The sequence below is a fragment of the Anser brachyrhynchus genome (assembly GCF_964034855.1).
Source record: "Anser brachyrhynchus genome assembly, chromosome: 8".
NCBI lineage: Eukaryota > Metazoa > Chordata > Aves > Anseriformes > Anatidae > Anser > Anser brachyrhynchus.
The window spans coordinates 5993904-6570619 of record NC_137702.1 but is presented as its reverse complement, the minus strand read 5'-3'; the positions used below and the strand labels follow the sequence as shown (position 1 = coordinate 6570619).

The 576716-nt window shown below is 40.9% G+C and overlaps 20 protein-coding genes and 3 long non-coding RNA genes across 49 annotated transcripts in view; 12 read left to right on the top strand and 11 right to left on the bottom strand.

Annotated features, from left to right (window-relative positions):
- The window catches only part of ZFYVE9 (zinc finger FYVE-type containing 9), a 59686-nt gene extending 32447 nt beyond the window's left edge, over positions 1-27239 (top strand). For all 3 annotated transcript variants that reach the window (XM_080603272.1, XM_080603270.1, XM_080603271.1), the window contains 14 exons: positions 811-987; positions 1326-1495; positions 2266-2389; positions 4152-4274; positions 5472-5627; positions 13330-13554; positions 16043-16125; positions 16857-16961; positions 19400-19550; positions 21012-21092; positions 22430-22592; positions 23401-23506; positions 23756-23932; positions 24704-27239. In XM_080603272.1, coding sequence (XP_080459398.1) covers positions 811-987; positions 1326-1495; positions 2266-2389; positions 4152-4274; positions 5472-5627; positions 13330-13554; positions 16043-16125; positions 16857-16961; positions 19400-19550; positions 21012-21092; positions 22430-22592; positions 23401-23506; positions 23756-23932; positions 24704-24865 — 2003 coding nt within the window. In that variant the 3' untranslated portion in view covers positions 24866-27239. The remainder of the gene's footprint in view (positions 1-810; positions 988-1325; positions 1496-2265; positions 2390-4151; positions 4275-5471; positions 5628-13329; positions 13555-16042; positions 16126-16856; positions 16962-19399; positions 19551-21011; positions 21093-22429; positions 22593-23400; positions 23507-23755; positions 23933-24703) is intronic.
- Positions 27240-28211: 972 nt separating this feature from the next.
- CC2D1B (coiled-coil and C2 domain containing 1B) lies at positions 28212-59239 on the bottom strand. 3 transcript variants are annotated; one of them, XM_080603284.1, is made up of 25 exons: positions 58801-59239; positions 58195-58299; positions 55168-55309; positions 51550-51662; positions 51161-51280; positions 49898-50035; positions 47637-47910; positions 47003-47127; positions 46766-46841; positions 45550-45660; positions 45124-45257; positions 44433-44505; positions 42123-42235; positions 41129-41321; positions 38644-38816; positions 37867-37992; positions 37326-37384; positions 36955-37071; positions 36598-36671; positions 35853-35911; positions 34743-34794; positions 33475-33574; positions 30059-30149; positions 29366-29497; positions 28212-28380 (listed from the first exon to the last, which is right to left on the bottom strand). In XM_080603284.1, the coding sequence occupies exons 2-24, from the start codon at positions 58258-58260 to the stop codon at positions 29378-29380; spliced, it is 2649 nt and encodes an 882-aa protein (XP_080459410.1). In that variant the 5' UTR covers positions 58261-58299; positions 58801-59239; the 3' UTR covers positions 28212-28380; positions 29366-29377. The 3 variants fall into 3 exon arrangements, with proteins under 3 accessions (XP_080459410.1, XP_080459411.1, XP_080459409.1); XM_080603285.1 differs by lacking the exon at positions 58801-59239 and adding an exon at positions 58554-58761 and having other exon boundaries at positions 45124-45254; XM_080603283.1 differs by lacking the exon at positions 58801-59239 and adding an exon at positions 58554-58759.
- A 146-nt stretch (positions 59240-59385) lies between these two features.
- On the bottom strand, positions 59386-77627 carry ORC1 (origin recognition complex subunit 1). Its single transcript, XM_080603286.1, has 17 exons — positions 77482-77627; positions 76430-76534; positions 75910-76037; positions 74345-74514; positions 73553-73928; positions 72593-72890; positions 71210-71314; positions 70649-70850; positions 68973-69079; positions 68073-68174; positions 67423-67594; positions 65645-65752; positions 64744-64893; positions 63358-63477; positions 61976-62142; positions 61019-61106; positions 59386-59995 (listed from the first exon to the last, which is right to left on the bottom strand). Exons 2-17 carry the CDS (start codon positions 76516-76518, stop codon positions 59801-59803), a joined length of 2577 nt encoding a protein of 858 aa, XP_080459412.1. The 5' UTR covers positions 76519-76534; positions 77482-77627; the 3' UTR covers positions 59386-59800.
- Positions 77628-77649: 22 nt separating this feature from the next.
- On the top strand, positions 77650-81870 carry PRPF38A (pre-mRNA processing factor 38A). Its single transcript, XM_080603322.1, has 10 exons — positions 77650-77918; positions 78014-78173; positions 78684-78805; positions 79277-79362; positions 79534-79644; positions 80054-80166; positions 80699-80725; positions 80803-80900; positions 81242-81290; positions 81536-81870. The coding sequence occupies exons 1-10, from the start codon at positions 77789-77791 to the stop codon at positions 81576-81578; spliced, it is 939 nt and encodes a 312-aa protein (XP_080459448.1). The 5' UTR covers positions 77650-77788; the 3' UTR covers positions 81579-81870.
- A 138-nt stretch (positions 81871-82008) lies between these two features.
- On the bottom strand, positions 82009-129022 carry TUT4 (terminal uridylyl transferase 4). 4 transcript variants are annotated; one of them, XM_080603267.1, is made up of 30 exons: positions 128126-129022; positions 119120-119795; positions 117193-117356; positions 113555-113671; positions 111143-111320; positions 107852-107940; positions 106792-106843; positions 105948-106017; positions 104710-104836; positions 103526-103645; positions 102951-103172; positions 102626-102800; positions 99910-100649; positions 99322-99472; positions 98811-98897; positions 97292-97395; positions 96864-96921; positions 96666-96769; positions 95958-96047; positions 94638-94751; positions 93450-93527; positions 92914-93091; positions 92583-92630; positions 92406-92488; positions 91834-91949; positions 91329-91489; positions 90288-90385; positions 87302-87827; positions 84511-84684; positions 82009-83472 (listed from the first exon to the last, which is right to left on the bottom strand). In XM_080603267.1, exons 2-30 carry the CDS (start codon positions 119679-119681, stop codon positions 83381-83383), a joined length of 4878 nt encoding a protein of 1625 aa, XP_080459393.1. In that variant the 5' UTR covers positions 119682-119795; positions 128126-129022; the 3' UTR covers positions 82009-83380. The 4 variants fall into 4 exon arrangements, with proteins under 4 accessions (XP_080459393.1, XP_080459392.1, XP_080459394.1 ...); XM_080603266.1 differs by lacking the exon at positions 128126-129022 and adding an exon at positions 121526-128038; XM_080603268.1 differs by lacking the exons at positions 84511-84684; positions 128126-129022 and adding an exon at positions 121526-128039.
- A 1434-nt stretch (positions 129023-130456) lies between these two features.
- On the bottom strand, positions 130457-152647 carry LOC308199316 (uncharacterized protein). Of its 4 annotated transcripts, none has more exons than XM_080603344.1 (7): positions 152537-152647; positions 151414-151832; positions 141411-141560; positions 133692-133772; positions 132987-133288; positions 132700-132779; positions 130457-130575 (listed from the first exon to the last, which is right to left on the bottom strand). In XM_080603344.1, exons 2-5 carry the CDS (start codon positions 151471-151473, stop codon positions 133247-133249), a joined length of 333 nt encoding a protein of 110 aa, XP_080459470.1. In that variant the 5' UTR covers positions 151474-151832; positions 152537-152647; the 3' UTR covers positions 130457-130575; positions 132700-132779; positions 132987-133246. The 4 variants fall into 4 exon arrangements, with proteins under 4 accessions (XP_080459470.1, XP_080459469.1, XP_080459471.1 ...); XM_080603343.1 differs by lacking the exon at positions 152537-152647 and adding an exon at positions 152306-152526; XM_080603345.1 differs by lacking the exons at positions 130457-130575; positions 152537-152647 and adding exons at positions 131901-132037; positions 152306-152526.
- On the top strand, positions 130570-140338 carry GPX7 (glutathione peroxidase 7). Its single transcript, XM_080603334.1, has 3 exons — positions 130570-131981; positions 138249-138510; positions 139753-140338. The coding sequence occupies exons 1-3, from the start codon at positions 131775-131777 to the stop codon at positions 139914-139916; spliced, it is 633 nt and encodes a 210-aa protein (XP_080459460.1). The 5' UTR covers positions 130570-131774; the 3' UTR covers positions 139917-140338.
- Positions 152648-152762: 115 nt separating the features above from the next.
- SHISAL2A (shisa like 2A) lies at positions 152763-169844 on the top strand (the record flags this gene model as incomplete). Of its 3 annotated transcripts, none has more annotated exons than XR_013954571.1 (4): positions 152763-152944; positions 161250-161389; positions 164165-164247; positions 168462-168596. XR_013954571.1 is itself a non-coding variant. In XM_080603335.1 (4 exons), the coding sequence occupies 4 exons, from the start codon at positions 152763-152765 to the stop codon at positions 168609-168611; spliced, it is 552 nt and encodes a 183-aa protein (XP_080459461.1). In that variant the 3' UTR covers positions 168612-169844. The 3 variants fall into 3 exon arrangements, 2 of the variants coding, with proteins under 2 accessions (XP_080459461.1, XP_080459462.1); XM_080603335.1 differs by having other exon boundaries at positions 164169-164242; positions 168456-169844; XM_080603336.1 differs by having other exon boundaries at positions 164165-164242; positions 168456-168594.
- Positions 169208-178673, bottom strand: LOC308199322. Its single transcript, XR_013954577.1, has 2 exons — positions 178539-178673; positions 169208-172742 (listed from the first exon to the last, which is right to left on the bottom strand). It is a non-coding gene; the product is annotated as an uncharacterized lncRNA (long non-coding RNA).
- A 22823-nt stretch (positions 178674-201496) lies between these two features.
- Positions 201497-203345, bottom strand: COA7 (cytochrome c oxidase assembly factor 7). Its single transcript, XM_080603323.1, has 3 exons — positions 203212-203345; positions 203001-203141; positions 201497-202105 (listed from the first exon to the last, which is right to left on the bottom strand). The coding sequence occupies exons 1-3, from the start codon at positions 203315-203317 to the stop codon at positions 201657-201659; spliced, it is 696 nt and encodes a 231-aa protein (XP_080459449.1). The 5' UTR covers positions 203318-203345; the 3' UTR covers positions 201497-201656.
- A 2228-nt stretch (positions 203346-205573) lies between these two features.
- On the top strand, positions 205574-227352 carry LOC308199291 (protein zyg-11 homolog B). The gene is made up of 14 exons (XM_080603291.1): positions 205574-205713; positions 211108-211273; positions 213746-214500; positions 216732-216872; positions 218182-218358; positions 219886-219950; positions 220647-220746; positions 220834-220884; positions 221509-221670; positions 221777-221824; positions 222436-222633; positions 222723-222775; positions 223436-223533; positions 225671-227352. The coding sequence occupies exons 1-14, from the start codon at positions 205711-205713 to the stop codon at positions 225859-225861; spliced, it is 2208 nt and encodes a 735-aa protein (XP_080459417.1). The 5' UTR covers positions 205574-205710; the 3' UTR covers positions 225862-227352.
- Positions 227353-228197: 845 nt separating this feature from the next.
- LOC308199317 (uncharacterized protein) lies at positions 228198-234993 on the top strand. Its single transcript, XM_080603347.1, has 3 exons — positions 228198-228321; positions 228807-228908; positions 234520-234993. Exons 1-3 carry the CDS (start codon positions 228235-228237, stop codon positions 234658-234660), a joined length of 330 nt encoding a protein of 109 aa, XP_080459473.1. The 5' UTR covers positions 228198-228234; the 3' UTR covers positions 234661-234993.
- On the bottom strand, positions 230056-236010 carry ECHDC2 (enoyl-CoA hydratase domain containing 2). Its single transcript, XM_080603324.1, has 10 exons — positions 235879-236010; positions 235000-235067; positions 234306-234393; positions 233679-233765; positions 233019-233111; positions 232425-232481; positions 231847-232034; positions 231368-231418; positions 231033-231080; positions 230056-230351 (listed from the first exon to the last, which is right to left on the bottom strand). The coding sequence occupies exons 1-10, from the start codon at positions 235997-235999 to the stop codon at positions 230274-230276; spliced, it is 879 nt and encodes a 292-aa protein (XP_080459450.1). The 5' UTR covers positions 236000-236010; the 3' UTR covers positions 230056-230273.
- A 91-nt stretch (positions 236011-236101) lies between these two features.
- SCP2 (sterol carrier protein 2) lies at positions 236102-254915 on the top strand. Its single transcript, XM_080603318.1, has 16 exons — positions 236102-236236; positions 237609-237663; positions 238234-238305; positions 239398-239529; positions 239988-240052; positions 241070-241196; positions 242054-242117; positions 242357-242443; positions 242765-242915; positions 243646-243793; positions 246521-246628; positions 248411-248564; positions 251136-251229; positions 251787-251916; positions 253332-253411; positions 254017-254915. The coding sequence occupies exons 1-16, from the start codon at positions 236195-236197 to the stop codon at positions 254110-254112; spliced, it is 1605 nt and encodes a 534-aa protein (XP_080459444.1). The 5' UTR covers positions 236102-236194; the 3' UTR covers positions 254113-254915.
- Positions 254916-260519: 5604 nt separating this feature from the next.
- PODN (podocan) lies at positions 260520-287356 on the top strand. 7 transcript variants are annotated; one of them, XM_080603301.1, is made up of 12 exons: positions 261852-262099; positions 262977-263102; positions 265475-265716; positions 267461-267554; positions 269127-269191; positions 273236-273345; positions 275396-275552; positions 277442-277557; positions 279461-280118; positions 282811-282959; positions 285104-285304; positions 286681-287356. In XM_080603301.1, the coding sequence occupies exons 2-11, from the start codon at positions 263066-263068 to the stop codon at positions 285264-285266; spliced, it is 1791 nt and encodes a 596-aa protein (XP_080459427.1). In that variant the 5' UTR covers positions 261852-262099; positions 262977-263065; the 3' UTR covers positions 285267-285304; positions 286681-287356. The 7 variants fall into 7 exon arrangements, with proteins under 7 accessions (XP_080459428.1, XP_080459427.1, XP_080459425.1 ...); XM_080603299.1 differs by having other exon boundaries at positions 262915-263102; XM_080603300.1 differs by having other exon boundaries at positions 262910-263102.
- Positions 287357-289691: 2335 nt separating this feature from the next.
- Positions 289692-358250, top strand: CPT2 (carnitine palmitoyltransferase 2). Of its 4 annotated transcripts, none has more exons than XM_080603297.1 (7): positions 289692-289891; positions 323505-323639; positions 348271-348851; positions 350738-350818; positions 350933-351039; positions 355049-356353; positions 357246-358250. In XM_080603297.1, the coding sequence occupies exons 3-7, from the start codon at positions 348832-348834 to the stop codon at positions 357575-357577; spliced, it is 1845 nt and encodes a 614-aa protein (XP_080459423.1). In that variant the 5' UTR covers positions 289692-289891; positions 323505-323639; positions 348271-348831; the 3' UTR covers positions 357578-358250. The 4 variants fall into 4 exon arrangements, with proteins under 4 accessions (XP_080459423.1, XP_080459424.1, XP_080459422.1 ...); XM_080603298.1 differs by having other exon boundaries at positions 289726-289891; positions 348271-348781; XM_080603296.1 differs by lacking the exons at positions 289692-289891; positions 323505-323639 and having other exon boundaries at positions 348840-348931.
- On the bottom strand, positions 298276-349746 carry SLC1A7 (solute carrier family 1 member 7; the record flags this gene model as incomplete). 4 transcript variants are annotated; one of them, XM_080603311.1, is made up of 12 exons in its annotated part: positions 298276-299592; positions 301296-301395; positions 305056-305190; positions 308297-308491; positions 315110-315343; positions 316353-316452; positions 319319-319538; positions 320147-320189; positions 332470-332685; positions 347165-347244; positions 348298-348363; positions 349674-349746. In XM_080603311.1, 10 exons carry the CDS (start codon positions 347206-347208, stop codon positions 299356-299358), a joined length of 1524 nt encoding a protein of 507 aa, XP_080459437.1. In that variant the 3' UTR covers positions 298276-299355. The 4 variants fall into 4 exon arrangements, with proteins under 4 accessions (XP_080459437.1, XP_080459434.1, XP_080459435.1 ...); XM_080603308.1 differs by lacking the exon at positions 349674-349746 and having other exon boundaries at positions 348298-348438; XM_080603309.1 differs by lacking the exon at positions 349674-349746 and having other exon boundaries at positions 299156-299553; positions 348298-348438.
- A 1181-nt stretch (positions 358251-359431) lies between the features above and the next one.
- CZIB (CXXC motif containing zinc binding protein) lies at positions 359432-368335 on the bottom strand. Its single transcript, XM_080603341.1, has 8 exons — positions 367846-368335; positions 367676-367759; positions 366992-367048; positions 366142-366223; positions 364433-364464; positions 363833-363910; positions 360488-360553; positions 359432-359675 (listed from the first exon to the last, which is right to left on the bottom strand). The coding sequence occupies exons 1-8, from the start codon at positions 367849-367851 to the stop codon at positions 359598-359600; spliced, it is 483 nt and encodes a 160-aa protein (XP_080459467.1). The 5' UTR covers positions 367852-368335; the 3' UTR covers positions 359432-359597.
- A 1384-nt stretch (positions 368336-369719) lies between these two features.
- MAGOH (mago homolog, exon junction complex subunit) lies at positions 369720-371317 on the bottom strand. Its single transcript, XM_080603333.1, has 5 exons — positions 371161-371317; positions 371027-371085; positions 370841-370951; positions 370439-370521; positions 369720-369989 (listed from the first exon to the last, which is right to left on the bottom strand). The coding sequence occupies exons 1-5, from the start codon at positions 371291-371293 to the stop codon at positions 369890-369892; spliced, it is 486 nt and encodes a 161-aa protein (XP_080459459.1). The 5' UTR covers positions 371294-371317; the 3' UTR covers positions 369720-369889.
- A 6-nt stretch (positions 371318-371323) lies between these two features.
- Positions 371324-401579, top strand: LOC308198778 (nardilysin-like). The gene is made up of 27 exons (XM_080601770.1): positions 371324-371515; positions 373421-373715; positions 374102-374183; positions 375409-375562; positions 376005-376078; positions 376845-376940; positions 377468-377590; positions 378569-378626; positions 379584-379657; positions 381202-381271; positions 382056-382133; positions 382770-382857; positions 384942-384974; positions 385560-385664; positions 385809-385932; positions 386371-386457; positions 387132-387251; positions 389226-389277; positions 390416-390566; positions 392375-392502; positions 395578-395716; positions 396191-396238; positions 396735-396787; positions 398197-398280; positions 399278-399368; positions 400160-400249; positions 400895-401579. The coding sequence occupies exons 1-27, from the start codon at positions 371442-371444 to the stop codon at positions 401090-401092; spliced, it is 2769 nt and encodes a 922-aa protein (XP_080457896.1). The 5' UTR covers positions 371324-371441; the 3' UTR covers positions 401093-401579.
- Positions 401580-403257: 1678 nt separating this feature from the next.
- LRP8 (LDL receptor related protein 8) lies at positions 403258-576352 on the bottom strand. 2 transcript variants are annotated; one of them, XM_080603281.1, is made up of 19 exons: positions 576209-576352; positions 575432-575551; positions 472293-472415; positions 445641-445769; positions 429295-429657; positions 422850-422972; positions 422372-422494; positions 419374-419493; positions 419119-419244; positions 417225-417396; positions 415413-415640; positions 414698-414816; positions 413122-413261; positions 410472-410613; positions 409271-409423; positions 408405-408626; positions 407537-407605; positions 407118-407290; positions 403258-406823 (listed from the first exon to the last, which is right to left on the bottom strand). In XM_080603281.1, exons 1-19 carry the CDS (start codon positions 576276-576278, stop codon positions 406785-406787), a joined length of 2754 nt encoding a protein of 917 aa, XP_080459407.1. In that variant the 5' UTR covers positions 576279-576352; the 3' UTR covers positions 403258-406784. The 2 variants fall into 2 exon arrangements, with proteins under 2 accessions (XP_080459407.1, XP_080459408.1); XM_080603282.1 differs by lacking the exon at positions 422372-422494.
- On the top strand, positions 407624-413088 carry LOC308199319. 2 transcript variants are annotated; one of them, XR_013954573.1, is made up of 3 exons: positions 407624-408178; positions 410395-410592; positions 410934-413088. It is a non-coding gene; the product is annotated as an uncharacterized lncRNA (long non-coding RNA). The 2 variants fall into 2 exon arrangements; XR_013954574.1 differs by having other exon boundaries at positions 407624-408327.
- LOC308199323 lies at positions 472422-505731 on the top strand. Its single transcript, XR_013954578.1, has 2 exons — positions 472422-489589; positions 490866-505731. It is a non-coding gene; the product is annotated as an uncharacterized lncRNA (long non-coding RNA).
- Positions 576353-576716: the final 364 nt, after the last annotated feature.

The window sequence follows — 576716 nt, the reverse complement described above, 5'->3', positions numbered from 1 at the left end:
GAATTCAGATGACATGATGTTTATGCCTGATTGGAAGAATGCATTTATTTGTAACTAACTAATGTGGTTGAAGGTACAAGCACACATTTGAATTTGCTGGTACCTTGCATAGCTACAAGCCTTCCTTACAGATGAAAAAGGAGTAGTAATGTGCAGTCTGTTTCACTAGCTCCAGGAGAGGTTTCCCTGTGATGGATGTTGTTGACAGAGGAATTTTGTGTGTTCTAGTTTGGGCAATTAAATTAAGGCTCAAGTCCTTCCTTCAGAATTAATAGGATAAGCTTTCATTTTTTATATATAGTTAGGAACATAAGTTGTTGGTCTGTAGTGATCTGCCTTGGATATAAAGAAATGCAAGGTGCTTTTTCTTATATACAAAAGATAAATCTGTTCAAGTGTCCTGTAGGTTATAAAATATTTGTAGAAGGAATGCCTGTCTGTCCATCGTCCATCTGTAATGTATGATGGAATACAATGTGATAAAGATATATCTGAGTTGAGTTCTAAATTGAATCATTGATGAAGAGGAAGCAAAGTGAGGCACAAGGAACTAAGCATCATTCAGGTCAAGTGTACTGTTATCATTTTCAGAAAATATTTGTGTATGAACTGATAGTTTCACTGCGTAGGCTTAGTGCTCTTCCTGCTTTGCGTTTTGTTGTTTAATTATGCTCTCAGCTTTTAAATTAAGAGAGATGGTCTTTGAAAGGTGTCAGAATTTAGAGTTGCTGTAGCTGAGAACTTAATGTGGTGTTTTGGACTCTTAGGTACTTTTGTCTGTTCATGTTCCTTGTTCTTTGTTTGCTTTAGCTCAAGCCTGGGAGAACATGATGAGTGCCTCAAGCCAGAGTCCTAACCCTAACAATCCCGCTGAATACTGTTCTACTATCCCTCCTTTGCAGCAGGCTCAGGCCTCAGGCGCCCTGAGCTCTCCACCTCCCACCGTCATGGTACCTGTGGGAGTTTTAAAGCACCCTGGAGCAGAAGGTAAGAGTACTTCAATTTTTTTTTCCTTTCAATTTAGCTGTAGTAAGAAGTTGATAAGAATATCTGCACTTCATCCATTCCAAGTACTCTAACTAATGCCAGTTGTGACATTCCTGCCCTCAGCAGAGACATCAGGTTTTTAAGGACAGGTAAACCATTCTCAGCAGAGGAGTGCTCGGTTTATACATGTTGCTGCCATAGGCAATGGACTAGGTGATGTCCTAAGTCCCTTCCAGTCCACATTTCATTATTTTTAATTTACAGTTTTTCTATTCTGTGTTCAAATTTTCCAGTCAATGTTGCTGTGAGATGTTAAATACTATTTTTTTTCTCTCTAGTGGCTCAACCTAGAGAACAAAGGCGTGTTTGGTTTGCTGATGGGATATTACCCAATGGAGAGGTTGCTGATGCAGCAAAATTGACAGTAGCTGGGACAACTTCTACAGGAACTTTAGCAGTATCACATGATCCAACAAAGCCCGTGACCAACAACACTTTATCAGCAGAAGTAAGGAGACATTATGCTATTCACTGCTCAAAATACCATACCTGTTTTGGTCATTAATATTATATTAGCTTCTGTGATTTCAGGAGGACTGATGTGGGAAATCTGTTGAGGCTTGTCTTAGTGTGTTGTACAGCAAGCGTCCTCACCTATTTTGACATTTGCATAGTGCTGAAACAGACAAATAATTTTGGACTGAAATGAACTATTATGAGACTGAGTGCTAAGCAATGTTTGAAGTCTGTGTGCTAGGTGGATTCCAAGTTTTTGGCTGTACAGCCTTGTGTATAAAGCACATTTGTGTAACTCAGGTTTTTAAAAAAGCAGAGTCATGGTCGGTAGGGAGTTTCAAACTGAAGATTGTCATAGCATGAAACAGAAACATACTTTGCCTGAGACTTCTCATAAAATGATTTATGCACGAAAACGCAGGTACAATCTAACGGTATGAAATACATCATACCCTGTGTGAGTGACATTGAGGCTTCACCAAGTTAAGATGTACATTTACATTCAGTAAGGAAAGGAGAATATGTGGTGCTAGAGAAAGGACATACAGTCTCTGTCTAAGCAAGCATTTTGGTAATAGTTTGCACACAGGAGTCATCATCATTATCATCTATTTTTAAAGAGCCATATTACTTGATGCTTCTGGTTCTCTGGCAGACGCAGAAGTCCTTCACCTACATTTAATAATCTAGTCAGCCAGCTCTTAAATGTTTATCATTATTGCATTTGTAATGTTGTCTTTTGTTATTGTTTGCTTCTTGTAGACTGATAATGCTTCTGTATTCTCGGGAAGTATAACTCAGGTTGGCAGTCCTGTTGGCAGTGCAATGAATCTAATTCCTGAAGATGGTCTTCCTCCAATTCTCATCTCCACTGGAGTAAAAGGAGGTAAGGGAGATAAGTTGATAGCTAGCTTTTATGCTAACCAGTTGCAATTAACCCAATAGTTACTATATTTATTTTAAAAATAAGACAATGACAATATGCTGAATATTTGAAGAAATTCACAGCAAATACTTGTGGCTAAATGTCATGACACTCATTTGCACTCTTGATCCTTATTAGCAACGAGGAAGAATCTGATGCTGCAGTGGAATTACTGTAAGAAGTAAAACACAAAGCAAAAGGAAAATTAACTTCAGTCCAGAAATATGGGCTAATTTCTTCACTAATCGGACTGTGGGGAATGTTTCATACAGAGATACATTTTAATTAGCCTTCTGAATATTCATGCTTCCCTTCTCTGAAATTCTCTTGGAATATCTGTTCTGTCTGAGGCATCCCAGAGCACTGAATGCAACAGCGCTATTGCACATCTTGGTCTGCAGTGAAGCTCGTAGTAATTGTGATACACCCTTCCAGAGTATCCAAGTGGTGGAGGATTCCGAAAAAGAAAAACTAATTATCAAAAGGTTAAAAAAAAAAAAAGTATATATTTGTTCATCAGGCAATTGCTCTCCACAGTCTAATTTGTGATGTTCTTTAATATGTTCCTGGGGTTAATTTATTTTTTCATCTTTTATATATATATATATATATATATATATATTCCTTTTAAATATTTTGCTGGTACAGTGCATTTCTAATGTTAAGCCGGAAGTAACCTTTTACTGTAGGATATTGTCAAAACCAAAATGCAAGCAGCATTTCATTTCAAAACAAATCTGTTCCATCCTGTGTTAGCTGTTCATGTGGGTGCCTGATTATTCATTCTCCTCCACAAAAAGGAGGAGTGAAACTACACTATACTTTTCAGCTTTTATATAGGTAACCTCATGTAAATCATATTTTAAGTGGATTTTGTTTCATGTGCTGTCACATACTGGATTTTCTTGATTTTTCTATGATTCTATTCTTTGCAGTGTTTTACTTCCAATATTCTATTTAAAAACATTCCAAAAACAGTTTTTAACATTAGAAAGCAAAATTAGCTTTCTTTCTAGATAATTCTAACTGGAAAGGTAATATAATTTTATCAAAACCTGTTTTTATCTATGTAACTGTTTTTTGTTAAATCTTAAATGCAGAATAGATTATAATCACATGGATGACAAATTTTAATTTAGTAGTCTTATGGATCTAATCATAGAGGGGAACTACAGACATCTTCAAATGTTCGTGCTGGAATCCATTTTACACCGCATTTAGACCTTCTATGATCTGTGAAAAACACTTTTATATGGATTTTGTTATCCTCCCTTTGTTATCTTCCCATTAGCTAATGCACTGAAAATGTTAAGTTCTGTGACATTGGGGTAGCCCATATGTTGTATTTGTAGTGCAGGACTGGTGGACCTGTGCTTTACTGTGACATAAATAGCAACTGCCAACTTATTTGGCATTTGGGATTTCAGTTGACACCATGACACATTTCTTAATTTGATTTCCATTTTCTCTTCCAGCTAATACTAAAAAAAAATCTGATTTATAAAACAAGCTGTACTTTTGTAAAGGATGTACAGGTGTTATGCATATAAATGCTATTGAAGTTTGGAAATACCAGCTTAGGAAACAATCAGATCAGCAATACTTAAAGGCTTTTTTTAAATGCCAAAAGGAAAAAGCATCAGTATCTGGGTTAACTTATTATAATATCGAGTACTATAACTAAGTTGAGGACTTTACTATGTGTTTAATTGTTCTTTTATAGACTATGCAGTAGAAGAGAGGCCTTCTCAGATCTCTGTCATGCAGCAACTGGAGGATGGTGGCCCTGACCCTCTTGTATTTGTTTTAAACGCTAATTTGCTGTCTATGGTAAAAATCGTAAATTGTAAGTTTTTGTTTGTTTGTTTTTTATTTAAATAAGGCTTGGGATATGAGGGGAAATTTTGTGTATATTACTACTAGGAACAGCAGCATTTTTATTTGGTAGTGCAGTCTAAGAAAGTGTGCATGGACTGAAAACTTTGCACTTAGCCGTATTAAGTTAAATTATATTTTTATTTCCAGTGCTTTGACATTGATACAGATAGTTTTCTTTAGAAAATATAAACTAGACTGATAAAGCCACCAATCAGTTTTGGAGACAGGTATCTCATGTCCAACTTGGTAGGGCAGAAAATTACATCACTTGTTCTTCCTTTGGTTGCTTAACTCATTTCCCTGTCATCCCATCCTGGGAAAAGTACATAAGATCCCATAGTAATATGCAAGTTCTGTGCCACTGCACATCTCTCATATCCTTTTCTGTACTGTGCAGGTGTGCATGTGTGTATCCATGTGCTGAAGGAGGGAGGAACAATGAGGAGGCATATAGATGGCCTCAGTTATATCTGCTGTGTAAAAAAAAAAAAAAAAAGAAAAAAAAAAGAAAAAAAAACATTTGAAAAATTCAAAAGGGCAGTTTTGTAGGAAAATGATTTGGTTCTGTGAAGAGTTCATCCAATAAACTAAGATGTTGTTTATAAACCTTTCAGCATCTAGTTAAATAGCAGTACATTTATATGTATGTATTTGGATGAAAGACTTTATTCTAATAGCATAGCATCCTCAATGAATGAATTTTGAAGCCTAGAGTGTGCGTCATCATTAACATCCATGTGAAGAAGAACACAGTGATTGGGCGATCTGCCTCATTAGAAAGAGATGTCACTCTGAAACTTGCTTGGCTATCAGGGTTGTGATATGCACAGCCAACAGCCTGGCCTTTTCTTAGGTTCCTTAATTCCCATTTAAGTCCTGCCCTTTAATTTGCATACAGAAACTGTTAAAAGTCTGCTCTGTGGAGTTAATCCCAAAATTTGACTGGGAGCTATAATGTTCTGGCTGTTCCCTAGCCACAAACTGGGAACTGTTGAGCTGCTTTTGGCTTGGTTGTGCTTGTTTGCCAGATTTAGAGCCTAACGTGTCAGATATAAGAACCAAATATGCTGTAAAACTGATTATTGAATTGTCTTTCTGTAGTGAAATTTAGGCATATTTTGTGAAATTCTGATTTTCTGTTCTGATACAATTTTCCTTTCTGCAGATGTGAACAGGAAGTGCTGGTGTTTCACTACAAAAGGAATGCACGCGGTGGGGCAGTCAGAGATAGTCATTCTCTTGCAGTGTTTGCCTGATGAGAAATGTTTGCCCAAGGATATCTTTAACCATTTTGTGCAACTTTATCGGGATGCCTTAGCAGGTAGGAAAGCTATCTATTAAAAGTGATTTCAAAAGGAAGACTCTCCCTGTGACAATTTTGTGTTCAGCAGCCTTTGCTTATTGTCTGCCCTGGCATTTCTGCCAGGTCTTTGCCTAAGAAATTGAATAGAGATAACACACACCTTAACATATTTCTCTACTTTGTTTAGCAGTAAGCATAGTAGAATACTTAGAAGAGCTCCTGGAACCAGTAATTGCATTGCTTCTAATAATTTGTCTGAAGATAGCTAAGTCTGGGTAGCTTTTTTCAAAGATAAGAAAGAATATTTTGAGCATCACTGTGGATAGAATGTTAAATGCCCCCAAACCAAGTAGCTTAGAAGTTTGATTCCTATAGTGTGTGTTTATTGCCACGCTATGGAGATACTATTTATATTGTAAAGTAGTACAGATTTTTATGTGTGTGTGTGTGTGCCTGGAATGAATTGTAAGGTATTGCAGAAATTGTCCCTGAATTTTGAATTTTAGTATCTGAATCACCAGATTGTATTATGTAACCTTTTGCACATCTTATATTTGAGGAGTAAATGGGCTTCCACTTTTAACTATTGTTAGACCTTAGAGTTCAAAAACTATTGCAAGTTAAGAAAAAAACAAGCGTTTGGTTCCACTGATTAGAAAATAAAACTAGTTTCCCAGAGGTTAAATTGCATTGAGTTAGGGTTATATACTGAAAATAACATTTTAAAGGGTTCTGCATGTCATTTGAAATGCCTTTGCAGTGACTGAATCCAATTCTTAACTGAAATAATGAAAAAGATCTTTGTCTCCTAAAATATCTTGATAAAACAAAGGTCATTTTGTCCAGAGAGGTTGCCAGGTTCGGAATGTACTATTATCACGTCATAATGGATTTCAAATACACGGAAAACAAATAACCTTCCAAACCTCACTTCATTTACAATGCTTTATTTTCTAATTATGGTGTTACTCAGAGGGAGATAGGTACAAAATGCTCTGTTTGTGTGTGTGCATATATATTTTTATATATGCAAACACGTGTGTACACAGATATAAATGCAGCTAGGTGTGTATATTGCAATGGTGTTCTGTATAATTACACTACAGAAATACATAATTTATAACTTCTACATAATGTATTTGGAATTCTTTTTTTTAGTGCTCTCATGATAGTAATTTGATCTCTTACAATTGCAGTTGTGCAAAGAGCTGCTTGCTATTGTATGATTTTTAATCAGAAGCCAAACTTCACTGCTTAAGGATTACACACTATAATGTTGTTTTGATAGAGTTTGCTCTGTTTTGTGTTTCAGACATGCAGTAGAAATAGATACTCTATAGCAACTCAAGGTGTGTGTAATACCAAACAGCACTGAAACTTTCATAGATCAATGCATGTCAATAAATTCCTGTAGCATTTTGTAATGCACAATCTCAATATACATCCTCCTTTCCTCCTCTTTTTTTTTTTTTCCCAAGTCATGTGTGTTTGAGAGGGAGAAGTATATATTAACGCATTTGCAGCTCTGGCAATTGCAGTGTCATTCAGCCAGAGAGACAGGATATGGTGCTGTAGGGTTTCACTTTGGTGGCTGTAATCCCTTGGAAGCTGTTAGCAGTTTGAGTGGTGTTATAGACGCATCCATGTTTCCAAGTTTGTTCATTTCAGAGGTATTGCACCTCTCTTCAAGTTTAGATGTTAGTTTAGAGTTTAGACATTTAGTGCAAATGAGAATTCCCACTAGAAATTAGGAACTATTTGAAACTGCCTCACAGTCTCATTTTTCATTATCTATTGGTTTAAATTTATTTTGCAATGAGGACACTAAAATAAATTCTGACGTTTCTTACTTATCTCCTCTAGTAAGTGTTTATTTAAAAACTGTCATAAAACAAAAAGACATATTATTTTTTATCGGAATGGAAACAAGACTTGCATACAGTGATACTGATTCTGTTTTGGAAAAGGTTTGGTTTTGCTGCTGCTTTGTTTAGAACCAGAATATATAGCGTTCCCTCCCCTTGTTTATTTCAGTAAAGTCCATATCCCTAGTGATTCCTTTTTTTCATGAGTCACACTTAGTTACTAGCTTTTCCTGCTCAATTTTGAATTCTGCATTCAAACCTGGAAGCACAAACTTGTGTGCACTCATGCCTCTCTCCAGATATTTCTGCTCTCCTCAGAGTCTATCTTGTTTCTGGAGAACGAGTCCTGTCCTCTGTGCACTCAGCCGTTTGCAGACCATGGTTCTGGCATGTGCAGGTAGCAGTAGCAGAGCCCAGGCCTCCGAGCTGCCAGCAGGAACGTTTGGTCTGGACGCTTAATGTTTGCAGTTTGCCCTTCAGATTCATCTCCAGTTTCGGTGTGGATAAGATGTCAGTCGGGTGCAAAACCGCTCTGAATCTTCATTAGTTTTCTTCTTAGGGGAAGTGCTCAACCTCAAGCTGTAGTGTAATGTTAAGACTTCCTAATTGTAAAACAACTGAGAGAGTTTGAAAGAAAAATGGCATTTTTCACTATAGATTGTATGTATGTGAGCTATAATAAATTGTAAAGTTGTTAATTAAGGCAAGTATTAACTGCTGTTGTTTCTCTTGTTCTGTTTTTCCTTTGGCACCTCCATCATCGAGCTCCCTGCTGTGTTGCCTTTCTTGTTTCGAAATTGAAAGCTAATGATTTCTGTTGTAGTTGTAGTAGTTGTACTGTTGTGGTAGTAATCCCATGATTATCCTTGTCTGTTGGCTATAAGCCTGGCAGGAGGTCTCGTGAATGGAAAAATGAGAACTTCTGTCCCTGTGAATGGGTATTTTGAAGCAGTTGGATGTGTTAATACAGAGCTGCCAGATACGCTTTAGTACATCAGCTTTGGTGGAATACAATAAATGCTACTGTTACTTTTGTAGGGAAAGCACAAGTATGGCAGCAGCTTGAAATGCTTTGTGATCTCCATGGTTCTGGGGATGTTCTACCCCAATCACAGCTTTGGGTATGTCTTACCCAGCCTGGTTTTATGTCAGCTGGTAGCTAAAACAGGTGAGAGCTATGGAGAAGTCCACATAGATATTCTGAACAGAGAACAGGTTAACTGAGTGAATAACACACCCCTGCAAGTGTGATATGGAAAGACGGATACAAAATCAAACATATAAGGGGGGAGAGTGATTGTTTGGAAGACTGACACAGTCTAGTCTGAGGAAGTTTTGGATGCTGGTAACTGCTGCTCACAATGATAGTAAGTGAAGCATCGTGTCTGTTGCTAATATGAGTAAGACAATTTCAAATCAGTTGCTGATGTGTTTCAGTACGAAGATGCTGAGTATGGTCAGAAGTTTGAATGTTGAGTTTTGTGTTGTTGTTTTTTTTTTTTTTCTGAATAATGGCATCTGCTACAGATGTGTTGTGTGATTAAGTTACATCCACAATCATGTCTCCTCTGTGTCTCTTTGTGGACATTTGTGTGGTAGGGACTGGGTTTGTGCTGGTTTTCCAAAGGCTATGCGCTCATTTGCTCTTGAAGAAAATCCATCTGGCAAGATTGATCCCAGGTGATTGATCCTTGCATTTCTTGCTGCAGGTCTAGGATGTCTGAACTTTCAGGATGTTGGCGTGGTGTTCGGTACTTGGCAGGTCTTGGTTGTTACTGGTGACAGTGGAATGAGGCCAGGCAGATGCAGCTTCCTCTCTTCCAAGCAATATATATATACTTTCCCTGAGACTGGATGCTAGTACCAGCTTTTTGACCCGAGATTAACTGAATGGCATGGAGCATATATCAGGAATTTAACTTCATCCGTTTCTGGTAAAAACACCCAAATGGCTTCATCACGTACTGAAGGCAGTAAACAAACACAGGAATATTTTTTTCTTCACCTTTCCTGGTATAAACTATTTTATTTGAGCCCAGAAGGGATTGCCAAACTGATAAGCAAATGGCATTGTTCATCAGAGGAAGACACCTAAGTGAAGAATTCAATACGCAGTATGGATCATTACTGGAGATAGTCACATCAGTGGTTACAAGCATGTTTGTTTTTTTTAAAGGACTTTGTAGAGGTGCTTAAGATTTGAGGTCAAGGATAACCTAGTATAACTGAGAAAGAGAATAAATACTGACCTCCTGCAGAGTTGCTTTAGCTGCATCATACACGTTTATGGCACTTCCAAATAATATGAATTGTCTGGTGTCAGGGGCTGGAACTTAGTATAAGGAAAGGCACCCTTCTGTTCACTCTGAGTTACTTTAGAAAGGAAGTTGTGATATTTTGTAAATGAAGTTACATAGTTCTGAGAATGATGGCTTCCTTCTGATGGTTCTTCTGACAGCTACACTTTCTCTACAGGCTTCTGAAATACAGTTCTGCGTGTCTAATGTGTAACGCTGCAGTGGGCTGGGTTTGACCTTGTCAAGTTGCTAATAGCTGCCGTTTATTTAAGGTGGCGTTATGACACGTTTAAGTACTTTGTATCCACATAAATATAAAAGTGAATGGGAATTTACTGACAAATATGAGTATTTAGTAACTTACCAGTGGGGCCTTGACTTAGAACCACCTTCAAAGACATGACAGGAAAGACTGTCAAACCCTGGACAGGTCAGAAATATTTTGTGGGAGAAACCCAGCTTTTTGACTTGCCTTTGCTGGTTGAAAAGGGTACGAGAGAGGTGCTTGGGAGAACACTCCCTTGGTTGTTCCCATGCTCTCTGCAAAGCAGGCTGTTGCATGTTCTTATAAATAATGACTTGCAGCACAACTGCATCGCCCCCATAGTTGGCCCTTTTAATAGTGGTAACGTATCAGAGCTCGTACTGCGAGCTGCTTGTGTCTGTAGGAATACCTCGTTCTGCTGTGGCTTGAGGGGGCAAGGTGCTGAACAGCTCGTTGTAGGTTCCACTCTGAGGGGATTTTTCATAGTTCTCGTAGCTGAAAAGCTTCTCGTTAAGGCAGCCCAAGCGTGTGAGTCTTGAAGTTCCATCTCCTGAAACGGAAAAAATAAGTAGTCGTCCCCTTCTGCTGCAGCACTTGGCATCAGTCACAAGTGGAAATGTCTGTTTGCTTTGTCATCCCAGTGGGCAGCACCTCGCCTCACACAAGTGGACGGAGCTCTACAGCTTCCCTCTGCCTGGCCTCTTTCACACAAAAAATAGTTCAGAAAAGGGTCCGGCATTAAATTCAGTTCAGCATTTCATGCACTTCATACATTATGATCGCGTTGTTGGAATCAAGAACCTCACCAACTAATTTTACTCTCAGGCCTGTAGCTTCTGTTTGGCTAAGAACAGATGGGAAGGGAAAAAAGGAAATATAAATGAAGAGGAGATTATTGAGGGTAGGTGGGAACTGCTAAAGCAAATGAGTGGAGTTGAGATAGAAAGGTGCCAACAGCTATTTTAGATCAAAGAAAATCTTTTTCATGAACACGAATTGAGGCATTGGGTTGCACTCACTAGCATTAGCAATGTATTCACCGAGCAGGCTGTAGTGTCACAGCACAGGCCGACAGAAATCTGTCTGCACAGGGGCAGGAGCAGTGCTTCTCAGCAGCTGACAATGTCTGATGTAGCTCTGTTAGTCACGTTAATCCCTCAGGTTAACGAATGGCTATTTTACACCAGGTATGCTCAGCTGAGCATCACAGAAATTGTAACCACTGTAAGAGTTCTGGAATCTGGCCCAGGTTGATGGTGTCAGCTCTGGCTTGTGTCTATCTGTAAAACTAAAAAGTCAACTTCTCAGAATAGCAGCAAGCTATGAATGAGCCCGAGCCTGCCATGGGGTGCCTGCGCAGCCGAAGCCTGTTGCCCTTTACCAGAGAACTGAAGAGCTTTGTTTGTGCAGCACCTTGTGGGCACAACAACAACAACAACAAAGACAGCTTCAGCAAGGTGCCCAGGAATAGCTGTACTGCTCTCATGCCAGGACTGGCTTTGGGAGTGTTGCTGTGACTTGGGACTTTCACAGGGCATTCGTGTAAGGGACGGTCTTGAAAGGACTCATTGGTTAATTTTTCCTTTGCTGGCCAAAACTGCACATACTGTATTTATTTTACTGCATCTGTAAATGTCTTTATATGATTTTTAGGGTGTTTTGCAGTATAAAAATTGAGAAGGCTTTACTTAACGATCATTTTGTGTTACTGAGGATGTCATAGTTGCATTTCTGTGACATGTTTTTACTTAAGACCTAGTGTTTGTGTGTCAGTTTGTCTTAGCATGTTGGTGTCTAAGAGGGAGAAAGACTCCAGTTTCTGTGTCTAGTTGATGTGCATGTTGAAGAAGGGGGACAGCATTTCTTCCTTCTCTGCCTTCCCTTCCTTTGTATTTTCTGAGTTCAGATACAAATGCCCCATTATGAGGTGGTGGGGAAAAAGAGTAGACACTGCTACTTAGCAGCCCCTCTGTCTGCAGGCTGTTCTGCTCATTATTTGCATGCTGTCGTTGTCATTTGATAAAAGGAATTACACTGTGGTTCTTTGCTCTGATGTTAAATGCTGCACTGGCTGCTATAATAATCTAATCAACTTTCAGATTTATTCAGCCATTCCAGCATAAACATTTTTGGAAATTAAGGGCATCAAAGAATAAGAATTAGAGTAAAAATTAGTGGTGTTTCTCCCCTGTGTCTGTCTCAGTTGCGTTTTACATAAAGTATACTAATTAAGCAAATACTCTTTCGTGTAGTTCTTAAAATGACCTATATCTTCAATATGACTGAGCAGGCACCCCAGTGGTTTGCCTAAATGAGAGGACAACCAGTGGGCATTAATCATTTGACCAGGTGCGCACCGCCTTTAATCACAGCTGGGTCTAAAAGTTGGGTTCAGTCATCAGCAGCTTCTGCAGTGGAAATCTCTTGAGTGCCTGGGAGGTGCTGAACACAGGCTTCCAGTGAGCTTCTGTAGTGCCAGGGGGAGGCTGCAGGCAGCAGTACTGGCCTGAGCTACCCTTCCTCTTCCTGGCTATCCCTGGGATGCACCATCCCCTCCATTTCACCTCCTTGACTGCTTGAAACATGCTCAAGACATGTCTCCCTCCCTGCTCATTCCCCATGCTCCACCTGTTATTTTTTAACTGAAATTAATTCACTGAATCATTTTTGCCAGCCATGAAGAAGTTGTCAGATCATGGCAACCTCAGTTCTCAGTCTGCTTTACCCCTTGAGCTACATATTGGTTACAAAATAAATTGTATGCTCCATTCCAAGACAACATGTGTGTCAAGGTACTGCTGTTTTCCTTGGAAAATGAGTAGGCATCGTACGTATTTTGGAATGTATTGCTTTATATGTGTGTGCAACTGGAAAGAAGGAGAAAAAAGGAGAGGTGGTGGGTTTGTGATTGTATGTACTGTCCTGGTAACGCTTGCAGGCATGGCTCAGCCAGGCAGGTGCAGAAAATAAGCTGTTTGTGCACGTTCCTACAAATCTGACTTCCTACCAGTAATAGTCAGTGAGTATCTGTTATCACCAAAGGGGGATCAAGCAGCGATACCATAGCTTTGGTGGCTCTAGTCTACAAGTTATTTCATAACAGGTGGCACAGTTTTTTCCAAAGGGGACCCGAGTTCCTGTCTGCAGCAAATCATTGCTTCTTGTGTTAGTGGTAGGCATTAATGCTTCAGGAAGCAAAGTGAGTTTAATGATTCTTTTTCTCGTGAAAAACTCTTTAAATTTTTGATGTAACTCTCGATCTAGTGATGTAATATGAGTATTTTTGTTCACAGGTAATGTTGTGGGCAACCTGGGACACTCCTTTTTCAGCCAGAGCTTTCTTGGAAGCAAAGAACACGGAGGGTTCTTGTACGTTGCAGCTACGTATCAGTCCCTGCAGGACCTGGTGCTCCCAACCCCACCCTACTTGTTTGGCATCCTCATTCAGAAGTGGGAGACGCCCTGGGCTAAAGTGTTCCCCATTCGGCTGATGTTGAGACTTGGAGCTGAATACAGACGTAAGTAACATGCATTCTTTTGGCTGCAATTATTTCTGCAGAAGAATGCGTTCTGATTTAGAGCACACACACCCAGCCCTAAATTGTTACCTACCAAAGTCACGTGAGCTTAAACGGGCAAGTAAAAATTGTTGTTGTTGGTGTTTCATACCCAGATTGCATCCAGCTAATAGCACAGCAGTCCTGAGGTCTTGATATGACCTATGGCTTTTTTACAGCTGTGAGAGTTGATCAGTGAGTGAGCTTTTCATGGAGACAAATCCAGTTTGGAGTAATTGCTTGTCTTTCACTTGGTGACCTGAAATAGGGTAATGTGGAGAACAAGTCTGATTTAGTTGGTGTGGTTAGGACAAATGAGAGCCTTTGAGATGTTAGGTTCTTTCCATGCTGAAATGGAAGTGTGTTTGCTTTTAGGTTTGTAAAACCATGCTCGTTGTTCTGAGAACAACAATATGTATGTGGGGGCAACTGATGTGGCAATTTGTTAGGAAAATTCTGTTGCAACTAATAAAAATTAAGGTGGAGAGAGTGTTTCAGCTAATTAAAATCTTAGCAGCTAGCATGGAATTAGCATTAAGTTATGATAAAATCTTTTTCAAAAGACACTGTCCATCACTGGAGCAGAGATTACTGGAAGTCTGTCCACCATGATGGGCCAAAAATTTGCTGTCCTGCTCATCTGCTGCTTTAATTGGCACGTCTTGTAAATCTGAATTCCTGTGTCGTCATTAATGTTTTTTCACATGCGCTTATCAATATTTCCATAAATTTAACAAACGAAAATTTAGAATATGTCCTACATTAATTTTTAAATGTAACTTGTGACGTGTAGGGAAAGCTGTTTGGGAATTTTCATAAAATAAAATGTTATTGGAAGGGAAAAAGGAAATCTTCAAGGCTTCCTTTCTGAGGACGAGGAATGTAGATTAAACTTGTCCAAACAAACATTAGTGTTAAAGGTGTGTACGTTTTTGTGTGCATCCGTGAGGTTTTTAAGTATTGTATTTATTCCCATCAGCATTTAGAAAAACAAACAAAGATGCTCGTATTTTGGTTGTGACATCTGTTTTTTGGCTGTGACATCTGTTTCTGAGCACAGAAATAAATGTTCTGATACTCACAGGCAGAAGTGCCTGCTCTGGGTTTAATGGGAAGCTGGGGTTTGAGTTGCTTCTATAGCTTCTATAGGGTTGGATTTGGGCATATTCACTTGTCCTGTGCTGCAGATCACTTCTTCAGTCCCCTCCAGGTAAGGGCTGCATTTGTGTCCCAGGTTTCCTTGGGTACATCCTTTTTGCTGGTGGAATTTGTCAGATTTCTGCCACCTGTCCAATTCTGTTGGATGTGCAGCAGATGAGTTGCAGGAGTCACGCTGGGTTGCTAGATAGCCAGAAAATGGCTGCTGAGCATCTGCAGATCAACCATACAGCTCAAAGGCAGGGATTGCAGTGTGTCTGGGATGGAGCTGAGCTGCTGTACGCAGCCGGGGTGGCAGACACAGGAAATTCAGCACCTCTTGGTGCATCAGGACACAGTGCCTGAGCTGGTCAGCTGCACAGTGCGTGTGTAGGAGCTGTGATACTTTCCAGATGCCGCATCAGTGTGCAGAAGCTGGTGTTCGTTTCTATATGGAAATCCTGATGATTTAATTCCAACTGCTGAGCTTTTGCAGCCCCTTCTGACTGCAGTGGGAACTATGAAGATGTATGGCAGTTTGGAAAATCGGGCTGGGTGGTTGCCTGAGCATAGTTTAGGAACCTTCCTTCAAATATGCGTTTAGAAGACCTTGGCGTTACATATTACTGTGTGAGTCATGTTTCAAGCTCTGTTAGGGCTTCTGCTGCAACATAGTGTAATGTAGCCATATCCATACGCTACACGAGGAATTGCATCAGAGGTGTGTTACAGGTATGGTCAAGTCAGCCAAGGAATGCAGGTATTCTGCATTGTTGACATACTGTAAATGTCCTTTTAATTCAGTTTTACATACTCCTGTAGAGAATTTGCCACATTCATATGAAATTATGAAAACAGAACATGAAATCATCTCAATATGGTTACTTGAATGTAATATGTCAGCAACGGAAACTAAAGGCTTAGGATGCTATGGTGGAGAGTGGCATGACGGTCATAAAAAAGGGAGAAGATGTTTCTAAGAAGTATTTTGAAAAAGGTATTCAGAAAGGCCATCTTTGCAATCAGGGTCCAGATCATGAGGTTCAGTCTTGCAGCATGGCACTTAGAAGCTTTCCATGTAATTGTTCTTACCGCTTCTAGTGTGGTGGGCAAGGAGCCATGACCTGTGTGAGGTGCGTTATGATGTTACACCCTTCTTCTCTTTAGCTTTTTAAACTCTGGCCTTCTTTCCAATCTCGTCTTTTGCTGCTGCTTGCCACGTTCAAGTGAGGAGCTTGTATTTGAGTCTGTTTTTTGCAGAATCTCAGTATGCAAAGTTGAATTTGACTTTTTCTGTTTTATTTTATCCTAGTTTATCCATGCCCACTTTTTAGTGTCAGATTTCGTAAGCCTTTGTTTGGAGAGACTGGACATACGATTATGAACCTTCTTGCAGTAAGTGCTGAGACTCAGTTTGTACGTTCCATCGGTGTGCATGGTCATGTGGGGAGAACTGGACTCCTGTTGCATGTAGTAGCTGGCATGCTTAAAAGGTGATGAGAGGAGGTAGTGGGCATTTGGGTGAATTGCCTGCTGTTGCTGGTATTGGACTTTAGATTTTGACAGCAGGTGAATTGTAAAAAGGTTCCCTAAACACCCCAAACCTGGCGACCTGAGAATGTTTGGATCTGGAAATAAGTGCAACAGTTGCTCTGCTTCCTTCCTCACAAGTGCTAGGTCATCACAGTGTTTAGTCACAGCTCTCTGCTGTGCAGAGCTTCAGCTGAAGTGAACTTATCAGCTCTTCCTACTTCGCTAATATTTTCCATATAGAAAATTCTCTTGGATGCATGACCTAATCTCAGTGCTAGAAAAAAAACTAATAATGCTGTCCAGTAATGTAACAGAACACAGAGAACAAATTTCCTTGTATTCAATGCTGGAGAACGTTAATTTTGATGTAAGAAAATCAGTGAAATGACTAACGGGCACAATGATGGTTTTTCATCTGTGTACTTTGATTCTGTAGGTTACAAGCTGGGACGTTTCCCTCCCTCCCTGCTTTTCAAGACACTGATGATAATTATTTTAATGAGCTAACTGTTGGCCATTAGGAAAGTTATGAAACCTACAGTGTTAATTACGATCATCATGCCTAACTTTTAAAAACTTGTTTTAATTACCAGGACTTCAGAAATTACCAGTACACGCTGCCTGTGGTCCAAGGTTTAGTGGTTGACATGGAAGTCAGAAAAACCAGCATCAAAATTCCCAGCAACAGATACAATGAGGTAACGCTTAAAAGAAATATATTTATTTACAGTTTCTTTGTGGTTGGAGGACCTGAGATCTAAAGAAATTTTATTCTCTTCACTACCACTGGGGAAAACTGCCTCAAACTCAGACGATAAATGCATGATGCACACACTTTTTTGAGAGCAAGTGATGGTGGCTCCACAGGAAAAATGCAATTCGGTTTAGTGTTAATAAGGCAGGAGAGATGATTTCTTTTTTCCTTTAGGCTTTTTAATTGTTTACATATAAAGTGTAATTGTAAAGAGTAGAAAATATTAGAGGATTGCAAATACCATTTTGATTTGAGCAAGTTGACAAATTTTACACTTGAGGTAAACTCGGAGGAAAAAGTGCATTAACTTTTCTCATCTATGTTGTGTGTGCATACTTGCAGCATTTATTCATATTTGTTAGATTGCTGTATGTAAAATCTCTCTCTGCATCTAAATGCTATACTTGATTTCTAGTCTGAGAAAATCAGTTTCTTCAGGATTTAGTGCTGTTGAGAAAGCTGAGTGACAGAATATTTGAACAATAATGACAGAAGGCAATGGAGAGGATGATTAATTTTGTGGTCTGTCTGAACAGGAGGGGGTAAATGTGGTATTTTGAAACCAATCAGAAGTCGGAACAAGAGCAAAGCTCCTGGGCAAAATGGTATTTTTAAAAGCTCTTGTAGTATCAGAGCAGAATACAGCTTTATCACATCAGGAAATTTCCCTGCAAGAAGCATTTGAGTAAACTCATATTAAAAATGGTTTTATGGAAATTTAAAAAGAGGAAACTGATGAAGCAAGAAAATAAAGGTTCTGTTAAAGGGTGTATTAATTCTTGATGCTGAAAATGGAGAAGGTCAGTAAAGTTTGCATGCATTAGATATGTGTTCGCACATCATGGTTTCGGCTGGGATAGAGTTAATTTTCTTCTTAGTGGCTGGTATGGTGCTGTGCTTTGGATTTAGGATGAAAATAATGCTGATAACACAATGATGTTGTAGTTATTGCAGAGCGGTGAGTAGAACAACCGCACACAAGCTGCAGTTCAGCAAGTGTTAGTTGTGCCTGATGTTTACAAGAGCGTTAGCATCAGCCCTGTATTAGATGTTGCACTAGGCTGGACTCCAAGAAAATTCCTGTGTTATGCAGCATAGCAAAACCATCGTGCTTGGGTTCTCTTTCCAATGTGAAGTGAGGACTCAGCTTTTTAAAAGGAGAAAGTGTTATTTATTTAGCACTATTGCCTGCAATCCAGTTGAAAGGTTGAATTGCTAGAGATTTTTCATCCGAGTGTAGTTTGAATTAAGCTGGATTAAGCCACCAGACCTTTACTTTTTCCCCCAAGTAAAGCAATATTTAATTAGGACAGTGTCACTCAAACTGTCTTGAAAGTGAAAAACTCATTTTAAATCTATTGCATGCATTAAATGGGGAGAATTCAGACTGCAATTAACAGATTAAATATTAATCTCTAGTTTTTCTATTAAATACATAGGTTTTTCTTCAAAATTATTTTAGTTTTCTGCAACTTCTAGTGATGCTCAGTTGCCTGTCTGAAACTATTTAGTCCCTCAGGAAAGATGACTGTCCTTTTTTAATGAGTTGCCTTGTTACTAAATACAGTTGCCATGTCCAATTGTTTCTCGTTATGCTAAAAGCAGCTGCTGGACTCCATAAAGATGGCTGCTGTCGAGCTAAAATCTTGTTTCTGGAGCATGACATGATAAACTAGATAATGAAATACGCTGCTGTCTGATGCAAAATCTTAATTAAGTTTCCTCCCCAAACATTACACCTGTGCACATTTGTCAATAGTGAGCATCAACTAATGTTTCTGACACTGTAATTAAGGTTTTATGTTAGACTGAGGAAGATAAATGTGTTGTGTGTAGCGTGCGTGCTCTCAGCTACAGAAAGCAGAGGATAGGAGTCTGAGCGCTGTTCAGAGATGTCAGCATTTTCCTTCTCTGCAGGGTTTTCACTGCGAGAGATGTAACTTAATTAGCCTTTTTTTTTTCCTTTAAGCAAGTATATAATTTTTGGTTTTGAAACAAATTCCAGAGATAGGTGACTCCGTCAGTTTTCATTTAAGATCTAAAATCTCATAGTCTAAGGCTACATGAAGAGAGAAGAAAATGAAAGAAGCTGTTGTGTTTTTTACAATAGCTAGAGAAAGCAGCTTTTGCAACCTGTAGGTCAGCTGTCCTTCGTACCAGTTATCTTAATTACATGAAAGGTGACACTTGAAAGCATCTAGATGATATAAGACCTGAACCCTCTTTTCAAAAGCAGTTTATGGTTCTAAGTGCTTAAGTCTGTCCAGCACAGGACTATGAGCACTCCTGAGACTCTTTGTCTGATTAAACTGTTCCAAGAGTCACCCCTTTATGGTATTGCTCGACAAACATGGTAAAAATGGTAAACCTTTTTGTTTGCAGATGATGAAAGCCATGAACAAATCCAACGAGCATGTTCTAGCAGGGGGAGCGTGCTTCAATGAGAAAGCAGACTCGCATCTGGTGTGTGTTCAGAACGATGACGGGAATTACCAGACACAGGCCATCAGCATCCATAATCAGCCGAGGAAGGGTGAGGACAGGGTTCACGAGGAGGCTGTTCCCTCACGGTGCTCTGCATGACTTCTCTCTTGCCATTCTTCTTAGGCCATTACAGCTTGTGGCTTTGTGAACCTGGCAGGGTTGGTTTGTCTGTATTTCACTGTTTCTGCTAGAGGTTCAGATAAAATAATTGTGACTACTGGCATTCCTAAATGGGCAGCTTTGTGAGTTAGATGTGCAACACAAGGGATAGCACTGTGTTGCTCTGTCTGCTCTTTGCTGCCTCAGTGCTTTATTCCCCTTGCAGAATCCATGATCTCAGGTGTCAAGGGGCACGCTATGCCATTTGTGTCCTGTGTACAGTCCACATCACACTTCCTTGATCAGCAGTGCTGTTCTGAATTTGTCCGAGAGGTGTGCTGGCAGCTCCGTAGATCCAGCAGACATAAAATAAAGCCCCGAACAGCTTGCTCCCTTGTAAATACGGTAATGCTGCTTGCACAATGCGGCTTAGGACATGCGGTGCTCCAGAGGTCGCAGTGCTGTAACTGGCTGAGGCAACACCTCGACATGAATAGCGAGAGCAGCTTTTGGCATTGTTGGAGCCTGGAGGTGGGGCTGGGGATGCCTGTGCTCTACCTATATAATACTGTCAAAGGAGGAAGATGAGGTTTAGTGGGAGGAAAAGGTGGATAGGAATAACCAACAGCAGCAGCTTTTTAACAGTGCATCTTCAAGAAACTCCTTGTGTTCACCTCAGTTAGACCATCTAATTTCCAGGCTTTATGCTTGTTACACTAGGCTGAAACGATGCAGCAGCAGTGTTATGAGAATGTCAATGCTGGGGTTTGGGGGAAAATTTCTGACATTTATGCTATCTCCAAATGAGAACAAACAAGACAGAGAATGGCTTTTGTTTGGCAAGCACCCCCATATCCAGGCAGTATTCTGGCATGGGGCGTCCCTCAGGGCTGGTAGTCTTACCTGCGTTCTGCTTGTTTTACATATGGGATGAGCAGAGGGATTTCCAGCACGTATTTCATGATGCTCAGTGATCATTTAAGAGAATCTTATTTTAAATCAGCTGGCTTTGAGCTGTAGTCTTTCCAGGGGGTTGGTGTTACAGTGGGATCCATAGGCAGCTCACGCACAGTCTTTGCCAGCTGTGTGAGAACTTCTAGAGGTGAATTATGTAATTGGTTATCCTAAATTAATAGTCTGAAACTGAGAGGCATTTGTGGGGAGAGGGAGTCACAAAACATGAACATTTATTAAGGCTGACAGAACTACTGTCCAGTTTAGAAAATAACTGGATGATTTGCCTTTCCATATCCAAGTGTGTAACGTGTCATAGTCGTGTAATTCTGAGCAGCATTTGTTCTGATTTAGATTAATTGCCTCTCTGGATGATAGAGCTGTGATGCCTGATTCTCGTATGAGGCATTGTTTTGATGAAAGCCTCACTAAATCACTCCTGTTGTTGTTGTTGCAGTGACTGGTGCCAGCTTCTTTGTGTTCAGTGGAGCTTTAAAATCCTCTTCAGGCTACCTTGCCAAATCCAGTATAGTAGAAGGTAAGAACTGAGCTGCTTGCTGCAAGCCCGCTGCTTCCCCTCTACCACTGCTCAGCTCTGTAGTTATCAGGGCTCTGCTGTTACGCCTTGGGCATTTGAGTCATGCTGCTGCTTCAGCTTTATCTTACTTTTTAGTCCAGAAAACTGCTTCCTTTAATGAGGGGGAACTTACCCAGATGCACTAGGACAGGGGCACAAGAAAACAAGGGTAAAATATGAAATACCTGGCTTGTGATTGTGGTATCAGTGTACTGGTTTGGGCTGAATGAGGAAATTGTGAGCCTGAGAAATACGGAATGTGTAATCCAGAGACCGGGAGAGGAAGCCCCACTAAACTTACTGTGTTCCCTAATAGCTCTGCATTATGTAAGGTTATGAATGTGCATTTATATGTTACTATGTGATGCGATGAGAACAAGAAAAGTCAGGATTATTGTTCTGGTGCCTCTTGGTCTTGTTCACCTTTGTTACGTGTCACGTGACAGAAATAAATCATGACCATACACCAGACAGAAAGCTGCCACTGCTTGTTAGCCGAGCTACCTAACTTTGTGGTCTAAACTTGCAACAGTTGCGATGCTGCAAGCCAGGAGGGTTTTAAGCACGTTCCTTACAGCTTGTGAGTGAGGTATGCAAGGAGCCCACACATGCAGTTGTTAGCTCAGCTCCACTGACAAGCAGGAACTCCTTAAAACCGCACCAACTCGAGAGCTTGTAGCTAGGTGAGCGTATAGTTCATGGGCGAGCAGTCAGGGCTGCAGAGCAACACTGTGAACAGAAGTCAGTGTCTGTGGGTTATTAGACCACTCTGTGTCTGAATTGGCGGTTTAGTTCAAGATAGAGGTACAAGTGGATTCAGACAAGGAGTCTACATCGGGAAACTCTATCATTCCTAAATTATTGCTAATTTAGGCTGACCCAATCCAAATTCTGTATCTTTTGCCACTGTCAGGTAAGCATGGACTTCACAAAAACTGTCAGTGCTGGAGTGCTGCCTCCAGTGCCAACAGGGGTGGTATCTGAATGGAAGCAGTCGCATGTGGTTTCTGAGCATTACTTGGAGCAGGTGGCAGTTTTGGGGCAAACAAATGTGGCTGTTTGTAGAGCTGACTTTACCTGATAAATGGTCTTCATGTTTTATCCTTGTTTTCCCTAGTCAGCGCCCATCAGTGCTGCATGTTTTAGGGATCTGAGTTCAGAAATGGGCTTGCATAGTGTTAAAAGAGATTTTTTTAACTTTTCTGTTGCTCGTAAGAGGAAGGATGCTTTATTTTTTTTTTTATAGGGTCTGTTCATTGTGGCTTATCTTGGCTTATGAGGATTTTTTGGTTCTCTAGATGGAGTGATGGTCCAGATAACTGCTGAGAACATGGACTCTTTGAGGCAGGCCTTGAGAGAGATGAAAGACTTCACCATCACTTGTGGCAAAGTAGATGCTGAAGATCCTCAGGAACACGTTCACATTCAGTGGGTAGAAGATGATAAAAACTTTAGTAAGGGGTAAGCAGAGAAGCAATTGCTCAACATGTTTGACTGTATTTGTTTAAAACTTTAATTGCTCTTATAAGGTGCATGGGCCCTCAAATCAATAGGAATTACAAGCTTATGGCTCTGTTTTGAGTGACAAGGTGCAATTAATGAGAACAGAACTGAGACAGTAAAGCTTTGGGGCAACCATTTAAAAAGCTGTCAATGGTATGGATTCTTTTGCCATTGCTAATATCCAGTTACTGGAAACCACTAATCTGCCCCCAACACTCAGTGCCGAACCCTGTGTATTATGGTCACATTGCACTCTTGGTGCTTAGTTTGCATTAAGTAGTGCTGGAAGGAAAACTGCTGAACACAACAGCACGTTTCCTACTACCTTGGTAGTTCAGCCAAGAGAAAAGCCTGTATTGCAACTTAAGTGCTTATGGTGGTAAAGTGCTGTTGTGACGGGTACAGGCGTTAAGGAGTCATCAGTCATCATTATGAAGATTCAGGGCTCGCATCATCGGCACAACTAGCAGGGGTATTCGAGATCACTGGTTTTGGCACCCTGAGAGAAACCTTTGTTCGGGGACTTCTCTTCTGAGGCTAGTTTTGGTCTGTGCCCTGTTAAGCTGATGCGGCAAGTTGCTGTGCAGCAGTAGTTCAAACTGCAGAGCGCTGCAGTTATGACAATAACCTGCAGCAATCCTGTTGGGCTTTGGTGTACCAGAGGCACTGCTTTTTGATCTGTGACATACTTCTCCTTTGCAGTGTTCTCTGTTCAACTTGTATCTTCTGTTAAGTAGGAACTTACCACTTTCCCTCCCCTCTGCAGTGTTGTAAGCCCTATTGATGGCAAATCAATGGAGGCTATAACAAGCGTGAAGATATTCCACGGCTCGGAGTACAAGGCAAATGGAAAGGTCATTCGGTGGACAGAGGTAAGTCAGTCAAATTGAGCTGCAAGTAAACTGACACTTAGCATTTTGGGACCACAACACAACTGTTTAAATAGCTATTGTTTGAAAGATGTTTTGTTTGTTTTCCCTAAGGTGGCTTGTCTTCAGAGGCTTTTACTTGTTTTCCCTGAGAATCTCCTCAAGTCTTCTTTCATAAAAAGTTTAAATGGCATCTCAGTAACATTATTTTCGAGAAAATTTCAAATGTTGTGTCTTAATTCTTTCCTTAAGGTGTTCTTCCTGGAAAATGATGAGCAACATAATGGTCTGAGTGACCCAGCTGATCACAGCAGATTGACTGAAAACGTGGCAAAAGCTTTCTGCTTAGCTCTCTGTCCTCATCTTAAACTCTTAAAAGAAGACGGAATGACTAAGCTTGGGCTGCGTGTTACTCTCGACTCGGATCAAGTAAGTCTTGAATAGTTTAATAACTGGGGGGGGGGTGCTTTGTTTGTTTTTTCCCGCAAAAAGAGGGAAACCATTCTGTTGGTTAAAGTACCACCACTATCAGCTGCTAATCTAGGAGTGCTGTTTTTGGGCGTTTTGGGACGTCAGTTAAAATAGGAAAGCTACTGCATCACGTGAATAAGCAGCAAGGCCTGACCCCACCCCCCCCATGCCACTAGCAGCACCTGCTCATGGTCAGAGACCTGTGCACAGCCCAGCCCTCAGAGGCAGAGGCTTTCCACATGCTGCGAGAAGCCTCTAAGCTCGCCTTACCACCAGAAGTTAAAGATGGGAGCAGAATTAAATGTATTTTTGGGTGCGCATGAGATGTTGTGCCCAAGGACAGCCCTTCTTAGAAGATCATGTTCCATGGGATGCAGAGACAGATGGGAGGTCCCCTAAGAGTGCTCTACAGCACCTGATACAAGCAGAAAGAGGTCTCTTGGCAAGACAGCTGGCCTTGCCTGCGAGTGGAAGTGTTCTCAGCATTACCCTGCTTTTAAATACTGCATGACTGAATCTGATAGCGCAGAGTGTGGTTCTTGCTGAGCTGAAAGATCTGCTTTGGTAAAGCAGTGGGGGAAAGCTTAAAAGCTGTTTTTCTCTAGGCAGTCCTGGGGCAGCTAGAGCAGACCAAAACCAAGTGTAGAAGCTGCTTTAACAGTGGCTACATCGCGTTCAGCCTCGTATCCTAGTCTGTGCGAAACCCACCCGTGCTTTGTGTTTCTTCAGGTTGGTTATCAAGCTGGGAGTAACGGACAGCCGCTGCCCTCTCAGTACATGAATGACCTGGACAGTGCCTTAGTTCCAGTGATTCATGGAGGGGCCTGTCAGTTGAACGAGGGGCCAGTCATAATGGAGCTCATCTTTTATATTCTGGAAAACATCTCATAAGAGGACTTCATTTTCTGTTCAGACCTGTTCCAGCAGCAGTTGTATCTGAATCATTTGCACTTTAAAACTGGAAAATTAAGCTTTTGGTAACACTATTAAGGGGATTGGGGGGAGGGAGGTGGGAGGGACAGTTGTTCCATAATTCTAAATCTTCTATGCATTGTCAACAACCAGAGGATCAGGGCAGCTTCTATACTACAACATGGCTATGCTATCCTTGCAGCTAATACACTTCTGTTATTGTTTAGAAAAATGCTCATGTTTAAAGACTTACAGTCATGTACTCTAAATGCTCAAACGGGTGCAAAGATCACTGGGGCATAAATAAAAAGTGAAACTCCAATCTTGTACTGGTTGTAGATGGACAAGTAAGTAACAACAATCAAGACCTCCATTCTGACCTCATCATAATGCCGTGTTTGATTTTCTGTAGACATTAAAAAGTAACGTTTACATTATTTTGACCAGATTATTGGTTGAAATCTGTTTAGGGTAGCCCTTGAGAGATGTGGAAAAATTACTTAGCCATAACGACATTTGTATATGAGTCAAATGAGAAGGGCAGGCATCTCTCTGGAAGCGGTATTATGTAAACTGCAGCTTTGTGTGTGAAATAGGCTAGTTTACCTTTCCTCCCCACATTTACTATGAAAAAACTTGCCACCTTGGCAGACTTCTATAATTGCCTAGAACAGCTCTGCTATTCTCTACTTTGTTTACAAACCTGTATGAAGTTCAGATACCTGTCACAGGCAGAGAAAATATTAGCCCTAAAGTGCAGTTATTAATTCATTCCTTTTCCCCAGTAGGTCCTGCTTTTTAAAGAGAAGTAACACCCAGGGCAGCTTTAAGTCTCCTCCCTGCTGTATGCTGTAGTGTAATGCTAGTGTCATGTACTACAAGACAGCTTGCACTTCATATTAGCAGCACCACGTAATAGCTTACCTGTGATACAAGTATAGAGTGGCTGTTTTTGCATGTTTTGCTGAAAAAGGCTTTCTGGTCAGCTCTGAAAACTTGCACTTGGCCCAGTGCTCTTGGTCTCACCTGCGAGGGCATTAGTAAGGGAAGCAGCTGCTCACGCCTGCCACAACCTTGTGAAGCTGGACTTGAGACTTGGCCAGAAGAGGCATGGTTCCACAGTCTTAGTGAATTAAATTGTCTCCATGGAATGCTGCTAACTACTGGAAAAAAACTCAAAGCAGGTTTGTTGAGCCATGCAAAGCAGTTGCTGAGTCTCTCCCAAGAAGGAGGTGAGCAATCTCCCCTGCTGTCTATACAGAAAACTAATTTGGAAAGGAAGGGACTATCTAGGGTTAACACAGTTATCTCTGACCTTGCATTGGCCCTACTTGCAGTCGGCTCTGGTGGATGCAGCAGGGCGTACTTGGTTTCTGCTGTATGTGAGCCATACAGGTGTCCTTTCAAATATCACAGGAAGTGCAAGGCTACTGTGAGGCTGATGCTATGTTTTTTAGACACATACACAGCATTAGCTGGGCAAACAAAGAGGTAACTGTACACATAGCAATGTATTTTACATAAAGACAGCACAGAGTATGTACAGAATGCATTGGTGAATAAATGGCTACTGCTTTTAAAAAAAAAAATAACAAAGTCTTACAAATTTATAGCAAATTACAGCTGTCACCACCAAACATTTGGAGAAGAAAGGCCACGGTACTGGGGTCCAACTCCAGGAACAAAAGCTGGCCAGCAAGAGGTAGCACACTAGAACCACTCACCCTTTTACGCGTACACCCAAGTAAAACCTTACCTCTGGTGTTTGGGAAAAGGTGGCTTAACAGTTCATGATCAACAAACCTTAAGCTATTACCCAATCAATAAAAGCCTTCCTACGTATTCGTGCAGTGGAGCAGGACTAAGGTTACTGTCAAACTCCCTTCTGCACACTGCACCTGCACACTTTGGGACACAGCGCAGCACTACATGGTGTAGGCAAGATTCAGTATCTGGAAAAGAGTTCCATAAACTAAGGAGAAAAAAAATATTCCTTCTAGAGACTGCACTCCAGCTTTGCCACAGCAGCAGCTTCTCAGTTACCTTAGTTGCATTGTTATGCTTAATGATGCAGTAAAAGAGATGAAAAAAACTTTATCTTTTCTTCCTTTGCCCCAAATGTCATTTAAGTTTGGATTATGTTTGTGCAAAACACTATCAACTGGTGACTGACATGTTTGCTTCAACCATAGCCTTTTAAATGACCTTAATTACCATGTTGTTAAGAAATGAGTACTTGTTTTAGAAAAAATTGTACTTTTAAAATTCAGTTAGTTAACACTGCAAAAAACTGCATATTATATTTTTATTTTCAACATGTAGTTTTGTATATTAAATTTATTGAAATTAAAAACTAAATACTGTATTGTCTTCATCTGCTCAGGAAGACAGAGGCAGCGCTGCCTTACGTGTCTGGACTCCTTTCTGCCTACAGCCTCGTCCTACCTAAACAGCTGGCGCAGCAGCACCTCCACTCCCCAGTGCAGGCACATCCTCTCCTCTGAGATCAGTCCTTTCTGTTAGCTCACAGAGATTTACAAACAGAAACATATTTGGTACCATTTTTTGTATGCTGCTAATTAAAAGCATTCCTGAAGGTGGTTGTAATCCAGTTTTCTACACAATAATGAGTGGCTATTTTCCCATCACCTGGAAGAACTGCAAAAGGCTATTTTTGTAAAAAAAAATAATACAATGAACATCTGGGAAGCAGCAATCTAGCATACCTCTTTTTTTCTTTTTTAAATAAACCAACAAAGGAAAAATAAAAAGGATGAAGGCACAGTACCCACGCTGCACTAGAATAAGCAGTGCAGCAAGCATGGCAGACAACTGGTAGCCAGAATGAAAACGCGGATCTGCAAACACCTGCTGCTAAGACGTGTTGCATCCTTTTCTCCTGAAAGGCAGCATCCTGAGAAGTTAAACTTCTTGTTGCAGCAGCACACACCTAGGAGGGGGAGGGACACTGCTGCTAGATTTCTGCCTGAGCTCTCACTCCTCTATTTCAGGACACTGATACTGGGCAGGGGGTGGTGGGAACAAGAGGCCTTGACAAGAAAGCACACAAGGAAGTGGTAGCAAACTGTCTGCTGTACCGTGTTGGGTGCTCATACACATTTAAAAAAAAAAGTAATTAGTGAAGGTCTTACCTGTGAATCGACTGAAAAGGTTTTGCACTGTCTTGGGGAATTTTTTACGGGGCTAAACCTTTCACACACCACTATGCATAGTTAATGTAACATTCATCCTGGTGCTACGTTAGTAGTCCCACATTAAGGCAATTCTGTCTATTTTGTGTAGACAAAGAACAACACCCTGCAGCAGCAAATTTCCAGAGCCTTACATTTGCCTTAAGTTATTAATAAGCACTATGGCTGTTACCAAAATAGACATTAGGTTCAGTAGTGCATTCGTTTAACGTCTTTGGTGCTTGCAGCTAGCAGCATCTCCACACGCACGTCCGTCCCACACCTCTTAGCATTCTTGTGGATCTGGGAAAGAAAAAAGAAAACGCGATCACTTGACACAGTATTATCAGATGTTCCCAATTCAAGGTCATACGTGTAAAATACTGATGGGCGTTATCAATCGCTCAAAAGACAACCTAGCAGTAAGTACAGTAGCACATTAAACAGCAATTCTGCCACGTGTCTCCAATTTGTGTTCTAAGTCCTGGAGAAGTTAAATTATGTCGCTATATAATTAAAAGTGATTTTAAGACATGGATGACAACAGACAGAATTAGAGTCCACAGCTGGATTTCTGGGACTCATCTTTCAACAATTTTATGCAGAAAATCCCTTTAAAATCCTTTTTTTTTTAAGAAGTATTTTTGATAACTAAAAAGCAGAGCTAGAGAAAGGAACACAGGCTGGCAGAAAGAGGAAGCCGACCTCGTTTTCACCCTTTGAACACAGCCACGTTGGCAGCACACAGCTTTTCTTCTGTACTGGGTCAAAGCATGGTGGGCACCAGGCACAGTTCTTTAGATAGCCTATATTCAGCTCTAGATTCTCCCTCAAGGATCCAGAATAAAGTTGATTACCAATAGTTTCCCTCTCAGATGAAGCCAAGCATTCAGAACCTCATGGACCAAATGCCCTTCTCTAGCTTCTTGTAGGGGAAGAAAGCTCCTTGCTAACTATGAAAGGTTCCTTGTAAATAGTAAGGAGGGACAGAAAGCACCTTCCTTCCTCCAAAGGGCTTGTCAATCTTATTTTCTAAATATCCTTAATGAAGTTGATGCTCCCTGCATTTCAAGTGATTGAATAGCACCTCTGATATACAAACCAATAAGATGAAGATTCTGTAACTTCATTTCTGAAATTGTATCAGCTCACCACTACAACTATAAAGATGAATGGTATTAAAGCCATGTAATTAGGTCAACGTCAACAAAAGACATAATTTCACGCTGAGTTTATCTGTAGCCCTGTCAAGTTCTGGCCAGACCATCTTCAGACACTGTATTCATACCTCATGTAGGAACTAGTGTTCAAGGACCAGCCAGTTTTCTGTAATTGTTTGAAGATCCTGACCACTGAGGGGCTCCCTGAGTCTCACTTTTACCTCCAGTTTCCCTCCAGTGGGTTTTCTGCCATCAAAAATCTGAAAGAACCACAAAAAGAAGGGCAGTTAGCACACACACAAATAGTGATGTCAAACTACAGTGCCTCAGGCAACCACTGACTGTTCCTCTGTAACCAGAAGATGACAGTGATCACCTGCCGATGACTGCAGGGCTGGGAGGTGTTGCAGCCACGTGCTTCCCCAGATTCACAGTGCAGAATTCAGCAGGGCAGGCCCTCCACACCACCCGTGCAAAGCAGCTTTACCAGGGGCTGCGTTAGCTCTGCCTGCCCAGCACCGCGTGTCCTGCCCCCAAGTACAAACGGACTCCTCGGGCAGCCCAGAGGACACGAAGCACTGCAGCGCCCTAAGCAAGTCTGTGCTGCAGCCTGAGGGATTTCTTGAGGCTCGACTCCGTGATCTCCTGCTCGGTCCTATGGCAGCTCTCTACCCACTCTTGGCAGTCTTTGTTCAACCCTTTGATCTAACACAACATTTCTGGGGATCACCTGAATTCATGGTCCTAACAAAGAAAACCATCATTCTCCCTTCATGTTCAAACACTACTTACTAGTAGAATACCTCACCCAGAAAACCTACCTCGATGATCTCTCTAACTTCACATTCTGATTCCAGCTTGTCCAGTTTCAAGTGTGCTGTCCCCACCTGCTTGTCACTTCTGAAAAAGGACCTGTTTCAAAAAAATCTTCCTTAGTGGAAGGGCAAGGTTTTTCAGACCGTTAGGAGAAAGATGTCATCACTAGTTGTACAATCAACGCATCCAAGATGTTGTCAAGGCACGCTAACAGAACCATACAACCAGGGTGAAAAGGGCAAACCCTTAGTTAACTGGACTACAAGGGCAAGATACTGAAGCACTCATTTTCTAGTTATTCTCTTACAACCAAATTAGAGAGGAGAACAGTCAGGACAGACAGTCAAGCCCTAAACTAGCGCTCAGAGTGGCAGTGGCTTTCATCCCTGCACAAGGAGACGAGGAAAAATGGCTGAGCAGCCAGGACAAACAGCTGTCTTCTACAAAGGGCAGTACAACAGGCTGAAGAGTTTCCCAAGGAAGTTGCATTTCATCAAAATAAACATTTCACAGGCACGTGCTTGTTTTGGCAAACTGCTTATTAGGGAAAAGTTACATGAATCATTCTGTTTAATTTTGATAAATCAAAACACTCAATTTCAACAAGTGAGAGCATTTCATTTTGGCAATTGTTTTGATTCACCTTCACATTGGTAGTTCTAACACTACAGAACTGTAATTTCACAATTTCTCTTCTGCTGAAATTAAACACAGAACATTTTTATTTGTGAGGAAAAGAACCAGCTTTGGACTTTTCTCTGCTACAGCCACTTCCGTTTAACAGTTTTACCAACAAGACATCCATCTTTGATGCACTTCATTCATCGGAGCCCTGAGGATGGACATCACTGATATACATATATATTTTAATTTGTTGAAAGAATATGCACCACCTTCTTGAAAACTTCAACACCACCAGTAGTTCCTTTCTTCGCTTCCTGACCGATTCCGGACTTGAGAGGAAGTAAGAATTACTATCCAAAGACATCTGAGAATGACCAGGGGAGGTCACACCAAAGCTGTTTTTTGGTTTGCCCGTGTCTCTTTACTAGCAGAAGAATGAGAAAAAAGAGCGGGCAGCTCCAGCTCAGTTGCTCAGACTACTTATTTGTCAGTTTGTCCATCTCAGCAGAAATTGCCGTTATCAGAGAAAAACAACGCCGTAAGTACATCAAGGGCTGTATGTGATGCCTCCAAATATGACTCCTATTAATTTTGTTGACAGGAAGCCTTCCAAATAAGGCAGTATTCTCCATTAATAGAACAGTAGACTCGCAAAATCACTTAGAGAAGTGTAGAACTGGTTGGCTTACATGCTAGGATACTTTACTTCACACACACCTTAAAATGAAGGATTACATAACTGTACTGCAGCACGCTGGACGCTTTGTTAAGCTTAACACTTAAGAAGAGAGGTAGCAATTCTTCTAGCTGATTTTTTAGCATTTTTCCATTTTCTAATCCAAGAAGCAGTAACTACTGGTTCCTCCCTGATCAGTTCGAGGGAGTCTGAAGTGAAGAAGGATCTTGCTGTAGGCTATGGTTTCAGAAACAACTCCAGGGAAATCTCCTTTTATCTTCAGAAGATTTTAGTAGAAGACTAAGGAGAGACTTTTCCTTTGGAAAAAATACATTGCTGGGTTTTCACTTGAAAGTTTTCTAAACTGAAGATTAATATACATGACCAGAAAAAAAGTTCCCTTTGCTCACCGAGAGAAAATTCATGGGAGATGGACAAAGAGCTACCAGAGACCCTTAATCTCTAACATCCACGAGCATTTCTGTATTATTCTGGAGAAAGACCATGAGCTGACAGTCTTTTGAAAAGAGGCTGGATCACGTAATCCTCTCTTTCTCCACTGTTCCAGGGCTGCAGGTAAGCAGGCAAATCAACAGCAAGAGGCAAACAACATACGAAGACAGTAGGAATACTGCTGTGAAGGGGTGGCAGCTGGGCCTGTTTGGTATCTCGGGTGTCACATACCACGGCAGGAAGCATGCCCTGCACTTCTGTAAGCTGTTTTGCATAAACACAGTTTATAGGGGGACTGGCAGCCCCTTTCTGTCCTGAGAAGATGGCTAGGGGAGGTGATCAGAGCGTCTCTTCTTCTTTTCCTTCCCTGTTGCTATTTGCCATGGGGAACTGCCACCCCCAACTCCCATTCAGAAGTGTATATTTATTGTATATTCCCAAGCATGTATTTACCTTGTTAGATTCCTGTTCTAAGAACAACAAACCTCAGGAGCCAGAAGAGAAATCTCACATGGATCTTTTTGCTGATCTTCAGAAAGGCTTCAAAGGCCAATCTGGAGCTGGCACACAGTTTCATGAATCACTGGAGAATATTTCCCAATGGGTGAACTTAAGCCTGAGCTCAGAACCTAAGAACGTGCGCGGTTCCAGATGGTAAGAGCCTAGGATATGCCCCATGTGTGCAATGGTATGCAGAAAATAAGGGGAAAAAAGTGTTTACATTTGTTTAAAACATAACAGATCTGTGCAGAACAGGCAGGACCTCCGGCACTGAAATCCCGAACAACAGAGCAGAGGAGCAGTCAGGACTGACGGAGGAAGAAAGTTAGATAGTTTCAATGGAGATACAAATGAAGATCTGCAGTAAAAAAGTGGGACTTTACCTCATAAATTTAGAGACTTTAAAACCATCTCAGAGAAACTATGGATCATTTCTGCATGTCCCAACAGCAGAAACGAACAGCACAAAGAGCTGCCAAGACAGAAACAGGTTACCTAACATCTCATCCAAGTCACGGATCACAGCTAACAGTGGGATTAGTGAGTAGAGGTCATACAGATTTTGAACAAATCAGTAACGAGCCTAGACATAGGATGATTTCCCTCAGTGTTACCAACAGCTAACATCTATCTCATCCTATTGATCTGAGATGAGAGTAGTCTCTCCCTCTCAGAACAGTCTAACAGTTTGCTAGCAGCATTCAGTAGATACTTTAAGATCCTCAGAAAGTGATACTAGTTCTGCCATCTCTGTCATCTGCTTTACTGCCGTTAATATTTTGCTGTCACTTGAACTTCATTATTCTACAAAGTTATTCCATACAGCATTTACATCTTCTAGTTCAGATAATTAAAAACAAATTGGACAAGAATCAAACAACTTGATGCTGAATCATTACCTTCTTAGTCTCATCAATTTCTTTTAATGCACTAATCCTCAACTGATCTTCCACTTATGAACCAACTTACTTAACTTCTGCTTTTTCCCCCTAGGGGAAGATACAGAGATCAGGCGTATTTTGAAAGGAGTTCTCAGACACGAGAACGAGACAGCTTTTTATTGCCAAGTTAAAGATAAATCATACGCTTTTGCTTCGTAAATTCCAGATACAACCCTTTCCGACCCTTACAAAAGAAGCAATGAGGAGGAGCAAACTGAAAACTTACCCTTTATGAAATACTTCAAATTTAATTCCTTTGGATCGAATTGCTCGTCGGAAACCTCTGTGATTTCGGTTGATGTTTAGCTTGAACAACTGGTTGTATTCTACAGTCAAAATACAGACAAATGAAAGAAAGCTGTGAACGTCAAATTAAACTCAGTGTTCTATTACGTGCACATACTCAAACCTCTGTTTATCTGTTTGGTTCATTTAAGAAAGACACTTCACATCTGTATGAACCCCCTTCTCAGGGAGGTTGAGGTGACTGGGAAGGGGTGTTCTAACAACACAACTAGTGCTATTTTAACATCAGTTTCATTACTGAGCATAGCAAGAACTATGCAACAGGTTACCCTTTTATCAGAAGGTCTCACAACATCATACAACATTCAACACGTCTGCCGTGCTACCAGGAACGCTTATCCACTCGTCAGCCTGGGGGCTAAGACACTGAAACTACGCGGCTTCTCAATAAGTGCAGGTAAGTTATTGGAAGACATGTAATAAAACTCTCAGCACCTCATCAGGGCTTCAAGTTTTCCACTCTTAAGACTGTATATACATCTTTTGAGTTAAACTCAAAACTAGCAATTTGCATACTGATTTCAAAGTTGTTTTGATACTAGATGGCTGCTTGCTGCAAGAATGGAAAAAAATAATAGTTTAATAATAATAGTTTAGTAATAAACCAAACTCAAAGTGCAAGATGATTGTGTACGGTAAGTCTAATACTGGTATTTACTAAATACAAAGGGATAGTTTTCAAAAGGTACCAAGAAAGTATTTCAGTCTCAAGGCACACCGTCCTAACAAAAACAACCACCCTATTTCTACAGTGATGCTTTGTCAGATTTGGAAACACCAGCAGATCAGCAGAAATCATGACAGAACTGGCAATCTCACAGGACACAGAATCTGACTGAAAAGGCTCTGATCCCTGGACATTTTGAAATTAATAATTTAACTTATGTAATAAGGAAAATGTATTTATCTGGACCACCTCCCAACAGGGTTGGCAGCAACAGCTGGAACATGAGTGGTAACTTGGTCATTTCACTAATTCATGACACAATGGCTACCATCAGTTCTGGGATGAGGGTGAAGCAATGCTGTCACTGCTGGACTTCACCTTCTAACATGCCCATTGACAACAAACATGAAAAAAGGTGGTGGGAGGCCCTCCTGCCTGATTCAGAGTGTAAGACTGCCTGATCCTCTCCAGTAATTTCTAATGTATGTTGTTTTTTCCTTTGTCCCAGAAGAAGTACTAACCTGGACAATTGTTATTGTTAATTACAGGTGTTTTGCTCTTTTGAGGTTGCTCCTATTAAAAGAGACACAGGTTACATAAAAACATCAGATACTGTTTCAATACACAGAGTAGTAACTATTTTTATTACCAGCTCTTTTTTATACCTATACAAAAGACCTAAGGTTCAGAGGGGTATTGTCTAAATGATAAAAAGGATTCATGGTACACTGAAGACTAAAATATTTGGATTTCATGGCGGTTGCAAGTATAATGCTAGATAAAGAAAAAGACAAAACATTAAATACAAGTGCCCCAGATAAGCTGCATGGTCACATTCAATTCAATCCAATCACCATAAAGTTACTGACTGCTGCTAAGTCACACGACAAACTATGCACATTCTATGACACAGTAATTCTGTTGCTTCTGCATTAGTTGGAATAATAAGGAATTCATCACAAATCATCCAGGGAATTGCCCTACTATTATTTTGCCTGACAATCAATCTGTCACCAAAATAAATTAACTTTTAACCTAAAGCAGAGTACAAACTAAATCTCTGGAGACTGCACAAGGACAATGTGACCTAATTATTGCAGCTACTTTGTAAAACTGACTTGAGCTATGAAGGAGAAAGGTCGTGTAGAAATCTGGCTTTTTTTTCTTTTTTCTTTTTCTAATAACAAGAAAAACAGATTAAAATCAATTTTGTTGATTATTACTCATTTCCCCAGAAAATTACTCATACAGGCCAATTCTGTTTTCAGCCATCCTAATGGGGTGTGCTCTTCCACTGAAGTCCTATGTAACTCAAACACAAACATGATCTGGCCACGACCAATTTCCCACAGGTAACTGAACTTATCTTAGCGGAATTGCTGCAAAAATTATTAGTAGGTAAAAACCTAGGCTTTGGACTGTCACAGAGTTAAGTATTACAGAAAAAAAAAGTTAAGAAAAAAGAAGGTTCTGGTTTTGTTCTGTTTTTAAAATATACTGAAGCAGTATGCCTACAAGTGTTTTCTCCCTTTCCAAAAGAAAGCCTGCACTCCCTCCTAGAAGCCCTCACAAGCTAATACAATGGCAAGGGTCACAGACTGAGGAACAGAAGAGTCAGGACACACACTCACCGTGCTTGGGTAATGAAATTCAAACTTCACAAACGCATCTAAATCTTTTGGTGCCACACCTAAACGAGAGAAGAATCAGCCAATCCAAACAGCTAATACAAATATATTCACTGCATCTGTAATTTTGAGCAGGATTTTCAAAAGTGCCTGATTTTCCACAGGACTTGTGGCCTGTTACTTAACAGCAACTGAAATAAAAACCATCCATCAATCTGAAATCCATAGAAAGCTGGCATCCAAAAGAAAACATTCACTTTCTTAATGCTTTTGTTAGTCCTTAGACAATCTAATCTAGCATGGACTGTTTACAAGCCCCTCAAAAGAAGGAACTAGAAGCAGTGATGCTGACAAGAGTAACTCCTGTCTGCTGAGGGGTCAGTGCATAGAAGGATGGTGCAGCGTTACAGAAGGCTGTCAGAACAAAATACAAGATGCACATGAAATTTAAACCATGACCCAGCTGTAAGTGAACCCTTGACAAACGTAAAGTTCTTCCCTCTGTGCAGAAGGAAGAGATTCTCTTTATTCTTCTGTTGGTTTAGTTCGTTTGTTTTTAACACTGTTTAAAGGTCGGGCTTGTTTTGTGTTTTTGTTGTTTAAGCCTGAAACCGTGTTATTTTGTTTTAATGAGTGCCGGCTACACAGGTCTGATCCTCGAGTGGTCTTCAAGGTAGAAGATCACGTTCCTCACTACCTTCCCCTACATACTCAGGGAAGAAGACCCCACCACTTTGCACTTTCATACCTGGCGGAGCTGGTAGGTTTATCCCCCTGACAATAAGAAGGTGCATTTCTGTGCTGTTGAGTTCAGAAAATATCCTGTGAAAAAATAAAGACAAAAAAGTGCATTCACCCCAGCATCCCAACACCACCTGATCCGCTGCCAGACCAGGATGCCATTGATACTTGTCAGGACTTTTTCAATAGCACATTCCTACGCAGTTGATCTTCAGAACTTACAGAAGAGCAAGGAAAGAGCACAAACCAAGATAAAAAACCATCTCTAAGGAACAGTGGAAAATGCCAAGAACAGAGCCCAAAGACACCAAGATTAAGTGAGATAGGCAGAGGAAGGAAAAGTGGCTGAAGCAGCAGAACATACCGTATCATTTTAAAGGTTCTCTCCTCAAAGTGATGGCTTGGAGGATCCATTCCTTGTGCTTGCGCAAGCTGTAGGATGTCCAAGTCCTTTTTACAACCTTGCGCCATTTTCTCAAACCTAAGTAAAAGCAATAGAAAAGCTACACACAAAGTGGAACATCACACAGAGCATTCTGCCAGATACAGCCCACAGGGTAAGCCTCAGAGGGGAGGTCTGAGAGCACCTTGGAGCTGTAGGCCTCACAGCTACCAAACCTTTCACAGAAGGAGAACTGTAGCAACCTGCACCCCCATCATCTTTAGGGGCGTCAGGGGACTCAAGCGTGAAATGCTCCCATTATGGGAAGACTAACAGCAGGCAGCAGGCCTTACCGAGTCGTTTCAGCTACATTTCCTAGATGCATGAACTGCTTGGAATACTGCAAACATCTCTGTCAACAGAAACACACAAATACAGATGCAATTAATAATGATCTTTACACACAAATTCATAATTGGCAGCAAGTTTTGAGGCTGATGACCACCTAATTTAAGAAAAGTCAAAATCCAGAGTCTTCCCAAATCACCCCAAACCGTACTTTAAGTCCAAAGCCGAGCACAGAATTTATTTGAGCTGCTCTGTCCTACTACTTTTTAAATCACTTAATTTCTAGAGATGAGTTTCACCCAAGGGCTAGTGTTACTCATTTAGGTACTATTCTCAAACCTGATCTCTCACATCTAACAGTGATAATTTGACAGTCCCAAACCCCCAAGCATACCCTCTAACTTCAACTAGTGGAGAATACAACTCTGAAAATTGTTTGCTCTAGGACACACAATCGGAAATATCTTAAAAGAATATTAATGAAACCCATGGAAAAGTTTTTTGTTTGTTTTAAAAAGGCATTTCTAAAATGGATAAAATGGTTACCTCATGTTGGTCCTTCAGCAGTTTTATGAGCTGTGCGTATACTTCCTCTGCTTTCTGGGACACTCTGAGATCTTCATGGTGTATGAAGATAAAATCACCCTCATCATCTGTGGGAGGTGATGGCAGCTGCAACACAAGAACACCACATTTCAGAGCCCTTGTAAGAAATAATGAAGTAGAGAAAAAGCAGTCAGAATGTATGGAAAGGTCAGTGAAGGGAGACAGGCCGTTTTTATTCTCAAGGTAATTCCAAACCAACCACTACTTACACCACTGTCTGACAATTACTTAAGTCGTAAGACCCTGCAAAATGTCTCACAGGCCTAGCTCCCTGATCATTCAGGTCACAAGAGCTATTACAGTGCAGTGTGGTTTCCCCACCTACCCACACACCAATAAGAACTAGGGCATCACTGGATCACGTACACCTGATCCTCATCCCAAAATGGAGTTAGTACATAACCAGGTGTGCTCACACCCTAAACCCAGGAAATATTTCCAAGCTGCATGGTTTAGGTGTGCCACTGTACATCAGGGAGCAAATGGTTCATGGAAACTGAATTTTCTCAGAATCTGGCACATTTGAGGAGAAGAAAAACAAACATGACTAGGATATAGGAGAATTTCAGGGCTCAGTATCCACATTTGCTATTTGAGCAGTTTTAACTGATTTTAAGTTTGTGTCAAGAAACACTATGAAAATCATTCAGTGTTTGAAGTATGCACTTGGACATCCAAGAAAATGATACAAAGCAGAATACTAGCAGTCCTACTAACCTTGGAAATATCAACAGGTTTGCCACATTTTGCTTCCTCAATCTTTGGGTCAAAGCTCTTAGCTGTTCTGAGATACATTTTAGCCTGTTCAAGGTTATTTTCCTTCTTTGCTTTGACGGCTGCCTTCATGTACTGCTTCTTTCTGTTCTCCAGAAATTCCAGCTGTTGCCTAGCTGAAAAAAAAAGTTGTATAACTCACTCATCTGACACTGCCATGGCCCTGAAACAGGTTTATCATGTTCATTTTATAGCCAGAGAGAGGTCAGTAAAAGTACAGACATAAGCTAAGGATGTTTCCTTACTGCACTTCATTGAAATTGACACTGGCCAAGAAACAATCAGGAAAAGAAACACACTTCCTTGTATCACGGCATCCTACGTTAAAAAAAAAATAATCTCACGGCACTTCACAAAGATACTTATATGTAAGTGTCAAAACAGAACTTACAGCCCCATATTTGTAGGGGAGAGACACAGACTACAGTACTGCTGACTAGTAAATAGCAAAAGCTCAATTCAAACTTTCAGCCTCACATTTAAATTTGTAAAAGACAGTGAATAGCATATGAACCCTGCACGAGCACATGAACTCTGAAAACAAGGTTCTTCTATACTCATTTCTGTCCTCTCCCTTGATCTGTCATAGAAAACAGATAAGCCAATGTGGGCAGGCACATTCAGACATATCCATCTCTGCTTATTTGTAACTCCTTGTCATCTTAGTTTCTTATTCATTCTTGGGTCTTTTCTTTCCTTCCCAAAGTAATAAGGACAATCCCACAAGTCAGAAACCATCGCTTTACCATGTAACAGGTCAGTGCATTCTGCCTGTGTACCTCACTTAGGAAAGAGCTGATTACAGGCACTTCCAAAGACACTCGTGTTGTATTCACCAGTGCACTCCGCTACACAAGCGCAGTGATTACACTAGCTAAACGGCACTTGCAAGAGGTGCCTGTCTCAGCAAATAAATACACTAATGACTCTTGCACTGTTTACTGCTGTCAGATGACTATCCTATCCTGTCCTCGCAAAAGAGTCTGCTGCCCTGCTGTTGTGAGCAACTTGCCCAGTCAGCCAAAACCAAACTAATTAGACAAGGTAGCTAGCCCAGTTTTCACTGAGACAGAACAGCAAGGACACAGTGTGCTCTGTGAGGCCGAGATGCAGAACACAGGTATTTTCAAAAAAAAAATCTGTGAAGAATGGACTGAACAAAGCCATTAATCCTACTGATCTTGGCTCCTGGACTTTCCTGGTATAGGTCTAAGTGTAAATGTTGCACTCCACTCCCACACCTCTTAACACCTCACACACACTGACCAAAAAAAAAAAAAAAAAAAAGGATTTCACAGTTTATGGTCAGATGTAAGGTGCACTTCTTAATTTTGGGGGAGGGAAGAAGGTCATGTTTGGATCACAGAATGGAGTTTGACTAGTGAAAGACAGCTTTATGATAGCCATGTACTAGCATATTGTTGTGAAGTTGAAGTCATTAGGAATCTAAGTTCTTGTTACACCTATTGGTCTTATTTTAAGGTACTTGAAATGCCCAGGAGAGATTATTGAGTAATTACCAGGTGACACCAGAGACCAGGTGTTTCCACTTCCTTCACCAAGTAAGTCCAGGGCAATTCGTTTAAGAGAAATGCCAGCTGAAATTGCACAAACCTAATTTCATGAGGATTCATAAGTTTTCAAAGCCAAAACAGACAACTTCTGTGTTTTAGTGTTCTTCATAAAATGAGTCACGGAATTTTCTAGAGAGAAGCTGTCAGGTGGCACTGTGAAATGCCTTTGCACTATGCACAAGAACTTGCCTCGGCCAGCCAGGCAGTTCTGCTTTGTCCTGAGGGAACTGCCCAGGGCAGGACAGAAGAAGGACGGGATTACAATCGTGGCATGACAACGGAACCAGCGAGAGCCTGGACGCTGCTGCTGCATGCCCAAACCACGCAGTGAGGCGGCGGTTGTCCCTTATTATCTGTACAATTAATCTTGTACAGACAACTGCTTAGTGACCTTAGTGACAGAAGGGCTACAGATCGATGAATTACTGCCTATACACCAGTTTGATATCCTTGGATGAAACACTAGGCAGCAGCCACTGTTTGATGTAGGAAGCTGCATCAGATCAATGAATAATTCACGCTAGCAAGCCGTCCACTCTAACGAGAGCGTAGTTCAACTATGAGCAGAGTTGAATATTATGAATCAATACACTTGTTACATCAAAATCAATTAAAAACCCAATCAACCTTATAATTACACATGCTGCAGCTGTGAAATAAAACTGCATGGATGGTCTGGGTCTGCCATCCAGCAGGCAAATATATTGAGGCTCCTGTCAGAGGAAATCTATACCACACATTCACAGGCTCCCGGCCAAAATATAATGAAAAGAAGTCTTTACCAAAGAATTAAACAAAACTAGTGCAAAGGACTTGCACAGGGATCACTGGGAATGGTGAGCCCTTCACCTTACCAGCTGGAGGGAGATGATCCACTGACTCTGCCTTGTCCAGGGTGGAGGGCGATGTAGCTTGTTTCACACGCTCAGGAGAGCTTTCCTCCTCAGCTACAGCAGATGGCACTGTAATTGGCTTAACGACTTGAGTCGGCTTTCCAGGCAGCTGAGCAGGCTTCTTGGCAACTGGGGCCTGTGTCAGAGGTTCATTCTAGCATAACAGAAGTAATTTCGTATTAAATCCATAGAATCTAATCAGGAAGACAGTATCTCAAGCATGGTTATCACTGTATCAGACTTCTGGTATCACTTTTGAGTGCAGTGTAACATTCCAGACTGCTAATTTTAACTTCTAGGGTTTATTAGCAGTGCCATGCCAGTAGGTAGCTGATCTATGCCAGCACCTAACCTCTGTTACAGAAGGGACAAAAGCAATGTTCAACAAGGCAGTGATTTCAAAAAGAACAGATGCATGCAGAAAAAACATCATCCAGGAATTGTCTCTGTTAAAAGCTACACAAGCACAGTTTAGCTACCAAATCCAGCTAGAGAAAGAAATCGAACCAAAGACTAAAAGCTGGTGCTGCGTGAAAAGAAGCAGTAAGTGTTGAACATCCTGGAGAAGCACTAACACAGGAGTTACTGGGATGCAGGATGAAAGCACATATTTATGTACTTTAGAGCAACATAAAGAGATGGCCAGGATCTGAGGTATTTATTTTGAAAATAAGACCCACACATAAGACAGATATGAAAGAGAAACAAACCAAACTCTGGACCCCTGGATTCTGTTTCTAAGTACTGATTGTAATAACCATCTCATCTCTCTCTCCTACACCATAATGCAGACAAACTGTTCCCCTCTCAGAGTCTGAGATCCTGTACAGAATTCTGGGAAATACATTTCATCTCAGATTGCCTGGATTTGCCTGACTGGTAATCCTACGGACTCATCTCTGTATACCAGAAGAGACAACATTTAAACTACTAAATGTACTAAAGAAAGACTAACCTCCTCTTCTTCTTCATTTTCTTCCATGCTTGCCAGCTGACTGGCGTTTTCCAGAACAGCAGCTATTGTGCTGCCGCCATCCGTTGCTGCAACACCAGGAAGAGGGGGAAATCCTGAGAAGGAAAAGAATATAGAAGAGTTATTTAAGACATATGGTGTCTTTTTTTTTTGTTTGTTTTTCTATAAGGCTATTTCCATCCAGGTATCACTATATCACTATCTCATATATTGCAGAAGCCAGTATAACTAGACTGAGGCCAAGGCCACAAACCCTTGCTAAACAGTCTGACTGGTGGGCTTAAGATCAGACCTCCCACTGATATCCAGGCTTAAAGGCACGATGCTAAAATGATGACAACAGAGCATGGTTTTCTAAGTCCAGCAACTGACATGCAGCCAAGGAACCTTACAACCTCAAGAATTTGGTAAGAGGTACCTCCAGACCCAGAATTTACTCTCTCCTTTACATAGGAGAACAGCAGATTGTACAAGAAGTTGCTGGCTCTTTTTCTCTCTCACTACTGCCTCACCTTAGATGGCACATGATCCATGAGAAAAATCAGTGCTGTCCCATACAGTAAGGAACAACACACTGAAGCCCACAAAATGCACTGTATCACTAGCCCTTGAAGTATATGGTGAAAATCTACTGCAATGGAGAAGTTGCAAAGTAAGGCAGAAGTACAGTGGTTTAATGTTAAGTATAAGAAGAAGAAACCTTTTAATTATTTTATTATCCTTTTAAGGATGGGAGGAAGGCTGGATGATGGAAGATAAACTCTGATTTCCTTGCTACCAGTTCAGGGTCAGCTTTAAATAACGAGATACAGAGATGCTACTGGCTTTCTAAATTAAAAAGATTTATCTCGTTAATATGTAGCAAGGATTCTTGTTGCCTGTCTCATTAGAAATGACAAGAAACAATGACTAAACTGCTTCTGAGCCTGGAGATGGCTGCTAAGGGGACAGAACAAGCTTAAGGTACACAGGCAAGCAGAATCTTATACTGATGCCCCCGTGTGACACTTGATCCATTAGTAAGTAGCATTTCTGGCTCCACGATGGTCAAGGCTGCTACTTATCATCATCCAGATGCAATGAAATGCAGTCAGTCCATTATAATCTCATTGTGGTTTCAGTGACTGCCTTACTGTCATCTTCAATGTAAATCATATGGCCTCTAAATGCTGGCTGGAAAACATACAGCTGAGTAAGGAAATTAAGGAGTTATGTGTATTTTCGGAATGCTAAACATGGAGTACCTCACTCTTACAGCACCTGCTATTCACTACGAAAGAGATCACGTTCTAGAGCAAGAGTTGCTAAACTGCTTTCCAGGGACAGCTTCAAAGCAGGGACTGTTCAAACCAGTACGACCCGACAGAGCTAGCACTGCCTACTTTACTACTACTTTACTCCTACTACAGTGTTTCCTGTTGTCACATTTGACAGTGACAAAAAAAGCCACAAGCTCTGTGTCTCTTTGCTAGGATTTATTTTTTTAAAAACTTAGAAAATCTAGGCACCACTCTGCAGTGCTTTGTGCTTCTTATCACAAGAACTCATTAGGCACAATGCAAAAGTAATGATGCTTCAAAGGGGAAGAAACAGTATCATGCAAGCCAGAGGTGAAATATTCCCTAGATGACCTTGCCCAAATCTTTACAGACACAGCAGTACGTGTTGTGAAGAAGATAAGCAGGAGGCAGAGTGTCTCATGAAGCAGGTTTGGTTTCTGCCTCTATCACTGTCTCAGTGTGACCACAGGCATGATTTGTTTAATCTCTGGATACTACTTTTACTAGCCTTGAGAAATGCAATATTGATCTGACTTGTCAGGTGTTGTAAGGAGCTATTTGATTAAATATAGAGTTCTGAGGCTGCTGCTGGGAAGAAACAGAATGGAAAACATCAGGTGATTTTTTCCAGTTTCAAAAATCTCCATCCAGTTAACTAAAGAGACAACACATCCCAAATTTACTCTTTCCTTTAGGAGGGCTGGCACAGAGGACAGGTGCCTTTTTCAACACCTGCCCATGATTAAGTTGTTTAATTCTCCAAACAGGACTGCTTTCAGGTTCTGCCACTCTCAAACAAGCAGTCAGGAATATTCAGAGTGAAAGTTTAGGAGCATTTTGATAAACAGTTTTAAAATGTATTCTTCAACACCACCAAACCGCAAGGCCAGCCCACTACCTGAGAAAAAGGAGGAGCTGTTCCACAGGATGAGGAGACAGTACCTGCACACTTCCTCCAGAGCCCAACAAACATACAGAAGCTGGGATCAGGACATTTTATGTTCACACTTACCAGGAGGAACAGGTAGCTCGGAAAAATTCACTTTTCTCCCCGCTTTATGGGCTCTTATAGCATCTTGGTATTGCTGTAACAGAAGCCACACAGTAAGACATAAAGTGGAGTTTAATTCTGTCAATCATCATATTTAACCAGCACAAATATTGCAGAATACTCAGTATTTTGCTATCAAGTTGTATGTGCATACCATTGCCCTCTAATTCTGAAGCCAATGCTTGTTCAGTGACTATTTACACTTGTTTTCGGCATAGTCAAAATGGTAGGGGAAGGTAAAAATAGTGTTTTGAAACCCAAACTTTCCTAACATTTTAGATCTTTAAGTTTCTTCATCAACACATTACAAAGCAGAAATCTTTGGATAGGAATTCAGCTCTGAAATTTCTGCAGCTCAGAAATGGACAACACATTTAAGTTCTTCTGACATAAAAGTCCGAAGAGCTTTTCCTCATTATTATTTATCATTTACAGTATGTGCCTTGTCTCCAAATTGGTTTTGTATCAGCAGAGCTGAACACCTGTATCTGTTTCTCCTTCCTCTGAAAGTTTTACAGCTTCCCCAGTGGAGTTCTTACCAAACAAAAGGACAATAAACAAATTATTTTATCCCGGAAAAAGTCTTCAGCAAGATAATTAATTCAAATGGCTTTGCTGGATGCAAACAGCTTTCTACAATGTCATTTTATACCTTGGCTATCCTCTCGTGCATTCTGGCTTTCCGATCATCCCCACTCGCTTTAGCTTGTGCTGCTGCTGACTTGTACTTCTCAAGCCTTTGCTGCAATGCTTCCAGCATTGTTTTTGGTTGCTGCAGGGAAGCTTGAAATAAGACAGAAAATGAAAAGCTGCACGATTCAGACTTCAAAACAAGAGATGCCTTTTTCAGACTTTTCCTTACCTTCTGCAGAGACAAAAACATAATTGCAAGGTCTTATTAATTTTTATTTGCATTACTGGTCCAGAACAAAAAGTACAGGTGCTATCATCAGCAAACGATATTCAGGAACATAGCTAGGTACACTCAATCCTCCCGTAGTTGACTGGCAAGAGCAGACCTGAAAATGCCTTCCACCCCTGCTATTTTTATGTCTTCCTACAAAAAATCAAGTCCTACCTGAAGCTTCTTGGTTCCGAGTTTCAGCTGATGTAAGACCTTGGGAACTTCTCACTGCAGCCGGTACCTTTTGCTTGGATGTACTTTGTACATTTCCTAAGCTTTCAAGATCTGCAAAGCAAGGAAAGCGGTAAGATTCACAGCATGTTCTATAAACAGCAAGGCAACCCATGTTAGTAAGAAAACCATCAATTTGATCACATCCTCTTCCAGAAAGCTTTTTGGCTTCAAAACAATATTTGGGTGGCAAGATAAGTCTAAAGTTTCCATTATTTGGAGCAAATGCTTTACAGTAGAAAAATCTCAAATACTAATTTAATTTTGCTTAGTACTTCTTATGAAGAAAAAAAGTAAAACAAGTTCAGGTATTCTAAGAATTCTTTCCCAAAACAAAACTTGCTATCTTGGCAGATGGAAAGTGTGAAACAGATTGCTAAGTTGACTAAAATATCCTAGTAACAAACTATGTGCTGAAAAGGGAAGCAAGTAATACCATCTATTCAGAAAAACAAGTTTCTGGCACTGTGCAATAGCATTTATTTTAGAAAAGTGGAAAAATATCCACTACAACCATCTTCCACTTTTTATGTCAGAATATGCCATGGGGGAAGTTTCTCTCTAATACCACTTGGTGATCAGTTTAGAACTTAAGGAGTCATAAAACTCATGATTTATTGAAATAATTACTACTCACAGTAAACTGTCTAGAACACTGACTTGCAACTGTTGTTGCTGATAATACTGGCTCCATTTTAATAAGAAGTCTCTTACAAGGATATCTTCAATATTGTTACCTTCCCTTAATATTTAGACTAATGCACTGAAATCATCTATATCCAGAATGAGTGTATCTGTCAGTTTTTTTAACCTAGAACCTTATGAACCTCAGTTAAAACACATAAAATCATCAAATACTACAGCAAACTTTGAGCATTTGTCATTACCCCCTTTCCCTGCCTCTTCACAGATTGGCTGCTTTTTCAAAAATTACAAAAATGGGAAAATTAGACATCAAAACTTACTTGAACTTTGTGATTCACAGAGAGTAACTTTAATACAAAAAATGACACATCATTTTTCTTGGATGGTCTTGATTAGAATTTGAATATTCAGCAAGTCTCAGACCTAAGTAATGTTCGATTCTTACAGTTTTGCCATCAATTACGAGTCATTTTACATTACAGCACACAGAGACTTCTAAAAAAATGAGCCTTACCCTGAGGAGATGGAGGCATATTCTGGAGGTCTATTGGCTGCCCACTGTCCAAAGCTTCCAAGACCACATCAAATTTCTAACGCAGAAAAACAAACCAGAAGGTGTATTCTAGTATGTCCAAGACTTGCTAGCTGTCGCAATGAACATCTGACACTCAATGAATGCATAAGCGTGGTGTGTGAGTACAGCACAGGTACGTTTAACACAGGATTTACCCAGGATTTCACATGTGCGTACCTTGCCTGTCTTCATGTATTCCTTTGCCTTCTCCAGGTTCCCTCGCTGTTTGGCTTTCAGAGCTGCTATTTTATACTCCTTCTGCCTCATCAGTAATATTGCTCGTGTGTTGCTGTTCTGGAGATCTGTGAGAAGGAAACAGTACCGAGACTTACACAGAACGTGCAAGATGTGCTTCTCTTGCTATGTTCATCTATTCAGTCCTGCATTGCTTTGAATCACGTCCACCTTACATAAATCCTTTTTCTTCCAGTCTCCAGAATTCCTACCAGATCTGACAATCCCACTTTTCCCATTAAAAAAATAACAAATAAGAAATGAAAAATGAAAAAAAAAAATCTCTTAGGATCTCAAAAACTCTTTAAAGCTTTGAATCCTACATGTCACAATACTGAATGAGAAACCGAGGCACAACAAATGTTAGATGAAACATACTGATACACTGCAGACCAGAGGTTTACAACTGTATGTGATTGCACTGCCAGAAATTCAGCATCCCATGGACAGCCCTATCTGAAATATTCAGCAGGGAAGTGCCAACATAAGAAGTGCCTTGCAACAAAATTTTAAAAATGGAGAAAGATGTAGCATGAACATTCACGTTGCAGCTGCCTATCCTCTCAGATCATGGTACCTGTTTCCGCGGTAGGACTAGAAACAGCACGACCCTGTACAGACTCCAACTCCAGATGCTGCTCTGCCTCACGAGGGGTCTTCTGCTCATCATCTGCAGCAGATGCATCTCTACTCTCTGGTGGGACACTGACTGAATCTTCTGAAATCTCCTGCTCTGCTCCTGTGGCTTGAGATATGTGAGAAGAGCTCTTTCCTGTTGCAACAGGAGGTGGCATTTCTTCCTCATTGATTTTTTTGCCTCTCTTCACTGCAGCCAGCATGGTTTCCAGTGTCTGGCAGAGATGGAACAACAAAGTTAATCAGCATTTTCATCAAACATATTGCTAGAATAAAATCATCAAACCACGTTAATTCCCCTATTCATGGTAGGATCTATTACACCCATCACTAGAAACTGTTGCCCTTTAGCATTCCTTATTTTTCTGTAAGGGCAACTTCAGCACTCGTGAAAGGTGCCCAATTATCAGAGCAAACAATGCAAAAGACTTGCTACACAAACCAGGTAACTGGAAGTATCTCAGCACCTAGAACTATCAGATGGCTGATGTGTGCACAGTCAGCTTTGCCACAGACAGTCACTAAGGAAATCATTTATACCAACTGTTAATGCATTTTGTCTGTAAAACAAAATAAAATATACTGCACTGAAATGTCACTGCAAATGTGGATTTAGGGAAAGAAGGATTCTGCATATTTCTTTCATGGGGATGAGAAAAGCCATTAAGTCTGAGCAAAGGACACAGGACTTCAGCTGGTGACCTATGGCAAGAATCTCTCACCATCTGTAACTTGGCTTAACTGCTGCTCCTTTTCTTTAAAATCCTTCCTCCACAATGAGAATTACCTGCACAGTGTTCACAAGGGTTTTAAAATTATTTTTAAAACTAATGTTCAGACAAAAGAGCACCATGTTCTTTATGCCAAAGCAGAAGTTTTTACTTCCTTCACTTTCCACTGAAACTGAAATGGAAGCACAGAAAGCCACCAACAAAATCTCATCGGTGCCAGAATCACTGCTATTTCCAGTTAGCCATGGCTTTGTTTAACCTATTAAACAACAGTGATAGATACACTTTGGACTGACTGCATGTGAGATTGGGGTTCAGACCAGTCCAGCAACCCACACGCAGCCCTCTGTTCACCACGTGTGGGATGGCAAACTGACTGGAAATGGAATTAGACTCTGAGATTAAAGTTCACAGTTCCAAGAACTAAGTACATGAAATAACTGTACATCATTTGCTGGCATGTCATCTAGCTAATTAAAGAACTGAAAGCTGTGAAGTAAGATCTAGTCTACTAACCTTAGCTACACCATTTAAGTACATGTAAAGTCCCCACCTTGAGGAAAAAAAAAAAAAGCAAAGGAAGTCGCAAACAGAGCATTAGGTTTCTGTATTTGGTGAAGGAAGTTGGTCTGGCTATCCCTCTGAAAGGTCAGGTGGTTTTGTGCACATTCCTTTCAGAGCTGGTAGGCAAGCAGACACACTCAGTTGTTCCCTTTGCACACTAAGCCCCTTGGTAGCTGGTCAAACATTACACTCTTCCCTCTGTGGACAGTGCTGGGCTCTGAAGTTTTGCTTAACCAGACAGAGGCTGCTGCTGTCTGAGGTGACGCAGGAGATCAGATGAAAACAAACAGGGAAATAGAGGCACTCTGCACGGCAGTAATCACCAGGCTCTACAAACTAACTACAAGCACGCCACCTGGCTGAAAAGATGCAAAGCTGAAGAAACTGCTCCTCACCGCAATTTGTAATTGTCCTTAGGAAAAAGCCTGTTTGATTCAATTTCAAGCGCAGCCGACACACCCAGGGAAAGGTATGCTGTCTTTATCTCACAGAGCTGAGCGGAAGGTTAGTACCTGAAGCAAAGCATCAGTGATGAACTGGCAAGTGTTTGTGCTAGGAAAGCCCTGAAACTTCGCTTTGAGGTAACACTGAACAGTCATCACAGGGGAAATTCTCATCTAGATGGGCAGGTTTAACATCAGCGTTTACCATATGCCCTGCCTCCAGCTACCACTTGCCACATTCAACAGAGCTGATGCACAGAAGACCTCTGAAGTTACACTTTATCTGTGTACTTACACATTAGACCAGTAGTAACTACCAGGAAATATTTTTAAAGTAGCTTAAGGCAGCAAATTAGAATTTCTCTTCCATCTGAGCAATTTCACACATCTGGAAAGACTGAGCTACACCTCAGAGAACGGATTTTGCCTCCCTCTCGTTCATGTAACTTATGAATCCAACTTACCTTAAGGCCTCTTTCGTATCGGCGTAGTTTGACACTCTCACCCGACTCCTTTGCATTTGAAATTGCCGTCCTGTAGTTAGCAATTCTCTTCTCTATTGTCTGTTGCAGCTCGCTGGTAACAGCAGGAAGTGAGGTGGTCTCAGAAAAAATAACAAAACAAATCAAGAAAACTTATTTAATCAAACGATATGAGTTTTTGCACAGCACTGAAAAACAAACATTCCTCTTCTACGCGCTCTCGCGCTAATGAAGGACAAAACAGCCTCTCTAAAACAGAGGAGTACTTGTACTGCGCTAACGGTCCCTGGATCCACCTCTGGGCTTTCTCTCAAAGGCGTAATAGAGAAGAGTGGGTGGAGACATTTAGAAAACTCAGTCACAGGGTAATAGGAGACATGTGGTTAGAGAGTAGGTGAGGGAGAACAGTAAAGTCTCTCAAACACCACATAACAGAGAGTGTGAAGAAGTATTTTGGCACAAATCTTGACTTTTTCTTTTCTCATTTTCTAAACATGCTGGTTCACTCCCTTCAGGGGTTCTCCTACCTGATTTTACTCTAGGAGTTCTTTTTCCTCCTCCTACAGCTTGTGATCAGTTCAGTGACAAAAGCAGCAAAAGGTATGAGCAAAGTTATGAGCAGCTACTTACAAACACTCCACAGCTACAGAGACATCTCAGATGGCTACTGATGTAATTATTGCCATTATCTCTACAGAAACTCTGACAGACTCACTTATTAATGGGCACAGTGCACAGGAGCACTGGAATCTGCAGCACACAACAGAAACAGGGCAGTAACTGAATAAAGGATTTGACTGCATGAGAACTGACAAATTAAGCTGAGAAAGATAATGCTACCGTGAAAAAAATCCACAAAGATGTTAAAGACGTTGAGGTGTAACAAGTCTCTCATGGTTTCAGCAAATTGCTTAATACGAGGAGGAAGAAGATACAAACTCTAGAAGTCTGCACTGCTGTCTGCATGCTCATATGTAAAATGAGGCACAAGGCATGCTTGATTTGAACTGTTTACCTCCTCAATTCAATGCTTACATTAAAAATCATCCTTGGAACAAACCAAAAAATAATCATTCGACTACACCAGTACAGCACTAGTTTCCACAGAGAAGACTGTAGTAGCATACTTGTTAGTTTCTTTGAGGACAAGATCATCTCTGTGCATCTTTGCTTGTTACCCTTGTAATAATCTGCATCCTAACAGTGATTCAGCAAGACTGTCAGAAACATAAAGCTCTTTCCTACCTGTGGTTGCAGTTCAGGTTCCTCATTTTCCGATTCAGCTGGGGACTGTTCCATTGCTGTTGTTTCATCCCCACAGCTTCCTGTTTCGCCCTCCTCCCCCAGAACTTCTTGCAATTCTGCCTAAAGTAAACGTAAAAAAAAAAAAAAAAAAAAAAAAACAAGAAAAGGCAACAGTTCCTCAAAATTTTCTTTGTCCTCAAAATATAAAATAAAATCAACTCTCAAGTTCCAAAACCTCTGGTTGAACCTTGAACGCAAACAGAGAGTCTTAACACCTTATATCCCAGACATTTTTTTCTTTATTTTAAAGAAACTGCTTCCACTGGTAACCACAAAACAAAATCAATAATAAAGACACTAAAACTTCTCACTAACAAAGTTACACGTACCAACAGGTCTGTATCTTTCTCCAAGTCTTCATCCTCCGTTTCCTCCTCGTCTTCATTCAGATCCTTCATACAGTCTGCAGCCAGCTTTTCAATATGATCCATGGGCAGAGGAGCTGCAAAAAGAAACCACAGCTATGCAATCATCGGGTACAAATTCTAAAGGAGTCACTATCGGCTGAAGGACAGCAGTGACATCTCTTGCTTCCCCTGTATCTGTGACAAGACTCAGACGTCAGGGAGGATATACTCATGGACAGACAGACTGGGGAATGAACACCCACGAGAAAAGCAATACTAATGTTTCTGAGAGTGATAGCAGGAAAACGACTGCATCTAATAACCTAGCTCAGAGATTACATATCTGGGGGAAATAACATCTATTTACTAATACAAGGAGCCTGAACTGAAAAGTTACGAGTACCATGACAGACTAGCATGTATGGTAGAACACAACAGTGCTCAGAAAATAGGCACAGAGGAGAAAGGTACCGTGGCAGGTTTGCACAGTAAGGATGTTTAAGACCGAGGAAGACAGACAAGTAGGCCTGGATGAAACAACTGGATCAGGGAAAAATTAATCTAATCTGCTAGTCAAATTCCTAGGCAGATTTATGATACAGATAAATACCTCTATGATATTATTTACAGAAATAACTAAGAACAGAGACTTTGTCATTATGGAAGACTTCAATTTTCCAATGAAAAGTTGGAAAATAATACTGGCTACTCTTGGATGTTACGTCAAAGCTGTATTTCTCAGTTAAGATAAAAAACAATGGCCGCAAAAGAACAAATAAATATAACACTTCCATAAGTAAATCCGATTATAAGTTTCTATCTATGAAAGGGAATTACTGAAGCAGCCTTTGTCCACAGTATGAATAAACACCTGAACTAGTTTTAAGCTGATGACAGATACTTCAAACATCAAACCCTGCTTCAAAATCAGACTTGGCATATAAAATTAAATACTCCAACTCAAGGCATCAAACTTGTCCTTAGAGGGAGATTCCCCTCTTTAGCCCCAAAGCAGAAACAGACTACTGGTACAGAGATCTGCTACACAAATCAGGAAAAGTACTGCTCCTTCTGCCTCTCTAACTACACTTCCCCATTTTATTCATTGCTACCTCATTCCCCGAGGTTTCCCTTTCTCCAAATCTTTATTAGTTCCTTTGTGCTGCTATTTCTCTTCATGCTTCTGTCTTTGCCCCGAAAAAGGGCACTGAACTCCTCCTTGCTGAGTTTTCGTCTCCGCTTCATGCTGTGCCTAGCTGTAACTATTCACTTCTCCCATTCCTTCTCAAAGGTGAAGTTCTTTCCCCACAAATCCCTACTGTCCACATAAATGCCTCTGATAGCTCTCTGCGGAGACATGACCCTGACTTCAGTAGTCTCAGCAAACACTGAATAAAATCTAGATCTTCAGGGCAGAGCTTTAGAGCTGATTTAAACAGATCTAAAACAGATCCCATCCCTCCCCTGCATTTGCTGAATCAGCTGTAAACTAACCCAAATAAAGTTGTTTCTTATCAAATGATCAAAGTTACCGTATCAATGCTACAGTGCCTCTATCAAACATGCTGCTCATATACACGGCCCCTAGCAAAACTCTGCAACCAGGCTGTAGGCCATATCCAAAGGAACTGGCTGTACCTGGAGGGTCAGAGTATCCTGTACCTGAAGCCCCACTAGAGGCAAAAAAAAAGCCATCCAAGCCTTCCTGGATGGCTGGTTCAGCACTAACAAGGTACGGCAAGCTGAAGCTACCATTTCATATATCTGAGCAGCTCACCAACTGGCGTTTATCACTTACAGACAGCAGAGATTTCTGTACTTGAGATGTTGTAACAGTACAGCTTCTGCATCTTCAAGCTACGGAAAGAGATCACTTTTTTTCCCCCCATCACGGCTCTAGAATATAAATCCAGGAGTCAGTTACTGCACCTCTTGCTCAGCCAAGAACTGAGCACTAGTATTCATTGCACTGTGTCCCTTTTCTCTACCCTCCTCTGGACAGGGTCTGTTCTTCTCCTGGCCCTACTGTACCCTCCTCCTTCCGAGGTGCTGGCCTGCATCCTGTCTCCCCACACACCGTGCCCCCATCAGTACGCTGTACCAGGTCTTGTGATCCCACCCCAGTGCCAGCTGCCCACCTGTTCATCTTCCACAAACATCTGGTCTATATACTCCTAGTTCTACCAGGAAAACAGAATAGTTGTGTATGATTTTATGAGCACATATAAACACACATTTATGTACACACACCTTTAGAAAGCACAGTAAGCACTGATTTTTCCTCCCTGTCTGAAGTTCCATTTCCCTCTTATGAATAAAGTGACAAAAAAACACACTGATATGATCAGGGCCAAAGGAATTCAGCACTGGAGATGTTGACAACAATTCATAAGCTCCTGACACCCAGATTTGTCGCCAAAACACTACCGTGTGGGTTTCAACCACAAGTAACCTATGTTCAAAGGCAGAAGTTCTGCTACTGTGCTTATTAGCATAATTGTGCTTAGTAGTTTTACTTACTACAGTCTTGAAGTCTAGATGGTGGAAATGATTTACAATTTAGTTTTAGATTCAAATACCCACTCCCTCTCGTCAATTGCGGTGCTTAAACAGTCACTTTTCCTAAATAATTTTTAATTTCTTGACTCTGCTTTTTCTGCATCTGAAAGCCCCTTCAACTATTACAGGTAAATGACTACAGAGCTGAAAATAAGGCTGTAGTTGCACTAGCACTTCTTTCTAGCACCTGCAGCAAGGGTAGGCCCCAGTCTTCTTTTCCCATCGCTGCCACCCCCCTTCCTTGTAACCAGTGCAGCATTTACACAGGCAGGCTGTAGAACAGATCGAGGAACTGTTTCAGCTGAAAACCCAACACAAGAGAAGTTTGTTTTTACAGATCAGCTTCCTGAACCAGCCTACCAGGCAACTCTGTAAATACGTGTACTACTTCAGAGGTAGAGCTCGCTCACTAGTAAACTGCCCCAACTCTGCAGCAATCTCGACTTACAGTAGCTCACAGCAATCCTGTAAAACGCTGCACAGCTGTAAGCGAACACTATCAGACATAATTAACAGATTCTTAAAATACTAAGAATGATAATGATTCATTCCAAGAGACACTCTACCCTCACACATAATGCAAGCTACGGAGTTGTCCAAGGAACTCCATCACTTCCAGAACGTCTCTCTTAAAAGCAAGTTCTGTTTTGGTTACAGAATCCAGGTAACTGAAGAATGTAACATAACTCTAAACAAAACCAGAAGAACAAGCAAACAACCCACCTTCCACAAGGAACATCATTTCCATTCTGAATTGATCTAGCACCTTCTACCACTTATGACTTCACATGCTAAATTACGAAGCACATCCTTATTCAGTCATTATTAAATCGGCTAGCCATGTCTATCTCCTATGTTCACACGAACATAGACAAAAAACTCACCCCTTTTTTGCAGTAACAACTTCAACCTTTCAAAGTAAAGGAAACTGCCTCTATCAGTGACGAAAAAACTTTTTAGATAAAGCAGTGATTTGTAAATAAGTATCTTCAATATATTATTCAGGTCATTAATAAGTGAAATCATGAAACTTTAACTTACTTTTCCCTTTTGGTTTTGCTTTCCCTTCTTTCACCCTTGCTCCTGTGATAGCAGCAAGCTCTGCTTCTAGGTCCCCATCATCCTCACCGTCCTCTGCACCCAGCAGCATCTCTTCAGGATTGAAATCTACAAACAGCCCCAGCTGGAGACAAGGGAAAGAAAAAAAATACAGCAGTGAGAACAGAGATGACGCTCAAAAACATCACACTGCATAGATTAAACATTTCCATGCATTCTGGATGCTGCTCTTTCTTTTTTAGAGCCCACTATCACACCACTTCTATTACCAGAGCAATGCACACAAGTCATATGTAACTCAGCTGAGGTATGTAAATCTTCATAAGCAACAAACACTCCCTCTAGAATGCTACATAACCAATGATTTCTAAAAATAAAGCCTATCTAACAGTTTGACACAACAAGGTAAAACAAAACGTCTGTTATACTGAGCCTCATTAAGCAGATATCATCAAGGAAGCTAAGGGTAGTTCCGGTAACAGCTAAGCTAAAAAATATTTAATCATTGCTCACATAATACAGGTCTGACGTGTGCACCACAGAGACTTCTCCCTTATCTCTTGGAAGAAGCTATATTTACATATACAGAACTGTTCTCTATTTCTCATTACCTCTGTGTGTAAATCATAAACACAAGGAAAGCGCACGCAGACAGAAACCTGGCCAACCCAGCAATGCCTACACTATGCTGGAAGAGATCACTACAGCTAAGTGACAGCACCTCACGGAAGATTATTATTAACAGCGTTCAGAATTTGACAGAGTAGTGGCGGTTCTCTCTCAATTTTGGCAAAATATGCCAAAGGATACAAATATCCGAGAAACCTCTGAGGTCGCAATCTGAAAGATATTCTTCTTAAATGCCATTTTGACATGAATTTTGTATCACTGATGGAGAAACCAGCCAAACCTGGAATAAGTGTTTTTTATGCAAAATACACTAAGCATTATATATATATATATATATAAATATGAATTAACTGAATCCCATTCATCCTGTGAGGTAGGTGGATCACATTTCCTCAGATTTTTTCAGAGCACAAGCCTCTTTCGGCTTATTGGTCTTCACATGGCCAAGCAGGCAGCAGCTCAGCCCCTCTCAAGCAGAGGAATAAAAAACCAGTTATTATTGCAAGGGTTAACAGCCTCCCCCTGCCTTGGAGGATCTGAAGTGCTGCCAGAAGTTGAAGCTGGCTGTCAGTTTATCAACTAGCGTGAATCAGTAATGACAACCGTCAGAACTGTGGTGCCGGTGGCTACTGCCCTGAAATATTTTGTTGCTCTCTTTGAAGCCTTGTATAATCCCGAAAGAGAAGATGAAACACAGCTGAGAAATACTGACTCCAAGAATCAGGAAGAACGTTCAAAACCAGCAGCTACTTGTTGCCTAGCCATGATCCTGCCCTTGACATTCTGTAAGGCACTGAGCGGATCAGCTGGCCACCCCCTGCCTTCTTCCATCTTCTGTAAAAGAAAACTAACATTTGTAGCTTTGTGTAGAATGGAAAGAAGGGCTAGACAAGATTTAATTAGGAAAGGTTTATTAAAGGCGATCTGAAGATTCAAGTTCTATAGAACACACACGCGTACCTTTCATCAACGTGCAAAATGAACCAGGAGCTGCTGTGACCTGTCTGTTACTACGCAGTAAGTGTAGCGAGTGTAATCATGAAGAAAAGAACAGGCTCTGACTTTCTCAATCTGTTCAGCAAGGCACTTTTCCAACTAAGTTAGTGTATGAACTGCAAAGTTTTGGTTTTACTTCTTTTTTCTGTTATATCAAGCATTTGTTTAGTATTAACATGCAGCTCAAAAAAAGATTAAATTCATTTGCAAGTGAACAAACCATTAGCATATTCAAGAAAACGACCCTCCAAGCTATAAATAAGAAGGGACAAATAGCTAACCATACAGCATTAGAAATTAGCAAAATATTAGTTAGATCCTTTACTTTTTTTTTTTTTGTTTCCTTTTTTAGGGAGGGTGAAAGACGTTTTTCCCTTTTACATTTTCTTATATATTACTATTCCAACTGAGAACTACAAGTTTTTGTATCAAAGCAATGCTGACGTTACAGACCTCTAACAGAACCATTCTGCCTCTTGTATAGGATACCTGGTTCCTGGGAAGTCATCGACAAGGAATATCTTACCTATTTTTTCCAGGCTATTATCCCATTCCAATCTCTTCTCATATTTCCCTATTTTTCTATCAGCTATTTCTTCTCTACAGACTTGCCCCTTTTCCACCTTCAAAGGTTTCTGAACTTCCACTACAGTTCAAACTTACTCTATACATTTAACTGAGCTCTCTTTTTCTTCCATTCCTATATCTAGAATTTTGCCTTGGTCAGATCTCCATTTTTGACGCTTATTCCTGACTTCCTACACCTCCTAACTATTAACTAAATCATGCCTCCCTTCTCCAGACTTCCAAAAGTACATCCAAAGGTAAGGAGTATGAAAAACCAACATACTGACACATCTAAGCTCCCAGAGACTACGTTACAGCTACATGACAGGGACATAGACAAGCTCATCTGTTACATGAATGACTGCACAGAGAGAAATAAGAAATAACTTGATTTATTGTTACCCCATACATGTCCCTGAATTTGTTGCTAGAGATTCTAGTATTCTTATTTCCGTGTTCTTAGATGTGTAAGAAATACCTCAATATGGTTACTGAATTTGTTATTAAATCTCAATGTAGGTGAAGTAGGAAACTACTGTAAACATGAGTCATGCGGTCTCATGCAAAGATTACAGTGTCACAGCATTGTGGCTTCCTTCCAAGGCCTCCGCTGCTGCATGTCAGATCATTACTTGAAGAACGCTCTAAAGCAGGAAGCCGAAAAACAATCAATACACAATTCAGAAGTTTTCATAGCCCTACAGTATCAGTGCACGGGAGATCCTAGCAGGACAGGAGCGGTAGGAGCTCCCCGAAGAGCAGGCGGCCCCCTCCCTGCCGTACCACCACACCTCCCTGCCCCTTCGCCTTCCTTACCTGCTTTGCAACTGCAGCGCCCTGCCCCTTCGCCTGGGGGCTTTTCTTGTGCCTCCTGCCAAGCATGCTGGCTCCCGAGTCTCACAGGGCCGCGTTTCTAAGGGACTGAGAGCACAAGGAACCCACCGTCAGTATCTCAGCACCCGGCTGGCGGCGCGGGCCGGACACGGCCCCCAGCACCGGGGGCACCCCGCAACGCCCCCCGGCCGCGGGCACAGCGGCGCCGCCTTCCCCACCGCTCCCGCCCGGCCCTCCCCGGCCGCTCAGCCCGCGGGAGGCGGCGGGAGGCTGAGCGCCGTGAAATGGCCGCCGCCGAGGGCCCGACCCGCACCGGGCCGGCCCCGCCGGGCCCCGCTCACCTCCGCCCGGCGCTGCAGCGCGGCCCGGCCCCGCACCGCCCGGCCGCGGCTCCGCCACAGCACAGCGCCTGCGCCGGGGCTGCGGGGGCGGAGCTGCCGGCCCCGTCCCCAGGGCAATAGGAAGGGGACAAAACCCCAAAGCACAGCCCCGGGATCGTTGGGACTGCTGGGAACCCCTGGCGGTGGGAGTTCTCGTACAACCTGCCCCAGCACGTGGCAGAAGGGGGAGGGATAAGGCTGTGCTAACCAACGCGTTAATAAGGAGCTGTAGCAGTTAGGATACGCGTTGCCATAAAGGAGCCCCTTGGCTTTGCTTCTCCTGCCAGGCATGTCCGTGTTCAATGGTTCCTGAAGCTGCTGTGGCAAGGTTTCCCGTCCTCTAAATAAATGGATGCCCTATCTCAGCTCCCCAGCCATCGGAAGCATTATACCCAGCTTCCTTATATGTAACCTTACAACAGGGAGTTCAAGAAGCTTTCTGCCAGCTGCAGCCTCATTCTACCTTTCCTTCATTGAGATCAAACAAGAACAACATTTGGAGCCCATTCCACAGGAGTTTTCAACCTATCTGTCTCCAACAGATACCCAGTTTGCTAAACAGCTCCATTATAGAGGTAGCTTTTAAACAGACATGGATTACCTGAGGTTACTTCCTTAAAGCAATCCTCAATACCAAGGCAAGATTGCCATCCAAATAAAGACAAAACAATTGCTAGAATGACCAATTTTTCTTATTTTTACTTTCCTAGTACCAAGCAGTTTCCTTTAGATAGCCAATTTAAATATCCAATCTTGATCGCAAATGGAAAGTTCATTTTCATTACAGGTGTAATAGAATTTTAGGCACATTTTAATCATGTGTTTTATACTCTACAGCATTCAATGAGGGAAATAAATACATCATAATGCCACAAATGACACTGCTGGTCTCAACAACAAAAAAAAAGCTCCTTAGTGATTAAGCTCGTTAGTAGTGATGCAAGTAATCAATTTCAATTTGTAAACCTCAGCTGAAAGGGGACCACTTACCAGCACATAAAAATTTCCTTAAAACAGTTAGTTTGATTTCAAATATTTAAAATGCTTCAAAGCACGTTCTTTATTGTACAAAAGGTGCTTGGATACATCAAGCAAAAATATTTAGAAAAATACATTCCACTATTTCCATGTTACAAACACTTAAAAAAAATTAAAATAGATGATATTTAAAACATTTATACAAATATAAAAATAAAATCTCTATTGCCTTATTCATCCTTGAGCGCATACATGACATCATCCTGGCTGATATTTAGTCGCACACGCATGTGGAGATACTTATTACTGGACTCCACCAGCAAGAGCCTGCAGGCACCAAGTCTTGAACAAATCGCCATGATTTCCGACACCGTGGGGCTCTGCATGCCTTCCATTCTACACAATGATATGTGCTGATGATAGACCTATAAAAAAAAAAAAAAGATGTAATTCATGCTTAACTCCTGCTGCAATATAGTAGGCCAAGGTGAAAAAGGGAAGTTTCCCTCCACATCTATGAAAAACTCGTTTCAGTCTGTAGTCTTACAGACTGTGAAGACCCACAAACAGCTCAGAAAGGCACGACACACCTTTAAAGGCAGAAGAATGCACCTGTCACTGATCATGCAGACTAGAAAACCTCTAACAGGAACTGGCTTTTCTATTTAGAAAGAGCAGAACAAAACCCCTTTTGGTGTTAGAGAAAAACTAAGGAAAAAAGATAAAAGATCAGTCTAACAAAATATTCTTTAAGTTTCAAGAATTGATTGCATCAATGCAATCAACTGACACACGTGTTCAGGAAGAAGGGACAGAAAACTTAATTGTAGTTCTTACTTACAAACCTGTAGAACCAGATACCGCTAACATTTTATGTAAATATACAGTTCTACGTTATTATTATTATTTAAGTATTAACATTTAGCTTCCATACTGTAAAACATGAAATGGCCTCTGTACGTGGCTCTGCTGGCATATTTTACAGGCCTACTAAAAAAAATTTGAAGCTACTAGTGATATATCTGCCTCCACTGAGAAAGAGGGAGATGCAGAAATTGGAATTAACTTTGAGGTTTCCTCCCTGAACTATGTTACCTGGTATTGCCAGGTTACTATTTATTTCTTCCTTTATGAAACATGTTAGGTAAAGGCACACTATTTTCAGATAAAGATTAAAACATTTCATGAGCCAGACCACTGGTACTATTAACATAAGAGCAGGTGTTCCAATGACAAGTATTTAGTCTCACTGAAAACAAGGGGAACATCAGTTATGCTTTACAAGTGGCCTGGACAACCATGTCCCAGTTTACCTTCCTACATGTCTTCCATCAAATTCTAGGAATAAAAATCCCAGATATTTTAACATTTATGCATTTGCCTGACAGTTTTGAGTATTCCCCTCCCTTAAAAAAAAAACGAAAAAACAACATGAAACACTAACATACCTGTTGAACTGTTGCCTCCTCAACTCCTGCCCTGCGAAACTCTGCTAAAATTGCTTTCAAAAAGATCTGTTCGTGCAATGAGGCATTCCTGAATATCCAAACAAAAGGGACAAAAGTTAGTCTGCCAAGTTAAGAACTTATGAATCCTTAGGAAGATGTCTGGAAGGGAAATTGCCTGGTAACAATATTTAAACACAGGGTATTTCTCTATTTGAGAGGGAAAAAATGCAAGACATTCCATTTATGTCCACTAGCCAATATTACATCTTGCAGCTCTGGCACCACAGAACACTGCGTTTCACTCTACCTCTTTCACTATCTGAAGGAGACATTTCATTCCATACAGTATGTAAAGCTTAATGGCTCAATTAAAATGCCATGCAAAGTTTGATCATTGTACAGATCCTTGTTTCTTACAAGCAGTTGTATTAGGAATAACATGAGACAACTATTAATGTGGTAAACCCTCATGAATTAAAGAACTGCGTAATGCCACGATGTTGTATATGTGCTGTGTTGGCAGAACAAGTCTGTAGATTCTTTAATAATTACAACCCCCCTGCTGAGAATGGCAGAATCCACACCAGACATCATACCTGTTCCGCAGTGTGTTATGGTCAATTTACATTTATTAATGACCTATTCACATTTTTCAGACCCAATGTACAGTAAGCAAGGACATTTGGGAAATTTCAAAATCCCTGATTCAGACACTGAAGCATCCTGTACAACTTTCAACAAGCAATCTCTGTGTCTTGGTTTCCCATATTTCATTCCTATTTTGTATCTCTCTTCTAGCTGTGCTGCGAGCTGTGTTTTTTAAATCATATTTTAACAAAGCATGATGCATCACATACACCACCTAAAGGGGATAAAAGGGCAGACTGAAGGTTCTGTGGAAATCAGTAGTGAAAATGACACAAAAAGCAAAGAAACGCCTCTAAGAAATGTTTTTACCTGATCGCATTTATATATGGTGATGAAAACATTTCATCTATGGCTTCTGTTACATGGGCCATCCTGACTATTTCAGGGGTACTCTTTTGGCTAGCAAACTCACAGATCTCAGTGGCCCTTCTGCAGATATCAAGGCAACGCCTTGCATCGCCAGACAATGCTGCTACCTGAAAGTAAACATGACAGGTTTGTAGCAATATTTTCTACAAGTTGAGAAAAACGTTTAGCAAGAATCAACAGACCACAACAAACAAACAAAACCAGAGAGTATTGCTAATGTGGACTATGTAAATAAACCCAGATTTGAAAAAAGTCTTATTGATCAAAACCAAACAAAAGCAACCTCCCTACCCCGCCCTGATGTAGTAATCACAAATCTGAGACTCAACTTGGTTTTATAACCATGGAAGTCAAAGATTTAAATAATAGTAATCAGGAAATTCAATATGAGCAGTTTAACTGAGCACCAAAAGTTTTCAGAAACATTATAAAATTGAGACAATTGGAGATGACCACAATCCATGTTCATGTAGAAAGAAGATGAGAAACAACTCAGTTTTTCCATATATAAGGGAATATTTTTTAGGAGTACATGACTTCTTAAAATAGGTCTCAAAGAAACACCTGGGATAGTGAATTTACACTTAGAAATGCCTGAAGAATATTGAGTATCCAAAGTTTCTGAAACAAAATACTTCTGAAAATCCCACTTACGGCTTACAATTTTTAATAAAGTTACGAATGTTCACTAGATATAGGGCTGGCCTGTTTTCCCCAGTAGAAACTCATAACTTATGGAATTCCTAAAACCCTTCTGGAACCAAGAATGAAAAACCCTATAGAAAAATCTGATTACGAGTTATTGTTTGTGTAGATTCTCTGAAGAAAAATTGTACTAGAAGAACACTGCAGGTTAGTCTGCAAATTCATCACTATTATTCATAAAAACAGTGGTTTCTTCACAACAAAAACAAATGCTGTTTACTTTGACCTATTTATGAGAATTCTGTTTTTAATCCTAAAGCAATGTTTTGCAGAAAGAGTTTGAGTATACTGTTTTGTAGATAGTCTAACATATCATTTTAATGCATTTTAACATATGCTAACATAAGACATGGGATAATGCATACATCTCCCATTTGAGAAGCTACTGATCCCTAAGGCATTATTTTTTCTACAGAGCATATAGACTGAAAATAGAACATATTACACTGAGGCCTTAAACATCTTGAGAAAGAAAAAAAAAAAAACAATATAGGTATTTTTTAGCATGCCTGTATGTTACTTTTTTTAGCCCAACTACTGTTACAAAGTTCTCCCTCAGTGACTCCCCATACTCTTTACCTAGCACAACACACAGAACACATTTGCACTGTCTTTACCTTTCTGGAAACTAGCTGAATTGCATCCTCTTCAAATGCCTTCACACTGTTCAGTCTAGATGAAATAATTTGCTGTAACTGTTTATAGGTGTAAGGCTGAAAGGACATTCTGGTGAGGCCCTACAGAAAACAATACAATACAGTGAGCACAACCTGTATAGTTAGTAGCTTTAATTTCTCTGGTGGGACCACTCTCTCTTTCATATCCTTCTTCTCCTAGCTCTGATAAGCTTTAATCATTTCTTCTGCTTCCTATTTGTGAAATACAAGTGCACATCCATAAATAAAACAGACTGAGTGAAGATCTGTGGTCAGACCACCTCCCCAGTAGGCCTGAGGAGCAAGTGCCGCTTGCTTTTAGAATTCAGATTTCTCTTACAAAACAAATCAAAGCCACCCAGTCACAAGAATCTTTTGATTACACTGTTTACACTTGGTTTTTAAATATAGTAACAGTAGAAACTATGAAAAAAATATCCATCTCTCCTTTAGCATATCTGTACATATGTATACGGGCAACTATTGACTTCACATTAGCCCTGCTAGTCAGCAACCAGCCTAGAATTAAAAGTCATCTTCTGGCTCAAGCTAATAAATCAAGCTGATTTCAGATGAGAAGACCAATCAATGACTGTTACAGATGGTACACTGCCTTTCAGTAAGAGGAGGTAAACTTGTACATTCTAAAATTTTGCATTCCTTATGCAGAAATCCTCTCTTAGGTCTATCTAGACTCTCAGATCTTCAGCTGGTCTGCAGGTTTAGTGGGTGGGAGAACAATTCAGTTACTGTGCAACTGTTTTTGAGTCACAGAAGGATGGAAGCACAAAGCACTGTTTTTGCAAATCACTTTTTATAGCAGTGTTGAAACAATGACCTAGGAAAATATATAAAACGTGTAGAGTGGTAAAGCATCCAATTTTCTGTCCACAGGTATCCAAAGAAAATCTACCATCTGATGATGGCAAATGGACAAGTAATTAAGTGCCTGGAATGGAAAGGGAAAGAGGAAGGGAAAACAGAAAGAAATTTCTCTGAACTCTAGCGTAAGCAGCTTCACCATGAGGCATGGCATTTGATTATCCAAATACTAATATGTTTAAAAAGACAGCTGCATTCTTTTTCTTAATTCATTCTTACAAGAACAGAGTGTTCTTACACAGCATAACATCTGATTAGTGAGCTGGCTCCTGTACTTACTTTGCTAAGATTAATATGTTCATCATCTGCCCACTAGAGAGAAGGGGGTATTAAAAAAGCATTAACTTCTGCATATAAAATTATGTATAACCCACCCTACCCTTCTCCCATATTACTTTTGACTACATACAGTATTTAATCAGTTCTTATTTTCTAGCATAGCAACAAAACTGTTAGAGGACATACCAGCCTGCTAGCTACTCTGTTCATCATTATTCTCTCTGGCAAGTCCATGGTGTTAGCAATGGCCAAGATGATTAACTTGGAGTGCTTTTGAGTTGGCCAGTCAAATAAATTGTACATCACATTCTGTTTTCGGGTCCACAGAAGATCAAGCTGAGGAGAGAAAAAGAGAGAAAAAAAATTTGACTGAAAAAGGATGGCCTTGTATTTACAATACTTGATGGGGGTGTGAGAGAGCTAGTTCTGCCACAGAACACTTCTTATGTGATACTGAACAAGCTGTCTGTTGTGTCTCCTTTATTCATCTATTAATAGGACTGCATTTTCTGAATTAGGGCTCTGATCTCTTGGAAAAGCACAGTCCCAATAGATGTTTGAACAGTATTCATCGCAGTATTAAGCTAGAATTTTTAAACACTACTGTAATATTAATATTACAACTAACAAGATTAAAACACCTTTCATGCAAGGACCTGAATCAACTTACAGAAAAAAATAAATGTACGTTTGCTTGTTACTGAATAAAGCACGTTAAAAGTTTCAAAATCGGATATTTCATTGTGAATGTTCTCACTGGAGAAGGCAGCAGTTTCCTGACAAAACAGATTCTAAAGAGCTGAATTCTATGGTACTTAGGACTTGACAGAACCACTCATTCCATGACTTAGACCAAAACAAAACAAAAAAACAACAACATGAAAACCAAGGAGAGAACAACTTTGGCAATAGGATGAGGATGCCTGCCTATTTACATTCAGTTTCCAAATAAGACTGTCTTCTCTCCAAAGTCTACTCGTTTTAGGCCATATATGATATACTCTAAATACATACACTTTTTCCATCCTCCAAAACCTTTTTTTCTTATGATACCTTAGGAAAGAGAATGAAGGATTCCTTGTCTTACCTCATCTACTATGAGCACTGTGGTCTTCCTCTTTGGTCCAGGCGTACAGAACAGTTTTGCCAACAGCGTTGCAGCATGGGTTGCTGTCACCTTCTGACCTGTCAGTAGCTGGACAAGGATTAAACAATGCTGCAGGTTAAACTTCTGATTTCCATGGTTTTGGTGTGATCAACTTTTACTTGATTACAACTTTTCTCTAACACTGAAGAACAACCATATGCTTGGTCACCCCCCAACTGCCCATGGAATTATTAACATTTTTAAGTGTGGTTGTGAAAAGACACTTAGCTCTACCAAAAACTGTCCGTAAAATACCAAAATCAAAAGAAAACAAAAAAAGAAAGGCCATTAGAATTTCCTACAATTTGTGTTAAATATAAAGATTCACCTAACATATGTCAAAGTTCTCTCTGAACAGAAAACACCTGCCAAAAATCGAAGCCAGTTGACAAGAACAGACTGACTTCAGCAAACTTGGATGCACATTAAAATATTAATGTATCATCAGCAAGACCTAAACTAAATAATTTAGTCAACTCTAAGCTAGGAAAATACCTTCAGCAAGAACTGCTTCTGCAATAAGCACCGTGTCAAAACAGATAAGCTGACTGTATGTTACCTCTTCCCTTGCAGCTCCAAAGGCACAAAGAAATTAAAGCATGACAAGTCAAAATTATATTGCATATGCTGAATCAGTTGTTCAACATATCTCAGAATCAAGCCATAAAATGAAATGGAGATTGTACATGAAGAGTTTATTTGCTCTCCAGAACAGCAGCTTCCCTTTTAAAGTACTGACTGGAGATTTCATGATTAAACACCCTGAAGCACAACAATAATATATACTTGTTTCATGTTTCCAATTCAATCAAGACCAGTCTGAATCAGTTATACCAAGCAGTTTCCAGAGGATTCTGATTCTACAGCTCTGGAACTGGTCATCCAGTATCTCAGAGTTCAGTTTGTTTTGGTGGAATTGGCACACTTACTGTACCCAGGCATTTAACTTCCTCACTTCCATCTGTCCAGGCCTTTGTGTTGCTTTTCCCTTCGTTATAAGCTTTCCTAAGAAAGTGACATAACTGCAGTAATGGGGCACAAGTTTCTAAGGAAAGGCACTGGGTGCTTCAAGAAACACATTTCATTTCCAGATCACTGGCCTAAAGGTAGTCTAGCCTACCAAAGGTCTTGGTGCAGTTACTCTCTAATTGGCATCTTAATCCGTTCCTCAGAAGGGTAACTCACACCTGGATAAGCACTAGCCGTAGTCCCAGGTGAGATACTGCAGACTGGTTTGTCATAAACATTTGGAATACAGTATGGTTGGCAGAGATGGTTTTTCTTTCACTGGATTGCTGTGACAGACTGATTTACAGTTAAGACCGTCTTAAGTAATTACTCTTACACTGACTTTCAGAGTTGTCAACTCAGTAACTTTCTAAATATGTGTACAGAAAAAGCTATAGAAGGGTAAATATAAAAAGAATCTAGTTTAGATTTATTATTATTTAAACCTGAGTGAATGTTATAAATCAGGCTATTTCCCAGCCAATGCCCTTAGGCAGCTGGAAGCGAGACAGTTCACAAAGCTGGGCACAGCCTTAAGCAAATCATTTTTAACCTGCTCTCAGATAAAAGCATATAGTCTCTCAGAGAGACTACTTCAGAAGTATTGATTGTTAATTGTTTTGAATCCTGAAACACATCGAGGATCTGATGGTAAAGTATAGGATTTCCTTTGTTTCAAAGCAGGGAGCCATTGAACAGGCTTTGCTTACCTCTAGTATCTGCACATAAGCTTGGTGAGGGTCAGTCAGCTTCATGCCATTGATCTCTATGAACTCGAATGCTGGGACATCGTCATTTTCTGCAGCTTGCTGAAGACAGCGAATCACTTCGTGAACAGTTGCAGTTTTACCTGTTCCAGGCACTCCAGAAATATACATGCACCTACAGAAGAACACCTTTTTAGCAGTCTGAGCAAAATTGTGACAAGAAGCTGGAATTCCTGGGCTCTGAGACCACCCTTGAATATTATTCCCTCTCTGTCACTTCAGGCAATTCCCTGTATACCAGTTAGTTTATTTGCAAACTAGGGCATGCCACACATTGGAAGATCATGAGAATTTTTATAATTACTGAAGCAACTAACAGTCTAAAATACTTTATACATGTTAATTGATCTCTTAAAAAAAGACTTTCCCAGATGTTTAAAATTGACTAGGTATTTGTCTTAAATTTGCATCTGTAAAATAACGGAGCCTACATTAGTTATATGCACAACCTAATTAAGTAGAATAAAAAACTAGGAAAACCTCAACTAAGAACTTTATTTCAGTCAAACAAGGATATACTTTTAAATAAAAGCAGTGTAGATTGACTGCTATTATGCCACAGGTAGAAGTTAAAGCCTCAGCAACAAACTCACCCTCCTGTACCATCAATAAGTTTGCTTTCCACAAAGTTATAGATATCCTGGAATTCTTCTTCACGACAAGGCAGAGATTTGGGGATAGCAGAAACATGCAGCCTTTTGACAAATAAATAAATAAATAAATTTAAAATTAGAGGTCCAAGAATTGCATTTTCACAGTTCTACCTGAAGGGCCCACTGGGGAAAAACAAATAGCCACCCTCCTCCCCCCTTTACAGTTGCATGTAGCTTTTCAAATCTGTCTCACATACTTTAAGTCTGAATACCAATGTCAAGTATCCAAAAAGAAATAGTCTAGTCTCTCTATAGTTTTTAAGCTTTTAGATTAAGAAGGCTGAATGATCATCTTTGTAAGCAACCACCATTAAATACACAATAAAGATCTAGCTGTTGTAATTCACAAAAAAAATAACTCAAGGTAGACTAGGGATAAAAAGGGACAATAGCGTATAGGAAGAGGTGAAAAAGCTGAAACTCAGTTTGAAATCCTGTACACATTTTTTTTTCCACTATGTGAGGACTTAGGCACATATGAAGAAGTTTTTTCCCCACTCATCGAGAGGAGCTAAATATTGTACCTTTACAGTCTACAGGAGAGGATCCTTGTTTTTCTAATGTTACACAGAATAAAGACAGATACCTAATTCTGAAGGACTTAACATTGACTGATTACAATAATTTGAAATTGTAAAAGTAGTACTGTAGCTACTACTTGTACTTGTAACCGTAGTATTGTATTGGAAATTCTTAAATGCTCTTCTGGTATCAAAACACTACGCATTTTTTCCAAATTTATTCAATCTAGTAAAAGTTGGCATTTCCCTATTTCAGCACAGCCTACAGCTCTGCATGCCTGAAACAAAACTATTATTTCTTCCCTTCAGCAAACATTACCTTAATCTGGCTTCTTCTAGCATACTGGCTGGTTTCTGTGCTGCATGGCTGCGTCTGGGAATTTCAGGAGTTGCATTCCGGGGTGTCTTCGGTGTTCCTGGTAAAGGCTGCAGAGAAAAATAGAACCTCAAACAGATTTGCTAGATACAAGAATTTCTGCTGGAGCCTGATCATTCATACAAGTTTCCAAAACAATACTGATGCATAACGACTACCTGGGGATGGCAAAGTAGAAAAGAGAAACAGTCCTTAAAAAGGGAATTTCCACATAAGCCTCACAGTCTTTTTCTTCCTTGAGGGAAAAAAGAAACTGGGAGGGGAATGATGACACAGACAACTTTAAAATTCTTCAGCCAGTTACAAGGTAAAGTTCTTTATATTTTTCTGAAGTCCCACGTTACAAAGTGGTCTGGATTTTAAGAAACAGCAAGCAAATAGGAACTGATCAATCTGAATTTCACTGTCCAAAGAAAAAAGCCATGCAACATCTGAAATATTCTTCCTTATTGTGCTTACAGGTTCTAGTTATCCTAGGGTTTCTGCGTTAGACATTTCATAAACAGAGAAAAAATTAGCCATTGTCAGTATGTGCCTGACTGAGGTGCTGAAGAGTGTTAACAAGTCAGGCCTAAGATCCATCAAACCTGGAGTCTCATCCCAGGGATTTCCATCCCCAGTGGCTGTAACACTATGAGACATTGCCGGCCATGCTATCTTTGGTGTGGCCATGAACCCTGTAGAGCATCCCTCCTGTGTTGGCAGCATCAGCACATTGGGAAGCCTCCAAGAATTGGGACAGCACAAAGTTCGGTTTATGGCTTACTGCTGTATATAGAGATTGTGCTGAATAAAGACTACACAGAAACTGCACTAAAGTGTCTCCGTGTGCAGTTTACAGTAAGAGTCAAAATGTTGGCTATAAATGGATGCTTAGAGAACAGTAAGAACAGGACAAGAATATATTTCAGCCTTCAGCTATTTTGACTTCATAGGATTTCATGCAATGGATGTAGTTTCTTTAGCAACCACCCCCATGGATCATTCTTGGGTACTTCCACGGTCTCTCACTGAACCCAGATAAATTTCTTACAGTAACAATATCGCTTGCCCAAGAGCTGCACAGGTCTAACTACTCACTGAATAATTCATTACTCTTGTTTTGATCACAATTCCTACTAGGTTTGAGAGCCTGTAGAGAAAACAGTCAGTTTCTGCTCAACTCTTCTGCCACTCATGACTTCAGAGACTTACTGTTATCTCCTCCCACACTGTCTCACTTTTAAGCTCATAATTCACATACTGCTCTCAGTTGTTACCCATGTAGAATCAAATCCATCCATTTCATCATCTTTCCTGCCTTTCTCTGATTTATTTTTTTTTTGAGAATAAGGGCTAAGAATAGGGCATCAATCACTGGTCAGCTCCAGCCTAATCCAACATTTTCTCTTAGGCTGACGTTTTCTGATCAACATTGTCACAACATTCATGATGTGCAAGTACTGCATTTTCATAAATGTGCTGAAGCTCTTATGAATCAGCTACTGTTTCAATTCAAAACTATGGGATTCAGATACTTAACTTTGGTACAACTTTGGTTGGTATTGAGCATTCCAACAACTGCCTTAGAAATAATAAAAACAACCTTTTAAAATGTCAACAGCTACAAGGAACCTTACAGTTTTCTTCAGGGTCTTGGCAGGAGTGTGAACTGAAGGCTTCCTTGAAGATTTTGGGGTGCTGAATATTCTGCCTGCTTTAGTTTTCTTTTCCGGTGTACAAAGCACATCGTTACCTTCTTCCTCGCTACTTGAAGAGTACAATCCATCTGAGCTAGACAGAAAATCCTCTTCCTGGCTTGAGTCTATCATATTTAATAAGCTATAAGAAACAGAAATGGCATGAGTTTTTAAAAGACTATATGCAATTCTACTCGCTACAGAGTTTCATTTGATACATTTTCAGCTTTTCCTGTAGTTGCCATAATCAGCAAGTCAACATGCTCTCCACTTGAGCTGTTAAGTTTTTCCATAGCTACTTAATAGAGTGGTTTAAAGGAAGTCAGTTTTCTGATGAACACTGAGTCAGCTTAACATTTCTGAATACACAAGACAGTTTTCACTCTGCAATTAAGCTTATTTCTGTAATCATTTGCATTTCAATATTATGCTATACAAACTCTCAAGGCTTCAGGCTATCAAAAGCAACCTGAACAAGATATCATGGAAGCGAAAGTTTACCTGATTTGCTGTGCAATGCGAGCACTTGTCTTCTGTGCACATGCTCTACGAGAACGAGGGGTGACTACAGGGCTCAGACTACCCAGCTCCTGAAGGCCAGTTAAGCTGTAAAGAAAGAACACAAAGCTACTTGTATTTCCTCTTTGCATCACCCTTGTGAAGATGGAGAGAAGGCCTTTCAAACTTCAGGCACGGTTGTGTTGGAGTGACAGCCAGAACAAACTCATTACAGTTGTTATAGACTGGACATGGCGTGGACACTGGCAGCATAGTTTGCCCTCATTGGCACTTGCTTCGACACATCTTTGCCCAGAAAAAACAAACATTTACATTCATGGTCTACACTAGAAAGATTTCCTATTAAAGAATAAGTGCTGCCATGTCTGTTCTCCTTCAGAGTCAATTTATCTATTTGAGTTTTGAGATTCCTTCACTGTTAGCTTAGGCACTTGATCCTTACTGTTGAAACATTTCACTGCTATTGGTTTTCCTACTAGTAATTCATCTTGTTGTGTGCTTTGAACATATGCTTTAATTATTTGTAGACATAAAAAAAAGAATCTGAGAACTGCCTACAAATGCCACTGAAATGCCTTTACCTTAAGAAGTGAAGTAGCGATAGTTTTTATGCTATATATAATAATTGACAGAGAAGGGGGCGAATCCCTCAAGTATTGCACCCGTAAATTTACTATTTGAAAAGAAGAACCTCACTGGTTTATGGCTTCATGCGTCGTTTTATGTAAGGATGTTTGATCCATTCTCCCCCTGCCCCAGCTTAATTCCATTTTTAAAGATTGAAGATATACTTGCACAATAATTACGCTTTGATTTCTTTTCTAAAAAGTAGTATGAAAGTATACACGTAATTATCATGTGAACTCTTATGAGGCAATCACAGCTCTTCCTACAGTCTGGCACATCTCAATAGTTGTCACAGATAAGGCACATCTGAGCTTGTACCACATACATACAGGGACTGCAGGGAAACAGACTTTTATCCAGGCTGCTGAATACAAACCTCAATGATCAATTATGCTTCAATTCTTTTTCATATCCCTTTCATCATCCTACCATTCCCAATCCTCTCTGTTCTTCTCACTGGGAGCTGCTTGTGCCCAGTTCTAACATCAGCTCTTCTTACAACCTTCCCCAATCATCCATTCACTTCCAAGTAACACACTTGCTTTAACTTCACCACAGCACGTTTGTAGCTATTTAGGCTATCCCCCACTCTCTCACTGATCTTAGCAGACAACGTGTGGGACACAAAGGCACTTTGCCTGCTTTTCTCTCCAGAGCTCTTTCTTAAGTGTGCTATTTCTAAGTAATTCTCTTAAAGATATTACATACAAAAATAATTATGAAAATGCTATCACTTACCACATAGTGTCATCTTTAATATTAAGATTCTTGGCTTTTTCGTTAGATTTTTGGACGTTACTATAGGGGGATAATCGTATTGTATCACTAAACCTCTGCCGGTGCTCTGCAGCATCACCCACTGAATTTGAGTCATCATCAGCACAAGGTATTTTTGGCGGCGAGCCCAGAATTCCTGTGAATTTCACTTTTCGTTTAGCAGCTGATGGTTCTAACATTACTATAGTATCACAGTCATCATCCAAAAGCTCCAAAACATCACAGTCCAGGAGCTTGCTTTTAGGAAATTTTGTGGGACCTAGGAATCAAGAGCAAAATAAACTTTTGTCAGGCTGTACTATGGATGGCTTCATTAACTTTCAGAAGACATAGTATGACTGGCTTGGTGGCTGTCGTTTAAATGATAAGTGGTGGCATTAAGCTTCAGGGACAAAGAAAATCTCACTGGAAGGCATGCATTCCCTCTCCAAAGACGACAAAAAAGTACTACAGACTTATTTTTCCATTTCCTAACTCTCTCCATCACTTACAACTTTACTTAGGCTTCAGTTTGAATATATAATGTGTTACAAAAGGCCAAATGTGCTTGCTCAGCCAGCCCAGTTACCTTCTAGCATACCATTAGCCAGAAGATTAAGGAAATAAAAAAAAAAGGGAGACATTACAATGTCAAATTAGTCTGACTGGTAGCATTTCAGAAAACAAACACTTTAATTTAGACTTACGAGTTACAAATAAAACATTTGCAACAGCATTTGAACGTAAGCATTATAGTTGCTTGAAATAATGGACATATAAGACAAAGAACTGCTGCTGCCGCCAAACACATGGGCTAACCCCAAAGCTTAAATAAAGTAGCTAAAAATACAGTATTGCCACTGCTTAGACTACCCAAAAATGAAGAGGCACGAAACACGCTACATTCAAAACCAAATGGACAGAAAATTGCCATATACATACTGTTTAACTGTAGCTTCTTCCTTGCTGTTGGAGTTTTGGTGCCATTAGCCACTCTTTGCGAATATCTCTCCTTAGACAGGGAGGACTTGGAAGCAGAATGTTTTGATTCTATTTCTACCTCGACATTTTTTGTTTTCATGACACTCCGCACAACCTTCTTGGTCTCTTTTTTCATGGAGGAAATGATGTCCAAAGGAACAAAAGAGTTCAAAGAGTTTGGGATGCCATCTCCCTTCTTGTTAGCGTCTTTCAGCTTAGAGAACGTGTCAGTGGACAAAGCCTTAAAGCACTTCCCATCCCAAGACTGTTTCACGTAGAAAATTTTTTCCTTGTTTAACGTAATGGGTAGTTCCTCCTTTGGATGTAGTGGTATGACCTGCAAAAGGAGAAAATACCAACACGCACACCTTAACATTTCCTGTTAACTTAGCATTCAACTATTTTCTATTTACATATTTTATTATTGGAACTTGTGCTATCTTTCATTACAGAAGGCAATGCCTTCAGTCTAGGTATGCTTAGCCTAGCGTAACTTTCCTGTACTACCGGCCTCCCATCACATCATTTCGCTCCATGCAATCCTCTAAATGAGCTGGCTGCCAGCAACCAAAGTCATTTTGGGATGGAGGAAGGAACATTAACAGTTTTGAACTATCCTATAAAACTGCATTAGCATACAAATACACATCACACGTTTGGGAAGGAGTAAAGTAGCTGCATTGTTATGTTATGCTTTCCAAATTGTTGTGGTTTCTTTCTTCCCTGTAGGTATAGATGGGCAGCCGTACATACCAGAACACTTTCAATAATCGTCTCCACAGCTATGTCATTGTCGTAGCCAGAAACCTGATCAAAAAATACTTCTTGGGGAGAAACCTCTCTTTTAAGCAGTTTCCGTTTATTCTGAGGTATCTCTGTAATATGAGAGAACCACTGCACGACTGCGTGTTTCTGCTGAGCGCCTATAACAATGAAAAGAATCCAGTGAACACTCAATTTTGCTGCATCACGAATAGTTATTACCTCAATGACTTCTGCAGAAATATTGGACAAGACACTTCACATACACGTAATGAAAGGCAGTGTTCTTCCCTAAGAACTTTTAGTTTAGACAGGACCGAAAAAACAGGATGGAAGGTATTACAGCTGTCTTTTTCCAGATGGTCAAGATAGGAGAGAAATTGGCTCAAGTTTGCACAGAGTCAATACCAAAATTAGGAACTGACTTCAGGTCTCTGAAGTCTGAGTTGAGGCTTTCAAGGCTTAAGGTAATACCTGCACAGAGTCTCGGAACACAGAACACCTGCAGACCAACGAACCCACCAGCTCACTGTCACAAATTAAGAAGGTTCCTTATTTGCATGCATGTGTTCTAGCTGGACTCCACTAACTGAAGGCAGTGACATAAAAGGAGAACTGAGAAATTTCAGAACATTATTTGTTATTTCAGTGTTATTTTAGAAATAAACCAGGAACATTTGTTTGCTGCCTTAAAAAAAATCAGATAATCCTGCTGTGAAATATACAGAAGTCTGAATAAACACTATGAACAGATTCAATGTGGATAGATTAAAAAAAACTTTTGAACATATTACAATTGAGTATGCTCCTCTCTACATGTTAAGGAGTTCATCTTTGAATAAAACACAGCTACATATATTTAATTTGTCAAAGATGCACAAATTCATGAAAAGAATATTCAGTTATGCTACAATAAATGTGCATTAGTACACATGTATCACTCCAGTTTATGTTTACAAGAGTAAAGAATTTAAAAAACTACAAAATATTACCACAGCCCAAAACAAACAACAAAAGCTGTTCAAAGAAATCAGACATAGCTAATGTACAGTTTCTCATTCAGACAAACTTTGTGCTGCCTACCTGCCATGGTTCATTTGTTCATACCTCCCTCTATCTATAAATAAGTAGTTCTACAGGGGACAGAAGTAATGAGCCCCATTTATTCAGCCTTGTACCTTATGTCCCTGGTGTCTAATAAGATGCAAGTACCAGGGCTGTAGCATTGTTGCTCTGTTTGAATTTTCCAATCTCTAAATAAAGCATAAGCTCACACTGTCTTCCTCAAGGACCATTTCTCTTAAAGTAAACAACTAAGCGAAAGATTTTGCCTTTTAATGCCTTTCAACCCTGTGTTTAACTATCCAATTTAGTTGAAATTAGCTATTAGCCGCAAACATTTGGGGAGTATGTGCATATAGATGCAGTGATTACCAAAACCTAGTTTCCTTCATAACTTTGGCCAGCAATGCTTTTAATGCTACCTACATTTCCGTGATACAAGCGTCTTTAAGATTTCTCAGCTAGGAGGTAACTTTTTTTTAATTATTTCTTACCATCTTCATAGAAATCCAGGAGCTGTGCCACAAAAGGCTGATCTGCATTCTCCCCTTCTATTAAAACAAAGTTGCCAAGCTGTATACATTTTTCTGTTCTGCTTCTTTCTGATTTTATAATGATCCCCCTAGAAAGTGACACACACGCAGATTAGCAGGATTTCACATCCTTTATAATTCACATATCATTAAAGCTGATCACCTGCCAGCCTTATAGCTAGTTATGGCCCACTTACAAAGGCTAAAATTAATTTTCCCTACTAAAAATCACATAGATTTTAAATAGTTAATACTTATTCACAAGTTTAATTAAATGCTTGTTTAAACATTATACAATTTACAAATCAAGAGCTTTGTGACAACTTTTTGTTATTTCCGTAAAGTGTTGTGACACAGTATGGCAAGACCACTACTCCTTAGTAATATTCCTCCTGCCACGGTAAACTTAATGATGTCAAAAAGTTAAAGAAACCTGCACCGTTCAAGTTCCCCCGAGAAACCAGAAATAAATGTTATTTACTTGTACTGCAAAGTCCTCAGTTTTCTGTCTGAGTTTGTAGGCTTTCCATACCAGGAGTAAATAATTTTGTTCTGTTGCTGGGTGTTCATGATTCCCAAGGAAAAGCTAAAATAAATAAACAAACAGTTTTTGCTTATTATTTAAAAATAAAAGCAGAGAAAGACCCAGGATTGCCGTATTGCTAGAACTGCAATAAGTTCTTTTAGTGAATACGAAGAATCTGACATAGATCAGTTGATGCACAGAAACCTACCATAGCTCACATCTACGGACACCACTCCCTCAAGGAAAGAGGAAAAAAGGAAGGTTTTTGGTAGCGGATTGTCCTTTAACTCTGTTTTTTCACATCCAGCATTTGATTAACACATCTGACAAACAATGATTCCCTTGACACCGGCTTGCTCACTTGTTTACAGAGCAAGTTACCAGGACTGATGTCTTCTGTTTTGCCTGCTACCAAAATTCTCCCAAACACTGGAGGCTAAGATGCAGCCTTACTGCCATCTCCCCGAGCTTTATTTCCCCCATCTCCTTCTCTGAAGGCAGCTTCAGCTCCCAGCAGCACAGCCCTCGCCCAGCAGCACTGGGACGTTCAATTGCCAGACTTTCAACCCCAGCCCGGCTGCGGCCCCTCAGCGCCCATCACCACAAGGGCCCCAGCCCGCCAAGGGCCATTTTAACGCTGCTTTTCAGCCGGCTCCCTGAGGCCGGGGGGGGTGAAACGGCCACGAACGTTTCGCTTTTGCTTTTTTTCCTAAATAAGAAATTTCCCTTCGGAAACGGACCGCTTGCCTCAGGAAAACTCAAACCGACGACGGCTAAGGGCGCTCCCTCAGCGAGCCCCGGTGCCTCACAAGGAGCCCTACCCCCTGAGGGAGCCTTTCTACCTCAGCGAGGCCCCCAGTTCCCTCACAGGGAGCCCCCCCCACCCCACCCCCGGCTCCCTCAGCTCCGTGCTGCGGGAAGGGGCCATAACGGCCGTGGGGGATCGCCCCCACAGAGCCCCCCCCCCCCCCCCCGCCCGCTCCCCTCAGGCCCGGGGCCGCGCTCACCGCTCCCCTCAGCGACCCCCGCGCGCGCAGCGGCAGCAGCGCGAGCTCCGGGCGGCGCCGCGACGAAACTTCCCGCCAAAGCGCGCACGGGGACGTAGGGGGCGGGTGGAGGAGGAGGAGGAGAAGGAGGAGGAGCTCCGCCATACTTGTACCTGGCACCCGCCGCCCTCACAGCAGCGCCGGAAGGGAGGCGCCTGCCCGAAAATAAGGTGGTGGCGGCGGCCGCGGAGAGGGATCCGGAAACGGAATCGGTTGCGGCCCGTCACGGAAGCGGGCAGCGGGGGGGCGCCGCCGGAGTGGGGCGGCCATGGCGAACCGGACGGTGAAGGACGCGCACAGCATCCACGGCACCAACCCGCAGTACCTGGTGGAGAAGATCATCCGCACCCGTATCTACGAGTCCAAGTACTGGAAGGAGGAGTGCTTCGGCCTCACGGGTACGGCGGGGCGGGCCGGGGGGCTCTGAGGGGGCTCTGAGGGGGCTCTGAGGAGCCGTCCCTCGCCCCCTGACGGGCTGTTTTCCCCCCTGTAGCCGAGCTGGTGGTGGACAAGGCCATGGAGCTGAAGTACGTGGGGGGCGTCTACGGCGGGAACATCAAGCCCACGCCATTCCTGTGCCTGACGCTGAAGATGCTGCAGATCCAGCCCGAAAAGGATATCATCGTGGAGTTCATCAAAAACGAGGACTTCAAGTAAGTCTGTGCACGCTCTCGTGGTGGTATTTTATTTTGAAGTTGTCGTAATAAATGAAATCTGGATGTCCAAAACGGCCAGGGGAACCCTAGACAAGGTTTAGCTTTCTCTTGTATGTGGTAAAATTTTTCTTCCTTGTGCAGGGCCTTATTCTTGCTTTTGAAGAGTTTGCTCTCCATGTCATCTAGGTTGTTGAAATTGCTCGCCTTCATGGTGTGCTCTATCTGTGATAACGCAGCTCTGCCTGAAGTACATGGAATGAAGTGCATTAACGCAGCCAGAATCAGCTACTTTCTGTTTCCCTAATCACTGGAAGTGATAATGCGACTCCTGCATGCATAATAAACCCGCACAAAGTACATGTATCTACTCGAGTATTTGAAGGAGGAATTTATGATAGTGTACCAGTTTTCCTCAGAAATCTCTGAGAAATTTCTCTCAGAAATTCCTTTTACCCAAACTGCTAACTATGCAAACAATTCAAATAAGCAGAATGGTTTGCCTTTTAGGTACGTCCGAATGCTCGGTGCGTTGTACATGAGGCTGACGGGCACAGCTATTGACTGCTACAAGTATCTTGAACCGCTCTACAATGATTATCGAAAAATAAAAAGTCAGAACAGAAATGGGGGTAAGCAGCCTTACACTATTTTGATTTCTCGATGCCTCATAGATGGCCTCTTGATAGAAAAATGTAACACGATAAATATTCTCTTTGGTAATACAGCTTAAAATGGGGAAAAACATATTTTTAAAGTTTTGCTTTTACTTGTTCATTCTTTGGCTAGTTTGTTGCTGATCTTGCTGATGTGTACAAACAAGAACTGCCTTGCTTATTTTGCTTTCCTCAAGTGCTTTTGTTTTCTGTTGTATACTGAAACTCAGTTCCACAAATACCAGAGACACCACTCATGTGAGCACTGAGAATCTGCTAGTCCTAGCTAGCTATGCATTGTTTCCCATTTCTGCAAGACAGATCTAATGATTTCCCTTATCATGACTTTAAAATTATGTGTACAGCACCCTCAATAAAGTCTGAAGTGTCTTGTCTTTATCAGCTAGCATTAATCTTGTTTTTTAAATTCTTCTTTCTCCCCCCTAGAATTTGAGTTGATGCACGTGGATGAATTTATTGATGAACTACTCCATGAGGAACGTGTGTGCGATATCATTCTGCCTCGATTACAGGTTCGGAAAAGTGGATGGTCTAACTGCATCAGATTTAGTAGTTGTATCAGCTGCTGGCTTGTTGCAGGAAGCTGCAATTCAGGCCCTTTGGGCATGTAAGATGGGCATGTGAGCTGCCTCCTTAGGTGTTTGTTCTTGAGCTGTGTAAGATAAAGTTGTAATTTCTTCTAGAAACGGTATGTTCTGGAAGAAGCTGAGCAACTTGAGCCTCGTGTTAGTGCTTTGGAAGAAGACATGGATGATGTAGAATCTAGTGAGGAGGAAGAGGAGGAAGACGAAAAGGTTAGTGACCTATTTGCAGAGGGATTGTTTAAACCGGTGCTCGGATGGATCACCCCTGTCTTTGTGGCCTATGAGAAATATTTGAGGGGAAGCCTCAGAAAGCTGTTTACAGCTCTTACATCCTCCCCTGATGGATTTTCATATAAGCTGCCAGTGAGAATATTTTAGACTCTAAAGTGCTTTGTAAAGCTTTCCTGTCTGCTGAAACTCACAGACCTGGATCTGTTCTGTGCTACCTAAATGTGTTCACGTCAGTTGTTTTATGTACACAGGAGAGAGGGTGACGATGAAAGTTATAGTGATAGTCATAGTCAGTTCTGCTGTACTTCATTTATTTATTGTTCAGAAGTCCTTACTGATTTAAAAAAATGGAACTAGTTACAGAAATATTTTTCCCCACTGTTTCCAGCTGGAGCGAGCACCCTCTCCTGACCACCGCAGAAGAGGCTACAGGGATCTTGATAAACCTCGCAGATCTCCAGCCGTGCGATACAGGCGGAGCCGGAGCAGGTCTCCACGAAGGTGACACATGGCTCTTTTTAAGCGTTACTTTTACCTATAATGCTGCAGAACGTGAAGCACGGAAGTAAAGGTGACAATTCAGCAGAATCTCCTACACCTAATTCCTTTAGTCACTTTCCTAAAGTAAGGAGTTGCAGTGCACAGCTGCAGTCAACATTTGTCCGTACCCTTCCCTTGTTCTTCAGTAACTTAAACTTGCTGGCCGATGTTAGCTAAATCTGACAATAGAATGAAGATATTAAGGAGAACCAAGTGCTTGTTTTCATGTAAACCAAAGGTTGGAGAGAAAATCCAATTACTCTTGCTGGTAGTAAGCCGAAAAAAAAAATATCACAATTTAACTCTTCAGCTCACTGTATGGGCCAGAGCAGAAGCATGCACTGCCTCTCATGCATCGGGCCAAACAAACACTAACTGGGAACATGAGAAAGTGCAAAGGAAGCTGTGGCGCTGTTGCTGTGGAATGCAGGAAATGAAACTGCTGGTTCTTTTTTTTTTTTTTTAAATGACCCTCTTTTTCTCCCCATTACAGGCGAAGCCGCTCTCCAAAGAGAAGAAGGTAGTCTCTTATTCTATTATTTATTCTCAGAGTGTGTGTCTTTAGTACGGCTATCTTACAAGATTCTTTTCTCTCAGTCCATCACCACGCCGGGAGAGGCATCGCAGCAAAAGCCCAAGACGACACCGGAGCAGATCTAGGGAGAGGCGCCACAGATCAAGATCTAAATCTCCAGGTATTTCCATAGTTTACACGTAAAATCTGGCATATCTTTTTCAGTAGAATATCCACTGCAAGAAAAATCTGTGTCATGGTATCAAGAAGCTAGTTTAGGTGTTTAATCTAGCTTATAAAGTGGTTAGTTATATGAAAGCAGTGCTGGAGAACTTCAATACATACAAAATTGCCTTGAGCGCATTTTTCAGGTATTTGCCAGGAGGCTAATTTGACTGCTGTAATTAAGCCTAGAGCTCTGCTATTATCTACAACACTGTCACCAGAAGCAGATTGCATAAACAAAAGAATTCCAGGGTCTATGGAAGTAACAGTTACCTTTTCTTTTTTTTTATCTTATAGGGCACCACCGTAGTCACAGACACAGAAGTCATTCCAAATCCCCTGAAAGGTAGTATTTCTTGGTATATTTCTTAAGAATGACCGTACAGTCATAGGTGGTCTTACTTGTCATTGAATCTCAGGAACTGAAGCTCTTACAATGTTAAAGTATTCTGTGTGGTACCTCACCCAGTGTTACAGCAAAGCTATTATGCGTATTTGACAATAGAAAACACTAAACCACTATATATCATGTTGATCTTATGATGCAGTAAAAATCACTGTCTTACATACCTGAACTGTTTTCTGTTTCAGATCTAAGAAAAGCCACAAGAAGAGTCGTCGAGGGAATGAATAATACTAACTCCAGTAGTTTGGAGGCCTGGCATTGTGGTCTAATACTGTCCTATCTGCTTTATGGGACAGCTGAATATGTACTGGCTGCTTTAGCAGCCCATTTCTTTAGTCCATCTCTTCTTGTATAAGTGTTTTTATTTCTTTGTTTTTTAACTAAAAGAAAGCTAAAGATCCTCTTTAGGTAGTTACTTTCTTATTCTTGTGATAGAATTTGAGAATTGTTTTTAAAGTGTTTTTCTCAAGGCCTGTAAAAGTCAGTGAAGAGCAATAATAAAAGGGGGGCTGTCTTTAAAGGAGGCTTCTGGTGTCTTTTGTAATACTTCCAGATTTCTAATTGAAGCTGGCTTTATTTTCAAATCAAGGTGATGTTATGACCAACAGCTGCTGCTTAAACATATTCTAACTCTGGTAACTTAAGTCAAACACTGAAGAACTACCAGCCTAAAATATATTTATAACCTCTAATATATCTTTAACCTCTATTACAGGCAAGGAAGCAATGCTATTGAGAAGCCACTATGTTTACTAAAAGCCAAAGCTAACTTAAAGACTAGGTTTAACATAGAGCTGTCCCTTGTTCCTTTGTAAGAATCATCCTTAAGTCTAATATGCTTTTTCTGATACCAGTATCAGACAGTTCAAAAGCTTCAAGTATAGAAAAAAAAGTTTTTGCCTGAAAAGCATTATGTTAATGAGTACATTTAAAGACAGCAAACTACTCCTTTGAACACAGAGCATTTATGGCCTACCTCTGGAAGAGTGACACAATAGCTCAGCTCTAGCATCCCTCAAAGTTAGCATTCAGTAAAACCCTGTTTTTCAAATGAAAAATATTCAAGTTCTTACTCAAGTTACAGTTCTTAGTACATTTAATGACATATGGCAGGAACACAGTTGTGCTAAGTCCAGTTTGTATGACCTCTTTATTCATAATCTTGCTTCAGGAGCATGGGCAGGCAGTTTTGTCACCGTATGCTGCATATACAAGTTGGGATGTTTACTATCCACCTATTTTCACATACTGCCCAATGAGTGACAACACAAAGTAGTAAGCCAAATTAATTTATGGAAGGTCCTTTTTAGAGTTACCTCGTTGTACAGCTTGATTTTTTTTAAGATAACTTGATATTAGTTTAGAAAGGGTATTAACAGAAAAGGTGTACATTTCCCTCAGATCAAGTATTCTACAAGAAAGACAGCACGGGGAGAAACACGCACTGACTGTATGTCTCATTTTAAATGAGAGAGGAAAGATGACTAGCTTTAATACCTAAATATAAGTTGTTTTTGTTATTCTAATTACAGTCACATATAAGTATACATATAAAAGAGGGAAGAGGAAGAAGTCTTAACTTTTTTTTTGCAGTTTTATTTTTCTTTTAAAAAGTTTTTTTGGCACTACATAGTTCTGTAAAGAATAGAAGTGACAAATTTTTAAACACATGAAATCCCTTTCTAATTTTATTTTTTTAGAACAATATATATAAAGTCTGAAGCAACCAAAGTATGAATACAGCTAATAGAAAATAAAGAACTTAATTTTAAAAATTCTCTCTCTTTACAGTTTATCAAGATAAAACAAAACACAATTCCCCTTAAAAATAGGGTAATAAAATAGATGAAATTTGTATCACTTAGTTTTGTGATACTAGTAAAAACTATAGTTCGTATCTATGTACAAATGATACAGTTTAAAAACAGTCTTAAATAATCTTGTATCTAAACATGTTGCATTAAGATTTTAGATCAGAACCTGAATTTTTTTCCTCCCCTCCCCCCACCCACCCACAACCCCCTTCAATTTCACTTTTTCTGTTGAATGTAATTCAGATTCAAGTGTGGGTGTCCTTGAGACAGAAGCGAGAACCGCTGGTTACTCTGCATCAGTGGACCAGCTAAAAGAAAATGGATTACAATTACTTCAGCAAATTAAACACATTTAACAGTGCTTGGCTACTTTAAATGCATTAATCGTACTTAGAAAATAAGTAATTTACAAGATTGACACAAGTGCTATCTGTGTAGCTAACCCATTTAATGGGACAATGCAGTATTACTTTAATGCTATCTCCAACACTCCCTCAGAATCATCAATACATCATTTTGTTTCATTACTTCAATCTTAGCTAACAAAAATAATTTCGCATTGCTTAAATGTGGTCTCATTTGGAAACCTTGCTACACCCAAACAGACTAGATTTGGACAAAAGGCTTTGGTGCCAGTATCTCATTTTATACAACGTGACCCAGCAACACAGCAACTGCAAGCTTCCAAGTAAAATTTAGGCCTGGTTTCTCTCTTAGTGGAGCCGAAGGTCGTTTTCCTACTGCCTTTCCCAATCCTGCAAGACACTGAACACCTTTACCTCACTAGCATTAGAAAGAGTTGAGATAAAGTCAGTTCTTCAATGCTCCCTCAATAACTGAACCTGATGCAACTTTGAAGGTAGCACTGCTCTGGTTGCAGTTGGACCAGATAACCTCCAGAGGCCCCTTCCAACCTCAATTATTCTATGGTCTTGTAAGTTGTAAGCTTTCACGTCTGTAAGGCATTCCACAAGCAACGTACAGAAGTCAAATAAAATGAATCAGCACAAAATTTTCTTCAAATTCTTAACATTCATGGGCAAATCATCTTAACCTCTAGCGAAGCACAGGTGGCTCTACAGTGAGACACCAGCAGTGGAAGAGGAAAAAGGCTGGAAGTGCAACAGAATGCAAGCTGACTCTGAATTTAGAAGGATTTAGCCCCTTCCCTCCCACAAAGATTTGCATCCATCCATACAGGAAGCCGAAGTGTTGATTTGACTCTTGGATTCGCTATGGTTCCAGGGAGCCTAGGCAAGTGAAACATGATCCTTGGCTTTTAAAGCCTTTGAGACAGTAAAGAGACATGTCGCATGAGCTGTTGATTCATATACTAGTTCTAGTACCTTGAGGGTAGAAAGGTTTGTTCGGTGGATAGCTGGCATTTCCCTGCTGCATGTAGTTCTGAGGCATATTGTAAGGCCACGCTCCTCGGAGGAGAGGAAAATGGGTAGGGGTCCCATGGTCCCAAGGGACAGAAGGAGGGTTCATTTTACCAAACTGTCCTTGGAAACCCTGATCTATTTTTCAATTGAAAGGGAAAAGCACATTGCAAGTTGAAATAATTAAACAGTAAGTCACAAATACAATTTACATCTCAAATAACAGTTTGCAGGGGACTTAATGTGATTAGTCTGACGTGCTACTATTTTTTTTTTTTAATATACATAATAAAAATTACCACCTAAATTAATTCATTATTCACTATAATGGAATTTATTGGAGGGGAAGACACAGGATGAATCAATACGTGGAATCAAGACCTACAATTTCACAATTCCACACAAAAATAAATTAGACTTTGTCATTCTCATGACAAAAAATACAAGTTCTGAACAACGTTATTAACATCTGAGCCCACACAAATCTTCACTATCACTGATGTGTGACATGAAAGCTATTATCCTGCAAAAATAACTCTCAGAAGCTATACACTGGAATTCCACTAATACCTGTGTGCTTAAGAAACTCAATACATAGATCATTGGACCAACTTATAATTCATTTTTAGAGAGAAAGATGAGTACACAAATTGTAAGCTATTCCATTTACAAATCTAATATCACTGCAGAACTTAGCATGAGAAATCAAGCATCCAAGGAGGCAGGACACACAACAGCTTATGCCAAATACTATGTACTATTAATATTAATATGTGCTATTAACTCTGCTCTTTTTGCTCATAGCTCCCAGTTTTGTAAGACACAGCAATGCCTGCTAATTTAGAAATACGACCAACGTACATTTAAAAAAAATAAATTTAAGTAACTAAAAGTACGTCAGTTCCCCTTCAGATTCATCAGAAAACTTTCAGACAACTTTCACTAACTAAAAGCTAGCTACAGGTTTCAAAATTGTAACTTTTATATAATAAAACATAAAGAATGGCTTTGGAGTAAAAATAAAATGGTCATCCCTCTGAAACTTCTAATGATCCTACTCCTGATCAGATCGTCTACTGTAAAGAAAGTAAAGTTTCTCCTTCCAATTCAAGGTTATGTGAACCCAAGGTTATGGGAACCAAGGCAAAGTTTTCCATGAACTCAGCGTTACCAACTTGTCCCAAGCAAGTATGAAAAAGCAGGCTTCAAACAGGGCAGACAGCTCATCTTTACTGTGTGCCTAACCAGTGTCTCCACCTTAATGGCATCTAAGCCATAAAGGCAACAAAGCTGATTAAAATACAAGAAGGAAAAATAGCAGGACTGAGTACTAGGAAAAGGAGTGCAATAAGACTGGAAATAGATGGAGCTGAGTGAGGGGGAAAAAAGTACTGCGACTGACAGCACAAGAAATCTGGAAAACCTGTGCAGGCAAGACGGCAGTGGAAGCAAACAATGAAACAGAGCAGAAGGAAAAAGACTGAAGACAGAGACTGACTGGACTACATGATAAAAAATGGGACTAGTTAAGGGAAAAAGGAGAATGGAGGAGAAATTAGGATTCAAAGAGCTAGTGTGCAAGAAGGCAGCTACTCAAGTAAGAAGAGTTGGCTTGGAAGAAGGTACTTGAGAAAAAATCAGGGCTGGGCTGGACACGGAGGAGAGAGATGCCTGGACAGGGGATTAAGATCAGAAGCGGTGGATGGTTAGGGACAAAGCACACTGAAAGCTCAGCGCACTGGCAGCAGTTCCTGTACCCTCTAAATACACTCTCCACAAAGCTTCAAACACAAAAACATGCATCTCCTGCACTTCAACAAATGTGTGAAAAACTCAGTGGTATAGTGTATCTCATTCAGTGCTGTTGACTCACAGCTGAAAATCTACTGTTGCTGCCAATTACTCTGTTAGTGCAGAGAAAGGCTGTGCAGGAGATTTCCCCAATTTCTCTCTTCTGATGAACTGCATCAGCATGTTATATGATGGATATATACATATATTTATGTATATTTAAACATAGGAGGAGTTAAAATAAATCAAAAGACTATTATTATGCTTTAAAAGATAACAGTTCAAATTCAAGGGCTGCCACATTTTAAGTTGCTTAGAAAACTGTGGGCTTTAATTACTATATACTGTTTTTCTGATCCTCAAACATACATGTGTGTTTGGCTTTATTCTTATGAGGCAAAAGGCTGTTGCCCACCTGCTGCAGGGGAAACATTTACGACGTATTCTCAGGAAACAATATCTAGATTAAGGAAGTGAGGCAGGATAAACTATAAGAGAAACGACTGCATAAGACCACGTATACTGCACTAAATACAGGGGGACAATACTCAGCTTGCACAGCCATAGTTCTGCCAGTGTTAACATCACAGCTGCAATCTCAGCGTTCACCTAATAATCTATGTAACAACATAAATGGAAACTGCATTTGTAAGCATGCTCACAGAAACGTACTTTAGACTCAAAACAATTATTCCAACATCGCTTAGTTGAATGCATGTTTTCTCATGTGTTGCACAGCCATTAATGGCAGATAGGACCATGCCTAAAATTTTACAAAGATTCAACTTGCATAATTTTTTTTCCTATAAAAATTATAGGAAATTTAAGACAATGAAGGTACTGACTCAGTTTCTTAAGCATTTTTTTTTTAAATATAAAACAAATTGGAAGAGTTAGCTGTTTCTGTAACACTTAACATTTGTACACAAAGTGTGAGAGGTTTGATACAACAGAGAAGAATTACCTGAATTCCCCACAGTGCCATTGTTCACCAGTGAGTTTGGAGTCACAGGATTGTGCCAGTGTCCCTCATGAGAAGTGCTGGGGATTCCCATGGGCCTGGCAGCAGGCTGTGCAAAGATGATACTGGGATCATTCAAGCTTACACTGCTCTGGTTATTTGTGGTGGTGCTGCTGCCAGATCTCATAGAAAATGGAACATTTGTAGAATGAGGAGGGTTACCCGGTGCAGAGTGAATAACAGGCCCGTGAATAGGCCACGAAGTGTTAGGAAGCTGAATTTGGTGGTGATGGTGCATCTGAAGTAGTCCCAGGTTATGCAAGGTGGAATACTGACCTGGGGGAGATTGGGGAAAGTTAAACAAAGGCAGCTGGACCTGATGGGGTGGCTGTGCACCCTGCTGTGGTTGTGGAACGTGCTTAGACTGGGATATTGGTTGTGGCTGAGTCTGGTTAATGGAGGCTGGCTGAGAGGAATTCTGTGTAAATTGTTGAGGTTGTGGAGAATAAGATGATTGATGCGAATCAGACTGGAGGGGAAAAAAATATGTATTTCTGATTAGTTCACTAGCTATTTAATGGTGTTTTTCTTTAATAAACAAACAACTTACTAGACTATTTATAAAAAAGGCAGAGCACTCCCCAGCAACACCCCAACTACTAAGTCCAACATCCAGCTGGTTAAAATAAAAGCAGTTCAGCTGACATTTTTTCCCAGCAGTTGATTTGGCCTGCCAACACGGCCCATCCCACCACCAAAATCATCATTTTAAGCAAACATTAGCCACAAGCTCTTCATTAGACTCCTCACACATCTGTTTCTGATTTTTCATCAGTGTCTTCCCTACCCTGTTTATTTACAGCCCAGAATCTCATTAAAGAGGTAACTTACTTATAAACAGAGTTGTTCTTATTACTACAGATAGTTTTGTAAGTGATTCCAAAATAAGTTTCAAGTATTTCTTTAGTTGTTATATAACCTGTTAAACAAGAAATTGAAGCTCCTAACGCTCAGTTTCAATCTCTATATCCTGATGTCATGTCATGGCTGAAGGAACAGAAACAGCCGGTATCACAGCATTTACAGAGCTCTTACAAAGTTTTCCCTTTCGCCAGCAACAGAAACAGGCATAAGCCTACCTCATCTGTTTGGTGTTACAACTAAACAGAGAAGCACTTCAAGAACTCAGTTGGCAGGGAAAAAAGTACCCCAGCTTATCTGCCGAAATTTATTACCAGTATTAATGTAATTTGTTTTTAAACATTCAAATGAGACGGTGATGGCATGAGAAAGGTACCTCCAAAGACAGATTCAAATGTGAGATGTCTGCCTAGGTCACAGACGATTATCTGATTCTCAGATTTCCATCTTCCCCTAGAGGTGCTTGCCTCCCTCCACAGACTACACAGACAGCTAAGCTCCAAGTCAGCTGCTGTCAAACATCTGAAGTTAAAGGTCTCAGCAGCTTGTCACTACCTATGACTGGTCTCCTGTTTACATTGGCAGTTACTTTTCTTCAATAACCAGTAGGTAAGACAGGACTTCCCCACGCCAGCCGTTCACAGCGTTACACTGAGCAGCATGCTGTGTCTTTGCCTAAGCAAAGTTGAAGCCCAGAAGCTGGGACTGCTCCCTGCTGCTATTCCACCTGTTTCTGTTGCAGTACCTCCTATACCTTTCTATCAAACAAGGAAGAGCCTTCTTGCAACCATTAAATCATCACAAGCATGCATAGGACATGCCAGCAGCAGGAGAGGAGGAATGTTAGGCTCCAGCCTCTACGTCTGCTTCTGCAGCCCTATTTTCTATTTTCATTCCCTCTTGCTCCACTAACATTCCCCCTTCCTATCCTCAAACAACCCTCAGCACACATTCTCCAAGAAATCCCAGCCAAATGACAGCCATGTAACACATGCACAGTGTCCAAGACACAAGACATCCAGATGACACAACACTGTGCACATACACTGGACCTACTGCATCTGATGTGCCTACGTGCGTACCCACACGTCCAGCTTCAATTTCCCAAGCAGAAATAGAAGGCTCCAGGGATACTCCTTCAATTAGGTTAGGACTGTATCAGTCCCTCCTTAACAGTATATTATTATAGTAAAAATGATGTTATAAGGTCTGTTACTGGAGCAAACGCTCCAATAAATGTCTCATCACTTATGAAATACTTTACACCTAAAGTAGTAAACTGAACAAAGAGCATTAGGAATCAGCAGCCCCAATTACTACATTTGCTTACTTGCCAGCTTCATGAGCAGGCACAAGTTTCTCATGCTACTAGCTTAAAATTAGTAAGTTTTCACTGTATTCTATACTTCAATAACATTAAATGTTAACAGCTGTATTTACTCAAATACCCTCTGCTATCTATCACACTTTGGAGCAAGTTAAACACATCTTATCTGGTTCTATATACACTTGAACAAATTCTGAGAAAACTACCAAACATTCCCCCATTGTCCTGTTTGTGCTTCTAGTTTGTGCTGGCAGACTCTTTCCCTGTATAACATCTGAACTGAGGAATGATTAACCCATGTTCCCGGTCTGTTCACGGCAGTCCCCTCAGACAGTTCTCTTTTTAAACCACAGAGAATCATGATAGTCACAAACCTAGATCTCTAGCGTGTTAACAATAAGCTGTGCTTTACTTCCCTTAGTAATTCCAGAATAACTAAGCACAAGACTTCAAAAGCCACCCTAACTTAAATTTGACAAACAGTGAAGTTGACCTTTCAGAATTGAGTTCTCCTATGAAATGTGACTATGCGGTTTTCATACTGAAAGACCATGAACGGTCCTCAAAGAAACACTGCGTTACAAATCAAAGTTTCATTAACTGGCAATGTAGAGTGCAATGTTGTCATTGTAAAGTCCAGAGTCCATTCAAAAAATCTGGGCAAACCTATTCCTAGTGCAGCCCAGGGTTGCTGGTTTGCTAAAGCTACTTACTTTAATACCGTAGCTAATTGGAACTTACACATTCCGATGACTGTCTAGTACGCAAGGGTCGTTCCACTTGCTGCTGGCTTACAGCCACTAGCTGTGAATTTACCATGCTTCGGACCAACTGGGTGCCTAATCAAGGAACAAAAAAAATTTAAATAAAAAACACAAGGTTATGGATTACAGTATGAACGCTGAACTGGGAGTCAGTGACATTGTAAGTCTCATGTGACACAGTGTAGGTAAATCACTTTAATGTCTCCTGCCTTTAAGAGGAAAACTTTCCATCTACTGGTACCAGCTGACACCAGCTAAAGCCAAAATCTAATTCTGTGTAATACAAATCCTAGCATGAACAAGGTTCACTTTGCTAACAGGTGGGAGTGCTCCTTTACACAGGTTTCCACGCTATTGCTGTGAGTAGCGGGATTTCAAACGGCATTAGCAACAGCAGAAACTTTTGGTGAAAGAGGAAAAAAGGGGATATCAGAATACAGAAAAGCAGCAAGGTTCTCTCCACATTTCATTTATCATGTCTTTCCCTACTTTTTCAAGTACCATGGACCCTGAAGGACGTAACTGGAATGGGTTTGCAGTTAGATTTGTCTCTAAATACTAAAAGTAATTTCAAAAGTGGATCTAGTTTCTTAATGGATCTGCATGCTTTTAGAAGTGATACTTAAGACCACTGATTTTTTGTGAAAATATATTTACTTACCTCTCACAGATGATAGAGGGTTAGCTAACATTTAAGAAACACTTAGAAAAGGAAATGTATTCAATTATTACTATGATTACTACTTCTAAGTGCACCCAGCGAGAGTGGAAGTCAAATAATGCAAGACTCTGAAGGCTATACTTACTGCTGAGTATGTTTTTACCACCCATACGAAGACTATACTTCAATAGGTATTACTTCTCTTGAAGAAAAGCAACACTTAATCTAAAAGCTGTATTTGCAATGACTGAAAGCATTAGTTGCAGTTCAAAAGTTAATTAACAGGTCTGAATAGAAACCTAGAAAGAAGGGATGTCAGAACTTGCAGATGATACTAAGAACACAAACTTTCCTTACCTGGCACACTACTATTTCTCTGTCGGGTTTGTTTGAATTCAGGACAATCTCTTCTAACATGACCCACATCTCCACAGATGAAACACCTCTTCTCTCTCGTTTCTCTATCTTCTTCTTTCACTTCTTTTTCATCATCTTTCTCATTCTCTTTTTTCTTCAACCTGAATGATAATTTTTTATTAGCACTATTACAAAAACCACAAAGAAAAATGTCCGTTGAGTTGTTAGATTGTGCAAAGGAAACTGTTACACAACCAACAGCTGTACCAACATATAAGTACTTCAGAAATACCAGAAAAGTATTAGTGATCAGGAACCAAGACAAGAGGCAAAGGTCTTCTTCAACGTGATGGCTCCAGGACTATTGAATATTAGTACCATTTTGTGAGCTGTACATACAATTTGAGAGAGAGTCTGTGTGGCTGCGCTGTGGCAGCAGTTTCTGAAGAACAGATCACAATCTCAGATTTTTACTTTTAAAATGTTAGCTTTATGTATTACTTACCTCCTCCTCTTTGGACAGTCTTTCATGTAGTGACCAATTTTTCCACAGACACGACAACATCTGTCATTGGGTGCCAATTCCCCATCTGTCAGCACTTTCGAGTCAAAAAAGTATTCCTATCAAAATGCATCAGACAGATACAATGTATAAACCAATCACTTAAAAAGACTGAGAAATGAAAGAATAATAGCAAGCTTGCCTCTTCCTTTGTTCACATCTTATGAGTCTGTTTTTTTAGCTACATAAATAGCTAAAAAATCTCTTTCTGGGTTTTAAAGCTGATTTTGCTGTTCTCTGCAATACTTAATGCCATACAATGAAAAGAAAACAAAACACCAAAATAAGCTTACTTCTCGCTAAACTGCCATGAATACCCATCAGCCACCCAACTACTCCTGTGAATTTTATACCACAGAAGTCCAATACTAAGCTGTACATTTTATGGAGGCAATGCATAATTACATAGATTATGTTGATAAAATTGATAAATACATACAAGAGATTTGCTCTGGACTCATCATTTTAGTGGTCAGAGGAAGGTAAAAAAACTACTAAAAACTATGAAAACTTACAGCTTCTCTTCCAACAGTTGGGTAGAACGGGGTACCAAATAATTTCCTCCCATTGATAAATGCCTTCATTATGAAATTGGTCACTATTGAAGAAAGATAAAATTATTAGGAAACAGAAAAGGCACAACACTTTAGAAAACAGTAGTTGTTAATGATTAGAAGAAATTAATAGCTTACTTTTCCTAGAGACTCCAGCACCAAGATTATGATTCAAGTCAAAAGGATCTGTGTAAAGAAGGGGGGAAAAACAAATCTGAGTTGGAAAAAGTGTAATGTAACATAACTTTCATTAACCTAATTTTTATCAACAGCACTTTAAAGATGTATTATTAAAAGTTTAGAGTCTAATCTCACTTTGTAAGCTGTAGGACTTGCAATTTTTTATTTTTTATTTTTAAACATTGATGGTAGTTTGCTTACATAAAGATCCTGTGCAACAATGAGAACAGATCCCAAAACAACAGCATACATCACTCCTTCATTAATAGAGCCAAAATTCAGCAATTACCTTCGATAGCAATACATTTGGATGTCCACTGTTTCTCAAACGTAGTTAACAGCTTCTTCTGCCGGATGCTGATCACATACTCCTTGAAGTCAAATTCTTCAGTGTAGAACCGCAGCAACCCTAGCCAGAGTTCTCCAAGTGATTCAGTGTTCTTCCCAAGAGAAGGCAGACGCTTCTTCTACATGCAATCGAAGACAATTTATACAGGTATTAAAAAAGCATTTTTCCTTCTCGCAAACCACCTCTCTAATTATAAGTTTGTCTACATTTGCCCTTGGTCACAGTAAGGTGCAACTAACAAGTCACTATAGTTAAAAGCAGTCCTGGATCGGGCTGATGTTATTATTTATCATGACATATATTTTTATATGTACATAAAAGGCAGACCCTCCTTTCAGCAAAATAGAATTAATGTGGGAAGTTGTAATAATACAGAATTTTAACTACTCTTTTGTGAATTCCACTGTTAAAAATATATCACTTTCTCATAAAAACAATCCTTAAGTTTAGTTACTCTTCTGGAATTAGAATATTACCAATTCTTCCATGTCATCAAAGAAAAAGGCATTCCATCCATCCACCATTCTCTGTGGAATCTGTTTTCCATCAAATATCTGCCAAAATAGAAAGGGACACAGTTACCACTCTAATTCAAAGTCACCGTAGAAGACCTGCAGTTATCAAGAAACTGCACAAAAATACAAATCTTTTAATTTTAGCTATTACTTGTTATATGGGCAGTATTTCCAATTGGTAAAGCACTTGGGAGTCTTTTTGTATTATTGCTATCTCTCTCTCAAAGTCCTTGGATATTTTATTTTTAATTGTTCCTTACAACTAAGAAAACATGACTAAATTACCTAACCAAGATTCCGACATCCCTCTTGCCCACAAAATCTCTAAGTAGACTTTATGAGATTTCTATTACATTGACTTTAGCAAAGCCAAGGGGAAATTCCACTATTATTTAAATGTACTCTCAGAGGTAGCAATAAAATAACAACCCCCAACCGCTACTGAAGTAGCGCCAAGAAAGTCAGAATCTCAACTGCTGTGTTTAAACCCATTTTCTTCTTGTAAGCAGACAAGTAAAAAGTCCAAAAGTGGTAATTTTCAGAAGTGCTCAACAGTTACAGCATATCCAGGGAGAGGCAGATAGCTAACTAAGCATATTCCCCCACTTACTCAAGGAAGGTACAAAATGTTATTTTCTTAAATAAAGTTTCCTGGCACATACAAAACCAGTACCTCTAAAGTTATACCAAAGCAATTGTTACCCCTTTTTCCCCTTACCTTATCAAAATAGAAAATGAACTCTCTCTTACAATTGAATAATTGAGCATTTAAAAAAAAAAGTTTGACAGTAATTGATAGACTTGCATCTCATGAGCATCTGGCACAATCTCATCATTACAATTCCCTTCCCTCCCTCACCTGCCAATTTTTTGTCCAAGCCTGCTCAGCGTGTAAATATCACCATAAGTCCAAAATCCCAAAGTAAACTTAACAGCAGAATTTAAATCTAACAGATTCCTGATTGTGCTGTGACTTTCCTGTTAAGCTTTACCCACTAAAACCAAGTGGGAGTTAGAAGCCTGCTAATGAGGAAGTGCCCTCTATTTCATTCATCCCTCTAACCCTAAATGCACAGATTTCTCACATCTCACGTCTGGCTTGAGGCAGCAGTGCATTTATTTTCATAGTCTATTTTTCTGTAAACTTACCTCCTGAAGAACTGGAATAACTGGTGGATTTCTCTGTTGTAGAAAGTACAAAACCATAAGGATATAGGCATATGAAGACAGACTACCACGGGACGCATCACCAATGTCACAGCGCTGAAAAAATACATTTTAAATGAAGTACTGAATTTACATTATATTATTCAAAAGTAATAACTATGACAGTGAGCAAACATAGCCCCACCAGTAATAAAGAACACATTCATCTCATAACTAAAAATTGGTTTATGAAACCTGAAAAATAAAAGGCTTTTGAATCAAGCATCATGTGGCAAACCTAGAACCCAATTAGACCAACATAAGAACAGAAAGCCTTCTAATAAACAAAATATTTTGGGTTTATAATGTGCCAAAAATGAAAATACAAAACAAAAATGCCCAAATGCAACAAGCCTCAACATTTGACATCCGGATTTTGATATTGTAAAATTTTGTTCCTAAATTCATGTTACTATAGCTGTTTCTATAATTCCTTATTGTTTCGTTTTCCCTTTGTTTTTTTAAAAGTAATTTGTAAGTATTTCCATGATGTATTGGCAAATCTCAGCCATTGTGTGATGCTGTGAAAACCCCATGAAAACCCCAAGACACGTTGTTATAGTATCATGAGAAAATAAAATGTAGTTGTTTTTTTGGTTGGTTGGTTGTTTTCGCTAACAGTGAGAACCACTGTATTTCCAAACTCTTAAATCCAAGCGTGACCTAGGCATATCAACATCAAGTACAGACACACACACTCATCAGCCCACTCCTACTCCCTGACTTTTATAGGAAGTAAAACAAGGCCAGAAGGAAGCTGCAGTAGTCTTTGGGATGGTCCTAGATATGGACACTTGGGAAGCCCATGCACAAGCAGCCGCTATGTCTTGTGGTTAACTTTTTTTTCTGGGTTTTGTTTGGTTTTGTGGTGGTGATGATGGGTTTTTGTATGTTGGGGCAGGGTGGCTTGTATTGTAGCTGGTTCAAAATTGAAAAAAAAAATCAGAGTTTTCATCAGCTTTCTCCTAAGACATAAATCATTCAACAGAGAACAGAAGATGTCAAGACTCGCTTTTACACTGGAATACGTGCTGGCAACATTACTGTCTTTCATGGAAATGGACAACTGAATTCTGAGATTAGAACTTGATTCTGACACACATAATCAGCTTAAGTACAGTCAGCTTAAGAAAGTGTGCGTCTTCATATCAACAGCATTCTGCTCTCTCCTTTACAGTTGCTATTAAGCAAAAGATAAACTTAGTGCCTGTATCAGAAAACACAATACATACATACAAATAAGTATGACCTTTTTTATACTACCTTTGCAAAAACCTTCATTGTATAGCCCAGATACTGCACTCTAGGATCAATAGCTGCATATGTAGCCAGCATTCTTGTGTTATGCTGTGCCTGAAAAAAAAAAATTAAACAGGTTTTTCAGTGTAATTTATGGTTTATTATAGTGTAGTCTGCAGTTGAAGCACAGGAAATGCACAATACAATTGGAGGATAAAAAACACACAGCTATTCCACAATATTCATGCAACATTTCCTGCACAAACATAACTGAAAGGTGAAATTAGGACATTATTAATAACAATAACCATGGAAAAACACTACCAAAAAAACTAAGTCCGTAAGATGACTCACAACTGAATCAAATCCAACTAATTCAATTTTCATAGGAGAATGTGAGCCTGTTACATAAGAAATAGTGCAGTTTCATTGTACTAGGTGTAAGCTGGGATAAGATGTACTATTCATGATGGCAGAAAGGCCATTGACACTAACAGCTTTTCAGAAGCATTCACAAAAATGCTGTATCATGATACTGATACGCCATCATGTTATACAGCTAATTTGTTTGGGATTAGGGTGTGGCCACTATTTAAATAAGGTAGAAAAAAAGGAACACACACAAGCATTGTAATTCCAGTCTCAAAATTATTCCCTCAGATGATTATTTGAAAGAGTTGCAACATATTAAAAAGCTTTCTTGAACACAAAGGCAAACAAACAGATGCTTACCAGTGTATTGTATAAACTGATATCCCCTTCTAAGCCACTCCGTCTATGTTCAAATTTTACTATAGGCACTTTGGCTGTTGTTATAGGCAAGATGTTTCTCAAACCTGGAGAGGCAACACTTTAGTACATAAAACATTTCTATTAACTACGTATACAGTAAAATTAAGTATAAAACAGACAATACTTTAAAACACCTACCTGGATGCTTCTTGAGAACTTTTGCCAAACCTTCTATTATTTCCTTACAGTTCAATTTCTAGGAAAAATAAATATCACAGTTTCAGATGTTTAAACATGGATTCTGTCCCGACAAGCACACTTACCACCAAACGTGTATTTTGTATAGGAAAAGTTTATGTACAAAAAGAAATAATCTATAAGCCATTTATGTAAACTGGTGACTCATATTCTCTATGTAGACATTTACAGGGCTCTGAGTGTCTATCTATAGGGCACTAAGTAAATTAAGCTGTATCTTATCTTGCTTCAGTAGTGTGGAGTACAACAAGCCAGTGTGCTACTAGCAAAATCCTACCTGCTCTGTGTACAGAAATACTAACTGAATGAAAAACCTTATAGAGTTCTTGAATTTAAACAGTAAAACGCACCAACTTCAGAGTTCTTACCTCTGCATTTTCATGGCCTTCCAATGTCATGCAGATATCTAGATCACTGTCCCGAAATCCAAATCCATTTTTTGAAGAGCCAAACAAGCAAAGTCTGGCTTTGTCTGATCAAAAAAGTAGACAAAAAATAAAATTGAGGTAAAATAGAGTTCTTTTACACTTTAACAGTAAGTGCTTATCACGAAATACTGCTTACTTGAGATGTCTGGGTGCACATAAAAAATTGAGTTTTAGACGAGTTTACAACATCACTTCTAACGATTCATATTTGATAATGGAAGATGCACACTATTTTAACTGATTTATAGGAAGTGAGGCAGGAAGAAAAAACACCTCATTTTTGAATGAGGTACATTACAGTGTCACTAGCCATTTAAATGCAATCCTTAAGTGTGGCAAAAAGGTTTTTTTATATGCAAATGCACTTTCCTTTTTTAAATAAATCAAATCAATGTACAAACCAAGACACTAGTAAAACTTAACCCCACAGACAAAGCAGGGCTATTTTAAGGCACTTAAAATATAAATGGAACCAAAAATATTACTGGATCTATGCTGCATATTTTTCCCGTAACTATGTAAGTTTGTCCTCATTAAGTTTCTAAGCCATAACATTGCTCTTATCTTCTTGAACAATGTAAGAATAATAATACTTTACAGAGCAGTATTTCAAAATGGTTTTATATACAATACACATTTTTGTTTGAAACAAAATACTGTGATGCATTTCCATTCTTGTAAAGGAAAGGAAAGTTATGTAGCCAAGAGAAAGCAATTTCGTCTTAAAATACATTTTGCTACTCAACTGGAATCCTAAACCTTTAATGGAATCTGAAATCTTAAAAGTCTTTCAAGGCTCTGTAACAGGTCTCAATCGTCAGCTGCTGCCAATAAGCAGAGAGCACAGCCAGCAGGCAGAAGTGTAATTCACAGTTCCTTGATCACTGGCCAGCAACAGCAAAATGAATGGCCTTCTGTGTAAAGCAATGGACTGGAATTCAGGAGACGTGTGTTTGGTACCTGCCTCTAGCATTATTTTACAACATCTCCAAAAAGGCCACTTCTCATCTCCATGCCTTGATTCCACCATTGCAATATGATACTTCTTCCTATTTTATAAAAGGGACATAAAGATATGAACTAAGATTTCCAAGACACTCAAACACTGGTGACTTGGCAACTAAAGTACTTGGCCCACAACTCAAATAACATGAAACCCAGCAGGACAGGACCCATTTGGTCTTTTTTTTTTTTTTTTTTTGTCCTGACTGCAATAGTCCTGTATCTGCGTGATCACTCTTGCAGTTTTTCCCTACACTCTGGGGACTCTCCCATGGAATAGCACGGGGTAGATGTTCACTTTAGAAGCCTACAAGATAGTCTTACATTCAGAGTTAAAACCAGATGCCACTGCTTTAAACACGGAAAATGAGCATTAAGGAGATGAATTAAAACTTCACGCTCTGGACAACTTCAGTGGAGAAAGCAATATCAAGAATCACTACCTACACTTACATACCATTATACTCTTTTCGAATAAATCTTTCCAAGCTTGCCAGAATTTGTTCTCTGTTTTGTTGCTCAGATAAAGGAGGAGATAATTCATCTAAATAAAAACAAGTTAAAACACAGTCAACACGTGACATTCTGCTACATCAAAAATCTTTTCAGCTAATTAAAAGAATCGGATTAGATACATTTTTTTAAACAAACATTTGCTCTCCTTGAATATCAATTAAATTTTTTTCCTTTCTTTTTACGATGTCATTAAAGCTGCTAGGATTTTCTTTCAGATGTCTGATCTTTTGGCAATTACTCAGACACTGCACCCAAAAGGGGATTTTCCCCCAAGATGACGTACAAATTCACAAACACAAGATCTAGTTCTGCCCAGAGACTAATTTTCTGGGAACACCAGCAACTTCTTATAATTTACCTATCAGAACTTCTTCCCATTGAATGTACTAGAATAAGCAGTTTAAGCCCATAACTTTTATTTTTTCCAGATCACGTATCACAGTTCAACTTACCAAAACATCTCTTACACACTATATCAAGTATTTCTCGAAACCTGTCTGTCAACGGTGGTAGTGGTTTTAGATCAATTTTCTTAAAATCCTCTGGGCAGTCATTTTTGGAATGTCCATCCCGTTTGCAGATGCTGCATACTATAGTTGGAGGCTTTCAAAAAAAGTGCATAAACATGATTTTATTTTTAAAATTGTTCAACAGACCCAACATTTGCATTTAAGTCACACAACCAAGAATATTTAACATCTGAACAGCAACAGAGCATCTACAAAGAACATGAGCACAGATCAACAGGCTGCATTTATCCCTCACAGTGCATAAGAGCACCTGAAAATTCTACATGAAAGTAGACGTGAAAAATCAAAAAAGCTGTGCATAATATGGGGGCAACAGACTGCTTAGTATAAATGGCATACATGTTCAGTGTTTTTCAGTCCAGAGTAACAGGTACTCTAAAAATACCAGAGCTACCATTCATAACAGACTGGAACAATAGATAGAAAATCCCATTACCCATCCACCCTTAATTTTAGTTATTTGAAAGCATCAGCCCACTCATACCAGCACGGCTTAAATATACCACTTACCTTTCCTGAAGTCAAAATAAACTTATCAAACACATAATGCATTTCTTCTGTAGAGAGCCTGCCTTCATCTTTGAGATCGTGAGCTTCCATCATTGCTTTGCAGTTGTGCGAGGTAGCTGGTGTGCCAGTGCACTGATTCTGAGAAGACTCTGTTACCAAATTCTGTCTACTTTCAGCATCAGAAAATTCATTACTAGAATTTGTGTCATAGGACTGATGTTCACTGCAGTTACAATGGTGGCTTAGCTCACCTTCAGTTAGACAAACTTCTGAAATTTCTAGATCATCCCTCTCTTTAAGTGATTTTTGCTTTAATTCACAGCACTCGTTAGAAATAAGGGATAAAGCTGCTTCTTTGTCTTCATCATAACTAGAGTCCAATGTTGAAAGTAGCAAAGAGTCTCTGTTCTTGGAAGTATATTTTTTGGCTACACATTCTACCATTTCATTACATTCAAGATCATTCTCCGGTATGTTACATCCACTTCCCGTATTTTGTTTATCTACAACTTTTTTCCCTTGTGGAAGGCAACAGTTGGCAACAGATTCTTCAGATCTTGTGGATTTCTTATTAATTTTCCCTTTTTCTTTTTTTCTGGTATCTGGCTTGGACTTAATCCCATCTTTACTTTGTGGACATGCAAAATATTTATACGCTGTCCTAAATCGCTCCAGGATGTACTCAAATACCATCTGGCTATTTAGACTTCGTGCAACGTTCCTCTTTAGTGCAAAAGGATCTAGGAAGAAAAACAATAATTTCATTAGCAATCTTTAATCGCTGCATTTCAAATAGCTAATCCAGACTAAAGTAGCTGAAACACTTAAGTTATGATACAGTAGTTCAAAATGAAAGATTCTCATAACATAATCTGGAACCATATTTGGATACACTTAGACAATGTAGGGCCCATAAGGCTTCTTGGATTTCCTCCACATACAAAACAACATGTGTGGCCACAAATGGCCAGCTAACATAAGCTACCCTAAATAGAGTTAGTTTCAAAAGAAAAAACACAGGTACATTATGCCACTATATCCTCGTGAACTTCTAAGCTAGAAATGAAAATAAACGTACGTGTATTTTGCCTTTGTAAGTCTGCCTGCACTTTTTTCTTCGTTAAAGAAAGATTTGTGTTTCCAGTACAAAATTAAGTTATCTAAGAGTAATATTATGGTTATAAGTATGATGTGAACCAATCTCACCAGGTTTCATTCTTAGTCCTTCCTAGCAATTTCTAGATCAAACATTTTTTCCAAGTAAAAAGAGCACTTACATAGTTGCTCTAAGTTTCCCTTGGAAGACAGCATCAAACTGAGATTCTGTTACTCACTTCATAATTTCAGTTACAAATTTTACATTAAAAAAAAAAGACAAGCAAAACAACAACACTACTACACACAAAAAACACAGGCAACAGAAGCAGAATGCAATCTTTCTTTAAAAATAGCTTCCTCTTTCTTTCTCAAGAATTTGTCCTTTCATCTTACAGGTTTTAGTTTCCTACACACTGACTACATACTATCTAGTTTTAAAACTTTCTAGCTAAAACTGACCGAAGAAAAGAATTAGGAAAAAAAGAATTGGGAAAAGAAAGCCATGTGATTGCTTTCAAGACCCTCTACTTGACATGTGCCTCAACAATTCATTACCTAAACGAGAAGGAAAAGTAAGGAGAAAGAAAACCTTACTGACTGGTCCTTCAATATTCCTTTAGTAACTTGTTCTTTACCTGTATAATTCTCCTTGACCTATTTATCCTTACCCCCCTCTCTCACCTCATATGTGTTACAGAAAACACGATTCATCAACATATCTGTATCAACTGTGTCCAAAATTAATTACTCATGCTTTTATAAAAATATCACCTTAAATGGTTTCTTAGCCTTCCTCACATCCCCAATTCTTGTATTCTTAAGGCCAATTCAGAATGTCATGCATTGCTCTGATTTCCCTGTTAAGTATCGTTTACATATTTTTCTGAGCTGAGGAACAGAAATAAAGATGTCTTCCAGTTATAAAGAAGTAATAGACAAAACACTTCTCTTTCTTTGTGTTTCTCTCCCCAACATACATAACTCAGGTTACGTATTATCATCAAATTCACATGGTCTTCTCCCCACAAAAGCATTTCTCAGACCATGGTGTTCAGACCATGAAGCATAGTCTATGACACGCTATTCAGTTTCACAGCATGGAAATACTACCAACAGGGAAAGAGGCAGGGGTTACTTTAGTGGTTTGCTACAGTTTACCCTGATCAGAGTTAACCTCTCTGCTCAGCCTGCATCAGAATCAGAGAAAAACTGATAGCTAGCAACACTTAAAATACATTGTGGTTTTGGAAATGCATGTAGAGATGCCAAAAATTCATAATATGGGAATTATCAAACAGGAAAAAAATATCTGTTTACAGAATTAATGGTTTACAGAATTAAATACATGGAGATAAGAACAGAATGGCAAGAAACAGTGAGAAAAATTTACACGTTTTTCAAGGACTAGAATTGCAAAAAGTAATGCTATAGAGAAAATTGGTCTGTAAACAGTCTAAACAGTTGACAAAATATACCAAAAAAAGAAAACAAACAAACTTTCCTCTCCAATATCATTTAATTTATTGTCCAGATATGCTGTGCCAGACCTGTTAAGTACAGGTTATGTAAAGATAGTAATGCATGATGACTACAGAACTAGAAAAAGGTATTATCCTACCTTCAATGGCTATTCGCCTTTTAGGCCAGTTCTTGTTCTCTCTGGTTAAGAGTTCTTCTACCCGTATGCTGATGACATATTCTTCCAAAGCAAATTCCAGTGTGTAAAACTTCAACAGTTCTAACCACAGTTGCCCCAGTGAAACTTGGTGAGGGGTTTTGAATGCTAAGAGTGACTGAAATAGACAGATAAGAACACTCAGCTGCACTAAAAAAATACAAATTCTTTTTTTTTTTCCTGGTTCCATCCAGTATTGATGTTTAAAGATCAAAAATAGGACTAGGACACAGAATATGATTTCAGCGAAACAAAACCATTGACTTACATTGCCGTGTTTCTCCTTTGTATTATTTTGGCTGTCCACTTCTGAGCTGGTTACCTTCTTACCACCACCTTTTTGTTGTTCAACTTTAGTTTTACCTTCTGCTCCAACTGAGTTTTTTGCTGAACCATTTGTTGATGGTTTGTACTCCCACCGTACAAATTCCTCTTCTTCTATACCTTTCAGTTGGTGGTCATCTGGCTTCTTTGAATCAAAGCCTTCAATCTAACAACAATTAGAGTAGTTCTGAAACAAGACTGTATCTAACATATACAACCAAAAGTTTTCACCAAAAGTAACAGTGACATTTGTAATATTTATCCCCATCAAGAATAACTGATGACAGAAAAGTAAATTAAAAAACAAAGTATTTCCCCTTCCTCCAAAATACAGCTTAGTACAACTGCACAGGCTATAGCAGCTGCCTTTAGGCATCACCTGTATGAGGATTAAATACCAGTATGTTCTATTTACAAATTTCTTAAGCAAACTGGTTCTGCGTATTTTACGACCTTACAGAAATTATTGAGATTATTTCAATGTTAACAGTAGGGTTAATGTATTATCAAAACACTTACCCAATTACCCAAATAGGATGGTAAAATAGGTGGTTTTCTTTGCTGAAGAAAAAATATCACCATTAAGGCAAAGGAATATGAAGGAATTCCACCTTCAGCTTGACAGTCAATGTGGCAGAGCTATAAGAGAATAAAACCATTACTTTTCTGGTACAACATGCAGCATTTCAATTTAAAATATATCATAAACACACACAAACATTTTAGTATTTATCTCACATAATTTCTTAAGCCAAACAGAAAACCCTTTATCTCAAAAACTTCAGTTAATAATGTATTTCATTTTGTTTTAGAAATGCAGAGAGAAAATGGTAAAGCAGTAAAATCAATTCTCAGTCATCAATTGTTCATCTGTGATCTAGATCATAATACAACACACCAATTTTCTTGTGGTATTAGCCACAATTAAAAGCACGGATCAGTCAGGCCATGTATAAAGAAAACGCAAGTTAGAATAACTCATACAGTCTTAGTTACACTAATTTATTTTCTATTAATTTCCTTAGTTTCTTCCCATTTTGTGATTTTAGGGCACATTTATGTTCCTATCTAGAATTCCAGTCAACTGCCAGGTACTTGCTATTGTGCAGTAGGTATCTCATATATGGAGATTTTATGCATCTGGTTGTAATCTGATATTGATCTTCCCCATGGGAACTCACGAGACATGTAATGTACGTATCAGATATCAAATAGTTTTTCTTCGTAGTTTCTATTGCTGTTTCTTTAAATATTAAAGCAGATATTTTTGTAAAAACACCTTGCTAAATCATACAACAATAATAGCATTTAAAAAGTCATTTTTTTTGATAAAGTCAAGACATTTTAAGTATGGCCTGACAGCAATTTCAGTATTCCATTTCATGGCAGTTACTGCTACCTCAACAGCAGTGAGTTTGTAAGACCTGTTTGTTCTGCTGAGCTGGTTTTTAAGGAAAATTAACCATTTTTAACAAACCAAAACACTAGCTCGCCAACAGAATAGTGGGAGCTCCAGAAACATATATAACTTCACACCAAAATCTTCAGTCTCATTCTGGCCTGTTGAGGTAACAGAGGTGAACTAGTGGTACAAAGTTCTTTTCTGCAAATACATTCGTGGTATATTATACATTACACTGTACACAGTACTTAAAAAAGAGGAAATAAACATATTTAAATATCCTCAATGTTTATAAACTTACTCTAGCCCAGTAGCGGAAAGCCAAAACCAAGGGGATGAGGACAGGCTCCAGTTTACCAAGTGCAGCCAGAAGGTCAGTTGTAAGGCAAGCCACATCATTTCTAGCACTTACTTTACATGTCAAACCACTGTAATTACAAATGCAAGACAGAAAAACAAACAAAAAACAGTTATCTCCTCAAGTACCCAAATATTTCCTTGGGGGTGTGTGGGAAGAATCATTTCCACCATACTAAAAACATTCATTAAGGTGTGTCCCTATGAAAGATCCCGATCTTTTAAACAAAAGCTACAGAATATAATGCAATTTTCTTTACTCTTAACTCATCAGTTGAATCTGGAACTTACAGAAGTCCATTACGTGTAAAAATAAAAAATGTCATTACAGTACAGCTAAAAATACAGAAGAATTTGCTCTGAGATTAAGTTCTGCCATTACTTAATTGTGCAGTCTTACACAACTCACAAACTCCACATACATCTTCCACGCACTAAATAAACACAGAAAACCAGGTCAGCTTTGTATAAGTGTTGGTAAGTCCACAGAATAGCTTGTCTAAACACTTTTTGTTTTGATTCTCAAAATAATTATTTCTATTCTCTTAGTACTTAAAAGGTACTCATATCATCTACAAACACAGAAAAATATACGCCCATTCTTGTTGCGTTTAACTCCCCAGAATATGCTTCTGGTCAGTCAAAACAACGTGAACATCATTCAACAACTACATTTCATTTTGTAGGTTGCTACTGCTTAGGAATTTACGAGACTGACATATGACGTGTCTTTACTGACAACGTGAATCTTATAGATTCTTTTCAAACAGTTGGATTATCTAATGGCAGAAACTTTAAATATTAAATATTAATATTGAATTTAAAATATTAAATTTAAATATTAAATTTAAAATATTACATTTAAATAAACTTTAATATTAAATGTTTAAATATTGAATTTAAATATTTAAAATAAACTGAGACCCATTCAGTTGCATTTCCCTTAACTACAAGTAGAAATTGTATTTTGAGACTCCTACAACTAATGAGATCTATGTATCTTGTCTAGTGACACATGAACATAGCTAAGCTTTTTTTCTAGATTTTATTTTTGTTATGAGCAATTCCCTTTTGACGTGAACGTTAGCTAACGCTTCTCATCAAGAGTGCACACAAGCAGCTGATATGAACAAGCATAGTAGAAAGTGGAATCTCATTAAAATCCTTTTCATTGACACATACCTTTTAACATCTTTGCAAAAGACAACAGGAACTTTGGCATGAAAATCTGACTCCACATCTGAGTAGACAGCTAAGCAAGGAGAAAAAAACATTAGATATAGAAGTTGTTCATAGTTCTCCCAATTGTGTCTTCAAAATTTAACATTACATTTATACCAAACATTTACAGAAAATTCAAATTAAGTGCTGCATTTCTAACCACTAAGTATTATTTTCTGGTTACTTTTACTCCTTTCAAATATCATACAGTCAGTAGGAAAAAAAAGAAGAAAAATCCCTGTCAGGAAACTGAGCTGGTATCTCTTTTAGAACCTGTTCTGTCCTTCCAAGATTTAAAAGGCACAAAGCAGAATCTCTTGATAAACCACCAGGACAGTTTGAGAACTGCTTGTGGAGCTGATCTATTATACATTGTCTAAAGAATCAAAAATGCAATGTTACTTGTGTCACCTGGCTCAAGACAACTGGCTAGATAACCTCCTGACAGAACAAAGTTCCAGAAGTCTTGTAATAGTTCCCACTGATGTTTATATACAAGCGGAAAGTGGCTGCCGAGTTTACTGCTTGGAATTTCTCTTATAAAGTGAAAATGTTTGAGATACCAGGTAAAAAAGTATTACTGCTAATTCTGACAGTCCAAAATGGCTGGACTACCTGGGAGGCCATCCTCCTGCTGCACTTACACAAGCACTGATGGTCATAAAGATCCCACTCATAAAAACAATTCAGGTAATTTGGTTGAAAATATTTTTTTAATAAAGTTTACTAAAAAGTTAAGCATAAAAACAAGTGAATAGCAATTGGAATTTTAATTAAATAGGAACAAGATGCATCTAAGACTCACCACTGTTCTTCAAGATTTCAAGCACCTGTATCAGAACATCTGGTTGACTCATCTAAAATGACAAAATTTTAACAGTTTACTTTATTCAGACTAACCTATTTGACACTTGATTTCAAACTATTTCAGTTGCACAGTTAGTGACAATGTTTTATATGCCATATAGTAACAACGTCAAAACATGCCACTAGAAATGCGCAACTACGAAGTATTTGATGTCAGAACTTTCTTTCCCAATGTTTTTTTAAAAGTTAACATTTTAAATGAGTTTTCTTTTCTCGCAGAAATCAACTATAACTATTGAAGTGGTGTTTCAAAGATACACTGTAAAGTGTTCAAAGAAAACTAAGAATTAGCACCATTTCTAAGCTTCTGTGAGGCGACACGATACGCTCCACAAACACTTCTTTGAAAAAGGCTTCATTTTATTTCCTAACTGCCATATCATTGCAAAATTTTATGTGTAAATATGCATCCAGATCCACAACACATACTGGCCAAGAGCAAGTTCAGCAGTTGTGTCTATAACATGAATGTGATGCTAATACCACATACTAAACATGAACCAACAATTTCAACATTTAAACGCAAGTTATATTGCTCTGCAGGATTTCTGTACCACAGTGAACTGTAACCTGGGATATGGCATCCACTTCTAATTGTCTAAAACATCAAAAGAAAGTTGTCACTGTCAGATGAACCTTTGAAAAAAAGAAAGGGACAGGACCTAAAGACCTACGAGATTCTGCTGTCTGAATCCTGAGCACATAAAAGCACACTTAGCTGGAGGCAACTATTTTCATATTGCCTCAATGCTTCTTCAACAAATTTTTAAAAGGGCAAGCATAAGAACTTGCAAAACACAGAGTTAAAGTTATCTAGTAAAAAATGGAACACTTTATCACTTGATTCATAGCACACCTGACTCAAATCAAAGATTATACACTTCATGCTGTTCTAAAAACAGTAGGTCCCAACAGAAGATTAAGGCAATGCAGTAGAAATAAATGGTGATGGACTCAATTAAAAAAAAAGTTTAAGTTAAAACAAGATATCTACTCACCTTAGGGGGGAATTTGATATCAATGTTAACATCGCTGGTTTTAAAAGCGAATCGAGTTAAACAGGAGCCATACATCCTCAGTGAACAGTCTGGAAGACAGAGAAAATCATTTATAATTATTAGCTAGGGAAAAAATATTTTTTAATGGCGATACTCTAACTCCCAAGTGGTACTATCAGATTAATAAATATTGAACCACTTTCTCATTCCTGTGAAGTCTAGTCATTTCTATAGCACAGCATCACAGGAAAACTAATAATTCAAATAGTATTACCAAATGTCTAAAATTTTTCAAGTTATTTTGAAATAATTTTGCAATGCAGCCTGTAGATTTAGTTTTTAATGAAACTAACTATAAACTTACAATAAGTGTCACCATCTCAGTGCAATATTTTACTTTTTTTTTGTTAATAATGTGATTTTACAGGAGCAGTTAGCCAGTTATAAAGTTCTTTGCTGCCTCATACACTTTTGTCAAATATTTTTATACAAACTACAAACTCTGCCAATGACATTAGCAAGTTTCTATGCACAATTCACTATGAAACATGCATGTAAAACATAACTTTGATATAATTCAAGCCAGAGTACCCATTTAACAGTATTTTTGTAGTTAATACAGTTCCTTACCTGCAATGATATATAACAAACCTAGTCTAAACTAATTAGAAAGTAACTATTCAGTAATGATACAATGAAAAATGTCATTCCACTCCATAAACAATAATTTATCCCACTTCATGAATCAATTTACATAGATTAAAACTTTCCTGTAATGTATATATATTAAGGCTCTGACGTATTTATGCAAGCTGAAAATTAAGATAATTCTCAACCCCTTCCAAATCACTTATCATTCGGGGCAGTGAGGAGGGGTCTCAGAACCCCTCACAGGGATTCTCACCACAGAATGGCGGAGGTCGAAAGGAGGCCCTCTAGTTCAGCCTCCTGCTCACACAGTCATCCTGAGCAGGATGCCCAGGACTGTGTCCAGTTGGGTTTTAAATATCTCCAAAAAAAGGAGACTTCACAACTTCTCTAAGCAACTTGTTCCAGTGTTCAACCAGCCTCACAGCAAAGAGGTTTTTTCTTGCATTTTTTCATATTGTTTTTATTTGTGTTCTGATCAAATACTTTGAAAGAGAACCACCATAAAATAATTCGTAAGAGAAAATAAACCTTACAAATATACAGCTTCAAAGAAACGTTTGTCTGTTTTACACTGTGTGGAAACCACTTCTCTCAGAATGAATCTGTATACAGTAACTATATAAATAAGCAATCCCCTGTAACTGCTTCCTACAGATTTTCATAGCAGTAGGAATTTTTGCATAGTTCTATCATGACTTCAACCATGAGAAAATCATGTCAGAACATCCCATGTTTACTACACCATACATGAATTGATTTTTTTCTTAATTTACAACTTCTGAAAACACATTCACTAAAACACTATAGGCTTTAAAAGGGGAAATAAGTTGCCACTCACTGCTACAGACACACCGCTCCACATCAACGCATCACTCCAAACAATTCAGCCAGCTGAATGATAACAGTACAGTAATCTTCACAATTATTTACAAAAATACTGATCTTTTCCTTTGCTTTCTCTTACATTAAAATACTATCAGAGGAAAACTCAATAGTGTGTCAGAAGAGAAATCTGTACTAGGCGCCACATATGGCAATACCACAATGCAAACACATTTAGCCAAGTCCTACCCTACAAACCCTACTTTTATTGAGCATTCTTATGTTTAAAAATATATTACATAGAGCTCCTAAAACTAAGGCTGATCATCCTACAGCAAAGAAAGAAAAAAAAAATATCCTTCCCACTCCAGTATTTTTACAAAGCAAAGTGGAAAAAGTAAGGTATTTCTAAAATAAATAGAAAGGCAGAAAATCAACCCAGTTTTAATACAGATTAAATGAAAAGTTGGATTTTTTTTTCCTGTCAATGCCATTATTACTTTGTTCCATTCAGATTCACTGAAAAGCAAACCATTGATCATATAATGTCAACATTATGGCAGCTCCAAAAATCAGCTCTCAAATTTCCAGCATATCAATTGCACTATAGAAGATGATGGGAAATCAATGCAAAGAAGCAAGTGTCACAGTTTATTTTGCCTGTATGTACATTTAGGTTACTTTATTTTACAACAGTACTATTAATTAAATTTGAATGTTTAATGTGTTCTAGTAAAGTAACACACTCCACATCTGAAGGGGAAAAAAATTAACTTATCCAGACAATTTTTAGGAATTTTATTGACCCACTGAAGACATAAATGTGACTAAACATTATACCTATCCAGACGGTTGTTTAAATTATTATTTTTATTATCATAAAGCATTTGATCAAGAAAAGGGCAGATGAGGTATGATATTTATATATAGTTAAGTAAATGTAGTATTTTGACCTTTTTAAGAGAACTCTAGAATTCAAGGGACTTTTGGAAGCACCAGTTGACCTCTCAGTGCACCTCCTTCCATTTACTGCCCACTAGTTATAAATATACAGAAGAAGAAATACTTGTTAAACAATAACCTTTGCTGACCTGAATGACTTGTTTTAATGAACAGTTACTGATTAGTACCTGTACATATTTCAGATCATAATTAAATACTGAAAATGTCCTGTATGCTTACCAAAACCACTGAGATCTATTTTTTATTTTTTTTAAAGCACAGATTTGGGCGGGGGGGGAGTGAGGTGGGGAAAAGAGTCTGAAAGATACCACAAGCAACTTAGGGACTGGTAGGAAAAAAAGATACATATTCTTTTCATCTGACTTCAAGCGTCTTCTCATTTTTTCCCTCCTAACCCCCTGCATCATTCATGCTAGCATAATTAAGTGCATTTGAAAAAAAAAGTCACATTAAAAGCCACAGACAAGTATACCTAACTGCTAAGTTAGATATAGGTGGAAAGATTTGTAGCACTAGAGCCTGAGGAAGATCCTCAGTGGTTGAGGCTTTAAACATGACCTGGAAGGAAGTATTTGGTGTTCTGGAAATTTCCAGTCTTCATCAAAAATCATGACGTTAAAGAGGATCGATAGCTTCAATAAACACACACCAGAAAGAAGCAAAGATAAGGACAACCATATTTTCCTCCTTTTGTAGATTTGTTAGCTTTTTTTAAATCAACTGCCAGTCAGTATTAAAATGCCTATATATATTAATATCATATGATATAAAGATACTTTAACCTCAAATGTATTAATTCACCATTAACAAAAAGAACAATTTTCACCTAGAGAAAATGGAGGATACTATGGATACCTGGTAAGGGCTGTTGAATAATTTTCTCCATCTCGTTTACAATTTCTTGACGAATTCTGAAGTCATCATCTGATATGCCTTGTTCATTTGCTGCCTCAATGAGTGTAAAACTCAGAGCAGCCAACTGTGCAGAAGAAGGGGGTGGGAGGGCACGCAGCTCATTTTCTTCTTGTTTTTCCTGAATAATTGTTGGATGATAAAAGTAAAAACTGATATTTTAAGAGAAAAGGTTACGTCGTAGTATTGCATGCTATGTATCAATGTATGTATCTCATAGTACTGCATGATATGTAAGCAATGCATCGTTTGCTGTTTGTGTTCTATCTACATGGGGTCCTGACCAAACATTTTCAAAGGTAGGAACTCCGCCCAGCCTAACTGGCACATGCAGTAGTGCAGCTCACAAATGACAGTAGATGCTCAGTGTTTAAAAGAGAACATGTCTCACAGCTGGCAACTGGGGAAGAAATCTGGTGTGCTACATTCCTGAACCACATTTTCTGACAGTTCTGAAACAGAAATCATACAAGGAAATAAAAAGCTGTAACTGTTCCTACATAATAAAAGTAACTGAGTTGAAAAAGATTTTCTAGAATTACACAGATTTTATGAGTGGATTGTATCTGAAAGAAAGGTATCAGTGGCAAAAAATATATTCTTAGCTCCAAGAAACTTTTAAGTAGTTGAATCTCCTCCCACTGATGCCTAAACAGCCAGTGCTAGAAAGTGCTGGTTTTAGTACATCAAATTAAAATTAATTTTAATCCAACGCAATAAATGTGTCAGATACATCAAGTCATTTAGGGACAAGTGAAACAATCATTTGTTTCACAAATTCATCAACTAAACAAAATCTGACTGACAACAGAAATAAATAATAACCAGAAAATATTTATGCACTAAGACAACACAACAGTCCAGTATGAAAATGTTTGATTAGCACTAGGTTTCATCTATCAACTCTTCTTTTCTCACTTGAACAAATTCAGCATAAGAAAGAATATGCACATTTTTAAAAGCAAGTGGTTTTTTGTTTTTATGTTTTTGTTTTTAATGTCACTGCTTTATGTTTTTTCTTGATTGAGGAATGACAATTGCTACAAAGCTTATCTGACACTCCTACATCTAATAATTTGAGCTCTAATTAGGTATATTTTATGATATAACATTAGACAGTTACACACCACTTGCTACTGCAATGTGGTGTACAACATACAACTATCTGAAGACAAGTGTTAAGAACTGAAACCACTCCCTGTTCTCTAGCATTTCCATTCAGTGGTAAAGAAACCTCATTTCTCAATTTTTGTTTCCATACCCAGATGCAAAGCACGGTAGAAAAGTGTTTCCATATCAAATGTGGGGATGGTCTGTTGCCATTATTATTTAGTTGTTTATTTTTTCCCTGGTGCAAGTTAGCAGCCAGCAAGAAAACCAAAATCCCTTTCAACTAGTAACTGAACATAAAAACAAAAGTGTTCCTTTACAAGATTCTTAGGATTTACAGCATTCAGTTTTCCAGATGATGACTTGCACATTTAAGAGAATTAGAGCATTAATTACAAACAAGTTTGGTAAGAAATGCATGGAAACAAGAATAATATACTAAACTTTGGGAAACAGGTGTAGGAACATTATTTAAGCCACCTGAAACACAAGACTCCATGTATTTGTGAATTTGTAGCTCTATCAGCATTTACAAAAATGGGTTGGCATGAAAATCTGTGCGTCATTTTATGCATGTAACATTTCTTAAAACAACACAAACAGTAACAACAGAGTATCTAATAAGGAAACCAATTGTCTTTTTTTGTTGAAAACCTTAGAACTGTACAGATATTTTCATATCAAACCCATATGTAACCCCAGAGAGATGATGAGTGACATCTCAGGAAATGAATCCCTCTCTGCTTTAGCTCTCTTTCTTTCGTCTAGACATACCATCCCCTCTGCTTACCCATCCTAGAAAGGATAGGGATAAAACCTAACAAGTCAGACAAAAAAGAAAAAAAACAGAAAAACACACACACACACAAAACCACAAAAAAATCCCAACCCCAACTCCAGCCCCTGGAGGTCTTGCTACCAGTGATATTCCTTTTGAAAGAAATGGAAGAACTAAATACGTTTCTCACCTAAGCTACCTTGCCTTGTGTTACTAAGTGTGATGAACTGCCCACTACTCAGAGACACTAATTCAGAAGCAATGACCAAAAATGTTCTTTCCTCTCTGTCTGGACAGATATCAAGCCCTTCCTCTCAAACAGAAAAGGAGCAACAGAGATCCGTGGATCTCTGCTCAGCACACACAAACTTTCACCTAAACGAAGATGACCAAAGAGAACATACCATTAACAAAAAAACCTTTAAAAAACAGAAAAAATCATTCATAATTTTTATTTGTTAACTTACCATTATATTTTTCTTATGACGCTTTTCTTTAATATGCTTGTGAGCTCCCTGGATATTTTCAATGTGAACTAAGCAGAGCTTGCATAGATACTGACAGTTGGTGTATTCTGGGGAGCGCTGGGGAAAAATGGCCATAGATTAAAAGAAAATGTTTCTGCCAATCGTGTCTGAAAAACTCAACTGTTTGAATAACAAATTCTATTTAACAATTATGTAACATTTGTAATGTCAAGGTGCTTTGCAAACATTAACTAATCTTCAGAAAACACGGTGGAAATGGATTTTTACCCATATGACACGTGGGGAGTGTGAAGAAAGGAAATGAGATGAGTTGGACATTACACTTCTCAGTAGATTTTAGTGATGCAAGATTAAGACTGAAGAGTTTATGCCTCTTAAGGCTGAACTAGAGGCCAGTAAGCCATTCCCTTGTCAGCTCAAGCTTTTAATAACTATGGATTTATTAAATCTCAGCATCTATCCGCCTTTCTCTGATGAGAAAATGGGAAGTATTCATCACATTATCTACTATACATGTTATGACAGATGGTGTTGTTGTTTGGCTAGCATATTCAGAGCGTGCTGTGCAAGTACTGCATTTTTTTTTCTATTTAAAAGGGTTCAGCTGGCCAACAGGGAGGAAGATAGCCAGTTTCTGACTTACTGATGACTATACTCTGGATAAGGTGGGATCCTCTGACAAGAGATAAGATTATTCCATTTTGAGTAACAATTTGTTATGCTCAGCATTTTGGATGGACAGGCTGGGAGAGACAGAGTACCCAAATGGGGAGCTGAAGCCCGAGAGACCCGAGAGTCTGCAAGAAGCAGCTGAGCAGACAAGCCTTAAGAGACAATGGAAAAAAAAATCATCACATTCTTCGGGTCGAAGAGGGCACAATGTGGAGTTTTTCAACCAGGAAAACACTGAGAACTACAAGATCAAAAGGCAGAAAGGACAGTCTCTGCAAAGATGGGGTGTTGTTCTCAAAATTCTACTTTAATCTGTCTCATCCTGCAGTTATGTTTTCTTACTCTAATAAAACACAGCTATAGGAAACCTTTTGGTATGTTCACATCAAAGACCAAGAGGGACAGTTCTTCCTTGTGTCGCTCTTGAATGGGCCCCAAAGAAATGCCTTTGTTTTCCTGCAGACTTGTTAGGGTTTTTCTAATAATTGCTATCAGTTATAATGAGGAGAGAGGAAAAAACACCTACTTAGAATTTTCATCTTAATTCTAATATATCCATATTTACTAATTCTGAGAAGTATACTAAAAACACCAGCTGTTTAAACAGTGACATAACAATGAATGAGCAGAGAACGCTTATTTCTTACACCGAAGACCTAAACCACTGCTGAACTTGGGCAAGTTTTTCCATATACTGAATATATCTTTTGCTTTTGGGAAAAAAAAAAAAATGAAGGCCTGAGTCTCCAACTACAGATCAATTTACAGTAACACTGTCATGACACTTAGTAAGTCTCTTCATCCTTACTTTTTATGAGATTGTTACCTAATAAAACGAAATTAAACACCTATTTGGAATACAACCTACAGTTACATTTATCTAGCTCAAGTATTCAATAGCTGGTAACTGAAGCAGATCAAAAATAAATACTTTAACACTCTTCTAAAACTATCAGCAAAAACAGTATTAAAAATGATTGGATATTTCTTTCCTACACTGATCTGTAGTATTATGCCAACAGATATTATTGCCAGAAAGGTTGAATCATGCAATGTTTTTTATTTTGCCTCTGTAATAAAGACAATTTTCATCATCTAGCTATGCATAAGAGCAATGAAAGAATGAGAAACAAACAATAAAAAACCCACATACTAATATTTGAGTAAATCAGATGCCTTAGAAGAAGCCAGGTCTGGTGAAGTTTGTGCTTGGCTATTCACAGTGCTAATCCACCTCAGAGCCAGCTAGATTTTAATGGGAAGGTTCCAGATCACTAGAAAAGAAAAACCTCGAGACTATCTTTAAAATGCTAGAGAGGATGAACCAAAGAATTACAGGCCAGTCAGTAGGAGTGTCCGGAAAAACACTGTAATAAATAAGTTATTAATAAGCATATAGGAAAAAAGTGGGTCATAGGTGCTATAAACAAACTGTACTAAACCAATTTCAGGGTTGCCTTTCTAAAAGAAAATCATAGAGCTCGAAGAAACAGCAGATGTTGCATCTTGAATTTTACAACGTTTTTGTCACTTGACAGTACCATTCTAAAAAGGAGACTGTAAATACTATCTAAATAAAGAACAATAAGGTGAGAATGAAGCTGCTCAGAAAACTGTCCTCAGAGCACACATCCTTAGAGTGGTTCACCACCAGTCTAAACGTGTGTGCCAAATAGTTTTCAACAGGGTCCTTCTGGGGTGAGAATCTTTCATATTTTTGTTAAAGATCTACGAAATGCAATACAGTGTATGTTGACTACACATGAGAAAGACACGATTGGGAGAGACTACAGACTTTGTAAGACAATAATAATTCAGTGATCACAACAAATGAGAGAAATGGAATAAGTAACTTGCAATTAAATAGTATCAAAGCAAAGTATTGCTCCTCCTCCTTAGATACTGTCAACTGCAAGAAATACAGGGCAGGGAACACCTGGTTGGACATTTCTTAAGAAAAGGATGTGGGGAGCTGGTCAAGCTACAAACCAGACCAGATGATTTTGGACCAGATGATCTGGGAGGTCTTTTCCAACCTTAACGATTCTAAGCCAAAATCCTATTGCTACTAAAAAAAAAAAAAAAAAAAACACATATCGTAAACGCAATGTTGTATTTCAGATAGATGAAACCAGCTTTCTTCTTTATATGTAAGACTTCAGCTGAAAGGCCGTGTCCATTTTTGGATACCACAGTTACATGGACCAGGTGGTGAAAGCCCAGAAAAAAGCAACAGGAATGAAACATAACTAAAAAAATTCCTATGACCAAAGAACAACTAGGGAGTCTTAAGAAGACATGCCTTCAGGGAGATATAATGTAATGATCTTCAAAAAGAAGGTATAAAGTAATGATCTTCAAATGTATAGAAAATTGCTGAAGAAAGTTAGATCTTAGGACAGCATACAAAGGATTAAAATGCTCCAAGAGACACTTAGGTTAGACATCAAGAAAAAACTTCTGAGTTACACCTATAATGACATCAAAATTTGCTTCACTGGAGATTACTAAAACAGCTTAGAAAGCGTTTTTAAGGTTTTGTCTTCAATAGAGGTGATTTGTACTGGTAAAAGGGTGATATACTGAAGATATAATGAAGTTCCTTTCAATCCTATAACCAGAGTTTCCAGGTAACTGGACTTCCTAGAAAACCTTAGATAAGTATAAAACTGAAAACCTTTAGATCTGCACAATTTTTAAAAAATACTGTTCTATAAACATGCCGTGTGCCAAAAAAAGGCACAGTAAATTTTCAGTCTGTATATTCTGTCACAGTGAATGACAAGTCAACTACTACGGTTAGTATCACTAAAGAGATTCACCATAAAGAAGAGAGAAACAGAGGCAACAGGCTACAGTGGAAATACCACCCAACCTGAAATATGGTGATGACAGTGAAAGAAGACATCCATTTTCTTTTTTAGCTGACAAATAACTCAACCTACTTTTTCAAGTCGGGAGATATAATCTCTTTCCAGACGCTCTTCAGCTTGTTTCAATCCCAGTTGCTGTTCAGCTGTCAGATTAGATTCACCAATAACAGCCGTGTTTTCTAAATAGTCAGCTTCCAAGGTATGTTCTTTAGTTGATTCAGAATTCTTTATTTTACCTAGAGAAAGAAACAGTCATTTTCTTCAGAGGAAAGTAAAGGGTAGAGTACAGAAGCCAAAGCAGTTAAGAGCATCTCATTAAGAAGCCAGACACAAACTGGAACTATATTCTAGGGTTGGTTTTTTGTCCAAAGTCTGACCATCTGACCAAAATCACCTCAGACATTAGAAACTTTCCAGTATGTTAACCAATATTTTGGAGAGACTTCAAAGACCATTGTACTACTAAGCACACTCTCAAAAAGAGAAGAAAAAAACAAACAAGGTAGATTTGTTCTGTATTTCAGTCCTAACTTCATAATCTCTACGAAGTTCGTTTAGGCAAAAAAGATTTTTTTGTTATGCAGAACAGAGAACACGAGATCCCAATGCTATACTTAACAGACATAAAAATACTAGCTCGTTTTTTCTTTTTTCACCCAATACATTTTGCTACGGAAACAGTCAGAAAATCACTTTAAAGACACTCATCCAAACGACCTTACAACGCCAGTTACCAGATATTTCAACCACTCGGGTCAGAAGACTGTTGGAGTTGCACCTGAACAGGCCGTGACACCTTGCCACCAAGGGCTAGCAACCATGGAGCTCTGGAACGCTGCTACTCACAAACACACACCAGTCAATTCCAAAAGTCCAGTTCCTCCAGATGCCTATGAGTTGTTCATAGCTCATTAAGCTCTACAAACATCTTCATCTTAAATTCTTCCAGTAGTGTTTGCATCACCAAAGGTGAGAGGGTTTCCTCTCCACCCTTTTATTTTTTTATTTTTTATTTTTTTTTTACATACAAGATCTTTACACCCTCCACCTCCCTGACTAACTAGGAATAAAAAACGTGAGCAAGTTTTCAAGTCCTGGTTTGTCAGTGACAGATGGTCCCTACAGCACATGATGGCAGTCTACAAAGAGCTGGCTGATCAGAGGACACTGCCATTTCAACTTGTTTTTCCTGTTAAGTTTTTTTTATAAGCATAGCTAAAAAAAAAAATACACTTTAATATTTTCCCTTGTATTGCCCCACAAGCCACTGCTGTAGCTGTTGCAGTAGTGGGAAATATTTCAAGTAGAAGCTCTGCACTCTGACACTGCAGTTGTAAAGCAGTATTTTATTAGAAAATACTGTGTTCTGAAGAAGCGTGACTAAGTCTGTTATGAGGAGCTAACTTGAAACGAGACAAATCCTGATCCAGATATTTAATTTTGAAATTGAAAAAGACACAAAAATTGAACACTCATAAGGGTAACCACTGATGGATGGGAAGCATTCCACAGCTCCCTAAATTAAACAGCCATCTGCCAAACCATCTTTTAAGCATTTTTAGTAATAAAAAGAATGTAACAACCTCAGAAAAAAGGTAAATATTTTTCTCATACCTATAAAAAATATTTTCTTGCAGATTTTTTCTTCTGCTCTTTCTGAAAAGCAGGAATATCTGGCATTTCCATAAATGGCAGTGATATTATCAAAGGTTCTCCCCCAGCCCAAGACATTACATTTCCAAAAGTGCCTGAAACCCACGCATTCTAAGTCTCTTGCTAAGACATTTAGGTCTTAGGCAGAAGAAAAAGGGACAGCTATTACCATAATCTCTTATGCCCTATGTAATATGCTTATATTAATAATGTTCTCTGTAAATGCAGTCAGCAACTTACTATATGTGAAAAAAATATACCAATAGAAACATTTCAAAGCCCATTTCAGATTGTTAACAATTTTACCAGAACAAAAACGAGTAAAGCAGTGCTGAATAATACTCACTGAAGTCATCAGGCTTCTGTTCCAGTTTTCTTTGATCTGAAGCAGTCTTACCAGGATCACCAGTTTGATCAACACTAGTCTCCAACGTATGAACTCCCAGTGGATTTTCCAACACCAGTTTCCCTTTCTGAGTAGCTGTTAAGGTTTCCGTACTGACCCCATTCCCTGAAACATGGGAGCCTGGAAAATTTTCTCCCACTTGTTGAGCTTTTGTTTGTTTCAGGCTTTCCATTGCTGATGATATATTAGAATTTTTTTTTGCTTTTCCATGACTTCGATCCTGAATGTTTGATACCGTATCTTTAGTTCCAGGATTACAACTATTAACTTTGCATGATTTATTTTCTCCTTGTTTTTCAGGAAAAACATCATTTTGTTTACTTTTTTTGCTGTTGTTCCCACTTGGAGAACTTCTCCCAATATCCTTCACAGATTTGTCATTTCTATTATGTTTATAATTTTGATTATTTGTAACTTTGACTGCTTTGCCTTCCTCACAGACAAGACGGACAGACTTCCTTGGGTCATGATTTCCATTCTTTGAGCTCTTGGCCTCTTCCATTATAGTGAAGACCTGCTTCTCCAGTCTCTTGAGACCACTTGAAGTGCAATTCTTCAGTAATTTAAAGTTGATTTTAAATCCACTGTGCAGGCAAGGATCGTGGCTGATTGTCTGCTGAAGAAATGATACACATTTGTAAACTGAAGGGAAAATACCAAAGCTCTACATAGGAAACATTAAAATAAGCGCCTCTAAAGAGAAGTGAAACTCCTAATGGTTATAGAGGAAGCATGTTCCCCCCTACAGGGGGGAATATTCATACGTGAATATTCATAACACATTCCATATTAAAATAAAACTCATGAAAATTTTATAAACTTTACTTCTGTTTAAAAGAGGGGGCAATATGAAGAAACAAAAAAATGGCAGAATGTGGTAAAAAACACTGTGATTAAACTGCCAACAGCTTGCTTTTTTCTTTCCTTCCTATTTTTGGCTTTAGGAAAAAAATATAAAAAAACAACATATCTGCAACTACACTGAAAATTTGAAAAAATAACACATCTAAAAAATACAATAAAACACACTGCTCAAGAAAGCTAATTCATTCCAGCATACCAGCTCCATTTTGTTAACTGAAAAAATATTTAGTGATATAAAACTATTGGGAATAAATCTGACATCTGACCTACCACCTACCTCCACAGATACTTAAGCACAACATTTAACACATACAATTCTCACACGTTAATTGCCACCAATTAAGTAAGATTTTCATTAGTCAAAAAAACAGAAGCAGTAGATATTTTGTTTAGCTGCAGTTTACCTCGACTTATCTAAACCTCTGTCCTTTAAGTGGTATATTATCTGAGTTTTGTTTTGGAGACAACTCAAAGATTGGTGTTCCAATGGGAAGCTAAGCATGAATAATGGAACCTGTTTTTAAGGAATTACACTCACTTATGTAGAAAACGAAGAAAAAGAATCTGTAGCAAGAGCCTGGATTCTTTTCTTTTTAAACAACCTTCAGATAGCAATAAAAAAATGAGAATGATGTATTAGACACAAAATAAAATCAATTTTGTACAACTATAGCAAGATTTGGAATTCTGGAACAGAGTTTCTCTCCTTCCTGTCCACCTACATACTTAGCAGTTTGAAACCCAGAAATTTCCATGGATCACGCTTTTGAGAAACTATCCAAATAAGTAGCTTATCATTTAGCAAAGGAATAACAAAAAAATCCATGGATTACAACAATTAGGAGTAAAACAATGTACTTTCGTACTTAAAAAAGGAAATAACAAAAGAATCAGATTAAAATGTCTGCTAAAAATCTAATTTTTCTGAATATCATCAATATAAAGCACAGTAATTTTTTTTTCAGGCTATATAATGCAGCTACTATCTCTCACTTTGGAGAGACACAAGCCAGGAAATACTTCAGGATGCAAACCACATACTAAAAATGGATAGCTTAAGCCTCTGTTGATATCACCGAAAATATGCACTATATTTCAGAAAAATTAAAAACAAAACCAAAAGCAAAACCAAGAATTGTTATGAAGTTAATGACAGCATCAGAGCATTTAATAAGAAATCTTGAAAAAGGAAAAAAAATCTATACTAGTACATCCATTCCAACAGCTTGCCATTTTAGGTCACAAAGTCACGTATTTAATATTACAACTGTTCTCTATCGAACACTGATTATTACATCCAGCTCACACTTCTAGACGAAAAATCAAAGACCAAAAATCCAGAAGATTAAGTAGTATTTGCCTTTGGATTGCAGCTGGCCTTTCCCACAGCAATTCCTATTAGCCCAGCACCAGAAATGTCCGCCCACCCACACCGGTGTCATTCCAGCCTGGGTGCAGTGAGAAGGACCCAGGTAGGCTCACCGTACTCGTGTGCCTGACCACCTGTTGGAAGCGTTGCTCCATCCCCTATAGATGTCACAGCTACATGCAGCACACTGCTGTCTGCCAACAATCCGCTGCTCTCCTGCGAAGATTTTTTTGTAATGGAAACAAGAGAAAATGCAGGGGAAGACTTTTCAAATTCTAAACTCCTCCTTACGCTTTAGCTGCTCATTTTCGGGGTGGGGAGCACGGCGAAGGAAGGCAGATGGCAGTTCCACTTTCGTTTCTGACACCCACACCACCATTCGACCCTGGACTAGAGCACACCCAGGCCACACTTTTGCGTTAGCTGCAGGTTGGCACCAGCCCTGATGGAGCAAGAAGCCATTTTTCCAGCCCCAGCTCCTTACTCCCAATCCTCGGGCGCTCCCTCGAGCACTTCTGCAGCCCAGTCCAGCTGGACTTCACGCTGGCACCAGGGAGGAGCAGCAGCAGCAGGGGGGCACAGCAAAGCAGCACAAGTGCCCTGGAACAACAACAACTGGCAGGAAGGCCAGCTTGAAGTTACCATAAAAACGTGGCATTGGAGCAAAAGGAGAGCTTCATTTAGCTCTGCTTCTTCTAACTGTCAAGTCGTTAAGTTCGGATCATAAAAGAAGGCTTTTTTTTTTTCTTTTTTTTTTTTTTTAAAATCCACAGAAATTCTACTCTGAACTCAAACAATTTGATCTCATCCATTCAATAAGAATATAGTTACACATTCAAGAAGAATATATAAGCTCTAATCAAATGCACAAACGTGACATACTTTCTATTAGCAGTTTCCTTAGATTTTTCCTGTCACATTTAAAACTACCTTTATAACTCAGCTAAGAAATTGAATACTATAATGCAGTTACACGTTGAGAGAGTGAGTGTAATCAAACGCAAGTAGTTAAGGTTAAAAAAAAACACAGAGCTATTCTTTATACCAAAGAAATTAAAATAAAGATCACTTAGGCAATTTAGTCAAGATTGTAACAAAAAAATAAGAGTTCCACATAAAATTCAGAATCTTAAATGCATGTGCAATAACGTTGTATTTAGGGTTAATTTTTTTTTTATTAATACCGAAATGATTTAGCAAATTAAAAATAATCTAAACTGCTTTAACACACTCAATATCAACCTCATTACCCAGCTCACAAAGAACTACAATATGAACCTATTAACAAAACTTAAACACTAAAAAGAAAATAGAGACCACTACTAAAAGCAAAACAGCCTAAAAAGGAGGTTTCCTCCTCTGCCAGATACCGGGCAGCCAGGTATTGGAGAGGGAAGAGAGGGAAACGGGAGGAGAGAAAGGAGTGCCTCCAAAAGGAGTAACACGGTTGGAAACACAATGCTGGAGCGGAGTGAATCACTGCTGAGGTGGCATCTTTTTAGAAACCTGGATGGCATGTCTTACTCACAAGCTCAGGCCCATACCAATTGCCAGACCTGGAATGAAAACTGAATTTTCTCCCAGGCGGGTTGGCAACAAAAGCAGAGTTTTTCATCTGCAATGTGGGGAAGGATTCACTTGCTGAAATCATTTCAGCGTATTCCTCAATGTCCTGGTGTTACAGGGGATTCGGTTTCCCTTTTTTTTCTCTGAATGCACGGTGCCAGTTACTCCTCTGAAATCTAGCTCAGTTCTTGGCACTCTGAAGAAAAATCATCTGGCTGGAATACAGCAGCTCGAGGTCAGACAACACATCATCCGACCTCAAATTCTGGAAAACGATTAAATCTATACACACCTACAACGATCAATTTTTAGGATGTTTAAAATCAGCTTAGATTTCTCTATCGTAGAATTCATTTCAGGCTCACAAAATGAAGGAGCGAGATTGTTTCACTTTCATTTCTGCCAGATTCTTTTGTTTCCTTGTTCTCTCAGACTACCATTACAAAATTCTGCATTTGAATTGCAAAAATTCACGGTAACACTTACAAAACAAAACCAATGAACAAAAAAACCAACACAAAAACTACTTTCAATAAGATACTTCGACCCATTTGCCCTGTTACTCCTTCATCCCAAGTTGTTCAACTGTATTTAATTCCTTTTAAAGCCCCACATCTTGGGTCAGATTTTGCCTTTTCAAAGGTGAAGACCAAGCGAAACTGTGAGCTCTTGCATGCTGAGTTGTGACAGGAAGCTCTTTCGCAAAGCACTTCTGTTTTAATCATTTCCTTGTTAGAAGATCTTTAAGGTCCCTTCCAACCCGGGCCATTCTTAGAAGCCGAACTAAAGATGCCTGGCTTCCTACCCACTCGTTTTCATGCTCCTCTGTCACATCACAGTCCTTTGGGCAGGTGGAGAAGATAGGCTGCAGCTCAAGGAACACCCGTGCTGTGTGGTCCTTTGCTTCTCCCTAAGAAGAAATGTAGAGATCCTTCCTCTACTGAGACATCTTTTTTCCCAGAAAACATACGGAAACTCAGCAATCTTCGGACATTATTTTAAGCCTGTTCTAAAATTCGGTCCCAACTGACTAAAATGTCCAAAAACATCTCCGAGAGTGGAGAAGAGCAACTAAAGGGAAACTGAGCAGCCTCATAAGTTTCGATTCCTCAGGGACAACTAGATTAAATATTAAGAGAGAAAGTACTATAAACACAACTGTTATCACCCTCTTTCTGTAAAGTATTCACTCCCTAGAGATAGAGGGACCTGTCTTTTTATCTGAGACCTGCTTTAATCCGTCCCATTAGACCGTCCCTTCAGCTCGAACCTCCCTGCCTTCCAGCAGCAAGGGGGGCGATAAACCTCAGCCTCCCCAGGCAGATTTCCAATACAGCCCGACTGAACCTCCAACCAAACTAAAATGAAATTCAACAAACAAAGGCCACAGCCAGAAACAAAAGGGAAGGCTGTCTTGTGCGCTCTGCTCATGTTGCAGCACAGGTAATGTCTCCTTCTGCAGACAGCCCTATCTGCCAGTGCGAAGGGGAGAGCCTCTTTTCGGGACTGGTTATAGCCTCAGGCCCCTTTCTGCATCTGAGAACTTACACAAGCTTCAATTCAAGCTTCTCCCTTGTCCTGTGCCAATTGCTTAAAAAAAATATGTTTATGTTTGCTTTATGATAAGCTACACGTAACTTAGTACAAACTGTTATCAGTCCCTGGTGTTTTTCCAAACTACTTAAAACTAAAACTATCAGAGATTACTGGCCACTAAAGCGCCTCAGGCTCCCCCAGCAGTAAACCCATAGGTATTCTTAGTAACAAACATGTAAGTGCTATACCGTGTCTCAGACCTTCCTGTTTCTAGAAGCGATAGGATTTAAGCTAATAACTATAATACTTCAAAAATCTATCGAGAAGGAAGCCAGCGCCACGCACGTAAAATTAAACACACAAAAAAACAGGGACACAGCTAGCCAGCACTCTGGCCCTAGCAAAGATACATAATGAAGTAGGAAGCTCTGATGTTAAACATGAGTGCAGAGGATTAAAAACTTCTAAGAAGGATTCGTTAGATAAACAACTTTGGATATAAAACTGTAACGAGGCTGTATCTGAATTAGGTAAGTATCATTTGTAACCGAAGTAACAGGAAAGGCCTTGCTTTATGCAAAGCTTAGCATTAATGTATCTAGGTATAATAACCATCCTACAATTAAGCCCTTAAACAAGCAGATATGCGAGACAGGAAATCCATACAGAACGTGCTCGATACGGGTTAGCTCCTATTTGCATCGACAGCCGTTGTGTTTCCTACAAGCTGGTCTGACTGACTGGGAAGGCAAGAAAGAGGTGTGTCACCAAGCAGCAAATGCCAAGGACTAATTTCTGAACCTACTAGTGCTGACCAATCCCACTCCAAACGGAGGAAAGCCACCCTCCCTCTGTTCCACCAGCTGTGTAATTACATTACTGTGTCCTCCCTTCCCTGTGTATTTCATATAAAGATACCTAATGCCTCAGAGTTTTGGGTCTGACCCCAATTTTACTGTACTAGTTGTTTAAACTTTTGAAAAACACCACCGTTTCGCAATCGGCTTAAGCTCTGAAGCCAAAAAAGGGGTACCACCTGCCTCAAATGTTGCTCTGTGTTGCAAGGTACATGCTGTAACCAGATCAGGAAACTGATCCAAGTTAGCTCTAACTTTTAAGAACAAACAACATTTGTACCAGTACAGGGTACAGGGTAGGAGGCTAGAGAGGAAAAAAAAAAAAAGGAAAAAAGAGGAAAAAAAGCAATACAGCACTACATAGGCGTAAGGCCTTTCAGAGGCTAAAGTAGCTTCTGGAGGCCTGAACTGATCATGAAGCTGGCTTAAATAGCAGCTACATATTTAAATTCTATCTATCCATCTTCTTCTTAAACTTCTGTTTCTCCTTGCTGTTTGTGCTCAATAAAAATACAACAGTGTGTATTTTTGGCATAGAACTTTATCTGGATCTTGTATTAACAGTGATCCTTCCACCCAAACCCTAATCCTTTAGGAGGACATCCTTTGCACTACCTCGTACCAGCTGCAAACTAGTTCACAAACCACAGCCAAAGCAAATGGATCCGTTACCACCAGCATCCTTAGGTCTGCTTTACTAGGATCCAGCACTTTCACTTCTGAAAGAAATACACTGGAAACTGTTACTTTAGAAAAGTTGTCAAAAATACACTCATATAGTTGGCACATGCGTTGATTCACAACCGTTTGTAACACTAAACTGATTCCAGACTCCCAAGTCAAGTTTTGCTGACACCAAAAACTGAAGTCTGAAAGTTACTTCTTGCTGGCAATGTTTCTTTTAGACAGCAACAGAAATAAAAATTAATTAAGTAATCTAGTAACATGTGATGCACTGTTTTTTTCCAAAGATTTACTAAAACATCAGAACCAAGGGTATAGTATGGGTACATACACATCTGTGTATGCAGCGCTGTTCAAAAGTAAAACATGAGATTCATATGCATTCTTACTAAACTTAGACAATGTGTTTTCAGTACTTCTGTGCTAAAAGAGTTACTGATCTATCACTTATGTACAATTAAACAACTTGTGATTATTATTGTACGCTGTTTGATAATGCGCCAAAAGCATCAGAAACGTTGACTTCCCCTGGATGGCTTCCATGCTGCAAATTAATCCAATAAGCAAAACGCAGAATCTGTCCTTCCATGAAAAAAATAAATACTCCGTACCAGTATTACGTTACCTCATCAAGATGAGGACAACAATTAAAGTTGATTTAGTAAAAACACTTCATAAAATGTAAAAGCAAGCACAACTAGAAAGCAGGATATACTCTCAGCTGAGCAAGATTTTGAACTGCCTTATCGATATGAATATACAAACCAAAACCGTGACAAGCAGATCCACAAGAAATTTAAGAGGAGCTCCCTAGGGATATCTTGCTTTCAAGTAGGACACAGGGAAATCCTTCTCCCCTTTGTCCCTGCAGCAGTAATTCCCTTCAGAGGAAGAAGCAGGCAAATGCCCTGTACCGTGTAGGTGCCCCGTGGCACCTTGCAATTTCTGTTCCTGCGCTAGGTGGGTAGGAGACAAAGTCCCAGCTGTTTTCTGTGCAAGGACAGAACACAGAAAGAACTTTCTGATCCCTCTCTGTGTATCCTCCAGGATCATATCCCAACACATATGTTCTGGGAAACTGTAATTTCATCCTAAAAATAATTTTATGCAGCGATTATCACTAAAGTCAGGTAGACAAAAGCTCACTACATAACTAATGGTTGAAAAGGAGACCTCTCACTCCTAATATAGCTTCTTCTGTCAGATACTGTAATTAAGTCATATTTCCATGTCTGGGTTACTTTTCTCGTCTCGGAAATAATTATGTCATAACTATCTGGGGTCAGACTGTCCAAAAGCACCTCCCCGAGCTGGGAACATAAGTCAAACAAAACCAACGTGTATCCTCTATTTTCAAGCAGATGCAGTGACCCTCAAAGGCAGGGCAAAGCATTCATGAAGCAAAGTGACGTGGGGGTGGCGTGAAAACCAAAAAGAATTAATGGATCCGCACGCAGATAAAACTATTGTTTCACATACCAGTCCCTCCCTAATACCTCAGCCTGAACCTGATTACATTGTTCCTCTGCGCCCTCACAGCTCATCCCCTTTGCTATTCCCACAAACAACCTTAACAGCAAGAAGGCCTCGGGGGCTGTGACACATTGAGCCAACTGGCACATCGCAGCGTCCTGCAGGAGCTGGAGCCTCGTTCAGCTCTCCCCGCACACGAGACGAGCCGACAAAAGAGCCACAGCCACCCGGGGGGAGGCAGCCCCCGGCGGCGCTGCGGGCACCCCGCGACGCCCAGAACCCCGAACCTCTCCCCTGGGCTAGCAGGAGGGGCCACGGCCGGGCTGGACGGGGGCCCAGCGGGCGAGGATGGCCCGGGACCCCCCCTCGCAGCCTTTCAGCGGCCGGCCGCAGGGCTGCGAGGCTTCGGCGGGCGGCGGGGCCGGGGCCGGGCGGGCTGAGGCCGGGGGCTCCGGGGGCTCCGCGGGCACCGTGCCCCCCGAGCCCGCCTCGCCCCGCCGCGCACGGGGGGAGAGGGGAAAGGGGAGAGGGCAGAGAGCGCCCAGCCGCCCTCACCCTGTCGGGGGAGCCCCCTCCCGGCCCCCCGGGGCCCGGTACCTGGCTGCGGCCCTAAGGGTGCCGGGGCTGCGCCCCCGCCATGCCCGGCTCCGGCTGCTGGAGGCCCCGACGGCAGCGGCTCAGTCCGGCCCGGCCGCCATGTCAGCCGCGCCGCGCGCTGCATTGTGGGGCAGGGCGGGAGGGAGAGCCCCGGGGGCGGGCGGCTCGCCTCGGCCAGGCTCGGTTCCTTTTGGCCCGGCTCGGCTCGCTTGGGCTTGGCACGGCTGGGTTCGGCCTCCCCCGGCCCCTCGGCCCTTCCCGGGGCTCCCTCGGTTTAGGGGAGAGCCCCGCTTGCCGCCTTCCCCCGCCTTCCCGGCCGGCCTGCCGCGGTGCTGCAGCAGGGGGCTGAGGGAATCAGCTGCTCGATTTTTTCCCCTCAATTTTTTTCCGTTTTTTTTTCCACAAGCCGTGAGGGAATGCCCGGCCCCCCTCACGCAGGCAAGGCCCCAGGCCCTGTAGAGGCGCCTTTGGGCTTGTTCACCGCTGTGGTGGCTCCTTGAGGGTCCCCCAGCACAGCCTGAGCCTCGGGTTTTTTTTTGCCCCTTAGCCTGCTCTGCACGCTGCCGGTCGGTGGAGGAGGGCTGGTGTGCTCCACACAAAGCAGCCTCTGGTAAACAGGCTGCAGGACACCCCGAACCTCCCGGGGCCTTTCCCCAACACGGGACACGCTGAGGGAAATGCTCCCTGGCTCCCTGACCTTGGCTGCAAAGCTGGCCCCAGCTGCAGCTAGGGACAGCGGCTTGGCCAGCGTGTCTGCTGGCACTCCCGCAGGTCTCGGGGGAGAAGAGCTGGCCTGCCCAGCTCTTGGCAGTGCTGGGGGGTGACCTAAAGAAATTGGCAAGTGTTTATGTAAGGCAAATCTCTCAGTGATGCAGTACAGCACTACCCCTTCTTGGCAGGGAAATGTCATGTTGTTGGCACTTCTTAGCCCTGGGTAAGGAGGCCTGTCCAGAAAAACAAGGGGCATAAAAGATTACTGTTGAACTACTGAAGAGATTGAAAGGAAGTTACTCAAAATAACATGAATAATAGTGCTGGAAAGGCTACCTCAGGGAGTCTGTGTAGGTAAAAGTTGCAAAATCTGTAATGCTGGATGCTACAAATGCTGGTGGAATAAAGCTTTGAAATGTATTGTCAGTTCAGTGCAATCCTTAGAGCTAATCTGCTTTCTCATGGTTCACTTGAAGTTCAAGTTTTACAAAACGAGGAATGGATACCTCAGGGTATTGCTAATGGGAAGTTGCGCAGAGCTTTCGCCTTTAGAAAGATGGGCCTAATCCCGTCAAAATCAGCAGTGACAAAAATTGAAGTGCTTCAGTGCTGTTCGGTGAGCAGCTGAGGTTAGCTGGGTGGTGGTTTCAATCCAGTCCTATTTGACAAATATTTTTATTAGGTTTAGTAGGCCAAAGAGTAAATTGCAAAAGTAACTAAATTATACTTGCTACTGGATATTGTCATCCTAGATCGATATTTAGACATGCTACTGAGCAAACAGACACCAGTTTGTTAGCCTGATTGGCATTTTTCCTGCGAGCTGAAATTTATTACAATATATCAGATTCTTTCAACAATTTAGTTCAAACTGTTGGATAGACTTTAATTGAAAATGCTAGTGCAGTTTGGCTCTGAAAACTCGAACCACTACAAAACCAATGGTCTTTGACATAGTTGCTGTGTATTTTCAGAAACAATTCTGCTTTCTTTGCTGATGTTGAATGTTTTATTGCAGGGAGTAGTATAGAAACATGGCAGTAAAAGAGGAAGCTGAATTCCACTGCCAGCTGGCCATTATTTAAAGAACTCCTAATTCAGTGACAGTGATCAAAAGCATTCAGATTCTGGGCTGAGTTTGTAGGAGGAAAACGTAATTCTAAAAGCAAGTGAGTTTTGTCTGGGAATCAGAGACAATAAACATGAAGCTGTAGGAAGCAGATTTTATAGAGTCCCTATCCAGAGCAAAACCTCGCTTGTCTCATGTTGCAGTGTGATGCCTTATTTGTAGCCCCATACCAAAACTACTATATCATTATACCTAAAAATAATGCAGGAGTGTATTGTAGATTTATTTTTAATTTTCTGACCAAAAAAAAAGAAAAAAAAGATGAGCAAGTTACATTATTTTCATTGTTGGAATAATTTGATTATTTTTAGAATTCAATTGTATTTATTTAAAAGTATACAGTATATTAAAGCCCTATTCTCTATCTCCAGATGTGTGTTAAGAAACTCTCTAAAGCTTCTTAGATGATTTATTTGTAAAGTGAGGAAATCATACTTGGTTCTTGGTCAATATTACAGGCAGAAAAGTATACAGGAAGATGGCACTTATCTGTGGAGATGAGAACTTCAGCTTCTTAGCACTGGGTATCTTCCCCATAGACAGCATGGTAGAAGATTTTTCATCCACATAGAATATTGCATGATTTCTTGACGTTGAATGTCTACCTAAGCTGAAATACATAAAAACATGCTAAGTCTGAAATGTTTAAAACCTGTCGTTAAATCTTTCAACTAGTTATACGTAGCTTCTGCACTTTCAGTAATGCCACTTATGCATGAATCACCTAAGCAAATTTAATCAAGCTGTCAAAGATCTACCAAAACTTTCAGTTAAAATAAATAATAAAAGAAAATCACACAGTAAGATTAAGAAATGTAATTTGCTCTTCAAAAGATGGATTTCCAATATGCCTTGGATGTGCTACTTAATTGTTTTCTGTAAATCTGTGCATTTTGCTTTTCTTTGCCAAGAGGTATCAGTCATAGGCATGGAGGGCCAGTTTCTTAGTCCAAGAAAAAAATCAATGATCATCAAATGCTTTCTATTGTTGTTACCTCGTATATACAAATCCTTTTCTTCCTGCAGGCATAGTAGCAAATGATAGAAATGGCTGTTTTTTCATGCAGACAACCCAAGAAGTGTGTTAGTGCACTGATCCTGAGGCAGTGGCATGGCTCTGAGAACTGAAAGCTTTGGTAACAAATTTAGTTTCCAATGCTTAATGCTTCTTTCTCACTTGAAACCTCCTTGGTAATGTGCTTTCTCCTAGATCACCCTGTCACTTGTCACAAACCAAGTGCTCGCAGAGGAGAAGTTCGTGAAGGCTTGACAAAGAGTGCTCCATTGCACATGATATTGTGCGTGGCATGTCTGTAATTCTCAGTTTTTGCTGACTGTATGCTGGGACTCTTGCTCTGAGCACTCGCAGCTGTAACCATTAGCAACCAAGCCACTGGTATCCTTTGATGTTACATCATAGTTACTAGATGCTATAGTCAGGATACTAAAGAAATGCACTTGCAAGTCCATCAAAAAATCACAAAACTATCCCTTATTTCCCTAGGACATAGTTAAAACCAATCTCTATGTCTGGCATCCCACTGACACAGCATTACTACTCTCAAGCAGAAGGAAGTAGGTGTTGTACCCATAAATGGCCTCCCTTAACACACCACTACCACAATGAAACATTCTGGTTTAGCCTATTTAAATCCTCCATGAATACATGCCCCTCAGGTCTTGCATGTAACGCAGCTTCTGCTACACCTCTGCAAGAGCCAGACTGTTGCAAAAGCTCCGTTTGCAGCAGTCCCTTCTTTCCGGCAGGGTTTTGCTATTGTGGCAAGTGTCTCTGCAGCGCGGTGCAGCATGCTAGATCCTGAGGGCAGTGTGGAGCACAAGCCTTCCTCTTCCTTCCCCAAAGTTTTTCTCATCCTTGTAGCCATGCTCCTTGCAATTGCAGCACTCCTGCTCTTAGCATTTTCCGCTACGCAGCAAAAAGAGACTGATTTTTACACTTTCAAAGTTGTAAACATCAGGGGCAAACTAGTCTCTCTGGAGAAGTACAGGGGCTCGGTAAGTCCGCACGGCGGTGGGCAGCTCTCGGGCGCTAGCAGCCAGTCCTTGCATGTCTGTGGAAACCAAGTGCGGGAGAAGAGATTGTTCATTATTAACTCGGTGCATGCATGCAGATAGATTTGTATTTACGACTCTTCTTTAACTGATCTGGAGCGTTGCCTGCAAGCTTGCTTTGATACCACTCCGTAGGTCTTTGCACTGTAAATAAAACGTTTGCAAGTCTAACTCCTCTGTGTGTCGAGTCTTTTCCTCCTGCAGGCTGCTCCCTGCATACGTGGCAGGCAGGGAATGCCTGTGTGCCTGTCCTTCGTGCAGCAAGATGAATTGCACCTATTAAACTAGAAGCACAGGAAGTTTGCACCTTTGTACAAGATTACTTTTGGAGCTTTTTTCTGCCTTTCTACTGCATGACTTTTAGTAGATTATTTTTCCCTGAATTCCATTTCTCTTTGAAGTTCTGCATTTAAAAAGGGATTTAATCAGTGGTTTATGGACTTAACATATTTCACCATCATTAGTAAAAAAAGTGATTTATTGATAAAATAAATCTTTTAGTATTGGTGCACAGTAAAACTGTAGCAACATCATCCTATTCCACTTGTTGATTTTAGAATGACAGAACAATATTAAGAAGGGCAAGAAGATACGCATTATTTTATGATGTCTTCTAAATTTAATTTATATATTACATTAAGGAGTTCCAGACAGAGCTTACCAGTTTAAAAAACAATTGTCCTGAATGTAATTTGATTTTTTTTTTCAGTGGTTTGACAATCTAACAAAGATGCTTAGTCCCTGTGGAAGAGAGAAAAGGAAGGTTAGCCCAAGGAGGGGGACGTAACACTATAAAGTTCTTGTAACCAGGTTCATGAATTCCAGAAGTTAAAAACATCACAAAGCCCACAACCTCTACCCTTAGAGGTCAAGTGCCACATCTTAAGTGATACAGCCAGGTGCTCCAAGTACTTAGCTGCTAGTCAAAAGGCAGGCTCCACTACTCACTTTCACCCTTAGCCTCAGCTTTGTGTTTTCACCATCCTCTTCACTCTCCTCAGGTACCTCAGGTAACCTCGCTGAGGTTATTGACCTTACTGGTCCAAAACGATGGGTCACAAACATTTGCAGGAAGACATGGGAAGGCCCATGGGAGAGGTACATTTTCCTGAGCTAAGCAGAGAGGAGTACTGCTGGATTTGAATCAAACGAGAGCCTCTTATCTGGTCAAAGTCCTCTTCCTCCTCTCGCATTTGCATGCAATTCAGTTAGTGGATAGGGCAGAATTGGTCTAATGCACACCCAAATACCTATATTGGGAAAAAAAAAAAAGAAATCTATTTAATAGGAAGCAATACTTGCCTTTTTTTTTTTTTCTTAGGAGTTCCTTCCAAAGGCTCTGTCAATAATACCTGTCAGTGTGGTGTGTTTTGTCTGCAGGTCATCTGCAAAACTGTCTGAATAAGCCAATACCACCTGTAGCTTTAGGGCCAGAATCCACATGGAGAGGAGTAAGAGGGAAACTTGGAGGAATTCCTTCCAGCCACCCCACAGAGATCTGTGGGTGTTTGCCCCCTCCCTAACAAGCTGCAGAGCCTGCTCTTGTATCTCATGACCAGATTAGAGGTGTGCATCTGCATCTCCACTGGTGCTATGACAGCAGCCCGTCCCTGATGGGTGACTGATTTATAAGGGAGAGCTCTAGAACCATACCTTGTAAAAGGTAACACCATCCTCCTTGATCTCTGCTTGGCTGTATGGAATAGTTGATTCCAAACAAGGGATGACCAGCTTCTGTATGGAACAAAAAGATTTGCATTCAGAGAGCTTACCAATGTTCAGTCTAGCTGCTGTTTGAGAATGCATGTGCAGAATTTGTAACTAATTTATAACAGTAAAACACCCCCTTTCTGTCATTATGCTGTCAGAGCTCATTATTAAGGTAAACAAAGGTTAAGTAAAACTCCCATTTATTTCTTAAAATAAACTTGCTTAAATTTGTGGTTAGATAAGTAATGCTAAAACGTAGGCTTATTGTACTATTTTAAAGCAATTAAAAGAATGCAAGTAATATATAAGTACTATGTATGTGGTGCTGATGTTTTAAAGAAAGTGAGTCACTAGTTAGCCCCTGGAACAATAGTCTGCTAATTGCTAAACCAGATTTAACACCCTTAAGCTTTGTAGCAGATGTAGAGAAAACATTTTCTTAAACTCAGTCACTCAGCTAATTTAGTTAAATAATTATTTATTTTGTAGTCAAGAAACTGACTGGGATTTGAAAAACTCAGAAAATTTCCAGAGTAGAAAAGAAAAAAATCTGCTAATTCTAAAAACACAAGAGCCATGCTGAGTAGAACCAGTAAGTGCAATTCGTGACTTGCGGGATCTTTCTTCAATAACTCATTATTAATACGAATTATCACATATTCAGATCATAGAGGTAATATTTTCTTACCCAGAAGAAAAGTGAGACTGATTGATATTAATCCAATTTCCAGTCAAGTGCATTTTGATACAAATTACAAGTACCACTGCTTATATAGTAAATAAGAAATGTACTACTTACAATCCTGAAATAATAAAAAAATTTAAAACACAACTTTTTTTCCCCCCCTGAAGTAAATATGCACAGACATAACCTGGCCTCCACTTTAATAGAATTATCAAAAGAGTTGAGGGAGAACTCTCTTTTTATGAAGGCATAAGAAATTACATCACCAGAATTCTAAATGTTTGGTGTACAGGCTACAAAATAGGTATAATACTACATCTCCCTGAAAGCAGAGAAAGGGAGGACTATTATAATTAGTAAAATAAAATAAAAAAATACCACAAGTGAAATAGATCAAAAAGCTGGCTGTTTTACTCTGTTACGTGACGAGGCCATCCTCCTATGCTTTATCCAGGCTACCAGACTGATGTTGACTCACCTTCCTTAAAGGTGAGGGGTAGTGATGAGTCATTAGAAAAGAATTAAAAGGGTGCAGATAAGATTCGTCTTACTAGAACACCTGCCTAAATCAAGAAAGCCCCTATTTTATTTTATGACCTCTATCAGATGTGCTATAAGTAAGAAGCAGCAGTCTTTCCAAAAATAGGGTTTACCTGGGAGCCAGAACTCCCAGTTGTCAGCTGTTCCCTGCTTTGTTTATACCCATCTGCATATAATAGTACCTGCGTGCCTACCACAGCTGAGTACAATGTACTGAGGCATAATTAAGCATGCTAGAGCAGTGCTTTGGGAATCCTGAAGCAAAGGTACTATAACAATGTAAAGCATTAGGCACTTTAACAATGTATTGTTTTACTGTTGGAAGTAATGGGAGGCACTTTGCATCATAGCTCTCTGCAGGCAGGGAATGTAGTATTACTGAATGTGTATAAATACAGGATATAGACAATTACTGTACAAAGTATTGCTATTTTTGTCCATGAAGTTAACAATTCTGAGTCGGTGTAATGTGACCCTCGTAGTTTCTCCTCCTGTCAGCCAGAAGAGGCCAATTAAGAATCTCCTGGTCTAAAAACCTGAGTATCTACTGTCTCTGCTAAAAGATCCACAAAGGATTACCTGAAGCTTACAGCAGATTCTTAAATCTCTATGGATTTCCTCAAGGTGATACACTGTGTAAACGTTAAGTAAACCAAGAACTGCATTTGCAATGAGTTTTGCAACTAAATGAGTTCAGTACTGGAATGGATGGGTTTTCTAAGGAAAGAGAAGGAAAGGAAAGGGTTAAACAATAAGACAACTGTTTATGCAGAATTCAGCTTAAATTAAATCGTTTTTGAAAGGTCTAGGGTGAATTGTTGGCGCTGCACACTAGGTGGTGTGCTTGGCTTGCACTCTCTGAGCCTAAGGTGTGAAAGAAGTCAGTCAGGAGGAGAAGCTTAATTTCAATCATTAATAGTTGTAAGGTAAGGAGTCAAAGTACAGTCTCTTAATGAGAACAAGAAGAGTAACTGTTGTTAATTAAAATTAAATACAAATCACTACATTTTATCGCTTGTGCTACCAGACAGAAACACTTAAAAGATAACTTGGAAAAAGTTTTTAGCAATCGTTCTATTCAGTACTTAGGTTTTATGTGAAACGCTGACAGTCTGCAACAGGAACGTGTCATAAAATCACTACCTCTTTTCAAAAAAAAAAACAAAAAACAAGTTATACAGCATATATTTAAAATTTCAAGTAGAGCTTGTAAATGTAATTGAATGAATGTGATGCTTTGGAGGTTAGCTAGATGGCTCCAGATAATACTTTATATGCGAGTCTGCAGGGATTGCTTAGATTGTATTCTCCTGACACTCCAGTGCAAAGAAGATTACATCAACTTCTGCCTTGTAAGATTACCTGTCTTCCAGGGAAAACCTAAGTGCCGCTCAGAAAGCATTTTAAATATAGCCACATATCTATAAAATGCACTAAATACACAAAGTGCTAATGTTTTACATAAGAAATTATAAACAGTAGCTTCTCCTTAGCTTTTTTCTTTACTGCTTCCTACCCCCTCAGGTATATCACCCTATTATCCCTGCCGTACCCAGGTTATGAGCCTTTATATGCCACTGGGGGTTTTGGCCTTAAAAGTGCTATATACATATAGTCATTTATTTTTCATATATTAATTATATAATTTATGTTGATGCACTCTATTGATATTTCCTATATTTTGTATAAAATACAGATGCATAGAAACATGAAACAATAGTAACATTAAAATCCAAAGTTTAAATTGAGCAAAGCCAGTAGTCACAGACATGAGTACGAGGACTGGAGTTGGAATTTTTTACTTCTTTTCTTGCCCTGCAGCTACTTGTTGTGTAACTTTGATCAGGTCAATTAACGTGTCCAAGCTTCGGGCTTTCCTCTTGCTGCACTGGGCCCTCCAGCACTGCTGTCTCACACTGACACCAAATTGAATTCAAACTTCTTTTCTGCAATTTAAGAATGAAGAAGCAACTGCTGGGCTGATGTATAATCTGTAGAAACCCACTGGATTCAGTGTAAACCAGGCAGAAATTTGGTTCCCAAATCATAATGGTTCTGCTGCACTATGCCTGATTTTAATCTTCTGGGTGCGTAAAAATACTGGCTTATTGCTCTTCCAGAACAGTTTGAAAAAAGAATAGCATGTAGGTATATGTAAAAGAAACCTCACCATAAACTGTGTAATGCTATTTTTATTAATAAATTCATATTGTATCTAGGTGGTCTACAACATTCAGCTTGAATCCACTCACAAGAAAACTTTAGCATGGGCTCTATTTATGTAGAATGAGTTGTAACTTACACTTTAAAAATACATAACGATAATAAAACCTGTAAGTCTAAAAACAAATTCTAGGAGTTATTTAAGGATAAAATATCTCAAAAACAATGGGAAGCTCTTCATGACCTTGAGAAACTGTGTAAAATGCATCAGCTCAGGGTTAGATCACTTAATTTCCCCAACAAATTCTTGGCACATTCTATTCTACCATGTACTCCTCACATGTGCGTCTGTTTCCACACAGTGCTCGTCTGTGTTTGGCATCTTCCTTTCTGATGGATCTGTGCAGGCAGATACGTTCCTGATGGCATTGTCTGACTGACATGATGCACACATCATCAAAGACAGTCAGCTACAGGAATAACTCTTTCAAAGGGTAGTGGGTACATTCTTCACCACTTAGAATCTGTAATTGAGGCAGTAAACCTTAATGTAAAATATGTTGCCATTTCGTCACAAATGAGTAGACTTATTCTAGACATAGTGTGAGATATTACAGTCCATATGGCATAGACCAACCTAAAATCCTCTAATTGCTGCTATTAACTTCCAGGTCAAGATATCTACGCTGGCAATGATAAATGGATCAGCCAGTTCTGTATGAGTAATAAATTCTTTACGAGGAAAGATGCTGCACAACAGATGCTGTACAACAGATAAATGGACAATCAACAACCAACCAAACAAACATTAATTTGCATATTTTTTTTCACGCAGCTCAGAATACCTCAGTTAGATGGTCATTTCTTAAATATGCTTAGAAACTATCCAAAAGGCAGAATAGAGACATGCAAGTTCTCTGTAAACTGGGAGTTAAGATAACAGTTTCTTGATTATCTTCATGGCTACCTATTGGTAATTCAATGTAGTTTCAAATATGAGTGTTCAGTCCCAGTTCTGCAGACGTTCTTATTTTCTGAAAATAATCTGCATCCCAGCATACCCGTTGGAAAACTGACACATGCAGCACATTTCTTGTTCTCTTGTTCTTCAGGTGTCCTTAGTTGTCAACGTTGCAAGTGAATGTGGTTTTACAGATAGCCATTACAAGGCCTTGCAACAGTTACAGAAAGACCTCGGCCCCTATCATTTCAACGTGCTGGCGTTCCCATGCAATCAGTTTGGGCAGCAAGAACCAGACACTAACAAAGAAATTGAGAGCTTTGCACGAAAGACTTACGGTGCCTCCTTTCCTATGTTCAGCAAAATTGCAGTCAGTGGAGCTGGTGCAATTCCTGCCTTCAAGTACTTAATTGGTGAGTAATCTGGGCCACTGGAGGGTTGTTTCCCCAGCACAGAATTCCTCTGACACAGGAAACCATCTCATCAAAAAAGGGTACCTATAACTGTGTTCATGGAATTGCAGTTCACAATTGTCAGGAGAGCTCAAAAGTCACCTGGTCCATCCTCCTGCACAAGGCAAGATTTCTGTCTATGCCACTGTGACAGGTTTGTTTAGCCTTTTAAATAGATCTCAAGAGATAAAGATCCTACAATAACGAACGCCTTGTAAAGCTAGTCTAATAACCTTCTACGTGGAATACAGGTCTTGAAACATTCTTCTGTATGCATACAACCCCTCATCTTAATTTTTCCACTTTGTACTCTAGTAAGCGTGTCTCCTCTGACACAACTGCTGCAGGTTGGATTTGTAAGAGTCATGTGAAGAGCTGAGGATAAGTGGAAGAAAAGCGCCTGCATAATTTACTTCTTCAATGAAAAAGGGAAACCAAGCACTAAGAGATGACCTTGAATACTCCCTTCCTCATTCCTTACCAAACATTGGAAGAGCCTTACTGTACAGTTCTTCCAGTTGTAATCTGCATTATAGCTAGCACTGAGACCTGAAGAGGTTTTGCTGGTTCTTAGCAGACAGCTAAAATACACTGTAAAACAAAATATTCTCAAGGATCTACTTTTCAGGCACTGAATGAATGCTCTAAATGCCATTTAAATGCCAAACTAAAATAACAACCTTTATCCAATGTGAATGGAATATCTTCCAGGAACGATACATAGTAAAGACCAATATGACATGGCATTACATGAGCTATACTCTGCAAGAACCATGCTGTTTCTTATTCTTGCCAGCACCACAGTGTTTTCCCATGTTCCACTCAATTTAGAGGAGTGTTGCTAGTATTATTTTTGGCTACCCAAAGTACTCCTCCCTCTAGGTGTCCATTGTAGATCTTTCTGCTAGCCAACACTCCCTTAATCCCCTTCACATCCCTTCATTTCTATTTTTTGTAGTGGGGTTGTCATTGCAGACACGTCATGTGAAACTTGCATACCTTTTGTTTCCCTGTTAGTTTTCCATCATTCTCCAGGGGACTACTGTCTAGTTAAATCTCCATGTCAGAAAATTCATCTTAATATTCACTCTGAACTCCCTCTTAATTTTACATTCCTTCTTCCTCTGAGATGGTAATCATCAGACTGGAGCAAAAAAATGTCAGGAATTGGCTAACTTTTTTTTTTTTCCTTCTTCCCTGTAGATTCTACAGGAGAAGAACCAACCTGGAACTTCTGGAAATACCTGGTAGGCCCCAATGGGAAAGTTGTAAAGGCCTGGGACTCTACTGTCTCTGTTGAAGAAATAAGACCTTATGTTACAGAACTTGTAAGGAAAATCATCCTGAAGAAAAAAGATGAATTATGACTTTCAAAAATCCCAGCATGCCAATAACATCTTCATTGAAAATTAGGACTGGACTTTGTCTTTTCACATTCCAAAAGTGGGAATACAGGGAAGGGAAAACACGACCAGTGAAATCTATATTCACCATCCTCAGAATGTAGAAAACAACAAAAAGTAATTTAAATTTAAAAGTAATTTAAAATTATCTATCTCCAACTGAATTCTATTTTACCTTTCTAAGAAGGAAGACCTCATCAGCAATTGTTTCTTTCCCAACTCAAATTATTGATCGTTGATAACACTACCGGAAGTCAGTTAATGTATCTCGAGGAAAAAGGCTCATAATAGCAAGAATTTTCTGACTGGGATCTCACTAATATCTACAATTCTGTTTTCATATTTTGATTGTGAACTGAATGAAAAAATAAAGAGTAAAAAGTGCACGATTGATTTAAGGCATGTACTAGGAAGAAGGCCAAATCAGATTCCTTCAAACCAGGCAGACTTACGCAAACATATGTTTTTCCAAAGTTTATGTTTTTCTGAAGTTTGGTATGTTTACCAAAGTCAAACACATTTAATTTCATCTGCCAGGAAAGTCAGTTGTTAAGGGCATACGAAAAACACATCTATAAAACTTAATTGAAAGAAACATGAAAACAAACTCTCTGAAAAAAAATCTCCAAAAGCTATAAGGAGATCTTTGCATTTTTTTCATCCAGTAAATATTATTAGATCATATTTGAATAGCCATTTGAACATCTATAGCATCAGAGCATGTAAGAAATGGCTATTGCTTTTTTCTAATAGCTTTTTGGCTTAGAAGACTTACCTACAATTGATGTTAAGTTTATTTTTCAATTTATGATCCCATCTGATTTTTCTGCATGTGCAGATAAACATTAAAGAATCAACATTTTTCTGTGGAAATAATTTTTCAAATGTTTGATTGTTGCATAATGTTACATTATTTAACGTTATGTTAATGTTATAATTATTTAATGGTACCCTTTTCAAATGTATGCTCAGGCATCTGCTCAGACTTCAGACTGCAGCTCTTCTTAGCTCATACTAAAATAATAACACTAACAATTACAGCTTCATTGTTCTTTGACAGAAGCTCTTTAAAAATCTTGTCAGCAAGAACTCTTTTTATCTCAGTAAAAACAGAGTATGCAGGTCCCCTGCTTTTAACCCCAAGAAGAATCTAGTCTTGTCCAATGGCAGTATTATTGACAAGTGAAAGCTTTTTTGGTGCTTTGTAATGCTTTTTAAAGTAGCACAAACAATATTTGTCCATATAGTTGTCAGGGCCCAAGTGCATAAATAAGCCTTAATTGCTCTGACCACAGTATGAACTTATTCCAACCCATCACTGCCATTATAGCTCTTCAGCATCCAAACAGGATCCAGCTGAAATCAAAGGCAAATATTACGGCACACACTGGCTTGCAGAAAAGAAGGGGAAAGATTACTGAAGAATTATTGGAAATAAAAGAGCTAATTTTAGAGTACCTTATAGTTCCCATGCTTGAGCAGCTGCTCTCTGCTGAGGTCCTGGGCATGTTCTGTAGACCACCCCAAGGAAATAAGAGCTAGAGATGCTTTAGGGTTTGAAGAAAGGCCCTGAGGAGCAGAGATTGTATGGTACAAAGCAAGCTTTGCCTGAAAGAAACCGAGAGCAACATTTTATTATTATTTGTAGGAAAACAAAACAAAACAACAACAAAACACACACACACAGCAGGATAAAATAAAAGGATGAAGTAACAGAACTACAAAAGCAAAAGGAGAGATCAAGTAAGAAGGGAGAAATGAGAAGGAAATTAAAACAGTTTACAGTCAAAGACTCTCGAGGACAAATAAGAAATGGAAGTTCAGGTCGTATTGAAACTAATGAGTATGTTCCAAGCTGTGTCAGCTATTTCTCACTTGGAATGTAACTTAAGAGTGCAGCAAATCAGTGCCAGTGGTAGTGAATATGTCTGTGTTTTCCTCTGATGGAGAGGAAAGCGGACACTACAGCCCATTCAGTCATTTAGCCTGTTCATATATGAATCGTTCTAAGACAGTTACTACAAACGAAAGTCCCAAAGAAAGCAAGATCAGACCCAACTGATCCTGTGCTGGGACAGAGAACCCAACTACTAGAAAAGGAGGTCTTTTATGACTCTGTAGACTGTTTGTCTTTTCTCTGTCCATTGATGCTAATGCAACGTCCCAACATGCTCTTAGCAGGTGCTGTAAGCCATAAAATATTCTCCATAGAAAGTATATTTCTGGCCCTGATGAGCCCAGACCATGCTTTGCAAGACATTTTAAGACCTCTCCATTTCATTTTAGGGTGGCCAACTTCAAACAGAGCTCTGGATTTACATAGATATAGTCTTGTATTCTCTATTAGACAAATACTAAAAGTCTAAAGAGATATAATGGCAATGATCAGTTGGAAAGGGTTCATACTACAGAGACAAATACTGTCTGGGCTGCTTTTAAAGGCATTATGAAGCACAAAAAAAGGTTTCACTTGTCAATAATACTGCAATTGGGCACAACCAGGTTCATCTTAAAGTATCCTGGGGTTAAGACAAAGGGACCTGTATATCGTGGTTTAGTTGAGATAAAAAGAATTCTTGCTGTCAAGATTTTCAGAAGGTCTCTGTCACAGAACAATGAAGCTGCAGTTGTTGGTGTCATTATTTTAGTATGAGCTAAGAAGTTCTGCAGTCTGAAGTCTGAGCAGATGCCTGAGTGCTATGAATAACTTAATACTGATGACTATTGGAGTTGGTGTTGTTCTTAACAGTTTGGCAATTTAAAGGGAAGTGGGTAATTATTACATATGCAAACTTTGAAATTTGAACAGGCACATGATTTTAAGCACATGGATACTTTCTCTAAAGTTATCAGAAACATTTTTGTGATTAAATGAAACGTGGCATACATTCCATCCATTGTCACATTGGAATCATAGCTTGCAGAACAAACACTTTGGTCTTTTAATGGAAGTTAGAGAGGAAAAGTACGTATTCTTGGTTGCAGTTTAATTCACATCTAGTCGTGTTATAAGTTCTTCATGACTACTGGCTCAGAAAAAATGCAAATGAAATTGCACTGGCATATATTTGTCTGTGGAGACCATACTGTGTTATGCAGAGATCAGGAATAACATTTTTGCCTCATGAGTTCCAACACAGTTTGAATCTGACAAGAGATCTTCCCTATAGCAAGTCTTGAAAAGTGTAAAACAGCACTGAATATATAGAATGAGACTATCTGCTTTGCAGCTCATCTGCTTTGCAGAGAAAATATCAGTGTGCCTTAACAGATGAGCACATATATGTATGGAGGGTGATTATCTTGATCACCTAAGACTTGATCTCTTACAGTTTGCAAATTTGAAGGTGTAACTTTGATATGTTGATTTAAATGCTAAACTAAACACCTAGACACATGTGTGCTGTCATGTGCCCCCTGTGGCATGCCAGAGGAGATACAAAGCATTTAAAAGCCTACCTGAGTTTAAAATCAGTCAGGGCACTTTCAAACTTTCAGAATTTTGTCTCATAAAGAATGGAAAATCAGACCTGCACATATCCAAAACTGTTCTGAAATGGAATATGTTACATTGAAATAAAACAACTGAATGGAGCAATAGAGAGGATTTTAAACCCCTCCTTTTTGACATTATAAAGAGAACAAAACCACACAGCCTAGTTATTCTTACATCCACCTCTGGTATTTTAGTTACATGCTAGTGACATTTCCCTCAAGCTTCTATTGTGATTTTGGTTTGAAACATTAGTAGCAAATCAAGCATAATTTCTGTCTCCTGGATTGTTCCCAGTTCGTTGTTTTAAACACATCAGCATCTGGTTCAATAAATAGCTGACTATAGTCAGTACTTTCAGAAGACTGGATATCTGTATGAATAAGCAAAACAAATTTTATGCTACCTTCAACTCTTGGATCAACCAAACATGTCCTATACCCATGTAAATGCATAGTGCAGCTATTCATAGAGCCAAATGAAACTTAACAAGCTTACCTCTGACTCATCCACAGAAAGAGTTGAGTAAGCAGAGAAATCAGGTATTCTCTGTGACATATTAATAGATCCTAGAGTAAAAACACCACTGACAAAACAGAAAGCAGTTTACAAACACTTTGATGGAAGAGGTACTGAAAGTGCAAAGAGATTTGAGAACTAATTCTGAACCATATTAAAGCTCCTCAGCAGAGACTTACACAAAGCAGAAGGAAATACCTGAGTTATACCTGAAAATTTGCCATTCAGTGGCAGCGACTCTGTAATCTAATGCTACATAGCCAATGCATCCAGCTAGCCAGCTCACAAACATAGTACTACCTACGCTGCAGGATCAGAAATAACAAAACTCAACTCTACTCTTCATCTTTTACATCTCTTATGCAAGCTCTGCAGCAGATAGGTATAGGCAACGGTGGGGACCTGCCTAGTGAAGTGAGCCCTGAGCAACTTTCCACTCTTAGCCTAGAAAACCTGACCCAAGCTGTCAACCTACAGACCTAAGAGATAAGGCATGCTGGTTTATCTCAGAGCATTGCAAGATACCTGCTCAACGAGAAGATCTCCTAAACTAATTCCAGAAAATGAGAACAGTCAAAGATCATTGTATGTTAAGTAAGCAGAGTTGTAATCTGAAAGGTAAGTACACCATGAAAGTTTTTGAGATGCTGCTGCTTACAAATTCTTTTCTCTCCACTCAGAAATAATGGCATCAACAGTGTCTGGGTCAGGCTCTTTCCTAAGCAGTAATTGATGAAACCACAATAGTAAAAGGAAATAATAGTATTCTACAACAATAGAAAAGACTGAAGTACAGTTTCTAGAAGAACAAACTTCTGTAATACCTGCTGTATAAATTCAGTTCTGTGGAACACAACAAACAGAAATTAGAGAAATCCTATGTTCAGGGAGATGAAGTTTTAGTTTCCTTAAGTGAAAGCTATTATTGTATTATATAAAATAGTCCTACATCTTTTTTTCCACTCTCCCTAAAAGCATTGCTGTTTCATCACAATTAAGTACCTTTGTTTGAATTATATGATAAACCATTTTACTTTTATTTAGCAAGCAGGTGAATCCAACAATGATAAATGAAGAAAAGCTGTAGAGGAATAATGTCCATAACCCACAAATTGTTCATCTGTCTTCTAAATAGGCACAATAATCAAACTATTCTTGTAATTAAAGTGCTTGTTGAATTCCCAGTTTAAATTACAGATCAGTTTTTCTAACCCTTAATTAGAGTTACACCACTCATTCCGATTTGTTACTAATTTTATATTGAAAATACTAGTATTTTATTACTGATATTTTACTGTCCTCTCAAAGGACCTCTAACCTCTAGGTAGTGAGAGGTCTTCGTGTCACATAAGCATTTTACATTTGAAGTCTCCTTTTCCAAATTAGTACAGAACATAAATATTTTAAGTTTTCAAGCAGAAGTAACCCCCAAACTAGCAATTTGGTTAGGCTGAAACATTGTTTGGATAAAATCGATATGTTTCAAAGTTGATATTCAGATTTTCAATCTTTTTTATATAGACATAGAGATAAATATAGAGATAATATAAATATATTTTTTATATTTATATAGATAAAACTTTAAAATTGATATGGTGAATTTTGTCAAAACAGGTCTTTTTCCCACAGGTTTCAGCTTGGGGAACAGCTTGGCTAGAAAAGAATTGACCATTTCTAATAACAAAATTTTCTTTTGAAAAGGCCTTGCTAAGTTTAGAGGCTGTCAATCTATTCAGCAAATAGCTATGCTGAAGTGAACAGGAATAAATCATTGAGCAAAATTGCAAGATCAAGTGTCTGAATCATATGAATCACTTAGTCTTATTGAATACTGGGAATTAGAGGACACCAATCGTAGCTTTTAATTGCATGCACAATAGATGGATTTGGCAAGCCTGAGATTAAGAAACTGGGAACCAAGAGTTTGTAGAATCAGTTCCAGAAAATCAAAATGTATCAGAAAGTTCACTTAAAATTTAATGTTACATGAATAATCCATGCAATAAACATGTAACAATACACTTTCAATAACTTTAATAGAAAAAGAACATAATACAGATTTACATATATATATATATATATATATATATATATATATATATATAAAGAGGTTAAGAGAATATTAGTAGATGGCCAGCTGATATGGGACAAAGCTTTCCCAAGTGTCAGGTGTGAAGTTGTATGCAATGAACAGGTATCACTGCAAGTGCAGATAGAAAGTTAAAGACAAGCCATGCAATGCTGACATCACCTGAGGGTCCCTCATTCTTTACAATTCAGATTATGTAGTTATTGCTCAACTCCAACCATGCATCTTGCCTTGGCTGCTGCAAAGCAGCCTTCAAAAATTTACACTGTTTGGACTGATTTTCTGTGAACAATTAAGACTTGACACTTAGTCCAGTAGGATGGCTTCTTACTTATTCCATTAGAAAAGCAATTTCTTGGCAGATCTTTTTGTTAACCTTCAAATCCATCCCTGATTATGGGGAAAAAAGAGGGAAAGGAAGAGGGAAAGGAAGATGGAAAGGAAGAGGAAGAGGAAAAGGAAGAGGAAGAGGAAAAGGAAAATAACACCAAACCATTGTCCTTTTAAATTGTGGAATGCAGTTTTTTCAATTATTTTGAGAAATGGTATGTCTTATCCTAAGTTTATTCCATACCAAATGTCACATGGTTCAAAACAAGAATATTTGTAGGAGGATTAAAACAAGAACGTTTGCTACTGATGCAGGAACTGTAGTAATAATAAGGAATCACAAAGTTGAACATTTTTAGTCGGGGATGTTAATGAGTATATTCTGTTGCTGAGACTCGTAGAAACCTCACAGCAGCAAGAAAAAGGGCTTGATATTGATCTTATAGAGGAAGCAACTAAGCATGTGGGTGACACCATTTTCCAAAAGCATGTAACAAGCGAAGGAAAAGCAAAGAACAGAACTGACATTGTCTGATTCCAAGTTTGTACAGATACCTCACCTCTAGTTAATCAAAAAAAAAAAAGGCAAAACGGCAAGTCTTATGTAAAAGTTGATTGATTTGGCAGCATTTAGAATGACGAAAAGAAGGCAACAGAAAACGATGTCGTTACATTTCCTTCCACAAAACAAACAGCAATGCTACTGTAAATTTGATAACTTAGCTTGCTTTTGCTTTGACTAAGTCTGTTGAGATGTTTGTCATGTCTGTGACAATGAGCTGCACTGATACATTCTACTTCAGTAGCAACACAGAAACAATTCCTGTCAAAATGCCTGGTGCAAATTCTGGGTATAGAAGAACGATGCATGTCATAGACTTCACTAGGGGTATACTGGCTTAGTTTGGGCTGGAGGAGACACTCTGTCTGATATCATATTAGTGAACACACTAAACCATACTTTACTCCTTGCTAAAGGACCACACAGTTCCTCTGATTAATAACTCCAATGAAAAAGTTATACAGATACACCCTACATTACTTTCCAGGTTTTGACCCTTTTAGTATGGCACTTTCCAAAACTTGTCCTCTTCACATTTCCTATGAAAAGGAAGTGTTGAAGTTTTTCTTCCACAGAAAAAAACATTCCATATGGAAGGCATGTGAGCATTCTTCATACAAACCAACACAAAATCAGCTGACATTTTAAAGAGCATTCTTCAGCTACTTGAATTAAGACGGCAATTTTTTACTGAGACAGTGCTGAATCATGCTCAGGCTGTTCTGTCAACCGTTTTAGGTGGACAGTAGTATCTAAGAGACAGGACGAACAGATAGAACAGATCTTAGTATTCCATCCAATTTCTAAGAGAACATCTGACTACTGACTAAGGCTATCAGATGAAATGAATCATTCATCTGAGATGTAACTAGTGAGCATTTCACCAAACCAAGACTGATGAGGTGGAGACCTGACCAATAGCTCATGTGGCACAGTTTCAAAAGGCCTAGTCTATCACTCAGAGCCACTTCCACCCATTACAGCTCTGCAGTAATGAGGTGCTGTAATCAGGAGGAACACGTAAACAAGAGATAATCACATGCCTCAGTTGCATATTATTATTATATTGAGTGGTACCCAGTGACAGGACAAGAGGCAATGGGCACAAACTAGAACACAGGAGGTTCCATCTGAACATCAGGAAACACTTTTTTTACTATGCACAGGTTGTACACAGAGGTTGTGGAGATCTTCCAAAGCTGCCTGGACATGATCCTGGTCAACCTGCTCTGGGCAGGCCTGCTTGAGCTGGCAGGTTGGACTTCCAGAGGTCCCTTCCAACCTCAGCCATTCTGTGGTTAACAACTTTGTGAAAATGTAATTGATTTGAAAGACCTGTAAAGTGTCTTGAAGACATACAAAACCAAAAAGGAATATACTTTTTATTTTTCCTTTGAAGTATCCATTGATGTTGGACAACAGCTCTTTATCTCTACTGCCAAAGTTAAAAGGGATTTGAAACTCAATATGGCTTTCTAGTTTCAGACAAAGGTAGAAGGGCTATGCAAATTGATTTTCTTTAGATCATCCCCAAATCATGTGGTATTCCAAAGATGGAAAACAAACTCATCTTCAGCACCAGAGAGGAATAAAAATGAGCTTTAGCAGCTAGGAAATAAAACTGAACTGTCAAGAAAAAATAAAAATATTAAGAAAGGCATGTCATTGCTTGTGACTAACACAATAACAATATCAGAAGTGAAAAGTCCAAATTCCCATCTTCCTGTAATTATATGTAACACATGAACCAAGAAGGAATACACTATTTGACTTCTTTCCCATCAAACTTAGAGCACTGTCATCAACAGTGAGGTTGAACTGACGCTTATATTATGATTCTGATTGCTTACGTAATTTTGCAGTATCTTGACTTTTTTAAAATCAGAACACTTTTAAAATGCATTTTTAAATGCAGAGGAAACATGCATTCCAGATGTCAGCCAAGTACAGACAGAAAAGGTCCCTCTCCAGGGCTGTTAATAATATTTTTGCACGTTAATAAAATGCTGTTGTAGTAATTGGAAGCAGTACTTTGAACTTTTTTATAATTCTCTGCTCAAAGGTCTCACGCATTTTATGAATAATAAGTATGCTTCCTCGGCTTTCCTACCAGAAGAAAAATGATTGAGACTTGCAATAGATATTTCTGCCTCCAGAGTCAGGTATGAGGGACAGGTAGGTAATGAAATATTCTGCTATCTGCAAAATAGATAAATATCCCATTCCTTCATCTCACAGGACACTGGAAAGTTTAATTAATATCTGTGAAGCCATCGTAACTATTTGAACAAAGACATGGCTCAAATAATTCATTATTCACTGTAGTTGCAGTAAACATGTAGCAGATAAACTTTTAACCATGCATTAGAAAAGAATAAAAAAATAAAATACTTAAAAACCGCATTGCCAAGTGAAATAGAATCTGATAAAAAAAATAGTGTGCGATCATGTCATCAATTTTAAGTCTGGCATTTCTAAATTCCGAGTAACCTAGTATTATTTGAATGTAACTTTCTACATATAATTTCTTATGTTTGAAAACAAATATAAAATATGAGAGGAATTTCGTATTGGCAACAACAAGTCAGCTGGCTTATTTCAAACTATCATACAGAACTTTCCCATGTGTATTAATGAAATACATAACAGTCATTGTTAGTTATCATATGCGTGGAAGAGAACTAAATGAAGTACATATTTTACCACAGGATTTAATGCCTTTGCTGACAGAAAAGGAAGGGAGACAAGCAGGAAACCTGTGTTCATTTCCAAGCTTCATACATAAGTGACCTCTGGTGTGCTCAGACTTCTTCCTATTCTTCCAAAACTTGGTCCTCTTTGCCTTGTCCTTTCAATTTGCCAATGGTCACTCTCCCCTATTCCCATCTCTTCATCCTAGCCCTGTTCTCACTAACTACTAAATCCCAGCCCCTGATCCTTCAGCTTCTCATCACACTCTCAGTTTCCTACCCCACCTAAATCAGACCTTACATATCTTTGTCCCTAATATATTCTTTCACTCAATTTCTGTCTTACCACATAAGCTGTCACTCCCCTACCTCAGCCTTCAGAACTTTCTTCCATTTCTTTGTTTCCATCTCCCTTCTGTTAACTATTTCGTTGGAATCCCTGTTTCTCTTTTTTGGACTTCTCATTCAGTCTCGATCCCTCTCCCATGTCTTCTAGCCTCACAACATACCTCTGAATGAAATTTTAAAAAAACAAAACACAACAGGAGGCAGTAACTCAGGACAGAAAACTTTAGTCCTAATAATCAAGTTTGGCAAGATAAGAAGCAATTGTAAATAGGCATCTATAAATAGCCTCTCTCTTGCTGCAGAACTTTAACAACAGATGATTCCCCCTACACCCAAAATAAAAAAAACAGTTGTGTGGAAAAGTTAAAGAGGAAAGGGTTCCTGCTGCTATTAATATCTGAATTTCTTTGAATTATAAACTAGAATGAATGTTCTCTATGATGGTTGAGTGAAAGGACTGTGAATCAAGGTACACAAAAATATGTCAAAAGGATAACTTAAAAATATTGATATAATTATAAAACAAATCAGCATTTGATTTTTAAAAAAATCCTCTTAAAAGGACTGAATCTAAATTGGCTAAGAAGTTGAACCAAACAAAGGAAATAAATAAGCTTTGGTTCAAGTTTACAATGAAAATTGTGGGAAGATTTTTTAATGTATTATTTGTTCACTGATATCTAGAAGTCACTGCTTCATCCCTGTTTTCCTAAGTTCTATTTCTTTAATCTTCAGTTTCAGTCAGGGTAAATTCAAACTGTGATGGAAAGTGACAATTCATTATGAGCCTATGAATGTATCATTTTCTATTTCTATTTCTATATCATTTTCTATTAACATAGAATCGATGCTTAAAAGATCAAACAATTTACACATTTTACAGGTGCTATATCTGATGGCTATCCTGCTTAAATTGAAAGGTGTGAAATAATAGGTCCATAATTTCTAACTTCCTTACAACTGTGCATCTCAGTTTCAGAATAATCCTTGTAATCATCCCCTATATGCAGAAATTACATACTTACTAAAATTCTTTAGAATTTGTACAGTTTATTTAAGTATAAATTGCTTTACAATATATAATTGAACCTCTAAAATTAAAAATTATCTTATTTTGCATGCAGGGTAAATAATGCAAAGTTAAGTTAAATGACTGAGCCAGTGTCACATCATAAAAGATTGGTAAGTAAGAAGCACGCCATTTCTGGCAAATCTGTAATTCAATAACCAAACTGAATTTCTGTATTCATTTCAATTGGTGCAGAGTCAGGGTTGATTTTGCAAAACAAAACCAACTAAACAACCAAAGAATATTTATATTTTTTAGCAAGTACATTAAAACATCCTAAAGTAGAGGAACTGCATGTAGGACTGGAAGATATCAGTGTCAGGGCTCAAAGTGTCTATTACCAAGCCCTGACCAGCCTCACCTGGGCCATCCTCCAGCCACATTCTCTGCTCATTGGTGCAGGATTCCCATTTAAGTTCATGCCTAGGCAACTTAACCCTCCCTAAGCTACACTAGAGGTATGTCTGTGCTCAGTCCTGTTTCCTGCTAGTTTAGCATACTGCTGGTCCTCCTGGATGAACTTTAGACCTATGCTGTTGGTAACATACCTCACGTTTTGTCTCCTGAGTCAACGCTGGACTCGACTCAGTATCTCACCTTGCCTAGGCCTACTGATGGCAGCTGCTACCAGCTAGGCCCTGCTCAGACCCGGTGTGGGACAGGGCCCTGGCTTATGAGGATACTGCTCCTCCTGAAGTTGCTCTAGCTCCTGGCTCTTGCTGCTTCCTTCTAGTTAGCTAGAAGACAGGAAACTTCCACTTGTTCATCTCAAGGTAAGACCTGAAATAGAAATGTAAAGTGTTAGTTGAATTATTGCGGTCTTGTTAATACAATTCAATTCTTGTTAATACAATTCAAGCTCTCTTAATATCATACAAATTCCCTTCCTCTCTAAGAACTGAACTTTTTGTTGAGAAGGTCACGTGTGGCAAAGCCTCTATTGTAATCCAGAAACCCCCCTCAGTAGTGCTAAGTACTGGGTCTTTACAGGGTGCAGCATACACCCATTGCTCTCCAGAGGACTTTTTCTTATTCTTCCTTCTGTGAGCCAAATTGCAACCAGAGGTACATGATAGATGCACATGTCCCATCTTGAGCTTAGATATATTCTTTCCAACAGATAATGCTATGAGTGCCTGGGTCCCATTGCTTTTTGTTTGTTTTTTAAAGTTTAAAATACTGAGAGGAAGTATCCTCAGAAATGAGCTGGAGACAGGTCTCGTAGAAACAAAGTATAATGTGGGTTTTTTTACCCGTCATAAAACCAAGGGGCTCTGAGCACAGCTGCCAAGGTGTGATCCCTCTCAACGACCTCATCACTTTGGCTTCACCAAGACCCCTTTGAGGCTTGCAGGCGCAGGTGGACCCTCGAAGTCTCTTCTCGACTTCGGACCGACCGCTGAAGGAAAACCAAACCCCATCGACAAGAGCACTTGTTGCGAGCAGCCACCTCAGGGCGGGCGGCTCCCGCCTCTTCCCCTCACCTCAGGGCGCGGGCGGCGCCGGGCTCCCGCCGCTTCTCCCTGCGGCGCCGCCCGGGGAGGGCGCTGAGGGGACCGACGGCTGCCTCCCGCCGCCTGCCCCGCTCCTCGCCCCTCACGGCCCCGCAGCCCCTCGGCCGGCCGAGCTCCGCCCGCTCGCCGCCCCACCTCCAGCCCGGGTGCCGGCGGAGCTGAGACAGCGGGCAGCCCCGCGGGCGGCCACGGCACGATGAGCGCCGAGTGCAGCAGCTACCTTAACGCCGACAAGGTGCTGGTGAGCGGGTTCAGCTGCCCGCGGGCGGGCGGCGACGCCCGCGCCGTGTATTGCTGCGGCTTCCAGGACGTCAAGTATTGCTGCGATGACCCCCACAGCTTCTTCCCCTACGAGCACAGCTACATGTGGTGGCTCAGGTAGGGGAGCAGCGGCGCCCGCCCTGCCCCGGCATGGAGGTGGGGGATCCGCCGGCGAGGCTGGGTGGCTGCTCCGGAGGGTGAGGGACCCGTGTTGGTCCGGACTTGCCTGAGAGTCTATTTCTGAGGTACTTGTAGCCTTTCAGGCTGCATTTGCTTCCAAAAGGGGCTTCTGCTTGCGCCACGGTGGGTTTTGGAGGAGATGGCTCGTGGTACCTGCAGTGAGGCACTGGGAGATGCTCGGTGCCTGTGGACGGAGCATCCCTCCGTGCTTTTGGTGTGAGGGGAACTTGGGTCTTGTGGCCAGAGCTTGTAAGCTGGTCTGTGCATAAAGTTCTAGTGACTTCAACTACTTTTCTGTGTGTGTAGTAAGATCTAACAATGAATAAGTTTCTATTTGGAAAATGGCAGGTAACCATACTTATGCTCTCTGGGGTCCGTCTGGATCTCCAGAGGTGCTGGTAGGGGAGCACACACCAGCCTGGTGCTGTCTGTGCCTGGTTTCCCTCAGGCTGCCCAGCATCCCTGCTGGCTGTGTATTCCCTTATGGTCTTGTTATCCTCATGTGTACCTAAACCCTTTCTGGACTTGCTTCTGCAGTCCCAGTAGTACCAGTCACTACCTGCTCTTTGAGGATAGATCCCTCTACCAGCTTTATAGAAGGAAAGCTTCTATAGCTTTGTTTCCTGGTAATTTTCTGGAGTGCCCTCTAGCATTGTGAGATTTAGTGAACAACAACTGCATGTTTAGTTAATGCACAACGCTCAAAACTTTATAAGCGTTTGCATCAGCTCTCAGCTTTCATCTTTCCAAACTTAAAGAGTCCTAGTAGTTCAGTCTTTAAACTCCTACTCCATTTTAGGTTATCCTTGGGCTACTCTGTCCCATTGATGGTTTTAGTTGCCTTTTCACAGTGCTGTTCTTGAGGTGCGTAATCTGGAGCTGCATACTCAAGATGTGTGGGTAAGGCAAGGTTTTACACAGTGGCAAAATGTTGCCTTCAGTCTTGGTCTCAAAATCCTTCCTTTTGATGGCTGATGCTTTGTTGATGTCTTTGGCTGTTGCTTCATGTTGATACTGATTTTATTGAACTGTCACTGACTCTAAAACATTTTTTCTTGCGTTCAGAACTGGCAGTTCTGACTTAATCATCTAGGCTTGGTTGTGTATATTTTCTCAGTAGGTTATGTACATTGAAGTTCGTCTGCATTGTTTTTGCCTGCTCAGTTGGTTTCCTGTGAGCCTTCTAGCACTCCCTGCCCTCATAGAATATGATCGCTTGTAGTAGCTTAGGGTCATCAAACTCAGACTTTGTTCTTTTCCAGGTCATAGATGAAGACTGAATAAAAAGTCTCAGCACTGACTTTTTGTACTGGAAAGGGACTACCTAGCCCTGTGCTTTGCTCCTTATTCTTTTAAGCCATTTTGGATCTGGAATAGAATACTTTCCCCAATCCTGTGTCAGTTCAGTCTTTTTAGTCCCACCTCCTGTGTGTGGGTTATAGTTAGATTTTTCAAAAAGCCGTTGGCAATGTATGCAGGGTTCCTTTATCCATCTGCCTATTGACACTTCACAGACTCCTTCCCACAGGTTAGTGAGGCAGTATTTTCCCCCTGCAGTGATGCCGACTGTTTTACAGAAGCTTGTGTCTGGAAGCAGTCAGCACCAGGAGTTTCCTGAGGGCACAGCGTGGTAAGAAGGTGGCTGAGGAGGTGACCTCACTAGCAAGGGACCTGTCCCTTGTATCCAGGTGAGGTGAGCAGGACAGGCCTGGTCGGAGCAGTAGCCAGGACCAGACACATCCCTGTGACTGCCAGACAAGTCCAGTGTGATGACACAGGCCCAAGGGCAAGCTGAGAAATCAAGTGAGCAAGTCAGGGGTAGGTCTGGAGACAGTAACCAGTCAGTCACAGCCTGGTTATCCCCACCTGGCAAGCCCAAGGTCAGATCAGGAGGTAAATCTGCAAGTGAGGGCCTGGATCAACGTGGATTGGCCTGGTGCAGGGTAAGAGCCTCAGCTTAATGGCAGCTCCCAAGGGAAGGAGAAACAGAGAAGCAGCCCCCTCAGAGCTCAGAGAGCTCTCCTGAGGGCCACCAGCTGTATAGGCTTGGTCCTGAGTGTCCAGGCCACTGGGTAAGTGGGTGCTTAGGGTGCTGTGTTTATCTCTTGGCTTAGTGGTCTTACTCTTTTTTTATGGACCTTTTTCTTGCCCAAGTGGAAGTCAGGCTTGCTAGTCTAGCTTTTGGTTTCACCCCTAGAGCCCTATGTTAGCTTGGAGTTGCATCTCCAGTCTGCCAGTCCTCTGACAGAGTGCCTTATGTGGAGTGCCTTGGCCAGCAGTCCTGCAATTTCACATGAGAATTCCTTCATGGCTCTTGCTGTCCAGTACTGTAGACTTACCAAATACTAGACAAGTTAAATGAGAACGTATAATTATTTAAAATCTAGTTTGTCTGATATTGAACATGTGTTTCCCAAGCATCTTCATCTCTGAAGACTGACAGAACTGTTCAGCTTTCCTGCTGTAAGAGGATGTTCCCAAGTGTCCTTCTTACATTTTTCTCATTGAATAACCATGCTATTTAACTTCATATGGTATAATTTTTTGGATAGTCTGTTTTGGTCATGGGAAGCCTTCTTAAGAGGGCAGAACTAATGTATAATGAAGATTTGTTATGCTCTTGCACCAGGATTGGTGTAATGAAGGCTGTTAAAGCTAGGTCTTTCAGAAAGTACTTCAAAGGGCAAAATCCTATGAGAGGCTCTAATGAAGTACCTCTCTGAAGGAACTTCACTTACAAAGATCTTCTAGGGTCTGAGAAGTGACTGCTAAGCCTCTGAGTCAGAAATTTGGGCCAAAACTTTGAAACTTCAGGATTTGTTCCTTTTTTTTGTTGTTGCTGTTCCTTTTTTCAATATGGCGGCCCTAAGCTATTGATGGGGTCTGAGGAAACTGCAGTTGGTGTGGTTTTGGTTGTGCTTAAATTCTGCCATAATTGTTTTTATCCCTCATAGAGAAAAGGCAAATAAATGTAATTTACTTCTCTAAGCAAATTAACTGAATGGTTAGATTCTGTTTACTGAAGTGCTTTCCCAGTAACAAATCAAAGGACAATTTTTAGTTCCTAACATGCTGGATGCTGTACAGTATTGCAGCACCTTAAACTGTATATATTTGTACATGACAGCTCCATTAGGCATTTAAAGAAAACATGTTTAAAATAACATTTTTCTGATTGCTCTCAATATTTTGGTGATCCATGCTTTGCTTGTCTTTGTTTCAGGCTGTTGCCTACATCAGAACCATAAGTTAAAATAATCCTTCAAGTGCTTATTACAGCTTTTGAGGGTGCACTCTTAAGACTTAACCCTTAAGTCTTAAAATTCTTCAAGAGTTTGCCAAACCCAGCCAAGATAAGTCTGGAGATTGTGAAACTACTGGTAAAGGGAAAGGAGCTGAAAGATCCTCTAGGGAAACTGTTGCAAGCTTTTCTTTACTCCAGAGCTTGAAATTCCTCATCCTGCATCTTCCTTTGCTTGGCTGCACTCATTAATTTCAAAGCAGTGGCTGAATGCACCACCAAGTGGTTGGTGGTATCTCAGGGATTACTTCTGTTTGACACACCAGGAACAGCTTCAGGCAGTTAATGTGCGTTTCTGTTGTGTTTTTCCTGCTGTGGGAGACACATTGCCAAACCACTTGGCAGCCAGCTCTGACAGAAGTAATTCCTGAAGAAACCAGCAGCCTAGGCAACCTGAAACGATTGTTTCTTGCAGGCTTATGGTATTATTTTTTTTGCCAAATCACTACTGTCTGTACTAAGTTTATAGCTATATGCTTCACTTAACCTTGGCAAAACTGAACCTTCTTTTCCCTTCCCACTCTTGCAAGAACTGATCTTTGATGTGTTCCCTAACACCTGCTGTCCTTGGAGCTGCTGGACAATCACAAAAATATATATATATCTTTGAGCAACTCTTACAAGTTACATAGTTTTTAAACTTTTTATCTGTAATATTAGTTGTTTCTTGGTTATCCTCTTTTTTTTTTTTCCCTGGTAGTTAAGATCAAGTAATGTTTTATCTCTTTTGGTTTGTGGTCTTAGGTGCTCTTTCTACCTTTCTGGAAAAGCTGACTTCAGTGAGGAAAAGCGAAGGATGTCTTTTCCTGTGTCAAGTCAGGAGCCCATGGAACAGGGAAGGGAACACTAGCAAAAAGGTAGCAGTGTGCAGAATTTGCCAGAAGGTTTTGCAGCTTCTGAAACACAAAACAGATGCTAGAAATCACTAGTGAGCAGAGCACTGAACAGGTTACCCTTCAGAGCTATGTACATGTACTTAGGACATCTTTACCTCCAAACTGAGTGGAAGGGGGAAGTGCTGAGCAGGTAGCACTTGGATTGAACTGTGATGCTGTTGTGTTTGGTCAATACCTTTTGTTTAAAAATCTTAAGAGTCTTTTTTGTCATTGCTCAAAGTTTATTTTGCAAGTGGTATGGCTTCTTTCAGTATCAAATAGAATTACAGCATCCATTCCAAAGTCTTTTCTGTTAGCTTCATATAATATTTGATTAAAACTGAGGCAGGCCAAGTATAGCTCTCATTCAGGGTACTTCATTAACACCTGTAGAACCACAGTGACCTAATGCTCTAGCCAGGCTTTGCTCAGCTGTACAGATCTTTGTGAGAGTGTTTTGGCTTTCCAAAATAGCAAGTCTTTTATTCCTGTCTGCCCGTTCTTCCAGTCTTCTGTTAATATTTATCAGTTGCTTCTCAAGTACTACGTACGGTACATCACTGCAGCAATGGTATTAGGAACATTTGTTTCACTCAGATCCAGATGACTCATGAGCTTCCTTTTAATCTTTCGGTGGACGTACTGCATCTGCTTAGCCAATATTTAAATTGTTCCTAGCTGTTGTTGGTGTGGACGGACTAGTTCTAAGGACTAAAAATAGCTGCAGGTGTCTGCTGAGCCTCCACTGCAAGAAATGTTGACCCACAAAGGAGCTCTCCGGACAGCACAGAGGGAGCCCTGGGGAGCCTGCAGATGGTGAAGCCTCTCTGCTCAATAAAGCCTCTGGCAGTGCAGGTGTGGCAGCACTGCATGTGTGTACATGGAGCTCAGTGTAACAGCACCAGCGATGCTTGTGGTATGGCTGTGTCGTTGCTGTATGTAGAAAAAACCTGGGAGAGCTTTGTTTGGTCTGGGGATCTCCTGTCAAACTTACAGTTGCTCATGTTGTGTAAATGGCACCAGGATTACCCCTAGGCCTTCACAGCTGCTTTTTTGCTAGGTCTGAGGGTGGGTGGGGAATTGTTAATGCTAGTGAGGCCGCAGCTGTGGACAAGAGCAACTTTTAAGTTTTCTTGTTTAATATCTGTGCTGCCAGAAGCCTGATCTTGAAGACTCATCCTGAGACCTGTGGGCTGTTATGTGGACTGCTGTGTAGACTTTAAACACCTACTGTTTAAAGTGAAGATGGCAAAATCTTTTTAACAAGAGCTTTACATTACTACTAGGTGGAGTAATTGCTGGAGAAGGCAGGGGACCTGCTGAAGGGTTGTCTTTATTTTCAGGGAAGGGTGATCATTAAAATGATGGCTATTTTGGTATTTTGTTTGATAACTATCTTAACCATTAAAAAAAAAGTCACTGTCTTAGGATGCTTCAGTGTTCAGAAATGTAGAAGGCATTTTAAATTCCCCTGAATTAATTCAATAAATTAAAAATAAAAATCTCACTCCCAAACTTTAACCCCAAATCAACCTTTTAGAAATTAATAATACACTCTAAGAGGTCTGATTGCTTCAGCACATTGAGAACAATCTGGTATTGACATACTATGTTTGAAAACTAAGTACAACCTGATTCTTAATTGCTGATTGCTTTAGGAAGTGATATCTAGGATGTCTGTATTTGGTTTTGTGGTGCCAATTTCCATTTTTTGGGTAAGATCTCTTCACATTGCTGCTGCATAACAAGCATTTTTAGCGATGTGTAACCTATTATAAATCTTTGATTTGTAATAGGAAATATTGGAGAGTTTTCCCCAGAACTGTTTTTTCTTACCTTTGCTGTTCATAGCTCACAAGGTATCTTGCACAATAATAATGCTAAGGCATTGTTGTTGCACAGTGCTCAGCTGTATCGCTTAACTTTGTCATCTGTCTCTGCATGGAGGAGAGCTACAACTGAAGTAATGGATGCCTGAATAGAAGGAAAAAAAAGTAATATGTACCTGATTTAGCCAGCTTTAGAACAGCTGACTCTGCTTAACATTTGGATAGGAGATAAGCAACTTCTTTTGTCCTGCACTGCAGACTGTTATTTGAAAGAAATCTTAAAATAGGGCTAATACTAACAGAATGAAAAAGCACAGATACCTATTTCTGAAGAACCTCCCGGTATGTGTTACTTTCTTGCATGGAATCAATCAGCTTTGGAGATCGTTCTTGGTTTGGCTGCTCGCCTCAGCCCAGTGTAGTGCATTGCTTCTGTTTTGTCCTTGGAGTCAAGATGTTTCAAATGAAAAAATGAGGCCAGAACCCATGTGAGATCCCTGATTGTAAGAATGTCATCAAATGCCATATTAATCAGAACGTTGCCAGCCTCTATGCTCTGTTTGAGCCAAAAAATATACTTAATATGTTCATGTAAAACTCTAGGGTTTTTTTGTCACTAGAGTTCTTACCATAGAACTGAAGACGTTAATCTCTATCCTTTTTCTATGTTAAAACTGTAAATATGCTGGGGTAGTAATATAAGGATTCTTGAGCCTCAAACTGTGATCCAAGTGCCACTGTTTAATTTCTTAAGTCTTTGGCTTGGTCTGTAGAACCAGAGACAGGTACACTGAAAGCACTGAGTAGCCCAAGAGTATAGTGAATGACAGGTGGGCTGTATTGCAGTTGGCCCTTTATTTCAGCATGAAAATTTTTTATTAGGAAAAGACTTGAAAAGAAGGATTGGAAATAAGGAAACTACTAAAGACACTGCTGTATGTACATACACTTTCTCACTGAGTGACTATGGAAGCAGTATAAAGTAACTTCTCTCCTGCAGATGTAATATCCTGGTAAAATCTGCAGATACTGCCATGTGTTTGGCCTCCTGAATATTCTCTTTCTGCCTGTTTGATGCCTTAATGTGTAAATTACTTAATTGTTAGTTTTACAAAGATCGTAGAAGAAGGTGGTGAAGTTGCCATCCTTGAAGGTATTTGAGATGTATGGATGTGGCACTTAGGGACATGGTTTAGCAGTGGACTTGTAGTACTGGGAGGATGGTTGGACTTGATGATCTTAAAGGTCTTTTCCAACCTAAATGATTTTGTGATTCTCCCACCTTAATTCAAGATTCTTTGTATTAACCAAGAGGCACAACAATGATCACAGTACTCCACCCCGATCTACAGAGCTGCTAGTAGAACTGAATAATGTGGCTTTCACATTTATCCTGTTTTTTTAATGGACATGTCAGCCTTGGAGAAAAGCCTGTTACAAACAAGTACTTTGCTTAAAGTCCTATGATAAGCTTTTCTTGCAATAAATGTGGTATTTCAGGTTGAAAATGCAGCTTTAATAGTCATGTTTGAGAAGAAAGGAGTTTGCATCAACTGCCTGGAGCTCTGGAATTCCACTTAGTGTTTGCATGTGATATTTAGCAACTCTCTCAAAATTGGTCAAAATTCTGCTAAGGAATTGCAAAAATTGGGGAAAGTTAAAGCAAAAAAAAAAAGGCAAAAAAAAAGACTATTTTTTTCAGTAGCTTGCATTAATTCTCTTGTTGAAATACCTTGATTTTTTTTGTCTATTTGGGAAGACCATTGTTAATTTTCTCAGCTTTTGCACAGATAGTAATGTTGTGTGAAGGCTGTGCATCCTTCAGACTGTACTTTTAATTGGGAAGCACAGTGCCTGTATTCCCGAATTTGGTTTATCTGGGAATATGCACTGCTTTGGAGTAGTTTGGTTCGCTGGCATCAGTTACTGCATTAAGTTCTTTCTGATTTTCATAAACTTAATTGAAATCAAGCTGAGGGATACTATGCATAGGTTACGTGAAAAATCACAAAGGGCCTGGTGTTCAACTGCTGTGTAATGTCATCGGCCCTTTTGAGGGCAAAGAAATAATGCAGTATATGCAAACTAAGTATTGAGCTCTAAATTTCTATGTACGGTAAAAATATACAGCCATTCCCTCACCTGTGTACATGTAAACTCTGGGCATCATCCTGACCACTACTTCGATGGCTATCCCAGCATGTTTGTACACCTAATTTCTTTGTTTTCTCTCTTAGCATTGGAGCGCTTGTGGGCCTGTCAATAGCAGCAGTGGTCCTGTTTGCTTTTATCATCACTGTGTGTGTTCTCTGTTACTTGTTTATCAGCACAAAGCCTCGCAGCAAGCTGGATACAGGCTTACACTTACAGATGGCAGGTAAGGCTGGATATTGACAGAATAAAGCTTTTCCTCTGGAGGAGATAACGTTCCATCAAAAACACCTGTGGAGAATCCAACCATACATTTTCTTTCTGATGGTGGCCTTAGGATGTAGTCAATTTATTTTGCTATATTCTAAACGAAATCTGTAATGAACTCAAATGAAAATATTTAGCACAAGCTTAATATATTTAATTAGCAGGAAGAATGTAAAATTTCACAATCCTTATTAAGGATGCAACAAATAAATCCCATCATCAGCAAGAGGCTGAATGAGTTAGTTGTTCTGGATTTCCTGTCCAAGTACACAAACATATGGTAGTGATTTCATTCTAGGGATAAGAATCTCAAAAGTTTTAAATGCATTTCCTTGTCAGGGAGGAATAATTCTTTTTCATGCCTTACATTTGTGCCCAGACAGTGGATGAGCAGACACCTACAGGAACAATGCATGTCACCTACTGGTGCAGGAGAACCTGTGGCTACTTCAGCCAGTATTTGTGGCTTAGACTTTAATGCTGACTAAAAGCTTTGGGTTTCACAATTCTTTCCAAAGATGACATTCTTGATGGTCAGTTGTATTAACACTTATTTTTAATTAATTAAAAGAATTAGATCATTTATGCAGGTTAGCCAGTACAATACATTATCCACTGACTACAAAGGTCACCTTGTTGGGTATTAGTTAGAAATTAATGTTCTCAGTTGAATACAAATCTGAGAGAACCGAGGAAGCATTGGCATAAGTTGACATTGCTTTAGTAGCATACATGCATGTTATCAGATCAGTGGCAGAAAGAGAAGCTTCTGCTCTAAGAGTACAGTTGTCTGATCACAGAGCTGGAGTAGAAGCAGGCATGGCCAGGCTTACGTAAGATTTATTTTCACATATAAGTGAGAAACGTACACATGTGAAATCTGGTTGCAAGTTCTGATGGCAGGAAGTGGTGTGATAAGTTTCAGCTTTTGTTGTGGACTTCCTAAATGTTTAAATTTGGCTTTAGTTAGTTCAACCAGTAAAGTTTTAGGAAATAAAGTGAATGTTTGTTCTCTTGTTGGATTTTATTTGCTTAGGCCTTATAAGTAGAACAAGATGAAAAAGGGAAATAATTCATGGAAAGAAGTCTCTTGCTTTCTCCCTTATCAACTCAAATTCAACCTTTTTTTTTTTACTAGCTATTAAAGTGCTTCAACGTACCTGAATGGCAATAGATGACCAATGAGTTATTGTAATTATAGCCTATGAGACAGTATTAAGCATCCAGATGAATGTCTAACTCAGCCTACTTCATACCACACTTCCTACATCTTGTTTTGTTTTCCAGAGAATGCAGTTTATAGGGCTTTCAGGAAATGCAAAGCCTCCTTTGGAGCTACTTAAGCTGAGCAAGCTGTCAAAGCAAAAGTCACACATTCAGCAAACTGCTACTAATCTGCAAATTGAAAACTTGACACCTGTCCTGGAGAGAGACAGTGGAAATAGCACCTGCTACCTAGAGAAGCCTAAATAAACACTTGAGTGGGATGAACAAAATGCCCAGTGAACTCTTACAAGATGGCTGTATTTTAATTATAAACTGGCATTATGCTTTTGAATGTTTTGCTGTTTAACTTTTTCCCTCAGGTTTTTCTGCTGTGTTATTAGCTCTTGGTCTATTCTATTGCCAGGACAGCAGTGTTTCTCATGCTTTGTATTTCTGTGCCAGACTGCAGGGTTCACGTAGGTATTCTCTTTCTCAGTTCCAGGTATTAGGATTCACGATGTTGAGAGATCTGTGTTTTCCTAACCATCTCCCATGTTGTTTTGAGCTTTATTCAGACTGCATTGCTTTGCGTTTAAGTGCTGGTTTGACTTTTTCCTTGTCCTGTTTTCACTTTTATTATATTGCTGCTTTGACTGCTCTGAATGGCAATTATTTAACACTGAAGTTCTGATAGCTTTAGCTGTTGATGAGGTAGACTGCCAGAAATTGAAAGCCCATTGCTTTGCCAAGGTTGAGAGATCTTTGAAAAAGCTGAAGGATTTCATTGACAAGCCTGAGTGCTTATCTTCATCATGCCTGGGTTTCTTTTGCGTGGAAGTTATGCAAGACCAGAGTCTCTTATGAGTTGGCTGGTTAGCTGCTTTCAGGCCTAAGGAACAATAAAAGCAGCCTCTCTTCTGCTCTTTCTATAGGCAATAAAAATGAAAGCAATTTTTAGGAGCTTCAGAAGCTTTTAGGCCTCAGGATGATGGGTTCTACCTGGGAACTTAGTTTAGCCCTGCTTTTTCTGAACTAGAGTAGTCTTGCCTTTGGATGAAGGCTGTCTCACATCAGATGGTGTACAGTGTCAGTACCCCTGCAGCATTCAGTGCATGCTCATTTATGAAAGCAGTACTTATATGCATTTTCACTCAAAATGTATCATCTCAGATGGAGTTTTGTATTTCATTAAACATACGATTGATTATTGTATGCCTTACTTCCCTCATACAGTAGTCAAAAAGTTGGTTATTGCGTGGCTCAGACTTGTTAAAAATAGAAAGTAGAATTGTTGAATTTTTACAAAAGTAATTTAAAGTTTGTTAGTAAATATAACAATAAGATAGATGTGCAAATTTTATTAAAATTTCAGATTCTGCAAAAGGCTTATCAGCTAGAATTTGCCTGTTTAGCTTTGAGCAATGGTCTTCAATGTTTTTTCTAGTGCAATGGGTACTTCTATGTATTACTACTTGTAACTATTAGAATAATAATCGTACTTGTTTTACTAAATGCTCTTGTTTTTCAGACAGTGAGGCTAGAGGGAGTTCTATATGTTAAAAAATACAAGTACTGGATGGATGCTACCAGTGCTGTATGGAAACAGGTATGGTAATAACACTTTTCCACCATTCTCTATTGTATCTTTATATCCTTTGCTCTGTTCAGTACGTAGTGATGCAGATCGGAAAAGTGTTCTTCAAAGTGCTATGGTTCTTTATATGGGTTTTTAGCTTTGCGAAAAGCACTAACAAAAGGCTGGGGGACCTTGAGTCACACTTGCAGACCTTATAACCATCTCTGCATGACATACACGCATACTCCTTTGTGAAGATACGCAAGAGATGACTGCGTTGTCGTGAACAGAAATTTTGATTTACTTGTACACGAGTACTTCATGGTTGTAGGCTAGAGAACATTACATTCCCCTGATGGTGTCTTTGTCCTTTCCCTGGTGCAGTCCAAGCTGCACTAGACCTTACTAAGGATGCAGCCATTGTAAGTTATTCAAAAGAAATTCTTCTGTAATGAACTGGTAGAAAGGCTTCTGTATGGCAAAGGGTAAGAGCAGTGAAGTATCTGGTAGTTTAGTCATATTCTGTTTTTTGGTGATGCTGCCTATGAGTGCTGAGTCAAGTCTGATAGAGAAATGAACAGGGTTATCATGCAAAAAATGAGGTTTCATATGCTAACTTGATTTTTATGCTGAAATCATGTTTAAAGGTCAAACTGCCTATGGCACAGACCATGCAAAATAGTATTTAAAATGTACTCCAGTACAGAAGAATTGTACTTCAGACTTGAGAGGAATTAATGAATAATGCAGAAGACTTCAGATGGCACGAAACATTATTTCCCTTTCTGCAGGGGGGTGAAAGCTTATGGCTAAACATCACAGAATGTGAGGAATCCATGCCATAGATTGGTATTGTCTGTCCCAGAAATAAATTGGTCCTGTTTGCTCAGCAGTTGTTCTTGGATCAGTAGGAAAGTAAATGTGTCAGTTTCCTGCTTTGTGTATTTTCTCCTGTACCCTTAAAAAAAGCCATCCTGTCCATCATAAGTGCAAAGGCATCCTTCTCAACACTCTTACCAGCAGAACAAGTAGGTTTAGATTGCTTGTCCTGCTATTTTTGTTACCTTATTTTTTAAGGGTAACAAAACTCATTTTGAAACTTCAATCCCCTCTACACACTTTTCCTGCTGTGGCAAAGGAAATGCATAGTGGGAGAAAAATGCCATAGGAGGACTTAAAAGGCTCCTGCAGCCCTCCGTAGTAAGAAAATCCAAAAATGTCTGAGGCAGGCACTGAGTACTTAGATGAGACCACAGTTCAGGTCTGTGGATGGAGCCTTGCTTTCTGTAAGGCCAGGAGCCTCTCATTTCATTGTGCCTCAGTTTGCCTGCTTTCTTCCATGCTATAGAGACTGATGTATGTGGAAGTGCTCTGAAATGTAGCCTGCTAAACACTTGCTTACAGAAACAGAGCAACAGACAAGAATTGAAAGGCCAGCTGCAAAGGACTTCATTGTATGGTTTGAGTGCATGCATTATATCAATACCAAAAACCTTAGCAGCTTTTTTTGTGCATGAATTATCCAATTCTTCTTTGTTGGCAAAATGAGGCTGGCTTTATCATGAGACCTCTTTGTGCTAAAACAAGGAAAAACATGTGCTCAGCCTTTTTTGCTTCCAGATCTAGAATACATCAGCTGGGAACTTTCTGTGAAAATTAAAAGGGAAGCAAGGATATTTTCTGAGCTTTAACTGATAATCAGGTGAAGTTTTGTTGGAAAATTCCAGGTCCCTATTTGCTTTTTTGTCTTCTGCTTTTGATGTCCACTTGTTGCAGATTTCATGCCCTCACTTATTATGAGGAGCCACTTCACTGTGCAGTCTGCATCCACCAGTAGCTGCAAACCTTCAACTACTGTGAGAAAGCGCCACATGGCAGTTAAATTTAACATCCATTCTTCTGCCAAATTCAAGATTTTAAATTGGTAACAGGACCCCTACACCATGGCTATGTAGGTAGTTCACCATACAGATCAAACTTGTCTACATGTTCTTTTCCATCAAAGGGACAAACATGTCTTTGCTTTAATAAGGGAAAGGGGAGGAACTGGAGGTGTTAATTCAAGCCTGTAGTGCTAACAGGTCAAATGATTAAGTTATACATGAGAAATATCTGACATGAAGACAAATCATAAGCCAGTTTATCGCTTTGTCAAGGTAATTTTGTCTGTCAGTTAAGTGGGAACAAGTGGCTCTGACTACAAGTATATATGGAAAAATTAGCCCAAAATTTTCAGTGGCTCACTTGCAGACATTTTTGGAGGGAAGGATGTCTCAGTACTATTCCAGATGAATATTAACAGCTTGGCTCCAGGAATAAAGAGCATTTGTATAAAATTTATGGATGATGCCACCCTGGGAGAGGCTGCAAGACTTTGGGGGATAAAACTGCCTTTCAGAATTATCTTGGTGCCCTGAAGAAAAGCTCTGAAATCAAAAAGGTGAAATGCAATAAAGATGAAAGCCAAGTACTGTACTTATTTTAAGATTTGATTTTTCTTTTTCACCTGAGGGAGAATAACTGGTTAAGTAATGTGGGGGGAAAAATTATCTTGAATTTATAGTTCGTAATAAACAGTATTGATGATCTGTGCCCATCTTTTGTCTGACATACTAAGGAGGGGAGCTGTATTCAGGATGTAAGGTGGTATTTATTCCAGTTAATGCTGGCAGTACCTGTGATACAGCAATGCTCTTTAGGTGTTAATAAACCAGAGAAGAGACAGAAATGAGAAAATGATAAAGGTTTTAGAAAGGCAGATCAAGCTTAAGCTGGCTTAAGTCTAGAAAAGAAAAGATGACTGTTCTGATAAGTAAAGCAGAGGACTGATTATTTTTTGTCTGTGGCAGGCAAGGTAAGTAATGAGCTGGATTCTACATTGAAGTAGATCCAGATTTAGTAATAGAAAATCTTCCAAACTATAAAGGTACTAGAAATACTAGACCAGGCAATGAAGCAGCAGATGGGACTTTTCTTCAAAAGGGATCTTGAAGAACAGGCTAGACTCACACTTGTCAAAGGTGAAATAGGTGAAGCATCTTCACAGCCTTGATGTATGTGGGAGGCTGTCTTAGCCCCAGGCATCTCTAAGGTGACACCAGGAGACCCTGGCTCTTGCTAGACTGCATCCAGGTCTGGGAAGGAAATGTCTGTCCATCTGCTCTGAGTAGAAACAGACTTGTGTGCTGTCAGAGTATGTGTGCGTCTGCTTGCTAGTCTGGAGAAAGTGATGGCCATAATAGGAACATCTGAGGTCCCTTCTGATCTGATATTTAATTGGAAATGCTGTATTTAGAGAAGGCAATGCCAGGGGGAGGGTACAAATCTAAGTCTACATCTGTCATGTGCATTTTGATTTAAGTCAGAATGTGTAATCAGCCATGGAGCCCGAAGCAAAAGAAAATCTAGGATCTACGAAAAGTATCACTCAGATAAGCAGCACTCTTCCCAGTGAACCAGTATTGAACTGACGTTCTTGCCTGGCTAGGATGCTCTTTGCTGCTAGTAACCATCTGCCTTGAAAACCAAGATTTCACACCTCAGAACTTCTGTCAGTAGCTGAATTAGCTGAGATTTTCTGGCCAGACTTCAGTGCGTACCTATTATTTTTGCCTACCTAGACAAACATCTGCTTCTAAACCCAGCTGTGCCAACAGCTGTTGTGCTTCACTTCAGAAGACTTCAGAAGCAATCCCTTTTTAATGAGCAGTAGAATCATTTCGTTGTGTAGAAATTCTGTATATGTAGTTTTGAATATTTTTTATCCTTCAGGTTTAAAGATACACATTGTCTACCTTAAAAAAAAAAAAGGGCAGTTTAATGTAAATATTAGTAGTGCATTTTCCAAGAGGTACTGCATAGAAATGTTAGATGAAAGACTGCCTTGTCTGTTAGGCCTTTTTTTTCTTGCTCTAGCACCATTGTGTTTTTAAGTTTTTATCACATCCAGGATGAAATCCCCAATTACAAAGCAGAGGAGCAACAGCAGATCTACCCATCCACTTATGTTCCTAGAGGAGGCACTTAGTTCATAGCTGTAGTGATGCCCTTTAGAGGTATAATATTTCACATGGTAAAGGTTAGGAATGTGGTGAGATGCTTGGAATAAGTAATCCCAGTGAAATGCATTGAGCTGTGTGGTTTGTTCTGGATTTGTTTGTAGAATCTCCTTAGCTGTGCTGTGTAGCAGAAGAAAATCTTCCCCTGTGCAGTCTGATTCTCAACTGTGCTTGTTATTTTGCAGGTACAGAGCTGCATTTTTTCACAAGGTCCCCACCAAAATAAGTTGTTGGCAGAACCAACTGGATTCAAGAGATTTCTTCTGCCACAAGGGTGGACTGTGACCCACAAGAACCTAACCAACTCTGAGTTGTTTCCTGGTTCCTACAACCACAGCTGATAACCACAGACCAACCTGAAGCTGTGCTGGGATATGTATTTGTGTATGGCTACTGTAATGAGAAGTATATTTTGATTTGCACATGCCAGCTATGGCTGCTAGTCATTTTCATGCAAGTTATGTTGTCTTATCCTCTGCAATTCCAATGTGATAACAGTTATTAGGCAGAGCATAATTTAGTACACCATGTTGACCAAGCTTTGTTTTAAGCTGTTCCTGTGTGCCATTTTAATGTGGTGTCCTCACATCATTAATATGATCAACTTAACCAAATGTGCTGGCTTGGTGCACAAAAATATGTGAGTGCAGTACCTCAATAAAATCAGGCATTTGCTTGTGTTGCATTTTTCTTAATTTATCATTTTTCCCCAACTTTCTTTCCTCAGAAAGTTATCGTGGATCTTAAAATTATTTTGATGGGAAAATTTCCCTACCAAATGAAGTTAGTCAAAAAGTGCCAGTCAAAGAGCAGAAGGAAAAATTACAATTTTTGCCAGTTTATTTTAATTTTGCCATCTGGTTTCCTTTGAGGATTCCAGCCTTGAGATTCACATAGAAATGAGAAATGTATTTTTCATTTTAAAACACTAATAAAAGATTTTTTAGAACAAAGAGGATTCAAGTTTTTTAAACTTCATACAAACTTGAACTGGTGAACCAGCAGTCTTGTAATTCTTAAATTGTGAAGTAATAAGATATCTTGTGTTGCAGATCAAAATATTTATCTTTTTGTTTCCAGGGCAATTTCTAAATCTTTGATTTCTCATACGATCATCCCTCAGATACTCAGCTTTTTATTCATTTTGAGTGTTTTAAGATACCAAAGTAACAAATTGTAAAACCAGAAGGCCCAAAAAAACCCAAACTTCTAGTGTTTTTCTCACTTCTAATGCCTATTTTTTTTTCTGGTCTTGTCTTAGGAAATGTATTAGCTAGTTAGTTTGTAATTAAGGGTTTCTAAATACCACAAAAAATACCTCCCACACTGGTTTCATTAGGTGATTCAGTATGTTGCCCATAACTGCTTTCAAACGTGCAATCACAACAAAGGTGTCCCTGTGCTTAACAGACATAAGGCTTAATGTACCTGTTAGGCATAGCCCTATTCTTTTTGCCCTGGGAGCATTTCAAGGAGCATTTTAAGCTTGTTGTTTAAATGACTGTAGTAAAGCAAACTCAAGGCTATTCTGTTACCATTACACATATCAATGCTAATAAAAAGAACTTGCAAGAGTTGCTGTGAGCACTTTTTTCCCCCTAAAAGTGAAGGAATTTTGCTAATCATAAGGCCAAAATAAAAATGAGAGGATGATGTAATATGCAATAGGCCTCAGTGACTGTGGGGAATAGAAATTCTGCATCATCTCCCTGTGTACTTAACCAATATCAGCAGAGCAGCACAGGCACCAGCCTCTGATTGATCTCCTTGGGACCAGGCAGACTGGGTGCTACTGGTAGTTCTGGGACTGGCTACATCTTTCTTTGAAGTCACACTGGTAGGAATAGCTCACTCCAAAGTGGTCTACCCTTGTCATCCCTGACATTCTCTAGATATTTCAGTATTAAAAACTGACTGCTCACTTGTAATATTGGTCTAAGTAGAAAAGACATAATGGTTCTACAATATCAGTCAAGTTTGTAACAACTTTCATAATTAATCACCTTATTTAGGTATAATTCATGAAAACTTTGGCCTTTGCAATTTCTAAATTATGGGACTAAAAACAAAGTCACAGGTTTATTGAATGAGAGTAATGTCAGTTTTAATTGTTTTCCTAACATGGCAAATGTTCAAGATTCCCGAGATGACTCAGTCCTTCAAGTTATGGCGCACATGAGGCAGGAAAAGCGTAAAGATTCAGCTTCTTCCTAGGATAGAAATGAGAAGCTTTTAAGTTTTCATCTATAAGCCTGAAGCTTAAAGAAATCTTCTGTCTCTCAGTTGCGGGTAAGGAATTTAATATTTTGTCAAATAAATTCAGAAGTGATTATAGCTCTAAGGTTGGAGGAATGCTGACGTAGTAGGTATACATGGAAGATGTATTTGTCCTTTTCATAGCTTTTTGTTTAGTTTAAAATGTAAGGGAAAACGTAAGTAGAAAATATAAGTAGACTTCAAATGTTAACAGGCATTAAATAGGTGGTTAAAGAGTTGTTAATATTATATTGTGTTGAAAACATAGGATGAGAATACTATACAACAGACAAGCAATATGTTGTCAGTTCTCATATTTCATATGATAATCTGGATTCCACAGATAACACCTTACAATTACATGGTCCTTTGCCATTATTTCTGCCTCTGCATTCTCCCTCTGCTTTCAGGCAGTGTGTAACAGATGGAAACCCTTTCTATATTCAGGTGAGGACCAAGAGAGTACCAAAATGGCTCTGCAAATAATTTTCAAATAGCCATAGGACTGGACTCCATTCAGGGAAAACAGGGAGAAAAAAAAAAAAACAACACATGGAAATCGGGCCTTAGGTCAGGACCACCCTGCCCGAAGTTGTTGCTTAGCCCAGGAAGGAGAGTGATGTGTTCCTCTTGTTCCTGATGACTACCTGGTTCTGCAAACAAACGTAAGGTAAGTACCTTCCCCTTAATGAATGCACTGCAAAATGGAATCGTTATTTTTCCCTAAATGCATCAACCACAGAAATTTCAGTAAATTGAGTCTGCTCTTTCTACAATGCTGAATCAAAATGTCAAACCAACACAACTCAATTATAGGAGAGGAAATAAAGCAACATGCTGAATACCAGCAAGTTATTTATGCAATACTTCAAATTGCCAATGCTGTAACTACCTGTGGGAAATGAGAACAGACAAGAGCATAGATGGGAAAATTGACTCAGGGTAACTTATTAGCAAAGTTTTAGAATCCAAATTTTTTACCCCTTCTGAGTTTCATAGATCAGCTGCGCACCCTTCAGTCTGTTACTGGTTTTGCTAAAAAGTATTTTAGGTGCAAAGAATGAGGGGAGGGAAAGAAAGAGTCACAATTCTTGTATTTGGGTTTTAAAACAGGTAGAGGAACTTGTTATTTTTTTCATTTTGCATGTTGCCATTCTTAAAACATAAAACCCAGACATCCTAAAATCCATAGTGAAGACAGCATTGCATGTGAAGCATTTTTCTTCACGTTCTTGAGCAAATATAAAAACCTTATTTTAATGATGCTGAGAGATATGGTGCAGTACCTTTAATGTCATGTGAGGTCAGATCTGAGTGCTTCATACTGAATGAAAAGCCAGATATATTTCCAGTAACATAAGTAGATTTATTTATGAGGAATGCAAGAAATTTAGAATCTCTCCACAATTAATGGGAGATATGATGTAACTCCAAGAAATACATTTGGTATTAATGTAAAACATCGTTTAAAAGTAATAGTAACTGTTTGAACCGCAGTTGGGGAATCAATTATTAAGGTTATTGTCTCTAATGAGTACAGATACAGGTCAACTGAGTAATATGGTTCTTTTAAAGAACAAGTTACTAGATTTTGTAATTTATGTGTATTTCCTCTTCTTTATTTTGTCTATTTCAATGGGATAGCAGGAACTGGGAAAGCAAAGGCTGGGAGATCTAGTTAAATCTTATGAACAGCTAAGTAAAGTACACAAGTAGTAAGTCCTACAGATCTTTACCTCTAAACATACTGAGCCTGTACACAAGTTGGTGGCAAAGCCTGTTATAGTATCCTGGTAGGACTGTGATTTTAAAGATTTATATACTACAGACACATCTGTATGTTGATACATGTTCCTTTTGGGGCTGTCAATGTGGTCTGCCTTGGTCTTGCTGTGCTTTAGTTTTCATTCTCACCTCTTCTCTCTCCAGGGCTGTACAGGAGCCCTGTATAGCACCACCACTCTGGGGGGAGAAGGGTTGGAGGAAAACAGCATTTTCCGTCTCTTCCCCATCACATGCCTCTCTCTTCCCAGCAGAGCGGTATCTGCTGCCTCTTCCACAGTTGTTTGGTCCCAGGAGAGAGTTGTGCTTGAAATGGGAGTCCTTTATGCCAAAAAGTAACCCTGCAGGATGGAGAAGGTCCCGGCAAGTGCAAGGTCGCCTGTGACAGGCTTTGGGGTTTGCCATGAGTGACCCCAGTCCTCCAGTGGGATTGGCTAGGAAAAAAGGAGCAAAATAAGAAATGTACAATCCTCTGAGCTTCTACTGACCTCTTATTTGAAAGCTGTAGTAGCACTGCAGGATGCTGGGGCACTGTGACACTCATTTGGTATCAGTGTCATGAAAAATCCGGCCTGTCTGTCCTAAGTCTCAGAGTCTGATGACTGCACGCCATGGCTGCGTTTATGACAACAATACAAATGTGTGTGTGGGGAGACAGATGGAATGGAAATGTCTGTTTTTCTGCTAGAACTGAGAGAATAAATGTAAAAACTGCTGGGAATAGCCAGTTCTTATGCCACAAGAGCTAGGTTGTGAACTCAGTACCAGGCAGGATGAGATCCAAACTCCTCTCTAACAGCTCTTGAGTTTCAGTCATATCCTAGCAATATTTTCTCATTTTGGCTAAACAGATGAAGAATGACAGATTTCACTCGGTAATTTTATAGCAGATGGAGTTTGTAAGATAAGAGCTGGACTCTAATGTGTAAAGTGACTTTGCTTCTCTTTGACTAGATGGAGACTTGAGAGCACTCAGCCCTTTCCAGGATGGAGCTTTAAAGAGCAGTCAGTAAGAAGTAGTATGCTGCCTCCTGTATAGCTTTGCCTGCACCTACACTGCATTCATGATGAGGAAATGTGGAGGTAAATGCACCTAAGCCAACACATGAAGGATATTCATTTCATGTAAGAGACAAAAACAATATACACAAATTGCATTTCTCAGTTGATTTCTTTCTAGGTAAGAAATTTGAAAGTTCAGTCTGAAAATGTGAAAACTTCATCTCTATAAACCCTTGAGTGGTGTGACCTAGTGTTTGGCCAACTCACATGCACATGCTGCCTTGGCAGACCTTAGAAGGCAGATAATTGGGAACGCATACAGCAAACAAGGACCTATAGAGAAGAACTGGCAAAGTGTGTATGACAGTCATGGAGCATTTTCAGGTGTGTTAACTACATTTTTTGGAGATAGAGTGATCAGATCACTTGGGAGGGATAGGGAGTCTAGCTCACTAATGGGAAAACTGAGTGAAAGTGAGTTAATTACTGTGACAGCAATTTGAAAAAATGGGGTATGTGCAGGGAGGTGAAAGGGAGGTAGAAGAGGATAGGGCTGGGGTTCTGGGATGGCAGGGGAAATCTCTAATTGTTACACCCTTTTCCCCTCTGACTCCACTTTTCATTCCTGTGATCCACCATTATCACTTACTATTCTTCTGCGTATGAATTTAAAGCTTCAAGTCAGTATGGAAAATACCTCTCACAAACATCATCTATTCTGTAAAGAAAAACAAAACAAAACACAAAAGGATCATAATGTTGACAGCAAATGTACGTCAGACCTACTGGTGAGTAACATGCAAGTGACTTCCTTCAAGTTCTAATGAATTTTGGGATGGAGATTTTGGGTCTGGCTTTTCACTTTGCTGCTGATTAGCAAGCTAATGGGTGGCAGTTGTTGTAAAGGTCCCTCCAATGCATCTCAACTAGAGAGCTTGCTCCACTTGAGGAAAATAGTGTTCCTTGCAGGTTATCAACAGGTGGTGTTTCATATTTATCAACTTGGCAACAGTAAGTTATATGAGGAGCTGAAGAGTCCTCAGTGGCAGCAGTAGCATTTCAATAATGCAATTTTCCAAGTTACTCAGAAGACTACAATACTTTTTTAAAAAAAAAAAAAAAAAAGTTGTTGCACTGAGCAGTCATTTTGAAGTGTTAGTCAGGGGAAGTGGAATAATAATTTAACTCGCCCAGTAACTGTTAATTATGAGCCAGCCAAAAATAAAAATGTCACAAAATGTTATGTTTTGTGCATCTGCATCCATATCTTTTTGGAATAGCAAAAGGAAGCATAAAGTATCCCAGGACAGAGAATAATAAAAGTGCAGAACTCTGTTTCAGTGATATAATGAGACTGAATTAAATCTGAAAGTTGCTCTTGGGGTATTCAAACACCTGTAGAGAGGATTCCCTGGCAAATCATTGAGCTGCATCTGAATGGTGTTCAGCGTCCACTGCTAATTCCACACAGTAACATACAGGAAGAGGAAAAGGGAAATAGAGGAGCAACAAGCATGCACATTGGGAAAGGATGGAGTTGGAAAAGACTCTTTCAAAAGCAGACATGAGATAACAGAAAGCCTGCTGAAGGCATTAGTCCTTGGTCTGTCTGGTTGTTTACCTCAGAGATACAATCTGTAAAGCTGTATTGATCTGTCCTGTCAAGGACACTGGGCAGTAGAGGCCCAGGTCCAGCTTTATCATAAATTGCAAGAAGTCCCTTGGTTCAGGCTGGGACAAAGCTGAGAGGCGTAGTGCCAGTGGTAGTCCATCTGTTTTCTTGTACTATTGGAAAAGCACATAAAGAAGAAAAGAAGGACCAGGCGAGAGACAAAATGGTTTTGCACTTGGGGAACATGGGGCTTAGTGCTCCAGAGGGGATGTGGATGTACCCCGGTAACAGAAGTATTCAGTGCAGGCTGCTTTCATGTTATCTATGTGCAACTGCCACAGCTCACACTATCATTCTCAGCAGTGCTTGCGTTAGTCTCCCTTGTGACTTCATTTTTAATGGCAAATTAAAATCCAAATATTCACCCACTTCTATGCTTTTTTTTCTGGTGTTTAACACAGCAATAGAAATGTGAGGGAAAGATTTGGGGGAAAGTTATTTCTAGTCTTTTCACTTTTTAAAAATTTTTCCTTGTTTCTTCAAGATAGAACAGTGGTTGTGTGGATTTCCAGTCCCACAGCATAAGATGATACAGGGAAAGTACTTAGTGTTTTCTTTTCTGGCTCATGCCTCCCCTAACATTTACATTTTTCCAATTTATCCTTTCAGGAATGCTATGTTCAGATCAGTATGTAAGACTGTGGGGTTTGAGTGGAAAACACTCTATTAATCCCAGGTAACTTTCAGAATCTAAGCTCTTCTGAGCTTATTCAAGGTAAGTCTTGAAACCAATATGGGATGTGAATATTTTAACAAATATTTGGGTAACAGATAGACTTTCAAGTCTAATGACTAGGAAGAATAGGATCCCACAGTATCAAAGGCACATAGCAGCCTTTTACAGAACAAATTTTGAGGGAGGCAGGAATGCTGCACGTGCTTAAGAAGGGAACTGGAAGGGAAAAACCAGGGAGCACATGTTTCTCTGACAGTTGAGGAGCAGTTACAGTATTGCTAAGCATAAACTGAGTTTGCAATGTTTGTCCATTATTTTGTGCTAATCAGGAGTGTAAATTTAATATATACATATATCTTATTAAAACAAAAACATTGCCATAATCATCGTTTCTTATTTTAGCATAAGGAAATATAGTAGTTTCATTGTGCAATTATATTACTGGAAGCAATTTAAATGTCATCTCATTTCTCTATAGAACGTAATTAATATGTGTCTAATATACCAGGAATATTGTTGGATCTTATAATTTCATTTTCAAAACACAAGAACTTCAGACACAGAAGCCTTGAATCCCTAAGTAGTTGCTAGCTCTGTGTTAGCAGTTTTACAGAACTTTCCTTGTTTACATTGAAATGATCACTTCCCACCTCGCTGCCTCTGCTATGACTGCAGTTCCCAGGAGCTCTGAACATCGTATTCTAAAGCCTACGAGTGTTATTAGACAGGACTCTAAGCATTTCTTATTCCGCTGTCTACGTTGATCCTGTGCCATTTCCTTCAGTTCAAAATCCTTTGTTCCATAAGAAGACACTCAGGTCCATGACTAATAGAAGTGCACAAGTTTTTTAGCATGGAAAAGGATCCACAGCAGCACGGGGCAACTTGGTATGACAGCTTTGGTTGGGCAGCAGGGAAGAGAAATGTACGCAAAATGTACGCAGCTGATATGCAGCCTTGAACATAACTGATCAGAGGCTAAGAGATGAGGCAGCGAGGGATTCATGTAGATGTAGACTTGTGATATTGCGATTGTGAGGAAAGGAATCTGGCTTTTCCTGTGGATTGCTTCTGTTTACTGCTTTGAGTTGCCCAGGGGAGGCAATTGCTCTTTAGCTGCCTATGTCCCGTAGCTGCAGATTCTACTTCATACCTGTTGACTCCATTTCTATGGCATACCTGCATCCCTGGCAGGTGCTGTTTGTAAAGCTGGACCTCCAGGGAATGATCAATAAGCAGGTCAGTAGAGCGATAGATTAGATGAATGGTGTAGCAAGAGAGAACTGCTCTTCCCTGGGCAGCAGCAGCGGCACTCTCCTGCCAGTCAGAGCTTTGCTGCCATGTGTGATTTGCTGCCAAGTGTGACAAGTGGAGAATTGGATCCTCACTGAATACATTGAGACATTTTTCTTTCCTGTGTGTTGGGGCTGAACAAAATACCTAAGGGCTACCAGGAAAGCGTCACATGTGGCAGCCAAATTAATTTCCTCTGTTTTCTACAGCATTTTCCAGCTGCAAAAAGAAATGAGAAATAGTTGGCTACCAGTATTTTCAGCTGCATCTATTTGATCTTCCAGATTGGAACAGTTTAGCTGGGTGCTAGAATATCAGAGCAAAACTATCCTCACCAGTCTGAGACTGCTCTGAGACCAGCCGCACTGGGCTTCAGCTTGCACTGGGAGTTCCTGTAATACGTGTCAAATGTTTTTCAAACCTGTTTAAACTCCTAGGGGAAAACACACTTCTCTCAGTCTTGGACAGTGCTGTGTGGCCCTGACCCTTCTGCTCTGCATCTGTCATTCAAGAGTGCTTTTGTCAGCTGACAGCTGTAAGCAGAAGAAGATGCCTGATGCTGCGCTCTTATGCACCGGTGTACGTTGGCCTTGGTTCTTTTAGAGCCCCTGGTTTAAACAGCTTTAAACAATATCAGAATTAGGCCCTGAATCTTAACTAAGGATCCTTCAAAATTTGTCACTTTTCTGTCTTATACACTTTATTTTCTCAAATAACCTTTAGCACATATTTAATTATTTGTGCTGTGGGTATGCATCAAGGTCTAGGACAGAATGTCTGCTCTGGGCTCTGTGGGCCCACCCCCTTCTCCAGTACTTCCTGCATGCTACAAGAGTAGATAGAGGATTGTGGGGGTTTTATAAATCCAATGAGTTAGAATATCTTGAGGAGAGGGAAAAATGAGTTAGTCGAAGTACTTTTACATAAAGGAATATTTTCGTCACCACTGTTTGAAGTGTCCACCACTTTTGAAATACCAAAGTTCCATAACTTACAGGAAATGTACAATTACAGTAATATTTTCATTCAAAACTTCCTAATTTATGCAGGGACATCCTAAGTACCTACTTTAAAATACTCCAACATCAGTCACTGGTGAACTGTGATATCTGCAGGGTTCTCTCCATATGGCTAGACTCAACTTAAAGAAATCTTAACAGACAAAAAAAAAAGGTTGATTGTTGAAGTAGTCAGGGTGAGATGGGATTTAATCCCTGGAATACTGTGGTGTTGTGCTTGATGGCAAAACTCCAGGACAACTTTCACAGCTGAAGCAAGCACCTTTTTGAAGAAAATCCAACTCTAATTAGTAAAAACGAAGCCCCACATTGCAGTTGGTGGCAGACCAGCATGCGTAATATTTTCCAATAGTGTTAGATGAAGGTACGAGACAGCTGAAGCACAGGTAGGACTGAGATCCAATAATATTAAGCAAAGAGGGATGCATTTTCAAAAGCACCCAAGTGCTGCATGTGAGTACACAGAAGGAGGGGTCCACGGGGACATCTGCAGTACGTAGGTGTTTAACTGCAGTTGGCTTTGGTGCTGTTAGCAACTAGATGCGTTGAGACACACTTAGGTGCTTACCTCTGTCCTTACTGTCTCAAACACTTCTTCAGAAAGCAGTCTGTGTGAGCGAGGGGATGGTGGGAAATCAGAGGGAGATAAAGCTCCTGTAGTAGCTTGAAAAACTGGATGCGAACACTTTTTTAAAAGGGCATTTGATTCTGTTTCTGCGCCCCAGTCTCCCCGCTTGTAAGCAGGAGAGAGTGGTCCTGGGTGTGCTGTAGTGGCGATGTTTAGCAGTCAGGCATCGTCCGCTCCCAAGTGCTTTGCTCCTGAAGCCAGCTGTGGTTGCTAAGGGACAGCGACCTAATTGACTCCAACTTTGGCTAAGCCAAGCATTTAAAAGCAAGAGTGAAGTGCTAAGGACAGTGCAGCTCCCCTGCTGTCCACGTAGCAAACCAGATTTGGTACTAATGTGTTTTCTGGAGCAGACAGAGTTATTTATTTGCTGTTCTTCTCCAGTAAATTAGATGTTACGCAGTGTTCTAGAGAATTACACTAATTGCTATGGTAATCATAATAGGAAGCAATTACTTTCAGCAAATAAGTATTTCACCTTCACAAATTTGTTTGTGACCACACCTGGCCTCACTCCCAGCTTTATAACAAACGTTTAGCTGGAAACTAGAAAAGAACAGCTATTGCTGTGTTCTTCGGTGGGGAGGGCTTGAGATTCTGCCTGCTGGGGTCTTCCCTCTTGCCAAACCTCCAGGACATAAACAGTTATTTAAAAACCTCATGATTTTTGTAAACAGTCTGATCATATTGACAGGGCTGTTTTAGGACTGCTTTTTATTTGTTACTGGTAGCTCAGTGTAGGCAAAAATGCAAAATACCAGGACCTGGGAAAAGGCTTTAATCCATATGAAAACATGACCAGCTTGGTTTCACTTGAGCTAATCCACTATGTTGCTGTTACTTTCCTGTCTAAGGACTTCTGTGAAGACACCGATGTGAATATAGATCTAGGAGAAAAAAATACAGGACAGAATTGTTTGCAGTATTAACATACGGTTGTTATTAATGCAAACTGATCAAATTCTGTGGCATGAGAGTACCAAAATAGAATGCCTCACAAAGATATTAAATGACATTTAATGATGAAATTCTTTAAGTTAACACCATGCATAGTAGCTTTCCTGTGTTTTGTTTTTACAGCACGTCCTTTATTTTACCCAATACTGCTTGATAAACTGTTTTTTTAACCCATCGTGTCTGACCTAGATTGAAAATTCTCTTTGATAAACAACTACAGCAATGTTTGGCTATTCACAGCAGTATTCCTCAACATTACTAATGTTCATTAGGCCTGGCAGAATGAGAAATCCCCGTACTACTAATTACTAAGGTGCTGTGCTGCTCACATAAGTAAATTGGAGAACATCTCATCCTTGTTTGGTGCTAGGAAAGATGGATGGTGTTTTCTGCTCTGTTTGCGCTTTCCAGTGCGAGACCAGCACTGGAAAATACTGAGGGGGACTACTAGCACGGATGCTTTTTTCTGAAGGTGTAGCTGGAGGATCGATGAGCATCGACACAGTTTCCCATCGAGCTTGCCGGTTCCAAAGCCTTCTTCAGGGACTCCAGAGAAGCACAATCTGGAGCAGAAGGCTTGTATCAGTACAGCAGGTTAACAGAAAGTGACAGGGAGCTCCCACTAACTTTATTCACTAAAGATTTCGCTGAAGTCCTCAGCGTGTACTTGGTGGCCCAGCTTCTGTTTGCCAAGACTCAGTGCAAACCCAAAGCCCATAAAATGGGTTTAATCCCTCTAGCAACTGTATTGCCTCTGCAGAGCTCTACAATGCTAAATCATGCTGATGTTCACTGCTAGTTATTTCTACTACGGTGATTTATGGTCCTGGGCCTGATAGCCAGAACAAGTGGATTCCCAGTGGGTTTGCTGGCTGAGAACATTTGCTGAGTCCTGAATAGCACAACAGATAAACAGTTTTAAGGCCAGATTTGCTATTAATTTCTGTTTTGCTCCAAGTGCCAGCAATTTGCAGGAATAATTGAATTTACCTTGATTTCTAGAGGTCTGCCTACACATTTTTATGAACAGACATGACCTCACTCTGTTCTTCCTAGGAAAGTACCATCTCCAAACAATAGGTTAGCAAAGCCCTGCCTCTGTGCTGATATCTCCATTTGCTCAGCTTCAGGACTGTGCTATTGTGGCCGTGTGGCTTACAGCCAGCCTGAAATGCTGGCGAGAAAGCTGAGGGAAGGAGCTGGAAAAGAGAAACAAGATGGGCCAGTCTTAACAAAGCTGAAGTGAGGTTTATGGCACACACCATAGCATGTTTCTTCTCTAGCCCCTGCAAATTAGGCACTGTACTGCACCTGGATGTAATTAAAAATCTTGCTTAATGTGACTTGATGCAATTGGAGTGAGCATTTATCTTGTTAGGTGCTTTCTGTAAATGAAACCTAACCTACTTGTACATACCAATTATCAGAGAAAGTGCATTGTAACTCCCTCAGCGCAATTCCAGAATATGATTCTAATGTTTTAGCATTTTGGACAACAGCATACTGCACATCTGGGCGCCATGTGATTTCAAGTGATAAAAAAGTATGCAAACTGCCATTGTACACACGTTGTCTTACAATAGCCATTTTTCAAATAGCAGTTCAGATTTCCGGTTCTGTTTATGTGGCTCAGAAGGGTAGAGGACTGAAATAAAGCAGCTTTTCCAACACAGTCATGTAATTAAAAACCGACACTCAACCACTAAAGTATTCTCCAGTGGCTAAGTGAAAACTGAAGAGTGTTGAGGGATATTAGTGATGTACTCAGGCATTTCTGACTCCCAAATTAGAAAAAATTGGAGTTAGATTAGGAAAAAGATTGCTTCATTCAAGTCAAATTTTAAAAGATACTGAATTATTAGAGTGAGGTAAATTCATAGGTAATGCGAAGGAGAGCTGGGAATGCGAATTAATTAGCAATACAGGTATGTAGATCACGAAATCCAATTTGTTCAACAAAATTCTAGCAATTTTTTTTTCTTCCCAGACAATTAACGATTCAGATAATCTCTCTGAGAAAAAGCTGAGAAAATCCCATTTTGATGAGCCCAAGTACTGCAAAAGAAGGCCTCCATCCATAAAGCCTAGGTACTGCCCTCGCCTCGTGCACACCACTGACAACTGCTCTCTGGCTACCTCCCTGAGTACACCACGCCACCGGCTCTTGGCACCTACATTCTCTAGGTTTTCTGTGATTTCCAATAACCTTTCCATCACCAGATCAAAATAAACAACTTGAAGCACAAGTGATGGGTAAGATACTGTATCTACTATTGCAGGAGTGGTCAGGCAGTAGGTTACTTTCTCTTTATTCCTGGATTTTTACAATTAGCTCTAATTCACAGGATTTTAATGTATCTGACAGATTATGTTACAGAGCATTTGCAGTCCTCCTATAGGGCTGAAACAGAGCCCTACAAAGATAAAGACTGAGCTGTTATAATGTTTCTTAGAAATGTGACCATTTGTAATGCTGGGCAAAAACCAAAATCTTATCTTCTGGGGGAAAGGCGAAAGAAAGCTTGTAATATTTAATGACTAGAAAATTACGACCACAGGAAATATATACAACTCTGATCCTTTCAGATTACCCAGAATCTTCCTGGAAGGAGCAGAAAGCTTATCATTTCAGTAGGCAAACAGTATAAATAATAACAAAGCAAGTTTTCCTTTGAACAAGCTGCCGAACCTCAATGTGTATGAGAATGTTTTGGGAATATGGGAATTTAAAAAATGTTTGCCGAGTGTATGTAAAGACTCCACAAGAGTGGTTTTGCCTTTATTTTATGCAATGCAAATGTAATTCTCTTTTGCTATTCATATTCCCTGTTCCAGTGAATAAAAAACAACTTAGACTTAAAAAAAATAATAATTGTAATAGCATGAAGAACAATAGACTTCTTTCTTTTGGCACCATGAGAAAGCTGCAATAACCATTTCTTTAAAGAAAAGACATAAATGTCATTAATTTAAATTACCATGGAACAGAAGTGGGGGCTAGCTAACAAGACATTTATTGTTATGAAACAAAAGCATTCTTTTATTCATGTGAGCATCAGTGATACTGGGATGGTTAAGAACTCATTAAGAGGCTTAAGAGGCAGGTTTAGTATTCCAGTTTCTTTTGCATGATCTCAGTGACCTTTAATTGTTTCATCATGTCATGTGGTAACTTCATTACACAGCCCTGCTCCCAGGCTCTTCTGGGAGCCCTCCTCTTACCACCTTCCTACTTACACCATCAGGCAGGCACCAGTGACAGCACTCAGGCGGTGTGTCCTCCTTCCCTTCCACCACAGCCCATTGGTTTCTAGCACCACTTACATGCTGTGCTCCTCCCTGATTTTAAAGCATGTTTGACTATTTTTTCATACTTGTAACAAGGTCGGGTAAGATGACTGCTGAATGCTTTGCCAGGGTTTGTCTCCCAGGAGCTTGCACAGGAGGCTTGAGAGGAGATTTCCCTCTACAAGAGCTACACCGACAGTCTCCAACTCAACCGTGGTTGTCCAGAGACCTGTTGATTCCAGTTTTGCAATCATTTCCACCTGTTTGCCTGGTGGAGCTTGCAGCCTCAGTATTCTTTTCATTCCCTGTAGTTCCTCTTGGAGTACTTCTAAAATCAGCGTTTGCCAAGTAGCCAGTAAAACACTTGAGCAGTTTTGATTGTCACTGCTCTCCAGCAGAGAACAACTCTGGCATGCAAACGTGCCTGTCCCCTCCTTGTGTGCTCCCCAGCTCCCTTCAGCCAGAAAGATAAAAATACAAGTGAGAAAGTAAGATGAGGTCATGCAATACTCTAGGTTAAAAAGAAAAATAAGATTGCAATACTCTAGGTTAAAAGAAAAATAAGATTTTTAAAATATGACCTAGGCTAATTTTAAGTTTAAATTAGCAAAACAAGACAAAAACTCTCCCCAGCCCAAATCCTGATGTACAAGCAAAATAGTTAAAATACAGCAAGTAAGTGTAAAGGGCAAGGTCTCTCCAGCATCAGGTGTCGACTATAACATATGGCTTTCCATTCTGGGTTCCTCTGAGAGACCTGCAAATTAATTGCAGGTAACATTTACTGCTACAATTAGTCTCTTATTTTTAGAAGTCTATTTTTCTTCTTCTTTATGGTGTAATTGATAGTAATGTTGTCAGTTGATAGGGCCTCCTTGTTTGCAGTTTTAGTTAAGGACTGCTAAATAGAGCACTAGGTAAGAATAGGATTTTGCATACGCTTCTCTTATTAAAAGCAAAAGCCAGTCAAGGGCAAAACAGCCCAACACAAGTTGTACATTGGCTCCCTGCAGTGTGGACTGGTAGAACAGAAGATGTTTTTTCAAGCTGGTAATTGAGGAAGGGCAATGAATAGACAAATGTAAACTTTCCAGCAGCGTGTCTGTGCATGATTGACTATTCATTTCAAACATCATGATTGCTGAATTCAGAATTTCCATCTTAAACCCTTGCAAAGGTTCATTTCAATGCAGCCACTACCTCAGAGTGCCCACAGCCTGGTACGTTGCAGGAAGGAGGGGGGAAAAAAAAACAGTAGTAGATGGCTAGGGAAGAAAACAATGTGCCAGTGGAGGAGGAAGTTTATTTTTTAATCTTAACAACTAGTCCTGAAAGCAAGAAACTTGCTCATGTTTTGTAAAAACCAAGCAGATCTTTTGAAAGCAAAGCAAAACAGATACAGCAGCAAAGACTAGATTTGTCTCACCTTATTTTAACTATCTAAAAATTAATTACACAGTTTTAGCTATTCATCCACACTTCTCTAACCAATGGAAGAAGACAGTACTCAGCACACAGCAATTCATCTTGGCCCAGGATAGATATTTTACCCTGTAACAACATGTGTTCCTGTCATTTGCTGTTGGAAGGGACCCAGATGGCTGTCTTCGAGCAGAGGCCTGCCTTTCAGATATTTATAGGTAGGTAAGATGAATCCCAAATTGCAGTACTGCAATGTGCTTACTGTTAACGGTAGGGAAACACTGAAAAGCAAAGAGGTGCATTAAGATTTTGTCCATCTCTCAAAGTTCCCACAAGCGTTTATGGAAGATATGTAATGCAGATCATCTCACACTTTGGCAAGCATACTATGTCAGCCTTACATTACTGAAATCAGCAGAAAAAATAAAACAAATATCCCTTGGTATTGATAAGGGTAAGCAAAGATCCAGAACTACCCATCATGAAAGCTGCTGCTACCTTTGCTATTTGACCCTCTTCTTGCTCATAATGCTTTCCAACAAAGCCATCAGACATTTGCACAGCACCAGGAGGGAGATGTTTCTGGTACATAGCTGTACGTCTAAACTGGTGTAGCAGGGGGAGGCATTTGAACTGCAAGCAATGGGTTGAATGGGTGAAACGATTGTCATAATTAAAAAAAAAAAAAAAAGCAGAACTAATACAGCAGAGAGCTTGCCATTATTTCTTCTCAGTAGGGACAGAGGATGCTCCAGAGGCCTGGCTCTGAAAGGTGGAATCAGCTCCATCAGAGAGGACAACCACAGGGAAGATGGCCCTGAGACTCAGAGGAAGTTACCTTTCAGGAACTGACTAATGCCAGGAAGCGTAAGTACCCAGGGCCACAGGATCAAGGTGTGTGCTAGAGGTCTTAGGTTTTACTACTGTAATAATGAAAATGCTTTTACTCAGTAAAACAGGACCTCAGTTTGCACAACTGAAAGGCCAAATCCCTAAATTCCGACAGGATTGCCATTTTGCAAGTCACCCACTGCAGATTCACTCTGGAAAGAAGCAGCTTTAGCTGGAGGTTGGAAGAGCGGGATGGAAGGCCCTTGTGATGTAGAGGATGTAGAGAGGTGCAGGGAGGAGCTGCTCACACAGTGGACTCAGCCATTCAGGCCAGCAGTTAGTGGGACTTAGTCCCTTGAATAAACCCTTTCTTAAATGGGTATGGGGTTTCCATGGAAGAGTGTTTCAACTCTCTATCTGCGTAAGCAGGAGTAAAAGTCCCCTCTCCTCATCTGAAGGCCGTGTCCAGAAGAATGCTCTTATGAAGCTGTTTCTGGAAAAGAAAAGCAAATCAGGTTTCATAGGCTGAAGCGAGTCTCATGTGTGTTTTATTACCCTAAAAGGATTTCAATTGCAAAAAAAAATCTGCACAAAATTCTGTTTCCCTTTGCACCCTCGCTGCCATACCCAGCTGGGTGCTGATGCTCAGTTGAGCAGACAGTGGCTGTGATTACTGCCCTGCAATTTTTTGATTTTCTGTCAGACTGTGATGCAGTATGAAAACCCTTTTTCTGTTACACTATTTCAGTTTAAGTACTTGCACCATTCATGCCAGCCTCAGCTAGAAAATAACCCCATGCTACACCATGATCAATTTCTAAGTGATGGCAAGCTGTCCCAAAAGCAAACCCAAGATGTTCTGGAGAGGTGTAGAAACACAACCACCAGCTATGCTTTGGGATGGACCAAATGAGAAGACTTTCATGATATTGGGACTAAATCTAAATCCCATCAAAAAAGCTGTGGACATAGTGCTTAGTCCCTCTAGAAATTGCAAAGATGGACAGGGTGGAGAGGTAAACAATCACATGGGATGTTGGAGCAATGAAGGGTTATTTTTGATGGTGACTGAGGAAAAAAAAAAAAAAGAAAGGAGGGTGTCAGCATTTAGATGAAGGTGGGATAGAGGGAATACGGTGGCTGCCCCTGCACTGGGAAGGCACAGCCTGAAGGGCTCCTGGGCCTCTCCTTTTTGTTAGGAGAGGGGGGCGAAAGCACACCGTGGGTCCTGCAAACCTTGGCTTTGTGCTGGCGCAGGCGGGGGAAGCAGAGAGCTTGCCCAACTGAGCAGAGCGTGCCACTGCTCACCCCTGCTTCTCCTCCCACTGCACGATGCCATCTGCTGGGTTGTGTGTTCTGGTATTTGTCTTTGTTCTGATTTTAATTTTTCTTTCTGATTTTCCTCTTCCAGCGCGGGATGTTTCCCAGTACTGAGCTCCAGACCAGCTGTTGCTCTGCCTCTCTATGGCTGTCCCCTCCTACAGTGGCCACTTCCTAAACCAGAATCAAACTGAAGCAGCAGGTAGGTTTTCACTCTAAAATACGGAAACCTCCTCAGTGATTCTTTGCAGATCTCATTTCTTGTGTGTTTTACTGTATGTGTAGTTTGCGAACCACAAGTCATATGGAAACACACAGCGTGTTTAATTTAGAGATATTCTCAGAGCTTCTTTGCCGCAGACAGTACTTGCTCAAATGAGTAAAAAAATATATTTAATTCTGCAAAACTTAGTGGGCTGTTTTGTTAGATACAGAAACCACCCACAGCAAACACTTAATTAGTGGCTATCTATCAGTTGTTACATTTCTCACTTCCCTTACATTGAGGACACTTAATTTCAGTATTTATCTGATCTACTTGGGATGTACATAATGTGCTGAAGAGGAAGAGAACAATAATGATGCTTAGCACTGAAACAGCACTTACTCCAGTTTGCTGCATAAATATTAACTGATGAATCCTCTCAAGAGCCCCAAGGAATAGATTAATGTTTTTATCTTTCAATTTAGAGAAATAGAAGCAGAGAGGTGAAAGTATGAAAAGGACACAGAGGTGCACAGATGTACTTTTCTAAGCTTTTTATAGCATATGAAATAGGTTTGTAGTTGTTTATAATTCTGCTTACAGTTTAGATTTAGATGTAACAGGAATACAAAACCTTGCCTTCTCCTGGCTTTAGCAGGAACTTGACAAATGAGAAGTAGGAACATCCTTAGAATTTAACTGGAAGGTGAGAAAGCTAAGCTATCAGGGAGGATTTTAGTTCTAACGCTTGTATTTCAAAAAGCATTAAAGATAGCAGAAACTTGGAGGCAGAATGAATAAAAATCAGTTATCTCGGTTAGGCACTGCTAATAACGAGAAGAAATAATCATCCTGCTCCTCCATGCGCTGTCCTGTTTCAGTATTCTTTGGGTTGCTTCTGTGCCAGGTATGGCTCACCACACCACAGCCCCTGAAGCTGTGTTTTAAAACCAAACTGGGCTGAGCTGGGTCCCAGCACAGTTTCCCAGCTGGGAGGCCAGTGGGCTCTCACACATTCAGCACAGGTTTATCCTCACTGCACCTGCCGTGCTGCTGCACCCATTTCCCACCTGGTGTCAATGCAACATTTTGGGTTCTGCCCTGATCGGGGTTCCTATGTGCCAGGAAATGGAAAGGGTGTTTCAGAGCTGCCAGCCCCCCATTGCTCCCTACAGGTGTGCCCCCAGGCAGACAGCATGTTTCCCCATGTGCTCCTGTACCCCAAGCACACTGGCTCACCATCCAGGGGAATCAGCAGGTTGGGAGGGCTGCATTATTCCGCCAGGCTGGCACTGATGTGCCTAAGTCAGCCCCAGTTATGAGCACACCTTTAGTTTGCTGTCCAGGTTTGCCTTCAGGGTAGATTTCCCCAGTTCATGCATGTTAAAAAGAACCAGTACCGGCAGCAAAGCATAAACCAAAGGCCATTCAGTCTACCTGAGGCTTATTCAAGGCTACCAATTCACTGATGCTTTTTGGGCATGCTAGCAGGAATGGAGAGACTGATTTTGGACTTCTGGTGGTCACTGGCAGTACTACCACTCTCCCTGTAAAAAGCTCTCCAGTATTTCTTTAGTGACATTGAATATATTTAGTTCCAAAGAGCAGAAATGAATCCCTTCTACAATTAAGAGACCTTATTTTCTGATAGCATTACTATCCTTGAAGAAAAACTGAAATGGATTTTATAGCTCATATTCCTCAAAAGATGCATTTGTCCTTCTGACAGAGGAGCATGTTGTTCTTAAAATCCATTTTAATGGAAAAGCCTCCCACCGCCTACCTCCAAGAGCGGATGTTTTCTGATTACCGCTAATCAAACTCCAGGGCTGATGTGTTCCTATTCAAGGGAGAGGGGGATGAACTCTTGTTATGGAAAGAGTGGAAGCAACATTAGTCAGGTTTTGAAACAGATGGGCTTAACTTGACTTCCATTGAGTTTGCAGAGTGTAAGAAAAAATTGATTTTAGATAGAGCATGTTCAGTTGGGTGCAATATTTTTATAGGTATGCTCAGAAGCACAAGTCCCCCTTCCTGGGCATGCTATTTGCCATGGGCGTCCCTGTACTAACACCACACATGGTCCTGGGGAACTTTCAGCAGGCACCGAGGGCAGCCTGTGCCACTGCTGCTGGGGACTGCCCAGTGCATGCCAAGCGGGAGAAGCTTGGCCTTGCCCAACACACCTGCACGCCCGAAGGAGCTGAGGACACCTCCTCACAGTTCTCTGACTGCACACCAGTGTAAGAAGGAATCTGGTGTGTACTGTCAAAGTTATGAGTTACAAATTTAATTGGCATGTAGGAACTAAAGTTAAAGAGAGATCAAAGAAAATTGTACATCATCAGTAGTTAGTTACTCTTGGTTTAACAGATTTTCCAAGATTTTCTTCCGAAGTACCACAGGATAACTTGGAGTTGAGGTGCAAATTCTAGTAACCACATCATGAGGAAAACAAATTACTTGCAGAGATATCCCAATAAAGTTTCATTTCAGTAAAACAACCCACAAGAAATCACCAGACAAAGAGGCTGCTAATGATTCACACTGTTTCTTCTGATTATTTATTTATTTATTTTTACAAAGACACCTGCACAAAGCACTGGACTTCAATTGCTAGTCTGATTTCAACTGGTGTTATTCAATTCTTCCGGCAATCAGAGGAACCACGAACCCCATCAATATAACTTGTTTTTCTTAAATCAACAAATGCAAGCATGTACTGGGGCAGTGTGATCAAGCTGACCCTCACTGCATCTTCAGCTCACTCTGAACTATTCACAGGGGAGAAAAAAAAAAATTAAAAAAAATCAATCTTTCTCTTCCTTGCTACTCTGTGAGGTACTTTTGGAGAAGGTGCCTCCCCAACAGGGTCTGGCCATTGCCTGGGGGTTTCTGGTAAGGGCAGATGGATGGGGCTGATCTCTTGTATGAGCCCATCAGCTTGGAGAGAGAGGCTTAAAGCAGAGACTAAAACATTATAAACCATGGATAGTAGCAAGTACAAAGGACACAGTTGTCTCATCCCTCTGCTTTTTAATGGAGATTGCTCCCTTTAATATATACAAATGTGTTGATTTCTTTCTTGAATCGATGACAAAATGTGTCTCTGCAGGGGCTCTTTTCATTAGGCAATGTTTTTTGCTTGAGAGCAGCCGGCGGTCGGAGATGCTCCATAGCAGCACCGCTGCACCAGGGAGGCCCAAGGCAAGGGGTTTAGGAGTCACGGAGTCTGACAATCCTTCCTAGTGTTTGCTGGAACTATCAAGCTAGTGCTTGGGATTTTAAACTGCAAACTCTGAGATGTGAGGGATGAAGTAATGTGCGGGTAAAGCTGTGTGAGAGGGCTTGGCCGGGGTGTAGACACAAGAGATAACAGCTAACCAAGCGAATGTGGAAAGTGGGCCAAAACTCTTGGGAGCAGGAGGGTTAGCCTTTGCTTTGAGTGCCTGGGAGCTTAGGAAGAGGCAGTTTCTGTTTTTCTCCACATGAATAACAGCTACTGAAGAGTCTGCAAAATTATTTATTTTCATAAATGTGTTTTCTTTAGAATTTGCCAGTTCCTGTGATCGTAGTGTTTAGTGCTTCAGTTCTGTTATTACATGGTCCTCACTGGGTTTCCTCCGATTCCCTTTGTCTGAAATGGGAGGTTATTAGGCTGAAAAACGATAGATTAAGCCATTTGTGCAGAGGACGATGTATTTTTCCTCTTCCATCATATCAAACAAACCCTTTTAGGCACATTTACCAGATTAGGGCTGGAAAAACAACTCAGGCTGCTTAGTCAGAGCAACAGCTTTGGCCTCTTGGCTGTGCTTCCCAGGGAGGTGACAGAGCAGGGCTGTTGGTGCCAGCAATGGATGCTCTGCCATAGCCTCTCTTTTCTAGGGAACTGGACCACAGCCATTAGAGAGCATACAGTTTTTATTTAAAAGTGTTTGAAATAAAATCGAGATGCATTGCACTTTATAGCACCTTTCCTAGAACAGAAATTGGGAGCAGTAGGTTTCCACTGTTTGCCTTTCCTCTAATCCCATATTTTTGTCAGCTGGCTGGGATTGCTGATGAAATCTTTTATTGATGAAATCTTTTATTGGTATGAAAACAGCAGCATATCACATGGCAGGAAAATCTCTTTTCTTACAAATAAGTAAATAAAATAGTTAATTTCTAGCATGTTATTGTAACAACAGCACCAACAATAAAAATGAAGAGCAGTTACTTTAATGCAGTGAAGAATAAATCTGGGCCAATCCTCACTGCTAACAAAAGTGGCTACTCATTTATTCCACCTCTCTTTCATTGCAATGAACCACATTTTTACACTGACCCTTTGCTAGTTATCTCCTCTGATGCTGAGGAATCATATCTTGTCTGCCCTTCCCATCATGCTGAATGAACTGCTGTTTTTCACCTGGTTGTAGACGATACCCCACTGTAATCAACTCTAAATAAATGCTTGAACTGAGTGGGACTTCCCTTAGACTCCTGCCAGAGCCCTGGCAGTGAGTGCTGCTGTTGGAACAGGGTGATTCTTGCTTGGTTGCATATTGTCCTTTTGCTGCATTCCTTCGCTGTTCCATGGTGGTTGAGGAAATCATGAGTTTTCTGCTGGGAAGACGAGTGAACACAAGAAAAGACTGCCTGCAGGGATTGTGAAGCCTCTAGTATAGGTTAGACAGGGCAGGTAGCTGTCATTTATGATAAATACAGATAATTCTGACTTGGGACAAAGATACAGACTGCATAACCTCAAGGTGCCTTCTAGCTCAATTTACCCAGGCTTCTATATAGCACACACTTTATTAATATGAATATTAGTGTCCCAGTGTGATTTGTTTTAATATCACTCATAATGCAATAAGATTTGATTTCCCCTGGAGAATATTCATGCAAAATTACCTTGTGTCATCAGCAAGAATGCGTATGACTTGTGCATCTAAATACGATGATGTTTTCATGATGGAAAATGGGTCAGCAGTGGTCAATACGCTGAAGAGAAGTGTCTGGTGTAAGTGTGCACTGCTGTGCCTTGAACAAGCCCATGACATGCTTGAAAGCGTTGCCTCTTGCACAAACCAGGAAGTGCAGAGCCTCAGGTCATGGGCTGACCACAAAGGACCACTGGGAAATAGCAGCCTTTGCAAAACCTCAGAACAGAGAGAGGCTTTGTAGAAATAAAATGGAGAGTTTACTTTGTTTAATAGGAGGATATGAGCTGTTGCAGTCTGGGCTGGTTGCTTAACTCGATAAACTTGGCTCACGAGAACCCCAGCACTTCCATGCTTTGGATTCGAGGCAGTTCTTTGGTTGTGATTTCTAGATGCTAAAGTGGAGGAAAACTATAGCACTTTTCGAACAGCAAGACAATATGGTTTAATCCCTTTGGCCTCTGAAAAAGAGAGGTTTCAGACCTCACATCTTCCCAGCAGCTAATGCAAAGCTTAGCAAACCATGCAGGCTTAGCAAACAAACCTGCTAATCAGCTTCTGTCTATTTTCTTGAACTATGCACGAATGGTGCAAATTCCTGGAGAACAGCTAAACCCTGAATGCAGTTCTCCTACGAATGTCTCTTGTGCTCTGCATCACCTCTTCATAAGGGCTGCCCCAAGATGCCTTCTCTGTCCTCTGAGACTTTCTTGCAGGCTTTCAAAGCCAGCAGCCTTGCTTGCATGTGCACCAGGTGCATCCCTAAATTATCAGCTTTTCACCTATTTCCATCTGGTATTGTGACAGCAGGAAAACATGGTAAAAATATAAAAGCAGTATGGGCTTTGTGTGTTGTGACTCTCCCTTTCTCCCAGCATAGGTTAGTGGTGTCAATATTTGGTTTTGCTGTGCCACAGAGTTTAGTGATTGTGTATTAACCCCAAGTCCTTACCAGGTTCCCAGCTATCTAATGTACAACTCTTTGCCAACTTGCCATGTTTACTGCCTCGTTTTCTCAACTTTTGTCTGAGACCCAATGCTTTCTGTTCATCTGCTGGACCTGTATTCTTGCTTCCTCGTCTGCTCTTTCATTAGGCTGGTCTCCAGTTTCCATAGAGACTGCAAGCCTCACCTTGCCCTCTGAATTAGTGTCCCTTTGTTGCATTTCATGACTGTGGAAGGACATTAGTTTGCTCCAGGCACTTAACTATAGAAAAAGATGTAATTGATTCCCTCAGTGTAACAGTAATTTAAATGAGAGCAGAATCAGACTATGGAGGGACTACAGAGAGCAGGTTATTGTGCAAAGGTTACTACGCAGAGGCTTTAATGAAACGGAGGTTCATGGAGCACTTGATGGCAAACGAATGCAGAGTGTTGAGGTCTCAAGAGGAGACAGGACCATTCTCATTCCTCTAATGCAAAAGCAACAATGTCCTTAATACAAAAAGCAAAGATTAAGAGACACTGACTATAGCTCCTGGGCATTAGCTGTGTCTGCTCTGACCCGTCCCTCCTGTTCGCATGGCTGTGCATGTTATACCTCCTGATGTACTGCTGCTGGTGATGCATGTGGCTAAAATGAAATACATCTGATTGGAGCTGATGGTAGCATGTGGTCTCATGTGCAGAAGGGCAGAGAAACCCAAACCTCAGCTCTTCTCTGGCAAGCACAAAGAGAGGGACCTACTGGAGCAGCATGCAGAAGGGATGAGGTGTGGGGACGAAGGCAGGCATGGATCTACCTGGCAGCAGGGCAAAAGAAGCCAAGTCGATGAAGCTGTATCCCCTGGAGCTGCTGCCTGCCAGAAACATTTCCAGTTGCGCCCCTCTGTTCCTGCAGAAATGAAAGAAAGAGAAATATTTTCATCCTATTAGCTCGAGTGCCCAAATGCCAACTATTAGAGGCCAGCACTGGTAGCCAAGGGAACAGTCCTCCCACAGGAAAATAAGAAAAATACAGCTGAACAGCATGGAGAGAGGGCAGCACACAAAAGGCTTGCCAGATCATGAGAACGTTTGGGTTTTGTTGTGGGGTTAGTGTCCTTTTTTCTTTTTTTTTCTTTTTTTTTTTTTTTAATATAGATGGATAGCTCTACTCTTTTATCTGTTCTGAGCGCTTAGGCCACCTGTAAGCTAAAGTGCTGGGGCGCTCTTCAGCCTTTAATGGGTTTGGGAGAGCTTCAAACAGCTACTGCAATCCCATCAAATAAATGCACAGCTGTGCCTAAATGAAAAAACTTACTTGTTTTCTCACATCTGACTTGTCTGTGCACCTATGCACCGATTCAGCCATGGCTACAGACAGAAGGTGAAGATGTCCGTGATGAAAAGCCACGTTTCTGTCCCAGCCCTCACCTCTGCCAGGCAGAGGTCTGAACTCTGTGCAGGGCCTTGTTCAGTAAGTGTAGTGGCACATTAACAGCAGTATGCTGGTGCTATCGGGGAATATTCCTATTGGGAATTTCACCCCCTACAGATTATAGAGGAATTAACAGATGAGATCTTGAAGTTGTGAGTGAGTTCAGAAACTCTGCAGGTATTTGAGAACAAGTTTGATCTGACGGGCTTATATTCCAGGAAAGACCTGAATATGCTGTGACTTGGATCTGATTCCTTTGCTAAACTGGCAAAATAAATTTTTGGATTGTGACGATTTACTTTAGAAACACACCTACCTTGGAGCAAGCTCTGGAAATTATCACCTGTTTTACTCCAAACAAGGCAGTGTAGTATCTATACGTAGTCCTAGAAAGATTTCTGTTTCACATAGGGTTACCGTAGCTCTTGCTGTACTCTAGAGACATTAGGGGAGAAAGCGGTTTGATCTGATGCTTCCCTGGGATCAGGAGATGCTTCAAGAGCCAAATTTAATTACTTGTCCTTTTTTCTTTAACGTATTGAGCAATGAGAAAAAATAGAATTCATTTTGAATTATTCACGTGTTGTTTAAGGACAAGTGCATGTTGTTTAAGGACATGTAAGTTCTAACTAGAAATAATTCCTTGGCTATGCAATTTATTCTGGTTCATTTTTGCTGTGAGACCCTCTTCTTTTCTGCCTTTAGTATATTTTTCTGCCTTTTTAGTATATTGATACTGTTTTTCTTCAACAGCTCTAATACGAACCAGCTTCTTGGAGTGTTTAGGCCAAGACAAGTTACACTCCAGCAAGTCCTTTTAAACACCTCATAGGTCCCAGCTGAGAGAAAATGACGCTTGATGTGCTGGAGAAAGTGCGCAGAGTCCCTTGGCTTTAACCACATTCATAGGCTAGGCAGTATCGCACAAGGCAATTTCCAACAAGAAGCAGCATTTGTTTGTCACTTATTAGTTCAAGCCTCCAAGCACAGAAAGTATTTAATCAATTCCTCTCCAGACAGTCATCTGATCAATTTGCAGTGTCATGACAAAAGCAGAGGAGAAATGTCCTATATCCCAGATTGCACACGGACCGCTCTGAAAGAAATGTTTCCAGAGCTGTTAGTATTAAGGTTCAGTACAATTAGATTTCAAGGTTGCATCTGTTTCCCAGTCGCACAGTATCTGATTCAGCCTAGTGAACAAGAATTGAATAAAAAACCTTTGTTCTTTCATTCTTAAACATCAAAAGATGTTACTTTTTCTGTCCCTTTGTGTCCCCAGGCAATGTTAATGCCTTTCAAGAGCACTAAACGAAGCGTGAGGCACCTGAAATTTTCTGCTCTTCAGCAGTGCTAGCAGTAAGCTCCTGAGCACCAGGTGTCTTCACTTACCTCTGTATGCCATTTTCCCAGCTCGTGTGTGCGATGCTGTCATTGTGCTCTAATAAAAGTCTTCACCTTTGGCTCTCCAGAAGGCAACATTTTCACTGGTGCTTCTAAAATGTAAAACTTTTCCACATCGGCTCAAAGTTCTCACACAGTGTTGCAACGTATCTGCTTGTGGGATGACAGCAAGTATTCTGGGCTCAGTATTATAAAATGTTGAGGCAAAATATTCGTTGAAATCAAGCGGAGATTATTTATTTATTCAAGTCACGGATCAAAACCTTTGCTTGAAAATGTTCCCCAAAGAACGGCAAAAATAGTATGGCAAAATATAATGGCAAAATAGTATACATAAACCGTTTCTAGAAATATGCTATAGGGTAAGTATAGCCTTAAGTGGCAGCTTGTATCTGCACAATGTTTAAGGCAAAATCACCCTGCGTTTGAAAGGCTTGAATGCTTTTCGTTCTTAGGGAGAGATCTCTAGAGACACATACAGGTGTGTGTAGGGAAACATAAGGAAATACCTTCTGGCTATAGGTCCCTGTTACAACTAACTTCACTATATCTCAGCTTACCTTTAAAGTAAGATACTGTACATTTCCTTTGTACCAATTGCAGAACAAATAAGCAAAACAATGCCATAGAGAAAAGGCAGACAACTTCCCTGAAGATAACACAGCCACAAAAGGCTGCTTGCAGTGTCACAGCTTATCTCTTTTGAGCCGTTATTAATAACAAACACTTGTGCTGAGGTGGTTATTGCATCTTTCTGGAATAATATTCCACAAATATTATCAGAATAACACTCAAAGGCAAGTTTCCTATCTTAGTGTTTCTTGGCTTGTGAAGAATTGACAGGTCCTTGCCATGCTAAACATTGTTTGGAGAATTATCAGTTTGGGCCATCTCTGATACTGCGTGACCTTAAGTAAGTCAATAACCATTCAGTGCTTGTTCTTCTCTCACATACGATAGACATAATACAGATTTCCTTCTCGGGAGTTTGCAAAAATGGTTGTCGTAGAACAATTAGCATTTCTTGGGCAGGAAGCTCTATAGGAACATGGAGTGCTTCCAGCCACAGGACAGCTGGAAGGAAATCAGCTTGCTCCTTTTCAGTGCATTTCCTGAGACAATGAAATGTTCAGAGCAAGCCATCAAGTGTCAAAAGAGGGCTGTCAGAATAAGGATGTTTTTACATAAGTTGGGGTAGCCTCATCTTCAAATTAGGAAATTACATCACGGCCAAACAATTAACATTTTTCTTCTATGGCTTTCCCATCCCAGCCTTGTATGTAATGGCTCCGTGAGCTGAGAAGCAATTCTGTGTTTCTTGTGATTCATGAAATGCACTGGAATGCTTTGGGTGACAACTGCTGTATAAACATGGGGGGGCTCATCTTTTTTATTTCTTCTGTTTTACTAGAAGCCTCTCAGTTGCTAAGAAAAACTCTCCAGGGTATATTTAAAGCACCGTATTTCAGTTTTGCATTGACAGAATGAGATCTTAGAGAGAACTCCCACCACACTCATGATTTGAGTGGATGTGTGCATTACCATTATGCTGTTCACAAATCCCCATCTGTAATTGGCACACTAAAGTGGCCTTAATTTTGTAATTTCACATCATACAAATCTCTTACTAGTTGATCTAGGGGAAAAAATGGATTACAAATAAGACTATATTACAAAACCAATTACCAAATTACAAAGAAGGCTGTAAAACAAAGTTTGTATATAAGAAGTATAAAATATCATATTTGGAACTTTTATACCGCTGGTAATTGTAACTAGTGTTAGAGTAGAAGGCAATAACAACAAACTAGGAATACACGATTTAGTCTTAACTTAGTATAATTAGTGGTTATTGTGTTTGCTTCAAGAGTGGATACTGAAAATGAAAGCACTGGGAGGCTACAGATATGGAATAAGAAATGAGATATAAAAAAATTGGCACAGAATTAGATCATTAAAGTCTTAAGAGTCTTGCAGAAATCTGTCTTATGCAGATTCTGGGCCATACTGTTGATACAGTGTCTGGAAAATCAGAGCATGATACTAGTGTTTGACAGAGATATGTACCAGGGACTTCGCACAATCCTGAATCTCGGACTGCGGGTCTCTGGATCAGGGGTGTAATTATGGACATGTACAAATGGCCTAACCCGGACTTGAAATGAATCCCTGGATGTTAGTTCAGCACAAATTATTGCAGTAGTAAAATGACTGGATATCTTGCTTATTTTCTGTTCTGTTTCTTGCTATGCCCTGACCCCTTTTCCTCCCTCTGCCTTCTTTCTGCAGCCTTGAAAAAGCCCAACCCTGAGCAAAACTGTCTCAGCCTGAGGTCTAATGAATGAAATGCTGAAAAGCACAAGGGAAGGAGGAATTCTTCCTCCTCCATCTACCAAAGGAGGAGAGAAGTTACCTGGGTGAGTTCTTCTCTCTCCCTCTCATGATAATGAAAAATTGCCAAGAGTGAATTTCTTTCCACATTGCACAAAAAGTTCGTACTGTATCAAGAATACAGTATTTTTTTGCTTTCTCGGTGGGGTGATTAACATGCGAAGTCTCCCAGACCATCCGTCTGGGTGGGCGTTTACAGCTCTAAGAAGGCCCTACGCTACCTTCACACATACGCTGCAGAAAGAAGTTGTTACTCACAGCTGAATAAAGGTTAGCAAGCTGCAAAACTGCTTTTATTACAATATAACGCAGAAACAACCACCAGAACAAGTCTTTTTCTGTTACCACGAGGTCATGCAGCTTCTTCACCTGGCAGCCTCTTTTGTCCAGAATGAATCCAAATGACAGGACACAACATGATGTGGTGCCAGTGTTTTTCACATCTCAGTACAGAAACAGCGCTCCATTAGCGATCTTTTCACAGCTGCAGGATGCATCCTGCAGTGAATGCTTTCATGATTTAAAGCCGTGTATTCATAAGTGTATTTAATTAATTAGAGTTAGTCACCATTCCTTTTCAAGTATATTGCTGCTTTTTTAAAGGAAGTTGGCTGTATGCTTACATCAATACAAACAAATGAAAGAGAAAACAGACAGTGGTTTAGGAGCTGTGAAGCTGATTTAAACTGATCCACTTCGAAAATAATCCACCGATCCTGCAGAGATCAACAGGTCTTCCATATTTCCAGGTATGCTATTATAATCATGTGTCTATCACACTTTCTTTATGACGTCAGAGGCATTGGAGGAACAATTTTCTTCCCAAGAGGACATAAAATTTAACCTTTGTAACATCAGGAAGCCGTTACAAAAAGAAAAAAAAAAAAAAAAAGAAAAGGCAGGAAGATACTGGCTTTTTGATAATACCCTCGTAATATCAGAGCAAGATGGTTATAAACCAAGATTTGCAGTACGATTTTCACCTCATAACAAATTTTGATTATGTCTCCTGAACACCGTTGAGAATAGATTGCTGGGAACCTCATTAACTACATATAATTTATAACGTGCCAAATGCAGCAGGCTGATCAGTTTTGATGTTTCATCATTCTGGAGTCCTATGAGACTCTGGAGTCTAATAGGAGCGGTCCTTACATACCTAATGCGTCTGTTAAAGCATAATCAGCATCTGTGTAAAAAAGATACAGCCGTGTCCCATGCAGGCAGCAAACTGTTTTTGATGATGTTTTAGTGTAACAGAAGAGTAATCCTTAATTTGGGCTTGCTTTTTAACTATCGGTACAAAATTGAATTATACTTCATAAACTTATATGTACTAACACATTTGATGCCTTTTACACGAAGTTCATTTCATAATATTTAAAGTCTCTAAGTTCCTGTGAGTTTTCAAGTGCTATGAAAAAAAAAATCCCTTCAACATGCACATTATACGTGGCTTTAATTATCTGCAATGTGTGTCACTTTTATTCAGGACGTTCCCAGGTGCCTGCTCGCTGTGCTGTCTGGAAGTTCCCAGGGGGATCACTGCCAATCGTTAGTCCTCTTGGAAGAAAGCCTGTACCAGAGTGGCAGGTTCTTTTGGACTGAGGATCTGAACAAGCTGCTCGGAGGCAGTGAGCATTATGAACTCCAAAGAAAGATCAGGGCTTAAAATTCCATCCTATTCCCCAATGCCTGGAGCCACCTGTAATTGCTTACTCTTGTACACCCAACTCCAAACTATTTTTTTACTAGACTGCCACGCTCTTACTGCACAGGTAACATTTACTTACCTTTCCCAAGTGTTCCTCTAAAACAGCTCTGCTTTCGTGAAATGCTATAAAATGGTAACTGCCTTAACAGGAAAATTAATCTCACTTTTGTCACCACTGATTTTTTTGCAGGCTGCTGAAAACAGAGTCATAGGCCTTACACCTAAGGTATGCAAGAATGTTTGCCATATACTGCCATCTGTTGTTCCAGTGTACCAATTTTACCACTATGCCTCTGTAGATTTATTCAAACAGTAAGCATATAGAGCATTCACGTTGTAAATCAGCAGTACTTCTACAGCAAAACGTACACATGTGTATCACAAGCTTTACATGTACGCATACACACCAAAATCATACCAGATGGTGATTGCATTAATATATTTACATATACTGCCCTACATATTTAGACTGCTGTGTCAGAAGGTGTATAATTATGGTTTGTATATACATAATCTATGTGATCACGTTTAATTGGAGTCCAGCATCTAACCAGTTGGCACCTTGTTTCCTGAACCTATCAGAAAAAAAGTAGAACATAATGTTTCAAAAGCTGGCTGAAAACTAAAACAATTATTGTGTAATTGAGCAGGGGGGTTATCGCTGTGGACTGGAGAGCGATCCTAAAGCAGCCAGGCACACGTGGAAGTCACATATACACCGACTAACTGGTTCACAAGATGCTGAAAACAGCATTCAGGCTTTTAAAACCCATGTGCGTGTCTTATCTGAAAGGGAATCTTCTGCCTTGGATACTTACCTGTAATTCAGTATATCTAGGTCAATTCCCAGCTCTTTTACTTTTTCTTCCACAGTCTGAAGCAGCTCTCTTTAAACTCAGCCCCTTCAGCTCACCTGCCCAACAAAGTTAATTAATTTCCTTTCACTCCTGCTTCTCTCTTTCCTGTCCATTTCTTTACAAGAGCTATAGGCAGAGATGTCTTTATGTACACACTGCCATATAGACTCATTTCTGTTTTGGACTTGCCATCATCTGGACATGACCAAAATGTTTCTAGCTCTAAACTAACCAGGAAAAGCTTCAAACTTTATAGACCTAAGGCAGAATTCACTCTAAACCTGGAATCACTGCAGACAGCAACAGGTACTGTCCAGGATAACAGGAAGCCTGGATGAACCTCTCACAAAGCAAAGGATAGTATTTCTGTGTCCAAAACCTACAAAATTAGCATGCTTTTAAAGTGAAAGTGGTGAGACTTAAGCAGTATGTGAAAGCAGCTCAAGATGTGTGCTTGGTCTAGCCAGTGGTTAGATAGCTCAGAAAATCTGTGAGATCCACAAGAGCCTCTGAAGGGCATAAACCTTTACACAGCAGCAGTCGATTCAGCCTGAGCTGAGCACAGAGTTACGGTTGTTGGTTATAAACGTTTGCATTGGAGAAAACAAGTGGATGTTATGGACTAGCTTTTCAGATCTCACTCTGCATGATTGTTCTTTGTTTTGTCTGATGCTGTAATGCACTGAAGCTTACTTCCACCTGTCACCATGGATTTTTATATCCAAAATACACAATATATTCTTACAGAATAGAGACTATATTCCTATATTCTATACGGACTACAGAAAATAGAGACCATATTCCTCATTTTTCTGTAACTCTAAGAAGCACTTTATCTTCACCGTACTTTTGTTGAAACAGCAAGACTGAAAGTTGAGGCAAAGCACAGCTCCCCTGTTTCACCAGGGGTCACTGGCTGTGCACTCCCAGCTCTCAACCACAAATGTTACCTTCAGAGAATAAACCTCCTTAAGTTTCTCAAGCCAGCCCTGTGGTACAAAGCAGCCTTAGAGCAGACCAGTGTGTTTGTGTGAGTGTGTTAGAGCTGGTCCTAGCATAAGCCTCAATACTGAAGCAGCAAATGGGGGGAGAGCCTACCATGCTTGAAACCATGAGGACAAACTTCCAAAAGGCCTGAAGATTTTTTCTTCCTTAAAGAAGAGAGGAATCTAAACAATAGACTTAAGAACATATGTATTTAAAAAAGCAGAAAGGCACAGAGTTGGTCACATTTATTGCATCCAGAAAAATATAATCTTATTTGTGTATGCAAATACTTACAGCACGTTTATTGAGTGAAAACCATATGCTCATATGATTTAAATAACAAATTAACTTGCCATTTAAAACTGCATTCTTGGTAACTGCAACTGACAGTTTTACTCCCCAAATGTTAAAGAACTTGAAGCTTCTTTCTGTTCTTTATGCAACTGTTTTGCTCTGTTTTTCAAATCCTCTGCCTTGGCATCATTCTTCTCAATGCCATCTCCCAGTTTGTACATTCGGCTGGCATTGGCACAGGCCCATATGTGACCCAGCTCACACCCTTTCAGTGAGTACTTCAAAGCACGGTTCATGTCCTTAGGGATCCCAGGCGCTCCTTGGAGATATATCACACTGAGGTTGAAGCAGCTAGGAGCAAAATTGCCATCACAGGCCTTTGTGTAATAGTCTCTAGCAACAACTGGGTCAGGTTTATCACCATTCACCTTCCCATCGTGGGCCAACAGCCCAACGTTATGACAGGCATTTACTGACTTCTTCCCACCTTTCTCACATGACTTCAAAAAGGAGTTGTAGGCAGCTTTCAAATCGGGGTCGAGTCCACCTGTCAGCCAAGAAACCAAGATTACTGTAAGGGCAACTTGAAACAGATGAGAGCTCTCTGCTTTGCAGCATGCTTCCCAGTGCTCTCTGGGAAAGACAGCAGCCCTCACTTGAGATACAACAGTCAAAATTTAGGACTTCAGAAACACTGTTGCTCTCTCAGTTCCAAACACTTTGCTAGTCTTCAAGTTAGGAAACCCTCATCCAATTCTCAGTAATCACAATAGTTTATGCAGACAAAACTCTTTTCACCAGCGCGTATAAAGATTCCCAAACAACTTCCACTAGGCAAAGTATTCTTTTGCCAGTATACCTGTACAAGTGCTGAGATTGTTAACTAGTTTCAAACTACAGTACAAATATCATATTCCTCACTGGTACCGTTATTTAAAAGACGACCCAGTAGTTTAACTGCATGCAATGACAATGCAATGTCAGGTGGATACAGGGCCTAATTACGTGCCTGTAAGCAGAGCTACCAGCTTTAAGTCTATTTCTGCCTTACTTTCTGTAAGAAAGAACAGCCAGACACGCATAAATCAAAATTTTGGTAACAGCGACATTCAGTGGTGGATATACTTACCACTTATACGCATAATTGTAAAGAAATAATATATGTGGCAGCCTAAAATTTATTAGGAAGCAGTTTAAGGTTTTCCTCCTTCCCCAGCTTTTATGATACGGCCATAAAAGGGGCAGGGCGTGCAGGTGTTCGGCAGTATGGGATTAAAAGAAAAAAAAGGGGGGGGAATAAAGCCGTGATTCCGAGGGCGGGAGAGCCCCGGCGCACCGAGCCCGCGGCGCCTGAGGGCGCTGAGGGGACAAACGGGAGGACCCGGCCGGGCCCGGAGAAGGGAAGGCGGCGAGACCAGCAGCCGGCCCCCGGCTGTGCCCACCTTTGCCGATGGCCTGGTAGGCCCCCAGCTTGTAGCAGCTCTCGCCGTGCCCGTGAGCCTCGCAGTTGTCGCGCAGCACCCGCGCCGCCGCCTGGAAGTCCTTCCTCACGGCGTCCAGGTAGTCGGCGAGCCGCTGGCAGCCTGCAAGGCACCGCCGGTCAGCGGGCAGCCGCCGGGCCCCGCGGCCCGGGGTCGCCCTGGAGCCGCTTACCCTCCGGGTCCTTCTCCTTGAAGCACTGGTAGCTGTACTCGACGTGCAGGTTCGCCAGGTACTCCCTCACCTCCTCCTCGTCCTCGAAGTTGATGAGGCCGGCCATGCCGCCGCGCTGACGGGGCCGCCCCCGGGCGCCTCCTCTTCCTCCCTCTCCTCCTCCTCTTCCTCCTCGTTCTCCTCCTCCGCCTCCTCCTCCCAGCCCCGGTGCCTGCTGAGCCGTAAGAATCCAGCCCTGGCACGGGAGCCTTCTGCGGAGTCCCAAAATATAATAACACATCTGCGGTATTTTACTTGCCAAGGTTTGGGCCATTAGGATACGTATTACTGAGGTTTTACACACAGTCATCAAATCGAGATAAAAACTCGAGATATTAGTGTATGCATTAATACACTGCACAACCAAGGAGCCAGGGCTTTACTACCAACTCCACAACTTGCTGCCTGCATGCTTTTGTCTGGGATTTACAGCTGAATAATTTTTCAACTCAGTTTTAGGACAGACGTGTTGCTGCTAACAACCTTTACCAGCAACCTCCTTGTGGTACAAAAACTGACCTTGCGGATGCCTTCTGAAGAGATGGGAATCCTGCATCCCAGTACGTGTGAGCAGAAAGTGCCAGGGTTGTCGAAAGCACTTAGAGAGACTGGTAAGCAGTTCACGACACATGACATGACCTAGTTCTTTAGTTATGGATGAATTTACAGTGCTAGACAGTGTGATACTAGGGTACTCGTACGAAATACGGCACAGTATCCAGTTCCAGCGGTTTCCAGCACAAACAATTTTCTGAGAGTATAGCAGCACGTTAGAAATGTATATGACAAATTGCTTAGTTAAAATTATTTTCAAACAGTTGCTTTGTCCCAAATGATTTCAGTAGCATCACACAGGCTTGTCAAGCTTTTGGGATAAATAAAACTCAGTTAAATCTTGTGTATAGTCTCCCATAGGGGGAAACCGGATTGTCTGTTAACTGCTAGAGCTAATTGCTAGAGCCATTGTGGTTCGGACTGCTGGCACCACCTGCTGGGCGTGCTATCAAAATTCCACTTGTAACTTCTGTTCACATTATTCCTGTAGTATTTCCTTAAAACTTGTCAGGCTTTTCAGTGTTTGGGTTGGGGTTATTACACATGGTCCACACAAAGCTTATATCTCGTCTCCAAAGTGCATCAAGCAAAAGCACTGACACGTCTGTGAGAATGCAAGTAAGAAAATACACGTTTTTAGTCCATGCTGACTGCTACCTGTCAGGTCCTCTTATGTTCTGGAGATGCTTTTGGAAGATGAACTGCTTTTGTACTGTTTCTCTGAAAATCAGGCTTTGAAAAAATTCAGTTCGCACAAGCTCAGTAGGAACTCTTGAGTTCAACTGGTTTAAATCTCTGAAGAGTCTGTTCTCACAGGGATTTTGTCTTTGCAGTTTATAATGCAGGGGTTGGGTCAGCTGTATGGCCTCCACAATGTAGGAGCAAAGTGGCACTGTGAGACTGCTGCGGCTCCTCAGTACACTGGGGCAGACCAAGAAATTACACTGAGCGGGGAATCTGTTCTGTGACTTCAAAGTTTTCACTGAGCCCAGAGAGGAAAAGAAAAACAGTTCCTATCATAAATTCAGATGGAATGACAAAAAGAAGGTAAAGACATACAGTGATACTCAGGTTGAAGTGATTGAGCGAATTTGTCAAAATCCCAGACTAAAGAATGTGCCTAAAACTGACCTTTGCTGTGTAGTCCTTTAACGGATAAAATTATTTGATGGTTGCAAAATATTTTGTCATCTTTTAATTACAAATGTAAATTATATTAGTAATTTCTCCTTAATGTTGATGTGTGTGCTGTTTTGCTTAAAAGATGTAACAGTAAACTTTTTGTAATTCCATTTTAACTGGACAGAGCAATTGTATCACTGTGTATTCTGAAACAAAAAATAACTGTGTTCTCTTCACCAAGTGTAAATACAGTAATATTTGTTGGGAAAGAGGTCTTCATCGCTGTTACTGTATCTGAAAGCCGACATTATTTTGTATAAAAGCTTTTTAGCAAAGCTCCTCTCCAACTTCGAAGCAGAAAGCAAAACCTATTGTACGGGAGCAGCTCGCTATTCATATTACCCAAAGACACAATTTGGGGCAGGAAACATTGAATTGCAAGAGGCCGATCTTTGTGCAAAAGCATCGAGGTGAGGCTGAGCTCCGGACCTGCTTTGTCCTCCCAAAACGAGCCCAGGAGAGGGTCAGGCAGGCCGGGCCAGCGCTTTTTGGCGAGTAACAGCCCCCGGCGCTGGCCATGCCGTTCACAGAGCAGGGCTGGGTGTCCCCTGCCCGCCGCGGCTGCTTTAAGGGAGGCGGGTCCGGCGCTGCATTCACTTCCAGGTCGGGGGGGGAGCAAGCACCGGGAGGGGGGTGGAAAGGGAAGAAAAAAAAAAAAAAGAGGCAGCCGCAAGCTGCGGTACCCGGCTGGCTGGGCGCTCGCCTCCGGCACCCAGCGCCGCGATGGTGAGTGAGGGGCGCTGAGGGGAGGGGAAGGGGGCCGCCGTCCCTCGGCGGGGCAGGTGGGTTGCCCCGGGGTGCTGGCTGCCGGCGGCGGGGTGCTGAGGTGCTGGGGCAGCGGGCGAGGGGCCGGTATGGCCGCCCGGCTCCCTCAGGCGGCCGCGGCCGTTGGCCGGAGCGGGCGCGAGACCCTGAGCGCGAGCGCCTGCAGCCCCCGTCCCGCCCCGCCGCTGAGGGGCGCCGCCGGCAGCGGCCGTGACAGGGGCACCCGCGGCCGGCCCCAGAGCTCGGGCCCGGCCCGGCCCGGCCCGGCCCGGCTCGGCCCGGTACGGCTCTGCTGCAGCTGGCGGAGGGAGAAGGCAGCCCCTCTGTTACAGGCAGGCCGTGCGTGGTGCTGCTCCCTGCTCGGGAGATGAGTGTGCATATTTGCTTTTGAAACACCACCAGGAACCTCCTGGGCTGTCTAATAGACCATAGTTAATAAAAGCATAACTTAGTCGCCTAAGTAAGCTTTTGATCTTTATTTTAAAAGTAGGTACCCCCTGTGCCTGTTGTTGTCTTCAGAGGACTGCGAGTTTGGTTCTTTGGGAGCTGGGTGCCGACATTTAAACCTGTGGCAAAACTGATTCATGGCGACTCTATGCACCTTTGTTGTCGTGCCGGCATTGTGCATCACCTTCATACCTTTGTTCCTTCCTATGCCACATTTCCAGGCAGCGTTCATATCTTCTCTCACCTTTTGATCTGTGAGGCTAATAAGCTGGTTTTGCCTCCTCCTCCCAACATGCTTTTTCCCCCCCAGCATATTCTGGTAGCTGTTAGGTTCAAACTGAGGTGGTGTAGATATCTCTTAACATAAATGGCCCCACGAGATCTGCTAGTGCCTTGAAAATGGCATAACAGTTCCGTATTTTTGCTTGATGCTTCTCCTGATACCTTCTTTGGCTGCCTGTGTTTCCTTGTGGTTAAGCGAACCCTTCAGGTTCTCTCCAGTCATTTCTAATTGATGAACTCGTATCGGAAGTTCTTTATATTAGTTTTCGAGTACATGGTCTTATTATGTAGCTTTAATGTGGCGCTATTTAATTTTAGATGCCTTGTGGCCTGTGCCAACTTTGTATCGCTAGCAACTTTAATCAGCATGATCCCACTTGTGCCAGAATAATTAGTGAAAATAATAAATTTGAGTTTTGTGCATAATCATTCGGTGAGTCTGGTTAATAAATTGCCTAATTTTGTTTCATTCTGTTAATTTAAGTAGGATAATCCTCGAGCATTTTTCGTAGCATAAATCACTGAACCATCTGTTTATTTTTCACCGCCCTTATTAGTGCTCAGGAGAATTCTGAGGAATGTTATTGAGCTGCTAGTATTTCTTGGTCATTTTAGGCATGTTCATTTTAAGAAAGTAAATCTTTAGGGCTAAAAACCAAGGCTCTGCTACCATTTATTGTCCTGCTAACTTCTTGAGAGAAATAATTGCCACTATTTGAAAAAGCACCTTATCCTGTACCCCCGTCTCCTTCCTTGAGCTTTCAGGGAAGAAAAGCAGATGGGCCTGGCAGAGCATACAGTGACCTCTTGCACTTGAGTCTTGTCATACTGAGTCAGTAATTGGGTGCAAAAATTGGAGACTTAGAAATAGTTCTCCTGCAGCTGAAATTGTAGTCTGTCTTCCAAGGCTTTATACGGGTTTACTGAGGGGAAACTGATCAAAAAGCTACCTGGGGGGCTGGGGGGAAGATTTGATTTTTAATGACTGAGACACAAAGCTAGAAAGAACTGGATCTTTCAGGCTGGAGTTGGTAGGATCATCACAATGCCTATAGTGAAAAAGGCCCACACAGCAGTGGGATTTAGTTTTCCTGCAAAGTTAGATTGCAATTACTGATGGGAAACATCAGTTAAATCTGTCTCTTTTTTGTTACTGTTGTATAAGCAGGTGGTTGCATGATGATGCTCTTCTGAAAGAACAGGATTTTGTCTGGGTACTCCTACTCAATTAATCTAGGCATAAAGTTGGGCTTAAGATTCTCTAATTTATTCTAGGTACTTCAATATGTCCCTTTAAGCTCTTCTTTTCCTTTGTAACTGCATTTTGAAATATAGAGGTAGATATAGTCTGGCAATAGTTAATGTCAATACAAAGAGTTTTTAAAAGAAAGTATGAAGAATTGTGTTATTTGTGAGAACCTTTCCAACTGTACTAGTGACGTACACTATAAGCTGAACTAGGTAATGCCATATTAGGGGTGGGATTGCATTTCAGTCTGCTGGTGTATTGGATTACTGCTAGATGCCAATGGCCATGTGCTTTACTCTCCTTCCCCCCGCCTCTTTGTTTGTTTGTTTGCCTTGGTTTTATTAAGCACTTACAAAGTTATCTTCTTTTTTTTTTTTTTGGAAGATTTTAAAAGAAATTTTAAAGAAAAAAGCATTAAAAATCCCATCCCCAACTATTCCATTACCGGTACTATTCCATAAGCTAGTTGACTTTAGATGTGTCACATTAGCTAAAACATATATTAGTAAAAGGAATGAAGGCACCCAGCCTTGTGTCATATAACACATAATCCTGTCTTTTGGAGACTTTAGTCTGGTCACTCGAGTTAGTCTGATGGAATGAAAGAAACCGTTATGTATGTGGGAACATCAGATGGTTAAGATGGCCATGAAAATGTCAAATCTAGACAGTAAAAGTTCTACTGAAATGGTTCTGAATGATCCTTACGAAATACAGTAATCTTGAGCTGTAGTTGACACATATTTACAGCATTCAATTGAAGTATTTGAAATTGAAATAACCAGAAAGTGAAATGAACTGAAAAACAACTGCCAGCTTTGTTTTCAAGCTGACATTCAAAAGCATAAGTAAAGAAGGGAAACACTGAAATCGTACTCCTGTAGGTGTTCAAATACAACTGCAGGCTTTTATTATGAGCTCCTTAACTGGGCAATATTCTCTCAAAGTAAGAAGTTAAGAAAAGGAGTGCCACTTGCTCACGGAAAGGTTTGCAGGTTGCATTCAAGCTATTCTACTTCAGTAGCAGACAACCTAGGAAATTACTTTTATGGTGCTTGTCAAGGGATATTATTAGATGCAGGTAAAAAATGTTTCCCCTGACTGTCCAGGTTACCTCCAGAGCCTTTGCTAGGTGTGTTTGGTCAGTCTTTTGCAACATGTTGAAGAAGTGTTACAAACGTCTCCTGCAGCTGGTATAAGTGAGGTCGATAGAAGTGGTACTCTGCTGTTCCAAGTGTGACTGATCCCTGCTTGTGGATTTTGGCCCTTTATAGCTAGAGGGGAGTCCTGCATGGACTTCTATAGTGATTATTTTATTACAAAAAAATAAACAATATCTCCAGGTTAGATTGGCTAGCTAGAGGTATAGGCTGAAAAAATAGCTCTCTGAGTCATATGCTAGCAGCCTATCTGCATGGCTAAAAATTCTCATCGGAGTTTGCTCACTGATATATGGAAGTGTTTTAGCTTTTCTGGCAGAAATTATGCAACAGTGCCAGAAGGAATGAACAGAGCCTGTATTCTGGTTTTTGTCATGTTTAAGCATCAGATTAGAAGCACAAGAGCTAATGAGAGACGAGGCTGTCTTTGCTTAAGTGAGAATAATTTTCATATGCTTTTGAATAAGGATTCTGATTTTTGTTTGAATCGGCAGCTGTCTTATAAGTCCTTGCCATGTGTATTAATTTCAGCTTAGAAAAAATACTTTCTCTATTCCTTAAAAAAAATATATTATTTTAAAATAACCATTTTTTTTCTCTCTAGAAGCATTTCAGGCATTATTGCACATTGTAAAGAAACAAAAGATGTTAACAACTCCAAATTCTGTCCCTCCTCTTCATATCAGTTTATGGTGGGAGGCAGCCAAAATTGCTGTTTTCTGGTAAAGGGAGCAAGTCACATCACAAAATAACTCCTGTTTCTTCAACAATAATATTTAACAATCAAGTTGAGCAGAATTTAAGCGCTTAGTGAAATCAAGTCAAAGGGGTGGAAGTTGCATGTCAAAAGCTGCAGAAAGAGCTTGTATTTGAATAATTTGGAGTTTTTAGTTCCCAAACCTGTACTTAAGTCTTCAGGAGCTATTAAACTGCAGTCTCTCTTTGCTGGCAGTTCACGATTCATTAAAGATAAGCTCCATTCCAGCCCTACCCTAAATAGGTGCACCTTATTTTAGAAGATGTATTTCTGTCATTTTCTTTATATTTCTTCTACATAACCTTTTATCTATTTCTCTACTTTTGCTATGAGAATATTAGGCAAGTGAAGCAACAGAAGAGAAGTTAAATGAACTAGCAAAGAAAGGTGAAATTATCCAGAACTTTCAGTATAAAAGGCAAGCTACAATTCTTCCTACAGATGAGATGTGGCAAGAGTTGATGCTGTTATTTTCAAAATTATCCGGGGGAGTATGTACCAGTCACTCAGCCTTCTTTTGTGTAGCGCTGCGGATGATTCACAGGGCTGCGAGTCATTCTTTATGTTGATTAATCTGGGAGACTGAAAACAGTAAGCTATTATTAGGCGCTGAATAAAAAATAATAATAATAATAAATAAATAAAAAAAAACAAACAACCAAACCAACCGACCAAAAAAAAAAGTTGAGATTTTCATGTGTCAATATGCAATCTCTCTCTGAAGGAAAATGTGAAGTTTATATTCTGCCTTGTCCCCATTGTGCCCAATGTTCTCTATAGATAATTTCCAGGTCCTTATCATAAAAAGGGGTGGAAAATGGTATCTTTTATCAGAAAGAATACTGCAATAATTGTTATTTCATTGCAGCACAAAATTTGGATCTTTGAGTTTTCTTTTTTTTTTGATCCGAAGCTTTAGCTGCACTTTTCAGTATCAGAAATTGCTCCTAACCATACATGAGATTTATCTACATTCCTAATGTAAGTTTGTGGTAGACTTCTAGTGTGGGTAGATTTAAATGGAAGATTAAAAGCAATTATATCAAGAAGTAATGTTTGATTAAAACAATAGTTCTTTCAGTCTGTCTTGATCGATTAATTACCAGCAAATGTCATAAATTCAAATTCTGTCATCAGAAATTGGGAAAATACTTTTATTGCCCAGTGAACGCAGGCAGGATTTACGTACAGCAGACAGACTGGCTGTGGCTCTCAGGGTGACCGTGGGAGGAGGCTGCCCCCCAGTTTGGCAGGTCTTGTGTTGTGTGACCCAACTCACAAGTTTACTGCGGTTCTAAGGAGAGCATCTCGTGTATAATATTTGCCCGTTCAAATGTGAGTCAGACTAACAAAAAATAATGATTTAACCAAAAATAACGTTGTAGAGGAATGTTGGAGACATAGACAGCAAAATGATTTGACTAAATCGCCTTTGTTTCATTGTGTTTTGCATACGACAGGAGGAAGCTTCTCCCTATTCTTTGCTTGACATCTGTTTGAATTTCCTTACTGCTAACCTAGAGAAGTTCTGCACAGAAAGGCAAGATGGAACACTGTGCCTGCAGGAGCCAGGAATGTTTCCTCAAGAAGTGGCTGATCGATTGCTGCAGACGATGGCATTTCATGGTAAAACAATTATTTGTGGGTCATCGGTGGAAAATATTTTACTGGAATGTGGCACTGCAGCTAGGGTGTGTTTTCTAGTAGAGTCTGATGTTGGAGCTATTTAAAATGTGTTCCTTAATCTCTGAATAGAGAATTTCTGTTATTTTGGTTTTGCCACAGGTTCAGCTGGATGTTGCTGGATAGATAGTTCTGAATCAAAAGTTCTTTGTCCCATGTTTATGATTTTAATTAAATATTCTTTTAAGTGAGCATTCTTTAACAGACCTTTCAATCACTTTTTAAAAGATTTAATTCTACTTCTAGCAGTGCTCACATATTTCAGTATCTCCTGCAGACCAATTAACTGAATTACGTTTTCTTTACTATGTGTCCATACAATTAAACTATGAAATAATCTTCTGATTTTTCATTAAAATAGTTTTTCATTGCTTTTAGTACTTTTCTTGCAGTGGAATTCTTTGCTAAAAGGCAGTCAGTTTCAAGACTAGCATAAAAGGTATGAAAAGCACCTTGTGGTGTTCTTATGTGTTACTACAGGCCTAGTATGTTTTGTCAGGCTTTTGAAGAGAGACCTGCCATCTTGTTTGCTTACTTTTAAGCATGACAAAGGAAAATGTTAAGTATGTGTCATTAAAAGCTTCTTGGCATGAGGACAGTGAATGTATAGAATATCCTACAGAAGAGCCAGGAGACCGATTTCTGCAGACTTTAGAGATGAGACGTGACACTGGAAAAATTGCTTTAAACACACCAAGAGCCCTATCCTGTAGGTGCAGATGTGGCTGGCTGCCTTTGTCCAGATACTGGTGTTGTAGTTCCCTCCAGCTGTTGCCAGCTGAGTGTAACAGAAGAGATAGTCCTAAAAAAAAACCAAAACAACAAAACAAAACATGCAACTCCCCAAACCTCTCCATCTTCAGCATGCATTACTTTCTGATAAGTAGTTATTTAGAGTAGTCCCAAGAAATCGGATTCAAGGAACAGAAATGTATTACCAGTACTAGCAGTGACGAGGGCAGTTTCAGACACAGAAACGTCACAAACACTGTGTCTGAGTGCAGGAACTCAAAGAAAAAAGAAAAAAAAAAAGTGGATTCTAGATAAATGGTGTGTGGCAAAGGTAGGTCAGTGGGAGAGCCTGACTTGATCCGTAATTAAAAAGATTAGCAAAAATTACTAAGTAATTTAGTTATATTTGATAAGTAATTTAGTTATATTTGAACCAAATTATATTTATTTATTGCACTTTATTTTTTTTCCTGAGTACAAATTGTCTCATATTATATGTTCGCTTTCTCTACAAAAGATACATGTTACCTGGTCTGAAATGTTCTTTAGAAAGGTCTGCAAATCTTAATATTAATTTAACTTCATCACAGAGGCAATTACTAGCTCATGACTTAAATCTAGACAGACTGTAGTGGCAATGATGCTTTTATTCAAATATATTGTGTTCTCAATGTCTTTACAATCTTCATTGTGCCTGAAGATGCAAACCGGGGACATTGGCATTTATAACCCTCTGGAGCAAAATTAGAAGGACGTGTACTTCCTACTTCTTCTGTGTGTATGCTTGTGTACCCATACCCTTCTCTCAGGGCTTTTTATAAATTAGTAATCACTCTATTGATGAGACAAAAATAAGATATCTTGGTGTTTCTGATGTATTTCAGATAATCCTGTGCATGGAACTAAATTTTTCAGTTAGTGTTTTGTCAGTATGCTGCAGGAAAAGACTACTTACGCAGTCATCTTGCTACAGAGCAGAAGATAATAATCTCAAACGAGGCTATTGTATTTCCTTTTTTCACTGCTGTCTTTCTCTCCTTCCCACTCTTGTCCTCCTGTTTCTCCTCTTTGAAACACTTTCTAGGTTTCTTTCTCACATTTAGCTTGTTTCTGAGCAACACTCCTACCTTCTTCATGAAGGACATATAAAATAACTTAATCAGCTTAGTATAGTGTATTGATCCTACCTATAAATTCAGTCGAATGCTATAGTATTCAGATGAGTTAAAGCAAGATGGAAGTGGATCATTAACTGCTGGCACTATGTTGAGGTTAACAGAACTGTGACCAGGGAAGAAAAACTTCAAGAAAATTTGAAATTTAGTTTTTAGCACGTTTCTAACCAGTTCCAGTGAGAAAATTCAGAAAATGCAGGCTGTAGACTGAATGTTTTCAAATTATAGCTACATTTTATTTTGTTGTGTGTTCTGTCTTCTGACCGAAACGTGCATTGTGTATCCAGTACGTCTTAATTTAGTTGTCCTATTCTTTGACCTGAGATTATCCAAAAGTGAGATCATAATCGCAAAAGCAGAAGCTCAAATAAAAAATTCAGCAGCATAGTGATCCGAGAATATCCTATTTTGCAATTAATCTCTGTTAACACTTCTTACTTGTTTCCCTTTGGGCTCTTAATAGTGGTGTATGATGCTAGAAGCAAACACTAATGCTGTTTTCCAACAGGGCTTCTGAATGATGGAACTGTGGGCATCTTCCGAGGCAACCAAATGCGTTTGAAACGAGCTTGTATCCGCAAAGCCAAAATCTCTGCCGTGGCTTTCCGGAAAGCGTTCTGCCATCACAAGCTAGTAGAACTTGATGCTACTGGGGTGAATGCAGATATAACAATCACGGACATTATAAGCGGACTTGGCAGCAATAAATGGATCCAACAAAACCTTCAATGCCTTGTGCTGAACTCACTAACTCTTTCTTTGGAAGACCCATACGAGAGGTGCTTCAGTCAACTGTCTGGGCTTCGTGCATTAAGTATTACCAATGTTCTGTTCTACAATGAGGACTTGGCAGATGTTGCATCGCTCCCTAGGTTAGAAAGTCTGGATATATCCAACACCTCTGTTACTGACATAACAGCACTCCTCACCTGCAAAGACCGACTGAAATCTTTGACCATGCACCACCTGAAATGCTTGAAAATGACCACAACGCAGATTCTGGATGTTATAAGAGAACTAAAATATCTGAATCACCTTGATATTTCAGATGACAAACAGTTCACATCAGACATAGCACTTCGTTTGCTGGAACAGAAAGATATCTTGCCTAACCTCGTGTCTCTGGACATTTCTGGAAGGAAGCATGTTACAGATAAGGCAGTAGAAGCATTTATCCAGCAACGGCCAACAATGCAGTTTGTAGGACTGCTAGCTACTGATGCCGGCTACTCAGAATTCCTAACAGGAGAAGGAAATCTAAAGGTTAAGTGGGAGAATTAATTTTGCTGAAAAATTAGAATGTTCAGGAAAAATAGAACTAATTATTTGTAATAAATATATGTAGGTGTTTCAGAAGGAGGCTGTAAGTTAGTATTTTAACTGTGAGTTGTAATTAGTGACTTCATGTCCAATTCCTACTTAATTCTGGAACAGAAACTGCTAGATTTAAATAATACTATTGTAAAAAAAAAAACACAACATCTATTTTCTGTGCCATTTTAGTGAGCATCGAGTCCTGATTTAACCTACTAGATCTAAGACAGCTGAACTAGGTCTAGTCAAGTCATTTACTGGAATAATATTCTTGGGTTTCCAGCCCAGTGTCTAGCATAAGGCAGCAATATGTAAGAGGGAGAGTTACAATTTGCATAAACTTTGAGCAGTTCATGATTAACACAGCAGATACAATAAAACTTAATAACTGAGCTGCTGTTGTGTTCCATCACCTCTTCTATTTCCTGATTACAATATTTCTGCCTACCTTGAAAGGTCTTTTGAAGGTCTTGAAAGGTCTTATGGAGGTCGCGAAAGGGAACTGCAGAGGGAACGAGGAAGAGTTTGCATAATGTGGCCATATGTCTCCTAAGCAAGTTGAGTTTTGCAATTCAGTTAAAAAAAGTTAGAATGCGCTTGTTATATGCAAATTAGATAACACAGCAATGACAATTTTTTAATAATAATTTTTACCTGGAACTTTTGACAATTGTTAATGGCCAAGTCTCCTGAGTACCTGGTTGTCACAGCTGACAGCAGTGTGTATGAATGCTGAAAGATTTGTTGGAGAAAGCAAGTTCCCATTTGACGTGATCGGTGTATGGCATCAAGAAATGAAACCTCAAATTTGGTATTAAATAATTCAATATAATCCTTAGAAATAGGCATTAGCTGTATAGAATACATGCTATGACTGTGCTATGAAAAGGTACAGTCTTTTTTTCTTCTTTTTTACTTTGTGACCTGGAATTCATTAGTGACTGTACTGAACTATTTGTCTGTTTAGTCTCGATACTACTAAAGAACAGTCAGGACACAACCCTTGTGGAGTCAGTCAAAGTAAAATATTGTTATCTTTACAGCAGTCCTATATCATTTGGCTATAGAAAGTTCTTGAGAGATTAAACACGAGACAAACATTGTAGTTGAAACCATGAAGCTGAGTGGAATTCTTCATGTAGCATATAACTGGCTGCAGAACGTGTCAGTAAATATGATTGCCCTGCTCTAGTTGGTAGAGAGCATAAACCAAAGTCCGAGATGGTATCACTTCTCTCAAGGCTGTAATATCTTCCTGGTCTAGCAAGTTATGAAAAATTTGGTTCCATATGATACAAGATGCATGAAAAGTGACAATTTCATCTGTGAACGTTTGCTTTCCCTTACGTGACAAATTAGGTAGAACAAGTTCCGTGTGCTTCCCTGAGAATTAAAACCAAAAAACAGTGTTTGCAGCAATGATTCTAAAAGTAGTAGGACTGAGGAACAAGCCTACGGTTACACAACATGCAGATACAAAGTAGGTTAAATACAGTAAAATGGAAGATGCAGTAGGTTGAGAGGTGGAAAAATTTTCAGCTAGTTGCTGATTTAGTATTCTAAACTTAAGCTTATATTAGTCAACAGTCAGTAGCTTCTAATGCACTATTCACCTAAATTAGTTTAGTGTTAGCAGACTTTAAATCCATGTTAAAACTTTTAAAGAATGTTTTCTTTTGCAGTGCATATGAGTTAGTTCTTTAATACAGTGCTGGAAAGGTATTGCTACAGATCTAGCTTATAGGAAACCTGATGTAGACAAAAAATGGAAATATTTTTTATTGGCAGAGCTAGAACCCTGAGCGAAAGATATCAGCCAAAATATGTTTGTCAGTTTATTTGACAGAGCATTCAGTTTCATATACTACTTTTAGGCATTTGGTGTTTCATAAGCAGTTTTTGTTAGTCACAAAGTGCTACTTTTACTTAGTGGTTTCATATGGATGTGCTTATAGTGGTGTCTGAAACCTAATTCTGTCTTATAAAGGGGATTCTTTACAAAGAATGTTTGAAGATCACATAGTTCTGGATTAATATGGGCAGATAATGTAATCATTTGCTTACTCAAGGCTTTGGCTGAAACATCAGCACTTTTGAAACTGTGGCTTTGCAATTTTGTGAACAAAATTCTTAAAGTAAATGATGATATCTTGAACTAAAGATTATTCCTCTGTTCGTAGGTGTCAGGAGAAGCAAATGAGACTCAGATTTCTGAAGCACTGAAGCGTTACAGTGAACGGGCCTTCTTTGTGAGAGAAGCACTCTTTCATTTATTCAGCTTGACACATGTGATGGAAAAAACAAAGCCTGAAATTTTAAAGGTAAAATAATATAGTCTTGATGAGAAGGTTTTGCATTGTTTCCTGAACTGATTGTAAGGAGGCCATCCCCAAAATCTTGTTAAAAATTATTTTTAAACTTTTACACTTCCGTTGTGATTTTTAAGGCTAAAATTTTAATGATGGATAAAAATTAACAATGAGTTAATGATAGAGATGATGCCCTAGTAGTGTTTTATGTTACCTAAAATTGATCTGCACTAATTTAGTGTCTAAATTTATTAGCATCATTAGTAGTTTTGAATGATTTCAAGTTTTCTTCAGGTGCTGAATTAGGTCTTTAGAACATATCTATCTTGGGTCAAATCAAAGGTTTGTCTGGTTTTATTCCCCATGTACAACCGTGCCTTCTGCTGGTAAATACAAAAGAACAATAATAGGGAAGGGATTTTTCTTACCACTGCCATCTTCCAGTTTGGTAGCATGAACAAATAATTGTTAGAGTCATACATTGGGCTCTAACTAGTGGCAATTCCTGAAACTTCCTTAGAAACCCATTCTAGGAATTGGCTCTATGTTGCTAGAATAACCTTGAATATTGTGTTAAGTTTTGGGCCCCTCACTACAAGAATGGTGTTGAGTTGCTCAAGTGTGTGCAGAAAAGAGCAACAAAGCTTGTGAATGGACTAAAAAACAAAGAAGAAGTAGCTGAGGGAATTGGGATTGTCTGGAGAAGAGGAGGCTGAGGGGAGACCTCATCATTTTCTACAATTACCTGAAGGGAGGATGCAGTGAGGAGGGTGTCAGTCTCTTTTTTTTCAGGTGGCAAGTGATAGAACATGAGGAAATGCTCTCAAGTTCCATCAGGGGAGGTTTAGGCTGGATATGAGGAAGACTTTCTTCACAGAGAGGTTGGTTAAGCATTGGAATGGGCTGCCAAGAGAAGTGGTGGGAATACCCCCATCCCTGGAGGTATTTAAGAGAGGTGTGGACGTGGCACTAAGGGACGTGGTTTAGTGATGGGACTTGGTAGGTCAGGTTGATGGTTGGACTTGGTGATCTCGAAGGTCTTTTCCAACCTAGATGATTCTGCAATTCTATGATCTCCTCTGAGGGGCTGCTGCAGACAGTGCAAAAGGACTTGGAGAAATAGAAGTTGTCAGCTTTCAGTCATTGAGCAGAAGGAAATGTTCTTTCTGAGAATTAAAATCATACCAGATGAGTTTTTTCATTTAAGTAAAGAGGAGGCAGAAGTTAGTCATCGTCGTGGCCTGAAGCAACAGTGGATTGCTCTTGAGGTATGTGCACAAACGTGTATGTAAGTAATGTGGGTAAAACTCTTGCATTTCAGCTTGTGGTTATTGGAATGAGAAATCACCCCCTGAATTTGCCTGTGCAGTTAGCAGCAAGTGCGTGTGTCTTTAACCTAACCAAGCAAGACTTAGCAGCGGGCATGCCTGTGCGACTTCTGGCTGATGTCACTCACTTGCTTCTGAAGGCCATGGAACATTTTCCAAATCATCAACAGGTAAAAGATGAAATTTCTTTATTTTCTGTAGGTTTCTCTGTATTGTGGATCTTAAGAGAGATTTCTCCACATCTCATGACCTCAAGAGCAGCTGTAAGCAAGTACTCATATAGATCCATTTGTGCAGGATTTAAGTAAATATTACTTCCTTTTGTGCTTCCTGCCCTATAGGACTGTACTTAATAGAATCAATGTTACCATAATGTGGCTTCTCAAAAAGACTTTCATGAAATTAAACTTGCAAATAAAGTAGAAAATACTGTTGGGTGAGTTGGTCGTCGTTAGAGGCGATCTTGCTGAGAAGAGTGAATGTTTCCTTGCATGTGGCAAAATGGAAACCAAGAGGTGATGTTGGATATCTGGCAAAACTATGATTTTTACCCTAACAAAACCATTATCAGGCAGGATTAAGCAGAAATGCACAGTGGTTATACTGTCCTATTTTAAAAACAAACATCTCTTCAGGCAAACTTTGGATATGTGGATACAAATTATTTCCTTAAGATTATTTAAAGGTTTTTGCTTAATAAAGAACGGATGATGTGTTGAAGGATCACACTTCCTTCAAAGAGTCAATGTGGAAATCCATTGTGTCTAGTTACTAAGCAAGGTTTTGAGTGATCTGCAGTGTGGCTGGAGTTGTCTGAGAGTTTTATCGTTGATCCAGCTACTGTTAACAATAACATAGCATGCCATATTACTAGCGCTAGGAAAAGTCTCATCTGTTTGGGCAGTGTTGAGTGACATAGTGATACTTGCCCAAAATCACAGTATTGAAAACGGCAATTTTTAAGGTTAAATCATAGGAGGTAAATGAGCCTTCATTTGGTATCTTGCATAGGGTTTCCTTAGATATCAAGAGTTATAGCTACAGTTATATATATGTCCTACCAAATGTTCTGGTCAGTGTCTGAAAGTATCGTGTTTTTTTTTTTTTTTGTGTGTGTGTGTAGTGTTTTTTTATTTATTCCTACTTCCACATTCAACTTTAATGGGGCTTGAATATTCAGCTAGCCCTCCTTCTCTGTTTGAGATACAGGTTTGAAGAAAAATGTAGTGTTTTCAGAACTGCTTAATTCATTTTGTATGTGCATAAACTTAAATATAAGAGGAAAGAGATTTATTTAGGTGCAAAGTTGTCATACAGTCTGCTGTCTGTATTGGTATATTTGCCTGCCTTTTAATTTGTTACTGACCTAACTTGAAGGAGACATCTTTAGCAAGCCTGTACATGAGATATTAATCAAGAGTAAAAAGTTGGTTGTAAAGCTTTAAATCAAACTTCTTCCTTATTATTTGACAAAAGATTAGAATCAAAGCCCAAACAGAATTTTATGGTATCTTCTCAGTGAGGAGAGTGTTTGCCCCATGGTGAAGGAATAATTTTACCCTAAAGGTCTTTTTTTCCATTAAACTGACTCTTTTTTTAGTTATGATCATTTTGCTTGTGGAAATATGTTTAATGATTCATAGCAAGAAGGTATTCTGAAATGTGTCTCTGTAATCATTCTTTTTCATTTCTTATAGCTGCAGAAGAATTGTCTTCTTTCACTGTGCAGTGACAGAATCCTTCAGGATGTTCCATTTAACAGGCAAGTTTTATGTCAGTTAAAATGAGCTGTAGCATTGCAGAATATTTTTCTCTGTTGTTTTTTTAATACTTAGGTATGTTTATGATTTCTTGGTCTTTGGAAAGTCATGGATGCTCTAGAGACTTGATGACCACAGGGTTTGTTTCTGGTCTCAGTTTTCCCAGTTTAAATCATTCTAATGTGTTAATTCGTGTGGCCTGTGGTATTTTGGGCCTGTAATACATAATAGTTTTGACTGTAGGTCTGTAATAAAAACCTCTGGTATGCGGGTATTTTTTGCTTCACCTGCATAGGTCTACCACTAATCGTGTAACAGAAGTCAGAATTTCTCTGGGGGACTGTGGGATTGTTTTTTGCCGATACTTTTCTACTTGGATGTTTTGCTCAAAGGCTTTAAAGTATGTTGGTCTGCTGTTTCAGAATATTGTGTCAAATTTTTCTTCCTTCTTTGGAAGTAATTCCTGTGCACTTTGATGTATAATTAGAAGTAAGATATCCTAAGCAAACAGCTTGAAGATGACTGAGGTTCATGCAATACATGTAATTTCCTGATGTATTTCTACCTTTTTGATACAAGGCACACTTCTGGTTTCTTTGGTCTTGCATGCATTTCTATCTGAAGTGTCTTCTGTGTATATCTTTCTTTTGTTAAGACTTACAAGACTTGGGAAAACAAAACTTATGTTTAACTTTCAGATTTGAAGCAGCCAAACTTGTTATGCAGTGGCTGTGTAATCATGAAGATCAAAACATGCAAAGGATGGCTGTAGCCATAATTTCCATTCTTGCTGCAAAGGTACAAAATTTAAACTTTGAAATGATCAGATAGTATTTCTAAAGTATATTTAAAAAAAGCGTTGATGATGGTTTTATTTATTTATAGCTTTCGACAGAGCAAACAGCCCAACTTGGTGCAGAGCTTTTCATTGTTAGGGTAAGTCAAATACTTTCTTGACAGTAAAAAATACCATCCTCTTGAGCTATGCATGCTGACAGTATTCCTAAAGATATAAAACAAAAATAAGTAGATAGAATTCTAAGAACACATTAACCTGTATTCATCTGCAAGTTCTTTGGAACAGAAAAGGCTAGAGAATTTGCTAGAGATGATATCAGGCACAATGGTTATGAGACATAATAGCATAGATGAAAAGAAGCCAAACTGGGAAAACTTGATACAGTTAATATGAAGTAAGATAGCAATAAATTCTTGGCTTCAAATTCATTCTATAAGCCTAAAGATCCTTGAAAAGAATATTTGAAATAAATTGTTAGTGCTGTCAGTGTCCATCAGTAATCATACGTACATATCACACATGTAATTATGGTGAAAAAAGAGGAATTACTCAAGCATGCAATCATGTTCAAAAGCGGGGAAAAAAGGTTTAATAGCAATTTTATTTTGTATAGTTTGTGTCTTTATAGTTTAGGTCTTTATTCTGCTTATAAATGCAGTTTGCATTACCCAAGTCTGCACAGAAACAAGCAGAGGAGCCAATATGTTTTTTGATTATACAATCATAACTAGGATTTCATTTTGTTTGTTTGTTTTTTCCAGCAACTTTTACAAATAGTTAAGCAGAAAACAAATCAGAATCTTGTAGATACTACTCTCAAGTTCACACTGAGTGCGCTTTGGAACCTCACTGATGAATCTCCAACAACGTGTCGGCACTTCATTGAAAATCAAGGACTAGAACTTTTCATGAGAGTCTTAGAGGTGAGTAGTACAGTTCTCCCTGCGGATTGTCAGACAAGGTTTATAATTAAAATTGTTTCAGTAATAAGCATAAACAGTTACATATAGTTTTTCTTTTTTTCCACAGTCTTTTCCATCGGAATCATCCATCCAACAGAAAGTTCTTGGACTTCTGGTGAGACAAACGAAAAGTCTGAAATCTGTATTGTTAAAATTTGATCTTTTTTTTTCCCCATGTTAATCTGAAAATTTGTCTAATGTTTTTACATTCATTTAATCTTGAGAGTGTTCATTATTCACAAGTGACGTTGTTTCAGACTGTTTTGTCAATTCTCCAAAAGCACTGATTGTGTTGAAATTGATGATTACACTAAACAAAAAGCTTTTATGAAAGGGCAGTGAGTGAGGCTTCATGTATGTCTAAATGCAAAAGTTAATTGAAAATGAATGGAATTCAGAATTGTGCACCTGGTGAAGTTTACTGAAATTGACCGTGTTTGAGAAATGTTAAAAGTAGCCTTTAAGTTAGTGTAATCTGCATGTTAATGGCCCAAAATTACTTAGGAGAAAACTTCTGTATTCTAAGGCAAATTTCTGCATTAAACTGGAAAAGTTTTAAAAACAGAAGTAGCATTTTGGTATCTGACTGTCACCTGAACATATGAAGACCTCATCCTGGTGTTTATACGTGTTTACATACACTATGTAGTTCAAATTCGTATGTTCAATCTCCCTGATAATATTTTCTTTTTTTTTCCTTCCCCTCTCTGTTTCCCTCCCCTCCAGAATAATATAGCAGAAGTTAAAGAACTCCATTCTGAATTAATGTGGAAAGACTTTATAGACCACATCAGTAAATTATTGCACAGCGTGGAGGTGGAAGTCAGCTATTTTGCAGCAGGGATTATTGCTCATTTAATATCTCGAGGAGAGCAAGCCTGGACATTAAGTCGCAGCCAGAGGACCTCTCTCCTCGAACAGCTGGTACTGAAATGACGGTGCAGTTTATCGTGCTCTTCTATTTTTGTATGTTTGTATTTAACATTGACAGTTCTTTGTTCTGTATTTTGCAGCATTCTGCCATTTTGAACTGGCCGACTCCAGAGTGTGAGATGGTGGCTTACAGGTAATTATTGTCTTGATTTAGAGTTTGGAAAATACAGTAGAATTGAACTAAGTTTAAAACTTGTTCTGAAGCAAAGTGAGCTGCTAGCCAGATGTGGTTTTGTCCAGCAGAAAAATGCCTATCAGCTCAAAATACACAGCATGCTGGTTTTCCTTTTCTGACCAAAGAAGGGTAGGGACTCCTGTGAAAGATAAATGTAATGTTGTTCTGCCTGCATTTCTATTAAAGATGTTCGCATCCACGTCTAAAGGACTTAAACACAAAGATTAACCACTAAGATTATATTGGCATGCACTGGGTTAGCACTGTCTGTCCTAGATAAAGGGACTTGAGGCCAAAAAGTACAACTAGATAATTACTGTCCATTTAATCATTATTTACGCTGTTTACTCCTATTTTTAATGTGTAAGAGGCATCTAAATGCAATGGTAAAAGCATACCATGTATCCGCTATCTATATTTTTGCTGGTTATTGTCTTAAACATCAAAAGGTAGTCACTTTTTACATCTAAAACTCCAGTTTATCAAATGTCTGTCCCAGTTACATTTGTCAGTGAATGAGTAGACAACATGTGATCTGTGAAGAAAAAGTAATATCTGGTAGCAAAGTGAGATGCTGATTGAGATGCTGCTCTCTCTCTTTCTCTTTTTTAAAAATAGGTCTTTTAATCCATTTTTTCCACTACTTGGCTGTTTCATGACACCTGGTGTCCAGTTATGGGCAGTGTGGGCCATGCAGCACGTCTGCAGCAAAAATCGTATGTATTAAGATAAAATTACCCTTAAAATTGTTATTTCCTAGCATATCAATCATTAGCATGAAGTGGGAATAATAGGAATTCCTATTATTTTCATTCCTGATCCTTTGGAGAAACTACACTGAGGCTTTTACTAAATGGGGCAGGAAAAGAAAATTATAAAAGCTATATAAATCTATTTTATTTAATGGAATTTTACTGTTAAATGCACAGTATTAATTCCAGAATGTAGACATGTTAAGACTAACTACATTTGCAGCTTGCACAGGTATTTTTATGCAGAAATGTCAATATTAGTAATGGGCAACAAACTACTTCCAAATTAAACGAGAACAAGGATTACAGCAGGTAGCTGTCTCTTACCACGAGAACAGAAGTTTTAGGTAATCCCAGTCCCTAATCGCCTTTTTGCAATAACTTGCTGTTACATGAAGGACTATTTCTTAATCTGCTTTTCCCATCTGCAAAATGAGAACACCAGCATCTTCTTTTTAAAATGCTTTGGTAGTAGTGCATGATGAAATGCACAAGCATTGGGGAAGGAAATAAGTCCCCTGGTCCCCTGAGCATACCTAAAGGGTAAGGCTGGACAAACCTTCCTGACTTTTTAATGACTTTTAAAAAAATATAAATGTAGATGACATGAGTATGTATATTTTCATTAACTTCTACCATGTATAAAGCAGCTTTCCTCTGCAGTATTAAAAATATTTTCTGTTCCAGTGTTTTAATCTTCCCGACAGCAGTATCTCTATGCTTGTTTATCCCTGTCCCATAAATCACTGTTTTTACAGTGAAAATGCATCTATTCAGGACCAAGCGATAACATGGCATGATATATAACTGCACATAAAATATGTTTTTTCTGCTCTTTATAGAGCTCAGAACTGTAATGAGATGTTGTTCTTAGGGTACTCTGTCCCGAGGCCCATAAGGACTTTTCCTATGGTGAAGTAGGACTGTTCTGACAAAGCTGTTTTAGTCATCAGACTTTGAATAACAGTTTTTCATTAAGACACCTTAATCCTGTCTTAATGAAATTAAAGCAAGCTTTCTTCCCCTCTTTGTGCCTCAGCTCTGTTAGCTCGGTATAGTCTTATTTGTTCTATTTATTTTTAGCGTTTATTTTGTGCTGCCCTAACCTCTGAGCTTTCAACATGCCACAGAGGTTTGTACTGACAGTGAGTAACTGCACTGTAGAATGCAAAGGCTGTGAATAACTGGGTGACATATGCCCGATTTGAGATCAAAAAAGTATAGCCCTGATATATTTATATATGTACATCCTGAATATATATCCTAAAGTTTAGTTCTGATGGCAATTGGTGCCAGAAGCTTCTGGAGAAAGTTGCAAAGAAACTAAATGCTTGTTAGCAAATGTAATAATGTACGCTGAGGGAAAAATTATTTGATTCTGAAATATGAAATTTATATGGGGAAAATTCTTAAGCTTGGCACCACGATGACATTTCATCCTGGATTGGAGATACATTTTATTTTGCTCTCCTCTTTTACGTGGGAATGAAAAGTGGTCTGGAATTAATGGCATTAATTTTTTTTTCTCCTTTTGCTGTTTCACACCTCAGTGAGCTAACTTACCTAAAATGTTAGTAGCGCCACAGCAAATGTGATCCCCAGTGAAAAGTTTATTATCAGCATTTAAACAGGTCAGGTGTTGCATCACTTAGGTGAATGGTGAAGTTAAGCACATCTGCTGTCATGGCCTGTGGACTGCATTACAGTCATTGTGACCTTTTTGTGACAGCTTCTGAAGCTTGTGTGTTACGTTACAGCTGTGACTTTTTATAGCTGATCTCTGCATGTGATAACGCTGCAACTGATGTAGACTTCTTAAAAGCAGTAACAAAAATGGAAATAAAAGTGTAATTTTATCTTGAAAAGGCTCTCATAGCAACTTATCCTAGTTAAACTATTTTCTATACTAGTCAATGTAAGTAGCATTTGGCAAAATGTTTTCAAAGGGCCTGTTTCTTATTTACTCTACAAGACTTCAGGAAGTGTCTTAAATGCTGCCTGCCTCATAGGAGATGAAAGTGGATTTGAATCAGTGTTTACAATATCTGCTACTCCCACCCTAGATACGTTTTTTTGGATTACCTTTTTTATCTTATTACAGCTACCAGGTACTGCAGCATGTTAATTGAAGAAGGCGGCTTACAGCACTTATACAACATCAAGGAAAACGTCCAGACTGATCCACACGTCCAGAGGATTGCTATTGCCATCCTAGATAGTTTGGAAAAACACATTATGCGTCACGGGAGACCACCTCCATGTAGAAAACAGCAACAAAATAAACCCAACTGAAAGCTGCAGGTATAAGAGTGTAAAGTATTGTCTCTGTAATAATCCTTTCTGATGTGTGTGTAGTTGGAGTAACTTGTAATATAGTGGTCACCATTAAAGTGATTTGCCGATAATTGTGGTACCCAGAACCATGTATGGTCACCTTTGGTGAATGTCAACTTTAATGGCAACCGCATATGCAACTTGTAAAGGGTCATTGCTTGAGCTGGTCATACCTGTAGGGTTACTACTGGCTACAAAGAGATGGGACTCGAACAGATCGATAGATCAATATGCACATCTGGAGGAAAAAAAAAAATTAAAAAAAAAGACTCCTAGGAATATCTTGTTTTGTGACTTCTGGGACAGAAAGCTATTGCATCCCTATGATTGCTGTTTATAAAACTGGTTACCAGTTCGGTGTTTGAATAGAGCTGTGTGTGGTTGTGATATTCAACACTTCTACAGATTACAAAAGTACATGCATGCAAGTTACAAATGAGACTTGTAACTAAGGCGACCAAAATGTCCATCGTCTCATAATCCTTCTAAACACAAATGGGGACTTCAGCTTCCTTTTCCTTTTGCCTGCAAGCTGTGTTCTTTTGTTTTCCTTGCTGCTAGAACGATGCCTTTTTGCAGTTGAGCTCTCCTGAGTCCTCTGTGCTCTCAGTAAGGTTGAGATCAGCACTGCATCAGGGAAAGTGGAAACTCACTAAAATAAAGCAATAGAAACAGATTTGATAGGAACCACAGTTCTAAAAGAATGAGCTAAGCTTGAGATTTTAAACTTGATAACATGAAGGGGATTTTGCCGTTGTTTGACTACTTTTGGTTGTGTGTGGGATCTTTCTTTTCTTTTTGGAAGACTGGTAGGGAAAGAGAAGGCTCGTAAGAGCAAAGTACTGACCTGTCCTCATCATGAGGGGGATCGCATGTTGAGATAGGAGGCCCAGGATATTTGGTCACCTTATTTATAAGAGACTAATGATTGCTCTGTTTTCTGTAAATATTCTGTCAGTATTGTGCAGTGAATAATATTTCCAAGTCATCACAGTGCAAAATAATGCCTAATGTTCTATGTAAACCCTGTGTCAATTGCATTGTTCTGTGAAGTGTGAAATTTTACATAAAGATGCTAATTGTAACAACTCACTTCTTTCTTGGTTACCTGTGGGTTTCAAATGATGTGTTGAATGAAACGTATTGCACAGCATATGGATGCCTGATAAAATACAAGTGATGGAAGCAAACTGCATGTTGGTTCAAATTCACTTTTATTTCAAACATTGTTTCTGTTTATCTGGTTACAGTCCGTATTTCCATGACAACTGACTGACATTCTTAGACTCTTCTGTAAATATATTGGTGATGCAGTTTAAAGAGAACTTACGTTTGGTAGCTTACTAGGAGAGATGGCTTCTTCAGGATGACCATATTTTACTATTTTTAACTCCTTCCCTTCCTCTCCCTCCCCAATTCTCATTCTTCAAATAAAAATATCACCTCTAATCTTCAGTAATCTAGTTATTGTGTTTTTCAGCAATTTCAAAATGGACTGATCCAGTACCTTTACCAGTGTCATGTTGTGTAACTGCTGTTTGTATGAAGGTATGATTTGGCTAGTATAATTTTCCTATGTGTATCTGGTTATATAGTGTTTTCTTGATTCAGAAAGAAATGAAATTGATTGTAATTTGAATTGTGAAGGTGGTTTAAAACATGAAAAAATGGCCTGCAAGCTTTTATCCACCACCCTTCTGAGATGTCTGCTATGGGGCTTCTGCCATGACAATTCCATTGTATGAAGTGGCCCAGGCAGCCTGTCAGCAGTGGTGTTAATGGAATGCGTATAAATCAGCTGGTACCATGACAATTTAAAATAAACATGACAGCTCTTCTTTCCAACACTGTTCTTTCCTAATAACAGGAGAACTTGGTGAAGCATCTTAACTAAAACGCTGCTACTATGTGCTGCACAAAATGAATGGGATGCTGGTGCCGGTTCAGATGGCGAAGATGTTTCTTCATGAAATTCAGCAACCAGAGAGACTGTAGATGATTTTCCATACCCTTGTTTTGTTCCCACATGCTTCAGGCAAACAGTGAGCAGAGCTCTTTTAAGCAGAAAAATATGAATGGCAACAAGGTGTAAATCTACTTAACTAACAATTTACTTGTGTGTGCCGCCTACAGAAAGGTCTCTTCGCATTGCTGGGCAGCTTCAGCAGTTCCTGCTAAGGTGGAGTAATTCTGGAAGCAACTTCTGAACTCGTGTATTTCACCAGTGGCATTTGTCAACTTTTTGTTAAGGCTGAAGATAATGACTCTGCTTTACCTTTGCAGACCTTTACGTAGGAAACTTGTACATGTGTAGTCTGGTAAGGCTACTTCATGCACAGTATTAAGGTTTTGGCACTAGTGAAGTTGTGGTTTGATTCAAGACCATCATGTTACAAAGTGGTGCCCGTTTCTGATACGGTAAGCTGAATTTTGCAAGTGTATGTTGATAACTTTTAATGTATTTGCTAAAAGCTTATTTCTCTATTAATTCACTCTTGCTTGAAGGCTGCAGTCCAGGAAAGTTGGAAGCTGTAGAGCTAAATTTTGTGGCATCTCTGAGTGCTGGAGAGCCTCTAAGAACATGGAGAAGGAAGCTTCAACGTCCAGTTGGGCAATAGAGGGGAAAAAAGTGATGGGAGAAAGGTGACATGCCCGAGATGTTTGGCATAGACTAGCTGGTAGCCATGTGTATGTGCACATTCAGGCCTTGCATGCTGATGTTTCATTTTCTGAAGCATTGATACCAAACAGGTTCAGCTGAGTGGAGTAATAGCAGTGTTTTGCACTGCTCGTGACAGACTGGAGTTAAACACCATGGCTCTGAGGTAATACTGCTTGCTCTGTCTGATTACTTGGAAGAGCGTTGCTGTGTGGAGGTTTTACATTATTCTGTTGACGTTTAGGTGCAGCATATTTGTGGCCATCGGAGGCCAGTTTCTTTCCTGTACACAAAATACCACCAAAAAACTGCAGTAAAATTTGAAAATGAGGCTTTTATCTGCACGGTGAGTCCATGGCTGCTTTATAGTCTCTTTCTGTTCAGTCTTCTGTGAATTAAGAGGTTTTCTTTCTGAACTCAGAGAAACAGGACCTTCTATCTTTAAATCAGGCCCTGTAGATAAGACTTCCACAGTGATAGGTGAATTAGAATGGCTACTGCATTAATTTTTGCTTTCTTGAGCTTTTGCTGCCACAGCAGACTTAATTTTATGTTTCAACAGAGATGCTGAATGATGGAACTGAGGGAAGGAAGGAAATGTGCAGAGATAATAAAAACCTAGGTCAGAAAAGGGGCAATCAGAAGTGGTTGGGAATTCCCTAAAATAAACTTCTCCAATTTTTCACTTCAGCTGCTAGGTAATGTAATATTAACTGAGGAAGGTGAATTGCAGCTTTTATATAATACAAGAGAAAAACCAGAGAGCTGCTGATGGTGAGAACCCCTGCTGATCTACTAGTTTAGATTCAAATACCTTGTGCTATGGAGACTTAAACTTGCCACAAGACAAATTAAATGGATAGCTGCAGGTATAAATACATGTATGGTTGTTATAGCCATTCACAAACTGTTAAGGAAATACTGGGTTGCTTTCAGGGTCTCATCGTAAAGGCCAGTGGTGCTAGTCCTGAGGAAAGCACAGCTTGTGAGTCCTCTGTAAGGAGAACTTGAACCCTTATTTTCTAAGAAGGAAGCTAGGTTCAGATGTTTAGACTTTAAATGCCTCTCTGTACTGTTAGGAACAAAGTTTAGAAATAGTTTTTATACCCCTTCAGTTGCAGTAAACACCAGACTACTGTTTGTAATTCAGCATTCCTCAGAGCTGGCTGGCTGAAAAGAATCCATCAAAAGTTACATTGATCAGGCTGTGCGAATATGCTGCCTCCGAAAACAGCAGCTCTGCTCCCCACCCTAGCCCACACACATTATTCTGCAGTCATCAGCTCAGCCACAAAAGGGGAACTGAGCAGCATGCATGAGAATTAGGTTCGAAGCTAGAGCCATGAATTCAACCTATAAATCAGAGGTTCGTAGGGGCAGTCTATCCTGACATTAATAATCAGTTAACAAGCTGAGGCCCTGTACTGCCTTAGTGCCAGCTTGTTTCACCTTCAGAACAAGGAAAGGAAAGATGTATGTTCTTTAAGAAGATCAGATGTACAAAGTTAAATCTTTATTTGAGAAGAGCAAATGATCCAGTGGAGTATTCAAAAATGCAGTCCAGGGCAAGGAGCCAAGTATACAGAGTGCAGTCATAAAAATAATCCCAAGAAATGAGCAGGTCCCTCTTTGTGCCTACTTGCGTACTTTATCATTAAAAAAAGGGGGTGGAGGGGTGCTGGGGAGGTAGGAAGGGAGAAGCTAGGAAGCATTATTTGCCAATAAACCGAGGTGGTCGTTTCTCCTTGAAGGCAGCCATCCCTTCCTGACGGTCTCTTGTGGGAATATTCTGTGTTTTTAAAAAAAAAAAAAAAAAAAAAAGGCATGTATTTGACAAATTTAATGTCATTTTAAAATACAAATTAATTTGGCAGTAGTGGTCTCAGACCCTTTGCAGATTGCAAGATGTACCATTGAAAGAAAAGCTATTAGGTAAATAAAGAGACTAGGTTGTAGTAGAATCACAAGCAACGTGTCCAAGACAAGATCAGAAATCAAGAGAATTACATAGAAAAAGTTTTCCATTCATTTAGTAGTCCATTTAGCATTTAGCATCAATTAACCATTTAGCAGTTAAATGGTTAATTGAGAAAGGTACCTGCTCCCAAAACCTGTCAGAAAGAACGACTATGGGAGGAATCTAATTTTAAGATGAAAACTGTTAGTAAAACTCACACTGTAATTAATGTACTGCTGAAACTGCAGGATTATACAGTTACTTCCCACTGAAGGTTATTTATTTAAGGATGGACTTTGGTCTCAGGCAGTGTCAGAGAGGCAGCTATGCATGAACAGTTAACATTATAATACAGACATCTGGAACTGCACTTGAGTTCTCAGAGCTTCAGATTTAGCTGTTTAGCTGTCTTCTGTTGTAGAGGAGAAAATACAATAGGATGCTGGGAATATCTGTCTTTAGAAAATGTGCAGTAATTACTCTTTTTGGGCACACAGTCCGAAGGTAACCTACCTGGGCATAACACATCCCTTCAATGGCCATCCCTGATGCAATATCAACCTGCAGACGAGAGGGAAGGAAAGAGATACACCTTCAAAACAAACATTCATTTTTAGTGACTGGCATGAAACTTCACTACTGTATTAGAACTGGAGTGCTACAATCTGTAGAACAAAATCCTGTATGAATTTTGTCTTTAAAGCAAATCTTTAAAAAACCCTGAAAAGGGTCTAAATGCCTTTTTTAAACAAGGATTACAGTTCATCTGTTGTAAATGTTTTTACTGTAGTAATTTCAAAGAGCTGCTTATCTGCTTCCTTTACCTCAGTATTTAGAAAAAAAATTACCTCTATTCCTCTGTTTATTGCCAGTTTTCCCATTTTCACAGCAATTGGAGCCTTTATTAAAAACAAAACCAAAAAAAAGCAACAAACTTTAAAATAATTGAAGCCACATTGGTTCACAATACAACAGTAGTTATAGTGGTAGCACTACCCTACCTCCAATTGAGTTTTTTTTATCTATAGCAATTTACAGTAAGTTAGTTAAGTACTTCTAAAATCCAATTTGTCATTATCTACAGTTATTAGATGTACACACTGCAAGCTGTCAATGTCCTGCGGGTCTGGGAGGTAAAGCTGTCCTATGGGTTAAGTAACTGGATGCTAAGTTCCTACAGAAGCTGCATTCACAAGAAAGGACAGAACTAGACTTTTTCAGGTACCAAGACTTTAATATTTCACAAAATGGAATTTCAGTTGTTTGTTCATTCTTAAGGGAAGCAGAAATTACTTCTTTGTATTGACAATACGAATAACATACTGACCTGAGGAAGGATTTCTTTAGCCAAAGTTAATGCTCTCTGGTAAGCTGCATCTCCCTCCTCATTCTGGGGCACTGCGTGATTTACTAATCCCATGGAGAAGGCTTCTTGTCCATCAATTTGTCTACCCGTGAAAATGAGTTCCTTTGCAAGACCTACTCCAACACATCTGGGCAGACGCTGGGTTCCACCTTATGACAAGAGCAAAAACACCGTTTTCCATTTCTAGAAATGCCCGTAGAAGCAACAGAATTTTTGTCTCTTTATGTAACAAGGAAGTCTGAAAAATAAAGGGATTATGTATTTCTTTTAACTATTTGCTGAACACGTCAACATTTGCAAAGCATCTGAAAGTCTTTAGCATCCTTGTGAATATTTTGATAAACTGGAAAAAGAGTAAAGGGACTTTCCTAGGTTGACAGCAAGTCAGAGACAGTACTTGGAACAGAATTCAGAGATTTCCTGGGTCACTAGAAGATGTTATTTAAACTCAAAACCAAAACAGAACACATTTCAGGTGCTCTAATGGCAAAATATTTGCTGTACAGCTGAGAAAGAGACTGAATATATAATGAAGGTACCTGCTCCTGGAAGAAGCCCTCTTGTGGTCTCAATAAGGCCCATTTTAGCTGATGAAGCTATTTAATAACAACAAAAAGAAAGTATGGGGTTTAGTTACTTTTTTCCAAGTTGCTAGAAATTGCTTAATCAACATCTGTCTCAAGAGGGATGTATAATATGGCTGCTTACCCCTAATGAAGCATTTTTATATAGAAAAATGAACCTGGGGCCCACAGTAGATGAAATATAATGGATAGAAGAATGGAAATAGAAGAAGCAAGGCTTTTGCTCCAAGTTGATTTAAGGAGGAAGTGTTAGATCTAACCAAAGTACTGATGCAATACTACATAAGGACTATTGAATCCCATCAACAGTTTTCTGGAGGAATCGTAATATTGTCTAAAAATAGGCTTTATTTTTTATGCAAGGAAATTACTTCCCCAATAGAAACCAAGCATCACAGTATCTGGACAAATGCCTACTCATTTCCTGAACTGTGTCAGTTCCTCTCTTAGCCTACTGGCTTCTAGTAAGTCAGCTATCACAAGAATATGCTCTTTTTAAAATATAGTCACTGATTACAAGAAGAACCCTACATTAAGCAACACACAAACCTGCTACTCGAAGGTCACAAGCTAACGCCATTTCTAGTCCACCGCCCAATGCGTAGCCATCTATTGCAGCAATTGTGGGTACAGGCAGGGCAGCTAGAGAAGACAATACAGATTATAGTTCCCAGAATTCTGTTGCACTCACTTCTGGAATTTTTTAAATGCCTAAATTCTAAAGCATTTAGTAGTTCTCCATTCTGACTGTCCTGCTGTTCTGACTGGTATCAGTCGGATTTGACTTTGGTATTTCCGTAGTGAGACCCAAGAAGTGAGGGGTGGGAAGTATCAGGTATAAGAAACCTGGCATTCAGCAAATACATTCAGAGGTCCAAGTCCCTTGGTTTTGGGTCAGCACAGTATCAGGAGTGCTTTTGAGTATATATTAAAAGCGGGACAACCAACGTCACTCATTTTGTCTAGCACTGTTTCCCGAGGATTACATGGAATTTTATATATAATGCTTTGTTAAAAGCAGATACTTATACGTATGTTTGTGCACTGCTCTTCATCATAGAGAAGTCAGTACTGAAATGTAATCTTGTCCTTGGAGTGGCAGCAGTATAGTTAGTATTTAGGTCTAATCAGCTCTTTTTATCAGGTCTAAGCTGGAGCCACCTGAGGAGCCAGTCAGAGACAAATTTTCCAATTGAGATAATCATTTACCTATTTCATCCATTAGATTTCTCAGCCTTTTAACAAAATGTCCAACTTCTGCATCATCCATCTTTGCACGCTCCTTTAAGTCCGCACCTAAATTGCACGAGAGAAAAAGGTAAGAATCCACAAACAGGGAAGAAATGTCTGAACTGTACTCCCTCCTGCCACCCCTCAGGAGAGACCACTTCAGAAGTCTTGAAATGCAGTATTCTGGTTAAGTAAGGTCATAGGAAGCTCTGGAATGTAGATATTTGGGTTGGAGCAGTGGCTAGGGTATGCGCTGTGAACAAATTTCAGAGGAGTACCGATGTCTGATCCTAATCCATAAAACTGGAAAACAAGGACTCCAATACCTGAGGTACCTGGGCTTAAAGGTGATTATAAATGGAAAACAAAGGGTAGCACAGAGAGGAAAGGGTGTGAGCCACAGAGCCTGTGTGGCTCACTGTCACACATCTTCACTGCTGAAGCAGAGAGAACAGGCAAAAGAGAGAATGTGTTATTTGCTACTCAAAAGCTAACCTGTTTTTCTTTTAGCATTCATTTCCAGCTGCTTTTCTACACAATCTGATCTGCACACAACCCTAGCAGCCATCAATTTTTTAATAGTAGTTTGCAGAACCTGTTACCTACCAGCACAAAATACGCCTTTCACTTCGCTCTTGAACACCACTACACGAACTTTCTCATCAAAGCGGAGCTGTTCCAGAGCGCTAAAAAGCTATGAGGGAAAGAGTACAAACAAAAGAAGAAAAACTTTAAGCACATAGATGTATATACAAAAATTATAGCAAGCTCCTAATCTATATGCCTTTTTAATTTTTCCCCCCTTTTTATTCCTCTGCAGGTGCCAGGAGTTTCCTGGAAATCACATATGTGGAACCAGCAGGAGCCTTCCATGACAGCCTCAGAAGAACAGGTCTCCCCATCTCTTTTTCACTGCCAGTCCAAGATGAACCCTTGCTGTTCCTTAAACCCTCCTGCCTGACATGGAACAAGCCAGACTCTCGCTGGAAAGTATCAACCTTGAGCAGAGCGCCAAAGCTCTGCTATGGTCTGACAATGAGTATGATTTTGTTGTAATTACTCAAGTGATGATATTAACTTGAATCTGAGTTAGCTGCCTTAAATAATGGCAGTATGTGTCTGCTCCCCTTCTGAAGCTACTGCAATATGGACATACGACAATCTGCCTCTTCCAAATGCAGTCTCTGCTGACTTTCAGCAAGAGATTAAGCCTTTGTTTTCGATTTCCCACAATTATTCTTATCACATTTAGTTACCAATCATGATCCCAAACACATTTACAGGCCAGGGCCATACTCACTTCATTTACAAATACTTTTCCCAATGAATTTCTCGCATGGGGTCGGTTCATTAGGATTTCAGCAATACCTTAGTAATAGGAGACAATTTCAGTTATACTTCATTTAATATGCTGACACAGTAATTCAGCTGGGAACTATATCTGCAAATGCTGCATCTTCTCTTCCCTGAAAACGCATGTAAGTATATTCTAATGCCATCCATTATTTTAAAAGTGGAGGTGCCGCAAAATCCAGGAAAATTAGTGACAAGAAACTGCCTATGAAATCCAGTGTTGCAAGACAACAAGATTTGATAGCATTACAGATAATACAAATAAGCAGGTGTTTAAAAAATGAACATGACATCCAAGAATGTCTTAGAAACACTGCAGGAATGGAAAAAAAAAAACAATTAGGTTTCTGGTTTAAGTACTACTTATCTCGGGTTTTAATTTACAGTCTTACTGTGTTCAATTTTCTCCTTAGTGAAAAAAAAAAAACCACCTTTAATTGCTGTTTGCATGTGGGCACCACAAACTCCCAGTTCATGCTCCAGAACTGCTTAGGAATTACAGCCCCATTTCGTTTACGGCTAACGAGCCCCTCAGGGGGCAGGACTTTACCCAAAGTTGCCAGGTCCGGGCGGCAGCACGCGACCACATCTACCTCTGCCCCCTGCACCTGTGCTCTGTAAACTGGGATCTGGGCGCTCCGGGGCGGGTTTCCAGGGCTGCGACCATTTTGTGAAGGCGGCCGCCTCCTTCCTCACCCACGGGCGCTGCCGCCCGCCGGCTCCGCGGGCCACGGCCACCCCTCGGGGCATGGGGGTACCTCGGAGGGGACCCCCCTGCCGGACGGGCGGCGGCCCCCGGCCCAGCCCCGCTTCCCCCCGCACTCACCGCCGCCCTCCCCGCCGACCAGCACCTCCGCGCCCCGCCGCGGGGCGGCCGCGGGGGACCCTCCGCGGGCCCAGCGCAGCAGCAGCCGCCCCCCAGCCCGCCCCGGCCCCAGCCGTAACATGGCGCCGCTCGGCCCCGGCCGGAGGCGGGGACGGGGACGGGGACGGGGCAGTGAGGGGACGAGCCCTCGGCGCTGCGCCGTCAGGAGGAAGGGGTGGGAAGGGGGCGGTGGCGGTGTCACGCTTCTTCGCTCGGTTCAGCTGCTGCCGCTACCTGGGGCTCTGTGAGGGAAGCCGGGGCCCGTCCTGCCGCCAGGATGCAGCGCCGGGTGTTCGTGGTCGGCGTTGGCATGACCAAGGTACGGCGCTGCCCGACCGGCCCCGGCCCCAGCACCGGCACCGCACCGCGGGGCCTGGCTCGGCGGCGGCTCCCCCCTGCCTCAGGCTCCCTCCCGGAGCGTGTCTGAGGGGAGCCCGGAGCGGGTGCCCCTGGCGCCCTTCAAAGCCGAGCAGCTGCTTGAGGGGCTTTCCTAAAACCTAGCTCGGCGGGTGGAGCTGGACCGCTGGTACTTGCCGCGGTAGTCAGCAAAATTGACAGCCTTGAAACCTGTGTTTTGTTGCTGTGCGGGTAGGAATGGTAGCGTGGAAGAGGAGGGTAAAGCTTGTCAGATTACATTACATCTGAAGCGTTTTATTATGAAGGCTTTTAGGATTGTAGCCTTTCTCTAGTGTTAAACCTAAGAGTGATGTGCTAAAACGATCATACCTCACAGAACAAAGTGGTGCTGCGTATGCAGCTGTCAGGCACCCAGGCCGTGCCCTTTGTTTTTGGAAATGGGTCACAGCAGTTAGGGGCATTGAGAGGTTGTCAGTGCTCTTTTTTACCTCTTCGTTAGCTCCAGTAACATCATTAAAACAGGTCGTGTACAGACTTTACGAGTCACTGACTGACATTTCTCACGACCTTCGGCATGAAGGTTCTCTGCCTGAGTTAAGGAAAGGCGGCACAGCAGAAAGTATGGCTAAGTGTTGGCAGAGGCTGGGGAGGTAAGAGTTAAGGAGACAGCGTATTTTTATATGATGACTGAACATCAAATAATTCGTAGAGCTGTAAGTAGAGAGATGATTTTTTTGAGCAGTGACACTTTTGTAAATGACATAAAAAAGAAAACAAATATGTTGGTGGACTCCAGCCGTGAGGGGCAAAGTCCAATGTTCGAATTCATAGCAAAGTGGAGTAAGGCTTGGAAGGGAGGCTTATGAGGAATTAAGTTCAGTGTAAAGAATAAGTATTGTGAGTAGGAGTAGAGCAAAATAAAGTAGAATGGAAGTATTTATCAACGCTTTTGAGAAGATAAAGTCATGGGTTGAAATGCTTCAGTGAAGATGGCAGTTGTCCTCTGTCCCATCCACAGGCTTTGGCCAGCATTATTGTCCATTGACATAAAGCCTGAATCTTCTTTAAGACTGAGCAAAAATGGTCTTCTGCTTCCATAAACTTGGACTATGATATATTTTTTTAAGTCACGGCAGGGTCTTGGTAGTCACACCTGGGGATTGTGCAGATTTTGTGGATGCACTTTTGGGTCACTTAAATTGTTTGCATTTTTTTTAATCTGTTCACAAACCTATTCCTGAGTTACCTATATAGCTTTTAAACATACCAACATGAGTAAAGGATGTATTAAATTTCATTGTGATTTGTTCTGTTTTTTTTTTTTTTCTTGTCAGTTTGCAAAGCCTAGTGAGAAGAGCCTTGATTACCCTGACCTGGCTAAGGAGGCAGGTAATTTAATAATAAAATTTAAAAAACACAACACATTTAGTTTGACTGCTGGCACATATTTTAAATCTTAAAGTTAATCTTATTATTATACATATGAAGGAACAACTGTTTAGTAAGTAGATACATATAAAAAGCAAATCTAAAACTGGTAAGAAGGAGCACTCACAAAATCTGTAACTGACCTCTTAAAATCACTGTCTTCCAGTACTAAAGTTAAAAGGATAGCTTAGGATTGAATTGGACGCTTAGATCATTTCATATGTCTGTACTACTGAAACGTATTTTCGTTGGGACCAGATAAATACGGAATGGATTAGATAGCATTTTCTGGTAAAGGAGCTTGCTTGGAACTCAAAATACTGCAAGACTGTCCTAAAGAGAGTTAAGATGCAGGACTTTTTTAACCATTCACATGATACAGTAAGGCATTTTTAAACCTCTGTTTTTTATGTAGATGCATGAATTGTGCATACTAGTCATAACAAGCAAGCCTAGTTTTTGGTAGCTGCTTTTTTTTTTTTAACTCTTTTTTTTTTTTTTCCTTCACTTCCCAACTTCTAAACTTTTTAGGCCAGAGGGCTTTAGCTGATGCTGGGATTCCCTATTCAGCAGTGAAGCAGGCATGTGTGGGTTATGTTTATGGTGAGTAACATGTTTTGGTTGGGACATGGCCTCTGTAAGACTTACAGACGTATGGATAAATGTTATCTACATCTGTGTGGATGAAGTATGGGGGATCCCATCACTTTCAGATAATAATATTTAATCACATGTCAATTTGTAGAACTGTCCGAAACATAAGTTGTGGTTTTTTTTCTAAATTATCATTATTTTTAATAAGCATAGATCTATGTCTGTTTATTTGTGGAATTTACAGTCCTAGTTGCTGGTCATAAGAATTCCAAAAAACTGTCTTGCAAATATGTTTTATACAAGTAGCTCTATCCGCAAGGTCTGGTGGTATATTTATTCAACTGATGAAAAATTACTTAATGTACTGTTCATGGCAATAGACTTGAAAACTGTAATATAGTTTTAATTCTTATTTGAGCATTGAGTCTGTACACTAGAGTGGGTATGTTTGTTTATCCAGTGCTCTTGAGTTTGAGTTATTTTGGGGATCATTGTACTTTCAGCCCGAGAGCATAGAAGACGATGGGGCTTAACTCTAAGTGATATAGCTAAGTTCTGCTCTGTGAGATTCATAACTGTTTTAATCCCAGGGATACATTAAAAACATAACCATGAGTTAATGTATCATGTTAGCCTGTTGAGAGTATTACATTAGTATGGCTACAAATTAATGCTTCAAAGCTGATGTAGACAAAAGTGGGGTGTCCACATACCTATACAGGAGAGAGTTTTCCATTTATTTTCTTCCTGTTTCTCTGTTAATGGCTGTACTACGGTAACTGAAGTAGGGTTAATCAGTTGTGACACCTGCAGCAGCTTCCGAGTCATGCCTCTGCGACCCTTCTGTCCAGTCCCATTACTTTCAGTTGATTCACAACCAGTTTCTGCAGAAGCAGGACAAACTTCTGTTTTTAAGGTCTGGTGATTTCCATCTTGTTTCTAAGGCTCTTGCACTGTGCATACTTAAGAAAGGCTCAAGATGACCGTTCAAAATTTCAAGTTTACAGTTTAACCAGTAGTATTGTATACATGTAGTGGGATTTCTTTTAGCTAATGAAGCTTGAGTATGTACCTCATTTTATGTTATGTCTCTGTATAAAGGTGACTCAACCTGTGGACAACGGGCCATCTACCACGCTTTGGGTTTAACTGGCATTCCTATCATTAATGTTCACAACAACTGTGCTACTGGATCTACCGCTTTGTTCATGGCCAGACAACTGGTAGAGGGAGGTGAGTTATTCTGCTCTAGGGCCCAGTAGTTCATACTTTTTACTTGTACAAATACAAGTTGTTCCTTCTGTTTCTGCAGTTCCTTTGTTGGTTTTAATACTTTCTTGCACTTAATTCCTTATTCTTCTATAACAAAACGTGCAGTAACATGTGGCGTGATTATTCTAGTACTTGTGACAGAGGCATAAGTGCTTGATCATTTAAGGTAACTGCTCTCAAACTGTGGAGAACTGTTCAAAAATAACCCCAAACCCTCTAGTGATCTCTTAATCTTCAGTATCAATGTTTTTGTATCAATGCCATTCCCACTCCAACTTGACTTGGTTTTAAAAATTAAGAAGGGAGGAAGAACAGCTGGTAGATGTTTATAGATATTTATTGTAACGAGATAACTGATAGTACATATTGTCATTTACATCTGAGTTGTGTTTCAAATAGCCAAAATTTTTCATTTTAAGGTTTGGCAGATTGTGTTCTGGCACTTGGCTTTGAGAAAATGGCAAAAGGATCCATTGCTGCAGGTGTAAGTGTCTGAAAACTATACATTTCACTGCATTAGTAGACGGAAAACACCTCTTAATTCTCTGTGACATCCTTATAAGTATCAGCCACTTTAACATGTTCCTGTAGATAATTAGAAGAAACCTTTTTTTTTTTTGAATCACAGAAACTTGTAATGAGTTTTATGACTGTGATTACAGTTCAGATATGCAAATTTTGTATGTTTTAGAACTAATTTTATGTAGTCTGTCAGGCTTTTAGTACTTTACAAAGGTATTTTTAAGTTGGGGTTAATAGGAAATAATGAAAATACCAGGTAGAATACTGAAGCGTTGAGCATTTGATGCATCTTTCTCAAAATGACAGAGCAAATTAAAGAAAGAATCCGAGACTTTTGGCTTGATGCTTACTCAGTTGACTAATTAACATGCTTTCTCCAAAACTTAGGGCTTCAGTAAACCTTTCTTTCTGTCTCTTCCTTGTTTTTATTGGAGAAGTATGGGGCTTGTGTTTTGCCTTATGGCAAGTCCATATCTCATTTAAGTACAGAACTATGAAATCCGATAATCTATGCAGACGTTTGGGTGAGAAATGTTAAATTAAACAGCTAATTCAAATGAGTCAGAGTTAACCTTAACATGCTTTACAGTAGTTCATCTAAGCTTTGATTGAAAATGAAGTATTAATTTTATAATTTGGGAGTATATTAACTATAAGAGTTTTAAGTTGAGGTGAAAAATACCCAAAGTCCTCTTTTGAAAACAGTGATAGAAATCAGATAGTGGTGGTCCTTGCCACAAATCAGTGTCATGATGACAATGCTAATCGTTTTCTGCTTGTTTACTCTCACAGTTGGGATATCATGAAAGCTTCAAAACATGTTGCTGAAGTGCAACATATAGTCCAGTGGAATTGTTAAAATATTAAAAAAAAAAAAAAAAAAAACTCTATTTTGCTTGAAATCCATGGCACTTTTGTGGGGATGTTGTAAACATGAGGAAATTATGACTTGCTTTTTAACTGTTTTTCTTCGTTTTAGTGTACGGACAGAACTAATCCACTGGACAAACATTTGGAAATCATGATAGATAAATATGGCTTAGCAAGTGCTCCAGTAGCACCTCAGATGTTTGCAAGTGCTGGCAAAGAACATATGGAGAAATACGGTATTGACAAAATATATTTTTCCATTATCGTCTTTTAATGAATTGATTTAAAATTTCATTGCAATTTCATCACTACAATTTCATATTAAAAAAAAGAGCATTCAGTGTTCTCTCTTTTACATGAGCGCTACAGCTGCATAGTTGTATTGGATGTAGGGTTGTCTGCAGAAAAGTAGGTGAGGGGTAGGCAAACAATACGATTGGGAAATAAAATTAAGCCTGTGATAGAGTGTCTGCTAGTTACCTTAATGGTATTGCTTGTGCTTCTGGAAGGTCTGTGCAGTATGATTGCATAACTTCCTGCATTCTGTTCTTCTGTCTTAGGATGGGTAGGTAGGCTTGTGACTGAATTTTGTTACAAAAACTTTTGAGTGTTTTGATTAAATATATCGGATTAGGCCGTTGCCACTGTCGTTTCTTACACTCTTACCAGAAAAGGGAATTGCCTCCCAGGTAGCATGCCCAGTCTGTTAAGTATGTTTAGGCTAGTTTATGGAAAAAAATTAGGAGTTCAATATTTCAACACAGCTGTTTTGTTTTGCTATGAAAATGAGTGTTCAAGTTCCAGCAATGTAGTAATACCTCAAATAAAACATGCTTATTTTCTCTATGTTAGGTTAGTGAGTGTTAAATATCCAAGTAGGATGTTCTGTTAGCTAAAACTCAATCAGTATTAGTAGTCTTTATCTAGTTTTTACACCTTGTTGAGTTTTAAAGAAAGTTTCAATACACTGAGTCTCTTGTAAAAATGCTTGTGAAGGTCAAATTCTTATGACACTAATACAATATTTAAAAAGTTATGATAGCACTGTGTGTGTAAACCAGGTATTTCAACACAGCTTGCTTTCTCCTTCCAGGGACAAATCCAGAATACTTTGCAAAAATTGCATGGAAGAATCATAGTCATTCAACCAACAACCCGTGAGTAAAGTACTCCACCTCAATATTAAACATATGTTGCTGCTACAAAATTCATGTAAAATTGGATATTATTTTAGAAATACCTAGCTGAGTATATTCTTTATTATGGAATGGGAATTATACTCAGAATAAAGTCTTTATCCTATATCTTGTATTTAGTAAAAACAGCTGTACAGTTGCCTGATGATATATTAATAAGGGTCATACTGAAACTAAAAATAGCATCTTTTTTTTTGTAGATATTCCCAGTTCCAAGAGGAGTATTCGTTAGATGAAATTCTGCATTCTCGCAAAATTTTTGATTACTTGACTGTCTTACAGTGTTGGTAAGGAGAGGACTTAGCATTGTGAAATAAATCTTAATATTTTGACAAATGCACACCTATTTAAATAAGTTTGTTTACTTCTAAATCAAAAGTTACAGATCATTTTAAATATTTTCTACTTTTTAGACGTCATAGTGTTCAACTGTTGTATAAATATTACTGAAGTAGCATTAAAAATGGAACGTTTACTGCAAACACTCCTGAAATCCATAGTTTCAGTGGGATCAGCCAAAATATTTTTTTTCTTTGTTTTCAAATGTACTTCTATGGAAGACTGACATTAATAATTTAGAATGATGACATTATTTTCCTTTCAATTAGTCCAACAACAAATGGTGCTGCAGCTGCAATTCTGGCTAATGAGGAGTTTGTGAAAGAGCATAATTTACAGTCTCAAGCTGTGGAAATTCTAGCCCAGGTGATGGTTACTGATTATCCAAGCACATTTGAAGAGAAGAGTTGTTTGAAGATGGTAGGTATAAAATCCTGTATTCTGTGATGTTTGGAATTTTCTTTTTAGTACCTGAGAGTCCTAATGATCCTGTAGACATTTACATGTCAGTAAGCAAACAAGTTATAATTAATGTAAAAAGACTCATTTGGACAGGTGGAGTGGACAAACAGTACAGTTATGGAATAAAAGTAAGAAATCTATATGTATTTAAAATCTAGTTTAAAATTATTTAGAGGCTACCTATTAACAGTTTGAACAGAAGGAAATGTAGTTTGTCTCATGTGAACCTATTTTACTTATGTCTGTGCTGTATTGGAGCTGAAATAACATGTCATGTATAGTCACAATTATTTAAGCAGAATGGCTTGAACTGCAAAATTTAAATCCCACAGCAAACTGACCAAAATAATTGGATGTAAGTCAAACCATTAGAATACCCACTTGAGACAAAGTCATGCAAAGGAGCAATTTGGCTAGTAAGCAAGGTTGAGAAAATAAAGGAAATGCCCCCAGAAAAGTTTCTGCATGCCACCAACTCGTTTAGAATGTGTTATTTCTTTCTATATAGTTCCTACTATATGGAAATTAAAGGCTATGATATAAGATCCATTAAAGCACATTAGAATGCCACCTGTGACAGGTTATTTTCACTTACAGGATAAATAGAGGCACATTAAAAATTAAGCATAGAAATGAAATCAATTACTTCTTTAATGATATTTTAACTTATGATTTCTTCTGCTTGCAGGTTGGTTATGATATGACTAAAAAAGCTGCAGAAAAATGTTTTGAAAAAGCAGGCCTACAACCTACTGATGTTGATGTGATTGAACTCCATGACTGTTTCTCAGTTAATGAGCTCATTACCTATGAAGCTCTTGGACTCTGTCCAGAAGGTAATAGCATCAGTGAAGATCATTGTTTTAATAAAATGGACAGTGTTAAAAATATCTTTTTAGCCTCTTCCTATAATTAGAACTTTGAGTTGTACACTAGACATCTTATATATTTAAATATATTACGGCTAACTTCCTAAGAGGAAAAAGCAAGCTAGCAATGTAGTAACATAAAGAAGACCAATAAATGTAGAGTTCATTTAACAAATTAATGTGACTTCTAGAGGAGTACACAGGGCAGATTAAAGTGTTGGACAGCTATACAAAATCATATGGCTAGCTTGTGCAGGAGTGGCTCTTCTAAGCAAGCAGGACAAGGAGATTAAGAACTCTAATCTTTCTCAGAACTACAACCTTTTTCAGGGATATGTTCTTATTTACCCTGAGATTTCCACCCATCTTTGTATTTCCTTTTGGGGAAGATTAAAAATAAACAAGAATTACCTATAGAGGGCCTAAACAAGCTATCCGACTTTGTCTTTTAAAAATCTTGAAACATCTTTGTCTTTTAAAATACAGAGAGTTGTTGGCAGAGGTTCTAAAATGAACTATGTAACAATGCTCTTCTGTCTAAATTAGTGTAATGGAAATTAATTTTATGCACATAAGTCAAACTAATGAAGTTTTCAGTTTAAGAGGTTTTGGTTTGATTTCAAATAATGCATTGCACTGCTACCTCAGTATTTATTCAAATGCCAAATTATTCATGTGTTGCATAGATAATCATCTGATGCAGTCTTTCTTCAATTTGTTTTTAAGCAATTTAAGAAAATATCATATACTGTCACTAGATGGTGTGTTGCATTAAGTCTGAGCATTCTCAATGAAAGAACTTCATAGATCTTCAGGAAAGTTTCTTTTATGTGTTTGTAGGTCTTCTAATGCTTGCCCTTGGATGCTTACTCTTTACTGCCTTCTTTGCTGAATTTTTATGGTATCTTCAGTAATATGGAGAATTATTGACATTATTAAATATACTTTAAGCATTTTAGCTTAATTCCTTTAATCACAGATGCAGTATAATTCTAATGGTTCTTGTCTATTTGACTGATGAGTATTGTGTATGGTAAATTGGTAAATATTTAATAGTGCAATTCTCTCCAACTTTCAGTATGTCTGACCTCAAAGTGTGTGAAACTTACCTTGGAAGGACAGACTAATTAGACTTAGAGATTAATGGAATGGTATAAATTACATTGTGGATTTAGATGTGCAAGACTAACCTGACATTCTCATTTAAGGGCAGAAGTATGTTGTAAATACAGGAAATGCAGCAGTTGTGTTGTTGTTTTTTTTTTTTTTATTTTAGACTTTGACATTAATCAAGTAGGTTGAAGAAGCTGGTACAAGAATAAAAGACCAAGGAACTAGTTAAGGGGAGAACTTTCTACTGAAGGATTGGGAACTAATAGGCTGGATGCTAAGTAATTCTAAGTATTACTCATATGAGTGATTATTTCGTGATTATTTTATTTGGTATATTAATGTTTTAATGCAGCCCAAGATACAGTTAGCTTTCATTGTGGCAAGGGCACGTTGTTGGGTCATGTTCAGCATTGTGCCCAGCAGGACACTTGTGTGACAAAGTTGTCACTTCGGTCCCTGCTTCTGCCTGGCTGTGTTGTTCCTCCAGCAGATACTAGGGTAGCTGAGGTCCCCCAAGAGGGTCAGAGCCTAGAAACATCAGGTTGCTCCTGTCAGTCTGTAGCAGGCCTCATTTCTTGTTCTTCCTGCTCAGGCAACCTATGTCAGACACCCACAATGTTACCCTTATATATGTTAAGGTATGTTAAGCTGAGGTAGAGGAAGAAAGAACAAAGAACTAAAGTTAGTAAACCAAAATACAAACTTGCTATAAAATTAATTTAATTTGAAAAGTATCCCTACTTTATTTTTTTCACCTTAACCAAAAAAAAGTACTTAGAGTAGAGCTTCCAGGACAGCATTCCAGTAGGATCATTGACCACTTCAAATTTGCATTATATCTTCATATGATGTAGTTGCCTTTGGTATTAATGGGGTTGGACATTGCCCAAGAAATTACTGCTAGACCCATGGTCTAGCTTAGTTTATTTCTGAGGGCCATGAACAATTAGGTGTCATGTTTGCCTAACTGAGAATTCAAGGGGCTGGTTGGCGGGAAGTGGCTTAATCCAAATATGGGTGATTTTGCACATTAAAATGTAGCACTTAATGTTTTGTGAAGTGTGATGGTACCCAGATGAATCTTTGTAAGCATGAGCTCTCCAGTGTTGATGATAATCTTGCAAGTAATCTCTATTGGAGATAAATCAAAAATATATTAACAGCAGTTGCAAATTACAATTAGCCTTTCTTTTACAAAAAAACATGATGTTCATTGTAGTTTCATTAATAAAGCAATGAATAGCTTCATTGTGTTGATTCTATCATACTACTGTATAACAGTAAAACAGTTGAACTGCTAATTAAAAAAAGCCATCAGATACTAGCCATTTTAATTCTTTTCCACATTACTGTGGAATCCGCATGCTTTCTCCAGCAGCGTCAACAAGTCTCGTTAATGTTTGGCAAATTTCAGTCTACCCTTTGTAAAATCTGTGGTATCTGTACTTCTTATTGACTAACAGAAAGTATTTGCAGCATCTTTGCTTAGTGCCAGTAGAATTGAAAAACAATTTTTATAAAATAATGAACATTTTTCTTTTATAAATACTGTTTCTTTCTTTTAAAAATACTGTTCTCTAGGAAAAGCATGTGAACTGATTGACAGAGGAGACAATACTTACGGAGGAAAATGGGTTGTTAATCCTAGTGGTGGCTTGATTTCAAAGGGACATCCACTTGGTGCTACAGGTAATGCAAAAATACTTCATTTAGTCATGCCATTAAGATATGAGATACTGTTCTTGACCAGGCAGATGGTTCCCACTTGTATTTGTATGAAAGAAATGAGGACTTGATGAGATTAGGAGGAGCTCTGGAGCTGATTCTCATTTGTGACTAATGCAAGCATTAGGGCAGGTTGACCATGCAGGGTTGCTCAAACCAAAAGACTTGGAGTGTGAATTAGATCATTAGTACTTGTGTAATTTGATAGAGCTGTTTTTCTGTTGATATTAAAGCAACCTACAAAACAGCTTTTTTTTTTTTCTCTAAATAATTGCTTAATGGTACAACTTCTGATGATTGTAGTTTCAATAACTATTTTCATATGTAGTCATCCTTTAAAATTCAGATTTTGGAGATAGTTATCACATTTGAATAGCTTGTACCATTGTTAGCTGTAATAAAGCTATTTCTGTGAAGTCTTGGATGTCAAAATATTTATCTGATGTTATTACAACAGAAGTTCACTGTTAGTCTCTGTTTCCCAGCAACATAAGTTTTCCTTTTTTTTTTTTTTTTTGCTATCTGTGCTTTTTTAAGCTATCTGTGCATGCTTCCATGAAATGCCTCTTGAATAACATGTTTGGATTTGTGAGGATAATTCACCTTCTTTGCTTGCAAATGATTAGATGGCAGAAAGCTGGAGAAGAAACCTTGAAAAACAACAAACCTTGGCCTAAATAGCTGTAATATCTAGATAATCCCTAGTTAATTTGGGGGGGAGTATTAGGAAATGTTGGAAGAAGAACATACTCATGTTCTCATTTAACTGGAATCTGTAACTAGATATAAGAATTCCATTCCTAGGTATGTGTTAATTTTTTGTCATTTCTACAGTGATAAATGTAGAGGCAATTACTGGTATTTGTGCTTCTCTCTATTTCAATGGATTGAGGGGGAAAGCCATTAAAATGCAGAAAATTACATGTCTACAGGCAGTCAGCTTAATGTCACTGTAAATCAGTCTTGAGGATAGCTATATGCTAATCAGAGGTCATACAAGTCATCTTAATTTTCCAAACCACTCCAGGGCAGGATGTCCCATGGTACACGTTCTCTCCTTGAAGCAAAGAGTGCGTGTATGGAACCTGCTAACTCTCATAAATGACTGGAATTATAAAACTTCTTACTCATCCCTTCCATAATGTTTAACTTGGCAATGTGTAAAATTCAGTGCATAAACTGCTAACTTGGGCATTTTTAATAGTAGGCATTTGTAGTGTGGGAGGAAAAAAAAAGGTTTTCAGAAGATCTTGTCACATTTTTTTTTGTTAGATTTAGCACATGAATTCAAATTTCTACTCCGAGATGCATGCCACGATGGTGAGGTGAGCTCAATGTGTGCTTCTGAGGTACTTGGGGTAGATGTTAGAGCGTTGCTGTAAGGATGTGGTAGCAGTTGTATCTGCCTTGAAATAGGTATGGCTGTCACGCGTTTATTTCTTGGAGATTCAAAAGTCAGTGCTGAGTTGTGCTTGATAATTATTTTTAAGACAGCTCACACTGACAGCCCAGAAGATACTCCTGTGAGGGATGGAGGTCAGGTAGAGGAGTAAGAGGTGCGTAGCTTGAGTGTTACACTGGAGCCCACCCAGCTGCATAGCTCGTGTGTGTGTGGGCGTGTAAACAGCACTTTTCTCCACAGCACCGCCGGAGCCGCACCGAGGCGGGCAGCGCTCCCCTCAGGGGCCGCTCCCCGCGGGGAAGATGGCGGCGGGGCGGCGACGCGCTCTGTGCTCCATCTTTCAGGCCTGGCGCAGTGCGCCGAACTCTGCTGGCAGCTGCGCGGCCTGGCCGGCAGGAGGCAGGTGCCGGGGGCGAAGGTGGCGCTGCAGCACAACCTGGGCCTGGGCGGCGCGGCGGTGGTCACGCTGTACGGCATGGGCTTCCCCCCGGCCCGCAGGTGAGACCCGGCCCCGGGCCCCTGCACCGCCCTGGGGAAAGAGGGGGGACAAGCGAGACCCGGCCGAGCTGCGGGGGTCGGGGCTGGCCTCGGAACCGAGGCCTCCGTGGGGGTGTAAGGCAGCGTCGCCTTTCTGTCCCGGGGTCTCCAAACGTTCGCGTATCCACCCCAGGTTTGTTTAAGGGTTATCGTTGCTCTCCCCGCAAGGAAGAGCTGTGAAGGAAAGCTGTTCCTTCACAGGAAGAGCTGGAGCTGTTAGGGACCCGCAGCGCCGCAGCTGTAGGCAGAGGTTGTGAGTTAGTGCCTGACAGACAATGCGCAGGGTGAGCTTCATGGGCTAAAAACAGCAAAATGTCCCATTTCTGGCCTGCGTGATTTCCTCTGCCTTAAATTAAGGACAAATCTAATGTTTGGAGGAAAAAATAAAAAGCAAAAATAACCCCCAAACCACCCTTCTAAGAACAAAACAGGATTTGAAGGAATTAATTGAATCTAGGACCTTGTCAAAAAAAAAAAAAGTGCAGCATCTGTCAGAATAGAGTGATCCAATTCTTTCACTGCTAAAATTGTTACTGGTCTGACTTCATGACGAGTTGGGTCTTCCCTGTAGGTGTTACACAGGGTATTCTAAGTACCTGTTAAAATTCAGGCATGTTACTCATCTACTTCCGGCAAAAGTATTTTTATTTGCAATTATAGCCTGCTTCAGAGGGAGAGGAGAACACTGCTATGAAGCTCTCTCACAATCTGCTCTAATTGTATGCTAAGATGGGCAGGAATTGAGAGAAAATACAAAATTTTATAAATATATCAACATTTCATGAGAGACTTTTTTTAACATAGAGTTTCCTTTGCATTTTCACTGTGCACGTTGTTTAGAAAAATGGAGCTACTATTTGTGGATATTTTGTTTGGGGTTTTAAAGCTTAATACCAGTATTTCACACATTTTCTAAAAAAACAGTGAGTGGTAAAATGCGTCATGGTGGGCTTCCAGAAAGAAATATTCCCCTCCCAACTCAAGTTTTTAATGTCTGTTTTAGCTGGATAGTTTCTGGGATGTGACAGTATAGTCTGTGGAGTAGGTAACGAGAGCAGGAATTGAACTTTGAGGGGCTGCATCAAGTAGTTTTTTGTAGTGTAGTGTCAGAAGCTCTAATCCTGACAGTTCCTTAGTCTGTAAGAGGATAGGCCATGTGAGGAAGTGTGCGTGATAGGGGAAAACTTGGGTCTGCTCATGGGATCTTTTCAAACATGCTTACAAAATGTGAGTGGGTGTTGGTATACGGTTTTAAGTCAGAAGGGAGATTTGTAGTTAATACACTGTTTTCCATTGCGTTGAGCTTTATCATTAAAACAAACAAACAAACAAAAACTTACAACTCTACAGAACAGGGAATCTGTTGCTATATGTACACCATTAACCTTGAGATACTGAAAATAGTAGCGTCTTCCTGTCAGTCAGGAAAAGCTTTGCTTGTATAGATGATGTTTCTCTTGAAGAAATTGTGTTACATACTACAGGTGACTTGGCCTTCATCAGTATTGAGAATTTTCTTAACTCTTCAGTGCAGAGAAATCTTAGCAATAATAATGTCTCTTGCATTATGAGGCTTAAAAATCTTCAGTTCTCCCAAAGGCTTTGTATGCGGGAAATACCTGGCACAGGGAGTTGCACTAATGTACAAAAGACTTTGGAATGAAACAGTGCAGCTGATCTGTTCATACCCCACTTATGTAACTGAATGTTGGGCATTGCGTAAGTAAGGGAAAGGTGGTGGCATTTTATGGTTATGAAGATATTTCATACAATTTTTTTCTACAACAGTGCTCACAGACCTAATCATTAGATTGAGATCTGGCCTGTAATTAGTGGCTTTAGTAGGAGTTGCCAAGAATTTATATCATGGTAAATGATAGCAGAACTTGATTCATTTTGGATCAGGTCTTAAAACAAATCTGCTTTTTTGTTGATACCTTACAGTTTTACATCCCGTTACTACAACCTTAGTTTATTAGCAAAACTGTGCGTTGTCCTCAAATGACACAGTGCCTACTATTGCTGACCTAGGAAACACCTACAGGGATACTTCACTCTTAGTACCACACAGATAAGTGCTAGCAACATTTTATAAGTGATTCTGTCACTTTAACTTTATTTTTTTTAATAAGACTTTGAAATAATTTGACCAAAAGTAGATACTAAGTAAGATGTCAGAAAGGAGGACCACTTCAGGAAATATGACGGGTAAACTTCTGGATGCGTTTCCTAAAGGACTTCGTGTTGTCAAAAAAAAAAAAAAGAAAATAGTTCTTGAGATGGTGCATGTGCTGTTTCTGTCTTCACACACAGCGTGGCAATGGAGTTGGTTGATAGTTGAAGTGATTGTAACGCAGACTGTCTAGCCCATCAGAAAGTAAGCTTCGCTTGGATAAGATGTAGTTTCTCTGTATTGCTTGAACTGTTGCAGTGTGGCTGTTCACAGTGGTGTTAGGCCTATTCACAATAATTTGAAGGTGTTGAAAATATGATTAAAGATACATAAACAATTTTTTTTTTCTTGCATTTCAGCACTGGTCGTGTTGCAGCTGTGCCTCTCAGTGCAGCTGTTGATGGATTTAAGTCACATTTGGTCTTCAAAGAGATTGAAAAGAAGCTCGAAGAGGTATTTGACTACTACTTTTACCTGTAATACCTTTTTAATTTATGACAGAACATGTGCAAAACCTGAAGGAAATACAGTAGCATAAGTCACTTTCTTAGTACTTCATGTTGAAACAAACAGTACAACTTTAATCTTCACTGTCCAAAATCTTTATCTTCTGTACCATGATTATAAAGGATTTCTTTCAGACAGCTCCTAACTATATAAGAGTATTTCAGTGAAGGCACGTTTAGGTCATATGTGAAGAGCTTGCTAACTAACACAAGTTTGGTGTCTCTTGCTTGCTTTGTAAGTGTGATTAAAAGAAGAGATTGCATTTTGTGAGACCTACAGCAAGACAGGACTGTTAAGACACTTGTTTGTTTGTTTGACAGATTTTAATAGAGATAGATAATACGTGTGTTTTTTTTTCTTAAATGTTCAAATGAAGCCTAGTAGAGGGAAACAAATATTTTTGTTAGTAGAAAGAGTAAAGATTTTTTTAAAGTATTCTCTGTTTCTATTTTTAAATTCCTCTGAAGAAAATGAATAATGTGCACATTACGTGGTCATTACAGGAAGGAGAGCAATTTGTCAAGAAAATTGGTGGTGTCTTTGCCTTCAAAATAAAAGATGGTCCTGGTGGAAAAGAAGCAACTTGGGTAGTAGACGTGAAAAATGGAAAAGGCTCTGTGGCAGTTAATTCAGGTCAGTGCTATTTTATTATATCACTGCAGAAAACACATGAAATGAATGTAAAGATTATCAATTCATACTCTGCTAAAGCTGTAGTGACCTTGAACAAAACTGGGGTTAGAGCTACCTTAATGTTAAAGTTTTCTTATTTCCAGTACTTCTAATCTATGACCTTTAAGATAAAGATTTAAATCTGTTCTACTGTGAATTCTGTTTGGTTAGTTGTGTGTTTTCTTAGAGGCTCCAGACAGATGTGTCACGTGACTCCTGCAAGAACTAGAATACAAAACCAAAAGGTTTTTTTTTTTTGTTTCTCATAAAATTTGGGCCAGAAATGTGATTTTTACCTGTTTTTTCAGGTGCTTTGTTGGAGACTCTCGTAGGTGGTAGGCTGGTCTATCTAGTCCAGTTACTTCTCTTCGGCAGCTAGTTAAGCAATAAAATGACAGATTTCAATACTGCACTAGCTGACATAAACTTCAAGTTCCATCATAAAAAAGGCAGACATAAATAAAACCCAAGGACTGGTGGGTTTCCATTAAAAGTATTGGAAACAGATGATTTGAACGCTTGCTGTGAAAGTGTCTTGTTTAATACCTGCATCCTATTAATAAACTGTAAATAAAAAGACAAAAACAACAGTTTGTCCTCAGAATCTTACATATTCATGAACCTTCATCATAAAGCTTATAAAGCTTTTAATTAAAAATGTGAAAGGAGGTTTGATTTGAATTCATTAATTAAGATATAGAAAGAAAAGTACTGTTCTCTGTTGTTCATACAACATTTTATCAAAGACTTGACTTTAGTAATGTGGTGACTGTGGGAAAAGCTGGGTGCGGATTTTAGCCCATTTTTACATGTATTAATACTTACATCTGAGCTTCTAAAATATCTTTTCAAGCTCATTTCTGGTAAGAAGATGCCAGAAGCTTCTGGGTTTGAATTAATTCAGATGCGATTTTCTAGAATGCACTTTCCCACTGAAGGACGGGGCAGGAAATGCATGAAATGTCAGTGATAAATATTGTCACTGTGTGTCACAGGGGAAAACACATTTATTCTGAGATGATCTTAATACTAGAAAATTTAAGCTTGATAAAACTTAAGATGACTGTGAACACTTGTAATTAACATTATCTGATTACAAGATTTTTATTTTTTGTTTGTAATGAATAAACTCGCTTAGCACCTTTCAGAAAGGTCCATCTTTCTTCAGTGTTGGGATGGTCTGTGCTGCAAGGTGCCACAGGTGTCTGTTGGCTAGTAGATGACCTCTTCCTGATACTTTTTAATGGCCCTTACCTGTAGGTACTTGATATACCATAGTGCTGAACTGTAGTGTCAACAGATTGTTCAGGGAGTTGTAGTTTGTGTTACTGTTCTGTTTCTCAGTTTGAATCTTCATTGTCAACTCTGTCTTACAGATAAGAAGGCAGATTGTACAATTACAATGGCTGACGCTGATCTATTAGCTCTGATGACTGGCAAAATGAATCCTCAGACAGTAAGTATAGTAAAGATGAAGGGATAATAGTACTGATATTTGGGGGCTTTTTTGAGCATATTTAGGTTTAATTTTTTAAAAATAAATCCGCTCTTCCAAAACTGCCGTGGCTGATATGAAAAAGGGAAAGTTCTTGACTCTCTGAATAAATCAGTCTTTGCTTCTCTCGATAAACCTGACTTCAGCAGTTTCTACTCTTCTGAACAAGTATCGTCTCAGACATCCTTTGCGTAATCCAGAAGCGGATATAATAGTGCTTGCTTTGCACAGAAAGGGGGAAGCTAGTGTTTGCAGTGTGACTTCAGAAAGGAGGAATGTCAGCCTTCTCTTTGGACTGCTATCTGATAATGCAAGAAAAATGCCATTATCAAATTTATTCTCTTTAGGTATCACAAATATAAACTTTCTGAGGTTATTATTCGACCTTTCAGTGTCAGAAGATAGAATTGTACAAAAAGGTGAGATGTCTGCTACAACTGTTAGAATTATAATACTGCAGGCCAAGACCCGCACATATATAATAGCCTGTAACATTGGGGAGGGGTATGTTTGGGGTAACGTGTTCTATTGCATTTCATAGAATTTTTTTTTCATTTATTTTTTAGGCTTTCTTTCAAGGTAAATTGAAGGTTTCTGGGAACATGGGCATGGCGATGAAACTTCAGAACCTACAACTTCAGCCAGGCAAAGCTAAACTTTGAGCTTGCTAAAGTAAACAGTCAGTACTTGATACTCTTGACAACAGATTAGAATGAAACTAGACATAGACAATATGGCAAAGGCTGGGCTTGATTGGACCTCTCTCACCTAAATTCTTTGGTTAGAGACCTTAATTCTCTTAATCAATTCCGTCAGTTTGTATATGGCAAAGATTTTTAGGCTAAGCTTGAGGCACTAACTCTTGCAAATGGTATATGGTGGGTATCATGGAAACAACATTTTTGTTTTAATCTGTAAAAAATTTTTTATAAAACTTGGAGTTGAATGAGGCTGCTTATTGTTGTTCAGGTTAGTTGGGAAGAGAGTGAGGAAGGTTACAGATAGTTTGACAAATCAATTAAAGTTGCATTTTTAAAAGACTAATAGCAGGTCATGCAAATGCTTTCAGACTCACATTCTAACAAATTTGCTGCTGCTTAAATTAAAATGGTCTTATAAAGGGGATCTCCAACAACGTTTTTTTAGAATAGGCTTTATGAATTTGCTATAAGATATTTTTCTTATTATGAGTTTCGAATTAAAACAAAACTACCCAAAATTAGGTAGCAACTAGAATGTTGCTTTGAGATTCGTAGCATTTGATTATACTTAGCCCTGAGTAAAGATATGGTTTGCTAGGAGAGCAGAGAGGGAATGTAACCAATATTTACCTGTTTTCTCCTGGGAAAATCTGGTGTTGATCATTATGAATTTCTTATCAGTAATGTAAAAGCTTTAACTTTTGTTTTGGGAAAATGTATTCTGGTTGGAAGTTTAACAGAAAATTAAATATACTTTTCCTGTTCTTCTTTGTATCTCTTCCTTGGATTTATAAACAGATGTCATGTTCATATATTGAGTATTTGGTGCGGATCATCGCTAAGGGCTCCCATAGTTATTTTTTTTTTTCTTCCTCAGCTATTCTCCATAGATACTCCCTAAACTGTAAACTGTCCATTATGTACACCTCACATACGTGGGACAGGACTGAGGAACTTTTACTTCCCTCATAATAAAAATGAGATGACTCAAGCCAGTCTTTCTGCTTGTCTGGTGTGGATGCTTAACAGTCAGATTGCTGAACAGTAAGAATGGCTATGCCGAATCAGACCAAAATCCATCTAGCCCATTATATTTTCCGCCTGTTGACGCCTTGAAAAGAATATTAAGATGGCCTAAACATCTCTACCCAGAATACACTGCTCACTGCCAGTGATTTTTTTTCAGCTTACAGATCTGAGCCAGAAGTGGTGCGTCAGTACATAAAGTCCTTGGTGGATAGCTCTTTCACTGATTCATCCACTCTCTTAAAGTCCTTGACAGCTTCTTAGCATGTGTCAAGAATTTCTGTAGCTTGCCTACAGGTTATTCCAAGTCAAATCTATTTATTTATTTATTTATTTACCTTTCACATTGTGGTTTTATTTTACAACTCTTAAGTGGTTGGTTTTTTTGTTGTTGTTTTCCCGGAAGAAACAGTGAACAACTTGATGACACTCCTGATTTTTAGCCTTGCCCTATCCCTTTCAGGCTTCACAGCTTAAAGAAGATAAAAGTCTATTTAACTGTGCCTCCTGGAGAGCCCCTTGTAAACTTTTGGCCACCCATGTATCCTTTCCGTACATCACATTCTAATTGTCTCATGTTAAAAAGCTTTCAAGATGCAAGAGCAGTGATGCTTTTTCTCCTTTTATGTTTCTTCCCTAATTCTTCTCATTTGCTTTTCTGACCACTACTAGTTTTTGAGCTGACTTTTTTTACAGATCCTTCCTTTATAACTAAGGTCTCTCATTTTCTTCATTGCTTACTTCTGCACTGTGAAGCTGGGACTTTTTTTTTTTCATTCCATGTGCATTGCTTTATTTATCCTGAATTTCAACTTCTTTTTTTTTTCTGTCAGTGTACAGACCTGCCTGGAGCTCTTGTACTTGTTCCTTGTCTTTAACATATGGATGAATCAGCTTGTATCACCTCACTACTCATCTCCTTTTCCAAGGCATTAGCTTGGTACTGAGTAGGACAGATGTGTCCTTTCTCCACAGAAAACTTTTTAAAGTCAGGTCATGTGAATCAAGTTTCCTGTTGCACACTTCTTTATTGACTTACCTAAAGGATTGTAGTAGGCAGGAGGAGTCAAGCCTCAAACAAACTCTCCACAACATAACATTTGTTAAAGCAACCACTACTGTTACTAAATTTTAGCCATTTAGCTCATAGGCTAAAATGAAGAGGCATTACGGGATTGCAGCGCTATTGCCATACTGAAAACAATTTGTTCCTCTGCGCAGAGTTGAATATGCAGCCTTTCATCAGCAAGCTTTGCCTTCCTTTTGACGTCTGTTCAGCTTGCACTGTTACACAAGCTACGAACCAACTTTTACAACAATTTTGAGCACAGACATGACTTTCTCTTGTGTTTAATTAATAAAGCTATCTCAACTATTCTGTTCAAGAAACTGCTTCTCCGTGCAAAACACTGAAGTGAATATCATGGTTAAAAAAGTATTATATTATTCAAAATAAGTTGCCTTTTAAGTGTTTCTTATTTTATATTGCATATTGTTTATGATTCTTGGCGAATCATCTGTCATCTGTTTGAGCTGATCAAAGCTAGTAATTACCTGATGCTGTGGTTTATGACGCTATACAGACAAACAATTTTACAGAAGGATTTCTATGAGTTCCTGATGGTCTAGCTCCCTTTGTAATGGGATGAGAGCAAATTCACCTGCAAGTTGTGATAGCTCTTTTAGGGGGAGGGGAGAGGCAGTGCAGAAATAACTTTGGAGTTTATTTGCTACCGAGAGAGAGAACATGCAAGTCCGAGATCCTAACCTTCAGAGAAATCTGTAGGTTTGTACAGGCTTGGGATCTTCAGGTTTGATCACTTGCAGATACAAGGTTGTTATAACAAAAGGTGCATAAATTAGCATTACATGTTTAGTTCACTTACCAATATTAGCTAGATGGACTAATGCAGAGGTGAGCACAGCCTACTTCCTCTGCTTGGGAGTAAGATTCTGTATTTCTCTTTCTGTAATACTTAAAAGAGCAAGGGGACGGAGGCCTATATTTACCTGATTAAGTAGTTAATGTCTCATTTAGACACACCTTGTATTACTCCTTCACTTTCAGCACCTTTTTTTTATAACTTCTATAACTTGTCCAACTGTTATAACTTCTATTTTCCATAGAACAGCTTGGGTTTTAAGGGACCTTAAAGATCACCCAGTTCCAAGCCCCTGCCATGGGCAGGGACACCACCCACTGTATCAGGTTGCCCAGGGTCTCGTCCAGCCTGGCCCTCCACACTTCCAGGGACGGGGCATCCACAACCTCTCTGTGCAGTCCTCTTGAGTCAAGCATTTCTTCCTAACATCTAACCTAAATCTCCCCTCTTCTAGTTTAAAACTGTTCTCCCTTGTCCTGTCATTATCTGACTGAGCAAGAAGTTGCTCTCTATCTTTTTTATAAGCCCCCTTTAAGTATGGAAAAGCTGCAATAAGGTCACCCCAAAGCCTTCCCTTTACCAGGCTGAACATCTCCAGCTCTCTCAGCCTTTCTTCAGAGGAGAGGTTATTTTCAGTATGCTCTAATGTGTTTTCTAATTCTCTTTGTGTGTGTTTCTTTTCTAAAAATCTCATATCCCTTATTTATATTCTGCAGTCTTAGAATCTGATTACTTTGAATAAAAATTTTTCAAGTGAATGGAAATTGTTTGCCCTGTTTGTAATGATGAGGAAGTAGGCACAACCCTGTGATACAGAGCAACTTTTGACATTTCTTTGAATTGTTACTTTACTTATTTGTTGGCTAACTCAGATAAGGCATTACCTAAGTTTGTACCAATATAGAGATCTCTTTATGAAAGTTTTTTCTACCTCCGTAATGCTCTCTTGACCAAGCAGCTTAAGCACCTCTTCTCCAGCTAAAATACTCTGTAACTTCAGATCAACCTTTCTTGCAAAATGTATGTGCTAGTGCAATTCTGTTACATTAACTCGATTCCTTTAGGGCAGAATTAGAAAGGTACCAAAGAGGTTACAAGTCAACAGCAAAGGCCTGGTGTAAAGAAAACAAACAAAATAGCCCTCTAGTCAGAGGGTTCAGCGCTCTCAGGTTCCCAGCTCACATAAGGGGAAATTCAGCTTTAGACATTAAAGCTCAGGAGGGTTGTTAACCCTTCATGGACCCTGGTGAATACCCTTTGGGTTAGGACTTTGGTGAATACCCTCCGGTGTATACCTGTATGTTTCTTTTTTTTATTAACCAAGAGTGATTGATGTATTAATCATTAAATAACCAGGGGTGGTGTCAGGTTGACAGGTATATGTCATCTTTACATTCTTTTGTAAAATTCATGGAATTCTTTCGGATATCAATTTTCGTAGTAAAGTAAAACACATGCTTCATTGTTACAAGAGAATCATAATGGGTTTGTCAGAGTTGGAGCCAGAGACCAGAGCAACACCTGACTCAGCAGATCTGGCTTGCAGGAATGTGAGTGAGTGCTTTGCTTTTGGAGTACAGATTTTATTTTTAAACATCTACTGTTGCTTTGTCTAGTCAGAAATGGGTACAATGGAGTAAATGAATTTAGCCATGTTGTACCATATGTGTTTTTTAAAATGTTTGCTGCTTGTGTTATAATGAATTTTAGTCATTGTAAGTATAGTTGGTGTTCAGAAATGGCACCTTTCCTTAAGAAAACTGCTACTTAAAGGAATCTCAGTTCCCATGTTGCTCAAACTAACAAATAGGATTTTCTTACAGATCTGGGAGATTTGCAAGAGAGCTGTCTGCAGATAAATGAGGGCATATCTCTGGGCTCATTAGGTGGTCTAAAGGGGAAGAAAAGTTTCTGCAGCTGTACGTTATTGGATGGGTCTTACATTATCATGGGGGTGTGTGACAGAGTAACTAATGCAGGTGTTCATACCTGTGTTGCTTTTAAAAGGTGAATGGAGAACCTGGCAGGTGGCTCCTTGTGGCTTTGTTTGCACAAAGAAAGTCCTCCCTAGTAAGAGGTGACCTGTGGTCCCTTTGGCAAGCAGCAGAGAGACCAGTTTGCTCGAGCGAGGAGGCTGTGAATAGCTGAGAATGGCTTCTGGCAGCTGGGTTAAGGGGCTGCTCGTTGGGAGATGGATCATTCTCGGATGCGGGAGGACGGGGCAAAAGAGCTTGACCACATCTTCCCTCTGACAACAAAAAAATTTCAAATAATCACAAGGCTGGATTTGTCCGTTCCCCTTACGCCCAATTTATCTGAGGTCAGTTTAAACTGTTACCTCCTTGGAACAGGAACTACATCCCTTCCTGTTTTACAGAGCGCTGAGCTGAATGTCAGCTCTCGTTAAACAGAAAGGAATAAGAAGGCAATTAGCTTGGTGGATAAAAGACAGGAAAAAGTCTCACAGCTATGAAAAATCAACACTTAAGGAAGCAAACCACATGTGGAGAGCAAATGCTGGGGGCTGGGGGGGGACTAACCCACAACTGGAACAAATTCCTTTATTACTTAAATAAACAGCAGCATAATTTGCTGGAGTGACAGTGTGAGCTGTTCTGTACCGTGTATCTGTAAGAAGAATTCATTGCTAAGATAAAAGCAGATGGCTTTATAAGGCCCTGGCTGGGTTCTCTGGGAAATGTTAGTTATTTACTGTAGATAGAGGAACAGAAACATCCTAATAATGCTGCAGCAAGCTAAAAGGAAAATGTATAGTATAAAGCAACTATAAAATATGCTGTGTCTGTGTCCCATATTTCAGGTAGATTAAAAGCAGTCATGGATTTTGTTTATTTATTTATTTATTTATTTATTATTTTGAACAGTACACGTCCTCTGGGAGAATAGACATCTTAAAATTCATTTGGATCAACACACAGATGCCAATAGGCTCATGGCCAGGCTCTGTTGTGCATACTTAGGTTTGAAAAATACTTCCCTTCCTGCCTTAGAGACAAAAAAGCCTTTTACTCTCAGTGTTTTGATTATTCATTTTTAAACCGAATGACAGCAAGTTACTTAAAAGATTTTTAATAGGCTTTGTTCTCTCCTTTCAAATAAAAGCATAGTATCAGCATATAGCAATGGACCCTTGAGGAATGTCATTGTTTCTGCAGTCTTTTTTCAAATCAGATAAGTAAAGGTGAAAATAAAGAACGTTTTATTACATTTTAAGATGCAACTAAAACCTCCTGAATGCCTTATGCCTCACTCTGTGCTTATCACCAGTGAGCTGATGCAAAACTGCCTGCCAAACCAGCATTCTTGCATCTCCCCAAATATGCTTCAATAGATGTGTTTATAACTTTTGTTTTCTTTCTTATTGTTGCTTGGCTGGGATGGGCTTTATTTGAGTTTAGCATATCCCATCTAAATTTAGCCTGCAATCTCTTTAGGACAGTGACAGTAGTTGCAGTCAGAGCTGAGCAGGTCTTATGGATTTGAGCTCCCTCTGTGCTTCCTGATCCTCTGAGGTTCCAAGAGGCAGATGCAGCTTTGGTGTAACTTCAGTAAGTCGTAATTCTCAGTTATTACTCCTGGACAGTAATAATTATGTACCATGTACAGCAGCTTGGCCCTGGGCATGGCCTTATGCAGAGGTCTATGAGAGAGACCTTATCTGAAAAATAAGAGTTCAGGTTAGCAAAGTCTGTCTTTCACCACCACTGTTTTTTTGTGTGGTTGGTTTGGTTTGGTGTTTTTTTTTCTGCTGGAGCCAGGGCAGAAGGTAGGTCTTGCCCAGTGCCCTGGGTGCCTGGCCCGCTGCAAAGGCCCTGTGAGCTGCTGTGGTGCAGGAAGCTGTGATAGCTGCCAGTTGTTCACCGAAGTACCCCAGCAGCTTGTCCGAGGACTTGTTTTTGTGCCATCTGTTTAATCTAAAGAAGTGATTGTACCAAAATTTAAACTGAATTTTCAGCTCCAGGTTTTGAACCTGAATGCCTCTTTGTTAAGACTGCAGCTACCGCAGTTGCTTGTCAGCAGGGAACAGCAAGGATAACCAGGGTGGTTTGACTGGGAATGTTTCATGCAACTAATCCTGAGTTGTGAGTCCTGCAATGGGATGTCTTTCCTCTGAAAGCAACCGAATGCTGTAGTAACAGAAACAGTGGTTGCGTGAGACCTTACACCATGCTAGGGCAGAGTCCTTGGCTTGGTGGTGGGTAAGAACACCTCTGGGTAGGTTTGAATCCAGCTCTGGTTTTCCTATTTAGGTAATTTGTAGCATAGAGTAAGGGTGTAACCTTCACACATGGGGTATCTTGTTTGCTTGTACCAGCTCTGTGGTGTTGTGTAATCCTGAGCTGGCTATGACACTTCTCTTTGCCTCTGTCTCCCCATCACTGAAGGAGACAAAATGCCCCTCTTCTTGTAATGTCCTGCAGTACCTCTGATGCAATGGGGTAGCTAAGTACTATACTTCCACAACAAAAACACAGAGAAAAATACCCTTTTGGAGAAGAGTGAATCCTGTTCTCTACTTCTCCCTCTTGGGCTGCTCTGGCATCAATAGTGAGCTGGGTAATCACCCGACTCTCCTCTGTTTGCAGACTGGAGTAAGATAGGTGGTTTCCCAAAGTAAACACACTTTTTTCTCCTTCCTGAAAACATGGTGTTAATTTTGCTGTATGGCTTCAGGGTGCTGTAATAAAAAAAAAGGGTAGCAGGCAAATACATTCTGGATCTCTGAATCAGTAAGAATAAGCAGCCAGCTTTGCTTTGTTTTTATTTTTGTTTCAGTAGAAACACGCTTCCCACAATAACTTTTGAAACTTACACGTGGCACAGACAGGGATCAGTTCCAGTTGATAGGAGCCTGGAAGAAGAGAGGGAGGAAATAACTTAATTGCTTTAGACTTTACTTCAGCTGGAGTCGAGAGGAAAGAATCGGTGTGGGGATTTTTTTTGGGGGGGTAAGGGGAGGAATACAGCAAGAAGGTCGTGTTCTTGGTGAGGAGAGCTCCTCTGCGGATTTTGTGAAGGTACTGTACAGCATGCTGCAGGGCATTCACAAAACAGGTGGCTTTATATTAAAAAAAATAAAACGCAAAACCTAACTCTGCTGCCAGTGATAACCAGCTGTGTTGCTTTCTTGGAAGTATTGCTGCACTTAGAGCATACTGTGTTATAAACAGCATGTTCCTCTCTTTTTTACCAAGAGGGGAAAAATAGGAAACGTGAGACTTTGGGCTAAATGTGAGCGGAGAGGTTTGAGGGGATGGGGGATAGTTTTTTGGTGTTTAGTGCTGTAATATGGGGCTTACGAAATATAGAAGAGATTGGGTAGATGGGGTATTAATGTCAAATGTTGTGACTTTGCCTCTAAGGCATTTGTCATTTCACAGCCTATCTATCCCTGGTCCCTGAAGATCAGTTAATGTGTTAAAAAAAGGGGGGGGAGTTAAAGGGGAAAAAGATGAAATACAGGAAAAACTGTTGATCTCTCTGTTCCTGGCTAATCTGAAACAGGCCCCCAGGGAATGGGAGGACATTGCCACCTGGAATTCAGATTTTGTGTTGAATGCAGCTGAAATGAAAGATCTAGTATCAGATAGTGCAGCTCCAGTGTCCTGCAATGAAATGCTAAAGCACACACCGCCTCTGCGTCTGTCAATTCCAGCATGCTTGCTTTTGGCACCTCTCAAAGATCTCGCAAACTGTGTTGACAAAAAGCAATGGGAGATTGCTTCTTGCCCAGGTCTTTATATTCAGACTATAGCTGCTTCCTCTTTCCTACTCACATTTTCCCATATGGTGACTTTGGAAAATTCCTCTCTGATTTCGTTGGAAAGTGCAGGAAACTCGTTGGTAGAGGGTTGCCTATTACTCTCTCTAATTCTGCTGCTCACATCTGGAAAGGATCTGGCTTGGAAAGGGGAGACTTGCTCTGAGCTCAGCGCATGTAACTGACATGGCATGAGCTGAGGGAGCCTGTGGGGGCAAGAGAAATGTTCTTCTCCATTCATCTGATCTCTGACAGCAAAGGTGAGTTTCTCAGCATTTTATTTTTTTTTTAAATGCTGGATTGTCAGACATCATCCAGCAGCCTGCCTTTCAGCTATAGCTTTCAGAATAGGTATCAAATGTAAGCTACAAATTTACTTAACCTGTTGATATTGAAGGAGAGGATGTTTTTTCAAGTGTGCATGTGTCCTGTAAGAAATGCGTGTAGAGAACAACAGATGCAGAGATGAGATATTCTGAACATGAGCCTGCTGTTGTTTGAGGTAGTTGGAATTGTTGAAAAGCTACAGTAACTCCTGAAACTTCAGTTTACTTCTGGAGACTGTGCCTTTTGGAGCACCCTGCCTCTGGGGCTGTGCTGCAGCAAAGTGCAGAAATCCGTGGTGCTTCTGTCTGAACTCAGAAAGATGCAACCACAGAGAACCCTGAACTTGCTTTCAGTGTAACTTCAGTCTCTGAGTGGAAGAGTCTGATCCAAAGCCCTCTGACAGCGAGGGAAGAGTGCTCTTTCTAGTGGGTTTCGAGCTACCCCTTTAATAAGATTTCTTAATAATGCATTGGATCAGGCCCATGGGAATGAATTTAAAAGGAGTGAGTTACTTCAGGCTTTCTTTGAACTAAAAGAAAATCAAACTCATGTCTGGTTTTACTGCCTGTTCTCCAGATGCAAGCAGATGTTTCTGTATCTGGAGTGTCTCCCTGTGGCACCAGAGCAGCATGCCCTTCAAAGGCATCGTAGCAGAATCTTATCTATTGATGACAATAGGGTGAGACTGTCTGGGAAATTTTAGTGCATAATAATAGATCCAGTATTTCATGCTAATTTTTTTAACATAATTTCTGCTATAGATATGGAAAAATCAGCATGTTGCAAATACATAGAGCCCAATGCCAGTCATTATGTAACTGCTATCGAAATCGTGTTGGCATTGTTACAGCAGGGCTGCTTTGACCTGTATTTAATTTTTTTCTTCAGTTTTGTTTGTAAATATCTGTAACAGTAAGCTGATATATAGGAAAAAATAACTTTGTTAGAGATCTGATTTATTGTACTTTCTGAGATTATTTTCTCTAAGATTTCTGGAATATTTTCTGAGGTTAGGTCACCAAATACTAAGGATTTTACTAATCCCTTGTTGGCATACTCATATGGCCAATTTTGATCTCACTGTTAATATCTAGCTATATTGCCATATAAGGAACACCATCTGATCTCTGGAATGCTTTATAAAGGAGATTAATTTCATTATATTCAGCTTTTACAGATATGGAAGCTGTGGAATAGTGGAGCAGGGGGAAGAGGGATCAAGCAAACGATGTTAAATTCTTAAAATCACCCAGCATGTTGGTAGCAAAGACCAGGACCAAACCAAACCCATCCATATCTCAGGCCAGTGCTCTGTCCTCTAGTGCCACCCTTCTCCCATTTCTTCAAGTGTAAGTCAATGTTTAAAGAAATCATTTAAGATTATCGTGACTGTGACCCAGAGCAGGATCTCTCCAATGCTTCCCAAGCACCCAAAGTCTGCGAGAGCCCCCGAGTTCAGCTGGTGCAAAGCAGCAAATCCCAGGGATGCAAACAGAGCCGTGCCGCTCTGACAGGTGCCAGCCGGGCTCTGGGAGGTTCTTGCTTCTCGTGCAAGGGAAACTGGAGCGGCAGGGGTGGATGGAGTATTTATTTCACAAGGTCAAGAATCCGTCGTGCTTGTTGACCTTAAAAGATCAGCCTAAATAAGAATTTCTCATCACTGTTGGATACAAAGGATAGTAGAAAGGGGGAAAAATAAATAAATAAATTAAAAAAAAAAAAAAGCCATCCCTGGCTGTTACTGCAAATTGTTATGTAGAAATCTGAGCAGGGCAACAAACAAGATGAGGGGGGCTGGATGAGGGCCATGATGATCTGGTAGATACCCAACTTCTGTTTGCATTATTCTAACCTGCTGCCAGAAAGATAAAAGCTGAGCGTTAGCCAGGCCTCTAAGGGTCGGATCAGCGCCGTCCAAAACCCATAGGCAGCCCGTTGTGTTTCCAGTAGCGGGGAGGTTTTGTTACCCTGTTAGCCGGTGCTCCCGAGCAGCCCCTGAGGGGCGTCCTGGCGGCTGCGCCAGTTTTCCAGCACACCCCCTTTACATCGATTCTCGCTTCCCTGTGCAGAGCTGCCTGGGCCGGCGTGACCAGCAGCTACACACGAATAACATTGCATAACCTCCTCTATAAACCTCCGGGATCATCTGGCGTTTCTCAATATAAAAAAAAAAAACGCAATAAATAACGTGGGCGGGGGGGGGGGGGGGGGGGCGGCAGCTGAGGACCCACGGAGGGTTTCGGGGGGACCGGCCACCCCCGGGGAAGGCCTCATGGGGCTGACCCCGAGCTCTCTCGGCTTCCAGGGGCGATGCCGGCCGGCGGCCGGGCGCTGCTGGCGCTGGGGCTCCTGGCTCTGGGCTGCGCCGCCGCCGCCGCCGACTTCCCCGAGGGCTCCCCCGAGCGGCGGCGCCGCCCCCCGGCCCCGGCCCCCGGCTGCCCCCGGGACTGCGGCTGCACCCAGGAGGGCGTCGTGGACTGCGGCGGCATCGACCTGAAGGAGTTCCCGCTGCTGCTGCCCGAGCTCACCAACCACCTCTCGCTGCAGGTACGGGCCCGGCTCCTCAGCGCCCGGCTCCTGGGCCGGGGCCAAAGCACCCTGCTGCCCCCTCAGGATCCCCGCTCTCTGGCCCCACACAGCTCAGAGAGCAGTGACCTGGTGCTCAACACAGCCCTTTGGAAAGGCTTGGGCGGTCTCTCAGAATCAAGGGGGACATTTCACCCTAATTCTCTCTCCACACATCAAAGGAGGAAAAAAGATCAGATTTTTTCCCTCCTTATTCTCTTCCCAGCTCCAAGAGAAGAATTTTTGTCCAAAGTAATATTTTTTTCTGGCTAAGGCCTTCAATTCTGAGGTGTCTTTGAAAAGTATGGACTAAACTGCTCCATTAATAAGAAATTCTCTGACAGCTCAACATATTACAGTATTGTGAGCACAGCACGCTGGTCCCAACACAGAGCCAACCAGTGGCTCCCAGTGTCCCGTCTCCTTCAAGCCCCCTCCCTGCAGCATGTGCACGCAGCAAGGAGTGCTTGAAGTGCAGCTGAAACCATCCCTCACGGGCCTAGAAGCAGCACCAGAGAGATGGATGGCGTCAACACGGGGTGAGAGCTGGTGCTGCACTTGCCAGGGTGAATGCAGTGAGGAGATTTTGGGGTTGTTTTACCCAGGAAGCTGTAACATCACAACCGCAGCCATTGGTTGCGCTATGGAGACTTCATGTCTTTTCAAGACAAGGGAAAGGAATATGAGATTCAAACTTCAGGTAGGAGCCTGTCCTAGACTGTCCACAACACGCTTTGCTGTTAGGTGCCTAGATCCCCATGACCAGCATTTTGGCAGGTGTCCTTCCCTGCCTTTGCTCTGACACCTCAGGACGTGAGCAGGGCTGGTGTGTGGCAGCGCCGTGGCAGTTCCTCCAAGCTGTGGTCATGGTTCCAGACTTCTCCACAGTGCTTCTTTGGCTCTTAAGCAATCGCTTGTTGTTTACTGCTCCCGTTTGCCAATTCTGATCAATGGTTAAAATGCAGTTTTTGTTCAAAGCTTTCCATCCAAGTGCTGTGTAGTTAGAAAAACCGTAATGTAAGCTGGCACCTTCCTCAGCAGATCTGTTCCAGGCATGTGCTAGCCATGGCTCCCACCTCTACTGCCAAAAGCAGAGAAGCTACTTTGAAGCAGCAGCTGTCACTTTCTGTGTATTAGCTTGGCTTCCAGCTCAGTGGGTCCTTGACTTTTTTAGTCCCTTAGATGCTAAAATGCTAGAATCACTCATTAATGGCCTAAATGCTAGTAAGCCTGTTAATGAAAATCTGATGGCAGTCGCTTCCGACAATAAAACCAGTGAAACTGAACGCAATTTGACTCTCCCTGCTCATGACAAGTTTGCAGTGGGACAAAAATTCTTCATTTTAAAAGCAACACTTAAATAACAGAATAAACCTGAAACTCTACAGTGCCAACCTTGTAGCAAATGCTTTGCTGCAGCTACACGTTTGGCTGTGGCAGATGGATTATAAACCTTGCCAGGCACAATTGCACTCTGTGTGCTACCAGTCCATAAGCTGAATATTTATGGAGATGAACACAGAACTTGTTTCAGGCCTTCAAATGCTGCTGGGTTTGGATGTCTTGGTTTTGAGATCCAAGTTTGGCTCATTATGGAGAAAAGGCTGTTGACAGTGATTTGACATGGTGGGTTCATTTCCAAGTTTTACTGGAGTTCATAGTCTGGGTTTTATTGGGATCCTTCTTGGATTACTTTGCTGATGATTAATCCTCTCCGTTTTCTTAGAATAACCAGATAGAAGAAATCTTTCCAGAAGAGCTTGCTCGTCTTCACAGACTAGAAACTCTCAATTTGCAAAACAACAGGCTGACTTCAAAAGGTAAGCTGGAAGAGCCGTGAAGTGCACAGAGACAGAGCCTCAGCAACACCAGCTTGTGCAGTGGGCCCAGTGGCAGCTGATTAGGAAGCCGTGAGGAGTGACGGACTCAGTGGCTGGCTGTAAGCATCACTCCTTTAGCCATCACACAGATTGTGGAGGCACTTTATCATCTGAAACATAATACTCAGTGTATAAGAATGCAGCCTTACTGAACCAGTGGAGGAGACCTGGCAGCAGCACTATGTACTGTGGCGTGAGATCTTCTCATCCAGGAAACTCCCTCCAGTCCCTCAGGCACATCAATGCAATGCACTTGAGAACCAGAAATGTCTACATGCCGAATGATTTCCTTCTGACTGACCTCGTTTCTTAATTCACTTGTTTAGTTCAGTCAGTCAATGCAGTTTAGGCCAGTTCAGTCCTTGCTGAATTAAATATAAATACATATAACATATATTGCAAATAAGGCAACTTCTCCCCTTCTAAAAGCATTTTCATTTATGTAGGCAGGGTTTGTTTGCTAAGTCTAGTGTTTATTAGAGAAACTTGACAACTGGTTAGTGAAGAAAGTAGAAGAAATTGGAGGAAATAATAAGACAGTAGGATATGCAATACAAAGGATGCAATTTTTCTTAACTTGTTTGTTCAGTTGCTCTGAATTTTCTTACTATCCTTGTTGCAATGACAGCAAATAGCCTTTATTGAGAATGTGGGCACATTATGCATGGGATCCAAAACATATCACTCTTACATAACACAAGGAGGTCTGCTTAATAGATTCAGACCTTGATATTACTACCCTTTGGGTGTGATGTTTCTTTCACAAGCCTCAGTGCAGCTCTAAGTTTCACATAAGATTTGACATGGGAAATAGCTTCACCTTTGACTTTCAGTTTTCTAAGTGCCAGGTCAAAGTGTTATTTGTAGCCTTTCCATTGTGATTGCAGTAGTGCTTGTGTGATCAGCTGGATGTGGAGTGATTCAGCTGAAAATTAAAAATTATTGGAGGACAATTAGCTCTGAGCTGGATTAGCTCTAAGCTGGTTACTGCATGGCTGTATGGGATTGTGGGGAAGCAGCACAAGAGAAGAGTTACAACATGCAGCTACTGGTGTTACTTTGGCAACCTCATGGTCATAGATCAGATTGATCTGATCATTAAATGACCTCAGATTATGTCCTGCCAAGAAAAGTTATCTGCAGATTCATGAAAAAATTACCAAAGAAACTTCTCAGATAGCATGGTTGCTGCAAGCACTGATAATCAGCTGTATAGCAAGTCTACACCAGCTCTGTACGTGACCCCTGTCAGCAGGGTGGGCCACAACCGTGCATGCTTATAATTTTTAACAGTCTGCCATTGTTCTTAACAGTCTGTGTTGGCTTGATTTGGTTTGGTTTTTATAAAAAAGCAACAATAGGTCTGAATCAGATTGTATCAGTGCCAATGAACAATATCTAAATCTTCTGTTAAAATATTCTCTGAGAGAGAGAAAAACACCCTCTGGTATTTTCAGTCAGAGAGGCAATAGCATGCCAGTGTTACTGATCAGAGCTGTTCCTGTTCCTAAGGGCTGCCAGAGGAAGCATTTGAGCATCTGGAGAACTTGAATTACCTATACCTGGCAAACAATAAGGTAAGAGGCTCACAAGGCTTTCAGAGTTCTTTTCTAATTGGGTTCTGAAAGTTAAACAAGCAAGTTCTCAATTCTTTATAAAATAGATATCCTATGGATGTAAAATTGTCCAAAAGTGATATTCTAATGAAGGTTCATTTAAGGTCAAGACAAAAACTTAGAGGCTACACATGCTGGTATATTTTGAATGCTTATTTCTTTGTATGGTTGGTGAAAGCTTTCCCTTGTGTGTGTGTAGGGAGGTATGGAGAGCCTCTGCACCTATAAATTACCCCTGTATGCAAATAAGCTGTGGGGGAATGGTGTAAAATGCTGCATATCTCAATCGGATGAGGCTGGGTTGAAATACCGGTGAATAAACGCATCCTAATACCTGTGTATGAGCTGTCAAGATCTGCAAAATGCCATCCAGTTTTCTCAGCCCCCCATTCTCAATAGGTTTGTTGGGGGGAGGATACCCTCACACAGTGAAGCTGAACAGGTAATGAATTTATTCTTTTTGCTGCAGTGATAGGAGTTGAATTTCTTTTTTAATGGAAAAGATCCCGTCTGGGGGATCCAAGTTGATTGTCATGACAGAAGCACATTTCCCTTCCTGCCAAGGCAAGGAAATGAAATGCCTACTCACATACCCTTATAATACCACCATACCCACCCTTAATGGTGGTTCCCATTATGGCTTTCTCTTTCTCTGGTGATCCCCCACAAATATTTGCTATAGAAAGAACTGGGATGCCGCAGAAAAAAATATAAGTTAAAAATCAGGCAGAGCTTTTTTGTCTACAAATACCCTTCCCTTTCTTCCTTTTCTCTCTCTCTACATATCTGTATGTGTGTCCGTATATATATTTTTTATTATCCTCTTATAATCTGTGACCCTTTGATGTTTCATTTATATACATGTGGCCACACTGAGGTTTCAGTCATGCCAAGACATTTCCAGAATCACTCCATGGATTTCTGTGTGGAGTGATTGAAAATAGAACCCATTCTTTAGTACAGTAACATTGTGTTCTTTTCTCTCTTTCAAGCACCATTTCCATATAACAATCTTGGCAGTTAATAACTCCATAAAAAGGAACAAGCCAGACTGTGACTAATATTCCAGAACTTCGCACTCCAGTTTTCCCTGTGTGACAAAACAAAGTGTTTGGTTTTTCTGGCTTTACTGCAGAGAGAAAAGGATCCCAAAAGAAAATGCAAACATCAGCGAATGTCAGAACTAGTTATGGTGAGAAGTTGTGGACCCACAAAAATAACACATTTCCTTATAAATCACAAGCCAGGACAAACCAGATTGGCTTCAAACTGCATCCACTCTGCAGTGGGAAATGATGCAGATCAAGTAACTGTGGTGTCTGGAGGAGAGCAGGGATTTGCTGGTAGTTTGCTCCTTGTTTTATGGAATATCTTTTATGCTTTATCTTCACTTGTGATCCCACCAGGTATTATCTTTCATTAAATGAGCTTAGCTGGTTGGAGAAACAAAATATTGTAATAGACTAAAATCCTGCAATGGCTTATGAGTAAGAAGTACTTTAAGTAAAGAATGGTTGCTGTAGTTTCCTTTAGAATTTTTCATCACACTCATGATATATATTAATTACATAGTAGCTACAGTAAGCCTTGTTAATAACTGAAGTCTCTCCCATCAAACTATAGGCCATGTCCTGAGCTGCCATTATTATTTATTGTAAAATGGTGATTTTGGTGACAGAGGTTTATACCCAAGTATTCCCAAAGTGATATGGGATTCACCTGGATCCAGTACTTCTGTTTATACCAAAGCCTGTGATAAGCAAGAAAATTTGTTTCAAACTGATAATAACTTTTGTATCATCCTTCCAAGTTCATTGATTAACTATTTGTTAATAGTGGAGAAACCTTATCTGCCATATGGGAAGTAAAGCTGCAAGAAAATTGCAGCTGCAGAAATGAAGATTGCTGCTTATTAGGCAATACACTAGATGAAACTGTTCAGTCACCTTTGATTTTGCTAAATTACAACAATCCAGCAGTAATCCTTCAAGCAGTCAACCAGTGGAGATCAATTACCCTCATGACTAAGTGCTGAAATGCCAAAGCAAAGTCCTAAGCAAGTGAAAACTCATTTTGGATGAAACTTCTCTTTCTCTTTCCTGTGGTTCTGATGTTTTTAATTTCACATATCTTAGACATTCGCTTTGTTTTGTATGAAAGTTATGACCCAACAGACTGTGTTTCAGGAGAAAAGCTTTAATGTGCCACTGTGTATGAAAGTGATTAAGTTTATTTCCTGTGTCTGTTATCTCAGTATTATGTTGTGGTAGAGACTTAGTTCTGCCAGACCTTCCTAGTTGGAGATGAGTGTCCTTATGCACTTCCATGAGATCATATCTCCCAGGTCAGGAGGTGAGAGACTGCCAATAAAGTCAAGGGCAGTGCTGTGGCAACTGTGGTGATACACAAAATGCTTCTTATTTCCACTGCTTAGGTACTATCTGTACATATAGATAGGAGGGACTGAGAGATCTTTCCACTTGTGTTTGTGATCATTAAATACTTAAGACAGCTGAAGGATTGCACAGGTGAAGATAAGAAATAGTATATAATGTACTTTTACCTTTTAAAAAAATACAGCTGTATCTTGAGTCCATTAAGTTACAAGTTCATGGCTATAGTACATCAATGCACACTTGACAAACTAGCACAGAGGTTTTACTTTAGGTAAATACATAGTATAAGTGTTGGGGTAGTTCTTCACTAAAGTGTCTGTTGTCTCATACATTATTCATCTTCCAAATATTTCTGTTCTTACACTATTATTAACAACCGATTGCTCTTTCACATAACAGTGCTGTGAGGAAGAAGCTTTACAAATTCAAATAATTTCAAGCTAGAAGGTACATTTCTACCATTGCCCAGAGTTTTCAGTCCTGATCTCAGAGCTTTAGAGGACAAAAAAAATCAATGTCTCCGTAGAAAAGATTCCTTCAGAGTGTACGGAAAATATTTTATCAGTTGTCTCACTGCTACTATAGTTAACATATGTAACCACAGTGGTAGCACATGCCTACTGCAATTCAGTAGTCTTCTGTTTATGTACTGAAGGATCATATCTAGCACAGCATCACATTGATAATTTGTTTCCCAGGGCTTAATCTTGATGCATGTCTGCAGGGTTCATGTTTTCCACAAAATTGTCCTGTAACCTAGAAAAATGCAACCTGTATTCTTGGTTGCTAGATGAATGACTGCAATTACCAGCCACTGTGTGAAGCTAGCTATTGTACTACCTGGATGTTCTGTAAAACTGAGCTTTTAAAATCATTAGTCTTCACTCCACCAGATTTTGTTCAGATACAGACATTCCTAGTGGTTTTTTATACCACTGGTGAAAATAATAGTAGGCCAAGAGCAGGCAGGACCAAATCCTACTTCTCTTTGACTAAAAAGTTTTGGAGACACGAACCCTTCTGTATTTGGTTTCTGATGCATCACTTCATCAGAACAAAGTATCGCCATACAATAGGTCTTTGCTTTGAAGTTCCATTTGATATTTCATCATTGAACTCGGAAACATCCCTGCCCTTTGGGAACCTGGGTCTTTTGTTGAAGAGATCGTTGTAAATGGATGCAGTACTGGAACAAACACGCGAAGTGACACTTCCTCTCCCAACCAACATACTTTCATTTGGGAGTAAACAGTAGGCCGGTGTGAGGTGGGTTGGATTTTTTTGGCACAGAAGACTGAGGAATTATGAACAATAATAAGCAATGCATTTGCTTTCAGAATAACAACTTTTTGACTTCTTCCACCAAAAAGAGGCAGGATTCTTCCAACCAAAACAAATATTCACATATCTTGGAGCAAAAGTCTGTCTCCTTCCTGGAGAGATTAGTGAGTGAGGACAATTTGTTTTTGTTCATACAATCTGCATTCTGTTTCATTTGCTTTTGCCTGTTCAGAGAAAATAAATTTGCAAGTGTTTTGTTGATGGCCTTATACTTGGTTAAAACATTTGTTGCATTTAACTGGAATTGCCCCATATATTTCTTTTTCAGCTAACAGTGGCTCCAAAATTCCTCCCGAATACCTTGATCAGTGCAGATTTTGCAGCCAATTATCTCACCAAGATATATGGACTCACATTTGGACAGAAACCAAACTTGAGGTAAGGGATCAGGAAGCGAAACAAGAATAGTGTGCTGCTGCTGCTTGGAGGTAGCTGGTGAGTTAGAGACACTATCTGGCTAAACCATTTTATTGCCTGCTCGTACTTTTTTGAAAGAAGCTGGCTACTTGTTAATTTCAGCATGACGGATCAAATAACCTCTCAGACAAATACCTTCCAAGGGCTTTTACTAGCTGCCAGACACTTTTGCATAGATAAAAATTAATTTGTCTCCATTTTGGTTATGCTTCAGTTACAATTTAAAAGGAACAGATTCAGTTTCTCAAAATGGGGATTAATGGTTAGAAATTGCCAGATTTTTATAACCCATTAAAAAAAATAGAGTCACATTGAGTGTACAGTACTCAATACAGTTGAGTGTGACTCAACCATGTTGAAGTTAAGCATAGTTACCTTCCTCTAGTGTCAGAGGTCTCTCTGCTAGTTTCAGGTTGTGATTTTCTCAGCTGGATCCAGTGCAACACATTAGTCCATCTCAAATTCAGCTGGGTGTAGACACACCTCCTGTGAGATACAGTCTTTTCCAAAGGCCTTTTGGGTAACCTCTTTATATGGACACTACAGTATCTAAATCCTGCAGAGACATCTCAGGCTCCTTTGGTAGCAATTTGGAAGCACTTAATAATAGCTGACCCAGTTGAGCTCCAAGAGCCCAGTCATGTGATGAACTGAGGAACTCTCAGTTCCCTCTGATTTCACTGAGAGCAGAAACCACTCTGTACTTATTAGGCCTTTAGTCTCAGAGGCTCTTTGTAGCTAAAAAGGCAGAATCAGGCATTGATTTCTGGCAATATCTCGTCATAAAAGAAGCAAGATTTATACGTGTTCTTCCTAATTTGAGTTACATAAGCTGTCATGTTCTGATTTCATATTAAAACACTTGCACTTCTTCTGAAGTGATTTTTACAAACTCTCCCACAACAGCATTCATTTTAATCAGAGTAATAACTCATTGATTTCTGAAATTGCCGATATAAAATCCTACTTCAGTTGTTTCAGTTGGTTTATTTGCTCCCAGCACAGTTCATGGTCTCACACTGATTATTTGGAAAACAGCATTTTCAGAAAGGCAAATATTTGTAAGTTAAAAGTACAGCTGACCATGAAGGGTGAGCTCTATTTTCATGTGGCTCTGGACCTCCTGGAGTGTGTGATTACACTATTGTGTTTCCATTCTGAGCCTTTCCTTCCTTTCAGAAAGATGTTGCCAAGTTCTCTGGAACTGGTAGAGAGTCCAAGCCCACTTTTACACTGTGCTCTTTTTTGCAGCTTTAACCTGGCTCCATGATTTTAGCTGCCTGCTGCATCTCAGGGTACACACAGGGAATGAAGGGGTAATAGCGATCAGTAAAGTCCTGTAATTTCTTTTGTTATAAAGAAGTTAAATTATTTTATTTAGCAGTTAAACCAGTCATAACTTCATAGTTACGTCATAACTTCATAACAACTTCAGTTGCTTTAAAGAGAATTACAACCTGTGCAAGGAAGATTAAATGTTTTTTTTTAATTATTTTTAATCTGATTGGAGAAACTCTTTGGTGAATATTAAAGGTTAAAAGCAAGACGGGCAAAGGGAAAATAAGAAACCCTCTTTTAAAGGGTCATTAAAAAACAAAACTCTTACAGATACACGTTTTAACCCTCTTGAGTAAGGCCACAACGCTGATGTGTTTTGTACCTCTTAGCCAAGTACAAAGCTAGGTCCAAATGACAAAACTGAAATTTAGATTTCAAAGCATTTTGCAATCCCAGATTTGCATTCTGTTACTTGTTAAGAAGGTGAAGCTACTTGTGAAATTCATATTCACATCCAGGTTTGGAATTTAAATATATCTACATTTCGGAGAGTATTTGGACTAAGCATATATGCCTTGCTAAATTAAAGGGCATGTTTTGAAAACAACTCTAATTATCTCAAGGAAAGAAGAATAGACAAAAATAAAATTTTTAAACAGCTTTCTTTTGGTAAAAGAAACAAACATAGGTCTAAGTATCTGTTTGACTTCATCTTTTTTTCTCTTTCTGACAGATCTGTGTATCTTCATAACAACAAACTTTCAGATGCTGGGTTACCTGATAGCATGTTCAATGGCTCTGATAATGTGGAGATACTCATCATGTCCAGCAATTTCCTGAAATATGTTCCAAAGAATCTCCCTCCAGCCTTATACAAATTGCATTTAAAGGTAACGACACCAAGCTTCTGTATTCCTTTACAGTTGTGACGAAAGTACTATGTTTGTATGGGATTCAAACTGCACAGCCAAGCGATTTCAGTTCACTTGAACACATTCCCAGGCCCGTTGTAAGTCTCGTAGCTATCTCCTTACTTTTTTGTAAGTAATAGCATGTTTTTGCAAAACACAAAAATGCTCACAGGGGATAAAATTGCTTTTCAGTGTTTTCAGGAGAATGAAAGGCAAATGCCTATGTGGTAGCACTGTTGGACCCTGGTTGGGTATAATCGTACTAATGCCTGCTAGTACAAGAAGGTAGATCATTCTGCATGGCCATCCACTAATTGGCTTCCTGGTTGAGTTTGCCACTGATGATGGTGTTTTTCCTGACAGCTGCTTACCCCCTAGATGTTGGCTTTGCTCGCTAATTCCTATCACATAGACTGCTGTTCCCTATCATCAGTGATTTTTGTTTGCTACTGAACTGGCAATTCAGTCAACACAGAGAAAGTTTGGATCAGTGATTCTTCACTGCTACAACTTCTCCAGCAATAGCGTAAGAGCAGAAGTTGTGGTATTATCTGCTCTCCAGCATTTTTAATTCCATGTCATCTGATTTTGATAAAAACACTTCATAATGTCTGTGCTAAAGTTCTTAGCTTTGTTAGCAATGGGAGAGCTGCAGTGGTGGGGAATCCTGGTTCCGTTTGTTTCTCGTGTTGACAGCTCCTTGGACGTGTGTAGACTGAAGTCTGTTATCAGCCCCTGGTCTTATGCCGTTCTGTGTTGCCTCCCAGCTTTCTTTTCCCTTGAAGATTTCACTGCTAAATCTCATTAAAGTCTTCTAGAAAATGGGCTTCTGTAGCTTGAAGAAGGCAAAGGGTCTGATCCTTTAAATTTCTGGAATTTCTGTGCAAAGTGTGGAGTTACTAAACCCCTGGGTTTTATTGGCATTTATAAGTAACTGTTATCTCCCAAGAGAAGGCTCAACTTTGAAGACTCTTTGAACTTTTATCCTTCCCCGCTATTACCAACTGTGTTAAGGGCAGAGAAGTGGGAGAGAGAAACAGGCATTTTGTTTTCAAGTGCACTGCCTGTCAATAGTAACATTTAAATTGATATTTTGATTGGGAAAAAACAAAAATGTGACAGTGAGAAATGGGAAACGGCAAATAGTGGGCCCAAACTGATTAAAAGTACTGTAGGTGTGACAGGTCTTTCTTTTTCTTTCACTATTCATTGAGATACCCAGCTGAATCAGTCTCTGGTGGTATCCACTTTATATTAGTTGGGACATGTATTTCGTGTAGCCTGCCAATCACATTATTGTGTATACCTTAACGATAGGAAGTTTAACATTCAGTTTCAGAGTTTTATATATCCTTTTATAATTCCTACAGTACCTGTATGGAATTCCTAAATGGAATTTAATTTCATATTTTGTTCGTATCTGCCTGCTGGCTACTCCAAAGCCACACTAAGGCAATAATTATTTTGGAAGGAGTAATTATTTTGGAATCTACATTGCAGAAACTGTGCCTTTTCAAATATCGAATACTAAAAGAACGTCTGGTTCACAGCTTCCAACCAAGCTTTAGTTGCCTAAATTACATTGTAGATTTTCACATAGGTGCAGGGACTATGAATGCAAAATAAAGTTCTCCCTGGGTGCCAAATTCTAACTCAACCTAAAAATTCCATAGGAAAACAATAAAAAGAAGTTGTAATATTTTAAGCTATTATTTGTATTTATTTCTTAGGCAGAATTATAACATCCCCTGAAACATCTTGTGCCTGCCTGGTATTCAATTTATTTACCTGGCATTAGCTGAGCAGAACCTGAGTGTCTTATTTTGTTTCATGCTAAATAACGTGCTATGTGCTTCTGGTAACTGCAGAACAACAAGCTAGAGAAGATTCCCAAAGGAGCCTTCAGTGAACTTACAGGCCTGCGAGAGCTGTATTTACAGAATAATTACTTGACTAATGAAGGAATGGACAATGAAACTTTCTGGTGAGAATCACATCTGTAGATTGCACCTGTGTTTGTGTCTGTCTGCCTCCTCTAGTATAGTAGTCCATCTACTTAAAAGTACGTTTATTAAAAACTGCACTACGTTATGCATTTCTCTGCTAGCTCTAGATGAAAAGGTGTAGATTTAGATGCTGCCATTGAAAAGCAAAGGTCGTGGTGAGTGGTGTGAATTCACACTCCAGAGTACTTGTATACAAAAGACAGAACACTGCACATCAGACCGCACCGCTCTTGATGGCCACAGACCCAGTCATGTGAGGTAACTTCCCTCTGAAAACAGGCAACCCAGAATGATGGTGCAGGCTGGTCTCTGTTCTTCCAAACAAATCAGAAGTGAGGCTACTCAAAAATTCTCAGTTTCCAGGGCAATTCACTGGAAGTTAAGGCCAGACATTCATATTTGCTAAGCCACATTTTTGTTTCTGTGACCTGAAGGCAGCAGCCACTGATACACAGTTGTGAATTCATCTGGCACAGCTGTACCCCAGGGCAGAGAGACTGCTGGAGTAAGAGGGGATGCAGTGGTGCTGCTCAATAGCCAGATGGCTGCAAAAGCTTTTCTAGAAACTGGTGCAACTGAAAAAGCCTTTGGCTGTCCTAAATTTAGCCTGGGACTTAGCGCTTCAAAATGTTAACCTTTGTCTCTGCTTGCACTGAGTGCTGCCCTTGTTTTACCTGAAAATCCAGGCCTGCCTATAACTTGGTGTGAGTTCTGTAAACTTTTCTGATCTCCAGCAATGAAAAATTTCTTTCCTTTCCCACATGCCACTCCCAGAAACCTCCTGTAGTATTTTACTTTAGCTCTGTTGTGTCACCCTCCAGGTAATGTTGGACATATCATTTCTGTTAAGATTTTGATGAACAGAGTACAGTGGCTACAGCTAAGGCAGCAGTCACAGTCAGCAGAGGGGGTGGATATTACTCTGCTCTTGTGATATTAACTGTACAGCACAGCATAATCCTATTGGAGATGTACCCAACTGGGGAGGCATTACAACTTGCAGCAGTGAAGTGCTTTACCCAGAAAGTATATTTGTTCATTCAGAACATACTTGGATAGCTCTGAACAACAGCGTAGTAACCAGTGAGTAATGTCTGTAATGCATTAGTTCTTGTATTTCCTGAAAACTTTCTAGTCATCTGCAGTGGGTTATGTAGTGCCATGCAGATCAGTCTCTTCGCAGGAGCTCCTCAGTCCTGGCATATAATACCACTGATCCACATCCAGTTGGTATAAGTGGCTGGTCTGAGGATTTATTTTAGCTTCAACTGAGTCCATGGAATCCAGATTCAGTAGCTTACACAAAGCAGATCTAGCCCTGACTCACTTCCATAATGCTGGAGGGTCAGAAGTTCAGTATCTTAGTCTAGGACACTGAATTAGCATTTCTACTTTCCATAAGAGTAATATTTCATCATCTTAAAAGCAGGCTTGCTTTTCAGTTTAAATATACAATTTCAGAGACAAAAATACTCTTACTTGGACTACGATTCTGTGAAATTGAGAGCTAAATTATGTTTTAATGGTGATCCCATTGCAGCTTTTTTGTGATGAACTGAAATTGTTCACATTGCTATTTGTACTGGCAAATGAGAGAACATCTCACGTCTCATCCAGGTGGCAGGGTTTGGGTGTTTGTGTAGTCTAGCACGTTCTCTTGCTAGCGTGGCCAGGGAGCAATGGCAGTGCCTAGTCCTTAATGGCAGTGTGGGATCTCCCTGTTTTGCTGTCCGCATCAGTCATTTTGTGAGACAAAAAAGGGCAGTAACAGGAGCTGTGCCAGGGCAAGATTGTAAAGATTGTACAATCCTAGGGGAAGTTGATTATCATTTCACCTTGCAGAATCTAAACAGAGAGTGTTTTCTTTCCTGCTTTCCCAAGGAAACTGTCTAGTCTTGAATATCTGGATTTGTCCAGCAATAATCTCTCACAAATCCCAAGTGGTTTACCTCGAAACATCGTCCTCCTTCACCTGGAGAAGAATGCAATTAAGGTGATTGGCAGAGATGTCTTGACCCAAATTAAGAACCTTGAGTACCTTCTGCTCCACAATAACAAATTAAAAGCCCGAGGTATTCACCCACTAGCCTTCCAGGGCTTAAAGAAACTGCACACTGTCCACCTGTACAACAACATGCTGGAACGGATTCCCAGTGGTCTGCCCCGACGAGTGAAAACACTTATGATCCTTCATAACCAGATCTCTGAGATTAACAGGAATGACTTCGCTACCACTTACTTCCTTGAAGAGCTGAACCTGAGCTACAATAAGCTCAAAAGCCCCCAGATCCATCGGGAGGCCTTCCGTAAATTGAGGCAACTAAAGTCCTTGGATCTTTCTGGAAATCATCTCAACACAGTGCCTTTTGGCTTCCCAAAGAACTTGCAGATTCTGAAACTGAAGGAAAATGAGATAAGCATCATCCCCAAAGGGACTTTGTCTGGGATGACAAAACTGCGGGAACTGTATTTGAGCAACAATAAACTGAAAGTCAATTCCATTTATTCAAGAGCGTGGAGAGAACTCAGCAGTCTCCAGGTAGAAACATCACCTTCTCTAATCATGTTAGTAACGCTGATGTCCTCATCTGTCTGCCTAAGCCAATTTATGTAGCACCAGTACTAGCTTTGCTTGGTGCTCGTGTTTTGGGCTTGCATTGTAAGTGCTGCATGCTCTGTTTCTAGCAGTAAAATGGTGTGCTGTTGTGCCAGAGGTGAGTACCTCCCACTGCTGACCAAAGTGGTGGTCCACCATGTACTGCTAATTCTGGGAAATGTGAAGACATTTTTGTTTCTGAACCCTAATGGTGTCCTGTATTTCCAGCTAAACATTAACAAATGTTGTCATTAAAACTGAAACTGTGTTTCAAATAGCTTGTATCCCAAAAGATCTAAAATCAGCACTGAAGAGAGAGCAAGAGGAAGGAATGCATAAACAAAAACACTCTTAATTCTCAAAGCCCCCACATCAGCTTATAGTCAGACAGGCCAAGCTGCAGGATTTAGCAGCTCAGCTGGCTAAGGCACCTGGATAGCAGTTAGGAGGTCTGGATTCAATCAGCAGTCTTGTCATTTGCTTAATTGTTGGAGAAAGTTAAACACAAACCATAAGGCAGGCAGAAACAATCAGATTTGTGCTGTACAAAATGACCTTTCGAAATTGTTACACTGGCTGAAGGATTTGTCTGCATTTCTTTTTAGGCAGCAGCCTGTGTCCTGCAGTAAGAGGTATTACCTATGTCATATGGCAGCCATCTAGGGTGCACATGGTTAGGTCACTGTGCAAGCAAACTTTGTACATCTGACAGCAGAGCAGGGATAAAGAATGTGGAGTATATGTCCTGCTGGTCCCCCTTGTGTTTTCAGACATTCCAGGCATTTATCTGTGTGAACATTGCTCTTTCTGTTGTCTCTGGAAATAAATGAGCGTGATTTTCAGGTAATGTAAATCAGCAGTGCAGGAACAGTATCTATAGTGCTGTTGGTTTGCATCAGCCATAGATTTGGTTGGTGATTTTAGTGATACATTTTGCATTTGTTTGGTGCCTCGGTGATGTGTGTGTGCATGCATGTGTGTGCAAATATATCTGAGATGGAATGTAGTTTGGAAGGAAGCTGGTGATGAGAATTACAGATACTGGTAATGTTTTGCTGCAGTAGCTTGATGAAATGTAGCCATTGTCACCGGCCTTTTTTCTAATCCCTCAAACAAAAATCGGTCATGAGACCCATTAGGCAGCTATAGCTACTGGTTGGAACTACAAAATTTCAAGTTTGGCTTTCTTGAAAGGCCTGATTCATTGCAGTTTCATGTTACTTTTATGTTGCAGTCACTCCCCTGTAGTGACTGTCAAGCCAGAGTAATGCATTGCTGAATCAAACATGGGCCCTTCAACTGTACCTACCCCACAGTAAATGCTGTTCATTTTAAACAAGGTTAAGGTAGTAGCACACACTTAATATTCTGTTAGGCTAATGGTCATTTTTGGCTGTGGCTTTTTCTTAAACAGTCTCACTACTTGTTAGATATTTCCATGATAGTATATATGAATCTGATTTTTTAATATTAAGGGCTTAACTCTGCAATTGGTTAATGAGTTAGTGCACTGGAGATTGGACAGATAACAATCACATAAGATCCTGGTTGTGCAAGTACTTAGCATACAGTGCAGTCCACACTGTTTCCATGGAAATCACTGAAGACTATCTATTTGCAATTGCAAAGCTAGGCATTTGCATAACTGTTTGCCAGACTGGGATTATGTGGAGAATAAAAACACCGAAATCATGACAATCATCCGCAGAACTGTAACTCTGAAAAATGCATAACTAGTATGTTGGCTTGGTGCTATGAAAATGCTACGATCCGGGATAACAAAACACTTATTTTGATCCATTTCCTTGCTTAAACTCATCTAAGAAAGTATCACGGACTTTAGTCCTGAATGTCTTTGTCCATTGATCTATGTGAGAATATTTTCAGCTGTTTTTATGTGCAAATTTATCTAATGTAACCTTAGCTAGTGAAGCACTTGCAATAACAGCTTCCAAGGAATATTGTCAAGCATATCTGAAACCCAGTCTGGTTTAATTCACTGTAATAGTCATGGGCTAAAGTGTGGGGACAGACATAAGGAATGTTCAACTGCGTAACAAAACAACATGGTATGGCATGTGAAATCATGATGTTAAATAGTAATGCAAGAGAGCAGAATTGTCACAGCCGCGCTTACCTTGATGAGAATTAGAAGTAGATTAAATCAGTTTATGCTACAGTCAATATCACTTCAGTTTTCCACCAATAAATCAAACTCAATCGTTGTGCATGGCTGACAATTTACAATTTCCACTCTACACACAGCATTTGTTGTTTTCCTGACCTCACGAGGTAAAGGTGCTGAAGCAGACTCACCAAAGTACCATCTGAAAAACAAAGCTTGCTTCCAGATGAATTTCAAACCCAAATCCTGGATAAGCTTTGCTTAAACATCTTATTTCTGTGCTGCTACCATATTAAGTTTTTAGTAAATGCACATATGCATGCATTATATCCTTATGTATGTATGTATATATGCACGTAAAAGCAGTAGATAACATTTTAAAGGAGAGGGTACGTGTTTATACAGCTAACCTTTAAAAGCTCATTTGTTGTTAAGCTCACTTAACAGTGAAGTGCTGCTAATATTTACATTCAATTATTTATTTAACCCCTTGTTGTCTCTTCCTTGCAGTCACTAGACATGGCTGGCAACCAGCTGCTTTCTATCCCACCAGGCCTGCCAGAATCTCTAGAATATTTGTATCTTCAGAACAACAAGATCACAACCATTTCGGAGAATGCTTTTGAATCCACACCCAAAATAAAGGGAATTTACCTCAGGTAGGGTCAAGTTTCTACTTCAACATGCACGGTTTTTCTTCTTTATCCACTTTACAATTGTTTAGTTTTTAGAAAGTATTTAAAATCTTAACTTTCTAAATAAGCATCTTTGTTTTGTAGAAATGTGATGAAGCTATGTCCATCTGTTCAGAAAACACACGGATACACGTAATATGCTTTTTCTCTTTAGAGACATTGTCCGTGCCTTATTAGAATGGATTAGGCACCTTAGAAATTCTGGGAAATTAATGTTTAACAACACTACGTCGTATTCCAATATTTAGCTGTGAACTACAAGTTTACAGTCCAGTTATAGGACTTCAGCATTGCCTTTGTCTGTTAGCCCTGGATTTTGGTACTGTACAAAAAAACCCCAACCTGTCATGGGGCTTCTATGACTGATCTTGACATGCACATTTCTTTGATAGTTCTGTTAGAAACAGATGACAACATAATCAACTGTCACAAATGTGGCAGTTATGTAACTAAGTTTAGAAAGCTTTTCTGTTTTCTGTTTTTTTTTTTTTTTTCTTTTTTCTTACTCTGTCATTTGGATGAGGACCTTGTTTATTAAATTGCGTTTTACGGGTGGCAGATACTGACCTTTGTTACACATAACGTAAAGTCACAGTGAAGTAGCTGATTTAAGCAGTTACTAAGGATTTATACCACAAGAAGTGAAGCCTGAATCTGGCATAGTAATATATTCAATTTTAGTGTAACAAAACATTATTGAAAATATTGCTTAGAAGTAAAATACAAAACCCTACAGAATACGTGATTAAGCTGATCCCATGTTCAAAAAGCCTAGAATGCCTGCTGGCCAACATTAAATATGGCCTTGTTTTGTCTGTATGCAACAATACTGCCCTACAGTTCTGAATCATACCTTTTTGGATGAATGATTCCATACCAAGCAAATAAAATTAAAAAGTCTGGTGTAAATTAGAGCAGTCTGTCTATTCAGCTGCTCATATTTATGAGATTTTTGTGAATGCTTGGATGCAAACCAGAAACCACATACCACATTCTATATTTCTATATAAAGAGAGAAAAGAAATTTGCAAAACAGTTTTGCTGACATATTTAGGAGGCAACTCCACCCACATTAAGCTGTATTTCTTAATGGGAGGCAATTAATCCATGTAATAGTGTGAAACAATAATATACATCTGGAATATTAGACAGAATACAATTTTAAGCATATTCAAGAGTAAGGAACGAAGCAGGAAATGTGAGGGGTTCTGAAACTTCATATTAGTTTATTTACATTCTTGGAAACCAAAATAACATGAAAAATTATTGTATGTTGCCATGTTTTTAAAGGGATACTTTGTGCCAGTATTTCATGTATTGTGGGAGAAGAATTAAACTGTCAAGGGATGACATGGAATCTCATGGAAAAGCAAGTTGCGCTTTGAAATGTTGGCAATGGAGCAGATGCCTTTCCTCTCTGGGAAGGAGAAAGCAGAATGCCAAGAGAAAGAATTTGTGGGGGAGGAATTTCAATATTATGAATTTTTTTTCCTTGCAGAATACCTTTACAGAGGAGGGAACAGGGACTGGGTAGAGAAAAGTAGGAGTTTTTTTGAGAGTGTGACCAGGGAACTATAAATCAGTGGGAGATACTTAACGTTTCCCAGTATTTTCCTGCAGGGTCCTTTGCAAAGATATGCAGTGCTGTCAGCAAGCTTTGTTCAGTCACTTTGTTTGCCTGCTTGCTAATCTGTACCTGCTTTCCCTGTCTTTTTATGGCCAGAGGAGTCAGTACTCTGCAACCTAATGTGGCCAGAGTCGGGGGGGAAACAAAAAGTGACGGGTCTGGAGGGGGGAACATTGATTTTGAGCTTCAACTTTTTATTGTCAGCCAGGACCTTTCTACACTGTTCAGACACTTGAAAGATAATCATCTTTCCATATTCCCATTTCAAAATTCAGTTCTACATGAGGAGAAATCAATGCCAGCGTTTTTAGCGGTTCTGCTTTCTTTACAAGGACTGGCATCTCTGAAGTGCTGTTGTGGGTCAGAGTAAAGTCAGAGTAACTCTGCAGAAAGATTTTCTTGTAGTCTCCTTTCATTTCTGTGTTGGATATAAAAATGGGCTTATTTTAACAGGAAGGTCTTTTTGTTTGTTTGTTTAAAGGTTTAATAAGATTGCAGTTGGAGCACTGAAGGAGAGTCTCTTCCAAAGCCTAAAGTACTTACAAGTACTGGATATTGAAGGCAACCCTGAATTCAGCAACACTTCAAAGAATAAGGATGACTCAGAAGAGGAAATGGAAGATGAGGAAGAGGAAGAAAACTGAGATAAAATGTGAACTCACACAAGAACATCATGTTGGAGGTAACAACTGAAGTTTAGTTAAATCAGAGTGCAGTTCTTACACTCTCAGTAAATATTTCCTCTCTGTAAATAATTCCAATTACAAGTATGATTGAAACATAACAAGTAGATGTCTGAGCCCTAGATTCAAAGACTTTTGCTAAAACATGACCAGGAATTGCAGAATTAAAAAAAGATTGAAAATACTTTTTTTTTTTTTAAATTGAAACAGTCAGTATATGCCTTTACTTTATCAGAGGCAGTGGACTTTTCATAGTGCCTCTGGCTTAAAGCCACAGCAGAGACAGTAGATAAATATGGAGGTCATTATTCACCAGTTCTGTTGTTTTTTTTTGTTTTTTTTTTTAGAAAGGTATTCCATGATATTTTTAAGTAACTAGTTCAAAGGGAAAACGAAGAACAAAGTCCAAAGTTTACTGATGCAGAAGACCATGTGAGCTGAAAGTGGATTAAAAAAAATTAGATAAATTAAAGGGAGGTAGTCCCAGCAGTACCTTGCAAACATGGCATTAAGGTGCAACCTCTGTCTCAGGCAATCTCTAAATCACTGACCACGGAAGTGGGTTGGAAGATAATACTGTACTTGGAATATTTCTTATGGAAAGAATATCCACTTCAGGTCACTTTTGGAAATGTTATGAAGGACTGGATTAATTCTTGGTCCAGGTTAGCCATGCCTAAGATCTTAGAACAACCTATGCTTTTGCTACCGGTAAGTATTGACAAGGGTTCATTGCTCATTTCACCAAGACTCACTGAAAAGCCTCTTGCCAGTTACAAGTCATGATTGCTGCTGACTTGGACTCCAGACTGGTGATACTAAAATCTCAGCATTCCATAACCAATCTGACCAGCCACTTGAACCTCTTTTCTTTTAAAATGCAGAGGAAAAGATGAAGGGAAAATTATATTTTAAAAGTATGTATTTTTTCCATAAGAATATGGATCTGCTTTATGCATATCTTAAGCCTTTTATATTCAAAAGGGATGATGAGGTTCAACATATTGCCCTCTACTTTTGGAGAGCTAAACTCCAAGACTTTGAAAGAAATGTTTCGTTTTGCCCCAGATCACATTTTGTCATGGGAAATGGCACAAGGAATTGCTAGGAATAGTGCTAATTCACTGAAAAGATGAAGGAGGTTGGAAAGGACAGAAGTTACTTGGAAAGTTAAACATTAGACCTCTAGGCTAGGCTGTGTCAAATCTTTGTGGGAAAAGAAATAATTATGTTTAAAAACTTAGAGTATATATAACTTCTTTATCAGCACATTGCTGGTTTGGTTTGGGGCACGTGCAACTTGTCAGCAGGCACTAAATTTAGCCTATTCTGTATTCTGTTATGTAACTTATTTTGTTTTTCTGATGTTTTGCAGGAAAGCATATGGAAAATTACATATATGTCTATGTGTATATATCTATATAGATATATAGAGAACACTTAGCAAAACGTGCAATGAATTACGCAGAAACTGTTATGGCACTGGACCAGGCTTATGGAAGACAGTGTGTTACAGTGCCTTATTCAGGGAGAGACCCTGAATGCCTTTCCAAAGCTTCCAAATCATCTTATACAAGACCCAGGATCATAAGGGATTGCTCTGGAACTCACAAAAGCTGGCTTTTGTTTCTTCTGTTTTTCTTCCTTCACTGTTTCCATCTGTAATAACAATATGGGACTGTTTTGAACACATGCCTTCAAATGCTGTTTTTGTCACTGCATTTTAAGTGAACCATGTATATGCTTCTTTTCTTTTCTGCCACCCCAAAGAAGCTGTTGTTGATCAGGCAAGATGAATATTTGCAGTAGTTTCATGTGAGGAGCAGTATATGAGGCATTTGGGTCATCAAGCAGCAGTAATATGTCTGGATTAAACTATTCCTCTGTTAGAACAATGTGTATATTTGGATGAGAAAAACAAATTAAGGCTGGATCCCAAAATATTTTATCTCTACTGCCAAAGCCTGCAGTATATGCCTGTTTTAGAAAGGTTTTAAAATAAAACAATTGCTCTTGTGAATATATATAAAAAAAGCTATGTCTACCTTCCAGAGGTTTGGTATAGTTTGTGTCTTGCTGTTATTTGTCCACGTGGCAGTTGTATGAATGTCTTGGAAGATATGTCCAGAAGACTGAGTAGTGGTATGCAGTATGATATATGTGGTAGAATTTTTCATATATAGGATATCATTTACATTAAGAGCTAGAAGTGAGACTAATGAAGCAAAAGAGAGAAGTGAGTGTGGGGGTGTCTTAAGAAGAAACTGTTAAGCATCAACAGAAATTTCTTTGTTTAGTTCAAGTCTTGAGACAGTACCTGCTGTCATACTCTCTTAAAGCCTCACTCGTTCTATGATGTTGAGTACTCTCAGCTCCTGTTCAAATTACAGAAAATGAAGAAACCAAGGAAAAGAAGATTTGCAGTGGTACCTGGATGGCAAGGTTCCTATTTGATTATAATGTCCTTCATCTGAGGTAGCTAATCTGTTTGAGGAAATGGTCTTTTCTTTTGAGGATTTCTGATTTAACACGTGTTGTTTTGCATACTGTATTCCAGGATTTACTTGGAAACATAGTTGGCCTGATTCTTTACCAGCTGTTTTTCCTGCTGGAGAAGATCTAGTTCCACACTCCCTTTGGGTTCTCGTAGCACAACAGTAATTTTGAGCTGAAACTTTCTAATTTAGATGATCCAAGTTGGTCAGGAATCATAGAAGGAAAGATTGCTTCCTGAAAAAAACAACTTGGCTCTAAACAATTACCAAAAAAACAAACCAAAACCATTTTTGAATATCAGTTATACAGCTGAGCAATAAAATAACCTTCCAACTAACTTCTGGGACAGATTTCTATGTGAAATATTTGCAGAATATATCTTAAATTAGTGAGGTATCTCTAGTAACAAACCCTGGTGACCAGTTTTGCTAGTCTTTGGTGAAACAGACTTATTTATTTTACTCCTGAACAAGCTGAGAATTTGCACATTTGTACAGTTTTGTGTAGAAGTGTTTGTTTATCTTTAAACTTCAATGCCTTACACTGTGATTCTGTGAGAAGTACGGTGCCCCCAAGCTCCTTCGAATTCCTTGAGAGTCTGGTGGGGTGAATGAAGTGGTGAAAGCACCTTTATGCACTTTGTTAGAATCAGGTCCAAAATTTTAAGATGATGAAAGTTTAATACTGTTTTTAAGCGAGAGTCAACTTCTGCCAAAAGAGACCCCCTGACAGTCAAAGGGGCTTATACTGTAGACTAGTGCAGTTAAGAAACCCTTTTCCAAGTTTCTTGTTTTGTTTCGTTTTTGTTTGTTTGTTTGTTTTTTAATACCTGCACACTGAACTGTCCTTTGGAGGGGACAATTTTTCCCAGCAACACCAACAAAAAAGCCCGCCCATCCCTAGCCTGGTAAAGCCAAACCAAGCTGGTATTTGTTTCATTCTTTCACAGGGATAAGAGGCTCCAGGAGAGGTGATGAGGAAGAGTCAAGTCCACAGGACTATGCCCACATATTTTTCTTGTCTGTGGATTCAACCTGTAATCCCAAAGTCCAAGCCAGACCTATGGCAGACCAGGATGCAGAAACAGAGTCTTACTTTTTTATGGCCTTCACTGAAAATGAGGAGAGCTGGGAAGTTGGCATCTCCCTAGGCTGCAAATTTGGGCCAGAAAAGGACAACATAACCACTGTTTTCATGTGACTTTCTTCCTGTGAATTGCTTAGATTTAGGAAAGAGAGGAATAGCAAGTATTTAATGCTGACATAGATGTTATAGAAACTGAAATGTTGAAGTATAAAACATTCAGTTGGCAACTTTATTCCTAAGTATGCATTTGGACATGCTTGGTATTCATGTGTGGTCTGTATGTAAACTGAGATCTGGGTTTATTTGCTGTTTTTCTTTTAAAGGCCATGTTTCCTCATTACAGAGGGTACTACATAAAATGGGGAAAATGCTATTTTTCTGAGACTGGATATGAATTTTCCCAGCAAGAAGAGTGCAAATGCAGCACATAAGCTATAAAGAACTCAATGTGTGCCAAAAATAGCCCCTGGATAATGAGCTTTTATTTCAGATGGTGGGCACATAGCCCAGCCGTGCCTGCGAAGTGCACAGGGCACTGCAGCCATTTTCCCCCTTGTCCCCGTTCCTTCAGCCTCCTCGCCTCTGTGGCCGTCCCCTTCTGAAGACTGGGGTGCCCAGGGCCTGCTCCCCCCTCTGCAGCCCTCCCCTCACTCCTACCCTGCACTGTTCCCCTCTGGGTAACCCTAAGGGCTTGTTACTAGGGGGGGGTTCTTGGAAAAAAAGGCCAAGGCTAATTGTGTCATCTCCAGAGGTTTTGTCTCCCCCTTTTTCCCTTCTTGGGTGTTGGGAGGGGCCACAGGGCCCACACTGAGGTGCCGGGGCTGCGAGTGGATGCAGGGAGCTCATTCCCCTCCACTCAACATTCACAGCAGCGAAGGGCTCCTGCCCCCAAACACAAAAAGGACCCCAACAGCAGCAGGCACCGTCCCGTGTGCTGCGAGGAGTGGAGAGGCCCCACCCCCGGTGGCTCCGCTGTGGTGAAGGAGGTGGCGCAACGCTGAGGGGTGAGTTGTGAGGGGAACCAGCGGCCATTTTGGGAAAATGTTTGATGAAACTTTTGCCCGTTTGAATATGGATGTGGTGGGGCAGGATGGAGGCAGGGAGGCACTCCTCAGAGGAGCGGTGGCAGCCCATAATAAGCTGCTGGTCGCTGGCAGTGACACAGCATTGCTGCAGGGCCGTTTCCCCTGAGGGTCACCAAGCACCCTCCTGCCTCCAGGTCAGCCAGCCATGGCGGGGTGAAGGTCTTCTGGATCTTCTGTGGAAAACAATAGCTGCTTTGGGGACTTGGAGATTATTTTCCTTAGCTCTCTCCCATAAATACTGCTGGATTGTCCATTAAAAGGGCAGTTGGGGAAAGGATCCTCCAACTCCTGCAGGTGTTGAAGAGTCGGGCTGGCAGCCCTGCTCGTGAGGCGCCTGTGGTACAAAACCGGCTCTTCTGCTGCTTTGCAAGAGGGATAGAGGGAATTTTTCCTGAAAAGGATGAGGATCTGGAGTAGCAGAAGTTATGTGTGTGTAGGAGGGAGGCTATGGACTTAAATTAACAAAATGGGTGAGAACAGTGAGTGTCCTCCCTGGGACCCAGCTGCCTTTTCTCCTGCCCCTCAGTGGTCCTTGCATAGGGGGTTGGCAGGAGGGGTCTGCAAACAGCTGCCCTTCCTCATGCTTCTCAACTCTTCCTTTGTGCCATAACTGCAGCTGAGCTGTCTTGAATTTAGTGTTTGCCTGCAGCTATCCCTGGCTGCATGGACTGAATAGCAGTGAATGGAGCCAGGCTGGAAGTTGTATTTCACTGTCAGCTAGGTTGTACTGTACTTCTTTGGAGGTGGCAGAAAGAAATGTTATGGGTAGCTCATTAAACTGCCTTCGCACTCCATTGCTTCTGGTGTCAGCCTTGCTAGATAAACACAAAGAAGAGCATACTTTGTCTGCACTTCTGTGAAGAGAGATAATCTGCTCTTCTTTATGTGCATTTGGTGGCTTAAGCCAGCTGGCAGTGTCTGACTTAAGTTTCACGATTGTTGTCTTTTGACAGTGGTTCCTGATGGTGAACAAGAGTTAAGTTCACGATCTGTTTGTCACTGTGTTGACCCAGCCCACTAATTCTGCTTACAACAAAGTAATAAGAATAAAGACTTATTTTTCAAATAATATTTTTGATGGGATGCAGTCTCTTGGAAAACTTCTGAGTCCAATATCCTATTAATTGATTTTACTCTGTTATTGGTAAATCTTTCTCACTGGGTTTGGGAATAGTTATCCTAAAAACTTAAACGTATTTAGAATTTTATATAATATGAATTAAGCCTCATTTATTCACGACATTTCCTTCTCTAATGGGTTTATCTATGGAGATAATTGTAATTGCTTTATTATGTTGCTAATGTAAAAACAGTGAGTAAATTCCCTAAAGAACTCCATTTCCTTTAGTGAGGAAAATATTGGTGTGCCCTGTAGCTCTGATTCATACTGCTATTGTAAAGTCAGCCAGCTGTGAGATGTATGTGGAGGCAGTGGATGATAGATGTGTTCTAATAATGCAGTATACAGTGTTTCCATAAAAATTCTTCAGTAGTATCCAAGGACATTAAACAGTCCATCAATAAAGTCCTTCTTTAAATGGTTTTGAATCAGGCTAAGGCTGTTTTAATACACAGTTGTACAGGCTATCTCAAGTTTTCCCCATGGTAGTTCCAGAATCTGTTTTTAGCATATGATCATCATATTGTTAAGAAAGTTGGTTCTGATAAAAATTCAGATTGATTTACAGTATTCTCAGCTCTAATTGCAGACGAGAAATGAGCGAGTCTCATGCTTTTTTTTAACTTAGGTTATAATTGTATGTTTGTTGACAGTCATCAAGGTAATTAGCTTTAATAAATTTTACTTTTGGTATATCTTTTCTGCAGGATTAAAGTGAACTTTGATTACTTATGTAGAACTCTAGATCTTTTCCCTTCTTTGTGGTGGACCTCTCTGTCGGGGCTGTTTAACTCAAATGCAGCAGCAGGATAACACCCAAAGCACTTTACTGGCATGCTGAAGACCACAGAGTTGCTACACACTGATGTGCCCTCATCATCCACAGCTGCAACGATTTGGCATTGGAAGACTTGCTTCGTTTGTTCCTACCCTCTCTCTAAAGCAGATAGGAACAAGCAAAGTGAGTTTGCCAATGCCAGACCAAGTAGGAACAACCAAAGTGAGTCCTCCAGGTTGTTCCCACCTGCTTTATATGCAAGGGAGGAAGAACACATCTGGGATGCAGATAATCTGTGATAGATTTTGTGAAATTTCCTCTGGAGAGCTGCAGATTACTTGCACAAAAAGTATCGTACAGAGCCATACTTTAGTCCTGTGTACAGAACCAGTGAGAAAACATTTGAGAATGTGCAGTCACAGTAGAAAGTTTCTCTATCAAAGGAGAGCTTTGAGACTTCCTTTCTGGATTTTCTGCTACAGCTAAGTTCAACCACAGTGCTGGACTTGATACCCTCCTGTCCATTCTGACTCCCCTCTCCCCAGATACTTGGTTAGGAAGGATTTAATGTCAGAGAAATGCTTTCTTCAATTAGGAGAGAGAGAGAGAGAAGATTGGATGATTTATTCTAAATAAAGAACATACATTTACTGAGTAAACTATCAATAAAATATAGACTGCCCAAGTCTCAGCATATTGAGTTTGTTTTCCAGAAAACTAATGAAAGATAAAAGAACTATTTAAAGTATTCAAATGGAAAAGAAGATGGAAGATTAGAGTTGAAAATACACTGTTTAACTTAGTTCTGTATGATTTCCACATGTTTTTAATAGCCTAGTGGTAAAATCCAATAAAACCACTAGAAGCAATGAAATCATAATGAAACGTCTTAAGGTCAGTCTTGTTTTTCTTTTGGTTTTACCATCTAGCCCATACAGTATTTGTAGCAGATGTAATGTGAGATATCTGTGAACATAAAACACTTCTTGTTTTGCTTCCCCTATTTTTCCATCTTATTAAAATAACCTTCTTTGGGGGAAAAAAGTACAACAACTAGAGATATTATATCCTTAGCAGGAAAGTTCAAAAACAATAATTAAGTACAGTAAGTTTCATGTGGTGTGTCAAATTCTGGCTTTCAGCTAGTGTTGTGTGCAGACGCGTACAACATATGTTTAATTTCTAAATGAAATGCAGATACCTCTTTGTGATGAAAGATGACTGCTTTTAAAGAAACAGATGCAGAACTTAAAGAAGAAAAACTCCTATGGTGGAACCTGAAAAGCAAAATTGAGACCTATCCTGAGCACATCTGTAATTCCCAGTGGCATGGGAAGTCCAGGGTTTTGTAATGACTTTTAACTGAAAATACTTTTAACTTCAGCAACAATACTCGCTTGTTCTTGTGCTGGACTGAATGCTTGATGCCAGTTTGGAAGGAAGGACAGAATGCCGTACCACAAAAAGTCTTTGTGGGAATGCAAATAACTTTTCATATTATCACACATATGAGAAGAAAAAGAGTTGTTCCATTAACTGTATAATCTGTTCCAATAGTTTTCAGTGAGTGAGAAGTAGCAAAGAATTAGCTGTGACAGGGTGATCAGTGTGTCCCAGCTGTTTGTGGATACTGGTAAATCTGTCTGCTTTGTCTTTAGTGTCTTTAGTTCTCACAAGCAGAAGCTTTGTGAGAAGAAGGGTGGCTTGTCCATCTCTATATCTCCAGCTGTTGGTACCCTCTTACCTTGGAGCCAGCAAAGAAAAGAGGTCTGATGCTATTGCAGGGGAAGAAATGATTAAACACTCTTCCTCTTCACCTAGCAATACTCACCATCTTGTTTTCCTGAAGGCTTCTTTATTCCTTCCCTAAAATACCAGTCTCAGTAACAGACTGCTCTGTTTTCACTTTGACAGCCTGTAAAATATCTGAAATACCCTGTGACACAAATCTGCTAAAAGTGTCAGCTGTGCCAAATCCATTCCCATGCATCATCTTCTAGGGTATGGAGATGCAACTGTTGATGATTTATAAATGATGGAATCGGAGGTTTTGTCACTTTCTACAGGAGCCTGGTAATTCCTGTGAATGTTCTGGGTAGTGATTCTGTGTTTCCAGAGAGAGAGAAGTGGCTAATCCAGGGTAATCAGATGAGTCCCCTTTAAAGAGTCATGCAACTGCCTCAGTTGTCAGCTGATTTATCCTTGCTGTGCAACACCCTGTTGAATTAAAAAACCTGCTTTTTCTTGGTTTATAAATGGGAAGCAAACCCTGCATTCTTGTGGTCATTTGACCATGGATCACATGAGGAGTCTGAGGTAGTGAATAATGAACTGAACTACAGCAATGACCACCCTTCCTGGTCTGTTTCTCTCTTCCATTTGGGGTTATGTGGGACAAACTCTCTCATAAATTCCAGAAGTGTCATTTGGTGTGCTCCAAAGTAGTTAGTAGGGGATGTAATTTTGAGCATATGCTGCCTCTTTATTGCTTCTTTAGTTGTATATGAAATCATAGGCTAAAGTGGGAAATCTGATACCTGCACTTCATTTGCAACTCAGCCCTTAGCAAATGGATGCATTAAATTCGCCTGTTCTCTGGCCTCTTTTTCGAGTGCTGCAGTCAGATATTTTCCAGCCATTATTACTATGGAAAGATGCACTCCTGCACTGCAAGATAGGTACAAGAAGCATCCCCTTGGAAAAAACATTGCTTTGTGTACGCAGCTGGAAGGCTGTGATCTCAGCCAGCTTAGTGCCTGGAGGGGAAAACCAGCAATTCCTCCTCACCACTGTGGCTGTACTGAAAGGTGGCTGTCCTGATGTCAAAGTGCACCTGGGCTCTCCGTGGAGACACAGCCACGGGAGTGCTTAGCATTGTGCAAGATCAAAGGCAGCCTGAGTTCTCCACATAGGTTACACATTCTGCTTGCATGGAGCAGCCACCTTCTGTTAGTAGTTACCTCATTTTTATGGAAAGCACAAGAAAGGCTGAGGTCATTTTCAAGGCTATCCATCTGGCTTGAAGACTTAGCTTTCTGTCTGCTCTGAAAATATGACAAATCACTTCTGCTGTTGTTAAAGAGGGACTAAAATCAAAGTTAATGTTTGTTGTATTGAAAGAGAGTTCAACAAATGGTGATGTTACAGAGCTACTGTGTTTTCTAAGCACTTTAGAATTGCTAGTGTAACATGGAGGGTCTATATGATTTAATGTTTCAGCTTATTATTTAGCTCATCTTATTTGTATGTTGGGATACCTATGCAGGTGACACAAATAAACTTAGCTGCAATTAAGACTAGGTGAGAATGAGTAACTGCATTAATTTCATAAGCAGCTATATTTGGGTTGGCAGCCAGAAGCTCCTGGGAGTTGGTGGGATGCAGAAGTGCCCTGGCTGTGGCTCCTTCTCCCCGTTCTAATTTTTGCACAAGGATTCATTACAGCAATTCAGCACTTCAGAACTTCCTTGGCATTAGCAAAATCCTCAAGGACCTGTTTTACGATGTCTTTAATGATGTTTTATGCCACAGCAGTCTGCAGCAGCTTCTTTCTTCTTGGTAGTGTCTCTGGAGCAATGCCGTTGCAAATGAACTAGTATAAAACTGGTGTCTTTGATACGTATGTGTTAATTTGGGTAATTTCTCAAATTATTTCTTCTAGAGCTATATACAACGCGTCATCCTTCTGAATTGTTTTCTCTCCTTCCAACACACTGCCCTAGGATGTAGTGAGTATACTCTAAATGGCTAAGTTCCCTTTCCTCTCAGGAGGGGGAGGCAACTTCAGAATATGACTGAATGTTGCCAGTTAAGAAATATGTTCTTCCCACGTATACTTGAATGTATTCCATGCAAACTGTTGTAATTAGTGATTGATTTTTCTATAAACGTTTTGAGTCTGCAGGGGTCACATGCTTGCTTAAATGCTCTGACAGTAGGAGAAACATATTTACCAACACAAAGCTTGCACTCCAACTTAACAGTCAACAGCTTCATTATTTTCGTTGTACAGAAGCGTGATTATAGCTGGAAAATGTGAACAGATCCATACATGCAAATATGTTATGTAACGTACTGCTAGCCTAACTGCACCATGTGTCAAGCTGCTTGACAACAAGCACCATGAGATGCAGAAAAAAGCTAAAATGGAGGAAAGCTTATAGTAAAACCTCAGCGTTTGGCTCTCTACAGTTAACAGTGGTGTCTTATGTTCCTAATACAGAATGGCTATAGTAGCAGTCAGATGCTCCAGTTGAGGGCACGATACACTGAACCACGTATGTTTACCAGAACAAAGCCCTAGAGTGCCATAGTCCACTAGTTAGCAGCATTTGTTGCCACAAGTGATAAAGGTCAGGTGAGAAACTGGCCCACTGCTTTCCTCCTGGCTGGTTCACATTGCTGCTGCTGCTTTGGTGTAATGCACTAGACAGCATCAACGTAAATAAACCTGCCCCAAAAAGAGTAGGTAAAAGCAAAATGCAAGAAACAAGGCTGTGGCTCCAAACTACAGGAGAGAGTGTCTCACCAAAATAATGGTGAGTTAAGATGGTGTAATTTTTAGGGTGAATGGGAGAAAAATATTGGTATAAAACACAAATTAAAAAGTATATAAAACACTATAATGTAAAAAAATAATGCATTTCAAATTTGCAGAGCAAAACTGGACAGTTAGATTCAGACAACTGAATAGGGTTTGAGTGCAGGTTGATTTTAAAATAGCCTGTTAATTCTACAAACACATGAGACTTCCCATTCCCTACTTGCTAAATAGAGTGTAAAGGGCAAAATTGCGGCTTTCATTATTGTGTAGGAACTGTGTAGCACAACCAGCTCCTTCTGGTCTTTGATGATTTATCCCATCCGAAGTTCACCTTTTAGAAGTCGCATAGCTTCTTAGCACCGGCGTTGGCTTACATCTCTTGAGACATCGCTAAGCTGAAGAGTGTCAGACTGGGATAGCTGGCTCAGGCAAGCAGGCAAAAGGGTTTGCACGTTATAGTTGGCCAAAAGCTGTATGTGGCTGGAGAAGAATGTGTGAAGGTGCTAAGGATGGCAGTGCTTTCTGCTTGGCAAACCAAGGCACCTTGGCATGGTGCGTGGGCAGACTCCTCCAAAACCTCCCAGGTTAGAACTAGTTATTTTAACTCTTGCATCTGCACAACCTCTTTCTTCATCATCTGTGTCTATTCAAAGTGATTGTAAAGTGCTAGATGACTGGCTGGATTTTACTATCACTTCACATAGCTGTAAATGACTGTGTGAAGGTGAAACTTTACATTATGTTCTCTGTGCTGGCAAAGTCAGTGTGCAGAGATCCTGCCCTCTCCACGTGAGCTCACACAGCTTCATCCCTGGATGCTTGTTCTTGTCCCCGTGTCACCCCTTCACTTGTGTTGACACAAATGTTTGTTAGGACTGTGCTAAAAACATATGTGAACTGGTTTGAATTAAAACTACTCATCTGATTATTTGTTTGGTCTCATAAATAATTGGGTCTGTACAGCTGGGAGAGGAGGGGAGGCAGTACAGGGAGGAACAGACAGCTGGGGGCTGCCCATGCTGCTGTGATGAAAGTATCAGATGCTGCTCATTGCCTAGGGCTCCTGCCCCTTCAGAGAGCCACGGAGCAGCCTCAGCCCTCCAAAATCGTACATTTTAATGGCACTCTGTAGAGCAAGTACGTTATATGACTTGTGGAATTAGACAAGAGACCTCTTGCAAAGTGTCCGCACAACAACAACAATTGTATCAGTGCATTTAAGATATCTACAAATCTTCCCCTATGTGATAAGAAACTGCTGACTTGTGACATAAACCGTTACGAAATGGAGAAAAGAAAAGCTAGTCATAAGGTCAGACCTCTATTGCATGGAAGCGGAATCACTTGGACTTGGACCTGGACTTCTGGAATTACAGGCAAATAAAATGCATTTGTTCATTCTGGCTTTGCCATTGGAAATTTAAGCTACCTATGCTACAGCCTTCTGAGGCAACTAATGACAGCATAATAAAAGAATGGTCTGAACAGGAACCCTTAAAGAAGAGGTGAATATACACATTGCAGGAAAACTGTTAATCATGTGCATGAATCACTTCTGCTTCTGGCAAGTGTAGAAGTTGTCCATTTTGACTGTTTTTTTTTTTCCTATGGACGGGAGCAGCATATTAGAATACCAGGCACACGTTATCTGAAACTGATATGTCACAAGTAGCTAAATATAATATGTCAACTGTATTGGCATGAGCTAGTACGCAATCCCTGGATCAAATCCCAACTTTTGAAAAGGTCTCCTCACTTCCACTATCCTTTTTGGCACAGAAGTAAGTCACTAATAGTAGAAGTGCACAGACAGCCTGTTTTTGAAATGGCAGGTTTATTAAAAATGTTTTCTATCACAAACATTGGAAACATACTCAGCAGGTTTTATTGGAACTGAAAGATTCAGTAGGTTATGGAAAGGGCAAAACCTTCAACGTAATTCAACCACTGAATTATGAAAAATAGCAATCCAGTTTCCACAGCAGACTCCCCGCAGAACCCCAATATTACTCAACATCACCAGGTTCCAGTTGGTGTTCCATCTGCCCTCAGGATGAAGTGCATGGTTCAAGAGCTCGAGCTTCAAATGTGTACATATTTACAGTAGAAGAGCCGACAGACTACAGGGGAGGACACATTAGCACCAGCGCTCATGGATTGGGGCTCACGCTGCCTCTGCCACTGTGTGTGCATGGTACTGACTCTACCAAAGACATAGGTTAAAAAAAGGTTAATAAATCTGGCACTTGGAAGGCAAACTGTGCTCTGCAGTGACCTAGGATTGTTTGTGTTACGTATCACACCTGAGTGCCTGTCCCTGAAGGCTGCCCATCAGAATTACCTTGACATGCTCTCTTGCAAAATGACACACTTTGCTTCACCTCTGCTCGAGGTGTTGTTTGGTAACATACACCACATCTTGAGCTCAGGGAATCAGTGTGATCTTCTTACTGCTGTTCTAAAACTAAGCACGTATTCTTTATTTCATGAATATTAGACAAAACTAGTATCTTTAGCAGTTTTGGTGAAACATTTTCACACAGCAAATATACATATATATAAATACAGTGCTCATAATTACTGAGAGTCACAAAAAAGGCTTTGGTTAAAAAATCAGACAGGGTCAAATAAAAAAGAAACTCTTAAAAAAAGAAGCCAAAGGAGTGTCAGATACTATGCTGGAGTCAAATGAGTGCAGAATAAAACAGTAGTCATCCATTAGTTAATTTTTCAGTATTAAGATCTTCCGCCTAAAGAAGCCCATGTCTCTTGCAAGCTGTGTGCCTTTCCTGACGTTCACAGCTGGTCTCATAGCTCCAGTACAAGCCGAGTGGCGATAATCCCACTTTTTTTTTCTGTTCAAGGCAGAGTCCCTCTTCCAGCTGTGAGGTAGAGATTGGGTATCAGGTCACTGGGGTGTGAGATACCACTGAGTGTAGCAGTTACACATTTGTTTCTAGTTCATTTATTTCAATAGTGCAGTGGTCTTTACTGTTGGATTTCTTAGTGTGATTCTCCACTGGGCTTTCTTCTTGCTCCACTTGTACAGGTATGTGGTGCTGAAACCCTTTCACTGTTTCTGGTCCACGGGATTCATTCATGGTCTTCACACAGCCATTTCTCTGGTAAGCCACAATCTGCTGGATGTTAATAGGCTTAGTTTCACAGATCAATGGCACCTATGTGAAAAGCAGTAAGATTTGGAATACTGCCACTGTTTGCTGGATACAACAGGAAGGGAATTTTTACTTTGAAATCCTCTAGTCTGCTTTGCATTCACCAGGATTATCTAGGCCCCCGTAGTCTTCCAAGACCTGTTTCTTATATATACTAAAGCATCTTTGCACCATCTGGACAAAGTGAGGCAGCCTCTAAGTATGGAAAAATGTAAATTCTACCACAACTTTAATTTAACTTATACCCATGGTGATACCTGTTTGCATCAATACAGTGACAAGTAGTGTACATAAAGTCTAGACTTTCAGGTTCAAAAGATATGGACTCGGTATGGTGAGCTTTGGGCAGTGCTTAAGTGCAATTACACAGACGAGTAAGGCATTCGGTGTGGCCTCCTGCCTTTCTTCTAACCTGATGAACTAACACCTGTCTTTTTAGTTTGTCCTATTTCTAAAGAAATAAAGAGGATTTTATTGAGTGATTCATAAGTTAAATACTGAAGCGTCCTTTAAATCAAACCAGAAGTTCTGGTGGGGAAAATAAGACATAAATACTGGCAGAAAAAAGAGGTGGGCTTGCAGCTGACAAAATACGGCTTTGTGTATACATTACTAACTCACAAATTATGCAGCCAAAACTTACGGCAGACTGATGGTATATGTTAATGCAATTACAGAGCATGATGCAAAGAAAAATCTCATCACAGATGACTAAATAATCCCTTAGGAGGGATTTTATATTCTTGAAACATCTCTTCTTGAGTTCCGACAGTTCTAAATACAGCAGTGAACCGTTGGGCCTGCATTATGCGGGGAGCCAGACTGCATTTCTGGCTTTGTGGCTGCTGATACCTTCCCATTAGGTTGTATTTTTCTGTAACACACTATGTGTGCAGCCAATGTATTCAGGCCTCATCCTGTCATCAGCAATTACTGCAGGTGCTAAGCACCTCTGAGGATAAGACCTGTCTTTCTTTATAAAACTTGAAAGAGCTGGAATTTTAAGTGCATGTTCAGGGAAGGCACGAGAATGGGATTTACCAGAAAGACTGACTGTAAAATGGGAATAATAATAACAGAAATAAAAGTTTGCTACTAGTACTGTTGTTTTTAAGTTCTGCTGGTGAGTAGAATACTACAGGTGACACACACAAATGAAATGTGCCATGTGGATGCCAGTCCCTATGAAGGACCTTCTGAGTAAACTGTCCTGTCCCTGTGGAGGAAGCTGGGGAAGGTCTGCCAGTAGCTGCAGTGGCTGGGGAGGAGCACCTCCGAGCATGATGGGCTTGGGAATTACAGATCTCCTCTGCCAAGGATTTGAAGGAATAGTAGAGAAGGTGTTCCAGATGTAAGGAAAGACTGAATGAGGCATGCCACAGAAAAAGGGAAAAGGGCATAGGAGTGGAAGGGAGGCACAAGTGATGTGTGGACTAAGAGATAGAGAACAAAGTTGTAAGAAGGGGCTTGTATTCAATGTATGAGGCATGAAGTTGCCTGAGGTTGAAGTCTAGAATGGAGCAATGTGTTTGTGTTAGTCCAGAATGGAAATTACTGAAATGGTGGCTTCAGATTATGCTAACGCAGTGGCTTGAAACACCCGGGATTGTGCCTGAAGCACCTTTTGTAAACTCAATGAAACAAATGTGGGAAGCTGAGAGTTTGCGGGATCTGTGTGGGCACACCCTGCCTTGTGGTGCTGTTACCTCATCGCCATCCTTGATGAACTCCTTCCGGCAGATGTGGGCCATGATCCCAGCAGCCAGGGCATCTCCCAGGACGTTGATCATCGTTCTAAACCTGTCCCTGACAAACGACATGGTAATGGTCAGTTGGGTGCATGCCTACAGCTTTAGCACTGCAGTAATAAAAGCTGACTGCCAGTTTGGCTGTTTTTACGAGCTAACAAGTTCAGAAGTTTAGTTACGTAGCTGCTCGGCTGGGTTTTCCAGTCTTTTCGGAGCTTAGTGCGCTGTGCTGCCACACATTAATTTGTAGCTGAGGTAACCAGGGCAGCTATTGCCTTCCTGTGCGTGCACACTGATTCAGCACTAGAAAGGTTTAACACAGTGGATAAAGATTGCGTCTGTGTCTGTATTTTTATGTTAAGCTCCAGTGTTAGGGCCTCATTTGGAGGCTTGTGCCTGGGCTCCATAAACGTAAAGGGCAGCCAGTACAACCAGTACCTTCTGTTAGGTATCAGGGGCTCAGTCCTGCAATTTCAAGAAATCTTCTCAGCAAGAAGATCAGTGTATTGGTAGAAGTTGCACAACACAATTAAAAGAAGATTGCTAAATAACTACTCACAAACTAGGTGGGATACTGACCATACTTAAGTCCTGTTCATTTCTGAAAAAGCTGTGGTGGCTATGACACCTCTGGCTCTTAAAGATCCTTCATTTTCAGTTACCTTTTTTTCCAATCCAACTTCATATATTTGACAATATTGCACATATAAATACAGTTTCCCTATTTTTCATTTAGTTATGTGATCAGTTTTTCCCCATTTTACGTCTTCTACCCACCACCATCTCAAAAATAAATCTATAAAAATATGGACTGTAAAAACACAAGAGAAAGTGGTTGCCATAGACAAGTGCTACACTTGAAGCTGCTTGGAATCTATTAGTTAAAACTGATGAGATTTCAAATGGAGGATAGAGCTTTTAAGTCTGAAATATATCACATAATTTCCAAGAAAAACATACACATCTGAAAGCTGTCATATTGGTAACTTAATTTATAAATGTGGGTTACAACATGGAGGCTCAGAAATCTCCAGATGTTTGGCTTATTAAAGTTAGTGACCGTCCAATATCAACAGTGCCCAGATTTCTGATCCTGCATCTTAATATAGAAAAAAACTGAAGCTGTGTTCTGCTTTTTTTTATATATATATATATTTTCAGCATGTAATCAATGCATACAAATGTTTATGCAGTTGCTTGCCTAATTAGCAGGAACAGTTCCTGCATGAAATGTTATTTGCCTGGGCAATTACCAAAACTGTACATGCAATTGCAAGTAACTTCATCACTAATACTCCACAGCCTGTACCTAAATATGTTTGTTGATCGCAGTCCTAGACTTGTGTGCTGAATCTATTTATCTGATACCTGTTGTTCTGTGTTTGGGTTTTGCCTTGAGGAAAATTCCCACAAGAATGTGTTAGGCAGGGAATAATACTTGTAACGGCACAAATTGGACAGGTGTTCCTGTTACATTGCTTTTTTTTTTTTTCCTTGGTTGATCATCCGATTTTGGTTCTTGGAAAGCTGTTTTGGATTGTTAGTTTTGGACTGTGCAAATAGCTGTGGTGGAGGAGAAGCTGGATGAGCAGAGCTCACGAGTTCGCACTCTGTTTTGGGCTCTGATTTGGATCTGTTCTGAAGGCAGAATTTTTCTGCACCATACTGAAACTCTTAAGCAAAAGGGTTGCCTGGCACATTGTTGGACATGTTCTGCTCCATGTTCCTGTGTGCACATAGGTGTCTGCACAACGTACGAGTAGAACCGCACCGCACAGCGCTGGCATTTCTCCACTAAGAGGCCAAGCTGCTGCTAGTGACATTTCTTGCACTGTGTTGCACTGGTATTTTAGCTTTATAGGTTACTGTAATTAAAGATGCAGAACATTTACCTCATGTTTAATAAATTAGCTGATAAACATTTTAATTTTCTTCTTTTGTCTCCAGGCACTAGCTAAAGGTATGAAGTTCACATACATGTTCTGGCTACCTAAGTGAGTTGTAAGACCTCCAATGCATTGTAATGGGTATTTCAGTCTTGTGAGCTCATCTAATCAGCCTTCTTTAAGCATTCTTCATACTCCAGTACTTCCAAAACTAATATTGAAAATATTCATCATGTCAACCATGTTGACACTTTGCATCTGCAGGCTCTTGAAACCAAGTGCTGAAATACTGAAATATACTTTTTACATGAAAGGTCATCTGCAAAAGATAGAAAATTGAGTCTGTTTCTTGCTCGCTTTTTAATACCGTCTGGAACTACAGCCTGAACGAGTTTTTGTCTGCTGTTTTGAAATGTTTTGTTAAACAAAAAGAAACATAATTCCCATATACGCTGGAAGACTTACTGGAAAAACAATGAAATGTTGATGTTGCAAGAGTTGGGTGAAAACTGAGCAATATAGAGGGAAAAGGTTTTTGTAATACAGCTTAAAATACTTTGACTTTTGTTGTGCTTCCATAGCTATGGAGCTTCAGTGACTAACATTAGAAAGGCTGTTTTATTAAAATCTGCACTGCCATTCCCAAGTTTGGGTGCTCACAGCAGATGTTAGCTATCACTCACATAAGAATATTCCTGGTATTTGTAAAATAAAATACTTCTTAGAATATGCATACAACACAACTCTCATGACTCCTATTAATAGTACTAATATTCTATTACACTGAACAGGAAAGTAAAGAATTCCTTCTCACAGTTCTTTGTAGAAAATCTCAGAGACTTAAAGCTGAACCAAATTGGCAACGTAATGGAATCGGCTTTTAATTTTTATCCAGAACCATGATGCAATTAAACCCTACTGCATTAAGATTGGCAATGGAGATACATTTTATATAGATTAAATTTAAAAAGGAACAAGAAAATGGACTGTTTCTTTGTGGATATGTATGCTAGTTATGTAATTATTTGAAATGCTAATGAGCTAGGGACCAGTATTTTACAATTCATCTTCCTAGACTATTCAAAATAGTTTGGTTGGTTTATGGACATTTACATAACAAGATAAGAGTCCAAATAAACCAGTACTTATGAATTTTTAAGCTATTTCTTCTCATGGGTAACAGGACTCTCTGTTAGCCTGCAAGTGTTAAGTTTCAGCCTCTGCTTCTGCTGTGAAATCCTCAGTGACGGGGGATCCTGCAAAGCAACTTCTTTTCAGAGGGGCTGTGCTTGCAAAACAGACTCCATGAAGGGGATACATTTGCTGCTGAAGGCAGCACTGAAACCAGAGAGAGCATAACTGCCTCAGGATCCCTATTAAAAGGAGGCTGTCAGTCCCAGCGTAGTGCCTTGCAAGGCCTGTGCTCGGGACTACAGGCGTACCTGCTTGCTGTAGCACTGGCTCAGGCCTCTTTGCAGTGAGTGTCGCTGCGTGGAGGTAATGTCCTTGAAGTGCCAGGGGGCTGAGAAGCAGAGTGCAGGCAAACCACATTTCTGAGGAATGCCAGCCTCTAGTCCTTGTCCAAGGCAAGGTGCCAGAGCTGCACCTGGCGGACATTTGTCTAGCCTGACCTTAAACCTCTGTCTATGTCTTTTTAAAGTCTGATATTCACTGCAGCAGTCTTTCACCTGAGACCACATTAGCATTGTTTCAAGCAAAATAGTTACTCCCCATGCCTTTTTTGCATGTTCATATTAATATACCCCTGAAGACCATGCCCCTTTTCAGCGGTGTTGCCACCCTGGCCACCTCGAAAGCTGAACCTTACTTACAGCGCCCAGTCAACGGCAATGATCAACGTGATGTCGTCCGTCGGGAGCCCGACCGAGGTCAGAACAATGACCATTGTCACCAGGCCGGCCTGCGGGATGCCAGCAGCTCCTATGCTGGCGGCTGTTGCTGTGATACTTTAACAAAGAGAGAAAGGAATAAGTTTTACTGGTGATGGGTTGCTCTGCAAGAAACAAAGCCATGTTTCTACAGATTTCCTCAACCAGAGTCCTTCTTACACTGCACAGCAGTGCTAGTGTTCGGTGGACAGGAGCCAGTTTGGAGAATGAGAATAGGCCAAACGGCCTGCCCAGTGCTAAGTTCTCACCTTTGCAGCCTTGGCTGTGGTGAGGAAGTTCTGTTTTATCTCGTAAACTCACAAGTGAGGAGGAAGGGGGGCCAGGCTGCGGGCTGCTCTATGCCAGCTCCTCGCGGGTCACGGCACTGCGCAGCCTCGGCAGCGCTGTGTGCCCCGTGCCTGCCAGCGCCCCGCTCGTGGCTTCACCCCTGTCAGCAGAGCTCCCAGCACACTTCTCTGAGTCATCCTGAGTTTGCCTGTGCCAGGCAAATCCGCGCTGGCTGCAGCTCGGGCCTTTTGTGTCAATCCATCCCAAAGAGGTTTGGCTAAGGGGCGAGAGGCTGGGCCAGGGGTGAAGCTCTTGCACAGCACGTGGCTTTGCATACTTGGATCTAAATACGAAGCGAGCATAAATGTGACTGTACCTCTTCAGTTTCTGGAAAGTATTTTTACTTGACCTTCACACCATTTTTTCAGCCAGGCAAGCAGAAATGAATGGGAGACCAGGGCAAGAGTGGACCTGGCAGGCTTAACATTTTCTTCATAATGCTATTTTTAGGGGAGGGATTTCATTCCTTTTTCCAGAAGCAAAAGTGACTGTATATATTTACTTCCTCCTCTCTGGCCAATTCCAAGAGCTAGGCCATCCAGCATAAGGACAAGAAATGAATGTTGACTGTCGTAAAAGGATGACATAAAGCATATACACTGATAATCCACAGCATTCATTGATCCAGAATTTCAGAGCTTTTGGCAGGCAGTTAAGTTTCATCAACCTTCTTTGATGGAAAATGAGGGTAACAGTATTCACCCATATGGAAACCGAGACACTGAGATAGCCAGTATCTTGCTCACAGCTGTACAGCGTACCAGTAGAGCAGCAAAGGTATTTATAACTAGAGCCCTTTCCAGCAATAAAAAAATACATTTGTGTGGGGGTGTGGTGGGGGAAGAGAAAGATTTAAGACTGATTTTTGAAAAAGTTAGCTTGTATACATCCTAAGAGCATTTTAGTAGGCAGAATATAGATAGGAAGGAAGGGACAGAAGCTTAGTAGTTGAACAAGAGTTAAGTATAATGAATATTAAAAGATTCTCCAGTTAGTGCTCTAAACTGGCTAGCTCATTAGAACTGCTTCTGCCTCCCAGGTCAGTTCAGGCTAGAAAGTCTCAAGACTTAATTAGGAGCAAAAATAGGAATGTTTAACTAACATTGTACAGGCAAGCTCATCTGCTGCTCCACTGCATTTTGACCTCAATGTAGATGTTTCTTCCTGTAATAGTCTCACTTGATGGGAATATTATGATCTTTACTTTCTTCTTCTGCTACATCTAGGTTTGCATAATCACATTGATATAAACTGTCAACCTGGATTTTACAAATTATGAACCGAGTAGGCTGATTATTTTTTCTAACATTTTTCCCCTCCAGCAAAAAAATATTCTGGGACTCAGGAATACTTGAATTTCAACTCTCCACTTCCTAAGGTATCAAGATCTAGGGCAGGTCTGGCCCGTAGAATACAGTTAGAATTGGCCTTCAGATATCCAGATGTTTAGGTACTGGATCCACTGTGAATTCCTATTTTCCCCTCTTTCATAAACCAGTCTTTCTATTTATTTTCCTTTCTTGGATTTTTCTAATTTTAATTTGCATATTCCTTCTACAGTCTTTACTTCTCTCTGGTTCTTATGCACTAGCACTTAATATGGGCAGTGAAAATAAACAGATAAAAGAGGGTTCTGCTAAGAGAAAGATAGAACTTACATTCTTTCCATCTACCATCACTCTCCTTCTCCTTAATTTTTCAAATCACCATTCTGTGCTTCAAGGTGCATGTAATGTCAGCCCATGGTCTGAGCTGTGTTTTGGGACCACATTCTAAAAACATCCCCAAATTCAAAATCACAAAATTTCCAAAATTTTCAGAGAGTGAGAATGAAGCAAGAGCTCATATGGGCACACTTTATTTCTTCTGCTTCTAGTCTACTAAATCTTGCCAAAAGTCCATTGGCAAAGCCCAGCTGTCATCTGGGTTTAGTTGCAGGACTCTGCTCTTGTCATGAAGCTCTTCAAGTCCAGCAGAAGATGGGCAAGGCCCAGCAGAGTAAACGGGGCAGTGCTGAGGTCACTGGGTGGGTAGGTAAGCAGATCTCAAGTACGTTGCACAAGGCTCTGACTATGAAGAATGTTTTTCTAATCATTTGTTCTCTGCTGGAAACCTGCAGGTCTCAGTCCCTGAGGCATTCCTTGGCAGCCACTGGAGTTATTCTGGCAATAATTGTTCAGCTGGATCTTCTGCTCTCTTGGATCCATTACAGACCTTTCAAGGACAGAGTATGCAGCTATAGCACACTCTACCACTGAGAGCGTGGTTATTTATGACAGTTTCTGCTTTAACAAGAAGCAGAGAAGATATCTAAAAAATACCTGAGAGCTAGGACATATTGATGGAAACCTGCCCTGACAGTAGCATCTTTCTTCCTTCCCTTCAAGGCCTGACAGAGCTTCCTGACACCCACTGTTCCCTCTATCTGATGTAGGACTTCTAGCTTTTAACATTTCCTCTCATGTGAAGATACAAACTAGGGTTAAAGTTGAAAACAACTCTGAAATTTAAAATAATGTTTTAAATGCCAACAATAATCATAAAATGTTCAAATTCTAGTAAATGATCAAGGGTGTGCCTAAAAATAAAAATTAGTTATTTTCAAACATAAACCCTTTTTTAATGGTGTCCACATGCTTCTATTTAATGGAACCAATACAATTTCCCTTTTTACAGTCCTTGATCTTTGCATTACTTAAAAACTACCATCCTATGAGAAATAGGTCCTTTGATAACCGCAAAGATGAGTTTTGTTCTGAACATTGCAAGATACGAGAATCATAAGAATATCACACAAGACAAACAACTCTGGGCATGTGGAATTTGAGGTTTATACCTGATAGTAATGATCTGCCCGAAGTCCAGCTCATAGTTGTTGACTTGTGCGATAAAGATTGCAGCCACCGCTTCGTAGAGCGCGGTCCCGTCCATGTTGATGGTGGCTCCCACGGGCAGCACAAACCTGGCAATCCTCCTGTCCACGTGGTTGTTCTCCAGCAAGCACTTGAACGTGATAGGCAGTGTGGCTGAACTGCAAAACAGCGGAGAGAAGCACACATTGAAACTACTTTTATTTCTAGAGAACAGAAATATTATTAAATGTTATCGGGTCATAAATTTCCTTGTTTTCAGTAAGACGCATGCATTTTTAAGTAGCAACGTACTCAAATGTATTTACATTTCTTCAGCCTTTTATTTTTGTAGCATTCTGCCTTTTACCATTTAGTGTCACATTCATTAGTATGTCATGAGCGGTTCGATTGCAATCATGTGAATGAAGGGGCATTTTTTAAAGCTTTGTAAATTGCAAGGAAGGGGCAAAATATTTTCCTTGTTGTGGTACTGAACGTAATGTATTGCTAAGTATCCGAGACTATTGAAATAGATGTAAAATAACAATCTCTGAAACTATTCCAGAGTTACCTCTTTAAGGAGATAAGTTAATTATTGGACAAATATTGGTATCATGATACTGAGGTCTTTAATTTTCTGTTGTCTTGTGAGCTACATGCCTCCAGCAGTGAAATTTAGATGTCTTTTCAGTAGTTTAGGCAGTCCATATTGTTCAGTCACTGTGTTGTGTGCCTCACATCAGCAACATACCTCTGATACCTCACAATGGACATTATCTGTTCTTAATGGGAAAAAAACAAACACATTTGATTGACAATTCTTTCTCCGTTGTTACGTTTCAGCTACAAAGTCCTGAGAGGTTCTGAAAGCCCTGATATAACCCCAAAGTTTCAGGAATGTACTAGCAAAAAGCTTCCATGAGTAGGAGCTGTCATTTTGTATTTGTGCAAGCTGTTTTTTGAGGCAAGGCACAGTTAGTGTTTGGAAAGGAAAAGTAGCTTCCTGCAAGAGAAGTGCGAAAGGAACAAGAGAAGTCTGTGAGAGGATGTGTTCATTACAGTATCTCTGGTTTTTATAACCTTACAATGTCTGGCTGGTGAACGATTTACTAGACAGTCACTACCACGCAAATCTGGGCAAAAGTAATTCACTAAATGTGTAAATAAGTAAAGAAAAATCTGATTTCCTCTGGCAACTGGGTTATGTTCAACTTTTTCATTCTGGCAGTCCTAATATTTAAAGAATATTTACTTTGAAAACCAAACGGAGCAAGGCATAACCTCCCAGCTACACACTAGATGTCACTTGTCTCTCGGGCATGCTTGTCATTTTTTACACATTCATTTGGGAATGACTGAAATTCTCTGTCTTGTTTGCCATAAGCTATTCATAAAATAAAAGGGTGAGACGAGGGCTCCCAGGTAATAGAGAACAGAAAATCCTGGTGGAGCTGTAACTGGAGCAGACCACCCCAGTAACACTTGTAGATGTTCTTATAACTGCCGGCATTGCCAGGAAGCAATTAGTAAACTTAGGATTCACCGTGTCCCTTCCCTGCGGTGGCTTCATTTGTAGGTGACTTGTTTTTAAAAACAGTCTTGCCTTGGCCATTTGCCTTTTCTGTAACAAAAGCCTGTCTAATTTTCTTTGTGGGAAAAAGAGGAGAAAAATTAATCTTCCAAGTCCTTTTCCACCCTTTGACATAGCAGAATTTTAAACCTAAATGCTTTCAAGTTCTCAGGGCAGAGATCTGAGCTGTGAAACATGCAGATTTTAACTGACTGGCATCTGATTTGGTGGGGATGTGGAAAAGACTGAAAAACATCCCATAATACCAATGGCACAACCAGCAAATTCCGTATCTGTTTCCACTGCTACAAGCTGAATGTATGAGACTGTTTTTGCAAAAATACAACTTTCAAACTTGTGCATTATCTCACAGAGAGACGGGTAATTCTTTTAATTTTGTGTGCTTTTAGAAGTAAAATTTCTAGGGCACATTACCAGATGTTGGTTTTGTGTTTCATTAATTATTATCATAAAAAAATGGACAGAATGTAAGTACAATGATGATGAAAAATTTGTGCAAGGTATTTAAAGCAAGTGCATTTCCAGGTTACAAATCCTAGTGTCTTCCTAACACAACTATTCCATACAGTCTCACTCAAGTTTATGACACCACATCTTAGAGCTGGCAGAGCATCTGTCCTGACTACTCCTACTGAAGGACACTCCCAAACTCATTGCTCAGGTGAGAAACTTAATTTTTGACCTAGATGTATTATTTTCAGTTTACACAAAATTTGTTTCTATGTGCTTTATGCATATGCTCTTGCACAAATAAGTCCAGCTATTACAACATGCAATATCAGAAATCAGTTTTTTTCCCCTGGATTGAAACAATCAGACTTTTTGAAGTTTTCTCTTGTAAGACCGTTACTTTACATCCCTGATTTCCCTTCTGGGAACCTGCTTCACTGATCTTAATCTGCTAAGTCCTCTAAAAACTTTTCTAAAGCTTTCAACTAAGAGGAGAGGTATCTTCTCCAAGCGCTAACTCTAACAATTAAAAATACATTTTTAGAGTCTTATCTCAATTTTGTTTGGGATAAAATGCTGCAGCTGGAGAGACTGAACATAAGCTAATGCTGGATCAGGCCAAGCTCTTAGTAGTGCGAGCCACAAAGACAGCTAGTCACTGTGGAAGAACAGCTGTTCAGCTTGCTCTGTTTATCTTATCATTCAGATGCATTTTGATATTTGCTCCAAAAAATCAACAAACTGATCTCATCTCCCTTTTGCTAAATCTGCCTTTAATTTACACTGTGCAATAGCCAAGACCTTAGTGTTTCATAAGCAGCAAAACCCTTGAAAAACTCGTGTTTTATTGTTTGTCTTCAGAGAAGATGAAAATTGCTTCTTTTTGATGGGATGTGCCATAGAGAAGACACCGCTTTAATTCATTAGTGGTATGGAAAGGTGACCTAGAAAAATAAAATTCCCTTGTACATTGGAATGAGGAAAGCTAAAAACAAGAGGAATCTGTCTGCAGGCCAAATACAGCTGTTTCAGTACAGTGAGAGGTGACAGGATCAGGGTTGGTGTGCAAGTCCAAAATCCATGGCTACCCCTGACCACCGCAGAGCAGGGCGCGGTGGCGATGCCAGCACATGCTGCGCACACCTCTCGGATGCGGTGAGCAGGAGCCGTGCACAGCGCTCTGGCCTCAGGGGCTGGTGGCCTGGTGGTGCCATGCTTGGTGCTAGTAGTATGAACTGAGATCTTTGTGTCCCAAACAGATGCGCCAAAGGAATATGAGATTTCTTCTCTGTCCCTACCTCTCCATTGACATCTGTGTGAGCCCAAAACATTGCTGTGAGACTGGGATTTCTGGATACAGAGCCTGAAAATGCATTGCAGAACCTTTCACTGAAGGGAAGTGGGTTTAAATAATGTGCAAATTCAATAAAATCATTGCCATGAGATGACTGTTAAGTTGCTTTCAGGTTCCCTTGTGTCACATTCTTGGGGTTTGTGTGTGGTACTGTTTTTTCCTCTTGCAGTGCAACTTTTTGCTTGAAAATAAAGGTTTCCACAGGTGCAGATTAGCTGGAATGAGCATCAGAACACTGATCTGTGGCTTTCTTTCTATCTTTAAATGTAGACATGAACTGACACAGAAACATCTGCAAGAAACCATCAGTATGCTTAAAACCAGCTCTTTGTTCTCCTCTTAGATGATCTTAAGATCCAATACCCACATTATGAGTGTTATATAATGCCCTTGTGGCAAGTGTTATTTAACCAAATGCAGATGTGCTGACTGTCGGGAGAAGCAGCTCTCTTGTCCAGCCCCAATTATTTGTGCATGTTCTTTTGGCAAACGCTCAGTTATGCGCAGTATCCATTCCTTTCAGTGTAACGAAGGTGAAAAGTTCAGCCATCTCTAGACAAGACACTGCTATTTGAGAAGAAAAATATTAACCACCACGTTCGACCTGTGTTGGATTTGCAAAATATACCCACTGGTAAGCAAGGGTAAAAGCTAAATTTGTCAGTGGTGTCCAAGTCCCAAACCTGGAATTTCAGAGCTGTTTCCTAGGGCTCACTTTAGCTTTGGTGGTACATCAGCTTCTGCTGATAAAGGTGCTAAATCTCTTCAGGTAGCAGGTCCTACTGGTGTCTGCCGATAGGCCGAGCTGCCAGCTGGTGCCAGAGCTGTTCCCAGACTACACCTGCTCAGGGCCTACATATACACAACTCTTCCTTGCACGGTGGAAAGGGAGAGAGCACTGTCTCAATGTCCTCAATATCTCCGAGGTAGGAGCTCTCTCCTGGCAGTCTGCACTGGGATGTTGAAGCTAGTGCAGGCGTACAGGAAAGGAGAATTCCCTGCGCCTTCCCCATGGTGAGCGGGCACTCGCACCTCGGCTTGCAGAGTAACAAACTAGGGATGGAGAAAACACTTAAGGATTCAGAAAGGTTCTTCAGAAACAGAACTCTTAGAGGAGCAGAGCAGATAGTCAAGTGTGTCAAACGTGAACCTGACGAGTCTTTTCCAACACTAACATCTTCGAGTGTAAACTTAACATCTTACTTGATTGTGGGGATGTGACGACATCACAAGGTACAAGCTTTTTATGTTCTAATAAAAAAGCCTGTCCTAATTATTTAAGCCTAATTAGAGTTTAAAACACCACCCAGCACATATTTTTTTTTCTTAACTTTGTATCTCACAGTATGTTGCTCTTTATAGGTCAGTTTGGAGGAAACTACTAAATTTGAAAACACCTTGTTAAGCGAAACATAGTGGAAAGCCAGTTCCTTCCAACTATACTGAAATAATCACTCCCTCCTCTCCTTTCTTTTAATTCCCATATATTCCTTCTGCTCTGCTTACTTCTTCTCTAACCACTGCAAGTATATTCATGAAAGAGCCATCTGCATATGTCCTTCCTGCCCCAAATTACCTTGTTGGACCTCATTAGAACCATAAGGGAATAATGAGCCTAATCAGGTCAGTGGAGCAGGGATAAAAGTTTTAGGTTCTTTTCCCTCCCAAGTCTGGCACAGGTCTGGTGCAATTTTAGTGTTCTCTTTTGCATTGTCCCTTCACTGAAAGAGAGATTATTGCTCTTTTAGCATTGACTGTACTTACCGCATTGCAAGATAATGTTTTGTAACAGAAATGTTTGGCAGAAAATTATAGTGAAAGTGAATGACATCAACTAGTCTGAGTTAAGGGAACTTATACAACTACTTCTCCATGTATGTGTTTACTTAGATAATTTGCAGAAGAGTTTGAGTTTGTGCAAAACCCATGTAATTATTTATCAGCACTATGCAAAGCCATATGCTCCGATTACATAATAGCCCTTACTTGACTATTAAAAAGAAGTTATTTAAATCTTTTGATTTAAATAACATTTCCCAGAACTTTTTATCCATATGTCACACTCGCCTTTTCCCTCTCTAATCCTACCAACTGCAAATGCATTTTATTTCTAAGTGGGTTACTCTGCTGTAGGATGAGAGGTTACGTGAATTCCTCCTCAAGGAGCTTGGGAAGTGACCAGGAAAACTAAGATTAGAAGCACAAGGGATAAGAAGCTGATACAATCCTATTGCCATAAAGGCTGTATCAGTTATCAGAGTTCAACGTATTACAGAGATTATTGCAAGATGAAAGACAAAATCAGCATTTAAGTATAGTTAGATGAAGTACTCCCCAATGATTATTGTTAATAAGAATAAATATTTTTGGTTTAATAAAAACATTTTACATTTTCAGTATATATTTCTTTACAAATAGATGTTCACAATTTATCAGTGATTTTGTAATAATGACTAATTTGAAGTCTAAATTGAGTAGACAAAGGTAGGTGTTTGTCACTAGCTATCATCATTTCAAAATTGGGTAGGAATTTTGTTTTCCAGCCTCTCTGTAAGATAACTTTAAAAATGCAAAAGCAAAAATGGAAATCAAGCTGAGATAAAAGAAAGGTATCTTTTCCTTTCTTCAGCCCTCTTCCTTTACAACTGAGAGTAGAAATAATATGTAAGATGTGCTAAAGAGATCTATTTACCTGGCATTTTCCGCTTGTACTGTGGCTTTCATTACTACATAAAAATTGCCAGGTACAGCTGCTCTCAGTATTTCAGAGTAACAAGCCTCCAGCCACAGATGCAATGACACTGTCTATATGATATCAGCAGCGTGGAAATGTGATTTTAGTTGTCATTCTTGTCTGCACTCCATACAAATCAATTCCAGCCCTTTCAAGCACTTCTTAAGCACAAGTCTATCCATGTTGGTGGTCAGTTTCTTAACCAGTCCATAAGCTGTTTCCCATGTCACTGTACCTTTGTTCAGCTATGGTTAAAGCACATTGCACACCCTCCCTAAAAAGGATGTGAAAAACATTGTTCCTTGAGTAGAACAGCGGAATATTTTCCCAGTGCTGGACAATAGCTTGCAACCACAGTCTTTTCTTAATGTACCCAAAATCAAAGACTAAGATGAGTTGAAAGTGTAAAATGTTTCCATATGACTGAACTAATGCCAAAAATATAGTCTGGACAAACTGTGTGTCCCTTAATATATATTAACTTTGTAGAAACACAGTAGTTGTTTTTATGGAAAAATACCCTTAGTTCCTTTCTAGTCCTCTAAGAAAAAACATTTTTGTCCAATATTTTTTAAACTGAGGCAAAACAATGTAACAAACGTTACTTCCAATAGCTCCCACTCATAACTTCCAAATGTTGAGAGACACATCCAGAAACTGGGTGATACCTGGAGGAGGTGGCCAGAGCAATGAGCAAGGCTTGAAGGATCCCTCTGATGAAGACGATAGGATTCTTCTTGGTGATAAAGAAGTACATCATTGGCAGGATGAACAGCCCGTGCACAACCAGGCCGCACACCACGGTAATGGCATAGAAACCCAGCTTCTTCCCAATGGCTGAGGGGTCATCCATTTCTAAGATTTTGCCCGCGATTAGGAACACAATTCCAAAGGGAAAGTACCTGAGCAAAAAGAAGGACAGTCAGTACTAGGAGATAATTCACTTCCACCAAGCAGTGTGCGATGGAAATCTCCTGTACCCCCACTAGCAGTGCAGCAGAAGCAGCCTTCCCAGAAGTGGCATGGTTGGGCTCGGTTGTTTTGTCAGACCAGATGGGTTCAAGCCCCTGTCTCACACTCAAGGAGTGTGCCCGAAGAGCCAGGCTGAACACCCCTTCGTGTGGGGTACCCCTCAGCACCGCTGAGGTTATGGTGCTGAACAGGAATGAATTTAAAATGTTTTGGTTCAGAAGCAGGCTCTGAGTAGCTTAAAGCAGGTCATTTCCTTGGCAGCAGGGGAATGAATCCCAAGCTCTGCTCATGTGCTTGTGCTGATGTGATTGTTCAGGGATTTTAGTTGGAAGCTGTTAAGTAAATGTTTATGCGGCCTTTGGAAGACATCGGAGAGTTACCAATATGCATTAGACATGCTCTTGGACTGCATGGGAGTTTGATTCAGGGCAGAGGACTACCTAGTTTCTGAACTGTGGTGTTTACTCAGAGACAGCCAAGCTAGCAGTAACTGCACTGACTGCGGTACCCTCAGGTCAGCGCAGGAGCCCAGTCCTCTCCTGAGGGCTCATTAGCTTGAGCAAGCTGAAACCAGGCTAGGATTTCTAGTGGAGCAGTGCTGTAAGGTATGGGAGTACCAGCCCGAGGAGCTCATCACACTCCCTTGTGTGGGCTGGATGCATTATAATCGCCCAGCGTGTATAGCACACACACACAGCTATGCTGTGCTTCATTATTTGGGAGTGATACACAGGGTGCCTCTGTGAGAATGACAGAACAAGCTAGGGACAGGATGTACGTCTATATGTCTTTCTTCAGATGGTGGGGCCCCACAAAACTAAGGATAGTTCACGCTAGTTATTTCCCTGGAAATCAGTTTATGCTATGTCTGTGTATCCCCTCAAAATTTTCTTTACTGTTTAAAAAAATATATATTTTCTTACAAAAACTGTTACTTACCAAACAGCAACTGCTACTATCTTCATGACAGATTCATTTAAACACTGACAAAAGCTGACCAAAGGAACACCACTGTTTCCCATTCTTCCCAACATTATACCTGCAAGCATAGGCATTTGGGTTTAAATTCTCGTGTGCTTTATGCAAATCGCCAGTGCTTTCACTGCCTGCTCTAACTCAAAGTGAACTAAATGGGGGGTGGCTGGATGAATGTAGATCTTCGTGCCATAGGAATAGACAATGCTCAGAAATGAAAAGAATACAGCTTTGGGATGTGTCGTCCAACCCTATATTCTCTAGACAGTGTTAGCTTCCGATAATGTGTATAAATAGCCATCATTTTACTGCTCTGTTAATCTTCTGCTGTCACTCCCTGAAAGGATTCTAAGTGATCAAGTTCATTGCTCGAGGAAGCACTTCGAAACCAAGCTGCACCAAATGAGGCACCAAACGCCTTTGAAGGGAGATTCATGAGGAATCAGGGGGCAATGAGTGGGCTCTGTGCTGACACTTGCACTGGATGCACAGCATGCTTGCCCCGCGTGGCAGCCCGGGCTCTGCCCCTTGGAGCCCACGGAGCCCACGTCTGTGCTTGCGAGCCCAGGCTCGGGCAGTAACGCTCCCAGGGCAGTCCCCGCCAGGGGCAGGGAGGGAGGCTCTCGGCTCTCTTATCCAGTGATTTCACAATGGCAGTGCATTCAAGATGAGGGCTTATAAACCTGGTAATATTAATCTAAGCTGTGATTTTTGCACTGGAAAACACCGCTCTTATTAAGCATAGTGGTTATCTTTGCTAGCAGGGTGTTAAATATAGTTCAGCTCTTGTTGCCTGGTCAGTGGCAGTTTTACATGACTAATTCTATATAGTGCCAAAAAATAAGTAAATAAAAGAAACACCTTCACTTTTATTTTACAGGAATAGCTGAAAATTGTCCTTTAAAACACTGTCCTATCTGAGCATGTGGCTGTTGCTGGGGTCAGGCAGGGGAGTGGGCAGGACTGGAGTCTCTGGGGTGCATCCCTGGTGTGCCAGCCTCCATTTCAGTGCAAACATTTTCCTTGCAGTGAATAAATAATGTGTGCTCCTCCAAGAAAAAGATCAGATGTTTCAACTGCTTTCCACTTGTCATAACATCTAACAGAAATTCCTGCACGCTGTGTGAGTTGAGGCAGTATAGCTAGTCACAGCTCAGCCTAGCATCAGGGCTTTTCCTGGGTCCTCTCTGCCTCACACTCTGCCTGCCAGAGGTGCCCCATTTTAATGCATGCCTGGCAAAGAAGTCCGGTCATTCATGCACAGGATTTACTCCTGGACTGAGGTTACTAAGAAATTCACCTCCTGCTTCAGGAAAAGAAAAAGACAGTTGGCTTGAGTCTGTTGTTCTGAAGTCCCTTTATCCTAGTCTGATGCTGTTCAAGGGTCTTAAAGAAATTATAAGAACTCATAGAATACTAGAGTGGTTTGGGTTGGAAAGGACCTTAAATATCAGCTAGTTCATACCCACCCTAATGCCATTTTTCTATGCCAAAATGGTGTAAAAAGACCTTTGTGCAAATAAAACAAAGTGAGCAGAACTGTTACCAAGCACCAAGGCCTGTGTACATTTTTTTGCTGTAAATAAAAATGTCAGAAGGATGCCCTTCTTTCCTAGAGATTCAAGCCACGTCTGCTGTTCCATTGCTTCCTTTTTGGATGGGGAGAGCTGCAGAAAGCCGAAGGCAGTGATAAATGCTTGGCTGCATCCTTTGTTTGGAATGACAATCTGAAATTGCCACCAGTGTCCAACAAGTTTTGAGCACTTAGTGTCTCAGGTCTGTGTGCAGCTACTGTAGTCGCAGCTGGCCCAGCAGCCAGGGCTGTCGTGTACGTGGCAGTACCGGCAGAACGTTTTCTGTGTGTCAGCCCAGAGGAAACTGGCTCTCAGCTTCCATCTCTTGATCCCTGGGCCAGCAGGAGTGAGGGGCATGGTAACAGTAATACATTCAGTTCTGGGAAGACAATGAGTGGTTTTCAGAAGTATAAAGTCATCCTTGATCCTAATGAGCGCATGTAATTAATTCATATAAATCCAAAAGTTTTTGGCTGGAATATCGGTTGCTGTGACATTGTACTTTGGGAATCAACTATAAAATATTGCAAACTGAGGGGCAGCCAATTTCCAGCAGTGATGCATATGGAATACCACATACTAGATAAACTGAAAAAGAGAGACTAATCTGCTAATTCCAGACTTGATTTTTGACCCCTTCTGCTGGTATGAACCGTAATACAATAAATGTAGGCAAAGATGTTTTATGGAACTACCTCTGCTGACCAAATTAACTTCCAAGAAGAAATTTAGATAAAGAAAATTTTATCAGCATTTTCTTGTAATAATCATCAGTACCTTACCTTTGTCATCATTAACTAAGGCACATTTCAGGGAGTGGTTAAATTCCCTCTTCCAAATCCACAAGTGTAATATAACACACATAGTAACATGGGACCAACGAGTTCCTCCAGCAAATGACACTGAATAAATTAGCTAGATATAATCTCTTAGAGTCCACTGAGATAAACTACTGAAAGGTACATTGCTATAAGTATTGCATGATGAAAAAAAAATAAAATTAAGAAGTTCCAATCAAAGAGAGAATCCATGGGTTTAAAACTGATAAAACACTATTCATCTGTAACTCACTTATCCGTCTTATCTCTGAGACTTATAATCTGAATTGTGCTTCAACATAGGTGACGGTTATGTTCTACGCTAATAATGTGATAAAATGCAATTAAGAATGGATAAGAACAGCAGACAGGGCAGATTCCAGGGCAAAAATCATTTACTGCTTGGTGGGGGGAGCTTTAATGAAGGACCTGGTCTGGGAGCAGGTTATTCTTATTCCAGAAACAGAACAACCAACCCCTATCTTTTTCTCTTAATGGATACTTGGATTATTGCAAGCCAAACATGTCTGAAACCTACCCATTGTTGCAGAGAATATCACAATCCCTAGCACATTCATGCCGTCACTAGTGCCTGGTTCTGATTTGTAAATCACTTCAGGTGGGGGAGTGATATCCAAGGCAAAATTCTGGACGTTGGATCCATTCTCATCCTGGACTCCATATATTATAATGCGACGAGTTGTGCTTTCAGATGATGCTTTGTTAGATTTAATGATGGGAATGCTCTTGGTGCGATACTGAAAGAAAACAAAGTATTTTTTTACTATAATATCCCAGCAGGAACTAATAGTTAAATGAGACCTCCAAAGTGCTTTGTTAAATAAGGCTGCATGTTAGAGGGACAAGCATGAAAAGAAAGACAGCTCCTATCCCTATGCTGCTAAAATCTGTAAGAAAAGTTGAATTTTTTGAATCTCAAAAGAGTTTGAGGCTTGTAAAATTGCTGTTTACATGGTATCTCAAAATAAAGCTTGGAGTGCTATGCTCTAACAAAAATGTAAACTCCTAAAGGTTTCTTTTGATAAACAAATGGCAAAAGAACACAGCCGTTGCCTGACCCATGCCACAGCTTCGCTCCAGGTGGGAGACAAAGAGGTAAAAGAGGAGGCAAAAAGGTAAAGAGGTTCTCTTTCCCTTTCTGGACTATTCAAATAACTTTGACCTACTAGTTGTAGGCTGCTAAGGATAATGGAAAGATACTCATGAATTCCTAAATGCTCAAGGTACTAATAGTATATGACATAATACAGTGTCTGTATCTGGATTCTGCTTTACAAAGATACATCTACATCCTTCTATGATGTTGGCTCATCACTTCACTGGTAACAGAACTGTAACCACTTACCTGCTTGAATGTGGCCTCAACAAGGTTGGCTGGAAACATGTTCCTAGAAATGAACAAATAAAATCATTTCTATGGGACTGCAGGCAATTTCTATTCCCTGGGTCTCAGGCCTAGCACAATACATTACTTATTTACCCTCCTAAAGAGCAAGGGCTGAATGGGTGGGGAAGGCTGCCACGCTCCCCCTCATGCCACACCGTTGTAACTAACTCAGCAAAGCACACCAGAGGGACGGGTCCTCAGAATGAAAGTTTGGGAACTCACTTTGAAATACCTGGAGTGAGACCCAGGAGCTCTAGTTTCACTTTCTGGCTCTGCCACTGTCTCCATCTCGTAACTGGGACAACGTAATTGCTGTCATTCCCTTCTCTGTCTGCTAACTGTGGAGACAAATATTTCTTTATTCTGTATTTTGTCTTGCTTATTTGGATAATGAGCTGTTCAAGGCAGAGGCAGAGTTTAGGGATGTATTCCTGTGATCCCTGGGTGCTGTAATCTGCTTTGGGACTTCTGATCACTGCTTTGAGATGACTCATGAACTACATACTACAGTATGTCCTGGTACACTTTTATCACCACAGTTAGAAGTGATGTAGACTTTGCAGAGGTTTGGTCAAGAACAGTTTGCTTTTCAAACAGAGGATCTGATCCCTGATTAAGAGAATTGGGACTACAGCTGTACAGTCTCTTTTAACATGGTCCTGAGGCTTCAGAATAAGAGACTGACGTGAGGCAAAGAGTTTCATCTTTGCTCACAGCCGAGCTACAATGGAAAACAATGAACATACACTGAGATTTGCAGTGAGGTTAATAGATTTTTAATTCCAAAAGGGACTCTTGCTATTACCTTTTCTGACTTTCAGTGTATCTCAGACCATGACATTTCACCCAATAGTATCTGGAGCTAATTTGTAACTTGTGTTTGAGCTAGATTATTACCTTGTAGAAAGACATTCGATCCTAATTTGAAATGGAGAGCACACCCTCTACAGGCTTCAAAGAGGAATCATAGTGCAGTAGGGCAAAAAAGCTAAAAAGTCATATATTTCCAGGTAGTGTTTAGGAATCAAGATTTATCTGATCACTCGAATAGGACCTAACAGAACTGACTTATTTTCAGCACAAAGCTTCTGAAGCTAGAGGGAGAAGGCAGTGACACCCTATGGCCCAATTCTGTGCTTTCATATACAGAACCTTATGCAAAGAGAATAATTTCTGAATTATCCTGAATTCTCTAACCAAAGGACTTTTTATTGAAATTCCAACTCAAGCCTCAAGACAGGACGTCATTTAAGCATATGTGAAAAGCCTGTTCTCATTGCAAGGAGAACTGCTGCATGCATACACGGGTAAATGCATGCCGCCCTGAGACATTTTGCAGATCTGCTGTCCTCTTGCAGCAGCAGCATTTGTGTGCTGCCAAGTGGAGTCATGGCAAGAGCATCCTATGCAGCACTGGCTTAGAAAGAATGATTTTATTGCTCTTTTAAGTCATAACAATGTGACATTATGGTTGCATCTCAAATTATGACGTATAAGAGAGAGAATCTTTCAGTATCCTCAGACAGAGCAATTGCTACGAACAGATAATTAATTACCCTTTGCAGGGTCAAGCAGAAGGAGTTGTAGGGGAGCAGTACTGTCTGATGACTGAAGCAGAAGATTGAAAATGAGTTGTTTTGTTGGCCTGCTATGTGAGAGCAGACAAACCACATAAAGAAATAATTCGTCATTTTGGTAAGGCTGTTGCTCTAGGGCAAACTTTAGTGCTATACAGGCAGGCTATGAAGTTGATGCGCAGCACTTCAGTTACTCTTGTTTTAACTCTCCTGGCCCTTTCTCTCCTCGGTGAAGGGGAAACAGCTGAGAAGACCTATCCCTTGCAGCCTGATGGGCCACCTGGCATCACTGAGGGATCGCAGCACCTCCTGGCTGTGTTGTACACTGCCAATGTCTTCTTCCATTTCACCAGTCCTGCTTAAGAGCCCCAGGCATGATGATGCCTGTGCTCTATAGAGACCTGAGATCAGAAGGCAGCAGTCATGAAAGCAACTTGTCATAAGGCTTACTTTGCAAGGTTTAGTTAAATGAACGCAGTCCCTCTGTACACAGTCATTTAATTGCAGTGACTTGGTTTAAGCCACTCACTGTGCAGCAATGCGGTTAGCGATGAACAACGCTCCCTACACCATTGTAAGCAGTGCTGTGCTGCTGTGCTGCCATCGACCGAGTTATCTCTGCGAAGCTTCCATAAAAGCTGATCATTCCCTGGTTCAAGTGTCAAATCTGTAGCCAAATCAAGGCAGCCAGCAGCCAGCTGTGCATCGCTTTCCTGTCAGATGCAGACACAACCTCCTGCCTGAGCCCCAGGAGCTTGGCTGTGGCTGGGGACTAAGGGAAGAACAGCTGGATGGAGCTGGACCTGGGAGAGACAGAGAGGATGTTTATAGGAGAGGGAAGCATGGAAGAGAAAAGTTCATTACTGCCTTATTATGCCTCGTAAGGGGATTCTGCTTCGACATCGTTAAAGGCTTCAGTAATATAAAATCACATTTGTTTTATGATTTGAGATGATCAGAAGAAAGGTTCTGTAGGAGTACGAAGTGGTAGTGTGATGATTGTGTTGTAACCTGCTGTGAGAATGTGAATTATGCTGAAAGCATAGAAAGGATCACACTGAGCAGTCCTGCTTAGATCTGACTGTGAATGTCACGTGTGAGACAAAGCTTTACAAAGAAATATGACTTTAATTGCTGATGATTTCTGTTTTCTGTCCCAGTTTTATTGTCTTAATTAGAAGAATTAAGAACAAATTGAGACTGCTCGAGAAAGGGAATATCATATGGTTAGTAGCTAGATTAAATGTTAGACAAATTCATGGAGGATTAAAGCATTTTGTTTCTTTATCATTCTTTATCCCGCAGGAATTACAACTACCCACTTAATACTGGATGCTGGAATTCTCCCAATATTTTTTAATATATTATGCACTGTGATCCGGTCTTTGAGACTAGCCTACCAAAGTTACACAATTTATCTAGTGAAGGCTGACCCGAATGTGTTTGCCAGAACTTCGGCTTATTTTTTATTTTAAGCTGGTTTACTTGGATTGAAAAAATCCAGTATTAGCCAAAATTTAGTTTTGTTAATTAAAAACATTCAAGAGAGCAATTCGTGGAAGAGAACTCTAATGGACCAAAAACAAATGATGAGAAGAAAGTATCAAACTGCTACAAAGAGCTGGGAGGTGACTGGGAGCGTTTGTTTGTTCGGTTAGGTGTCTTCAGAAACAGTTGACGAATTCTGGCTTTAGGGGAACATTTTGCTGCATGCTGATATTTGCCTGCCTGTCTTCCAGGCATCCAACCTGCAATCAAATTGGCCTCTGCAGATCCCTACTAGCTTCACTGTGATTCTGCACAAGGATGAAGATCTGCCCACATGGATCTGGTATCAGGATCATAAAGTGAGGCCGTCCCTCTACTTGGAACAGGTACTGGTTTATCACTGGCATATATTGAATTAAAGACACTGTCAGTACTTAAAAAGTAATAATTCAAGCAGAGGTACTCATTGCTGTCACCACCTATAAATGCTCTTATGTTTATTCAATTAAAACAACTAAGCAGATACAATATTTCTAAATTTGCAGCATTGCTTTCAAATTGCTCACAAGATATAGGACACAAAATAACACTGCGTGAAACAAAGTGATCTGGGATTCACTTCTGTAGTACAAGCAATTGTCTCTAACCTCGGCGGCACAGTTCAACATTCCTGGCAAAAACAATTTCACATAATAATAGGGAATTAAACATGGTACATAACAGTGAGTGAGGCTGGTGTGGAATGTAGATAAATTTAGGTCTAAGACAAGGATGCAGTTGTAAAACAGAAACAGACATATGGTTTCTGGTTACATAAAAAAATTAAGAGCAAAATACTGTCTGCCCTGAGGAAGAACACAAGATGCATTTCCCAGAGCATCTTCTGCTTCAAGAATTCTGCCAGAGATAGCAGGAGTGTTCACTACAGGTTAGAAGAGTGAGCATAGATGAAATTTCAATATCAAGTCAGTGAACTTTCTACAGACCATGAGCTGTTGCGCCACAGATGACATGCCTGGCCTGCATTTGCTGTGATAGCAGCATATGCAGACAAGTGACCTACTAAACACCTCCTTTGACTACATCCTGCTGTGATGCACAGGATGATTCATTCCACTAGCAAATTTTGGAGCCCTTCCCTCATTCTTTTATGGGGTAAGAGGATTCAGACATAAGGAGCTATCAAGAGTTAGAAATGTGTATGTATGACTAAGGCAAGACATGCTCTGCAATTTGGTAGCCATGGAATTTGAAGAAAAACGTGAAGACTTGTAGCGAGTACAGACAGCAGCGGGTCTAAGGAGATGCTCTAAGGGTGCACCTTTTAATACACATAGGACTATGTAGTACCTTGCCACTGCCAAAAACGAGAGGTCTTTCTCCCTTCTCCATTGTCTCCCAGCAATTAATCTAGCAATTAATACTATTCACTCATTTTTGCTCCCTTAGTTTTCTGCTCCTTTAGGAAGCTGAATTGTTTTAGGAAGTCCTTTTGCAGCTCAGGCCATGCCTTGGCACTGCCCCCTGTGCCCCTCTGTGTGTGGGCGCCCTCTGTCTCTCTTCAGAAGGCTGCTGGCTCTGAGAAGTGAGCGGGACAAATGTCATCATCACTGTTACACGGTTCTACTGCTCATGCTTTTAGCGGAACTGTCCACAGAACGCAAGTGTACAGCTATCGGAATAGTTTGATGGCTCCTGCATAACTCCTGTTACAAATACTAGGCAAAATTCTTGCTGCAATTACACTACTGAATATCTGAAATACTCATTTGGAGTTCTGACTACACCATCTGTTGATTCAAGGCATTCAGTTTTTACAGACCTTTTTAATAAGAAATTAGGCCAGCAGCCGCAGGTATAGCAGATGTTGTTTCCTTGATTCAGAACACCCATTCCCTCTGGGGCACTCTGCTCTGCAGCAGCAATCTGGTTTTGCTCTCAGACTTTGATGTTATCAGTACTTAATCCCTGCCACACCAGGCAGTCGTTGGCTGCAGTCTCCCGGGCTGTGGAATTAAAGCCACCTGTTTTGTTGGTTTTTTTTTTGCAACGTACTTGTCCTCGTAATATTTTACTGGCCTATATTTGCGTTGGACATAAAACCGTTTAGGACATTCTGCTCTCTGTCCTATATTTCTCATGTAAGAACTAATATAGCTGTGCTTGAAAGAACATTGTTTTAAGGCTGCATATTTGACAGTATTCAGTACAGCATGGGTACAGAGACAGTAAAAATGGAGTCTGAATAGTTTGACATGAAAACTATGAAGTTTCCAGGTCTTACAGCTCTGCAGAAGAATGAACAGCACTATGGTTCTTATTTACTAGAGTCTCATGTCAGGTGCCTCTTACTTCTCAATGACATTCCCTTAACCTCAAAAATTCATTTGCATTTACTCTCCTGTGGATGACTTCATCATCAACTGTGTAGACTCCTGACAACTGTTACTGTACCACATAAGCCATGAATCATGCCCTCAGCCATATAGGAATACATCTGAAATAGCTTCCTGCTGATGTCAGTTGCACTCCTGAAATCAAGGGTAAAATTTAATTCAGCAAGACTGAACAAATTACCTATCTCAGGGTCCATGTGCATGTTGCACATCAGTGATCATCTCCAGTGCCTCATCTCATTGGAATGGAATGGAACGGAATGGAATACAATAGAATTAGAATTAGAATTAGAATAGAATAGAATAGAATAGAATAGAATAGAATAGAATAGAATAGAATAGAATAGAATAGAATAGAATAGAATAGAATAGAATAGAATAGAATAGAATAGAATAGAATAGAATAGAATAGAATAGAATAGAATAGAATAGAATAGAATAGAATATAATATTTTGGTTGGAGAGGACCTACAAAGATCATTGAGTCCAACTGCCTGACCACTTCAGGGCTAGCCAAAACTTAAAGCATATTATTTAGGGCATTGTCCAAATGCCTCTTGAACACTGACAGGCATGGGGCATCAACCACCTCTCTAGGAAATCTGTTATTAATATCAACCACACTAGTCCCTGCTAAATGGACCAAAGTACACGTCTGCAAATCAAAAGCATTTAAATCCTCATTATTGTGATAAAAGATACTAACAGAATGCAAAAATCACTAATCAGGACTAAGCCATTGTGTCTTGCTTGTCTTTTTGCAGATCAAGGCAGGACTAATATTATAGAGTCATTTTGACAAATAGACCTGTTATCTGTCCTGAAGGTAACACTGTTGCATGGCATTTCAGTTCCAGGAAGGGATCTGGAGGGTGAACCTCCTTACTCTGCTTCTTCTCAAAGACAACGTCATGACACAGCTCTAACAGTGCTGTAACTTTCCAAGAAACTCATTCTTTGTGGTAGAAACACAAGTACATCACATTTTTAAGAATCTTGAAAAGGTTGAATCATATCAAAAGTAGCATGACAGGCCCAACACATATGCACTATTGTTCCAGGAAAGCAAAATCGTTTAATAACAAGTGTTCATCCATATCAGAACATGTCCAGGCCAATTTTCAGGAGAATGAACAATTTATTCCCCTTTAGGGCTGAAGATTTCCTAATGCAGTTTTAACTCCTGGCCCCCATGTATCTCCCACTCTGTGACCAGAGGGCAAAAAAGTCCACTTTGTGTTCCATCTCCCAGTCATCATCTTCATAACAGAATTATCTCTTTTTCCATGTTGGTTTCCTTTTATGCCAAATAGGAACCACACATGTAGGGGCTTCAGAGGCCTTTGTAAATACTTGAGGATCGGGATTCTGAGCAGCTTGAAGTGCTTAAAAATTAACCAGAAGAGAACATCTGGTCACATACAGTGTTCAACAGTGCTGGCACCAGGCTTGTTTTGTGAGATAGAAGAAAACTGGCAGTTTGAAACTAATAAAAAAGGCTAGTTTGCCATAGGAAACATAAATATTTCTATCCAAGTAACACAGTGGCTTTTGGTAAAAGATAGAAGAATGTAGGCCAAGTTTATTAAAAAAAGTTCTTTCATAGTTTAAACCCTGGGTCTTTTAATGCACTCTTTAATATCTTATTGCCTGTATATACAATTCAGTCTTCAGCTGTAAACTTCTTTAAGCATAATTTCTCATTCTGCACTACTTGGACTTTTTCCTAACTACAGCAGATACTGGGTTTCTCCTGCCGTGTTTTGAAGAAATGTAATTTGTATTTACGATAAAATAGTCTTTAGCTTGAAAAGGGGGAAAGGAAATTATTTAAAACTGTTTAGAATTCCCATGAAAATATAAATCCTCTACAATATTTATATCCTATTATAACTATTAGTGGTGTGTATGTGTATATATGTATATACATAATATACATTTATATATATATGTAAAACAGAAAACAAAAAATACCACCACCACCAAAAAGCCCTCTTTTGGTTAAAGCTGGCCAGCCAAACTTAGTTTCCAGATACCTGCTTCAAAGTCTATTACATTGGATGCAATCCTGAATATTCACAGTTAAAAACTGCTCTGATTTATTCTTCCAGTAAACTTCCAGAGTGTACAAACTCTTGTGTCATGCTTGGATAAGGCATGATTTGATCCTGTCAATATTCACTGAGTTGTTTTATTTGGAGCTTTTGAGCTGAATTCGCTCACAATGTCATTCTGTCTGGTTAGACTTGAGAAAGACTAAAAATATATGTGAACTCTATATTTTCTGGTGCCAATTTTCACACATGATCAGCTGTATATAAAACAGGAGGGTGAACCTTCAGTTTGGCTGGGATTTGTTTCCTAATGTGAATGTTCACAGTGTATGATTGTTTATTTTTATCTCATCAGTCAAATTTTATTTCCATTGATGACAAATGCAAGTAGCATGAACTAAGTTGCAACAAAATTTACCCTTACAAATTAAAGGTATTTGAGAATGGCAATGGAGTGTGGTGGAAATAGTGACTGCTAATGTAAACAGCGTGGTCCTGTGTAATATATCTTGATTCACAAATGTGCATTTTCTAGTCTGCTTGTCAGGTGAATATATGTTTCCGAGTTAAACAAACCAAATTCGACATTAATCCTTAGTTGGAATTTCTTAAATTGGACATTATTCCTGCAAGTGTGGCCCTTTTTTGTCCTTTTGGGCAAAACACTGGAGATCTGAATTACTTTTAAAATGGTTATCTTGCCTTTCTTCATTTCTTAACTCAAAAAAAAAACACTAAAAATTCACTCTTATTTTTGGGAAAAAGTACAGTTAATTTCAATAATTCACATAGAAAAAATAAGGTAAAGATCTGTGTTGATCCATTGCTATTATTTCCATTGAGGTGCCCCAAAAGCCACATTCCTAGAACAAGACCCCTACTAGGTCTCATACAAGCTGTGAATATTTCCTCTGGCACCACAGATTTTTCTGAATGACCCTCAGTGACCTTTTTTTTTTTTTTTTCATGTCTCGGTTCTCAAGCTGTAAGAAAGGAAAACGGATCATCCCTACCTCAAAGAGGTATTGCACATCATGAGAATAAATGCATTAAAATTCAAAAGGCATGAGGTGCTTTGATGCGTTTAAGAGTACAAGAAGATGATCCTTAGCCTGAGGATTTATAGTCTTAAATATGGAAGAAAATACAATCTCATGAGCCTTGCAGTGCCCATACCAGAAACTTTGAATATAATTAAGACAGGTTTGTAGATCTGTCTCAATCTAGTAATAATGAGGCATCTAAAGAGAGAAGCATCTTTAGAACAGCATCTTCTGTAAAGCTTCAGACTCACAATTGCCTTCTAAATTACTTGTGCTCAGCCCAGATCCTTGCACAATGCAAAAGAGGAGGGGCAAGTTATGGAAGGGCAGATTCCTGCACAAGTGTGAAAGTGAACTAGCTGGTTAAATGGATGTCAACCACAGACAGCAAAAGATGTATTTTATTTAAAGTTGGATCAGATTAAAGCAAAATTCAGACACTTAAGGCCAAAACAGCACAAAAGATTTTCATTAGAAAGTAAGAGTGTTGAAAACGTGTATTATGCTGCATTCAGTGGCCTTCCTGTCCAGGCTGAATCCGGGAGAAAATTGGTAGGGGCAGATTCACATCCACAGATCTTGTCCTCCATCTCTGGAGGTTTCCTTTAGAAAGGAAACCTTTCAAATACTTCTGTTCAGAGTAGCAAAAAAGGCTGACTTGTGGATACAAGTTTCAAGGCAGGAAATTCAGTATGATAATCAGGTAATATATGTCCTGGTTGATGTGAGGTTTAGGGTCATTTCAGAATCATGTGGTACAGTGTCCTAATTGTGTCATATACACTCGAGTTTTTGTTATTGTTTTCTTTTACATAATAGGCAAATATATGGGGGAAGCACCACCTGCAAAATACTACTGTGTATATGGTACATTATGCTATTCCTCCATATCCCACACGTACTCCAGAAATATGAATATTGATTAATGTTGTAGATGTTTAGAATGATGATGAGGCTCAGCAGCAGTTCTTTGTTTTATTTATTAAAACCACTTCTAGAAGCAGAATCCTCACCCAAAAATTCCAGAAATTAAATTTCTAGCAACATCCTTCCTCCCTGCCAAAAATTCCGAACCTGGCAATGTCCTATACAACATCACATGAAATGATAATACATTTCATCATTTCAAAATGGCTTCAAATCTGAAATAAGCGAGGGGGAATAGGTGTATCACCATGCCAAGATTCATGCTTTTAAAATAAACCCCACAATTATGTCACGTATATCATCTCTCCACTTATATGTTTAGCATTCTTTATTTGAAAAATAACAGATGTTTCCTGCGAGAACTTCTGTGCACATGTGCAATTGATAAATTGGGAGGAAATTAATGAATTGAGAAGATAAGCCAATCTGGGCCTAAAAAGATGGTCTCCAGCTGTGAATGGAAGTGATTTATCATTGAGCTGAAGGATCAGCTTTTCTAGCTCAAACCAGCAGATACATCATTACATTTAATCCAGACTTCCACAAAGATATCCAGGAGTTTTGCAACTGACTTCAGCAGAGCCAGGATTTCACCCATAGTATTTATCTAGGCTGAAAGCCCACTCCCCACAGTTGTATTATTATTTATTTATTTATTTAGTGAATGTGGTTATTTCTGTAGTGGAGGAATAAAAACCATCAGTCTGTGCACTCAGGGTAGAAAGAGAATGCAGCTGTAGCTGGTTCCTAGCACAGAAACAGGAGAATGAGCTTTAGTCTATCTGTTCAAGCCTCAGTAATAAGAGTGGCTAATTGGCCTGTCATTGTTGACACTTGCCCAAACCAAAGACTAAACTAACATGCACGGGTGGAAACATGCATACCTGAAATAGGCATGGAAACTGTTACAATTTGCTTAGGTGAGTGTTTGTAGGAAGAGAAATTATAGATGATGCAAATGCTTAGATCACAACATAGTATTTTACCTGCAATTAGACTCAACCGAATAAAGCATTCCCAAATAGAATAAAGCATTCGCCACTGAATCTGTGGCGTACAGGGAGCTGAACCAGCCAGATAGAGAGGAGGGGGTGAAATCATAATTAAGATCTTGGGTTCTAGTCATACAGCAATTCAGTTGTTTGATGCAAGTATAATATTATAGAACTGAATTTAAACTTTGCAACCCCACATTGTTTTTCATCTGACATCTCCATGAACTGGTTTACTCTTGCTTTCAAAAAGCAATGAGGCTATTACAAAGGGATGGGAACCTATGGCTAGAAAGACCCTTTCTAGAGCTAGCTTTAAGGCCAGTTTGGGTGTACCATTGCACCATTTGTCTCCCTAAGCATTTATATGTTTAAGAATGAGGCCTTAGGAAACAGCTGAACACCCAAGAAAAGGCTTCTAAACACTGACACTATGAAAATAATAATCAAAAATATACATTTTTGTTAAATTCCCTTTTATGTCTATCTTTCTCAGATTTAAAACTCCAGTTCCTTCCTCCACCTATGAGAATTATAGTCCTTCATGCAGCAGAAGCAGAATATTGTGATTTAACTAGTCACAAGCATACACATGAATCCCACTGCACATAGATCAGAGCAAATTCACCAGGGAGATAGGGAGATACAACTACATGGGCATATTCCCCTTGCAGATGAAGGTGGTGGTTTTGTGGAAGGCTACAAAAGAGAGTGCTCTCAGCTACTGCTCCATGACTAATATAATTTGGCACCTTCTCAGTATTACATTGATACAACAGAAAAACATACGGCTTTCAGATGGGCTGGCTAAGTGCAACTTGGATGAGAAAGAAAAGATTTTTGTAGGCTTTTCATCCCACTTCCTTCTGATTTGAGGTCCCAGTAAATCTAATGAAAGTACTTTGTGTGCTGATGCTCAGTCTGGGTCAGGAACTTGGGTTTTTGAAAGAAAGATTGTCCAACATTTTGTATTTTAGTAAGTAAAACTCCAGAGAGAATTCTTCGTGGTTCAGGCACACACTGGGTCTAAAAGCCTTGCCCAATATATTATGAGATCACCGGCTTGAGGAATCACTCAAAGGCAAAACTTGATTTTTTTGCATGAGCAAAATAAATCTGAGGCACATGCTGGGTTCAGTCAGGAAACTCATCCCACTAGCACCTGAAATGTGGATACAAAGAGGGATATTCAGGCAAGGCCATCAAAATACCTATTCAGGCTTCAAATGCTGGCCTAATAGAAGAACCCTCTCTTCTGCCAAACAAAGCAAAACAAACAAAAAAAAGCGCCACAAAACAGAACAAGTAATATGATAAAAATAAGGAAAAAAAAGGTCACAACAGTGGTCTTTCTAATGAAATCCTTCATCTGAGAGCTGCTATGAGCAGTTATAACAGTATTTTCAAGAATTATTTCCTGAAAAATGTGGGTTTCAGCCCGTATATTTAAGGTTTTTCATATTACAACTGTCTGCCCTTATTTAAATTAACATTATATCTTAATACTGCCTTCATATTAATAATAGATTTCATGATGAGCTTCACAGGCTGCACTTGATTCTGTGGGAGTGTAAAAACCAGCGTTGTTAGTATTTCTGTTACATTTGGTGTCCATTTATTTAAATTTTACTAGGAAGTGACAGCATAAGCATCTGATAACTTGAAAATCATCTGCAATTTACTTTTTCTTAATTTAAACAAAGTGTTCATCATTAGGTTCAGAACTTATCCTCAGGCCACAATTCCTGATGTGTTTATGTACAAAATGTTACCTCCAGAAAACGGAAAGAATGAATGTAGTTACCGGATTAAGTCTAGCAGTGCATCTGCAGAGCTCATGATGGGCTTTCCACCCTCTTCAGTGCTCTCCTTCTGTGCTGCTCCACCAGGATGGATAATGGAGACCATAATTATTCCCACAATCACAGCCACAAATGTTGTCCATAGATAGTAAGTGACGGTTATGATACCTAATCGGCTGGAAGTCTTGGCATCCAGGGCTGCTAGCCCAGACATTAAGCTGTGGAAAGAAAACACAAGATATATGGTATCTTTTGCATAATGTTAATGCAACAGAAAACCCGATTTCCTAGTTATTCCAGTTTACCTGCTTCTTGTGTGATTGCCTGCATATTTTTTGAAGCTTGCGGTAATGCAAGAGCTGTAGCACTCGTGTCTAAAAGAATATTCCCTGCTTGCCATGTGAGATCCTGGTTACTTGAAGGAACTTGCAAGCTTGGGCTGCCCACATGGGGACTGAATCCTGTCGACTGCTCCTTGAAGCTCAACGGGTAGTTTCACATGACGTGCTCTACTCTGTGCTGTGCTGGTGCAGCCTCACCTCGAGTACTGTGTGCAGTTTTGGGTGCAATAAGATAAGAATGACATAAAACTGTTAAAGAGTGTCCAAAGGAGGGCTACAAAGATGATGAAGTGTCTAGAGGGCAACATATATGAGGAGCAGCTGAGGTCCCTTGGTTTGTTCAGCCCAGAGCAGAGCAGGCCGAGGGGAGGCCTCATGGCGGCCTGCAGCTCCCTCACGAGGGGAGCGGAGGGGCAGGCGCTGAGCTCTGCTCTCTGGGGACAGTGACAGGACCCGAGGGAACGGCATGGAGCTGGGACAGGGGAGGGTCAGGCTGGGTGTTAGGGAAAGGTTCTTGACTGAGAGGGTGGTCGGGCACTGGGACAGGCTCCCCATGGCAGTGGTCACAGCACTGAGCCTGCTGGAGCTCAAGAAGCATTTGGACAATGCTCTCAGACAGATGGTTTGGTTTTGGGGTGGTCCTGTGTGGAGCCAGGAGTTGGATTCCATGATCCTTGTGGGTCCCATCCAACTCAGGATATCCTGTGATTCTAACCTACGTGTTTGATAGCAAATAATTAGTCATGCAAACTTAGGTATGAAACCCTACACATAATTCTACATAACTGTAGAATAATTCAGGTTAGAAGGGTTCCCTGAAGGAAATCTGGTCAGCCCCCTCACTCCTTCCTGTGTGAAGCAGGACCATGATTTCAAAATGAAAAATACTAAGGGGCAAGTTGGACATACAAACTCCTTCAGGGGCAGGCGTGGCTGTGCAGTGGGAGCAAAGAAAATGCTGTGGTGATTTCACCTTTGGCTCCTTTCCACTGCTAGAGGATGGTCAGTGGCCTCATAAAGCTTACCTCTGCTAAGCTATATAACTCTCTACCAAGTGTTTAACTCACACTGGCCCTCTTTTACAGGCAAATTAGGGTAGTTCTTGACCCCTGAGTTTGGTCCAGGCTGCTCTGACGTAGATCCTGGTGCTGTTTCCAAGTGGTCTGAGGCTAAGATTTGAGTTTAGTGTTGCCTGGGGTTTTACACTGAGATTTTTCTTTGAATGATTCTCTGTAATCTCTTCAAAGGATGCATGTCAGGAAAACTGCAGGTGAAATAAAATACCACATTTGCTATTTGGTGGGACCTGATGGTCCGGCTTTATCATCAAAACAGAACCGATTATCGGGCCTTTCTACATAAATAGTCATGTACTAAGCTGCACCTCCTTGAATAAGATCTTGACCTCACTCTGGTCAGTAAGGTTGTCTAGAGCCAATACTAAAGTGCAGCTTAACCTTTATAGTAGATTTAATGAAATCAAATGGGTGGGATTTAGTGCTCAGGTTCCTGCTATCCTCTAGATTAATTAAGAAAATGCATTGCTTTTCTGCACTGCCAATCTCTTATCTAGGATGTTTTTTGTTAACGCTACAGGAGCAACGGGAAACATTCATTGCATTGTAATGCAGATCATTTAGAAAATGAGTATCTCCATATCTCTCTCTTCTAACCGTTGTTCTTCCCTCTCTTTTATCATTCTGAGAAAAATTCCACCTTTCTGTGTGCCTTTAAAGTATTGTTTACAAACACAGCACTACATATTAAAAAAAACAGTAGCAGCTATGATGCTTAGCTCCTTGGCATCTCCCTGGGATGCGTCCATATGGGAGACTCAATATTCTAAAACAGTGAGTTAAATGTTACATGTATCTCAAAATACTGCATTACTTTTCTGTAAAACAATCATTATGTTGTTACTTAGGTTTCTAGGACTGCTCACACAGTTCTCACAGGCTGAGGTTTCACACCACCTTCGGTCCCCATACCACCACCCCAGGAAAAAAAAAAAAAGTATAATCAGGTTGATTTCTAGCTAGGTGGATGTTTTTCATAGTAATCATTTTCTGTGTTCATCATAGGTATATTATACAGGGAAATGGCCATCAGTGGTACGAAGGGCTGAGCCTTGACCAAGCAGATCTGTAGCTTGTAGGTAGGACACCATGCAGGCTGCTTACTTGGAGAAGGCACTAACGAGGAGACAGACAGTACAGCTTTCTTCCTGGTACTGCCTGGAAGCCATTATCATTGTGGGAATGGCGCACTGTTTCTCTTGTCCCTGATGCCACTGTGTTGTGTTTGTTCTACAGAACAAACTTCTCTCTTGTTCACCTGGGAAGTATGTTCAGGAGAACTTAGGGGCAAAAATCTTACTTAAGCATGCCCAGTGGGCCATCTGCTTTTGGGGGTGCAACCTCAGCCTCAGATGTTGGGTGGTTGGGATCTGGGGGAATGTTGTGCTGCTAGAATCTTATCATACATACATTGGCTCTTAGGTGGCAAATCCTGAGGGGGCTAATAATGAGATTGCTCTGTCTTGGGGATATTCATTAACAAGATCATCATCTGTAATGAGATTATCCTGTCACCAGATAAAGTCATGCTCAGTTCATGCTGTGATGAGAAAGTCCTCAAAAGTAATTAACTATGGAGGCGCAACAGGAGAAACTGGTGTGATGAAGGATGAATAAAGGTCTGGGTTCAGATAAAGCCCTGTGTTCTTCATGGCCCACAAAGCTCAGTTTGAAGAAGGGACAAGAGGAAGAAGTTTTCCAGAATCTGTAGAGTAATGTCAAACATTTTAAACAATTGCTCAGACTGATTTTTAGGAAGAAATGCCAGTAACTAGTAAGGGACTGTAGTCACTCATTAACTACTTCTCATTTGGCTTGATATATTGGATGTCAGAAGGAATAGCACAGAAGACATCAAGATTAATAGACATACTGAGCATCACAGCTACTGTATGAAGTCAGTAATGCACAGTTACATCACGGGATTTCCTCACTGCTGATCCCTAGAGTTCCAGCATTCACATAGTGTAGCTGAAGAATGATGAGAAAAAATACTCTTCTCATTTCCTAGGGAATAGGGAATTCAGAAGGAATAGCTTCCAAATGGTTTAACTAAAGATCGCTGTATTGTATTCAGGTTTTCCCTTAAAAATAATTTTTATCAGACGTTCTTGGCTACATAAAACCCTTCCCAGCAGCTTCCAAGCTTCTTCTAAGACTGAGCAAGGATATTCCCATGCCATTCAGTACTAGACTGTCGTGAAACACAATGGAATGAAAAACGGGATACCTTTAATTCTTGTCAAGCCTTAGCGTCTGATTAGGCTTGGAATAACAGGAAAGATATTTGATTCATAGGTTAAAATCATCTGTCTTACTATGTAGCTAAGTATCTTCCACAAGTATGTTTTGTGCATAGCTTCCATAAAATGTTTTAACGATTGCCAAATGGACAAAACAGGATTAAGACAATGAAAAACAATCTGCAGCTTTTCTGAATAATTACAGTACTTCTCACTCATTTAATGAGTCTGGCAAGAAAAAAAAAACACAAAAGTTCTTATTTAGGGACCATTTCTTAGTTTGTATAGAAAAAATACAATGTTGAGAATAAGGCTTCCAAAATATGTATTAATGAGTTTTAGATGAGATATTAAATCTTGCAGAGCAGGATTTAAGTGAAATCCCTGATTACTACAATTACAGAGGTTTCTTGCACCTTGCTTTGAAAACAGCTGGTGCTGGATATAAGTGCAGACATCATCATAAACTGAGTAGCCCCATGACTTCTTTGTCTCCTGCATAGGTTGTTCCAATTACATGTGAAAATTATCTTTCTGTGGCTTTTCTTTTTGCTGTCTAGAATAGTCTGCTTCATTGTTTTAGTCTCCCATCTTGTTTGTCCAACAGCTTTTGGATGAAATTGTGTATTCTCAGAGACTAAACACAATTTGGAAGAATAGCCTCCAAAACTGTTGTATCTGCTACATATGTAAATATCTGTCCTATGGTCCTTATATTTCCGTGGCTTTCAAGCCTCTTCAGAGTTGTGTTTTGATGACCTCAAGATCTCCGCACAATGCAAAATTCATGCTCCACAATATTTGAAGGAGTAGAATCTTATTTGAGGTTTGTATTTTTATTCATAACAATTAAAAGATGTCTAGATTTTTTTACTGAGACTTGGGTAATTCTAAATCTACTCTGATTTGTTTCCTGGCAGTTCTTTTCATGCAGCCAAATTTGTCTTATCTCTTCTCTGAACTAGTCACATTTTTATTGGTGAAAGAGAGTCAGGAAGCCAATAAATAAAATAGCATTTTGGTCAATGGCTGGAAATGGAAAACAATTCAAAAAAGTTTATTTACTTGCAGCATTTTAGTGGGGCAGATATTTAATGCTTAATTATTTCACTAAGACTTCAATTGTTTCATTGTTTATAGTTACTAAAAAAACAACAGCTAAATTACTTTGTCTAGGATGGCTTGATTAAAATTTGTTTACTTTGGATAGTCTCTATGCGATTTATGAAAGGTTACAATAAATTATTTCTTTATTGGGTCCTTGTTGAGGGAGAAATGTGAAGAGGGAAGCCAGGATCAGTGGAAGAATTAAAGAAACCTAGATTAAGTTCGTAAGGGGAAAATGGAAAGAAAGAGAAAGACCTCAACAACTCCAGGAATTATTTTTATATGTGACTAAATAAAAAATTAAACATTGTAATAATACAAACAAATTAAACTATTAAATACTATGTCTTACGTCTGCTTTGAGAAAAACCTGCATAACCCCCCCTCTGCAACCACCAAAAAAAAATTATTACAGCAATTTTCAAGTAATGAGGAAGGGAATTCTTTTGACATCCTGGAAATCTAATTAGTCCCGTGCAAACAGGTCATTAAACCCTTATGAGCACCCTTATGGCTTGTTCTGGCTGTTACTGTTAAGCATCAGAATATTTATGAAGTATTTTATTTACAAATAAAAATAGAACTGTCTAGCTTCTCTGCCATTCTCTACTTTTTTTTTTCTGTTGCTTTCTGATAAAAAGCAAAGTTTTGACCTACATCGAGAGCAAACCTAGATCCCCAGAAATGGAAAGCACAAGAAGCTGCTGTTAAGGCTCCATTCTGCTTGTTTATTTTGTCTTCCTCACCACCAGAAGCCATCTGGATGTTGCTTTGAAATAGATGGATTATGGATAAAGTTATCAGAAAGGATTAGTGTGATTAGAAAGACATTAATCCTGTCAAGAAGTAATGGTCAAGTATTAACCACCAACAGTTGGTCCTAGAATCATGTTTGTTTTCATTCATCCCGTACCCTCCCTCGCATTCTCATTTTGTAATTGCATGCTGTAGAAAAGACCTTCGTGAGCAAGTTCTCCCAGTGAGGCTGGGAAGCTCCTCTAACAGCTACATTAGAGATGATTATATTACAGTTGAGCATCATGAAAGTGAAGTGCTGGCTTCACTAATGCTGCCTGATCACGCAGGCAGGCTGTCTCTTAGCTTTTTGTCAAGGTCAGAGCCTTTAAGTTTCAACGTGGTAATAATCTCCATTTCCATAACTCGAGCCATTTAATCATCTTGAAATGCTTCACAAATATAACAATCCATCAAATAGGAAGGCAGGATCTCCATGTTACAGACAAGGAAACAAAGAAATTAAGGCACTTATTTAAATACAAACAGTTTGCAGAGAAAATGATAAGCCTGAAGCTATCTCTGTACTGCGATGGACCATCAGCCTCTTCCTCATCAGTGCTCAGGCTGCTTCACTTCCATGGAGGTACCATTTATGGAAGAACAGGTTGCAACAATGAAAATAAGAAACTTTACAGTAATGAGAAAAAAAGAGAAACTTTCTCTGATTCTTTCTGTAGTTTGATGCTTGATTGTGCTCTTAGTTTCCAATGGAATCAAAATGATTTTAGCAGCAGGGATAGGCACGACTTTTTCTTTCCAGGATATTTTTTTGCTTTCTTCTAACATGACAGAATACCTACAGAGCTAGACGCTGCTGTGACTGTGACGGAGATTGCTGCTGCTGTCATCACACGCCTGAGTGACGGTGGTACTAGTGGGATCACCGTAGCCCATCTCTGTCTCTGCTTCACCCTGTGTGGTCTACCTTTACTTACAGTATATACATGTTTTTTTCATCTCTGGATGTCATGTTACACTGCACAGGAAGAAATACCTCCTGCCCAGACCTGCACAAACGCAGCTAGATAGCACACTGCTGCTCTCTACCTGTGTACATGTCACAGACAATCAAGTGGCATCTTGGTTGGAAACCGGTGCCACCCTACACTTCCAGTCCCATCCACCCACTTCTAAGTGATGCCAGGACATCTCATGGCATGACATCATTTGTCTAAGTAGAGGGGAACATAAAATCCTACAATAAACCATGCTCATACCCTGAACTAAGCTGGATTAGGTATGTGTCATGCACTTGTAGAAGGATGCCCATTTGGTACTGATGACCACTCTTTCCATGTACATTTACATAGAGCCCAGACAAGCAATAAAACATTGCCTAGGCTCTCTGTGAACTTTACTGAGATTCCAGTAGTTTTGGGGACTGCCAGTGTACTAGCAGACTTGTGAAGATCTAAGCGCAGCTAAGAAACTAGCATGATCACTTGTACTCACATGAATGATCTCTATCTAATGGCATGTATTATTAAAAGTTGTAGTATTGCAGTGTGATTTTCAAACAAGATGAGTGGTCTAGAATGCTCTTGAAGGGCCAGGGGCTTACTAAGGTTCATCTCATTTGAAAATCAAATAATAGGAAACAGCATTTTTAAAGTTTAGATATCTAGGCATCAATGAAAATAAAATGTCTATGCACCATAAAAGTGAATACAAAAAATGGTAGCTGTTTTACAACTAGAATTGTTGCAGCAGTTTCTGTGCAGTTAGATTACCAGCTGTAAACAGCACATAAAGTGTGAATTAACTTTTCAGAGAGCCTCAGGGTACAACTGTTTTGATAAAGACAGTGGAATCTCAAAGGTGTCGAGCATGATGGAAAATCTGGCCCTTCGTCTTCAAGCTACAGCAAGTAAAAATTCTAGAAGATCTACCTGTCTGCAATACACTATTTGCAGTGCTTGTGTTTAATTTTTCATCTAGGCAGTAAGGAACCGAAACAAGTAATTCTACATTTCTAGTACATCAGAACATGCAACTTTCTGAGATGCTGTGTTTTTTTTTTTTTCCTCTGTTGAATAATGCTTTATGAAATAGCAAGAGTTTTATTTTTTACCCAAAATGTTGAGCTTTCCTTTTCCTTATTCTGTGGCACTTGTAATCTTTAATGATAAACCAACATATATAACAAAAAGCCTGCCAAGAACTTACATCACGCATTGTATTTTCTTAGTGTGCTATAGGGAATCTGTTTTTATGGACTAATGTAAACAAGGCAGGATTTTGTTTAGCTCACAGTGAAGATCAATGTGCAATGGCTATTCCATCACTACTTCCTCTCCAGCAGTCCAATACACAAGGCTACTGTGACACATCTATAAATGCTGGAAGGATTGAACAGCAACCTTTGATCACTGACTGATGAAAGAGACCTGAGACATTGTAATATAGCATGTGCAGAATTCAGGCTGACCTGTTGACTTTAGCTGTGCTGATAAAGCATTTCCTAAATGCAGAGGTCAGGATGCAAATGAAAACAAATGAAAACAAATTTTCTATTAAATATGGATGTGCAGCTTAACATCTGTGGAAAGCACAGAAGGAGCCAAGAATCTTAATAATACTTGATTTTCTGTTCTGTAAGTTCTTTCAAGTGTTTTTAGATTAAGAAAAGACCAAAAGGATTTGGAAGACAAATTTGGTGTATAAACAAAAGTCAGATTTATTCAACTGTTTATAATTCACACATGTTTTTATCCTAAGGAAACAGAAGGGATTCAGCCAGCCCCTTAAACTTCACATACCATTTCTCTTTCTTTTGCAAGACACTAAGTATTTTAGAGTGATTAGAAGACTACAGAAAGAATATGTAAAGTCACAAACTACTCAGATCCCATTTGTAATCACATCAGTGCTTTCCACACTCATTCAGTCTGTGACCATAGATGTCTGTTGCACATCGTTAGATCCCTACTGATGATGCCTAAATAATTTGTATTGAGTTGGTCCAATTTTGTCATTATGACATGCGTAACTCTGTAGCATGTTGTTTTTCTCCAAAAACAGTTTGTAACTCTAGGTTATACAGGTAAGAAAAAACACAAGACTATTAGATCTGACCACTAGATTCTATATTTCTAAACACAGCGAACAACATTGACAATGTTACACTTTATAAAACAGTGAAAGCTCTGAAGATGTCTGAGGCACAGAGAGGAGATTCATAAGAAGGTTTCCTAAGAGAGTAGAATGGATTTTTCCTCTAAAAGCTCAGGCAATCTTCAAGCATCATTTGGAGAACTGTTGGGGTAATCTGAGATCAGTTCTGCAATATAATAGAGATATGGATAATTTAAAGTAGTTAATGGTGTTGAGTGAGATTGCTGTCTGCCCAGTTCTTCTTACCCTTAGGTATTCCTCCCCTTTCACTTTCTTTCAAGTGTAGTTCTGCTTTGCACTCTAAAAGTATATATATTTATCCTCTTGAGTCATCTCCTTAACAGTCCCATCTCTAGACCAACCTCAATAAAACAGTAGATGCCATACCCTAGGAGAGGGCTTCTTCTCACTGGAGGGAAATGTATTTCTGTTTTTATTTCCATGACAGTGATACATAACAGGTAATTCAGAAATGGGATGCTATACACACTTTATGTTACCATTCAGGCATCCCACGTATTTTCCCATACTAACCCAACAGAATGTTTACCCTCCTCTGTTGGGAAGAGCTGTTCCTAAGTGCTGATATTTTTCTATTGGCAAGGTAACACAGAGGAAAAATTCCAGAGTTGAATAATATGAAGAAAAAGCCCTGTGTTTCCAATTGCAATTTAATTATACCAGAAAATATGTGTGCTTTGGGGACATGACAAAACACTGTTCTGAGCACTCCTCAGTGAACTCCTGAGGCTCCTCCATGAACTGTGGGCAGCATTTTGCAGCCACTCCTCAACACCTCACTAGATAATACAGAATTAAATTTGATTGCACTTGATTAAGCCCCATTTTGGCAACTGCATAAGCATAGGAACAGTGACTGATATTTAGCAAAGAATGACTAGAGGGGATAGTTTAATTCATATGTGGCAGAAAAGAGCCAAACAAAAACTGATGAGAAGCTTTTGTTATCTATCCTTTCCCATTCAATCTTCAGTTAAATTACGTGAGTTTTTTCAAGATGATATAAAAAAAAACCTCTCTCAGTACCAGGAATGGATTAGAAGAAATAGCACTGCACATACTGTCATTCATGCAAAACCAGTATCAAGTGAATGAATTTTGGCTGGCAACTTGGTTTAAATTTAATGATAAGAAAGAAGACATTTCATGTCCTTCTAGAGATTTGTATCTCCCTTCAGAATAGGTATGGTATTGCCCATATCTACCACAGATTTACATTCATGGTAGACATTTCAGATTGCAGAGTTCTGTAGCAGCCTCTGAGTGTTTGGGTCAAATTCTTCATCCCTAGCAAACTGTTAAGCTTTAGTAGTAAAACAGACAAATAATCTCCTGTCTGTGGTGTATTATCAGTCTCGTTTACACTAACAGTGAGCAAAACAGTGCCTGAAACAATTTACCCAAGCTAATGGTCTGTCTCGCAGTATATTTTAACTAAACCCCAAACTCCCAAAGAATATACTATCGCTCTGAAGTTATTTAGGCTATGTCTGCGCAGACAACTGCAGACAGACATGGACTCCGCTGTCTTCACTTTGAGCTGCCAAGACTGGTCCGGAAGCCATATAGCCACACCAGCCCTTCGCATACGAGCTTGGGCGCAGAGCCATGCTAATGCGGCTGTAGGCTTCCGGCATGCAGCTGGCGCAGGCCTGCCCAGTTTGGCTCGTAGGCTGAGCGAGTTCACATCTGCGTGCACCCAGTGTATCTCCACATCCTCTTACATAGTTATTACAGTTGTCAGATCTTCAAATATAACTAACAAGTCCCAATAGACAAAATTTGGTATGGCACAGTAGAACTCAACAAGAACAGAATCCATTAAAACAGAAAGAGCAATATTTTTCATTAGTGGGATGTTAAAAGGCCAATGCTTTCCCCAAATCAGAGAACTGGAAAAAAAAAAATGGGTAAAAGGGTGCTATGCTGGAGTAGTTTCCTAACTAAATACCAGGCTTTAACAGCATGAGTAAGAATGACCCGCTCACGAATCTGAGCAGAAGGATAAGGGATTACCAGAACTGATGGCATTATAGACAGGAATCCCCTTAAAGACAGACAGTTCTATATTTAGCATACCGTATTTAATTCAGCCAACAACCCCCCAAAAGTATCAATATTTATTACTATTCCCAAATGAACCTTCAAATAAATGTAATTTTTTATTAGCATATAATTGCTTGTATCAGGCACAACATACTTAGAGGAATGGGCTTTAAATTTTTTAAAAGTCCTCATCAAATCAGTTATTTAGATGTGCCTATAAAGGGAACGATCTTTCTTTGACAGATTCTGCAACTGGAAAAGAGTCAAACCTCTGCTACACATTATTTCGTAAATATCCAGAAAAATGTCATTATTAAATAAATTAAAAATGTAATAATTATTCTGAGCTTAAACAAAACAAACTACTTTTTCTAAAATGAATATTCACAGACAAACAATTAAATTCTGCCAGGACAGTTCTTTCCCATAAGTAGTCTTGTCTCACTGCTTACTGCTAGTCTTAGAAAACTGGGACCTATATTGCCAGATGAAAACTTAATCATATAAACAAGGGTGCTGAAATAAAGGATGTAATTTACTGTTATGTATACAGGTATGCTTACAAAACAAAGAGAACTGAATAGGTTCAGCTGGCATAAACCTCTGTAACTCTGGCACTAAGGTGCTTTTCTGAAGAAGCAAGGCTTATGCAGTCAAACTTGGTGTGCGTGTGAGCCCTTACTAATAACATTTTAATTCATTTTTCTCTCAAACAATGCAGAAGGGTTGGAAGGCTCATAATGAGAAAATTAAGTTTCTGTAAGGTCTGTAAAACTAATGGCTGGATACAGGAAGAAATGATCTGTGCTTTTCTACTGTTATCTTGAAATAAGAACTATGGGCTACAAGCCCTGTGTCTCCTCCAACGTGCCTTCCAGACCTGCAGCATATGTGTTCTGCAATTAATCTCTGAAGTTGCAGGAAGCCTGGTGAATCCAGTGCATTCAGGCTGCACTGAGCTCTACATTGCCCAGTGTGTCTACTGCCCCTGCAGAGTTGCTGGCACGTGTGTTTTGAACAGAAAAGATGACTTGAATTTTGTTTCTGGGTTGCATACCACACTGTAAGCTCTCTCCCTACTAGAAGAAAGCATTATAAAAGTTTCAGCAGTTGTAAATTTTTCAGAATGTGTATCTTCTTCAAAACCTCAGTCACAGCAAGATACAAAGTTGTAATAGATAAGGTTTCAGTAATAGCCTTCCCCAAAAACTTGGGTTAAGGCAGTTATACATATTATATATCAAAGTTCCAGCCTACTGGATTTCGATCAGTGTAAAACTATCAATGTCTGACAAAGATCCAGGGGCACAAGGACAAAAATGCTCTTACGGGAGCTGACAGCACCTGAGTTATTGTACAGTGATGGCCAGAGCCACCGACCTGCGCTTGAGCCAGCCCTCATGTCTGTCACTGTTGGCACTGAGAATATTTGGTCAGAGGGTTTATATTATCATTAGCAAATTTGAGAAGATGTTGATGGGAAAATTGGACTTTTGTTTCTCTCTCAGGTTTTTGCTTGGTGCAGAGCACAAAGACATTGACATTAGATTTGAGTATTTCAAGCTCTCAGAACCTGAGAAAACAAAGCGATGCACGGGTGTCTCGGACAATCAGTTTGCCCTGAAAGCACTACTTGCTAGTGAAGGATCCATGTGGTGTAAAAAAAAAAAAAGAAAAGGAGTTTATCATTAACTACACTGAAAGGAAGTGTAGATTTTCTGGGTAGGCAACACTATTAGAAAAAGCCTTGGATAGCCTCCTGTATATGTAAGAACCTAAGTGCACTGGAGTGACTGCCAACACTCCGGTAACAACTCGTGGTTCCTGACTCTTCTAGACAGAGCCATCTCCTGGCTAAAGGATGTAATACGGCACCGAGATCCTTTTGACAACCCGTTAAGTTCTCTTCCTTCCTCAGACAATGGAGTTAATCAATTCTAACAGTACGGCCCAGAGATTCCTTGCTTATACATCTGTAAATAACTTACAGCTATCACAGGCTGTGTCAGAGCAGTTTTTTCCATTGTGCTGCTTCGCCTCCTAGAATCTCAAAAAAAAAAACCCAAAAAAAAACACACCACAAGGGTATCTAAAGAACTATATATTTTAGGGAAGGTACGTGACTTTACTCCAACCCTTTTCTGTCCTTAGTAGATCACTTGCTCATGTGACATTATGTTTTCCTTGGAAAACTCTCCTTCTACCTCTCCAAAAAATCTTTTATTTTGTCTTGATGTTTTCTAGCTGTGTGGGAAAGAACCAAGTATGAATCTATGGTCATATTAGGAGTGCCAGACTTGCAAGCACTATGAATCTGCTTCATTCTGTACAGAAACATGGGAAGTAAGATGCCAAGGTGGGATTTAAAAATAAAATTAGCACTCAATTGTGTTTATTTTCAGTAACTCTCCGTGACCTGAAGTCTAGAAAATTATCTTTCTCTTAAAATTAAAGATGAGTTTTTGGCATACCTATTGGGTTCCAGAAAGAAGCTGAGGCTTCAAGTAAAGGCACCAAATACTGCAATATTTTTTTCTCAGATCAGTTAAGGTAAAGTTAGCTTTGCTACTCTCCATCTCTCCTTATCTCTTCTGTCAGCACTGGGCTGAGAAGGCTTTTGTCCATAAAACTGGTATTTGGTTGTTATTGTAGTCAGTTGTAAGACAGAAAAATTTACAGGAGACTAACTGTTGTCCTAAATTAGGCCAACCCACTGCAAAGACAGCTACGTGAGCATCAAGATCTAGATCATTAATTCGCCACTGATAAAGGGGCATTATTTAAGGTTCTGCCTTTAATGTACTAGGAAATCACTTTCACTTCCAGCTGAAACCAGGCATACATTAGTAATTCACTGGACACACAGGTTTTTTTTTTCAATATTTATCATACTGCAGCAAATCTCCAAAAGAACTACAGAGGATTATAAATTAACTGTACTTTTATTAACTGGCAGCCAAAAGGACCAACCACACCCTGGGGTGCATCAGGCACAGCACTGCCAGCTGGTCAAGGGAAGGGTCTCTTCTCTGGTCTGTGCTGGTGCGGCCTCACCTTGAGCACTGGGTGCACGTTTAGGCACCACAGTATAAAACAGACATAAAACTATTAGAGAGCATCCAGAGGAGGGTTAGAAAGATGGTGAAGGGCCTAGAGAACAAGGTCTATGAGTTGCAACTGAAGTCACTGGGTTTGTTCAGCCCAGAGCAGAGCAGGCTGAGGGGAGGCCTCATGGCGGCCTGCAGCTCCCTCACGAGGGGAGCGGAAGGGCAGGCGCTGAGCTCTGCTCTCTGGGGACAGCGACAGGACCCGAGGGAACGGCATGGAGCTGGGACAGGGGAGGGTCAGGCAGGTGTTAGGAAAAGGTTCTTGACCAAGAGGGTGGTCGGGCACTGGGACTGACTCCCCAGGACAGTGGCCACAGCACTGAGCCTGACAAAGTTCAAGAAGCATTTGGACACTGCTCTCAGACATAGGGTTTGATTTTTGGGTGGTCCTGTGTGGAGTCAGAAGTTGGACTCGATGATCCTTGTGGGCCCCTTCCAACTCAGAATATTCTATGATTGTATGATTCAGTGATTTTTCATCTTACTTGCATGGTGTATTATTTCAATTATTTAGATTTAAGGCAGACTTTTTGATATGGTGGCGTATTTATTCATTTAACTTCTAGTTCTCTTGAAGGAAAAAGTCCTCCCATTAGGCGGAAGGAAGAAAACATCAATTAAAAAAACAAATAGTCTTTGAGCAAATAAAACCTTTAGGAGGTACTGTGGAAACGTTCCTATTGATTAAAAAAGAAGTTCATAGCTCCACTTTCAATATGAATCTACAGCAGTAGGTAATGCTTCCAGCACTTCAACATTTATTCAGTCAAACCAAAGCAGTGGTATCCTATTTCTTTTTTATGAAACTTTAAAAGTTATTGGAACGATCATTGTCTTCACTTACCTTGAGACAACCAGGGGGAGAATCAGCATTTTCAGCATCCTCATCAGTAACTCACCAGGAAACTGGAAATAACTAATTTCCTAGAAATACATGGAGAGATGCTTATTGTTTTGAGATAAAAACTATCTGCCTTCATGAGACCTGCTAGAGCTGTGCGTCAAGTGTTACAATCAGGTAACACTGGTAAAATCTCAAGCTCTAGTATATAAGGTAGCAAAGGTTTTAGGCTTTAAGAGATCATTTTAAAATTCATTCAATTACGTATTGTGTTGTAATTCAACAAAACACACAGGATTTTTCATTCCTTTGCCAAAGATGACAAAAACGAAATAGGCCACCTCCTAGGGACTACTGTTAATAGGCTGCCTTGAATAATATCTCCATTCTGCATTTTGTGTTTTGCTAGATGTGTATGAAGCTACTGCTTGGAAACAAAGTCTTCAGTCTGCAGATAGTGGTAGCAGAACATAGAATTGTTTTAACTATTGTGTTTATTAAGGGCCATAATTTTTAATTGAGATTTATATTGGATGCTCAAACAATGCATTCAGCAATGCACGTTGCCCTGTGTACACTGATAGACCAATACAGCAGTAAGAAACAAGTAGCCGCAAAAAAAGCTTAGTTTAAGTACCCATGAGGAGAAATCCCCAAGTGACTCAAATAACGTGGACTGTTAATGATAGGAGATCTTAAATTTATTAATATAAAATACTATTGGTATAATATAAACACTTGTACCTCCATACATCTGATGGTGAAAATTATTGCCAGTGTTTTCTTTAGACATACACGTTTCAAGGTAATATAAAATCCAACAAATATATCATACTGTTTTAACATTCATTCAACTTATTTTCTATAATCACAACATTGCAATGTAGTTATGTCAGATTTACTAGGTGTTTTAAAGACCAGAACCCTTTGCAATACACATTGTTTGAGAATGTGTGAAAAGACCCAAGGAGCAGTGTGTAGATTAACAAATAAAACAAATTAAACAAATTTAACAAATACACATACATGCTTGTTATCTCAAAAAGTCCATCCTGAAGTTCCACAGATGCTATGTCTTTTGTTACTTAAGTACAATATTTTCTCTGCAGTGATACACTCAACCATGCCACACGTACCTGCTGGGAGAGACGTCTCGTCCTAAGGAAGAATCCGAGAAGACAGCCCACGGTGACTGACAACACTGAGAGAATGAGCAAACCATTTCTTTTACAAACATCCTTGACCCGAGCGAGGATCGCATCAAAAGCCACTGCCATGCTGTCCTCCGTGCAATTTGGAGAAGAATCAGCATCCCACGGAGAGAGAATTCACTCACTCCTCCTGTAGGAGTGGACAGACCTAGCTCTGTATAGATCAGATCAAAGCATTTCCAGTTCTGCTTAGCTGACCTGCAAGGTCACCCCTCTGCCAATCGCCACCAAGCAAACAGCTGGCATTATTGTTCCAAATTAATACCAATAATCCTATTATCGACTACATCATTAAGAGCCTGGAAGAAGATTAGGGGGCTCTGGAAAATTAGAACAGAATGCAGTAGTATTTCTAAAACAAGACTGGTTCAATACAAACTGATGCTCTTGGAAGGAAGGCGGTGTTTAAGTACGTTAACCTGGTCTTCCCGGTTTGGGATTTGGGGATCAACGTAATTCATGCATACAAATGCATACAGGTAATGTTACTGCACCGTTTTCCAGTGCAGGACAGAGCAGGTAACGTTTTGAACTGGACTATCACAACAGGGCAAACCAGGTAAAACTGAACTTCATTAACTAAAGCAGGCTTGGATATTTTGTTTTCGAGACCAAGAAAAGACTGAATGTGTAGCCTAAGAGCCACATATCGATCAGAAAACTGCAGTATACTGAAACACGAAAAGAGACCTTCTGGCATTTGGCATTTATTATCTTGGAAGCAAAATGATTTCACTTTTCCTCCTACCACTATGTTGTTTAGAGTAGGGCCAGTTTACTTTCAGAGGATTACCAGACTAAGCCACAGGGATTGCTTTCCTTTCCTTTGCCGTGTCTGCATCCAGCCCCAACACTGATTTTTATGCTAATGAATATCTGATAAAAATACACTACCGTTACTGTTCACCATGCTGCACTTACTGAAACTCTACTGTAGTGTGTGGGTTATCCTAAGATTATTCAGTGTTTTTATGGAAAATATTCCATTACAGTAGAACAAATGTGTCTATTTACTGATTTATTGTAGATTGCAGTGCAGTACTTGTAGCTACGTGCTCAAGTGTGAGTAAAAAACTCACGAGAGCAGACCAAACCATGGTCTGTAAGCAGGATCTGAATACTGTAGGACCAGTACGACAAGAGTGATGCTGTCAGGGGAATCAAATAATATGTGATCGTATTAAGTGATCATATGTGTCAGGAGAATCCCATCAATTTTTATTAATGCATGTGTAAGAAAGCACTGAACTAATACTGCAAGCTCAGTGCAGGCATTTCCTAAAACAGGTAGTTTTGTTATCGTGACAGCACGCTTCCCCAGCGGCGAAACGCGGCAAGAACCCTTCGCTCCCTCAGGCGACCCGGCCGCCATTTGCCTCCCGCCGGCGGGCGGGCTCGGCCTGAGCGGGCCGGGAGCTCCCCGGCCGGGGCGGAGCCGCAGGGGCGGAGCCGTTGAAGCCGGAGCTGTTGAGGGCGGAGCTGTGGAGGCTCCGCCGCCGCCGGGCCGCAGAGCGGGGCTGGGGCGGGCGAGGCGGGCGTCATGGCGGCGCGGCAGCTGGTGCTGCTGCGGCGGGGCTACAGCAGCGCGGGCGCTGCCGAGTACCTGCACCGCAGCATCGTGCCCACCATGCACTACCAGAAGAGCCTGCCCAGGTACCGCCGGGCTCGGCGGGGACGCGGGCAGAGGTCGGGTGCAGCAGGGCCTCAGCCCTGGGGTGTCTGCTGGGAGGAGAGGGCACGGGAGGGAAGGGAAAGGAAGGGAAGGGAAGCGGCTTGCTCTGGCTGGCTTTGTTGTGCTGTGTTCTCTTCCTGAAACTCCGTGGAGAAGAATGATTTTGTTCTTTAAAGCACAGATATGACTGTAAAGCCTCTATCGAAAGTTGAGATTGGAAAGTAACCCTTGTATGTATAATGGAGTTACTTTATAGTTAGAGGAGGCTTAGAAACGTACTGAGTAGGAAATCTGTAAGGAAATGTTCAGCACCCACCAGCGAGCAGTAATCCGGTACAGGAGGTGGCCACCGAGCTGCACCGTGCTCCTGTACAGCGGCTTCCCCTTGCTGCACCTTGTGACCCCGTGCTGCTTACAAGGTACTAAGACCCTTCACTGCAATAACTTTATAACAGGACAGTCAAGTCGTTTTTTTTACATTGTTTTCCTTCTCACAAGAAGCTTAAGCTGTGAAGATACATGTCCATATATTCCCTTTCTTCTCCTTCCTTAAGAAACTTTTAAACTGTTTAGATAGTATGGAGGATAAGGAAGAAAGAAGACAGAGAAGACTACAGTGTAAGAAACTGAGTCTTCATTGGTACTGTTGTGTGTACATGAAGTGTGTGTCTCTTTTTGTTCCCTTTCCTTCAGACTGCCGGTTCCCAAGCTAGAAGATACAATTAAGAGATATCTGAATGCACAGAAACCTCTTTTAAACGATGACCAGTTCAGGTATGGACAAAGAAGATACACATACTGCGTTACCATTTGTTGCTTCAAAGCCACAGTTTCATGTCAAAAATATAAATTATGACAGAATTTCAAATCTTTTATTGATTGCTGCAGGAAAACTGAAGAACTTGCTCATCAGTTTGAAAAGGGGATTGGAAGAGAGCTGCATGAGCAACTAGTTGCTCAAGACAAACAGAACAAGCATACTAGTTACATCACAGGTATGTTGAGCAACTGAATATAGAAGGAACCCTTATATCATCGTACTTGATAATACGTAGCTCATAATGCTGCAAATAAAACAGGCTGAAGCTTAAGCCCTCTGTTCCATAAACTTGGAATAACATTTGGTGTATTCTACCTGTGACAGTATTTGAGCAAATTCTGAGTCTCTGGTGGAATGAAGAAGGTCCTTCATGTAACTCGAATATACCAGAATTCTGCGGGATATTGTACTTAACAAGAATTACGGTTCCACAGGACATTTTTCTCTTTTAGAAAAGGGAGAATACCTTTTTAGAGTAGAAAATACCAAAGTCACTAGTAAAATACAATCAAAAGGGATGGGAAAGAACAGTGGTGTTATTGGAGTTTAAAAAAAAAAACCAAACAAACTGTGGAAGGTGTCAACCACAAAGATAATATTTTATTACAAGTTAATTATGCAGATAAAATTATTTTTCTGAAATCAGATTGCTGAAAACAAGATTTCTCTGTGACATACAGTATTATTTTTAGTTTGGTCTTTTCTAATGGAACATTTTGCGTTCTGCACTGCCATCATAAAAGGGGAAATAGATGGGAAATAGATCATGACAAAAAATTAGGTATCCTTTTGTAAGGGTAGATCTTCTTAAAACGTAGGATGGGCAACTTCATAGGAGTATTCTGCAGCGATAGTTTCTTGGGAAAATTCTCTCATTATGCTGATAAAAGAGGTGGGTAAATATCGAAGATTAGTTTTTCATGAGTTACTTTGTGTAAATTTGAGTTTATGGTTTTTATTTTCTATTTTTTTCATTGCTATCTAATTATGTTAGGTTAATAGAGGAGCTTAACTAGTAGCTCCCTTAAGGAAACTAAAGCAATCATTTTCAAATAATTCCAAGTTACTTAGCAATAAAACTGAACCTTGAGGGAGGTCAGAAAATATGACTAAGGTTTGGAAGGCAGAAGTAATCAGTGCTCTGGACTTAAAACAACCCTCCCCCCCCCCCAAAAAAAAAATAAATAAAATATTACAAAACAATACTCTTTTAAAGAGCAAAAGAAAAGGAGAAAAGGAGAGATACAGAAAAAGGAAGATGAGAATAAGGAAAAGCAAATTAAGAGAGGGAGAGTGTGCATGGAGTTTTTAGGTTATTCTTTATTGTTGCTTCCACTGGCTTCCAAATACAAGTGTCTGCTTATGAAAGTATTGGATGGATAGCAACAAAGGTGGAAATACTCAGTTATTTATGGAAGTAGAAGTTTGCATGTCCTCCAGTGAATACATTTCTGCCCTCACTGTCTATTGAGAGTGCCCATAAGGGTGTTAGCTTAACAAGTTGCACAGCAACCACAAATTCTGTAAAGAATACCAGATTATTTCACGTAAGCTGCTGGTCAGTTTATTAGCTTGTGCTTTCTATTCACTTTGTACAGTATCTAGGTTTTAACTGGTGCTGACTGTATGGTGTTTGTCAAGGCTAACCAGCATGCTTCTGCTTTGTGTCAATGAAATACAGGGTGCTTGTTTTCCTTTGTGTTTAGTTATTATTCTTTTTAGGCCTCATAAAAGACCTGTTCTACTTTAAATTGGTTTCTGAAAATATGTATAGTTGCATCCGTGCTGGATGGACTTGGAGTCCAGGGTTAAAAGGCTACATAATGATGTGGAATGTGCTTTTAAAATCATAATGAATGCCAGTTACACTCATCTGTGAGGAACTGGAATTAAAATTATGACAGAACTTGAGTTACCTGTTGCCCTTCTTAGAACTCAGCTAGAAATTCCTACTTGGGAATGATCCAGGCTTGAAATAATAATCTTTCATTCATCAGCTGCCTTGAGATGAACTTGGTCTCCACTTGTTTCTGGTGTCTGCTTCCATACAGCTTGTAATACCAAAACTTAACAAGTTCAGAGTTGTTAACAATGATGAAATAGATGCTACTTAAGAAGAAGAAAACAACCAAACACACACAAAACAACCCTTCGCTGCCTATGGCTGTGCCTCCTGGATTTTTGTTTTACTCATAAGCATATGTGGAGGTGTGACTGCATTTTAGAGCTATGATGGACTTCCTTCATTACAGCACAGACAAAATGTTTGTGTCACATTCATGCTTCTTGATACGCTGACATGCCATGTGATGAAATGAGACTGTGTAAAAGACCTGTAGGTGTCAAATGTTATTCTTCTTTCTGAAGTCTGTTCTCAGTCTGGAATAATAACCTTGAGGTCCCTTCTAACCTAGAATATCCTGAGTTGGAAGGGACCCATAAGGATCATCGAGTCCAACTCCTGGCACCACACAGGTCTACCCAAAAATTCAGACCATGTGACTAAGTGCACTGTCCAAATGCTTCTTAAACTCCGACAGGCTTGGTGCAGTGACTGCTTCCCTGGAGAGCCTGTTCCAGTGCGTGACAGCCCTCTCAGTGAAGAACCTCTTCCTGATGTCTAGCCTAAACCTTCCCTGCCGCTGCTTGACACCATTCCCTCGGGTCCTATCACTAGTCGCTAAAGAGAATAGATCGGTGCCTTCCCCTCCAGTCCCCCTCATGAGGAAGCTGTAGGCTGCGATGAGGTCTCCCCTCAGCCTCCTCTTTTCCAGGCTGAACCTCATCATATTGCCAGCTTAGGAACCCAGTTGTGATGCATCGGTATCAAAAGTTCTGTTCAGTGCTGATCGCTTTAGTGGATAGAAGGAGGAAAGAGGTGAAAATGCATGACAGCAAATGTGGGTGGAGGAATGCTGCCAGGAAGAGAGCAGTAGGAATGAGGACAAACAATGAGGGAAACTCTGCCTCAGAAATAGTTGCAGAATCACAGAATATTCTGAGTTGGAAGGGACCCACAAGGATCATCGAGTCCAACTTCTGACTCCACACAGGACCACCCAAAAACCAGACCCTATGTCTGAGAGCAGTGTCCAAATGCTTCTTGAACTTTGTCAGGCTCAGTGCCATGACCACCCTCTTGGTCAAGAACCTTTTCCTAATGCCCGCCTGACCCTCCCCTGTCCCAGCCCAGTTCCCTCGGGTCCTGTCACTGTTCCCAGAGAGCAGAGCTCAGCGCCTGCCCCTCCGCTCCCCTCGTGAGGGAGCTGCAGGCCGCCATGAGGCCTCTCCTCAGACTGCTCTGCTCTGGGCTCACCATCTTTCTAACCCTCCTTTGGATGCTCTCTAATAGTTCTATGCCCTTTTTATACTGTGGTGCCCAAAACTGCACACAGTACTCGAGGTGAGGCTGCACCAGTGTAGAGCAGAGTGGTACAGCCCCTTCCCTTGACCAGCTGGCAGTGCTCTGCCTGATGCACTCCAAGACTCGCCTGGCCCTTTGGCTGCCAAGGGCACACTGCTGGCTCATACTCAGCTTGCCATTGACCAAAACCCCCGAATCCATTTCTGTGGGGCTGTTTCTCAGCCTCTTGTCTCCCATCCTGTACGTATATCCAGGGTTGCCCCCTCCCAGGTGCAGAATCCAGCACTTGCTCGTTAAACTTGATAGTTTTGGTGGTTGCACATCTCACTAATTTGTCAAGATCTCTCTGCAAGGCTTCTCTACCCTCAAGATAAGATTATAAAGAGAAGCATGCCCCCAGTGACAGAAAATTGAAGAAATTAATAGTTTAAGTGTACTTAAAGGTGTGTTCTAGTCTAAATGTGAGGTGTTCAATAAAATCAGTGCCAGGGAGCTGCATTGCATATCACAGGAGGTACAATTTATCACTGAGATATACAGAAAACATGGAAATTTTCCCTCAGTCCTGGTGACGTTGAGAATCTTCATATAGATTGCTCCAAATACAGTATTTTTACAATTAGCCAGCAGTACCTCTCTTAGTAATTGGAGATTGGGAGAGTCCTTGAGGGAATTATTGCACATTTTTTTCTAGTTTATCTGCACTTCAGTAAGTATTAATGATTACCATTTGAGGCGGGATATTGATTACATGAACCTCTGGTCTAATTCAGTACACTGCTTTTATGTTCTGACCTGTTTCTCAACTCTCTGTTTCCAGGTCCCTGGTTTGATATGTACCTAAAATCACGTGACCCCGTTGTTTTGAATTTTAATGCATTTATGTCTTTTAATCCTGATCCAAAATCTGAGTATAACGATCAACTCACACGAGCTACAAACATGACTGTTTCTGCTGTACGTTTTATGAAGACCTTCAGGGCTGGTTATCTTGAACCTGAGGTTTTTCACCTCAATCCAGAAAAAAGTGACACTGAGATCTTTAAGAAAATTATCCGATTTGTGCCTTCCTCACTTTCTTGGTTTGGTGCCTACATGGTCAATGCATACCCCCTCGATATGTCTCAGTACTTCAGGCTTTTCAATTCTACACGGTTGCCTAAGCTCAACAAAGATGAGCTTTTTACAGATGAAAAGGCAAAACACTTACTGGTAATGAGAAAAGGGAATTTTTATGTATTTGATGTTATTGATAGAGATGGAAATATGGTGAAACCTTCAGAAATACAAGCACACTTGAAATACATACTCAGTGACAACAGTCCAGCCCCGGACTTCCCACTTGGCTACCTCACCAGTGAAAACCGAGATACTTGGGCATTGCTGAGAAAGAATCTACTGGATAGCGGCAATGAGGAAGCTCTTCAAAAAGTAGACTCTGCTCTGTTTTGCCTAAGTTTAGATGATTTTCCCATTAAAGACTTTGTGCACTTGTCCCATACTATGTTGCATGGAGATGGTGCTAACCGCTGGTATGACAAATCCTTTAATCTTATCATAGCTAAAGACGGCACTGCAGGAATTAATTTTGAACATTCCTGGGGTGATGGTGTGGCTGTGCTCAGATTCCAGAACGAAGTCTTTAAAGACAGTACCAAAGTACCAGCTGTCAGCCCTCAGTCGCAGCCTGCTTCCGTAGACTCTTCCAGAGCAGTACAGAAACTTGACTTTAAGCTGAATGATGCCTTAAAAGCAGGAATTACCAAAGCAAAGCAGAAGTTTGATGCCAGTGTAGAAGCACTATCTATTAATATGATTCAGTTCCATGAAGGGGGCAAGGAACTTTTAAAGCAGAAGAAGGTAAGCCCAGATGCTGTGGTTCAGCTTGCCTTCCAGATGGCTTTCCTTCAACAGTACAATCAGACTGTTGCCACGTATGAATCTTGTAGTACTGCGGCTTTCAAACACGGTCGCACAGAAACTATCCGTCCTGCCTCTATTCATACAAAGAAGTGTTCGGAGGCCTTTGTCAAGGAACTGTCCAAACATAGCACAGAAGAGCTTCAGAAGTTGATTGTGGAGTGCTCCAAATACCATGGCCGTTTGACAAAAGAAGCTGCTATGGGTGAGTAGGAATGTATCACTTCTTTTTGCACTAAAATGTTTGTTGAAGTTGCTATCAAAGTTTTACTTCACAAGTAAATAATTAAAGTTTGATGTAGGTCTGACGTTAATGCAAACTTAACAGAAAGCTGCAGTTTAAAATGCATTTCTTGATTAGGAGGAAATACCTCTGTGCTCCTAGTTCACTGTTAACATGTCTAGATTTCTTTCCTACTGTAGTTTTGTCCTTACAGCAGCTGGGCTGTTTGAAGCACTAATAAATACTTAGTGCGTGCTATACTCTCCAAGGCAACTAAGAACTTTGGCTTTATGACTGAAGAGTTGCTGTCTAATCCCTGCAGGGGTATAAAGGCTTTAACGACTTCCAAGTCAAACTGGTTCTTTGGCTGTGCTACTCCTGGTATTTTTCTAAATGCTTTCTTTTGAATCGACCTTCCCAGAAGCATAACTTGCTGTACTGTTTCAGTAAAGTCAGTAAGACTTTATTGAACATTACCCACAGAGTCTAAAATGTGCCTCCTGTTGATGCAAGATCTTCTTTAGATCCATAAATTTTAGGAAAGCCTTTCTCTTTTGAAAAAAAAAAGGAAATGTTCAGATAAAAGTTAAAGAATGTGATGCATTATTAAAATTGTCTGTTAACATTGCTTTATTTACTATCATGATTCCTGGTTGAGGCTAGCAGTAAAACAGCAAGCCATCATTCCTCAGCATAGGTGCGCTAGAACTGCAAACAAATGTCTAGGTTCTGAAAAATGTTTCCCACTAATACAAAAATCCTCAGTTCTTCAGACCACTTCTTTTGTGGCTTAAAAGCAAAGTGTTATCTGAAAAGTGAGTTTGCTTCCCACAAAAATTAGTCATATCTCTAATACTTGTTATTTTATTTTCAGGTCAGGGATTTGACCGACATCTCTTTGGGTTGCGCTATTTAGCCTTATCCAAAGGTATTGCATTGCCTGATTTCTATCAAGACCAAGCCTATGCTCGACTTAATTACAACATCATTTCTACAAGCACATTGGTTAGCCCGGCTGTGCAGTTAGGAGGATTTGGCCCAGTGGTGCCTGATGGCTATGGAGTAGGATATCAGGTACATGATGGTTGGATAGGTTGCAATGTTTCGTCTTACCCAACTAGGAATGGTAAAGAATTCCTTCAGTGCATACACAAGTCACTAGAAAATATCTTCAATGTTTTAAAGGGCAAGAAGGTGGATAGTTAGACAAAAGGGATGGAAGACTTTACAGTTGTGGTAGGGAATACAGACTTTGTCTAATTGGCAGTACCTACTAATCAGTGTTCAACACGGCTGAAACTGATGAGCTCAATTGGCTTCAATTAGCTTCCTTGAACTTGAATACTGTGTAGATTCAATTTGAAATTTTTATCTATTTTAAAGAAATCAAGTGCAGACCTTGAATGCATATTTCAGGAAATACAAGCATTCATGATGTTGAAATGAAGTAGCAGAACTGTCTGTTAAAACAGATCCACATGTTCTTAAAATACATTTAAAATAAAAAGCATTGTTACCAAATTTGTGACTTCTAACACCTTTGTTCTATGAGTGTTCAGGTAGACAGCAGCACTGTGAAACCACCCTTAAACTGTTCGGTTTTAAAATAATATATGCAATAGTTTTAAATATGAAAGAGTGGTTACATTTGCACTCTTGCAGTAAGCTTGTTTACTAACTTGTCACACTTTTCTCTTTAAACTTGAATCAACATCAGAACTGATTGTACCTCAACGGTTTGAAGCCTTTCCAATAGAACAGCTTTTTGAGAAACAAAAAATGAAGTGCGAGGCTTTAACTAACTTGCAGTCGCCAACTGTGCTGTTACTGACAAAAAGACAATTGTGATGCAATAAAACTGTATATTAATAACCACAAAGTTATTTTATTACTGGTATCAAAATCATACAGTGTGGATAGTCTCTCTATCAGGATCTCATGTTTCTTGTAAAGGTTAGAAAGAATACTTTTCAAAGCACGCTGCAGGGTTGTCTTTCACCTTCCATACATGAAGTCTGTCCAATAATCTGCTGCTTTTGTTTTGCTGTGTACACGTGCTCCTGCACCTTAGAAAAGTCACTGAACTTTATCATTGGAATCCTCTTTCCAATATTCCTCCTGCTGTGGTGACCTTACCAGAATATTTTTCTCTATTTTTCTCCTTACTTTTGTACTTGCCTTCGGCTGCAATTCTTGATGTCATTTATTGTACCAAATACTAGAGTTTTAGTGCTTAGAGATGCATCTTTAATGCATCAGGGTTTGTTGTAGAAGTTCTAAAGACTAAGGCTTAGCCAAACATGCTGAAGGATTGCAGGAAAGCTTGAGCATACACATCACTCTAAAGTAGTCACACCATGAATGCAAGATCAAACTGGCGCAGACGGGTTCCTCATGGTGCTCGTGACTCAGACTTACCATGATTATCCTTTCAATTTATATGAAGAAGGGAAAGTGATCATTTTGGGGGGTGAAGGAACTAATATAATCAGAGCAATAGTCTTTGAATGAAGTTCTTTAGAGAAAGTTGGTGTTTTTTTGAACATGAGAACAATTAGCAAGATTGTGAGAGCATTTTCCAGAAGTAGAAAGTCTGTCTGCAATTAGAAATGAGTAAAGTTTATCTACAGAAAGGTAACTTGATTTTCAGAAGGTGTAACAGCTAGGCATAAGCGTCAGTAGTAGCCAAACTCATTAAGTATTCTCAGTAAATTCACTTCATTGTCTTTAATAGCTTTCTGCTGGTTCAAGTAAAGATGTACGTTTTTGCTTGAACATTTAGCACCATCCCTTTACTAATACTCTTATCCGTTTCCTGATGCTAGGAATGGTGGGTGAAAATAACTTACTTGCTTACGTTAAAGAATCAAATGTGGATACTTCTCAGTGATACTATTTAAAACTTTGAGGCAGTGAGTTGCCTAAATAGTTGATGCGCTAGTTAAGCTACAGCCCATTTCAACCATGCATTTTACCAAAAACAAAAACATTAAGGAAATTGCCAAGTTCAGTTAAGCATATACGCAACTTTCAGTCTGTACTAAGACCATCTCAAAGTGCTCTGTGAAAAATCTTTTATTAGATGTTCCGAGGACAGTAAGAACAACTTACTGAAGTTTACATTTCTGAAGTACAGCCATGTGAAAAGTAACGCCAAGGAAACTGTCTCTGATGGTTACAGTTCCCTCATCAATAAGCATACCAAGGTTTATGAGGGGAATGGATGTTAGCATTTCACAAATTTATGGGTAACTTCATAGATTCCAACAGATTCCTTTGTTTTTTCATCATAGTCATTCCAATCCTGTAGGAATTAAGATTTCAGAGTATTAGTCACAGACGGTAGATGGCAATAGTGTCTAAATCTCAGACTGGAATTCAGACTGAAACTAAGCCTTACTCAGAGTGTGGGTCCTAGAGATTACACAGTACTTCCCACAGAAATGTTAGCTACCTTCTAATTTCTGAGAGAAGTAAGAGCACTGCCCTGAAATTAAATGGAATTCAGTATCAGTGTTTTTAAACTTTTTTTTTTAATGTAGTCTACAGCCTGTAGTGGACAAAACAGCAACCATGGCAGATGAAAGGATTATCTATCATTTACAATACCCTAGTCACGTGGCTCAGCAGACAAGCAGATCCCTGCCAAGTAGGATACAGGGGAACAGATTTGACCTTGAGATTCTTGCTCACAGTCAAGGAAGATTTGCAATGCTGGAGTCATTATCCTGCGCTTTGAAGGAGAGTGTCTTTATCTTACTTTTTAAGATCTCTGTGCAGAGGAAAAAGTACAGACATTGTAGAAAAATCAGTCCACCACTCTGAATCACCCCAGCTATTGCAGGTGTTTGCTCTTTGACATTTCTGATGACTTATAAGTTGCATTTCTACCTTTGTCAGCTCCTGAGATATAAAATACGTACTTCTAAAATGAAGCTGTTAGTAATGCTGATTATTCACAGTTGTTGTAGCTTCTCTCTCCAGTTACAACCTTCCCATACCTACATGAAAGCTCAAAACTAGCCTCTAATATGTGCAAGTTACGTATTTTGGACTAGTGTCCTAGAGAAAGGAAGCTAGATAATTAGACTTACTAACGAAACTAAGACAACATACCTTTTCTAACAAGTTTATGTCATTAAAAGGTGTACCGGACTCTGCACCTTCAGCAGCAAACCCTGCCTGCAAACACATTGGGAATAAGTTTGTAAGAAAAAGCTGTAGCAAGAAAATAATAAGTATGATCATTGAAATGTTTAAAGAAAGTAACACAGCACATTTTTATTTTACTTCTAGATTAGGTAGGAAGAATAGCCAAGCTGTTTCAAGGGTCAGTATAAGGTGGTGATCCTGTCTGTGAAGTGAGCAATTTTGATCTAAGCAACCACAGTGTAAAATAAGACAAGACTGCTCTTCCATTTTTCCTACCAAAAAGGTACTTTTAAGAGTTATAAATAATCTTAACCTTGAGTTTCTACATTCATCTAGCAGCATCCAACTACTAACAGCTTTAATTTGTGTTCAGAATCTATACAGTCATTATGTGTGGAATAGCTTTGTGATAAACTCACTGCAAGAAAACAATAGAAAGAACATACGGAAAAGTTAATAGTTTTGGCTTAAACATCATGAGAATCCAAGCCACTCTAGAAAAGGAAGTGGCCTGTAGTGCATTTAGGTACTAAAGTGATTAGCAAGCCTTGAGTGAAAGGAGGATGTTCAGCTGACTGAACAGATCAGGATACCCAAATAGTCTTATAAAGGGGAAAGTTCATCACTGTTGCTACTGTTCCTGTTTTTAAAGAGGTGAAAGAAAGGATAGCACTAGCACGAGGAAGTAAGCAAGCATATCAGTGATGTATATAACATGCGGAAGATATTCTTTCTGATTTTCTGTAAAAACATCTGTTACATTAGAGCTTACAGTAATCAAGCTGTAAATTAAATTCTACTAGTTTTAAAGGTAAATTTAAAAATCTCAACCACCTTGGTAGCATACAGGAAGGTTTCGTATACTGCCATTTCTAACTGCAGAATTTTCATGTGAAGTGACTAAAAAGCAAAGGTTTTCTGCAAGGGATCTGCATGAGCATTTTTGATAAAGAAATCCCCAGACATTTAACTGTGTAGGAACGTGTGAAGTAAGCCAAAACATTGTAAAATGTTTGGGGATTTGAGTGGAAGGTTAAGCATTTGGGAGTTAAGCAGACTACGGAGTGTAGCAGACGTGACAACAGGAGAGCTATCTGCGAGGTACAGTGTGAATATATCTTTTATATAATTGTCAGAAGCCCATCTCAAGGGAATTGCTATGGGTTAGGAGGAAGATCAGCATCAGGGGACAAAAATGCAGAGCTGCAGTACAGAACAAAGACTAGGAAAGTAAAAGAAACCCAGCTTTTTCTACCTGAAGATAACCACCTGCACTCCAAGCAACAAGAAGCCATATGACTGGAATTACAGGCTCCTGTACCAGACACCCTCAGGGGGACTTGCATTCTTACAGCTTTGGTGTCAGGGCAGACCCATTTAATCTCTGCTGAAGGGATCTGAGAAATGCAGTGACTCGTCTGCCCTCTGCTGACTGGCGAAGGACCAACAGTTAAAGCATCAACACCGAAGAAGCAAAAATCGCTGTTGACTTTAAAACACAAGGTACTGTCACACTTTTTTTTTTTTTTAAAGCAATGTAACTATTATTTTTGGCACAAAGCAAAGAAGCTGAAAAAGGCTTAAGAGAAATTTTATAAAACTTCTGTTTTTTAGTTGAAGCATTCAACTGAGGGACAAGAACAGGAAAGGAGCTAAACTATCCTTAAGTAAAACCAATACTTATATATCAAATTCACAGTAGATGTATCTATGTAAGCACATTAAAAAGAAAGATAAGGAACTGAAAAAAAATGTTCTTGCCCATTATTAGAAGTACCTTGTTTGAATTTGTTGTTCAAACTAGATAGAAAAAGAGGTTTCAAATCAGAGAATCAAAGGATACTTTCTCTTTAGACTCAAAGGATTTTTTTTAGGAAAACTACTACCAGCTTGTATAAGACAAACGCAAGTATTGAGGCAGTCTAAATTGACTTCACATATGGTTGTATTATGTTCATAAATATATACATATTTATATATATAAATAAATGCTATGGCCAGTCCTGTTTAGTGCTAGTCAAGAGCCAGTCCAAGGACTGCAGAGAAGCCAGGCTGGCTTGGATCATGCCAAATACAAAGCAGTTTATAGAACTGTAAGGAACTGCAGAGTCTATTTATTCACTGAAGTACTTGCTCAGGGATTTAAGTGTACTCTCTAGCAGAGTGCACAGACCAAACTTTGAGAATATTATTTTAAAAGCTTTATTACGGCTGTGAAGTCTTTGTTCCGCAGATAAAAGTAAATTGACAGTTAGAACGCAGATCTGTAAACATCTCCTGCATCTTGTAGACTTTTCACAGATTTTACTCAAAGTGCAAGTTCCTAGGTCTGGCTGCAAAGCTTTTAAAAATAGATAAGCTAAGAACCTTTCTGTTCCTCAAAGGGAAACAAACAAGCAAAAAATTAAAAATGAAGACCTCCTCCTGCAGCACAATGCAGTGATGATTTCATTTATACCTAATCCCTTGTACGATCATCTTTTTTGTTCTGTTTGTTAGGATAGTGTCACAGTCTGAGGGAAGGATAAAAGAGGTTTATATTTGTCAGTCTATTTACACCTAATCCGACCGGAATAATAGGTTAAATATAGCAGGGAGTTAGCTTGCATACAGCATGACCATGCACAAGCAAGTGAATCACTGAGGACTGGTTTGGCCATGAAGAACTCCTTTAACTCTAAACCCTGAGGTGTGCTTTGCAACAGCCTTTAACTGCCATCTTCAGTTTTGGTATGAAAAAGTTTCCAATAGAAAAATGCCAGTACTCAGTGCTCAACTACAGGTTTGGTGATGTCAAATCTCAAATAAAATTTAGAGGCCATACACTGAAAACTGTTCATAACTGGAACTTCGTTTACTCTCTGTAACATACCAATAACCAAAGAGGAGCTCTCCTGAAAGTGGCTAGCTGACTGTGCACTCCTGTGATTCCCGTTTGGAAAGATTCCCTTTTGCAATGCTCCCTGAGCAATGAAGACCTTTCAGATCAGTTCAGATGATCAGTGCTGAGTTACCTGTAAGGTAATTGGAATACCACTCCAAGGGGAGTTTCATTTTAGATTTAGATTTTTTTTAGTTACTGGAACCCAAGTACAAAAAATTCCAGAGTTGTTCATGTTAGCTGGTTTTTTTTGTTTGTTTGTTTTTTTGAGATGAATAAACTAAAAGAACTGTGGAGAGGAAGGAAAACTGGGGAGGTCCAGGACATTCCAGGAAGAGCAGCAGTATTTCTAATAGTGTATTTTTTAATCACTGTAGAGGCTGTAAGTGCTCTTAAAACTGAGAAACAAATCATGAGTAAGAACTCACCTGTGGCTGAAAGTCAACTGGTTCCAGACCTCGGCATTCAAACTCCACTATTGTCTTGAATTTCTCACTGTCTTCAGCCTGTAGTTGAGTCAGAATACCATTAGTTTTCAGTTTAAAAAGTTTTCAGAGAAAGACAGTGACAAGTATTAGTCTGGTAATGAACTGCTTTTAAACTGCGGCACTGTCAGCTCTGATGTTCCAAGTGACAGCAAAATCCTCGGGCTCGTTTAATAGTTCGCAATTAACTACAATTTCTTAATCTGCCACAAGGAAGCCTTCAAAAGGAAACAAATATGGACATTATGTAATTGTCTGTGATTTGAGTGGTAGTTTTGTGTTTTGCTTATGAAATGCATCATAGATTATTCTGTATTTGACACTAAAGTGGAAGGGGTAAATCATTACCAAGCTACTGTTAACTGCAGTTTTTTCTCCTTCATTAAACTGCGTGCGGGAGTCTACAAGAGACAATTTTCTATCAGGTGAACATCTCTACCTTCCGTTTTCTTAAAAGAGGAATGTAATGATACAGCAAAAACTCAGAATACCATTAATGCTTATTTATCTTTCACTTAATATATAAAAGAGAAAACAACTTACATTGTAAGGTTTGATCGTCTGACTTAAAATATCTATAAAAAAAAAAAGATACCAGAAGTATAACAGTGAGTGACATAATGTCTTCAGAGTTCTGCACAAACCAAGTAGCAGCTTCTTCTCCTTTCTTAAAAAAATCCTTATGAAAAGTAATAGAAACAAAGTAACCAAGCAGTTCCTAGAGTTATCCATTAAAAGGTAGAATTCATTTTTTCCCTACTTCTCCTGAGAAGTTTACACCATTTTGTTACCCTAGCAATGCAAAGAAAAAGAAATTGCAATGTATGCTTTTGTAAAATGACGTTAAGGGTACAAGTTTTGTTCATGCAGAAACCCAAGCTCCCCAGGAGGTCTGAAAGCCCATCAACTGCAAGACCAAGACCATAGGTCACTATTGTACAGTTTTTTGTCTCTGTTATCTCCAGCTCTACCCTCAAAGCTGCCTTTGTAGAAATTGCATGTAGGGCACAGAGTAGCAAAGAGCCTGCAAGTAACTCAAAACTGTTTTGTGCATTTCGTGGGAATTTTAACTAGTAGCGTAGTCAGTCCATCCTACATTTTTCTAACATGTTTCCTTTCAGGCTACCATCATATGTATTTATGTATCTTTATAATGCTGCACTTCAATCCCAATAGAGAGAAAAAACAAATTAGAGAAGGCTGAAATGGACAGAATGCAATGGAAAAAATAGATGTGAGGGCCCAAGCTACTCGACCATCTGTAGCTAGCATCTCTTTAAATCAAACTAGAATCTCAAAAGGAAGAAGGAATAGTAATCCAGCCATTTGCGAACAGTATCAGTTTTCTATCTAAAAAGAGACTTTGATTTCAGGACCTATTTCACAAAAGCTCACCAGTGATAATAGAAATTTATACTTGTGACAAGGAGCAGGTCTCAATATCATTCCTTATATTTATTTTAAAATATTTATCTAGGATGCTAAGACTTAGAATCCAGTGGGATTCTTTTCTTTGGGAAGGTGAAGTCTATATACTTTTCTTATTATTGCCCCTCATAAAAACAGGACCATTATGCAGTGAGACTGAAAGGCAAAAAGCTTATTATGTAACAGGTAAAATACATTTGCACTCAAGGGTATAGCTTGAATGGCTGGAAACAGGCTTACTTCTATGTGAAGCACGTACTGGGTAGGAAATACCTCTCTGATAATGGAAATGCAGTTTACTTAGGGGTATAATCCCTCTAACCTCCCAACCCACTCCTGCTTAGGACATTACAAGGCTGGACAGATACTAACTCCATAAATGTTTCAGCCCCCTTCTCTCATAAAAAGTGAGAAGTGTTTCATCTCGCTCCTGTCACTTAGGAAGAACAAAAGTAGCACTAATATTTAATGTTATCAATTAAGGACATTATTTTGCCTATTAAATTTAGAGAAGCAAGTATTTTAATAGCTTGTATTACTGCTGTTAGTAGCAGAAAAGAACTTTCTATTGTTACTTCTAGCAATATGCTGCAAAATTTTTCCCACTGTCCCACCATGTGGACCCAACTTCATTTTTCTGTTGATGACCAGCTGACCTTGCTATCGCCTTCATGAGCATGATAGCAAGCGTGTGCCTGCTGTGAGGTCAAATGCCAATGTACTTGGAAAAAAACAACACACCTATCACGCAAAAATTGGGACTAAAAAATAAGCTTACGAGAAAAAATATGAAGTGGATGCTTCTTAAATTTTTAAGCACATACCAATGGAGTTCTCCCTGGAGCACAGCTTGCATTTCTGCACCATAGTGGTGCTTCCTCTGCCTCCTTTCAGGGGAGCGCTGTCCTACAAACCACGACAATGGAGACACCATTTTTAATTGTATTCTAGCTGAGCCACTAGAAGCCTTGGCAAAGCTGAAATAGGTGGGTTTTTTGTTTTGTTTTTACAAAAATGGTCTCAACATTTTAAAAATATTGCATTGAGAAGGCTTTTTTAAACTAAAGAGAGATGTAATTCAGAAAGCTGTGATTATCAAGGAATAATCCTGTTCTAGCTTTAAAATCCTGAATAATGATAGTTATGTTCTGTCCATATATATAGGCATGTTTGAATAACTCAAAATACATTCTTAACGTTCAGTAGTGTGTAACAAAGATGATAAATCCTTCCTAATAACAAAACCTTCCCCTATCCTTGACAAATTTTATTCTGCTTTTTCAGTTTCCAAATGCTCATTTGGCATGCTTAACTCCCCTTGAATTACCTAAACTTCTCCATAAACATTCCATCAGCATCAGAGAAGTGTTCTACAGGCACAACCTTATTCTAATATCACTTCAAAATGCGTTTTCAATTGATATTTTTACAGAAAGGAGGCTTTTCAAAGCAGACTGTCACCAACAGTCACCATTTTAATGGCATATTTCAATTAAATCTCCAATTATTTTTTGAATATGAAACATGACAGCATTTCCTGGATGCATACAGCTAATATTTACTATTTTTTCTAAAGTGCGGATTGTCACATCTGATACTAATGTCCATTGCACGTGAGAGGTGGGTTTGTTTCCTCATTTTTGTTCTGAAGCAGGTTGTAAGAGGGAAACATACCATCAATCGCAGGTACTGCCATTTTTCAGAAACTTCTCCACAGTTCCCACATTTCAGCTGAAAAACAAAAACCAGAATGTAAAGCTGCCAGTAAGTAGGGAGTCGGAAGCTGAAGAAGCTGGTGTGAACCCTCAAGATTCACAGCCCCCCATTTGGTGACTGAGAGGAGCTTGAGGTGGATGTCAGCTGCTGTCGACCACACAGCCCCACAGGCTGCGTCAACCTAGCAGGTACGCCCACAGCACGGGTCTGTCCTTCCACACGCTGGGTGCAAACAGTGGTACAACGCATAGTCACTGAATAAAAGGTGGGAATAGCACATCTTGCCATTTACTGAAGTTATCGGTGGTTATCAGGATTATCAACCACCTCAACGATAGAGGCCCTACCGCTTCAAACTAAGGCTTTTCATTATTGTAAACTAGTGTGCAATGCTATGCGTGTATTATGAATGCATATCTATGCACCTACACCATCGCACATGTTGTTCTTGTAGCAGCCTGCTTGCACTGTGTGGAAAAAAAAATAAATCACCTTTTATGCTGATCCCACTGAAACTGACTGACATTTAATGCCAGAGGCCCTCGCTGCCAGACGCCCCGCTGGGTAGGCTCGCTGGCTGCGCAGCATTTAGCGATAAAAGGGCTTTTCCCTGCCCCTGAAGACCCCGAGGCCGCCCCGCACCTTGAGGTACCAGCGGAAGTCCTCGCCCTCAGCCCGCAGGCGGGTGATGTTCTCCAGCGTGGCACGGAGCTGCAGCCCGATCCTCTGCAAGGAGAGAGGCAGCGACAGAGGCCGTCAGCACGGCACGGCCCTACCCGGCCTGTCCCGGCCCCGCTGCGGCCCCTACCTACCCCCATGGCCCCGGAGGGTGCCCGGCAGCCCCCCGCCGCTCACGGGACCTGCCGCCGTGCAAACCCCGCTGCCAGCCGACAGCTCCCCCTCACGCCGTCCCGCCTCTCGCGGGAGCCGCTGCGGGTTTAAAGCCGCTCTTGGGTGTTTGGAGTGATTTATTTTTTTTTTTTTCACCCTCCCCTCAGTGCCCTCAGTCAAGCTGGCGGCCGCCTCCCGGTGCTATCTGCCGGGCTGAAGCCGAAGCTGCCCTCAGCTAAGATGGCGCTGGCCGGTGCGGCCAGTCACCGCCCCGCGGGCGGGAGGCTGCGGCCGGGAGGAGCGGCGGGCAGGGCCCGGGGAGCGGGCAGCCGGGCCCTGAGGGACGGCTGAGGGGAAGAGGAGCGGGGCAGGCTGCGGGGAGGGCGAGAAAGGCGGAGGTGCCCCAGCAGAGCCCGTGGTGAGAGGAGGGGAAGCGGGAGGTGCCGCCAGGAGGCCCTGCCAGCGGGGCCGGGCGGGCACGGTATGGGGTGAGGTGGTTTCGGTCTTCCCAAGACATTTGGGCACAGTCTGATGTGGGAAGACCAGGAGGAGGTGCTAGGGTAAGAGAGGGCGCAGTTCGGCAGAGCTGGTGTGGGGAGCACCCTCAGGGCCCTGCAGGGACTTGGGCAGCCGGAGCTGCCTCAGCTCAGGGAAAGGTGAGGGAGATCCTTGGTAGAGAAGTGAAAGAGTGAGATGAATTTTGATAATTAACATAGATACACGCCCTACTTTCTATTTTTTTAGGAAATGGCATCTTTAGCTTTTTTGAGTAGAATGCAGGATTTTGCTTCAAAGTTAAGTTTCTACTTTTTTAAGACAAAAAAAAAGTCAAGCAACGTGGATTTTGGCTACAGAGGACGCACCCAGATACTTTATAGCATTACCAGACACAGAACCAAATTTATGCCTCAGGTAAGGCTTCAAAAAATAGTCCTTGAAGAATATCAACTATTACTAAACTAGAACTATTCTCAAGTTCCATATATTATGCTGGAAAAAGTCTGTTAATTCACTTATCAGGGCAAAGGCTTGACCAGAGTTAAATTAGAGCTGCCCTGTCACAGGGAAAGGTGCTAGTAAATCCCTAACTGGTTTTGATAAGATGCCCGTTACACTAGAAATATCTCTTGGAAGAAACACTCTCGAAGTTAGCATGCCTCACCTATTTCAGCTAGAAGTTTTATACAAGTTTCACCATGCTTCCAAGTTCTAATCTTGCAGCAACTTCTGCATTCCAGCTTAATTGGGAAGTTATAAACATGACAGCTCCCCCTTACTCCCCATAAGGTGGGTACCAGCAGATGTCAGACTGCCAGAGATGCAGTTCAAGATCGTATTTATAATGAAAGCCATCCAACCTGCTTCCTATAGTGCTTTCCAAAAATTACCACTTTAAAGTTGAGACATATGTTTGATCCTCTAAATCTGTCAAGCAGTTCTGCACAAAGGGCGTACTTAGTCTAGAACTTAACTAAATACATTCCACACTTTTAACTTCAGTTTGTCTAAAATTTTTAAGAGAAGCTGGATGTTAGAAGAAGATGGAGTTTTGGTGCCTGGATGGGCCTTGCATGGTTTATTGTTTACTTTTGCTCTAAAGGCAGGCGGGCACTCACAGCAGGAGGTTGTTACAGTTTGTGTCTTTGCTATAACCAGTCATCATCTGCTTTAGTTTTTTTGAACAGGTGAGCTGGCTCTCATGATTTCCAAATTTGGATAGTAAAACAAATTTATCGTCTGCTGTTGCATAGATAGAAAAATGAAATACAGCTCTGTGATACAAATTAAATAACACATCCTGAATGTAGCAGGATAAAAGAAGTGTTAGGTAGTCAGTTTATCACTGAAACTTAAATTAAAAATACAGATCTCACCATTTTATTACGACAGTCACTTACAGTTTGTAAAAAAAAAATCTAACATACATAAAAGTTTCAGATCTGAAGAAGCAAGGAATTGAAAAAGCATCCCTTCCCCCTCCCCCCCCCGTACAGACACCGTAATACAAACTTCAATTTGTTTAATTTAAATTGGCTTAATCTTGAAATGTAGTCCAATAAGACTGAAGACTAGACACTTAAGGTCCTGGACCAGGTAGTAGAATACTCGCAAGCCTTCTGGATCCCTGCAGCGCACAACAAGAAGGGAAAAAAAAAAAAAAGACAAGTTTTAAGAGAACAGCCTTTAGAACTTACACATATATAAAGCCCATAGCAATATTTTTCAGAGGTAGTCTTAGACATAACAGACTCATTTCACCTGGCGCTGATAAAACTTACAAACCTGGAATGCAGAATGTTTTAAGTCTTCATAGAACGTACACAGGCCAATGACAGTTCGAAGTCTGAATGTCTAACAGGCGTTCTTATAGTAAGCTTAGCTGTTCAGTGAATTTGAAAGTGTTATGTCAAGTAATGACATTTAGTTCATTATGCTGCAACACAGAGCACTTGTACTTCATATTGTTTCAAACTACAAACTAGTTCTGGGTGACATAAGTACCTAATAACTAGCAAGTTCTAACACAGATAATTACATTTAAAAAAAGGGCAGAAAAAAAAGCAGAATACATACTTAGATTGGTTTACATCGATGAGTGAACCAATTTTTGATGTGGTAAAGGAAATGTGCTCATCACCAATTACTATTTCAAGCTCCTACAAAGTAAAAGATTATGATGTCAAATTAGTATGGTGCGGTATTAATTACAGAAACATTTTGATGTCAAATTACTACATTAGGCTATTAGCTAAAGAAATACTTTAGTAGTAAGACGAAGGCTTTTTCATTTTTATTACAAGGGTACTGAACGCCTTATGTTTGTGAATCCTTAACTCTCACAATGAGATTATGATTTAGACAGTACACAAGTTTTAAAATAACATTCATTTACCTCTTTGCTAGAAAGAACGCTGGCAGAAAAGCTCAGTTAGATAACACATGAGAACAGGAGCAGCAGCTAGAGCAGACACCGACCTGCCGGCCCACCCTGTCGGGAGGAGGCCACAAAGCATCATCTTCTTTAGTGATTTCGCTGTCATCAATTATCCTCTTCAGCTCCTCCATCACGCTCTTGTGGACGTAGGCCTGGAGGCGACACCCAGCGTGAATACCCTGTTGTATCCCATCCCACCACCCCCCTCACCGGTCCCTTCCCCTCACCTCCTTTCTGATCATCACATCGTTCTTGTAGTTACTGTTGTTGGCGTAGCGCAGTTTCCCTGTCGGGAGAAGGACGCACATTAACCTCAGCCCCGGCCCCCGGGGGTCTCTCCCCCTTCCCTCCCTCGGCTCACCGTCGGGCCGGAACTCGAACTCGAGGAACTCGTGGCCGAACTTGCCCTTGTGCCCCACGTAGTACCGCAGGTAGAAGTCGCTCGCCATGCTCCCGGCACGCAGCGCGGCCCCGGCGCCGCCCGAGCGCGTCATGGCGCCCGCGTCCCCCTTCCCCGCCCCGCGCTGCCATTGGCCGCGGACGCCCGGCGGAGCGGCCGCTGCGCCCCCCTGCGGCTGGGTCGGCGCCCGCAGCCCTGAGGGCTCCCCCTCTCTTCCTCCTCCTCCCCGGCCCGCTGCCGCCATGGTCCCCAAAGCCGAGCCCAACCGTGGCGACCCCGCCATCACCAAGGCCCCCGGCGACACGAAGCGGCACAGGTGAGGGGCGCCCCCCTCACGCCGCCGCCCCAACGGTCGCTCGGCGCCGTCCCTGTTCAGCGCCGGCGGGGCAGTGCGGTACCTCAGGGCTCAGCCCCAGGGTACAAACCAGTTTGTGTGCAGAATTTACCACAGCGACAGCCCGTGCAGTAGTTTTCTGTAAAGTAGTAACCTCTAGGTGCTCTTTTGTGAGGGTTAAGTACCAGGTTGGGATGCGTTTTAGGACTTTGCTGGACTAACATAGCAGAGCAAAGAATTTGCCTCGTTTTCCCATTTAACTGCTATTTGCTTGGACCTACAAACGCTAGTCGCTAGGCACACACAAAATAAAGAACAATTCACTGTAGGCTCACCAAGACTGAGGTAAGAGGGAAAAAAAAGAGATTGAGAAGTAAAAGTATTCAAGGGTCACACTTGACGTGATCATGGACTCCTAGTGCTGTTCACTCTGCGTTAATAGGTCTTCTCTGTCTTGGTTAGACTGTTTCTATTTATTTATTATTAGTATTGTTTTCTTCCAAGGGAATTGAAGGATATTGAGGGACAATGATAATAGCCTGGACAAAGCTACTTGTGAATAAAGACTAAAAACTAAATATGTGCAACCCAGCTAAATGATGTAGTGCACTTTTTCTTAAGTCTAATACATGTGCTCATTCAATTTGTATTACAGTTTGTTCTTCTGTAGGATGCAGCACATGACATGTACTGTGTGCACATAACAGTTCAGGTTTCATCTGTTTAAGAACAAAAGAAACATTCCAAAAAATTGGTTATTGTAAAATGCATTCATTTAGACAGAGCATGGTAAACACAGAATGCTTGTTTTCCTTTCCCTGCAGTGCTTTCTGTACAGTGTGAAGTCAGTGTCAAATTTTTCTTTTTAGTAAGGGTTTTTTGAGGCTGAAATATCTAAAGGATCATCTAAACATTCAAGCTGCAGATTGCTTTACGTTGGCAGAATGGAACTTGATATGTTAGGAGCTGTACTCAGTGATCTTTGTGGATCCCTTCTGCCTGGTCAGAGATTCTGGACTGAAATTCCTTCAGGAACTAAGGATAATCATAAACGTTGCTTCATGTTACATGTGGAAGTCGCACTTCTTTGTCATTTTGTTTTCTGACAAAATACCCATGAGAAAGACTCTTTAATATAAATGCTGTGTTCCTTCATTGAAAGAAGACTTCAAAATGTGATGTATCTCAACTGTATTGCTTAGTTTACTATTGCAAATTGCATATATATTGTGGTGGTTGACGTGGCCCAAGAGGAATTACAGTATAGAATAAAGCATTGTCACTGAAATTTAAATACCAAATGGATTTATTTAATTATTTTTAAATTTCTGTTCTTTGGCAAGGGGGAATAATTATATTATTCTTAACACTGCTTTTATCCTGCAGGTGTAGACAGAAGGGAATGAACAAATATCTGCAGCTTTAACGAGTAATCAAAAATCAAATCAAATTAAATAGCTGAGTCATCTTCAAATGACTGAATTTTTATTTTATTTTTTTTACTTTGGGCCATGAGCCCATCACAGATTCTACATTTTTTCACAATGCTGCCCAAATAATTAAATTGAAGTAATCTATTTGTTTTTATCTGTTGTTATCTAATTTTTATCTAAATTACTCACCTGATATGATTCTTTGCCTTCAGTAACATGTTGTTGTTTGGAAATGTAATTATGTAATTAACAACAAAAAGCAACAATTTGACGAAAAAGTTTTTCCCCTTTCAAGTTATCCTTCATTCTTAGCAGATCTTCAGTGACATTGTTCTAGAAAGAAGATATAATTCAGTAGTCTAGAGCAATTACAGATAAAGTAGAACTCAGCTATTCTTTGATGATTTAGTTGTTTTAAGGAAAATTTACATTGCCCACGTGATTGATTTCACAGGTATATCAAACTACAAAATGGTTTGAATGCATTACTTATTTCCGATATAAACAATGTGGACGAAGAATTCTCAGAAGAGGGTGGTGCAGAGTCTGAGATTGAAACTGATAATGACAATGACTCAGGAACAGACAGCAAAGATGACGGAGAAAATTCTGATAGCAAGGATGACGAGAAAGTTAAACCTGAGGAGAGTCCTAGTGACTTGGATATGGAAATAGAAGGGTTAGCAGTAGAAGAAGCATGGGCAGAACCAACAGGAAAGAAAGACGAGGATGAAAGTACAGAGAAAATGGTATATATTTATGTTACAGATTTTAATGGTTTTGGAATTGCAAATACTGCCCAGCTTGGAAAGCTACCTCAATAACCTATTCCGGAGTCCTATTTGTCAGTGTACTGTTTTTCTTTAGTAGTTCAGTGTCCAGCTTTCTTGCCCAGATTTGAGCCTTTATTGCTCTTGTTCCTGGATTCACTGTTTGCTGAGTGATTTCCCTAGCATGGCAATAAATTAACAATGTTTTTGTCTGCCCTCCTTCCCCCTGTTTGTTTGTTTGTTTGTTTGTTTGTTTTTCTGGTTGAATTTCAGTTACTTCCTTGTCTGATCATTTGCCTGCCAGATAAAATTAAACATTTTCCTTACAAGTTGTTGCAACAATGTACAATGTGTTTTCTTCGCAGTCTGCTGCTGCCCTTTGTGTTACTGTTGGCAGTTTTTGTGACCCTGAAGATTTGCCTGGGCTAGCACACTTTCTTGAAGACAGTATGTATCATTTTTCATGCTAGGCTTTCTTTTCAGTTTTGAGCTTTCACACTGATTTTGACTTTTGTATCAGTTTTGATGTAATCTTAATATTTTTTACAAATCAAGCTATTTGTGTAATTTTTAATTGAACTCAAATTTTAATTCTGGTGTGGCTTGATGTGTTTAAAAAAAGTGGCCTGATGTGAATAACAAAGTGATTATATAGTCAAATAAACTTGAATTTTCTAATGTATGAAAATAAAAAGAATATGAGCATATGTGTAAGATACAACTCAGCTGAAATGTGCACACTTCTGTATTTGTGATGAGTAATGATATTTAAATATCATGTGAAGGTTTTGTAGACTCTAAATAGTTTTGTTAAAATTAATCCTGTTCATTCACAGGTTTTGTGTGTGTGGTTTTCTTTCTTTTTTTTTTTTTCCTTTTAAATCAAATGCATATTAAGGCTACAATAATTACTCTATCAAGTCCTTCTGAAACCTTTCTTTCTTGCTAGTATCTCTAACAATTTCCTTGTATGAAACATGTACTAGTCACACACCCTTAAGTGCTCAGAGTAAATTTCAGCCTCTTATCTGTAATCAGAAGTTATTGACAGATAATAAGAAGAATGACATCTTCAGAGTTCTGCCAGGTGTCATTAAAAAAGTGAAGACATCAGCCCATCTTTTGAAGTTAGGCATTCATCCAGGTAATGGTGGTTGCAGAGCAATGATGCAGTATGTTATCACAGATTTTCTGTGCTTATTTTAGAGGACTATGAGTTCTTCCTGTCTTGTTGATCTGTAAATGATTTCTTGATTTTTCACTGAATGGACTGAGATAGTAATTCTTTGTTTCTTAGACTTCCTTCAATTTTAGATTTGATGAATTATATTAATTTGTATGTTTGCACGTGTATCTGCTTGGGTCGGTTGTTTTTTTTTCCCTGAGTGTTATACTGGAAATTAGCTCAAGACAGACAAGCTTCAGTTCTGCTTGTAAGACAAAAAATATTTTAAATCTTGTTTCTTGTATTCTTAAATAATTATTGTCTTCCAGAGGTTGTAACTTTGTTCACCACCATGAATGGAATCAAATTCTACCATCTAAATATGAATTTACTTGATTTTAAAGAGTTTTAATCCCTTTTTACTGAAGTTCAAACTGTGAGGCACACAGCGAAGGAGAGCTGGGCTGTGAACTACTCATAATTTCCAATCCTGTTTCTTTCATTCAGTGGTATTTCTGGGGAGTTTAAAGTATCCAGATGAGAATGGGTTTGATGTGTTCCTGAAGAAACATGGTGGCAGTGGAAATGCTTCAACTGATTGTGAGCTAACGGTTTTCCACTTTGACATCCAGCAGCAATATTTTAAAGCAGCACTTGATAGGTAATGTGATCACATCAGATAAATCATTACTTAGATTAAAATACATTATGGCAGTGTGTATTTGCTTAAAGAAACTGAATTAGGTGTTTCTATTTCCATGTTTTGGTCAGATTTAAGTCGGAACTTCTGAACATCTTTTTAGGGGTTAATTCTTCTGAACATCTTCTTGGGGTTAATTATTGCCAATATTACTTTATTACATTTCTCAGTTCCCTAGTGGAGAGGTACTTTGAGAATCTTCTTGCGGTCTGTTCCTTTTAAATATGGGTTTACTTAGGTTGCTGGGGAGCAATGAGTACCGTGTGATTAAGTCTTCAGATGTAATGGTTTCCTCTATTCAGGCCAGTGTCATTGCCAGTATCTCTTGTATGTTGGAAGTAATAATGTTTTTCTCTTTCCAGCAGGCAAAATGAAAATATTACCATTTTTCTTTCTGCTTTAGATGGGCTCAGTTTTTCATTCATCCATTAATGATCAGGGATGCAATAAACCGTGAGGTTGAAGCTATTGACAACGGTAAGAGTAATATAACTGTAATCTGTCTTTTTTTGAGATTCTCAGCCTGAAGTTCCTGAGTATTTATATATAAAATACAGTATTTAACCAGCATACTTTCATATTCAATGTTATAAATTCTCATTTACATTTAGAACTTCACTGCACAAGTAACTTGTATTTAACATTTGGGTCAGTGGAATTTTATGATTTCCCTGAACTTCTTTGAGCCTTCCTCATATTCATACTTCAGTGGTAAAGGACACTTAGAGTCTGTCATTAAGAATGGTGAGACGTAGTGAGTGTAGAGCAGTAAGAGTAGATAGTAATATTGGCCAGGGATGGACAGGGATGACAGTCTTCTTGAAAGCAATAGTATATTCTGTTAGAAAATCAGAATTACTGTTTGTTTTGATGTAAGGCAAACTTACTCCGCAGAAGCACCTCAAAAGGCATTAATGAAAGAAGACAGAATTTTGGCAAACTGAAGTAACAATAGGTTAAAGATGTTCGCTAAAGGAATTGTAAAATGTTTTTTATTGAGGTTTCACAATATACGAAGAGAGGTTGAAGAGTGTCAGTTTTAAAATAAATGTTAAATCACTTTTCTTCTTGTATTGTACATTACAGTTAGGAATACTGAAAATATTAAATCTGGCCAGGTTTGACTGGAAGATATATTTGACTTCAGAATATACCTCATTTTTTTCTTTGTTAAAATTACATTGTCCTTTTATCGGAATATTGCCTTGAAACCAATGACAATACTGTTGAAATTCTTTAACAGAGTACCAGCCAGCGAAGCCCTGTGATGCAAACAGATGGGAGGTACTACTAGGAAGCCTTGCCAGACCTGGGCATCCAATGAGAAAGTTTTTCTTGGGTAAGTCCTTTTTAAAAGGACTGGGACAAAGGCATGCCTGCCCTGCTGGGCTTAGTAGCTTGGGCTGTTGAATCAAAGCTCCCTGTATATTTTCCATCACAATAAAACTCCCTGTCATTCTGTTAATTATGGCACATTTTTGGTAAAATTTTTGAGTTCTTCTCCAGTCTTCTCCCCACTTATCTGGCTATAGATAGTAACCAAAGTGTATTCATTCAAAGTGTATTCATTCAAGAAAAGAGTGTTCTCTTAGAATGTCAAGGGGTTCCTTATAATTAGATTAAGTAGTTAAAAATACTGATTTCTTGACCAGCGTTTCATGGGTTTATCCAGACTCTTGGTAGTAGCTATATAAATGTGAAATGTTTTTTACTTTTTCAGGCTTGAACATTCACAATTGCATTTTTTATGCTGCCTAGATTTCCATTTATTTTACTGAATTTGCATTCTACAAAATATCTAAAAGTTAGCAGAAGAGTCCTACCAATACAGAAATAGCTAACTGATTGCTTTCTTATCTTTTACAGGTAATGCGGAGACATTAAAACATGAGCCTAAGAAAAGTAACATTGATTTTTACACAAGGTTGAAGGATTTTTGGCAGAACTATTATTCTGCTCCTTATATGAACTTGGTTGTTCAATCGAAAGGTAATACCAGGTATAAGTTTTGTATATTCTTCCTAAGTAATTTCTGGTTTGACTTCAGGCCCAGAGCTTTTTATGAGAGAATGACTCTACCATAATTGGCTAAATTGTTTTATAAACCTTTTTGGGAATACCAGTGCTTAATGCAGTGTTGTTTAAATTATTGTGTTGGAATGAAAATCAAACCAGAATGTAAGTTATCCTGAGAACTGGCATTTAAATGTATCTGAGAGCTGGGAACCGGCTGAGTTCTGTATAACAATTTTAACGTATTTTATAATGAGAGCATTTTCTGGGCAAGATAAATTATTACTATTTTTTTTTTTCTGTGTGGGTATTAGGTGTTTTGTCTTCTTAAAATAAATGTCCTGTTTGATGGCATTATAATAGACAGCACATTGCTAACACACTGTTGGGGTTATCTTGACACATTCATTATCAAAAGTCATGCTACATTTAAATGTGTTGACTTAAGGTTTTATTTGTGAAAGACAGAAATGTGGATTGTAGTTCTAGTTCTTCAGCTAAAAGCATATACAAGAAGTGATTGTTCTGTCTCTGAAGACAGTATCTGTATAAATACACACATTTTTAGTACTATTACTTTAAATATAGAAGGGCTGTAGTATAAGAATATGTATATCAAATCTTGATACTGATTTGTAACTGTTTGTTTGTTTGCTTGGTTTGGTTTATTCTAAGAGAAGCAAAATTTACATGATTTTCATTACTGACCTGTGGAGAACAAGTATCCATGGGACTTGTTGAAGCTGGAGAAATCAGATGAACATGCTGTGAATATTTCTATTTGGTTCTTTCTTGTGTCAATGTATGTGGCCAAAAGCTCTAATAACCCTACTTTGGATCCCTAATTTAACATATTTTTAAGTTTGCAAGATTTATGAATTGCTTTTATTTTTCTGAAAACATGCTCGTGCCCTTTGAAAAGATGTATTTCTGCTTTTTTTTTCTTCTCACTAGAAACTTTGAACACTTTGGAGAATTGGGTGACAGAAATTTTTTCACAGATTCCAAATAAGTAAGATTCTTTTTTGATATTTCTCATGTCTGTAAGTTGTGAAACTAGGTTCTAAGCATGCAAAATTGTATGCAGTTGCTTTTCCTTGCATCTACAGAGGTTTTGATTCTTATTGATCGTCTTGTCAAAGAAACTATTTTCACTGACTAAATTAAGACATCATCATCTCTGGAAGCTTGAAGAATTCCTAGCTTTGAAGAGTAACAGTGATGTGGCACAAATGAATCCACATCATTATATTTTATTTTCACAAATTAAGAAATGAAATATTACTTAAATTATTTTTTTTTTCATGGTGGAGTTGTTGCTTCAACTTGCACATAATATTATTTGCTCTTATTTAAAAATGTGTGTGGTTTTCTCACTTCCAAATCTTAGTTATTTATAAAGTCTAACTGTAACACGTGGAAGCTTGTTGCCTGTGGTTTCTTCTGAGATACAGAAAGAATCTGGCACATCTTGACTGAAGCTAGCCTTTGTGAATTGTCTCTAGGTAGTTCCCACAAAATATTGGTGTGACATAAGAGGTACCTTATGTCAATGCACATTTCAAGCTCTTCAGTTAGAAATTGGCTAAGGGCTTTATTCTATTCACATATTTCTGTGGAAGCTGATTTTGTTTATACAAATCTGCTAAACTGTTTGAAGGTTCCCCCAGATGGCAGGGAGCAAAGGTATTTATTTAACCTTCAGCCCACAAGCTTCCCGTAGGGGAGGGTTATGCCTACAAGAAGGCTGTACATCTGAAATAGTCAAAGGAGTGTTGAAAATATTACATCTTTAATTGGAATGCCCAGGTTCTGGTCCATGTCACTTGAAAGGATATCTTAGTTCTCTCAGACAGTTCAATATGATACTTCGAAGCTGGGCTACTAAGCAGCTACTGCTTACTTCCGTGTGGCCTTGCTTTGTGTACAATAAACATTGTGCTATTTTTTTTTTAAATTTTCTTTAAAGTGGTTTACCGAAACCAAGTTTTGATCATCTGACAGACCCTTTTGACACACCAGAATTTCACAGACTTTATAGAGGTGAGAGACCTGGGACAGTGCATACCTAACAGAGACTTTAACATTTTACCTTTAGAGACATGTTCATACTGCACTGAGTGGACCTCACTCACATTCTCTGTCATGCTTTGACAAGAAGCCAATTTGGATTTTCTTTTTAACCTTCTTTACCTGTGTGTCTACATACCTTTTAATTGTTCTTGTATTTCTTTTTTCTTTGATTCTGGTATATGGTTCCTTCCTTTTCTGTTATTCTGTAAGAAGGAAACTAGTCTACTAGGTCAGGAAATCCAAACATAAGGCTTCATTAGCAAACAGGTAGAGAGACCTCTGTTATTTCCTGACTTCTCACAGAAAACTGCCAGACCTTCCTTGCTCCCCGCATGCATCAGATTTTCCAATGTCTACAGCCATTTGAAAACTTCTTTCAAGAAAAATCCATTGCTTTTCTCATGCATAGATAATAGGACCTTCAAGCAGTCTTTGATCTGGTGGATGCAGAAGTACTGCCCGTTGCCTGTGCAATCGTTATTTGTAAAACCTTTGTATAATTTTCAGGGTTCCCTAGCAAGAAGCAGGCATAGGCTCAACTTTCAAGAGAGCCCTTGCAGAGAGACTTTATTTGCAGGCGATGAGTTAAATTCATTCAGGGTTGCCATGGCAACCTTTTCTGCTGTATCCAGAAAAAGATTGCTTTATCAGTAAGCACACCCTTTCACAATACCCGTCCTTCACTTTTGTTCAGGGGTCTCATAGCTATTAGGAGCAATAGATAGGCAGGCCTCAAATTAGCAGTGTCTTAGGCTCTCTTGTGCATCTTTGATCACGAATGCTCTTCCTCCCTCATCTAAACGTATACCAGTATTTATTTTCTCCATCTCTATAGTTTTTGGCAAGAGACTGCCCCTTCCATATTGCATAAGGGCATATAACTTCAGATTTTGGGGTTTGAGCATTATTATTTATAGCTACATAATACAATTCTCAGTCCTGCTACTCTTCAGTCCACTCTCCCTGATTGCAAAGGATTCTTGTTCACTTTTTGCAAGAGCCTGCTTTGTTGTGCAAAACTGCTCACCTGCCCCTAGGAGCTGTCAGATTGGTTCTGTGTCACGTTGCTGGCAATTTCTCAGCGATAAAAAAGAAAATAGGAGTACGGAAACCTAAACTGAGATGAAAATGATGATATTGACTGCAATAAACTAATCCCCTTCCAGAAGTGAGGGAGTTATTTCTCTGCATATGGATCTCATAATAAAGTGATTTGACTCTCTCACAGATAATTATACTTTATTTGCAGAAAGTCAGGATTACTGTGACTTTTAGTCTATCCTATTAAGCCATGGGATAGCATATAAGCCATACGTATTGATGACAGTTTAACAGAGCGGTGGATGGCAGCTTAATGAATTAGTGTGTATATTTTATATATTTCCACATACACAAGTGCATATGCATTTTTTTCTTCATCAAACAAATTATCTTGCTAACAGATGGTTCTTGGGATTAAAAGTATTGGAAATAATAACACATTTCTATTTTTGATGAATAAATGTATTTTACAGTTGTCCTGGTCAGTAACATCCATCTGTTGAATATTATTTGGGCACTGTCCCCACAAGAGAGAAATTACAGGTAAAATGATGTTTAGACTGTCATTACATTAATTATGTAATTATCGTTAATTTACATTATATATTGATTTCATGCTGTTTATAAAACAGTTTGTGTTGGGAATCCAGTAAATGATCAAGAACTCATCTCATGGTAATACCTCAAAACAGAATAATTTCAGGTAATATATTTCATGCTTCTGGTGCTTTGAGAATAGCATCTAAAATAGTGTTCAGTAAGGTAAAATAAGGTAAATGGTTTTTGTTGTTGTTTGTTTTTGTTTTGGAACCAAGGATTATGTGGATTTTAGTCACCTTTAATGAAGATACTAGTAAAGATGCTGCTTTTCTGAAGTATATTGGAGACAATTCCATTTATTTTTACTTCATTTTATTATTACTTCCACTGAGAAGCACTAGGAACTAAATAAAGGGCTTGGTGTATGGCACAATTTGACACCTGCAGCGTATGTGTTTGAATCACGTCCAGTGGCCATTAAAACCGGAGTTAGGGGTCTGGGTTCCCTCCTTAGCAGGGTGATCCAAAGGACTTTTACCCAAACTAACACAGAGCTAATCAACAGGAACTACAAAGCAGAACTGTATGTCTGAAATCTTAGTTATGTACCCGAACTGTGACAGCAAGTGAGGTCTTTCCTACAGCTCCAAATCTAGAGTCTGGAAACTATTAGTGATGACTGGCACTAGAAGTTCTCTATCAAAGAAAAGTGAAATGTTCATTCTTTTCAAATTTTCAGAGTTTTTTTTCTTTTTGCATTGTAACTGTTACCTAATCATTTTTCTAGGGTAAAGCCACTGCGCTATATCTCCTGGCTGGTAGGACATGAGGGCAAAGACAGCATTCTTTCTTTTCTTAGGAAAAAGTATGTATTTTGTATTTTTAAAGTGTGCAGTGGGGAAAACAATATGATTTGCCAAATTTTAAGCAATGTCCATAGTTTCTTTTAATTTTTACCATTACTATGTGATTTAAGTGATGCAAAACACTCAATTAAGGTACCATATGTGTTTTTACTTCTAAAAACAACAATTATAACAGGAAGATTTTCTGACTTTGTTAACATATTCATGAGTATATGCTGCTCTTGTTCTAAATTAAAAATATATATTTAATATTATGATATGTTGAATGTGGTCTGGAAGGATGCCCGCCTTGCAGATTTTTAATTTGAAAGTATTTGACATGGTAGAGAGAAACATCTCTTTGGCTTAATCAGTTAGGATTAAATTTTAAAGCAGATTTCACTGAACCGAGATAAACTTTAACAATGAGGTGATACTTCAGGGAAGTTTTTAACTGGAGTAATTACGGCTGGATTTAACTATTCAATAAGCTTTGGGCTGTCGCCTTGTCTGGAGGAAATGCTGAGACAGGATTTGAGCAGAACTCCACTTATTCTATCTTTAAGATTTCTGTTACTTTGACCAGTGAAGGTTATGAGCATTTCTATGAGGTAAATTTCATTGTAATTTCAATATCTTGCCATTTTGCCATGAAGATTTCCAAAGAAGCTACTTGTTTGTCTACCTTCAGGTTGCAAGTGTTGTATTCCAATATATGAAAATGTTGCAGAAAGTGGGCCCAGATAAAAGGTAACTCTTGAATCCAGTGCATCATCATAATTGCAGTAGAAAAAAAAAATGACTGAAGATTCTAACCTTGTATATGGCTATCCATTCCACTTAGATGCGTATTATTTAAGTACTAAGGAACACCCTTGTCCCCATGTCCTCTGTCACCTACAGCTCTTTCGTCTTCCATGTTCTGCTAGAGACTAGCTTCTACTGTGACCAAACTTAAAACTGATAACTCAGCTTGGTCATCCAACAGGGAACAGAATAGCTTTAAAACTTTAAAGAAAGAGCTGTTGCTAATGTAACTCATTTAGTTAAAAAGTGAAAAGGAGCATCTTGGGCAAGTAGCTTGAAACACAACAGAGGATTGAAGAGCTACCTCCAGTGGCTTTGGATAGTCTGAGGACAGTAATCTTTTCAGCTAGCTTAACTGCATTTTTGAAAATTCCTTTAGATGGAAATCCAAACTACTAACTGAAAATTTCATTTTCAAAGGGTTTGGTAAAGGTTCCCCTAAATGTTGTAATCTGAGAGTGATCTCAAATGTTTCCAGTCAGGCAGTAGGTATAACTTTGAATTGGAATCACAAGTTTTAAGTTCTTGTTTCCATTATGTTTTCTGTTTAACTATTTAACTGTTACTTCTCTGAAAAAATGGAGGTAGCTAGTAATCTGTAGGACTAATTAGATCTGTCTGAAAAATCTTCAATGTTTTGAGCTTTCAGACTGAAAGGAGTTATCTGCATATTTCTAGTATACTGCATTTTTACCTTGTGTTACCTTAAGAAAGTATTCAATAGAGATATGGTACTTTTTGACTCAAATACACATTTTTTTGCCTAGAATTGTCCTCTTATTTGTCTCTAAAGAAATGTAACAGTATAATGAATAAAAATTTTTCACTTACAGAATCTGGAAAGAGATTCAGAAGATAAATGACAATGAATTTTCTTTCCAGGATCAGGTACTTAGCTCTTTTTCAGCTCTTATGTATAAGAATATCAACTCTGAGACACTTCTTTTTTTTTTTAATTCTGTAACTTTAGACTTCCACTGTGTGCTCTCTTACAGTAAATGGAATTAGAATTTTCCATTTAAAGACATGTTGGAAGAAAGATTACTTCTTAAACAGAAAAGCATCACATTAAGATAGAAAAATGATAGCCTTTATGACTTTTAAAGCTTTCCTATTAAAAGATGCCTCATAATGCATCTTGAATAGTCTCTGATACTTTCCAAAAAGGATCTTACTCTTGTGGGGTTTTGTTCCTCCCCATTTCATTTCTAATTTTAAGCTTTTAAGATTCTTGTGTCCGTTCCATTCTTGTGTCAGTGCATGTTTCTTTCCACAAGTAGAAGTCATCTCCTCTGTAAAGCTTTCTATAAATGTATTGTGTTTCTTTACTGAGACACACACTCTTTACCATGTGTCTGTGTGGTTCCTTGCTCAGAGTACTAATGCTGATTATTTTATATGTTCCTGCAATATGGATTATTAAAGTTTGAAATGGAAATCTTTTGCAAAATTGACACTTCAAATTTTTACTGACTTTTTGCTGAACCAATGATTAATTTCTAGAAGTATTTTAACACATGGAACACCTTTCTAGCGTGCAGTTAATGTGCTTATTTTAGGTTGAATTAGGTGATTTATTTCAATCTTCATGCTGAAAATCAGAGCTGATCAGGCTCATAAAGGTTTTAAGTTTCTCTCAGAATTAAGATTTCAGTTGGACCTGAAAATTACAACAACATTTTTTCTTCTTCAGATACTGTTATTTATCAACCATAGAATTCATGGGTGCAGCTTGAATCCAACCTCTTTTTATAGTAGTTGTGGTGTGTGCATGTGTGTTGTCTTTGACTAGTGTGGTTGGTCAGCAAGTAAGGCTTATTTGAGCTGTCTTTTCCCACTCAGCATTATTGTTTGTGCTCTCTTTAACCTCTTCATAGCTGTTCTATTTATTGAAATTCATGTGTAGGGCTCTGAAATATGAGCAAATACCAACTTTCTTGGCATCATAAAAAATCTGCCTGTGAAGCCTTGTTGGACAACTCGACTTTCTGTAATGGTCCCAAGCACAGATGTTGCTGTGACATGCTGCTTTGAGGGGAAAGCACATTTTTAAAGTAAGCGTGTTTCAGTAGTGGGAATAAATTCTGGCTTGGGATCTTGGCAGTTCTGGTACAAGTGTTTGTGCTTTTAAAAGTCATGCAAAAAGATTCTGAAAGCTCTTGGATTTATATGTGCACCAGGAGAAGGAGAATCATGAGGAAGTGTTCATAACACATTTGGAAGGTATGAAAAAACGAAATGTATTTTTTGTGGCACCCATGTGCTTTCTTCTTCAGAGATCTACTAGAAGTTTGGTCATGAGAAGGTGGGGAAGATATAGTGGGGGAAACGTACCCTCCCAAGGCACATAGTAGCATATCCTTTTTATCTTCCTATGGACATATCTATAATCAAGTAATCTTTTTATTTCTATTATCGTTATGAAAGCATCAGATAGAAACTTGTTTTGAATATGATCCTAACTACATGGGCAGAAAATGATCCTGTCTTAGAAATTTTTCTTTGATTTGTTGCAAGGGTGGCTGCTTAAGGTATTGGGCAATCAAAGTTAGAAAAGCTCTATATAGCACCAAAAAATGTAAAATAAATTGATGTTTGAGTTGTTAATGACATGAAACAAAAATTTATTCATTTTCCAGGTTGGTCCAATTAATTATGTTGAGAATATTTGTGAAAACATGCATCTTTTCTGTAAGCAGGACTTTCTGACAGGAAATCAACTCCTGTTTGACTACAAACCTGAAGTGAGTGGACCCACAGCTTTGAATATATATATTTGAGATAGAAAGATTTAGTATATTGAGAGTATTGAGTGAAATTGAAGGATCTTTACTAAGTATTTTTTTGTGTGTGTATTTGAAGTTTAAGTTTCTTCATCATTGATATAGGTAATTGCCGAAGCCCTTGACCTGTTCTGCCCTCAGAGAGCCAATCTTTGTCTGTTGTCTACCAACAATGAGGGAAAGTGCCCTCTAAAGGAGAGATGGTTGGAGATGCAGTACAGTGTAGAAGGTACAAGCCTTTGAAGAATTTAGATTTTTTTTTTCCAAATGGAAATTAAAGCTATTAGAAAGGTAAAAGAGTAATGCCTAATAACACACATTTAGATATGTGAGAAAGAAATTTGACTAGTCAGCCTTTATGATCTCTAAATGAGTTTTAATTGCTAACCTGACTCTATGAATGTTGTAAAGGGGCTGGGTGTTTTTGTGGATGTTCAGTAGCAATTTCCTTCTAAATTTTTTTGTGGTAAATTAGCCTACCTAACTTTAGGGGCCAGGGATCTTCTATATGGGAGAACAGAATTTTCTGCTTAAGTAAATAAGTAAAGAGATGAAAACACAAGCAGTGCATATAGCAGATTTTTTTGGTAACTGAGAATGGTAATGCATATGATTTTCGAAGTTTGTTTGAAAACAAATTTTAAAAGTGGCTTCATGTGCTTCACAGACATTGAGCAATACTGGGCTGCTGTGTGGGCCTTTGACTTTGAGTTAAATCCGGACTTGCGCCATCCAGAAGAAAATGAATATCTAGGTAAGAAACCTGTACCTGATTGAATTCTGTCATTGTTTTATTCCCTAGCTTGTTCTGCATGATAGTAAGTAATATCTGAAAAATGGTCTGTGTGGTTTCAGTATTTCTATGGCTATAGGAAGATGTTTATTTGTGTTAAATTTTGGTCAAGGTTTTTACAAATTTCAGTTTTTGAATCAAATTCTATCTGTCATTGTTTCTTTACTGTATTTTTAAGGCAGTGTAGGCCTTTTATTATTTAAAGAGGTATTTTTTTTCCTTTTCTATTATTCTATCTGAAATTGCTTCTTTACTGTATTTTTAAGGCAAAGTGAAATAAAACAGTCTTAATGCATTCATAATAATCTGTAATTGGTTAGAGAAAATCTGAGGTTGCTTTATTGGTTTTGGCCAGCCACACTGTTTTAGAAAGATAGCACAATCAGAAAGAATACTAGCATTATTTTGAATAAACGTCTCTTTGCACTTTGCTTGAAGATTGGTATATTGGTCAAATTATTGCTGTGGGGCCTAATTAACTATTTCTGTGTCCAAAGAGTTGTATACAACTTAATTTAATATAAGGACATAAATTAATAAGGACATAGACGAGAGGGGAAAAGGCTGTTTTGAAAATAGCATACTTGGATCATGGATCTGAAGTTAACAAGCTGTGTGTTGTGTTTCTGTGTTAGCCACTGACTTCTCCCTAAAGGCACCTGATTTCCCCGAGGTAGATTATCCAGTGAAAGTTCTGAATACACCACAGGGATGCATGTGGTACAGGAAGGACAATAAATTCAGGAAACCTGAAGGTAAGTAACGTATTAACAAATTTGCAAAACAAAGTGTTCTCCAGGTTCCTATAAACATTGTACAGTCTTTTGATTATTATTATTATTTATTTATTTTTTTGCCTTTGTTAAATAGATTGTTAAGCAGATGGCTTGTTATATGGAATACCTTTTTCTAAGACAAGTTTGGAGAGAGATGTTAATACAGAACTACAGTGGTTTCATTTGTATAGCCAGTGATATCTCAGCCTTTACTGCTTTTGCCCTCTGGGCCCCTAGCCCAAATACCCACTCATCTTCCAGCACCTGCATCTGTGGATTGCTAGCCTATCTGGTCTTTGACTCAACTTTGAGGGAGGTTGTACAGACCTGTGCTGGTAACTACATAAGCTCCTATGCTGAGGTTAGGAAAGGTGTGCACATTTTGTCCTCTCTGGTTACATAAAACTCTGCATATTGGATTTAGGAAGAAGAAAAGAGCTTAAATGCTTGCCCAATCACTTTGTATCCTGCAGTGGAATAGGAAAGGTCAAGCAATAACTTATGTTCTAAAGGAAGACTTCAGTACAATAGAATTGGTTTATTTAATAGTAAAGAAAAGGTCATGTCTTTTGTTCTTTTACTCTCACATAAATTGATTTTGTAAAGTTGAAGTTGGTTTATTACCATTTTTTTTTCCTATGACTTCGTTATTCCAGTATTGGAGAAAAGGTCATCTTCTTAGTGGGTACCTGCTATTCCATGGTCCATTAAAACCGCATTATTTCTGTTGAAGCTAAAGTGTTGTTTTTTGGTTTTGTTTTTCTTTTTCACGTTTTTTTTTCATGTTTTCATCTAACTTCACCTTTCCCCAGCTAACCCAATTCCAACTGGGTACTTTGTCATGCAGTCTAGTGTATCAGAGGTGTCTGTTTATGATCAGAGCTTTGTTGCTCAGTTGTGTTATTTGGGTTATAGAAACCTGAATGTCTCAACTTATGCTAGCCTGATGTGCTACTTAGATTAACACAGTGTTTGTTTTTTTTTTTCCACTGTACAAGAGCTTGAAGAAATTCCCACTTTATTATCTTTCCTTATGGGAGTGAATTGCAGGATCTATCTTAAAGTCAAGTGTCAGTAGAACGTTGTGACTAAGTATTGGCATTCTTGTTGATTCTTTGAACTCTGACTCAACATGAAGCTGCTTTAAAAACTGAAAGCCCCTCTAATAAATCAATTTCCCCCCTCCCCCCCCTTTTTTTTTAAAGGGAAAAAAAAAAAGTACTGCTTTCTAATACAGATCTAACTTAAAAAAAAAAAAAAAAAAGTGCGCCTCTCAGGAGTTAAAGCATCTGGAAGGAAGGAACCAATCTGGGGACTGCAAGTCTGGTAGTAATTTAAAAAAACACACCAAAAAAGTTCCCAAGAAACTCCACCCCAGAACCTTGCAACCCTTCCTTCTCCCTAGACATTTATATTTTCTCTGTATACTCAAAATATATTCTCTGGAGTCAATGAAACAATAAAAAATAAAACTATATTACCACTATTAGTGCAGTGATATTCTATATCTGATATACTTAAGTTCTTACTGAGAATCTTTTTGATGTATCTTTTTTATATACTGTATATACTGAGTATTTTTTGTTGTTGTTTCAGAGGCCTTTTTATTGCTTTTGTCATAGAGGGGTAACTCTCTATGTCAAATATCTGTGCCTCTGTGGTATTAGTGCCTATAAAGAAAATCAGAGCAGATAAAGTCTTGAGCAATTTAAAAACTGAATAAGTACAATCTGTTTTCTCCATATGAGTGTCTTTTTTGGTTCTTAATGCAAAGTGACTACAACTCCAAGTTCTCTTTAAATTTAAAAGTAGCTCAAAGTATGTAAGTTGGTGAAAAAAATGGAACTGTCTAGAAGAAAGCTATTCAGAAGTATTTGCATTCTTGAATTGAAGCTGACATTGTTTCTGCAGTTGTTCCCTTCTTTCTCTCTCTTTTTTTTTTTCCCCTCTCAGCTTATGTACATTTCCACCTAATTTCTCCAGAGGTACAACGGTCTGCAGAGAGGTAAGAATATCTCTCTGTCATCTGCCCAGCAGACTCAGGCAGAAAATTAAATCTTTGATAAAGTAGTAGCAATTGAAATGTTCGATACAGATTAAAGATCCCATTCCTCTCATTTAATTTGCTCTGTTGCTCAGTAGTTATATTTTGAAGAGGTAGGGAAAGGAATGTTTTTGCAGGAAAATGGAATGCATATTAGATGTTAGTGCAGCTGACTCAGAATGAAAATAGCTTATAGCCCTTACGGTTATAAGAATTATATCAGAGTAATCTGCTAGAACAGAAAGTTCATCAGAGACTGCTGGAATGGGCCATCAACTGTGGGCAGCACATTCAACAAACTGAGAGATCTCTAGTGTGTAGCTGTGAAAGAAACTGATGCAGAACAGCACTAAAGTGTGTAAATGACTGAGTTCTGCTTGTAACTCTATAAATACATCGTATCCCCCTTTGTGCAGCATGCCTGCTAACCTTTGATCAAGACTGCCTGCTGTAACAAGATGGATAGTAGTTCTGTTGTAAGATCACTACAGAGCTTCAGGAAAGGGAGAATCATTTATTTCAAATATCTTCAGAAGCCTTTATTTCACCAGGCCTCAACAGTGTAGGTTTTGAAATTTTAACAGAAATGCTTGATTTTAATATGGTGGGCATTTCACAATTCTTAACCATCATAAAAGATTCCTTAAAGTGATAAAATGTGTTTATACCTATTTTGACTCCATCACAGACACTTCCATTTCAGATATAGCTGTGAATCTTCCAAATGCTGTCTTTGCAGCTACCTCTAACACATTTTTTTAGCCTTGTTAGTATATAGCAAACAAATTTTACTGAGTGTTAATATAGTCCTTAAAAATTAATTCTTTGTTCAAGGTAGTTGTTATCCTTGTACATCCTAGAGAGTGCTACAAGTTATCATACACTGTGATTTTAATAACGTTTTTTTCCTCTTCCTCTGATACACAACATTTCTGAGTCTCATGCCAGAAAACCTAGAAGACATCTTTGTGTGTAATATCTAACTAGGTGCTTCAAGCTCTTACCCTTGAACAACAACTTGTTCTTCGAACTATTGGATTGAATGTTTCTTTCTTTTCAATGTTGATTCCCACTCTAACTTCCTTTTTCATTCATGTAGTGTAGTCCTTCTAGATATTTTTGTAAGTATCCTGCCTCTGAATCTGTCAGAACCAGCATGTGGAGCTGATATTGCTAAACTGGAGTACAAACTGGTGGCTGGAGAGCATGGTTTGATCATTAGAGTGAAAGGATTCAGTCATAAGCTACCTGTAAGTCCTAACGTCATCCTTAATAGAGCTCAACAAATCATATGTTGAGCATTATTTTCTGTTAGTCAGAAGCCTGAAATGCTTACTTTTACGCTACAGTTCATTAATTAATAGTTCTACCTAGTTTTAAAGTCTACTGAGGGATAAAGGTTTTGCACGTAGTAAAGAACCATGTGCATTTTTCTCCTCAAAAGCTGTAAGATTAGTGAGGTAAAGACTTATGGTTTAGGTTGGATACCTTATGACGTGAATTGTAAAAAGAATGAGTGTGGAGTAAAGAAGATTAAATACAAAACAATTGGGTTTTAACTAAGTCAAGGTTTTTTGCATGCAGTAAGAAAGAAAATCAAATGCAAGCTTAAAAATGCTGAGATCCGATGTGAAATGTATAATGCAACTCTTCTCAGTACAAATCTGATTTTAACTTATGCTTATTATATGAAAGCCTCCCATGACTTCCTCTAACACAAGTGGTCTAAGAACTCGGAGCATGGCAAGTGCCAAACAGCAGATATGTGTGTGGGGCATAATGTTTGATGGTGGAAGGGGTAGGCAGCTGGGGAGGAATAATTAGTCACAACAGCAAGCTGGGACAAATAATTTCAATACAGCTGTTAAAAAGTGCTTTCCTAATAGCTATTCAGTTCTGTATTTTTCAGTAGATGGTAACCGCTAGAGGCACAATCGTGTTGACTAGCCTCCCCTGTCTATAAGAAGTGTCATTGGCACAGATGGATCTCCACCAACTGGTACTATGAAGGGAGCAGTTGCAAATACGTTCACTGATCAACTGCTTCTAGTTACATCAGTAAAATAAAGATGTGTCTGTAATATGGATAAGGTTTTGATAGTGTGGGAACCTAACTCTGGCTGTGAAATTCTCATGCCCCTGAATGATCTCAGCTAGAGACCAAGAACCATGTGTTGTCTGTGGACTAATGGACCTGTATAGAACTTTGGTTACTAACTGCAGTTTTTCTCTCAGTTTCCAAATTATCAGATTTGGTTTTCAGATGCTTTTCAGTCATCTCAGGGTTGGCTGCTTGAGAGAAAAGTCAAACTGTGTGAGAGTGACTACTGCAAATAATTATTCAGATACAAGGAGTTTTTTAGGAGCTTTGGGAACAAAATTTAGATCTTAGTATAGGAAGAGAAAAACCTAATGTAAGAGATTCTTGTCTTTACATGCACTGGGTATAGTTTACTGGCATCTCTGAAGTCCTGGATACATTTTGACGATGAGACAGGGTTGAAAGGAACTAAAGGAGCAGAATGAATTTTCATCCCTCTGTAATGTTTTATTGGAAGAGTAGAGGTGAACAAGATATTTGTATACTCTGCAGGATGTTATAAGAGAAGATTTCACTGTCTATATTTCACATCAGTATGACTAGGTCGTTTCTCTCTTTATGGCTCCCCATTTTCAAGTAAAGAAATTCCATTTTAATTTCTTGGCTATTTTAAGTTAAATTTATTAATGTGTTTTATAATAAGAGATAGCTATCCAGTTGTAAGTACTCTTGCTAAAAAGATTTGTATGGTTTTAGCAGAATTGTTGCCTGACTGATGTGCAGTGACTGTGATGTGTCCTGGTAATGGATTATTTATTTTTAAATAATTGATACATTTATTTAAGATTTTGCTTTTTGAAAATATATATAATTAATTTGTTGCCTGGAGAAAGTATAGGAGGTTTAAATACTGTATTTTTGAATGCTCTGTTATGTCTCGCATTTTATTGATTTGAAAAGAACCAAGTTGTCTTTCTCATAGTGTGAATGGCTCAGGAAATAATATTTTCTTTACAGTTACTGCTTCAGCTCATCATTGACCATTTGTCTGACTTTAGTTTTACTCCAGCAGTCTTTGAGATGATTAAAGAGGAACTAAAAAAGACTTACTTCAATATGCTCATCAAATCGGAGGTGTTAGCCAAGTGAGTGTCTGTGGGAAAGGCTTAATTTTAGGGTAGTGGTAGGGAAAAAAAAGGCAATCATCTTTGTTCTTCCTATGTTGTCATAGTAGCGTAATATAGTTGCTTGAAGAGTTGCCTGTCTTTTTATCAGAAATTACCATGCAGTTCTTTGCAAACTCTTGCTGAATATAGTGAATGCCAGCACAATAATTATAATGTGAGCACAGTTTTCAAACTGCCAAATATTTTTGCTTTATACTAAGTACCAAGACTAATGATCAGGTGCCAAAAGCTGACATGAATTCACATATTAAAATAGTTATCCTGTATATTTTTTTTCTTATTTGCTTGCATTTTTTCTGTCAACAGCACCTGTGTGTATGTACTCTGAGGTTAAAATTCCTCATTAGATTACCAAATCTTCTGAATGAGTGTCAGCTGGGGTCATTCCACTCCCAGAGTTTCAGCCCAGCTGCCTTTTGCTTCTTTCTAATTGCCATTGGTGTCACTCACATTTCATGCTCTATCTTTATCAGTACTTCTTTCATTCTCTCCAGAAGGAAACTTTATTTTTACTTTGCTTATCAGTTAGACAGCCTCTGTTTGTTTCTATAAAAGAAAAAAATGTTAAAGAAGAGGAGATACTTGAGGTCTGTTGCCCCACAGGTAGGGATAAGTAGACAAAACTGATACTACATAAGATTTGTGTCAGCCAGCAAAATTTCTACTTGATTTGGAAAGGATAGTTTACTGGAGTCAGAGCTTTTATGTAGCTGAAAAGCAGAAAAGGTACCTAGAATTTTCTTCCATAGATCAATAGAAACCACATTGCATAATCTGTAGAGAAAAGACAGTAGCTAGCACTGTATGAATATAATCTGACATCTTGTTTGATATTCTGTGAAAATCTGATGACGTAAATATTCTGCTAGCACTGTGTGCTGCTTTTTCTCAAAGGAGAAAATATTAATCAAAATGAGATAGGGCTGTAGTTTCCTGATCTGCAGGAGGGGTTAGAGGTTGCTCCTCTTTGGCCTTGTTCTTGTTATGAAGGTGGAGAGTGTTCAGATACTAAATTGAAGCTAAGGATGTTGCAGCCTTCGTATCACTAATAGCTGTTGACACTTTTGTAAAATTAGTTTGTCATTTGCGAATTATGTTGTCTTTGTAGGAGTTTGGCTTGAATTGACTAACTGAAATTCAAAGACTTCTGTATACCTGTAGATTAAAAGGCTCTGCTCCAGTATTTAGGATTAAACTGAGCCTTTTGTAGGCTGCTGTATAGGTAGCACAAACAGTGCATAGGTCCCTGAGGAAAGAGGGAGATAACTGCATCAAATAATTGTATAAACCATTATTGAGTTAGCCAGTTTACTGAAAATTCCACTGTGTATTAAAAAATAAACTTCAGCAAAATGGCAATCTAATGGTAAATATCATTTCTAAAAATTCAGTATAGTGGAAGATATATTATGGTTGTCTTATGTTGGATCATTTTTGCTAATGCAGTTTCTCAGCAAAATGTTATTTTTCTAAATCGTTGGCTTTTTGACTTCAAACATTTCTGTAGTGACACTGACTGATTTTCCTATTGATTTGGTTTGTATTGCAATGAGGCTTACCAAGACACTGTAACTCAGGAAGGCAAACAGTTTTTAGGGTGCTTTCTATAACTCCTTCCTTATTACTAACCATTTTGCCAGCCCTATTTTTCACCAGTGTCTTGGCAGATCTAGGTAGTCTGAGAGTGCCAATATAATCTAGGACACTTGTTGTTTTACTCCTGTATTGACTAAACACGACATGTAATAGTTCTATTTCTCACCTATGTTTCTGTGTTGCAGTTAATGTTAAAAGCTGTTCAGTCTTTGCACAGCTAGTATTCCACTGTATTTCGAGTGGAATTTCAAATGTGTAGCTGTTGATTTTCTTGCTAAATTTGTGGTGTAATACAGCCAAATGACAAGATTGACTTCAGCAGTGCAGCTTAATGTCTGTCAATCATAATTCATGTGGAAGTTTTGTCTACAGGCCGTAAGTCTTAGTTTTCAAAAACCTGATCATGCCAAGGTTTAGCCACAGATCCACTTGTACAAGGCTGCCTCTGCTTCTCACTAGACGTATAAGCTTACTGTTTTAACAATGAAGAAGCAGATTTGAGGAAACTTTTGTTGAAGTATTATTGGAAGTAGAGGTTCTGGTAATTTCTGAGTTATTCTTGTGGCGTGTTGCATGAAAGTTAAGCTGAAGATTAAGGGCATAGTTATCGCAGAGTTAAGCTGTGTTTTGTGCTGGTGGGTACACTTTATACCTACCATGTAGTCACCTGTCTCCTTGTGGTCTTCTGTTCTATTTTTCGCTGCCTTTCCCTCAACCGGAGCTGGAGTTTCTTTCTAAGTATTTCATCAGAGCATACAAGAGAGGTTCCTCCTCTAGATTGCTTGTATCTGTTCTCCTTTCTACTCAAATTGTATTACACTGTCTACATCTTCCCTGGGTTCTCATTTTGCTGCCACATTATTATTGAGGAAAGGCTACAAATGCCAAAGCAAGAAATTATATTGGAGAAGTGTATTTTTATTTTATTTTTTTGTTGTTTTTTCTTTCCCCTGAAAAGTAGAAGAGAGCAGAACTTCAAGAGCCTTGAAGATTCACAGATCGTTGTCAAGGGTGCTGGAACAAGAACTTCCTGAATTTTGCCATGTATATTAAGACTAATAATTCTCCTCTCTGAAGTTAAACTAATTGTACATTTTCTTTCCTAGGAAGCAAAATGTTTTCTGCGTTATGTTGTTGTGTGACTATCTAATTCCTGCACAGTTCCCCTTCAATTACACTTTCCTGGAGGGAAAGAGTGACCTAGGGTGGGAAGAAAACTGAAAGCACAATTGAAATCGATTTAAGACATTCAAGTATGTAACTTCATTCTAGAAAGCTTATGGGTTTTCTTCTGCTCATTTAAATAGGAAGGAGTTTTAAGGGGAGGGTAATGATGTGAATTGACCACCGTAGTATTTGGATTGTGAAGCCTGGCTCATTGTTTTTGGCTATGATGTGAGCAGGTGTTTGACACTTTGCTCTTTGTGCTCCCTTCAGAAAGCTCCAGTTCACTCCCCTGGCCCACCCCTGCCCTGTGCAGTTCCGGGTGGTGGATCTGCCAAATACACACCTGCTCTGCAAGGTGAAAACTTTCAACAAAGGGGATGCCAACTCTGAAGTGACAGTGTATTACCAGGTAGGGCATTAGAGTTTTGCATGTAGTTGTTTGTATTATTTGTAGTAATTTGCTGTGTGGGCACAATTCAAAGAGCAATCAATGCAGAACCAGTCTGCGTGATTGCTGTGCAGGGAAAGAGAACTGAATGATAGTGATTTTGTAAGCACAGTTCCTCTGCACAAGACCTGTGAAAGTCCTTGATGAAATTACAGCCTATATTATTTCATGATTGATTATTTTCAATGTATGTATTTTGCTTTTTCATATCCCATCCAATCCAGTCTTGCTAGTGTCGCCTTTCTTACCTTTCTTGGCAATTGAAGTCCCACCACCACCCTTTAATGTAGTCTTCCTACCCATGTAGCGGATAACAACTGAAACTACTTACTTTTTACAATAGAAAAACAGAAATTGTTGGCTTGTTGCTTTGTATGATAACTTACTGAGCATTTAATGCCAAAGTCAATCTGGGCTGGATTTGTTTGTTTTTAGGCTGGGGCGAGGGGTTTAAGAGAATGTGTTCTTACAGACTTGCTTGTGGTAAGTTTTGATGTTTTCTAACAAATCGTGAGGGCTTATTGGTTTGTGTACTGGCTGCATTTACATACGATGCAATGCTCAGTACATGGATAAGTAATGGTTAACATTACGATAAGGCACTAACTCCTGTGACGTGTATGATTGTTGTAGCCTACTAGCACTTCTATGGTGTAAGTACTTGGGACTGTTCTGGTATGGTACTTCAAACAATGCACCATTTCACTTAAGAATTAATAAATATATTTGTTATAAAGTGATAGTGCTTGTGAAGGTTAATTTCCCATCTTACCCTGTTGCGGGGACATAGATTTAACTATGTTAATTTATTCCTAACTCTGTGAGGATAGGAGAAGTTGGGGGGAGGTGTAGTGGGTTTAGTCCATTCTTTGTTGATTTGATCATGCCTGTCCACAGGGTCTGAAACAGTGTGGGTGTGGTAAAACGTTTAATGTTGTGAACAGGAGAATGTTTTGAATAAATTCAAGGTGTGTTTCAGATGCACATGGAGGAACCTTGTTTCAGTTTCCTGCGAACCAAAGAAACACTTGGGTAAGCTCACTGTCAGAAGGTATAGTTCCCATTCAGCTGTTTTCTTCCTGAACAATCAGTCCCATTACCTTGTTGCTATGGGAAACTGTAGCTAATTCCTGGAATAGTGTAGTTGAAAGTCCAGGGTAATATACTACAAGCAAATACAGCATTATCAATAGATGTTTCTGTCACAGCTTCTTAGTTAATTTTTCTAGGTCTACAGATGGGCCCATGTCCTCTCTTTAATTGCACGTAACTGCATAAACGCTTGGGGTGCATTGCAATCTGTGTGTATCTGTAATATTTAGACTCTGGATCTATGCCAGTGTTCATGTTGTGAGTACCCTGCCTTCTCTACTGTAATTGTTTTGGTGCTCTATATATTGAAATTACACAAAGAAGCCTCCTGTAAACTGATAACAACTGAACAAAAAAACCAAAATGTTCTGCATCGAGCAATTGTCCACATATAAGCTGTGATGCTTAAGATGTTGGTGTTCACTTGTAGCTATGTCCTGGGCTGATGGTGGTAGCTAAGCCAAAAGAATGGGAAATGCTAGGTGCTGTCAAAAAGATTTTGTGCTTTTTCTCAGGCTGTAAACCCTGTAAAGTTCACAAGCAAGGTTAGCTTCCGTGGAGAGGTTAATCTTTTCATTATTCTTAGTGTCTAAATCAGAAGGTTGATTTGAAGGCATTTAAAAAAAAAAAGAAAAGGCCTGTTTCTTGATAAACAAAAGTCAACTGAAGAAGCATCAACTCTTTGCTGGAAGAATATTTCAGATCGTTTTTTATTCATTGATGCTGGGAGACAGGTCAATGGCTGCGGTGGTGAGAGGGGTATTCTTGGTGCAGACATGAATATCCTTTGTGGAGTCAGTAGAAAATATGCTATTCCTAAAAAAGGATTTTTAATTATGGTGTTCCTGGGAGTTTAAAGAGCTACTTGCTATTCAATTAGTCCATACATTACATCCCGTCAGAAATTTCATCTATGAGCACTGGCAGCTTAGCCCCACTCATGTTGTCCATTTTAACCAGCAAGAAACATGACGGGGCTTCAGTGATGGCATTTGTTAATTAAAGATGCCTAAAAAATAGTTTCATTTGGATTGATAACAGCCCAACTTGGACCATTTGTGATCTTGCATCTTATTTACAGGAATTCTTAGAATGTAATTATCTAAGCCTGTTTATAAAACGTTAAGCAGAGCTGTAGGAGATTGACTGAACTTAGAAAAGGTTATGCCTCTTAGTATTTGAATATGTATTTAAGTTAGTCCTTTAGGAATATTTGGTATTAGCATCCTTATGGGAAATGTTAAGTCTAAGCACTGGTAATATTCTTACTTTGTTGTTAAAATTATGAATATTGAGTGATTTTTGCTTCTGTAATTAAGTCTCCCCTCCCCACATCTCTTTCATTTAAGCTACCATGTGTACCCGGCCTATAGAAATAATTCTGGGATTATTGGGTTTTCCATTAGTGTAACAACACAAGCAACCAAGCACAAGTAAGTCTTCCTGATTTTACAGTGGTTGGATTTCTGGCGTATGCATCTTCGGGTTTTGAGAGCTTTGAGATTCAGATCTGCTCGTATCTGAATAAGACATTTTTTACAAGAACTCTCACAATGAAATTATTCAACTAAGATTTAAGACTTCTTGTTCTTACAGTGCTTATATTTATGGTACAGTGATACAGGCATGTTTAGCTGTCAGTTTTGGAAGTGGAAATAATGTTACATGGTTACAATCTCTGCTGCGCTTACTCATTGTAATGTTGATATCACAGACTGTTAGTGTCTTTTTCATTCCTTTTTGGTAAAAAGATATTTTTTTCTCATTGCATTGTTTGTTTTTGCTCTGTTAAGATTCTTTTATTCATGGTAAACAGGCCTGTGTGAGAAACAAAACCACCTAAAACATCTGTTTTGAAATTATTAACTTACTGATTTTTTTAAAAAAAACTTGTTTGTTAAGCGCTGTTAGTTTTAGTGCCTGAACAACTGTGTATGCATCTTTTTGGGTGATGATACTTCTGTTTTGATTTGAAGACTGCTACTATTTCATAAGTGAGTTTTGCAGTTTCACACAATTGTCTTAAGGAAAGAGTGGAAGTTAAACATCCCAGCTCTCAGAGAGAGTACCTCTTACTCAGCTCACAGTGGCATGATCACCAATAGTGTGCAGTCAAAGTGGCTGTGCTGAATAATGCATTTTAAGCAAGGGATATTAGATGTTTCCTGGAGAGGGATGTTCCAGAAAGAACCACAGCAAATGAGAGGGACAGAAAGCCAGGCACAGGTGTAGAAGTGGTACTGTGGCCTTACTAGCAGCCTAGAGATGAAGGTTTGTGGTCAGAAGTTGCCTGAGAGAGGTAAACTGTGAAGGTTTTCCCTCTCCTGACTGAAAGAACACAGAAACACTCAGTTTTGGTATGGAAGAGATTTGAATCTGAAAGTTAACAGCATTGTCTGTAACTTTGTTCCTTCCTTTGTCTTCCTTCAGTTCTGAATTTGTTGACAAGAAAATAGAAGAATTTCTGTTGTACTTTGAAGAAAAAATGAAACTTTTAACTGAAGATGCGTTTCATGCTCAGGTAATCAGAAAGAAGCAGTCTAGTAAACCTCCACAGGCTCTTTGTTCTTGATTTATTGACAAACCAACCAGGCAGCCCTCTTGGAAAGGAAGAAAGAAAAAGTGATACTGTTCCCTAGTTTTGTTTTGTGACTTTGGGGGACTGAACTCCAGTTCTTTTTCAGGGCTCTTGGCTTTATGTATGAGTATTAATAGAAGTGTATTTTTACAAGCCCATTCTCTAATCAATACTAAAGAATATGAAGATACTTTTCTAGGTGAAGAAATGGATAGACATTGGAAGGAAATTGTAAGTCAGCAGTATCTTTTTGAGAAGCTCACCTGTGAGGTGAGGATTTTAATTTAACTCCATCATATTGTTATGTATTAGTAGCCTTTTCGATTTTTGAATAGGAAGTGTAATATTGTTTCAACAAATGGCTGAAGCAAACCAAAATGATGGCCAGCATGGTATAAAGAATTTACATCTAAATCTGGTCTGTTCAGGGCTTCTTAGGTTTTTGAAGTGCGTTTCCAGGTGAATAGTAGTAATAATTCAGATTTATTTCACAGAATTTGTAGCAATCCAGGTTAATTCTTCTTAAGCACTGGCTAGTAGTTCTATCAGAGAATGCTGTTAACAGACCTTACCGTTTAGTTATGAGGCTTGTACTTGGTGCTGGAGTACAGAAGCTTGTAAAGCATAAGGCTTATAAAGATATTTGCAGTGATCCTTAATGTTAGTGATCCCATTTGCTTTTAAAACAACGTCTTAAAAAACCAGTATCTTATATATTCTTTTGTGGGTTTTAGATTGAAGCATTAAAATCACTTACCAAAGAAGATCTCATTGAATGGTTCCAAGTTCTCAGGGGAAAAGATAGAAGAACACTCAGTATACATGTAAGTACACCTGTAATCAGTGCTATATTGGACACTTTTCCTTTATTATTTCTTTTTAGGAAAGATGCAATTTGACTGTCTTAACTAAATTTCAAGACCTTTTCTTTTCTTCTTTATGATGCTCTGACTACCCATTTTTAAAGTGCTCTGCTGTGAAAACAGTTATGAAGTTTTAGAATTCTGAAATATAACAGTTAAATGCTGGAATTAACAATGTCATCTGCAGAGGACATCAGTCTCTGAAATCCCACTGCTACTTAAATCCTTAACTGAAGAACTCTGAAAGTTGCAGGAAAGTTGTGAAATTCTGTACCAGCGTTTATCCCTGTAGTTTTGTGTAGTGGGATTGATCTCATCAACTTGAACTATTTTAACATTAGACATGTAGTTAAGCTGCTTTTGTCATGAGTGGACAGAGGCCACTTCTCCCATGTTAGGACAGGGAGGTTGAAACACTACCTGAAAGCATTGTCTGGTGATGATGGAGGCAGCCTAGACTACAGACTCAGAATTTTAAATTTGACTGATTTGTACTCCAGTTTTGCTAAACTGGTTTATAAAGTATGGTCTAAGCTTAGTTTGGATTTTTTTAGCATCCATTTCTTGTTGCCTTTCTGGTAACTGTCTGGTCTCTGAATTTTTCAGGTTGTTGGATATGGTGAGCAAGAACAGGACTCAGAATTTGCAGCTGTCTCAGATGTACAGGGACCACTGCTTGGTGAGCACCCTCAATTAACATTCTTACCCCCATCTTCCTACATGAAAAATACTGCTTTCATCAGGCACATCAAAGATTTCACATCAACCCTTAACCTTCTTCCTTATCATAAGATCTTACAATAAATTTTAGCTCTTTTTCTGTGCCCTAAAGCGTTAAGTAATTTTTAATTTGGGATCATTGCAGATCATTTATGTTACATAAGGGAATATATAGTGTCAGTGAATCTGGGTAAGTTTATTCTTCTATGTTATAGAGATTAAAAAATAGAGGAAAGAAAGGTATGCAGTTGTCTGTTATGGCTCCCCATGGAACCAAAGCTGAGGTCCATGAACTGCTTTGTTCATATGGACAATGTTTCTGATAAGCTTCAGTTATTCTATTTTCTAACCAAATTTCCATATATTCTTTAGAAAAATAAGGTAACCAAAAAGGAAAGAAAAGCAAATAGGAGAAGTTATTTCTCTGATCATCAGGACTGTCTTACTGGATCTGACTAAACTCCATCTACCCTTTCTCACCTCTGATAGTAGCTAGTAATGGATGCTTAGGAAAGCTTTCAAGAACACAGTGTATAGGGTATCCTTGCTTGCTGTGTGCCCAGCTTTCAGCTTCTGATTTTGGATTCTTCATGATCCAGAAGGTGCAGCTGAAATGTTGTTTAGCACAGCCACAGACAGACCTACTCACAAGGGGTAGTGTTGCAGAGGGTGCCACTTGTTTCTGCATTCTGTGAGGAGTATTTTCTTTCATGTATTTTGAACTTGCTATCTGATTAAATGTTACTGCATGCCTTCAAGTTCTGGTATTGTGAGAAATGGGGAATAATTAATGGTGCAGAGAAAGGGTTAGGGAGTAACGATTGTGTATCTGGGGATTGTATATCCTTTCAGTTTTGTTTTTTTCCAAGTTGAGGCTTTGAAAAATGCACAAGCTCTTTTGATTATCCTTGTTGACCTTCTCAGTATCTTCTCTGGCTACATTAGGCCTTTTTTGAGATGGGAAGCTCAAGGTTGCATGCAAAATTAAAAATACATGTTCATCATGAATTTCCTCTACAGCAACAGCTTCTGTTAACCTCACCTGCTCTTTGCAGGCTTCCAGCCTTTGATGTGTTTGAAAAAGTTTTTATTATAAATGTCTTCTCTACTTTTATTACCACTGAAGCCTTTAGGGTCAAATCATGGGGCCAAGCTTTTAAATGTGATGCCTATCAGACATTGTGAATAATAATTGTATGCAAATTGCCAATCATTTGTCAGATTTTCATTATTACAGGAAGTCTAAAATTTGACTTCAAATTCCTGTCATAAAAAGTCATACATAAACATTACTTTCCAAGTACAGTTTATCTTCTAAGCATTATTGCAGTGTTCTCTTTGGTTAGATCTTATTTATTTCTGTGCCTTAGTAGCAAACTGTATCGATTCTGTGATTTTTTTTTTCTGGAACATTCAGTCATAAGATTTTCCATTATGCCTTATTTGTAATGTCCTAAATTAAACGAATGTATGTGCTTTCAGCTGTGTCCCAGTGGGGGGGTAAATATAATATGAAAAATAAATTGCTACAGTTGGAACTAATTAATTATTTGATTGGCAGATAAAAACCCTAAATAGGATTTACTCAGTGAGTTGGCTCAGAAGTTTCCTGGTAAGTGACCCGTTTCATGGTGAGGTTTGATCCTTGCATGGCGAACTCTTTTAATACCATCTTTATTAAACTGCATATTGCAGCACTTCCCTTGTTGGTGCTTCTGGTGTGTGTGGTTTGGAATGGGGTGGGAAATCCCTTTTCCTTGCAAAGCAGAATTGGCATTACACCCTAACTAGCCATCAGTGTGCTTGTTACATATCTCCCCACCTCCCTCACCCCCCCCCCCCCCCCCCCCGCCTTGTATTTCTTCTCGTAGATGTTGCTGCAAAGACGACTTTTTTGTTTTGTTTTTGTTATCAGGTCCTATTGTTCAGGCAGAAAAAAAAAGACAAAAAAAAAGACTCCTCAAATGTACTAGACTTGCTAGCTGAGAAAACCACAGGAAACGATCATCTGCAAGTTGTAGAAACACACAGCTTCAAAGCGGAAGCCCTGGCTACTGTCATCAGGATAATCCACAACAAATGTCAAGCAGCTGGCACTTTGGGACGCCGTGGATACCTTCATCAACCAGTGTGCTGTTTCCAGAGCATCCACTGTCACTGCACATGCCTATGAAGTGCTCCTGTTGTAGCTGCTTGAATGGAAGGTACCGGGACTGGCAAAGTAAGTGTGAGCATGTGATTTGTTAATTAGTGTTTTGAGCTGGCCAGCATGTTATCCCTCCAATGTTGAGACAACTGAAATTAGCACTGGGTATGCTGTACTCTATAACTGCCTGTACTGAACAGTGAAAAAACCTGCACTAGTCCATGGCTCTAGCTCCCTTCTTGAAGGACAGGCTGTGACATTTAAAAGTGTTTCATAAAGTGGAAGGCTTCCTTTGATGGCGTGCAAACTCAGTGTAAGGAATGATGGGGACGTACTCCAGCAGAAGGCCGAAAGCTAATCAGGCTGCACACATAATGTGAACACTAAAGAGATTTACATCTCTAAGTGCAGTGATACAGCCTCTTAAGGAAAGTACTCGGCACAGAATTAGTATGAATTATATTATAGTTACTATGTGTAGAGAGTGAAACAAAATATTGCTAATACAGTATAGGATCACAAGACCTTGGAGGAAAAAAGAAGACTTCCTGTTAAAATTTAATGTTCTTCTCAACTGGGTAAGGACCAATGTAGCACTGCAAGGTTTACCGACTTATTTTAATTACATCATTGATATAATTGTTTAGCTCAAGGAAATAACAAATGAGATGCTATTTTTCATGTGATTTGAAGGTAGCCAAAATCTAAGTGGCAGAGGTAGATAATTCAGAAGAAAACAGTCTGTTCATTTAATTTTATCCATGAACTGCTTTCAGTGTTCTTGTTGTGATGCTGTAGCTACTAAAGATGCGAGTGAAACTGAAAAGAACAGCTAAGTTATACAACATGGCTCCCAAGTCCTGCTTCCAGGTTGGGCAATTAAGAATTAAGGAAAATGCAGACCAAACTATAATACAGTACCAGGTCTAAGAGACAGCAGTTTAAGTGCTATAATGGAATTAGTTCAGTAGGCCCAGATAAAAAAAAATTTAATCTTTCTATAGAAACAGTGCACTGTTTTACAAATGTATTCATTTGGTTTTCAGTAATCCTTATTTATGTAAGTACAGCAAATGTTACACAGAGCAGATCCCTCCCCCGCCCCTCCCTGGTCCTTTTGTCCATAGCAAAACTGAAACACAAAAGGCACGAAGCAAGAACTTACTCTAACAGAACTTGACAAGACAGAGATCAGAAGTGATTACAATGTTAAATATCATCCTAACAATCTGAACCGTTATTTAAAATAATTAATTTCTTAAAAAACAAATTTGGTGTTTGACTTTTCAGTAGTTATAAATCTGTAAAGGTTGAAATCAACACTGCACACTGAGTTCATTTACAATGGTTTGAAAAAAAAAAAACCACAAACCTGCAGCCTTTTATAGAGGTTTGTGTGTATGTGTTCTTAAAAAAGTATCAAAACTGTAGAACTTTCAAATATATTTACATATGTCTGTTAGTTACAGTGTTATCACATACAGCCTTTTCTCTTTTTTCGTCATGCACACAGTGCATGAATTTGCAGAAACAGAGCTTCATACCTTAAAACAGTAACTGGATTTCTCAGTCATTTTCGTTACTGCCTTTAAATATAAAATTTGAATAGAAGGATGCTTGATCGTTTATACATTGTCTACACAGGCCATGAAGTGAGCATTTTGAGTGAGCATTTTGAGTGCATGTATCGTAATGCATATACTAGGTCTTTAGACACCTTGTTCCATTTTTTAGTCAAGAATCATAGTCGAGCTCAGATTATACTATGATTTTTTTTCCTGAGCGTGAACCCACCTTTTGAAGTAGATGAACAGCACTTGCTGACAAAAGAGCTGCAGTGGTTTTGATAGAAAGCATTTCGAACCTGAATGCAAAGCCTTACTAGGGTCTTCCATCTCAGTGTGCAGACTTTAAATGTTCTAGGGGAACTGAGAAAATAGCAATTGTGTAGGGAGGGGAAGTGTGTATGGCAAGAGAGATGCTGCTCTGTATTTCTCCTTAAAGCGGTATCCTGGAATCACAAGCAAGCACAAATTACATTCTTCAACAGGAGGAGACCAAAAAAAAGAAATAACTGCACCAATAAATGGGTAAATACAAGTATCCTGACCCCTTACTGCTGCAGAAATAGGCAGGATTATGTAAACTATTTTGATCTTCATTGTGTTTTGTTCATTGTAATTATCTTGGGAGAAACAGTGCATATTTTAGCTTCCTTTGTCTTGGGAGATGATGGTAACACAGCATTGTACTACTGAGGCCTGGCAGGAGAGAGAAACAAAGTTGGGAACAGTAGCGAATGAAAGGCAGTTATTAACGTAGCAGAATGCTCACGACTTTTTCTTCCTGTGATGATTTCTTTTTATTTTTTCAGATACCTTTGAATTACAGGAATCAGCTACTGACAAAGTTGTGAATTTTTGACCTCCTTGCATAGTGCTCTGTGTTACATCAGATCTGCCATGGCGCAGGCTGCTTGTAAGCATTCACGTTCTACATATGGTGAGTCAAGACACTACCCCACAGCCTCTTCTAAATTTGGACTCTTAATCAGTAAGAGTAGGAGGCAAGAAATTAACTGTTATTGTGTTTTGTTCCTGATGAGCCAGATAAGAGAGCTCATTTTAGGTATCTGAAAGTATATGGCTAATCTTTGATTCTACTAATTCTAAGCTAATTTGAATGGTGCAAGATGATCAGGGGGGAAAAGCATTTAGATTTACATTTAAAAAACAAATAAAAAATATGCTAAACCAAATTTGTACTGAACCGTAAAAAGCAACAATACAAAATGAAAAAACTGGGCTCTGTAGGAATTCCTCCTGACTGAAATGCTGTAAGCAACAGCTCTTAAGTTAAAAGCACTGCAGATGAACCTGGCTAGACTGGAAAATATAAAAGCAACCCTTGCAAGCCAGCTTGGAAAACAGGAGCTCTGTTATGGGAGTGCTTCATTTATCAGCTGTCTTACAGTACAGCTGTTTCTTACTTAGTCTTTAGATTTCAAAGCAAACTTCCAACATCCTGTAAAAATTCAATTATCCCTAATTTTCATAAACATAGTAGTTTTAAAATATATGTATATATTTATATATATGTATATATTTATATGCCTATATCTATCTACACTAGATAGATATACACAGATAATCTATGCACAGCAAGCCAAACATACAAAAAAATAAATACTCTCACCCCTCTACTATATTTACAGATCAGATCTTATAGTCCAGGTTTTGTTAATAAATATTTCTAAACTGCCTGTACAGAATTTGTTTTACTTATGTTGATGGATAGCCACAAAGCATATTCAATATATTTACAAAATATCTATAAATATAGTCTCAAAATAAAGCAATAGCTACTGAACCTTCAGCCTGGCTGGTTATGTACATTGAGTTAGTAGCTCAGCAGTTGCTTATTGACTATCACAAATGGGTAGTGCAACAAGTTAAAATGTGTATAAAAGATTATACATACAAAACTCTCACATCCTTTGGATGTTTGCTGTTCATTATAACTTTGTGGTTACCCTTCTGCAACATAAATAACGATTAAAAAGAAGAAGCAGGTTTTGTGATCCAAAGCAAATTTGTTCAGTGCGTTCTGTTTGGAGCAGCAACTGTATCCTCATGGCAACCCGTCATCTTCTAGGCTTAATGCTACACGCTGTGAAGGAAGAAAAACACACTTAAGGAGGAAGGTTTGACTTGTGAATTTTGATGCATTAGCAACAGTATCAGAATTTGGTTCTAAGTTGGGTTTCCTGTTAAAAATCTCATACACTACATATGCTGCCTATAAATCTAGGCTTCTGCTTATTCTGTGATTATTGAAATGTTAAAAAGTTCTGTTTTTTGTCATTATAGGTCAAATAACCAACAATGGAATCAGCTGGAGATAATTCTGTATATAATCCCTCAACAAAATTAATCACTGTCAGCAAGTTCCTCAGGTACTTACTGCTGGGTAGACATGTCCAATTTGGGCAGTCCGCCCAATGTGGATTTCATCTTCATCTTCCTCTTCTGTGGTCTTCCTATATACTGGATTATCAAAATTCATGCTTTTAGTATTCTTCCGTTTCCAGTTTCTCCAGATGAGGTATCCCCCCATGCACAGCAAGCCAATAACCACTGAGGAAAGGGGAAAGAAACTGCCGTTAGCTAGGTTAGCTAGTTCTGTGGGGAGAGCATGAATCTGTTGGGATGCTCCCATCTAAGTATCTGTTCTTGTACAACTGTCTGAAGGCCGGAACACTTTGCCTCATTTCAGCAGTTCCTCTACTCCTTCACACCCCCCAAGTCCTCAAAGTCAGAGGAGTCTATTTACGCAAACTTTGAAGGAGACCATACTGAAATATTAAAATCAAATCAGCTTACCAACAGGAATGACAATTCCAACAACAGCTGCTGTCACAGTTGAATCAAAGCCTTGACCATTATTTGAATCTGCAATTACAAAAGTATTGCGGATCATTTCACTTGTTCACTGGCTTTGAAATCATATCTGAAGAATGTTTTATGTTAGTAACTGTGTTTTTCTGCCTATTGGGAAGTTTTTGTTATCAAAGAGTTTACAAAAAATTTTGCAATAAAATAATCAGGGAGAAGGATGAAAAGAAAAGCAGGTACACACAAATCTGGGCTGGGCTGAGCTGTTTCTTCTTAGGAATGAAAACCTATTAATTAACACATTAAATACCTTCAAACAGACAATTAAAGAACTTAGCTCCGATTGGTTAATTAATACATTTGAAAGGATATTTGCACAAACAGTACTTAGGAGAATGAATTTTAGAAATCAGATTCTGCTTTCCTACATGCAGTACACAGTGTACCGAATCACTATTACTCCAAATAGGCATCCTAGTTAAATAGGGATGATTTATTTTTTGTTTTCCAGATGGAATCCATACTTAGGCGTGCAGCACTACCAGCAACACCGAAGCTGAACTAGTGGCAGGAACAGGGCAAGGAGTAGTATGAATTTGCAGGACCTCATCTCCAGAGTCAGTTTTACAGGTATGGGTTGAAAGCCTGCCCTTAAAATCCCTGAGCGACTGGAATCACATCAGCTATGGTAACAGAGGAGTCTGTATAAAGAACATCTAATTCTCTTGCTACACAACAGGACGGGTCTGCATCTGACCTGTTTATCGCTCAGCTGCTAGGTAAGGTCTCTGATGGTACATTAGTTTTTGTGATACTGTATATATTGAAAAAGAAAAGAGGAATCTCATTTTCTTACAGTGTTGCGATAAATTGCTGTTTCCAGTGGTCATCTCAGAATCTATCAGGATGGATGGGGTTGGATGAAAACTTGAGGTGGTAACTGTAGCTTCTGATACAGCTTTGGGGATGACTTCAGTGGTGGTATTGGCACTGCCAGCAGGGGTCATGGTGGAAGCAGTGGCGGTACGCGATGCTGTGGTTGTAGAAACCAGTACAGTAGCTGAAGTAGTCGGAAGATCTGAAAAGCAAAAACAAACATGAAATTTAGTAAAAATAAATACACAAAGAAAATCACACATGGTGATGTAAATCTGGGGAATACTGTGATGTTTACTGGTTAGGAACAGAAACAGAATTCTGAATCTGTTTGCCACGTAGAGCACTGATAGTTCTTTACCTGCAGCTACCTGAAATCAAGCTTAATTTATTAACAGCAATAAAGTTCTTTGGCTAGAAGATAGTTAAGAAGTTAAAAGAAAAAACAAAACTTGTTTTTGGGAAGGTACTGAACTTGAACCAGGAACTATTTGCATGTTAGGGAAAATTATAGTGTAATCACCAGACTCATCAGCAATGAACGTGGCCTTTCCAGATCCAGTATCTATAGGGCACTAATGTGGTGAATTTTTATGATTTATTGGCCGTTCACACTTTTAGTCCTAGGCATCACCACTTTTTTTCCTCTTTCCACTCTATTTTCTCCTGATTATGCTTTCAAAAAATAATGCAGGTTTTCAATAAAGAACAGCATAGTGCTGTGTTCAGAAGTCAAACTATGTGGAACACAAAAGCTAATGGTTGTGTTCCACCATCAGGAACGTGTACTTTCACTGTAAGTATGATTTTACTAGGACAGCACAACAGCAATGTCATTGTATTTACCTTTGTAGCATTTTTTCATGTCTGGACCCAGCCGCATATTGTCAGGACAGGCACACGTGTACTTGGGAGAATGGGGAGAGATCTGAGGTGCAGGAAGACACAAATATTCACAGCCTCCATTTGGCTGGGGGCTGAGCTCACAGGAATCGGGAGCTATTCAAAGATGGAAGAAAAGAGAAATTATTTTCCTAATTGTTCATTTTTTGTTCTTGGCAAAGAAACATGAGGTCCTCTAAGAAGACTCTCTTCCACTCCCTACCCTCAATTAATTAGTCTGCTTAAACATCTTTACAGTTTGGAGTGAAATCTTACACACTACTATAAAAACCATGAAGAGAGATGAGTGAATAAAAGTTTAAATGGCTTCCTGTGGCTCTGTTTGCCGTCTTGTTCAAACGTACTCATTCACAAGCCAATAGTTCAAAATGCTATACAGTAGAGATGACATTTGAATGGCTTATTGATTACCACTAGTAATTATTTGGAACATTCACAGACTAATGCTGCTGAACTAGGAGAGCAGCCTTTGCCCAGCTGTACATCCTCTCACTATTAGCAGCAGGCAGAAGTAAGCCATTTTTTCTCATTGAACTTTCTCATGTAGTTTCACAGTTATCCTGTGTCAGAAATTGGCTTCCTGTTGTTCTAAGGCAATTTGTTCTAGCAGTTGCTTAAGATTCTGAAGACACATACACAACATGTGTTGCCTGATATACACAATCTTCATTCTAAAAAGTTCACTTAATGAGTGCTGTGAAAATGGCCAGAGCTTCAGTGCTGGCTGTGAGGACCTCAAGGGAATGAGGCAGCTCTCCCCAGCTGCCAGACTGCACTGCAGTCTGTGCCACTGCAGCCTCACCGCTACTGCTAGCGAAGCCGGCCGTGAGTGCCACTCCTCATGCTCACCTTGCTGTAATAGTTCCAGACTGCAGCACAACCCAAACAGATAATGAATGGCACGCATCAGAGTGATAAGAGTAACTCTGTTACCAAAGATGCTAATTAAACAGCTATTAACAAATCGCAGGCTTTTCAATAAGTGCTGCTGCGGAAATAATTACACAGGAACTTCAAACATCAGGCATTGATTTCACATTATTACCTGTGCTTTTTCTCTCATCAAGAACCATCAGGAAGCATTTCATTTACTAGCTCAAATAAGTCTGATTTAAGGCCACGAGACCCTGAGGACATGTCTTACCTTTGGGCTGCTTTAATTCATGAAATACCACGATGTCATGAGGATTATTGAGATTTTCTGCTAAAACGGAGATGTCCAAGCCATTCAGCCTGTTTGCACTGAAGATTGCTTCATTCTCCAGGTCAGTCCAGAACACTCTGTCCTGCAGGAAATGCATAAAAATTCTGACCTGACCCTGCTCAAATCCAATTCATACTTGATTAAACTCCAGTAATCACAAAATCAATCCATTGCTCTCCTGCCTTGGGACACCTCTGATTCATGGTAGTTTTACCTGCAGCTTTTTTCTTTCAAATACTGTTATCTCTAATAGTTAAAAGCACAGCAATTGTACAGTGGTTATAGGAGTGCTCAGTAAATTGAGTAGCTATGAGACTGAGATGAGGGAGCAGGAATTTGGTTACACACACACAAGATTTGCATCCATTCTGATTCTGAACTTTTTTTTTTTTTTAAATCAAGGTGGACTAAAATCAGAACCAAAGGGCTACACTAGAAACTTCTGCTATCTGTGCTGATTTTTTTTCTCCTTTACAAAGATAAGACCTGCGTGAAAGGGGTGTCTGTGAAGAAACCCGTCCTATGATCATACCTGGAAGATAAGTATCTATTTCTTTTTTGTATTAGTATCTTTGGTAAGGCCCGCTGTGACTGAAGATGCAAAATACCTGGTCAAGGAGGTATACAGGATTGCAGTTATCAAACAGTAATTAGTTGCTCAGTTAGAATTTATCTATATATTGTGCTGCATGCTAAAAAAACACGTGCATTTCAGTAAGGAAAGACACATTGCTGGAGAACAAGGGCAAATTACCAAAAGCAAAAGGATTGTCTGTTATTGTAACTGGCCATTCAGATAAGAAAAGGCGTACAGCTTAAACAATGCAAGAGGTCCTTCCAAACACTGCTGATTCAGGACAAAACTACAGAGCAGCAACTTTCTGGGGAAACCTGTGCCCCAATCCAAATGCCTAGATCTCACACACATTGCATAGGAGGAAAAAGGAGTTTCAGGAAGAGGGTTTTGCTGTGTCAAAAGCCTGCCTAGTTCAGTGAAATGAAAAGACAGGAAAGAAAAGGAAAGGAGGTTGTGACAGACACCTTAACAGGGACCCAAACAGACACCTTTCCCTACTACAACTTACCTGGAGCTAGGTGCCAAAGTTCAAGCTTTTGTTCCCGTAATCATTTAAATATTCACACAAAGGGGCTTAGCTACAAGAGAGAAGACTTCATGCCCCAGGCCAGTGGTGCTTGGCAATCCTCTGCCAGGGTGCAGAAAGGCTGCATTGTCTCTCTGCTTCCACCCAGGCAAAGCAGGGATTTGCGTTATGTCTTCCATACCCCTGGAGTACTCCTGGGATTTGAACATACACTTTAGATCTTAAGCATGAGGTAGGAACTGCAAGGAAGCAGCCCTGGGCCCTGCCACTTGGTAGCTGTGTGTAAACCACTGGCAGAAGTGGGGAAGCCTATTTATGTAGTGATTTCTGTGGGTTCAGGTCCTAGTTCTTCCCTCATGAAATCTGAGGATCTGAACGTTTAAATATTGCACTGCTGTTAAGTATTACTCTCTGTAATGCCAAGTAAGGCTGCAGTGGGACACTGAATGGTACAAGAGTACTGAATCTACAGGAGTAATTGGGTTTTCAGTGCAATATAGTAAAGCAGAGGCTGGAAGCCTAATGCCTTTGTGAAAATAGGCGTATGTCTTTGTAGGATCAGAGCTGTAATTGTTTGGCAAGGGACATTTCTCTGATGTGTGGCAGGGTTTTTGTGTCATAACTGGAGCAGTTCAGCTTGAACGAGAATTATCTGACTTTTCCTGAACTAGGTGAACAAAACCACCTTTTTAATGCCAAATCCCCGAACCCAGCAATGCACTGTTGCACAGTGACTGCAGGGGGAGCCCGGCGAGTGCCTTGCTGGCACAGATACTCCCAACTGAAGCCTTCAGACCCCTGAGACAGGTGAGCACATTTCTGAGGATACTTCTGCAGATACTGAGATGGGCAGAGGGAACATGGAAACAATCAACCTGCAAGGCCAACGCAGCAAAATTTAAGAGGCCGTCCTCCCCTGAGGATTCTGTTAGCACTGGAAAGCGCAACACAAGCATGCAGACGTGGTGTGAAACACAGATGCTGAGAACAGCAGAGTGCTTGGCAGCAGGCGGAGAGGCTGCTCTGAGCCCATGCAGCTCCTTTCAAAGTCTGACTTGTCAAAAGACACAGGACATGCTGCAATGGCACTCAGTGAACGGTCGGCCCACCTGCTGATCACAGTAAGTGCCTTCTCCTGTCCCTCACTAATCGTTCTGGCCTTTGCATGGACAGTTGGCTCAATTCAAATCAAGGGAAAGCCATTACCATTTTCCAGTTACGTGGGAGGCATTACTCCGGGCACCACCTGCCCTCACGGATTCACTCGTACTCCATTAGGTAAAAGCATGAGACAACGCACTGTTCCTGATTAAGGGCTTTGGAAAACAATTTTCCCTGCTGAACCCACACCAGGTTAATCGGTTTCTATAGCAGCGAACACCCTCACTGAGCTTTCTGTGCTATGCAAAAGGCAAAGCTTTCAATCAAGAAGAGCTTTGAGACCTCTTGCAGACTCAGTCTGTTATGTATCCGCTCTTGACTCTTACCTCAAACACTGCTAAGCCGAAAGGATGGCTCAGATCATCAACAGAGGAGATCAGAACTTTTCTGTTGCTGCCATTGAAATCAATGCAGGACAGTGAATGCAGTTTGGAGTCTACCCAGTAGAGACGCTGATTCAGCAAATCTGAGAAGTAAAACACAATGAAACAAAATTACACACAGCTCCTGCAACTCTTTTTCTCTTGCCCAGCATGTTTTTCCTGCTGGCAGCATGACTAATCTCTTTATTATTGGCCCTTTTTTTTTTAACACTAGTTCTGATTTTGATTCAGCGCCCAGATATGCTGGGATAAGACCTTGTAAGTAAGATTAAAAAGGAGGAACATTCTGGTGTGTGTGTGTGCCTGACTAACAGCTTTCTACAATGAGGTTCTTTTGTTACTGGGAGGAGCGGGGCTTCTAGCACTTGAGGCTTTCCAGAGGTGCCCCATCAGTGCCTCTCAGGGAGCAAGAGGCTTCATCGCTTAGGGCTATTCAGTTCTTGGCCTCTTGCTGGAGAACGATGTCTGAGATTCAAATGAAGCATCCCTCTGAGGGAGCCGTGCGATTTACACATTCTCTGTGATGAAGTCCTGGGTTTCAGAAGTCCTTGTGCTGCAGGCTGAGGGAATGCTGGTGGTGGGAACATTCCTACCACAGCCAGACAGATTTTGCGGAAGGTGCAGGTAAGAGTAGGAGGGAAGGATCTGATGCTACTTAGAAGGCTATGAAATTAATTTCTCTTCCTGGAACAAATCCAGTTATTTTGGATGAGATTCACTAAACTAAGTGCTAGTAGATGAGTGCCAACAAACAAACAACAACAAAAAAGAAAAACCATAATTCTGTAATTAAACAAGCTATTAATTTCTTAGATATTAAAGGATAACGTTATTCATTCACAGCAGTAGCACTTCAACAATATGTGATGGTAGTAACATTTTATCCTATGTCCTTTTTACGGCCAGAATTTTCAAACATTAAGCAGAGAACTTCATATCTGTACAGTGTTAAACATATATGGCTGCAGCTCCAGATGAGGCTGTCCCCTGCTGCCCCAAGAGTGCAAGAAAATGTCCTTTCCACTTCCACAGCTTGGTGCAGCAGTGAGAATGACCCTCTGTGTGCCAGCAGGATGCAGGATATGGACTAAGACGGGCTCTGTCTCACTGCTCCCATCCTGAGAGGCTGGGCAGCCACGCTGACAGGGAACAGGTTCTGTATGCTGGGTCTCTTTTCTTGGTGTTCCATGCATTAAGCAGTCCAATGAATTACCTCGGCATTGTCTCTGAGACAGACCAGAGAAACCACTCCCAAAATTTCCCTTTGTCTTAAAACACACCTAAAAGCAACTCAAGGCTGCTGCGTTATGAGGTACGATACGAGGACTGCGGCAACACTTACCACCTATGCTTGCTACTGAACCAAAATCACTCATGTTGAAGAATACTGAGTGACAGAGAATTTCCAGGATTTTTGTCTGCAGGTGCCTTTACAAATTTACAGTTTTGTTTTCCTACTTAACAGAAATGAATTTACAATAGCCACAGTGGATAGTGTAGCTCTAATCTGGGCACTTACCAAGCGTGATGCCATTTGGCCACTCGATGTTGTCAGCCACCAGCACTCGCCGCCCCACGCCATTGAGGCCTGCTTTCTCAATCTTAGCTTTGTCTCCCCAGTCAGACCAGTACATGAACCTGAAAGAAACAGATGCAAGAAAACAGTAAATTGGACCCAAAGGTAAGAAATTTGCGCGATTGATCTGAGTAGGAGTTGCAGTGTTCTCTGCTTGATACTGCGAAGCCCCTCAGTCACTTCAGCTCATTCTGATACACACCTAGCAGAGCCACTGTGCTCCTGTCCCACTGGGTACTCTGCCACACAACTTGCACCTGAACATAAACTCTTACCTTGTTGATCCCATGCAAACTAACTCCTGGTGTTTCTGCTAGATCCATAGACTCCACTTAGCCAAGTCGCCCGTACTCCAGTCAGACTATTTATTTCCCAACATAACCTGTGTGCCCGAGCCAGCTCAGGCCCATCTGACACATGCCCTGGTATTATTTTCAGAGCTTTAACTGCAGCAGCCTTGCAAAGATTGAGCTGAACCATCTCTTTGAAGCATCTCAGCAGTTCCATTTAAATTAATGGATTTAATTATGTTTTAAAGATAAGGGCATCCGTAAGCCTTGATGGCAATGAGTAGTGCCTATGAGTTTTGTTAGAGAGGCAGAAAGATGACAGGAATTTCCCTGTTGGCAATGGAAATGTTTGTAGTTTTCACACCTACCTCCTTGTGGGGTCAACAGCAATGGCTCTCGGCTCACTGAGGTCTCTGTTAAAAAGCGTCCTCCTCTTGCTTCCATCTGCGGTGGCCACCGAGATAGTCTTGTTTCCAGAATCCGTCCAGTAGATATTCTTATGAACCCAGTCTATTGCCAGCCCTTCAGGAGAGTTCAGCTGGCTGTCTATCAGAATCACCTGCTCAGCTGTGTCGCTCGCTTTGTCTATGTAGGCACTGCAAATATAAGACTCATCACTGGACTGACACGCGGCACAGGAAGGGCTCTGCAGATGTGCATGGGGCCGGGCCTCAGAAACAGCTGAGTGCTGGGCAGCACCACTCCGACCTCACGGGAAGAAAGTGCTCACGTGGCACGAGGATGGACACAGAAACCTTTATGGCTGCATGCTGCATCCTTCTGCGGCTTTCTCCTACATTTGTTCTTAACTCCCTGTATCTGGATGGCAGACACTTGCAGGACAGGGAACTGCCATTTTGCTACCTGCTTCCTGCTATAACTGCACAGGTTAGCAAAACTAAAAAATAAACCTGTGGGTGTTATATATATATGTTATATATATATATGTTACGAATGTGTTTGACTTAGGGCACATTAACTTCAATAGTATAATTTTACAGGATTCATGGACATTGGAAATGATGATTACACAGCTTGCTCTGCAGAAAAGATGGGACTTACAGCAAAGCTAATGCAAGCAGGAGTGAGAAAGAGAAAAATTCTGCTTGTGGAGAAGGAAGCAGGCTTGGTACAGCCATATTTAGGGTATGAACGCTGTTCAGCCCTCAGCCCCAGGGCATTCACTGTCAGAGAGCTGCAGACGGAGCAGTGTCTCAAATTCTCTGGATGGATATGATGCCCTTACCCACCCTGCCGGTGCCTGCAGTGTCAGACACAGTGAAAGCAGCCTGCTTTCTTCTGAACCATCTCCCCATTTTCAGTGCTACACAGGGCTGCTCGGGGTACCTGCCTAACTGCTGGAGTGTTAATAATCAGCACAGCCTAGGCAAATTTCCCTGCCAGTGGCATGGGAGCTAGCACAGCCTGCAAAAACCCTGGCTTGGCTCCCATGCTCTGAAACCAATCAACCTTTGCCTGATCATTAGCTAAAATCCAAAACAAATCGCTGTAGGAGTTCCAGTAGGGTGCAATAGCTATGCAAATCAGAATATACATGGGGAATTTTCAGTGCATAAATTAAGTGCGTTTTTGATTAGGCACACTTACAAGCCCTGGTACATAACACTGTGATGGATGCATAAAAACAGCTGAGAAAGGAAGGGGAACAAAAACTACAGAATGTGAAATACGGTCTGTGGTCAAGTGCTGTAAATTTAAATCTACCAGAGACTACAGCGGTCAACCAGCGTCCATGCTGCTACTTCCTCACTTCCACCATTTGCCTCCTTTGCATTTTCAGCTGCTAAGTCCTTTGAGGTTTCACATGCAGCAAGCACACAGCACAGCGGCAGCCTCACACAGCAGCACTTAGCAATATTGTGATTCAGTAAACAGGAGTCTCCGTGTAATTGCACAAATGCAGCAGGATCTATTATTGACGAAAAGCCTTCCTACATTATCAAACCAAGTAACTGCAGAAGCCCCTGATTTCTTTGTCAATTCCTGAAAAGCTTGCAAAGTCTGGGCCACAACACGTAAGCCAATAAGGGAATAAAAGCCCTTGGGTTCACTGTGTTCACTGGATCCTGCATTGTTTTCTACAGATCGTCTTTACTTGGTCCAAACTGAATCATAGCTTTACAAAGGTGCCAAAACACACATTCCCTCTTGCCCCTTACCTGTAGATTTTTCGGTAGAACAAATCACACCAATATATTCTGTTTGTTGCCACCTCCACATCCAGTGCCACAACGTTTTTCAGCATGGGAATGATGCGAGAATAGTCCCTTTTCACCAGGTCTATCTTACGGACCTCATGGCGGTTGGTGAAGATCAGGTATGGACTCTTGCCTACCACAGAAATAAGTGCATTTGTCATTTTAGCAGCTGGATTCTTTCATTCCTGATACAACAACAAAGTGAAGACCCGCCAGTCGCTGATCTGCTTTGTGAGAAAGCTTTGAAGCACACCAGAAACAAGTGTAAATGGCTTCCAGAGACAGAGTTAACACTCTGTGTTAACATGTAACGCATAGGGGGACAGTTGGACTAGGTGATCTTGGAGGTCTTTTCCAACCTTCTAATGATTCTTGGAGACATGGATGGCGACAGCACCTCTGTGGTCACCAGATGTACAGCAGCTCTTACTCTGCCCATTCTGCTAAGACACAAGCAAAACTTTAGGGAACGTCTTTACCTTCAATTCTACATTTTAGATTATAAATACAAGGGCCAGATTTTGGTGATTCATGGGCAGGACAAGGAAGAGACAGTCCTCTGGGCTGGCTGGAGGGAAGGGAGACAGCCAGACTCAAGGCATGACAGAGCCACTTTGAATCCAGCAAAGCCAGGACTCAGTGCCAGGAAGACGTTTTAGACCATGATGTAAATGCAGAACTTGCAGGCAGCACCTCAGCCTCCTTGGCTATTCAGAACGGGCTCCAGGGAGCCAATTTCTGATGCTAGGAGGCAGACACCTACATGGGTAGGTTCAGACAAAGAGGTACATATTCTTGCCATCTGCAAGTAGTACAGCATGTGATTCTCTGTGTTCCTAAGTGCCACTAAAATAGACTGCAAATCAAAAAGTTAAAGCTTCAGTTTGCTGGTTGTACACCTGCCTGTTTAAGGAAGGGACAGGATGGGAGACTGAACGACCTTTAGACTAGTCTGTCTCCAACAACGGCCAATAGAAGAACCTTGGGAAGAGCATCTTTCCACTGGGAAAGGCAAAAAGGAACTGAGGAACGTGGCACTGGAGGGGAGGAGTTAGGACAAGGTTCTAGCTCTACATGGCAGTGCAGGGCTCCGAGCACAGACTCTCAGGTGCAAAGACATTTTCTGACCAACAAGTAGACTAGTGTCTCAGGATTTGGTAAGTTCTAATCCACTGCAGGTGTGAGACTAACAGACTTTCTGAGGACAGCAGGACACTGTACATATCTTATAGAACCTGGGAAAAAAAGCTACGTGAACATGCAGGATAACACTAGGCAGGCAATCTTCTATTACAGGTAATTCATCCTTCCCCAGGAGACCCACCATTTCCGTTAATGGAACCCTCAGCATGGCTAACGCTCTGTTCTCGCACAATTCAGCTTTCTATCCCTCTGACAAATACATTCATTTCTGCAATGAGCTCAAGTAAACTGCTGGTGTTCGTGTTGGTATTTGCATATGAGGCTGGGAGGGTGGAGAGGTGGCTAACCTACCATCTTTTAATTGGGTTGTCATCTTCTTTTTAATACTATTACCAGTAAATGTTTTGCTGCACTGTTTTTAATAAAACCTGCCAAGAGACTTTCTTTTCTAGTTTTAGCTTCAAACAGCCAACTAGTGCCTGTAATCTTGCTCTACACACCGTTAAAATATTCTGATCTGAATGATCAGTAGTTCTTGCCTAGAGACGCATCTGCTATCACGGCAGCAGTTCTGCGCTGCTCGAAATGAATGTCTTTGCTTGCTAGTTTCCTTTTGTCTCTGTTCCTCCAGCCTCAGCCCTGCAAGCATGTTTTCTTATCAGAGTTGTGATGTTGAGCAATCAGAGTTTAAGTGCCTGTGGGGTTGTCTTACCTACGGCTTTGCAGTTCTTGGACAGGGTGTCCATCTCATATCCCTCGTAGCACTCACATTTGTAGTCCCCCTTGTAATTAATGCAGATCTGGCTACAAGCGTCTGGATTCTCACATTCATCTATGTCTGAAAGGAGTGTTTGAAACCCATCAATAACTTGAAATCAAACCATCTGTGATGGAGCAATGCTGAAGTGAATATAATCACGTCTCTGTATGGTGAAACACAAGGGACTGCTGTTTGCATGTAAATTACCTCCGCACGTTTTTTTATCCAGAAGCTTGTATCCGGGCGGGCATTCACATTCATAACCAATCTTCAAGTCTTTGCATATGTGTGAGCAACCACCGTTGTTCATAGAGCATTCATTAATACCTGGAAGAGGTATACAGATTATCCATGATAAAGGAGGCGTTTTAGTCATAAGATTGAATGAAGTTAAGGGTGGTCAATGTCCTCAGAAATTTTCCCATAGCTATCACCGTTTGGTAGCCAGGAGCTGGCCACACAGAGCATACGAGTGACTTCACAGGTAGGAAGCCATCACCGTATCTCTTCCTTGCTCTTTATTATTCCAAACCAACACTGTTAGGATCATTTGGACTGAAAGCTGGTGGCAAATGAACAGGGAGCCCTGGGGATACAGCGTTTGCATCTCTGCATCTCATCCCATCAGAGAGCTGCTGCTTTGAGCATATTCTACCTGGCGTGAGGAACTTCCGAGGGACCTAAGGGTGCTCTCCAGGAGACTCCTCCTTCCCCATGCACTGGTTAATGTTGACTTTTCTGAAAGCTCTCTTTGAGCTTTAATAATTCATGCTGGGGGAGTCTCATCTCCCAGGGGCCAGCTATTTCGAAATACTGTACTATTTTCCCCTCTAGCTCCAAGGAATGATCTGTGTGACAATTCCAGAAAACACCGAAGTTCAGTCTGTCAGAGATGCTCCATTAGCACTGAGATACAGTCCTCCCACAAGTACCTCCCACATGACAGTCTTTGCTGGCAGCCTGCATCAGCCCAAGTGTGCAATTTATGAAGCAACAGCCCCCTCCTCTCCCGGGCCCCTCTCTAATCCGAGGCCACCTCTCTGATCCTGTTTTCCAGAGCTGAAATGAAAAACAGACTAAACGTATCCTTTTAACTAGAACTGCATGAGGTTCAAGAATGCTGATTTCCTATCAGAAATAACATTTCTTGTTGTAATTAACCTATGAGAAAGGTGAAGAGAAAGTGCTCTCCCTAAGTGAGACTGCTGAACAGAAGCTGTGGGATTTCAGGGACAGTGGGCTCAGTGGAACAAGCAAAACTGATTTACTTCAATCCTTAACACAATTTAAAGGCAAATTTTTAATTTAGCTTTTACTTCTTGCTTTCTTGCACATTGCAGGTGAGTAGCACAGCTGAGCCATTAAACCAGTGCTCTTGGAAGAAAATGAAAACAACCACAAGCCAATTAAGTCAGTAAGACCTGGAAAATATGCCAAAAGGAAGCCCAGCTCAGCTCTGGGATGCCTTCACCTTCCTATCAAAGACGCACACACACTGATATCAATAAATTATTAACAGAGCAAGTTCACTAGGCTCCAAGAAGGTGTCCACAGAGTCACATTATGTGTTATCACTGCTCAATGATGTTTATTAATGGGTATCACCTATTCCTGTACTTGCAAAGGCCTCTAGCAAATTGGATCATAAACATGCACAACCGCTTTCTGCGAAATACAACAAAAACAATTCAACTAACTAACTAACAAGCAAGCCCTCAATGAGATGATTCCCCTGGTTTCAGAGGTGCTTTGTGGAATGGATTTAGAGTCTTTAAATCAAGCATTGCTTTACTTGCTGTACTTCTCAACAGGAGCTGAGAAGGAACCAGACAAAGATGTCAGCCTGCTGCCCTTCTGCTGGACAGCTGCTCCCTATTACTCAAACATTGGCAACATATTCACCACCTGCCTAAAATAAGACACATGGTGTTCTGCAGTGCTTTTTGGGGGGATCTTGGAGGGCACTGCAGGGTGTCGCACATAACTAGACAGACACACTGAGCCTGCATGCCCTGCATCTCCTGGGCTGCTGCGTGGATTACCTGGGGTTGGGTGTTACATTCACAGCAATCCACATCGTTCTGCAATCTTAAAGAAACGTGTTTCCTTTGGAGATTATTCTCTGCTCAGCTTCCTAGCTCACGTGACACTAACTGCAGTCAGCCATGGCACCACCATTAAGGTTGAGCACCAAGCCCAGCTGTGCTGCTGCCCAGTCTCCTGAGACAAACTGGGCTGCTGACCCTGTTGTGAGACCTCTGCAGACAGACAAGTTGCAACACCCACTCAGAAAGACAGGGAGATGTGGATTAGTGCAGAAGAAAGCAAGGATGTACTGAAAGCACAAGGTAAGAGCATCCTTACTGGGAGCTCGTGCACACTTTTTGTCTGACACAGAGGAGAGACCAACAGCTCCCCGTGAATGCGAGATATTTAAGCTGCAGGCACTGAGCTCCATGCTACTGGTGCTCCATGATGTCGTGGCGAGGGACAGCCCAGCAGCCTGTCCGAGGCTTTCTGCACGAGGGAAAAACAAGGGTGTTTTAGTGATGATCTAGGCTGGGGCTGATGCCTGCAATGTCCAGGGAGAAGGGTGAGAGAGGCTCAGCCCTCTGGCCTGTGGCTTTCCATTCTGCTGCCTGCCTGCCCAGAAGCAGACCAGGCTCTCATGGCTTGGCTGATCTCGGTAGCCCACAGCCGGCAGGATGCTGCGGACAGAAACCTGCTGCCATTTCTCCAGCAAGCAGCAACAACACACAAAACCCAGAAATGGCTGAAGTCTTATCTTAGTGGTTGCTGCCTCTCACTGTGTTGTCACCTTCAGAGCACGTTACCAAAGCTAAGTCTTTATAATGTTCTGCTCATGTTACAGGAATTCACAGGTAATGTTAGCAGTGAGGCTAAATAAACTGGTCCGTGCTGTGGAGGACACTAGTGTCTGTGAAGTCCTGTGCTCAGCTCAAACATCCCTCCAAAGAATAAAAACTGAACTGAGAAGGGCACAGTTCACACTGGCAGATGATCAGACTAGGCTACTAATTATATTCATGTGAAGGGTGAAGAGAGAATAAAGGCAAGGAAAGAGAAGCAGAGTGAGAAATAGAATTAGCAGCTACATGTGGTTACACTCAAAGCTGTGAGCACCAGATGGAGGAGAGGGGAAGCAGTTACAACAGGAGCAACACGTAGAAGGCAAGTACTGTACCACATTCTTTCAGAGGCTCGTCAGACCAGTCCCTGCAGTCTCTATGTGAATCGCACACTTTGCCTCCGTCAATGCACTCTCCACTCTTACACTGAAACTTGCTGGGACTTTCACATGCTGACTCTGTCATGTCGGGCAAGAGAGGAAAGTAACTAAGTTAGATGAGGCTCATGACAACAAAAAGCCTGACACAGAGCTTCAAGAGGGTGTCATTAGCAGAAATGGGATGGGATTAAGCAAATGAACATTAAGCTTGAGTATGATGCAAGGAACTTTTCAAGACGTGCAGTCTGCCTGGTCAGCACAACCATCTCTCCCAAGCAACCCCGCTGCCAGAACGGCTTAAACCTCTCCGCAGGAAGCAGCCTGCCATGGCACAGAGGAGCAACACAAGCCTCCTCCTCCCTTTGCAGCGGCCACGGATCTCTCACAGGCTTACACAACCGAGCACGAGGAGCGCAGCGCTGTTTGTACGTACCTTGGACGCAGCCTGCCTCGTCACTGTTGTCAGGACAGTCGTGCACCTTGTCACACTGCTTTGCTCCGTGGATGCAGGTCCCATCCCCACACTGGAATTCATCCGGCCGGCAGGTCACCAGAGCTTTAAAACAACACATTTAAGAGTTAGCCACGCAGGACTGGGAGCTTTTGTGGGGCATTTTTCACCTGACACTAGTGGAGTTTGCACCCTCCTTCAGCAAATGGCACAGAGCAGCAGCTGCTTCCACTAAGCAGGAGAGGCAGCAGCTACCTCAGCCACTGTCCTCCTGTGCCCCCTGACATCCCAGATCAGATTCTACACCCTTGTGAAGAAGAGCCCCAAAACCCACATGAGCAGACACAGTCAAAACAGAATCAGTGCAGACAGTGAAGCTTCTCAGGTGAGACATGAGAAAGCAAGTGGGCAGCTAAACTTTCAACACTGGAGCCTTTCTGGGGCCTTCAGCCCTTGCGAGAGGCCAGGCTGCATTTCAAACAGGAGCGCAGAGCGGCACTTGGTATGCAAAGGCAACTGCTCCTCAGTTCTGCCTTCCAAAAAACTGTGTTTAAGCTGTGTTTTGAAACATGTTCAGCCTAAGGTCATGGGGCAAGATACACGTACAGTGTCTCTGCTAAAGCCAATGTGATCACACCAGGGATGAAGCTAGCAACACAGACACAATCACTTGGGTTACTGAACGCCCATTAGCTAACCACAGACCACTGGAAGGCAGAAGAGCTCTGCTGCCCTGTGGCTTGGTGTTTCTTGTGGTTACAGGCCGAAAACATCTTCACAGGGTCAGGCCAGACTTCAAGCCTGAAGCTCACTTGCCCTATTTAGATTATTACAGACTCAAAACAGATGTGATGAACAGCAAAGTTGGGGAAAAAATAAATCAGGCTGCTGCACTGATCATGCTAAAAGCAGTTATGTTTCCCTCCTCAAGGTTACACTAAACCTTCCTAGATAGGATCTGACTTGCAGTGACAAGGGTGCAGGCAGTGGCTGGCCAGCGAAGGGCTGTAGCCTGTAGCTCACTGGTGAAAACAGGCTCCTCGTTCCTGGGACGTGTTACATGGCTTGTTTCTACGGAGACTGTCTTCCAGATGTTTTCTTAAAATCCTATTAAGGCAGCACACCCCGGAGAGCTCTTGATTCTAGCCTTTCCATCTTGCTGATTGCAGCCTGGTGCCATATGACAGAAAATCACTGCCTCTGACTAGCTGGAGGAGGTCAGCACTGAGGGTACTACACGGGAGGCGAGCACTACGTGGCACACTTCCCTCGACAATTTGACAAACTGGTTCTAATACAAAAACTACTACTTTCAGCTAACCCCAAAGAGCCATGGACATGCAGAGGGCTGGCATCAATACCACAAGTATTGGTATGCACAAAGGCTCAGCATTGTTGGTGATAGCATCCATAGGGTGCAGGATCCAGATTCACAACTGCTGCATGGGACTGAGCTCTTGTGCATCTACAGGCATTGAAGGGCATGAGACGGGAAGAGCAGCAACTGCAGGGCTGGTGGGGGAAGGGGGAACTCCTGCCGTAGAAATACACACTATTCACAGGAGAAAGGTTAGGAAATAGCACTGCTCCTTGGAGAGGAAAGCCATATGGACTATATTCATAAAAAGCTGCAAAGCAAGAAAAAAATCCCAAGCAGTAAGCACAATTATGGGACCAGCTGTGTCACCACATTTCAGCTAATAAACCCAAACGCAGAAATGGGAAACCTCAGTGGGACATCTGGGACAGCAGCTCCAAGCGTTTGGGAGCTGTTGCTCAAAATGGAGAACAATGAAGGAGAGGAGGAAATGAAGCTGTGGTCTGGGAACACAGACCACAGACCTGGAAGTGGCACTGAGTGCTCCTGCAGGAAGGCAGAGGCACTGCTGTTTGAACCGTTCCTGCAGTGTGCGACCACTTGCCTGAGAGACCACCTTCCCCATACACGATCCCAACCTCTTCCAAACTAAACCTCGGCCGTTGCAAAGCTTTTCCTACTGTCTTACCTAAAATTCCCTTACCACAATTTCTTACTTTCTTCATCTTCCAACATGAAAACCAGTTTACTTCACCCTTTCTGGAACAACTTCTACATGTGAAGACAGGACGGGATGGTCCTCCATTTCTGACTGTAGGTTTTAACTCCCCACAGACATGCTACAAGTAATTACAGCCAATGGGGGCCTTGTCTTTCCTGGATCATGGAGCAGGTCTCCAGTTTATCAAGTACACCTGCAAGACGTGGCTACAGATTTGGAAGGCAGCTGTTATAAATCCTACTAATTGTCCTCAAAGCTCTTCCAGAAAGCAGTTATAGCTAGATGCTAAGAATAGAAAGGTTTCTAATTCTACAACAAATTAAGAACTTTGCAGGAACTGCAAATATAACAATGCACTAACACCACAAGACAGAGAAAAATGACTGCACAGTCCCAGCTCAGTTGCTAAAGGGACTGCAAAACACAGATGTGGGACTTTTTAACATTTTTGCACAAAGCTCTTGCTTCAAGAAGAGACAGAAGACTGGAAAACAGGCTTGGCTTTAAGGCTCGTTTCTCATTCCAGCAGGGCTGTGGAAGTTCAGACCTTTGAGAAATGGCCCTTGAGCCTCTTAATCAACACCCAAAAAGAGCAGATACAGTGACAGCTCTTACTGATCACAAAGATATTAAAACGAATATACAGCACTTCTATCTTTTGGTGCATTTTTCAACAGAAGAAGGGAGAATGCTATGTCTATTCCTGGCCCGGAGAACTTAAGTTTGAGGTGAGAGGGCCAGGAACCTCGTTATCCTGAAGCTGGGACACAAACCCAGCTGAGCACCATGGGCAACATCCCAAAGACAGATATGAGCTGTGCTGTTCATCCGCACAAGATGTTCAGAAAACTGCTCTGCTATTTTGGGGGGTTTATTTTATTATGGAATCACAGCAGTTTTATGGCCATCTTCTCAACTCTGTAAATCAAATAGGAAACAATTTACCAAAGCCGTGCTAAATTAACAGGCACACTCAGACACACTTTTCATTTGCAAGTACTGGGCACAAAACTGTATTGCGCAAATTCAGCAGATACTTTCCAGATTCCAAGTCTGAGCCTCTGTTTCTTCTGTCTTCCACCCCCCCCTCTTTTTTTCCCCCCAAATTTAACTTAAGCTCAAGAGAAACCCAGCATTTGCAAAATGCATCAACCCTGTTTTATAGATGGGGGGACAGAGGCATGAAAGTGTGAGGTCAGGTCTTCAGGGGTCTGTTTTCTAGCTGTCAGCTGTAAGCATTATTTATTCTCCCTCCTGGATACCCTAACCTGAGTTGCAGAGAATATTTTAAAATATAACCATTCCAGATTTGGAAACTAATAAATCAAACCTAATGTTCATTTTATACATGCATATATGTATTTTTTGAATATACATACTGGGGAAAAAAATAACCACTCAGCATTCTCACACAGCTTTCCTGAAATGTCTCCTTCGCTCCTATTTATTTGCTGGTTTTGCTGCCAAAACCTGTTCACCAACTGTCACCCTTCGTTCCTGCTCCACTCATTTATCACCCCAAAATAATTACAACAAATAACTGGTGGTGGCCTCATGACATGTTTTTTAAAGCTCCCATCCCTCTGTTCTATACAATGCAAAAACCATATGATCCCCTTTCGCAAGAGAAGAGGCTACCACAGCGCTGGTACCCTCAGGTTTAACCGAGGGAAGCCCAGCAGTATCTGTGCCATTCCTGCTGGTACAGGGATGGAGCAGTGTCAGGCAGCTGCAACTCCCTGTGTGCCACGCAATACGGATCTAAAAGAGAATTTCTGGAAGGGAGGAAAAAAATAATAAAGGTCAATCCCTACACTCTTCACTCCAACAGGCGAACAGTGATTGTGTGTTTCCAGAGTGCTCACATACCACTTCCTTACTGCAGGCGTGTGCACCTAAGCAACAGCTTTGGATAGGACGGGGAAGCAATGTTAGTTTGGACTCTGACCTGGTTGACCCATCGGCTACAGCTGCACTGAGTGCCACAGGCTCTCCCCTGGCTGCTAACCGAGATCCCCTACCCACAGAGCACGCAGTAGCAGGGTTATGCCTCTCAGTTAGGAATCACTGGGGTGATTCCTAATTTGCACAGGTGTAAAGCAGTCAACCCTGTACAGAGGAGCTCGTCAGTAACTAAAACACAGGGCTTTGGCTCTCAGGGTTTCCTGGCTTCCTGCTGAAGGCAGCATAAGCAGCTCCCATGCCCATTTCTCCTGGGTAGATAAGCTGCATCTTGTGCCGCACTGAGACTCACTGGGAAAAAAAAACACACTACAAAAACTTCAAGCACTGAGTGCACCCTAGTCAGGGAAATAACGGTCTCAAGTCACTTCTGCCCTCTCTAGCCACATTTCCTCTTTCTTCCACTGGTTGTCAGCACTGTGCCGTGCTGCGGCCACGTCCAGCTGTGTCCCCTGCCCCACAGAGGCTGCCCTTGGCGAACCTGGAGGTGCTGCTCGGTGAAGCTGCTCTGTAACTGAGGGCTGCTGTCACAGCCGTGCTCCTAGGCCTCGGCAATCTGAGCTCAGCTGGCACTTGCTGGAGTCTGTCAGATCATGGAAAGAAGCTGGGGAATTAAAATTCCTTCCAAGTTGAACAACAGGGCCTGAAAACTCATTTTAGATACATTCCATCGAAAGTGCCATCTGGAAGCTGCTCCCCTCTTCCACCACTTGGAAATGGAAGGGAGCTCACCTCCCCTCTCCTGAGCTGTGTGACATCAGCCGTCCTGCCAGGGCACCACCACTGCACGGAGTGCACCCTGGGGGGCAGAGAGCAGCTCTCTTGCTGGAAGCCCCCTGTGCCGTACACCAGCTCTTACCTGTGTTTGTAACGAGGGCCTCGCCGCTGCCTCCTGCTTCACAGGGGACACAAAGACAGGACTCTGCAGGAGGCCTCAGAATGCGCCAAGTCAGCACAGGTTGTCCCAGATAACAGCGCACACCTCCACCTGACAGGCTCCTGCCTGGCTTTCTTACTGTCACTTCACTCTGAAATGGATGCAGGAACCAACTGTGCCTCCTGAACCCACTGTCCCTGCAACACCGTCTGCCAGGACTGCGCTGACAGCGCTTCGGGCACTGGGAGCACCGCCTGGGTACCTCCTGACAGGAGCTACGTCAGCTCCCGTGTCACCTTCCTCCTGGAGATGAAGAGAAGCCATCCTACCTGCTCCATCCGTACTTGGATAGGAAGGGGCTGACAGCAATGATATCCTGGTACCCAGCAGGTGAAGTTGCACCCTAACAAAATAAGCTGGGCTTCTCCTGCTCTGCTCTCGCCTCCCTTTTAAAAGAGTCCTTGGCAATTTTAGAGGTACACCAGGATTATCTACAGCTCACCCTGGTGCTCTCCTACCATGCAAACAGCAGTGTACACACTGTACCTTACTGCCTCCTCCTATTGCTAAAGAAGCCAACAAATTCACATCTGTCTACCTCTGCCCAGAAAAGTCTGATCCTTCCTCTCCTTGAAGAGCTCTCCCACACAGGCTGCTCTGAAGTCACCTGCCCAGACTCAGCGTTGGCCTGGTTATAGAAAAATGGTGCTGGAAAAAGGGAACGTTTTCTTATGCACCTTTGTAAAAATGTCTGCTTTCTGCAGCTGGTTGCTGCCTTCCTCCCCAGAGGTGGCCCAATGTCAGAGCTACTAAATAGATACAGCTATGTAAATATTTTATTTTATTCCAATCTTGTGATTATGAATATTTTAGCAAAACATTTTGCTCTTATTTTCTTGTCTCCCTCCTCAGATAAGTGACCAGCTTGAACAGTTTAGTGACTAAAAATGGATGAAACATTCAAAATACCACGCACACCAACAACACCATGTTAAATGCATAAAGCCAGCTGAAAATAAATCCATTATTTATTAGCTCTGTGCCTGTAACAAGCCAAGCTCAAAGTGCATTTCAAACTGGATTCTTCAGAGGTACTGCTCTTGAGTGCCTCGTTCAGTACACTCTAACTTCAGAGGCAGGAAATTAACTATTTTTTTTCAGCTGATTATATATTCCCTTTGGCATTATGGCTTCTGACCTCCAGGCTGTGACCCCATTGTGCAGTCTGGGGGCTTTGAAATTTTTTCCCATTTTCCATTCCCTCCCTTTCTAGCAAAACAGATCTCCTCTGAAGCACGGAACCACTGAACAGCTCCTGCACCCCCTCTCTGCATGGAAAAAAAAAAAACAAAAAAGGAGTCTGGAGTATACCTGACCCTGCTGAGACGGGGACCCAGCCATGCCATTTGGGACACAAATGCTCCTTTGTCAGACACACAGTTGCTGCTCAGACAACTCACATCAAAGCCTTGCCTCAGACCCCAGCCCACGGCGCCTTCTGGCTGCCCTCTCCCCCCGAGGAGGGCCCTCAGCCCCTGCACACACTCACGGCAATCCTGCTCGTCGGACTTGTCCTTGCAGTCCTCGTCCCCATCGCACTTCCAGTTGAGGTGGATGCATTCGCCGTTGCCACACTGGAACTCGTGAGCCGCGCAGGTGTTGAGGGCCTTGGCATCGTAACCACACTTTTCTACGGATTCGTCCGACTGATCGTCGCAGTCCGGCTGGTTGTCGCAGACCCACAGCTCCGGGATGCACACGCTGTTGTTGCACTGGAACTCGTTGGGGTTGCAGGTCAGAGGGGAGCATTTTCGTTCATCGCTGCCGTCCCCGCAGTCGTTGTCCCCGTCACACACAAAGATGATGGAGATGCACGTCTTGTTACTGCACTGGAACTCATTGGGAGAACAGGCTTGGGGAGAAAAACAAGCAGGTGAGCTGCAAGGTCTCCAACCTCCCCCTTGCCACCGTGCTGGCTTTAGCACATTACAAATGTCTGAGACAGGGGAAAGGAGAGGGCACAAATGCATTGTCTTGGCTGTCCTAAACTAAACTACATGGCAAGCAGCAGGTGAAAACACACTGCACATCGCCCCAGCTGTGCCCTGGAGTGCTCCCTGCCTTTGTGCTGCCCTGCAGCAGTAAAGGGAATGCACTGACCCAAGTTGTAGCCCCAGTTCGACCTCCTCACCACCCTTCTGGGCCATGGGCAGCGCTGCAGAAGAAGAGGCAGGAAAAATGGGGGGCCAGCTGCAGCCGTGCCCTGGTGCTGAGGCAAGAGCAGCCCTGTGAGCCCCACTGTATGGGGACCAGGGTGGACAGAGGGGGCACACCACAGGGGTCGGAGGTGTGCTGGCAGGTGCCGGGGGGGGACCCGCAGCGCTGCGCTGTGCTCGGCGCTGACACCACCAGCTTCCTGGCTGTCACGAGCACAGAATCAGGTTTGAGGATTTCACAGTGTGCCTGGTTTTGGACATATTAAGTGGGATGTGTAGGGTAAATATTTAGTGAGTCGAGCATCAATTTAGCTGCAATCTGCCAGTAAGGCCCTTTACAACACACTGAATGCCTTCCCTGGAAATCACAACTCAGCATTAACATACAAATGAGACGTTTGTCAGATATGAAGCTGAGCACTGAGTGGAGCACTCTTGTCTGCAAGCCTGATGGACAGCTGAACCAGAGAAACCTGCTTAAATTAAAATTTCAGGTACTCCAATAACGTGCACTTAGCCCTCACTTTATTTCATCAACCAAATGAAACCGGGGGCACCAAAGCCCTAGAAGAAATTTGCTTCAAGTACTTTCAATTAGATGTAGTTTAGTCTTTTGGTTAAAAAAATAAATAAATCTCTGCTTCTGCCCTTTCAAATATCTACAGGAAAGTCACACATTATATAAACTACAATCAATATAAATAAATTAAATATTTTTTTCTAATTGCATTTGGGAATCATTTTGTTTTCAGCAGCAGAGCTATTTACGGTCACTTCTGCAGAGCCCCTGCTACAGCCCCAGTTCAGACGTCCTGGTAGCTGCAAGGGGCGGCACAGCTCCCAGCAGCAGCCTCGCAGTGAAGGAGTTGATACATGCCAGCTTTACAGCCAGCAACGGGAACCCAGCGGTACCCTACTGAAATAAGCCTGCTTTATACCTGGGAGCAGAACTATTTACCTAGCAATTAAGAGTATGTTCTCTTAACTCACTAATTTACTGAGTTGTCCACTGATATTTATTTACGTTCTAGCTTGTGAACTCGCTGGGCTTCACCTGTCAAATTAAGCAGCCTGTATTTTGACACCAGAGCAAGACAAGAAATATATCTACTTCTCCCCTCCTGCCCTGCGCTCGGTCCCGTTTACTCCCAGGTTTTCCAGATGTTCCTGCGTCTGCCAGAGCAGCAACCTGACTAATTCGAGGAAGAAAAGGTTTGCCTTCCTTGGTGCGACACCAGGCACTGGCTACAGCCCAAGCTCCGTCCAGCAGGGATAAACGGTACAGAGAATCTCAGCTGTGTGCCCAGCCTCACAGCACTAATCACACACCACAGAGCGAGGCCACCAAAGGAGTGCCTGTGTTAGCCACCAAACACTGACCAGGCAGCTTGCCCAGGCTCCTTCTGTACTCAGGAGGGTATTTTGGGGATGGAGAGATGCCCTCACCAGCAACTCCTGCCACACACCTTGGGATGGGAACTGTCCCCTGGAGGGGCTAACCTGTCGCCTCTCCAAACAGAGAGGAACTGGGATCAGACAGCTAACATTAGGAGATGAATGCCTCTCATAAGGACCTGAAATACAATCGCAGTCTGGTGGAAAAGCGTTTAAAAAACCATTTTGCATGACAGAATTGAGACTATTAAAGTGCTGCAGCCCGCACACAAGTTCTGCTCTTTTTCTTCATTCAGCATACTTTTCTATCCTTACCCAATAACTCGAAATAAAATGCTCTGTTAATCCCAGCCATCAGCACACAGCTGTGGGACCTAATGATCTCTTCAGATGATGAATAATATGGAACTGCCAAATGGAAATTTAAGGTAACAGTTATCATCTTACCAATCTATTCAGAAAAGGAACTGAGGAACAGGAATATTTCTAGGTCTACGTCCAATTTCTGTAACAGATCAAGGCTGAGAAGAATAAATTGTTTTTCTGGCATTATTTTGATCAATCTCAGAAACATGCCAGCAAGCAAAATTTTCCATAGTCCTTTGATCCCTCGTTTTTGGGCAAGGTTATGATTTGCACGCTGCAGAAGTGCATTAATTTCCTTCTCCCCAGCTGTAACGAGCCCATCTCTTTTCCTTCAGTGTTTTCTTGGTCCCACCTCCACCCCTCCTTCCATCTGTACACGTTTCTGTTTAGAAATTTGCTGTATTGGCAAATTAGAGGTGGATAAACGCGTGTGGGACACACACAATGGAAGTTTGCACAAAAGCTCCTCCTCCGCACCTACAGATCCCAGTCCAGGTATAAAATTACTGATAATCACCGTCAGAAGAAAACAGAAGCAACCCTTTGTAACCTCTCGTGAGGACTTTCTCAGGGAAGCTGCCCTGCTTGGAACGGGCTGGCTGCTGTCACCGTGCCGTGCCAGGGAGGCCCCCGGGCAGCCCCAGAGCTGTCACCAGGGCCACCTGCAGACACGGTGCTGCTGAGATGGCTCCTCAGGGTGCGATGCCAGAGGGGAGCACTACAGAAGGCTGCTCCAGGCACCTCCTGGTCAACTCAAGGAATGAAAATGCCCTTTTCTTCACTTACAGACCGAACGGTCATCTTTAGGCCAGCTCAAATGGGACAGTTCCTTCGGGGTCACATGTGCCTTGAGCAGAGACCTCTGTCTTGTGTGTGCAGCTGGCTCTCCTGCTGGCCCCCAGAAGGCAGACACTGTCCCAGCTCCTCTCACCCTTTTGTTATCCTCTCTGACAGCTAAAATCCACGGGGCATGCATGGATAAAGCAGTCTGCAGCTTCCAGCCACTTGGGGACTTGCTCTGGCACAAACAGGCAACAGAGGAGAAAAGCTGCTTACGATCCCGCTGCACCCATGCAAGAGCCAACGCGCTCCTGCTCCCTGGGTCCTCTGCTGTGTGGTTTGGCAAACCTAATAAAAAGCAGGACTACAAATTATCTTACATGGGCAGCTGGAGAGATGAGGATGGGGGAATAAAGTCCTGGGGACAGTTTACTTCGCATCTCCTTTCATAAATCTGTCAGGGTACCTGCGCAGTCCTATCGCTACAGCATTTCACTGCCTCCAGAGCATTTCAACAGAAATGCCTTGAATAATAATTAAATTATCACCAGGGTATCTTTTTTTTGACTCCAGCAATTTGTTAGCATTCTCTGGTTTTGCTACCTGTCCTATTGTGAGCTTATTGGTGTGAAACAAAGGAAACAAATATTAGCTTGCTTTCCTTTGTGCCAAAGAAATTAATAAATGACATACTCTCAGGTGCAAAAACTACTGCAAATATGAAGTGATCCCAGTAGAAATATTGTCAAGAAGAACTGTTTGTCAAGAAGAAGTGTTTAACCAACTGGTTTCAAAGCAGCATATGAGCATAACTACAAAAGCAGTTTTGTATGGTACTGTAATCCGTTAAGATTCTTCACACTTTTAGAAAGCAAAATATCACATCTAACAGGCAGTGGCCTGTAGACAATACACACCAGAGGTACTTTGCTTTAATTTCTGCCTTGTACTAAGGATTGATACATACAGCACAAACGCCACAATTTTTGCCTCACTGCAATCTTGTCACATCTCTTGAGAAGAGTGCAGCAGAAGCAGTCCTTGGAAGGAAGAAAAGAAAGATTGTGGTGGTGGAGTTAGTGTTACAGTGCTGGTTTTCCTCTGCCCTGAGCCAGGATTTAAGCAGAGGCTTTAATGGATAGCCTGGCGTAGCAGCAAAAGCCTTGGCTCATGTGCTTCACCAAAAAGTTAAGATAATTCTACCACATGCTTTTTACGTGTTTATAAAGAAAAGTAAAATGCTCTAAAAATAGAGGGTACTCTTTAAGAACCATAATTTCAAAAAAAAACAACAAAAAACACCAAAAACCAACCCACATATTTGTACATAATTTTTCTACAACAGGCATTTGTACAAAGCAAGCATCTTCAAATCTGTATAAAAATAAGAATGTGAAATAAACATTATAGCCATCATTAATAAGAGCTGGGAATGATGTACAGTGGACTATTATCGCTTCCCCTGCTAATCTTTAATTAAAGATTTTTGGATTTGCAGTAAGAATCTGATATTTTATTAATCTTTTTCATCCAAAAACTCAGTTCCACTTGAAATTATATGAATGGCTTAGAGAAAGATAATTATTTGGTAAAATTTATGGTGAAGTGGATAACAGCAATTACTGACACTGAAGAGAAGAAAATGAGATGAATTATTACGCTGCAGTTTTCTGACACCCTCCCCAAGACAACTGAAAAAAAACACGTGGCTTATATTTCTTGTTTGCTTAAATCTGATCAGGGATTCTCTGAAGAAGGCAAAGGATGATTTGCACCTACTAACACTGGCACTGGGGAAACGGAGATCTACTGTTGATTTATCACAGCTTGAACACTGGCAGGAGAGGCCAGGGGACTTCTGAAACCCCTGAGCTGCGAGGTTTAGGATCTGAGCTCCTCACGGCTGCAGGAGTGGGATGCCTGAGCTCCATCTGCCCAGGTATTCTGCGTGGAGAGCAAATCCAGCCACCACAGCCCACATAAATTAATCTCTGAGCGGGACTGGAGATAAGGAGGTCACAGAGTCCAGGCAGGCTGAATTAAGCTGGGGCTCCCAGGCCAGTTACCAGTGCAACCATTGTGTGGGTTTGATTGACTCAGTATTTATTTTCAGGCTTAATTGTCTCTATATATTTTGTTTTGTCTGCAGAAAATCAGTGTGCTTACCACATATCTGAATATTTAATACAGATCTTTGGTTAAATACCAGTCTTTAAAGAGCAGATTCATGCCTAGAAGGACAAGTCTCCCGTTGAAAGCTGCCCTCCAGGAAGGGCAGCAGAAGAGACAGAGGTAAATGAAGATGACCTTGATGCGAATTGCTCTGAAAAAATGACAGGCCTCCCATGGAGGGAATAATGCAGCTGAATTGCAGTCTCACTACTAGCGGTGGTTGTTGCTATGGTGATTGATACCGAAAAGCCCATATAGATGAAGACTGCAGAAGGAATAGTAATTCCTGATATTGTTCAGATCACTAATGGAGCTAAGGAGCCATTTCACGCACTCTTGCAAATTAATATTTGCATGCACTTGCTGCCTTTGCCACACTGCTCCCCTCCAACACAAATGAGTTATTTTCCCCCTCTCTGCAGCAGTATTTGCATAGTATTAGTTAATTATAATGGAGCAACCAGATGCCAAAGCCCCTGCTGATAAATAATGGTTGGTTCAAAAATGTATTTACTGTTTTCAAATATATTTCTGGACAATTATATATTCATTCCAAGTGATTTAATTTTCTGAAAATAGAATTCATTAGGACCCCACAATTTATGGAGAGAATCAGCTTATGTACAAAGGATATGTACGCTCTGAATTTCTCCTGTCTTTAATTTTGTGTGCAATAAGACTGCTAAACTCATATGTGCAGTCTCCTCAACTTTACTCCATACTAGGAAAGTGTTATGAAGTTTATCATTTTTATTCTGGCTAAATGATTGAAAATAATATCAAAGTAAGAACAAGTGAGGCATAAAATAAAGCAGCTTGGGAGCAGGGCAGAAAAAAAAGGATGGTCAGAATGCCTAAGGTTGGCAGCTTTTTGCCCAAACCACAGACACCCCACAAGGATCTTGTGAGAATAAAGACTTATCGTTACTCTTTTATATTCTGATATAAGCAGATGAATCAGATTGGAGATGTTTTGTACTTGCCAAAATTTAAACGGGAAAAAAGATATGCTGGGATGCATTTAGTGGGTTTCTGTTCTGACTTTGCAAATTGGAACCTGTATGGGACACGCTCACCTCTATTCCCTCAGACATGACTTATTTATTAAAAAAAGCAATTTTACAAATTAACACCAATTTGGCAAATCCCTCAGAAACATCTAATAACATCCGTGAAACTAGCAGCTGCTCTGATATTATTACACAAAGTCTGTATTTCTGAGGGATATATCTGTAGTACCCAGCAAGCAGAACTGCGCACTGCTGCCACAGCCTTGATCCCGTGACAGTACACACAAAAACCCCACATTACTGTGTCTGCATGCCTCTGTAGGACGCCCTGTGGCTATGAGGGTTGCCTGCACAGATCTTTCTGCATGATCAGGGGTTCATTTTGCCACTGCCGAGTTCAGATCACAGACACTTTCCCAGGACTGGCTTACTCCGTACATTTCACCTTCTGTCAATTGGGCACTTCACTCTGTGCTCATCTGCTAGCACAGACATGCCGTGTCCTCTCATACCTGTCTGTTTTTTCCATTGCTTTCTGGTTTCTTACGTCCAGCTCAGGAAAAGGATTGCACCAGAACCTTAAAAGCTATACTTTAAAGTTAAAAGGCACACAGCTATGTTGCTGGCCTGTCACCACCTCCTAACCCACACATTCCCGATCAGAGAGATGGCAGCAGTTGAAGCAGTTGCAAAAACAGGACTTTTACGCTGCCACACCTAGGAAGGGAAGCCTGGAAGTGTGTTACGATCCACAGTACTTTGCTTTACTGAATGCAGATAAGGAACGAGGGAGCAGCAAGTGACATGACACTGCAAAGCTCCACGCACTACTTATGCTTGCACAGCTACTCTCACGTCATCATAACTGTGCCTATCTCAAAAGCACTCGCAGGGGAAAAAAATCCCAATTCTTAGGTACAAGCCATCTAGTTGATGGAATCATTGCACAGGCCTCTCTGTCAAGGACAGAGCAGAGCAAAGCCACATTGGCCACCCGGAGGATATGTTTCTGAACCAGTGGGCCAAACAGGTAAGGCAGAGCTGGTGCACAGAGAAGTCTGGCTTCAGCCTGACGATCTGGCAGCGACGGCAACCCGTGAGGGCTCATGGGTTTTAATTCAGCTGAGTAATGAGGGACAAAGCGGTGCTCACATTGCAAGCAATGAGGTCACAGCCCCATAAAATCTCCACTTCCACTGATTTAGTTTGCTTAATGGGAATTCTCTGCAAGAGGAGATATTTCTTCTTATTGCAGTTGCTTCCCTATTAGCCTTAAATATTCACTGCATTTACCACATGGCACTGTTAACTCTTGCGGAGCACAAACAAAGGAGCTGTCACAAACCCTTCTGTAACATCTCACATCCCCAGCTTACCCAACTGGCTCCCACATTTCTCCAGGATCAGAGATCCAAAATGAGTTTGGATGTAGGTGCAATAACAATCAAAACGATGCCTTTGAAATAAAACAGTTTGCAAGGTACCTGATGTGAAAGGAAGAGTACTTAAAAGAAGAAACATAGAGGATACAGCGAGACAAGCAGCAGAATTCAGCGTAGCCAGATTGAAGGTTACGAATTTAAGCACACAGCATATATACCACGTCTACAAAGACAAGACCACTGAGGTGGTTTTGTGAAGGGGAGAGACTGACAGCCTCTTTAGGAACAACCATCTCCTAATGATTTCTACTTATGTCATACTAGGGGCACAGTTATTATTTGATGCAAGTAGTGTACCCAAATAACAGACCCACAATCCCACCAAAATATGGCAATCATGTTTAGAAAAAATGCTTTAGACTTTCTATTCATATGGAAAATTTAAGCACTGAGTGACACTCACTGCAATTAAAAGTGTAAGTGCCGTGCTAACTGCACTTGCTTTAATAGTATTGAGATTTCTGGGACATTAGGATTTGCCCTTCCATTTCTACTGCTTTGAAATGAGGCAGTACTTTGCTGAATTTGGGCTGCAATGGTGAATCAATTGTACTGCACGAGCATTTATTTCAAACTTTCTGGAAAAAAAGAAGTATAGTTGAGTGTATTTTACTGAGAGTTAAACCTCCCAGTTACATTTTATCAAAGAAACAAACTTCTTTGCAAAATGTAAGCAAAATGAATCCAACCATTTTATCTCCCTCTGTTTGGAAATGGTGTATTTAAGCTATGAAGCTGATTTTCAAATGCTGTTTTACCCATTAACATGACTCACAACCCCCCTCCCCATCAAACACTACATGACCCTCTCCTGCGTATGATTGTACTGAGTTCAAGCTAGCTGATTCTGATTCAGTTTTAAAATCATATGCTCAGGAAGCATAACTGTTAAGCACTGCTTAATTAGTGAAATGCATATGTACCCATGGCCACTGAAGGATGGAACTTCTACCCACGTATCTGCTGCCATCATAACACAATCGTTGGCACTGACAGTTACAGGAGATTTCCCTTAATAAAACTAAACAAATTCCTGCTTTTTGGATGAATAAGCTCAGAATTATAGCTCTATTCTTACGAAGAAAGCACTTTAGGGACATGAAACACAATCATATCTGGCAATAAGAGATGCAATTTCTTGGCTATTTCAACTCCAAGAGCTCTAACTGTTGAAAGATAGATAGAAGATGAGCATCAACTAAACATCTGCCCAGAAGATAAACATCAACTACAGGACAAATTTTGCTCCTTTGACAGTATGACTTATGACATGGGAAAGAAGGATCAGAGACAACTTCTCTAGCTAAAGTCCAGAAAGAATAGCAGAATAAAGCTTTTGTGTGTGCACATGTAGCACTAAGCTTTGGTTTTAGCTAACCATTACGTTTATTTATTTATTCTTAATAAAAACATGTATTTCGTACCACTCTTCCACAACTCTGTAAAAAACTATCATTTAGGGTACGTAGGAGTACCCACATGTGTGAGAGTGTTGGCAGTTTGTTCTCTTTGCATCTCCTCTTTTTTCCCAGTGTACCTTCGCAGGAAAACGTTGTAGAAGTAGTACATTCTGAATTGTCTTATGTGTTATGCTTCCTTCTAGTATGTGTTAAAGGATAAATTATTCATAGAACATACCGATACGGACAATTTATCTGAAACTGAGGGATCAGCAGTGTGCAAATGTGCATAGGCAACCACCGAAGACTGCTGTGGTGAGCGAGTCACCACTCAGTACTGGGACACTCCATTTGCAGAACACTGCGTGTGTCTCTTCCTTCTTACACCTGAACTAAAGAGTCAGCATCAGGGAAAACAAAGCCATTTTGCCCTAACCTTCTGCAGATAGAGCCCTGACACAGGTCAGGCCACAGCTTTCGGGTTTAATTCCTGACATTTATGATGACTATCTTACCCTTAACCTTGATACAGGATTTTACATTTAATTACAACAAGCACCAATTGCATTAAAAATGAAACTACCTTCACTTTTCCTGTAAGAATGCAATTAAAGGTAACTACCAAGCTCTTTTTGCTTGCTGTTTTATTTTAAAGGAACTCAGAACAAATATGATTATGGGTTGTGATTTTTCCAATGTAACAATGGGGATTTTTCTGCAATTACTGCTGCTTTTGAAGGAGCTCTAATACTTTAAGCACTGATAAAGTGGCAGCTGTACATGTTTAATTTCTGAGAGCCAGGGCATAATGCACAAGCATTAATCCCTCCAGCTGTCCAGTAATTAAACATCATGTAAAACCCAGAAGATATCATTGCTGTGCTACCTTATCTTACTTATGAAGGACTTTCATTGGTTAAATCTATAGTAATTTTCTTTCCATTTTTGGAAGTAATTGTAGATTCCTCCACCATGGCAAGTGTATTCAAGTTACCTTTTATAAAAATGCCAGGAATTTCAGGCTAGCCATGCTTCTTTTCACCACATGATGAAATAATCATGGATAATTGTATTAGATAAATATTCCTTCTTTAAGCACAAATGCAACAGCATGAACTTTAACCCCATTAAAACTGGTGAGTTTCTCAGGGAGAATATATGGCAAAATCTGATCCTTTGGGTTTGAGTTCCCTCTGAACTGACTGAGGAACATTACACCGCTGTGTGCCTAACCTGTTAGTGAAGGCAACAAACCAATTCCTACCTTTGATGAAAGCATGTATTAATCATGCCGCAAAGGAAGACAAAGTTAGTGCTACATTACCACCAAGTAAAACTCTCTCTCTAGGATCTGTGTAGAGCTGGCCTGAAAAGGATTAGTATGGTCAAATGCCCATAGATGGCACTGGAAGCGTGACTCTTAGATGCAAAACACAGGCACCTTTACTGCATCCAGAAGAAAATAATGAGATGACACGATGCTCCTTACCGCTACACGATGAGACAACTTCCTGGTCAAAAGAAAGGTCACATTTTCTAATTCCTGTGGGCACAGATTCAGGAACACAGAGCAGAGTAAGATGGATTTAAATCAGCCTTCCCCAATTCAGCTGGCTCATCACCAGGTGGATCTGCTGGAAGGATCAGGCCAGCTTTAGTCTGCCTGAAGTTCTGCTTTCTGCCAATAGCTCTCAGGTGATGTGAGCGCTATTGTGCAGGTTATTGCAAAGAGTGGACTCGGAAATTTTTCTGCACTTGGATCCTCCAAGAAAAGGACCACGCGCTTCTAAGCACTGCTGCTTTTTACGGAGAATCACACATGTGCCTGGAGCTTTGCCAGAAAGCAGTTAAATGAAAAGTTCCTGCCCTGAGGGGCTGAAAGATGATATACAGCATGAAAACTTGGAGGCTGTGAGCTACCATGGGAAGGACATGTGGCTTACAGCTGGGCGAGATTGTGCTTACTGTTGCTTCCCTCATTAATTTAAGAAATATTACCCAGCTTGCTCAATTTTTATCTGGCATATTGTCTCTTGGGACTGAAAATCCAGAATTAATTCTGAGATATACAGCGGACAATCGGAAGCTGGAATATCAGTCCAAAACTCACTTGAGCCAACAGAAGTCTCCCTACTGACTATCAGACAAGTGAAAAATGAAGCTCATCACTAAAATGAGTAGGAAATCTGGGGAAGAAGTAAAAAATAAAAATAAAAAAGATTATAGGAATGGGGGCTAGCATGTGAAAATTAAGGCATAACTCAGTCTCTGCTGCTGTCAGTGAACACAGCTCTAGTGCTTTTTCTTAAAATATCTGAAAAAGCAGCATATTCAAACACTGCATTAGGAATACATGCACCCACATCCATAAAGATTCCTAACTTGCTTAAAGCTTAGTAACTGAAAAGTGTATTTAATAAAGCTATAGAGGAGCTGGGACCAGCAAGTTCAGAGAGCAAAGCAAACTGATCTTGCAAAGTACACAGCAAAAATAGGTTTGAGATACAAGTACACAGTTATTAGATCTAAAGATGTGAGACCTGCGAGTCACTGAAGCATGCTCAGGTTAAAAGAACATCCTCCAAGTGCAAACAACTTAGTGCCACATAAGCAGAGATTTATGGATTTCATAAATGCTGTGCATGTCTGCACAAAGGCCTTTTTGGGAACGAGGAAACACATGGAAAAGGGAAAAAGGCAAAAATGCACAAGAATATGTTTGAGAAGACCTTGCTGTCTCATATAACACAAATACAGTTATTTTCAGTTACAGCAGAAGATACTCTTAGTAACAGGGTTGTCCCTGTTGTGAGATTCTTGCAGAATTCCTGGCTCTCACCCTGGCACAATGTTAAGAGACTGGTCTAAGTATGTCCTTTCTTATGTGCACAAGTTCCCATGTAGTGCTTTATCTCTGTGGTATAATTAAACAGAATAAATCATGGTATGGGAAATTAGCCTATCAACATACCAACAAATACAGCCTTTCACTGCCTGTGTTACAAAAGAAGGGAAAACTGTATACACTTCCAGCTCCTTATCTGCAGGACACAATTTCTAACTGGATGCAAAAACTGGTCCAGGAGAGAACCAGTAACACAATCAGAAGACTCGGGGCCTGTATACTGCTCTCTCTCTTTACCATCCTACACAGCCCACTCAGGAGGAACAATAGACATGTCCATTAAAGGAATGAAATGCCCATTTCAGCTGTGACAGGATGGTAGTACTTCCTTTTCTAAAGCCATGCTGAAATTCTCTCTGCATTCCTGAGCAGCTGACAAAACAGTGGTCATTGTCTCTCTTAGCAGAGATTTAACAAGTTCTGCAGTAGTTATTGAAATCCAGACTGACCCTGAGCTGTGATGCTTTAATTACAGTCTCTCACATTCAATTTCTCTTTTTAGACTCAGTAAACGTGTTCCTAAACTTTTCCCATCTATTGTGAAGAAAGTTAAGGTACATCAGGAGCAGGCAGCCTTGACCACAGAAATCAGAAAGAGGAAGCCAGTACCTGCAGGCCACCAAATTCAGGACTGTACCTACATTATGAACTGCTGGTATCTGTACTAGAGAAGCAAACCAGACTTAAGACTACAACACATTGAGTATTGTAAAGACACAGATTACTTCTGCTCCAAAGAACCCAAGAATAAGTTTATTTTGTTTTTATGTACTCAGTGATTTTAAAAAAGGTAGGTACTTGCATTTTCAGCAATTGTTTGTGCACCGAACGTTAGTAGTGGACTTAAAGCCTGCTGCTCAGCTTGCTGGAAGTATGTTACTTAGGCCGACAGGCACTTAGCTAACTACATGCAAGGATTAGTACCCGCAGTTAATCCCTGGTGCAATTACAACCTGTGCAGACACAAATCTGGATGCCTAATTACCGATGCTTTATCCACTGCAGGTTAAATAACACAGCTTCCACTGGTTCCTCAGGGGAAGCTTTTCCACAGGGTGGAATTTTTCCTTTTTTATTTGTGGGTGAACAACATACCTGTGCCCAGGTAAGTCCAGAGCTTGCTAACTAAGCAGCTGAACCTGTTGTCTAATGGAGGCTCTGCAGGAACAGCATACAGGACTGCAAGTTCTTTCCTTTCTTGAAGCAAAGTTATCCTAAGCTCTGCAGTGACAAATCCACTTCAGATCACACAGGGTGCCAGTCAAAACAGCTGACCTTCAGCAGTGACCGCTAGAAAAAGAGAGGGCTGTAGGACACCAGTCTGTTTTCCATTCATGCAAGATAATCTACCAAAGATGTGGCCGATACAAAGCTTAAAGGAGATTGCATGTGCAAACTCTCAGCACAGAAATTACCATGAGCACAAATAAACTGCCTTCGAAACATTTATCCAGAAAAATGTGTTGTCTGTGGACAAGTTTGTCAGCTCTATGAGAGCTGCAGCCTTAGCTATGACATGGTGCTCTGCGCCAAGGGGCTGCAGCTGACAGGCTTCGTTAAAATGAAAACAAAAAAGTGAATGCAGAGGTGAAAAGAAGAAAAAAAAAAGAGGTCTGAACCTAGGAACAGACATTTTCTTTTTCTTTTTTAATTTTTTGAATCAGGATCTTGTCTGCTACTGAGATAAGAGAAAACAGATAAAGGATTCTAAACAGAGAAGAAATGGGAATGTTCACAGAGTATCAGTAGATAGGCTTAGTGAGGTTTTATCAGATTTGGACAAAAGGGAGGATCGCTATCAATCCTCCACAAGTGCTAGGAGTTTGAACAGCTAACGGATTTATTCTCATCCATGATGGAAACACCTTAATTTGACAAGCAACCTCATCAAAAATGCTCCCACTCCAGCTATTCAAGAGTATCTCCTGTTTCCTTCTCAAAGTTAATTTAATGCCTCTGAAAGGTGCTGAGTTGACAGATCTCAGGACTGAAGGCCTCTGATGTTTTCACCCACCCAGGAAGCTCAAAGTTTGCCTGTCAGAGCCTTTCTGCCTCACCCCCTGGCTACAGAAGAGCCCATCCCACGTTTAGACTCCCCAGCAATTTGCACCCACTGAGGTGGCACCTACATGGGGACGACACTCAACCACAAGGAGCTAAACGATAATCAGTAATTCATTTCACATGAGTTACCCAACAACCATCAGAAGATGGTAATTTGTCCTTGGATTAAATTTCCATTTTAAGAACCTACATGTGCACTAAAAATATGGCACATAAGCAAGGCTAGAGATGCTGAAACATCCAGAAGGGAAACACTCAGCTATTTCTAAATCCATTAATAGCATCATCATGCTGAAATTATGTGGCATTCAGAACACATCTAAATTCATTTTGGGGACTACCTCAGAGCCTTGAAAAAAAGAAATTCAAAGCAAGCAATTTCTAATAATGTATTATTATAAATAAAAAAACTCCATGAGACAATTCCTACTAATGTGAGCAGCAGCATTAAATTAGTGGAGGCAGCCACCAGTGTAAAATTGTTTTAACTTCACTAACTCATAGTGGGAAAAGAATAATTTTTTTTTACTATTCTCTTCTGAACTTGCCTTTAATCCAATTCAATGAAAAAAAAAAGAAAAAGCATACGCCATAGACAGAACACTAAGAGTTTCATACAGAAAGCTGAAAAAGACTTGAAAACTGCCAAAATATCAGTAGCTTAAAGGACAAAGGACCAGGGCCCATTACCAACTTACCAGATCATCATAATTAATAAATTAGGAATGGTTTGTGCACAAGCACTTAATTCCACATGAAACAGGAGGCAATGTAAGGCAACCTATTTCTTTTCCTTGCAAGCCAACCCAACTGAAACTATGCTGCACAAACTTAGAGCAACCCCAGAGCTCATCCCACACACAGCAGCCTGTTACCATCACCCTTGGACCTCTGAGTCAGTGCAATATGGAATGGAGATGCTTTGGAAAAGTTTCTCTCTAATCGGTATTTCATCAAATTAGTGAGTCACATTGAACCTTCATACCGAGCTTTGTTACACAACTTCAATGAAAAGACAATGTGGGTTATGAACTGGGTAGGTGTCAGACCCCAAAATTGAGTTTTCAAATTAAGAAACATCAGTGTGAGTTTACATGCACTCATTAAGCCCTTTCACCAGTAATCTGCAAGTAAAAACACCATTTCTGATATCACCTGAAATGACTGTAACACTGACAGAGGGTTGAAGGCAATCACACAGAACAAGAGACAAATTCTTAGTAGCCTGGGACCATTTGCACTTAATAGCAACAAATAATTTAATAACAACATAGAACTCTAATAACACAGTTATATGAGAGCAATAATAGAAATGTGATTTCACTTCTGCACAGTAGTGGTAAGACTATTCCCTAGGTTCCAGTGGTCTGTATAAAAAGAAAGTTGGAAAACCATGAAAACCATTTGGGATATCAAAGAGAGCCACAAAAATGAGTCAAGCATTCATTCAAAAGAAAATACTTGACAACAAGAAGCATAAAGAACTAAATATGTTTAGTCTATCAAAAAGACAGTTTGAGAAATGACTTGATTACACAGTGTAGGAGTTTTCACAGAAGGAAAACACTGTTAAAGAGCTCTTTCATGCAGCAGAAAAAGGGCTAATAAAAGGCAATGGCCATTTAGGGACTGAATTTACAACTGTTACAGTAAACAGTATATCATTCTCTCTATGTCCAGTGAAATCAACAAGCTATTTATAAAGAAACGTCCAGGCCTATCCATTATATCCCAGCAAAAGCTAACCTAGCCCACAGGGCTATATTCTGCAGGAGAAAGGAGGGGGCAGTAAGCTGCTGAACTACTGGAGAAGAAGGTTTGAACATTGTTACTGAAGTCTTTACCACATCACCTGATATTAAGCCCTTATAATCATGTTCTAAACTGATTATATTCTACTACAGCATTAAAAGAATACTTAATTCTCACTAGAGTTCTCTTCACATTCTCCAGCCATCTCCAACCGGAGAATGTCTTTCCTCACTTTTTCTAAAATCCACTACTTAGCATTGCAAATGTAGAATGAATGAATTTTGTTGGCAGGAAAAGTCATCCTTTTACATGTAATTTGTAATAGTCACTCTAGAACTTTTATAGTCCTAAGGGGAGATGTTGCATATGTATTAATGTATTACTCCAACTCACCAGGAGTGCAACCAGCCTCATCAATGCCACTTTCACAGTCCTTCTGCCCATCACATCTCCAGGACGATGGGATACATTTGTTGCTTGAGTCTCCACAGCTAATTTTTTCAGCTGGGCATACTTGTTTGGCTAGAATAAAATAAAGAAAGAAAAAAACACAAGTTTAACATATTTCTAGACGTTGCTAACATTGTTTGCACTTTTTAAAAGTTATTTTGATTTTGTATGGCTTAGTCCTGAGAAAACTGGTAATGAAATCTCAAATCAACTGTGATTTTGAGGTATGCCTGCTTAGATCTCCTGTACATGTTCCCCAAGAGAGACCACAATACTTTTATATGCAAAAAAAAAAAAAAAAAAAAGACACTAGTTATTTCAAGAACCCCATAACCCCTTAACTTTAAACTCAAAGGAATTGAGGGAAGTGGAACAGAACTTAGCATTTCATTGCAGACAGGCTCTTGTTTCTGGCCATCTCAGTGACCTGGTGTTGCAATAAACCATGCATAGGCCCCACTGCTCTTTACATGCTCTTGTGGCCTGGTTGCCCATTCCCACTTTCTCCTTACCATCTCAGTCTGTGCATGGCCTGGAAGTGCTCAGCTTTATGCTGTGGCTTTGCTCTCCACAATGTGCTGCTGCCTCTTGAATCAGGTCTCCTTGCAAAACTATTCTGCATTGCAAAAATTCCTTTTTTTTTTTTTCTCCATACTTGTGTAAAGAGCAACATATCTACATTTATTGTGACAAGGCTGCTCAAATGTGTAATGTTCCACTGTTCCAACAATTGTTTAGTATTCTGGAACCACCACCCAGTTGGACAGGATTTGCCTACTAAACAGACCAATTCATCTGTTCAAAAAGTTACACATTTTCAAATGGCATTTCCATTGGTATTAATGACGATAATGCTACGTATGGCTGCAGGTCTTCTGAAAAGGGAGGAACCTCAATTCTGAAATAACTAAAAAAATCTTTCACCTTACTCTGCCCTGGTAAAGAAATTTATGCAAAGTCTGTCTGCTTCCCAAGTACTGCTCAAGAGAGGATGAAAATTATACCTCTCCATTTCCACCTGCAGAAGAAGGCCTTAGAGGGCTCTCTTACAGCCCCAAAGCATCAATCAGCCACTTAGAAAGCAATGTCATTTAATCCCAGGATTTCTCCATCTTCTCAGCACCTTGAAGCACTTTTACAAGCAGTTTCTAGAAGCTGTGGGCAACCAATACATCAGGAAAAATTAGGTCCTGCCACAGACAAACAGTTAATAGCAGATGTAATGAAGTTTTATAACCCTGGGGCTAGAAAGCATTTTTGTTGAAATTTGCTCACTACAGACCTAAATAACATTTAGGAACATTCCATAATCTACAGGCAGGGAGTGGGGTCAGGGAATCCTACTTAGGCTTTTTAATTATTATTTTACCAGCAGGCCAGTAATAAAAATCACCTGACACAAGAAGGGCTCTCCAGCAATAATGCACTGGGATCACCACCTCTGCTAGCTGAGATCTGTGTGCTGCCACTGGCAGGGACAGCTGTCCCACCACGTCCCATGCTTTCCCCTCAGCCCTGGTCCCCTCTAAGCATGACTGCAAGGCCACTCAGAGGTGCCAAGCTCTTGTATCCTTCCAGAGAAGTCAGACAGCACCTCTGAAAACCAGGTCACTTGTGAATTGCACAAAATGGTGTAAAACCAGAGGCTTGCCCTCACCCTTCAGGAAGCTGACTTTGCCTTGTCAAGACAGGGCCGTTCTGGACACCATCCCCAGAGCTGCATGCCGGGGCCCACCTCCCTTCTTTAACACATCCAAGTAACTCATGGAAAGAGAAGGAGAAACAAACTCTGTGGCAACTGGTTGGTAACCAGCAGCCACCTCAAAGAAAGAAAAAAGGGGAGCTAAAAATGGTCTGTTTGGCCCACAGCCCCTCAAGCACAGAGGGCTCCCACCCCAAGCATACCGCTTCTGCTGATGATATCCAGCACTCCCATGGGCACTTACAAGTCTGATGAATGCCACTTGGAAAAATAAAAATATACAGCCAAGTCAATACAACTTTTTGACCTTCATACAGAGCCACATAATGATCAAAGTCAACACGCCAGCAGGTCAGGCCGGCGGATGCCAGGGAGGGAAGGTGCCAGAGGCCTCACCTCACTGCTGACGGTGGCACCTCTGAGGAGAAAGGAGGCACCGCTGAGGGGAAACGAGGCACCTCTGAGGAGGAAGGAGGGACCACTGAGGAGAACTCTGAGGAGAGGACAGCAAATGATGGGAAAGGGAGAGGTAGGGCCACAGGCTACATGTCTGTGAGGCAGCATAAGAGGCCTGGGAGGTGACAGTGGCACAAGGCCACTGTTTTCCCCACTGGCTGTGGGGAAAACATGAGATAAAAGTAACTTTCTTTGCTAGATTTATCATTCCAAATGAATTGCCATGGTTTTGCACTTTGAAAGTTTGTCTCTTCACTGCATTTGTGTAGTGCATTTGAGAGCGAGGTTTGTATTTGATTAGCATACCAGGAGAAATGGGACACCAAAAAAGTCACAACAACGTTTGTTAATCACGTTATTGGTCTCCACCACAAAAAACTGTTCTAGCTCTTCTTTTTCAGACTACAATCATGGAAAGGCATTGTGTTTTGATGACAAGTAGGACCATCTTCTTCATGCTCACAGTAACTCTCTGTTGAGAAAGCACTAGCAGATAACAGATAGAGGATCTTACATAAAACTTGAAGCAAAATTCTGAGGAAAATCCTTCTGCATTATTTCAGCAATGTTGTTATTTTCACCTAGAGACACTGCAGAAATGCAAGTGGACTCAATGTCATTGCCTGTGCTATGTAACAGGCTTTTAGCAGCTGCAACCCAGACTTATATTTCTGTTTGTGCACGCCGCTTACACAAATGCAGACCTTTTGGGCTTACGTGACCAAAATATTTACTTCCTCCTTTCTTCACCCACACAGAAAGGAAAGGGTTAGCGTTGTACGTGAGAGTGAATGGTCTTACCCTGGATATTGACTGGACTAATTCGAGTTATAGCAAGGTCTGCCTTTTCAGAAAAGCACCATTAAACAACTTGGTTGAAATGTCAGACACATCAACACCAATTTATCACAATGAACTGCAAATGCCAAGGATGGACAACAATGGTTTATTTATGAGGAGACAAGAGCAAAGAAGACAAGAAGGTTCCATTTACTCACTACCGCCAATGGCACATTCTTCTTTTTCTTTACATGAGGCTACAAAGTCTTTCACAGAACCACAGAGCCTAACTGGCGCCCCACTGTTTGCTTCCTCTTGTGCCACTGCTGTGCTTTTCAGGCTCCGGACATCATGTATATTCAAGAAAGCCCAAGAAAACAGAATTGATTTACTTTCAGAAGACCATTTGTCAGGTTCTCACCAAACAGGTACTCTAAGAGCATACACAAAATGTAATTAAGCAGCTTCTACTGGTGGGAAACCCACAAGACTTTTCATCAACAGACTGAACAGAACCCCCTTTGTGGAAATACATCGTTTTACAGGTCTGAACAGTTACTCTACCTCTACTGAAATAACTTCCCATCCTCTCCAGACTGCCTCCTTCATTTTCCAAGGTTCTTCAGAAGTAAAAATTAAAAAAAAAAAAAAAAAAAAGCTAAAACTTCATTTTGCAACAGGGAAAATACTATACTAAAGTGGTTTAATTCACCTTGGACACGTCAATGAATTGTTCCTTCACAAATTCCACTGCTACACTTACTATGGACCTTAAAATTCCTACCTCCCCATTACCTTCAAGAATGGTTTGGTGGTTGTTTGTTAAAAGAAGGTTTGTTTTATTTTAAACAAGAACTTCCCTCCTTGAATATTGTCCTTAAATCTTCTTTTGTCATAGCTGGCAGTCATGTCTCAGAGATACATCAAGAACAAAATTTATGTTCATACTGCCTGTGTACAGAACTAGTATGTTCTATGTTCTCACCCAAGACAAGCACCTAAATGAGCAACTGTTCAGAAGAGAGGAAGGGAGTTTTGGTAAATTCAATACCCAGAGCTCCCAATTCATGCAGCTTTACAGTTCAAAAAAAAAATTCTCAGTCACAAATTTGCATATATATTGTATAATATATATATACACACATACATACATATATATGAGTGTATATTCCAGTCTACACTCATTACTGACTTGCATCTGATACATCCCCACTGAAGTTTTTGGGATGCATAATAAACATTTCAGAATCCATCTTGTAAATTAAATTACTATCGCAGCTGAAGGTATGTGCATTTAGTCTGCAGTTGTATTTTCCTTCCCTCACCTTTTCTTCCATCTCAATGGGGATGCTAGGAAAAGTGCTTTCTACTCCATTTGCCCACACCTTCCCTCTAGCTCAGAACAGGTTGCTGTTTCCTTAGTTTACTTCACTTAACCCAACAAGACATCAGATTTTCTGCTAAAGAGTGTTATATAAACATGTGTGTTATATTTAGTTAATCTCCCTTATCCTCTCCTTGTGTTAAGCCAAACCCAAACCAAACCATATCAAACAAGATCCCAGTTTATAGTGAGAAGGGCTTGCATGGGGGCAGCAACATCTGTGATGGATGCGTCTCGGGAATTTCTTTGGCACTGGTGCACAGAGTACATTGTGACTGCACAATATAAATTACTATAAGCAACTCAAAAGACAAATTAGGAAAGGCTACTAAGAAAAAGTAACTATAAAGGTCAAGAAATCATATTGGAAATGGCCTTAACAGTTGATACACCTGATAAAAAGTTAGATTCTGTGGACTAATTTGTTTGACAGTGATTTCTGTTCAGAAGTTCCCAGAGAAATGGATTTAACTCCATTGCACTGCATAGTACAGCCCTTACAATAGCATGGGTTAGGAGTCTTCCGAAAATCACACAACTCCTGCTCTACCTTAGAGATGGGAGGGATAAAATAGGCTTAGTGTACAAAGGGTTCAGCATGTTTAGAATAGATAGCGTGTACCTTGCTCCGATTATCATCTCTCAGATCAGAGTGAAATAATCAGGAATTCAAAATCCCAGGATTAATTCTAATTGCTGGAACAGACTGACTGCCAAAATAAAAGCGAGGTGGCTTTTACAGGACAAGCATGTTTCACATAGATGCTGCAAACAACCTCAAGGAAGAAAGTGATTCTCAGGGGTAGTGCCCTGAGAATAGTTTTAATAGGTTATAAAAAATTGTATTTGTGCACAGCCTAATGAGGTGAGATATTTCTACAGTGGGCTGAAAAGACAAATGACATCGGGTATTATAGTAACAAATAAGCAAGCTTCAAGTCCTGGGACTTCAGTCATCTGCATGGCTCACGAAGGGTTTCTGTACCAAAGTTCAGAGCTATCTTGGCACAGCTGTGGTTTGTTTTTAAACCTGTCCAGGGGTGCCTACTTAGAAAACTTGAGCCTGGCTGTAGACAGCCTTTAAAATTTATCGTGATCCACTGTGTTCCCCCATGATTAGTGATGCATGATGCTTTCAAGGCAATTCTGATTCAGGAGAGCCGTAGGAGAATAAAATACTCAAAGGTAATGGCTGACCCAGCACACAGACCGGTAGCAACATAGCTGGGAATCAGTGAAGTTCAAACACAGACATGCTATGGGAAGAAAGAAGAGTGTCAAGGAAGAAATGAGAGTCAGAAGGTTAAGGCAGCACAAGCTAGGCATGAATGGAAGTCAGCTAATTAACCCTGAGAAATGCAACTTTTGAAAGAAAAACTTGTTCACTGCCCTAGATCAGAGATTCCAAAGCCTGGTGGGCAAACAGATTTTTGAACAACTTTCAAACTTTCTCACGCAGCCCCACAGTTGACAAATCGATGCATTTAGCTGCTGAATACAGCTCTCTGGGCCCACTATGGCCTTGAGGAGCAAAGGTGAGCAGCTGGGGAACAACTGCCTTAGCCTTCCTCCAGCAATGTGTGACTTACTGCAAGTCTTTTGTCATCTATTCAGGTAGCAGGCTGGCAGTGTCAGCTGTGGGTGTAAGCAGCACAGCCTAATTCCCGTTATCTGGGCATCCAATGGGCACACCAGACCCAACTCTGAAGCCTTGGTTTATGAAGCCTATCCCTCGTGACTTAGAAGAGACTGCAGGAAGAGATGTTCTCTACAGAAACACTGGCAATACCTATATTCTCCCGATCCATAGTAATACTTCTTTATTTGTAGGCTTTAGGTTTAAATATCTTGCAGCTTTATTAACATCAACCTTCTTCACTAAAGATTCAGTGACAAAATCCTCCAGATTGCAGCACCCAATAAATCAATCATACTTCCCTGTGCGTTTTGTAACTCAGAAGTCTGAAAGCATCTTGGAACAGTTTCTGTACAGATAATTTTAGACAAGAGATGCATTTAATTTTTATTGGATCAAATGGTATTTGACTGTTTTTGTTTTACTGATACAAATTATAAGGAGTTTTCTAACCTCCCTCCAACTCTGGGGCACTGTGATCCTGAACCGTTAAAGAGAAACTAGCACTTAAGCCTACCAGCAACACCACCTCAGTCACTGCTCCAGTTCTTAGACAAGTTATTGAGCACAGCAGCAGGAGCTAAGAAGGCTGAGAAGCTGAACGCTAAAAAGCTACTGATAACCACTGATATATTTTTCTTCCCATATATTAATTTCTAGAATTCCCCACAATATACATACCGAAGTGCTCTGGTCCTATTACAGCAAAGCCAGAAGCAGATTCCAGAAGGCGGCTTATTTCACACACATTATGGCACACTTAAGCTCTTACCTTCCTCACTTCTGAACCCTACTAATGCTCAACTTCAACTCTAAAACAGGCTTGTAAGCACAATTTAAATAACAGTCCATCAGACTATATCAAACCATTAACAAAAATCTGGTACTAGATATTTATCTTAAAATGAAGACAGGAACAAATCATATTAAAATGTTTTGAAAGTAATTCTAAAAATCACTTTAGCTGTAGAAATGCTGAACAGCACAGACTGTGGATTTGAAAGTGCTGAACAGATTAATGTGAGCATGCACAGCGCTGCTGGGATGAACCCATTGGCCAGCTAGCTTTATAAAAGGAGTGTAATGGGAACAAAAAATATGAAAAAAACTTTAATGATCCTCACAGTAAGTGGCTATGCATTGTTTGCACCCATGTAGCAACACATAAGGCAAGACCAATGTGGCAAAAGCTTTCATTTCTTCTCAGCAAACCTCACTGATTTACATTGGGACAGCAGGAGAATAGTCTGTAAACTAAAATGTAAAACAATCTGTGTAATCTGGCAGATAATATATATGTGAACTGTATTACATACACCTTCCTGTGGCAGTTCCTGTCTCTTGCTCTTATCATTTAAGCAATAACGAGGAAATTGTCAGATATACTAGCATATATGTCAGATATTTAGGGTAGTAAAGATAAGGATAGTTTGATATCTGATGAACTCCTAACGAATATACTGTTAATTGTGTAACCTTCCTTCAGTACAGTAAGTCTTCTGCTCATCAAGGGCATGGATTAAACAGCTTCTCTGCTTTAGAGCATCCCTATAATTAATAATATATTCTTCCCACTTCTAAATATAACCTATAATGAGAAGCTTTAAAGAATCCAAGCTGCACCTTTCACCAAGAACGTTTGATCAGAAGAAAATGAGCCAGAGTTTGCTCAGACAGGGGAGCCTGCTTTTACTGTGCCTGTCTGCTTCCCCTTCCTGGTGGGCCCAATCCTGACAGGCAGTGCGCCTGCTTCAGGCAGGTCTGCCTGCAAAACCTGCCAGTGGCAGAAAACACCTTCCTCTATCTACAGCAGTGTCTTTCCATCTCTGGGGATATTTTGTGCTGATTAAGGGTGCACAGAAGTATCATTGTATATTAGCTAATTGCTCTTCATCAAGCAGGAGTTAAGTCCATGAGAACACTGCCGTCAATCTGCCTATCAGGCAAGAAGCTGACACTGTGCAAAATCTCACCAGTTACGTCTTTCATCCATGTGAAATGTTTCCTTTCAGAGGTTTTTCCTGGTTTCCATTCCCATTTTTTTTTTTTTTTAGGAAAGACAGATCGCCAAGGATCATAGAACAGAAAAAAGGTTTCTTGATGCCTATGACAGTCAGCATTGGTCCTGCTTGTCCATAATCTCTCCCTCATGAACCTTAAGATATATATATATATATATCTTAATACATATCTTTATATATAAATATATTTATATATTTAAAGTAGCTGGTTTGGCAGAATCCCTTGGAAGCAGATAGAGATGTCTCCTGTCTTTCAGAGTTATTATGCACACTTAAGAGAAAGAAATATTCAGAGTACAGGGCTGGACTAGCAGAGAGTGTGTGGTCTGCGAGCAGCACTGCTGCAGCAGGCTGTGGGGAGGGACAGGAGTGAGGAGCCAGGTCTCAGCCTGCTGAAAAAAAAAACAAAAAACAAACAAACAAACAAAAAAACCAACTTCTTAGGGATGCAGAGTTAGCTGCTACTCAGAAATCATTTGCCTGAAACTGTCCTGGATAGACACGGTGTGCAGAAAAAACATGTTTACTAATACTTTTTAAAATGTATATTCTGACACACTTTTTCTCCTCTTTTGTTATTGACACCAATTTTTATGTTAACTAAAGCTGATCTTCTGTCTTACATCCTTTTTGGATTTTTTTTTTTTTTTTTTTTTTAAAAAAAAAGATGTTAAATACAAGGACAGATCTAGGCAGCGTCACATACAAGCTCTGGCTGACTGAGGGTCCCGGGGTCCCGTCACAGCATCTTTTGACTGCCTCTGGTGATTTACAAATGATGAGGTTGGGGAGGAGGAAAGAGAGTGGCTTTCCCCTACCCATGAACAAACCCTTTTCCCTTAGATGAACAAGGCTAATTTTGCCCTGAAAAATCCTTCCCAGTGATCTGGATGCCCAGAGAATTCCCAGACGGACTAACTGCCGGTGGGAGAGCTTACTGCAGCCTGCAGCATCTGGGCCAAATGTCTTGATGCATAAATTGTGCAGCTTTGCTGAAGTCTGTTTGCACCAGCTGAGACAAATTCCCACGTTTAAAAGCTATGAGACCATTAAAACCAGCCAAATGCACAGCAAAAGTTTGTCATTTCTACATTGACAGGTAGATAATCTGGTTAAGACAGGTATCTATTTTGATTTAACGATTTCAATTGATAAAGATTTCTGGACAAGTGAACCACTGGTGGTAACGGATTTGCTTTTTATATGGTTAAGAATTCCTCATAATCCTTAACATAGCTGACCATAAACTTTTCATGCATACTTCCAGGTTTCCTTATTCAATGTCTTTTATTATCTGAATACCCCTTGTACCTAGATGGTAATAATTTCAACTTTTGATATTTTTTTTCTTATGCTGTTTTTCTATGGAAACAAGGTTTATACGCTAAACAAACAAAATCTAGCTCATGAAACTTTTTGTTAATCCAGTGAGACTGAATTATCCTTACTTGCAACAATCTGACCCACATACCAAGGGGGGGGTAAAAGCTCACAGAAATGTAGTATAGCATACTGGGTCTTAAGGGTTGGTTATTTGGCTTTTTAACTTTTTCAGCAGGAAGACTTTCTTTCTAACCTAGCTTATTTAAAAGTGGAAGAATAGATCTTTGAGACAAGATTCTGTCATCTGTATGAAGGTAAGATTGCATTTGGTCTAAAATAAGTAATTTTTATGCATTTCAAGTTGACAGCACACCTCATTTCCTATGCAGGTCAGATATAATTTCCTTTCCAGTCACTTAAGACTTGAGGGAGTCTGATGTCAGAACTTTAAACAGCTTACTGCACTAACAGTGCCTGACCTTTCCAAAACCTCCTCGAACAATGAGACAGAGCTGTCTTTATGTAGGTTTCCCACCTGCCAACTGCAGGAGAAGAGACAAGCAGAACTCATGGGGAGAGGATCTAACAGACTAAGAGCTTTGCTGGAAGCCCCAAAGCCCAGCATCACGTTAACAACAAGAGCAAGAAGCCTCTGCCCCTGCCTGCTAGGATCGGGGGCACGGGATGACAGGCAAGCACGTGTGCACCTTCCATTCATCAGCCTACGCCGTGCAGGAAGGTCAGCTATACCACAGTGAGTGAGCTCCCTGCGGCACGGGCAGGCATCTGTGCCACCTTCCCTGAAGAAAACAGATGCCAGGCTGCTAATCTGCTTTTACGAGAGGGAAAGGACAGCCTGGCAGATATTTTGATCCGTGTCACAATTACAGCCTAAGCCTGGAACAACACACACTTCTGATGATCCCAGGCTGGAGTTAATAATGAAGGCTGAGCTGAATCTGTACACCCTTCAAACTGTATAGGAAATAATCTCTTCCATGCTCCTAAAATGTAACCAGAAATATGAAAACTTTCTCAAAACCTAAAGAATTCTTCATCCTGTTGGGGAAAAAAACCACAAAACAACAACCCAAGAGTAGCCATGTGAAATCAGCAAAATCAAGTACCTATTTCTTACTATTTGCAATAACCCCAATATCCTGACTGACTGTGCCTGGAGAAGTGTGCTCAAATTGACATTCAAGCGTATTACCCGATTGCATCAGTCTCTTGACATCAGTAACTTCAGTGAAGGTAACACTGAGGCCACGCAGAAGAATAAGACCAGCCTAGAAGTCATCCCAGCACCGTGATTCCAGCACTGTTTTGAAGCAGTGTTTATTGTTAATGAACCAGGATATATAAAAAAAAAAATCACGTGCAAATTTTGGAAGCATATTCACAATGAGGATACAAGGTACTCTTGTGGATGTTAAATTAACAGAATAACCAGACTTGTTCTGCCCAGCCTCAGTAGTGTATAGGCCCAGTTCATAGCATGGTTTTACTCAGCAGCACGTATATACCATGCCATGTGCAAGAGCTCCGGGCCTAGTACTTGATTTTTAAGAGACAGATTTGTGCACCTGTACTTTGCGTGTCGCCCATGGCTGCCATAATTGTGCATCACATTGTCACACTAAAGAGCTGCGTGCTACTGATACTCCTTTTTCTGCCTCTCTCAAACCTCTCCTTCATCTCCATCCAGTCCGTTTGATCTTGAAGGATCTCTGGGAAAGTGGGCAATTACAGTATGGAGAAAGTCTGCACATGTGCGGGTTTGAACTATCAACACTTTCTCTTTGGCTCAGTAGGAGAGAGAATGTGTCTTGGAAGCCAGAAACATCAGCCCCACTTCTCATAATATTTGATGAGCAGATAGGGATGTATTCATTCCTTCTGGGACATATGTTACACAACAGCTTCCACTGGAAGCTGTTTTACACTCTTTGGAAGAAAACACTTCTTCCAAGCCAGGAACATAGGAGATAAATAAAAAAATCCAAGTGAAAGGGAAGAATGTGCAGAAACGTTGCTAGGCTATGAAAAAGAAAGAACTTATCCCACAGTTGTGAAGTTCCTGATTTTCCAAAATCATTGAATATACTTCTCCCAGGAACCTTAATCCCATTATGATTATTTTTATATTTGTTGTGCACAATTTTAGAGATTGCTCCTCTATTTATTACATATAAGAGGGATTGCTTCCTTTTATCTTTATTTTTTAGATTTACTTTAGCCTTTTCTAAACATTATTTTATAGCTTCAAGCTACCTCAAATGTTTTCATAGTGGTCATCTCCCTGGCATTTAGAAATCACCACAAACAACTCCTCACAGCTTCTTATAATATGTGTAAAGAGAAAAGTACTTTGATTTATGTTACTAAATGCAGTCTAAATGCTTTCTCCTGAAGACAGCTTTTAAAAATGACAAATGTTTTATAACAGATTATGGAAATATAATGGGCTCCCATCTCATAAACAGAATTACACACATGGAAACTCCTTGCTCACCGGTCTGTGGAAGGAAATTGTAAGGCAGAACTTAGACACGTGTGCATGAAAGTTGGTATACATAAACATAACACAGTGGCCACTACAACATAAAACAAAATCTTGCATATTGGCACTCAGAACTGTGTCGAGAATTCAGGCCACCAGCAATATGAAGCCACCAGTAAGTACTGTTCAGATTAGTTACTTTTCCTATTTTTCATTGCAAGTATCCTTTAAAAGGATATATATGCATTTCAAATAAAACAAGGTGTGTTGTTTATACGAGCAAAATTTGGCAATGAAAGTAAAGAGAAAGAACAACAATCACAATTCTGCTTTTTCCTCATAATTCTGACACACAAACGTTTCTCCTGAAAATGTCACAGCCGAGATTACTGGCTCATGAAAAGTAGCAAGGAATAGTTCACGATGCACTGAAGAAAAGGAGTGCAACCAGTACTGGGACAACGTCACGCTGCTATTCCACAATGATGGGCTAACTTGTAGACAACCCAAATATCCATCCTGACAATCCAACAGCAGCTGGAAGTAGCAGCGGTGACCTTTAAATTCCAGGACAATGAAGTCCACCCACAGCATGGATTAGAACAGCAAGATGCAAAATCTGAGAGCACATATGGGAAGGATGCTCTGTGCCTGAAGGCTACGCAGACTCAAAACTTTTTTTTTTTTAAACTCTCACACTGATGGATTTGAAGAAGTTGCTGAAGCTCAATTCTTGTCAGAGCCTGTGCACCTCACTGCCCTTACTAAACTACTGATGCATGTACACATGATATTAAAGCATGGACAGGGCCATATGCCTCCCTTCCCACTAGCGCTACAGGAATCTGCAAAAGAAATGGCTTTCCAGAAGCCATTAATTTAGGATATTCAGCTCAGAAGAAACTGCCTACCTTGAGGCTTTCAGAAAAGATGGATTTAAAAATTGCTAATCTTTTCCAGAAGTCTTGGCCCAGAACCTGTACAGATACTTCTTTGTGCACTTCTGAAAGCCTAGGCTGTACTCCTTTCCTTTACCTCGTAGAAAATGGTAAATTAAGAAAAAAGTTCATTAAAGGATTATGAAAAAAATTACGTAAGGGATAGTGAAAGAGCAATGTAAAATTTAAAATGTCCTTATGTTGTCAGATTTTACTGAGTTAATAAAAAATCTGTCAAGAAATTAGACCAAGAAGAGTACCTAAATTAAGAGCCTCTAATCCCAATGGTAAAATCCAACCACAATTCATAGCCCTACTATTAACTGTGTCTATCAAAGAGCAGTATAATCAGCAGATTATACATTATTACTCTAACCACGCAGTAAGATACGGTGGCACCAATGTGAGCAGTTTGGACAAAATTACAGCACTCTGTAGATGGTGACACTTCACATCACTCACCTGCAGCCCCCTTGCATCTCAGCAACGTTCCTCAGCAATGTCATGCAAGCCCCTTGAGGAACATGTACCAATATCCCCATTTTGTACTGCTACCTTAGCATGCAAAGCAGAAGAGCCGTGCTCTGCCACGGGCACCATACTTGTGTTTCTTCCTTCCTTTCACCCTCCTACCTCAGCTGCTGGCTCACTCTGCCCCCTGCACCTTGCATCTTGTCCTACTTCTTGCTCATCCTCTTCCTCAAATCACCCTCGAAGGCTTCTTTTGCCAAATCTACAATAATCTCGTTAAGAGAATTATAAATCTATGTGTAAGTGTAATGATCAAGCTATTCCTGGCCTCAGATGAAGGACCCTTTGACCCTATTACTATCATCTTTGTTCTACTCCTTCTGCTCTCCCTCTGTTTCATTAGTCTTCTTGCTTTACTTGCGTCTGCTCTAATACAAATCCACTCTAAAAACCCCACACGGGAGTAACTTCCCCATGGTGTAAGCTCTGTGCTAGAAAGCATCTGCACGGGTCTGTGCAGAACCCCACTGGCTTCAGTAAAGCTCAGGAGCAAATGCAATTACTTAATTATAAAGGAAATGGTGAACACTATTAACAGACCCATGTGTGAGCTGCTTTCTGAAGCACCTCACGCACATCTTGGTGCTGCAATAATCACTGAGCGTAATCACGGTGTGTAAAGTGCTTGCTGGTTATCAGATAGAAGTACAATTTAGAAAGGGCTCAGAATAGAGCAGTTGAGTGCAAAAAGGATTTAAAATGTGCTTTTAAAGTTGAAAACATTTCTTTAATCCCTTTAACGCAGTTTAGTTTGCTGCCTGGCTTCAGTATAATGGATCAGGAACTGTTTCAGTGAGTTTTGTATCAGATAAGCAGTTAGGTAATTAAGGAAACAAAATGGAACTTTAATTATGCAAAAAACCCACCCATAGATTGTTCTATTGTGATCTTCCACAGCAGTGCTGTTTCTTATAAATGAACATATTGTGCAAGCTGGGAAGAAACCATTGATTAAAATAATCAAAAGCCCTACTAGAAACTTAGACATGTTTTCCTTTGTAAAAAAAAACAAAACATTGTATCTGACTAGTTGAGAGATCTGAATTTCTTCTTCCAAAGCCCACGTTAATTTTTCCTCACAGATTAATTTAATGAAATCTATTATTACAAGTTTTTTTTTGTCTTTTTTTTTTTACATAAACTATATGAAAGCTTGGTGTACTCTGATAAATCTGGAAGATTAGAAAATTTTACCAATAGCATTTTATCTTGATTTCCTACTAATCTTTTCCAGCTGTAGCAACTTAGTCTGATTACCATGCCATTTCTAAACATGCCAGCAATCAAATACTTGTAAAAGTGAAACACTATTAGTTGTACTTACAGGTAACTGATAAGCAGATTTTCAGTTCCTGCTCTGAGAAGCTGGAGTATCATTATACACATGGTCAAAGAGGTCAGAGGCATCAGGAGGAATCCCCGACTGGCGTTATATGTATATGTATATATAGATATATATATCTACCACATTGGGCTACTTGACCGAGTCACCTCAAACACCTCACCTTGGTCAGCAGCGTGGGTGCCCTGCAGTCAGTGCCAGCCCTGGGCAGCCACATACGGACCAGTATTACAGACTATCTGGCCCAGCAGAGGCTGTGCCACTTCTCTAGAAACACAATATCACAAATGAGACTTGGGAACTCATGTGTGAGTGCACGTGGGCACGCTGGGTCCTTCCCCTTTCTTCCTCAGGCTAACCATGAAGTGACTGTGTACCCTGAGCGTGAGGAGGAAGGAATGCTCCCAGACTGCGTGATGGGATCCGAGAGCCCGCTGGTTACAAACAGCGGTGAAAACACATCTCTGCAGAAGTCTCTCAACTGTGGCTAAGAGTCCAGCATAAAGCCGGAGGGCTCTCTGAGCCTCTGTATCACAGCAGCTGCTCTTTCATTTTCCCTCTGCCCAGGCTCATTTTCTTTCTCTGGTTCACAGAGATTACTCCAATTCTAATCAAAACAGGGAGAAAAAAGCCCCACAGAACACTAGGGGGACAAAATTATACAAAGGATAAAGGAGCCAAGCAGCATTGAGACCATATCCATCGTAAAAGAGATTATGGCTGCAAAAGTGCTTCTTATCAACAGGGAAACTAAAGCCACAAAAGGTCCCCAGATGAGCAAACATAATTAAACCTGCCAAGATGAGTGGTAAAAACTGTAGAAAGAAAAAAACGTACAGGTCTCCAGGAAACTGCCAGAATTCATTGTAAAAGGCTTTTTCCTGCTACCTGAAATCCGTACCTTACTCACTTCAAAATGAAAAGGTTCCCTAAGTATGCTGCAACATCGGGATTTCACCTGGTGTCTGCTATCACAGCATCTCCTCTCTGCTCTGTCAAAGGACAGAGCATACAGACAGCACCCAGGACTTTCCAAAAATTCACACTGTGAAGGCATATGGTGTCACACTGCGTTACACTATCTCCAGCATCCACAGCAGCTGAAAGGAAATCATTCTGCAGCAGTGCTGGTATCATCTGCACGGCCACACAGAGACAATTGCTTCATCAAGATCACCAATCTCATACCAAATGACGATATTGCTTTTCCACACTAAGGTGACAACTTTTCTGAGGTGGTGAAGATATCACGAAATGAATTCCTCTGCTCAAAGGGACCGATAAAACATGAAGAACTCAGGGCAGAAAAAGGGTTCAGTAGACAAATGTATACTTAATGATGTCTAAGATGTCCTTGCTCTTAAATACCTTTATATGTGCAAATAGAAAGAAATTCTGCTAAGGCCCCGCTGCTATTAAAATAATTGTGTTTCTCAGAGGGAACATTTCATCTTTTCTACACACACAAAGAAACCCCCACCTGTTTTCTTTTTCAGAGAATGGAACAGACAGCTTAGATGGCATTTTAATTGAATTTGTTCAGGCTGTTGCACAAGAATAGTGGTGTGTAGACCTGTGGCTGAGAAAAAAAAAGGCGCTCCCTTACCATCTATACCTTCCCTTCATTACAAATAGTCCTGCTGGTTCACACAACTCAGCTCCAAGTTTGAGTCTTGCAACATATCTAGATGCAGGAACTGAAGCAGAAACATATAAATTCTAGCAGGATTCAGTAATGTAATTACCATTTCTCATTCACATTCCATACAGTGCCAAAATACCTGCTGAAATGCTTGAATGGCATACCGTTACTTTACGTGTATGTGCACTTCTAAATACATGTGTATAGTTTTACATGATTTTGTTTTATTGCCCAGACAATGACTAGAAATTGCTGACTGTCAAACACGCTAGACGTGCTTCTCACCTTACAAAAAAGGGAAAAGCATGGTTTATGTTCATGCTAAAATGACTAGTATTTACAAGCTGTATCATAAAGCAGAGAATTCATATCTGTAGAACCAAAGTCTTGTAGAACTTGTAGGCACTCAAATGGCATGGTAAGATGACTAGTGAGCAGTAGAAGCCCAAAAAATGGTGTGATAACTGGCATTAGTGCATTCATATGAGAACACGTAAGCATGTGTGCTCTAACAAAGTTACTGAGCTACGGCCTCTGGTATTTTAATACAAAGGATGCTTAACATGGTTCAGTATGTTAAAATCCAGGACAGAAGGGGTGAGCTGAAATCTGTCACTCTGCAAACAGCCAGTGAATAGTGTTGCTAGATAGGAAGCCAGAAGCTCTTGCTACAGCAAAGCCCTGATGAAGGCTCTCAGCAGCTACGGACACCCACTGCACTCTACAAACGCACAGGGGGAAGGCCACATGGCCCTCACACGTGCAGGCAGTGCTGGCAGTGACCATGCCTCAACCTCGAGCACAATATCCCTGAAAACATTTCAGAGAACTGAAAATCTCCAGTGCAAGGTTCAAGTTACATAAATTATCTACCAACGCATGCAAAGGCTGCATATTAAACAAGTCTTAATCATGATCCTAATCCTCAAGGAAGCAGGATAGAGTATCATGAGACCCTTATTAAAACTGCAGATGATTTCAGTGGGAGCTTGTCCTGAATGTAAACATGATCCTACAACTCTATAAACAGACAAAGATAGGAAAACTGTCTATTAAGTAAAAGCGGTAGAATTAGGAATCACAGCTTCAATGTACAATAAATCCATTACAGTATTAAACCATAAGCCATTTAAATGTGAAAAATGTTAGACAATGTCATTTCATTTTCACTTCTTAAAATATTTTCCTCACACCATAATTCACCCACTTAAGAAATGGAAAAGGGTTGCTTTCTGTGCCCCTACAGCACAATACTGCTTCACTCAAATAGCAAAATATTTCAGTTCTCAAATTATGACTTGCTTTTGATTCCCAGAAATGATTTTCTTCTCACTTCAGTCATAGTTGGTAAGCCAATCATTATTTAAAAAAATAAAAATATGTATATATATATATATGTATGTATATAAACGTAAAAATCAGGTAATCTGAATTTCAGAAAGCAAGCAGGAAGAGAATGGAAAAAACGAAAGCACTGGGCAATGAAAACCTGTCTGAGTATTTCTGGAAATCTCTTCAGTTTCTACTAGTTCAATATTTATGGCTGTTAAACAATTACACGTAGAGGGCTTTACATGCTCACCTTTCATTTTCCTGCTCTTCTCTCCTATTGAAATAAATGCAAGATTAATTATAGCCATAAAAAGGCAGCATCAAACCTTTTTATGACCATTTCTGTTTATGAACTGCAAGAACACATTAGACCAACAGGAAAAATATTTAAATGCCAGCATTTAAATCTTCATAACAGTCAGCTAACGAAAGCTCAGAGTCAATCTGAAGTACATAAACACTGCAAATGCCAAAGCTTGCAATGCCACATGAAAAAGTGACTTTCTTGCAAGGTAACATTGTTTAAGGAAAGGACGACAAAAACATCAGAAAAGACTTAACAAGTATTTTCTATCGTTTATCCTATTGGTCTAGACCATCTGAAAAGGTCACTTCTGAGATATAAGCTCTAACCACCTCCCCTTAAAGGAAGAATATGTTTTGTTTTTGACGAGATTACTTCAAGCTTTTTAGCATTGGTAGAACTGCAGCACAATCATTACCTACTGTAAATTAATTTACATCTCTAGGTAAGTAAATGCTAAGACCACCAAAGCCATGTAATCATTAAAAAGAAGATATAACTCACTGCCCAAAAGCCACACATAGTTATCCCACTACTGGGGATAAACAGCCAGGTTTGCTGAATTTCCTTTGATGTAAAAGGATAATTTCATGCTTCAATAAAAGGAACAGGATGCAGGAAAAGCTGGATTTGGTTCCTCACCTTGTCAAAGATTTCTTGTGTTAGTCCCTACAGTTTTGTGTTCTTTGGGATATTGAGGTCAGTTCAGGGTTGCTCAACAAGGACCCACTTGGAGGCAGCATTCAAAGCAGCTCCGATGATCAAGGAACCAGAGGCACTTGTGAAGGAAGTATACACTGGCTGAGATAAGATGATTAAAGCAGGAGTGAAGGTACTTCTATGAAAATTTGAAGAGTTACATGCACTTAGGATAAAAAGGACTTTTAAAAATCTGCACTAGACTGTAAGACGCAATCTGCAGGGAACTACTGGTCTTCTAACAAGTCTTGTCCATATCTAGAGTGTTGTTAAACACGACCACAGAAGAGAATGTTTAAGTCTGAAACCTTCTAAGTAGACCCAAAAGTTAAGTAGCATACAAAAGATGTAAAATATTTTTAAATTATGTGTTGGATGTGATAAAGCTTTCACAGAGACTAGTGAACAATGCAAAAACAGTACCCTAGTTATAGAATTGTGCTACTTCCAATTTTCCAACAAAACAACGAGAGACTAAGCACAAGCAGAGGCTGAGAACTGCATTTGTTCAGCCATCAGAAGAGGAAGCTAAATGAAGATTTTATTGCTGCCTTCAACTGTGAAATAGGAAGGGACTACAGAAGATGAAATCAGACTCTTCTTGGACATGCAAAGTGACACATGCTGCAACAAAGCAAATTCTGGTGAAATCTAAGGATTTTTTCATTAATAAAGGTGGCCAAACATGAGGACAGGGACACATTTTGAAGAGGGGGCTGGACTAGATGATCCCCAGAGGTCCCTTCTAACTTAAATTATTCTATGACTTCATGAAAAGATGTCTATGGGGAATTTTCATTTTATTCTGATATTATTTATTTTGATAAATTTGACCACTTTGGCAAACCAAAGCTTTCATCATAAGCCCTACAACCTCAGCCTGGGCATCTGGAAAACCACACTGCCTCATCACCAGGAGGATCCTGTAGCTCTAGAAGTGTTCCCATATCCTGTACCTTATGCTGTATTTGTTTTACAGAGGTGGCTGAAACCTGGGACGTGGTCCTCAGCTGCTGTAGTTCAGCAGTGCTCCCATGGGCCCACCACATCGCAGGGGAACAGAGACCAGACCATCTAAGCTGCTTTATTTTATGCTGGCAATAGCCAGTTAGCGTAGCTGGGGTACTGTAAAAATGAACACCTGTACACTTGACATTAACGTTACTTTAATCTCCTGAATGATCTGTACCAAGTTCATCCAACAGAATAATCTTTAATTTATGCATTCCACTGCATTTGCAATTCCCCACCACCATATCACAATGTGTACAAAGATCTGCTCTTCATGTTGGAAAAAAAAAAAAAACCCTTCCTATTTCTGCCCCAGGTCCTAAAACTTGGTATCTGGCTGCGCCTGGATGATTTGACCTAGTTTGTTTGTGTGGTTTTTTTTTTTTTTAATTATTTTTTCATTTCTCTGTTTGAAGTTATTGACCCAGTGTTTGTGATGGCCTGAGCGAGACAATCCATCCTTCTTCAGATAAATAAATACTCAAAGGGCATGGAAGAGTTGATTAAGTCACTTTCCAGAAATGCACGGTAATGCAACTGAACTCAGCCAGACATTCAGGAGATCTAGATCAAAGATGAACAATATGGCCATAATTTTGGAGTAAATGGGGAGTTAGGAGAGAGGAGTGTGCATTTTGAGGTGAGCAATATTGTCTGCGATAGCAAATGCAGAATTTTGCTTTCATGCAACTTAATAGAAAATGAGGACCACTACATGCTGATCACCATTACAAGAGATCAGCATACACAGCAGCAGCACACAAAGTGCTTAGGATCCTGGAAAACACCCATTAAAAATAAAACTGTCAAGTTTGGATACATCTCCCAGCATGACTCGTGACACGTACTTCAAAACAAGAAGGGCTGCACGAACTGGTACTGTATTTCAAACCAACATTCACGGTTTGATTTTATATTCCATTTCCATTAAAAATCTATTTCCAAGACTGCTGCTTATTAAACCTGACCTACTAAACCATTCCTTATTACATGCAATCTGAATTCAGGTCTCCCCTTTTCTTTTTCTCCCTCATCACATCCTCCTGTACCATTCTGTAAAATAATTTCTGCTCCTAGCTAGGAGAATGTCACATATCTGATAAAGAAATAAGGAGTGGTGAGTTTATGCTGCCTGCATTCCTCGATCTCATTATATATACAATGTCCTAAGGCAAGAGTTTGCCAGCTCAGATTTTCACTTGCTCTTTCCCTTTAATTTGTGTTCCCCTCAGTGCTGTTACTGTTTGTTAGCATTTGTTTTTGTTTTTCTCTAGAGATTTTTTTTTTAAATTAAATAATCAACTTCAGAGGCAAATCTATTTTTTTTTTCCTGTAAGAAAGGAGAATGATTCAATACCTGGGTTGGAACAGTATTAGGTGGATAACATCCATTTCGATAGAGGTCTCTTAGCTCGGGAAGAAGAATGACTTCCCTTCCTCCTGCCTCAGCTTCACAAAACTGGATAGGGAAATAGCGAGGAATCCTTTCCTATGCATAAGCAAAGCCTGTGCAGCACAGCAGGGGCTGCACTGCTGCTCTAGGGTGGTCACTGAGTCCCACTGGGTTGCTTCTAGTGAGATTAATGAAAAAATACACCCGGGGCTCCAGCTTGGCAGGCTGTCCAGCGGGACAGTATGCGTAGCCCACCAGAGATCTCGCAGCTGGCAGAGGTACGCTGCTGCATAACCTCGCAGCAAACAATTAGAAGATCCTCAGGCGTTCAAGCCTGCTCTGAGGTCAAAACGTTTTGTGTATCTCAAAACAGCTGCTGGGGAGGTACGTGGGAGTCCCAGGCGCCTGGCTGAGAGGCACTAACTCCACTCCTACTACTTCCAGATACTCCGCTATCCTTTTTAATGCTTTGCAGGGAGCTCCTTGCATACTAACAAGCTGGCACAGCAGAGATGAAATCCATTATCACTTCAGCACACCTTCCAATGATGGCAGTGTTGCACCTACTGTAGGTTTTCCTTCCTGTAGGCAGGGAGAAGCAGCAATGGCTTATGTTAAACAGAGGATACGCTTGCATCTCCCCTGGCTGTTTTCTTGGTACGTATCCTGCAAGGCCAAAGTGGTTCATTTGCTTTACACACATGCAGCCAACCTTTCCTGAACTGAGGCCTCCTGAAAGTTAGGCAGTCGCTGAATCTAACAAGGCTTCGTCAAGGAAGACCTGGCTGGAAGGTGACATGCCAATGTACTAACCCTTCCCGTTCCCCACCAGGAGCTGTGGCACTGCACAGCTAAATGGCATTTCTTTGTTCTACATCTCACCCAGCAACCCATTTCTTTTCATTTCTTATGTCTCCCAAAATAACTTTCCTCTCTTTAATATTAAATTCCTCCTCCTCCTCCCTCCCCCAGCCTCATTCGATGCAACCTCTTAAATTGTGAATTTTGTCCCTTCTGCCCTCTGTGGATAGCACTAATCGCTGAGTTCTCATGGTTTTGCTTCCCCTGATTTAGGGGCTCATTCTGTCTCCATACAAAAACAAACTAAACCAAAATAATAATCCAATTTTTTTCCCAATTTCTCCCATCATTATGTCCTAATGATGACTTCAGAAAGAGATCCAGCCCACAATATGTACATTAATAGATCAGCTCACAGAAAAGGGACACTATTTTTTGAAGCCTTAATATAAATTAAATGAAACAAAATAAATTCTGCAGTCAGATAATAGCACTGAAAACTGACAGATGGCAGAACACTGAGGTTTAGTGGTGATACTTGCTGTTACATGAATAATTCACTTGGACAAACCTATGGATGGTAAGACCATGTTTAGGGTAAGGATCTAGCTCACAGAAAAGATAAAGAAATGTAAACAGCTTTTTCTTTTTGTATTAACCCATTTCAAACCAAAAGCCCAAATAACCACCTTCTCCAAAATCAACCCATGCTAGAAATTGATCAATCTTCATCTTGCACCAAAAGCCACAACAAGGAGAAGCCCTATAGATCCCATCAGTTGAGAAATCCAATGGGATATCCTTATAGCTACTGCTGTCAGCCACATTCAGTGGCTTGAAGAAAATGCTGTTAAAAAAATAATAAAATAAAATTGTAGGGATAGCAGAAAAGACCCTGGACATTATAGGTTGAACAGAAGCCAAGCAAGCTGTGATGCCATTTTTTCTACGGACATGAGACAGGTCATGCTGTCCTGAAAACCTGGACATGGGTAACATTCCCAGAGAGGATATTGCTAGCTACAAAGCCAAGCAACTACAGCAATCTGGGAAACAGAAAAAGCCAGTAGCAAACTAAGTAGTTTTGCTTGTTTGTTTCTTGGGGGGCAGAGGTGGTATAGCTAAAAAAAAAAAATACAAAACACCACAAACTTTTATCTTTAACTAAGTATCTGTAACAAACAGAGAGCACACAAAGGGTATTAAAAAAGAAGGCACTACAAAAGCATCCAGAAAATAAAAAGCCATTTAGGATGTGGCTAGGTGCTGAGAGGAACTGCATTGTTTTGATCAGTCAGCATTTTCAATGCTCTTAACCTCCCCAGCTCAAATGGGCTACGGACAATGTCCCAGTGCTGCATTAATCGAGGAATAAACCTGGAAACTGGCAGAGATGCTGGCAATTACGTGGCCTGTCCGAAAGCAATCGATTTTATAAAGCGGTTTGATCTTGCCAGAGGAAAGAAATCTCCATTTCCCAACCTGCCCCTTCCCTAGGGAAACTCCACAGCGCAGACTCCTCCAAAGGGCTGTGCTGCATTTCTGAACAGGAAAATGAGACCGTCGTAGGGGCCTACAGTCATTTCTCAACCAGAGGGAGAAAGTTCAGCCTTGCTTTCATCAGGGAGGAAAAAAAAGATAGGATTGGAGGGAAGGACCATCTATATAAAGTCTTTCAGACTGCCCAGTATACATGCTGCCTCTCACCAGATTTTCTGCCTGCCATTACAGCTTCTTCCTTGCCCTGATAGGGCATTTACACTTACAAAGAGCCAGGGCTTTTACTTTGAAGGTACATGTTAAAAGCAAAGCATAATGCTCCAGTTTTTGCTTAACAGTCCAAGTTTACACTCACTGCTGTCTTGACCAGTGGCAGTAGGAAGATCTGCAAACATATGTGAATTAACCTCACAACCAGCACAGGGCTTATGCATTATCAGGTTGATTCTGGTTCCTTACAGAGCAGATCGGATCAGCCTTTGAGATGACACGTACTCTGACAAGGATATAAAACATCTGGGAAGAACGTCCTTACCATGCAAATTAAAGCCTATTGCTATCAACAGCCATAAGATTAAAAGTACTTGATCTTCATCTGATTAAGTGTGAACCTCAGATCTGAATAATCCTATAAAACAAGTGAAGTTCCAAAACTCCAGTTGCAGATACTTTTAAGATTAGAAAGCAAGCTTTTAACTGGTACAGAAAGAAACGTTGGCTTCTCTTGTGAGCCAGCCACAAGTCAGATGTAGGTTTGTACTAAGTATCCTATGAACTTTGAGACGGAGATCTTGCATCCATCACACAAATTCATAACAAAAATTAAATATCTTATGCTGAGACAAAGCATGGCAAATCTGCTTAAGACAGCTATACACAAATGAAAGGAAGAAGGAAAGTATAATTCAAACTACCCTTAGCCGGGCACTCTAACAGTGCAGAGAACTGGCTGGCACAATGGGAGAACATTACTGAGTAAAATCAGACCAGTTCAACGTGTGCTGGAGGCCCTGCTCAGTGATAAAAGAGTCAGCTTTATCTTCCGTTGTTGAAAACTGGGACTGTGGGTCAGGACCATCTTGTTCCAGATGGGAAAAACATGCAACAGCCAAGTCCTAAGTGACTACTTCATCAGTAACAGAGAGGGCCAGAGCTTCAGAAGGCTCTGGTTTCAACAGAGAAAACCTCTCACTCATGCCAATTTTACCTAAAAGCCCAGAGACCCTTCCTGACTTGTAGACAGACATTATCTTCTATGAAGAAAAATGCCATAGCTATAGGTCATAGTTACATGTCATAGTCTTTGACCTGCTTTGAAAACTCTTATATAAAAACAAAACAAACCACCACCAAACCAACCAAACCAAATCAAGAAGTGGCCCATTCAGGTACTGTCACTTTCACAACAAATTCTTGATCGACCTGCTGCAGCACTCTGCGACATGGGACCAGATTTCTCCCTGCATCAAGGTGACACTGGCCTACTCCCATTAGCAGCAGGAAGACATTTCAAGGGCCATCATTCTCCTGATACTATCTGAAGAGAAGAACCACTGCAGAAATGCAGACTTCAGTCTCTTAGTAGGTTTCAAGCAGAAAATCACACAAAACTGAACAAATGATTTTCCTCTCAGGAGAGCAGTCCCATACTGTACCAATCAAATGCTCAGGTCAAGTACCCTTTACAATACTTAAGTTTTAAAGATGATTTCCCCAGAGAAAGAACATAAGTGGGGGGAAATTGGAAGGTGAAATGACTACAAAAAGGAATGAAAGATGATCAAGAAAAATCATCAGGGAACTTAACACTGCATGGTCCACACCCCATCCATGCTACGGCCTCTGACAAGAGATTTACAGACATTGACTACAGGGAACGGAGCTGCTTAGTTATGCAGCCCCTCTCCACGCAATCAGGTAGTGGAAATAGCATTAATAAGATAGCTCTTGACTAAGGATGATGCGGGGTGGAAGACCACCAGTTACAGTACATAAATATGTTAATGTAGTTACTGAGGTAATTTTTTCTGTAGCCTGTATATGGCTGCAAAAATGATTCCATTCATTTTATGCAAAAGAGAAGCTCGTTTATCTTTCTTAATTAGGGAGAACTAGTACTAGGATCACAAGAAAAAAAAAGCATAGTTATTTGTGAAGCCCTCTATGTGCCACATTCTGGTGAAGCCCAATAAAACACTTCCCCCAGCACTGCTTCTGACTCGTGGGAATATATTTGTGAAGTACATGACTGGAAATTCAATAGAATGGCTTGTTTAAATTTCCTGGTCTGCCCAAGAAAAAATCTGCAGATGTAAGCAAGCACACAAATAAAAGTTTACATAATAGCTAACGTTTTCATTAAAATATTCCTGGGATTCCCTTCAACTCAGCACCAGACGACCCTCCACAGTTCCAGAAAACAGAGAGTGGATGGGCCTCCTCAGAGAGTGAAAAGAACAAGATTAAATGATCTACATAAAAATCAAGCATGTCCTTTTACTTACTGAACCAAGATATTTTAAAAAGGTGTCACCTGCACCAAACTTCTGTTATATTTACCCTCAGCTTTATTTATTTTACATTGTTCATCTTTAATCTGTTACTTTTTTCTTCATTTGTTCTCCAAGGCAAAAAAACAACCAAACAAAAAAACAACAAACCCACCCACAAAGCTCCAAGATTGCAAAGTTTCTCTGTAAAGACAGAAGTGCTGTCTGCAGTGATGAATCCCAAGATGCCACCATGCAAAATGCTGCAAATCTGGGTTTCCAAAAGGCCTGATCCCAGGTGCACAGATTTCATGGTGTTTGATTCTGACCTTATATGACTCATATGCAGCCTTACGGACTATTAAGTGCATACTCCAGGGAGGAATGGTACACCTTGTGGGTATAGGACTAAATAATAGCTTCTGATCCACCTTGGTGCTCTTAGCTCTTAGAAGTGTTCTCTTTAGTGAGCAGATTCATCATGAATCTTCACGCACCACTGCTGATCATGAGCCCTACAACAACACAAACTGTAATAGAGATAGAAATGTTTTCAATTCTATTACAAAAAGAAATACACACTGTAAAGTTCTACGTGTTTCATTGTCTGGAAAACTGGTACATTTGAGCATTTAGAAGCCATCTAATTCGAATGACCCAAACCTTTTGTCTCTTTTATTTCTGTTATAAGAGAAGCAAAAGTTTTAACATCATCCTGCAAGTGTTAGGAATAATACCTTCGATTTCATAACACTCTATGCTTTGGTAAAACAATGTGTCAGAGAAACACATTTTTTGTGCTACTCACTGCATGCTGCTTCTGACTCATCTGACCCATCAGGACATTCTTCTTCCCCGTCACATTTCCACCTGGCTGGGATGCAGTGGCCGTTGTCACAAGTGAAATCTGACTCAGCACAAGTTTTCTTTGCTGCAAGAAAAAAAAAAAGGATGTGAATATAAGCAGAGTAGAACACCTTTGTTGCAACCAATCCCACCAAGAACAATAGCGAATTCCCTGTATCAAGGATTCATTTCACATTCATCATTGCCCCTCCATGATGGAGTCAGACAGGTATCAAAGGTGAGTGTTAATCCTCTCTAAAACTCTTATCTATCCTTTACTTAAAACAGATCCAACTCTTTTCTGTCTTCTTCCAAGCAGTCAAAAACCAGGGATGCTTTTTATCAAGATAAATATCTAGGGTTTTTACTACAAAATGCTGCTGCCTATATGGAACTGAAAGTGTGCTACATTATTTACAGACAGCTAAGACAAACAAGTCTTGCCTTCGGAGTACTACAATCTAAGTAACAATGTTTTCATCTATGCAGTCTATTCATGGCTTTTTTCAGTATATCTGTCACCATAGCAGATGATCATAAAGCACTCCTTCAAACAATAAAAAACCATTTCATTAAATGTCAACCACTCGATGCTCTTTGCTTTGCTTGCATTAATTTAGGGTGTTAAAAAGATGCAAGGCATGAGCTCAAGCAATTAACAGGTCTGTTCCTCTGTGCCGGTGGCACAGCGCACCGTGCCCTGTAAGACACATGAACATCTTTTCACTGCAGCAGAAAGCAAGCAGCCTGCAGATATCTGGCCAGTTTGGTTCTTGGCCTCAGTGCCCATGCGGTCACCAGTCACTCACTGCCTTTTGCAATGGTGACTTTAATTGCTTTTCTATGAGGACCTGGACCAAACAGCCCATCAATCGACCTGTCAATTTATATAGGAAGTGGTGGCAGGGAGAAGATTTGTTTCTTCCCTCTGCAAAGCTGCTCACAGCCTAATAGGATCACAGGTAGTAAAGGACCCCAGGAGGTCATCTAGTCCAACCTCCTGCTCAAGACAGGGCCAGCCTAAGGTGAGACCAGGTTACTCAGGGCTTCACTCACCCTGGTCTTAAAAACCTCCCAGGATGGAGGTAGCACAACCTCCCTGGGCAATCTGCTCCACCACTTGACTGTCCTCACGGTGAGGTTTGAGCTGGATACCTATTTCTATAGAAGTCATGTGTATGCATCATAGCTTCGTCAGTATTTCTTCCAGCAAACATTTTCAAAGCATTAAACACTACAAATAACCCTCCAGGGTTTGATTTTATTTTATTTTTTCAGCTGTTGTCAGGGAGGGAGCTGCATTAAATACAGGTCACGTGCCTATGGAGGAAACGAGGGGCATTGCTGTGTGAGGTGCTGGAGAGGTTTACACGGCTGAAGCCAAGCATTCATTTTCTAATACACGAAACATGCAGCTTTCCTGAACAAGCATCCAGCAGGAAAACACTGCAGAACATCATGAAGCAGCTGTACAATCTCTCAGGATGCACTTCATAAAGAGAACACACATTTACTCCCCTTCCGCTGCTAAATGAGCCAGAGTCTGAATAAAATGGACGATCTGCCCTTCAGTCTTTCAGAACCAGATATTGTGAACTAATACTGAGAAAAAAACGTAGAGGTCAAGTGTTTTACAAGAGATCAGTCATAGTAAGAAACCAGTTTGATCTTCCTGAGACATTGCACACCCGTTATCAGAGGGAACAGACCTCCTGAACACCTCCAGATAGAAAACCTGAACTTGTACCATTGGCTATCAAGGGTCACTTCTGATGTATTTAATGAGAGTTTAATTCAATTAATCTGACACACGTAATGGTCAGAAGCTCAGAGCAGATACTGAGGGGATATGCATGTATAAGAAAAGTCAGCGCACCCGTGCCTGCCGTGAAGCTGACCGGGTGAAGTGCCAGCAGCTGCTGTTAGGGGAAGGCTGTGGCGCCTACAAATGAAGCAAGAGTGTCTTTACCCAGGAATCAGAGACTAGCATAACACTAGAGATATAAGAAACTTCATTTTAAAGCATATTTAGTTTTATACTAGGTCTCTCATTACCATCAAGTCTTGCTTTTCATTAGAAATCTCTGTTCCACTGACTCATTCCCAAGAGGACCAGACAGCGACACAACTAGTTTTCCACCTCCGACTAAACCACCCTTTCCCCACCAGCCTAACGCTCTGACCTGTTATTCCAGGACATGTGGACGCAAGCGTGAGCGAGGGTCAGCAACAGAAAGGAGCGTAACAGGCATGCATCCCCTTCAACACGGCCAACCTGCTCGCGCCAGATGGTGGCACTGATTGCTTTGTTCCCCTGACGCTGCTCTTGGGCAGCGCAATTAATAGATTGCCAGGATTCACAAAAGGGGGAGAAACGCATTACTGACAGTCCCAGGGCGTCTTTCCGAGGGTGTGAACGTGCTCCCTGAGTGCAGCTCCCCTTTGCAAAATGCTGTGTATGGCCCCATCTGCAGCGGCCCAACCACAGAGAGAGGGGTCAGCCCTGTCCACATGCCCACCGAAGGTGGGACAGGCCCGCGCCAGATCCATCAGCAGGATAAAAGCACATTTGGTCCTTTGTTTGAACCTAAACTGTCTGATCTCCCAAAAGAGCATGATTAAGGGGTGGGGGGAAGCCCTCAAGCCTTTCTGCGATCATTATATTTATGTCTACCGTTTCTTATTTTACTGCTTTTATATTTTAAACAATATATTTTGTTACTGTCATTACTACTCTCCAATGCATCAGGTCATGGCCCCCCAGACTGTCTTAATTAAAATAAACTCTGCTTTGCGTTGCAAACAGCATCCCAGATTATTAAAAGTATGATAATACTGAAGTCCTGTCTCATTTCTCACCTCTAATGCAGAACTGGAATCACTTTATTTTCAACCAGATTCACCTTCTGGCACTCAGTCCTCATGTCTCTGGGATCACAACACAGGCAGGGAGCAGTTAATTAAAATATCAGCTCTCTGTCATTTTCTTCCTTTTCTTTTTCACATCCGATAACCTTTTCTATTAATCTCCCATGTTATACACCTTCCTTCTATCAATTCTCTATTAAAAATTCATTGAGGCTTACACCATAAATTGTCAACGGTGCATTAAAATGTAAAATAAATAAATACCTCCCTTTTAGATAATGGGGAGGACACAGGTTCATTTTATGGTTTCACCTGGCTCAGAAATAGCCAAGCAAAATTAATTGTTCCCCCGAGACCTCTTTCCTTTGCTGTAAGCAGCACACAGCTCCGCTCACATCTCTTCAAAATGAACATAAACAAACAAGAGTAACTAGTCACAGCTTCCCCGCGCCTCTGCTCCTTGGGGGGCAAACTGATACCTGGAACAAGAAAAGAGAAGGCTACTGAAGCATACACAGAGCCTTTCATCTTCTCCCCTGCTCGGATACACGGAGTGACACCAAAGAGACTGCATTTCTTTTGACTTTCGCTTGATTTGCCTTCGGTACCTGCTTTTCCTTCCTCACATCTGCAGCCGGACAGATACGGCAGGAGCTCCCGGGTGGAAGTCAGTGCCTGGGTGCCCACAGGGCTCGGCCTCCAGGCGGCTGAGCGCTGGTTCGGGCAGCTTGCCAAAGGAAAGCTGGCTTTGAAGGAATTCTTTCCTGCTTCTCTTCTCCCAAGAAGAGAGACAAGAGAGGAAACGAAGCCATGACAGAAACACAACATAACACACTGAATTTTAAACAAAATTGCATCAGACCAACACGGTCCCTCATTTTGCAAAAATGTCTTTTTCTTTTCCATTACTCACATTTCTTATCCTGAACTGCAGGTAAGGATTTAGGATTAGAGCAAATTAAAAAGAGAAATTGAGGAGGCTGGTTTAGAATATGAACATTTACTGAAGGAATTCATCAAAAAAAGAAAAAGTGATCACTGTATGACTGGAGGAAATAAATATAGACTGAAAAGAACAAATCTTGTACTGGCAAGGAGCAGGGTCTGGATGATCTTAAATGTGATTTCTGACTTCACTTCAAAAATACCTGAAAGGTCAAATCCCTGACTCTAAAGCCAAACAGGTAACACTAATTTAAGGGGCCCAGGATACTTTCATCTTCTTTCCAATAAAACCGAAATCCTCTCTCCCAAAGCCATCATCCACTTCACTTCTTGTATTGGTTCTAGAGGCTTTATAGGACAGGAACATCTTTACACTAAGTCTTTATGAGACACCAGTTCCTCAGTCATTTAGTTCCAGTTCATTCCCCCTGGTTATTCCTCTTTTGCACATCTCTAATACTAAGCAATGTACCACACCACTGAAGTTTTTGTTCACTTGTTGGCTTGTTTTGCTGCTCCTAATTTTCCCAAACCAGCACAGCTGAAGAGAAGAGTGAAAGTATTTCATCGCTCATCATCAACAGCCCTGCAAGCAAAGGTGTAGCTGTTGAACAGCAGCAGTGATGTAAAAGCACATACAACCTGCCTGTAAAAGGACAGTTAATTTTTAGATGAAGGGTCGTTCAAACTCCGGGCTGTGCATTCAAACAGGAAGCCTGGCTGGTGAGAGTGTTCTCGGGTGTTAACCCAAGGAGACCCTGCGGGCTGTGTCTTACCCCTCACTAACTGTTGGCCAATTTCCACCACATCTGAAAAGAGGCAAGGGGAGTGAAAATTGAAAAAGTCTGTGCCTACAAGTTTCATAGACCTGGTAGCTGAGCAGAGAACAATCAAAATTACAGCCCCGCAGGGGGAGATGAGGGCAGAACATGGCCGCTGCCTGTCCTGCTGGCAGCGGCCTGCCGGGGTGGTTCTGCTCCCGCACCTCATACCAAGTGCAGCTCTACTGCAGAGGGAAGAAGGTGATTAGGGATTAAAAACATTCAAAACCCCCAGACACCAAGACCACTGAAAACTTTGGTTTCGCTTGTTCTGCTGCCCTCGTTCCTTTACACAGATCCTGCTCTTATTCTACTTTTGAATCAACAGCAGACTGCCCGTCAGCTGGACTCTGTTCTCCTCTGCAGCCAGTATTCAGCCTTTTTGTGGAAAATGTTTTCACCCAAGCTGCTGTAAACATAGAATAAAATGCCATCCAATGAAAATTTTGCAGCGAATCTTCTGCAGAAGTAAATAGTGCAGCCCTGTGAGAAAGGGAAGTTGATAGTAGGCCAGAAAGAGAAATTTAAATTCATAAAACAGGGTTTCAATTCATGCTGGGAAACTTCAATAGCAACTTTGATCAGAGGCTTATCAGAGGCGCTGACAAGACCCCATGTGAGCAGAGAAGCAGCATGACACGAGTTCAGGGGCTCACCACAGCCCCGTGCCATCGCTCGGCCCCAAGAGGTGCCAACGGCAGCTTGAACATGAGGTAGGCCGCGAGGTGGCTCTGCCCAGAACAGCACGCACTGTTATTAGGGCTCACTGCCCTTTGTAAGGATCTCAGTTAATTCAGTATCAGTGAGAGGAATTCACCCCAGTTGAACCATTTGCTTGTCTGAATTAAGTTTTTTGCTTACCAAGAAAAAGGTATCCAGCTCGAGAGACACTCTGGGATACCCGACACTTGTCAGTGAGCAGATGCCTTCGGTTTATAATTCAGTCCACTCCTGACCGCAAACACAGGCACACAGCATTGCAGATGACACTCCCAGAGAAGAATTTCCAGGGATACAATATTTTTTATTTTTTAACATGTGAAGTGGAGCTCACTGCAAGCCTTATGTGTACCCCAAACCCAGAAAAATTCAGCAGGAGAATGAGCACTTTGTAGTGCCCCTGCCCTTCTAAATAATCATCATCGTTATCCTGAGGTACTGATCCCCAAACCTCTCACACCAGGCTGTATACCCAAACGATGTCTAACTGTCGTAAGGAGATTTGAAAATCCTAACCCACGTCTTACAGCATTGTGGCCTGAATACTCTCAAGTCCTGCTGTAGACTCAAGTGGCATTGAGTTCACACAGGAGGACCGTAACAATGTGTGCACGGCAATCCACCTCGGTACGGTCTCCTGGTGGTAGCGGGTGGGCAAACAGCGGCCCCGTCCCTGCCCAACCCCACCAGCAACACCCCTGTCATGGCTGCGGGGTGGGCTGCAAGTGGCCCAGGAGCACTCGGCCAGCCCTCGCTGCCAGCCCCTCGGCACGGGAAATCCCAGAACATGTTGCTTCACTGTCACAAAATGGCACGAGATAAGATCCAAGAGCTGAAATGTCAGGATATCCTCGCAGACTGTTGGATCTTTTTGGTTTTCAGACAACTAAGGACACCCTGAAGTAATGAAAGGGAATATTTAACCAATCTCTGAATTGGCCACTTTTTTTTGACGCTGCCATCTCAGCAGGCAGTTACGTTTATAAAGCAAGATGAATCAGATCACCTCAAACAGCCGACACTCTGACACAGACCACATTCCCTTTGATACCCCACATGAAACCCATTTAAAGCATCTTCTCCCTGCGATCCCCGAACCAACCAGAGCAAACGGTGACCAACCGCCAGGGGTGCAGCCGGAGGCTTTGGGACTCCTTGACGCCCGCGTTACAGGAACCAAGTCAGAAACATGCAGCTGCTGAGGCTAAGCTCGCCTCTCTGATCAACCAAATCAGATTAATTAGATTAAAAAGACATAGGTGTCACCTGGGATTTTCACTGCTATCAAAGGTACCAACTTTGTGCATTTTAAATGGTAACATGTACACTCTGATTTCAAATTCTTTAAGTACATTTTTACATTCACCATCGAGTTTAACGGGAGGAAAATGGCAGCACCTAATTGCTAGCTGTGAAAAGCTATGGAAAACACAGAATGCTACGATTGTATTTTGTCCTTATGTATGACAGTAAAGTGACATCAACAAACAACTACATGACTTGTTGCTGTAATCACTGTAAAACCCTGAAAATCTTTTCCCCAACCTTTCCTCAGGTCACTGCCAGCATTTCAGACTTCAAGAAGGGGCTGTAAGCTCAGAAGTTCCTCTGCTTCTTTCCAGATACACACGTTGGTCTAACAAATGCAGTATTTATCCCTACAAACTGTTTCACTAGTAGTTAAAGTGGCAATTAAACTTTCTGTTAGTAATTCCAGAAGTGATTTCCAAGCACAACATTACCCACAGACCGGTGTGCTCCTTTGAGGGCATTCAAGATCTGTATGGCATACAGCTCGGGCATGCCAGGCAAGTTCTCCTTGGGAGTTTGAAGGCTTCTGCAGGGCTTGGGCTTCATCTGGGGGAGCTTTGTGGCTGGGAAAGAACCTGAGAGCTGCCTGGTTTCACAGGAACATCCACTACCTGAGATTGTCCTTTAGCTTTCTAAGTTTTCATTTTATTTTTTATGATCCATATGCAAAGCTCCAGTGGTCTTTTAAACTGTACAAAAACAAGTTTTGTGACAGTTTTCTCACTGTTCAGAAGCCCACACTACCTCAGTGTTCAAGTCTCTGGGGTTTAAAGGAAAAAAGGCAAACCAAAACCAAGCTACCAATCTCTCCCCCCATTCTACCTGTAAAGTGGAAAATCGTGCTTCTGTTGAGGGAGGGTCAGATTTTCCTTCCAATATCTTCTATACAACCCCAGCCTTGCTCAGAAACAGGCTGACAGCCCCACCAGGCTGCAGTCACCTCTGGATGCCATCAGGCAGCCTCACCGCAACGTGGCCGGCTGGCAGGTGAGGTATTGTACCTGCCGTTCGTGTGGCACCATGCCCACCAACAGGACCTCACAGACGCTCGTCCTCATGCTGCAGCATGAGTGACAAGGATGCTGGCAAGTGTACAGACACGGTCAGGCTTCAGAAAATGTTGGTTTTTATTACAACAAAGATTACGTTAGGTAGCACTGCTCAAAGGACTATCAGAAAGCTTGCTCCTCTTGCTTATGAGAGCAGAGAACATGACATGGAAAAGACGTGCACATCCTCAGTTACAGGGACACTGAGCCATTAAATGACAGGCCAAAAGTCGTGCAGGAATCCTGCAGCATAGCCAAGGAGCTGACCCACGTCTTTCAGCTATGTCTGCTAGTGGAGTATCTCCAGCCCAAGACAAAATTCCCTCTTTACAGAGAAAAGTAACAGCCATGGTTCTGAGCGGAAGTCGAGGGTGTTTCCAGAACTCCACCCAGCTGCAGTCAGGACCTCTTCAAAGGATTTGGTATGCTCCGAGTTACCACTTTGTTTCCAACTATTTCTTTGACTAAAGCTCATCCGGACTGACTGGCTGTCAGAAGCGCCAGCTTTGTCTGCTGCTCTGGCTTTTGTTTTGCCTGCTTTTAACAAGCAGCAAAATACTGTTGCAAGACACAAGATCCTCGGTGGCACCTGTGTGTGTTATTTCACAACGAAGGCCATTTGCAAATTCCCCGAGACATTTCACATTTTTCTGTCTGCCCATTTCTGGGAATTAAACATTAGGGGCCCTGCTTTACACCCTGATGAAAAACCACCGAAGTCCATGAATAATTATTGGCCTCACTGATCTCTGCACAAAATTGGGCGCAGATGTTTTTATGACACTCTATGATGTGTGTTCTTAATGTAGGTTTTATAACCCTCAGCCTAAGTCAGTTATGTGCCTCAAGGAGGCACCAATAAATATAGCTGTTTTACAGGACAGCCACAGAGATGTGAAAATGTTCCTAGACAGAAAGGTGAAAACAGTAAAAACAAACAACCAAACAACCAAAAAACTACCCCATGCAACTCCCCAGACTCTGAAGCTTTGGGAGTGATCACAAGTGTTGGACTCTGCCAGGTTGATCCCGTGGCCCCTGGTGCTTGAAAACCCTTGACACCCCCAAATTATTAATGGCTATCACTCTCCATAGAGAGGTTAGCATAAGGCATTTCTGGAGATCTTCAACCCCTGGCTGCACGTTTGCCACTTTGCTGCTGGAGTTTGCCCCTGCACAGCTCTGTGTGCGTTTTGCAGCCCTGGCTGCTCAGCGAGCTTGGGCCGCAGCAGCAGCAAGCCCCAATGCCAGGAGCAGCGGTGACTCCAGCAGGCACCTCTGCCACTGAAAGCACAGCAGTGCAATCACGCACTGGGTGTCCCCAAAATTTCAGAAATTTCCTTAAAACAAACAAACAAACACACACAACAGAAGAAATACATACCATTTAAGCCCTATTTTACAGGACTTGGCGTGGGTCCAGGCTGCATACTGTTACTGTGTGGAAAAACAGTAACCTGATATTTACACCTGCACGCTCAGTGTTTGCAAGCGCCGTAAAACACACACATATGACACTCCTATGAACAAGCATTATACATTCCCAAAACGTGTTAATTGCTAGCAGCCCAGATATCTGACCTGTGATATAGATTACCCAAATCTAATGACACAGTGAAAACACTGCAGAATTCAATGCAAAACTCACAAACCATAACAACCCAAAGGAAAAAAAAAAGAAAAAATAAAGTGAAGGCTCTTGAACAGTCAGATCAATGACCTAAATCCCACACTCAAAGCCTCAATCATCTCAGAAGCAAAATGATCCCTTCTGCTTGCAGGAAACGAGGAGAGGGAGCACGAGAAGAGCAACAGGTCTGGAGTAACGGAGAAAGCATCGCTGCCTCGGTGCACAAATTGTGGTGGGTGGGTGGCTGGCAGGGAAAAGCTGCGCAGGAGATGCTGCTGCTGTGGGAATTACACCTGTAGCAACAACTGAGGCTGCTGCTCTGCCGCCAACAGCTGGGGAAATAAAGCAGGTACTTTGCTTGGTACTTCTGCTGTGTTTATTTACTAGAAGCGGATCACGTTTTATGACACTTCTGCACACGATCCAGTTGCCTAAAATTGGATCAATGTTTGCTCTTTTTCCTCTCTCCCTACTTCAATCAATAAGTTGCACAATTAAAAAAAAACAACAAATACTCTATACAGTTAGAAAAACCCACACACCATGTCTTACCTCTCAGAAAGGCTACAATACTCTAATTAAAATACCCGGTGCACAGTCTTGGAAGAATAAATAGTCGATAACAGTGAAAGGAGAAAGGAATTTTCTAAAGACTTCATCCAGCATTTTCAGCTTTCTCCTCTTTTTGTTTTGTGTCTAAGCAAAATCATGCCAGTTCTAGGAGTAAAAAAAAGATTCCTAAGACAATAAAAAAAAAGTTTCTCTTTCTGAACATGCATTCGTTGTCTTGAACTCTTTAACCACTTCAGAGAGTAAATATAAAAATGGAAAATGAAAAGTAATAAACAGTATGTCACAGATGAAAAAAGACATTAAAAAATGTGTGTCATAATACACGTTACTTGTGTCATACCAATAGGAATGGTATAGGAACCTGAATTAAGTGGACAGCAACACATCAGGACATCCAGGATGATAAAAAATAATGTAGGCCCCAACTCTTAATGTTCAGACAGCCCAGAGCCACAGATGTGCGCGGGTGCTCCCTGGGCACATCCCTGGGCAGACACCTTTTCTACAGCTCTGTGCTACCTGCTCTCTAAAGACAACGAATCGCATCTGAGACTCCGGATTACTAATTCACCAGGAATTTCACCTTTTAAGAGCACTGAATCACAGCTCTAGGAATTGTAGGGAATCACACACAAAAGCATTTCTGCAAACGTCTCCAAAGCCAGCATCGTTTCAGACTGAACAGCAGGTTCATCCTCTGATCCAAGTCTGTTACGGCGGAACGGTGCCAAACAAACGTCTATTAATATTCTGCCAGGAAGCACGAGCGGATGGGCTCTTACATTGCTTGAAGTGAAGTGGTCAGGTCAGGAGTTGGCCATCGGTCACGCCGGTCCCCCGTTCAAGCACAAACCTCTTCACCCATCATCGCCTGCTGTCAAACGCTTTTGTGCATCGCAATATTAAATACGAGTGCCCCGAGGATGGGAAATGAATGGGCACAACATGGAAATTATGATGCGTGCAGCACTGCCCTTTAACCTGTTAACAAGTATGACCAAGCTCGCTTATTCTGGGCTCTCTAATCATCATCAAGGCAAGAAGACATCAACAGCTACTGTCACACTGACAGGGCCTTCAATGGCAAGCAGGGTTCAGAGGTCCACAGGAAACACAAGAAGGCTTTGTCTTTTGATGGGAAGAACAAAGCTACCATGTGGTACAGAATCACACATGCAATTAGTCAGGAAAGTTAATTCAGCAGAAGCAGATGGTGGAACCAATGTCAACACTTTCCGTGGGCACATTTCCCTTTACTCTGGGGCTGCTGTGAACTGAGGTCATGGGGGAGCGGCAGGCAGCTTGCTGGTGACCCGGGCCACACCACTGACCATCGTCACCCTTCGTCTGAGGCACCCACCTGCTCTCACCTTGACTGCGGTAGCTCCCAGCTCTCAGACACCTCCTCCCCTCCACGTCCACAAGGCAGCATTAACCTCAGTGCGCCCAGAGGGAAACCAAGGCAAGGAGACAGCTTTGATCCTGGTCCTGCTGGGAGATGCTGACTGGGAAAGGAATTAAAAACACTTTATGTGGCCCTCACACTGAGCCTCCCCTCTTTTTGCTCGATTCGCCAGCCAGTGAGATGCCAGCTGCCACACGAAGCACTCCCACAGCCCGGCGATGGCTCACATCGCTCTGAACCGCTCTACCCATCTGCAAGGAGCAGCTGCTCCTCCCTCCGCTTCTCACCCACCAGCCCTGCAGCTCGGCAAGCACGGGACAGGGCTGAAAGGCTTCTTGTTCACTGCTGATCGTGCTGAATGCACAGAAAGTGTAAAACTCAAACCACAAGGACCACACAAAGAAATGCAATACGGGAGACCCTGTGATTTGTGTGACTTGGAGGTAACAGCTTTCAGACCACGTCAGCTCTGCTGTTCTTGCCGGCCGGTGCCGCGCAGCTCCCTTGCCCTGTGCCTCGTGGACGTCAGTGGTACCCAGGTGAGGACGGCCGGAGCCTTCCGCTAAGTCATTTGATTAAAACAAAAAGAACAACCAGCAGTCAGACAAACCACACGTACGCTCCAGTCACTACAGCTGCCAAATTCTGCGGCCCTCAGTCTGATCTCATTTTCTTCAGAGCTCCTGGCAACCCCTTAATTAAAACGCATTATTTACAGCTTCCAGGGGCTCCAAACCAGGGGACGCGCTTGCTGGAATTTATGCGATTACGTGCAGTTGGTCCTGGCGACAGGCCCCATCCTGCTCTCGCACTCCCCCCTGCTCCCACGCAGCCGCCCCCATCCCCATGGTCCGTCCGTCCGTCCGTCCATCCGTCCGTCCGCCCGTCCGCGCAGCGCTCGGCTGCCATGGAAATGAGCAGGAGGCCACAAAGGAGCGGCGAGACGCTCGCCGGAGATGGAGGAGTCGCGAGGCGATGGGGCAGGAAGGCCAAGACAAAGAGGAGCCAATTTGCCCGCTGCCTCTGCACACAAACAGCCCTCCCCCTTGTGCAAGGAGGTGCTGATGAAGAGATTTCCCCTGCTGGAGAAAAGCAAAGCCCCTTCCAGCCAAGAGTAACCAGGCTAGGTGGATGGAGCCTCCTGCCTTCGGTCCAGTGCAGTCCATCATTAGTGGTTTGGGGTTATACATCAGTAACGAGGTGAGCCACAGCCAGAAGCAAACCCAGAGGAAGCGTGGTTTAACTTATTTAATGAGCAATCCCATGCCACTCGTACGGCAGCACCAGCTGCAGACAGATCCTCTCCACGTTCAGGAGGAGTTTTTCTTTTTCTACTCCATTATTAAGCAGTCACACTCATCAGCAATTCCCTTGACTTTATGGGAAGAAAGCATTTTAAAACATACATTAGAAGGTATGACTGACAAGCATAACAAAGTCTGCAGTTCAAAGACAGGTTTCCGAAGGTGTTTTATGAGAATAAAGGAAATGAAGTTCTGTGGAACCAGGAACTTTTCACTGCTTAAGGAGTCCCACATGAACGCTGCCAAAAGATCAAGTACCACAAGCCCAAGACATCCACACGATCCTCACAATGCTTCCTACTACTTTTTTCCATGCGTTTCTCACAATTTTGTTTATTTTTATGAGGGCACTGACTTACCTGTGTCTTTAATGAGACATTAAAAGGAAAAACCTCTGCAAAAGCAAGCCACTATCAAAGCCTAACAGCTTTCTTCCAGCAATGCAAAAGTGGATTTGGGGCATATTCTCCTGTGGTTCATTCACAATAGGAAAGAAAGGAAAAAGCAGAGAACACTTGCATGATGCAGAAGCAGCTCTGCAGATTTTAGGCTGTAATTCCCAACAACCAGCCCGCCTGCACCGTGCCCTCAGCTGGTGTGCAAAGGCTTATCTGCTCTGCTTGCTGTAGTCACTCTGACTCAGATTAACTCTAAAAGCTTCTTTTGCTGTAATGTATTGCAATAGTGTTTTGGCATTATTTAACTCCAACCTGAAATGCACAACAGAAGAGGAAATATTCACCATAAACGCAGCAACACAGAAGTTTCTGTCATTTTTTAATTATCTTGAAGTCTGCTACATCACTTAGACTGGCAATACCATGCGGCTACTGCAGCAGTGCCGTGACTGATCTGACCGAAGCCCCAGCTAACCAGGACCCTCGAGGAACTAAAAGCAGCATCAGAAGCAAGAAGGGAAATTCAGGGGTGAGAACTTCACCTCCAGCACGAGGAATACTATCCCCAAGGTCAGCATGTCAGAAATTAAGGAACAATCAGAGAAATCATTTCGTACGTTCCTCCAAACTGCTGTAAGTAGCAGCGCAGGTAAGACCCTGTAAAGGCTACAGCTACGAGACAGAGATAAAAGGTCTCGTAACAAGCAAGCCCTGGCCAGCCCATCACCACCAGAACTGGGATGGGGGAGCACTATCAGAATGAAACTTCCCCTCTGCAAATGGTTTCCAGTCACCTAACTGTTACCAAGACGACTCCAGCGACCAGAATACCAATTGCCTTCGGGGTACCACGGTAAACTCCAGCGCTGACCAGCCCTGCATGCAAATTTAAATCACAACCATTTAAGTGGCAACTGTGTAAACAGCAGAAACTATTAAACTATCACAGGAGTCAATGGCGCTATAGTCAGGAAAAATGTTACTGGAGGCGGCAACAAAACGGAGCAAAAGGAGGAGGAGACACAGACATAAAAAAGTTCAGCCTCGTAATTCACGAGTGCCAGGCAAGGGCTTCTCATTCCCTAGGAAACGTCACTTTTTCCTTTGACTTCTTCTTGTCCTGGATATCAACTGTAAACAAGTCCCAGTGTTGGGGCAAAGCTTTATGTGCAAGAAAGTCAGGCAGCTTTGGGGGCTGAGAGATGCCCAGGAATAAACCACGTTGGAACCATGCATCTCCATCATTTAATTTCTGGGGAAAAAAAATAATATATATATATATTTATATGTTTGCCTCTGGCAAAAGGCAAGCTCAAAACTCAGAATATTAAATAAATGCTCTGGATGCAAAAACTGTTCTGCAAAAAAGCTGATAAACAAGGCACACAGTAGTTATGTTACCAGACTGTAAAATTCGGTAAATAGCTTCAGCAAATATAACTGTAAGGATTTAGGCAACGTAACTAAGAAGTTTAAAAGCTGTGACAAGCTCAGAGATTAAAATCTGAGAATGAGGGGGGGAAAAACACAGTCAAAGCTGAACTCTCCATTACAGCGGAAAAAACTTTTTGTTATTATTATTATTTTAATCCTGGCAGAGCATTTTTCACTGAAAAGTCCCAAACACTTTGCAGTGTTCCAGAACACTGGAGCAGGTTTTCAAAACTGGACCAGTGGTGTCCTCAATTTCAGGCACCTACCAGGTGCCAAAACAAAGCCCTGCATTTCGGGGGGAGCACGCAGAACTGGCTCTTTCTTGACAGCAAACAGTGGAGCAAGATGAATGAGAAAGACAGAAAGGAGGTAAGTGAAACAAACTGCTCAGCTACCAGAGCTTTAATAGCCATTTAACTTATGTTACACATATGGAAAAAAAAAAAACGAATTTTATTCTTAGGCTCCATATTGTTCCAGCAAGACTCTAGAAATCTGCCTGACAGGAGGTCCGGACCCTCTGGCACAGCTCTGCAGATCCCCCACACAAAGGAAACCTCGCTCAGAAGTCTCGCTGTCTACAGCTCACGTAGCTGCTTGGATGTTGCTAAGTGTTCACACACCTTTTTTCTCTTCTTATACTGATACTTTATCAGATTCTTGGCTACAAGAGGATTTACTGATTGAAGTATCAAGAGCAAGCAGCTGGGCTGCAGAGACCCAAAGGGAAGCACTGTGAGTCTGATGGCTCTGCTCCACCTTTCCTTTTGGTAAGGTGAAGTCCGTTCTGCCAGATTAATAAAGTGCAGCTTTTAGCTAACAACTCTCATTCTCCTGCCAGCTTAAATTATTGTCAGAGAGTCTGTATGACCAGGCAGGAGCCTCTGTAAAAGTGTGACGATTTACCTGGGGGGGACTCTGGGCAGCTACAATCACTCGATACATCGATTCCATGGAAGAAGCAGGGTATGGCCCCCTTGGATTAGCCCTCTCCTTGCCCAGCTGGGAGCGATTGATTAACTCCTACAAGAATTTATCTCAAAAATCAAGAGACCTCTCTTCATGTCTGTGCATCACAAAAACTGCATGTTCAATGGTATACGAATGTTCAGAAAAATATTCCAATGTTTTGTGGAGCATACCGTGTATTTTGCTGGCTGGCCTGAAAACACCTAAGTGCACTAAGCAGAAAGCTGCAGACCATGGCACATGCTCATCAGAAAGTCTTCCATGTTCTAGGTCAAAGACACGACAGAGACTGAAAATCGTTTTACAACGAATAAATAAATAAATAAAACTGGGGTCACTGGATTTCAATTGGACACCGAAAGCAGCAGAATAGTTTCCCAAATATTTCCCCAAATTCTGGAGCTTTTGGCACTCACGCAAGGAGTGAGGAGAAGCAGTCATGCCAGCACATGGTGGTCGTCATGACAGTAAGGGTGGATCCGAATGACAAGACAAAACAGAAAGGGGTCTAACTGCCATGCTGGGCTCCATGAGCCCAGGAGCACGTGGAGTTTAAGGAACATGAGAGCAGGTAAGGGGCATTCCCAGACAGCCATCAGTCCTGATGACGAGGAGCTGAACCCGCTGTGCCACACACACCAGCCTTCCTCTGCGAATCCTGCAGCTCCTCCAGTCCGTGGCTTATCTCGTGTGATCTCCAGAGCTAGGCGAGTGGAATGGAGGCTTTGGAACAAATTTGCTGAGCAATCAACCCATTCCTTGGTGGTGACGTTATCTTTAAAAATAACACAAAGCCTGGAGATGCAGAACTGCAGTCTCCCAAAAGATCACTTCTAACTGCTCATTAATGTCAGAAGCTGCCCAGTGAGCAGATGAGCCTAACCACAGCCAGGTGCTTTCAAGGGGCTGAATATCTCAATCAGCAGGATATTCAAAACCTGCCAATAGCTCTCACCATCGTTTTGTCTTTGAATCAATCTGGCAGCTCACGGAGGTTATAAACATCAGAACTTTACTGGGTCTTTCAGATTCAGAACTTGACTTCCCCTTCTCTCTCTTGAAATGGAGAGCACTTCAAACCAAGTTTTAAGTTACTGCCAGGCAGTATGGTCTGGCCACATCTCTCACTTTCATTGATCTCACTTACGCCTGGTTTCACAGGACACCACACATTACAGCAGTACTGAGTCTAAACGGAAAGCTCAAAACCACTCAAGCTCCCAGGCAGATGCAGCTGAGTGCCCTGCCACGCTCTGCTGCAGTTCCTGGCCAGCTGAGTGAAGTGAGACTCCACCAGAGCTCCTGGCCGCCTAGAATATGAGAAAAGAAACAAGAAACTAGAAATAGCTCCAAGTATCGATCTGCATTCAGAAATCAGAAATGCTTTACTGCTGCAGTGAGCACAACGAGCAGCTGAGAGCTGGGGAGCTCACTTTCCCACTTGTTCAACAGCCTCAGACCATAAAATCTGAAGTCTCTGCCCCTGAGGAGAAAACATGCTGTCAAGTAATTAGCTGGCGTCCTTCATGGAGTTACCGAACTACTAAAGCCAAAATAAAAAATAATGGTTTCAACGTCGTCTTGAATACAAGAACAACATAAAATCTGCTGTGAGAGCACTCCTCATATTTGGGGCAGCCAAGTGTGTGCTGGCAGTTGGCACTGAAGCCAAAGCGGTGCAGTAATGAAACGCTCAGCGGTGCGCGATATAGGGACGTGGAAGGAGTCCAGCCAGATCACCTCTCACCCTACAACGCCGAGTTCTTCACTCGCAGGACCACAGACTGGAGGCGTGATGGATGCGGGACGTTTCACATCCCCTCTGCAAGTCAGTAAGTGAAAAACCAACATCAAATATGGAATAAGTACAGCGGGAAAATTCCGAAGGCAGAAGGTCCTCCAAACCTTCTGTATGTGTAATTATCCTCTTCCTTGACACAGTGGCCACTGCCCAGCAGGTATTTTCTGTTTTGATGGTCAGAGACATTTGTACGTCCAGCAGAAGCAGGTAACAGACTGATCCATCCTCCCTGCTCTGCCTTGGGCTTTTCACTTGGAGAGAGGTGGAAGGGAGGAGCGGGTTGGCAGAATAATTATCAGAAAGGGAAGGGGTACACGCATGAATGCACACAACCTTGCAAACTTTCTTTCTCTCGAGAGAATAAGCATTTCAAGGATGTGAAGCTGCCAACAGTTTGCACAGCAAAGCCACTTACAATGTTTTAAGTAAGGCAGCTCCTTTCCCCTGCCTTGTGAAGGACGTCCTGCTTCTCACAGAGCTGGCCCCGTTCTCGTCTTTTTTTTTTCCCTTCTTGGCTCTAGGTGTGTGGCAGCTCATTACGAAGATAACATTTCTCTTTGCTCCTGGGTCAGCCAGGTCCTGTCATACCATTCAATTGGCAGGTGAATTTTAAATGGGTCAGAACTGATAGTAAGCTGTTAACATGAGAATAAGCTGATTGTCCCTGGGAATAGAAAAGCACAGAAGGGACTTTCAGAGTATTTGTGTCTGCAGATAACCTCGGTTATGTAATTGAGCTGCCTTACACTGATACCCCCGTGGAAGCAAGTAAGCCAAGGTTTGGTAACAGCGAATAGCTGTTACCAAGAGGTAAACGTGGTAAAATGCGTTCAGTGCCTTGGAAGGCTTAAGGAATCTCAGGCTGTAAGAACTTCTGGGCCTGCCACCCACATCGGACCCCTGGCAGGGCAGAGTTGTGCCCCTTGCGTATGCAGGACAGGGGCCTCACATGGTCCCTGCAAGGCTGCTGCAGAGCTAACGAAGACAAGCCACGTGTCTAAGGCTACAACACAAGACAGTGCCCAAATCCAAATTAAGGACTGCTAAAAGTGGACCTGTGGTTTGCTGGCAGTTCCCTGAAGACTATATTCGACTCCTCTACTGCCACGTGCAGTGCACACAAAGGTACAAAGCTATTTTGGAGAGATATGAATCTATAAGCAGTCGCTTAAAAGTCTTCAAGCTCCTACCTGTTCTCTGTGAAATCACAGAAACCAAGTCCTTTACCCTGTTGTATTACCTTGACTCCAGCTCAAACAAAATGCAGGCTCAAGATTTAAATTAAGCCCTTATTGTCCTCTCCACAGATCATCCCACGCCCAGTGGAGACCAGCCACCAATATTTCAAAAAGAAATGACGACGGCTACCGGGCAAAACTGTGCCCTTTCAAGAAATCCTAGCTGACCTAAACCCAGGTCAGAGGACAGTATCCTCCTGCTGCCCCAAGTCACACTGTGCTTCCAAAGACGGCCCAGAAGAGCTTTACCAACGGGTTAATCTAAACTTACCTAAACTCAAATTGAGAATAAAATCTGGTCTTCTGTGTTTTAGCTGTGACAAAACAAGAATAAAAGAGGAAAGAGAGCTTCTGTTGCCATTGCAGTCACGGTCCATTTTGTTCTGGACCAGCTTTTCTGCTGTGAGATCAGAACTGTTACCAAGTTTTTAAACAGCAGAGAAATAGGAATCTGCTCTGCAATTATTTCAGCTTCAGGCCTGTCCTCAGAGACTCAATATTACCTAAAAACTAATAAAACATTCTGAGCAAACACATGCATACAAAATTACAATTCGAAATATTTTTTCCATAGCCATCAATAAGAGACCACTTAAATTTGATTTACGTAAACATAAAATTGTGGAAAACATGCAGCCTACAGGGATATTTCCATTCCGTTCCCAACCACCACCTTGAAAAGTATGGATTTTTTTTCTGCTTTATATGAATTCATTCTTAAAGCAGAATGTTTATATCAGTTTTTATTAGTTGTTTTCATTGCTGTTATTCAGTGTGATTTTACTGTACTACTTGCCACGCTGCAGAATCTTTTCTATTCATGCAGCAAAGAGGCTGTCTGGGTAAAGCTTTAGTCTGCAGCTTAGCTTACTGAGCTTATTATTAGCTTACATTTTGGTGATCATCTTTTAATCATCGATAACATTTTTGTAACAAGGAAATTGAAAAAAATAAACAATAAAAAATAAAAATCTGCCCTCTAACCACTGCACTGCCCCCATGGTCACTCCCCTTTGAGAACCCAGGGATCCCAAGGAAGAAATCCCAGCAGAAGAAGGAGCAGCTGTGTGAGCACACACACACCAACCCACCGCCTCTGCTCTTCTGGAGCAATGTGTTGCCACCTGCAAGATGCAGAGGTTGGAAGGGTGGATTGGAGCCAGCCTCCGTGTTCCTCCTTCTGTACTTTTCCGTAACAGGATTCATATATAACCTGCTGGTGTAAACACTGCTCTCTGCAGGGACAAACCTCCCGGGGAGTAGCTACACCCCAGGTGTCTGAGCTGAGCACTCTGCTGACAGCCAGATGCATTTGGCAGCCCGCACGTGTCCCAGCTGGGTGCTCCGCGGTGCTGGACAGAAGCAGGGTGAGATGTCATGCCTGCACTGCAGCGCTTTGCAATCTATATTATGACAAGATAATAAATCAAGAGTGTCGTAACATCACATTCAAACAGCGACAACGCTTTCTACCCACCCCCCAGACACCAATCTTCTAGATTGGCAACCCATCTTCTAGAACGTGTCTGTCTGTAATTTTACAGATTTAAAAGGTCAAAACTTTAACTACATTTACTTTAATGCTATTCATATATTATTAAAGCCTTTTAGGAATCATCTGCTTGCTGCAGGCCGTCCCACAGGGCTGGTCAGCAAGGGCATGCTAGCTGGGGAGTTATTATGTATTCCATGTCAAGGACAACAATTCAAAGTCAAGCACAGAAGAGAGAGATGCTAAATAAGGCAATGCCTTAATATTTCTAATTTAGCCCTAAAATAACCTATTTTTAAGTTCATGTGTATTATAAAACTAACACTGGCGTCTGTTATTTGAACACCTACAGCCCTTTATCCAAAAGTTTTAGGATGCTCTAGAAACCTTCCCACATGCATTGTGAAGAACAGACAAGAAATCAATCCACCTGCACAGGAAATTCATCAGCTTCTAACATGTTTGTGAGTGGCCAAAGCACCGATCAGCCTATGGAGATGAAATAATACTGCACTCATCTGAAACTCAGAGTAAGATTAACAGCCAGTCCTCTTTCCTCCTCCAGCTCTGTGTTGAAGACCCAACACCTGCCATAGCTCTACACCCTCTTTGCCTGGGGGAAAGGATGAGAAAAACAAACATTTAACAGCAATTCCTGAAGCAATAACTTTTTTTTTTTTGAGACTTCCTTTGAAGATTACTAACTAGTTCATCCCTGATTAGTTTGAAAGACTGAATCGAAAACAACAGAAGGTGGCATGGCAAATCGGATGTTGAGTTTAACCAAAAAAACGGTGCCAACTTTTCAGGCGGTGTCTTATCCAAACAGCAACACACAGCTGCTCACAGGTACAAAGCTGTGATTTACTTACAAACACATAGGTGGTCACTCTTTATAATGCTCAGGTATCTGTTACTGCTTACTGATTCAGTGTTTTTCAGTATTCCCACCTAAAATTATCCTTTAAGGTCAAGTGGGCAAGAAGAGCAAAATTATGACCCCAAGATGCATATAGGACATGCAGAGAAACCTCTGCCCCCCCAAGGCTCCCATATCTTCCAACACACTCCTACACAATTCAGCAAGGCCGTTCTCTGACAAACAGAAACGCGTGCTCTTCTTTGACTTTCCAAACCTCACTCAAATGGCAGCACACAAAATAAGTCAGTACTGAGTGTGTGGGACTACGCAGTCTTTGTGACACCCCATTAAAATTTTTATTGGGGTCTCACTAGTCACGCTAGCACGCCACCCTTCTGCAGCACTGGAGGCAGTAAGTGGCTTGATTTTTACCAATACAAACACACAAAAGCAACACATTTTTAAAAATTACTTTCCAAAATTGCTGCCAGAAGCCTCACCCGACTGCTAATGGCAGCAGGCATTTGAGCAAAGAAATCAATTTCACTGGAAACCTGGAGCAATCCAGGGAGACCTGAGCTTAGTGCTTCCTCGCTCCCACCAACGGGCACACACTGGTGTGGCACTGAAGGACAAGGACAGCCAGGTCCAGTTGCAGCTGTGGGCAGCACTTCATGAAAACAATATCTGAAGCAGTTTTCAGACCATTTAGCATATTCGACCAAATCTCTCTTTCATCTGAGATTGCAGACAGGGATCCTGATCCTCAGTAAGAAAACCTTTCTGACAGCAGCAAAGAATTGGGAAGCATCTGGTATGACTTCCCCTACCCTAACCCCAAGGGAGCAGTCGCCACCACTCGGTAACCTGACCTTTTGACTGGGTGTTGCTTGAATTACTCTGGCACATTCACCCTTTCAACCCATCTCTTGCTTTCGTTTCATCTTAATTTATTGCCTATTTCACCAATGTGCTCCTCTGGTGACCTGCATATAAACAAGTCACTTATACAAATCAACGCAGCAGCAAGTCTTTCTCTTGGTTCAAATAGCTTTGTTCTTATCCTGACATCTGCATAGCATTTTGGACTGAAGTCTCTCATTTCAGATAACATTAGGTAAGACCTGGGATACATTTCCTTCCCATTTGCCTTGTAACATCTGTAAAAATTAATCATGAAATAAATAAAACCATTACTTTATAATGCTGCTTGTTCTTCTGTTTGGAATAAATAGACCTTAGCATCACAGCATGTGGAGCCACCCTAACAGCCATGAGGACACCATAAACTCCTGTTTCAACTTTCATGTTCTAAGTACTAGTATCTATTACAAATTCTTGTACACTTGCAACACATCATGTTCATTCATCTGTACTTGTAAATCAGTACTTTGATCATTAACGTAGCATCACGACCATAGCCATATCTTTACTGTAGACAGCAAAGAATCTGGTACCAAAGGAATGAAATCAAGCAAATAAACGCGTCACAGAAAAGATCAGACCACCAAAATCATCCAGCCTTTTTGAGGAAAATGAGCTCAAGTTTGGAGCTACTCACTTCTCTCCTGTCCCCTGCACAGAGCACACACTACACGCTTGTGGTTACGTACTGGGAGTTTTACCATGTTGAACATGGCACTGAGCATCTGAGTTTAAAATATGACCCAAATAGCTACAACAAATAAAACACAATGAATTTCAGTCTGTTAGGGTGCACATGCAGACCATCTCAGGTTGTAGGTGAAACACACAGGAAGCTTCTGTGGTCTATTACCTACTTTTGAATAATGAAGAACTTTTGCTCAATGGTAGAACACCTCAGCACACGAGTAAGTCTGAACAAATGTATTTCTGGTGAATCTTCACTGACTTCAGCGAGTTTTGTTAGATCTAGATCTCAGACTGGCAGAAGTGGGAACAAGTACAAATCTTGTGGCCTAGGTCCAGGCAGGCAGCCCAGAGAGTCTATGCTCCTATCTGACTCACATCCCACCAGCTTTAACTGAATCACTTAGCCTCTCTTCTTGGTTTCCCATCTTTCATGTGGAACATGAATACGTACTTCACAACCCGGGTTAAAAACAACAACACAACACTATTTAAAGTATGCACAGTGCTTTGAAGATGAAAAGGACTATGTTTTGTGACTAACACAGCTTCAACACAGAGATGTGGTTTATTTTTGCTCAGGAAATTTCTGCCATTTAGTTTTGTTTGAAGAATGTATTTATCTGGAGAAAAATCTACTGTATATATATAAAAAGTATTGTATTTAATAACATCTAAAAAGAAGAAAGAAAAAAAAAAAAAGGAAACCTGGCACAACAGGAAGAGATCCTAGACATTCAATGCTGGCAGGACCAGAAAGCTGCATTGTCTCTCCAAGGCACCCTGGAGGTTTACGGGATCCCTGGAGCAATCCTACATATCCATGACATAAATCAGAGCTGGCAATTCTACTGCATCAGAACTCTGAGGCTCCTAAGCTTTAAGAAAAGCTTGACTTCCTCCCATTTCATGCTTAAGGCAGTAACGTAGGGAACCTTGCCAGCAGAGTCAGAACTTCACCTATTGGTACCAAGAAAGGCTTTGTCTAGGTGAGCAGTTCTTACACTTCCAGCAGGTTCCACTTCATCTAAGCTGTGCCTTCACATGTTACTGTAATACAGAAAGCACACATTGCAGCACATGACCAAAAGGAAGAGCTTGTATGCTCTGACTTCTTGCTGGTCAAAGCTCCTGATGACATATGAAAGCTGGGGACTGGAGAAAGGAGGTGATGTGGATCTAGACTTGCCTGTTGTTTTCACACGCTGACCCATTCCTGCTGCACAAACTGCCAACTTTATGCTACTCGCACAAAATATGACATCATGTGATTTTTTTTCCCCTGTCTTTTGAAGTGGGGGGTTGCTTTTGTTTTGTTTAATTTGTTGTGGCTGCTGGCATGTGCGAGGAGAGCAGCATCCCAGTTACAACAGCTTCGGAAGCAGGATTCATTGTGTTGTGACGGGTTGCTCAGGGCTCTCTCTACATTTTTCCATTTCCTTGGCAGAGCTGCAAGCAGTACAATGTCAGAAGACAAATTACAGAGGCATTTACCCAGTTCTGGGGCTTGTCGTTTGCTATTCAGCCTTGACCGAACTGGCATGATGTACTGAGTGTGCTCCACTGCTTGTGGGACAATTTTCTTGGCACTGCAGAGAGACCTGTTGTCATTTTTGGACAAATACACTGCATTAAACCTATCTAAATATTTTAGGTCACAGCTCTAGTCAGGGCAAACCATCGTAGCTTCACAAGAATCAGAGCTGTTCCCATTCACTGCCGCTGAGGATCCAGTCCTTTAACCGTGTGCAAGTTCAAGGACGAGTTTTAAGACAAAGCACTATTTCTTCAGGTTTATTTCTGCAGAAGCTTTCAAAGAGTCACCACTAAAGCTTCCAATACCATCACCAACCAGCACAGGTCATGCAAAAGCAGCATGGTAACTTTGCCAGCCCACTGGTAATAACAGCATGCATTACGTGCTGTTACCAGCTTTATCTGCAGAATCGCCCACAAGTCAGCCGCTGGACAAGTCACACCAGGGCAGGTTTACCTCGGAAGCCCACTTCATATCCAGTAATCTGAGTGTCTCCCACATCTCACAGGGCGTTAATTCTCCTTCAACAGCATTACGTTGAGCTTCTGTCTCCCTGAGGCACATAACCTGCCTGGCCACCTCTCCCTGCTGGGTCGGGGGTCTCCTGTTTCATCGGAGGTATCAGCTCCTGAGCTGGCTGAGAAAGGACAATCCCAAGCAAAATCCCTTCAGCTTTAGTACCGAAGAACAAGGAAATAAGGGAGCTTCAGTCTAGATGCCACAGTGCCTCCCAGCACCAAAAATTGCTTTTGAGAACTAGACGTATTTTAGGACACGAACCAGGTACCCAGTGGAGCCCTGAATGCCACTCAAGAGAAAGGTTTAGGTGAGAAATGAAATGAGAGGCACATTTATGGAGATGAAATGGATCAACTCCACTGTGGCATGTGCAGTTCTACAAATCTCAATTTATCTGTGCTCCCTTAGAGCAGCCCTGTGTTCATACCCACGTAAAGAAATCCCATCAGGCATGCAGCCCTGATGCCAGGAAAAAATATTTTCTTAAATATGCAGCACTATCTATTATTCACTTCAAAGCCTTTCCTAATATGCTATAAGGTTCTGGAAATTATTCTTTAAACTATTTAATTCATTAAATGGTTGGAATACTTTCCATTCCTTGCTTAAACAAAGAGTTCATCCAGTGGTTTTGCTTTAATGATTATTTGTATAAGGTATTAAGCTGACTAGTAGTAGACAGTGTAGAGAGAAAAAAATATATATATTGACTAAATTTATATTAGTTAAACAAGGTTTCTGCACCAAACATGGAAACATAACGCAATTCTGCCTCCTTTTACCACCACTTTGATGGATGGTGATGTTAGCTAATAGGGATATTACGGAGGAGGAAGAGCCGTGCATTAGCACAACACAGCAGTGCAAAAAGGCTTCAAAACCAGCCGCACTGCTGAATCTGGAAGCAAGGAGGAAGAGCTGATCTTAGTGAGATGGAAAAGGCATTACAGGTTATAAGAAGAAACAATCGAGCTGGGGATTCGAAGTAAGGATAATGACCATGGGCTTCTTCTCCCAGGCTGCCGCCTGTGCATGGAAAGGCTCAAAACTAGCAGTGTTCGCATCATCTCTAAAGCCCTCCGTAATACCAGTATAAGAACTCCTTTAAATCACTCTGATCGTGCAGGGATTAGGACAGAACTCAGCTTTAAGCAAGCTCTCCTCCTCTGCTACACCCCCTCAGCACCCCCATGTGCCTGGGTCATTCAGTCCCTGCGTCCTGTCCCGCACCAGCAGGACCACAGCTCTGGGACAGCGATGACCCTCACCGCACGTGTACATGCACGTACTTGCATGTGCTTGTACGAAAAAAAAACACAGAAAGAACACACTGATTTTTTTCTTTGCTGGGACACAGCCACGGGAGACATTTCTGTTTGGGTAGCACCAAGACTAAAGAAGAATTGATGCAAACATGCCAACCCTTTTCAGTTTTAATCCTTTTCCTAACTGTTTTTTCTAATCTACAGTGTCATTTTGCACCTAAGTGAACCCTAGCAATGTCATGGAGTTTTTGTTGCAGAAAATGTTAGTCTGAATCATGGAATTTGAAAGTGCTAAGGATCAAAAGCTAGAGAACTGTGCTACTGACTCAGAGCCCAGAAAATGGTTCCCAAGACTTCAGGAAGCCCAGGAGGACCTTGACAGTGTAATACGAACAAGGATGCTTTCCAGATTATCCGAAGGAAAACTGCTAGAAGCCAGAAGTATGGAGACCCTGAGTCTTTGGCTGAACAAATCCAATGTCTGAGATGTCTTCTCATCCCATGAGGAAAGCAGGAGGAAAAAAATCTTACTCTCTAGGAAATGAGAGCTGGAAACTGTGATATGAATTATGCCGTTTTACCATCTCAAATGTGTCTTTCAAGGGCCCTTCACATTGTCACTGCCCTGAGACAGGGACCATCACTTCTGTGCCCTGCGTATCCACAGTGAATAGTAATCAGGGCCAACCAGCCTCCCCCATCAGCTATATGCATATATCCCAGGCCCAAAGTCGCATTTTCTTATCAGAGTCTATTTTCCTTCAGGCTAAATCCTTCGCCATCTTTTCTCTGGTTCTCGCCATATGTAAATGTCAAAGGGTCACATACAAAACAGGGAGATGGAAAGGAATGAGGACAAAAACATCTAACCAGGGCAGTGCTGCCTGCACTGCCCTAGACCAGAGGTGTTTTCCTCCTTGCATCTTTCAGCATAACAAGAGAAGCACTGTGCAAATGCATGGACACGAGAAAGGAGCTCCTGAGATGCAAAAGGATTTTAATGACTGGCTTTCACTGGGACTATGATTTGCTTGCAGCACCCATCTTCTTTGGAATAACATTGCACCTTTTCCCTGGCACAAAGAAGGAAGATCTGGATTCACTGAAACTCCCCAAGTACAGACTGATTCTTCTAAATCTTTGAATTGGAAGAGAACAATTTTCTAGCGGCTATCCAGGTACATGAAAGAGCAGAGTTAAGCTTCCACACTCGTATATATCCCTCTCCCTAAAAAGATCTTGTAGGACCCCCATACACCATTTGGGTATTTGGATTTCTATACTCAATCACCATCTGTTTTCATAAATGGCACGCACACAGAGCCCAGAAGTTTCATTTAGCAGTCACTGAAGAGTTTTCAGGACTAGTTCAAAGAGTACCAAAGAAGACCAGGGCTGCTGCTGCTGCTTGTGCTGGATCCCAGCAGTGTTTACTGCTGATACCCAGCATACTCCATGAGGCCCAACTCCCCAGTTTCAAAACTATTTTGGGCAAGAGGATGACTCGACTCCTTTATGGCGATGGCAGCCAGGACTCGTGGGAAGCTTCTGCCCTGTTGCTGCACCAAATCTTCCTCTTGGCCTTTACAGGACCTCTCAGGAACAAAATGTACCCGATACAGCAGCAGTCCTGAGGTACTAAGATTTACCGTGGGTGCTTAAGGCTCCCTTCCTGACATTTAAGCCAACGTTTTATTTCACATTTGTTGCAGCGTAGGCGTACGCATGCTAGGAGTCCTCCCGCAGCGCTGACACATGGATTTGCAGTACCACAATGACACACTTCTGTCCTTGAATCCTCCAAGCCTCCCAAGCGAGCAACAAACACGGCAGGGGGAGCAACGAGGAAACCTGCAGGCTCCCCAGGCCCTCCCGTGAATCCCCGGTGTGGAAAAGCAGCAGCCCTCCCAAGCAGGGGGACGGGGGGTGGCCACCTCTGCCAGCTGCCCGGGATGGCCTCGCTTCCCTGCAGCCAGTTCTGAACAACGTGACCAGGCTTTTCAAAGAGGCTCCACGAGCTTAAGAGCAAGTCGGGCTGGGAGCAGCTGTAGGGAAGAATGGGAAGAGGGCTCTTTCTCAGGGAGATGAACCTCCTGCACAGGAAGGACAGAGTGCCCGGAGTGCCAGTGACGCGGTCTTTGCCAAAGTCCCCAAAAGAAGCGATACAAAGCCGTAAATAAGTCTGCCAGTTCCACTAGCGCAAACCAACTGCAAAGCTAACGCTGGATTACAAAGAATTGCTTTGCTGTTTGTGTTAGGCAGCCCTCTCCAACAACACAGAAACAAGCTCCCTACTTACACATCAAGTATTCAGAGCACCTGACGATTATCAGCACAGACAACAGCAGTCAAAATAAAACCCAAGAATAATTAAGAGAGCAGCTCTGGTTACAAATCCTGCACCTCCCCCTGAAATGCTGTGGTTTCTACATAGAGAAACAAGTGTTCTGGTTCTGGCATGTATCAAGCAACCAGGAAAAATAAGAATAATCAGAGCATGGAAATCACAAAGCAAGTTAAACAAAAGCAAACAATTTTCCCCATCCTGACACAAGAGGAAATATTTAGAAGTTTAATTAGTACTGACCACCATACATTACGCTTCATATTTCCCAAGAGCCTTGACATTTTAGTTGCTGCAACACAGATTTTGGCTCTTGCAGAAGTAACTGTTGTTAAAACCTAAACCCGAGTTTGAAACACAAAGACTGCCTGCACAGCATTAAAACAAGGGCTGGAACTGTCAGGCCGGGCTCAGAGGAAGTGCACAAACATACCAAGTGATGGACCGTGGAGGCTTTTGCAAATGTTACCTCGTCTCCTTACACCTGCAGCTGGGACCAGCAACCAGAGCAGGAACTGCACCTACTCCAGGGCAGCCACTGACCTGTGTTTCTCCACCTGCCTTTACAAAGGCACCTCTGCGATACAGCTGGTCAGTCCTGACCAATACAACCTTAAAGTCTCCTGCAAACCCCAAGCACAAATATTCCTTCAAGTCTTCTTCCATTAGTGTCTCCCCCAGGGTAAACTCACGGCCCCGCAGGCTGCGGCGCAGCGTGGCTGCTGTACGGGCAGGCAAGGCACACAAACTCCTTCATCTGGTTTCGGAGAGGAAATTCCCAAAGGATTTCCTCTGGATTGCAGATGAAACCGTGTCACTCCATGGACCGTCTGCAGCATCCCAGTTCTTTGGGAAAGTTTTCTCAAAGACTGAATGTACTGGGTCATGTTGTAACTCACCCCAAGCAAGTCATTGCCTCGTCTGTGCCCTCCCTGACACTGCCATCCTCCTCTGTTCGGACATGAAGAATGCTTTCAGTTGCTGCTCTCTGTTTTCATGTAAATAAAAAGAGGGTTTAATCTGCTGAAGGTAAATTCCCATCACATCAATTTACATTTGCATCATTGTTACTTTCTTAGTCCTTCACTTCCTCATTTGCTTTGTGTTCTTAGACTCCAAGGTCCTCATGACAAAGACCCTGATGTCTCTTTGCTACAGAACCAAGATAGTAGTGCCCAATCCCACGGGAGCGAGCAGAGCCACAGGGACATCCAGGGGAACTTTTGGATGCCACGCAGCAATCCACTATCACTGGGGGTCCGGACACAGTCGTTACTGCTGTCAATCTTCAAGATCCAGAGATCAAGAAGAGCTCTATCATTCCACTCCACGAGCTCAGGGCCCCCGCAAGTGATGACTACCACCTGTGTTTGCCTGCAGTTATCACAGGGTTACACCACATGAATCAGGGATCACTGGAAAGGTTCACTGACTTCAGAGCCTGTGTCAATATATGCCAGGTGAGAATTTGACCCTTCCTTTGCCTGAAACTGGAAAATGAAAAGACAAAAGGAGAGAGCTTCTGCCCCTATGCCTGAGAGACTTACGGTACACCTTGGCTCCACTGATATTTCCAGCTGGTCAACTGAGCTGAATTTGGGCTTAAAAGTATCTACCCCTCCCCTCACTACTGAAAGCCAGTATTTTTCTCAGTTAGCATAGAAAAAGGAACAAGTTATAAACACGTCTGCCTGCACAGTACCAGTGACAGCCATAGGCCCGCATGCATTTAGTTAACTCAATACAGAAAGCATCAGGCAAATACTGTACAAAGTTCAAACCCAGGCCAAACACAGACCTGAAACAGGTGAACCAAATCTGCATGGAGGTGATACCTGCTTTGAAAACTGGAACGTTTTCTGAACGAAGTCTGTTAGTGTAAATCCACCTTGCACATTAGCAGTTGGACTCAAACCCCTCATTTTTTAGAATGAACAGTTTATCATTTATAAAAACCATTTAGAGCAGAAGGTAGTTTTATAGGTGCTTTTATTACAGTGTAATGAAAATATAAAAGCATTTTTTTAAGCCATCTTAGCATACTGATGCCTTGCGATGATGCACTAAAAGAATTAAAAGGCAATAGCACACTTGTGTCAAAATCTAATACAGACATCTGCACGTACTGAGGGCTGTTATATTTAAGTGGTCTTCACAACAAGAGCCAAGCCTTCTGTACACACAGCACAAGCCTTGTTTACACGGCTGCTCGGAGCAGCATGATTAACTTGACCCGGCTTGGTAACAGAGCAGCACTCTTTTGCCCGAAGAGCAAGATACAACATAATTATTCTCTCAGGAGAAGGCGAAAGGCAAGCCTCCGAGCTGACCTTCTCAGACGCTCACGTACAATCGCGTCTTAGCGTTTAATTAGTCTGATCTGACCTGAAAACATTTGCTACCACAGCAGCTCTGCGAAGGAATGCACAGCACAAACCCAACATGGCAGCGATTCAAAACCAGCCCAACCTACCACCGTGAAACATTTGGAATTAAAAATAAAATATGTAATTGGCACTTCCAATGGACTTGGAGTCAGGACGCGCTGTCCATCTCTGACCAGGATCAGCAGCACCGAGCAGAAGACTCTGAACTACCTCTGGGTCCCACCGACTGTAGTGGAGCTCATTAAAAATGCATCCAAGAAACAATTTTCTCATGCTGCAAGTCAAGTTTTATTTAAACAAACCCAGAGCCAGACAAGTAAGACACTACGGGGAACCAGGCAGCACACGTAGCTCACAATCTCCCAGGCTTTGTGCAGGGCAGCGATCGCTCAGCCCTGGGCTGGGCTTTCCATGGGAATACAAAGAGCTTTCCACTTCCCCACAAATCCTTAATTCCTCCGTCTGTGAGAAAGCTGTGGGGAGCTTAAGTGATTGGCACTCGAAGCCAAATGCAAGTTGTTAAACAGAAGGAAAACAAAGGTTTCCAATACTCAGTTTTCTGTCCTAGTTCATACTTTGATTCCAGAGCCGTCAGCAGACAGGGCAGAGGAGCGCTAGCTTGTGCTCAAAGTCCAGTTATGGAGCACATGAACCTACAGGGACACATCCTATCCACGATTCATTTTCTCTTAAAGTTCCCCAACTCCTCAGACTTTCTCCGTCTGCCGACTGCACTCACCTCCTAAGAGGGGCCCCCGAGCACTTATCCTGCATGCTCAAGGACCCGGTCTCAGCTGAGGCTGCTCCTTCACCCCCTCGGTTTGCTCCCCACCGAGAGCTTTCTTTCCGCAGCTTGTTCTGGAGGTGGTGTTGTGGTCCTCGTGCAGTCTGAGCTCTGCTGGTCACTGCCCAGCGCGTGAATAGGGTGGGAAACGGAGCAGGGAGGTGGGGAAGGAGCACAAAGGCTCCTGTGGGGAAGAAGAATCATCAGCCTGGTTCTCCTTGCAGGTGTTCAGGCTTCCACCACAGCCTGGACATCCACAACAAACTCCAGTCTTCACTTCCAGCTCCCTGCAACTTCTTTTCTCAGTCAGTCAGCAACTTCCCCCACATCATGCTGTTCACCTGCAGTCTTGTGCCTCATTTTTTGGCCGATATCTTTTTCTGGTTTATCCTGCCCAAACAGCACCTCACATGGCATGTTCCTTCCTCTCTATGCAGCATCAGCCCCAGCCACTGGAGGATCCTTTTCTCTGCCCGTGAATAAATGCACCTTCCCTTTTGGTTAGCTACCTCCACCCAAGAAGTGGTACAAATGGCAAGAGAAATGACCAGCACTTGGGCACATCAGCCCTCTCTGTGCATCCCTGCCCCAACGTGCTCACACTCCTCTCACGCTGGAGAAAAGGTGAAAGTTAGTCCCTTGCTGCAGCCTATTTTCAGAGCTGTCTCCATCTCCCTTCCCCTCACACTGTCACTTGTGCTTCACAGGAGCTGCTCGTAGCTGTAAGGAGCCACATTATTGCTGTCAGATCCTTCCTGGAAAATGCTATTTTCTACAACACCAAAGAAAAAAAAAAAACAAAACAACGACAACAAACAAATACAGCCAAGTTTGTAATGTGTAACTCTTCCTAGCGGTTATTACACCGACCTCAGCACAGCAGCATCCCCTCACGCTTCCCCATGAATGAGCTGTAACCCCTCTGGCAGAAATGGTTTTTTTGTTCTGCGTTAACATTACAGAAGATACAACCCAGTCCCAACCACGCTAATTCTAAAAACCCAAATGACATAAGTTATGTTAGAAGAGACAGGCTACTCCTTATGTCTCCCGAGCAGTTTGCTGGCCCATGTACCGACCCATTCCTAATGCCATCCCCATAATTACAAGTAACATCTTTTTCACTGGCTAAAACAAATGATTTTCAGCCCTACAACGTTTGCACCTGACACAAGTTTGAAAAGCTTCCAGAAACAGCAGATAAACCTGGGACTGGCTGAAGTCCTACCAAGCAGGGCACAAAACCCCAGGTGAGTTTCCTTCTGCTTTTACTTTTGCATCCTCATTTCGGTATGACAATCCCCAGAGATGTCTATTCATATGCAATGTGAGGTCTCCTTTCCCTTCTCCGTGCCAAAAATAATGCACTGCCATCTGTTCACAGCTAACAGACATGAACAGCTTCCACAATGATCTTGTGTAAGAGCTGGTATACTCACGCCACTCTCTGCCCAACACAAACACACACCGAGACAAAACCGACGCAAACACAACAATGCCAGCCCCTTATCGATACGCAGCCAGCCCCCTCCTCGTGTCACCGGCCAAACGAAGAGAATTCATACAAACGCTGCTTCCCAAGAGCTCTGCTGAACCAGACAAGGCAGAGATCTGTCTTGCTCTCTTATTTATAATAGCCCAAATCTCTGTCTTGCAACCAGCTAATGCAAAGGCAGTAACAGAAAGTGAATATGAATGGAAAAGCTTCATAAACGTACAAGAAATAATGCTAAAAACCCAACAACAACACCACCACCCACAACTTTCCAAGAAACCAGAACTTGGCACTTCAAAGTCAAGCCAGCAGAAAAGAAACGTGTGGCTGTCAAGGCAGTGGCAAAGCAGCTGCTGCCACGTGCACGGCAATTCTCTACCTGCAAATCCTGCTGAAGAGCAAAACTCACGATGGAAGGAATCGCATCCAGCAATGAAGGCCGTCTCCACTTGTCAAAGGAAGGAAATAAATCCTTTCAAAGACAATATAAGCAAACGAGGGGATAAAACGAACAGAACAAGACTAAAGGGACATCCAAACACACTTGTTACGTTGCACTTCATGATTTTGCATGTATAATTGAGAGCTATCGGAACTGCACAGTCGTTATCATCAAATGGTCATCATTAGCTCAAACCACATCTCGAAGCTCCTTGGCTCAGAGGGAAGAAAAGGAAGATCAAGGACAAACACTGTTGTGCTGCTGGCATCGAACAAATGCTGAAACACAAGTTGTGTATAAAAAGAATTTCTCTGGGTGCACGCACTGCTGCATGTGGTAAAGGAAATAAGGAGAACTCTGCCTAGAGTTTGCAGTGCCTATTGATTTGAAGGCCCATACCAGTTAATGACAGTTGTTTTGAAATGACTTGTGCAAAAGCATATTCTTCAGCATGGGCATAAACCTGTATTAATAGGACAACAAATCGATTTTTTTTTCTAGGATGTATAAGTATAGTGTAATTCCCATGTACAATAATACGACTATCCCAAAAGACTTCTGGCGATCATTTAGGTTGGAAAAGACCTTCAAGTAGAAAACAATCTACCCCTCCACCCTGAACTTTTTAAAAGACAGAACAGGGATAGCTCTGATACTATCCCCCAGAAACAGGAGGACGCTTGTAATTCCTGTAAGGCTGGCAGCCGGCCTCTGCAGGCTTCCACTCCAGAGAGGCTCCAAGTTTGACTTCAAGGAGCGATCTGACATTCGTTTGTGAAAGCGCTATAGGAAGAGAGATGGTGTTTCATGTTACCAACCTCATGCATGCTTCTTACAGCTCTGGCTGTGGTTGTGCAGGTAGGCACCCCAATCTGTTTTCAGCACTTGAGTCAGTGCTCCTATTCCAGAAATTTCCCAAACACAGCCTGAAAAGAGAAAGAACATCACCTTTTCAGCTGGTACCACGCGGAAGACAGGTTGGCAGGAGAGGCAGACAAGCGCTCCTGAAGAGCCACTGTTACTTACTACATTTCTTCTCCTTATCTTTACGTCATTGTTCAAAACAATTCTATCCAGGTGCCTAAAAGCCAGGTGCCTGCCTTACTTTGCACGCTGGGATTTCAAAGTTCTTTCTAGTGCTTCCCATCCCAGAGAATCACGAGTGAACACCAACCAGTTTTGAAAAAATTCACAGGCAAAAAATATTCGTGATAGCACTTGCTGTTTTTAAACCACCTTCTGAGAATTTTTATAGGATCAGCTAACTCACACGGAAGACCCACTGTACGGTTCTCAACTGTTATTACACCGAAGTGAAAGGAGGCTCTTTTCCAGGTAAAACCAATAAATTCATACCCCTGATGATGCAAATCACATCACTCCCTTTTATTCAGCCCTCTCACGGTTTTACATTAAGATATTCACGCCTCCATCACCATTTTAGCATAACAAGTACAACTACGAGCAGGAAGACCACATCTTTTTGTGAGGCTGATGGAGGGGAGATTTCCACTTAATCCTGCGTACATGGAAGCAGAAATTAGCTCTTTTGCTCCACTAAAATAGAGCCTCAAAATACTCAAATTCTATTTCTTTTTTCCTTAGCTCTTCCTGCTGTTGCAAAATTAACCAGACATATGTCACTGGAATAGAAAGATGAGCCTCATATGTAATAAGTTTTATTGAGTTCTCAGAACCGTATCACCCGTCCACCAGCCTTTTTAATTTGCCACATGAACGGTTCAGTGTAACACCAGCTCTCGGACTGTTTGGATAGGCTGGAGTTCACGCTGAGTGCTTTCCTGAACCAAACACAAGTATTCTCCAATGCATGTACAGATTAGAGAAAGCTGCTCTTTTCACAGCAGTATTTAGATCACTTTTTAATCGCTTTAGAAGCAGATGGCTAATCTACATCTGGCTATTTTCTTGCAAACTTTACCTGCTTCTTGTTTCACCATGCTAAATGCAAAAGGAAGATCTCCATGGCTGATGTGCTATAGCTGGAGAAAACAAGTACCTTCAGCATTGGTAACCGAGACTGATTACTGGGCACTTCACAGCACAACCTTGTAAAACTACACTCTATGTGAATGCAGAGTACTCGGGGCTGAGGGCCACATCTCGTACGTGGTGAACTCCCAACAAAAAGGCAACTGCCAAGGAGTTAAACTCAGCCAGAAGGAAAACAGAGCAAGTCCCAGAACCCCACGGAGTCTGTCAGAAGTGAGCCCTTGCGAAAGCCTTCGGGTCTCTCAGCGTTTTCCTGTTCCCTGTTTATATGAATCAATACTGCATAATAGGACAAATTCCTGCTTAGCGCTCCGTGCATCTCAGAGGTCCTGGGGAGAAATGGTGCAGCCCACGGTGGTACAAGGGGACAACAACTAGTGGCAGCTCTGACAAGCTGAGGTATCTCTGGAAGGCGACAAATCCCACGACTTGCACGTACATTGTGTTATTAAGAAAAGCCCAGCATCCTCAGACTCTGGTGACATTTGAAATCCTTGTCTGGTTTCAATGCCTTTGCTTAGATTTGCTTTCCTATTACCCCCAAATCATAACCAAACGCTGAATTTGAAAAAGAGCACGTACGCAGTCACCCTGCCCTTCCCACCATCGCTACAGTCATTCCACTCAAAATACCCACAGAATTCAAGAAGTAGCTGCTATTTAAAACCTAGGTACGAGTCTCTTTGTGTGAGGAGGTTCCTGATCTCCCCCATCCCTACCACCTTCAGTGTCACCAAAAATTCTCACCATTTTTCTGTCTAAAGGGTTTTACAAGTTTATACAAAGCCCATATTAATATCTCAGTATAAAACACAGGAGAGGAATCACTTGACTGGACACTTGTAATCTTGATTTTGCAGTATTTTAATTATGCCTAGGGAGGAAATTATTCAAGCTCGATCAATATAAGCCACATTTAACTCAAATTAAGGAGATGTACACAAATTTTTATAACAATTAGCTACAGTGATTTAATAGAAATTGATGAAACCTCAGCACACACATAAGCCTGAATTGGAATACCTGTGTACCAAATGGAATACTTATCTGGAAAGGGGGATAAATGTAGTAATATTAATCCTAAACAGATGACAGAATTGTAATTGGTTTTGTGGAGGAAAGAAAATGACAATTTATTTCAACTTACATTGAACAAACACATCAGGATAAAATATTGACAAAGCTGATGATTCTGTTCCCCCATGCCGAATGCCAACTGGCATCCAGATCAAAATGCTAGTTTTAAAAACAAACCAAAATAAGAATAAAGAAAGCAACCATTTGAAAGATTACATTGTGCATAACTGGATCACAAGCAAATTACTTTCCTCTGTAGGAATATGTAAGGAGAAAACTATTATATTAAGGGAAGTAACCACCTACATTTTCAAAATACACATATATGAATGTATTTCTACCTATACAAGTACTGACTTCCATTTTGTGGCAAAGAACCTCATGAAGCGAGTTCAAGAGTGAAATCTGGACAGTTCCCTACTGCTGTGTCCCACAGAGCCCAGCACAATACTTGAGGTGCCACAGTGCCATGCTTTTTTTGCCATTCGGTGTCATTCCATAGTAGCAGAACTCTCATTAACAAGTTGAAGGCTATCGCCCCCACTACCCTTCCAGCTGGCAGGTTAAGAAAACCTATAAAAGGAGGACAGGGCAGCCTTCAAACAACCCACAGGGCTGCAGCCGTCTCAGAGACAGCCCAGCATCTACATCTGCTTTGCACTCCCACCACTGCCCACAACCCACAGGCTTCTACGAACATCGTCCTGCCTTAAAAATGTTCAATGCAGAGACTGCGAGGCTCAGCAAGAAGCAGGCGGGATCGAGGAGCATGCAGTGAGCCCTCTCCCAAAAGCCGGAGGGCCACGCGCACCCAAATGTGTGAATTTTGGCCACGCTGCCCTCCAGCGCTGTTCCGGCTGCTCTATTAGCGAGATCGGCATCCTGCAAGAGCTGTCCTAACGTGAGCTGAATGCATCGCACGGCTCTTGCTCGCAGGTTCCCCCGAAGCAAGGATATCCATTGTACATAGCTTCAGAACACACACAATTACTGTTCTCAAAGAACACCAAGTTTATAAAAATCACACAGTCAACGCAAGATGTCAAGCGAGATTTCCTGAACAACCTTAATTGAGCTCCCCTGTGTATCTGCAGTATTATATGGACTTAATATTCCTGGACCACTTTCTTTCCCTAACAGCTGTGTCTCATTTACAGAACAGGGAGTTACTGAGTATTTCCCTTCATTTTAATTCCATACCTGGTATTTGATCCTCAGCAAACACTATCCAATCTCTCCACTGAATGCAAAGCTGCCAATTCACTTGTGACATTTTATAGTGCTCTCCCAACAGTCTCTAACTTGTTTTAACTAAAAATCTGTACATATTAAAGAAACAAAAACTTGAAAAACACATACAGTACACACAGAAAAGGTCAGGCCAGAAGGTCACAGTTTGGTAAATGTTAAAACACTGGAAAGTTTGTCTTAAAATCAGAAGTGTCAGACAGTCCTCGCTACAAAACTACAGCCAAGTACGTGTAATTTACAAGAGATCTGCCAATCTTGAGCTATTGATCGCCCAAGGCAGAGACAGTTTCAGCTTTTGCTGCAGAAGCCTCTTGAGCACCGGACTCCCTCTGCTCCCAAACCCAACAGGCTCTCAGTGTCCACATGCCACCAGCCAAAATCCCCAAATGCTCCAAACGTGCTGTTTCCAGGCAATTCAGCATCAGCAGTTCCCACAATCACTTGGGATTTGTTCTTAACTTATTGCCTAGGTTGCAAATAAATTTCTTCCTGCAGTCAGCAGTATGGTAAATCCCTGGAGAGTTACCAGGGTGCTCTTTAGGGAAGTGGTTAAAAAAAAAATAGTGTTTGTCAAACAATATTCTTGCCATAGGTCTTGAAAGTAATAAATAAGATCAGAAACAAATATCTCTAGTAAATTTTGCAAAAAAACTGTTGTGAAAATATAATCATGTTAGTGTATGAATTTGCATGTATTTTTCTTACGCATTCTGCTTTAAGATGAGCTGTAAAAGGAAGTAAATTTATTGCGCCTTTTTTCCTCCCTCTTGTTTTTATGAGCCACCAGGGAAGTTCCCGCACATTTTTTCTGCCTTTCTTTTTCAAATTAAACACACGTTTCATCTCCCTCCGAACATGTCAGAACTAGCAAGGTTACGTTATCACGGGTAGCAAAAATCTGATTAACTGAAATGGAAGGGATTTCTTCTTAATTGTATTTAAACCTATTAGATGGCAACAAGAAACTTCTGTTTCATTAAAAACACTGAAGAGAGAAGGAGCTCTCCTTGTTGCTAAGTATTCAGCAATGCTGATGCAGTTATGCAGCGAAATCTCTTAATCCATAACCGAGAATCACGGCTCAGAAACCTCCCCCAAAGAAGTGAGTCAGCGACACCCCTGCGAGCCCAGGTGACACGCGGGGGGAGCAGTGCGAAACCAGACAACGAAAATAAAGAAAAAGCATGGAATATTCACAAGCATTCCCCCCCCAGTCATAAAAACTAAACTAACTTTTATTCTCTAATGGGCTTTTCTTTATAAAATACGCTCCAACTTTGTCTATTTTGGAAGTGCACACCACACGTAAATTAGGTATAATTTATCAGCTAAATTATCTTTGTGGTAAAGGGCTGTTACTAAATCACATCACTGGAAAATTAATAATGAAACGGTTATTAGTAACCATAGGACATACACGCCACCCTCAGCATGTTTTTAATAATAAAGCAGCACTTACTTCTATGCCAGCTAACAGCAAACGCGTGCATTAACTTTCTTCAGAATACAGAGCACAGTTTGCTTGAAAGGCTGCTTACAAACCAAAACAAGCCAGTCTTTGCCTCATATGTAAGGCTAGAACATTATCGGGTGTTCGTGTTCATTTCCTAGTCAATAAAACTACAGACTTATTTCAAAAAGAAGGGAGAAACAGCAAAAAGAAAAGCTGACAGCGATAAATACATGGAAATACATGGCAGGAACTCTTGAAAGCAACACTCAAAACCAGATGATGCAAGAAGAAATTCTCCAGCAAAATTAAAGACTAACAACAATTAAAAGCATGCTAAAAACATGCAATAATGTAGATGTGCTCCAAAACAGTTTCAATTCCATAGCATAAGCCAACAAAATAATTCAATTTTAACAAGTGTCACAAGGATGTTTAAGAGCAGTTATTAAATTTAATCTGGTTAGGGCAGCAACCTATACTCAAGAATTTAAGAGAACTGGCTGAGAGGAGACAACAAAAGAATTACTGTTTATTTTCATTAAATCTTGGAATACTCATATCATTCAGGAGACTCAGAGAAAGCCAATGTTATGTCAGAATTTGAACAATAAATTAGTGCTTATTGATCTGTCGACCTGATATCAGTTCTAACTAATCTAAGAGAGTGAACCACACTCATCTTTCATTTTAAGACAATCAACGTTGGTTAATTTGACGGGATCTTTTTATAAACTTGCTTTCCTTAACAGATTACAAGAAATACAGATATGATTTTCTTACAGAAATAAGAAGGATCAGGTTTTGCAGCTTGTGAAGATGTGAAGAGCAAAACAGGCAAGACTACCATGCTCCATTGGCTTTAAGTTGAAGCGAAGTTCAGACTAGAAGTATAACATCATTTCCAGGAGAAAATAAATCTGCAGTCATTGCTACAGGACTGGCAGTATACTCCGCAACACTAAGCTGATAAATGAAATTCAGACTTTCGAAGGGATGGAAGGGGGAGAAAGGGAACTATCTACCCGTGACACAAAGAGTAAATCCCATGCAATCACACAGGTGACAGCTCTGCTCTCACCAAAGAGAGCACCAAAACCCATAAGAATAAATGTGCAAGAAAGATTTCCACGTGTGTTGTCTCCATGGGCTGCTCACAGGGCAAGAGCAGGCCCAGACAGACAGAAGGACAGGCACTTTGACAAGAAACACTTGCTAATGCACTGCTGGTGCTGCCAGACTAGTTATTAACCTTCTAGAACAATTATTAGAGCAATAAAAGGAAAATTAAGAGTTATCTAGCTACTGCAAATTGGTATTATGAAAATGAGCCCTGATGTTATTATGAAATTTCACGTGCTTCGTAAGCCATTAGATACTGAGACGTACCAAAGTAGCTATCAAAGCAGTCAGGAAACGATCGCTGGAAAAGCGCCCGACCAACTGGTTAGCACAGGCCCTGATCACGCGAAGCACTGACCTGGCTAGGCTTGTCAAGCAGAATCCGCTGTCTATCATGTCAGAACAGCCAAGAAACCTGAGCTGGAAGATAAATAGATGAAAATGCTTCCCCACAGGCATCGTGCAGAACAGTGACCATCAACTATTAAAGAGTCCGAGTGGCACTGACACACTGTTTTGAAAGGCAGAGGCTACAGAGCCAGAGTTACACAAGGCCGGACCGAGGACATAAAGCCCCCCCCAGCAGGCCACAAACCCTAACACCCCCGAGTGACCCTGGCTCGAGGAGCATTGTGTCCCAGGTGAAATCAAATCTCTTCAGGTACTTGCACACCAACGCAATGGGACCAACACAGCAGAAGTGACAAGTTGTGGGAAGAGGGGGCTGAGACTGTTCCGAGGTGACAAATAGAGGCTGCTGTTAACGTAAGAAAAATAATTGGTAACATCTGACAATAACTTAAGAGATAATGCAATTAGCTTAATTAGAGTTTCTGGATTATCCTGAAAGAGCACGAGTGTCCAAAGGTTGTCCCGGTTTTATCAGCTCTTACACAGCTTCTGCCCGCTTACAAAGCAGACGGGGAGCATGCCTTGGAGTTGGGCACGAGCAGAAGTCATCTCTGTCCCACCCCTCAGCTGCTCTGCTGCCCCTCTGCCAGCTTCACACTGCTTGAAACCCCCCAGGATATTGTTAACACCCCAGATATGCTGTAAAACCTCCTCAGACACCGGTCCGAGCAGAATCCAGCTCTATTTTGGCTGGAGCAGCGTGGCCTGGTTCAGATCTAAGGCCAGGCAGCCTTTGCAAACTATTAACAAGGTAACGTGAAGGATTGCTGAGGAAAGATGAAATAAAACTACACACAGTATCAATAACGCCCAGATAAACAGAAATATAGGCAGACTTCGCTAGCTTTGGGTTACATTTTGCCTCATCTTTCGATGTGTTTGGAACATTAAGGCGGTTTCTCTGCAACATATGTAAAAACTTGTGAACACAAGTGGGTATTTTACAGTATAGAGTTATTTTTACTTGAACTTGTTTGAGATGGCCTACATAATTTATAGTTAGTGTATTAACTAGCGTTGCTTTCCCGAAGGCACGCTGATAAAACCCGAACGTTGTCAGATGTAGCGTATGGATTGTGAATGGCATTTGCCATCATTTACAGCTTTGCCAAACAAATTGTTTGAGCTAAAGATTTCTCACACATGGCCTACAGCACAGGCTGCACCTTTTATTGCCCATCCCCACCTTGGAGTCAGACAAAACATTTGCTATGGTAGTCTGCAAAGTCAGAGGAAAGTTCTTCCATTTAAAATAAATAAATAGTATGTGCAACATTTAATTTTAAGCACTGTTTCTGTTTCACATCTATTTACAAACCACCGCAGGAGGAAGAATCAGATGATCTTCCTTCCAGTCACCTCCTTGCAATAGTGAGGAGCTGAATCAGGAGATGTTACGATGTACATGATTAGGGTCACAAACACTCGCAGCGTCTAAAGGGGCAGAGATCAGCGTGCAACAGTCACTCACCTTCCATTATTCATAAGGGTGCTCTGATAGCGTTCCCACAAACGCCCAGTGGTTAATGAATCCTGAAAGCTTTTAGTTCAAACAATTATTCCTCATGAAAATGTGTACCAAAGCATATTATTTGTTACTCTATTTGCTTCTCTCCATTTAAATTTCAATTGCTGAGCAGGAAGCAGAAACAATGCCAAGACTGTTGGGTGACAGCCACAGCAGAACAAATTATGAAGGTGAAGCAGCTGATGAGCACAAACGCTAGATAAAAATAAGACCTTCATAGCACATCGTGGTGAAGACCACGTGTCTATAAAATGAGGGTCAGCTTATGAATTATTTACAAGCCAAAATGGGGATATCACTACTATTTGTTACATTCAGTTCAAGACGGCTCCAGTCAACTCTGCCTTTACCTGGACAGTTATAATGTACAAAGTACTGACACTTGAGAACCACAGAGCAAAGCTCAGGTGGTACTAATAATCATAGAAATAGCATTAGGAGAGCCGCTTTCACTGACTCTAACCCTGCTTCCCACACGAGAGGGATGCTTGCTGGGAACGCTGCAGCTCAGAGCTAGCAGTGGAACCTCAGAGCCCTCCACGCTGCCCCAGCCAGAAGCAGAGATGTGCAGGGCTGCTAAGGGCAGACGGTCTTCAACCTGAGACTTGCTGAGCAGCACGATTTGAGCACGGAACTTCAGGACTGGCTGAAGAGTGGAGAGGGGCAAGTCAATTTGACTGGCTTTGAAGGCCAACCTGCCTGATAAAAACCTTTCTGCCCCACGCAGCAGCGCTCTGCCTTCCCCCAGGAGATAGGCCAATCTTCACGCATCGCAAGGGAGAAAAATCTGGCTGCGTGCTTGCAGTGCTCCTCTCCCCACGGGTGAAAGGTGCATCGGGAGATGTTACAATCTGTTTCCATCTGAATTCCTTGAGCTGATAAGTGTTTCCAAGTGCCTGGGTTTCACCTCCCAGGGAGACTGGAGCTGGGAACTGCCCCATTATATCCGCGTGCTCTCTCACATACATACGTACATCGTCTTTCTACAGAGAAAACATTTGTTGTAAGCATATGGAGAGGCCCTGCTGGAGGCCAGCATTTAATGCTCTAGTTAATAACATTTTCAAAGAACAAAAAAAAGGGGAAGAAAAAAAAACAAACACGAAATTCAATGGGATGTGAACACAAATGGCACGTTCAACGACTCTCAGGTGTAACAGGATTTGCCAAGGCTTAAGCAAGCAAGCTTAAAGACTTCCTAGGGCTCTGATAAACAGACAAGGCCCCCACATAAAACATGGAACAATCAGCTGCCTGTATACACGCACACAAACATGTGAGAGGACAGGGGAATTCAGCCTGTTTGTGGTCATTTTGAGGTGCACTGACAGCAATTTGCATTAGGCAGGGCTTTCTAACATTCCCAAATACTACAGAACAGTTGTTCTAAATGTCAGACAACATTTAGTTGACTCGTCTTGCATGGTCCTCCTCTTCTGCGCAGGGAGTAGCAGCCGTCTGGCTGATGCTCTGGGTCGTTTTCCTCCTGGCTGGATTTCTCGATTTAGCTGCCAGCATTTTTGTTCTTTGATGACTGGGTTTTTAAGCTGGTACCCACTGCTGATGATAATGGCTAGTCAGGTCTATTACAGCACAGTGTAATACCAGCAGCCTACATCCCAGAAACGGGAGGGGAAAAAAAAAAAAAAAAAAGAGGTTGGAGCACAGAGAGGCAGAATGTGTGGGTATGGATTTCGCTCCAGGATCAGCTGTGCCTTCCTTGACTAATTAATCTGCGAGATCTGAACAGTCGGTAGAATGGAAAAAATGGGTCAAGTTGGCAGCATGGGACTTAAATAAATAAAAATGAGGCATTAGCTTAAACTGCGTCTGTGCTTTGTCCAGGTTTGAAAACACAGTATAAAATGCAGTCTTAGAAAAATCAGATGAACTGATGACAAGTTAGATGAAGGCACGCTGTGAGGCTTCTTGTCTTACACACAGAAACAGCAGCATTGGTACCCCCGGAAATGACCAGCCTGTGACCCTATCACGGTGTCGAGGACAGTGTGCATTTAACACATGCAAATTCTGCAGGCTTCTTGCAGAAAAGTGTAACACCTAAAAGATAAAGGCACACAGCTACAGTTTGAATTTAAAATTTGTATTATGTGCACGTGTTTCTTTTCCAAAGTCTTGGATGTCTTGAATAGGCAATGCCAAAGAAGGAAGCCCAGCACTCCGTCCTGTGGATTACTACCTGCTCTCCTCACCCAGTCTGTGATTTGTGGCAGCAGAGGTGAAGGACTGACCAAGGAGAACGTTGTCATTCCTCGCCGCAAAATGAGCTCACATCTGACTGGGGTAAAACTGATTGCTCACCACAGGGACATGGAGCAGTGCTCAGGAACAATAACTTTGCTTTGTTGTGACAGTGAATTAATTTCATGATTCCTGCACTTCTCAGAGCTCAGTTGCCAATGAATTTGGTGTAGATGTTCAACAGATGAATTCAGTGTTTTGAGACCTGAAGACAAGCACCCTGGGACATCACAGAATCTGTACCCTTACCACCACAAAAAAAAAAAAAAGAAGAGGCAGGAGACCTACTTCCTTACAGCTTTGAGACCTCCATTCTTCATTCAAATGGCAGTAAAATCATTCCACAATTAAAGAAACCAGACGCCCATATGCCAGGAGGAAGCGCATGCAAGTCTTGTTTTTTCCAGGAAAACAAAGCCAAGCAGCTGAATGCACCTCATGACAAACCCAATCCTAACCACCTTCCCAGGAGACAGGTCACCTCTCACAGTAAGGTAAGCTGTGGTGTACATTGAGTTGGTCTGAGGCTGCCAGCCATGTTCACGTCTAGGCACTAACCTCTTCTACAGCTCTCAAATGCAGCGCTGATTTAATCTGAGAAGAGTTACGGAAAATAACTTGTTCTCGCCTTTCTTGAGAGCGCCTCTTTTCCCACTTGCCTCTGCCCACTCCCTTCCTACCCTCGGAGCACGAGCAGACTTCGCTCGATCTGTTACCAGCTCTCATCTGGGATAAATCTCGCCTTGTAAGAGGTACCAAAGAATAAGAGCTGGGGCCTCAATAATGTTTTAAAAGGATCACTGAGCAGAACAACTTCGCAACACTAATCCTGGCTCCCAGTTGTGCACACAGACAACTGAGCCACCTGCCAACATTTAAAGCAAAAGACTTGAACAAATTTCTTTGGGAATTCACTGACCAACCTCCCTCCTCCTCCACAAAGGAAACGCTGTGCTCCGCTCATGCCCTCTTTGGGCAGATCACTCTCATCCTCTGTCCAGGATTTTATTTTGGTCTTGTAATTGTTGTCTGCTACAGAAGTTACTTAGGGCTACAGAAGACAAATGGCAGGCAAAAGCAGCTAAGAACCACTGAATTTGTCCAAAAGCATTACATGGCATATATTTCATTCTGTAACTTAACTAAGCAGCCACTATAAAAGCCTCAAACTCTTCTCCTTGTCCAGAAGCAATTCAGGCCCTGGGGAACGCTCATGAATAGTGGCTAATGTGGATGATGCCATCTATAATGCAACAGGGTAAAAATATATAATTAGCAGTTTTCTCTCAGGGTCACTTTTCTCTTGCTGTGGCTTTCGCTCAGCTTGCTTTCTCAGGCTGAGGACTGCTCTTACTTGCTGCAGGGCAAATCACGAACAAGCTCCAGTGAAGCCACCAGTGACACCCCAGTGAAAGAAATCCAGCTTGGTTTCTAGGGGTACTACTCAGCATTCATTAGTGCCACCTCAAATGTTCTTGTGAAACTCATCCAACCAAGAGGTTGGTCTCCCAGCTGTGCTGGGTATCACCAGGTCGCAATTTATAGCAAGAAAGAAGAAAACGTTCAACCTTCATCCACGTTAAAGCAAAAGCTGAGAGCAGAGCACGTGAAATGAATGAAAGGGATTTCACAGGAGCCATGAGCACACCAGGAACACAGCAGTAAGCTTTTACTGGGATCTTTGCACTTCTAGCAGTGTCTTAAAGACACTGAAAGAAGAGCTGTCACGACAAAGAACTGGAAGCATCTCTGAGGCAGGACTTTACCAGCACGGGTGGAAGGCATTTGCAGCTGGTTCTGTGGGACAGCAACTGCTTTCAGTTTCCTGTTAAAACCACTGCCCTCCTTTCTGCACACAACATTGGTAACATCTAGTTGTTTATGTTTCATGGGCATCATCAAAGGGCGGACGAGATTCATTCTTCCTACGGAGGCCTGCTATTGTCTTTCGTAGGCTTGCACCTCCTCTCCTAGCACATGCTTTGCGGTGCTGCCCTCTCATCTCACCCATTTGTCTGCTGCATCCCTTTCAGGGCAGTCAGCATCCTGGGTGCATTTCGCTGTCACTTCTTGGCAGGAAGGGGTCACTGCCCGTGGCACAAGAGCCTGTAACGCATTAACACAAATCTTCCACGTTGTCACCTGAAGCAGAGAGCACATCTTTAATTCTGTTTCACAGTAACCACCACAACCTGTGATGTCTCCTTGATTTACACATCTCCCCCTCACTCCCTCCCCGGCAGTTTTCTGCTCTTTTTCTCTGCCTAAAACTCACAGCACGCTTGAAAACTGTCAAGTGGTTTCCATTTGTATCCGGAATCTCAGTATTAATAATGCATTTTTACTCTATTATTTCTACACTTCCAGTGAAACTTCACAGCAAGCTGACAATTTCTGCCTTATAAACACTCCCATGACATGATTTCAAGAAATCTGGACGGCATCTACAGTAGCAACGGGAACTGCAGTTCAGCTACACGAGCCTCTGCTTTCAGGAGGGATGCTCGTGTCCTTCACTGTGTTACCTGGGACTTGTTATCATCAAGTCACTAAGACAGTGTGAAAGGTTTCAAACCCCAGCTGCTAGGGAAAGGCAAGCCCAGCTGTCTTCTGCTTGGAGAGGCCAGGAAAGCGAAGTGAAAATCACCTGCTTTATTCCCTGTACAACAAAGAGGGCAATAAGATAATACTGTCTCAAGAGCCAAGCAAGAAAACCATTCACACTTTCTTTCCTGACCTCCCAAAAAAAGGGAGTGCAGAGCAAGAGACCGCAGGCAGTAGGTCTGCAGAACAGCACAGATGGGCCATAACTCGACAGGAGCTCCTCCAAAATACAAGGCAAATGAGTGGCTCATTAAGGGTTATACTCAAAATGGTGTGGGGGCTCTGCAGCGCGCACAGGAGATAGCTGGGAGCACAACCAGGGCACAGAGGAGCTGTTTGGTGAACGTCTGCTGTGAGGGTGCTGTGAGTACCTCAGAGCATGCCTCCCCCACAGTGGCTCTCATTCAGCCAGGAAACAGGGCTAAAACTTACCGGGAGAGGGGTAAGTAAGTAATGCTGGTAAGATAAACGAGTTTCAGAGGGACCCAGATGACTTGGCTAGTCCCTGGCACACGAGGGTCTGGTTTTGGTCACTAGGTTCATCTGCATCTCAGCCACTAAGCAACTCTCAAACCAAAGACCAGGTATTACTTTAGCGCAGGGAAACATAACATACAGCAGATACAGTGCCAAAATAAAAAGAAGAGGTCAGCTGCACGTCAGGTTCACCATCAGCAAGGGACAGGGACAAGTCCATGTGATTAGCCTTAGGGGACATCACCACCTCAATTACTTGCTTACTCTCAGAGGCACTAAACTGTTTTTACTTCTGTGACCCCTGAATTAAGCTGTTACGCCAACGCAAAGAGCTGCGAAGTATTTGGCACAGCAGCAGTCATCAACTTTCCGTGATGCAATATAAAACCCAGCGCTTTCTGCAAGGAAAGGAGGATTGACTATATTCAGGCTAAAGCCAAGGGATCATAAAAAGTGAGCCTCCAGGTCTGGAAGGCTGGTTTCAGATTGAATTCAATGTTCAGAAAATTATTATGCTTTTCATGTTTTCTTCCTGCTTCTTTCACGAAGCCCCTCAACCTCCACCCTCTGCCTTCCTGCAAGTCACACCGATCCAACTTTGTCTCACATCCCCACCTTCCCTACTGCTCTCTAGCCCTCTGCAACCCTGCATGACGGGGATGTGCAAAAACCTCAACCCCTTCTCCTAAACTTGGGTTAGGCAACCCGCACTCGCTCTCTGGGTTCCTGTCAACATCTTCTTGGCTGTTCCTGCACTGCCAGAGCGGCCCACCTCCCCTTGCACGAACTGTGTTCTCCCTCCCTGAGTTCACCCGAGTCCTGCAGGCACCATGCACCGTCAGCGGCTCACAGTAGCCACGGACACGCGATCCATGACTCATGATTTGAGTCTGCGTTAAGCTGCTTTCCCAAACCCAAATCCAAATCATCTGACCAAGCACGCCTCAGAGTACGACCACAATCCACCTTCAAAATTCAGTTCGGTGCCCAGGCCCTGTTTGATGAAGGAAAAGTCTCCCCTACTACTTCCTAACACACAATTTCTAGCCAGTTGGAGTGCTACAGAAATACCTCTGTAGTCAGGGTCCGGTCCATCCTACTACCACAGCTGTGGAAATACTTCTCTTAGCTGGATTTGTTACTTCTAGTATCCCATGCCAAAATTAAATATAGCATGGAACAAATTAGTAATAATAACTCTCATAGATAAGATACACAAATTAACCTGTTACTGCCATTAGAACTAAATAAGAGCAAGCAAACTGCTGCTGGCAGTAAGATTTGACATTTAAGCATGCATCGTGCACAGCCAGAGGAGCTCTGAGTGAGTGCAGATGAGAAATCCTCATCGTGTAACAGACGTTCAGCAGCTCGTGGAAGAGATGCAACTGTGAAATGCATTTTGGTGCAGTCCAGTCCCTCAGTACAGCAGCAACAGGGGTGCACAGAAGAACATGCCAACGCAACAGAAGTTCCCGAACAACTGGAGTTTGGATAACTGTGGGAATACCAGCAGAGCTAAAAAGCTGTATTCGGGAATCATTATTTCATCAGTAAACACAGGGGGCCTAATTTTGTAGTCAACTACAGTGATATAAAAAATTACTGTGGAATCAGAGTAATCACACTGCAAGAAGAAAGTGTTAATACCAGAATTAGGTTTGCACTACCTGTGAAGAGATGGCCAACATCTGCTGCACTGCGCTTACGTTGCTCAAAGATGTGCGGCAGTCCCCGTACTTACAACAGGAGGTACAGCAAACAATCACTTTTGTTAGCAGTAAATGATACCCTCTAGCAGGTGCTGCAGAAAGTCTTACAAAGAGCTGTCTCACCGCTTATCAAAAAGAAAAAAAAGAGAACACAATAGCCTAATTTAGATATATCCTTTGTAAGCCATCATCAGTCAAAATTATATGAAAGCGATGCACAATATGTTCTCTACTTGATGTTTTAAATCACATCAACCATTATTAAAAAAGCAAAGTCTTCCACTGAACTATTAAAATTTCTTTACAACTTGGACCCACCCACAAGATTTTGGACTTTGCACTCATCCTATTACCAGGCCAGAAGCACGAGCTACCTGCTTGTTCCCAACACGAGCAGGTGAAACACAGACCAGAGACGTTCACTTTTACAGTACAGTTCTAATGTAAATGTCAAAAAAATTCTGTCTTGATTTTTATTTTTATTTTCCTCTAAATCATCTGTCATACTTTCTTTATTCTAGCAAAGTACAATTCCTTTTACGGAGATAGAGCTCAGGGAGCTTTATCTCCAGCTTCAGATCACATGTAAGATATTTCAAGTTCAGATAAAGAGCTAGATTAAAATAGTATCAGAGGCTGCAAAACACAGCTCCTATTGTCAATTCTTCACTGTGCCTTCAATGCCCTTTAAACAGAAATCCTCAAAGATTATTCTCAGGATTTGGAGAGAGGGAAAAAAAATAAAAAATCGAATATTACAATTCCAGGATGGAATCTAAGCATGCTTCTACAGGGATATTCACAAAGATTCACGCCCAGCCAAATTTTAATGAGGATATTAAAAGCTCATCTTCAACACAAATGCAAAGCCATCCCTGATTTCAAGTCATTAATGACTCAAGTTCTTCAGTGAGGACCAAACACACATGCACAGGTGAGATGGTGTTTTCCTTAGGTCTCTAATAAATAGCTTATCTTTCACTTCATCAATAAAATCTCTTCTGAAGCAGATGCAGACTACTCTGGGGTCTGGAGAGCTGAACTGGGACAACTGAAAGCAGGGTTTTAAAGGGGGACGTTTTGAACCAAATTAATCACAACCAGCGCCTCTGCTAGATCCATTTTACTCCAGTACAATACCTATGGCTGTGATATAGAGTCTCCGAACCAAACAAAAGGGAAGGAGAATGTGCCTTTGTTAACCAATCTCTGAGCAAAGAAAGAATAAATTGAAAGATAAGTAGTTTCTATACCTTTTGTGAATTACAGCTACAAAATGCTGTGAATAAGAATTGAGCATCCAGCTATGTTCATTACGCTTTCATTCTCATCTTCCCTTCCTGTGAGGGCATGCAGGAAAGCTGTATGTGGACTGCATATAAAGCCTCAAACTTATACACGCAGCTGTGTAATTCATGGGTTTCTGTAAATATCCAGCAAGATAACTAAATAGCAGGATCTATTTAGTATGCATCACCTCAAAAAAAAGTCTCTATACCTTGAAGAAGGAAATGCATCAATATAGCAAGAGTTTGTACTCCTTTATTCTCAGGATGTGAGATATGTCTCCTAAATACTACCCCTTCCTACTTATCTTAACCTATTAAGTCAGGATGTTGTCTGCAGTACTGGATGATTGCTTCATTTGCACAATTCACCAAGCATTGTTGAAAGTTCTCACAGAAACTGATGGAGCTAAGGGTAGAGCCCAACATTACACTATTACCTTTCCTGCAGTGCTGCTTCTTTATGAAGAAGAAAAAAGAAAAAGAACAAACACCCCCCCTCCCAAATCCCGTAGTCATGGCAGTGATTTCTCACTGCAGCAGCCCAGGGGAAGGTGCTGTGAACCAAGGCGTGGGGTTAGCGTAGGGGTGGACCTGGGAGGACAAACTTCTGAAGGTCATTTTTTCCACTTGTGAAAATGCAACGCTTAATTTGACCACGAATCAATTAGCCTCCAGCATATCTCACACACTGAGAATATCTATTATCTCAAGTCCTAAACAACAGCTCCCAAATTAGGGGAAACAAACCCCCACAACCACATCTAAACCAATCATACCTAAAACCTTTAGAGCCCCCTCTTTCCACCCTCTTCCTTCCAACCCAGTTAGGGTCAAAAGAGTAGTGAGTAACAGGGAAAATTCCTGCTAGGCTCATCCCTCAGTCCAGTGGGATCTCTAAACCCTTTATCAGCACTCACGATGAAAACACAAGATAATGCCCCCCGCTTAAGGTGAATTATGGCACACTGCAACGTGTGCTCACCAAGTGACGGGGACGTGCAGGGTGCAGGAAGGCAGGTCCTGCACCTCGCTGCGCCGAGCTGCGAGCACGCATCCAAAGCGGCGCCAGCATCTCAGCTTCCTGAGGCCTTCAGGGCCCTTTTTATAACATGCATTTCAGCCACTGGTTTATGACTCCCCCCCCAGCTCGATATACCAATTCGAGATAAACACGTTATTGGTCTATAACTTGAGAAACAAAAACTGCCATGGCAGCTTTATGGGAACGCTTTATTCAGAAAAAGCTCTTGTGCCAGTTGAACAGGCTTAAGCTGTAGCTTAAGACCGCAGCTTTTGCAGGTGTCACTGATTTCTCTTGAAGAGCTATCAGAAACTATCACAGAAGAGACACTCGTTTGCTGACCACAGCTGCAGCCACACCAAAGGCTCCTCGGCTCACCTGACGAGTCAGGCTGAAGCTGCAGAGCTTTGGTCTGAGGCTCACAGACGGTCACAGATACAATTTCTTACGCAGACTGGTATTCACCTGCTCAATGACCTCCTGCTCAAGAGGGGGGCAGGATAGTCACAGTGGGAAATGAACAACAATTCTCCCCGCCACACAGCATCCACACTATGGAGTATGAAGAGCTGCACACATCCTGCATGGGTTTTGGCACCAGGAAGAATGCTTTGCTCTCTTCATCCCTTTCATACTCACTGCTAGAGACAGAACAGGACCTCCCGCACCTATTGTGAACTAAAACACAGCTTGTGTTTACTGTTTTAGGCATCTCCAGATCAGAACAGTATAACCAGTTGCAAGCAGTCAATGCCTAATTAAATGGGAAGTAAAAACAAGGAAAAAAAACTTATTAACCTAAACTGAACCTAAAATGATCATCAAAATCTGCAAGATGGATTTTCTTAAGAATTATTCACAAGAAAAGGCAAAAAGAAAGAGTAACAGGAACACATATACTCTGGTAGCGCTCTACTTGGTCACCTATGAAATGAATTTCCACTAGGTACAGGGAAGCACTGAAAGGCACAGTGAAACCACAAACAAACTTCAGGAAATTCTACAGAGACCAAGTCTCCTGTTAAAGTCAGGGAAAAAATAACAGAGCTCATTCGTCTTACATCCTTTGCCTAGCAAACATCATCAAATACACAGTCAGTGGGTTAACCTGAACTGCAGCAGAGTGAAAGGGTTCACAGAGGAGGAATTATTCTTCAGACTGCAAACTGGCTTCAGCAAAGCAAGAAGGGAGATTTTTCTGTAACAGCATGCGCATGCTGCTCTGACAGCACAAAGAAATTAAGTGTTGTGCACTAATATACCCAGCACTAGCTTCTGCTGGAGGCAGGATGTCAGCCACAAAGGGCCAATAGACTGATCCCATATGACAATCCCGTATTCCTGTGTATTTAACCATATAATTAAAACCTTCTGCTGCTACACATACTAATTACACGGACAGCGTTTGTTTCAGGAGTCAGCAACCCCCTGACTGACAGCGTGGCAGCACCAGGTGACTACAGCAGTTAGGCAAACGCTGACGATTTGGAGCTGTCAGTGTTGGACACCCTGGTAGGGCTGGATGGAGAGCTTACACACATCTCCGCTGGACTCAGTAAGTACCCTTAAAATCACCAAAGACTGAACTGCTCCAAGCGTAAGAGATGTCCGTAACTGTCTCACAAAGAACCCCTGACAAAGCCAGAGCACTGGGAACATCAGCTGGGCCTCCACAGAGGCTGCCTAGTAGCAAGGCAGAAGTTGCAGCTCAGGCCTGTGGCTAACCAAGGCTTCACCTACCTGCCTCCAGTGACAGTGCGGTGCCCAGTTCTGGTAATTGCCATAGATGGTGTCGTTGGCAGCGTGGCAATATGTCCTAAAGCTGACTAATCATGTGCAGGAAAAGCTGCACTGAGGAAGGAACAAGATTTAACTTGATATAATCTATCTGCCTCTTCCAACAGCACGTGCAGGTCTGCAACCAAAGCTCTGCCTGCCCCCAGGTGCATCTTATTGAGCCTCACCCCACAACCCTGCACAAAACCCAAGAGATTCCTGCAGACCTTCAGCTGGGCTTCACACCTCTAATGGACACTAATGCTTAGAGTTAACCCTTCCAGTTCTCAAGAAAAAGGCATTTCCAAATATAAAACAGTAGCCACAAACCTATCAGAGCAGCATTCTGGACTGCAGAATGACATGTGCATCTGAGGCCCAGCAAATTCCCCACTCCTGCGTGCAGGAAGCTCACGAGGTTGTGCCCAGCCTGCACAAACAGCTCCGCTGACCACACGCATTCAGTCATACTCAATCCTTTGAGGTTACCCCTCTTGCTCTCTGTATACATTAACAATCTGGTTTCTTTGAGGGAACTTCAGACCTCATGATGACAGCACGCTCTGGCCACCACACAGCCTGTGGGCTGAGGCCCGGCTGCCGGGGAGGTAACCCAGCGCCGCGCCGCAGCACAGCCTCTGGTCGGGAGATGCGGCACCGCTGTCTGGCTCTCCTTAATCCCTGCCGCTCGGAGGCCTCCAGGAAATGGATGGCTGTAATCACCACGCTGCCTTTTAATGGGAAAGACAGCGTTAGATGTCATCAGCCGTTCGCTGTCACACTGCATCGTCCACAAGAGATAATGAGCCCAGAGGCTGCGCCGCTGCAGCCCCTTTGGTGTGATAGCCACCACAGGACTTCGTGGCACACCCTGACAAGAGTCTGTCCTGGAGGCTCTTGCAGGCACAAGGCACACCTGCCTCTCCACACCTGTGTTTTTTCTTGCAGATTTGCACTGAGGGTTGAGGATGAACTTTCTCCTTTCTCACAGCAGAAACTTGCAGCCCACAAGGAAACAAACACTTAGTACAGCTCTTTAAGGGTTGCTTTGGCTTAAAAAAGTATCCCTTACTGTGTTTAGCAGGAACTTTGAAAATCACTTCCATTACAGGCACCCACAATTGTAACCTGCTGGACCACATCCTGTCTTTTCCCTCTTTTTTGTTTAATCGTGGATGTTAGAGAATTATGATGTTAACACTTATGTTCATTTTCCCCTTCCTAACTGCAGTGAAACATTAACTGAATTTTTCCAGCACCTCCCCATGCTTTTCTGTTCCCATTGACAACCCCCTTCCAGCTGGGCGCAGTAAACCTGCGCTGCCGAGCGAAGGCAGCGAGACCCCACGCTGAGTCACAGCAAGCGGAGGCACAAACAGCTCCACTGGATACCGAAAAAACAAAACAACAAACCAAACCCAGACCTTGGATGCTTATTTAAAGATACACAGTGTTTATCTAAAGAGCTGGTACTGACCAGAGGGGCTAATGAAGTCAAAACATTTCTAATTTGTGAAACTTTAGCCAAATTTACTGATGGGGGATACCAAACTAAGCTATACGCAATCATGAGGCATTAATAAATGCCAGTACAGTGAGCTAGGCTCAGAGCTCGGTGACACTGGAATAAATCCAGCTGCAACTTACAGCAGCAGGAAAGCTCTGTCCTTGCAAACCTATCCAATGGGCCATGGGAAGATTTTAACTGCAGAGAATAAGGGCTAGGGAGGACCCATCCATCTCCACCCTGTAACACTCCTGGATTGGTTTAATTGCACAGCATCCTTCAAACACTGCAACTGCCCCTGTTTTTGCGCTACGCCACAGTATTACAATTATTTAATCCTGTATTATCTTCTTGAGCTTCTGCCTACACGTGGCTTCTAGAAAGAAACCGATAAGGAAACCATACAGCAACTATTAGCCCATTCATTATGTAAGTAATAATCTGGAGAAATAAAGCAAGAACAAATCCGTAACATCAGTAGGATGGCTAGGTACCCGATTTCCCAAGTGAATGGCAATTTGCTAAGGTTACCTGAACGGCACAGGGATTGCAGATTGCACCCACACTGACAGATAACATTTTATAGTTTTGATCCGTGACTTATTTGAAGAAATGCACTTGCAAAGCAAGACGTGAGAAAGAGTAGATGACCTGAAACAGGAAAAAATGGACTGTGTTAAGCATGCAGGATTCAAGCATGCGAGGTTTCATTCTGCTTTCACACCACCATTGATCCCATTAACTTCCACGGGAACAGGCTTGATTTACTCAATGGTAAACAGCCGAAACGAGTCCTGCAGATGGAGTCTAGCAGAGCACTTAATTTTTAGCACAGCAGGCTCCCCTGTGTTTGTTTAGGGCTATGCCCCTGCTTACAGCCAGGCACTTAACTGCGGAGATTTGCTGGAGTGAGCAGTGGCGTGCTCAGCCCATCAGCACAGCAGCAGCACTCCCGTACCAGCCTGGCCAATTCTCCTTCCACTTTGTCCAGTTTCTTCTCAGACGTATTCAGTGATGAGGGCAGGCTTTAAGGGAACTTGTGATATGGGAGCAGTTTATCAGCCTGGGGTCCAAATTGTCCAGCTCACTGGTTAAACACAAACCCCAGGAGGATCGGAATTAATGTGACACTATCTTACTTTCTAAGCAGTGCAATATCACCCAGAGAGTTCCCGTGCAGATGGAAAGCACATCATCATGAAGAACAATGTAAAATACATGAATGAAGACCTTGCTACTGAGTATCATGTCCTTACATGACCAACAAAATTTCTAAAGTTCCTGTCTGAAACCTAACCAAACACACCTTTATTTGCACTGAATTTCCCCATTCCTCCTTCCTCTGTTCTCCCCTGCCGTCCAGAAGCGGCTGGCTGGATGTACTCTGCTCTCAGTTCCATATTTCACTTACTGGCTTTCACAGTAGTTTAAATCGTTACTTTTTATTAGAAAAAAAAGTTTTATAAAAAACACAACCCACTTCTCCCTCAGCCCAGGGGGAGACGGGCAGGGTGCAACAGAAGGAACTTCTGTTCTTCCCAGGCAGATACACCAACAGGACACTGGCAGGTCTCTGCAGAGGGTGACAGACAATTTCATAGGCAATGAAGTTTTAAACAGAACAAATAATAATAAAAGAGATGGAGAGAGCAGATTGCCTCTGATGTGACCAGAGACATCCTTTGAGGATGCTAATGGAGGAGAGAATTGATTTTAAAGCTTGCCTTTTTATGCCACACACAGCAAGAACAAGCGCTTGCATCAAACATGAGCATGCATAAAGATCCCTTTCCCTGGAAGACAGTTTTAGACTCAGTTTTTGGCAACAAGATGTGCAAAACACTAAAATATTTATTGAATTCTTTGCGCCAAATACCCAGGCACAAGCTCTGCACTATTTCTACATGGGTCTATTGCAGCAGACCCAGGGAGGTCTCAGTGCCTCCACAAAAGATAAGCTCCTCATAGATGGGATTACCAAAGGGAGCCCAACACTAGAGATTTTATTTGTCCTCAGTGACAAGATTCATTGTAAATGCAGCTGTTAAGAAGCTAACACCATCAGTGGCTTCTGCCTGGAGTTTGAAGAAGGGGATTGTTTGAGCTCAGCTAATGCTGGCAGCTTCCTCCTCTGGACAGGAGGCAGTACAGTATATGCTTGTGCATCAACCCCCTGCCTAACACAGGGCTTTCAGAAAGACCTCTTCATGCAAAAACCAGCCACCCTCCCACATCCATATACAATAGGCTTGTTATTAATACATCAACCTGCTAAAAAAAAGTTTCAGACCTCCTTAAGATTCAGGTCACAGCAAAACTGTCCATCACGCAGTTTCCCAGCTCCTGATATATCAGCATTTAAATGCTGACACCGGGAGCCTGCCTCTCCCTGCAACGTTTCTCTCTCCTCACCCCCTTGCCCTCTCAGACCGAGTGCTGAATTTGGTGCTGGCTGTATCTTAGACCCGATATTTCTATGCAACGTGTGGTCTCTGAAGAGCCCCAGAGCATACACAGAGCAGCACGGTAGGCACCTGCTCCCCTCCATACCTCCCTGTGGCCAGCTTGCTGCTGCTGCAGACAACACACAAAGGAAAAGGGCAACACAAAAACCAGAGCGTGGAACCACGGCAATTTTATCACAGGACTTGTCACCAACTCATGAGACATTCAGACGAACCCCTGGTGCTTTCAGTCCGGTAACACAGGGCAGGATATCTTAAAGAGAGGCTTGGTAATGGTGAGGGTGAGGCAGCTACCAAGTGGTGTGAAGTGCAACAAATGGTCTGGGTGAAGGCATCAGCAACCCTCTCAAGCTGCCCAAACATCATTGTCAAATACCACCTCCCTGTGTCCTAGTCTTGCTGGGAATAAAACACCACTGTGTGGGTCCAAAGCTGCAACACAGACTACCTAAAGATGTAGCTGCAACAGATAAATACAAGTTATCCTCATTACCTAGTAAGCCAGACTATGTATGCCAATTAAAAAAAAGAAGGTGATCAATAATCATCTTCTAAGACCTATTTCACATGCAAACATCTATCAGGATCCATTTCATTTAGGAGATACAGAGCACCTTGCAAGGAAACCAGTCCCATGGGTAACGATGTTCATATGGAGAGATGAGCAGGGGATGCATGGGGAGGGAAGGGGTAGGGAGAGTTGACAGGCTGCAGTTCAGTGAGGAAGCTTTGATCTAAGATAGAAGGAAAAAAAGATTAAGAGTCCTTTAGACTCTATCAACATGGTTTATTTATCAAGCTAGAACCTATTATGATTGTACTGAGAGCTTTGAAGTTCCCTGGCCTATGTCAATTGTTTATTTATGATTCTGTACCTGAGATATGTCAGAAGTGCTGGCCTGGGAATTCGAAGGCTTCCCACAGGACGATGAACGTGAGCAGGCTTTAACCCGACGGTGTTTCACCTTGTGCTGCCAGCACACACAGGTTTCCGTTCCAAACTGGGCCCCTCTTCCCTAAAGGCTGAAAGACGCAGAGAGCTTCGTGATGACGCCGATAACTTGATTGGGAGAGGAAAAAACTGTGCCACTGTAAGAACCAGCATCTGTCAGCCCACGTGGAAGCAGGAATGCCCGTTTCACCTGTGACATCCGGAGCATATGGAGGCTGATGCCACTGCTCAGGGGCATGAAGAGAGCTCCACCAGCTGTGACACCAAGCAGTGGTGGTCTGGAGTGAAATACTTTATACTAAAACAAAGCAAAACACACACTTTCTCTTCCTACCATACCCCAACACCACACAACTCACAGCAAAATTCATCCAAACTAAACCCACAAAAGATTTGTTTCTACATCTGTTTCTACCAGTGCTAGGCAGCTCCCTGAAACGGATCCTAGGGCTTTTTTTACAGCCTGAATATTTTAAAATACAAGACCAGCATACTTTTATTTCCCAACTTCTGTTTCTTTTCTTGATGATGTATTTCATAAATAATCTAATCTACTTTTCCACTTGCCTTCCCACTAGTAGAGTAGCTTTTTCCACAGAAGCATACCCACTCCTTCCCTCCCCACGACACACATTAATACAGGCAGTTTCTATTTCTCCCAGCCTTCCCATTCCTCCGCCCAGCTCTCATACCATCATCTGCCTCCTGTGCTTTCCTTTCTTCCACTCCATACTTAGATCAAAAATCTAAGTGCAGAAAACAAATACCCCACCATGTCAAGTCATCATTACCCCTTTCTTGTTTCCCTCCTTCACCACAACCAGAGACGTTGACTATTACCAAAAGATGTCCCCCACAGTCCCCCTTTTTTTGTTTGTCTTTCCTGGCCTCGCTCTGCCCTATCCACTAAGTATTGCCATTCTCAAAACATCTCAAAGCATCTTTCCTGTCCTAAACATGAAAATTTCCACTGAGTTATGGAAGACTTGTTATTTCTATCAGGTTATTTTCAATTGTATGAGGGATTTGCAATCACTAGTGACTGTGTCCAAAGTGCCCCTGGGAAGTAGAGGCAATGCATTTTTTACATGAGAACCTGGGGCCAAGTGAGCACCCAAACGGTGTCACACACAGGTAGGAGCTCTGGTCATTAGTCTGAAATCAGTAGTTAAAAATCACAAGATAATTTTCCCTCAAGCAATTTGTGGTCACTAATGAGGCATTTAAAATACCCATGTGCTAATCAAATCCACAACATTCACTTATTTTAATTAGTTTCTCGCATCACCGTGAGGATCCAAAATCCAGGAAGGATTCTGCTGCCAGCCCTCCTTCCAAGGCACAACACGATCGGGGCGTTCAGAGTCACCAGGTACCACGCTGGTGAGGGATGCTGACTGGTTTAAATGCAGCTCTTTTAATCGTGTCTCATTCAGTCTTCAAAGTCCACATCAGCTGCCAACTGCAGTTTCTTCTGGGCTTTGAAGCAGTCATGTCCTAACTTCAAAAACCTCCCTGCCATACACGCTTGTTGTCAAATCATGACCCAACAGCAACAAATGTCATTAACCTGGCCCTCTGTTGTCTTCTTCCGATGGCCTGGCTTGACACCACGCTTGGTTTTACTTATGCCCACTGCAACCCCATATTGTAGATTTTAAACTGTTTCAAGCTCTTCTCATCCATTTTTTTTCATATACCTGCAAATACCATAAAACATTTCAGCACGTTATCACTTCCCTAATTCATCGTTCATTAAAAAATAACTCCGTCTTCACTCTATCTTTCTGTACAGAGGAAGCTGCCAGAACATAAAAGCTCCCTCTCCTCTCAGCCAATTTAAGAGTGCACTGGACAAGCATTGGCATGTCCAAACCTCACATAATGCTTGGAGTCCGAGACATTCACATATTGCAGAGTGTAACCAGTCCCGCATCCTTGGGCATCCCAAACCTTGTGTTTTCTGTGCTAACAGCTGGGTCTCCAGTATTCGTCACCTCCTCTTTTTGCTCCTGTTTGGCACTAGAAACAAGTCTGAGGAAAGTGCTTTTTTATTAAACCAGCTGGATGTCATCCCCTTGTTTATTTCCACAAGCGACCAAGGGAAGTCCCACCCAGCCATCGCTCCCTTTCCCAGACTCCTGAGAAGCTTTATGCCGCTAGAAGAGTGATTGTTTCTTCTGTTCGTTGCACAGAGTGCTCAGACAGCTCTGCTCTCTGGGGCAGTCTTGCAGAGTGGAAATGGTGATGAACCAGAATTCAATTATGTAATGAGAAATTGCTTTAATTAGCCAGTTAATTGACTCCTCAATTGCAATAAGTAAAATCACTTGTTTTTACAAGGCCCATTTTTTTATTTTTTATTTTTTCCCAAGGACTCTCAGGAATCAGCTCTGCAGCTTGCTTTTTCCCCTGAAAAACTAAAAAAGGATCTGAGAGTTCTGGCCTGCTACTGGAGGACAGCGTTTCATTCCCATTTCAGAGCAGCATGGGGAAAAAATGAATAAGAGGAGGGGAGAGGTGCAGTGAGTCACATTAGGGTAATGAAAAAGCCTTTCTCTGATGGAAAGGAGCCTGGATCGAGGCACGATGCTAGTCACCCTCCGGTTACCTTCAAGGACTTATGAATGCTTTTTGCATTTCCAAGTCAACACCTCATGGGTAGATCCTGAAGTCCTTCTTCCACCTTCTTTCCCCTCCTATCCTGGCCCAATAAAGCTTCTGCGAGAATGTCCCCTAGTGTCCCACACCATATGCCTCTGTCTGGATGTCCTGTCTACTGTGAGGTCTTCAAAGGAGAAGCCTGTCCTCAAGGTCAGCCTGCCTCTTCCCCTTCACCAAGAGAACCGCAGACGCCTTCATGCTGGTGGAGTTATCCAGCAGCTCCCACCAGGAAGGCTCTCTCAATTCGCTTGCTGTGCTGGTGACCTTCCATCGGGGAGGTGACATTAGGTCTTAAGCAACTCATCCACTTCCTCTCCTCTCCAGTCTTGCAGAAGATCACCAGGAGACAAATAAATAATCATAAATGAACTGTGCAACAGGCGAGCTGGCAAGTTCTGTGACATTTTAAACATCTGCTTAATAGCATGAGAGAAATGTGGATGAATGCAAAGCATCAGGGCACGCCGACTGGATGGAGGGCTGAGCCTGGCAGCACTAACACCAGAGAAAACATCTTACCTCGGTGAAAGGGAAGGCAGAAAGGATCAGTGGAGCGATATTCTCACTGAAGCTCACAAAGGACTTGAACAGGAATTGCAAATATTATTTATAAATAAGCTCCTTTTGCAGGAATCCTTGTGTATAATCAACAGGGAACATCTGTGTGTTTGATTATAGTTGACATTTTAAACTAAAGCCAAACACTGTGTAATAACACAAGAATCAGCAGCAGCGTAGCAAAGTTCCTGCTTTTAATGTAGATAGGCCACGAGTGATTCTGGCCCAGTCTTCTGCTCCTAAATAATTCCACAGAATAAGGATCCCCAGAAAAATGCCTTTTGGGATTTGAGCAGTGGCAACTCCTGCTGGGGCCTGCAGAAAGCAATACGCTCTTATGAGCGTCTAGGCAAGTAGCTCTCAAAACAGGGCACGGATCCCAAGTGGGATCACAAGTCAGATGAAACAACCGCAGTAGAAGAGTTTGAAACAAAAATGGGGACACGAGAAGTTTGAGAGCCACTTCTGTACTAACTTTCCACTGCAAAAGCAAACATTGTACATCAGATTAAAAAAAAAAAAAAGCCATGTCCATCAGCTTTTGAAAGATGATTCACTGAAAAAAAAAAATAATAAAATTGGAGAACTAGCTTCCCAGCAAGGCTCTGGATTTTAAATGAACCAGACAGTTTAGGAGAACTACATTTTGACATGGATGCAAGTTGGCACACCAAACCAGATACTCACGGGACGAGCATGGAGAGAGGAAACAGACCTGATATACATAAGTGCTGAGAGCCTGCCTGATTCCCTTTCTTACACCTGCTGTCTGGGAGCCCCCAAAACACATTGCAGCCACTGAAGTACATGAACTTTCTCTTTCTTGGGAGAACCTGTCACCAAATGCTAAGGTATTTTATATAGCGCTAAACAGGCTTCATTATGAGTTACTGTGAAGTTACGTAGCAGGTCCTACATATTTTTCCTTTTCATCTCATGACATTCCTTTGTTTGACAACAAGAACACAGAATTTAAGTGATGGAGTTACAGACTTTACGGCTCTTCCAATTGAGAAGATGCTGTCAGGACCAGTTCTGCACGACGCCCTGTAACCTTTGTAGCACCAGGTGCTCAAGGATGGACTGCAGCAGCCTTTAAAAACAGGACAGGCATTGCAACAGAAGACCTAGAGGCTGGAATCAATGTCATGTCTAAGGTGTTTGCATGGGAATTTAAAATAGGCAAAATTTAATTTCCCATGAGAAATCCAGCCTGAAACTTTGACCTGAATTTGGTCAGAAAGTTTGCTTTCTCTAATTTACTCAAATTGGGAGCTGGGCATTTAGCACAAGACTAAGAAGTAGGAGGGTTAAGAGGATACAGACAGCAAAGCAAGCAGGGTAATTTGCAAAGTGCTGTGCCAGAACGCAGAAAGTGCAGTACTGCATAAGGCAGAATCCATCACAGGATGCAGGAGAAGGAGCATTTTGAAGAACCCTTGCAATAATAACCTGGGACACCAAAGCATCCAGAACAATTGAGGTTTGCTGAGTGACCAGCACCAAATGAAGAAAACGGTTGCAACATGACACAAGCAATAAGGAACTGAAAAAATGCCTTAATCTCAAGTGTGGCCAGATTTCTGCAATAAAGAACGTAGGCATGTATCAAACCAAGCCATAACCTACAATAAAACAAAACCGGCACCTTTGTGTGAGAAAACCTATTAGATGATAGAAGCCTGGCTTGATTAATAGCTCTGTTTTACGGCCAGTGTGCAAAGCAGGCCAACCCTCATTGCAGCACTTAGCAAAGCACAGCTCCATCAGCTGTGGGTCAGGTCCCAGCATTTGAAAACACAGCCAAAGGTCTGCATCATCCTTCGGTAAAACCCTACGTACCACTTTGTATAGAGCACGTAGTCCCTTCCCAGGTGTATACCCCTCTGTTCATACACAGCCACTGCCCACAGCACCGGGGCACCCCAACAGCCACAGGCGAGCCGAGCAGAAAGGAAGGGACCGCGCACGTGTCCAGTTTCCAGGGATGCTTCTGAAGGAGCGGAGGTGCTGGGTGTACAGACGGCACTTCACACTTCCCAGCAAAGCCTTCATTTGGGAAAGGAGAGCTGACAGACGGCATTGTGTCTCCTGGAAGGAGCCACATTCATGGGAACAAGGGAAGAGAAGCGAGCGACCCCTCCAGAGCCAGCAGAGCCGTCTGTTCATTCCCGTTTGTTTGCTCTTTCAGACTTAAACGCTTGAGCAGATTTACACAAGTGCACTCGAGAAGTGGGCAAATTGAGTATGAACGCTAGGCCAACTGGCTGCAGAGACCAAGGAACAGAAAGCGGGATTAATCCTCTGAATTGGATACCAAAGCACCGCCTGTGCCCTGTGGAGCTTCCCAGTGGGGTCCCCGTCCTTCTGCAGAGCTGCGCCGCAGGGAGGCTGCGGGGCACAGGGGGCAGGTTGCAGCGCCACCCAGATCTGCCCGCGCCCCTGCCCGCAAGCGCCCTTCCATATGCAGGGGTGGGCAATTGCTGGCAGGAGCCCGAGACAATTAGGGGTGGAAGAAAATAAGAAGCTCCAAAGTAATCTGCGCTTGGAAGTTTACCAAAATAGCTCTCCCAAAATACTTATTCCGGAATAAAGACTGCAATAGATGTATTTTTTTAATTAACCAACCAACCAAACGTAAAACCACCACATGAACACACACAGCCTGCCCCTTCGCTGAGCAAACTCTGCGTTACCCACCAAATCTTGCCTCTCAGTTGCAGATATCGCTCCAAGCATACTAGTGTCACTGACCTGTACTGGTACCTTGAGCAGAAGTATTTGCTTAGGGTACCCCTGTGCCACAGTGAGCCTGACATCATTTGAAATGCCAACAGCAAAATTTTGGAATTCTGAAACACTCAAGTTGGAAACTAGTTCATAATGGGAACACTGCCTGCATGGGTATTCGTACACATGCACACAAAAGACGATTGAGAGTCCAGAAATGAAAATGAGACTTCAAAAATGTTGAAATCCTACAGCTCGCTTGTCCTTCCCTGTCTGTCAAACCCAGTTTTTTAGGAATATATTTACAATGCCTAGACAAATGCTCATCAAATCTAGAGCATGTCTTTGCGATTTTTGACAGAAGAGCATATATTTGTTCAAGTTTATTTTTACACCGCTCAGCACTATATTCCAAAGCCTCAGTAGTAGGGAAACAGCATTCTCTTCTACCCAGCTGTAACTTCTACCCTACCTCAAGCCTGCACAGGAGGGTGGAGGAAAAAAATGTCGTTCACATCTTCTTATCCTTCTGCTTTCTTCAGGCAGTTCACATGCCAGCAGAAAGAACTGTCTAAGCAGAGAACACCAGTGAAAGACAAGCTGTTCTCCAGAAGCCAACTACAACTTCCTCTCAACGCAGTGGATCTCATCACTCAAAGAAGCTGTTGCTTGATGTTTATCATTAATTCATGTAACACTGAATTGAACTAGAAAATAAAGCAGCTGTTCGTGTTACTCACCTCTAACCACACACTTCCTCATAATCCATCAGCATCTTCCAGCTCTGAGTGGCAGTGGAGAAATTTGCCCATTTTGTTGTTCCTGCCAAAGATGCAGTTCCCTTTTGCGCAACTGCTTTCAAATGCCAGTTTCAAGGGATATCAAGGTACACCCCTATATTGTCCTTCTTTTCAGCTCTCTGCCAGCCATGAGTCTTCCTGTAAGTGCATCAAACGACTGCGCTGTTGATGCAAAGGTGGAAGACACAATCTGCAAATTCTTGCAACTCTTCTTTACTCACTGCTCCATGCATAATCTTGAAACATTTGTGTTGCCATAAATACTATGCTCTACATTATCTAAAGATTTGGGGGTTTTGTGCATGTTTGTTTGTTTTTTAATTTATAGTCATGTTGCATTGTCGAGTACACAAGAGTTGTGCAGTCTTAGCTCTACACTCCTGCATTTCCAAAAGATTCCAGCAATGAACATAGGATTTTTATAAGGCAGAACAAGATGCATCACACAACTGAATAACATAGTCTCAGAATATGAAAACACATAATTGCAAGCAGTAATCACAAGCAGGCAGGCATGCTTACGTATGTTTTTGTTCCTTTGGCAGTAATGCAGTTCAGCATTTTAGAAACATCCTCCTAGTCTTATAGGACAACCTGACAAGAAAGGAAAATACAACTTTTATCTCAACAAAACCTGAGAAGTTTTTATAGTTGGACTTTCTTGGTTTGCAGACTTTCTTCCTGATTTCAAATGCCTGCCACAAACGGAGGAAGAGGGAAAGTTCTTCAGCACCCTTCCCACAAACCACAGGAAACCTTTAAGTTGAGTTGAAAAGCAGAAGGCTTCTGGAACAGAGGAAATACTGCTGGCTTTCCCCACAGCACACTTGCAATGCTCTGCAGCTTTTCCGTCCAGCCACCACAACAGTTTTTCCTTCTCTGCTGTTACAGTTGAGTACCAGAGAGCTCTCCATAGGCCACAGCTTGAGACGTGCTACATCAGACAATCCAAAATCAGCATGCGTTCCACACCGTCACTGCTACCATCTTCTCTGGATTTTCCTGGAACAAACTCCTTTCAGTAAATCCTAAGATTGGGCTGCAATTTGACAGTGAACAATGACTCAGTCCCAAGAACATAAAAGCAAGTAGGTTCCCTTTGTCTTTTAACTGCTAGTTTGACACCTTGAAGGGTTTTTTTCAAACTCAAGAATTTACTCCTACAGACCTCAAAGACGGCTGATTTTCAAATAAATACCTGTTACAGCCCACACCGCTGCTAACGGGCACAGTGTGCTCTTCATCCGACATACGACAGTTTGGTTTCCAAGTGTCAGAAGTTGTACGAAGAACATAGCATCATAAAAGCAATTTTTTAATTCTCAAAGAGCTTCACGAGAGAAGATCTATCATTTTGTACTCAAACCTGAGATGCGTAATTAGAGCTGCGAACACCACAGGGCTCTACCTGTCCCCCCCTCTCCAACATGAAAGACCTTTTGACATTTCCCCAGCTCCTGTCCTGCGGTGTGTGTCTCATCACATTTCCTTCTGGCTGCAAAAACAAGCAGTCTCCTGACACAGCCAGCTTCCATTCACTCCATCTGTCAGCAAACAAAGGTGATGGACTCCATGAAATGAAGCCAAGGTGTCCTCTGCACTTTCCACCCAACTGCACTTCATGTCCTTTTACAACACTTTCCAAACCCACCAGTATCACATTCCAGGCAACGAAGCTCAGCCAAAACAGTCAAACCTCAGGTTGCATCCTAGGGATGCCCAGAAAGCTGCTGCTGCTAACTCAAGAGTTAGGAGCTGGTGAGCAACGATGTGAAATTCCTTCAGTATTTATCACAGCTCAGATTATGACAGATACATACCTACCCTTTCTGAAGGGTCAAGAGCGTAAGACAGGTGGGAATAAAAAATACCTAGCAGAGATCAGCAATCCTGAAAACAGCAGCAGAGACTGTAAAACTCTGCCCATCCTCAACAGACACTTCAGTCGAGTTACGCCAACTTATCCCAGCACAGGCTGAAGGCATGAGCTTGTCTTCCACAGCCTAGGAGTTCCCAAGTTGTGCACCCCTGTTTCTGGGCAGCTGCAAACACACAGCTGCTTGCCAAGCAGTGAGGCTTTCATCCTCTTTAGCCAAGTGCATTTAAACCAGCAGTATATGAAACCCCATGGCTTGTTTTCCTCAGATAACAAAAACACTGTGCTTGGCTACAGTCTCAGGAACACAAGCCACAAATAATTCAAGCGAATTCAATGCATGTCAGAGGCATACAGGATATACAATGTAGGTACCACAATCCTGCCAGAGAACATATGATAAAAATGGAAGGGGAAAAAAAAAAGTCAGGCACCTTTTAATAAAATTTAACCCCAAGAAGATAAATACATACCGCTTCTTCTCAAGTAACATCCAAAGCCAATGGCAAACGCCCCACAGACACAGACCCTTTGCTCCATTAGGCGGGCTCTGACGCTCCCACTAGCAGCGGACAGAAGGAGCCAACCAGACACCAACCACGACCCTGCGAAGGGGCTGACAGAGACCTTTTGCACACCGCAGCCAGAGAGAGCACTGGGTCCCAGGCTCCTGAAGCCAGCCCTCTTCAAATCTGCCTCATTCAAGGAAATAACCACCTTCAATTTTCACACCTGCTGAAAGGACGGGATGGGAAGGCTGCCGTTCCCTCCGTCCTGGTGTCTTGCAGCTACCACTTGGACGAGTTCTTAATCCCTCCAAGCAAGCTCTGCAAGCAGTCTAACCTGTGGCGTATTCACAAACTAGACCCTACTACTTAGTTAACTCCAACTGGCTGTAGTCTTCCTCCACCCTTTTCTCTTCCCCTACCCCAGGCTACCCGCTGGCTGTGTCCCCTCCCAGCTTCTTGTGCTGGCAGGGCAGTGTGAGGAGACCCCGACTTCGCAGGCACAGCTGTGCGACAGCTAAAGCAGCAGCGTGTTATCAGCACTATTTTCCACCACTGATCTGCAACATTGCACCATACCGACAACTATGAAAAAAAATTAACCCTGTTCCAGCCAAACCCAGTACCTTAATGAAGAAGTTATCGCTGATACATGCACTTCATTGCCACTGCCAGATTCACTAACAACGTACAAGGCACCAAGTCAAGCAAGAAGAAAGAAACAGGAGTAGAGCCAAGCGGCAGGGAAGCAGATATTCCTCTGAAGCCAAATTCAGTAATTACTGGCGTGTTTTGAAGCACTCATTTATAAATGACCGGCTTGTTCCCTGTCCAAGTTGGTTGCAGCCCCAGGTGATAGGGCAACTGCACCTAGCACTGGCACGGCCTCAGCTTGAGTACTGTGTGCAGTTTTTGGGCTCCATGATAGAAGAAGGGTATAAGATATTAGATCATGTCCAAAGGAGGGCAACAACAACGGTGACAGGCCTGGAGGGCAAGATGTGTAAGGAGCAGCTGAGGTCCCTTGGTTTGTTCAGCCCAGAGCAGAGCAGGCTGAGGGGAGGCCTCATGGCGGCCTGCAGCTCCCTCACGAGGGGAGCGGAGGGGCAGGCGCTGAGCTCTGCTCTCTGGGGACAGCGACAGGACCCGAGGGAACGGCATGGAGCTGGGACAGGGGAGGGTCAGGCTGGGTGTTAGGAAAAGGTTCTGCACCCAGAGGGTGGTTGGGCACTGGGACAGGCTTCCCAGGGAAGTCCTGACCCCAAGCGTGTCAGTGCTCAAGAAGCATTGGGACAAGGCCACCTTTTCTGAACTTTTGTCTTTTCAACACAGCAGCCCCTCAGAAAAGGCTCATGACCGCTCTTGCCCCATTCCTGCCAGCTACATCTTGTACTCCTGCAACAGAAGTGCACCCCCTCCAACTCCTTCTCCTCTTCAGGAGCCGCCAGAACTGTACGTTTGCCTCTTCAAGACCCCATTTTCAATGTATTGACTGCAAAATCCTCAGTTCCACCTTCAAATAAGAAGTCAATCACAGTTTGATCACAGAAAGGCACAGAGCACCACAGATTACAATTTAGAGCCATCTGTTCCCACTCCCTGCTCCTCTTGCTCATAACCAGGGAGTAGCCACCCCCTCCTCTCATTTCCACTGTTTTTTTCCAGCTCTATCTTACCTGACTTCACAGCTCCTCAGGCCCCACCATAAATCTCCCCTGCCTGCAGGCTTTTTGCCCTCTCTCCACCTCCCACACCCCCCACTGATCTATTTTATTGAACACACCTGTCCATCCCCTCATCCAACCGCTACAGCCATTTGTATTCACACAAATATCCAGGCACACATGCTGCTAGTTAATGCAAACTGTATTAAACCACTACTGGTAGATGCACCTGTCAGAAACCGATGAGCAGGAAAGAAAATAAGATCATCTAGTAGGGACAGGAGTTGCCAACAAAAGACTTTGAAAGCAACGCATCAGCCCTGCATTCACAAGACACCTCTGGGAATCTGGGTCACCCCATCACTGCGTGCTGAAAGCAGAGCCTCAAAGGAGACGGGAGGAGCGAAAGGAGGAGCTGAAGGCAGCTTGAAACGAAGCAAGAATGAGGCATAAATTATAATGGTAACTGCACAGTGATGCATCCACATAAGTTATTCTTCCCTAGATGTTTTCAAAGGAGAGTACGTTCTGCCTGCATCATACATTGACAGTTTATGTCCTGAGGTAAAGAAATCTGAGTGTGACACAGAAGAACGCAGCGAGATACCTATTCAGAGATTTTGCAGACCTACCCATCATCTCTCTACCACAGTGTGTAGTAACATCCTAACTAAAGAGCAGATTTCTCTCCAACGTATATTTGCCTGTGCTTCCCGTTATTTTAAAACACACTCCCCGTTATGGTCTTATTTGAAGCAGGGAAAGTTGTGCAATGTTTTCTTTGCTGTTGACAACTGTTCAAAATTCCACGCTGGTAATGTTGAGAGCCTTAATGTACCAACTCCTTCATCATATTTTAAGCAGCTGAGCAAGACTAAATAAGTAGCATAACATAACCAATGGTGTGCATCAAAAGTCCCTGCTCTGATGGAGCTGAACTGGTCTTAAAAAGCTGGAAGTATCTGAAAAACACATTTAATTGTGCAAATGCTCATTTGCTTGTCTTTCTTTTCACTGTTCTTCTCTTTGAAAATAATTCAGTGATCAACTTGCTGTTGCCTTTCTCTTTATAAATGCCATTAGGAACATCAAAATAGAGAAAAATCACAGTAAAGATGACTTCCCTGAAGAAGACAAGCTAAAGCGAAACAAAATAAGGAATTGCACGTGTTCAAAATATAATAGCACTCTGAAAACAGACTGATTAGTGTATGTATATGTGCATATACATATATATGTGCCCACATACAGTGTTCTCCCTTATAAAGGGAGCATGGACAGAGTTTTAGATGAATATTTTTCAAAGATATGAAGCAACCTTTTAATTTTAGCGAAGCAGCAGAACACAAAGGATCAGTATATTAGGCTTAAATGGGAATTTAATCTACAGTATAAATACAATAAAACATTTTAAGTCAAGGTGATATGGCTGGAATATTTCTCTTACAAGGCGAGACGGTTCATAGATGATGTTTCATTGTAAAATCTGAAAGGGCTTGGTTTTCCATGTGAGTTAGATTAATCAAGTGTATACAGAAATGAATTGTGCCTTGTTGCATTAAAAAAATCACTACAAAAATCATGCTTTTATGCAGCTGTGATTCAGCTATGGAGTAAAAAATGGTACAGAACTGTAATCTGCCTCAAAGGAAACTCGGGGAGGCCTCCTGCCTTGGCAAGTTGCTTTAAGTGTGCAATAAGAAAGCACGCTTCAGTTCATCCAACAAAACAGCAGCATAGAGCTTAAAAACAGTTTTATACACCTTAAACATACACTATGCTTATACTACGTGCAAAAAATATGTATAAAGACTGGAAATTAAATTGTACATATGGTCTTGCATCACTGAGTTACCTCAAAAATTGCATTGTTATATTCAAATTAAGATTTCTTTCGTTAATTACATTTTTTTGTTTGAAATTTATTCTTAATTTTAAAATATTTCCTCCAACTACTGTGATACATTTGCAACCCAAGCATCAACATTATAAAATTTTTCCAAAGATAGCTGTAGACGTTTTAAACATTATTTATGCCTAGTGATTCAAGAACACACTACTGTTTTGAAGGATTAGAAGCGTCTATTCCCATTACATTTTTAATGGTATAATCCACTGCAGAATCCACGAAGGATTTAAAAACTCCACTTTGAAGAAGGCAGGGTCTCTGGTGGTTCTGCAGAACTGATGAGCGCTGTTGTTTGCGCAAGGCCTCGGAGACATGGCGAGGTTGCAGGCTGCCCTCAGTGCACCCAACAGCCCACTCCTCTAAAACAAAGTCCCCTCCGACAGCTTTAATTGTAACATGTCACCTCCAGAGGCACAGCTGACACAGACGGGAATTATCTGCCCATACGTGACACATCGTAGAGCTTCTCTACTTCACAGGGGCGTAGAGGTGAAGTTTATAACAGATATCTACAAAATGTCTCAAAATCCTTGGCTAAAATATACCACCTACATGTAGCACTACCAGGTAACCATCCTAGCTCTGTTTTGCCTGCATTCAAATTACTTGTTTCATTAAGTATTTAATCCTTATTAAACTTGTACAACAAAAGAGGTTTATAAAACTTTATCCTCAGCAGGCTACAAATTCAGTATATTGCTCTTGGTACAAATGCCATCCCACGCCAAGATATATAGCATAACCTCCACATATTTTATTCATCTTTTTATTACAAGCAGTAAAGATATTTGCACGCTTCTGAATGTACAACAGAGCTTGTCTGCATGCATTTCTTTTGTCCAAACCCCCACATTATGTTCTAAGTGTGTATACAGCTGAGGGATACTTTCCAATCAAAACAGATGCTTAATTCCTGTAGCAGGGAACGGAGCACAAATGCAGGATTTGGTTTAATGTACTCACAGTACACCCAGCCCCAACCACGTCTGAGAATTTTCAGTAAAAATTGCAACAGAAACTGGCTGAGAAATCAAATTCCCATTTGGAGGCTAGCAAAAAGCAAGGCTTTTTTTGGAGGCAAAAAATTGGTCCACTTAACCACAACCTGTCTTCTGCACTAGAAGAAATCTCTAGGTAGGTAAAGCATTTCTCATAGCAACAGTTCTCTGCCGAAGTTTAGAGATTAAAATAGAAGCCACAGAAAATGAGTATTCCATCTCAAAACTGGTCATGTTCAAGTACAGCTCAATAATTTTGGGGCTGACGTGTAGGGCAATGGCTGTGGGGACAGGCCATCAGCCGGAAAAGGGAAGGAGAAGGCTGAGTACACCAGAGATGGGCAAGGATGATGTTAGGTAGCCATTTCTGCCAGCAGACAGACTTTTCTAGATGGCACGGAGGAGAGCAGCCCTCATCTAAAGATACGCCAGGGATCTGCTTGGCTCTGGTGCCACCTGAGGATCAGTATAACAAACAAAAATGCCATCCAGCCAAATCCAACCTCCCCGCCCTGTGCTGGGGACACTGAAAGCAACTTGCTGGGAATTTAAAATAAAAAATAAAAATAAAAAAAAATCCCATGCTAATTTCTAATCAGTATCCTGTGCTCAGCAGCCACCTACATCAGCCCAAGCACAACTATTTTAGAAGTGGCATTTCTAGAATTAAAAAATCATTATCCTTTCCAGACCAGATTAGTTTCCTTAGAATTTACAGTGTACTTCTTAGATTGTAATTAAGGTCAACAATTATACATCTATCATTCCACGCTTTGTCTTCGAACTGGTGAGTGCAATACAAAGCTTGGGGTGTACCCATACTACCACTCCCGGGGGGGACATAGGGGGTTGCCCTTTCGGACAGCGCTACAGCACCAGACAAGATAACTCCCTTCCCAGCCATGTTCGCAGCTCCAGGATGTGAACCTTGCTTTGTCTCCAAGAACCTTACAACAAGCTTTACCTTACAAAGCACAACAGTCGGTGCCTAGCTGATGCTTTATGTCAAACTGTTATCATTAACATTTGAGAGCCGTGATAACAATGCAAGCTAAATCATAAAGGGGAAAAAAAAAAAAAAAGAAATCTTTTCAATCTAGCAAAACCTTGCAGTGAAAAACAAACACTTGATTCACAAGTGCTAGAGCTGGAGAGGGAGAGTCAAGAACTAATCTACCATACTAATTGGATTGAAAGATTCGGAGTTGGTGGATTTTAGTGGCTTTATTAAAAAGCCATCTCTTCTTCAAGGCAAGGAGCCAATGTAATGAAGAAAAGACAGGAAGCAAGTCAGAGTGCCATCCGAGGTTAAAAGAGGACCCGGTTATCTTTAAAAAAAGAAGGGCAGCTGATTTCCATGATACCAAGTCTCTGTCTTTTACAATCTAAGGCTGTTTTTCCTATTAGGAAAATCAGCAACTGGAAAATACATTTACCAGAGCATTATTCCCCATCATTATAAAAATAAAAGGGTCAATTAAAACTCAGTTAAGTGGTAAATATGTTGTGGAGTGAGCTGACTTTACAAAGAGAATTTCAGTTAACCCAGTAAAACCTAAGGAGTATTGGGCACAGCAGTAGTTATTCTGCCGATTTTTGGAATCTCTGACCAAGAAATTCTTAAAACATTTCTCAGTTCTACAGCGGTACAAGCTTCCAGAAGGAATTCATTTTCCAGAATAATTAAATAGAACTTAAAATGCAATTTCATGTTTACTGCTACAGGAAATACCAAACCTGCTTAAAAAAAAAAAAAAAAAAAAGATCCAATGAATTGTATATATAGTATATATTATATATACTAGGATATACATTTATTAGGATCAACAGTTCTTAAAATCTACTGTGTGGCAAAAATATGCAGTGAGGGCCCAAATTCTAATAGATTAAGTTATAACACGCTAGTTCTTTCTGCAATGTACACACAAGTCCTGAATTCACAGCACATCAGAGTTGTGTTTGGAGCTCCACCCAAGCAGCTTTGTACACTCAGCTGGCCGAGGACTCATCCCTTCAGCTGCACCAATGCAATGCAACTTTCACGGCCAGGGTATATACGCTTATTTTTCACCGTAATTTTCCTTTCCTTTTCTACTAAAAACGGACAAGAGAAAAAGCCTTACAGGGTTAGAGAGGACCAGATCACATCTTACCTCTATACAAAGAGGATAAATGACCTCGTACTGAGAACAGTGACAAAAATAACTTGTCTTGATCACCTAGACTACAAGGCTAAAAATCATGCATTTCACATCTTACTACCAAACAGTTGCTTTACAACTCTTACCAGGAGGGGTCTGCAATACCATTTATGCTCTAAGCTTCTCTAGTAATGAGTAAAATAGCTTGAGTTTTATTTCAACACTTCTCTTTCTTCTCCATCTCAACCTTAAAAATGCTCATCAGCCAAAGCCAGGAGCTCAATACTGCCAGCTTCAGGAGTCCTGAAAATACCCCCACAAACATCCTCCCAGCCCAGACCCACACTCTGCAACGTGGGTCCATTTTTAATTAAATGTAGAAATAGAGAAGCTCAGATTATCGCAGCCAACCGTTAAGCAGTGTAACGAGTTTTCTCGGTGCCATTTTGATAGCCTGGCTTCTTTAAGAAGCTTTTAATTCTGCATTCAGCTTCAAGACACCAACGCTGCCAGCACTGTCTGATCTCCGCATGACAAGGAAAAGTACCACAAGGTCTCTGCTTTGCTACAGCATTTCTGACAAACACGGCTGAAGAAAATTATTTGCCTGGATTATGAGGCTAACAAGTATTCCCCAAATTAACGATGAATTGCATTCGTTTTATTTTTCACTCTTGCTGGTAAGAAACCACCAAAGCTTTCTTCTGAGAACTCTGCTTCATCCACAGCAGGAATGACTAATTATAAGCACTCTGTCTGGGGTAGAAAGAAAAAGAAAGAAATAGTTTGTCTAAGCTTATGGAAATGTGGCTGCCTGCTTCACTTTCTGCCTTTTCATCCTGTCAAGCAAACAAAGCAGGAGGGTGGGAGGGGGAATGGCAGCACAAGCAATAAAACAGCCTCAGAAATTCAAAGCTGAAAAGATGTTCCAGCTGATGAAAGGCAACGAGACGAGGATGCTCAGTTCTTACTCCACCGTACCTGATAAGAGAACTTCGGATGGCCAAAATCTGTTCCCTGAGCACAGTTCATCAGGGCGTATCACAGCTTCAGAAACATTATTTCATTTTTAATAATTCAGGATCTGCCTGTGTCCCTCTTGATTAACATCTATGCAGCAATTGTCCAAGCTTCACTGACGTTTTCATTTTGCTGTCTGGAAGAATCTGTAATTGCTTCTATCAGCTAAAATGGTTATTTCAGCTTTTTGGTGTCTTTTAAATTTGGAGTCTTAATGAAGGGACAAACTTTTTGACAGCAGATGCCAAAAAAAAATGCCTGAAAAAAAAAAATCAGGAGAGGAGAAAGAATGAGGGGAAAACCAACAAGTAAACAAAAAATATCTACAAACATACAAATGCACATTTCGTAGAAGCCTTTGAGAGCGTATGCTTGCCCCTTTAGACCCATAATCATCTGCTTGCAGGGATGTGTCCATGAGCAACAATTTGCTTGTCTCTTTTGGCTGGTTCAGCAGGAAGCAGCACACGTATGTGCAGTTTTCACTAAAACCATGGGAGAAGGAATGAATGCCCTAAAGTCAGGGCAGCTTATTATTATTTTAATAATTACAAACAAGTAGTAAAAATTATTATACACCAAAATTAGCAGGGGACAGATGCCAATTCATTTTTCTAATTAAATCTGTCTAAGCTATACATATATTACAGACTTCAGACTAGCCTCAGAAGTTGCTGCATCTAGATATGCCAGGACAGTTTACGTGCTGTCAGCACAGTTAGTGCATCCAGACATCCTAGGACACTGAACTAAGTTCAATTTATCTCCTGGTAAATACGAAGCACTTTTAACACTAGATCTGCTAACTGAACTAAACTGGGGTCCAAATGCAAAGCATTTAACTTCAGCCCATTTCTGACTCTCTAGAGGAAGATCTCTTTTAATAGATCTCATATTCACAGTAGCTGATGATGCTCTTCTGCTCACTGAATCAAAATTGTTTTGTTTTTAAACACTTAAATGAGATTATAGAGCAATTCTGTTACTCTAAATAATGTATTTTCCTAAGACTGCCAGGTAATCAGCAATTCTTCCCATGGCAGCCCAGCAAAGCCGAGACTTGGAGCCATGATGACATCAGCCACACACAAGTGGTCAGTAAGACAGACCTGGAAGGACACACACGGTCCATCTTCACCAGTCTTGAAAAAAATATATATTCTTTTCTACAGCAGTCTAATCTGACTTGCACCACAAGGGATGTGACAAGGTCTCCGCATTCTTACCGAGAGGCCTCGGAGGTCTTGGTGTCTCCCAGGAAAGGACGATTTGCGTTCAGTTGAAAACTACACAATGAGAACAAATAGGAGCAAGACGTGTGGTAAGCAAGTTCCCATCGATATTAGTCCTTTGCATTCTCCTGGATCCTTGTGATTACTAAAGGGGAGACCATGACAACAGCGGAAAAGCCATTCACTGCTGACATCGGAGACACAATGGCCAACTAGTACTTTGGGTGAAATAAATCACCCACTAGCTGTTTTATTAATGATCCAGCCAGAAAGCTCATACTTCATTGCAGAAGATGAAAGAGACAAGTAAACCAAGCTGCTAGTCGACAGGAATGCATTAATATTCATTTAGCTTTTTATACACTGCTGGTCAGATTGGGAGAAGAGCTGGGCACTGCCGCTATGTCAGCACAGTGGGTTTTAGGACTCGATTACACACGAAGCTCCCAGTTAAATTCAAGACCAACAAGAGAAGCCAGAAAGGCTGACACTGAAAACCATGTACACCCCAGACTGATGGCTCTGTTAATTAATACAAAAATGAGTCAACACAGAGGTAACCTGAAACTCTACTCCCTGCTCTTTAACGTAAGCAGTAACAGGAAGCTGATCACTCCAAAAGGCAGCTGTACCACCAGCGAGTACACACACACTTCAACGAACTTTTCTGTAGGAAACAAGCTTTTGGAGATCGCCCAGTCCACATCCTCGGTGTGTGTGTGTATACACAGCTGTAAACCCACTAAATTTTCATTTCACTTCTCTGCAGTGTGACTGCAAAACTAAGGAGTGTGAACAAAAAAGGAGCAAAAATGCCATCAAGACACTATGGCTTCATTATTTATTTTCCTTTCATGCTTTCCTAGCTTTTCGCAGCTACTCCACAAATACTCATCAGTCCACATCCATTACTAGTCTCCCCCAAATACACATCAATTAAGTCTGCATCAGAAGTGAAATTAAAAGATGATCAAGATGACTTGCGATAGTATCAAACCTGTCATGCAACCCACCTGTAACCCCGGGACTCATGGGGTTATGAGTCCTGCAGCTCACTCATCCCTGAGTCCGTCAATGATGACATTTCCATGTTGCAATAACACATAACTCAATCCCCTGTCACACAAAAGCATGCCCCCACACACTTCTAGCAAGGTTCTTTACTTTTGAATGCATGTATATCCTTAAACAAAACCCACCACCTTTGATTTCGAGCTCTGCAGGACAGAAGCTTCCTAGGAAGTGAGTAAGCTTTGCACCGGACACGATTACTCATGCAGATTTGCAAGTCATGATTACAATGCAATGCTACTGACTTACAGGTTTATTCCACTTCTACCAGGAGGCTATTCCCATTAAAAAAAAGTCACGTAATATTCTGCATGGCACACTCAGAAGAACCTCACCTGGCTTTTACTTATTCGTTTATTTATTTTAAAAAGTAAGATACTGCGACCCACATGAGATTTTTCTGAGCATTACCATAGAAGTAATAACACGTTCCAAAACTTGCATGTAAAGAGACAAAATCTTTTTTCTTTTACATCTACATACCTATATTTAAGGGAATGCATTGCTCATGAAATGTACCAGAATACAGTCTTTGATGATTTACATTTTCAGGATAAGTATTTCAGAGACAACAGCAATTCATGTCTTCCCATTTCCTCCAGCAAGCCTGAACTGCTTAATGTAGAGAGCAGATGAAAAAGAAGAAGCATGGGAAAGTATTTAACTAAAGCAAATGGCACAGAAAAAAAAGGAAATCAGGAACTCTGCAAGCTCTCACAACAAATCAATCACAACAGACTAAGAAGCTGAAGAGTCACAAATAAACCAGTGAAAGGTTTTAAATATCATGTGGGTTTCTAGTAGAAATCATGGCCACATATCCCTGAGAGCTGGGGTAAGAGGAAGGAGGAGGCTTCTGAAGGGAACAGAGAAAAGAAAATAGGTAATTGTATTGACCATAACTACATACATAGTTGTTTTGATGTGAATTCTAGTTTTAATGGGATACCATGTCTTCAGTTTCAGGGCCTTAGATAATCACTGAAGGAGATTAGGAAGCAACTTTCACTGCTGGCTCTCTAACTACCTTCTGGCACCATCCTTCTAAGCCCACCCAATGCTGGATCCTTCACAAGTCAGACTAACCAAGATGGGCCACTGCTGCAGAGTCCCTGAGGCACCTCCTGCATCTCCTGCTCCAGCCCTAGAATGACCCACTGGTGAGTAACTTCTGTGAGTACAACTTTTCCACCAGTAAGGAAAAATAAATAGTAATAAAAAATTAGAAAACAAGACTGACAAGGATATATTCAGTATTAGCTATTGGCATGTTTTGGTTTCAGTTGACAAATAATTCTTAAGCCTTTGAGAGTAAAAAAGTTTGCTTGTTAAGCAGTCTGTTTCATTTATTTTGCCTGTAATTCTCACCACTCTATTTAAAACCATTCATCCAAACACGAGGTATTCTCAGAGGCACTATTGATAAAAGACTGCACAGAAGCCAAGCACCACAAGCAGCTATTTTTAATTATCCAAACTGCGCACTGGAAACATGCACAGCTTCACAAGCAAACTTGAGGTCAGAAGGGGAAGCTGGGGTTAAAAAATAAAAAAATGAAAAAAATCACAGCAACAGGCTACACACTAAGAAATATTTCCCCATGGAAACCCCCTGTCTGGCCCACGACTGTATATCAGGCCAGGTGAAACATTTTGGGCCACGCTGTAAATGAAGATAAAACATGCTGGCATCTGTGTGACAGACATGGCCACAAATAAATCAAGCAATAAACAGCACAGCACGCTATTTCTGGCTTTGTGCCTCTTTTTTGTCACATTAGGGTAAAAAGTTGCATTCAAAGACCACAACTGACTCTGCAACATGAAGCCTCCCAGCACCCCCCACCACCTCGGCAGAAAAGCAGGACAAATTCAAGTGTCTGAAGGGATTATGGGATAACAGGGAAGCCTGCTAACAAAAGCAGACAGCCATTGTGGATTACGGAATCAGAATGAACACCCCAACATCTTCCTCGTAGCTCAGTGCAGGGGCTTTGCAATCCCAGTGCTTGGCCTAAGACGACACCGCCAGCTACTGATTTTTTCCTGCCCTGACTCTCCCTGCTCTCTCCTCCTTGGTCACAAGCAAACCTCAACAAGTTTTTGAGGGACAATCTCAACAGGTCCCCCCGCCCTCCGAACTACTCCACATTTGCCTTGCAAAGTTTTTCCAGCGATTCTGCAGGTCTACCAGTACACCCGCGAGGCTTGAAGGACAGCAGAGGGTCACACAGACAAGGATACGGAGCGAGTCTCAAAGAAATTTGTTCTGCCCTACTGTATCCTACTAGATGAGACACTATCTTTGTGCTGCTTCTCACCTATCAGCACCTAGCAGAGAATTAAAACCTCAGAGCCAGGCCTTTGCCGTGTGTTTATAGACTGCATGGCACCATGGTGTTGCTTAGAGCCGCCAAGCACAAGCAGCAGTGTACAAGGGACGTACGTGGATGTGCTGCCCCAGCTCACGCTCCTTGCTCTCCCCAGCGGCCCCATATGTCCATGGGTTCTTTTGGCTGAGAATACCATCAGAAAAAGTGGTCTTCTGCACCGTATTAAACTTTGAGCACTAAATGAACCCTGTTTAAAATACTTTTCTAAGCCAATACATACAAATTTATAGGTAATCTCAACTCAGGCAAATGTGGTAGGTCCCCTCTGCCACTTTTGGCAGCTGTGACAGTTCAAGGTGGCCTGGCTGCTTTGCAAGTAAACAAGATAAAGTGCATAATAAGTAATGCTTATGCTTTATACCAAGATTTTTATCCATTAATCCAGTGTCGGCTCACAAAGGCTGGCAAGAATATTGACGCTTCCATTTTAAGCAACGATGCTCAGAGAGGTAAAGCAATTTGTCCAACGTCACATAAAAACACAGCTGCAGCCAAGGCCAGACCAATTTCTGAAAAGCAGCAACCCACAGATACCTCGCCTCGATTCCCTGAAGGCTCTGCCATCACATCACAACCGTTCCTATTCCGTTTGTGTCCCACTTCTTCCAGCAGCCATCAGACACACTGCGAGCGATGTACACCTCTACGGCTCACTGTACTCACTGCTACTTAGCACCTTCCTCTGGGCCGCAGGACAGTGAGTTATACCTCCATCAATCCTGCCCACTTGTGTGCACACTCGGAGTCCTGTTGGTTTTTCTCATTGATTACACGGACACATCGTGATTTTGTGAACCAGACCAGCAGAGAGTCAACTGCTTCACAGCTCAGGCCAAACCATGGGCTACAGGATGCAGATCCTAAATCCTGCTGTGGGGTTTACCTGCAGCAGCCATATCCAGCAGGAGGGTTCAGTGCCAAGCTGACCTCTTAAGCCCTATCTGAATGTGTAGAGAGAATTTCAGAGGTTGCACTTCTGGTGATTTAGTGAAGGCATCAAAGCTCGGGGCTAGGAAAACATGCAAAAGACCGGACAGAGTCACATATTGGATCGGCTCACCAGAAGCTCATGAACAGATTTGTTTCCTCTAAGGCCACAGACTGGCTGTAAGCTACTCAGCAGCCAGTTGTCTTTGGCTATTTTTAGGGCTGGGTGTCCAGATTTTCTTTAGGAAATGCACGTCAATCTTCAGCAATGTCAATAAAAGAGCTAATCTTTGCAGAATAACCAGACTGTGACAACCCTGCATGTGGACGTCTGACACCAGCACCGTCTCTGTCAGCGAGCACGTTTCAGCACGACAGACACCAGGAAACCCCAGCACGGAGTTAACAGCCCCCCCTAGATGGAGCCTAGCAGTGGGCCCAAGCTGCAAACACCACTACTAACCCGGTCATTTTTGCAGAGCCAAATTAAGGCCTACAAGCTGAATTACCAGGGCCTCTGTGTCAGATTCAAATACAGCTGGATTTTCTGTTCAGTGAGCACACTGCACTCACTAACAGCACTTGCAGCATCTGAAGAAGAGTTGAACTTAGCATAAGCAAGCAAGCTTCCCAGGCAGCTGTTGCAGAATAACCTGTGGTCTCCAAAGAATAAGTCCCATTATTTTAGCACATCCCCTTCCCACAGACATGGTCAGTTTTGTGACTGCTCTTTTAAAAAAAGTATTGCTCAACCAAGAGCAAAACAGTTCATCCCTTCTGAATTTGGGCATGAAGCAGAAGCAGCAGGAAGCAGCCACACACACCTTCCTTCCCAGCAAAGGGAAATACATGAAGTAGGGCTCAAGGGATCTTGAAGTGTCCCTCTTTCAAACTCCTGCCCGAAGGCAGGATCAATCTACCTGAGCCACTCCTGATGCAAGTTTGTTTGTTCCTACAAAGTACCAGTGACAGACACTCCCCCTGAACAGTTCATACCGTGAACTGTTGTCACCATTCGACATCAAAACTAAATCTCCTTTACCAAAAATTTGAATTCTTAGTCCTTGTCCTGTTGTACTTCCTTTGGAAGAAGCTCCACTAGTGGGAAGGTTACCGGGCATGTCTCTCCTATGAAAGCGAGGACCAGGCAGGCCTCCAGCACTCGCTCACCAACTGCAGCACCACGGAGAGCACACCGTGCCTCATCTGCACAATGGAGAGGAGAAACAGCTTGAGGAATTCGGATTGCCATGAGGAAATCCAGATCAACAGCATCAAAGAAAAGAAAAGAAATTGAACCTTGACAGTCGTATACAGAAGTGCAAGTGAACTTGAATGAGCCACAAGCCAAACTTGAGACCTGCGAGAAACAGCACAGATTTCACAGCCTGGGCAAGGCCGCCGCTGCCGAAGGGGTGTCCCTGACACGGAGTCTGAGCCTCAAGGCAAACGCTCCGGGACTAAGGCCAGAAAGTTGCTCAACCTCAGCATGAACAAAAGCAAGTCTGGATCTCCTCACAGCAGCCTGACGAGCGTCCCTTGAGCCAAGGTGGACAACCACATTTCAGGGATAACCCAAATTTCATCTAAATGTACACTAAAAAACCTACTATGAAGATAAAATGCAGAAGAAAATGCCTGTGGATTACAGAAAAATAAATAAGGAATATCTGCATCAACATGTAAACTAATTAATATCCCAAACCAAAATCTCATTGCCTTCCTCTGATTCTGAACTGCATTTTTACAGCAGCCTTAAGCCCTGAGTTTATCCATCTACTTCTCCATAACACAGACCAGCAATGTAAGCAATAAATCTGCTCCCACTGGTAAACTACCAGCTTCCTGCTTATCCCAGGGATTTCTGCATTGATTCCCCACTCTGCAGAGCGCAACCAACTGCACCTACAAAACAGGTTCAATTTTTCGTTATTCTAGAACTGTGAGCGTTGATAGGTCTCTCATTTTGGAAGTATCTTTCCTGCGAAAAAATGGATGTATGGAGCCCCAGCGACACGCTACCAACACCTCTATTTGCAGTATGTAATTCAACCACTAGATGTCTGCGTTACGGATCTGTAACTTACCCCTGGTACTGGCAGAGACAAAGCTGGAGCTCCAGTCAGAAATAAGGACTGTTCGTAGCCTGCTGTATCTTACAGACACAAGGCCAATGTGATCATGCTGTTTTTCTGTCAGTTCCACCTCCTGCTAACATCCACTAATCAAACTAGCTGATTAATTTCAATCAAGTCTGAAAACAAAGCAGAGGTCTCAAAGATGATTATCGTTATAGGAACTTCATTAAGATTATAAGAGTGGCAGCCTGTGTGAAAGAGAGCTCTGAATTAGCATCCTCACTGATGGAAAGCAAATCTCAGCCTGTACATACCTCCTCTTTGATGGCAGTCAGTCAGCAGCACGTGAGAATGAGCACAGAAACCCAAACAGAAAATACCTTTTAAGTTTTGTAAAATGGGAGAGATTTGCTCAGTGTTCATCTGTGAAAGATTTTTACATTTCCATACAGGGCCAGGGAGCTCAGAGACCCCCCCAAAAATGGCAATTGTATATGGCCAAATTTGAAACATTACAAATTAAACTTAGCAGAAATATAAAAAGCAATAAAAAACAAGCAGTAGCCTGAAATATTGCTAGTCTGACTTTGGGTTTGTTTACGAGAATGCTTCAAAAAAAAAAAACACTCGTTAGCCATAATTAGTGGCACTAGTGTCACGGATTGTTTATGCTGTTCAGGTACTCATCTCAGAAAAATACTGTACAGGAGGTGATTAGATGAGGCACCAGATCAAAGATTTGTATGGTTTACTCCAAAATACAAAAGTCAAATGGAAGAGAAATCCATCAGAAATCCTAAAAGCAGGCTTGCTGTGAGTGATACAACTTGGACTGGAAAGCTGGGGAGCATCTTGGCAGTTTTGGAATGTTTTCTGGATAGCTCTGGTCTGGTAACTGCCTGTGAAACATTTCACACAAGGCCCTGCTTCGTCTCAGGTCAGCATAAGCACTGACCATAAAATATTATTCCTCTATGGGAGGAAAGCAGTCACACCTAATAGCTGTTGGTTTTCTAAGTTCTGCCACCATCCTTGCACTCTTTCTGCAGGAGGATTTTAAGAGGAATAGAAAACAAACTACACTTTTCCTCAGGTTTTGGTGCTGCTAAACGAAGCCTGTAGAAGTGATGTCACCACCCCTCCGTCTGCAGACGTAAAGGTGAAGATGGCACAGGCACCACAGGTCTGTCTATACCAGGCCTACCAGCACAGGTCACACTGGGACACATTAAATGAATTCTTAGCTGGTGTGTAAGCCTGCTAAGTTGCTCACCACCAAAGCAGCATATAAGAGGCAAGTCCTCCTTTTGTCATTTCTACAAAATACAAAAAGCTTTTTTTTTTTTTAAATTCAGATCTGCCATACAACAAAACCACTGAGCAGTATCTACCATGGTAAAACTGAAAAAAATAAATTAAAAATGTCCCACGAGTATGGAAAAGATGTGAGCCTAAACACAATGACTAGGAGAAGACACAGCACCATGCCAGAAACCTTGGGGAGAGAGGGAAGAACATGAGTGTTTGCGACATGGAAATGGAAAAATTACTGTCCTCACAGCTCCTGAATAAGCAGATGGATCCCACAAGAGTAGCAGCTCTGGCTTCCAAACCTGGAAGCCAAAGTTCAAATTCTATCTACAAATTAAACTGGACTTCTTATACTGACCAGTGATACATCAACACAACAGACATAGTTGGGGGCCTAGGGGTTAAATCAGGGTCTTGTCTACTCTGAAGATTAATGATTTTGTTTCTCAGAACAGCCCAATACCTCCAAAATGACTGTGTTAGCCTCAGACACCTTTGGCTGCGTTAGATTTAAAGTTCAGCTCTCGGTACTGATGATAAGCAGCTAAGTTTCCAAGTTGTAAGAGCCTTAGAGCTTTGTGAGGCTTTTCTGCCTCCAAGTTAAAAAGAAAATGGACTGTCCTAGTAGATACTAAAATATTACAGTGCCCCTCACAAGGTCTTCCCACTGTTGGTAGCAGAAGGGAGCAGTGCACTATTCCCTCTCCTCCTGACAGCAGCACAGGGGAAGCACTGTCACACTCGGTTTTGGACAGTTCATCCAGCAGCCCTTGTGCACAGCCCTGAGAAGATATTAGAAAAATTTGGATGGATTCTGTGGAAAGAAGCAAGGGAAAACTGAAACAGATTTTGAACTTCACCCGCAACAGAAATTGCATATGCACAGCAACCTTCTACCGCATTGATTGCGTTCTCTCTGATAGATCACTGAATAAACTATGAAAATAATTGAGAGGAAAGAATTGAACCTTTCTGTGCATCAGGCACGAGAAGGATTCATCCTTCTGAGTGTGAGAGGAAAGTCACTCAGCTGAGTTTGGCAGCATGTTGTTAGGACGTGTTTCTAATTACTGCAGCATTCAGAGAAAAATGTGCAACTCAAACATGACTCTGCCAAAAGTGATATGAAAATTAAAGTCCTCAGAAGAGTGCCATGACAAAGCAACTTCTGGAGAAAGAAAAAAAAAAACATCTCTGACCAGGATTTTGCAGGGACTTAGATTTCAGGTGACTCTTAAAATGGTGACTAGTGCTGCAAAATCAGCGTTAATTGTGAAAACTAACCAGCTTTTCTGTGATTTTATTCTATACCTGCCAAGCAAAAAAAAATATTGATTGAGCGTGCTGCAAGTTTTATTTACATGAAGATCTGATTGCTTGGTTCATTATTATGCAAAGCAGAGAGAGAGAAAGCTCTTTCAGCAGGCATCTGAAAAAATCACATCTAAAAATAACATTATGCTTTGGCTTTCCTTGTAAAATGCCTGAGAGTGCATGTTTCCTTCTTCAGTCGTTACCGTGAAATGCACGAACTACACCAAGGAAGTCCGTGCAATTTCCACTGACTTACAACTGGAGATGAGTTTGCTTGGTATAGGAAGGTAACTGAGCCCAACTCAGCAGCTGTAAAATAGAAACAAGGAACTACTGTCCTTTCCTTATTCCCAGTTCAAAGCACACACCTCTGAAAGTCTCCTACTGAATCATTTTGAATGTGTAGCATTTTTCTTCCCACATATGCACTCCTGTGAAGTTTTGAAAGCTTTTATTTTTTCCAGTGCTGTGCCGCCAGTTCCTTCCTTGAAGCTATTGTTGTTTCTCACAGCAAATCTTTTTGAAGTTGTAAAAATAAATGAGTGTGCTGTATTGGACTAGTGCCAGAAGGAATGACATTGCAAAGCCACTTTTGAAAGAGACCTGTCACCTCTGAAGTGGAAGCAAATTGGTGGCTTTTGAAAGGCTGATCACCTGCCTAAGCTCTCGTCTCTGAAAAAAAAACCAGGCATACCAGAAAAAATAAAGAGGGAAAGCACATCTGCACATAATTTTATCTGTTCAGTAAAAAGTCAGATACAGCTTTTTGATAAAAAAACTCAATTTAATAGCTTTTTCCATTTAATGCTTTTCAAAAGCAAAATGCTGCACTTTTAAGAACAGCGACACTGGGAGAAGCATGCAGCCTTGTGTGATGTGATAAAGCTGAGCAAAATGACATCTCCAGACCAAAAAGTTCCACAAAGAACATTCTGTATTTTATCAGGCTAGTCCTGGGTCACTCTTAGCTTACTTCCACATTCACAATTCATGGCCTTGTTCCTATCTGGCTATTTACAAAATCCATTTCTTTCCCCAACAGCCAGCGTGGCACAACAGAATGCAATTCTGATAATGGTGTAATTCCACTTTCCCTGTTTTGTTGTTCTCGTTTGTTTTTATTGCTAATCCTCAGGAGAATGGAGTGCAAGTCTTCACCATCATTATTTCTTTGCAAACACTTCTGCCCATTTTGACAAGCCACAACACGTTTCAGTGCAAAGTAAAAATTCAGCATTAAGCAGCTGAAATAAATTCCTGGGAGCAAAACTGTTGCTTTCTAAAGCTCTTAGTGAAGCACTTACTGATTAAATCTGGTATGAGATCTTGATGTCCTTACTGGATACAGAAAGACTGTTCAGGAATCTGCAGTTCTCCTACATAAAAAGGAAACAAGTGCACCCAGGAGTAAATCTTTGCAGCCAGAAACAGCCAGGCATACTGCAGTGCAGGCTTCCAGAACATCTGCTCTACAAACCTAATTATCCCTCATTGTACAGATGCAAAAGCCATCTGAAATGCTGGCACCTGAGACACAGAGATGATTTTAAGTCCCTTTAAAATAGGCTTTAAAAATAATACATAATAAAAAGCCCTGCAGAAACATTTCTGTAAGCTGATGTGCATTCTGCAAGTCAACAAGAACCGATTCCAATTCGTTCTCCCATCAGGTAAGTCACAGTCCCCCAGCTATCCCGTAATGGCTGTTTGCTCTCACCGTTCTTTAGACTCAGTTCTCAGTGGACTGATAAGAAACTACAGTACCACAACCTACTTCGCTACAGTTAGCTTTTCAGAGATTTTGCGGATCCTTTTGAGACCACAGTGTAACAGCTTCATTTAGTCTTAACCTGCAGTAGAAATACTCAAGCCCTAAAATCCAGGTAAGAATATTTCCAGAGGGAAACATTAAATTAAGTTCACCTTCTAACAGCTACAAGGGCACTGGTCCAGCTACTGGTGGCCCTTTTCAGATTCCTTCTTGACATTAAATTACAGTAAGTGAAATTTGACAGAAGAAAAGTTTTAAACAGGTTTATTTATACAGATGGGGCAGACGAGTGTATATAAATGAGGCTGAGCTACGTGGCTGTACAAGAGCAGACAGTTTAAATCATTTAAGAAACGGTATCCGCAAATCTCTTTCCTCAAGTGAAGACATCGTTCTCTTTGTCTCCGAGGATCTCTCTTTCATCTCATTGCTCTGAATTTGCGCTAACAGTCAAGTGGCAAGCTGCCAAATTATTCACAGTTGGCTAGAAGCATGGTCACCTACAAGCTAATTGATGCCACAAAACTTCCCTCCAGGATGCCATCTGGGTTGCATTCAATATTCTTACTGGATTCAAAAGCCCGTCCCTCTAAACTTGAAAGCTGCTTCTCTTGACCAAATGCCAGTTTGCTGATTTTGTTTGCAAGCACACACATTAAGCTAAATAGCAATACCAAGCTCCTAATTCCACTCTTTTGACCATACACGGACTGCATTATTTTACAAAAATAAAGACAAACCATTTCCCCATCTCACAAGTGTGTAAACTGGGGAAACGAGAGCTGAGGAGGCTTCTCAGTGCAAACCTAGGAAGGGACCAGTATAAAATAAAAAGGCATTTTATACCAAGTCCCTGCCCTTGCCTGAATAACATTTTAAAAGAGCTGAGAACCCAGCATCTCTCCATGGCTATAATGAGACTTCTGGCTTTCATTTAAAAAGTAGGCCATCTACTGAATAACCGAAGTATCACTGTTGGGGCCTAGCTGCCCCACTAATAGCCGAACAGAAACATGGGCATTTTTATTTTCCTATTGCTACTTCTTGCAGCAGAAGACACACCTTACTGATATCTGGTCACATCCCTCCAGTTCTCTGCGCTGACAGCTGTACTTTTCTATATGCAAAGCCAGTCCCCCAGGAAATAGCAACAATAAATCAGTGCAGAGGTCTCCTGCTTTCCTGTTGCGCATCTGCTGCTCGGTAAGTTTCGGTGTGTGTTTTGTCACCCCAAACTCCGTCGTGAGATAGGGAAAGCCGCTCACCTTTACAGCACTGACAACTGGGATCAAGCTGGCACTATCTGATGCTGACAGGGAGCTACTAACCCCAAAGAACTGGTGAGGTCTATGTGATGAGTCTATGTGATGGAGAAACGCACCGTCGCAGTTACTGGCAGCGATCTGAGGCCAAGGAACACACTGCCTGAGCACAGACAGCTCTTCATTTCCAGATGAGGACTTCCCTCGATGACATTTGAAGATAAAAGCTTACAGCCTTTTTGGCAGAGGAGGGAAAAGCCTGCCACAGAGCCTGTTGAAACAGGGTCACGTTTTGTCAAGCTTTCAGCCTGCCTTTTCTATCGCATCCTCCTTCTGCTCTTTATAGATTCTCCACATTGGGCATGTTTCCTCAACCAGCATCACAAACTCCATTTATTAAAACCACAAAGTTCAGATGTGGCTGAGTTTCCAGCTGGCTCACTAAACCGTGCATATGGGTCTCATTCTTAGCCCTGCTGACATTTTATTTCTCTTCAGGCTTCCTTGTCTTCCAGTGCCAGGCAAGTTTACACTACAAGCACTCTGCGCAGGGACGCAGACTGTTCCAGAGGAGAACGGCTGACAGAGTTCTCCGAAGCCCCCAAATCCCACAGCTAGAACTGCTTTGCATCCCTTCAGCAGGCCTGGATCTCACCACGTGTTCCCCCAGAAAATGGCCCCTGAACGCCGTCCCCAGAAGAGCTGCAAGACACCTTCATGAGCAACATCCCCTGACACAGGGATCCTTCCAAGAGCAGTACAATGTTACCCTCTAGCCGCTTTCCTAGAAAAACTTTGCAATATAATAGATTTGGCAGGGCTGAACCGCTGTTACCTCCTCTTCACGTGGAGGAGAGACAGAATGCTGGAACACACAAAGGCAGTTTATTTGGTTCACTTATTCAGACTTAATGCTGTTTGAGCAGAAGTCAGACCTGGCGAAAGCTCATCAAAACAAATCTCCATCAAGTTCACACACTTACTTATACACAAGTGCACATCAGGGACAGAAACACAGAGTGCTTGCTCACATTTGGCAATCCTGCCTGGCCACATGCTGTGGCCAAACTAAAACTCTACTATTCTGGAAGTGTTTTCGTATTTTCATACTACAGGAAAATGCTTCTAATATTAGCAGGGGAATGGGAACTGAAAAAGCAGGATGGAGTTACAACACTGATGTGACAATGTTGCAGAAGTTTACAATGACTCACTAAATACTCCCAGGGAGACAATAAACTTGTTCTGAACTCACCAAGAGATCTGTGGTGCAATTTGATAGCCTGCAGCTTAGCAGGAGAAGCAGCCTCTCCAAATGGCTCAGGGTTGGATTTCTTGGGTTTTTTTGGGGCTGTGTGTGTGTGTGTCAGTTGAATATATTGTGCAACATCTAAAGCAGAACATGAACTTCAAGTGTTTCCATAAGCAAGTGGATTAAAGCAATAATACTGGGGTTTTCCCATCCATTGTCAGGCCGGGATTCAAGACTGGCAGGAAGCACAAGGAGCTTTGCCTGGGGTACTCAAACCGATGGGGTGATAGAAGCACAGCCTGCACGCCGCTTTGTGGGACCAAAATGCTGCTCATTGCCTTCGGGTCCATTCCTGCTGCCACAGATAAGGCTGTGAACTGGGCCAAGCCTGGAGAAGCCGTAACTGCTGCTATGTGCACTGTCTGGGGCAGGGTAACACCAGATGCACCGGCAAATGAAGGCTACAGTTGGGTACTTTACTGCCACCCACGGGCTCACAATACAATTTAAATATTTCCTGCTCTTTTAGTATCCCCGTGTAGAGTTCAGGTCTACGCACTACCCCTATGCCACACAGAGCAAATGCCCAGTCAATAAAGTGTGGATGGTTTCCATCTTTGTGGCTGTGGGGCTGCACATCAGCTCTCGCTATCGTGGCTTGCCTATGGCAAGTCCTCACACGATGGCATAGCTGGGAGCTGCATGAGATCAGGAATGGAACAAAACTGTGCTTTCCTTTCCAACGCAGAATTAGAGAGGAGTTAATCCTCATTTGGGACAAAGCAGTGTTAAGACCAGAAGTTGCTGCATCCCTCTTCGAGTCTGCTCTGGACGTAGCCAGGTGGGAACTGACCGCTTGCCTGCAATTAAGGAGCTCTCCTCAAACACAGTATCTTCCCGGCAAGCCTGCTCCTTCTCCTGCACACCGTCATTGCTGCCTGCACTGCTGTAACACCCACCTCAATGTGCACAGTTACAGAAAGCACATCACTGACCAGGAGCAGACCTTGACTTTCTGTAGGCCCACAATGACACGCTGTGTATTTCTGGAGGCTAAAATAAAACAGGGCAATATCCTAGTGAAAACTACCATAGAAAACATTTTTGTGAAAAAAAACGGACTGAAAACATTGACTTTTAAGCTTGGAAAGGTTCCTCATTGTCAGCTGTGTCTGTGGTTTGTTGGTTTGGTTTTTTTTTGGACAGCTGTGTCCAAACAGCAGAGGACTTGAAACATCAGTTAAAAATGTGGTATTTTATCCAGCATGCTCCCCTGACAACACTGCTCTCCCCCCATGGTTACTTCATGCTGCTCACCTCAGGAGATGAAACGTGCCCAAGGTGAGCCCTGCCTGGACACGAGGTGGAGGAGGCTCTGCCAGCACAGCTGTGTGGGTACAGCCCCGTGGGCTCAGCGAGGCCGACCAGAGCTTTTCTCTCAGCAGAACCACACGAAGCCGCCTCCTTTCAGCCCTCTGGGCCCACAGCAGCAGATTTTCCAGCTAGATGCCAACCCCCGCAGAGCTCCGCTGGCGGGGAGGAGGTCAGGCCTGTGCTATGAAGCTACAGGGCCGTGGTGTTAGCCAGCGCTGTGAACTCACAGATCGGCATTTCCACAGACTTCTGCAGAGGCAAGACCAGGCTGAGCCACCCCGCTGACAAAATGTTTTCTTTCTTCAAGTCTCAACATCAGGGAACGGTACCGTCTGTAGACTAAAGAAGTAAGAAAACCCCGCCAAATGCCACAATTAATTAGAGCAGAACATACAGCAAGTATCTTCCCCAATCCCAAGGTAATTCTGCTGGAATATTTTGGTTGCTAACACTTCAGAATGAAATGGGATCCTGGACCTTCCAAGTCCTACTCAATGAGAAACAGAATTCTCTCTCTCCCCCTCTCTCAGAGGTAACAAGTATGAATCTTTTCTCCTTTCCCTCTGTCGATGGGAATTTATCCAATGTCAGATAGTGAAACTTGCAAAACCCTTATAGGTCAAACTGCTGTAAAAATCTCTGCTCTTATAAAAGCAGAGTAAAAAACAACACACTAACAGATAGTCCCTAGCTGGTTACCATAGAAAAATGACATTTACACGTGCCCTTTTCCTATGGTAAAGGTCAAGCTGATGCGCCAAAAAGCCTCTTCCATAGGAAATTCACCCCCAGCCAGCTCAAGCAGAGATGACACAAGCTTTCAGGTATACCACAGTCACAAAAACAGACGTGTTTTTTTTTTTTTAAAGAAAAGCTTTTGGGAATTTCAGTTTCTTGTTCTAGGTCTCATCAGGCTTGTTCTTTCCCTTAAGAAACCTAATCCCACACTTCATCAAAAATAAATAGCAGGGAGAAAACACTACTCAGAAACGATACAGCATATTCTGCCCTAAACCAGTCATTGAATATGCTTCTAATGCCACAATCAAACTCGCACTCCACATAAAGAAAAAAAAATCTGATAGGAAGTAAAAGGCACATATTAGGTCCTCTACTCAGCTGACTTCCTCCCCACTCTGTGGTTTTCACTGCCAGAGAAGCATCTTTTTTACACCCTAAAATTAACCCTGTGATATGGTAATGAAGCCAGCACAACACGGTATAGAAAATGAACCTTTGTGAATAACAAAGATCACTGTCCAAACCTTATTATTATGGACATCCCTTTGACAGCTATCCAGCTTGCACAGAGAAGGAAGGAAAAAAACTGCCTCTGAAAAAAATATTTCAGTTTCAGGTTTTCTTGAAACACTCTTTAGTGTGCTGAGCATGCACAGGTGAAGCTGCCAGGGCACCAGCCCTATAAACGGAGGGCTCCAGATAGCCCAGCACAAACCTGACTCTTGCTGCAGGAATGCTACACTTCCCATGGTGCTGAATATCTCAGTCCTGACCTTGAAAGCTGGAAGGTCAGAACAGCTCAGTGACAGGTGATGTCTTTTGTTCTGTGAACACACATCCTCTAGGTTATCATTTCACAGCGTGCCCGGTGATTTGGTGTCCAGCTGCCCTCTACTCAATTGGAGTCAGCAGTAAACGTGTGAAGATCCACATCAACTCCTGTCTCCAGCAGTGTCACCCTAAACAGCACTGCCTCAACCTCACTTTTGTTCTCAAAGTTTAAAAATAACGTATAAAAAAAAAAGCTAAATGCATCCAGGCAGGGTGAGCAGCATTTGCACAGGAGCCATTAATCCTTTCTACAACTATTTGCACAAAATCAGGCTGCCAGCGTTCACATAATTTTGTGCATAATCAAATGTGAAGAAATGCCTGCTGCTCTCAGCCAAGCTCTGCAGTTTCCTTCACTGCCTGAGCGAGAGAAGGTGTTAGTAAAGGCTCTGTGCGTTGCTGCTGAGGATGCACTCTGAGAAACAGGGCCACAAGAATTAATGGCTAAACTCATGCAGAAGGACTTGAAGGAAAAGGACTCTAGCAGAGCAATGAGATGCTGACTGCAAGCCTGGGAAAGGCTCCACAGCGTTCAGGCACATGCTCATCTATAGCCACAAAAGAAAACTATGTTGTTTATCAACACTCCCTAGAAGAGATTACCTGGATTTTTACCACAAGCCCCAGGATTTCTCCCCTGCTCCATACTCACACTCTCTGAAGTGCCATGCCACCATCAGTCCCTCCAGTAAGTGAACTGGACAGATGCGAGACTTTTCAGCACCTGACAACACAGTTCCTTAATCTTTATTTAACTTCAGCAATCAACATGCACTGGGACCTTGGGCAAATATACTTATTACACTATTTTTTAAAAGTTGTACAAAATTCTGCGTTGAAGAGCTCTCATGTAAAAGGGAACTGAAATCAGCCAGCAAAGGGCAATTCCTTGAAGTTGGGCATGCAATTTCAATACACCAATGTGATCCTGGCAGAGACTGCTCCACAGCTTCCCTCTGAAACTAGTTATCATCCACCAAAGAACTCTTCCCGTAAAAGTCATGCCTAAAGAGTAGGATAAACCCAAAGGGACCACCCAGTAGTACCCAGCTGATGTAAATGCTGTCACTGCCATGAAGGCAAGGGTGCAGCCCTACTTACCAAGCTAGCAGAAATGAGTTGCATTGTGCAAACTTAAGATCGATTCAAGGCAAATGCTATCATTGTTTTACACATGAAAGGCAAAAAGAAAAGATAGGCAGCAATAAAATACTTAATAGTGAATTAAACTTCCCTATTCACCCTGGTTCTTGCCAGCCAAGGATATGTTACAAAGAACTCATTAAGGCAACGTGCACCAGTGATAAATTACATCAATAGCTACTGCTTAGGTAGCAGCAAGGTGCGGGTACGGAGGTAAAGGAGGCCAGGAGAGGCAGCGTCCCCATGTGAAACAGAAAACCTTTTGAGCAATAAAAAGCCTGCCATAAGCAGTCTCAAAACCAGGACTTCTGGCCAGCTAAAGAAGTGGCTGCACTGATGACCACCTGTATACAGGCTGTGCTCTGTTACTCTTTAGGATACGTTAGAATGTACGAGAAGAAAGAAGTCTACTTTTAAAACCAAAACAAGTACCACGTTTATTCTCAAATGCGCATGTTTGCTGTGTGTCTTTGATAGGAAATACAGGTAGCAGTCCCTCTGAAGCACTTCTTGCATTTGACCCACCAGTAAAATCTTTAGTTATCTAAACACTGAGTTTTTTCTGAATATTTGACAAACTGCATACAACAAAAGCAAAGGCAAAGCCCTTGAACAGTCCTTTAATCCAAGGAACATGATTATCTGTGTAAAACAATGTGATAATGGACCAGAAAACAAGAAATTGGGAACATTCTTCATGAGTCATTGGTGTTCACAATGAGTTGCTGAATCACTCCACAGCCTTGGGCAAAGGATAACTTCTCTAAGCACCACTTTTCGCATCCATAAGATAATGCTTAGTCCACTTGTATGAAGATTTAGAGAAAGCTACGCTGCTAACCAGCCATCAGATGACAAATGTGTAATGAGCGTAACGCCACTACGCTAGTATGAATAGAAGCTCGCAGTTACAGAGAAAGGAGGTATAATTCTTGGCCTGTATCAGTCAGCATAGACATTAGTTATCAAAGAAACTGGGGCATTACTCTCTCTTTGCAAGTAGCTGCGTAGCTGCCATTGTGATCCAGGAGGAGACTACGGGAACAGTTGCAAGTTTACATCTGAAAAAGACATCACCTGCCACCTGCTCTTATTCTCAGCACAAGCATATTCACTGCTCCTGCTAATTCTGATTTTTATGCTCTTTAACTACTCCCTGGATCATGCCAAGTAGCATCAGATCTGGAGAGAACAGGTCCAGCAAATCCAGCAAGCCTTACTGGTATACAGTCACTGCTACATCAGCAAACCAAGCAGCTGCTATGGTAGGAGACCCATGCAAAACACCTGGAAATCTTATTCATCTAGATCAACAAAAATAGAAAAACCCTGAAAAGCCACCAAAGAAATTAATTGCGTTAACTTTACACATGGACAAAGATGGCAAAGCAAAGATAGACAGAAAGTCTGTACTGGGTAACGCACCGCTGAATGCAGACTTGGGATTGAAAGAAACTTTTCATTCACCCTCTGAAATCAAGTAAAATATCACCTCAGTGTACACTGTAACATGTATTATGTCTCTAAGAAGGAAGCATTAAAAAAGTATGAAACAATGCCAGTTAAAATACAAAACAAGTTTAAAACCTGGAATTGGAGCAGTTACCTAAGGGAGTGGGGAAGTACAGTTAGAGTTTACTGTCAGTTGTACACAACAGCCTCTTCAACATTATTTTCTTAAATTGATAAAACTGTGCTCTAGGCTATTTGGAAAGGGACAGGAGTCTAAAACAGAGTAACATATCCAAATTTAATGAAAATAAACAGATTTCCATCTTTTCAGTGGATTGAAATGCACCCTCTTCCCTCCCCCCTTCAGTGTTTTGCAAGGAAAAGAAATCACATCCACAGAAGCTACGGAAACCAAGCTAGAAGACCAGAAAAGATAAAGAAACTTACAGTAGGCAAAATTCTCACGCAGGACAGACAAGGTTCTGCAGCACTAATAAATTAGATTTTAAATTAGATATCTATCTTTGCAAAGAAAAAGTAATCAGAGCACAGAAAGCAGTTGCCAAAAAGAGCCCTTCTGGTTCTGCAAGTACAGGACTGTGCTCCTGCTGCCATGGAAACTGAGCCCCGGCTGCTCTGGTCCTGGTGCAGTGCCACACATGCTCTCAAGCATTTAATAGATATTAATAATGCAAAAATATTACCGATAGATCAGAGACAGAGCGTCTTCTCTAAGAAAAAAATCTGGCAGCAAAGTTCACTTCCCATGGCTACAGCCCAAAGGCTACCTGTCTTACTGTAAGGCAACCATAAATCCCGTTATCTCCTGCTTCTTAACACTCCCTCTCGGCACTTCCTGTAAAGGTAACCTGCCTGCCAGGCCTTAGCTTAGCCCGAAAAAGGCAGGAAGCCTGGAGGAAAATTGAAATACTCCCCCAGTTCGACAGGTACCCCCGCAGTGAGCAACGCGGCTGAGCGTGTTTAGCACTGGACTGGTAGTGAGGAGACCTCACGGCCGCTCTTGGCTCTGCTGCCAGCTTCTTGTAGGACCACGAGGCACCCCAACGCCAGCTCCCGTCTGCAGGACAGCCCCAACACCATCCACTCACCTCATCGTGAGGAGGGCACAGGGCTGCCAGCTCAGCCTCGGCTCCTGGGGAAAAGTCACGTCCCTGCCAGATGCAGAACTGTGGGCCGTCAGGGCATTATTAGGGCACGACACAGAGAGATCAGAGCTGGAGCTCTAATCCCCCTTTTAAAGTCTTCCAGCTTCTCTGGGTTGGAAACCTGGTTCTTGATAACATTTCAGTTTGGATGGGCTTAGGTTTATTTTTCAACTAGCTCGCAGCACTATTATAACTTTTAAAATCTAATCAGTTTGTTATCTCTTGAATTTCAGATGGAATTCTTCACACAGCAGAAAATCTGCATTAATTATTTCACAGGGCCTTTTACCCCCTCTATTTCCCTCGTGGCTAGCTAAATACTAATAATTTTATCAGGAAACAGAGTTAGAAAAATTACACTCGACATTTTTAACATTTCCTGCACAAGCGCCGTAAAATAGCAGAGGCTTCCCTTTGGCTAGAACCAGCTGTCTGCACTCACAGCAGAGCGCGCTGGAACAGGCAGCCTGCTTTTCTACCAAGGACATGCCACCGCGCAGGAAAACAAGCAGCAACACAAATCTTCATCCCCGTCACTCAAACTCGGCTCACTGATTTGTTTTCCTGGGCAAAGCACAGAAAGGAAAACTGACATCTTACGGCATTTGTAAGGCATGCGATGGCACGGGAAAGCAGAACTCGGCAGTAACGTGTGCTGGCAACATTTTGGGAATTAGCAGGAAAAACCTGGGGAGAAGAAAAAAGGCTATCAGCGATGTTGGATGTGAACAGTGCAAGGATGAGGAGGACTTCATGCCAAATCAAGACCACCATGAACACATCTTCATGAGCATGTCATAGTCTCAGTGGCACACCAAATACATGGTAAATTTGCCAGTGAATTTAAAAAGTTGGTGCCATTAAAAAAGCTAGCTGCAACAAAAGCTGTGCATCTGCTCTATTAGAAACAGATGAGCAGATCAATAGCTGTCAGACATTGTCAAGCCTTAAACTTCAAGCCTCAAGCATTTAACGTCTCTTTACAGAGACAATGGAGTCACGAAACCTCATTCTCTCTAGTCCGGGCAATCTGAGTCCAGGTGCATCAGATTAACGTGTTCACCAACATGTTCCACTTGGTTCCTCCAGCCTCATAATTGGCATTTATTCACTTCATCTCTAAACATCCTCTGATGAATATGAAATTATCCCAAGTATCTTCCATTCCAACAGCAATCAGTAAGAAATCACATCTCAGACGCATGCTAATCCTGGGTGTGTAATACCGCAGACAAAGAGAGCTGGTCTACATTGACTTTTGTTTCATCTTTTTATACATTAAAATGCTCTGGGTGAAGCTTGCCTACCTTGGTTCAAAATGTAGAATATTTTTATATCCTCTGAAATGAGAGCTCTGAGCTCTTTGATAAACAAACCAAGTCACTGTCAGTTTTGACTGCACTTTCATCATTTCCTTCTTGAACTTAATCATTATTTTCAATCTTCTCATTCTCCTTGACCTCAGGAAAGCTGTTCAGATCTCGGCTTCTTCCCGTAATGGTAGCTAGAGCTATTCATGTGCTTTCTTGGCATAGCACAGCAGCAGTCCATAAAATCAATTTCTCTTCCCTCTGTAACCATAATGCCCCCAGTTCCCATGCACCCGAGTTCCCTCTTCCAGTCCTATCTCCATTTCTTTCCCAGACCTTGAGCAGGAGTGATGGAGAAGCACCACGGCCTGGAAAGCCGCTGCACCTAGAGTTAATAACACTCCCCAAGCATATGTGCCAGGGGGTAAAGAAAAGCAGAAGGGCACACTTGTTTCACACTTGGACTTAATGCTTGATTTTCTACATAAACGATGCAGAAGAGGAAAGAACACAGAAACAAAGAAATAAGCAAGTTATGTTTCTCAGAACAGACAACGAGAATATAATGAAGAAAAGAAGATAAATGAGTGACAAGACTCACCATGTTACACAAGAAATCAATAAACTAGTTCAAACACCAGCTCGCACACCCACACAGTACAAACCAGGGCAGTCAAGGCACAGGTAGACACGCAAGCAAACGTGTCCTGCCTCTCTGCACCACTCTTCCCAGTGCTCCCCATTTTGGGATGAGCATGCAAGCTGGCCACCAACCCAGTTATCTGTCACCTACATAATCAAGAGCATATGATCGTGCATATGTCAAGGAAACCTAAAATTCTCCACATGCTAATGTATGATATATATATATATATATAAATATAAAAGAGACACATCTCTGGAGTAACATACAGCAATTACTCAGAACAGAGAATAACGTCTCAACGCTGAACTCGAAGAAAAATTGGAGCAATAGACAATGGAGAACAAAAAAATCATAGAATGTTTGTGGCAATTGAGACTACCTGCTGTCTTACCTTGTCCCATCCCAACACCTGCAAGCACGGCACACCATTACACTCAGGACATATTTAACTCTTCACGGGATCCAGATTTTAGTTCTCAAATAGGCTTTTAATATATTTTTATTCCCAAATTCCAGTTCTAATGAAATTTTTTGCTGAAAAGCAAGAAGAATAATACCATGATGCCTCCTGGGCTTCCGCATAGGCAGCAGGAGTCAAACTGCACACTCCCTGCACACAAAGCCAGCCAGAGAGCAGGAGCCTTTCCTCCTCTGGAGAGCGAGGCAAGCAGGACTCAGCTCTGCAGTCACATTCTGTGGGGCCCCAAGGCAGGGCACGGGCTGAGGTAGGGGGAAGTTTGCTGATGCTCCGAGTGTTTGCCCTGAATTCCAGGCATGTAAGAACTGCCTTGAAATCAGTGACTCCCTTTGGACTGTCTCATACCTTCAGCAGCCTCAGTCCTGCCCAGTATAAAACATCCCTGCGAACAGCAGTAACAGAAAGCAACAACAGAGAAAGTATCCCAACACAAAGAAGGAAAATGGAGCTCTGAGAGACATATAGTAAGTAATTCTGCATTTGGATGTGTCCCCCTGCAGGCAGATTACTACAAAGCTGATGTGGCCTCACAGCTCGTTTCATTCTAGGAAACTGGTTAAGCTACCGCTTGCTTTTTGCGGCTATATTCTTTGCCATACCTAAGGCTTATCAACAGTGAAACGTTTAAACAGAGGAAAAGCTTTATATATTTCTGCAACACACACAAATTAGTATCTCTTCCTTCTCGTTAACACTTCCAGACAAATGAACACTGTCTCCTTTCTTCCTGACGGCTTTCTTTGCTACCAGAAATTGTTTCCTTTACTTTTTGTGAGGCAGCAGCTATATTCATACTTGCTACCTGTATCTATTTGGCTCTTTCTTTTGCCCTTCCCTAACAGGCATGGCACTTTCTGTAATCCTTATTTTCCTGCTCTTCTCTAAATTCCCAGCAATTTATTTCCATACTGCAAGAGTCATCTGTTTGTTACAGTGGCCCTTTGTTTTAAATCACCAGCATTACTAAAAGGACTTAATTTGACAGGGTAGCACTGAAATATGCAGTATGAAATACGAAGCATATGCACACCTGATACTTGTTCAAATGAAGAAATCCAAAAGATTCCTTCCAAAAGAAAGAAGGCATAAAATTTCAACTGTAAAGATGCCTCTTGAAGCATGCTGAAATTGTAAAGATCATTTAAAGTGATACACAATCCAGTCTGCAATGGAATGTGCACCACCAGGCTGACCAAGGGATGACGTTTCAAATCCTGCTTCTGACATTCACTTAGCTTCTAGTGCCTGCTCTCACAAGTGAACCATGTGGCCGGAGAGCTTGTAACTTCTTCCTTCATCAGCAACAGCAATTAAAATTCAAGGAAAAAAAAAATCTAACTTTTTTTTTTTAGGAAGAAAACAAAACTGGATTCCTACTATATCAGTCATTTCCCACACGTAAAACCTTGAAAGTCAACTGCTACACGCCAAGAAAGGATTAGCCCCATGATATATAAGAAGGCTGTTGAGCAACCTCAGATAAACTTAACACACCGCACAAAGCAGTAAGCAGTAACCTGCTCTGTGTAAGTGCTACAGTGATTATTGATCACGCGTCAGTTCCTGAGCTGGCCACACACACATCTGCACAGACACTAGGCAGGTAGAACTACCAACCATGGCAAAAGAAAGCTACTGAACAGAAAGCGCATTCTCAGGAGACGATACGGGATGACTGCCAACACATTCTCCTTCTAGTCTAAGTCTCCTTTAAAAAAGCCAATATTATAACAACAAAGTTCTCGAGGAGAAAAAAAACACCACCAAAACACCAACAACGGCAGCCTACGTGAGGACGGCTTGCAGAAGGGAGCGCACACAGCGCTGCAAGGCTGTCAACCCCGTTTGCCCACAAACAAAATAAAACAATTCATCTCCTTCCAGAACTTTTCAGTTACAAACTCTTCCAGCGTGTACAGACTGTCTATGTACAAGGACAAGCATGTTTCACAAACTGGTTGTTAACGCGCATGAAGACCATCCTGTCTCTTCAGAAAGCGAGGATGTATATAAACAGCAGTGGGCTACAAATATGTTGATACATTGATAACAAATGTTATCAGCTTCAGAAAAAGCATCAGCAAGTAATTACAGGGGTTATCACGCACCACATCAGTACTTGGCACCAGCAGGCTACCTGCGTTTTCATTTCGCTCTGTCACCACTCCAGCACGCTGAGTTTTCCAGAACAATTTATTCCTGAGCATATGTTCATACGGTAGTTTCTAAATGAATAGCTATTTATTACAGCAACGACAGAGGTGGCATCTAGCAACAAAACCACGTGGAACATACTCTTTCATCCAGTGAGTATAACTCTAAACATTACATATGCTGAAAACTGGTATACATTTTTAAAAGAAAGAAGCTTTCTGAAACAATGTGAGAAAAATGCATGTAAAAATGCTTCTTTAACCAGTCTGAACAATTGCAACTACAAAGTCTCTCTCTGTATATATACAAACTAAATGAACAGTCCATGAGTAATTTCTCTAGTATGTTCCTCAACCACTACTAATAAAGGCCAAATTCAGATTAAAGCAAAAAACTCTTCCTGATGTCTTCACATCCCAAAATTCCCTTTCCTAACACCAAAAAAGTCAGCATTCTACCACAATGTAGCCACTTGATTTTTACCACCCTCAAAAGAACAGTAAACACCCTCTGAAGCAAACCCAAATCAGATGCAATCGTTGACCTAACCATTCTAGCACAGCCCAGCTCACGTAGAGCAGATGTTCAACAGGACTGTTTTACATTCTTTCTTCTGACACGATGCTTCAAAAGAAGGTCACAAGGAAAAAGAGAAGAAACAGGTATGGGTTCCAACTGACTGACTCGTGCTAGGCAAGAAGCTCAGGCCACAAGCCTAAAGTGGCACTCAACGTGGAGCGCGGGGTGCAGAATCAGTTCCTCGAGATGCTCCCCCAGCCGTCATCCCAACATCTGAAACAGCAGCTCCCAAAGCACAGCCCACCTGCAGCTCACCAGGCCTCTGTACAACAGTACCCAGAGTGGCTTTTAACCAGAAGACTCCAAGAATACCAGGGTCAGCCTGCTCCGAGACTGCCGGCACTTCCACAGTTACTCTCTCTCTGGAAACTCATACACTTCTGAGAAAATATTCTCAGGTACAACTACACACAAGTCCAAGCTAGTTCCCAGTCAGCCGTGGCCTCCCCGTGTCTCTTACAATCTTAAAAATTCCAAGTCTGAGATGTGGTAATAAAATCCCCACATCAATCATGTTTATTATATCTGTACTAAATAACGCTGCTGAACCGCCCATATCATAAACTTATGCATGTGTAAAGCCTGTCAAGTCCTCTGAATACAAAAGCATCAGATATAAATGTTAAACTTACTGACTTACTGTTACAACATCAAGTTTCATATGAACAAGAGCTTGGGAATTTCTGCTCTCCATAAACTCTCCATACTCAGAATTCACTGCAAGACAGGTGTACCAGTGAAGCTGCTAACAGGACAGTCACGTACTGGAGAACACATAACCAGTAACTTTTCTTGATGTGTTCCTGTGGTCCACAAACTTTCAAGAGTCCAGTGAATTACAACCTGACAGTTGTTCAATGTCTATTACCCTACGAAGATAATTTGAGATATATGCGGTGTCTGCTGTAATATTTGCAACTTACAGAGAATTATCTTTAATTTGGAGTTTTAAGACTTACAGGGTACATAACTTTTCACAGATGCTTCTCACACTACAGGGTTGACACACATTGTCCTAGGCTGTCAGAAGCTCTAACTAAGCGAAATAAGACAGAGGTAATAACGGCACAGCCCTGCAAAGCACCCAGAGTTTGCTGGGTGCTGCGCACACACACCAGGGTCACGCCACAAGGGAACGCAAGACTGCCACCTGCCCAGGACAGGAAGTACACATCTCCTTGCTCCCTCTTCCCTCACATTACTGACGAACCAGGCCGCGCTATGTGGCCGAGGAGCCAAGCAGCCGGCCTGCTGACCCCCTTCCCCTCACCGTGATCACAAATACCTATGAAACCCCAAACCACGCAGCTGCCCCACACCTTGCGGGAAAGCGAGCTACTTTCCCGGGAGGACCTGTAGCGGTCCCAAGGGGGTCGGGCACCTGCCCAGCTCCCGTGCCATGCCCCAAGCAGGGCTGCTGCTGGCGGCGAGGGCCGAGCCCCCCGGGGCGGGCAGCGAGGGGCGCTGCGGGGGATGCCCAGCCGGGCGCGCCACGGCGGGGCCGCGTCACGGATCTGCTGCTGCCGGCAGCCAATCAGCGCCGGAGCCGGGGCCGGCGCGACTTCATTCATTCATTCATAAAAAAGAGGCGCTGGGAGCGGCGCCCTTCCGGGCCCCCCCGGCACTCACGGCAATCCGCCTCGTCGCTGTTATCCGAGCAGTCGTCGTCCTCGTCGCACTTCCAGATGGCGGGGATGCAGCGCTCGTTCCGGCACTGGAACTGGTCCTCCTCGCACTCCTTGACGCCGCCTGCGAGACACGGGGCCGCGCCTGGGTCAGCGGGGAGAGCTCCGCCGCCGGGAGCATCCCGGGGCCGCTCCGACACCGGGCAGGGCCCCCGGGGCCGGCGGGGGCCGAGGCCGGGACCGGGCTCGCCAGGGCTGAGCGGCTTAGGGCGGGCAGCGGGAGCACGGCGGAGCCGCTTTGTGCGCGGATGGCAGGGGCCGTTCCCGAGCTCCCCCGCGTCGTTTTAGAGGCACGGGATGACAGGGGAATGGTTGAATCCCGAACGCGAAAGACAAAGAAAAATTAAAAAGCGCACCGATGCTGGGACCGCCACGCGCCCGTTACCGGGGCGAAACGGCCGGGTACCCGGGGAGGAGGGGAGCGGGCGCCGCTCCCCGGAAAAGGGAACCGACCCGATGAAGCTGAGGGCGGGGGGACGGGGCAAATCTGCTTTGCAGGCGCAGCGCTGCTTTGCCGAGCCGCAAATCTCCTCAGAGAGGGATTAAAGGTGGCAGCTCCTGTCACCAGCGGCCGCGTTGCATTCCCCGCGTGCACGGCCCCCGCTCCCTCCTCCGCAACCCCCACGAGCCGCGCTCCCGGGGCTGCCCCCGACCCTCTCCCCCATCCCCTGGGGGAGCCCAGCCGAGGCGTGCGCTCCCCCGGGGGCCGCGCCGACCCCACCTTTGCCGAGGTGCAGCTTCAGCAGCAGCAGCTGCAGCAGCAGCAGCCGGGCGAGCGCAGGCCGGCACATGCTGCCCGCTCCCTCGGTGGCAGCGCGCCGTGTGCGGGTTCCGCGCAGCCGGCGCGCCGCTCTGCGCCCCGCCCCGCGCCGCCGCCGGGGAGGCCACGCCCCTTGCCGCGCCCCCTCCGCGCGCTGCCGCGCCGGCGCGCCCTGGTTTGCGCGCGCCACCGCCCGCAGGGGGCGCGGGGAGCGCAGCGGCCCCGCAGTCCTGAGCGACCCGTCCCGCAATAACGGCGGCCCGCAGGGCACCGGCGGCGCTGGCACCGCGCGGCTGCGGGGCGGAGAGCGGGGAGCTGAGCGGGGCGGCCAGCCCGCCGCGGGCAGCCGGCGGGGGATTTGCGGCACGTTGTCGGAGCGGTTGTGGGGCGGGAGGAAGGAGGCACGGTGGTGGTGGCTGGGCTCGTGTGGTGGATTACGGTAACTGCCCAAAGCAAATGAAGCGTTTGT

Excerpts from the sequence above, each read along its gene's own strand:
- TUT4 (XM_080603266.1), bottom strand. The coding sequence starts at position 121,567 with ATGGAGCAACGCTTCCAACAGGTGGTCAGGCACACGAGTACG. Across the intron at positions 91,950-92,405 it reads CAACTGTTGGAAGAGAAGCT|GAATACTTTTTTGACTCGAA; the intron begins GTAAGTTTTCAT and ends GCATTTTGATAG. Across the intron at positions 84,685-87,301 it reads TGGCACTGTGGGGAATTCAG|ATCAGGGTTTCCAAGGACAG; the intron begins GTAATTCTTCTC and ends ATTGAAAAATAG.
- LOC308199316 (XM_080603344.1), bottom strand. The coding sequence starts at position 151,473 with ATGAACTTAAATGGGAATCCTGCACCAATGAGCAGAGAATGTGGCTGG. Across the intron at positions 133,773-141,410 it reads TCAAGCATGGGAACTATAAG|AAGCTGGTCATCCCTTGTTT; the intron begins GTACTCTAAAAT and ends TGTTCCATACAG. Across the intron at positions 133,289-133,691 it reads ATGGTGTTACCTTTTACAAG|GTATTTGGGTGTGCATTAGA; the intron begins GTATGGTTCTAG and ends TTCCCAATATAG.
- PODN (XM_080603301.1), top strand. The coding sequence starts at position 263,066 with ATGTTCTTCTCCATTCATCTGATCTCTGACAGCAAAG. Across the intron at positions 269,192-273,235 it reads TATACCTGGCAAACAATAAG|CTAACAGTGGCTCCAAAATT; the intron begins GTAAGAGGCTCA and ends TTTCTTTTTCAG. Across the intron at positions 280,119-282,810 it reads GAGAACTCAGCAGTCTCCAG|TCACTAGACATGGCTGGCAA; the intron begins GTAGAAACATCA and ends TCTTCCTTGCAG.
- MAGOH (XM_080603333.1), bottom strand. The coding sequence starts at position 371,293 with ATGACGCGCTCGGGCGGCGCCGGGGCCGCGCTGCGTGCCGGGAGCATG. Across the intron at positions 371,086-371,160 it reads GTTCGAGTTCCGGCCCGACG|GGAAACTGCGCTACGCCAAC; the intron begins GTGAGCCGAGGG and ends TTCTCCCGACAG. Across the intron at positions 370,952-371,026 it reads ATGTGATGATCAGAAAGGAG|GCCTACGTCCACAAGAGCGT; the intron begins GTGAGGGGAAGG and ends TGTCGCCTCCAG.
- LOC308198778 (XM_080601770.1), top strand. The coding sequence starts at position 371,442 with ATGGTCCCCAAAGCCGAGCCCAACCGTGGCGACCCCGCCATCACCAAG. Across the intron at positions 378,627-379,583 it reads TTTTCACAGATTCCAAATAA|TGGTTTACCGAAACCAAGTT; the intron begins GTAAGATTCTTT and ends TTTTCTTTAAAG. Across the intron at positions 398,281-399,277 it reads ACACAAGCAACCAAGCACAA|TTCTGAATTTGTTGACAAGA; the intron begins GTAAGTCTTCCT and ends GTCTTCCTTCAG.
- LOC308199291 (XM_080603291.1), top strand. Across the intron at positions 211,274-213,745 it reads GCAGACGATGGCATTTCATG|GGCTTCTGAATGATGGAACT; the intron begins GTAAAACAATTA and ends GTTTTCCAACAG. Across the intron at positions 221,671-221,776 it reads TTTTCATGAGAGTCTTAGAG|TCTTTTCCATCGGAATCATC; the intron begins GTGAGTAGTACA and ends TTTTTTCCACAG.
- SCP2 (XM_080603318.1), top strand. The coding sequence starts at position 236,195 with ATGCAGCGCCGGGTGTTCGTGGTCGGCGTTGGCATGACCAAG. Across the intron at positions 237,664-238,233 it reads TGACCTGGCTAAGGAGGCAG|GCCAGAGGGCTTTAGCTGAT; the intron begins GTAATTTAATAA and ends TAAACTTTTTAG. Across the intron at positions 242,916-243,645 it reads AGAAGAGTTGTTTGAAGATG|GTTGGTTATGATATGACTAA; the intron begins GTAGGTATAAAA and ends TTCTGCTTGCAG.
- CC2D1B (XM_080603284.1), bottom strand. The coding sequence starts at position 58,260 with ATGCTTGGCAGGAGGCACAAGAAAAGCCCCCAGGCGAAGGGGCAGGGC. Across the intron at positions 45,258-45,549 it reads TCGGAACCAAGAAGCTTCAG|AAGCTTCCCTGCAGCAACCA; the intron begins GTAGGACTTGAT and ends CTGTCTTATTTC. Across the intron at positions 37,385-37,866 it reads TGCTGAAGGACCAACATGAG|AGATGTTTGCAGTATTCCAA; the intron begins GTAACCATTTTA and ends TTCTGTTGACAG.
- LRP8 (XM_080603281.1), bottom strand. The coding sequence starts at position 576,278 with ATGTGCCGGCCTGCGCTCGCCCGGCTGCTGCTGCTGCAGCTGCTGCTG. Across the intron at positions 429,658-445,640 it reads TGAGGCTGGTTGCACTCCTG|CCTGTTCTCCCAATGAGTTC; the intron begins GTGAGTTGGAGT and ends TTTCTCCCCAAG. Across the intron at positions 417,397-419,118 it reads CAAGAACTGCAAAGCCGTAG|GCAAGAGTCCATACCTGATC; the intron begins GTAAGACAACCC and ends TTTCTGTGGTAG.
- CPT2 (XM_080603295.1), top strand. The coding sequence starts at position 349,913 with ATGGCGGCGCGGCAGCTGGTGCTGCTGCGGCGGGGCTACAGCAGCGCG. Across the intron at positions 351,040-355,048 it reads GCATACTAGTTACATCACAG|GTCCCTGGTTTGATATGTAC; the intron begins GTATGTTGAGCA and ends CTCTGTTTCCAG. Across the intron at positions 356,354-357,245 it reads GACAAAAGAAGCTGCTATGG|GTCAGGGATTTGACCGACAT; the intron begins GTGAGTAGGAAT and ends TTTTATTTTCAG.
- GPX7 (XM_080603334.1), top strand. The coding sequence starts at position 131,775 with ATGCTAGATCCTGAGGGCAGTGTGGAGCACAAGCCTTCCTCTTCCTTC. Across the intron at positions 131,982-138,248 it reads TGGAGAAGTACAGGGGCTCG|GTGTCCTTAGTTGTCAACGT; the intron begins GTAAGTCCGCAC and ends CTTGTTCTTCAG. Across the intron at positions 138,511-139,752 it reads TGCCTTCAAGTACTTAATTG|ATTCTACAGGAGAAGAACCA; the intron begins GTGAGTAATCTG and ends TCTTCCCTGTAG.
- ORC1 (XM_080603286.1), bottom strand. The coding sequence starts at position 76,518 with ATGAACACCCAGCAACAGAACAAAATTATTTACTCCTGGTATGGAAAG. Across the intron at positions 76,038-76,429 it reads CTGAGGACTTTGCAGTACAA|GGGGATCATTATAAAATCAG; the intron begins GTAAATAACATT and ends GTCACTTTCTAG. Across the intron at positions 69,080-70,648 it reads CCAAGACCCTGAAGAAAACT|CCTTTACCAGGAACACCGAA; the intron begins GTAAGGTTCCTT and ends TTTTCTCTGCAG.
- LOC308199317 (XM_080603347.1), top strand. The coding sequence starts at position 228,235 with ATGCACAGTATTAAGGTTTTGGCACTAGTGAAGTTGTGGTTTGATTCA. Across the intron at positions 228,322-228,806 it reads TGGTGCCCGTTTCTGATACG|GTGCAGCATATTTGTGGCCA; the intron begins GTAAGCTGAATT and ends GTTGACGTTTAG. Across the intron at positions 228,909-234,519 it reads ATGAGGCTTTTATCTGCACG|GTGCCAGGAGTTTCCTGGAA; the intron begins GTGAGTCCATGG and ends ATTCCTCTGCAG.
- COA7 (XM_080603323.1), bottom strand. The coding sequence starts at position 203,317 with ATGGCCGGCCTCATCAACTTCGAGGACGAGGAGGAGGTGAGGGAGTAC. Across the intron at positions 203,142-203,211 it reads CAAGGAGAAGGACCCGGAGG|GCTGCCAGCGGCTCGCCGAC; the intron begins GTAAGCGGCTCC and ends GGTGCCTTGCAG. Across the intron at positions 202,106-203,000 it reads CTACCAGGCCATCGGCAAAG|GTGGACTCGACCCCGATTTG; the intron begins GTGGGCACAGCC and ends CTTGGCTGACAG.
- CZIB (XM_080603341.1), bottom strand. Across the intron at positions 363,911-364,432 it reads AGACGATCAAACCTTACAAT|GCTGAAGACAGTGAGAAATT; the intron begins GTAAGTTGTTTT and ends ACTCAACTACAG. Across the intron at positions 360,554-363,832 it reads CAGTTGACTTTCAGCCACAG|GCAGGGTTTGCTGCTGAAGG; the intron begins GTGAGTTCTTAC and ends ATGTGTTTGCAG.
- PRPF38A (XM_080603322.1), top strand. The coding sequence starts at position 77,789 with ATGGCGAACCGGACGGTGAAGGACGCGCACAGCATCCACGGCACCAAC. Across the intron at positions 77,919-78,013 it reads GGAGTGCTTCGGCCTCACGG|CCGAGCTGGTGGTGGACAAG; the intron begins GTACGGCGGGGC and ends TCCCCCCTGTAG. Across the intron at positions 81,291-81,535 it reads CATTCCAAATCCCCTGAAAG|ATCTAAGAAAAGCCACAAGA; the intron begins GTAGTATTTCTT and ends TTTCTGTTTCAG.
- ECHDC2 (XM_080603324.1), bottom strand. The coding sequence starts at position 235,999 with ATGTTACGGCTGGGGCCGGGGCGGGCTGGGGGGCGGCTGCTGCTGCGC. Across the intron at positions 233,112-233,678 it reads AAATCTAATGGATGAAATAG|CTGCCCTGCCTGTACCCACA; the intron begins GTAAATGATTAT and ends TGTCTTCTCTAG. Across the intron at positions 230,352-231,032 it reads AAGGGATGTGTTATGCCCAG|AATATTCCCACAAGAGACCG; the intron begins GTAGGTTACCTT and ends TTAAAAACACAG.